The following is a 576716-nucleotide window of genomic DNA, read 5'->3' on the forward strand; positions in this document are numbered from 1 at the left end:
TTGAGATGATACCACAGAGGCGTTTGATCCATGTGAGGTGGGGACGAGGGAAGAAGGAGAAGGGGAATTAATGCCTAAGATCATGGCAACAGGTGCTTTTATTGTTAAGGACGGCTGTAACCCTCCGTTCTTTATCTGAAAGAAGTTCTTAATATCCTTTTATGATTTCCAGTCTCATCAAGTAAATCTAAGGAGTAAAATCCATTGAATTCGGAGACTGTGGGTTTCTGGGTTCCTGAATTTGTTGTCTCACTGTTGATGGCAGCAAACCATTCTGTACAGCAGATGGCATGGTCAGCTCTAGCTACAGAAACACGAGTCGCCAAAACTAATAGTCATGACGAAGACAATGGCACTCATTACTAATTTGTCATATTTGAATAAAATACATGGGAGCTGGCCACATATTTAAATCTTTCTTTTGCCTTAACACACACTTATTTAGTAGAGTACTTGTCTATGCCAAATTGAAGTATATTCATACATATACATTTGGTTGTATAAGCCTTATAAAATGCTTAGCCTTAGAATGAATTATTGTATTAAATGCTCCTTGTGCTCATAAAGGTTAACACAATTGAGAAGCAATAATCAAGAAATTACAGACATTTTACCAGAGGAGAAACTGTATGATGCATGTACATTGTAAAAAGAGGCAAGTGATCACTCTGAAAGTGTTGGTATGTTTGGCAACAACCACAATGTGAAACTCCTGAATCACTACTCCTGAAACTCACCTGAAGGTTTAGGTGCTTTTAGTGCCTCCTCGGATAAAGTAGTGGTTATTTATTAACAGCATGACTAGCTTCACTAAATCTTAGCTCCAATATTTAGCTGATGTGTGTCACATGGAATAAGTTATTTATCCCTGTTTCCTTAACCGGAAAATGGGGGTGATAATAATTGTACTACCTTGATGGGATTGTTCTAAGAAATCAAAGACTTAGTACATACAAGATTTAGAATGCACAAACATCCAATAAATATTAGCTGTTGGTAGAAATAGTAATAACAGCAGCAATAGTGATATGGATTCTGGAGATAATAAAAAGGAAGCAACAAGAAATTTTAAACAAGAAATTTTAGAAAAGGGAGAGAGAGCCTGTATGTTTACATGGGAAATCATGTCCAACATATTTGGTTTTAACTGTATGGTTAGAAATGATCACCCATGATCTCATTTTTCAAAGCCATGTTCAAATTTTAAAAGCAATGCACTCTCCAGGGAACCATAGAGTTCAGTTGTCTAGGTCTGGCTTGTTGTCTCCTTCCTACCCTGAAATAGTTTCTATTGAGTTAGTAATATTGAGGAAAGGCTCTCTGAAATTTCCACATGCTCTGTCAGTGAATCACAGTAATACCACAAAACACTCTCCGAACCACCAGTTGTGAACATAGCACATGTTGAAATGATTCCTTACTGAAACAATATTAATTGAGGAAAGCTTTAAAATGGAGACTTAAGAGTTATATAGTACTACCTCTGGTATATTTATTAGTGAGTTATTTTTAAGGCAAATGAGGAATTTGATATAAAATTCCTCAGTTTGCATGGAATTATAATAAAATATTGCCTCCTCTGTAAAAAAGAAACAATGTTTTACCTTTGGAATGTTTTGCATGTAGAAGAACATTCCCTTTAAGAAACAAATGGAAGAATTTGATGTCTGCATGATTGTGCCTTACCAAATGGCCCTACCAATAATTTCATAATGAAACCAAGAATGTGATGTTAGAATCGGATAATTTAGTTAGTTCGGATAATTTCCTTGTGGGGATTGGATAAGGTAGATATATTGAAGAAACTCACCTACGTGTAGCTAAGTTTCTTACTAACTAAGCTTAGTTAGTTCGGATAATTTCCTTGTGGGGATTGGATAAGGTAGATATATTGAAGAAACTCACCTACGTGTAGCATGATGTAGAAAAAATAAGGGTTAGATTAACTTGTATTACCTCTAGTAGCCCCGATACCTACCAAAAAGTGATGGCTAAATGCAAAATCTGTCTTTTTGCATATGTATACTTATTCCATGTACTAAATGGAGAAAGAAGGAGTTTCTATAGGTATTGACAATAGTCAGAAAACTTGGAATGATTATTATCTAGAGGAAATCTAGAAAAAGACTAAACTTTGTGTTTTATCGACAAATTTAATTCTAGAACTCACTCAAAATTCACAGTCTAGACTTTACTTAAACATACAAACCTTATAGTCTTTCTCTGATTATTTACACTTGATAACATATTTGAATTTTACTTTGCATGAAAAAACACAACAGTTTTATGTATAACTTACTGTGATCAAAAATGTGCACATATGTTTCCCGCAATTAAAGAATGATTTATCATAACTTCTAAATCTTTCATGATAGATATTATTAAAAAAAACAGTGTGAAAAAAGGATTATGTAAGAATGTCTAACTTCAGTTTTATTAAGAAGTAAAAATCTAGACCATTAAGTACCAAATCTCACAGTCCAAATCGTCAGTGGCATGGAAGTGAATGTCAACTTCAGGAACCAGTGTTCAACTTTGGCAATGACTGTCAACCTCAATGGTTGTAATTGGGGGGAAGTAGAATAATGCATATTGCTTACCACTGTGATTCATGTATCTATATGAATTTCTGATGAAAGAATTTACTTAATAAATATTTATGGGAAAAATGAATGAATGAATGAGTCAATCAATCAATCAATCAATCAATCAATCAATGTACTCCATGCATGAGGGTGTTCTGTATGGCCGTGGGACATTTTGGTTATCATCTTAACTATGGTTAGACAAATACAGTATTTCCATTAGATATGTACAGTGCAGTATATTTATTCTGGAGGAAATACTTCTAATCTAACTTCAAACTCAACTTTAATTTCTTTTCTCTACCTCTTCAAATTCACCAGTAACAGATGAAGCTAAAAAAATTTACTTTTAAAAAATAAAGAATCTGTGTTTATAAAGTATATAGAAGCAATTGAATTCAGTATTTCTGGAACTTGTCATCTTTGGTAACCCTATAAATGTATTAACTACACTAATTGTGTATTTAAATTCATCATGATGAAGTTGAATTTTGTGTATAATTTATTATTGCTTAACAAAACACCCCCCCCCAAATTAGCAGACTAAAACAACACACATTATTTCACAATTTCTGTGGGTCAGTAATCTGGAGATGGTTCAGCTGGGTCCTCTATTTCATTGTTTATCACAAGACTGACATCAAGGACTCAGAGTATGCTGTCTTATCTGAAACCACAACTTTCAGGCTCCTCTGTGGATGCCAGGAACATTCAAGTCCTCTCAGGGTTCTAGACTGAGGACCTCCTTTCCTCCGTGTCCACTGGCTGGATTCTGTCCTCATTTCTCCAACACAGCAAGTTGCATCATTATAGTATGCAAGCCACAAAAGCAACAGTCATCTATCAAGATGGAGGTCACAACCTTTTGTAAGTAACCTAATCACAGAAGCCATATCCTCCTCTCAACATCACCATAGTTTATTGGTTGGAAGCAAGTTACTCAAGGGGAAAGTATTACACAAAACTGTGAATACCAGGAGATCTGGATCATTAAGGGCTATCTTCAAGGCTGCCTAGTACAATACAGTTTGTCGAATTTGTCTTTAATTTGCCAGGCTTTATTTTGTGCTCAGCAAAAAGATTTTAAATACTTTTAGCAGATAACTTGTTTTATGATTTTAAATTTCATCTGGATGCTCATATTGGTTTAATTCAAGCTGTTTCACAATATAAAGGTTGGGAGAAAAAAACTATGTATTTAGGAAAGAAAAGTATCCTGTGAAAACAGCAGCAAGAAAGCTGCTTGTAGCTTCTACTCACATCCAAGAAATCTGGAAGGCAAGAAAGCCCCTTTCTTATTTTTTTGCCAAACCATACTCTCTGGAAATGTAATGGACATTAAATGAATTCATTTTAAAGTATGGAAGAATATGACTAAATTGTTCAGACATTTGTTCCTCTTCACTATTTCTTGAAAGCCTTGAAAATTTGCCTTCTTGGTGGTTTGGGTTGGAGAATTTTCTTTCATCCTTTTCTCTTTTATAAATAGACTATAACATAACCAGGCAACTCACAACCACTGTTAGTCACCATTTTAAAGTCCTAATTTCAGTGACATTTTTATGTAAGGAAAACTGAAATTGAAATGAAAATAATGATTATAAACGTTTTAAAATCTACTTTCCCAATAATGCCTGAGAATACTTGAGTATGCTACAGATCCTTAGACAAATCAGAAGTTATATTTATATCCCTGATATTTAAAAAAAGGTTATAATAAAATTAGAATAACTTTCCTGAGGAAACTTTTCCAAGGCGTTCTAACTGTATAGTGAATCTCTTATAATGATCTCACATATCCAAAATTGGTGATTTTTCATTTTTTTTCTTCCGGAAAGCCCTCCCACCCTCCCTTCCTTCTCTGACTCCTTTTTTCCCGCTTTTCCTTTCTTTTTTTTCTTTCTAATATGAAATGAAAGTAATAACATATGGTTCTCTTCCCTGTCCTGTGTTTTCTTTATTTTGCCCATTACATTTATCTATGCTTTAAAAATTAATGAGCTTCCAAATCTTCCTTTCTGTGAATGCACCATAATTGAATGACTGTCTTAGAATTAATATTGTTACCGTGCTTTATTTTTTTAAATATGCAGAAAAACAACTGAAAAGTCTGCTTTGAGAGGCTTCCTATAAAGGTCATTAAAAGACCATGAAGGCTAAGAAGTTTTACTGAAACAGGCAGATTTTCTTCCAGAAAAGATGCATCAGATTAAATTTCTACTAGAAATGTATTACAATTCCCAACTTGCCATACTCTCATCATGATATCTATTCCTATCTTTAATTTTTTGTAATTTTATTGGCGTTCTTTGAGTATTGGTGATACTGAACATTCATGTAGAGTTATTGGTGATTTGTGTTTCTTTAGTTAATTGTCTTATCTCTTGGTTAGTAACATTTATCATTATTGTTCATGTTGTTGTTTTAAAGTTTATTTACTTTTGAGAGAGGGAGAGAATGCAGGAGAGGCAGAAAGAGACGGAAAGAGAGAATCCCAAGCAAGCTCCGCACTGTCAAACGGATTCCGACATGGGGCTTGAACTCTCAAACAGCGAGATCATGACCTAAGCCAAAATCAAGGGTTGGGACGCTTAACCACCTAAGCCACCCCGGTGCCCCAACATTTATTATTTTTGATTTCAGATTTCTGATTTATAGGATATTCCAATATTTGTGTGTAGAAATGCTTTGGCTTTTTAAAAAAATTCCATTGCTTTTTAGAATAATATGTCCTTGCCATCTCTAGAGCCATTAAACATTCACCTATATATTTTATCCATTTTCACTTTTTATTGTAACTTTTTAGCCTGAAATTTTAGCATGTGAATACATATATCATGTAACTACACCACACACACACACACACACACACACACACACACACGCACACAGTATATTGTGGAGTGTGGAGCTTGATTTATCCCCCAAGTGGACAGACACTTTAGCTCTATTTGGTGAATATTCAACTGATTGTCTGTTGGTATGTATCAGTTCCCACTCACCTCTTGCTCTCTCTCTCCCTCTCTCTCTCTCTTTCTCTCTCTCTCTCTCTCAGTCTAATGCACCTGACACATATGCAAACACACACACACACACACACACACACACACACACACACACACACACATCCTTCCCACACAGTATTTTCTCATTGGTTTAACTTGTGGATTCTTTAACAAAGTTTCACATTTCACTATTTTATTCATTGTAATCTTACCATATATATTTTCCTGTAGAATAAGTTACTGTTCTTTCTTCTTCTTTTGCAAGCTATTACTTTATTGCACTTTGTATTTGTAAGGATTCTGTAGTTGCTAAATAGAGAAATCAAGACAAAGGGGATTTATTGGTGCTTTTATCAAGGAGTCTCATTCTTAGGCAGTGTCCTCAGGTACTCGTTGCGCGCGCGCTCTCTCTCTCTCTCTCTCTCTCTCTCTCTCTCTCTCTCTCCTGGACTTCTTCTTGTAAGTGGGCCTCTTGATCCTGCTTCTCCAGATGAACTTACTTGGAACTTACCTGGGAGTCATGACCTCTGACAAATCCAAGCTTACTTCAGTCCAGGCAGCTATCCTAGAGAAGAGAAATATTTTCTCTTTCCCAGTGTTTTCATATAAAAACTCAAGATTTTATCAGATCTCTGCCAATAATGTACTTGAAGGATAAGGTACTTTATTGGCCAAGCCTGAATTAAATTCTCACTCTTAAAATTCAGAACAGAGTTCGGTAATTGGGACCCCTGTTAAAGCCACATGAATGAGGAAGCCAGATTCCTAAAATAAATCTGGATATTACTTCCAAAACAAATGAAGGAGAAATCTAGCAAAATAAAAATAGGAAATGTTATACACAACTATAGGACTGAATGTATTAGAAATTTTCAATCTCCAGCCTAATAAGCTTTTTACTTTATTTTGTACAAATTCTACTATTTTAATGGAATAACCTAGCATATATGGAGTAGAAAGCTAGAACAATAATATAGGAAATAATTTTTGCTTCATCTGAGCATTTATTCTTTTTTTTTTTTTTTTTTTGCTGTTCTGGTGAGATTTGAGAAACTTATATACAATCATAATACCTCTAGAAGAACATCTTTCCCTTTGTTGTGGACCTTAATGAATTTTAAGAGTTAATTAAGTTTAAGTGTTAAATAATAATAAAATCACAAAAATTGGTTTAAAATACCATTACCAAAAGGTAATACAATAAAAAAATAAAAATCTAGAACTGCATGTATATCATACCCTTGGTAAATTACTGTATTGTCCCTTTGTGCATAAAGACATCTGCGGATGATGTTTCTAACTTCACCATAGGTTTCTATGTAATTGGAACCACATATATTCAACTTCGTAGAATTTTAAATGGTCAAATTTTAAAGGGATATTATTAGACCATGGCTGACAGTGAATCTTAGATTACCTGTATGCTAGTGTAAATTTAATTTCTGTAGAACTTGGACATGACTCTTATTTAAAATAATTTAAACATTCAGATTTAAAAGGGTAAATCACAGCTTTAGTTTTATCTTCTGCTTAGAGTTGCAAAATCCCATTCACATTTATCAAGGATCTATATAATTCTAATTTTTACATAATGGAAGCTAGGATGCATATATGCAAAAATATAAAGTAATTTTCAAACTGGCTACAATGATCTTTTACTTTCTTTAAAATTTATCACTTTTTTTTACTTTCAGTTTGTTCACTACAAAAGCGTTCTCATGATTTCACCTGCTATGTGTAATAACACTAAGTGAGAGATGAGATTATTATGATAGTAAGGAGGTGACCCAATTAAATCTAATTATCAGATTCTATTCTTTTTAAAACTCATCCCTTTCTATCCTTTCTCCCATAATTTCCCCAGAGATTTAATTCTGGAGTCCACAGGATTTGAAGATGCTAAATTTCTTCCTGTCCTTTGATGCTCATCAAGAAACTTGTTTTTTAAAGCAGTCAAGGAAATAAAAACTTCTATCTACTGTCCCAAATACGCTTCCTTTACACAAGGCTCTTTAATGAAATCCAGAATTTAAAGCCACAGTAGCATGGGTGGCTAGGGCATGGGGACAAGAGGCATCAGAGGAGATGAGCATAGCCTATACAAGGAAGACACTCTCTAACAGTTAGAGTTGTTCCTGACTCAAGTCATTGCTAATTTATTGGCTATTTTCTAGCAGGATGCACAGGGAAGACGTTGGATTGGATAGTCTCCAGGCCCACTTTACATCTGAGATTCTGGTGATAAAGCCCTTAGTAAATCCAAAGAAAGTCTTACATTTCTTCAGTAAAACCATTATATGTAGCACAGTTCCCAATAATTTAATTAATACTGTCTAATGATATAGATTATAAAGCCAAAACTCTGACATCAGAAAAAATATTATATATTATTCTTACAATCTATAAGTCCTCTTGTAAAATTGGCTCTTTTGATATAGTTAATCAGTTTTTTAAAATATTTTTTAAAAAGTTTATTTAGTTTTGAAAGAGAGTGCACGCACACACACACACACACACACACACACACACACACACACACAGAGGAGCTGGGGAGGAGCAGAAAGAGAGGGAAACAGAAGATCCCAAGCAGGCTCTGTGCTGACAGCAGAGAGCCCTATGTGGGGCTTGAACTCACAAACCATGAGATCATGACCTGAGCCAAAGTTGGACGCCTAACCGACTGAGCCACCCACGTGCCCTAAATATAGCTAATCAGTTTTAGTTTACAACGCTGACTTGTTTTCTTCTGAAAGCAATAAGGAGAAGACATGACTGAGCATGCAGTCATAAAAGACTTCATAGAAGAGGTAGGATATTTCATGTTTTGGTGATAAGTTATAAACACTACCCTAGAATACACATTATAAAGCCAATTTCATAAACAGCATTCACACTGTTAGCAACTGAACAAATAGAGGGAAAAGATGAAAATATGGACAAGTTTTATAACTTCTTAAGAACACCCAATATCAGAAATAACAGCACCCACATCCACCTTTTTTAATTGTATTCTCGAATTTTCTTTATGCAAGGTTCAACATTCTTTGTAGTTAGTTGTCTTCCATGTTAAAAAGAAAAAAAAATAAAATGCTGCAAAGTATTTTCACAAAATCGCGATTTCACATTCCATAAGTGGGGCCTGAAGATTATGTACTGGTTAATGGCCTATAGATGAGTGATTTTTTATTACTCTCTTTTGTTAACAGATAACAAGTAATCTTGTCAACAGAAGCATCTTCAAATATATGAAAAGAAGTGCATCCAAAGAAGTAAGTGGCTTCTTTTGATGCTCTCTTGATAGACGAGTTGGGCTATCCTGTATAACCACTCACTATTCAGACCAGGTCAGAAAAATTAATTCCACCTCTGGCTTTATCTGTTCATTTTCAGATCAAAATAAATTAGTGGAAAAAAAAACCGTCTTCACGTATTGATCTTAAGGTCCTGAGAATTTAACAGTTTCAAAATTTATAAAGAAAGGAAAGAAAGATTAAGTTAGGATGCAAGTCATATTGTCATATTTGGATTTTTCTCCATCCTGTAATCATTTGGAGACTTTAGTGGTGGGAGTAAAGAAAGAAACGTAATTTGCTACGTCATGGAACTGAATAATCCTGTGTAGAGGATAAACACATTTTGGTTTTAGCCTTGACTGTGACACAACTAACGATGTGACCTTGCAAAGTCATTTCATTTCGTTATTATATTGTGTAATTTGTAAAATCAAAGATTTACTAGACACATCATTTTCACATGATTTTTGCCCATGAAATTTTGAGGCAACCATGAAAGTGCACTACTCAGATTTTCTTCGAGAGAACTTTTTCCAAAGAATGTAAGTAGCTGATGGCCCCCAGGTGCTGCACCTTTAGAATCTGATATGGTGTTTATACCAAAGCTGCTTTCTTCCTGGGCTACTTCCAATGACTAAGAACAGTGGGAGGACAAGAACTGTATCATTTGTGCCTCGTGAGGGTCATTTCATTCCTCCATCACGTAATCTTTCCTTAGAAGGTCTCAATCAGGTTAGTGGGAGTTTCTCGGAGTTGCACGGTAGTTTGAGGCTGTTACCACCTGATCCTTTCCCCTTCCCCCTCTTTCTTCACTGGTATCAGATCAACATTGTGGTCTGAAGTGCACCCATGTGGCCGCCATGAGAATCTACTTCCCAGACCTCCAACAGCTGGGAGAATAATTGATCAAGGGCTCCATCTGCTGTGCCCTGGCAACCATTGCCAAGTTTGCACTTGAAATGTTACCCCTACAGCCAAGCCACAGTAGAAGTGTCCCTAGCAGCAGCCACAAAACTTGGGGCACCAGGCAAGGTTTAAACTCGTCTTTAGGAGCCACGGGCAACCTGGAGCTAGGCAGAGGGAGAGAACAAAGATGTCATCCACCAGCCTCTGTTCCCTCAAAGCAGCTTCTAGATGGATACTGAGCCAGAAGGCTGGCCCTCAGGCCGAGCCCTCTGGATTAGCAAATAGGCCTCTTTCACGGAAAGACTGGGGAGTATTTCAGTCAGCTGTGGTGCAATGCCCCAGGGGGTTGTAGCCTATCAGAACTTTTTCTCCAATTGTTCCAGTGCAATGGGACCCCAGACACAAGCTCCCCAGGCCTTCGGAGCGAGGCCATCAAGAGGTATCCCCCCAGGCGGCACCAGAGCAGGTAAGCGCTCCCTTCCAGGAGATTGTAGCTTACCAGGCTGCATCCCTGCCCGGCTGTGCTAGTAGGTTCCTGGATGTGAGTGTTAAATTATGCCCATCAGGCCAACAATATAATATAAGCAAAAGAGCCTCCTTCACTCACAATCAGCTGCCTCTGCGCTGGGCCCCGGTCCAGGTAAGTCCACAGGTGTGAGCTTTTTGAGACATGTTTCTCAGCTCCTCACAACCTTGGGGGACTCTTGAAGTTGGTTTTCAAAGCTAGGTGTTTTGGGAGGTCGTGTGTCACACGCCGGTCTTAAAATTGTGGGCTCCCGTTGTGGGGTTCAAACACTTCACTCAAGGAGAAGCTCTGAGTTCTGAGATCCCTCCTGATTGTGGGTCACCAGAGGCTGGGTTTATGGCAACATTATATCCCAGCCTTTCCTACTCAGTGGATGTGTTTGTTGTTATTTTTTTCTTCTTTGCTCAATTTGTAGTCTATGCTCAGCTGGCCTTTAGTTGTTTTTGTTTTGTTTTGTTTTTTGTTTTATGTTTTTGCTTTGTTTTTTTGTTTGTTTTTTTCCCACTGTTTCATACACAGCTGTAGACTCAGGATGTCTGTGGGAAGAGGTGAGTTCAAGATCTTCCTACTTCGCCAATCTTGAACCAGAACCCCCCTTTCTCTTTTAATTGAGAATTTTTCCATTTGATTTAATGTTTCTTTGGTAGACTTTTACCTTCTCTTGATTGTTCTTGTTTATTGTCTCTAATTTTCTGTGGCTTGGAATATCAGGATTGTTACAAAGTTTTGTGTGAGACAGTAAGCGGAAGACAAGGGAATACGATTACATGGCTTTAAGGTAAAAATCATTGATTTGGAGTTTATTGTAGACAAATACTTTTTGCAGCTTGAAGGGAAGTACACATAGACCACTTCTAACAATTTCATGTTTTTTCCCATTTCCATGAGAAGCGTTACGTTGAGTGTCTAACATAATTGTCCCTCTGGTAATGAGTACCTGAGACTTAACCTCATGCTAATTCCCTTTATAAAGAAAATAAAACACTTGTATTTGCTCATCTGTTGCTGTGATGTACAGGTGCATGTGTGAGGCAGTGATTGGAGCTGAAGGGTTGGAGTGGGCACAAGGAAAGAAATACTTCTAAATTAGGTGAAAACAACAAAATCGTGTAGAAATAGTGCATCAGATAGATTGGGGTGTGTATATAGATATTAAATCATTGCCTAAAGAAAACTGTCCTATTAATATAATCATTAGGGGTTTTAATAAAACGATAGCAACGTAACACAGCCTGAGACTAACAGCCTTTCAGATTCTTTGAATAACAAGGATGGAATCTGAAGTTCTAGTCCTGTCACTGACCCAAGCAATTTTTAAATAGTTTTCTTTTCAGTTTGATCCGGAATGCAAATTTACTCAGGGCCATTCACTATTGTAAGCATTAAAAGGGCAGTTTGTTCACATTATTCTGATATGTCATCACTTGTCCAGGTTCATTAGAAAGGGAAACATGGTTGATACCTGTGACTTATAGTCAACTCAGCAGGCATTTAAAACATTAAAGGAATGTGTTCCCCTTCAAAAGGGAAGAAGCTGTGTGAGCAGTAACTTTTTATGTCTAGAGTAAATAGGAATTATTGTCTTTTGTGGTAGTCAATTAATCACCTGGAGTTTTACGTAGGATCCTGGCTGGGTTACAAAGCTTTATTCATATTATTCATTCTTTTTTTTCTAACTATTTTAGCTTTGGGCAATTATCATGCTGTTAATTTCTTGGCATTCATTTTGGGTAATTTAGAACAGTGTTGATATTTCATTGCTAGTGTAGACACTACCCTAACTCCTCCATGAAGTTTTTTATGACTGCAGAATGTCTTCTCTGCTCAGGGTTTAACTTGCTTTCTCTACCATTGACTTGTCACTCTCTACCTTGAATTGTAATATCTTGTGCCTATGCATGTATTACATCCACAAACAGATTTTAATCTACCTGAAAGGCATTTATCTGAAATCTCTTTCTGTCCCCCAATTCTTCAAGTCTTTCATTCATTTACTTTTTATTTTTAGTATTGAATGATAGTTGACGTAGAATATTGTATTAGTTTTGGATATACACCGTAGTGATTCAATCTTTATATATGTTATGAAATGACCACCATTCATTAACTCTTGCTAAAATTTTACAGCATGAATTTCCTCAGGACGTAACATGATTTTTCTGAAGTAAATATCTCACTCTGTATTTTAAGTTGTGACACATTCTGATAATGCAAATAAAATACTGAATGCAATTGAAAATTCCCATATTTTATGACCTTAAACCATAATTTCTAAATCAGATACTACAAACACTAGAGATGAAAGTCACTTATTTATGCATCTGTAAGTAGATTTTTCCAAATAAGTTCATTACATTTACATCAAAAATGATTTATCACCTGGATAAAAAACTCTCTGGAAACCAACTTGACATTCAGTCTGCCTGCTGTATATTCATTGATCTAATTGTCAAGGTCTTAAACTGTAAATCTAATGAATTTCGAATGTCAAGAAACATGGATACCAACAGCTCCATAACTTCACATCTTAAAAAATCATCTCTAGTGATCTGTCATTTTGCGCATGCATTTAACCAATATTTATTGAGTACACGCAATAAGTAATTTTATAAGTACACAGGATTCCACAGTGGAAAAAAAATTAGAGTTGACATTTTTGTGAGTGTGCGTGCATATGTGTTGGAGTGAGAGTTGATAGTGAATATGTCAGATATCAAGTTGTTTATAAATAAGCAAAGAAAAGGGTAAGTAGGGGTAGAGAGTAACAGATATGGGTACTAATTTACACACATGGGTAGAGAAGGACTCTATGATGAGGTTACATTTGAGAAGAGACTTAAATGAAGTAAACAATTTGGCTATTCAAGAGAACAGACTTCTAGGAGTGTAAGCAACAAGTACAAAAACCTTAAGAACAATCTTGGTTGGCACAATGAGGGTTGTGCCCTCTATGAGGACCCGATAGAGTTAACAGTATCTGAGCAAGGAGAAGTGTGGCCGAGGTGGTCAGGTGTCTGATTATAGGATCTTGCAAGACACATAAAGCATTGTAAATTATATTCTGATTATGATACACCAATGAAAGGTTGGAGCCATTTGAGATTATGATCTGACTTATGCAATGCACATAATGGTTAAAATAGACTATCAGAATTACTGCAATGATAAAACATGATTTTACGTCGTTAGGTGTTTAAAACATTAAGGATATGGGCTCTTTTTCAAAAAGTCATATATGTCATTAAATCATATACTAGGACTTTGAATCTTAATGATTAGCCTCAACATACAAAGACAGTTTGTTAATTGTTATTGTCTGTTTTTAAATGCTGGTGACTCTAGATCTGAGTATTGTGGAATTCAGAAGGGTTTGGTGACCTCATAGCCAAGACGGTGGTTTGTAGCGACTGCTTAGGCTCTTAGCAATTTGGTAGCTCTGTCTGAATCATTCACATGGCATAATGCAGTGACATTTTCACAGGCAACCTTCTTCAGTCTCTCATAGGGATTTAAAAACTGAAAACCAGGCATTCTCCCTGTTGAAGAGACATTACTGCCAAATGCAATTTCCACTACCAAATAAATATAAATACAAAACTAGAGGACTGAAATTGACTCCTTTGGACCATTTGTTTCATTCTCACACAGGGAGCCATGGAACAAGGCCCAGTCCTCTGCATTAGGACCTTATCCCAGTGATGTGGGGGAAAATTTGCGGGAAGATACTCACATCAAAAGTCTCTTTTCCAGTTACAGTGGCAGAGCCTGGGACACATAGCAAGAGACACAGTAAGAATAGAGAGCGGACAATCAGTGAAAAATAGAGAATCTTTGGAGACGAGATTTTAGCCAAAGTAACTGTAACAGCAACATTGATTCATTCATTAAATATTTATTAAGTGGCTAATATGTATAGGCATCTGGAGATACTGTGGGTGCAGTGATGACCTGGACAGAGTCACTATCACTCATGCACCTGCATTGTATGGTGATTTTCATCCCCCCCTTATCCACTCAAATCAATCCTAAAGGGGAAAAAGCTTTCATGAAAAAAGAGATATAATTTCTGAGAAACAGAAGGCTGACAGCTGTATTTGCTTAAAGGAAGAAAAATCAAAACACTTTGTGATCATATTAGCTCCATAGCTGCTAAGTTTTAGGTGTATTTTTCAATCCCTGGGAAGCTTTGAAAAAAAGTCCCAAAGCCTAGATTGTACTCTAGACCAATGAAATCAGCTCTCTAGGATGGCAGTGGGGCCAGGCATCAGTAATTTTTAAAGCTCCCTGGGTGATTTGGATGTGCATCCAGATTGGAAAACCACTGTGGTAGCTTCATGTTTGACTTTTGTCCTCCTGGGTATTTTCTTGGGCAAATATATACTCCAGAACATATGTATGCATGCATATTTGTATGCATGCATGTCCCTGTGTGTGTGTATTTCTCTTTATATGGTGCAGTTATTATGTGAAGCAGGATTAGCTGACAAGAAATGTATTTGGGGGACTTTGTTTTACTAAATACATCCAAGCTCTTCTATAAGCTGTGGCAATTTGGTATCATAACACATCATGTCTGATAGCACTGCAGACAGTAATCTACCTGAAGCTATTATTAATACTTTAATAATAATAATAACTAATAATAATAAATCCAGCATTAGTTTCTGACTGCAAACTGCATTAAATCCATGATCATGTGTACTGCTCTAATTTATTTTCCTATTAAAAAGAAACAGCAAACTTGTCACAAGTTAAACTTTATCTTTTTTTACAGTCTATTTCTTTTTTTTTAATTTTTTTTAATGTTTTTATTTATTTTTGAGATAGAGACAGAGCATGAGCAGGGGAGGGGCAGAGAGAGAGAGAGAGACACAGAATCCAAAGCAGGCTCCGGGCTCTGAGCTGTCAGCACAGAACCCCATGCGGGGCTTGAACTCACAGACTGTGAGATCATGACCTGAGCCAAAGTCGGATGCTTAACCGACTGAGCCACCCAGGCGCCCCTACAGTTTATTTCTTTTGAAAGAGAGAGTGTGAGTAGAGGAGGGGCAGAGAGAGAGAGGAAGAGTGAGAGAATCCCAAGCAGGCTCTGCGCTGTCAGCGTGGAGCCTGTCACGGGGCTCAGACTCACAAACCAAGAGATCATGACCTGAGCTGAAACCAAGAGTCAGACACCAAAGTGCCCCAGACTTTATCTTTAAATAACATGAAACTCTTTTGGTATTATAACTCTCATTCTACTATGAGATGTTGATGTTCCATTTGTCATGAAGCAAACATGTTTCCTGCAGTACTGACTTATCGAAAGCCTCTTCTTGCTCATGATTAATAGATGTGTGAAAATAGGTGATGCACACTGGGGATGGCACTCACCATCCCCCGACCAGCCCTGCTGTACCTCTATCTGTCCTTCTAGTCTCTCTGGTCTCTCTCAGTAACTGCTATAAACCCAGCCACACAGAGGAAAGCATCTTATTCACGAGCTTAAAGTGAATTTGGTCTCATAAAACAGCAAGGGAATGGACCACTGATGGCCTCTGCCTTTAGGGAATATATATTCCTTAGTGTGGGGTAGACACCAAACCAACATTAAATCACCTCTGCATGAATAAATTATGTGACATCAGTAATTAAGAGATGTGGACATAAAAACATGGCCTCGTATAGGAAAAGATTAAGATTTACTTCCAGATCAACTGACATGCATCTTCAAATCCTTTCATGGTACCACAGAAACCTTTAAGCAGTTTGATTCTCAGCCTCTGTCCTCATCCTTCTAGTAGGGTCCCAGCTGTGATTTGTCAAATGCTATGATATTACAATCAGATCTAGACTGAGTGTGCTCACTATTCTTTTAAAAGGTTCCAGGATTTCATCATGCAGTATTTTGTGCCTCTTAGAATACTTTGTTCCTCTTTTAATGTCAAAAAGTTGATTCCATCACACTCTCTGTATCGCTTCTTGGTTTTTATTGTGTGTTTTTGTTCTTTGTGGTTTTTTTTTTTTTGGTAATAAACAATGGGGCTTATTGTATTGCTATTGTTTTGGGGATGCATCACAAATAGTCCTTTTAACAGTGTATAAACATGAATAGACCATACAAGGGTTTATTGCTGAAAATTCAAAGTCTGTTGCTCTTGGCTTCTTGATCTTTTTTACATTTGCGTGGAATAAAGAGCCTGTGACTAGTTTTATTTTGTTGCTGCTACTACTGCCAGATACAGCAAAGCTAAGACATGTTGCTTTGAGTTATGTCCTGGTAGGTTTTGTCAGTTCTCTGACTGAGCTTCTCCACTTCAGTTCACTTGAGTGGTTCTGTGGAAATCTTGATGCGTTCCCTACTATACATGGTGATAAATATCCTATAGAGAAGAACTTCACACAATAGTTGCTACTTCTGTGGTTAAGACATGGGTTCATTCTGGGGCGCCTGGGTGGCTCAGTTGGTTAAGCGGCCGACTTCAGCTCAGGTCATGATCTCACGGTCTGTGGGTTCGAGCCCCGCGTCGGGCTCTGTGCTGACAGCTCAGAGCCTGGAGCCTGTTTCAGATTCTGTGTCTCCCTCTCTCTGACCGTCCCCCGTTCATGCTCTGTCTCTCTCTGTCTCAAAAATCAATAAATGTTAAAAAAAAAATTAAAAAAAAAAGACATGGGTTCATTCTAGGGCTAAGACTTCTTTTTTATTGATAAACAGTTCTCAAAATTTAATTATGCATGGGTTATCAGACCAAATGGGTTAATTATGTATTGGTTAACAGACCAAATACGTTGGAGGCACATGTAACCAAATCATAACAGAAAGGGTTGTCTTATTGCCCATCATTCCCTGAACTTCCATCATCTGGTGAACAAACTTGGGTATCTAGTGGACTCCATAGATCAGCACCTGTCAGTTTTAATGTGTACAAAATACCTGGGGATTTTACCAAAATGCAGATTCTCATTCAGAAAGTTCAAGGAGGAACCTGAGATTCTCAGTTACCAAAGGTGCCCAGTGATAACAGGCTGTTTGTCCAAGGACCACTCCTTGAATACAAAAGAACTAGCGAAACAGCTTAAAATGTAGATTCTTAGGCTCTACCTCACTTGCTAAACTGGACGAAATTGGAATCGCCACAGAAATATGATTATTTTTTAATTTCTCTATGAATTCTGACGAAAAGCAAAGTTATAAAAACCACAAACTCGGAGACACAATATGAAGAACTCAACAGGGTAAGTCAGAGTCTGATTTCAAATTAATTCATCTCGTGACTCTTAAATCTTGGAGGAAGTTCATCAAATTCAGCACTCCTCAAGATTAGGTTTTTAAAGTAGAAGCCTGCTTGGAATTTCAGTGCTCCATTAGGAAACACCTTTCTCTCACCTGTCCGCTCAGGGCAAGGTTTCTGATGCATGGCAGCTGTGAGGCCCGAAGACTGAAAACCATGTTATCACTCCCTAAGCATTACTTTGTTCTCAGAGTGTTTGAGAGCAGGCTCCAGTCTGAGGCAGTGTTCCCAGGGCAGCTGATCCCACCATGCCCAATGTTGCTTAATGTAAAGGGAAACTTTTAATAGTCTATCATATGGCGGGCCTCCAGTTTGCTTATTGGTATCCCTAATGTTGACATTTTAAGTGATGATATTTTTCAAGTATCCTAGAATATCCATACCATAGGAACACCTTTATGCATCATTTTCAAATTTTATATTTCCTTAAAATCTAACAGATAAATATTTCAATTTTATTTAATGTTTATTTAGTTTTGAGAGAGGGAGAGAGAGTGCGTGCGGGGGAGGGACATGGAAGGGGAGTCCCAGAATCCTAAGCAGGCTCCAGGCTCTGAGCTGTCCGTATCGAGCTGGACTCGGGGATGGAACTCATGAACTGCAAGATCATGACCTGACCCAAAGTCGGACACTTCACCAACTGAGCCACCCAGGCGCCCCTAACAGATGAAATATTTAAACATAATTCTTTTAAGGCTATCATTGCATAGTGAAACAATTAAAGAAATGTTATGAATTTCATTTTAACAAGAACCTATAGAAATGTATCTTTTACTTCATCTTTGCAAACGTTGAGTTTGCATATTTATTACCTAAAAATAATACGGGAGTTTGAGCAGTGAAAGTAGAAGGGAGACAAGATTGGCCATGCATTGATAACTAATGAAGCTGAATGAAGGATATGTGAGGTCTCATTATTCTATTGTACTTATTTTTGTACATGTTTAAAATTTTCCTCAATAAAATCTAAAAAAAAAAGTCAGATCACACTGTAACTGTAAAGCCAGACAGATCTTCCTAAAGGAAAATCTGCTCATATCTGTCCCTTCCTCATAAACCCTGGTAGCTTCCATTGTTCTCAAACTTCAAAAACGGTAACTGAACTCATAGGACCACATAGATTGCAGCTTTCATGTGCTTGTTCAGCTTCACCTTGAACTAGGTCCTCCTTTATTCTCTAAGGTTTTCTAAGTTAATTTACTTGGACCTCCTGTGACATGCTTTTCATCTCTGGGGTCACATTTTCTCCTCTTTTGAAACTTCTTTCGTTAACCTCTAATCCCAGTTTTTCAGAAATACATATTTTTTTAACTTATGGTTTCTCTTTTTTGGAGTTCAGCCTCCATATTTTGTCCATGAATCCTTAACGTTGTCTCATACAACTTTTATCTCTTCTTTTACCTTTGTTTTCTTCCAACGCTTTTGACTTTATTGCTATCACCAAGTAAGTATGAAGCATTTGAATTTATACTGTGAATGGTAGTGCTGATTTTGCTGTTGCTATTTTCATTTTTTTTATTTCAGTCATCCTTTGTCCAGTGTATTGTGACATGTGATGTTGAGTCTCTGTTTTCTTTTATTGACAATGAAAATGATTTTAAAACTCTTTCATTTCATCTAGTACATTATTTCTAGATGTACCTCCTTCATGTACATTTTCAGGGCAATGTTTCCTCATCCTAATTTGCAGAATCATGTCATTAGTTCTGACTTAGATTTTAGATTGTGTACATACAGATGGACTGAGTTGGAAATTTTCAGCAGAGGTTTACTAAGGAGTGCCCTTTAGAATACCACTTCTAAGATGTAAGGAAAGCGGGATCAAGCAGAGAAGTTGAATTGCAAAGCAGTTGAAAACGACCTCAGCTGCACCATAGTTTACCCTGGGAGCAGTCTGCTAAGGAGGTAAGCATTCCAGGTGTCGTATACCCATCCCTACATTAATGTGAAAAGACAGTTCTGGGGTGGATGCAGCGTTGAGACCTCAGTAGCTGATGTGCTATCAGTTGGGAGATTAGATACCTTTATTGTATCTTTATGGATAGCACATCAAAGGGTCACTACTCTCAGATCCTCTCAGATCCATTTAATACTTCTGGTAATTTCAAGCTGTCTGGAAACAACCTTCTCAGGATTCTGGTTTGTCTCATCTTCTGGGGAAGCTTAAAAGTTGAAGGTTAGTGGAAGAGATTCAATTCGCTGCTGCTCCAGCTGATTTAGAAACTCATCATCTCCTTCCTTTAGATTCCCCATGCCAATGGATGGCACCTCTGCTGTTCCGTGTGGCATACCTGGTGAAGTGATCCAGACCTAAGGCCCTGGTCACCACGTCCTTATCAGGCCATGGCTACTGCATTTTTTCATTTGTCATCAAAATTGGTCAGGGTAGTACCAAAGATACCACCAAGAGATCAAAGATAAACCTAGACCAAACATAGACCTCTTTGTCCTGAGACAGAACAGTAGACTTTTCCAGCTGATCAGGGTCAGTTACACCAGACGACATTTTTTCCTTTGTATGTTGTACTTTGGGCATGGGATCCTGACGTGATTGTATGGCAACCATAGCTTGAGGTTCAGTGGAACTCTAACTCTCTCCCTTGGTGGGAGCAATTTCTTCTTTGGGAACCAGGATGTGCAGATCAGAGTTCCTCAACCTTGCCTCCACTGACATTTTGAGCCAGATAATTCTTTGTTTTAAGAAACTTTTGGTACATTGCAGGAGGTTTAGCAGCATCCCTGGCCTCTAATCACTAATCAGTAGTGTCTTCTAGTTGTGACAACTAAAAATGTCTGTAGACATTGTCAACTGCCCCTCATTCCTCCCAGGAGGAAAGGCAAAATCATCTCCAATTGGCCTAGGCCCACAGAGATGAAATTTTAGGGAATGAGAAGCACATATTCCCCAACTGTCTCACTGGGAGTGACAGTGCCACTATCGTTTGGTTCCAGTACCCATGCATCCTACCATTTGGGAACAGAATAGTTTTCACTGGTGTGGGGTATGTACCGTGTCCTCATGGAGAATGGCACAGGGTATCTTGTCTAAGCTGACCTGTAGTTGCCCTTTCAAAAGACCACCCTTAACTCTATTTGTCCAGAGCCTCAGGGAGATGGTGGGGGTGGAGGACAGGGGGAAAACATACTTAGTGAGTCTGTGGACCTAGTAGGCACAATGTGAGCTAGACATTGGCCAGGACTTAATTTATTACCAAGTCCAATTATTCCTGTTTAACAGAGGCACCATGATGACATTTGGAGACCTGGATTATTGGTATTTGATTCAGTCCCTTTATTCTAGAGTTAAAATCCCTATTCTTCTCTCCCAACACAGTGTTGACAGGCAGACAGTCGTGAGTTTCTTTAGAAAAGCACTGGGGGTATCACTAACATCTACACCTCTGTTCATGTTGTAGAATCCTTCCTCATGGGGACTTGATTCCTCTTCTTCAGTCAGTGGATTTCAGTCATAGAGTTTAATCATGTCTGGAAACTGGATCTGAGAATGTGACATTTTACTGGGGAGGCTGTGGTTAACCTCTTCATCGTCCATCTTCAAACTTTTTTTATTGTATATATTAAGCAACATTCCTATTGGCTTCTACACTTTTTTGTGTGTCTCAGAACATTGTGTTCTATTTTTTCAATAGTTCTCTATGGGTCAGGATCACAGGCTGCTCCTCAGACCTTACTATGCATTATGGTAATTGTTCCCACCTGAGTTCTGATGGTTAAGGTCTACCAGCTGGACTCTATTACCTCCGATCCTTATTCCTTTCAGGGACCTCTGTTCCAAATCAGCGTTTTCTACAATGATCCTAGCCAATGGTGGACAACCGCCACAGAGCTTCTCAGTGACACCTGCTAACTCTCACTAACATGTTCCTTTTTGCTTTGATAAATGGAGTGTCCTTTGGGCACTCCCACTGAACATAGTTGGTTTGTGGGTTTTTCAGCCTTTCCTAGTAATAGAAGTTACAGCATTCCCTCCACCCCATTTGAGCATTTGGTTACTGTTATGAATTGAATGCATGCCCCCCCCAAATTCATATGTTGATGCCTTTAACTCTCAATGTGATGTTATTAGGAGTTGGGGCCATGTGAGGGTAAGGCAAGAAGATAGCTGTCCACAAGCCAGGAAGAGGGTCCTCACCAAGAAATGAATCTGTACACACCTTAATTTTAGACTTTCCAGCTTCCAGAACTGTGAGAAATAAATTTCTTTTGTTCCAGCAGTCTGTGTAGCCTGAGAAAACTAAGACTTAGCTCTTCCTCCAGCATGTAGCTTAGGTGATCACTTTCTCCCGACATCCAAGACCATCCTGGTAGCTTATTAACACTGTGTCATGAGGTCTCTGCCAAAATATTCAGTCTCCTATTATGGGAGAACTCTTTGTTATCCGACTTTATGCCTGTCTCCTTAATCCCCCACCCAAAATGTTCTCTCCTCTTTCTCTGGTATATGTTGCCTAGATGCCAAAGCTTCTTTGGAGTGTGTTCCTTTTCCTTCTTTAGCAAGCCCAACATTGCCTCAACTGGGTTATGCTGATATTTGACTCAAACTGTGGGTCCAGTGGCCAGGTAGGGAAATAAGGGTGCATTCTATAGGGCAGAGCATCATGTCTTTCAAGGCAGAGACCTCTGCATGTCCTACAAGCAAGGGTCAAGAGGGCATACTAACATTTAAGCAAGAGACTGAGATGCTTCCTGTAGGTTCAGAGGGCTCAGGGAGATCTGAAGTTTTAGAGATTTCAAAGTCATAAACTAAGATGTCCCCATCTTAGATCTCAAGACTCCATTATTTACCTACCAGTGCCTAATCGTGGTGGAGCAAGCTTGCCAGAGTTGAGAAGGCAAACCTCTCTAGAGGTTTCTGGCCTTATGATTAAGTTCTGGGCCTGATCTTCCTTTTTTTCCTGCCCTTTGGTTGTAGGTGATGGGGATCTCTTTATAGGCAGCCAAAGAAACAACTCTCTGACTTTCATCTTTCATCTTAAGTTGGTGATTATTAACCTTCAGCCTTCCATTTCTTCCCCTAGTGCATCTGATAGCTCCTAACAACAGCCATCTAATTCCATCATTCTTAAAAATACTACTTTCTGCTGCATCTTCCAAATGCTTGGGATATCCATTACATTCCTTCTGTAGGCATCCATGCCCGTTTACCATCAGAGGGTTTCACACTCGCCTTACTAGAGAATTTCAAGGGCTACCGGTGTTCTGTTCACCATCAGAGATGGGATCTTCATTATTATCTGGCTGGCAGGTGAGACAAGTCTCCAATTCTCACTTTAGAGTCAGCTCCCTAGAACCTTTGCTAATGCCACCTCCTCAGGCCAGGATTCCTGGAAACAAAATGAAGTAGAGATTTCTGTACGGGAAGTTTATTGAGAGCACACACTGGGCCACAACTGCATGGCTATGAAGGAAGCAGGATTGGGCAGGGAAAAGAAGTTGAACTGCAATTCAGTCACAGTGCTTGGGTTGATCCATGGGGAGCTCCAGAGCCGGTGTGGCTCTTTGGACTCATCCCAGGTGGAAGCAAAGAAGTGTAAAGCATTTATTCACCACCACTTCCCCAACACTTAAAATTAGTTTTATTGTCTATAAATAATAACTTAGTCAATAAGAGGAGAAAAAACATTACACCCTTATAACAAGTAAAATAAAATTTTAAAATAACATTATTACAGGGAGTCAAGATTTTTCTGAATATGCAAGAGAATGGAGGAGAGGGTTAGAGGACATATAGAAAAAAAAAAACAAACTTAAAAACACTTTTAAAACTCTCTTTTTGCCCAACACCTGATTCTTTAAAAGCCCTTGGTACATCTTTTGTATCCTCTTATTCTGGTTGCAGACTTAGCCCTTCTTGGCTAAGAACATCCTCTGGGGTTTCTATCTACATCCCTAGTTTCCCTATTTCTTTTTCACATGGGATAATTTGACTCTCTAAGCTTTTGCTGTTTGCAGCAAAATATCCATTCAGTGATCTACCTTACTAGTCAGGGATCTTCTTTGGGATCCATCCAACTTTGAAGGCTAAAGATTGGAGATTATAATTCTTTGTATTTAACATTTTCTCCTCTCATGTCTACCTATATGTTAATTATAGCCCTCAAGCATTCCCTATCAGTGAAAATAAAATCTCTTAATCTTTAACTCAAAATGACCAATAGTTTCTATTGTTTAAAGAATAAAAATCAGCATACACCAGTACCAGCTTAACCGAAGGCTACAACTTTTAAAACTAGACTGGGCAGGACAAGTTCAGAATCTATCCCTTGGAAGATGCTGCATTTCTCACAGTAGAACATTTTAAACAAATGTGTTTCAAAAATGAATATTTCTAGCAAAACTTTGTTTAGAAAAAATTAGTGACTTCACTGCAAATATATACATTTCAATCAAATGGTGGTTGATGCAATGACACACACTGAGACTCGGTTTAAAAGGTGATTGCACGTGAGAGTGCTATCTCATCTTTTGGATGTTGAAAACTATCATCAGATTTCTGCCTATCTGTTTACTAAAGAAAACTGGTAGGAATATTTATTAACCTGCAGGTGAGCTCAAGTAGATTATTTTTTTATGCTAGGAGAGAAAATTGGAAAGTGCTGGATGGACTCATGATACTGGAAACTTGTAGGAGAAAATAATCAACTGGGTAGATAAGCAGTTCTTTGTAGCATAAGCATAGGCACCTTGTCAGTGGTCTCAGCTGATTTTTTAATACCCCTTTTTTCATCCTTTCAGGGCCACAGGTAAGCTACGTTAGCACTTCATTGAACTCATCCAAGGTTTTCTTTTCTGAATTACTTACCAATTCAAAGCCAGCTTCTTTTTGCAAGGGAAATGCATTGAGGAGGGGAAAAAAAATAAATCTATAATATCTAGGACCATTTTAAATAATTTGAAAAGAATGAGGACTTTGCTTTTTTGACTTACACCATCATTCTCCACACAACGATTGTTTCACCCTTGATCTACTGCATTTGTCCTAAATTTGACAATAGATTCTAAAAATATACCGCTTAAACAGGCAAGAATTCACCACAAAACCTGATTGTTTCACTCTAAAAACCTTAGAGATTATGATGCCTATTGGTTTGAATCAAAGTCTAAGGATAAACATTCTGGAACAAAAATTCCACTCAAATTCTGTTAGGTTATTTTATGTATATGGTTATTTCCCCAAACATGCTGAGATTGGGATATGCTTAAGAATTTCATAAGATGAAAATTATTCAATTTTTCATTTTTAGCAAAGCAAAATATGACTCTGTGCAGTTAATAGTTGAAGAAAAAATAATGTGCATACTTATGTATCATAAAATGTCAAAGTTCAATCCAGTAGCAATGAGTAATTCAGGCTTATTCTCTGAAGGATATTTGCAGAAATTCATCAGATCCCTGTTAATGTTTAGCATATTAGGTATTTGTATACAAGGTTTACTTTTGTTAAACTTCTTAGGCACCAGTAAGATATTCCTAGGTCCTCCCAGGAAGAGAAAAAGTCAGTACAGAATCAAAAAACAGAAATTATCTGTTTGGATTTTCCTTTTTTTTTTTTGTTTTTTTTTTTTTTGTTTGTTTTTTTTAACTAAGATATAACCCCCATCCCCTGAGATTATATATTAATGAAGTCAATACATATAGAGAATTTTTATTCTCTTGCACTAAATGAAAATTTTATTTAATGGTAGTGAATGCTATAATTGAGATTTAGTTGGTATTTTAATTTTATTTAGAAAAACACTTGTGCTAATTATAGTGTAATCAAAGCACTGTTCTAAGTGCTTTATTAATATTAACTCATTGAATCTTTTGCACACTGAGATGGACAATCTTTGGTATCCCTACTTTACAGACATGAAACAGGCACAGAGCAGTTAATAATTTCCTGAAGGTCTCACAGGTGGTAACTGGCAAAGACAGAACTCAACCTAGGCATTCAAGTCTCTTGAGTTCATACTCCTAACCATTACACTATGCTGGATAGTAGAAAGATAAATTATAAAGCTAAAACTTATTAAATAGTTTTATTTTTCAAATTTATAACAAAATAGCAAGAATAAAAATCAGTTTAAAGGAACTCTGTATCTCATTTGCAATTTCTGTCTCCACTCCCTATCCTACATTATCCTCAGTGATTCCAGCATGTTCACTGCCAACCCATAATATCGTACAGTCTTAGGCCTCGTATATTGACTTTCTCTTTATCAGGCAGCAAAGATTTAAAAGAAAGAGTCTTGGAACTGTGCTCTTTGAGTTTGCATCCTGGTTCTGCCATTTAGAAACCATGTCACTTTGCAAGTTATTTAACCTTTCTGGACCTCTATTTGAATTGCTGGGAGGATTAAACGAATTAGATGAAGAGCACTTACATAATGAGCAGGTCAATATTGTTCTTTTTATTATTTCTCTCATTAGAAGTACTTAAGTCAGAAGAGTTTTGCAAGTTTTAATTCAAACCTTCTATAGTTCTTAAAAGCATCTCCCTCATTGCCAGGTGCCTAGTAGGAGCTCAGCGACGAATGTGTTTCTATTCTCCCAAGTTCAGATCTTTCTATCTCTCTTTCCTTGACGTGGCTATCTAACGGGGCTCTTTCGCTCCCAAATTTTCAACCCATTTTTGCAAATTAGTCTTATTTAAAAATCCAAATTTGGATTATACTCTATCACATACAGAGTAAAATTTTAAATTTTAGAAAGCCATTCAGTGTCCCGTGCACTTTGACTCTAGCTTCTTTTTCCTGCTTCGTGTTCTTAATCTTCCTCGTTTATATGCACTGTGTTCCTGTCACACCAGAGAAGTCACTTATCCAAGCACAGTTTTGTACCTCGGTGCTGGTACTCATGCCTTTCTTTCTACTTGAATACCGTGTTGAGCACAGGCCCCACCAGAAGTTCTCTATGGCCCTATTCAGTTCGTTGGAGACAATTTATTACTCTTTTAACTGTGCTCCAAACGTACACCACTTACAGTCTTCCAGTAGTTCTGATCACCTTCCACTGTATTTTATAATAGTTATATATCTATTTGTGTCACTATGCAGGAAGTAAATGCCCTGTGTCCTTGTCTACACCAGAAAAAAAAAATGCCTGTTATGTTGTAAGTTCTCAAAAAATAACATACTCAAAAAATACGGATTGAACACTTAATGATTCTTCAGGAAAAATTTGAAAAAGGTAGCTATGTCAGAAATACAGAAGGAAAACAAAAAATTAATATTTACATTGGAAATTGGTTGGCATTCAACTTCTAAAAACAAATTTTGAAAATAATATAAAGCAGATACTCAGTTAATGGGAGCAAGATGGAAAATGTTATTGCCAAACCATATTTAAGAGTAATCAAGTTCTCTAAATTGAGCATAAGTCTGAAGCATGATCAGGTTAACAAAAAAGAAAAGACCAGTGTTATTTTGCCTCAATTGAAAACAGAGTGTGGGGAAATTTGTATTTTTTCCTTAGAGAGCAGGGTGACTTTATTCCTTCCATTAAGCCAGTTTTGTGCCAAACATGAGCCAGTGGCTCAGATCTTTATTGATACCTCTTCTCTCATTGAGTTTATTTATCCTCTGTTTTGTGCCTGCCTTTCTCTGCCCCTAAGTGGTTGCTCACTCACCTTAAATTTTGTGTTAATGAACACCAGTGTAATTGCTCTCCTTGTATTAAATGTGTATTTCGAAGAGCTTTATAGATTTAGAGACTTGATTAAAGAAAGATAAACTAAGGGTTGAATTTCCCTTAGACTCACCATGCAAGAGGTTGATCAGTCAGCAAATTGATTAAGTATAGAATATATGTCAACCACTATAGGATGCAGCATTGTCATAAGAAAGGCATAACTTGGTCTCATCCATAGAAACTAGTTGGCGAAGGGGGCATCATCACTTGGAAAGCAGAGAAGTAAGAATCACACATTGTGCCACTGCCGTGGCTCTAAGGCATACCACCTGCATAAGTCCACCTGTGGCAAATGTGACTATACTGCCAACTGGAAGAGAAACTATAACCGGAGTGCCAAGCCTAAAAGACAAAATGCCACTCGACTGGTCGAATGAGGCACCTGAAAATTGTATACCGCAGATTCAGGCGTGGATTTCATGAAGGAACAACACCTAAACGCAAGAGAACCTTGTTGCAGCATCCAGTTCATCTTAAGGATTTCGATGATTAGTTGATGAATTGCACAATAAATGTTCTGGTTAAAAAAAAAAAAAGTAAAGGAGGGAAAGGAAGAAGGAAGGAAGTCACAGTCATTGCCTACGTGGAGCACACATGTCCAGGTAGTGGGAATGTGTGTGCAGACTTTGCGATGACAAAACAATGAGGGACTGTAGACACAAGTAAAAGAAGTCAGCATTTTTGCAGAGAAAACAAAGAATCAAATACATAAGGCTGGAGATAAGGGCAAAATAATCTTAAGTCTTATAGCTGACATCAGCATTTTGGACTTGTTCCTAAAGTTCTATTTCCCTTCCTCCTACAAAGGATGGATTCTCCCTGAATCTATCAAAAGTCATTCACTCTTCTTCTACACTGTATCCCATCTCTTTTAGCATACCAAAGACTTTGTTCCTACAATCACATATGTGCTCTCTCTCCTAAGTCATTTTTTCATACTGGATTATTCCTATAAAACACTCCTTACAAACTAAAAGGCCATTTTTCACCAGCCCATCTTCCCTGCCCCATTTTTCTGCACCCCGTACAGAGTATCTCATCCCAGAATTTGTCTATACTCACAGTCTATACTTCCGTGCCAATCTATTTTAACAGATACATCTTAACATAATTCTATCAGGATTTTTCCCCCATGCTACACTAAACCCGCTTTGGCAAAGTGATCCGGGACCTTCATCAGGCATGTTGCAGCTGATGCAGTAGCATTTAATAACTCTGCATCTCTTTAAATTTCTCAGTCAGATCTCAGACATGAGTCCACCTGTATATTCCTAACTTTATTGAATACATACAAAAATCTCTAAGTGGTTTCACTGAAGCCATTGTCACAAGTCTTGTAGTGAGATGAAGAGATTGTTGGTGCTCAGAACATACCAACAATTTTCTTGAATCCTTTTTAATGCCCCTCCTTTACTCTTCAGTTCCTGAAGCTTTGATGCTCTAGAGAGGAGTACAGGTTCCAGAGTTGTCTGACAGGTTTTTAGCCCCCTACATTTGACATTTCTGCATAGTTGTCTGCCTTTGGAATGTACACTCTCTGATGTTAATAGCTCACATAAACTGAGATGAGAAATCATTTTGATATCACTTTTATATACCTATGTATCTTGAGATGAATCACATTTTTTCATTTAGAACAGAGAATCGGTCCACTTTGGGGACTCTGAGTTCAAAATTTATTCTGTGTCATGAAATTGCTAGGGAGTTAGTAGTTGAGAAAGTGAGGCCACATTTTCTTTTCTTAACAGAAGAATTCAAATATAGGTCCACAGACAACAGCATGTTTGCTTTACTCCAAGTCTCTTCATGCAAGTACAATAAAACATAAAGATGAAAAAATAAGAAAGAAAAAAAAAAGATGACTGTTCTGCACCTGACAGAACCACGTTGGTCATGTGGTTAAGCCCATAAAAGACTGTACTTCCTAAAGTATGTGCACACCTGCTTTGTCTGGGAGAGCCAGGCCTTGGTATGTTATGCTAGAGAAAAAGATATCCTGCAAAGTAAACTATAAAAAACTGAAAATATTGAAGAGGAAAATAAAGATAAAATAATGAATAAAAATATGGATATTATATTTTATAATCAGGAAGGAAAGAGAGCTTATACGCTCAAGGATTTTTCAACTGTGTTTTTCTTAGTAGCAGAGCCCAATATACATTGCATTATAATTTACCATTTATCTGATAATAGAAACGAACATATATATGGAATTATATAATAATTTATATTTTATGTGTGAAAGTGTTTTACATGTTGGAAAATCAGTCTTATATTTGAGAACACACCATTTTTGATACTCTTATAAGGGAGAAAAACTGGAGACAGTGCTGCTATAGTATCATTCCAAAAGTTACAGAATTTCAATGTTTGTATAGTGTCTCTAAATCATTAAAAAAAATGCAGATTATAAAATGTCACATAAGAGTTCTTCCATATCTACTTACATTTCTCAACAATACTCATAGTTTAATTATGCTAAATTTCCTTATAAGCCTCGGAGATACTGTATTGATAAGAATAAAAATTTATTGCTGACTCAATTTTAGATATAGTATATACAGGTGATTGATATTTTCCATCCATTACATAATTGCGTGGTTATTATGGAATGTTGCAAACCTACTATTACTTACAAAGTAACGATTTTTCCAATTCATTTCTCATTTCTTTTTTGTATCAGATGCACTTACTTTGAGTATGTTTTTATCATTTAATTACTTGTCATGACCATGTACATCAATAAGACAATGCAACTTACCTAGATCATTTTATTTCCAATAAGACTTCATACTGTATGGCTGAGGTAGCCATTCATACCACTGACATTTTGACACATGGAGGCCATAACTCCTCCTATCCACCAATGCATATAAACATGTGGTGTTATTTCTCCTAATGAAGAACCACACTCATGCAAAGTTTGGTTGCTGCCATTAATCTTTTTTGGACTAATATAGATAGAAAAATGATAACTTGGTGAGGTATAAGGATGGAAATATAAGTGATAGATTAAGCAAGGGCAAAGGAAAGTTGAATGAATATCTTACAGCAAATCTTGATTAATACTTTGCAATTAACTAGTCAAGGATCTTTGAATTTAACATGTCCTGCACAAGGTGCTTTACCTCTGTTAGATCTTTACTGTTTTGTTTATTGACCATCTTCCCTGCTGATGTGGATTGTTTTCTCTTTATCCTCGGCACCTATTTATGGAAATAACACATTTACAATATAACAATAATAGTATTTTTAATGTTTATTTATTTATTTTGAGAGAGACGGAGAGAGCACAAACTGGGGAGGGGCAGAGAGAGAGGGAGAATCCCACGCAGGTTCAGCTCAGTCAGTGCACTGCCCACTGCAAGGCTTGGCCTCAAGAAACTGTAAGATCAGGACCTGAGCCAAAATCAAGAGTTTGATGCTCAACGGACTGAGCCACCCTGGTGCCCTGTAGAAATAATAGTTTTAAACTATGTACTAAATAAAATTATATATTCTCTTCAGTTAATGGAGTATCCAAAACAAAACAGCTTTCTTAGATTTCCAGTAGTATATTGTGAAGCAATATCACCTATAAAATACTGTTGATAAAAAGAAAATCACACCTATAGATGTAAGGGAATAGCATCTAGGAAAGAGGACACTCCAATTGCTCATTGTCCAGTTGGTCCTGAAGAAAAGTTTTGCTTTGAATTTTTAAATACATGGAGGAAAATATGAGAATTAGAAATTTCTAGCTGAACCCTAACCTTTAGGCGTTTGTCTTTGTTTATTCTTGGCAAAATGCAGTCCTAGTTCAGAGATAAAAAGCTTAAATGGGCTATTAAAAATCTCCTTGAACTTCAAAGAGCCCTGGAAAGGAACATTTCATGAGTTAAATACAAATGAATGAAACCATGTGGCTTGCCTTTCCTTTAAATTTTACATGCACTTAAAAATTAAGGAAAAATAGACACAAAAATAAATTCTCAGTTTTCATTAGACTCTACATTGGGTGGTCAATAATGTCATAACATGTCTATAATGAGCTTAAAAATTAAAAACTGTGAAGGATAAAAATGCTTAATCACTAGATTAGAATAAAAAAAAAGCTTTATAAACCATGATACAAATCCTAAATGTCACCCAGAATTTGCTAGTAATCTTCTGACCATACATGACAGTGTGCTATAAAATGCTACTAAGTTAGACCCAGTCTCTGCTCTCTGAGAGCTTACAGTAATTCACAGACATTGTGAGATGAGTTAATTTATTCACCCCACAAAAGAAAATTAATGATAAAGTATTTACAGGATAATTTACAAAATGCATCAAAGTACTTTTCAAGACTGTGTATGTGACTGAAGAACTATAGACTTGGCCAAGTCGAAGTCAGAGAGAAAGATATGATGGGGGTATTTAGAGCTCTTACTCTCTCTCACATCTGGAAAAGAAATAAAATCTTAGGTGAAATTTATTTTTCAATGATGATTGTGTAGCTTGTCAAGCTACAGTTTGAAGAGACTTTGTAACTGTTGCTGCTAATCCGACCAAGTGAGGACACGTTTATTAAGTCCTGGCTGTTGTGTTATGCTATTAGTAAACATTTCCAATGATGGATGGTGATAATTGCTGGGAACTCTGTTTTCAAGAGGCATCTTCACAGAGCACTGAATCTTGGAAAGAAATGGAGAATCAGTTGTATTCTTTTTTGGCTCAAATAACTTTATGTCCTCCAAATTGAGATGGGAGACAGAAAATATGAAGAAGTCTCTAAAATGGCAGGAACCACGTTCTGGCAGGCTCAAATGTAAATGTGGCCATCTACATTTATTATGTTCATGTTTGGCCATATTTCCCAGTCACTGTTTTCCTCTGGGTTACTGATGCAGGTTTCTAGGACTGTTCCTACTGACTCTACTTTTTCTCTCATTAGGAATCCTGTTCACAAATGTATTCTAAGTTGTGATGCCATAGTGCCTTCTATGGGAGGCATTTTTATAGCTACTTTATTAATTCTTTAGAACTTCTCTGCTTGGCATTTAATGCCTTAATTCAAAATATAATCTCTAAGTTTTTGTAGGTATCAGATGGAATTTTTTACTATAGCTACAGGTGCAACCTGCTATCAATTAAATTGAGAAATCATATTTATGCTTTCCATTGTCAATCTGAATACAACCAGGTTCCCATTTCTCCTCTATCATTTATCTAAAAGCAATACTATACCCAGGATTAGGCATTTAAATATAATGAGTCCATAGTTACAATCATGAATGCATTGGGTTCCCCGAATCTGTCTTCTAGGAGCCCAGAGATAACTGGCATCCATCAACTTTGTCTTTTTTTTTTTTTTTCTGAGAAAAGTATAGGCAAACAATTACAGTTCTTTTTTCAAGCACATCAAACAAACTTGTTGCCAGGGCCAAAACCTGACTGATCTCTAAGGTTTGAAACTTTACCCAGATTCTGATCTCTCATTGAAAAAGGACTGACATGTCCAATTTAGACCCTTGCACAAAGCTTCTATTCTAAACAGCAGCGGCAGTGTTTTGTTGTCAAACCCTATGGGTCTCTCACAGTTCTCAGCAACTAAACAACGTGAAGTTTTGAGAAAAGAAATCTCAGTTGATTTATATTGTTTCCCAGAAGGCATCACTCTTGATTGACTCTACGCTGGTTTCTGGAAATGGAAGAGTTATTTGTTCTCTCTAGTTCTGAGTTAAATATATTCTTCCTGGAGGAAACCCCCAACTCAGTATGAATACCTGTTTATTGCACTAAGGTTTAGAAAGGGCACAGCAAAGGATACAAGCAGACTTTGGTACAGTCTTTCTTACTATCTTTATCGGAGCATTTTTGATAGCAAGTAACTATTGACTGTAAGTTCACAGGGATATCTCTTGAAACCCAAAGGAAAAATGCACAGGTAGGCCGGTCCTAGGATAAGAAATGCCTGCTGGAAAGTTACCAGAAATCAGAAAAGTACTCTCAAATTGGTATAGAATTTTGTAGTGGTTAAAAGCTTGGAATCTAGAACCAGGCCTGCATGAGTTCAAGTCCCAGTTCCTTCATTTGCTTGCAGTGTACGTGTGAGATATAAAATCTCTCCCTGTGTCTTATTTCTTCAGCTGTGAAGTAGAGATAATAATATTTCCTGTTCCAGACCATTGTTGTAAGAGTTAAGAAATACAAAGTGCTTATAGTACCTGACACATAAAAACATATTCAATAAAAGTTGACTGCACTAATAATCTATTGATACATGTGACATTTATTATATTACCTGTAGGATATATTAATCTTTAGATTCAATATTGATCTTTAGAAAAAGCTATGTCTTGATATAAAATATTAACAAATTGACTCAGTTAATTTGAAAGCAGGGGGAAGTAATTATGTAAATTGCAAGAGTAACATCAAACAGAATTGCTCAATGATACAAAATATCCATGAAATAACATTCATATAATATTAAACTCATCTAAACTGGTGTTTCTTTTGTTTTTTACAAGAATTTTCCATGAAGTCTATGCTTCTGTGACTTCAGTATGCATCAAATACAACTCAATATGTTTATCTTTTTTGATGCGTAAAAATGGTTATACCAATGGAAAACCTGTTATATACAATAATAAAATTTGATTTCACATAGAGAAATCCATTGATTGTACGTATTTATTTTACTCTACATATACTGGCTCTCAGAATATACGCAGTGTTGGACATAGCCAGTAGAGGTGTGAGTTGTCTACTAATTCTGCAGCATTATCCCCACCTATTTCTTTTTTTCCTGCCAAAGCTGGTCTCCCACTCTAATAGCTGAACATATCAGCTACTTGTTTTCTTAGCAACTCGTAGTGAGGACATGGGCCTAGTACAGACAGAACCTGAGAGGATGTCTGGTATTTGGGGTTTTTTTTCCTTTCTAGTAGAAAGGAACACACAGAAGAAGAATATTCTCCACTTCCATATGATGTTTTTGACTGTGATGTCATCTTAGACCATAGGGGACAAGCTAAAAATGACTTGGCATTCAGATCTTGTGTTCTGTGAAGAGGCTATGTCAATGTTTTCAGCAACTTTTAGTTGGGTTGTCTTATTTGCGGCTTGGAAGCATTCTGATTCATAAAGTTTATCAGAAAATGGATCAAATATTAGAAACAAAGCAACTTCCAGTTAAGCTTGTAAGTGCTTCTTACAGATGAAAAGTGGAAGTGTAGAGGGGCATAAGGGAAGGAGAGAGCCGAAGGAAGGGAACATTGTCATTTTCTATAGGTGTGTGTTGCCGTGCTTGAGCAACAGAGTTCCTTACTTGTGTGGTTTAAAAACATATGGCTTTAATCATACAATCAAATACACTTTATTTGCATAACAAATGCTAATATAATTTGCTGAATGAATGTGGAATTCAAGAAAATAGCTTCTCAATGAACAATGATAACACTGAGTTTTAGGGTCTTTTACATCTTTGTTGATTTTACCTATTTCAGATGTCAACATCTCTTTGTTATTTGGACCCCTAAATATAGTGATCATGCAGAACAGACACAGTATCGGTCTCTCCTAAACTATCCAGTAACCAGCACTTGACTTGTAAAAATCCAAGTCACCTATGATTGTACGGAACCCCTGTAGAATTCCTACTGTCTTATAAACTCAATATGCTTATCTTCCAGGCAACATTCATTTTTAGACTTTAAATTCTGTAGTCTGAAATAATTCAAACAATTTAATTTTTTTTCTCTAAATTAGGTCATATAACCAACTGATAAGTTGTTAAGGTATTTGTATGTAACATAAGTTAATTGTATACTTTACAAAGGGGGATATAAGTGAAGGTTTCTGTTAGAATTGACTAAATCTGTTCTAATGTAATACCCAAACAAAAATCTGGTTAAAATGATTAATTTACTGAACTATGAATCATTTTTCTAGTTCTAATTTTCTGCACAGTTAATATGCATTACAATGAAATCAGTAGGTTGGTTCTGAATGTGGGAAATCCTATGTAAACTAGTATCAAAAATATGTAATTTTTAAAATTTATGAGCAATAAAGAGTAGTTACTTCTTTATTTTGTAATTACATCTATGGCTAAATCATACTTCTTATATACAGTTACCATCATACTTACTATTTATGAAGTTTGAGGTAACTTTTTAAAACCTTGTAAAATCTAGATTAAATTGTAGCTGCTTTATTTGCCAAAGAAATGGCATCTCAGAAATTATGCAGTTTCACAAATATTCAGTATTTCATTTCCAGAATTAACATGCAATATTTAACATAGAATTTAATTAAATAATTGAATTCCTTATTTTTTTTAATGTTTATTGATTTATTTTTGAGAGAAAGAGAACGTGCAAGCAGGGGAGGAGCAGAGAGAGAGAGGGAGAGAGAGAATCCCAAGCAGGCTCCATGCCAGTGCAGAGCCTGACACGGGGGCTCAAACTCAGAAACCATGAGATCGTGGCCAGAGCTGAAATCACGAGTTGGACACTTAACCAACTGAGCCACCCAGGCGCCCCACAAGTAACTTCTTTATTAAACATCAAATTGTATGTGGGACATTTAAAATACTTTATTTGTTGTTTATAATGATAAATATCCAAGTATAAGGAAAACGATATATTGATTAGTGTGAAATCTTTATTGTGTCTTCAGGAGGAATGGAGTAGTGTACAGATTTGGTTGATTCCCTGTGCTGTAAGGACACTTAAATTGTGTGTTGTTTCAAGGAGGCACCAAGGATGAAAGAACTGCCGACAGGGAGAGAGGGCAAAGTGAGAGCAACCTGTGATCTTTTCAACAAGCCGTGGCTGTGACTGAGGAAAAAATACCACAGGTTTAACACCAAAAGCATTAATGAGTGATGGAGATTTCTCTGAATGATTCCTGGGCATATGGGGTTTGGGGAGGGAGTTATCATTACATATTATAGCCAGAACTTTCTCAAAACCCACCTGAGCATATCTTGCTTGATACAAGTTTTATTCCCTAAAGCAAATGATACCCATCTTGTGATCATTCTTTCCTTCTGCCCACACTTCTTTCTTCACACACCCCTCCTGTCATACTCCCGTTTATTTCCCCCACCTCCAGTTTTTCCTTCTACTTTTCTGTCCTGCCAAGCAAAAAGTGTCTCAGCCATGAGCCCTGTGTTTAGATAGTGATTTTCCTTTACCATGGCTCTTGGAGGAGTATGCATTTGTTGGGGTGTGGGGTAGAGTCTCACTTCTTCCTGCTTTATATCATATAAAGGTCCGTGACAATAAATTTGTTCCTTCTGTCCTATGTACCTAGTGCTCACCAATGGGGATTCACTAAAACATACACATATATGTATATACATAAATGTACACATCTACACACATAAATACACACTATAAATATATATAATATATATTACATAATTTCCTGTTTCATATAATATAGTACAACTTTTTTTTTTTTTTTTTACATTAAGGCTCTTACTCCAACCCAGATTTTCTTATGTGGTTTCACTTCCCTCTAAAGAACATTTGGTAAGATTTTTAGTAATTTCATTGATCTTACACCTGACACACTCACGGTTACTCTTTGCTTTCTCTGGTTTTGTTTCCATTTTCTGGACCCCACAATGGTCACCTCATGATAAGCCTCACAAAAAGATTTGCATGGAAAAGTATATAATTCCAGAGGAATGTATTTTAATAATACACAAAACAAGTAAGCCCCCAGCCTCATTGTCAGCTACTCACCATTTTATTAAGTTCTTTGTTCATATTTCATGATGAGCATAGTGTCATATCTGTTCTGCTTGACAAGAGCTCCAGGCTGCACATCTTTGCTGTCATTTTAGTTGACTTGCCTGAACAGTTCGACCTTCATTTATGGAGACAAGTCCCAGTGGAGGAAACAGTTAAGCTTAGTTGTCCTAGATTCTTCCCATTCTGTTTCAATTATCCCCCACGCCACTGCCCCCACTGGAATGTAACATTCCTCCTTGTCTTGTTCTTAGTAAGAATAAAGAATAATTGGTCATATTTCCATAATTTTTCCTTTATCTGAAGGACATCATAGATTAATTTTCTCCATTCTACTTGATTTTATCCCAAACCCTCCCTGTCATTTTAAAAGCATACCACAGCTAAGAAATAACTAATTATTCTTCAGTGTATTACTGCATTGTGATGTATTGCCTTTGCTTTCAATTTTATCTGTATTTTATTTTATTTTATTTTATTTTATTTTATCTGTATTTTAAAAATAAGAATCAACATAGAACTTTCCCAAATGTATTTAATATATGTAAAAAAAGTAATGTTTATTTTTGAGAGACAGAATGGAGTGGGGGAGAGGAAGAGAGAGAAAGACACACACAAAATCCGGAGCAGGTTCCAGGCTCTGAGCTGTCAGCACAGCCTGACGTGGGACTCTAACTCAAGAACCCTGAGATCATGACCTGAGCCAAAGTCAGACACTTAATTGACTGAGCCACCCAGATACCCCTGTATTTAAAAAATAATAATAATGTTTATTTATTTTTGAGAGAGAGATGGAGAGAAAAAGCATGAGTAGGGGAGGGCAGAGAGAGAGGGAGACACAGAATCTGAAGCAGAATCTGAGATGTCAGCAAAGAACCTGACCCAGAGCTGAAACTCAGACTGCAAGATCATGACCTGAGCAGAAGTTGGACATCCTACCAACTGAGCCACCCAGGTGCCCTATTCCCTGTTTTTAATTTAAAACATTATTTGTATTCATGGACACTTAACGAAAGTTTTCATTCATTCTGAAATACCTTCAGAAATCTCTAAGGAGTGGATCTTCATGGGATGTTTTTTCACTTCCATATACAAAGCAGTAGTGTCTGGCAGAGAAACCTCAATAGAATAAAGCTTTGTTTCCTTTAACCAACAGGAACAATAGGTTCCTCAATTTCAACAGGTGTTGTCCTTTTTTAAAATATCACTCATCTACTCCAACTAGAAACATCAGGAAAGTATGATATTCACTGTCCTTGAGCTCTAAATTTCTGAATGATTTTTAAAGTTTGTATTAGTGCATGGAAGAACCAGAAAGAAATGTCTTTTATTTACACACCAGTGAAACTACTTGACTAAAAATTTTGTCAGTGAATTTGTGCAGAGACACATCTAATTATGGTGTTTGTGTCACAAAGATTCGATAATATTGCTAATGATTATAATTATTTTTAGGTCTTTTCCATCACTAGCCCATTTGAGTGGTACATGCATCTTTGTATGAGTAAGTAGTTCAAATGAGTATCATTTTATGACAAAATTGCTTAGGATAAGTGCGTTTCCTTTTCCGAGTAATTTTCTTTCAATACTAAGAGGGAAGGAACTCATTAGTAGTCATGGAATATTCATTGTCAGGCCATTCCCATTTCCTGGAAGTAGAAAAAGGCCTTTAAAAAGCCATTATGTGTAATCGTAGACAAGTCACCAGAGCATGATATCTCACAACCTGTAGGAGCACCAGAGGGAAAGAGCACCAAAGCTATTAGGAGTTAAGACTGCTTTCTTGGGGGGGGGGGGGAGGGGGAGAAAAAAAAGTATAGTCTACAATGTCTCATGAGATATGCCCTTACCTCTCTTGTGTTTAGGTTCCACTGCCTCTGCTCTACCCTAACCATTTTTTTTTTATGTTTATTTATTTTTGAGAGCAAGAGAAACAGGGGGAGGGACAGAGATTGTGAGTACAGAGCCCTGTGTGGGGCTTGATCTCACAATCCCTGAGATCATGATCTGAGCTGAAATCAAGAGTCGGTCGCTTAGCCAACTGAGCTACCCAGGCACCCCAGTGACCCTTCATTCTACAAATGCATTCTAGTTGGAGTTTGCAAATAATTCTTAACATGTGATTCTTCTATCTACTCTTCCACAAAAGCCTTCTTCCTCAGATGTAGAAGAAAAATCAAAAATTTTTTTGAATAATATGACTTTGAAAATAAAACTCTCTTAATTCCTTCTTTTCTTCCTTCTTTTCTCACTTTTTTCCCCTTCCTTCCTGTCAATCATCCATTGACCTATAATATCTATCCGACATTTTGTTATAACATGCAATTCAGTTGAATTAAATAGACATTTATTGAGTACTTATTATGTATAGGGAATTTGCCACTTTTTAAAAAGTTAGCTCTAGGCCCAGCATGGGGCTTGAACTCATGATCCCGAGATCAAGACTCGTGTACTACTGACTGAGCCAGACAGGCGTCTGGAAATGTACCACTTTTAACATAACCTCTTGGAAAGGCCAAAAGTCTTAGAATTTTGAAGGCCAGGGTTTCAAACATCTTAAATTAAGGATAAAAGGCAGCCAAAGCACACTATTTATCTGTTAGGCAGAAGTTGATGTGGGCTTTGTATGTACAGACCCTCATTCTTTCCACTGTATCCACTTGGTTCAGTAATGTGGACCCTTATTTTTAATATTTCTGTGAACATGTTTATGTTTCCAAATCTTCCTTCTTTTGATTGCTTGATTCTCACTATAAACCCCATTTATGATGTGGCATTTATCTTTTCAGATCCTACTACTGCTTTTTCTGGTATTAGCCACCAGATTCACCTTACACCTGTGTTCATTCGTTCTTGATTAAGCCTGTGGTTTTTACCCCAGGACACTGTTTGTGCCATTATGGGTCCTCACTCAGCAGCTATTTATGAATTGCTGGCTGGTTATCCATCCCACACAATCTTGGCAAATGGTTTTATCTAGTTTTTAATCAGGAAGTGACTGAGGCTTCTCCAGTATCACATTCATTTTGAAGGTGTGAGATCCCCCCATTTGAAAACTGAGCTCACAAAGTTCACTATGTGCTACCTTAGTATTAATGAAAATAACCCAACCATCAAGAATCCTAGACAACGAGTGGAAAAGTTAATGCTGTATTCCAATTTCTTCTTTTAATTCAATCTTCCCTTGTGAACACAATCACATGTCTCCCAGCACATTCTCATATGCAGCAGAAGTGGAGTGTTTTTTTTTCATCTCTCTTAGCTTAAGAACTGGAATGTCTTTGTTTAAATACCTTAACTTGGGTCATAACGTTGTTCTCCTTCCTGCTGATCTAGTCTTAGGCTTTTCTTTGTTCTTTCCATGTACTCTTCCGATCACCTGCCTCTGGAAACTCCCTATTTTCCAGAACTGGATTTTTACACATTAATTCCAGAAACACACTTGTTGTCTCTGTCCCTATTCAAGAAAGCTGATGGTTTTCCCCAGTAACTAAAGTTACTGATGAAACCCTAAGTCTTGGTGAAAATAGGAGTCGCACCTTAAAATATAAAATATTCAGGACACAGAGCATGCAAACCTGTGTAACAAATGAGACATGGCCAAATGATTCAAGGGAGATGTTGTGATTAAGCATAACACAAAATTGGACAATATGTTTAAATGAAACAAGTATTACTAGAAAGCCAACATACTAGGTTGGGCATATGGTATGATGCAATTATTGCTGTTTCCAGCGGCTGAGACAAAAGAGAAAAGATTTCTGTCACTTTGACTACTTAGTTTCTGTCAAAAGAAAGCCTATTATGTGTTTCTTGAATATTACATTTTTCTCAAATTTCAAGCATTATTTTTTATATCTTATTAGGTAAAGGTGTTTGAGAAAAGTAGCATAATTATATTTTAATACTATAGCTTTCACCTTCAAATAAGTCCACTCCTTCTTACCTCAGCTCTTACCGCCCTTATTTAATCCCCCATCATCTCCCTCATGGATGATGCAGTAGCCTCCTACCCGATTGCCCACTTAGCTCTGTCTGCACACCTGTTATGACTGAGCAGCCAGCACGATCCTATTAAACATAGGTCAGATCATGCATTTCTCTCCTGGCAACCACCAAGAGCTCCCCATTTCACTGAGTGAGAACAAATACCTTGGAATGACCTACAATATCCTATATGATCTTCCAGAAAAAGGAAAATAATTATAAAAGGGTGCTTTGAGATGCAAGAATGGAAAACAAAGAAATTAAAAAGCCTGTGTGCAAATCAATGAAACATTATCTATATAAAACATTACATATATATATAATGTTGATATAAAAATTATATTAATTATGTATATAAAAGTGTAATGCCTAATGAAACATTATATATAAACATTAACTATATAAAACAATAATGCCTGATTTATTAGAGTTTAAAACTAGAACATAACTCAAATAATGGACAAGATAGAATGTTGAGGAAGGAATGATCAGAATTATAGTCTATTAAAGCCCTTCTATTTTGGGTGGGAGGAGTTAGGATACAGATCAAACCTGGACTGTTATTGCTGTCAAACAGCATTACAATAGAACTTTATATTAAGTTTATAATAATAATAATTATGCTACACTGTTATTATTGTCTATAATAATTCATTCAGGTGGATTAAAACCTCACATATAAAAGGCAAAAAATGTTTATAAGAACCTATAGGAAGATATTTTCAGGGTTTGGGCTAGAATAAGGTTCTGCAAACAAAACAGAAAAATAATAACCAAAACAGAAAATATGGGTGAAATATCCATTTAAATTAAGAATTTCCATTTCTTGGGGAGCAGATGGTGGCATAGGAGGACGATGGGCTCTCCATGTCCTGCTGATCACTTAGATTCCACCCACACCTGCGTAAATAACCCAGAAAACTGCCAGAAGACTAGTAGAATGGACTCTCCAGAGCCAAGCATAGATAAGAAGAGGAAGAGGGTGGGAAGGGCGGAGAGGCAGTGTGGGCTACACGGACTGGTGGGAGGGAGCCGGACAGTGGAGGGGCAGCCCACCTGGCAAGGCAAAGCCCCGGAGTCTGGCTTGCAAAAGGGGAGGGGCCAGACTGTGTGAGTTCTGACAGCCAAGGGAACTTAATATCTGGAATGTTAAAAGTCAACAGCTCGGCTCTCAGAGAGCAGGGAAGGTGAGAGGACACAGGGAGGGAGAGTTGTTGAGCCCCAGGGGACAGAGCTCAGCTCGGAACAAAGAACCTGGAAATCACCATCTCCCTCTCCCATCCCCCAGCCAAAATCCCAAAGGGAACCAGTTCCTGCCTCACCGAACTTGCTTGCACCGCCAGAACACCCAACACTGCTTCTGTGGATCCATCCCTCCAAGGGGTCTGCCTCCCTCCCAGTCGCTGCAGGGCCACTCCCACAGGGGACCACCGACAGCAAAGTGAGCTGAGCCTGCCCTTCCCGCCCCTGTGCACCTTGTGGATCCACCCCGGCTAATACACCAGATCCCATCAAAGCAGCGCCACAAGCCTGGCAGTGTGCAAGTAGCCCAGACAGGGGCCACACCATTCCACAGTGAGTCTTGCCCCTGGGGGGGGAGGAAGAGAAGGTACACACCAGTCTGACTATGGCCCCAGGGGTAGGCTAGGGACAGACATCTGGTCTGAATGCGGCCTCACCCACCAACACTAGTTACTCCAGACAGCACAGGGACTAAGGTTTGGAGCCATCCTAGGGACTACACAAAATGATGAAACGAAAGAACTCTCCTCAAAAGAAACTCCAGGAAGTAGCGACAGCTAACGAATTGATCAAAAATGATTTAAGCAATATAATGGAACAAGAATTTAGAATAGTAGTCATAAAACTAATCACTGGGCTTGAAAAAAGCATGGAGGACAGCAGAGAATCGTTTGCTACAGAAATCAAGGGACTAGGAAATAGTAATAAGGAGCAAAAAATGCTATAAAGGAGGTGCAAAATAAAATGGAGGTGGCCATAGCACGGATTGAAGAGGCAGAGGAGAGAATAGGTGAATTAGAAGATAAAATTATGGAAAAAGAGGAAGCTGAGAAAAATAGAAAAAAATCCAGGAGTATGAGGGGAGAATTAGAGAACTAAGTGATGCTATCAAATGGAACAATATCCGTATAATAGGAATTCCAGAAGAGGAAGAGAGAAGGGGGCTGACGATGTACTTGAACAAATCATAGCTGAGAACTTCCCTGATCTGGGGAAGGAAAAAGGCATTGAAATCAAAGAGGCACAGAGAACTCCCTTCAGACGTAACTTGAATCAATCTTCTGCACAACATATCATAGTGAAACTGGCAAAATACAAGGATAAACAGAAAATTCTGAAAGCAGCTAGGGATAAACAGGCTTCAACTTATAAAGGGAGACCTATAAACTAGTGGCAGACCTATCTACTGAAACTTGGCAGGGCAGAAAGGAATGGCAGGAAATCTTCAATGTGATGAACAGAAAAAATATGCAGCCGAGAATCCTTTATCCAGCAAGTCTGTCATTCAGAATAAAAGGAGAGATAAAGGTCTTCCCAAACAAAAACTGAAGGAATTCATCACCACTAAACCAGCCCTACAAGAGATCCTAGGGGGAATTCTGTGAGTGAAATGTTGCAAGCACCAGAAAGTACCAGAGACATCAGTACAAGCATGAAACCTACAGACATCACAATGACTCTAAACCCATATCTTTCTATAATAACACTGAATGTAAATGGACTAAATGCACCAACCAAAAGACATAGGGTATCAGAATGAATTAAAAAAACAAGACCCATCTATTTGCTGTCTACAAGAGACTTATTTTAGACCTGAGGACACCTTCAGATTGAAAGTGAGTGGATGGAGAACTATCTGTCATGTTACTGGAAGTCAAAAGAAAGCTGGAGTAGCCATACTTATATCAGACAAACTAGACTTTAAATTAAAGGCTGTAACAAGAGATGAAGAAGGGCATTATATAATAATCACAGGGTCTATATCGGGAAGAGCTAACAATTATAAATGTCTATGTGCTGAATACAGGATCCCTCAAATATATAAAACAATCACAAACATAAGCAACCTTATTGATAAGAATGTGGTAATTGCAGGGGACTTTAATACTCCACTTACAACAATGAATAGATCATCTAGACACAGGATGAATAAAGAAACAAGGGCCCTGAATGATACATTGGATCAGATGGACTTGACAGATATATTTAGAACTCTGCATCCCAAAGGAACAGAATATACTTTCTTCTCGAGTGCACATGGAACATTCTCCAAGATAGATCACATACTGGGTCACAAAACAGCTCTTCATAAGTATAAAAGAATTGAGATCATACCATGCACACTTTCAGATCACAATGCTATAAATCTTGAAATCAACCACAGGAAAAAGTCTGGAAAACCTCCAAAAGCATGGAGGTTAAAGAACACCCTACTAAAGAATGAATGGGTCAACCAGGCAATTAGAGAAGAAATTAAAAAAATATATGGAAACAAATGAATATGAAAATACAACAATCCAAATGCTTTGGGATGCAGCGAAGGCAGTCCTGAGAGGAAAATACATTGCAATCCAGGCCTATCTCAAGAAACAAGAAAAATCCCAAATACAAAATCTAACAGCACACCTAAAGGAAATAGAAGCAGAACAGCAAAGACACCCCAAACCCAGCAGAAGAAGAGAAATAATAAAGATCAGAGCAGAAATAAACAATATAGAATCTAAAAAAACTGTAGAGCAGATCAACGACACCAAGAGTTGTTTTTTAAAAAAATAAACATATATGATACCTCTAGCCAGGCTTCTCAAAAAGAAAAGGGAGATGACCCAAATAGATAAAATCATGAATGAAAATGGAATTATTACAACCAATCGCTCAGAAATACAAGCAGCTCTCAGGGAATACTATGAAAAATAATATGCGAACAAACTGGACAACCTGGAAAAACTGGACAAATTCCTAAGCACCCACACACTTCCAAAACTCAAACAGGAAGAGCTGGAAAACTTGAACAGATCCATAGCCAGCAAAGAAACTGAATCAGTTATCAAAAATCTCCCAACAAATAAGAGTCCAGGACCAGATGGCTTCCCAGGGGAATTCTACCAGACATTTAAAGCAGAGATAATACCTATCCTTCTCAAGCTGTTCCAAAAAATAGAAAGGGAAGGAAAACTTCCAGACTCATTCTATGAAGCCAGCATTACTTTGATTCCTTAACCAGAGAGAGACCCAGCAAAAAAAAAAAAAAAAAAAAAAGAACTACAAGCCAATATCCCTGATGAATATGGTTACAAAAATTCTCAATAAGATACTAGCAAATCAAATTCAACAGCATATAAAAAGAATTATTCACCATGATCAAGTGGGATTCATTCCTGGGCTGCAGGACTGCTTCAACATTCACAAATCAATCAATGTGATACATCACATTAATAAAAGAAAAGAACCATATGATCCTGTCAATTGATGCAGAAAAAGCATTTAACAAAATTCAGCATCTTTCTTAATAAAAACCCTCAAGAAAGTCGGGATAGAAGGAACATACTTAAACATCATAAAAACCATGTATGAAAAGTCCACAGTTAATATAATCCTCAATGGGGAAAAACTGAGAGCTTTCCCCCTGAAATCAGGAACACGACAGAGATGTCCACTCTCACCACTGTTGTTTAACATAGTGTTGGAAGTGCTAGCATCAGCAATCAGACAACAAAAGGAAATGAAAGGCATCAAAATTGGCAAAGATGAAGTCAAGCTTTCACTTTTTGCACATGACATGATATTATACATGGAAAATCCGATAGACTCCACCAAAAGTCTGCTAGAACTGATAAATGAATTCAGCAAAGTCACAGGATACAAAATCAATGTACAGAAATCAGTTGCATTCTTATACACTAATAATGAAGCAACAGAAAGACAAATAAAGAAACTGATCCCATTCACAATTGCACCAAGATTCATAAAATACCTAGGAATAAACCTAACCAAAGATGTAAAAGATCTGTATGCTGAAAACTATAGAAAGCTTATGAAGGAAATTGAAGAAGATATAAAGAAATGGAAAAACATTATGTGCTCATGGATTGGAAGGATAAATATTGTTAAAATGTCAATACTACCCAAAGCTATCTACACATTCAATGCAATCCCAATCAAAATTGCACCAGCATTCTTCTCATAGCTAAAACAAGCAATCCTAAAATTTATATGGAACCACAAAAGACCCCGAATAGCCAAAGTAATTTTGAAGAAGACGACCAAAGTGGGACGCATCAGAATCCCAGACTTTAGCCTCTACTACAAAGCTGTAATCATCAAGACAGCATGGTATTGGCACAAAAACAGACACATAGACCAATGGAATAGGATAGAGACTCCAGAATTGGACCCACAAAAGTATGGCCAACTAATCTTTGACAAAGCAGGAAAGAATATCCAATGGAAAAAAGACAGTCTCTTTAACAAATGATGCTGGGAGAATTGGACAGCAACATGCAGAAGAATGAAACTAGACCATTTTCTTACACCATTCACAAAAATAAACTCAAAATGGATAAAGGACCTGAAGGTGAGACAGGAAACCATCAAAACCCTAGTGGAGAAGCAGGAAAAAAACCTCTCTGACCTCAGCCGCAGCAATTTCTTACTTGACACATCTCCAAAGGCAGATTAATTCTCCAAGGGAATTAAAAGCAAAAATGAACTATTGGAGCCTCATGAAGATAAAAAGCTTTGTCACTGCAAAGGAAACAATCAACAAAACTAAAAGGCAACCAATGGATTGGGAAAAGATATTTGCAAATGACATATCAGACAAAGGGCTAGTATCGAAAATCTATAAAGAGCTCCCCAAACTCCACACCCAAAAAACAAATAATGCAGTGAAGAAATGGGCAGAAAACATGAATATACACTTCTGTAAAGAAAACATCCAGACGGCCAACAGGCACACGAAAAGATGCTCAATGTTGCTCCTCATCAGGGAAATACAAATCAAAACCACACTCAGATATCACCTCGCGCTAGTCAGAGTGGCCAAAATGAACAAATCAGGAGACTATAGATGCTGGAGAGGATGTGGAGAAACGGGAACCCTCTTGCACTCTTGGTGGGACTACAAACTGGTACAGCCACTCTGGAAAACAGTGTGGAGGTTCCTCAAAAATTAAAAATAGATCTACCCTATGACCCAGCATTAGCAGTGCTAGGAATTTACCCAAGGGATACAGAAGTGCCGATGCATAGGGGCACTTGTACCCCAATGTTTATAGCAGCACTTTCAACAATAGCCAAATTATGGAAAGAGCCTAAATGTCCATCAACTGATGAATGGATAAAGAAATTGTGGTTTATATACACAATGGAGTACTACATGGCAATGAGAAAGAATGAAATATGGCCTTTTGTAACAACATGGATGGAACTGGAGAGTGTTATGCTAAGTGAAATAAGTCATACAGAGAAAGACAGTTACCATATGTTTTCACTCTTATGTGGATCCTGAGAAACTTAACAGAAGACCATGGGGGAGGGGAAAGAAAAAAAAAGTTAGAGAGGGAGGGAGCCAAACCATAAAAGATTCTTAAAAACTGAGAACCATCTGAGGGTTGATGGGGGGTGAGAGGGAGGGGGTGGGTGGCTGATGGGTATTGAGTAGGGCACCTGTTGGGATGAGCACTGGGTGTTGTATGGAAACCAATTTGACAATATATTTCATATTAATAAAAATAAATAATAAAATAAAATAAAATAAAAAGAATTTCCATTTCTCAAAAGGCACCCTAAAACTGTGTAATGGCAAGCCAGACTAGCAAATGGATGACTGTCCTTAAAGAATTCATACCAATCACTAGACAGGGGTACAAAATTCATGAATAGGCAGAATGTTGATACTGGGGGACGTTGTACAGAGGCAAAGAGTACATGGAAAATCTTGGTGGATTCTCAATTTTGCCGTGAACCTAAAAAGGCTCTAAAAAATAAAGGCTATTAAAAAAATCATGAACAAGCATTTCACTGAGGAGGAAACAACAAGGACCTTAAATGTAGAAAAATTGCTTGCTTTTGATAATGATTATAAATGTGTAAATTCAGACTGCAATTAGCCACCATTTCCATTTATACCCAGTAGATTGGCAAAAATTATAGCTGATGATGCCAAGTGCTGGCGTGCATGTGAGTCAATAGAACTGTTTTACACAGCTGGTAAGTATGTTTGTTGTAAAACACTTTGAAGGATAATTGGGCATGGCCTTGTAAAAATGAACATGTGTATTTTCCAGTATTTTACTCTTTTACAGATGTGCCAGGATACAGTTACTTAGATGCTATTTATGATAGTTAAAACAACTCACATGTTCTTGGAAAAGGCAATTTATAAGCAAACTGTGGTATATAAACAATGGAATATTATGCAGACATTTTTGAAATTATTAAATGGAAATAAATGAAATATAACTATATGGAACAACATAGAATAATATTAACAACACTTGACAAAAGATATGAATACTAGCAGTCAGATAACCTTTTTCTTGATCTCAAAAGTAAACAAAATCTAACAATATGCAGGTTGTCCCTACATAAATAAAGAGATAAGATCATTTCAACAAACAAAAAGGAAAGAAATGGTTAGCCCAAAATTCAGAATAGTGGTGGAATCTGAAGGTGAAGCAATTAAATGGAGTAAGGAAGTTCACACAGGTGAATGTAAGGGACTGGGAATGTTCTAGATCAAAAGATACACTTTATTATCAGTTTCCTAGCTTCTGTGACTACACATATTTTCTCTTTCTTAAGGAACTCTGTTTAGTATGGAAGCATTTTACAGCATCCATTCATTGCAGCAATCAATTATCAGTAAAACATACCAATATTTATAAAATGTGGGGGATGGCAGGTTCATAGAACATGCTAGTTGCTTTGCGGTTTTACCTCCTCTAGATAACAGAGGCTTATAATCAGTTGACTAAACAAGGAATTTATTTATCAAAATATTAAATCCAAGCTAAACAGCATTCAACCCTAAAACATACTGCATCTCAATACAGGAATAAAAGAATCAGTACATTTTCTTTTCTCAACTTTAGTCTTTCTAGGAAAAAATATAATAGTGATCAGGAGAAACTTTGGTTCAGAACTACAACAAAGCATTCAAGGCCTAAATTTGAACTTTGAACCATTTTACTCCAGTGGTGAGAGTCCGAGCTAAATTGGGTACCACGTGTCATTCCAGTTCATCTTATCACAGACTCTTGTTTCCTCTTTTGTGGGTGGATGACCTTGCAGTGTCTTACTTCCCTTGGCCCAGGTATGCTAAAAGCTGGAGGATTAAACTACAGTTTACATACCTAATGGGAAAAATAGACTCTATAAAACAGTAGTTATTCCCAGGTCATCTCTGCCCTGGCTAGCTCTTCCAGGAGAATACTATAGATTAGAAAAGAGCTAGGCTAATAGGAGGCTCTTCAGTGTGCTAGGAATTAAAACAGAGACAACGTGAGCTAAGTCAACTGAAGTATGGGCTTTCGTAAATACATTATATGTATATTAGTATATCACTACTCCAGGACATTTTGCCAAGACACTGGAGTACTCTTTTACCATCATTAAAAAGTAGTTGAACTTGATTTAGAGCTGAGCTGATCTGTGTTCCACCAGAGTATCTGTAATATTTATGTTTACAAACCAGCAGAATGAATGAATCAATGAATGAATCAATGAATCAATGAAATTTGAGAAATAGCTGAAAATAAGAAGCCTATACTTCCTCTGATTTACAGGGAAATGTCCTCCTCGCATACCGAGGCAAAAGGTGTCTCTCTTACCCTGACCGTAAAGTACTCCTTTTATAACATTTCATTCCAGCAGAAGGCCATGCTGGCCAGTGTGAAGTAATCTTGCAACTGCACAAGAACTGTGAGTTATAAAAATACTTAAGCGTTTTCTGCAAAAGCCACCTGATGGGAGTGTAGAAAATGTCATTAAAATAGATTGAGCTACCCTCCCTCCTCATCTGTGGGCGTGTCAGTACACATCATATAAGCAGTAGACCTGGAAATAGGCAAATAACTGAGTGTGCATGTTCAGGCAATTCTTCCTTCTCAACAGGGCAAGTGTTAGGTATACAAAGAAGTGTTAATAAGACCACACCAAATACAACAGGTTTAGTAAGTAAAATACAAACTCAAGGGTTAAAACCTCATCAGTTTAGAGCTTGGCACATCAGAAACATTGTGTATAAAATCAGGCAAATTCATCTTGTCCTGACACAGTTATAAGTGCAACATTTGAAAAATCAGTTAAGCACTAAAAATGAAACAAAAAACAAATCGGTAATAATTTTGTCCAAACTAAAATGAAAAAAAAAAGATGCAGAATTCTGAAATATAATCTGATTCCCAAAGAAATGTATTTTCTCTATTGTCTTAATATTTCACACAGCTATTAGATTCATGTCTGAAATGTGAATGTCATTTGCTTCCTCTCTGTATGATCAAGGGTAATTGGCTTTCAGTGTATGTTTCAGCATCGCAACTAAGGACACACTAACTGTTACAGCAGGTTAGACTACAGACTCTTGCCACCTCCTTTTTTTCCTTTTTTTTCCCTTCTTCCCAAAGGCACATTAAAGTCCTCTAGCCAAAGAAAAACAACAACAACAACAACAACTTCTTGCATTAAGAACACCAGATAGGACTTCCGAATTATGTCTGGGGGCCACTTTAAACAGCTAAACCACCAACAAAAAGCACAAAAATGCAGGGGTGGGTGAGTGGCAATAACTAGACCATGAAAAGGATACTTGTTTAAAGAATGTGAACCGAAAAAGACAGAGCGTGGCCTATTTCCACCCCAGTGGGGAAAATGCACATTGGGCTACTCACATTTGAAGTCTGCAAATGACTGCAAAGGCACACCCCTAGTATTAATGTGGGGTGATATATAAATAAATTGTGATAAGTAGGTAAATTTGCAAACTGGTGTCCTTGAATACTGATGATTGTATTTATTCTAATTCCATTCTTGGAGTCAAACAGTACAAGCCTAAATCCTCCTTGCATATTAGCCCTCCCCATGTGTGAAGATAAAGTAATAGTTAATATTTGTTTAGCATTTGAAGGTGTCAACCCCCTTTTCACAGGACTTATATTTACCCATTGTTTCCTTATAACAGTTGTATGAAGTAGAAATATCAAGATCATCTCTATTTTTATTTTTATTTTTATTTTTTTAATGTTTATTTATTTTTGAGAGAGAGAAACAGAGTGTGAGCCAGGGAGAGGCAGAGAGAGAGGGAGACACAGAATCCAAAGCAGGCTCCAGGCTCTAGGCTTCAGCACAGAGCCTGGGGCTCAAACCCAGAAGCTGTGAGATTGTGACCTGAGCTGAAGTCAGATGCTTAACCGACCGAGGCACCTAAGTGCCCACATCATCTCTATTTTTAAAAGAAGCCAACAAAAACAGAGAAGTTCCATTATTTGGTCAAGTTACACAGTCAGTAAGTGGCATAGATGGAATTAAATGCAGGCTGCCTGGCCCAGGCTTGTCCAGTTAACCACTGTGTGGTACAGCTCACACAGTAACTGCCCCCACTTTCCCTGCTGCCAAAATGTCCTGAACATGCCCAGTGGCTTGGTCTCAAGTAATCCATGATTTGATAGGCTTTACCTCTGAATCAAGTTAAAGTGCAGAAAATTCTGTGCTATATAATATGATCTTGGATCATTGGAGGAATTCTTTTCACACTATTTGTCCTGGGCTTTCACTGTGCGACAATGTAGGTGGCATATGGAACCTGTTACTCTATTTTTTGGAGAGGTGTTTTTGAGGACGTTGTTTTCATTACTACTCCATATTTGCCACATGAAGAGCCATATGAGTCATTGTTCTCAGGACTACCGCCATGAAGAGCCTAAGTAATTTGCATGTACTGTTTTTTTTTTTGTTTTTTTTTTGTTTTGTCTTTTAGGATATGACTCAGATTAATAACCAAATTTTCTAAATGGATGCCAGGAAACTCTAGAATTTTAAAGACCATGTATCCACAACAACCCACACAGTCATTAAAAGTTGCATTTCTCTATAACCATTAGCTCTTTAATACTCTACTTGCTCTTGACATTTTATTCTACTAAATTTCAATCTCTTATATATATTTATATAAGCTACCTGAAAACAGTTGTGGGATGAAACAGGGAAGATCAATCAATCAATCAGTCAATCAACCCATAAATTATTTTGATTTGGAGTTACCTCATTTTCCCTGTCACGGTCTTTTTTTTTAAAAAAAACTTTTAATTTATTTATTTTAGAGAGAGAGAGTGAGAGAGAAAGTATGAGCAGGGGAGGGGCAGAGAGAGAGGGAGACAGAGAATCCCAAGCAGGCTCCTCACTGTCAGCACAGAGCCTGATGTGGGGTTTGAATTCATGAAGTGTGAGATCATGACTTGAGCGGATATCAAGAGTCAGATGCTTAGCCAACGGAGCCACCCAGGCGCCCCTTTCTGTTACTGTCTTCTAATGCATTATAGCATGTGAACACAATTTGAAAAGTAGTATCCAGAACTAACTGTGAAATTCCACACATACTCTAACCACACTCTTAGCCTTATTCCCATTTGCTTTGATCTACTTTGGTAAGAAGATATGTCGTTTGTGTCTAAGTTCTCTTAGCTCATTTTTTTTTTCAACGTTTATTTATTTTTGGGACACAGAGAGACAGAGCATGAACGGGGGAGGGGCAGAGAGAGAGGGAGACACAGAATCGGAAACAGGCTCCAGGCTCTGAGCCATCAGCCCAGAGCCTGACGTGGGGCTCGAACTCACGGACCGCTAGATCGTGACCTGGCTGAAGTCGGACGCTTAACTGACTGCGTCACCCAGGCGCCCCTCTCTTAGCTCATTTTTTATGAGATTCGAGTATTTTATAAAAATTATAAGGATATATTTAGTAAATTCCTGTTTAGATAAGCATTTTATTGTTTTGCTTTTTGTTTTATTATTTTTTATGGAAGTATAATTAACATCTGTTATATTAGTTTCAGGGGTACAGTATAACAGTTCAGCAATTCTGTACATTTTTCAGTGTTCATCATAAGTGTACTCTTAATCCCCTTTATCTATTTCACCCATCCCCCACCCAACCTCCCCTCTGGCAACCACAAGTTTGTTCTCTGTATTTAAGAGTGTTTTTGTTTTTTTAAATAATTCTTCTCTAACTCTCTACCTTTGTGGTTTGATGGCTTTCTTTAGTGATATGCTTGGATTCCTTTCTCTTTATTTTTTTGTGTATCTCTTACAAGTGTTTGATTTTTGGTGACCATTAGGTTCATGTATAACATCTTCTGCATATAGCAATCTATATTAACTTGATAATCACTTAAGTTTGAACCCATTCTAAAAGCACTAAAGTTTTATTTCCCATCCCATGTTTTATGTATGTGATGTCATAGTTCACATTCTTTTATTCTGTAAATATACTGACTGATTTTTATAGATATAATTGATTTTATTGCTTTTGTGCTTTAACTTCCATATTGGTTTTATAAGTGATTGATGTACTGCTTTTATTATGTTTGTATTTACCTGTGAAATTTTTTTCCTTTCATAATTTTCTTACTCCTTATTATGGCCTTTTCTTTCCACTCAACGTACTTCCTTTAACATTTCTTGTTGGGATGGTTTAATGGTGATGAGTTCTTTTAACTTTGTTTGTTTCAGAAAGTCTTTATCTACCCTTCTTTTCTGAATGATACTCTTAATAGAGTATTCTTGGTTGTAGGTTATTTTCCTTTTAGTACTTCGAATTTATCATGCCATTCTCTTCTGGCCTCCAAAGTTTCTACTGAAAAATCAGCTTATAGCCTTATGGGGTTTCCCTTGTATGTAACTGTTTTCTTGTCTCTTGCCGCTTTAAAAATTCTCTTTATTACTACTTTTTACCTTAATTATTGTGTGTCTTGTGTACCTCCTTTGTTGCATTTGTTGGGAGTGCTCTCTGTTCCTCCTTGATCTGAACATATGTTTCCTCCTCAGGGAAGTTTTTTTCAAATAAATTTCTGCCTCTTTCTCTCTCTGTTCTCCTTCTGAGAGCCCTATAATGTGAATGTTATTACACTTGATGATGTCACTGAGTTCTCTTAACCTATTCTCATTTTTTTTTATTATTCTTTTTTCTTTTTGCTGTTCAGCTTGGTTGCTTTCTATCACTTTGTCTTCCAGCTCACTGATCTGTACTTCTGTCTCCTCTAATCTACTATTAATTTCTTCTAATGTATTTTTTATTTCATTTATTCAGTTCTTCATCTTTGATTGTTTTTTTTTTTTATTTTATATCTGTTTGTTGGGAGTCTCAATGATACCCTCCACTCTTAAGTCCAGTGAGTATCTTTAAGACTATTACTTTAAATTCACTATCAGGAATATTCATTATCTCCATTTATTTAGCCCTTTTGCTGTAGTTTTGTTCTGTTCTTTCATTTGGGCTTCATTCCTCTGTCTCCTCATTTTGTGTATAAGCACATTTTTAAAAATTAAAACCTATTGCAACACCATGTTTATTGTTTCTATAATCAATAGATTTATCGACAGGCTCTTCAATTTATTTAAAATCTTAGGCAAATAAATCTAAACAGGGCCAAAGTGACTATATTTTCCAAGAATGAGTAGATGAATACATATGGGTGTGAGCTGTGTTATACTTGCATAGATAATGCTCCAAGGTACGAAAGAGCTCTTAGCTTTGTTAATGTTATGTCAGCCTAGCAACACCATCATATCAATTTAAATTAGAGAAATTAATACTAATTATGATTAAAGGATCTATTCTATTTGTTACAATTTTATTCTAGAGACATAGTTAAGTAATTTATTGTGGGTTATAGACTAGCATCAAAAAACTTTCAAAATTAAACATGATAGGAATGAAAAGGTGAAATTCACCTGTGACCCTGAATATATCAGAACTTTAAAAGTAATTTTTAAAAAGGCATAAAGGAGCAAGGAGGAAGAGAGAATACATTACTGTCTGTCTCATGGGAGATATGATAAAGCATGTTGTAAAGTAAAATATGGTTTGATCTCTATATAAGTTAACTTTATTTTGTTCAGGGTAATTTGGGGCACCTGGCTGGCTCAGCCAATGGAGTGTGCAACTCTTGATCTTGGGGTGGACTCTGGGTTCGAGCAGGTATAGAGATTACTTAAAAATAAACTCTTAAAAGTAAAATTTATATCCCACGTTGAGACTTTTAAAATATTTTAAATATATTTATGTTAAGAAAAGTGGTTTCTGTTTATATTGCAATGGAGAATAATCCACATTTTATTTCCATTGTTATGGATATGATATTGAATATAGTTAAAGAGTAGATGTGGATTGATTTTTTTTAACTTTGGTAAGTGCATTTTGCAGGAGATAGGTAAGTAGATAGATAGAAAGACAGACATTTAGGAGATTATGTATTTGTGTGTAATCATTAATGTAAAAGGCAAAATCCTCATTCTTCCAGAGACCAAGAGGGAAGTCTGACTAAGGATAATACCAAATGCAAATATAGACTGAATTTTTCCAAGAATTTGCTGAATTTTAAAATTATATTTAAGATTATTACCAAGACAATGCTAAATTTTATTTAATTATTATTATTTATTTACTTTATTATTTATTTTAATTATTTTGGGGGGTCTAGTAATTTTATTATTTAATTATTTATTTTTAATTTATTTTTAAGTTTATTTTTTGAGAGAGAGAGAGAGACAGAGTGTGAGCGGGAGAGGGGCAGAGAGAGAGAGAGACAGAATCTAAAGCAGGCTCCAGGCTGTGAGCTGTTACTACAGAGCCTGATGTGGGGCTTGAACCCATGGACCATGAGATCATGATCTCAAAGTCAGACACTTAACTGAGCCACCCAGACGCCCCTTAATTTTTTTAATTTTAATTAAATACAATTTAGTTAACATATAGTGTAATAATAGTTTCAGGAGTAAGTGACTCATCACTTACAAATAACACCCAGTGCTCACCCCAAGTGCCTTCCTTAAGGCCCATCACCCATTTAGCCCATTATCCCCACCCTATACCCTCTAGCAACCCTCAGTTTGTTTTCTGTATTTGAGAGTCTTATGGTTTGGCAATGCTGAATTTAAAATACTCAAATTTAAGCAGGGAATGCCGGGGGAGACTAAACTTGATGTAAAGTGATAAGGAAGAAGAACTACACTATAATAACTAAAATATATTACTTTATAGAATGGATCATTATGGATCATTATTGAAGAATTTTTATCTTGGTAAAAAACACACATTTTGCCACCCAATAGTCCTGACATTTGTAAATGTAACTATATAAGTTAGTTTTTTTTTTTTCAACGTTTTATTTATTTTTGGGACAGAGAGAGACAGAGCATGAATGGGGGAGGGGGCAGAGAGAGAGGGAGACACAGAATCGGAAACAGTCTCCAGGCTCTGAGCCATCAGCCCAGCGCCTGACGCGGGGCTCGAACTCACGGACCGCGAGATCGTGACCTGGCTGAAGTCAGACGCTTAACCGACTGCGCCACCCAGGCACCCCTATAAGTTAGTTTTTAATGCTACCACACAAAGAAAAAGTGTTTCTCTGACTTTATTTTATCAATGAATGAAATAACAGAATCTTCCTTAAGTATTTATTATTCTTTTAGATGGTCAGACAATGTAAAGTTTTAAAGGTAACACATGTACTTTTTGATATATTTTTTTTCTTTGCATGAAACCCTTAAAATAAAGTAAACTTCATCATGTTCAACCCATGGCAAACTTTAGGAAATATCGGTCCTTCTAATTAGTAGAAACAAGTTTATTGACAAAACTATAGGAAGTAGAAGTCCGACTGACAAAAATATTGTTATTGGAGAAAACATTTTTATCTATAATCTATCCAGAGTCTAAAGTCTTCCAAACAGAATATGAAGAAACTTAGTCTTTCTCTAACTTTTGAGATTATATTCTGTGTCTGATTATAGATAATTCCAATCCTTAAAAGTCAGCAGCAAAAAACTTGATCAGCAGCATTTTAATTTCTATGCAAAGGACTGTTTGTTAAGAAACCACTTATGTGGGACCTTAAGCCACTTAAAACTAACATTTTATGGACAAGAGCTAAAGATGATGGTATTTTTCTAAGTTGCGACACAAACATTAATTGTTGGAATTTGGAAATATTAGAAATAAAAGAGAAATCACGAAATGAAAGAAAAACCCACAAAATATTAATCTGCCCTTTGGTTTACTCATTGGATGCATAACATGTAAAATCATTAGTGCTAACATCCATTCAGTATTTACTTAGCATTACTCTGTGGTACGCACTACTTTAGGCACTTGTAATATGTAACTGAACCTAAAACTTATAGATCCTGTTTGCCTTCTTTTTGTCCTGCCTGGTTTATATTCTTTCTTCTTTTCTATCTTACTTTCTTTTGCATATATTTACTTTTATTCTCAGCTTCTTTTTACCAATGGTTGTACAGTTTTTATTGTTTGAGTCATTAATCTAGACCTGTGCTGTATCTAATAGGGTGACCACTAGGCATAGGCGACTGTTAAATTTAACCTAAAATTTAGTTTAAAATTCAGTTCCTCAGTTTCACTAGCCATATTTTAGCAGAGCCAACAGAATTTTATGATGGATTGGATGGATGGATGGATTTTCTAACAACTGAGATGAGAAAGACTGTGCATGGAGATTAGTAATTATATTTGTGCATGTTAAACTAAGGATATCTATTTGACCTCTAGGTGGAGAAATTGGGGGCAGGGAGTGAGAAGAAGTGGGTATTTGGCTATACAAGTCAGGTATTCAAGAGGGAGGTTTGTTTGAAATTTTTAATTTTGAAGTTAACAGCATACAGATGATAGTAAAGCCCGGATGAGATGACTGAAACTGCAAGTGTAGACAGAGAAGAGAAGATAAACTGAGACACACCAAAAGAAATGTCAGGTAAGAACCTGAGGAAAGGGTGTAGGTAGGAGAGCGATGTCCTAGAAGCCAAGTGAAGGGTATGTACCAAAGGGGCAAAAGTAATCAATTTTGTCAAGTACTTTGTTAAGTCATCTATGATGAGAATTGGAAATTAAGCATTGGATTTAGCAACCTAGATGCAACTGACAGAGCAATTTCTGAGGAAAATAAGAGTGAAAGCTTGATTAGAGGGTGTTTAGGAATGTATTGGAGAGGGAGTTTAGAAACAGGGTTTATAGGTGACTTTTTGAAGATTTTTGCTACAAATCAGATGGTAGCCAGGAGAGTAAATGGAGTCAAGAGAAAGAACTTTTTCACTCAGGAAACAGCTTGTTTGTATGGTGAAGGGAATGATCCAACAGGGAAGGAATACTGGTGACGTAAAGGGAAAAGAGAATTGAATTGTTGGAATGGGGCACTCTTCCATTAGCAGTGGATAGTAACAGAGATCATACATGAACAAATAGATACTAAAGGGTGTACATGAGGTGGTAGAAATTTGTGGAAGTTCTCTTCTGAATGCTTGCTTTCTTCAGTAAGGTAGATCATTGAGAGTGGGCATAAGGGAAGAGATTTGGGGGATTAGGGGTTAAAGAAGAAAGTGGAATATAAGCACTAAGAGTTTATGATACATAGCGGCATTGCTTGGCAATACCGAGAGTCCTTTTGAGGTCCAAGATGCAAAGTAAGATAAGTCCACAGGATTGTGTGAGTTTACCCCAGCTTTCATTTGTGCAGATACAGGTGTGAAATAGGGCAGAAAAGCATTTAACATGGTTGTGGCTTTGCCAAACTGGTATGATATAGACATATAGGCAAGGAAATTAATCTCATAGACAAGGGAGTTACTTAAGCTGTGTAAAACATGGAGTGAGGATCAACAAATGACAAGATGGTAGCATCTAGAGCACTGGTCCTCTGTGTGTGGTCTGGGCATTTCTGAAGATTCGCTGACATTCTTGCCAGAAATCCAAACTATTTTCATAACACTAGTAAGAGGTTACTTGCCTTTTTCACTTTCATTCTCTCATGAATCTACAGTGGAGTTTTGCAGAACTCATTATGTGTGATACCAAACAGATTTAATACAGAAACAGATAGAGAACCCATCTGCCTTCTTTTAGCTAGACATGAGAGATTTTCAAAATGCAAACAAACAGTCCACTTTTCTCCATTTTTTGTTTGAAAAATGTAGTCATTTCCCAAATGCGGGAATTGTTACTAAAATGGGTATTTATGTTTATGTGTGATCAGTTTTTTATTGCTATTTTAATAAACTTTTAAATTATTTTGTAGTTTTTCATTTTAATTTATAATGCAACAACAGCAACCAAAAAAAAAAAAACAATAAATATCACCCACATAATGATAGCTTTTTGGCATCTTCAGTAATTTTTAAGACTGTAAAGTGTTCCTAAGACTAAAAATCTTTTGAATTGCTAAATTAGAGTAACTGATAAGTTAAAAAATATGGTTGAAATCATAGTAAAATATGGAATGGTCTGGAAAGATAAGAGGTATTGATAAAAGAGTAGAATGCATGATACTAAGGTTTGGAAGAGATTAAAGTTATTCAATGCAAGGTCTATAGCAATAGTATCCAATAAAATTTTCTGTGACGATAGAAATGCTCTATTTCTGGGCTGTGTATATAATGGTCACTAACCACATGTGGCTATTGAGCACTTGAAATGTAGATCGTGAAACTGAAAAATGAAAATTTAATTGTATTTAATGTAATAAATTTAAATATGGTCACATATATCTACCATATTGGGCAGTGCAGTATGAGAGTGAATGGCTGAAATAGGTTAGAGGACAAAACTGTTGGAGAAGAATCCAGCAAACAGGCCAGAGGGTTGGAAGGATCAGCTCTGAATGTATTTTGTACATTGGAATCATCAAGCATTAATATATTAATAATCAAAGTGACTAATTTTCATAGAGCACTTAGTATGTACCCAGCTGATACCTTCACACATATTTATTCATTTACTCATTACAGTAGCTCTGAGATTTAAGTACCCTATGTCTGTTTTACAGATGAGGAAACAGACATGTGCCTGTTAGGTAACGTATCATGCATGCACGGTGACATACAGGGAAGTTGAGGCAGATTTAAACCCAGCTACTCTGATGTTAGAATCCATTCTTTTAGACTGTACATTAAACTGCCTTTCTTATTTGAGGTTGTCTTTGCTAGTCGCTAAGGCAGAATCCTACTCGAGGGGAAGCACTTAAGAAGCACTTCAGGCAAGACTTCACCAAAAGAAAATATACCATACAAACAATTTACAGGTGTGGCCTGGAAAATGCTCAGTGCATTTTTGAACCTCACCCTGAGGTGTATTGGTGGCTTAAATTCCGTTTCCAAGGGAGGGTATAGACCTCACTGAAGTCACATTTTCCAATTGAGCTAATTAACCCTCCTGGCTATTTTAGTAGTGCTGATAACTATAAACACTGGTAGGTATTTGTGATGATAACATGGAAACACTGCATAGACTCTTTCTCAGGGTAAATTTAAATGTCTCCAGGCAGGAGTGGCATTCCTTTGTCAGGCCATGAGACAATGCAACATTAATTTTACCAAGTCCTTATCAATACCAGATGATAGATTTACATTTTGCTATGAACACATTTGGATTAATGGTAAATTATAGACAATCTTTAAAGAATCCAGAAAACAGAATAAAATGATAACATAGTACAAAGAGGACTTAAACTCCTTTTTATTAAAGTGTTAAACTAAGAAAACATTAGAAATATTAATTGCTTTGAAGGAAGTATTTCATTTCCTTAATTTTTATTCCTATGTTTTGTCAAGTATTTAACATCTAAAGTAGTTACTGAATCAGAGAGGAAGAAGACTTGGAGAGTGCCAGCACTTAAAACAGGGGCTGTCCTAATGGATTCAAGCTATAAACAATTTAACAACCATGTAGATAGGAATTATTACTGCAAAAAGTGGTACTATAATTGGAAAGTAGTATACTATAAAGTCAGTAACCGGGACTAACATACAGGAGTTCCATAACTGCTTGTTGAATGTAGTACCTTGGACACCGTCCTACTCAATGGAGATCTACAGGTGAACAACAAAGACATTGTCTCTGCTTTCAAGTTAAAAAGGTATAGTGTTAGAAAGTTAAAGAGAACCCGAAATATTCAACCTTCTAGGCAGACTGAAATATTTGATAGTGAAGAATAGTTACGAATATAAATAAAAATCTTACAGATGTCACTTGAAAAAAAATGAGAGTAGTTTCTAGGAGAAATTTGTCAAAGGAAATGTGAGATTTGTATACACTGGCAAACAATCTTTAAAGCCCTGATCTTTTTCTCTGTCTATTCAGTTACTCTAATATGATGTCGGGAGTTATTATACCCCTTTGTGCCTTTTATTTTTCCATCTGTCAGGTTATCACAATGAGTGATAGCAGTTAACAACTCTCAAAAGCATCATGAACCATGCTCACACTTCAAAGAGTTTTGGAAATAAACTTTACTACTGTTTATTACCATCACAGTCTGATGCTGCTACAAGTTAGGCAAAATTTTATTGCTATAGCACATTTAATATGAATATCAACATACAGAACAGACATCATTATCTGTTATTCAAGCAGCTATTTCTAGCCGTGGTATTTATTTACAAATAAACATTCTAACCAGTTGTTATATAAACATCTCGAGTTATTTACGTTGTCTGACTAGTTCATATGAAACTCCTCTGGTTACCCAAACAAATGATAGATTATTTTGCTTCTTTATCACGGCAGTATGCTTGTTGAATTTCTTTCATAATGTGTAGGTTGATGAACCATTATGTCCATGTTGCACTCAACAAACACATTTGGTAGTGGCATGTACAGCTAAAATTAAATTGATGTGGAGTGTATACGGGCATATACAAATGATTTTTGTGACACAGCACTTAAACATTTAATTGAAGAAGCAAGAAAAATGAAGCAAAGTGTATAACATAGTCATATCGTGTAGTGTGATAAATACAATTACAATAAAATTAATGAACATCATAAAATAAAATATACTTTATTATTGATTTTTATAGTTAGATGACTGGCTATTTTGTTTGTTCTAAGTCTTAGATCTATCAATTATATTCTCTTTAAGTGCATTTTTGTTGTGGATATTTCTTGTGTGGATACTTAGCTTATTCTTTGCTTTAGTTCATTATTGTTGTAGAACTCCATTATGAAAATTAGAATGGTTTCCTTTGGTTATCTACTTTTTGCCTTCCTATTTGGAAGTTTCTGCATAATGTGTCTGTGTGCCCTTGTTTATTGTATGGGTAATTGGCGCTTGTGATAGTCAAACTCTGAAGAGAGAGTTTTGTTGTGATAGTATTTATTTTTTAATTTAGATTGCCGTTCAGCCTAAAATCTTCATGTTGTCTGATCACCTGAATTCTTCTCTATAAGAAAGCTTATGTGGGACAGTAACAAACTATTTTGTAATAGTAGGTCAAAATAAAATGGCCTTAGACATAATATTTTTAAGTTATGATGCCATTCCCCTTTTCCATTTAAGAATACAACTTCCTAACTGATCTAAATGTTTGTATTGGCAAACTCAGCATCATATCACATTCAAGAACAGAAAGTAAAGATTCTGGGTGAGCAACATTTCCACATGACCTAAAATACAAGAAGATTCTCACCTTTTAGTATTTTCATGAATGTGTTAGAATTTTAAATTTTTTTTTAATGTTTTATTTATTTTTGAGGCAGAGAGAGACAGAGCATGAACAGCAGAGGGTCAGAGAGAGAGGAAGACATCCGAAGCAGGCTCCAGGCTCTGAGCTGTCAGCACAGAGCCCGACGCAGGGCTTGAACTCATGGACCATGAGGTCATGACCTGAGCCGAAGTCGCCACTTAACTGACTGAGCCACCCAGGCGCCCCTAGAATTTTTAAAGTTACAGTATACTTTACCTTAGTTTTATTTTATGACAATTGAATCCTATTATTAAAAGAGAACTAAGGGGCACCTGGGTGACTCAGTCAGTTGAGTGTCTGACTTCAGTTCAGGTCATGATCTCCTGGTTGGTGAGTTTGAGCCCCGCACTAGGTTCTGTGCTGTCAGCACAGAGCCAGCTTCAGATCCTCTGTTCCCTCCTGTCTCTGCACCCACCCTGCTCACTGTCTCTAGAAAAAATAAATAAACATTCAAAAAATAAAGGAGAACTACAAGTTAATGATCTCTTTAAAATCATAAGTAAGGTGAGTTATTTTTAAAGGAAAAAAAAAAACATGAGCTAAGTCTATCCTTTTGTGTGTTAAGCTTTTGTATCTTTTGTTTCTTGTAGGATTTGGTTTATTGAGCTCTTTATTCCCTAGCAGTAAAAGAAAAACCTTATCTTCATCTCAAAGCATTTCTCTGTAATAGTAAGATAGCTTATTTTCTATATATTTGGGGATTTTCCATATGCAGCATATACTGAATCTCTAAATTTCTGTATACTTATATTAGACAATTTATTATTATTTTTATAGACAAGGTGTATATATACTTAACTTTTAACACTTCACAAACACGCAACATTCAAAACACACACATGGGGTGCCTAGGTGGCTCACTGGGTTGAGCATATGACTCTTTATCTCAGGTCAAGTTGTGATCTCACAGTTTGTGAGATCAAGCCTGAGTTAGGCTCTGCACTGACAATGCAGAGTCTGCTTGGGATTCTCCCTCTCCCTCTTTCTCTGTCTCTCTCTCTCCCCACCCCTCCCCTGCTCACGCTGTCTCTCTCAAAACAAATAAATAAACTTGAAACACACATGTGCACATGCACGCACAGAAAGAGAGATTTAACCATTTAGTGCCTTTTAACCTTACACTGGTAATTTGTATTATGTTATACTCATATTACTGCTGCTATTACTTTGAAGAGTTTTATTCTTTGATGAGCAACTCACACTTTTGAGGAATTTGAGGATAGAAGGAGATTGGGACTTTTATCAGACAGAGCCTATAGATTATAAATTTTAACAGTAATCAAGTTAGAGAAACTTTTTCTTATCAAATGACAAAAATCATGGACTGTTTAGGACAGTGCTTGGCACATATAATGGTTGACATTACTCTTATTACATCTTTTTGGGGGATTATGAAGTTTATTTATCTTCTTTATTGATTCTTTTTTTTTTTTAACATTTATTCATTTTTGAGAGAGAGAGAGACAGAGTGTTAGTGGGGGTGAGGCAGAGGCAGAGGGAGACAGAATCCGAAGCAGGCTCCGGGCCCTGAACTGTCAGCACAAATCCTGATGCAGGGCTTGAACTTACGAATTGTGAGATCACGACCTGAGCTGAAGTCGGAAGCCCAACCGACTGAGCCACCCAGGTGTGCCTTCTTCATTGATTCCTTATGCTGATCAACTTCCCTTTGGCTGAGAGTGGCACGACACAGTGGACTGGCTAAAGTGCCAGAGGCTTATTCCTGACCAGATCAGAGCTGAGCTGAGCATCCAAGGGAATTTCTCCCAGAACTGACTCTCATATGCAGAGATTCTTCATCTTCAGTGATTTCATACTACCCTTTCCTGAATCAAATTTTGTCTTTCCAAGCCTAATCCATCAAGAGATCTCAGCTAGCCACGTGGTTTCAACTACCTGTATACAGTTCGCAGACCGACCCTGAATTTGGAGGGTACTTGTACCTGCCGAATAGAATAGTGTTCTGGGAATAGGCTTTTAATATTTTATTATTTTCCTGTGGGTAAGAAACTGTAATCATATAATAAACTATGTCTTAGATACCAAGTAGCAGCATAGAAGAGTTGTTAACCAGATAACAGACCAAAACATTAGATACATATTTGATCACTCTTTCTTCTTTTTTAAAAAAGACTTCTAAGAAAGTTATCTTTATAGTAAAATCTACAAAGAAATTACATAGTTTACTAAAAGAAAATTCTGGATAAAGTATTCCATTTTTTCTTTGTCTAATATAAGTGTTCTCAGTATAGGTCAGATGATTGTGCCAAAATGCCGCGATCTCTGGTGATGTCACCTAATGAGCTACCACAAACCCAGGACAATGCCAACTCAGATCAACAAGAACTTTGGTGTATTAATTGCCAAAGCATCTTATTTCAGACTGCTTAATATTAGACTCTTTGGAAGCAATTTAAGTGTAGTTTGCGAGTTCAGAAGAAAGTCAAAGAAATCAATAAACTCAGAATACAAAGTTCTCTTTCGGAAAGTTCATGTAAATGGAGAGAATAACTTTCTACTGGCTTTTGTTTTTGTTTTTGCTTTTGTTTTTAAGAGCAAGAGCAAGTGCAAGTTGGGGAGGGGCAGAGGGAAAAGGAGAGAGAATCCCAAGTAGACTCCATGCCCAGCCCAGAGCCCGATGCAAGGCTCAATCTTACTACCGTGAGATCATGACCTGAGCTGAAATCAAGAGTTGGATGCCCAACTGACTGAGCCACGCAGGCGCCCCAAGAATAACTTATAAGAGGGAAATTCCAGACTTCACAGAAGCCACTTCAAGCAATGTTTGTTCATACTGTGGTTGTATTTTCGTGTCCCACTTCTCCTGAGTAGCTAAATTCACAATTATCGTTAGAATTCTCAGAGCAAGCTGTGATTCTACATTTTGGTCTGTGCTCATGGAGTCCATTGAAGACTGATTCTCTTTTGGGGCTTAAGAGACTTTCAGGTTGAAGAAAGAATGGGATGTTCCAAAAGATGAGTTATTTTGTTCGTTTATAATTTAGATATTCTAATTCCCCTGTAGTTTCATGAAGGTCAGAGATTAGCAGTTATGCAATTGACATTTCACTCAAGCACTAATGAAATGTTTGGTATGTAACAAGCTTATATACTTTATTGAGAAAAAACAAATCAAATAAATTACATTATTTTCCATTCTTCCCTTATTTGTTTAATTTCAATAATAATAGGGGATATACTATTAAATTTTAATGATCCAATTTTAATATAATATGAAATATACTTTATATAATTTTTTATTATGTGATTATAGTATGTTAATAGTATATTATGATGTACTATAAAGTACACATTATAGCTAATATATTTTAGAAGAATGTTATATACCATTCATTATAAAACATTGACTAATAAAATATATTATTTTGTTTTATAATTGTATTAAGTATAATTAATTGTGAGTGAATTATTTATTGAAGCTATATGTAATATCACATTAATATTACCGCTTTAAAAGCTCAATTGAAGGGTGCCTGGCTAGCTCAGTCAGTAGAGCATGCGACATTTGATCTCGGGATTGTAAATTCAAGCCCCACATTGGGTGTAGAAAATACCTAACAATATACTGTTTTAAAAAATAAATAATAAAAGCTGTGTTGAGTACTCATTATGTGGTAGCTACTGGGTTAAGCAGTATATAGTCCCTAATATAATCCTCAAAAGAACTTCTGATGTATTATTCCCATTTAACAGAGAAGGAAATTGAGTCAGATTCAATTGTTTGCTCAATGAGTGGAAGAGCTGGAATTAAAATCAAAGTATGTTTAATTCTAAAATGACTTCCGTGGACACATCTCTGTCTTATCTACTCATACATTTCGTCCTTCTAAGAAACACCAGTGCACAAATCTGCATTTTTAAAAGAATGTATTTAGACTCCCGAGTGAAATCACCCAGTGCGTCACCTAACACACAAAAGCTCTTATCTCACAGCATCACCAGAATAATTATAATTATTTTAGATGACACATGAATACTTTTTATACATTATATGTTACACTATATTTGGAATAGTGAAACTGCTTCCAACAGCTCCCTTCACCAAGGAGAAAAACAGACGGATGGCTCATCATCATCATTTTTCTTAAATTCCAAATTTCAGTTGATATTAGAGTAGGAAAAGCAAGCTAATTAAAGTAGAAAAATCATTCGATTATTTTAATGCCCAAATGACAGCACTGACGGTCTGTTACCAAATGTCATTTTAACACTGGGAGTTTCTGAAACTATTACATTTAATGGAAGAGGGTGTGGGAAATGTGTAACAGGTATTGCCAACTCTGTCCAGTCTTAAAGCTACCTGCTGGGCTTTGCACTCTGATGTTTGAGCCCTGGGACATCAAAGGGGACAGAGGCCTGGATACAGTCTTCTGTTGATAAGGGGGCCCATAGCTAAAGCTTGGAGGTGCACTAATTAGCTCAGTGGGAGTATACATCACTGAACACCTTGTAACTGTGCCTTCTGCCAATCAGTATGTCACCAGTAATATTAACTGGCTGCAATTAGTAAATTATGTCCCAAATTATTTCAGTGCTTTTCGAAGGGACAGGAATTGTGTGTGTGTGTGTGTGTGTGTGTGTGTGTGTGTGTGTGTGTGTGTGTGCATGCTTATTTTGCTACAGTGTTCTGGATGTGTAGCACTGTCTCTCTTTGTTCTTTTCCATTCCTGTAATTAGATGAAGAGCGTTACTTTTTGACACAAAACAGGGGAAACCTTCCAAGATGATCTTTTCCTAAATGTGTGTCTATTTTTCCTAGATAGGGTTCTGGTTCACTAAATCCTTTTGTTCATCTCCAAAAGTAGAGGCTTGCCATGTTCTGCTCTATCTGAATGGAAGCATTATATTTTAAATTTATTTCCTGTGTACCTTTTTTCTAAAACCTCAGAATAATTCCAGCCAAATATTCCATTGAATGCCAAGAAACCAGGAGTATAAATATCTAATTCAAGTAATTATCTCCCAGGCAATATTCTTTCAAGAAATGACATGTCAGTTCTTTGTGAAAAGGATTAAGTAATTTAAGTGTAAAAACTCTAAAATAGATAGTTAAGACTTTCCAACTTTTAAAAGTATTGTGTATTTAAGTTGAATTTAAACTGAGATATGAAGATTAAGATCCCCATTATGCATTAAAAAAAAAACAGTAAGAATCATATCTGTAAGGACACTAAAGACTTTTATTTTACTGTTGATAGACACCTGTTCATTTAACTTGTAATAATGAAACATCTGTTTTTCAATTAGTATTTATAATTTAATGACATCCCAGAAAATAATAGGAAGGAAAAAAACACCAAGATGTCAGACATAATGTCTTTCCATTCTGAAAAAAATCATCAATGAATATCCTTCTATGATAAGTTGTTACCCAAGAAAATGGATGTATTTTAACTCAAAATTCCTAAAGCATAAAGAAAACCTTTACATAGATTAATTCAAATTTTAAAAAACTTGTAAGAATATAGCACTTATCAGTTCACCTGAAAACTTTAAAGTTGCTATAGCAAATATATAGTTCTGTTTATAATCTTATTTAATAAGACTATCCATCTGAGGCAGGCTCAAATGTCAGTGGTTAAAGATAATAATGTATAAGATTACTAATAAAATAGACATTCACTTTAAGTACAGTAATTTGTAGAACAAAAGGTAGGGAATTGTTTGGTTTCTTTTTATCTAGAATCCAAACTTCTGCAATGGGCACTATCCTGTGTTATCTTTTTAAGGTAAAGGATTTCAGTGACATTGACCAAACAGAGTTGGTCACACCAGCATGGCCCTAAAGATATATGACCCAAGGCCTCCATGAGATGAGACAACTGTTTTCAATCTCCACTTTGGACATGCATATAGTCCTTAGGAATCTGCAAAGAAAATGGCTGGGAAATAAAAGCTTAAAAATCAACACTTTTGTAGTTATGGCTTATAAAGTTAGTGAAGAATAAAATAACTTTTGTTACGTTGGCTTTTGTTAGTAAGCATAAAGATTTGACACGAGATTTTAAATTTAACTTTACAGGTGAATTGATTTCATCAGTTAATCAGGAGTCAATATCCATACACATAATTTTCATAGTTGTGTTAATATAGCTACTCCTATTCTCTCTCTGCCCCTTCCCCCGCTCGTGCTCTGTCTCTCTCTGCCTCAGAAATAAATAAACATTAAAAAAATTTTTTTTTTAATTTTTTTAATGTTTACTCATTTTTGAGAGACAGAGAGAAACAGAGCACGAGCGGGGGAAGGGGCAGAGAGAGAGAGGGAGACCCAGAATCCGAAGCAGGCTCCAGGCTCCGAGCTGGCAGCACAGAACCCGACGCGGGGCTCAAGCTCACAAACCGTGAGATCATGACCTGAGCCGAAGTCGGTCACTCAACCGATTGAGCCACCCAGGCGCCCCCCAAAAATTTTTTTTAAAAAGAATGGCAAACCTTAAGGGATAAACAAGACTAAACAGATCTTCGTTAGGTAAGGCCAAGGACTCACAGATAGAGTAAGGGCTCTAAAACATAAAATAATCCAAATCCCCTTTATATTTGATATTTTAATATATCTTTGGCTGATTGATGTTATAAAATATGTGAATCTGCGTATAGTATACTCTACACAAAGATAAGAAGTCTGATAATGGGAGAGTATATAAATACCAGATTATGATTCCTTTTTACTGTTGTCTCTACTATTAGAAAACACAGCCCTTTCATTCTCCTTTTACTCTAAAGCAATAATGTGTTAGGAAAGGTCAATCTTCTAATATAAGGAAAAGCTGCAAACCTTTTGTGTACCACTGATGGATTTCAGTATGGAGTCAAACTAAGTTAAAATAGTGAGTAGTTCACAAATGCCCCATGGGGCTCATTCGGTTAAGCATCCGACTCTTGATTACAGCTCAGATCATGATCTCATGGTTCCCGAGTTCAGTCTTCTCATCAGGCTCCGCACTGACAGTGAGAAGCCTGCTTGGGATTCTCTCTTTCCCTCTATCTGCCCCTCCCCTGCTTGCATGTGTGTGTGCACACTTGCTCTCTCTCAAAAATAACATTAAAACAACAACGAAATAGCAAGTAGTTCAGATATTTTTTTTTTGTATATTAAGAGGGAGAAGTGAGTGGACAAGATTCCTAAAAAATTGAAATCAGGATTTGCTAAGCAAAACATGACCTCATTATGTGGCTAAATTATAATGTTCAAGTATTGAAAACATGCTATGTAATTTAAACAGTAAAGATTCCATAGTTGTGGTTACATAGTAATTTCTACTTTGGCCGTGAATTTTATTTCAGAACCACTAGATGACTGAGGCACCTGTGTGGCTCAGGCAGTTAAGCATCTGACTTTTCATTACAGCTTACGTCTTTATCTTGTGGTTCGTGAGATCAAGTCCCATGTAGGACTCTGCTCTGACAGTGTGGAGCCAGCTTGAGATCCTCTCTCCCTCTCTCTCTCTCTCTCTTTCTTTCTTTCTATCTGCCCCTCCCCTGCTCACACAGTCTCTCTCAAAATAAATAAGTATTTTCAAAACAACAGCAACAGCAACAACAACAAAACACTAGACTAACAAGCAGTTATGTAGATTTGCATATGTGTATTTTGTTAGATGTCGTATGTATTCTTATGATGCATTTTTGAACTATTAGAGCAAATTTCTATAAACCAATGGCAAATAGAAGGTTCATGTATAGACATCCCCCTCCACAGTTTTAGTTTATATGCCTTAATTTGAAGTTAAAAAGGCAAAAAAGAAAAGATGAGCTGCTAATTTCTTGTTGAGAAAATGAGATCCCTTTGCAAAATTGCTCATTTACAAAAGTACTTGAGCTGAAAATGTGAGATACCTAATCAAGGAGCTAAACACAAAGGAAGTAAATTAAGGATTCTTAATCCCAACTGTGATCTTAATTTTTAACTTAATTTTCCTTAAATTAAATATATCTTTCTATAATTTAATTTCTTCAGCTTTGAAAAGGTCATATTAATTTTACCAATTGCCACTTACAAAAATAATGTTATCACTTCAAGTCAGAAGTGTGTTCATATAAATCTTAAGAATTCAGTACAAAACTTAATGAATAGTATCACTACCTATAACAGTTTCTTATTTTACATAGAAGTTTTAATCTAGAATTTAACTATATTTAATATATTTAATAATATTGCCATATACTCTAAGACTTTGGGGCCAGATGTTTTTTTTCGGGGGGGGGGAGAATTCAGGATTTGCAGATTTGAAAATGTTAAATGGTGTATTTGCCATATGTTATGTCATATTTTCTCTACAATCTAGAACTACAATTCATAATGAAACTCCTCAGAATGCCTGCAGTGAAAAATATATTATTCCCCCTATGAGTAGTCTTAATATCAATTCAGGTTAGATATTGTCACTATGTGAATTGCAGAAGGTCTATTATTTCCAAAGTATTTTGAATTTCAGAATTATGGATCAGTAATATTTATCATTTTATACACCGTTTGTTTATTCCCTGTTTAATCCTCAAAACAATCCTGAATGCTACTTATTCCACTTTGTAGATAAGGACATTGAAATTTGAGAAAGTGGAACAGATTTGTGGATTCAAAGCCCCATTTGACTGACTCAGCCATATTATCTTTCTGCTAAGCTGTCCTACATCAGAAAAGCAAAGTGAAGGAATAATGTGGATGGAAAAGACATTTTTTCAAGCTGAAGGAAGAAAATATTTAAACCTCTTCCCACATTTAGAAATTATTAGGGGGAAAAAAGGTGTTAGATTTGTATAAATTTTGTAATTGTGAAAAAGCACAGGATATTTTTTGACCTTAGTCAGCTTTGGATTCGAACCCTGAGAAATCTGACATCTGCTTTTCCGATTATGCACTCTGCTATTCTGGAGGGTATACATTCTGTTTTTGAAAAATGTAAGATTTGGTTTGATATATCAGTTTGCTTAATCAAACTCCTGAAATCTCAGTAATAAAATGCATAATAAAGAAAGTTGTAACAGAAATTTGGAGCTAGACTTGAATGAGTTTAAATCTCAATTTACTAACCACATACCATGAATAATCACCAAACCTCAGATCTTTCATTGAAAAGTGGAATAATAGTAGCTATCCAACAGGATTGTTTTGTGGATAAAGGAGATGGTAAGTGGTTAATAAATAGTTGGTAGTCAGTAAATGGCAATCATGATAAGTCCCATTTTTAAAATGAGGAAGAAGGAACATTAAATAAGGTGATTGCCCAAGGAAGTAAGTCCTGAATCATCTCACATCCAATTTTGTTAAACAAAAGGAGAGACAGATTGAGAGATACAAAGCTGTTCTTTGAGGAAATGAATGATACATTTTCACTTTATTTCTTGAAAAGATAAAAACAAGGAACTATGTTAATGCATACCTCAGAGTCCCTCAAGAGGTGGCAGTCAAGCTTCCTAGCATCTTGAGTGGCACAATCATCTCAAGGCTCACCAATGACTGAAGCATCCAAGCTCATTCACATGGGTGTGGGAAGGCCTGATTTTTATGGGCTGTTGGACCAAGGGTCTCAGTTTCTAGCTGTTGTCTACAGACCTTCCTCAGTTCCTTGCCAATGGACCTCTCCATAGGGCAGCTCATTACATAGAAAGTGGCTTCTCCCAGAGCAAGTGATATAAGAGAGAGCAAGAAAAAGAGAGCAAGAGAGAGAATGTCCAAGGTAGAAACGATAATCTTTTATAACCTAAACTATGAAGTGACATACCATTACTTCTCCATAGCATACTGATCATGAGACCAACTCTGGTTCAATGTGAAATGGTATTACATAGGGTATGCATTACAGGGGGCAAGGTTATTGGAGACTGTCTGGGAGGCTGGATAGTTTTTGGTGCATCCTCAAAAAAGTAGTGAGAATGCTCAAGTAGAAAAAGTTATCTTCATATTTGGGAATCCAACGTGTATGCTGAAGTAATACGTTAAAATGCTTATCACAGTATCTGCCATTATTGGTATTCAATAAATAATAATTTCCTTCACTTTTGAGTTATATAATATTAAATAAGAAATTCAGCTCTTTAGAAAAGTTTGTAGTTACATAAGCTTCTTTATTTTGCTATTGTGAAGTGAAAATAAGAACAAGAATATCGAATTGTTGCAATTATTTCATAATAGCCTTTCTATAAGCCAATATTGGATATGTTCTTCTTCTAATTTTTGCATTATCTAATTTTGCATTATCACCCAATGATTTATTTTAAGGACTTTTTAATATTCTTATTTATTTTTGAGAGAGAAACTAGAGAGAGACAGAGACAGAGTGTGAGCAGGGGAGGGGCAGAGAGGGAAGGAGACACAGAATTGGAAGCAGGCTCCAGGCTCTGAGCTGTGAGCACAGAGCCAATGCAGGGCTTGAACTTATGAATTGTGAGATCATGACCTGAGCAGAAGTTGGATGCTTAACAGACTGAGCCACCCAGGTTCCCCTATTTTAAAGTTTTTTTTTTTTAAAGCCACGTCCAACTTGTGAGGGCATTTTGTATTTTGCTAGATATCATGTCAACACTCCTATCAACTGGACAAACAAAAGCTCCAATATGTTGTAGTGTAGCGGGATTCTCCCGCAGAGTCTTGACACTGACGCTTTTCTTTCCAGGAAGCAACTTTATTTCCTACTGGCACTGCTCATTGGGGTTCATACTCAAAGAACTGAGCCCCGAACACCATGTGGCATAGTTTTTTATACATTTTTACTTTTTTGTCTCTCATATATGGTAACACACAAGCATGTAGTCTGATTAAGTGATCTCCTGTTACAAGGTTGTGAGGGATGTTGTCACGTGAGTGTAACCAGGTTGCCTTGAGGTTTTTTGTTTTGTTTTGTTTTGTTTGTTTGTTTGTTTTTCCCTTAGGGCGGGGACCCTACCATAGGAGGGCTTTTCTTTCACTTGGCTCGAAAGGCAAGTGATCAAGTAAATGAAGGACTTACTCTAGGCATTTCATTATTTAGAACAAAGGACTGGTTTCAACCTCCCCTCGATGTAGAGGTGGGATTACTAGTAGTCTGCATGCTTTTGTGACTATCAGAATTGTACATAGTTAAGCTTCTGATTTATGGAGCAGTGAGCCTGCAGTTGGGCCTTTGTGAAGCCGTATTTTAACTTAAAAAGGTATTGTTAAAACTGCTCAACAACACAGAACAGTATAAACAAAGGAATTTTGTATGCAATAGAAGCCCAGTGCTCAATGGTGCTTTTATTTCCCAAACACCACGGATATAAATGCTAATTGATAATGGTAGATATGGGCTCTTCTTCCCATTTTGTATGATAAATGTTATAGAAATTGCAGAGAATACACCAATCAGTGTATTGAATGTAGTGAATACGAACCCCACATCCAAGTTTGGCGAGGTTGTGGTTTCTAGAAAGGGAGAACTACAAACACAAACTGCATAATGAGACATGCCAGTCATACCCTGGAGGTCTGAGCCTGATGCAAAATAATTAGCTTAAGCACTTGTTTGAATTGGTTTTGAACAAATGCATTGTTCAAAGTGACTGCCATTTTCTTGCTCCAGGAAGAGCACACAATTAAAATTTGAGTGTATGGGGGGGGGGGGGGGGGAAAGGCCCAGTTTGGAGTATTGCTGGATGATAAAATAATCTAAAAATGTTTAATCTCAGAGATCTGTTTTTCTATTACTACCCCTCCCCTTTTCTTTCTAATCAAATGATAGGGAGAAGAAACTCAATTTTAATGAGTTAATTTTCTGTGTCTGGCTTTTGACATATCTTGTTCAAATATTATGATGCAAATATTATGATGAGCTATGCCTTTTTATTACAAATAAGGAAGATTAGGCTCTGAGATATTAAGAAATTTGCCTGAGGTTACAAAGTAACAAGGAAGCCAGATTGGTCTGACTCCAAATCCTATGTTTTTAATCCACTCACCCTTCTGCATTCCTGACTGTTTGAAAATATGTTGGTGATCATCAAAAGAAGCCACCTCAGTGTCTGAGTATTTATCATTAAGAAACTGAATTTAAAATATATCATTTTAGGGTGTTCTGTAAAACATTGCAAAAGAATTAAATATCTTTTAAAATAACAATAGTTATTCATAACTTTATCACTATGGAAAACTAAAGAATATATTTGAATATTTTTTTTTAAGTTCACAGATTTTCATGGCAGAGAAATTCATTACTCATAAGCTTGGCAGTTTTCCACAATAAAGATTTATATGCAGAGGTGGAGTGTTCCTATTCTTCAAGGAAATAAAAATGATTAATCAACCAAATGATCTTTCTTCTAGTAAAACATCTGGTGTTGTATAAATATAATAAACATTAGAAATAGGTTGGCTGCTGTGAGCTTTGACAGATCACTGTGAAATAGAGGGACAGGTCCTTCTCTATTCTAAATATAAAATTTAACAAAAAATCCTCTTACCATCTGGTTCTGGACTAACATTGGTATATACACTGCTCATTGATATTTTTCCCAAGTGAAAGATATTCCTCATCAAATTGTGGAATCTATTCTCCTGGGGTGTATATGATTAACTTGTTGAAATTTAGATACTCTAGAGACATAGAATCATTACTTCTGAAAGACCATACTGACAGCCAAGTAATAGAATAAGTCATCCAGTAAATTTACAGTTGAAAAGCTTGTATAAGGTCAAAATGGGTAACTGGATGAAATTACCTGGGATAATTGAGAGATCAGATGTAGATCAGATGTATTAACAACTTCATTTGCATGAATTATAGAACTATATTACCTATATAATATGTTAAAATGTATTTTATTATAGTTAGAAATTAAAGTTTGCTCATGAATTAGAATTGATTTTCTTTATATACAACTGAAAATATTGTATAGCTTAAAAAATTAGTCACACATTGCTTTTAACAACCATACTTGAAGACACTAAATATAATTTTCTTAAATATACAAATTATAAAATCCAAATTCTTAATTATAGAATAAGGCATATATCACTTTATTAAAACTTCATCAAATACACTGTTTTTCACACCATTATCAAATTAAAAAGATATTAAAACCAAGTAGCAAAATTCAAAATATACATGCATTTTCACCTGCCAAATGAAAGTGTCCCAGACTTAATTATACAGATTTTAACCCTTTTTTTTTTTTCTTTTACTGATGTCTGCTTGACATATATATTAGTTTCAGGTGTATAACATAGTGACTTGACATTTGTATACACTGAAAAATGATCACAATAAGTCTTATTTCTCTTTCATCATGCTAAATTACATAATACACAATACAACATTATTAACTATGGTCACCATAATGTACATTACATCCCCATGACTCATTTATTACATGACTGGAGTTTGTACCTCTTGACACCCTTCTCCCATTTTACCTAACCCCCAGGCCCCTCCCCTCTGGCAACCACCAGTCTGTTTTCTGTACCTATGGGTCTTGTTTTGTTTTGTTTGTTTTGTTTTTAGATTTCACATATAATTTAAATCGTACAGTATTTGTTTTTCTCTGACTTATTTCACTTAGCATAATACCCACAAGGTCCATCCATTTGTCACAAATGGCAGGATATTTTTTTATGCCTGAGTAGTACTCCATTGTGTGTGTGTGTGTGTGTGTGTGTGTGTGTGTGTGTGTGTGCGCGCGCATACCACATCTTCTTTATGCATTCATCAATCAGTGAACACTTTGGTTGTTTCCAATCTTGGCTATTGTGCATAATGTTGAGGTGAACATAGGGGTACATATATCTTTCCAAATTAATGATTCCATTTTCTTCACATAAATACCCACAAGTGGAATTGTTGGATCATATGAGAATTCTATTTTTAGTCTTTTGAGAAACCTGCATTCTATTTTCCATAGTGACTGTGCCAATTTCATTCCTACCAACAGTGTAAGAGTTCCTTTTTCTCCATACCTTTGTCAATACTTGTTATTTCTTATCTGTGTGGTAATAGCTATTCTGGCAGGTATGAGATGATATCTCACTGTAGTTCTGGTTTGCATTTTTCTGATGATTAGTGATGAACGTCTTTTGTGTGCCTGTTGCCCATCAGTTTGTTTTCTTTGGAAAAATATCTATTCAGATCTTCTGCTCATTTGTGAATCAGATTGTTTATCATTGAGTTGTAGGGGTTCTTTATATGTTTTGGATATTAACCCCTTACTGGATATATGATTTGCAAATATCTTCTCCCATTCAGTAGGTCACTTTTTTGTTTCGTTGATTATTTCTTTTGCTGTTCAGAAGCTCTTTATTTTGATGTAGTCCCATTTGTTTATTTTTGCTTTTGTTACCATTGCTTTTGGAGTGAAAGCCAAAAAAATATCTCCAAGAGTAATGTTGAGGAACTCACTGCCTGTGTTTTCTACTAGGAATTTTGTGGTTTCTGGTCTTATATTCAAGTCTTTAACCCATTTTGAGTTAACTTTTGTATATGGTGTAACAGAGTGGTCCATTTTTATTCCTTTGTATGTGCCTGTCCATTTTTCCCATCACCATTTATTGAAGAGATTGCTCTTTTTCCATTGTATATTATCCCCTCCTTTGTCATAAATTAATTGACCATATATATGTGGGTTATTTCTGTGCTCTTTTTCCTGATCCATTGGGGTGTGTGTGTGTGTGTGTGTGTGTGTTTTCCAGTACTACATTGTATTATTAATAGAGCTTTGTCATGTAGTTTGAAAACAAGGAGCATGATGCCTCCAGCTTTGTTCTTTTTTCTTAAAATTTCCTTGACTTTTCAGGATCTTCTGAGGTTCTCTATACATTTTATAACTGTTTGTTCTAATTCTGTGAAAAATACTATTGGGAGCTTTATAGTGATTACATTGAATCCATATATTGCTTTGGTAATATTGGACATTTCAACAATATTAATTCTTCCAACCCATAAGCAAGGAATAGCTTTTCTTTTCTGTGTCTTCAATTTCTTCTATTAGTGTCTTATAGTTTTCAGTACAGGTACAGGTCTTTCACCTCCTTGCTTTAGTTTATTCCTAGGTATTTTATTATTTTTGCTGCAGTTGTCTCTTTCTCATAGTTCATTGTTAATGTGTAAAAATGCAACACATTGTTATATATTGATTTTGTAGCCTACAGCTTTACTCAATTTATCTATTAATTCTAACAGGGTATTTTGGTGGAGTCTTTGAAAGGCTATTCTGTGTATAAAATCTTGTTGTCTACAAAGAGTATCAGTTTTACTTCTTTTTTTTTCCAATATGGATGACTTTATTTATTTTTTTTCCCTGCCTATTTGCTCCAGTTTGGACTTCCAAACTATGTTAAATGAAAATGGTGAGAGTTGGCATCCTTGTCTTGTTCCTTATCATGGAGGAGAAATTTTCAGTTTTTTGACATTACTTATGATATTAGGTATGGGCTTGTCATGTATGGCCTTTAATATGTTGAAGCTCATTTCCTCTAAACCCACTTTATTGAGATGTTTTATCACAAATGGGTAGTGAATTCTGTCAAATGCTTTTTCTGCCTCTATTGAGATGATCATTTGATTTTTATCTTTCATTTTATTAATGTGGTATAACATGGCCCTTGTTTGTCAGAGGTTGAATCGTCCTTGCACCACTGGAAATTATGCCACTTGATCATGGTGTATGATCTTTTTAATGCATTACTAAATTCTTGTTGAGGATTTTTACATCTATGTTTATCAGGGATATTGGCCTATAATTTTCTTTTATTGTGCTGTTTTTGTCTGGTTTTGATATAAGGGGTAATACTTGCCTTGTAGAATGAGTTTGGAAGCAGAATTCTCTCCTTTTCAATTTTTTGAAAGCTTTTGAAAAGAATAGCTGTTAAATTTTCTTTGTTTGGTAGAATTCCCAGGTGAAGCTGTCTGGCCCTGGACTTTTGTTTGTTAGAGATTTTTAATTACTGACTCAATTTCCTTGCTAGAAATGGATCTCATGAGGTTTTTACTTTTCCATGATTCAATCTTAGAAAATTGTATGTATTTCTAAAAATGTATCCACTTCTTCTAGGTTGTCCAGTTTGCGGTGTATCATTATTCATAGTAGTTTCTTATGGTCCTTTGTATTTCTTTAGTTATCTGTGGTGACTTCCCCCCTTTCCTTTCTGATTTTATGTATCTGTGCCCTCTGTATTTTCTTACTGAGTATAGCCAAAGTTTTATCAATTTTGTTTACCTTTTGAAAGAAGAAGCTCTTAGCTTCACTGATCTTTACTGTCTTTTTAGAATCTATATTTTTATTTATGCTCTGATTTTTATTATTTCCTTTCTTCTACCAACTTTGGGCTTCACATGTTCCTCTTTTACTAGCTCCTTTAGGTGTAAAGTTAGGTTGTTTATTTGAAATTTTTCTTGTTTTTTTTAAAGATTGTTTTAAAACTATTTATTTTGAGAGAGAAAGAGAGAAAGAGAGAGAGAGAGAGAGAGAGAGAGAATGTGGGGGTGTGTGTGTGTGTGTGTGTGTGTGTGTGTGTGTGTGTGTCTGTGTGCTGGCATGCGTAGGAGAGGAGAAAGAGAAAGAGAGAATCCTAAGCAGGCTCCTCTCTGTCAGTGCAGAGCCCGATGAGGGACTTGAAGTCATGAACCATGAGGTCATGACCTGAGCCAAAATCAGGAGTCAAATGCTCAATCAACTGAGCCACCCAGGTGCTCCATATTTTTTTGTTTTTTGAGGTAGGCCTGTATTCCTATGAGCTTCTCTCTTGGAACTGCTTTTGCTGCACCCTGTAGAGTTTGGGATATTATATTTTCATACAATATTTTATATTTTTATTTCTCTTTTGATTTCTTCATTAACCCTTTGGTTGTTCAATAGCATGTTGTTTAATCTTAACATATTTCTGACTTTTTCAGTTTTATTTTTTGTGATTGACTTCTAGTTTTCTACGACTGTGGTCTGAACGATGCTTGATATGATTTTAATCTTAAATTTATTGAGACTTGTTTTGTCTCCTAATATATGATCTATCCTGGAGAATGTTCCGTGTGCACTTGAGAAAAATGTGTATTCTTCTGCTTTTAGATGGAATGTTCTGTATGTCTTTATTAAGTCCATCTACTCTAACGTGTCCTTTAAGAGTGCTGTTTCGTTACTGATTTTCTGTCTGGATGATCTATCCATCGACCCAAGAGAGGTATTAAAGTCTCCTAGTATTACTGTATTGCTGTCAGTTTCTCCATTTAGGTCTGTTAATATTTGCTTTATATAATTAGATTCTCCTATGCTAGGTACATCAATATTTACAAAGGCTTCTCTTCTTTGTGGCTTGAACGCTTTATCATTATGTAATGTGCATTTTTGTCTTTTATTCCAGTCTTTGTTTTAAAGTCAGTTTTTTGCTATAAGTATAGCTACCCCAACATTTTTATTTTTGTTTCTGTTTGCATGAAATATCTTTTTTCATCCCTTCACTTTCATTCTGTGCATTTGCTTATGTCTGAAATCTGAAGTGAATCTCTTATATACAGCATATAGAGGATCTTGTTTTATTCATTCAGTCACTCTGTGTCTTTTCATTGGAGAAAATACTCCATTTATGTTTGAAGTAATTATAGATAGGTATGTACTTATTGCCATTTTGTTAATTGTTTTCTTGCTGTTTTGTAGTTCTTCTCTGTTTTTTCTTCTCTTCCTCTCTTTCTTTGTGATTTGATGACTTTCTTTAGCGTTATGTTTAGATTCTAGTGTCATTTTCTTTTGTGTATCTACTGTAGGTTTTTGTTTTGTGTTTACCATTAGCTTTATGTATATCAGGCTGTATATATACCAGCCTATTTCAAGTTAGTAGCAAGTTAAGTTTGAACACATTCTATAACTCTACATTTTTACTTCTTTCTTCCCACATTTTATTTTTCACACCACATTTCACATTTTTATTTTGTGTATCCCTTAACTAATTCTTGTAGTTAGACTTACTTTTACCACTTTTGTCTTTAACCTTCCTGTTAACTTTATAAGTGATTAGTCCATGACCTTTACTGTGTATTTATCAGTGATTTCTTCACTTTCATGTGCTTTCTCATTACTAATTAGTACCTTTACTTATCTGCTTAAGATGTTTTTTTAGTGGGGAGTCTGGTGGCTCAGTCACTTAAGCCTCTGACTCTTGATTTTGGCTCAGGTCATGATCTCACAGTTCGTGAGTTCAAGCCTCACATCAGGCTCTGCGCTGACCACATAGAGTCTGCTTGGGATTCTCTCTCTCCCTCTCTCTCTCTGTCTCCCTATCTCTCTCAATAAATAAATAAACATTAAAAAAAAGTTTCTTTATTTTCTTACATAACTGTTTCAGTGGTGGTGAATTCCTTTAGTTTTTGCTTATCTGGAGAAGTCTTTATCTCTGCTTCAATTCTGAATAACTTTGCTGGGTAATTTGGTTAGAAGTTTTTTGTTTGTTTTGTTTGGCTTTTAGCACTTTGAATATATCATGCCGCTCCCATCTGGCTTGCAGTTCATGTGGAAAAATCTGCTTTCAGTATTACAGGGGTTCGTTCCCCTGTACATAACAAGCTGTTTATCTCTTGCTGTTTTTCTTTCTTTCTTTCTTTCTTTCTTTCTTTCTCTTTCTTTCTTTATTTCTTTCTCTCTCTCTCTCTCTCTCTTTCTCTCTTTCTCCAGGTTTTTATTTAAATTATAGTCAGTTAACATACAGTATAACACTGGTTTCAGGAGTATAATTTAGTTATTTTATTATATTTATATTATATTTAAATTATATTATATTTAGTTATTTATATTAACACCCAGTGCTCATCACAAGTGCCCTCCTTAATATCCAGCTCCCACCTCCTTCCCTGCATCAACCCTGTTTGTTCTTTATCATTAAGAATCTCTTATGCTTTGCTTCTGTCTCTCTTCTTTTTTCCCCTTCTCATATGTTCATCTGGTTTTTTTTTCTGAATTCCACATATTAGTGAAATCATATGGTATTTGTCTTTCTCTGACTGATTTATTTCACTTGACATGATATATTCTAGCCGCATGCACATCATTGCAGATGCAAATGGCAAGATTTCATTCTTTTTGATGGCTGAGTAATATTCCATATATATACATGTATGGAATATATCTATCTCCATTCACTGGTCAATGGATACTTGGATTCTTTCATTTAGTTTGGCTCTTGTTGATAATGCTGCTGTAAACATTTAGGTGCATGTACCCCTTCAAATCTATATTTTTGTAACCTTTGGGTAAATACCTAGTAGTGCAGTTGCTGGATCATAGGGTAGTTCTGTTTTTAACATTTTGAGGAACCTCCACACTAGTTTGCATTCCCACCAACATTGTAAGAGGATTCCCATTTCTCTGCATCCTCACCAACATCTGTTGTTTCCGGTGTTGTTCATTTTAGCTACTCTGACAGGTGTGAGGGGGTATCTCACTGTGGTTTTGATTCATATTTCCCTGATAATGAGTGATGTTGAGCATCTTTCATGTGTCAGTTGGCCATCTGGATGTCTTCTTTGGAAAAGTGTGTGTTCATGTCTTCTGCCCATTTCTTCACTGGATTATTTGTTTTCTGGGTGTTGAGTTGATAAGTTCTTTATAGATTTTGGATACCAATCCTTTATCAGATATGTCATTTCTTGCTACTTTTAAGATTCTCTCTTTATAACTTTTCAAATTTTAATTATAATGTGCTTTGGTATGATTCTCTTTAAGTTCATCTCTTTTAATAATCTCTAGGCTTCCTGTATCTGGATGTCTATTTCCTTTCCCAGGTTAGAGAACTTTTCAGCAATTATTTCTTCAAATAATTTCTTTCTGTACCTTTCTCTTTCTCTTCTCCTTCTGGGACCCCTATTATGCAAATGCTGTTCTGCTTGATATTGTTCCATAATTCAATTAAGCTATATTCACTTTTCTTTTCTTTTTTTTTTTTCTCTCTCTCTCTTTTCTTTCTCTTGCTCTGTTTGGGTGAATTCCAGTACCCTGTCTTCCAGGTCACTGATCCATTCTTCCACTTCATCTGGTCTGCTTTTGAATCCTTTTAGTGTATTTTTCAGTTCAGTTATTGTATTCTTCAACTTTGTGACTTCCGTTTGGTACTTTCTTATAGTTTACATCTTTTGTTGAAGTTCTTACTATGTTTACCCATTCTTCTCCTGAAATCAGTGAGCATATTTAATGGCCATTAATTTGAACTTTTTATCAAGCAAATTGCTTCCCTCCGTTTCATTAAGTTTTTTTTTTTTTTTTTGAGTGGAGTGTTTATCTTGTTCTTTTTTTTCAAACACATTCCTCTATTTCCTCATTTCACTTGACTGTTTTTATATATTAGGTGAAAGGACTCATTCCCACTCTTGAAGGAATGGTCCCAAGAAGGTGGAGTGTGTGTTATTCCGTTCAGTGTGTGCAGTGCCCTGGGGTGGTAGCCTGCCAAGAACGGTCTCTTCGATTGTTTCCAATTGGTCGTATGTGGCCAAGAAATGAAAGCGTCCCTGGTCACCAGAGCCAGGCATTCAAAGGACATCCCCTGTGTGGAGCATGCATGCCAACTAAATTTAGTGGGACAGGGCCATGGGAACACAAGGCTGGAGTGCACCTTCCCATTGGGTTTAGCATATCAGAGGGGACAGGGGAGGCCTGCTTCATCATGGGTCCACCAGGTGTATCAGGGTGGAGCCACAGGAAAGCAACAGGTCTGGGCAAGCAGTGCTAGCAAGATAGGAGAAGAGTACAAAATTGGTGCCTGCCAGTGCCTCTGTCCTTAGATAGTTCCAACAGACCCCTCCCCCTCCAGCAAATGCTTTAAGATTAACCAGTGAATCTTTTTCACATATTGTGTAGGCACTTTTCAACCTGCTCTTTCTGTATTATGCCCTAGAGTAGATAAGTCTGTGCATGAGCACTCAAAGGGTAATTCTCAGGGTTTTTTATATCCCTTTGTTTCTCCTTAAAATAAGTTCCATTGGTTTTCAAAGTTAGATGTTTGGGGGGCTTATTTCTCTAGTACAGGTCCCAAGAGCTGGGGTGCCTGTTGTGGGGCTCAAGTTTCTAACTCCTCGGAGATATGCTCCGCATATCTTATTTGTGAGTTGTTGTAATTTGTTGTGCCAGGGGTGAGTTTTTTTGTGAGAAGGCATCACTACCTTTTCTACCTGTTTCGGTGTGTCGTTTTTCTCCTTTGTTGGAGAGGATTTGTTCAGCTCGTTTTCAGGAATTTTTCCAACAGAATTGTTTTATGTATAGCTATTGATTTGGTGTATCCATGAAGGAAAGTGAGTTCAGGGTCTTCTTATACTGCCATTTTGAGTCACCACCCCTATTTTTAACATAACTCTTTTTCTTAACCAAAAATAATACCTGGTGTTACATTTAATTTTGATGTCACTGAATAAATAAAGCAGAAGGAAATTTTGTCATTATTGCTTTCAAAATTGTTCTTTAGAGCTCTTTTTAACCATATAACTATATACATATTGTACAGCCATATGAACTTCACATGAGAAAAATGCCCCAGATCACCTTTTATAAATATAAATGCTATACTCAAACAACTACTTACAAGTTCATACTCAATAAATATAACAATAACCAGAAGTCTGAAGGCATATTTTATGATTATTAAGTTATCACAATGAAATGAAATTACCTGGTATTTTGCTGGATAATTCAACTAGAAGTAGGGTAGAGTTGTTCACTACATATTTTCACTTTTTAAGTTTTACTGTTACTAGTAAGAATTTTAGAAGTGAGATAAAGCCATTTAAAAATGAATTTCTGGGGAAAAGTTTTTAGAGATATGTTTATCTAAATATGATACAAAGAAAGAACTAGAAGAAAACAAGTATTGGAAGAACACAGAGCAATGATCAAACATTTGCAAAAATGAATATGTTACATTTTAGTAGATTAGTTAAGGTGAATGTCCTGCTTAAAGAAGTATTTTCTTATAGCATCAATTTAAGTTGGTCAAACTAAAATTTTAAAAATTGAAATAAGGTAAGAACAAACCTTTATATTCTCAATCAAATGACAATAACTGGCATTTATTGAATGCTTATTTGTGTCAGGAATTGTAGCAAACCAGCATCTTTTATTCATTATCTCATTACCTTTTGTCTTCCTCTCAGTAGCATGAAGTAGGCACCTTAGTTATTTGTATTTCAGAGTTGCGGAAACTGGAACTTAGTGGGACAGTTCATTCAGATCAGCAATGAAGTGAAAGAGTCAGCAGTGAGATACATTTCTTATTCTGGAGCCCACGGGCTTCGATTCTGTGCCAGGCTGCCCCTTCAAATACATTTGGTAAAATTATGTTCTCATTCAATTGGAAATTACATCCTAAAAATGTCTACTTCTTAGGAAAAAGAAATTGAATACTTTTGAGGAAAGAAAAGAGGCCAAGATCAGAGTAATGAGAAGGAAACAACACTGCTCTGTGAAGCTAGACATAAGCCTGGAATAAAGGCAGAAAAAGAATGACTATTGAAATAACCAAAGTGAAGAATGATGGGATTTGAAAGCAGAGATGTGATGATAGAAAAAGTGATGAGGGAAAGTATTCAAGAAATATTTAGGAGATAAAATTTGTGGAACTTTGTATGGAACAAATTTGGATAATGGGTGAGGCAGGGTTTGACAGTAAGTCTCATATTATTTTGATTTATTGAAACTTTTACTTAAATCTAACCATCCTTACCCATGTAAACACCCTGAAATAGAATTTTCATGTAAATCCCATAGGGAGGGAAGTTTATGTACCTACAAAAAGACCCAATGCTTTCTTAAATAAAGCTTCTCATCTTATTACCGTTGAATCTGTGTTATGGACTAAATATTTAAGTCCCCACAATTCATGTTGAGATCCTGCTTCCCAGTATTATGGTAGGAGGAGGTGAGGTCTTTGGGAAGTAATTAGGAATAGATGAGAAAATGAGGGTGAAGCCCTCATAAATGGAATTAGTGCCCTTATAAGGGTCACAGAGAGCTTGCTTTCTCTCTCTACTCTTCACCAGGTGAGGAAACAAGAAGTAGCCAGTCTACAGCCCAGAACAGTGTTCTCACCAGTACCTGACCATTCTGGTTGGCACTATTTTAAGCCACCCTGTTTATGGTTATAGCAGTCCAAAATAACTAAGAGTCTTCTTTTTTTTACATTGCCGACACACTCAATGTTGCATGTGAAAAGTATTCCTTTTAAACTCCCTGTGATCAGTGAGCACATTTCCATTTCAAGGGAAGTTTTGAAAGACTAGTCTGTATTGCTTCTTGCATTAAATATACATTTTTGAGAGCCTTTTCCTATGGTGAGTATTTACACATTTGAATCATTACAGAGATAGGTAAGGTTTGTGAAAAAAGTAGAGATTGAGAAAGTTTATTGCCTGCTACCTATGCCACATTTTCTTTAGATCTTCTAAAGATTTTCTTTAGATCTTTATAACTCTAATAATTTGTACTAGAGTTCTCCAGAGAAATAGAATCAATAGGATGGAGATATATATATATATATATATATATATATATATATATATATATATATGGAAAGAGATGTACTTTAGGAACTCTTATGATTGTAGAAACTAGAAGTTCAAAATTCCAATAAGAGTTGATGCTGCAGTCTTAAGTGTAAAGGTAGTCTAGAGACAGAATTTCTTTCTTTTCAGGGTTTCAATATTTTTTCTTAAAGCCTTCAACTGAGTGGATGAAGCCCACCATGTTATGGAATATAATCTACTTTACTCAATGTCTACTAATTTAAATGTTAATAACATCTAAAAAGAACCTTTACAACATTTACACTGGTATTTGAGCAGACAAGAGGGCAGCATAGTCTAGCCAAGTTGACACTTAAAATTAACTGTCTCGTCATTCTTCTGGGCCCACCCATTTGTTTCCTGACATTGATGTGCCTTTCACTCTAAAGGCAAATAATTAGTTACTTATACATCATTTTATGCTTCCTATGGGTTTTTAATATGTCAGTAAAAAAGTGATTAACTTAGTACACTACATTCTTTCTGATTAGAGGCTAGTGCATCAAGTGAGACCCATCAGAACCAATTTATACTTAGTATTTTCTATTTACATAAATGTTATGCCAATATTTATCTGAGATGCAAGAGAATTCTATTTCTAAGCCATGAGAATCATTGATTATATAAAACACTGTGTCAGGATATTATAATTTTAGGAATGTATACAACAGTAGTTTTCTTTGATAGAGAAGCTAAAAATACCATTTTTAACAGGAAATGGATTTCTTTTTCTTATGTACTAATTCATGGCAAAAAAAATTATAATTTGCTTTTATTCTATTTGAGGACCCAAATCAATTTTCTTAACAAATGGAGATCAAGAAAGCTTAATGTAAAATGTAACTAACACTGAAATTATATAATTAGATTCTGTTCTGCATAGAATTTTATCAAGCCTTTGATAATATTGATATGTCATGATTATGCACATATGTAAAAGAAGGAAAGTTTATTTTCACCAAAAAAATCTTTAAGAACAGAATTTGAGGGGATCTGAGTGGCTCAGTCAGTTCAGCATCCAACCCTTGATTTCGGCTCAGGTCATTTTCTCATAGTTCCTGAGTTTGAACCCTGTGTTGACTATGTTGACATTGTGGAGCCTGCTTAGGATTCTCTCTCCCTCTCTCCCTGCCACTCCCTGCTCATGCTCACTCTCTCTCTCAAAATAACTAAATTTAAAAAGAGAATTTGAAAAACTAATATACAAATTTGAGGAATTTTTTATTATGAAAATTTATAAACATTTATATAAGTTGAAAACAATCATAAACATTTTAGCATGTATCATTAAAATTTTCAATATTTGTTTACATTTCCTTTTCATGTAAAATTTATACACAATTAAATGCACAAATATTAACCATACAATCCTATAAATTTTGACAAATGCATCGGAGTGTGTATGCAAATAGCTATTAAACATTGCCATTCATCCAAAAGTTCCCTCTTGCTCCTTGCCACTCAGTCTTCACTCCCAGCCTTTAGTAGTTAATCACTGTTCTGACTTTTTCTTTACCATAGACTCCTTTTGCCTATTATAGAATTATACATAATTAGAATCATACAGTTTGTGTGTTCTTTGTGTAAGACTTCTGTCATTCAGCATATCTTGACAAATTTGTGACTATAAATATATTAATGTGTATGTATGTGCTTTCTTTTAGGTTTTGGCATTTTGGCAAGTGTATTTTCATGATTCAGAACACACCCATTAGAAAAATACTACATGTAATGTATCTAATACTAGGTTTTGGCATTTTGGCAAATTTATTTTCATGATTCATTAACACATGCATTAGAAAAATACTACATATAGTTTATCTAATACTTGTGAGCACCTATAGTAGATAGGCCAATATATTTCCTTTTTAAATTTATTCAATGGCTGTATATTTGGGAATTTACAGTTTAATTGGAGAAACATGAGTAAGTCAGAAATACCATTCTATTTGTTAAAGTTAGGCACAAACGACTATCAAAGCCACAGACAGCTACATGTAAAAGAATGAAAGTAGGGGTCAAAAGAATGAAAACCTGGTGACTCAGTCAGTTAAGTGTCCAACTCTTGATTTCTGCTCAAGTTGTGATCTCATGGTGCATGAAACTGAGCCCTGTGTTGGGCTCTGCACTGACAGCTCAGAGCCTGCTGGGATTCTCTTTCTGCCCCTCCCCTGTGCTCTCTCTCTCTCAAAATAAATAAATGAACATTTTTAAAAAAGGCATAAATTAAGATCTGAAACCACAAACTCCTAAAGAAAACTTAGGCAGTGATTTCTTTGAGATTGGTCATAGAAACATTTTTCTGGATATGTCTCCTCAGAGAAAGGAAACACAAGCAAAAATAAAGTATTGGACTACACCAGAATAAAAAGCTTTTTTGCACATTGAAGGAAACAAAGCATACTACTAAGTGAGAGTAGATATTTGCAAATGATATAGCCAATAAGGGGTTAATATCCAAAATATAAAGAACTTATGCAATTCAGTGTCAAAAGAAAAAAGCAAACAAAAACAAAAACCAAATGATCTGATTTAAAAATGGGCAGGGGGCCTGAATAGATGTATTTCCAAAGAAGACATACTGCTGGCCAACAAACACATGAAAAGGTACTCAACATCAGTAATCATGAAGGAAATGCAAGTAAAACCTTCAATGAGATATTACCTTACAGCTGCCAAAATGGCTAAAAAAAAAAACAAAAAAAAAGATGAGAAATAACAGGTGTTGGCAATGATATGGAGATAAAGGAACTCTTGTGCTGTGTTAATTGGAATGAAAATTGGTGCAGCCACTGTGGAAAATAGTATGGAGCTTCCTCAAAAAACTAAGAATAAAATGTCCATATAATTCAGTAATTCCACTACTGGATGTTTACTCAAAGAAAATGAAAACACTGATTCCTGTATGTACCTGTACGTTTACTGCAGCATTATTTACAGTAGCCAAGGTATGGAAACAATTCAAATGTCTACCCATAGATGAATGGGTAAAGAAAATGTGTGTGTGTGTGTGTGTATTTAATGTATATATTTTATGTATATAATACATATAATGAAATATGACTCTGCCATAAAAAATAATGAGATCTTGCCATTTGCAACAGTGTGGATGGACCTACAGGGTGTAACGCTAAGTGAAATATATCAAAGACGAAAACCATATGGTTTCACTCATATGTAGAATTTAAGAAACAAAACAAATGGACAGAGTAAAAAAGACAAACAAAAAATAGACTCTTAAATACAAAGAACAAATCCTTAGTTGTCAGAGGGGAGATGGGTGGGGGACGGTTGAAATAGATAAAGAGGATTAAGGGTATACTTGCCATAACAAGCACTAAATAACATATAGAATGGAATCATATTGTATACTTGCAACCACTCTAACACTGTATGTTAATTATACTTTAAAAAAATAGGAATTATGACACAAAGAAGTAAATAACCAAAGATAATATGGAATTTACAGTATCACATATTTTAGATTCTATTAATAATGCTTGTGTATGTTTATTATATATTATGTTACTTGGGAGGATTTTTGGTTGTTGTTTTACTATTATGGGTATATCCTTGGTTCACTCTTAAAATGAATCTTGACTTATATCCAAGTCAGGATTCAGATGATAGTAAGTATAGTGAGTCTTTTCACTTAGTGGATAAACATAGCCTGGTTTTTATAAAAAGACATAAAATGACTAATAGTTTTTTAAAAAACTACTATCAGAGTCACAAAATATAAAATTAACCTAAATTAAAGGATCATAGTTGGCCACCCATGTTGTAAAATAAGAATAATGAGTTGCTTTATTTTTTAACAAAATATGTACAATAAATAACCAATTGTAGCATAACAAGAAAAAATATACAGGTAAAAAGTGAAATAAACGCATTGTTTCTTCATTCTTAATATTTAATATTTTAACAACTTCCTCACTGATCTATTAAAACCACAACTTACTAAAGTTTTTTTATGAATATTATTTTTAAATAAAAAAAGGATTAAAAGGAAGCAATTATGAAGCCTTCATAAACCTCTTTTATAAAACTAATAACCAGTTTTCCTTCCACACAATAAATGTGTGACTGACTCATTTCACATTTTACCTGACTCAAGGCTTTTAATCAGAGCCAAAAAATATCTTCGGAAAAGATTATATTTAAAATGATGACTAAGAAATTAATCAGTTTACATGGTAGTCAATCTGTTAGTATGTGATAGCAGTTGCTCTGATAAGAGCATATCACAGCCTCATGAGGTTGGGTGAAATCGGGACAATACTTATTCACACTCACATCAAAATGAGAGATATGGTTTTGTTTTTAAGATATAATCATTTTATGTTTTTAAAAATAACATATTTGAAACAACTATTTTTACATTTTTGTATCACATGGTAAAGGCAAAATGGTTTAATGTGTGATTTATACAAATCAAAACATATACAGGACTGCAAATCACAGAGCTGACAAAATTGTTAGCTGGAAGCATAATGTGACAGATTGCATATATCTCTCACTTCTCCTAAGCATTACTAATAATTTCAGGCACAGAGAACAAGTACGTTACAAAAACAAACATAAAATAGCTATCTGAAAGAAAATACAAATGTTGCTTAAAATGTAAATAACATTTACACATATCAAAACATTACCTACAGGACAAAACACCCAAATATGGACTCAAAAATGAAAGAATCATAACACAATTTAAATGTTCTTTATCACTATACTTAGATTTGATCAATGCATTTCCTATAGCCTTTTCTACAGTCTGTAAATACTGTACATTTTATTCTCTTATTTATAAGTATTTCGCATCTATTCTATGTGAAACATTACATTAAGCACTTGAGATGTGTTGGTGAACATATAGAGCTTGTATTTATCAATGGGTAACTGAATATATGCAATAAAACTAACATGAGTAAATTATATAGCATGTTAAAAGGTGATCAGAAATGCCAGGAAAGATGTCGGGGGACCACATACAATTTTAAAAAGATGATTGAGAAAGTGACAGTGGAAAAGCAAGAAGGAAGTTGAAAGAGCAAACCAAGGTGCTGTCTAAAAGATATGCTACACAAAAGAAGAAACACTACAAAGATTCTAAGACAAGGAGGACAGTATAGGTAACATAGTAGGGATGGGCTGGGAACCATCACAACTCATTACAACTTGTTAAGAACTTTTGTTTTGACTCTGAAGGAAATTGGGAGACCTTTTGCACCAAGAAGAGAATAGATAGTTGGAGAAGGATTAGGTGGTGATTATATAAGGGAAAGAAAGGAACCAGACATAGGTGACTACAAGGTTGTGTGTGTGTGTGTGTGTGTGTGTGTGTGTGTTTCTTTTAATCTTAGCATTGAAAGATGGATTTCTAGGGTGATGCTATATCCCAGTTATATATCTCAACTTATGCCTGTAATCCAGTATACTCCATCTTTTACTTTGAAAGTCCCTAGTTGGAAAGATAAGTTATATGGTTTTCCTATGGTCACTGAGAGATACAGTCAGGAGGTCAGGGGGAAGTAGTGTTTAGTTGACGTGTTTCGTTTGTTTTGTCTGAAGAAAATGTAGGTGGAAGTTCAAGTAGGCAGTTAGATAAGAGTCTTTTTGGGGGGAGGAGGGGACAGAGAAAGAGAGAGAACATGAGAGGGAGAGAGGGGCAGAAGGAGAGAATCGTCTAAGTGTGGAGCCTGACACGAAGCTCAGTCCCACAAGCCTGGGATCAGGACCTGAGCAGAAATCATGAGTCAGACTTTCAACCAGCTGAGCCACCCAGGTGCCCCAGATATGAGTCTTATATCTCATGTCATCTCATTTTGGGCTCATTAATACATGGTTGACTTAAAGCTATGAGACTCTATTAGATTATCAAAAAAGGTGAAATACAAATAGAAAAGGAAGGAGGCCAAGAACTAAGTCAGGGACACAAACAATGAAGAGTGAATGAACCAGCCAAGGAATGACCAATAAAAAAAGAATAAGCTGTCATGAGGTGAGAGGAAAACCAGGAAAATGTTTCTGTCTTGGAAGAAAAATCGATAAATTATAATAAAAAGAAGCCACTTTGATACTTAGCTAGTTAAAACAGCAGCTATTTTATTCTAAATCACAGTTTGTGGGTCAGGAATTTGGGCTGGGCTCATGTGGCTGATTATTTTGCTCTTCATAGTATTACCTAAGGTCCCCAGTGGTATCAGTCGGTGGAGAGCTGATCTGAAGGGTCCAGTACATTTTCCTGTCACATTGTAGCTTCTTCCCAGGGATGTCTTGAAGGCTGAGTTCACCTGGGATGGTCTATCAGAGCACCTACAAATGGCATTTACACCATGACCGTCTCAGTATAGTCAGACCTACTTCATGATGATGTGATGGATGGAATGTGTTCTTTTAAATTTTTTCAATGTTCATTTATTTTTGAAAGAGAGAGAGAGAAAGAGAGAGAGAGAGAGAGAGCACATGAGAAGGGGAGGGGCAAAGAGAGAGGAAGAAATACAATCCAGAACAGGCTTGAAGCTCTGAGCTGTCAGCACAGAGCCCAATGTGGGACTTGAACTCATGAACTGCATGATCATGACCTGAGCCTAAGTTGGACTCTTAACCAACTGAGCCACCCAGGCACCTCAGGAATATGTTCTTTTAGACAAAAGATTGAAGCTGCCTATGCCTTAAGGTCCGAGTCCAGAAAATGGGACAGTGTGACCTGCACCATATAGGAGAGGGAAGGAACATAGACCTCAACTCTAGCTGAGAGAAGTATAAAAATATCCATGTTCATTTTTAATCTACTGTAGGAAGACTAAATATCAATTACGACCAACAGCCAAACATGAGGATTGGGAATTGACAATTGGATTTAATGACATGAAGGTCATTGGTATCCTTTATAAGAGAAGTTTCCATGTCATGCTGGTGATGAAAGCTTGATTAGAGTGGCTTTAAAACAGAATAAGAGAGAAAGACACCTTAGATATGTTCTCCTTTGACCCTTGATGATAAAATTGAGCAATTCTCAAAATAATATCGCAGCTTAAATCACTCTTAATACTTTTCTAATGCAAGAAAATTAGGTCTTTCAGAATATTGAATATTGATCTTGGAATCCAAATATGTTTCTTTAAGCATTTAGTGTTTTTCAGTCCCTTTAGCTTTGTCATTGAAGTGGAAATGCTGGAACTATATCCTACAATAATGAAATAGCAAAAACATTTTCACACTTTAATCATAGACCTTGTGTATTCTTTCACATCCTCAGCATCATCTGGCTCAAACCAGACTTTGAGGAGTAAAATTAAAAAAACAAACAAACAAAAAACCCCAAAAACAAAAACAAAAAAAAATAAAGACACAAACCACCCTTTTCTAGTCCAGCTAAAACATAAGTACTTTATATATTGTTTTATTATAATTTATATTAATTTTATAATTTTAAAATTACAGCTTTTGCTACTGAATTTACAGTTTTGAGATAATACAAGTTGTCAAGAAATACAGGGAAAAAATCTGGGAACTGAGCAGAGAAAAGCGGTAATAAATAAGCCATTTTCTGAAAGGCAAAAGATTTGTATGATCTGAAGAGAAACACGAGTGTTGAATAAGCCATTTGGGAGTAAAGATACATGACTTCACAGCCATGTTTTAAATCTAACATTTGCTTTGAGTATTTCAATTTGTTCAAATGTTGTTTGATCAAATGTTTGAATGAAAAACAAACTGCAGCATTCTGTTCACCTAATACTTTTCAAATTTTGTACAATAAATGTTTAATACTAAGTATGAATATTTAATCAGTTAACATCTCAATGATAGCATTGCAAGGCTGGTACATTTGAATTGAAAAGACAGCATTTTAATTTGGGAGGTTATTTGTTATAAATATTTAAATGTATAAGGTAATTTTGGTGTGCTATATAATCTAAGTGATACATGATAACTAAAGAAGGTGTTTCTAAGAGCCAGAGAAGTATCTTCCATAAATTTTAGGCATTGTAATTAATTTAGATGATGGAGATAGAAAGCTCATCTTTAATTGCAGGCATCCATTTTCCCTGATGAGTATTTGTTGTAGCTCTTTGATTTTGTTACTTTTACTTAAATAATTTATGTCTTCAAGCCATTACAATGTGTATTGGTTAAGTTATGTTATCAATTTGGTTTGAAGGCAGTTGGGCAATTCATTCACTGCCAAGCAAGTAGTGAAATATTACAGGGGAGTCTACAAGGAAGTCATACAATTGATTGAAAAGAATCCTTTAAATACTTGCATTAAACGAAAGATTTTCAGATGAAGAAATATGTGTATCTTAAAAAAAAAATTCTCAGAGCTACACAGAGTTGCTAAACCAGCACAAATAACTTCTACTGATTGCCATTTTCATTCACCTATGCAAGAGAATTAGACTAGAAAATAGCACACAGGAGCCATATTTGAAAGATTTATGACTTATCGTTATTATTTACTGGCAATACGGGTCTTGGCACAAACTGTGAACTAAACCAAGATTGTTCATGCCTTTTTCAATTGTTCTTGTCACATTTACTCCCTGTTCATCAGCCTTTTCCTACTTCCAATCCTTGCTGCTACCACAAAGTCCTTCTACATTCCTTCCAGCTCATCTGTTCTGAATATTCCTGTGGATCTGTTGCACATCCCTCCATGGAAAATGTCCAGTAGTCTGTTGGATTTTTTAGCATGCCCCCTTTAGTTGATGATCATATTGAAAAAGATTGATAATCTTATTTACATCAAGGTGTTTGTAGCTTGGTGATTATTTCTTAATAGCTAACATCAGTTTTCACCACTGTATATTGTAGCATGTGGATAGATGATCATGCTATAAATATGAGAAGCAAATGCTAGTGTCTTTAATTTTGTATATACCTTATTATTAGTATCTAGGGAACAGAGTTATGTCTGTGGAATAGTTACTACTTTCAGAGAAGGGACATTCTTTGTAGCCTAAGTGAGCTTGTTTTAGTCAGCATTGCCAGTGAACCCTAAGCAAAAGTATATATATAATGAGAGAGGGGAAGAAAGAAAGGGAGAGGGAGTGATGGGGGGGGGGGTGGAGAGCAGGAGAAGGAGAGAGAGAGGGAGAGATGTTTATTATAGGAATTGGTTTATGAGGTTTTGGGGGCCAAAAAGTCCAATTATCTGCTCTCTGCAAGCTGGACAACCAGGAAAGCTAGTGGTGTAATTCATAACAAATCCAAAAGCCAGGGGCTCTGACGTCTGAGGACAGGAGACAGTGGCCATCCAGTTTAGGAAGAGTGAGTTAATGCTTCCTCCATCTTTTTGTTCTTTTGGGACCCTCAACATATTGGATGATGCCTTCCCACATTGGTGAGGACAGTTCTCCTTTAGTCTCCTCAGGTCTACTGATTCAATGTTAAACTCTCCCAGAAATACCCTCACAGATATACCCAGAAATAATGTTTTACCAGCTACCTGGGCATCCCTTTGCCCAGTCAAGTTGACACATAAAATTAACCAGCACATACATGAGTTTCTGAAACTAGCATCATTTGCAGTCTACCTTGATGAGTTTTGCCGTATTAGCATGCCTCATATACTATTACATAGTTAATTTTTAAATTTTAAATCAACTCACTCTTTGACTCTAATAAATTTATTTAGAAAATAAATTGTGTATCACAATGGTAAATGGAAACCAGTGTCACTTGCCATAAGTAGTAAAGATTAATATCCACTAAAATAAGGTAATGACTATTATAAGTATTAAAACTGAAAATATCTATCCATGCAGTGCCCAAAATATCACAACCTTTAAAGAATGGAATATGAAATCTTTTACCTTCTATCATTTAAAATGAAAACAATCTAATGGCAGTCCAAAAGGGTAAATAAAAAGATCCACTGACATGAATGTTTTATATGTCTAATCTCTCTGTAAATCTCAAAAAATGGTAGTAAATTAAAAAAATGATGAGGAAAAGGAAAATTGAATAGAGTGATGATGAGAGATAAAAGATATAAACAAAAGTTTGTAAGGTGAAAAACAAATCATGAAATGAAAATCCTCAACCTACCAGAAAAGAAACTCAAATATGCACAGAAGAAGCCTGTAAGGAGCCAATGGATTTGCATTAATTTGTACTTCAGAAATCAAAGATGTTGAGATTAGTGTATATGACCATAAATTAATTACTCTTGTTCCTTTCTAAAGCTAATCCTTCCATGTGTACCTTAGGTCTCATCACCTCTTATCTGCTTAAGAGCAGCAGTCCAGAATTTCCTAAATCATCCATGCTTTCGAATCTACTCGATACTTTCCATCACCATTCAAATTTACTATGGCTGCTACCATATTAAACCAAACCAAAACAAAATAAAAGATCTTCTTATGATTCTACTTTTTTGACCATTTACCACTCAATTTCTTTGGTCTTACAGAGAGTAGTCCAGTTACTTCCTCCCATTCTCTGTTAAATGCACTCCAGTGAGGGCTTTGCCCTCACCGGTTCACGGAAACTAGTCAAAATCGCCAAAGACCTCCATTTTACACAGTTCAATAGTCAATTCTTACTACTCCTCATACTTGACCTATGAAAAGTAGTTGATACAGTGTCACAGTGCCTCCTTTTTAAACACTTTCTTCATTTGGCTAGCTGCACAACCCTCTGGATTTTCTTTTCTATCTCCCTGAACAACTTGTCACTTCCTCTTCTCATTCTGAACCTCTTAATGTCGGGATGTGTAGTCTCAGTCTCGATCCTCTTTTCTTTTCAATGTATATTCATTCCTTTGGTGATATTAGCAAATATTTATGCCAATAATTTTCTAATTTATATTCCCAAACATCTCTCTCTCTTTCTCTCGCTCTCACTCCAGATTGATATATTCAGGGGCCTATTTGACATCTTTATTTGGATATTTAATTTCATTGTTAAAGATCATGTCCAAAACCAAACACATTATCTTTCCCCCAAACTTTATACATCTGGTTACTCAAAAATCATAGTTTTCTTGATTCTATTTGTCTCATATTCCACAGGTAATTACTTAAGAAATCTTTCAAAGTGTATCTAATATCCAAACAAACTCAGTTCCAGATCACCATTTTCTGTCTCCTGGATTACTGTAACACCCTCATTGGTTAGCTTCCTCACTGAGCAACCAATATAAATCCAACACAATCTCTCTTAAAAAGTAAAAATTATTGCCACATAAATGGAGCTTTGCCTTCAGTTCATATGCCTGATAGAATCAAAGTTTCAAGGTCAATATAGTATAGCCTATTCCCATTTAGGTATAATTATGCCACAATATTCTTATCCTATTTGTATAGTCCTTTGTCCTTATTCTGGGAAATTTTGAAAATGTATTGTTAAAAATATAATTATGGTAATTTTCAATGACATGCTTATTTGTTATATAGTAACATATCTTCCTGTGTGTCTAGGAAGCTTCAAGGATAGGTCATGTTTCAACAAGATACAAGTTTAATATTCCAGAATATTAGCTGATCTGTGAAAATCCTAAATTGCATTATGTGTCCTATAGGAGAAATCCCATTTTTCTGGCATTATTAATGATGTAAAAATGTAAACTAAATGAACTTAAATTGCATCAACCTTCATCTCTCCAGACTTGTATTTCTGTCTCCTCTACTCTAGAAAACTTGAGGTAAATGTTTAGATCTATTCTTTGATATCCAAGCATACCTAGCAAAATCCAATAAGGTCTTTAAAATCCAGCTCTGTTTAAAATTAAGGGTGTTTGGGGAATGTGTTTTTTTTTTAATTCTTTTCTCAAAAGGTTTCAAATCAAAGTGTAGCTCTTTTTCAGAAGATCTTGATTCTTTTTTGATCCTCTCTCCCTTCCTTATTAAGAATGGAGTACTCTAATTCATTCCTTTTGTAGCCCCCAAAAGGAAAGCAAAGAATTGACACAACACAGTGGATAGGACATAAAACAAACAAACATTTTATGAATACCTATGCAACCTCTTTGCTGATATAAATATTGTGTCATCTTCCTAATGGTATTTGTTAACGAGGCAGCATGGCAGAATGGTTGAGTGTGAGGTCTGAACCAGATCCTGTCCTTATTCAGAACCATATTGTTGTTCTGTATTTCATCTCAGAGGTCTCTCCGTTTTGGTCCCTGTCAAATATGATTAATTTTACTTTGTAACAGCTTAATTATGCCCTAACCTTTAACTTTAAGTGGATACTTTTAGTCAATAAGAAATAATAAGAAATAACGTAGGGATTTTCTTTTGCATGATTCCCTCCCTCTTATTCCTATACTCGTGTTTATTGCCCCATTTTTTATCTCAACCTTTGCAACAAGATCCAGAGTCTCAGCCATTTGACCTTACCCACTTTTCTGTCAGTGCAGATCATTTTATTTTTTTTCTCAACATTTTTATTTATTTTTGGGGCAGAGAGAGACAGAGCATGAATGGGGTAGGGGCAGAGAGAGAGGGAGACACAGAATCTGAAACAGGCTCCAGGCTCTGAGCCATCAGCCCAGAGCCTGACGCGGGGCTCGAACTCACGGACCGCAAGATCGTGACCTGGCTGAAGTCGGACGCTTAACTGACTGCGCCACCCAGGCGCCCCAGTGCAGATCATTTTAGAGTGAAGACCAAATTTTGACGTCCTCCCAGCTGAATAGATCAGAATTAGTAGGCTAGTTGGTTAATTAAAATATTTTCTTTAGGTGGGGAATTTTTAGACAAATTCATATAAAATTTATATGTCTTGTTTTAATGCAAAGTATTAACATATGTGTGAACTTTCCACTTCTGTGATGGAGAGTCTGACCTCTTCCTTGTGTAAGGGTCTTAACTGAGGTTTATCATGGCATTTTGCATACAGCATGCCTATGATGAGCTATGATTTTCACTTTGAAACATGTTAAAAAGAACTTAAAGATACTTACAAAGCTCTCTGAGTGAATAGTAATTCTAGAAGTTTTTCTTCCAATTTTTAATAGCTGTTTCAACCAGACTAAGTTTGACAGCACTTTTTTGCTTGGCTTGTCCTTACCAAGATTTTCCAAAGCGTTCTTTTTTTTAATTTAATGTGTTTTTTTAAAGTTTATTTATTTATTTTGAGAGAGAGAATGAGAGAGGAAAAGAGAGGCAGAATGCATGTGCAAGCAGGGGAAGGGCAGAGAGAGAAGATCCCAAGCAGGCTTGGCAGTGAGAGTACTGTGAGCAGTCTGCCCCTGGGCTCAGACTCACAAACCGTGAGATCATGATCTGAGCCAAAATCAGAAGTCTGACGCTCAACTGACTGAGCCACCCAGGCACCCCTATTTAATGTTTTTTATTGTTTATTTTGAGAGGGAGAGAGAGAGCACACATGCAAGTGAGAGAGGGGCAGAAAGAGGGGGACAGAGGATCTGAAATGCACTGACAGCCGAGAGCCTGATGCAGGGCTTGAACTCACGACCTGTGAGATCATGACCTGAGCTGAAGTCTGACACTTAACCTGAAAAGCCACCTAGGCGCCCCAAAGCATTCTATTAGTGGACAACACATCTTTTATTTTTTTTCTTTTTGGACTCATATTTCATTGGTTTATAGAATAATGACTGAAATCTGTAATTAAAATTTGAATAAACTGGCTTAGGGAACAAACACCTGACTCTTAATTAGAATACAGTTCTGTGGGTAAGCAGGAATGTTCAGGTATTTTAATGAACAGCTTAGTATCCTAGATAAATCTGCATATTGTAGATCTCAATGAATAAATTGACTTTGTAGAGTGTGTCAGTCAATTTTGTGAATGGTTTAGGTGAGGTAAATTATAGTGGCTTTCATTGAAATTTTAATAGGTCATGATGTCATTAGTCTCCTCTATTTTCCTCTTACTTAAAAGCACTTCCAGTAATGAGGTACAGCAGAAAGAAGGAACAGGGTGAAAGAACCTGCATCTAAAGTGCTTGAGTTATTTGTAGGCCTAAACTCTTAAACTAGAGTAATATATCTCTGACATATTCAATGCACTAATTTTTAGCAGAATTTATTATGGACAGCTACATAAATGAATGATGTATCTAAGTTTAGAGAGATGGATAGATAGACAATAGATGATAGATAGATAGATAGATAGATAGATAGATAGATGATAGATAATGAATGTACAGAAAAACTATATATTAGTAGAATAAGAAATGGTACATATTTGTTATTGAATCATTTAAATTTTAATTATTAGCCCGGGGACAAAGGAATTGTGATCACAACATTTGCTCTTAGTTATTATAAGCAGTTAGCTAATTTTCCTTTTGTTTGTAAATCTCTTGGTAAGGATTCACTTGAATTGCTTAAATTGTGCTTGCCTTTTTATCTGATGCTGGCACTATAACTCATGCTTTCTTTGTTACAAGCTTACTAGTATACTCTCTTTTTTAAAATGTTTATTTTGGGGGGGGAGGGGCAGAGAGAGATAGGGAGAGAATCCCAAGTGGGTTCCACACTGAGGGCAGGGTTGGATCTCAGGAATCAAACAGTGAGATCGTGACCTGAGCTGAAATCAAAAGTCAGACACTTAACTGACTGAGTTACTCAGGTACCCCCAGTATAGTCTTTATTTATCTCTATTTCATTGGTTTTAACTGCATCATAGAAAAAATAGAAGGATTAATGGATGCTTATTGTATTTCTTGCTAGGGCGGCTGCAAATAAGTACCACAAATAGAATAGCTTAAACAAGAGAAATGTATTGTCTCGCAGTTTTGGAGGCTAGAAGTCCAGGATCAAGCTGTCAACTGGGTTGGTTCCTCGGGAAGGCTGTGAGAAAGAGTACGTTCCAAGCCTCTCTCTCTCTAGCTTTTGGTGGTTTGCTGGTCATCTTTGGTGTTACTTGGCTTTTAGAAACATCATCGTAACATCTGCTTTCATCCTCCCCTGACATTCTCCCTGTGTATAGCTATCTCTCCACAGGGTATACTTTTATAAGCACACCAGTCATACTGGAATAGGGACCCAACCTACTCCAATATACCTCACTTTAGTGTAAATAATTACATCTGCAAAAACCCTATTTCCAATTAAGGTCAAGTACTAAGTGAGGTGCTAGTGTTAGGACTTCAGGGTATGAATTTTTGCAGGATAGAATTCAACCCATGTCACTTCTTATCTTTGAATAGAAGGATTTATATAGAAATTAAACAAACATAAATTTAACTAGAAGAAATTCTCATGCATTAATCTAACACCTTCATTGTATATCCTGTAAGTGATATAAGGCCTATGTTACTAGGACACAAGAATTAAAATAATATCATGACTTAACTTAGTGAAAAGCAGATTTTTAAAATCTAATTTCCTCATTCACAGGAAAGACAACAAATCTTCCTTCTGACTTGTGCTTCCTTTAAAATTGCCTTTAAGGAGCACCTGGGTGGCTCAGTCGGTTAAGCGTCCGACTTTGGCTCAGGTCATGATCTCACTCAGGCTCTGTGTTGACAGCTCAGAGCCTGGAGCCTGCTTCGGATTCTGTGCCTCCCTCTCTCTGTGCACCTCCCCTGCTCTCAATTTGTCTCTCTTTCTCTCAAAAATAAACATTAAAATTGCATTTAAGAGTTATAACAAATTAAAATTTCTTTTCATCATCAATATCTTCAAATTCTACTTTCATAATATTAATTATCCATTTTTCATAGTCTATACTCTCTATGTATTCCTACATAAATAATTCAATTATAAAATATGTTTCTTTCGCCTCTTCAGCATTATTCACGTAAAGCTAATATCCTCTTTAAAGCACAGAGTACTTTAGTGATCATTTTGTTGTTTCTATTTACCATCTGGAGATTTTCAACATTTCTTCTTCCTTGTCTCAGCTTACTTTCTACATTTACTTCCTTTCTTTTTATTTGCATTTGAAACTGATTTATAAGAGCTTCATTTGTTAGTCACTCAAGTTTAATATGATTTTTCCTGTTACTCATTTTGGAATTCTTTTTAATTTTATAGTTAATTTTTCTCAAATTAAGTTGTATGAAATTTTTTTATCTCTGGATGTTATGGTATTCTATTTTTCAGACTTTTTGTATGGATTTGAAAAGTAAATGGACCATGATGAGAAGTGATATTACAGGAGTAGCAGTCATATAAAATAATCTAATTTAGACATTTTTGGAATTTTTTTTTCAAAATGATGTACACATAAATCCTATCACAACTTGATTATTTTTAAATATCTCCTTTTAGTATTAGCAAAATGACAGCTAATAACATAGGATCCCAAACAGCACTGATTTGCATTTGTTACCCCCTCCAGAGATCAGTGCTTGCCATTATAACTCAATCAAAAATCAAGTTAAGCCTCTTGACATAATTGGAAGTTTCAAAGTGATCTGAAGAGCACAATTTTCTGTTACATATGTCAAAGCTAGATGGGAAAAATACCATGGGAACAGAAAGGTCAAGGGCTAATCCACTCCGAAGTCATTAAAGATCATATTTAAATTGCTTTGGAAACTTCAAGGTTTTTTAAGCCATCATCAAATTTCCCACCAAAACAAGGTGCCTCTAACATGACAGCTGCTTGTTATAGAAAAGGAAAAGAGTTCCTTTTTCTGTCGTGCTGAAATGGATCTTAGGTTTTCAAAGTTTATTTTGTCATGCACATATTTGTATTACACAAATTTAGTTCAATTTTAAAATAGAAATTTGTACTGTGTCATGATAGAAGGATTTTTTAAGCCTAAATGAACCTATTTCAAGTTGCATTATATAAGCCTATATTTGCAAAACTAATTATAGTAGTTTGCACAATGTCATCTTATTACATGTTGAAGGAAAGAAGTTCCCCGTTTATCCTGAATATATCACTACCATTGAAGATCTAGAATGTCTAATTCATTACATAGAAAATGAGCATATTTTTAATAAATAATGCAGTTAGATAATTACTTTTTTCACTTCATTTTGGTAGTGGAAACCTATTTTATTATAAGGCATTAAATCATAAACATTAAAACTTGCTATAGAGATAGTAATTAAGCAATGTTGGACAGACATGTGTACATCCATATGTACAGCACCACAAATAAATTGGTAGAATAAAGTGAAGGACGTAAACGTATCTAAATCTGTATATAATAAACATATCTCAATATGTATATATTTATGCATTTCCCACATAATAAAATGCTACATTTATTTCAAAGGGAAAATAGGTTTATAACTAATGATTTTAGGAGAAGATGAAAATAAAAGGGATAATAAGTCCATGAAATAATATGCAACTTGGACATGAAAATGCCAATATGACCAGATGCTATTTTACCCATTATACGGACAATTGATTGTTGCAGCATTATTCACAGTAGTCAACATATGGAAACAACCTAAGTGTCTGCCCACAGATGAATGGATAAAGAAGATGTGAGATACATATATACCTATATATCTATATAGGTATAGATATATAGATATATAATATTCCATATACATATAAAGATACATAGAGATAGATAGATAGATAGATAATGGAATATTATGCAGCCCAGAGAAAGAAGGAATTTCTGCCATTTATGACAACATGGATGACCTTGAGGGCATTATGCTAAATGAAATAAGTCAGAGAAAAACAAATACTTTATAATATCACTTATATGTGAAATCTAAGAAAGCTGAAATCATATAGACAGAGTGTAGAATGGGCAAGAGGGCCCGCCAAATTGGGTGGTGTTGGTCAAAAGACACAAATTCCAATTATAAGACAAATGAGTTCTGGGGATCTAACATATAGTGCAGTAACTATAGTTTACAGGACTCTATTGCATACTTGAAAGTTGCTGAAAGAGTATATCTTAAATGTTCTCACCACGGAAAAAGAAATGATAATTAAGTGACATGATGGAGGTATTAGCTAACATTATGGTGGTAATCATTTTGCAATATATAAGTGTATCAAATTAATACGTTGTATGCCTTAAACTTACACAATGATTTATGTCCACTGTATCTCAATAAAGATGAAAAAAAATGAGGTAACAATGCATACAACAGATTGTCCTCCTTAATATGGGAAAAGCTCATCAGATCAGATGAAGACCTAAATAGAACAAAAAGGCTGACCATCCTCAAGAGGGAATTCTTCCCGTCTGATGACCTATGAGCTGGGACTTCAGCTTTTTTCCTACCTTTGAACTATACCATTGACTTTCCTGGGTCAGCAACTTGGAAACACCCTTCAGATTAGGGAGCTTGCCATCATCCATAATCACATGAGCCAATGCTTTATAATAAACCTTTTTCTGTATTTATGTATACTCTATTATTTGTGTTTTTCTAGAGAACACCGACCAAAACAACCATTAAAAAAAAATAAAACAAGAATGATTAACTAAAAATTTAAAGTAAAGTTCTCATCTGTTAGAGACAGAGAGGAGGGGAAACACAGGAGATTAAGTCCATGACAATGCTCTATTGCTTTGTTTTGGTGAACATGATGTTTACCTTATTATTAGCCTTTAAAATGTACTTTTATCATATATTTTATGTATGATATGTTTCACAATAATTTTTTTAAAGTTACATTAAAAATATAAAATAAAACAATAATATCAAGTGTTGGTGGAAGAGACTGATAATCTTAAAAGCTATTGGTATAAAGTTTGCTGACATGTTTGTCGAAGGGCATTTGGCAGCTCTAAGAAAACGTAAAATATGCATATACTTTAACATGCTGTCTCACCTCTAAGACTTTGCCCTTCTGAAATTAACGAAGCAGCAAATAAGAATATATTACACTAATATTCATTGTGGCATTATTTGGAGTGACAAAAACTGGAAACAATAGTGACTGCTATTTGAAAAACTGAACAAATAATTGAACATCCATATTATAATTGATATAATTAATTATATTAATTATTTAGACCTTTAGATATTGGCCCAAAAGCCAGTAGCTACAAGATGTTGTTTAGATAGGAAAAAAAATACTGTTAAAAGTGTGTAGTATGATATCATTCTGTAAGAAGTAGATGGGGGATGAGGGGGCCCGTGGGTAGCTCAGTTGGTTGAGCATCCGACTGCTTGGTTTTGGCTCAGGTCATGATCTTAGGGTTCATGAGTTCAAGCCCCACATTAGGCTCTACACTGTTGATGCTTAGGATTCCCCTTCTCTCTCTCTTTCTCTCACTCTTGTTCTCTCCACCCCTCTCCTGCTTGTGCACGTGTGTGCGCGCTCTCTCTCTCTCTCTCTCTCCCTCTCAAAATAAATAAATAAATTTAAAAGGAAAAGTTTAAATAAAAAAAAAGTAAGTTGGGAGAGCAGTATGTGATGGAATGTAGAGCTATATTTAAGGCCGGGTTTATGCTACCTAAGTTTTAAGTCAAATCAAATGTAAAAAGATCTAAACATCTGGATTGGTTTAACACTCTATATTGCTGTCATGCAGATATTTTGTTTAAGTACTTACTGTTTTAGGCAGGAGAAACAGAAGTAAATTATTCACTTTGGGTATACTGATTTTCAAAAGGAAAGTTCAAGTGCTAAAATAGGTAATAGGTGATACAAGTACTTCCTAAAACTCAATTCTCCTGCCAATATCCACAAAAGCTGTATACTTCTCTTCAGCAATGTCTCTGACCAGGAGGTAAACAGTGGAGTAAGAGGGAAGATGCAAAACTGTTCAACTTGTATCACAAATTCTTGATTTTCTCTTACATTCCTCATTCCTGCTCACCTTAGGAAAAACCATCCTTCATCGTAGAAAGAATAATTACATGACAACTAGTAAGTATGTACCACTGCATTTTTCTAATAGTCCTAATATAAGATATATTCTAATGTGTATTTGATGTACATTCTAGATACAAAATGATACTATGACTCTTGTATATAAAGTTATTATTTTACCATTTTTAGAGTCACTAAATATGATACATCTGTAGCCAAACTCATAGTAACTGTACTTGCTATTCTTTTTCATTAATTAATTAATTTTAAAATGGTTTAGACTGAATTGTGTCCTCCTTAAAATTCGTATCTTGAAGTCCTAACCCCTGATGTAACTGTATTCGGAGATAGGACTTTTAAAGCAGCAATTAAAGCTAAATGAGATCATAAGGGTATGCCCCTAACACAGTGTGACTGTTATCCTTATAAGAAGAGAGAGCTACATCTGGGATGTGTGCACAAAATGAAAGGCCAGTCACACTGTTCAGATGGCCTTCATCAGGCCTCTGGAGAAACCAAACGTGCCAGTACCTTGATCTTGATCTTGGACTTGGACTTTCTAGCCTCCAGAACAGTGAGAAAATAAATTTCTGTAGTTTAAGCCATTTAGTATGTGGTATTTTGTTATGACAGCCCAAGTTGACTAGTCTAGTTATGTGGCGTATTACATATATTGTTATACAATATACAATTATTATAGAATATATAAAATTTATATATAGTGTTTTTATACATAAATATATATATGTCATATATATATATCATAGGATACACAATTGTTACACAATATATACAACATATATGCATGTGTGTGTGGGTGTGCATGCACACTAGAGTTGCCATAATAAAATACAACAGATTGGTTGGCTTACATAAGGGAAAATCTTTTTCTTGCAGTTCTGAAGACTGGCAAGTCCAAGATCACGGTAATATACGTTATATATGTGACAAGAACTTAGAAATATGTAAGACTAGGTGAAATAATCTCACTATATTTGTTAAAATAAAAAATACACTAGGTGGAAATTCTTATCCTAACTGTGACACCAAAGGAATTTAGGTAAGATACATTTACATAGAATTTGGAAATTCAAGTTTTGAATGAGGCTAATATACAATTATTTTCCTTACCTTCCTTCACCCTCCTCCTATTCTTCTATCCACATCTGGTGTGAATGGAGAGAATGTTTGCTACAAATGATTGAAGATTTATGGCCCTAGAAAAATTGAAATGTGTACTGGGGGGCCAAGTCATTTAACCAGCTGTTCCTGGATCATATTTTATTACTTAGGATTAGACTATGATGATACAAAACCATTTAACATGTCCCTGGGCCCCTAAGGAAAGTGGAAACTTGCTTAAGTGTTCATGAATCAACCACACTAATAAGGAATTAAATTGCTTCGGAAAATCTACTGGGAAATCCTCATTGGAGATAGTTACGAAGAAAAAGCACATGGCAGGATAGGTTTTGTAATAGGGATACATGACAAATTCTTCTTCCTAAAGAAATCTTTCTAGAAAGCAGTAAGTTTGCCTTGAGCAGGAGAACACGGTTACAGTAAAAAGAAGAAACTAGATTAAGAAATTCAGCATATGGAAATGTGTATCTCTAGAACATACAAGCTCAATAAGGCTGATATCACCCCCAAGGGGGTAAAAATTGGTTCTTGGGGACAATGAAAAAAAATTAGACACTACAAGTGGTTTGTGGACCTCCAAAGGACCACAGTACATAAACAGATATTCAATATATTTGTGTTGTTACAATTTCATGGGATGAAGGTGGGAGGGACAGTTAGGAAAAAAATTGTGTACGAAGGTTCCTTAGGGAAGTGATTATTAAAAAAAAAAAAGTTAAGAAACACTGCTGAAGGTTAACTGCAACATGGGTAGATAAAGATATAGACCAAAAGATAGCTGGACATATCTGCTCCCAGTCTCCTGATAAGGAACTTGGCTAAAACACCATACACTCAGAGTCCTCCAAATTCCCAATATAGGGATCTCCGAATACTCCTCAAATTTGTTCTGAATTGATATTCTCTTGGTCTTCTCCACATTTTGAGTTCTTCTCTCTGTTAGTCTCTTTTCAAGCTTCTATCAACCAAAATGCAGAACAGAGCCACTTTATAAGTTTACAAAGTAATATTAACGTTAAAACTATATACAGTAAAATCTTGGTTTGGGAGCATAGTTTGTTCCAGAACCATGCTTATAATCCCAAGCACTTGTATATCAAAGCAAATTTCCCCATAAGAAATAATGGAAACTCAGATGAATCGTTCCACAACCCCAAAATATTCATATAAAAATGATTACAATACTGTAACATAATACCAAACAATAAAATACAAAATATAAAGAAAAATAAATTAACTTGGGCTTACCTTTGCAAACCTTCATGGCTGGTGGGAAGGGGACAAGAGAGAGGAGGGTTATCATGTAGGACAACTTTCACTATCACTAACAGAATCACTGCTATCTATTGGCTCGATGGAATCTTTTTCTGCATGGGGGCCATTGTATACGCTTGCATAGAAATTGACTACAATATAGTATTAATAAACTCTTGTCATATACTGTATTTACTGTAACTGGCAAGAAGACAGCAGCGGAAAAGGTCTATATCTGCAGGCAGTCTGACCTAGAATGAAGCAAAGCATTCCTAAGCTTATTCTTGTATGGAGAAGCAAAGGACTGTCTATAGGTGCTTTGAAAGGACAAATAATAGATTACTGTCAGTTGGGGCACCTTCCAATGTTCTGAAAAATCACTGACTTCTGCCAAACACCGTGGCCTGAGATGGAGCATTTGAGCATGAGAGACGATTGCCCACAATCCCACAATGAGAGTGAGAGAGAGAGAGAGAGAGAGAGAGAGAAGAACCTTTGGCTTAGTTGTGATCATGTGACATTTGGCGTCACATACTAATATTGCAAGACATCATTGTTCAAGTTAAAATTTATTAGAAATGTTTGCTCATCTTGCAGAACACTTGTAGAACAAGTTACTTGCATTCCAAACTTTTACTGTATACACAGAGCATGTGTGAGTCTGGTAGATTTTACTGTGGAGCTGAGTGTAAGAGACAGGCTATAGAGTTCAATAGACAACAAGCCACATTACAGTACAAATAAGACATTTATGTTCCTTAAAATCCCTATTGGCCAACCCATTGCCAACCTAGTTCCTCTCTGGCCTTTCCATCACACAGCGCTAAATCTGTAGTCTCTTCACTTTTTTCTCCTTTTGTCTCTTACATGCTGAACCCTACCTCCCACCTTCTCCCCCGCCACACACACATGCGTGTGCGTGCGTGCACACACACACACACACACCTTCCTTTCACATAAAAACACTCAGACCTGTTCTCTGGAAGGTTAGAAACAAATGATCTCTTGGCTACATCCCTAATTCTTTGAAGATTTTAACTCCTGGCTTATCATCTGTGATGGTCGTTCTCTATGTCAAATTTGCTGAACTAAGGGATGCCCAGATACTTGGTAAAACATTATTTCTGGATGGGTCTATAAGGATATTTCAGGAAGATATTAGCATCTGAAGGTATCCATCTTCTCCTACCCATGGACATCAGTGCTCCTGGTTCTCAGGCTTTTGGGCTCAGACTGGTATTTATACTCTTAGTTCTTCTGGTTCTCAGACATTGTAGTTTGGACTGGAACTATACCACCAGCTTTCCTAAGTCACCAGCTTGCAAAGAGAAAATTCTGGGACTTCTTTCCTTCCACGATCCCATCAGCCAATAGCCTATGATAAATCTCTTTCTGTCTCTCTCTCCATATATATCCTCTTGGTTCCATTTCTCTGGAAAATGTTGACTAATATGACTCCTGTTACATTTCCTAGTGAGTTCAGTATTAATAGAGATTATGCTGCTCATTTCTCTGGCTTATGAGCCCCTTGCATATCTTCTTTCCCAGTTACCTTCCTTCATTCAACCCCAGCCACTTACTTCAGTTGTCATAAACTAGACCCGTTACTACCAGTAGCTGTAACCTTTCTGTGGTTTTAAGTCCAAGCATTTCCAGTTTCTGACCACCACCTCTTTCCATTTCTCTCCTAAAATCCTGACTGGAAAAATAATGAAATCTTCAACTCATGATACTACTACCATTTTGGTTTCCCTCAGGATCCTTCATACATTTCTAATCTTCTAATCCATCTTATATTCTATGACACTCATTTTAATCCTTCTCTTGCAAAAATCCTAACTCACTCATATCTGATGTTCTACCATCCTTATTTGGTACAATGAATGAATCAATCAATCAGTCAATCAATCAATCAATCAATCACAAGCCTGACTAAATGTAACTCTTTTCTTTCTCCATGCCTATACCCACACAGGTGAATATGGCTGTAGAAAAACACACAATCAGTGCTGAATCATCTTACTTCAAATTTGTGGCCATTAACCTGGAGAGGGCCCTTTTCCTGCCTGGTAATTCTCCTTTTTTTTTTTTTAAACTTCATTACACCATCCACTTATTATTATAACTTGTTATGCTTCCTTTCCATTTCCATTTTCAACTGATTTATCTTGCTTCTGTCAGTAAGATAGTTGAACTGTCAGGAGATAAGTTCCATAGATTTTTACCCCTAAATTCACCCCTTTTCTATATTTGTTTCCTTATATTCTGACTTTCTACCATCACCATAGATGAACTGTCTATGTCCCTACCTGAGGACAAAGTCCCTTGATTCTACACTAAACCTTTTTCCTTCCATCTACAAGGACATGGCTATACAGTTCTCTATTTGCAACATGTTCAATATTTCCCTTTATGCTGAATCTACTAGATCATCATAAATATTTCAGTATACAGACAAGCTATTATTTCCCCCTTCTCAAAAAGCAAACAGATCTTTCTGTTTATCCTGTTTTAACCACCGACCACAGACTAATTTTATATCCCCCTTTCAGGGCAGATATTCTAGAGTCACTGTCTCTAATATCACTTATTATGTTCTCTCAATAACACATGCCCATTTGTTTGGAGCCCCCACGACAGAACCAAGCTGGTTTTGTGGAAGTCACCAACAAATTCTATGTTAGTAAATCCTATGACCCATTCTCAGTTTTCAGTTTACTTCTCCTATCAGAGAAGCAGTGTTTCTTTTGTTTTGTTTGATTACAAACTTGATTACTCCTTTTGCTTGAACCAATTTCTTCAAATCCCTTGTGACAAACTGTGTTGTTTCATCTTTCAGCTTCACTGTTCCTGTTCCTCTTTAGAGCTTGGAATGCCTCAAGCTTCAGTCCATGAATCTTGAATTCTCTGTATTTATTTATTTTTTCTGGTCTCAAAAAGCCTCATAGTTTTAAATGCCATCTACATATTCTGCTGTCTCAAATTTTATCTTCACCTTAGACCTTTCCCTTGATCCCAAATTCTTACATCCAACTGTCTGTTCAACTCCCCATTTGAATGTCTAATTAGTATCCTGAATTTGCATAGAAATAAACTCTTAATATTTTTCTTCAAAAACCCGTTTCTCCTGTGTCTTCCTCATCTTATTAGTAGCCTTTCCGTACTTCTAATTGCTCAAGGAAATTAGAAATCATCAGTTAGGTCTTCAGACTTAGACTGAATTTAATCACTAGCACGTCTCTAGCTTGCATATGGTAGATTGTGGGACTTTTTAGCCTCCATAAGCATGTGAGTTAATTCCTGCAGTAAATCTGCTCATATCTCTACCTCTATCATCTGTCTATCTATCTATCTATCTATCTATCTATCTATCTATCATCTATATATCTTAGTTCTATTGGTCTGTTTCCAATTGAGACCCCTAATACATATGGTTACATAACAAATTGTTCCAAAACTTAGTGGTTTAGAATAGCCATTTATTATACCCACTGACTTTTTTGGATCCAGGATTCAGACAAGGCACAAAAGGGATGAATTATCTATACTCAGAAATGTGTAAAACCTAAAATGGAAATCCTGGAGTCTAGGAACTAGAATTATCTGCAAATTTGCAGATGCTAGCTGTCGACTGAGAGCCTCAGGTCCTCTCTATTTTGATCTCCCCACAATAGCTAGTTTGAGCTTCCTTACAGTGTGGTGGCCAGCTTGTCAACAGTAAGCATACAAAAAAGAGCATATCAGATAGAAGCTGCATTCTTTTTATGACCTACCCTCAAAAGTCACATAGTATCACTGCCAATAACTATTGGTTACAACAATCATAAAACTCCCACCAGTTTAAAAGATGGGAACATGGACCCACCTCTTCAAGGAAGGAGTGTCATAGCTTTTTTTTTTAACGTTTATTTTTGAGACAGAGAGACACAGAGCATGAATGGAGGAAGGTCAGAGAGAGGGAGACACAGAATCCAAAACAGGCTTCTGGCTCTGAGCTGTCAGCACAGAGCCTGACACGGGGCTCGAACTCACGGACCGCGAGATCATGACCTGAGCCGAAGCTGGCTGCTTAACCGACTAAGCCACCCAGGTGCCCCAAGGAGTATCAGAGCTTTAAGAAGATCAGATGAGATGAAAAACACTGTTGGAGTCATTTAAAAAAATGCAGTCATCCACATTTGACTTCGTAGATATGGTCAAGAATTTCCTGGCTCTTTGCCTTTTTTTGATCTGTCCAAATAAGCATTCTTATTTCTATAATTCAGAGTGAGAGTCAGTCACACTTGTAACATTAGGCCTGTTCTAAGAACACGTATACTATATAACGGTATGTATGTATGTATGTATGTGTGTGTATTGTGTGTGTGTGCGCACACGCGGATGTGTATGCCCAAATATGGCACTTCCTGACACAGAGCTCCTTAATACCATGAAATTTCCTGAGTGATAGAAACATGTTTTATTCTAATGGAATGGCTCTTGGCAGGCCCCTAGACTGCTTCAGGATGGGGACTAATCTTCATAAAGATCCAACTTGGATTAGAAGCCTGGAACTTTCAGCCCCATTCTCCCAACTTCTGGGAAGGGAAGAGGGCTGAAGACTGAGTTAATAATCAATCATGCCTACATGAGGAAACATCCATTAAAATCCCTCAACAAAAGGGCTTGGCAAGCTTCTGGGTTGGTGAACACATAGAGGTGCTGACAGAGAGCATGGAAGTTCTATGCATCCCCTCCACTTGGCTCTTCCTGAGTTGTATCTGTTATTACAAAGTGACTTCCCGGGTTTTGTGGCCTGTCTAGCAAATTATTGATCCTGATGAGGGGTTATGGAAGTGTCAATTTATAGCTAGTTGATCAGACGTACAGGAGCCCTTGGGGTGCCAGGGTGGCTCAGTTGGTTGGGCATCCAACTTTGGCTCAGGTCATGATCACACAGTTTATGGGTTCAAGCCCCATGTCAATCTCTGTGCTGACAGCTCAGAGCCTGGAGCCTGCTTCGGATTCTGTGTCTCCCTCTCTCTCTGCCCCTCCCCTGCTCTCTCTCTCTCTCTCTCTCTCTGTCTCTCAAAAATAAAAATAAACATTAAAAAGTAATTTAAAAAAGAAGAAGAAGAAGAAGAAGAAGAAGAAGAAGAAGAAGAAGAAGAAGAAGAAGTAGTAGTAGTAGCAGTAGTAGTAGTAGTAGTAGTACAAGAGGCCCTGGACTTGCTTCCTTTGTGTGACGTGGGGGCAGTTGTGTGGGACTGAGCCCTTAACCTTGGGCTCTGCACTAAGTCCAGGTAGTTAGTGTCAGAATTGAATTGAATTGTTAGATACTCAGTTGTGGTCTGGAGAATTGGAGTTCGGTGTTAGAAAGCACTGCAGAGTAGGAAAGTACTATCACAGGAAATCTTACTTGTGGGACATTTTAGAACTCATCTTTCAGCATCCTCTTTCTGCTCTATTGACAATAGATAGGTATCCAGTCCTACTCCTAAAGCTTTATTTGGAAATCCCCACTATTATAAAGTTATTTTTCAGGATGAGCACATCTCAACCATAATTGGAAGCTAGCGAAATGATAGCTATTGCATCCTCTTTAAGTAATTTAGTTTAATAAGATTAACATTTCCAGTTGTCTAATTTATACCACCTCTATAATGGTTACCTTCCTCCACTATCCCCTCTGGACCTGTGCCCGTTGGCTCCAGATTTAACCCATAGCTTATCACAGTGGTCCAGACGTGTTCTGACCAGAGAATGCCATATGGTAGAAACTTAGTAAATGGGTTGAATGAATGTTTCCTGATTTAATCCTTCACAGCAACTTTGTGAGGTATGTATTACTGTCTACATTTTTGTAGATGATAAAGAGGGCACGTTTAATCGTGCTGTACTTTATTTAGTAAGTGGAAGACAAATTAGACCCCAAGAACTCTCTACACTTTCTGTAAGACCAAGATGCCTCTCTCTCTGGGGCTAATTCTGCACCTGTTCTTCTCTTTCATGACTGAGGAGCTACTCATTCCTGATCTGTGAGGCGTCAGGATTCTGCTGCCCTCTTGAGCCTACAGTATTTTCCTTGCTTTGTGCAGTGACACATAACCATGGTTATTGCAAAACTGTTGGGATGAACATTAGAACAACCTTAAAATAGGAACAATGTGATATGAGAACACCACTGTGTTTAGGAACAGAATGTAATAGAGTATAAACCTTGGGATGGATTTGAATCAGGCTGTTTTTTCAAAATGTTAGGCTCAAAATCAGAGAATCAGATAATTATATGCAGTAAGAAAAAAAAGAAAGAAAAACTATCTATTTAGAATATCCCCTTAAAAAAAAAAAAAAGAATTACCAAAACTGAAATCCCTAAAATTGGGCTCACCACCAAAGCAAAAGCTAATTGATAGTCACAAATATTTAATTCATGTTATGGAATTGGTATAGAGAAAGATAGAAGGATACTGCTCTCCCTCTATGATTATAACACTTAATTATTCAATAAAATAAGTAAAAATGTAACTACAGTACAAGGTGAAATAAGAAAAGTACTGTAAGAGAGACACATGTAAAGTGCTATGGGGAGTTGAAAGGAAGGTCATTGCCAAGCAAATCACAGCGCAGAAACTAGAATGACAAAATTATATAGAATTTTGTTAACCTAAGAGCAAACATTTCTTTTTGGCTCTGGGGGAATTGCTCAGTGGTAGGGCAGCCTTCGAGAGCAGCATAACGTTGAACAGAAGCAAGGCCAATATTAAGTGAATTTGATGGCTGAAACAGTTTTCTGCTCCTGGGCCTATAATTTAAAGTCGTTATTGGGCCTTTGAGGCTAATCCCAGTAGAACAAGTCTTAGGGGCTGTGGGAAGAGGACACGTACAGTGGGGTTGAAGCAGCAGCAACAACTTCTGGTAAACAAATTCTGAAACTTAGCATTTAGGTAATCTCTTGGGAACCACATTCCAACCATCAGCGGTATTTTACAACTGCAATATATTAAATTTATTTATATGGGTAGCAGCACAGGTGTGTTTTGAACTATAAAAATTGAAAATAACTTCCTCATAGTCAGAAGAAGGTGGGAGGAATGCCATTTTTTTTTCTTATGAAATAATGGAAATGCACCTAAAGTCTGGAAACCCTTAGAGTGTTGAATAGGAATTAGATGACATCAGTAAGTTGGTCTGTCATTTTATTTATAAGTAGAGCTTCAATTTTGTGGATATTTATTGTTGTCTAAATCACATGTATTTCCTTTGAGCAATTAGTTCAACTTTTAAAGAAATATTTCATTCTTGAGATCTTAGTTATTTAACTACTACTTTGAATAAAGTGATGGATACTTAACAAATTGTTATGGGACATAGGAGCTTTTGGTTATAAAGTTTTAATAAAGGTAGTCGCCATTTATCTTCCAAGTTAAGAAATAAAGTGGTCCCTTTAACCTATTAATCATATTAAGATTGATCCTTACTCTGTTTATCTAAGAAAAGATGAAAGCCTGGTCACTCCAGGCATGCGACATTGTCGACAGACTTTTCAGCACTCCTACTAATTTATGGCTATTCCGTGGGAACTGAAAAATACTCAGGTGGCTGAGGGTAGACATCCCAGTGATTTACTCACAACATCTGCCTCTGACTACATAGGCTCCATTCAGAGGTCATCTTCTTGTAAAATGATGTTCCCCCTGATTTCCATCTCTTGTGCAGGTCAGTATTGATTGACACTGACCCTCAGACTGGTCCTGAAAGAGTCTCTCTCCCAAGAGAATTATAATGAATAAGTTCAATTTTATGAATCAGATCACATTTAGCCAGGTAGTTAATAGAAAAAGGAGGAGTTGAAGAAAGGGTGATAAAAAGAAACAAAACCCTACAAAAAAGAGTTGCAGGAATCTCAACCCTTAGGATTTCATATCAGCTTAGAAAATCCTACAGTGGACTTTTAATTTTTTAAGAGAGCACTCTTCCAGAATAAGTATCTGTGAGCTTAACCTTAAAGTCCTTGACATGTATTTGTGAGAGAGATGATTACAGGGATCTGAAAAAAAATTATTTTTATTACCTCCAGGAAATGTAAGAAAGTATATGTCAGCATACATTTGTGGGCTAAACTCAGTGAGTTAATTTTGGTTCAATAAAAGAAACAAACTCAGATTTCTACCTATCATGAGTATTAAAGTTAATAAAGCCACAGATTATAAATAAGAATTGTAGCAACTATTCTGTAATAAAAGCGGTTAGTTCCTAATACATTCATGATCGACTTTGAGCTTATTAAATAACAAAAAGGAACACAATAAGAAAGACCAGTCACTAACTTTACTTTAAAGATGACTGTCTCTAAAAATTGTGTCTGCCTAGAAACATGCATGTTGTAGAAATCCCATGAGTTTTTCAAAGACAGCATAATGAAACCAAAAGCAAGTTTAGAGATGTTAAGAAGAAACAACGCTCTGATTGTTTTTAAGGTTACATCAAGCCATTTGGCACAGAATGAAACTTCTTAAGTAAAACACAAGAGCTCATCTATAAATCTTTCCACTGTATTATTACGTGCTTAGGGCCAAGATATGCTTGGGCGAGGAGAACAGCCTCTAATTCCATCATGTGCCAACCTTGTAGCAGGCCAGAGCAGTTTTCTTCTTTTACGCATTATGCCATTGAGGTCAGAACCACCCATTCCAGAGCCTGGGTTGGGATCCTGGCTGTGCAACTTACTTGTTGAGTGACATTGGACAAATCATTTCACCTCTTAGTCCTCAGTTTTGTCATTTGTAGAATGAAAATCATTTACTCGTTTCATAGGCTTAATGTGATTAATGACTAATGTCTAAAATGGCTAAATGTATGTGAAATCTTAGTGCTGCATAAGCATTAGCTACTGTTATTCTCAGTGTATCTGACTTGACAGAAAAATGTCCATCATGCACATCGTCGAGTCATGTACACACATGCGTGTTATTTCATGGCCTTCAAACATCTCCTTTTACCTCTCTTTCTGGGTTCTTCACTTGCAGCCATTCTCTGAATGCCTCCACCAGTCTTTTGCCCTCCGTCCTCCCCAGACTCCTGGCACTAGCCTTCGGGGTCCAGAATCGCATCCCTCACTGATCACCTCTGTGTATCACTCCCTTTCTCACACAAAACAACTTCTGTTTCAGCTTCTTCAAACTTGAATCCTCTCACCCTTAATCTGATACACAGGAAAATATATTTAGCATAGATACTGAATTTGTTTCCTCTTAGCAGACAGAAGATCTTCTCTGAACCAGTATCTAGCATTCTACAGTAGTGGGTAGGGAATTATAAATAACGTTTGTTTTGTTTGTTTGTTTTTGGGGGGGTTTTTTTTGGTAATAGAGGTAACACTTATTACCATAAGTGTGATGTACGCTTTATTTTCATAAGTATCCTATACCATCTAGTAACTTGGCACCATTAAAAGAAAAAAAATCATACACCATATGAGTATATATGAATAAAATGAATCTTGTTTAGTGTAGTAATTTTTTTAGGTTTTTTTTTTTTTTTTTTTTGAGAGAGAGAGCGGGAGCATGCCGGAGCATGCACCCATGAGTGGGAGAGGGGCAGAGAGAGAGAGGGAGAGATAGAGAATCCCAAGCAGGCTCTGCACAGTCAACACAGAGCCCTACCCTGGGCTCAAACCCATGAACTGTGAGAGTCTGATGTGAGCTGGAATCAAGAGTCAACCATTTAACCAACTGAGCCATCCAGGTGCCCCAGTGTAGTAATTTAATGTAGAACATGGAAATGGTCCTATTTACCTGTTCAGGCTACTAAATGCATAAGAATCATGATTAAAGCCTATCAATAGGTAAAAAATACATGAACAGGTGTTCTCTAATCAGGACTTACAAATAGTAAAGATTATATGTGTATATATATTAGTATAAATTTGCTTATGGAGTAGCATTGGTAGTATTTGCATGGAGAGGGATAGATAGATAAGGCAAAATAGAAAAAAGCATATAGTCATTCTCTTGTAATCTTTCAATGCTTTCCCATTGAGGAAATAGTGAAAATTCAGAATACTCAGCTAGATGAATGTAAAGCAAATAGTTGTCTTCAGTATGGATTTTTTCATTGTTCCTTTCACTCTTTTTTTTTTTTTTTTTTTTTGGTTTGAATGGAATGGCCACTTGTTTCCTACTGGGGCATTTAAAACCAACTGTAAAATCTCCTCAGTTATTCCCTGCCACCCACACCCCTCCACTCCCCACACCCTCCCAAGCAGCTACACACGCATTCTCAGTTCACAATTTGTGGGCTCCCATCACCTGGATTTTTATTGATCTAGTAACCTTTGCATTTACTTGTACAGATCTGAGGTTTTCTGCTTCCAATACAATGTGAAAGATGCCTGTGCTAGTTAGCAATTCCTAGGACCAACATGTTTCCATGTGAAGCTGTATGAAGGTATCTTGCATTTTCTCTTTCTGAAGGTTTGTTCTGTTTGTGTATTTGCTGAAATATGAACTAGAGGTAAGATGAGGATATCATCTTGTAAGGAGACAGTGGTAGGCAAATTGAATCAAAATTGAGGCTGACTCTCGTTCAATCTCTGGTAATTCACATCAGATTCAAACACCCTGTTCCTGCAGCTACGGAGGGTCAATTACTTGTAGCAGGTGGGGGGTCTCAGCTTGGCAGACAAAACTAACCATCACAGGTGTCTGAGACCACAGCCTTCCTCAAAAGGATTATCTTCGGGTCCACTGGGATTCAGTTTGCATAAAGGAATGTGGGACTTCCCATGAAGTACAGGAAAGAAGCTTCTGCCCACACCCCCCAACAAAAAGCCACAGGCATGGACTGGTGTGGGTAGAATCGTATCTGCTGCTCAGAATTTCTTCTGGTCCAGTCTTCCTGGTGTATTCTTGATTGATGGCTAAACATAAGTGAAATAAAAGGGGAAAAGAAACACACTTCAAACTTTTGTTTGTTTGTTTGTTTCACTTAACTCTCTGAATGAATCTTATGGCACAAGATGGTAGAATAAATCTCTGGTGTTTTCAAGAGTGATGGAATGTGGCCCTGACAGCTCTAAGTGGAGTCCCCACAGTTTCTGCACGGTTGGTGGGGACAACTGCAGCCTCCCGGGCCGGTGTCGCCACAGGCAGCCAGACAGGTGGCGTGGAAATTGTCATATGTTAGATTGCTTAGTTACATAGGAGAAAGAGAAAGAGAGGGAGACAGGATAGAAAGGAAGAAGAAAAAAAGAAAGCACTCCATAGAACCAACAGAAAATGCTATGTGAGGATCAAACAATATTGCTACTTATAAAAAGAGATAAATTCTGGTAACTTTTAAAGGATTTTAGTAGTAATTTCCTATTACTACTTTCCCATTGTTGCAAGATCTTGCTCTAAAAGTTAAATCTGAGGGTCACCAAATAAGGAGAAAGAATGTAAATTAGAAAACTTTCAACGGCAATTTAAAATATTTCAGCCTAAATGTGTGTGTTTTTTCCCCTGAATTAGCTTGTTCTCTTAAGCTTACTATTTTATAGCTACTTCTTAAAAAGGGAAAAAGAAAGAAATGAAAAAAACACAGGAAAAAAACTTTTTTTTTTCCTTTCCAGAAGTGAATTACTATTTTCAAGAGCATTTTCCTATGAGAGTCATGAATCATTCTTGCCTACTTTGAAGGAGGGCTCTCATGACATTCTTTATGCCTTAGCAATAATATTACAAATATTTGTTGTCACAACTAAATATGCCACTGATTTAGTATCCTAAAATCTAATGGTTTCATCCATTGACATCTTGATGTACTTAATGGCTCAATTTGAAGACAATTAAATATATTGTATTTGGTAAAAATTAGAACTTAGGAGTAGTAAGAATAATTTATTTTTTAAAAGCACTAGATATAAAATTTAAAGGCCAAAAACTGGTTTCCTGTAAATGATAACAGTGTGAGCTTTCAGATTTAAAAAAAAGTTTAAAAATTTTTATAACAAGTTAAAAACATGTATAAAATGGATAAGTTAAACTTTTAGCAATAAATGAAAGCTCTTTAAATACAAATGTGTAGTCTTCATTAAAACTCTATTTTTTCTAATAATATTAAAATGCACCACATAAAATAATTTCAAGAGTCTGACTAACCTGTCATTTCAATTTATAAAGTGACACAATTCATAATATATTTTAATATTAATCATCCAAAGAGGACATTGTACCATATATACTGTCTAGGCAGTATGCTAGTGAACAGCCTTTTACTTATGTCTCTTTGTTAAAAATAAGGTAAAATCCTCAAAAATATTTGGTTCCCATTTTTAAGTTAACCCCAGATTACCACTTTGTGGAGCAGGTATTCTTTTTTGGCAATAAGAGCTGATTATTCCCTTAAATAAAGGGACAAATGGGAGAGTCTCTTTCTATTTCACAATACAAGAAGTTCCAGAAAATTAGGAATTCCACAACTTCAAACTTGGAACATCCATACACCAAGTTCAATACAAATAATTAAAGAGAAGCTTCTGTGTGCTGAGGACAGTATTATATAATATAGAAATATAAATGTGACTATAATAAACACCCTGCTTGCTAAAAAGATTCAGACAGGTACTAAAATAACTACATACTAGCAATAACTGGACAAAGGTCATAACAGAACTACCAAAGTCAGGGCAAGAGCTCTGAGTATTAGTACATTTCCGTTCATTTTGAATTTGACTCTTCATAATTTGGCTATAGTAAATAATGCCACGATAAACAAAGGAGTGCCTTTGAATGAGTGTTTTTTTTAATTTGGGGGTAAATACCCAGAAGTGAGATTCCTAGATCATAGGGTAGTTCTATTTTTAATTTTATGAGGAACTTCCATGCTCTTTTCCACAGTGGCTGTACCAGTTTGCTGTATTCCCACCCAAAGTGCAAGAGGGTTCCTTTATCTCCACATCCTCACCAACCCCTGTTGTTTCTTGTGTATTTGATTTTAGTCATTCTGACAGGTATGAAGTGATGTCTCATTGTAGTTCTGATTTGCATTTCCCTAGTGATGAGTGATGTTGGCCATCTAAATGCCTTCTTTGGAAAAATGGCTGTTCATGTCTTCTACCCATTTTTAATTGGATTATTTGCTTTTTGGATATTGGCTTTATTAATTCTCTCTATATTTTGAATACTAACTCTTTATTGGATCTGTCATTTGCAAATTTATTCTCCCATTCCGTAGGTTGCCTTTTAGTTTGGTTGATTGTTTCCTTCTCTCTGCAGAAGTTTTTCATTTTGAGGTAGTCCCAATATCTTATTTTTGCTTTTATTTTCCTTGCCTCGGGAGACATATCTAGAAAAATGTTGCTACAGCCAATGTCAGAGAGATTACTACCTGTGTTCTCTTCTAGGATATCTATGGTTTCGGGTCTCACATTTAGGTCTTTAATTCATTTTGAACTTATTTTTGTGTATGGTGAAATAAAGTGTCTGGTGTCATTCCTTTGCATGTGGCTGTCCAGTTTTCCCAACACCATTTGTTCAAGAGACTGTCTTTTTCCCATTTTATATTCATTCCTCCCTTGTCAAAGATTAATTGATTATGTAATTGTGAGTTCATTTCTGGATTTTTCGACTCTACTCCATTGATATGTTTTTATACCAGTACCATACTGTTTTAATTTCTACTACTTTGTGATATAGTTTGAACTCTGGAATTGTGAGTTTTGTTTTATTTTTGTTTTGCTCTTCTTTTACAAGATTACTTTGGATATTTGAGGTCTTTTGTGGTTCCCTATGAATTTTAGGAGTATTTATTCTAGGTCTTTGAAAAATGCTGTTATTTTGATAGGGATTGCATTAAATCTGTAGATTGCTTTGGGTAGTAGAGACATTTTTAAGAACAATTTTTTCTTTCAAGCCATAAACATGGAATGCCTTTCCATTCTTTGCATTGTCTTGAATTTCTTTCATTGGTATTTTATGCTTTTCAGAATACAGATCTTTCACCTCTTTATTCAAGTTTATTCCTAGAAATTTTATTGTTTTTGATGCAACTGTAAATGGGATCGTTTTCTTAATTTCACTTTATGCTACTTAATTATTAGTATATAGGAATGCAAAAGATTTCTGTACATTGATTTTTGTATCCTGCAACTTTAGTGAATTCATTTATCAGTTCTAGTAGTTTTTTGCTGAAATCTTTAGGATTTTCTGTATGTAGTATCGTATCATCTGCAAATAGCAAGTTTTACTTCTTTCTTACCAATTTGGATGCCTTTTGTTTCTTTATATCATCTAATTGCTATGGCTAGGACTTCTAGTACTATGTGAATATAAGTGGTGAGAGTGGACATCCTTCCCTTGTTCCTGACCTTAGGGGAAAAGCTCTCTGTTTTTTGCCATTGAGTATGATATTGGCTGGGAGTTTTTTTGATAGAAAGCCTCTACTATGTTGAGATATGTTCCCTCTAGACCTACTTTTCAGAGGGCTTTTTTCATGAATGCATTTTGTACTTTCTCAAATGCTTTTCTTCATCTATTGAAATGATCATATGGTTCTCATCTTGTTTCTTATTTTTGTTATCTATCATAGTGATTGTTTTGTGAATATTAAACCACCCTTCAACCCTGGGAATAAATCCCACTTGTTTGTGGTGTATGATTTTTTTTTTAAATATATCGTTGGATTCAGTTTGCTAATATTCTCTTGAGGAGTTTTGAATCTGTATTCATGAGAGATATTGGCCTATAGTTCTCTTTTTTGTGTGGTGTCCTTATCTGGTTTGGGTATCAGGTGATATTAGCCTCATAGGATGAATTTGGAAGTTTTTCTTCTTGTATTTTTTTTGGAATAGCTTGAGAGGAATGGGTATTAGCTTTTCTTTAAACGTTCAGTAAAATTCACCTGTGAAGCAGTCTGGTCCTGGACTTTTGTTTCTTGGCAATTTTTTGATTACTGATTCAATTTCATTCCTGGTTCAAATTTTCTGTTTCTTCCTGCTTTATTTTTCATAGGTTATATGTTTCTAGGAATCTATCCATTTCTTCTGAGCTGTTCAATTTGTTGGCATATAGGTTTTCATAATATTCTGTATAATTATTTGTATTTCTGTGGTATTGGTTGTTATTTCTCCTCTTTCATTAATGAGTTTTTTGCAGGCCAAATGTCCATAGATAGATGAATGGATAAAGAAGATGTGGTGTGTGTGTATATATATATACATATATATATACATATATATATATGTATATATATATACATGTATATATATATATATGTATATATATATACACACACACCCATATATAATATATGCAATAAAACCTTGGTTTGTGAGCATAATTCGTTCTGGAAACATGCTAGTGCTAGTATTCCAAAGCATTTGTTTATCAAAGCAAACTTCCCCATAAGAAATAATGGAAACTCAGATGATTTGTTCCACAACCCCAAAACATTCATAGACAAATGATTACAATACTGTAATATAATATAAAATAATAAAGAAAATACAAAATATAAAGAAAAATAAATTAACCTGCACTTACCTTAGGTTAGAAAACCTTCATGGCTGATGTGTGGGAGATTAGAGAGGGTATTGTATAGGACGACCTTCACTATCACTAACAGAATCACTGCTATCTATTGGTTCAATGGAATCTTTTTCTTTTCATGCAACTTTAATGAGGAACCTATCCAATGACACTTGCTTTTGCCCCCTTTTGGGGACTTCACAGAAATGTGCCATTGCATTGATGATCACCCACAATCATGCAAAAGAGAGAGAGAGAGAGAACCATTGGCTCAGTTGTGATCATGTGACATTCTGCATCATGTACTACTCATATTACAAGGCATTGTTCATTTATCAGGTTAAAATTTATTAGAAATATTTGCTCATCTTGTGGAACACTCGCAGAACAAGTTACTCACAATTCAAGATTTTACTATGTGTGTGTGTTTATATATAATGGAATATTATTCAGCCATAAAAAAGAATGAAATCTTGCCATTTGCAACACTGTGTAATGCTAAGCAAAATAACTCAGCCAGAGAAAGACAGGTACCATATTATCTCACTCATATGTGGACTTCAAGAAACAAAGTGAGAGGGACAAGCCAAGAAACAGACTCTTAACTACAGAGGACAAACTGATAGTTAACAGAGGGGAGGTGGGTGGGAGGATGGGGGAAACGGGATGGAGATCAAAGAGTACACTTATGATTAAAAAAAAAAAAAAAGTCTTTATATGCAAAGTTCCCAATTAAAAGACCTTTGTGTCCAAAAAGAAAAAAAGAATTTTTGACTCCTCAGTTGAATGTGTTCCTTTTCCCTCTTTACTTCCATTTTGTTCTCATTCTTTTTTTCAAACAATTTAAAAATACAATGTCTTGTTGTCATTTCAACTGATAAAAAGGTTTGGCAAGGTCTTTGAAGGGCTATAAAGAAGAATTGGAACTTGGATCTATTATTGTGGTATGTATGATACATTGTGTTCTTTATTTTCTGAATAATGTGTTATTAACAAGTTAAAAAGACAATAGTGATTGTTTCACACTTTCAACCCTAGATGGAAATGGCTCCACATACAGTAATTACCTTAAAAGCTAACACTTTTTTAAGTGTTCTTGTGCTTTAAAACACACACACACACACACACACACACACACACACACACACGCTATACTAACAGTGATTGTTCAGCATGGAATGCATGTAGATACTCTATGGATTTTAAAAATGCCCCTTCCTTTCAAAAAGCATTTATGCATGAGGGACACAGTTTGTAGAAACTTATGAATCCTAAGGGATAAACACAACATGCACAAAAAAAAGAGTCTTGCGTGGTTATAGCATGAGAGTTCTAATCGTTTTTCACTTTACTCAAATAAAAAAGATAATTTTGGCAGTTCTTAATGAAAAAACAGATGATATCAGTTAAATTCCCTCATAATATATGCAAAAATATGAGTATCACCCCAGATTTCCATTAAGCATAAGATTCTTTAGCAAGATTTGGATATATAATATTGATCTCAATTTGGGAATTTGGTATAAGATAGAGAATTAGTATCTATTTAATAAGCAGGAGAGCCTTGGTGTTTTTGTGTGTTTTATGTTGTGGTGTGTTTGTGTATGTGTGGGTTTGTATTGCACTTTCAGGGTTTTTCCTCTATATCAAAATTAGAAAGACAAACATCTTTTCACTAACGTGCAGTTTGGAAAGTTATATAGCCTGGATTCTGAAAATATTGCTATAAAGTTCTTGCCCTATTTATCCCTCCCAATGTTTATGAAGAGTTGATTTTTAATGTATGTGAAAACAAAAGAACTACACATGTAAATTATAATGCTCAAAATTTTGATAAACAACCAAAGTATATTATTAGTTATCTTATATAGCAATGCTACTCTAAAACTGATAAAAGAGTACATTAAAAAGTCACCAAAGGCAGTAGGGAGGAGGGGTTGAAGTTTTTAAATCTCTGCTTTTCAGTGTGAATACATATATTTTAGCCAATTGCATTTCAAGTGGTTAGCAAATAATAACTTATACATGATAACCTATAATTGGCATCCCCCCCCGCAAAAGAGGAAGTTTTCAATAAAGACTGAGTGATGACTACGTAAACAGAGGCTACAGAGATACTTAACTGTATGGCTTCACATGGCTGGAGGGGGAAGCAAATGGAAAGTGGAAAGGGGAGAGCTTGAAGATAAAGAAAACCACAGAGACGTGTTAACGGGTGTATCTGGCATCCTGTCCTCCTACAAAACGTATGTTCCCAATGAAAATACCAAGAAGACAAAAGAAATTGAGATTGCAGAAAAAGTATTAGGTAAAACTATTTGGGTTTGCCAAGACGGGTAGAGAAGTACTTTTCAGTCTGTCCCCGGCTCTGAATCCTGTGATGCCAGCTTCCTAGTGTTTTTTTGCATTGGTCATCCAATAGTCCTTGATGGTTATTTCCCTAAGCTCTTAAATTTACAGCCTGAGTTATTTCATTTCCCTCCTAGTTAGAGCTTATCTTACATTCTTGCAGTTACCATTCAATGCATATTAAATATTAAAAACTTACTGTAGACAAAACATTGACAACGTAACAGTGAACAAGACAGACATAGTCTCTGCCCTGGGTTTTGTGCTCTTACAATTGGAGACTGGAGAGGAGAACAATGTCCCTCAAACAAACAGCATCAAATGTGATAAATGCCTTACAAAGAATGTTTAGAAGTTTTGGTAATACTTAACAGAGCAGTTTGATCAGAGTAAGACTTTCCTAAGCCATTAATAATTAATCTGATTTCTGAATGAGAAGTACATTTTAATTTACTCATGTTGGGGAAGAAGAGGGAAGGTTGTAGCCAAAGGCTTGGAAGGGGAGATAAATAGTCTGCTCAACAAATTAAACAAACTCAGAGTGGCTGAAGGAAAGAGAGGAAGCAAAATGATATTGTGAAATAAGTAAAGAGAGAGATGGAAGCAGGAAATGGAAGACATTGTAAGCTTTGCTAAGAACCCACCTGAAAGGCATCAGTCAGCAAGCAACCATCCCAGTGTTTTAAGCTGGGGAGAAATATGATCAGATATGCATGTATAACAAATAGTTTTGGAAGCATTGGGAGAGCCTGGTATAGAAATAATAAGCCTCCCTGTTTTAATTGCCAGCTCTTTATCCTGTTGAGGAAGGAGGGATTCTCTTCCTAGGGTTATGGCGGTGGCTGAATTCTGGGCAGATGAAATTGACAATAGTTTATTAATCCCATATCCTCATAGTTTGGGAAAAGAGAATACCACCTATCACACAGGGCCACATGGGGTCTGCACGGGAACCTCTGGGAAGTAGGCTTTGCGTTATCAGGAGACTGAAGTACTCAGCATATTCCAGGATTGGCTTGTTTGAATAATGCCAGGAGCTGATTTGGAAACTGAAGCCCAATAGTCAGAGATCATAAGTAGGACATGCACCAGGTCCCTGTGATGAACCAATGTTTGGCTGCGGGACTTTATCCACAGGAGCAGAGTGGTGAGGGGAAGATGCCGTTAGGCCATTCAAGTCTCTCTCCATTTTCCCATAAATCAAGGCACACATAATAGTGAGGCTTAATCTTGGGCCTTCTAGTACATGCTCATGAAACCCCAGAGAAGAAAATTTGTCTGCATAGGTGTGGACGTTGAGTCTCTGAATATTGAGCTCTGAACACTGTATATGTAAGGCCCTATCTCTCTCTATGTTCTGTTTTCTTCCCAATCCCCGTGACCATTTTCTAACCTAGAACAGAAAGCCTTAGACTCCATTGTTTCTTTTCTATAATATGGAAGAATGTTTTCAGCTGAGCCCTTAGGCTTGGTTCTTGAAATGCTAAAAAAAAGAAAAGGATTTAGAAAATCCTCTCTGAAGACAGAAGTCTGGCTTAAAGGCTTTTTGTAAATCAGAAAGGTCAAGTGCCCATCAGCCCTTGCCCTGGGGAGGCAAACATCAGAGTTGGAAAAAGGGTGAAGATTTGCAAGAGCAGGTTTTGCATGGGGATTAAAGTGCATTCATTTAATATTTGTCAATCTGTATATTATCATAGAATCTTTGCTCTGTCCACATGTTTTGAACACCTTGCATAACTGTAATATATCCTGATTATTTACCAAAAAAAAATCACTTTAAGAAAATTGTCCAGTCCATGGACTTTTTTCCCCATTGAATTATTTCTAGGATCTCCACTTAAGTGACTGTGTAGAGACTTCCAGAAAAAACTCCATGAGAGGTAGGTTTCCTGAGCCTGTACTACTGAGAGATAATACTCTCATAGTCACCTTACAGATTTGCCAGAGTTACCCTGATTGAAATATCCCTGTCTCAGGAATCAAGTTGTTTATAAACATGTGCCCTTACTATGTTATTGTTTCATCTCAGTCACCATCTGTGTGGAGTTTACCAGAGGAAACTTTATTTTATTGTATGTGCCTTTTAACAGGTGTTAGAAAGTGTTCATGAAGCCCTGCATTGGGTTATACTGTAGCTGTACAATCCAAAACTTTGTAACCTCTCACCCAACTCACATGTCTCATTTGATACTGGATCTTCAGTGACAGTGATGATATATTTCCAGATATTTGTTAGAAATATTCATATTCAGTACTGATACCTGAAATCTCAAGAATGTGTCTCTTAGATACACAACAAGAATATCTGTAATAGTTTTGTTCTCAAATTGAGTATTTTATGCTTCCTTGGTTGAACAGAGGAAGCCTAGCTTTTTTTAATTATAAACTTAAAATAATGGGGGAAATATGTTCCTTCTCACAGTCTTGAAAAATTTGCTCTGCCAACTGGAATATTAAGAAAGCATTTCTCTGCTTCACATTTCCGAGATGTGCACAAAACTTCTAACATAATGCATTTCTAAAATCCAGTTTATAATGGTGCTGCTCAGGAGCTCATCGATGGTCCCATATGACTCCTAAGAAAAAGGAAACAAGAAATAATGTGTCCCTGTGCTTGGTTTTGAACAAGTTAACTAAATATTGCAAGAGCAGATTAGAAAAGCAATCCCTTTATTTACTTGAGAAATTGCCCACTTGAATCCCTAAAGATCAGTTATTGTAGCATGAACTGTAAGATTTCCACTAAGAGTCTTAAATGAGTCAATAAAAGGTCATGTTTATATACGTTAAAAACACTTGAAAGAATAATATTAACATCGACTTTCGGGCCATGCCTCCACTTGCCCAGTGAAAGGTATTTCTCTAGGAAATATGCTACTTTCGACATCAGTATTCTTCTAAATATGCAGCAGATGTGACCATTAAAAACCACTTTATTCAAAGTGAATAAATTCACTTGATTAAATCTTTTGATTTAATAGTAATACAAAGAAGCCAGTGTAAGTTCATTTCTACGGAAGAAGGTCTTGTTTACCCCAGTGCTGTTGATATCAGTCATTCAATTCATGGACGCCAAAGCTTCCCAAGTATGTAACTAAGGTGCTATTCCAGCACTATTGTTTTTAATCTGGCAAAGTAGGTATTAAAAAGGGAAGGGATTTCTTACTATCCTTTTCAGTCCATTCCTAGCAGACACATTGATACATGCAATTGAATTTGCAAAATTACTCTTCACTTGGCTGGTATAAAAGAATACAGATCATTCTGAGAAATTGTAGAGCATTAAGTAAATTATGATCTCTATTACAATAAAACTTGGTTTAAAGTTTTCATAGTCTCAGAATACACTTCTCAGTTACTTACACTATAAAATGATGTAATGAAATATGTCACGAGTTGAGTAATAAAAGTTAGAAGTAGAAACATTAAAAAAAATATCTACTTTGAAATACAAAAATAAAAACCCTAAGACTTTTCATCTTTGATGGACATCTAATCATGCATCCAAAATATCAGTGTGTTCTGTTAGACCCAGGTTAGTATGGCCTTTTCCTTTATTCCTTTATTTATTTTTAAAATTGGTAAAGAATTGTATTATTTGAAATTATTTAGGGGCGCCTGGATGGCTTAGTCGGTAAGTGTCTGACTCTTGATTTTGGTTCAGGTCATGATCTCGTGGTTCATGAGTTCGAGCCCCATGTTGGGCTCCACAATGACAGTGCTGAACATGCTTGGGATTCTCTCTCTCCTTCTCTCTGCCCCTCCCCCATTCACACATGTGCGTGGACACACATGCGTGCTCTCTCTCAAGATAAATAAATAAATTTTAAAAAACATGAAATTATTTGTTAGAATGTTTCTTTGTCAAATTAAAAATTCAATCTCAGTGCTTTTTTGGTTTGTAACTGTTATATTTTGGGAACCATTTTCTGGGTTTTAGGGGTCCTAAGATTAAAATCATAATTTTAGACCTCAGATGAAAGTACACTTCTATGATTTCCAAACTGTTGGGGGGAGAAAATGTTGGAAAAATGTAAATGCCATTAACAAATAGTAAGAAGTCATCATGACTCTTGGAACAACAATAGAAAGCCAAAGAGAAATTGCATTGATAACATATAAATTGAAGCCGCTAAGGTGAAAATGTAATGTTTCAGAACAGATTATACCAAAGCACTTCAAAACTGTGAGTCTATTAGACTGAAGGCATCTAAAAATGCCCTTGTAAAATCGAACTAAATTATTTTTTAAACCAATCTCCAGAAATTCACTTCTTTATAAAATCAGAGTAATTTGGGGCCAAGAGAAGAGCTCAGTACAACCGCCATTGGCCTAAATTCAGATTCTCTGCCCTTTGTCACCGGTGGAGACCTGGTCCTGGGGTATCTACCATCTTGCAAGTGAGCAGGATTTCGGACTGCTGGTGTAATCATTACCAGAAAATTGAGAACTTCAGAATGCAAAAATGCATGGGACTTGATTCCAGGAGCCAATTCTAGAACTTTGAAAGGTGGTTAGGATATACAGTAGAAACCAGAAAAGCTGAGCAGATTTAAAGCCAGAATGATGCGCCATTTCTTTTTTTTTCTTAAATTTTTTAACCTTCATTTATTTTTGAGAGAGACAGACCATAAGTGGTGGAGGGGCAGAGAGAGAGGGAGACAGAGTCCGAAGCAGGCTCCAGGCTCTGAGCTGTCAGCACAGAGCCTGACACGGGGCTCGAACTCACCAACCCCGAGATCGTGACCTGAGCCGAAGTCAGATGCTTAATTGACTGAGCCACCCAGGTGCCCCATGATGCCGCCATTTCTGTGAACATCGCTAAGGCCTTGCACTAAAAGTTATTTATAGACTTGTAATTTTGAAAAATTACACTCTTTACAGTCACTGTTGTTATTTTATGGAATGGCAGGAATTCAGGTCTCAAACTCTTAATTATGATTTATTTGGCAACTCCTCCCCCTGGCATTTCCCAGTTATCAAAGTTTAGTGTGGATGAGATAAACCCAACAACCATCCCCAAAGGGTAGTCCTCTCATATTCCACAAAATCCTGGAGCCTGAATATGGCCCAGCATTTCTTTGGTTTTGGCAGATAGGACCAGCGATTACTACTATCATAAAATCATGTGTTCCCTGTTATGAAGAAAAAAGACCAAGGAGGTTAACGAATCAACTGTTAGACAAGTGTGTTTTCTCCTTAGAAAGCTTCCCACTGGTAAACTGTGAAGTTTTACAGATGGGAGAAAAGTGGAATCCTCTTTTGCCAAATGAAAGTGAATGAATTAAACAATAAGGCCAAGTGATATTCTGAAAGAGAAAAGTAGAAAGAAATGACAATTGATGTCACTGGGAAAAATAAGAAAGAAGTTTCATTTTAAGGAAATTGGAACAGAATGACATTATTTTAATGACGATGTGTTAGGGGGAAAGATATCTTGTCTTTTAAATTATTTTTAATAAGTATTTTCCAGACTACATACTTTGGTCCTTTCTATAATTTTTGAAAAAATAACAGTAGGAGATATGTTGCACATACTGTCTAGATGCTCATCAAGTTATTCTTCCTGAAAACACAGTATGACTTCATATTCTTGTGTCTGGGTTGAGTCCAGGTCTATTACTTCTGGCCAATGGTAGTGGGTGGAAATAATATATGTACTTCCTGAGCTATTTCCAGGACCTCTTTTGGATGTTCTTTAGGGATCATGAATTTAAATTATCTGCGTCACAAGATGAAAAGAGACTGAATCCCTGGGTACTTGCTTGAAGGTAAACTGCCAAAGAGAATCAATCCCAATGAACATTAAACTGTGACAAAAGGAAGAAATAAAACCTTTGTTGTTACTAAGCTACTAAGATTTCGTGCTTTAATTTTAACCAGAGCATACCTTACTGTACCCTAATTCATAAATTGGTATTATGTGAACACAACTCCATAATAAAGACCTAAAATATGTGGTTTAGGTGTGGAGATCAGGGGATGGACAGCAAGAAAACTGACATTGAAATTTAGAAAAGGGGTGCCTGGGTGGCTCTGTTGGTTGACCCTCCAACTTTAGCTCAGGTCATGATCTCATGGTTTGTTTGTTTGAGCTCCGTGGCAGGCTCTGGGCTGACAGGTCAGAGCCTGGAGCCTGCTTGTGTTCTGTGTCTCTCTTTCTCTGCCCCTCCCCCACTCGTGCTCTGTCTCTCTCTCTTTCTCTCTCTCAAAAATGAATAAACATTAAAACAGTTTTTTAAAATGAAAAAAAAAATTTAGAAAAATGATGATCCATATTGTGAAGAGGCAAACATTTGGTAAAACTGATGCATGTCATAACTTGAAAGACACACTCTGAGTCTATTCAACTAGAGAGTGTAGGGGATATAGCTGAGAAAAAAAATCAAAGAATTAGTATGTTTTCAAGAGAGGAACTTGGGAATAATTTGGCCATTTTGCAAGCAAAAATCAAAGAGAATAGAGTCCTGAAATTCTGTGCCTTTGGAAAGTTGAAAAAGAAAATTAATTGCTTACAGACTCCAAGCAGTTGGTGACGGTATTTTAAAACGTTTGAACAGCAAAGATCTACTAAGGTGCCTTAGGTGAATAAATCAAAGCTAAAATCCGTAAGTATATGTATAATCTTCCCACCCACTGTCCTAGATAGGTGGTCACTATTAAGAAAGAAACAAGTCGGTAAAAAGCAGTGAAATAAAGATATTTAAGAATTACAGCTGGAAAAGAAATTTGGTGTTGTGATTACTGGTACAATAGGCCCCCCTTGGCTGCAGTTGCACTTTCTGAGATTTCAGTTACCTGGGGTCAACCTCATTCGAAAAGTGGATGTTCCTCCTTCCGACCTATTGTCAGAAGATCAGTAGCAGCCTAATACTGTGTCGCAAAGCCTGCATCATTCACCTCAGTACGTCTCTTCCTGCAGGCATTTTATCATCTCCTACCAACACAAAAAGGGTAAATACAGTACAATAGGATATTTTGAGAGACAATGAAAAAGACCACATTTACATAACTTTTTTACAGTAGATTGTTATACTTGTTCTTTTTACTATTATTATTGTTAACCTCTTACTGTGCTTAATTTATACATTAAACTTTACCATAGGTATGTATGTATAGAAAAAAACAGTGTATATATAGGGTTTGGTACTATCTGCAGTTTCAGGCATCCATTGGGGGTCTTAAAATATATCCCCCCCGCAGTGTTCTGTGAAAGGCAAGTATCTGCACAATGACCTCCAGAGGTTGAAGGAGCCGTAAGACAGAGCAAAAAGGCTGTCAAGTCCAGCCTGACAGGAAATAGTTTGTTAAAGGGACTCACAGACAGAAGCATATCTTGGGTGGCCACAGGATGAGTAGTTGTCCACAAATATTCCTATGGGTAAGGCCTGCTTTTATAGTACTAGAGGCTGAGAAGACAGTGCTTGTAGATGCCCTGGGAGGAAATATTTGAGAATAGTCGTGTGCCATAGTCATATCTCTAGAGCAGATCAAAGACATTATGTCCCAACGATGTACTTAAGGGAGTGATTAGACAAAAAGAAAGAATGTGTGTGTGAGGGTGGGGAACTGTATTCAAGAAGACTTCAGGTTACAGAGTGGTCATCGTGGAGGGAGGATATATCCAAGATGGTGTTAGTCTGGCTCGCACACCCACAGATAAGGGAACAACTGTACAAGTCAGGAGTAAAACAAATCAGCGGTCTATTGGTTTAATACAATTTTATTGAAAGAAATCACAGATTTGAATGAAAGCCTTTGACTGTTTCAGACTTAAAACAAACAAACAAAAATGAATAGTAATAGTAAAACCTTGAGCTCCCAATTTTCCACCAGGATGGGTGAGACTTTGGAGGCATTACAGCCCCAGTGAAGGTATTCTCTCTAACACTCACTTCAGATGTAGTCCTGGAGAATGTTGTACTAAAAGGAGTATCCAGATGAGTAAATCAAGAGCCATAGAGAAAAGAGAAAAACAAAACAAAACACATTTCCTTCTAGGGGGATGAATTAGTGTGTAATCAAGGTAACATCCTCTCTCCAACCCCATGATCAAGGTAATGGACCTTCAAAAGTCTTCCCAGTGAGATTTCAGAATTGTAATGAGACAGTGTCCACTGTATGTCTTCTTTTCTTTCCATTTTTGAATGGGGAATTTTATTCTTTCTATGTTCTATCATTGGGCATAGTCTTCAGGGGGTTGGTGGGGGGAGGTAGTTAAAGATCTTATTCATTTAGTTGATAGGTTGCTATTATAAAAGAAATAATAGCTCAACTGTCAGAGAGGACTGCACCTTACCAAAATGTATAGCACATTGAACTTGATGCAGTCTCTGCAAAGAACTTCGATTTTTCCTCTTTGGGGAGGAAATGAGTATATTATATGTAATAAAGGGTAAGTCAAAATGATATTTAATGATCAAAGGGTAGACTGTATTAGAAAATGGTTAGATATTCATCAAACCTGTTTCCTTTTCCTTGGCATGCAGGAAGATTATATTTGAAAGCCTTTGCAGTTAACTTGGGATCACATGAACAGTTCTATCTAATGGAAAGTGGGAGAAAATGATGAAAACCACTTCCACCTGGCTGTTAAGGTCTCTTCTGGGAATATTAGGTAGCGCTCTCTCTTACCTTTTGGCTGTGATCCAAGATTGTGCATTCAAGATAGTGGTAGCACAATATGGAAGCATCCTCTATCTCCAGATCCCCACTACTAGGAAGGGCCACAGGGGGAAAACATCGTTGAAGGTGTGTGTTAGGACAACAGTATTCTATGAAATAGATAACTGGTCGATTTCCTCCCCTGCCACTATTTCCATTCAGTCTACACTCTCTCTTTATTCTGAAGCTTTCTCCACACAGATCAGAGTAACGTCACAGGTGTGATCTTGTTGCTCGTCTATAAATATTCCACAAATGTTCACTGACCGTGGTGTCATCTTGAGATTATTAATATAGAATGCAAAGATTCAAGCTGCCTTTTATTGTCCTTAATATTTTTCTAGTGTCTTTGAATCACTCCTTATTCTTATTTCTCTGCTTGTAAATTTCCTGTTCATTTCCCAAGCCTTCTTGTGTGTGGTTTTCCAGTCCTCTTCAGGGACGGGGTGGGAGTAAGGTGACAAGGAGATGTGCTTGCTTACTTTTTTCTCCATTCTCTCATAGCAGATATTACATATTTATGTTATTTTGTTATAAATATTTCCTTATGCCTATCTTTATAGGTACTCCCTTTGAAAAAGTCTAATTTATCTTTATATTGCCATATTCTGGCATGGTTTATAGCACATATTGACCCCATCTTACATAATAAATATACTAAGTAAAAAAGTGCCAATAGAAATGTCACTCATATAGGCCAATCTATGTAGCCAGTTAATTGACACAAATAGATTTTGGTTGAAGGACGTACTTAGAAATTCCTTTTATCATATATTTTCCTATCTTATATTTTTATTATCTCTTTATTCATTATTGTTGCCTTTTACACCTAAAAACGTATTTAGCATAAGGCTTCTGTACGATATTTTATTATGTTCTTATACTTCATTCATGGTAGTTTTTTTAGATATGTTTATTACAGTCTGAGAGGTCCTCACTATGAGAGAGAAAAATAGTTATATCATCTTCTCCTCCCAGATGCAACTAAAATGTGTTTTTAATGTAGACTAATTGTTAAACTATTGGTAGTCCAATCTGCATTCAAAATAAAACCACATCCCTAATTTTATAGAAGACACTGGGCTTGAAGTTATAAGCCCATGTCAATTTCTGTCTTACAATTGCTGAAAATTGAAAACTGACTTCTGATTAATTTTTTAAATGTTTTGGATTAAACTATAAAAATTAATTTCTGTCTCCTTGTCATTAATGCATTTAAAGGAGATAAACTCATTTATAAATTCCTGCTTTGCCAGCAAGTGACGCCTCTTAGACCCTATTAGGAAGGAAACTTAAAACAAGGTCACTTTCTAACTTAGAACTGGATTTTATAATGAGGTGTCATTCTACATAAATAAGAAATTATTTTATGCTAATGCTGTATTTATTTCCTTGGCAATGTCAAAGAGACTTGCCTTGAACATTTTATAATATGACTTAGTATTCATAGTGACAGCTGAAGTCAAAATTTTCCTTCACATTTCTCCTAATTTATTTACCTTCTAGGATATTTTGCCACTAAAAGCTTGTAAGGGTTTCCTTAGTCAACAAATACAAACTGTGAATCTACAATATAAGGCACTATGCTAAAGGCTCCCAGAAAGTCATGCTATAATGCGGCATAATTCATAAACCAACTACCATTCTGGAACTTAAAGTATCTCTGTTTTCATATATATCATTTAATTTTTATTAAAACTCTACAAGGTAGGAAGAGTTATTACACCTTCCTCCCTTTTTACCAATCCATTTCTCTTTGAGTTCAATACAAGAGTGAATGCTTTTATATCTCCTTGGCTCTAAAGAAATAACAAACTGACTTATTCAGAAATACTTGAGTGGGGAGGTTGAAGATAGGCTTTTCTTTTCATATACTTGGGGTTCCAAGATCCGCTTTCTGATTCTCTGGGGCTTATGACTGTCAGGAAATTAGAGGATTGTCTAAATGAGGGTGAGTTTAGGAGGACTGAGCAAAATACTGGGAAATGTAACTGGAGTCATGTATGCTGAATAGTCTCCAGGTAACATGCCGGGTACAGGTGATGGGACGCACTCTCTCAACACCTGAGGGAAGAGCAATGGTGGGGGCTCTGGCATGAGGGAGACAGAGTGCTCACTCGTGCTACCACAGCCCTGATTAGACTCCCTAGTGCCAGCTACGGGCATGTCCTCTCAAGTGGACCTTAGATGATTACTCTGTTCCTGTGTACCTGGTCCTTTGCCTCATCCTAGATTGTGCCTATCGCTCCCTATGACCCACTCCTGTCCATGTTTCCCAGCTCAGCTTTGCATCTCTTATTTCCAATCCCACTTCCTTAATGCTAGGATTCACTGTCTCAAATCTGTAGGCTGTATTAACCATCCGTTAATTTGTATCTCTGCCCCACAACTCTTCTACTTCACAATTCCACATTGCCACACTTCCCAAGACAAAAATTTGATGTTATTTCCAGGCTCCTTAGCTTAAAATTCTCTCTACCTGACAACCCTGATCTCTCATCATCCTGTGCTTCCCAGGATAGTCTAAACACACAACAAACATTTCAAGTATTCTCACAATTCAAAATGTTACTCCAAACCATTAAACCTTTGCTCATGTTTCCACTACTTGGAATGACCTTTTCCCTCTTTCCTGAGTGGAAAAATTCCAGTGTGTTCACATCTACAAATTTCCACCTTGTTCTAACAGGAAGAGTTCATGATGTCTCTTTCCTCAATAAACGTGTTTGTCGTTTAGGCACACTTATTCTATCGTTATCTAATTGCATTGAAGAAATTTGGTGAATACTTCTACCCCATTAATTGCTGAAGTTCTTAAAGTCAAAGCAAGCAAAAACCGTGAGCAGCAATGGCTCACTGCAAAACACAGTTTTCTACCTTCAGTGACTGCTCTTCACCAAACAGTCCTGCATCTTTCTGCATGATACACGTTTATTTGAAATACTCTGACTTGTTTCCCATACATTCAATTTCTAAGATTCTATTTCAATGTCACTGCTGTTATGAAACAATTGGTGTATGAATGACACAACGAAGAGTATTTTCTTTTTTAAATATATAATTTGACCTTGCTTCAGAAAATATTAAGGATTCCCCTATTCTTCCATAGCACTGGATATATGAGGAACACAGAATATTGTTATTATCAAAGAGAAGTATAATATAGTGGGTAAAAATGGTGGCTCTGGAGACAGGCAGACCCAAGTATAAATCATAACCCAACCATGTACTAACTTTGAAATGGGAGATTTGTTAACTTTGCTAAGATTCAGTTGGCTGGGAAGCCAATTTCACGTTAGTACCTAAATTCAGAGATTATGTTGTGTGTGTTATACTTATGTAATGACACATTTTTTAATAAAATGCTTAACAAAATACCAGGGAATTATAAGCGTTCGACAAATGCTACAAATACTAGATGACTTATTGTACCTTCATTAGTGACTATAAATTTTTGCATAAAGCAAAAATATTTTGTATTTCTCAAACTATTTTCTAGACTTGAATTGAAAGTCTGAAGTTAGATATCACCCCAGTGTCTCATTCAAAACTAGATTATATGCTAGTTTTAATCGTTTCTTCCATTCTTTTGTTGTTGTTGCTTGTTTGTTGAGAAAGAAACTATTTGGCTAATAAGGAAATGGTTTCAGTTGGCAATGAAATAATGACATCACTGTGTAAGGGTATAATGAACAATGAATGGAATGTGGGCTTTCAAACATGGAGAGCAATATTTGGAGCAGCATATTTGCTCTGCATGGGTGGTAGTGTTTGGAAACATTCACGGTAATGTCTGGGTCATTAACCAGATCAACCAGACTGCTACTTAGAAGTCATGTCTAGAAAAATAACTCAACCTAACTATTTCCTCCTGGCTGTTCAAAAAGTAATAGTATGCCCTACAATCACACCTCAGTCTAAAGACTGTCATTTCAGTAATTGTGCAGAAGAGAAAAAAAAATCTCAAAACTACTTTTTGTTCCAGGTTAATGATAACCTGATCTCCAAAACAAAGGCTAGAGAAATTGATTTTTTTTTAGTGGTTTATTTCACTTTAGCCTAAAATTGATGTGAAAATGCCTCAAACTCCTAGAAATGAAACGAAATTTTTTTCTGGTTCAGGAAAAATTTATGTCACAGGATGCTTAGTCATTCATTTTCATAGAAAGATGAATAGAAGGAAATACTTGACAGACAACTTAAAGAAAATTGTGGATCTCAGATTTGTAATTTATTTTACCTTATTTTTTAAATGTATATTTATTTTGAGAGACAGAGAGAGCATGAACAGGGTAGAGGCAGAGAGAGGAGAGAATACCAAGCAGGCCTTGCACTGTCCGTCTAGAGCCTGATGGGGGGCTCGATCCCAGCAACCGTGAGGTCATGAACTGAGCTGAAACCAAGAATGACACCTAACTGACTGACCCACCCAGGCGCCCCAGTTTTTCAGTTTTTTATTTGTCTCATTTAATTGATTACCTTGTGGTTACACTGTCATTTGTATTTAATTGTCAATTTTTTTAATGCAAAATGAGCTGTAACAGTAGTATTTACATAATTTGATGAGCTTATGAGTTTTATTATTTCCACAACAGCTATTAATGTAATTTATATTTACCTTTTCATATACTGAAAAACTATTTGGTGATTTGGGCTTCCTATGCAGGTAACCAAATAATATATATGGACTACGTTACATAATAAATGTGTTTCATTAAAATATATGTGGTTAAAGTATTTCATGGGCCAAGATCCAGAACATGAATTATATTTTCGATATCACCTCATAAATTTATAAATAAGAACATGTTATATTACCCAGATGCTCTCCTTTTCAGAATGTAGAAACCCACTAACAATACACTTATTTTAGTATATATCTTTTAAATATTGATGATGTGGACTTTCTCAAAGTATATTGAGAGTAATCAACTAATGACATGCGCATTTTTGAGTCTAAGAAAATCAAGGTTCTTTTAGAACATGTTTTTGGAAAAAAATCTAAATATAATTGGGGGTAAATACTCATTCTTCAAAATGAACTCTAAATATCAGTGATCAAAATGTGAAATACTCAGAATCAAAATTAAAAAGGGGTGCCTGTGTGCCTCGGTTTTCCAGCTCAGTGAATGAATACATCCTTTTTTTAATTAATGTTTATATATTTTTGAGAGAGAGAGAGATAAAGTGTGAGAAGGGGAGGGGCAGAGAGAGAGGGGAGACACAGAATCTGAAGCAGCTTCAGGCTCTGAATTGTCGGCACAGAACCTGACACAGGGCTCGAACTCACAAACTGAGAGATCATGACCCCAGCTGAAGTTGGACGCTTAAGGGGCTGAGCCACCCAGGCACCCCAGATATATCCTTTTATAGTCAAGCTGGTTTGTCTTTTTTTTTTTTTTTATCAATACTGAAAGATTCTTGACTGCTACAAAAATTCATGTTTTCTGTCCCTTTTTTCTTTGGAGTATACATTTTTTCATTGATTTATAATAATGCTCTTTACTTTTTTTTTTAATTCTCTTTACTTTTAATTGTGTGTATGACATTTTTGTCATAGAGTTTTGATGATTTTACATTTTTCACATTTTTATGCAATTGAGTAAAACCTTTGCAGTTTCTTCCTCAGGTAACAACATGCTTATAAAATCATACTATATATAGTCATTTCACACCTTAAAAATTTTTTTAATGTCTATTTATTTTTGAAAGAGAGAGAGACAGAGTGCAAGTGTAGGAGGGGCAGAGAGAGAAGGGAGACACAGAATCTGAAGCAGACTCCAGGCTCTGAGCTGTCAGCACAGAGACTGATGCAGGGCTCGAACCCATGAACCGTGGGATCATGACCTGAGCCAAAGTCAGATGCTTAACCCACTGAGCCACCCACATGCCCCAAATTTCACCCATTTAAAAAAAAAGTTCTCATCTGCAATATATACTAAATTCTCATTTTTAGGAGTCTCTTTTTGTTGATGTTTCATTGCTTTCTCTGTCTTTAAAGATGTTACCACACTAATTTTGATTATTTTATTTTTTGACACATTTTAATGTCATTTTATATCCCTGTACAATTTTCCTTGCTGCTCTTGCATTTTTATTGCCTGGTAGAATATTAGAATCATCTTACCATGCTCCCTAATATTTGGATTTTTGATTACAGTTATGCTCAATATATAACTTAATGATGATTTCTACTTTTACAGTGCTAAACTTCACCATTAAAAAATATAGCATATCTCATCTGTTATTGAAATATCCTCAGTGATATTTTCCAGCATTTAACAAAAAGGTCCTGAACATTTTCTTTTAGTGTTTTTTTCCCCAAGTAACTGTATAGTTTTTCCTATTGTAAAGTTATTTTTTCCATTATATCGTATTACTGTGTCTTGTGAATATACTAGAAACTATGACTTATGGAATATCTTCTTATAAGACATAATAGTCATCTCATATTAGTTTTGATAATTATTTAAATCTTTTGGTATTAATTGGTAGAGTTGCATTTTTGTAAAGCTTAACAATCTTTTCTCATCCTTTCCAGTATTCCTAACTTTGCTCCCCTTTGTGAATTTGTGAATTGCCTCATATTTCTAATAGTATGTTACATATTACTGGTAGTGGGCATATTATTTTATTTCTGACATTAATGAAAATACTTCAGAAGTTTCTAGTAACATGATGAGTGTGAATGTGTGTGTATGCAGGTGTTTGTATATATTTTCAAAGGATAAATTGAGGCATATTACAACTTTTAAGAGTTTATTTGAGCACACATTGATTTTAATTCAGCAGTGTCAAATAGGAGGTTGTTAGGAACACTATGAACAGGAGCTAAAGGCAAGGTGTTTATGCCTAGGGACAACATGGAAGCAAAGCAAGGAAATTATTTGATTGGCTATTGCTTAAACACTTGCATTGTTTGGGAAAGTCTGGTTGGCTATTTGTAATTGGCTGTTCTTCTTCACCTTGAGGGATTTGCAGGAATTGACTCTGGCTTAGATTTCAGTTCACTTACATGGCCCACCAAGGCATGAAACTCCTCGATCTAATGGCTCCCTTGTTACTCTGACAATATTCACAAACAGCTTCAATTCACAGGGTCCATAAGATGCTTGGGTTGACAGGGAAGGTCTCAGGGTGGAGTTGTAAACATAATTTCTACAGGGGACAGATCTCTAGACAAAAATCATGTGGGCACCTTGATAAACTGGGTCATGCGCTATTTACCTAAAGAAGCTGCCACGATTCAGTACTGAAACTGTTGATTTTCTGATTAAATTTTCAAAACAGGTTTTTATGATATAAATATACTGATTGACAAATCTTTAAATGTAGGCAAGATTATACTGTAGTAATGAACAATTTTAGAATCCCAGTGGCTTACGGCAACAAAATTTACTTCCTGTCCATTCTAAATGGAACCCCAGGTTGGCCCCAGCTGTGCCTCATGTCTGCTACAGATCATATTCATGCCAGAATGGCTGAGTTGGTGTGGAGGGTGGAAGGAAGGTGCTTAGTCATTCCATAGTTCTTAAAGCTAAAATTAGTCAATAAACTTCCACATGCCAAAACCGTCAAATAGCCAAAACTAATGGCCAGGAGGATGGGAAGTCTAATTCCCCCAAATGGGGCAGAGAATAGCAACTAATTCAGTCTATAGCAACTAATTCATAATATATATGAATACAAAGTAGGACAATCCTTGTCAGCAGGCCAGGTTTCGCTTGTGGGCCACCATCCTGCAAACTTTATTTCATACTCCTTAGTTCTAAATTGCTAGCTCTAAAACCATAGGATGGATAGTCTCCAATTCACTGAACCAAAAAATGCAGTTGATTCAGTGAATTGAAGCCATAAATCTTCCGATATCCCTTGGAAAACAGAAGAGTCAGAACTCCACAATAGCCTTTGGTAGCCTGTAGAAGAATCATTGAACCATCAATATTGAGTAATTATTTACAAAAACTAGAATTAAAATTCTTTCCTGAAAGTGAAGACAAACACACGGTATCATTTTTTACCCTACAAATTTCCTAAACTTATTTAAAATGTCAAGTAACTAGGCTTCTATAGTGTATTTTTTTCTAATTGTTAGGTAGACCAGATATGCTAATTTTCAAATACTTTTTCCTAATCAAATAATGGCCTTCAAAAATAAGCCCATTTCAATGAAATAAATTTTATTAATTTATCACCTGTCACTCAGCATGTCTTGTTATTCATTATAACTTGTCAAGGTATTTTTCATTGTCTGTAAATTGTTCTTGAACCAACACAGTTATTTCAAAGATTACAGAAGCCACTATGATGGCAAAGAGATGGCCCACTTATATCCCTTTTCAAAGAAAAACTTCTTGTCAAAGCTTCAGGGAGTGCTATCAGTGGACTACATTCAGCTGACAGCACCTTCAGGATTGCCTCAGCTGCAGTAGACCAATTTGCCCATGGTTATACTCTGCATAGCTAGCTGCCTATATCCAATGACTGATTGATCTGGAGATACACCATTCAGCCTAGATGTAGGGATATAATAAACTCACAGTCTTGACACAACTTGAAACAACTCTTATGTGTTAGCTCCAGAGCTCTTTGTGGGATGAGCCACGGCACATGGATAGATGTACAACATCTCCCTCCCTTCAGTTCAACTCCTTCCCTCACCCTTCTTCCCTTCCAACATAATTGATCACAAAGAAACTCCCTGATAAGCTTTCAAGCGACTAAACTTCATTTCAGAGTCTGCCATAAAGAGAACCCAACCTGAGTCAGTCTTGGAATATCCTTTTATTCCTTTGTTGTCATAGCACATGAGGTAGGGAGAAAAGAAAACCCAGAAATTTCAAATATCTAGAATTCAACATTCACACAATAAAAATTCTAATCAGATTTAAAAATTAAAACATTTTTTAAGAGAACGAAAGAGAAAGAAACAATCTTAAAGTACTATGGTAGAATAAATACTTTTAACCTTGTCTATTGATTACCTTGATTATATTTTTCATATATGTATTACGTATTTCACTTAATTACAGTATATTACTTATCCTTGTATAGTGCCTGTATTTTGTGACGAAGTTTGCCATTAATGTGTGATCCCTGAATTGTTCTGTGGGCAAATACTTCATTGTAGTATTGGCCAGATCTCCCAAATCTGTGCCATTGATCACAATATTATATATATGGTCAAGTGATTGCATCCGGGGAGAGGAATGAGGTGGGTGAGTTGGAAAGAGGGCGAGGGAGAACTAGTTTTGTTCTGGTGTTGTTTTATATCTTTTAGCACTATTGATTTTTTAAAATCATTGTATGAAATCATTAGATAAAAATAGAAAATGTCTGAATGTTCTAGGCATTGGTCTGTATAGTTACCTCATCTAGTTCTTCCAAGATACCATGATTTAATTCATTTGCTCAAGGTTGCAAAATAAGACTAAGCTTTGAGCCCAAGCAGTCTAAATCTGAAGGGTCCACTATGGTCATCACTGCACAGTACATGTAATCCCACCTTTAAACTAAATAGTTTATACAGAAAATAATTGTTATGGAAATTCAGGCATGAGATGATATGGGGAAGATAGCAGGATGGATTAAGGATTTGACCTGTCTTTAAAGTACTGATATGAATTTGAAATAAGGGGGGATGTCATGGAGAGTATTCAAAACTCTGTGTGTGGCTTGCTCAGTTGGTTAAGCGTCCAACTCTTGATTTTGGCTCAGGTCATGGTTTTATGGTTTGTGGAATGGAGCCCTATGTCAGGCTCCTCACTGACATCACAGAGCATGCTTAGGATTCTCTCTCTCCCTCTTTTTCTGCACCTCCCTTGCATGTTTGCCTCTCTCTCAAAATAAATAAACTTAAAAAACCCCACAAAACTCTATGTGCGTGCATGTGCATGTTTGTGTGTTTCTGTGTGTGCGTTTGTAAATTGTATGTTTGCAGACAGCAGAAGAGTGAACAAGGCCATGGAGATGAAATAATGGAAAGCAAACAATGTCCCCTAAATTATTGATTTATTTTAACATGCATAATTAATTAAAAACATATAATCCTTCCTGAAAAATACATGAACAAAAACAGTATCAATATTAATATATCACAAATTTGGCAACCAAAAGCAACATTTACTTGCCTTTTAGAGTTGAACACTTTACTGGTCCCCTTTCCCCTCTTGAATAGGTATTGAAAGTGTCATATACTTATTCATCCCACCTCTGATTTTCCTTTTTAGGTTATCATAAATACATTTGGATTAAAGCCTGGTATAAGGATGCACATCTATATTTAAATATTCATTGGAAGGACATCTGTTCCTTCTATAATCATCGCTAATCGTGTTCTCTAAGGAAAGGAAAACGCTGTATTCAGTACCTGTGCCTTGATGCACATACTCATTCTGCCTTTCTCTAAGGGGGGAAAAATAAAAACGTTCCCCACAAAACAACCCTGCGTGGCTGGAATGTGTCTAGTCAAATGCCAAAGTAGTATCGTTGGCATATTCATGAATTATTAATCTGACTTTTTGTTTGTGCTCTCCTTAGTCAACACAAAAGTTTTGAGTATCACCCCCACATGTTTTCAACCTTGTGTGAGCATGTGCCCACTGAGAAACATAGCCTGTGTTTTTTAACCCCCTAAACAATGAGTCTCTATTGCACAGCAAAAATAGCTATCACGAGTCAGTGCTTGGTAAATATTTACTGAATTAACTCATAAATGATCATTTGATGTAACTGAGAAAATTTTCCATGTCTATTCCCCACTACATATTTGCTGATAGACCCTATTGGGAAAGGTTGCTAATGCAATACTTCAGAGATGGTGAATGACAGGTTTAAATGACACATGACAAGGAAGACTTATAATTATATTAAGTCTTCTTAGTGAACAACCTCTTGTGTATATAGAAATTTCTCCTGAAGCCAGTAAGTGGTTTTATTATTTTCTATAAGTGACCATGATATTGAATGTACCATTAGCATTTCGCTGGACTCCCAAAGCAAATATATGATAAAGTATATCTTTTGTTTGGTTGAATATGACATAACTTGCTGTCTTTAACAAATGTTGAAATTAATGTAGATACTATAAATATGCAATTTGACTTTGCTTTCTTTCAACTCCCATAGAATTATTTTCATTTATTCTTTTTTATAGTGATTGGCATGATTCTTTAGGAATTTGCCAACCAAAATTAATGGCTATTTTTTTTTCAAATTAATTGATGGCTTCTATTAACATACTGTTCTCCACAAAATGTATGCAAGCATTTCAATGCCAAGAATGCAAAGATAAGATAATATGCTATATGGTAAAAATGCCAGTTGGATATAAATATATGGAGGACAAAAAACTGTCAGAGTGATCTAAAAAATAGGGCTTTTATTTATAAAATTTTGTTTATAAGACAATTTAAAAGAAAAATATTGCTGAATATTTATTTGCTAGTGTTGCCTGAAAAAAATGTCATTATAAAGGTCAGAAAATTACTTTTCACGATTTCCATTTGGTTTCTAAAATACTCAATCTGGAAATATCAGTGAGCACTTATTCCTATTTTAAGTTTTTGGAAATGTAACTAAAAATTGGCCCAAAAGTGTATTCGCTTTTGTACTGCTGCAAAATTAAATCATTTTAAATTACTTTAAAAATTTATAATTTAGGCATATATATGTTAATGCCTTAGGAATATTATACATATATATACATACATATGTGTGTGTCTATATATGGTATATACAGTAATGTATTCAAATTTTATTTATATATTTATTTTTTCCAAACCCATTTATTCTATTAATTTTCTATTTATTCACTATTTATAAAATATTAGCTATTGTTTCTCACTTATGAGTATTGCTATTACAACCATAATATTTTCTATAAAATATTTCATGATAAACACATTTGAGAAATATAGTTAAACATTTATGAATTGAGAAGAATTGAAGTCTATTACTTTCATAATTGCACAACACATTACTTTCAGGATTTGGAAATGAATTCATCCAGAAATATATATACTATTTACTATACTATACTATACATACTAAGAAGGTTGTTGAAATCCATTACCCCTAGAACATGGAAGGCAACATACAAGAAAAATAGTGAGCTTTGAAAGCAGCTACAGAAGCTTGGACAATATCCTGTCTCTTAACTGTCATTCTTTTATCAAGAAAATGGAGGATAACGATAAAACTTAGCAGAGTAAGCTGTTACTAAGGTTAAACCACCTAACACATGCACCTGGGCATATTAGTCCTTCAAAATTGTTGGTTTATTTGCTTTTTTTCCCCATTTTTTTCCTCTCATTTTAACCAAGGAGGCTTGGTAATATATTGGTGATTAAGAGTATAATCTCTGTCTTAGAATATTTGGACGTAACCATAGCCCTGTCATTTATCAACTATAATAACTGCAGAACGATACTCAACCTCTCTTTGCTTCAGGTTCTTCATCTGTAAATTGGGGATGGTATCATCAGGGTTTACTTCATAGAGTTTTCCTGAGTATTAAAAAAGTTTTAATACCTGAAATAATGCCTGTTCCATAGTAACGATTCCAAATTTTTAGGTAGTCTTAATACCTAGAAACGGGTGTTGTGATTTTCTATTCACGTTTACTAGTGTTAGTATTTTTCCATACCTGTAGTAGTTTGAAGAGGCTCTCTCCCCCGCCCCCCTGCAAATTCATGTCTACTCAGAACCTCAGAATGTGATATGATTTGGAAATAGGGTCTTTGCTGATATTATTAAATTAAGGATCAAGATGAGATCATACTGGATTTGGGTGCACCCTAAAGCCAATGAAAGGGTCCTTATAAAAGACAGAAAGGGATACACAGAAATAAAGAGCTGGTGATAAGAACATAGATCTAGGAACTGGAGTGACACAGCCACCGGTCAAGCAATACTGGCAACTGCCAGAAGCTAGGAGAGAGGCATGGGATGGATTCTTTTTTTTTTCTTTTTTAAATGTTTATTTATTGTTGAGAGAGAGAGAGAGCACAAGCAGGGGAGGGACAGGGAGACACAATCTGAAGCAGGTCCCAGGCTCTGAGCTGTCAGCACAGAGTTCAATGTGGGTCTCGAACCAACAAGCCGTGAGATCATGACCTGAACACAAGTCAGTGCCCAACCGACTGAGCTTTTCACAATATTGTAAGTAAGCGGAACATTTTAATAAGACATTTTCTCAAAGCACATGTGATAAGCATCAAATAAGAAAGTAATCAGTACGCTGACTCTGTACAATAGTATTTTGTGCTTGAGACTAGCACATCAAAGGTATTTTTACATGTTCCTTAGAGGGTAGAAAGATCTTCACTTAAATCAACATCCAGGAGCAGGCTGAGCATCCCATTTACAAATTAAACTCTAAAAGTGATTTTGGACACACAAGCTGGATATGCAATCTTGTATTACTTTAAATATTTTGCTAGTTAAATGCTGAGGAATTCACAAATGCTTTTACGATTACATTTTTAACACACATTATATTCTAAATACTACATCAGACTTTGCAAGAATAAAAAGTCTGAAACTCCATCTTAAAGTAGGCAGAATTAATTGCCTAGATTTCTGAGTGGTTAGTACATTTAATGGGAAATTAGTGTTGTAGAATTGGGGCATGTTAAAATTATATCAATTAGTTTTCATCCCAATTATAGCATGGCTAGGGAAAGAAATTCAAAAATCATTTGATGACAGCTGTATCTTAATAATAGGAATTTGGGTTTCTTTTAGAGTTTATTTGCTGTCTTTGTTTACGTTATATCTGATCAAAGATTACATTTGTTGCTAATTTGACAAATCAACAAATTGGGTGCATTCTGCAATATTCTTCAATAACAGTATAAAATAAAAATACTTGAAATTATAACGCTAGTAATTGTCATCAATAACTGGCATGAGACTCTGAATCATCATCACCACTGTATTTCAGAACATTTGTTTATATACAAATCATTCCTAAATATAGGTGACTAACAGTGAAATGAACTATGTGAGAAACCGTCTTCTGCTAATTAAACAAACTGTGTCATAAATAAGCCCTAAAACATAAAATAGTGCCCTATCAAAACTTTAATGAAAATAAATGAAATGAAAATAAAACCTGGCTTAAATAAATAGTGATCTTTTATCATCTAATTCTAGATTGAATCATTTGCATGCATGAGCCATCACAATGTAGAAAGTTCCAATTAAACAGATAAACTAGAAATCATGGATCATTTACCAAAGGAGCACAACTCATTAAGAGGTCCTTTTGAACACCTAAGAGAATAAGATTTAAGTTGTCTTGGATGATTCTAGAGACACACACACAAATAGACTTTGTGAAAGAAATACAGACTTCATTAAAGAACTATTATATTCTCCTTGCAAGGGTGAAAAACCATACCTCTAAGACACTACTTTGAATATCATAACATTAATAAATTGTGAATATGGACTAATGAATTCACCAAAGGGCTGGAGTGTATGCCTGATTTGTATCATAAGCTCTAAGAATACTCCTCAAGTTATGAGTCTGTATGTTGAACTTAAATATAATATCCATTGAATTAGAAGTGGAATTAATACCTGTAACAGCTATAAAGAACTAACTTATCTGTAGTTCAATTACTAGTAAATTATATAAGAAAATGTGTATATTAATTTTTTTCTGAGACAGTTGTGTCTAATGCCTTTAAATTAAGCCTGTACATACATTTCCCACAGTCTAATACTTAGTACATTTTAGTATGATATAGCAAAAGAATCCTGCATACACATTTGAAGAGAGGTACATTTCTTCGCATTAGATATGAAAAGTTAATAATTAATATTCCCCCGAGTTAGTTGCTTTATCATTTTAAACTTTAAGATGTTTTATTCTGCTGTTCTAAAATCTGAATACAATCCTTAAATGATTTTTATGTGATCTTTTCAATCAACATACTATACAGGAGTGGAAATTAATAGTATCTAATCATCTTGTAGAGAGAATTAGTGTCCTGAAAGATTTCAGATCGGTGCTCTATTGTGGTTACAACGTGGCATGTGAAATCTCAAAGTGAAAACAAGATGTTGAAACACTCCTATGATGACTGGACATTTAAGCAGGCAGGCAAATCAGAGATAGGCCAATATTCCCGCTTACATGATAAACACCTGAGACCTATCAGCACACCTGAGGTCAGTCTTCTGATCCAACACTGTTCCTGGGGTTTAGTCTCTGCCTCCACCTACAACGCTACTCTCAGGAAAGAGGCTCAGTAGTCCTTCATCTCTCTAAGATCCAGTATCGTTTCTTCTTTTCCTCACCTTAACCTGTAACTTTTCTGATTTCTCTCTCTCTACTTACTTAGGTTATGAAGAGTTAAGGGCTCATTCTGATTCTGCTCTAAAATGAGATTGGATGATTCATTAGAAAAGCTATATTAGATCCTATTCTTAACAACCAAAAAGAACTGTTTGCCCTCCCTTGAAGATCAGGAATACCATTCATTAATAAGAAAATGGTCAGCCTCTCTTCCCTGGAGAAGAGAGACTTTATTCCTTTTAAGCAACTTATTTGCTATGTCATCCCTTACTCTACAGTCCTCCTCCATCACAAGTATAGGCAAAAAGGCCTACTCTAGCAGGAAAAAGCCATGTGTGTGCCTACATGCATGTATTTGCATCATATTTGGATTTCTTGGCAGAGGGTGGGGGGTACTCTTCATTATCTAAGTCCCTGCTTCCCTACACAAGACTCCTTGTCTCTGTGAAACTAAATTAGAACACCTCACTCAATCTCTTGCCAACTCTTAACACCATTGCTTCTTTATCCCTTAGCCTCAGACATCTGGAAAATTTCCAATTTTAGATCCATCCAATTGTAGGCTTTTTGAGCTACTGAATGTTTGGAGAAAACAGCACATATGTGGAGTGATTTTGTAGAAGTCCATGGACTCCGACACAAGGTGAGTCCTTGACCTTGTGTTGACATACAACAGAAATTGGCTCCTTCTTCCATTGCCCGCAGTAACTATCTTGAACCTTCATAGTTTTCCTAAAGCCATGCCCCCCTCAGTACTTCCCTTGTTTCATCTTGTCATTTGATTTCAACTACCATCAGAGTAAAAGAGGCTCTCTCTATTCCTCACTGCCCTCCCATCCCACTAGCCTCCTTTCTGTTTCACCCCTTGAAACTGAATCCACTCAGATCTTATTTCCTCAATGAGGCTAAACTTTTACTACTTTCCCTAAAATGGCAAGTTCCCCATCTTTGATTTTCAATCTCTCTTCCTGAACTCTATATTTCTCCATAGTACTCCTCACCTCATAACACACTTATTTACTTAATTGTGATATTTATTTTCCTTCTCTGTCTTCCCCATGTGGATGTGTCACAAAGACTGGGGTTTATTTGTTTGCTTTGTGCAGCAAGTATTCCAGTATTACAACATAAAAAATACTCAAAAAGTATTTGTTAAATAAGTAAAAATGTTGTTTTTAAGGTTCCATGTAGAAATAAAGTACTTGCAAGAAATTTAACTTCTACTTAAAGAAGAAGCTATAAAAAGGAAATTATGAATTTCAAAATACTCATTAAACAATGGCCAAGAAAAGACTATACCCCATCTGTGAAACACACTAAATTGATACTCAGAGTAAAATTTTTAATTTTATAAAATTATGTGAGAAAACAGAAAATTCAAAATAAACACATTAAACCTCTTATGCATTCAAATCAAGAAGCTGGGGTTGGGAGGAAGTAACAGAATAGAGTCACAGAGAAGAAAGCAGGAAATGGTAAAAAACAAACAAACAAAAAACAACAACAACAACAAAGAGAGAGAGAGCAAAAATATGACATAAGGAGAACACACAAGATTACAAAAGTCTTTAAAAAATATAAAATATATAAACATATGGCAATAATGATCAAAGCTACAAACTGTATAATGGTCATGTGTATTACTTTAAATAGTAGAGATTAAAATGCTCAAAGAATATAAAAGCAATATAAACTTATAAGTTCAATCATCTAGATGACAAAGACAAAATCTTAGGAAATATAAAATGCCAGTATTGGCACCAAAAAAAAAAAAATAGGAAAACTGAGTAGAATTATATCCTTTAAAGAAATTGAAATTTAAATCAAAGATCTATCTAAAAAGCCTCCCAAGCCCTCTAATCTAAATAGTTTTACAGTTGAATAGTACCAAACACTTAATGGAAAGATAATCTAATAATAAAGATAATAAAGATGTTAACATAATAATGTTAATAATAGCATGTTCATGATATTATTAAAAATAAAGTTAAAAGGAAGTTCATTAACACCTTTTATGCATCTAATTTGATTCTGATTACACTATAAAAAGACTTTTTTAAGATTTAAAATATTTTTATTTGTGAATATGAGTATGGAAATCCTAAATAAAACATTTAATAGCTGAATCCAATAATAGGTTAAAACAATGCATTATATCCAAGTATAGGTTTTCCCGTAAACAAAAATATTTTTAACACTATTTTTTAAAGCTTCGACATAATCTATCACGTTAATAGACTAAATGAAGGACAAAGAACAGTTGGTAAGCTTCAATTCCTATTTATGTTAAAAAACATTAGGAGGATTTGAATATAAGGCAACTGCCTTAACTTCTACAAAACATTGCATTAAATGAAACTTTAGAGTCATTCTCATTATATTGAGGAATTGAACAACTATGTTAGCACTTAGTATACTAGAATTTCTCATTAATATTACAAGACAAGAGAATGGCAGGTTTATGGATTGGAAGGGAGGGATAATACTGTCATTATTATTGTATATTCACATACACAGAAATACCTTACCATAAATAATTAATAAGCATATCCAGAAATGATGACCAGTACCAGACCAACTTATAAAAATTCATAACTTCTATAATAGCAACAACATACATGATAGTATAATAATAGCAAAGGTACATTCACAATGACAATGCAAAGCTTTTAAGTATTTAGGAATCAGCTAATAGAAAATGCAGAAAATCATTATGCCCTACACATTAAAGAAGGGCAAACTTTTTAGAGAAGTGATAATACCAAGTGTTAGCAAGGATTTATGAAGGACACTTGGAAGTATTTAGCAAAATTATGTGTGGATACCCAATGATCCAAGGCTCCTACTCTTTCAGTATATATGCCTCTGTCAGTTATCGACTAGATTATCCTCTGCTAAGAAACGTTCTTCAAATATGAGTTTCTTAAACCAACACAGATTTATTCTTACATCACATGTCCATCATGGATCTTGCAGAGAGTTTTCTAGGCATCGTCTTCATGTCTGAGCACAGACTGACAGAAAAATATCATCTCTAATATTGCTGGTTGGTGTGATAGATAAGAAGAATGTTTTGGAGGAGGTCTTACATCAAAATTTCAATGTTTGGATTAGAATTGACAGATGTCACCTCTATCACATTGTCCCACACTATCGTTTACCCAAAAGGCAGAGAGCCAGAAATACTTCATGAGCAGTATTAATGGTAACCATGGTTTGCCCTTCAGGTCATTTGGCTCACCCTCTCTTGCACCAGAAAACTATACTCTGTCGAGAAATCTCATAAGGTTATAGGCACCATGGTCCAAGTCTAGTATCTCTGGGTGCTGATAGTCTCAACCTCAGGTTCAGATGGGTCTCTTATTCAGACACATGAAAGACCATCCCCCAACCCTGACAATATGCCTGATGGAACGAGGACAGCTATACCAAGTGTTGGTATCACAAAGATGGAGGAATGAAACATAAGTAGCAGTCATTAGTGCATTGCAATTCTGGAATATACACGGTAAACACAGGAGGAGCCAATGTACTCTTCTCAAAATGATAGCGAAAGTCTCACATGGTTTCACATGGGCACTTTATAAGAAGTTCATTCTGGCAATGTTTGTGGTTGTCAGAAGTACCTAGGAGGCATCGCTGGGGAAATGGAAAAGTAAAATATAAGAGATGCATACTATGCAATACAACACTATAATAAAAGTAAGCAACAAAATACTCGACAACCTCAAACATATCTCAAAAAGAGTGTTCAGTGAACAAAACATTTAACGTAAGTTTAAAAGAAATAAAAATTATAAAATCTTTTCCAATAAAGTGCTAATTTTTAAGGACATCTAGGAAAGATATCAAAGAAAGTTCCTATGTAGGAAGTCGAATAGGAATTGGGGATCTGCAATGCTAGTTTACTTCTAGTTTTAGCAACAATAGGTGGTAATAAGTAAAAATGTACAAGGAACATATGAGCAATATATTGGTCTATAGTAGGAGATTGCAATTAGCTCATAGCAAAGAACAAAACATATTTTAAATAGATATGAATTACATATGCCGATTATTTATGTAGCACAATGAAATGAAATGTTCTGTTCGCAATTTTCCTTACATCTTTGTGAAAACTCAATACAAGAGTAGATAGAGACTTTTTGTCAAAGTCTTCACTTTACTTTCATATTCAATATTAGATGACGGTGTTCAGGATTTCCTCCCCTGAACATAAGTCCTCTAGTTCCTCCCACTAATTGCTTTAGGAGGGCAGCCTATATTGGGTTGTTCTTATTTGTCAGGTTTTGGGGTTTCTTTTGTTTTGTTTTCCTCAAAAAGAGCAAGGTGACTTCCATGACTTGGCCAGACTGCTGGATGGTTTTGGAAAATAGATTTACTTCTGGAATGAAGGCCTAACCCCATTGACCAGGTCAAGTCCCACAAAACAAGAGTCATTTAAAGAAGGCAGGATTTAATTATACACATGAAAACTTGGTTTCAGTGTGGTGGTTATAAGCGTCTGCTGGAAAATCGAGGCTGTAATATGGGAGTAGAAAGCATACAAAGGTGGGGGAAGTGTGTGCTGATTATACTTACAACTTTTTCTTCCTCCCTCCCTCCCCCACCCCACTCTCTTTTTCATTTGCACTTAAGAGATAATAACCTGTAGAAGTCATTATCTAAGTATTACTAGAATTTTATCTTGAAATAAAATTGAGCTCCTTAAAAGGAGTTAATCAATGTTGATTAACAAATTTTGGAATGGCATTTTGTAGCCAATAAAAGCTAGTCAATATTTAAGCATTGATGAGTAAATAATAGGGATTTTTTTGTTGGAAACAGAATTTTCTGGTATTCTAAGAGAAACTAATAGTCTTATTTTAATAAAATGACTTCTACAATGTGTACTGTTTTCATAAGAATTCATAAGATGATCAGGTAGGTGTATATAAAATTCATGCATAGTATATAAATTAGAACAATATGCCCACTGATCTTTTTTTTTTTAATGTTTATTTGTTTTTGAGACAGGGAGAGACAGCATGAATGGGGGAGGGTCAGAGAGAGGGAGAAACAGAATCTGACACAAGTACCAGGCTCTGAGCTGTCAGCACAGAGCCCGACGTGGGGCTTGAACTCATGGACCGTGAGATCATGATCTGAGCCAAAGTCAGATGCTTAACTGACTGAGCCACTCAGGTGCCCCTACCCACTGATCTAATACACACAAAACCTTGCCATTATATAGTTAGGAAGCTACACGAATTGAGTAAATAAATTATAAAAAAAAAATTTAAGAAGTTGCTAAAAATTAACGCTGACTTTTTTAAAGCAAAATATTTACTTTAGCAACCATTTTCTTATTATACCTCAATTTTTTTAAAAAAGCCCACAAATACACTGATACTGAAAAACTCCAAGATATGTTGTCCCTTAACAACGACAAAATCAGTGTTTAAAGCAATATGCAGACTACAATTTGTATAAAAAAGAGAGATAAGATATATGTTTATGGTTCTTCATGTATGCTTTAAAAAACTCAGGAAGGCAGAAGACTTCAGAATTTTACCTAAGAAATTAATTAAGAGCACTTAAGGGTAGGAGTGGAGTGGATAATGTCTAGAAGTCTGTTTTTGTTTTTTTGTTTTTTTTTTGTTTTTTTTTTTTTTGGAAACCTGGGAGTATATTACCTAGTCAAAATTGTTTTTTCTTTTGTTGTAAACTGTGATTCAAAAAGCCCACGTTTTGGGGGCGCCTGGGTGGCTCAGTCGGTTGAACGTCCAACTCTTGATTTCAGCTCAGGTGATGATCCCAGGGTCTTGGGATTGAGCCCGACATCATCAAGCCCCACACTGAGGGTGGATTTTCTCTCACTCTCCCCCCTCCCCCACTCGCTCTTTCTCTCCCCCGCTTGCTCTCTCTCTCTCTCAAATAAAATTTAAAAAAATTTTAAAAAAGCCTACATTTTCAAAGGCAAACATTTTGCCAGATATCACAATTATAGAAACCTCATCCTTAAAGAGAATATTTAATTATACAGGGCACTTGTCATAAACTTTATATTTTGGTCTTTTTTCTTCTACCCCAAATACCCTAGGAAGAAACTCATTTTATTCACTGCATGATTAATGCACTGCCTGTAACTTTACTGTAAGATGGATTTTTCCATGTGACATTAATTTCTGAAATTTTAGGTTGAATAGGAAAACCAGAACACAGATCTGAATTACAAGCTCCAAGTTGTTTTCTAAGCAGGAAAGGCAAGGTGTGCCACTTTCTAAAAACAGAAAGGCAGAGTTTACTTTAAATAAAATGACTCATTCTTTTCTGTTGTTTTTGTCCTTTTGAGTAATTTGGATGGCTCACCAAATGAGATCACAGTTGGATTTTGGAGGCTTACCACACAATATTGTCAATTTACTATACTGGGACTATGAATCAAAAAATAAGTGGGGAAGTCCATCCCTGACTCTCTCTCTCTCTCTCTCTCTCTCACACACACACACACACACACACACACACACACACACACACACACCATACAGTGATGATACTGATCTTATACACACTTACCTTGAATTGGAACGAAATACAATATTTACAGTTATTGCTATAATGGAACATAAACATCTATATTAAGCCACTTTGATATGGAGATCCCACAAGAATGAGTTTAGATAACCTGACGTTGATTATATGGGATTGTGATTTAAAAACAATTAAACAGGGACACCTGGGTGGCTCAGTTGGTTAAGCATCTGACTCTTGATTTGGGCTCAGGTCATGATTGCATGGTCATGATCTCAGGGTTGTGAGATCTAGCCCCAGATTGGGCTCTGCACTGAACATGGACCCTACTTAAGGTTCTCTCTTTCTCTCTTTCTCTCTTTTTCTGCCCCTCTCCCTCTCATGCACATTCTCTCTTTCTCTCTCAAAACAAATGAATAAACATTTTTTAAAAAATAAAATAAAAACAAAACAAAGCAAAACAAAAATGGAAGGAAATTAATGAAATTTCAAGTTTAAAATATTACTTCAAAATAGAACATACGTTGGTGAGATAAAATAATTCTAATAGATCTCTATATACCACATACTTAATAAAAGAAGGAGAGTTCATTCTTTTTAACTAAAATACCAAATTTAATTATTAACAATAAAGGGGTTTACTAAAACTTTGCTCTTTAATTACAAAGGCAAAGATTGAACTCTGCTTAAGTATATGCAAAAATAGAATAATCTTTGGACAAGTTACCATTAACTGATGTCATTCTAACAGTTTATTTGTTTTTAAGAGGCATCAGCAGGAAGAAGAAACTATTAATTCTACCAAAGCTAACATTTACTTCAGTCAAGAGCACATAGAACTGCATTTCTAAGCTCCTTCTGTGTGTAGAATATCAAGTGTCCTTACTTGGAAAAATCAGATTTTTTTTTCTGGAAAAACACAAAGAAAATCATTCCTGAAGAAAAAGAAGTTACTTCATAGTGTTTGAAAATAATAACGTATGTGTTCTTTGCTAACTGCTGTCATCCCCCAATCCTTTCTTTCTCCTTTCTCTGTTCACACTACTGTACTTAAACACTGAATAACTGAAAAGACCCTCTTAACTGCTTTTTGCTGCAATTCAGCAGACCCCAGTCTTACTTGTGGCAACCCTGAGCCCAGGTTAAAATGGCCAGTTCCCCAAACGCTCTTGTATCCAGCAGTCAGCGTATGACCTAGTTTGGCCCTTGAGAGATATGAAATCTTTTTTTTTTTAATATGAAATTTATTGTCACATTGGTTTCCATACAACACCCAGTGCTCATCCCAACAGGTGCCCTCCTCAATGCCCATCACCCACCCTCCCCTCCCTCGCACACCCCATCAACCCTCAGGTTGTTCTCAGTTTTTAAGAGTCTCTTATGCTTTGGCTCTCTCCTCTCTAACTTTTTTTTTTTCTCTTTCCCCTCCCCCATGGTCTTCTGTTAAGTTTTATAAGCAATCTTTGGAGGGGGACTTTTTTTGCAAGTTTATTTATTTTGAGAGAGAAAGAATGTGCGAGCACACATGCATGAGTGGGAGAGGGGCAGAGGGAGAGAGAGAATCTCAGGTAGGCTCCATGCTTAGTGCAGAGCCTGACGTGTCTCTCAGTCCCACAACGAAAGGATCACGACCTGAGCCAAAATCAAGAATCGGCCGCTTGACCAGCTGAGCGACCCAGGTGCCCCAGGAGGGAGTTCTGGGAGAAGTCTCTTCTGTAAGTTTGTGGCAAAAAGTTTAAAAGTCTGCTTGTTTGTTTTTTGTTGTTTTTTTTTTTTTCCTCTCTGTCCCTTTGAATGAACTGGATAGCGTCCAACAGCTCTTTTGAACCATACTCTAAGGTAATAGAGCAGTGAGCTGGAAGGAGCTAAGGAGTCATCCTTAGCCCTGTACTGCCTAATTCTAGACTTCTTTATGTAAGACATATATTTTGTATAATAGTATGTTGTTTGCTATAAAATGTGGCTAAATCTGATGCTAATACAGTGTTCCTGGGCTCTTCCACGATTCCTGTACGTTTATCACTGCATATTTTTCAGTAGTAAAATTGCCAATTAATGTCACTAGATAAGATTTTTTTTATGTGTATTTATTTTTGAGGGGGGGGGAGGGGCAGAGAGAGAGGGAGACACAGAATCTGAAGGAGGCTCTGGGCTCTGAGCTGTCAGCACTGAGCTCAACACGGGGCTTGAATTCCCGGGGCTCGAATTTATGGACCACGAGATCATGACCTGAGCCAAAGTTGGACACTTACCTGACTGATCCACCCAGGCATCCCTATATCAGATTGTTTAATTGCATGGAGAACTATTGTTTTAACAAATTAGATAATTAAAAACCCTAATACCAAATCAAAGTATCATTTCATAAATGAAATGAAAGTTACTTTAGCACCAAACAGGTAGGAATGACGATATTTAAAAAAGAAAGAAAGAAAGAAAGGTGAATTTGGCTTTATAAACATTTGCAACATTGTCTTCCCAGACTGCTTAAAACTGTTTCATAAATAAGCATGCACCCATCCGCATATCACTTTTGGGAAATCATTGCACCAAGCTGTAGTTTCTTTGGGAAAGCCCACTCTATTCTCCCAAGCACAGCATCTGACACTGTCAGGGTATATTTACTGGACTCATCCAAACAAGTTTTCACAACCACAGAGAAAAATAATAAATAGAAAACATGTTATCTCTTTTTCTTTACTTGAATCATGTGAAAATAATTTAAAGTTCTCTGTAGTGATTAGTGCAAAAAATGAAACGATAGCTTATCCTTTAGAGTTTTCATGAAATCTTGTCACTCTGAGAAGGAAAGTCCATCATCTCCTGGAAATCTAGTCCCATATCTAGCTGCCTTCAGAAGTGTAGACCTTGGAACAAAAGCCACAGGCTCCAGTCCACCCCCTATGATATAACCTTCCACACAGGGGCTCCTACTATGGGCTTGAGTTTTCTCCTGTCTGAAAGAGTGTAGATTGTACCAGATGATTTTACGTCTTTTTCACTCTGACCTCCTCTAATCATATATAATATGTAATGTCAGTTATATATTATATGCTAATAATAATATATATAACACAGTCTTCTTAATCTGTGGCATAAGGCTCCTCTCTTTTTCAGCCTCAAGGCAGATAGAGATCACCATCTCTGTGTGCTTGAAAATCATTACTAAATGTATATTTCCATAGTCCTTGGCAATCTGAATAACTTTGTTTTTTTCTGTTTTTTTTTCTCCTGATCCCTTGACTGTAGAGCTTAAATTGAATAAAATGACTCAAGAAGTTATGAATAAAACACTGGAAGCTGGGGACGAGTGATTCCTATAGTTTACATGTCCTAGTGCTCTGCTCATGGGTGTTATGGATAGTAGAGAGAATGAGTAGTCACTTTTAAAATTGTGCCCATAGGAAAGGATACTGAAAATACAGTTACTAAAGGGAAGTTTAGCTATTTACTTTTATACTCTACTAAACTGTAGAATACTGCATTAATATACAGGCATATGGTTATTTCCATCATTTATCTTGAAAGTTGAGTGGAAAATGCCACATGAGGATGGCTGCAATGTTGTTCTATAATCCTGCTTTAGAAAAAATAGTCTAATGTTCTAAAAACAGTGGGGAACAATTTAAAAAGGGGGATGGGGGAGAGAAAGAGAGCAAACAGTTCAAGAACAAAGGTTATCTTACTGTTTCCTTAGGATAGTTCCTCATTTCTAGCACGGTTATTGCAGAATCGTTATTTGTTAATTTATTTTTAAGCTTTTGGACAAAGGCCCTCAGAACTTAACAGTAAGATCTCAAAGTATGAAGACAAGTAATCCGCCTAAAACTCACTTAGAAATATCAGCGACATCAGAGAACAATAGCAACACCGTTGGGGGTGAGCAGATGAAGAGCTCTGGGCTTTGTCATATCTCAGATCTGTGGAGGCAGAACAAACATATTAATCAATCCAAAACAGATCAAATATTCCTTAGAGTACGTATTTCTCTGGGGCTGTTTTCTTGGTTGGTGGTGTATCTTTCTCATGTTTGTTTACCTAAACACAGCCATGGAAGGTTCTAAATTCCACCCTTCCTCCCTCAGGCTTCCTCCCTAGATCAAAGGGCAACGTCATGGTTAAAAGAGGGACAGAATTATTTTCAAGGCAGAGTAAAGGGTAGCACTGGTGTATACCTGCCAAATTGTTGCTCAACAGTCCAAGTCATTACTTCACCCCTAACACACTAAATATTCTCCCAACAAACATCTTGACTTTGTATTTATCGTCAGCGTCTAGTACAGTGCGAGGACCAATGAAGCTCAGTTACTCATTTATGTTGGGATCTCCAGCATTTATATGGATATAAAATTAGCACAGGTCAGAAGCGAAGGTATTTTAAAATCAGTAATACAGGCTTCCTTTTCTACATCTACAAAATGGGAAGAATATGAACCTATATTCAACTTAGTTGCTGAGAGAAATAACTGGGCCTACATAAAGCAGCATGGTATCTATCTCATAGGAAGGACTCTTTTGAGGACTGAAGTGACAGACTATTTGTAAAGTGCCTGTAATGTGTGCTATGTACATTTTTAATAAATAAAATAACAGTCAGCAGTCAACAAATGTTGCCTAATAATCTTATGATGCTACAACCACTGATGTTGTTCCTAATGCTGATGACATACTTTTAAGGAGTCTTTGTATAGCATAGAGTACAGACACAATACCCAGGTCATTTAAAAATGGTGACATAATACAAGGATGACATAACAATGATAGCAGACTTTTAAGGAGTCTTTGTCTAGCGTAGAATACAAACACAACCCACAGATCATTTTAAAATGGTGACACAATACGAGGAACTGAGATGGGCACAGGGCATTAGAAAAGCCCCAAACAAGTGCACTTGTACATTTGGCTTGCTCTGGACTTACTTGTTTAAGAAAAGAAGTCAGTGAAGAGTCCATTCATTGAACTACATGATCAGTCTTACATCTTTCTGCATTTGTGTCCTGAAAAGCCCACACTGGTAAAGCAGCTAGAGTTCATGTGGGGAGCACAGTATTAGCTGTGTCCTAAGAAACATGAAGAGGTAATGGTGGTTGTGAAACTGTCAAGAGATTACAAGCATGAGAAGCACAAGGCTTTGGTAAGGAAAACTCATGCAGGTGTATTGCTGTTGGCAAAGGAGGAGGCGTATTTAGCTCTTTTACTGCAAGAGTAACAGCAGGAACATAGAGAAGCAAGATTACTTTTTTTGAAGGTAGATGGTGTTTTCCTTCAGGTTATGGATTTTCAGGCCCGACTTGCTTCTCAGGCATTTCTTGTGCTGAAGTGGCCGGACATTTATTGTGGCCCAGAGTCAGGAAAACTGAGAATTTTACATGGCCTCAGCAATTGGAAATGATGAGGTGAGCGCTTGGTGTAGGTGAGGGCCTCCGTGAAACATTTGTCATGTTCCCGAAGGTCCCCTACACTCTCTATGGTTCCTCTGCAGCCAGATCAATTCCAGGCAACATTGGAATACAAATCACACTTTGAGTCCTTCCTTAGACGTAGTGAATAAGAACTGTTAGGAAATAGGTGATCTGGAAATCTGTTTCTTTTTTTAAAGTTCTCACAGGTAATTTTGATGTGTTGCCAAATGTAGCCATAGCTCCAAATTCATACTCTGTAGTCTATTACTGCCTCCCTGATACACTAAAAAGATATAAATGTGAAGGACAGCCAGAAAGTGACAGTAATTAATTAACCTAAAATTTTAGAGGAAAAAAAAAGGTTTGTTAAATTAAAAATCACTTTAAAAATTTACTTTGAAGTCCCAATTAAAACTCTTCCAATTAAAATGAATCAATACATGTATAACCTCATTAGAAAGAGTTTTAGGCATGAAAATAATATCAAGAAAAGAAAAATCCACATAAATGACTTCTTTATAACATTATTATTCTTTAGTTGTAGAGTATCCTTTCAATACTATAAGCACATTAAGCAATGTCAGATGTAACAGAATCTCTCTGGGCTACATTTCCCTTAATGGATTTTAGTGCAAAGCCATAGAGCAATTCTAATTCATATTTAATTCCCAAAGACACAGATAGCCCAGAGAGTTATCAAGTTAAATGCAAGTAATCCTGAAATACTTTTAGTACTTGAAACTGATGTGATATTGAAATTTGGATCTTAATTTAAAGGACTTGTTTAAATTGCTTATCAAATATCCATTTGCTGTTCGTTTCCTAAATGTCAGATACCAATGAAGGCCAATACATATTTCTAAATATTTATGTGTATGTGTGTATAAATGTATGCATATATTAGTATATACATATATGCTACCCTGTATTTCAAGACGCCTTTTGGATAAATTATCAGGACATTAAATGCGTAAAATCTAGTTTAGTGATATTTCAAGTCAAGAAGTAAGCAGTGCCTGTGTGTGTGGCTCTGTCAGTTAAGCATCCGACTTCGGCTCAGGTCATGATCTCACAGTTTGTGGATTCAAGTCTCACATTGGGCTCTGTGCTGACAGCTGAGAGCCTGGAGCCTGCTTCAGATTCTGTGACACCCCCCCCCCCACGTTCCTTCCCCACTCACTCTCTGTCTCTCTGTCTCTCTGTCTCTCTCACAAATAGTAAACATTAAAATTTTTTTAATTAAAATAAGTAAGCAATTATTATAAATTGTAGGTATCAATACTGTTTAATAAGTGAATTCTGTTTCTAATATTCAAAATATACAGTATTTAAGGCAATGGCTATGTAGATTTTTACTCTCATTTAAGTTAGTTTTTGACAGTGGTACCATAAAAAAAAGTGTTCAGGGGAGCCTGGCTGGCTCAGTTGGTGGAGCGTGCGGCTCTTGATCTCAGGCTCGTGAGTTCAAGCCCCACTTTGGACATAGAGATTACTTTAAAAAAAAAGTGCTCATTAAATTACAAAGCAATACTCATATATTCTCTCTTAAACTTATTCTTGAAAAGGCTCTTAGCAATGTCACCTATAACCTACACCAGTGATTCTGAGTGTGATGCCAAATCAGCAGTATCAATATCAAGGAACTTGTTAGAAATGTACATTATTGAGCTCCTCTGAGACTTATTCAAACAGAAATTCTTCATTCCAACAGTCCAGCAACACAGTGCTAAATCTTCTATGGTTGTTGTTCGTTTTTGTTGTTGTTGTTGTTGTTGTTGTTGTTGTTTTAGTTTTTTTAAATGTTTATTTATTTTTGGAGAGAGAGAGAGAGAGAGAGAGTGCAAGCAGGAGGGTGGGGGCAGAGAGAGACGGAGACACAGAATCCAAAGCAGGCTCCAGGTTCCTAGCTGTCAGCCTGGGGCCCAATGCGGGGTTCAAACCCATGAACTGTGAGATCATGACCCAAGCCAAAGTCAGACACTGAACTTACTGAACCATATGGTTGTTGCTCTTAATAGCAGTTTTATGTCTTTATATTTTTCCTTATTCTCACTAATAACTAATAGTAAACAACTCAAATTTTGCCCCGATATGATGAATGTGAAATATTATTATTTTGCTATTTTGTATTATCCCAATTATTATAGAAGATGAGTATCTTTTCATAGATTTATTGGCTATTCAGTAATTTGCCAGAGGTAATTTTTTTTTAATTTTTCATAGTTACGGGATACGATTTGTATCCCCCCATTAGGTTTTAAATTGCATGTATTGAATAGTTTCTTGAGAGGTATGGCTTTCCTTTGAATTTTTTAAAAGTATATTTTGTTACATGTATTTTTAAACTTTTTAACTAGCTATATGTACAGAAAAAAATGTGCAAATCTTAAGTGTAAATAAATTATCTTAAAGTGAACACACCCAACTATCCACCATCAAGTTCAAGAAATCAAATATTACATTAACAAGGTTGTTTTTACACATTTAATGCATTTTCTAGTGGTTTGTATTGTGAATATTCTTTTTTTTATTTGTGAATATTCTTTAAGAAATTCTCCCCTAACTTATTATCATAAAACATTTTTTCCATATTTTGACTGAAAATTATAAAGCTCTGCGTTTGATATAATTTTATTTTCACATATTTAAATGGATGGTTTGAGGTAATGATCTAAATTTTTTTTCATATGAGAGTGAAACACCGATCCATGCTTCTCTGCTGATTTGGGAAGCCATCTTTGCCATATGCAATTTTTCTTCATCCTGGTTCTATTTCTGAATTTTCTATTCTTTTTCATTGATCTATGGCTTTTGATTATTATAATACTATAATAAACTTGTTATCTGGGATGGTGTCTTCTACAATTATTCCTTTTATTAAATACAGCTTAGTTAAATTTGGACCTTTAATATTTCACATGGATTTAAGAATGACTTATTAATTTCTCTAAAAAATATCATTAGGTTTTGATAGGAATTCCATTATATTTTTATAGATCAATATTCAGAGAATTTATATATTTATTACACTGAATATCCCATCAAGAATATGGCCTACATGTCTTCATCTGTTCGGGTCTTGGTGCTTATCAGTAAAGGTTACCCCCACCAGCCTGCATTTTACTAAGGGCATATTGTAGTTGGGTACTTGTGTTGGCTTTCCTGTGTGTGTATGCAGGTCAGCAAGTTGCTGAGGCATAGTAGTAGTTGTTTGCAAGACTGAGGTGCAAAGTGAGGAAGCCAGGCAAGTCAACAGTCCTTTAGGCCTTTATGTGTATGCATGTGTGTGTGTGTGTGTGTGTGTGTGTGTGTGTGTGCGCGCGCGCATGTGTGTCTCTAGTCTCTAGTCTCTTTCCATATTGGGCCTCTCTGACATGAGCAGGAATATTATAAAGAAATTTTATCAGGGCATGCCTAAGCATGAATAGTCTTTGCTTTAGATATTTCTACCACAAGTTACCTCTTTGTTTTACCATCAAGGTGGACTTTCTCTAGGATTTCCTTTTGTAGGAAAAGTTGAATTGAATGCTGGGCAGAATTTGGAAGAAGGTTAGGTAAGGGATGATAACGCCACATAGATCATCACTTTCTATTACCTACAAAACAGGAAATCTTGAAGTTAGCACAGATCTTTCCATCAAAGAAATTGTGCACTGTAAATCTGTCCCTTATAAAGATTAAAAGCAAGACAAAAAAAAAAAACAAAAAAACACATGAAACCCCAGTGATGCTCGCCATGTATACTACTTATAAAGAACACAGGTTGGTAATAAAGAAGATGCTCTCTGCAGAAACACAGAGAGCGAAAAACATTGCTAGACATGGAACAATTTAGTTTTAGTTTTCACCCAGAAGCTCCTGGCCCAAAAGCTCTGTAAGTAATGTTCTCTCAGGAAGCTCCAAGTAGAGTAAACTCAAGTTCCCAGGACTTCACTGTTCAAGGGCTTCATTCACAGGTGTGGTGTGACTTCCTCTTCCTCGGCAGCCTAAATATTCCATTTGTACTAGGTCATTTCTTAGCTCAATTCTTTAAATTTACAGGCTCTTTTTCTCATTAAAAATACCTTACTCACATATTGGTAATTAATTGCTCACATTGTTGTAGACTGGATGGGGAAAGTGTAAAAAATGTCCTCATCCACCTTTTTCCTCCCTCATTCTGGTTATTAATAATTTGTAGCCTTTGCATTTATAGCCGTTATATTAAGAAACACGGGGATGGCAATTAACCAAAGAAAAATGCTCATTTTCTAAAATATTTACTTGAGATCTCCAAAATTTTAGTTATGTCAGTGACTACATAAATATACCAAAACATTAAAACAGCACTTCAAAAAGCTTTGAAATTGCTGATCTAATTAGTCAACATAATCCTGTACTTAAGGCAATAGCTGCATTTTTACTTTCATACCAGACAAACTTTATTCAATACAAAGGTATGGATTTTGTCCTGTGAATGACACATATTGCATGTCTGGCTTTTTTACTAGGACAGAACCTGTTAATTTTCCTTTGCCTCTTGTAGTCGTCCCTACATTTATAAGAGGAAATATTCCATCTTAAACTTTTTCTAGGTAGCTTTCCTTAGATTTTACACAGTTGGTAGACAAAAGCAGAAAATTATTTGTACAAATGTTGCTGAAAATGTAGACATATATATCCAAGGAGCCATTCTACGAAGGTGTGTTAAGTAACTTTTGTTTAAGTTTATATATTTATTTATTTTGAGATGTGGGAGAGGCAAAGAAGGAGGGAGACAGAATCCCAAGCAGGCTCCACGCTGTCAACACAGAGCCCTACCTGTGAGATCACAACCTGAGCTGAAATCAAGAGTCAGATGCTCGCTTAACCCACTGAGTCACCCAGGCACCCCTGTGTTAAGTAACTTTTGAAAGTCATCACAGAAGAACAAAACCAAAAACTTTTGTATACAATTAAAGCAATAAATTTAAATGAACCTATTCACCTTGATCTATACAACCAGATGGGCTGTTCCTAGAGTGTACCTGTGGTGTGCATATTGGAGACAGAAAGGAAAAGTATACATAAAGATAAACACAAATATAAATGTATAGTGATTTGAAAACGTTTCCCCCAAATTCTTTGACAGTCCTTCCATCATGAAGTGGGGCTTCAGTTCCCTCCCCTCAAAACTGTACAGCTTTATAACTGCCTTGACCAATAGAATGTAACACAAGTGACATGGTAATGCCTTGACTTCTGAAGCTGGTTAAAAAAGGTCAGGTAGCTTCTGCTGGGTTCCACCATATGGAAAGACAACATAGACAGGTCCCATCAAGGCAGGGAGAGAGATGCCCACAGAAGTCCAGCTCTTTGCATCTGCCCAGCTCAGGTAACAGATAAGTGCATGAAGAACCCTTGAGATAACCCCCCTCACTCGCTGACTGCAATCTGGTAACAGACCTTAGGCCAGAACTGCCTACCTGAACCCAGACTTGCAAACGAAATAAATGGTTGTTATTCTGTCAAGCCACTGTTTGAGATTGTTACACAGCATGCGAATAGATAGTATATGATAAAATTAGCATTCACAATGTATGTGAACATGAAATATTCAGACTGTTTTCTCATAGTGCTGAACAATATTGCCATATAGCCTTAAATAAATTCAACGTAATATTGAAAACATATTGGAGGTAGATGCTGACATATTATTTTCCAACAGTGGAAAAATTATATAGTTTTCTTTATGGTATTACTATTAATAATTGCTCTGCTTTTGGGAATGCTATTTCTCCATTTCTGGGACACATTATTAGAACAGCGGTACTACTTGAAATCAGAATGCAGAATGCAAGAATATGCGCTATTCTTTTTCTTACTAAAAACAAGTTTGTCTTTATTAATCTGTCAAAGTTCTTCCTTAAGAAAATAGTGTACGTTCCCTCATTATAATTTCCATTAACTTATTCTCTTCTGTTCCATTCTAACTTATTCTTTCTCCATTGGGTTATTGCTTTACAATGTTTCTAACCTTTTTTAATGACTGCTGGTTTCCATGATTATAGTTCTATTTTCCTAAATTAGATGCAATGTAAAAATAAGACTTGGCTTAGTTCTGTTTCTATACAGATTCACTGTCATACTCCTTTAGTTTTATAAATAGTCAACCCTTATTTCTAACTCCAGTGAGTTGTAAACCAAAAATCCAGATGCTGTATCACTATTCTTTTGACGTTATATATTTTCTCTCATTTGTTTCTTATTTGTATAATTGAAGATATTTTAAGAGCTTTTACTTGTTTCCATGAACTGAGCTGATCAGATGCATATTTGGGCTTTCAGAGTCTGAAATCAGCCAGGTAAGGTTAAATCTTGTAGCAATTAGCTTTTATTGAGTACCAAACCACTCTACCAATTAGTAGTTTAAAACAACAACCTTTTATTTAACTCATGATTCTGCAGTTGGGTATTTTGGATTGCCTGAGCTGTGCAGTTCTGCTGGTCTGGGCTGGTTTCTCAGACATGCATGCCAGGAGAATTACATGTTTTATATAAAACTGATACTTTACCAAATGCCTAATTCCTTCCCATTTTAACAGCTTTCAAATCTCTCCACTTGGTGGAAGGGAGAAGGCAAAGAAGTCTTCATAGTTAATGTGAGTTGATGAGTTGAGATAATTTTTTTTGATAAACATAATAATCCATTCAAAACACCACCTTGTTAATGAAGGAGAAATACTCACCGGTGAATCATGTACAGTCTGAAACCCCCACTTTTTGCTGCCGATAAGAAACTATATTAAACAGAAATAAGATCAAGTAAATTGCTGCCTTAAGAATCATTAAACAAATGAAGAGAGTGTTGCTTCTTTGAGAATACTTTCCTCTATCCTGTAAAACTTTTCCACAAATGCCTTCTTCTGTGGTGCTTACTGCCAATTTGTGTTTTACAGAGAGGTTCTACTGTGATTTGGCCATAGAGAAAGGATTTCTCATTAGTCCAGATTTGTTCCATGCTAAAGAATTTGCTTTCATGATGTGTTGTGATTTCCGAAGCAGCAAAACTTATTGGAAAGAGATCTGTGTAAAAAGTTCAATAAACCTAAAACGATGTTCCTCTTTAGACAATTAAAAAATTTTCTGCTCCAATTTTTCACTGCTTTGAAAGAAGGATAACATATTTCAACCTCACGTATACATTACCATTAAAAGCAGAGAACCATCGTGCCAAATTTCACTTAGTCATAATACCATCTTATGAGGATCAACCGTACTAAACACAGTATTTTTTTTATAAGTTGACTCCTGTCTTAACATCAAATCCCACATTGATCTTCTCCTAAACAGTAATGTTTATGAAATCACAAATAAGCAGCATCCATTATTGTTTTCTAATAAACATGACCATTAACAGAAAGTAGTTATTCTATAAATTAAGATCACATTGAATAACACCTTTAGTAGGCATTATGTTGTGTTTTGAAAAAAACACTCATTGAAATTTTGACGGCTGTTGGGAATTAAGATCAAGAGTAACTATTTTCCTTTCTCTGGTGGTACTTTGCAAGAAAAATTGTTCTAATAATAGTGGATATTTATGACAAATTAATGGTAATGGAGGGAATGTGGAGTAGTTAGTTTTGTTCTTAGCGGCATATTTTTAAAGCATCATAGATAAACTGGAGAATGTTTCTAATCAAAATAAGAAAATTTAGACCAGTTCAGGGCTATATATTTTCCCAAAACTAAAGGTACTCAAATGGGGGTGGAATGAATAGTTGACAAAGAGTTGTGCATGGGCTCCAAGCCCTGTATGTAAGTTCTAGGATCCCTTGTAAGATTTATATTCTTTATAATCCTATTGCTTTAGTCCTTTATCTATCTGTGATTTTTATTATAGTCATAATTAAAAGCCGTTGTTTGATATATATCATAGGAAAGAAATTCCAGGAATTTATTGTGGTTCTTCTTTATGAATTTAATAATAACATAATTACAATAATTTCCTAAAGTATAATTTTCAAAGACAGTTGACCCCTTCTTATATACTGGGCCCTTACAATAAAGTAAACTAGAGAAAAGAAAATGATGTTAAAATACTAAGAAAGAAAAATACATTTATAACACTATACTGTACTTACCAATATCATCAACTTATGTCATCTGCTTACAAGAGGAATCATTTGTCTGTTGGTCCCTACATTAATAGTGTCTTATATGACACAAAACACCGTCGATGTTGTATATATTAATAACATGAGACATCAAAAATGAAAAGATAATGTGAAAAAGAAATTCATATTTATTTACAGGTATAATGATTCATGCATTGGTAATGAAGAAACTGTAATAAGATTGCTTTATGGTAGCCTAGTATAATTGACAATGATTACTTCATAGTAGCCTAGCCTGCGTACTAATGAATGAATCTAATACATATGGTAATGTAAGTTTTTGAATGCAAAGTTATAAAACAGTAAGAAAATGAACCCATTGTTAATTTTTAATGAAATATCACTTACCTCGTGCCTATGTAAGGATAGGCTATCCACTTCCATCCAAGTCTTGCGCACGATGTTCTACATGGCGAACACTTAGGCGACAATAATGGCGATGACGCAAAAAGCCTCAAACAGTTCTTGCTGTACAGTTATTAGATATTCACACAAAGACACTCATACACACACACAACAGATACATTTTACCGTACACCATGATGGTTATTTACTCTTCGTTAAGTAGAAGTGGATTATAATAAGGGTCTTTATCCTCATCATCCTTACATTTAGTAGCTGAGGGGGAGGAGGTAGGGGGCGTTGGTCTTGCTGTCTCAAGGTGGCAGAGGCAGAAGAGGTGGAGGAGATGGAAGAGATGGGGAGAGGCAGGCACACTGGGTGTAACTTCACAGAAAGACGTAACTTCTGTCTTTTTGCTTTTTCACTTCCCTGAAAATGCTTCTATATGGTACCAATCCTTCTACCATCTGCTTCACTATCAGTGCCAATATCATAAAAGGGTCCATGTCATAAAAGAAATCGAAAGTAGTCTTGACCAACTGGAACTCTTTCTGCTGGTGTGTAATGTCAATTTGGTTTCTTACACTGTTTCTTCTGTGTCATCTTCCTCATCATCTGGCACCGTGTGAGGTCACACATCTCCAACAAATCGTCTTCTGTTAATTTTTTGGTGTAGTGTCTGCGAGCTCTTGAATTTCTCTATGAGCCATAGACTGAAATTCTTCATCCCTTTTCCTTTTTTTTTTTTTTTTTTTGCCGTATCTACAATCTCTTTCATGATTTCTTTGACTGGCTTTGTCATAAATCCTGTGAAGTCATGCACAACATCTGGATATAGTTTTCTCCAGCGGGAATTTATTATTTTGGGCTTGATGGCCTTCATGGATTTTTCTACAACAACGATGGCATCTTCAATGATGTAATCCTTCCAGATTTTCATGATGTTCTATCTGTCGGGGTTTTCTTCCATAATGTTGACAATCCTTCCCATACAGTACCATGTGTAATGAACCTTAAAGAACCTTAAGACCCCCTGATCTAATGGCTGAATTACAGACATTATGTTTGGGTGCAAGTAGACCACTTTGACACCCTTGATGTTGAGCTCATGGGATGCTGGGTGGCCAGGGATGCTGTCCAATATCAAAAGATGTGTAAAAGGCAGTGCCATACTGACAAAGTACTTCCTGACATCAGGGACAAAAAAACATTGATGGAACCAATCCAGAAAAAGGGTTTTCGTTATCTAGGCATTGTTGTTATACAACCAAAAAACTGGCAGGTGGTATTCATCTTATCCCTTTGAAGGCTCAGGGGTGAGTGGCTTTAAAGTTAAGGGTAGTCGTGATCATAAACTGGACTGCATTTGCACAAAACAGTAGAGTTAGTCTAGCCTTGCCTGTCTTAAATTCTGGTACTCATTTCCATTCCCTACTAACAAATGTCCTCTGTGGCTTTTTTTTTCCAGAATAGGGTATTTTCATCTCCATTAAAAAATCTGTTCAGGAAGACAGTCTTTCTTTTCAATGATTTTCTTAATAAAATTGCCTCTTGTTTGACAGAAGATGCTTCTCCTTTTATCTTGACATTTTTTAAGCCAAATTTCTGTCTAAAATTATCAAACCATCCTTTGCTGGCATTAAATTCTCCAGCTTTAGATCTTTTACCTTGCTTTTGTTTTGAGTTATTATAAATGACTTCTTGAATCTTATTAGAGTCTTGTGCATATATCTTTCTTATAGCAACCAGCCACCCACATAAAAGCTGCATTTTCAATATGAGATAAAAAAGGAATTTTGCAAAAAGTTCAAGGTTTTTGCCTCTGGTAGGATAGTTGCAACTATGGCTTCATGAATTTCTTTTTCTTTTTTTACAACGGTCTTTATGCTGGAATCGTTAACTTGAAATTAAAATGGCAGACAACTACAGCTGCCGATGTCAGTCTACAGTACATCTCAACCAATTCAACCTTTTCTAGTAATGTCATGACTTTTTTCTACTTCTTTAGAGCACTCCCAAGCATCATTAGTGGCCTTTCATATGGGTCCTATTGTGTTACTCAAAGTTTAGGGTATTGCACTAAACACAAAGAAAAATCTGCAAGAACCAGGAAAGATCACTTTTTACCGCGATGTGCAATTTACTGGAGAGACTACTCACACAAAGATCATTAGCATCACACTGCGTTTTAAGCAGATAATCAAAAAGCACTTCAGCTCACCGTAATAGCAATAGGAGGTGGCTACCAAATTATTATAGTAGTACAGTATGTACTACAATTAATTTATGCAGTTATGATTTAATAGTGCATTGTCACATTTGTTTATATTTCTCTCCACTGCAAATGGCACTGTGTATGGTCTACGAGTGTTTGTGTGTGAAAGTTTTGATAAATCTTACCATTTTACAATAAATTTGTACATACTTTATGTCAATGACAAAATAGACTCACAGCTACATGTATTTTATGCACTAATGACATAGCTAAGTTTTTCTTAATCTTTTCAATACGTTAGGCTATGTGGTGCATCTGCAAGTTGTTCCGAATTGTTGCAAACCTCCAAAATACTTTCCAATATATTTGTTTAAAAAAAAAACCCGTATAGGTAGACCTGTACAGTTCAAATCCGTGTTGTTCAAGCATCAACTATATATAAATGTTTGGGTTTCTTTTTCATATTCTAAATATAAATTTTCATGTAAAGTGCATTAGATCAACACATTTATTAACACTACATACTTTTTTAGTTAATCCATTCTTTCTGAAAAGCCAGGTGTTCGACAACAAAAGGCTTATAAAATCATTTTGAGAGTCCAGCAGTGGAATTTTTATGAATCATTAGATGAGTACTGGACACCTGTACAAATGATACAGTTATATCTGAATTTTCTCATGCAAGAAAATGTGATTTGAATGGCATGCGATGTATGAGAATGAAACACTAAAAGAATTCAAATCTCAAAAACTTCACATTTCAAATTTTCATTATCAAATCCACATTAGTTTTGAATTTTGTCAATGTACCACTTTTAACTAAAGCACAGTTCAGTTTCTGTCTTCCTCCAGACTTGTATCCTCTGCTTTACTTCTCAAACAAAAAGGAGGGGGGAGATCATAAAAGATATGTTAACGTGTTGGGTTTGAAGTAACCTAGGTATAATGCTCCAAGTTTGCATTGGACTATAGAAGTAAAATGTATCTACAGTGCACTTAAATTACTTACTTTTTACATCAAATGGGTCCTGGTTAATCAAAATAAATCCATGGAATATTGTGTGTATATGTGTGTATGAAACTTGTGTTTTAGGCCAGTGAAATGTAAAGTTACCACTTATTAAACATGGAAACATCTACATTGAGTCAGAATAGCCTACAAAAAGAAACTCCGGAATTTTGAATTTGAATACGAGTACGTTGTGAATATTTTAATGAATCAATAGGTAACCCTGATCATTAAGTAGTAAGCCATGCTCTTAGTTCTCAAGTGAAGTTAGTATTGTTTTGTATATCTCATAATAAATAATTCATTTCTTCTAAAAGTGAACACACAAAATGTAGGCCTGAGTGAAATGTATTATATTTGAATTATTCTTACCTTGCTCTATTCCATTCTTATCAAAAGGGACATTGAATGTTACTAAGGTTGGAAAACTATTTCTTCTAAGTCCATCCATCTAGTAGTCAGCATTAATTCAAGGGAGAATGAATTTCAAGTTATGTGTCATTTGCAACTGTTTTTGAAATATGCCAAGTAATTCATAACAGTCTTTAGGCAATCAGCCCAAAATGTGTTTCAATATTTCTTCTCAATTGCAAATTATTTGAACTTCAAATATTTGTAATATGTGTTGTAATATCTTTCAATAAATACATCTTTCAGTGTTACAAAATTAGATTCAGGTGATGTTTATAAACTCTGTCTATATACTGAAAACCATTCAGTTTGATAATTTAAATGGGTAAGTTATAGGGTGTGTGAATTACATCTCAAAAAAATTATCTAAACATTTTTTTTATATCTGATCTTTCATAACAAATTGTGTTTCTCTTCCTTGTTATTTCTCATAGCTATGGCTTTGTTGATTCTCTCTCACTTAGGGACCCCGCTTTGTACATATCTCTGTTTGAATGGCTGTATAGATTTTGTATAATCAACTGTTTAACATTTATTTTCCTTACCAAACGTGTATGTGATCATTTGGCAGTGGAACTTGTGGTTTATTTTTATTTCTTTATGCTTAACATGGTAAATAATACATAAAAATCAATGTTGAACAAATTAACTCTTAGTGGGGTAATAAGAGCAGAAAATAGAAATTTTTATTTGGTAACTCTAAAAATGGAAATACAAAGTTATTACGTATACTACCAAAAAGATACCAAATGTTGAATATATGGGTAGGCTTCAAGTTACATGGATATAAACCTACAGATTCTAGAGAAACATGATTCAGAATTTTAACATACTTCTCTCCCCCGCCTTACTCTAAAATATGCCAGATCAGTTTTCTGTGACATGCCTGTTCTTGCTGGGAGGAAAATCTGGAAAAAAAATTATAGTAATTAATGTTACATTCAGGGCCCTGTTAACTTACTTTTGGTTTCTTTTATGCAAAATTCTTCATGATGATATCAGTAATTTCCCAGTATCATCACTCAAATTTTGGCAGAATTGTTAGACAAGCAATAACATACCTAAAAGTCCAAATCAAAGTAAAAAAAGTGAAGCTATAAAGTAATATTATTGGGCTAATATCTTGTTAATAGAATAACAGTTAAATAAAAACTCTCCCTTTATAATGTGACATATTAAATATTTAATATGCAAAATGTTCTGTATATTATGGGATATTTGATATGCTGTCAAAAAGTTATGTTCATGACAATAGGTTTCACTGAAACATACCAGTGTAATTGGTAAACTTAAAAAGTGCTTTTGAAAGAAGATGCATTGAATTTTCAATTTAGTCCTTTTGGAAAATCATTGCTTTGGACTACTGCAATGTCAGAAATTTCCAAAACTTATTGATTTCATCTGGTAGATTTATATATCTTTTTTCAGAAAGTCACTGAAATGCCACTCTCTTCCAGTTAAAATCTAACCACCCCTTAAATAAGTAGTGGGAACTGAAACCAAGTGCAAAGTAGTTGCAAAGGAGTGGAAACCAGTTATATAGTAACTCACTATTAAGCAGTTTCTATTACTCCATAATTCAAAATTGGTACAAACATGGTTATATGCACTAAAACCTATTCTTCCATGATAATGATTTATGATTCACTGTCATATACCATTACCCTTCTCTAACTATAGAATTTTACACATTGCCTATTATATTATGATCCTGTCGAAGCACTCGGGCCCTCAAAAGAGTCACAATGTAATGAAAGAAAAATTTATTTTGTTAGAGATCAACTATAAGATTTTAAAAGACTCATGTAAGTAAACAACTGCTTTCCAATCACTTGGAAAATGAATTGCTTGACTTTAATATGATAATTAGGTACACTTTAACACACTGCTCTAACATTTTTACGGATACCAACATAGAAAATCAATGCATTCATAAAAACTTTGTGTAAAAAAAATCACAAGTGTTTCTAAGTGCTCACTGACCTTTTAGTTTATCAGTATTTTTAAAAAATGAATGGAAAAAGTTAGAGAAATTCCTTTCTTTTTAACCATTATGTATTCCATAGTAAATGTTATTACTAAAAATGCTACCCTGGATCATTTTCAATAAAAACACAATACAAAATTTATATAACCTTTTCCATTTTATCAGTGAAAAAAGAAATTCTCTGCAAACACTTTGCTTGGCAGGGGTCTTCTGACCAAATCATGGGCAGGTGCTAATTGGCAAAAGAGAAGGCAGTTTGCAGTAAACACCTCTCTCCATCGAGAGAGTGCCCGGCTGCAAAACTCCAGGTCTTTGAACTTTATTGGCTGTTCAACAAATACGCTTTTCATGGTAACAAATGCTTAGCTTTACATCAGCCTTAAACAAAATTATTTGTAACTCTGAGTATGTGACAAGTTTCACTGGCTTAGTTTCGCGATTAGTTTTATTACTTCTAAAAAAGAAAGTAATCTAAACAGTTCAATAACTTGAAGCAGTTAAAAGTTTTTGTTTGGACAATTATTCCTCCCAAGGAGCTACAAGAAGACCCAAGATACAGGTACAGTTTTATATTTATTGTGCTGTGAAAAACTGCACCCTGTGTAGAATTACAAGGCTCTAATTTCATTGAAAGTATCTGTAATGCTATAAACCAAAAGGCTGAAAAACAGAATTTTTAAAAATCCTGATAGGAAAAGTGAAAGACTTGTATTACCTCAAGATGTTCTGTAACGTAATCTGTATATCATTTGTTTCTTAAATGACCCATTTCCAACTCCCATATCAAAATTTGTAAATTATAAGATATTCAGAAAAAGTTTAATATTTCACTTAACGTTCAGTAATAACCAATTTAAAAACTCATTTCAGTCGGAAATTAACTATTTTCTTGCCCTAGAAATAAAGCCAAATCATATTAAAATTTATGACATCAGTGAAAACATCTATTAAAATGCACATATAACTTAGAACAATTTAATCAGGATCTACTTTTTGCAAAATATTAGGCAATCACGATGGCAATAAATCCCAGAGTTACTCCAAGGTAATAAGAATGTCTCTATTTAGAGCTATAAACCCTCCTGTGTAGCTTAGTGTATTTTACAGGTGACAGCTTCTTCTAGAGAAACATTGCTACCTTTTCCTATTAGTTGGGGCATAAACTTAACTATGCAAGTTGGCTTCGTGACTTTAACTTTTACCAGAGATAGAGCCTTTGGGTGAGGGAGTCTTCATCCCAGGAAACAACGGAAATTGTAAATAAACCACACTAATATTCACGAGAATTTGGGTCTTATTTCAAGCCCCTTATAGATTTGCCTATGCATCTTAAGGGCAGAGGTACAAATAAAAGTGTCAAGAATTATTTTCAAATAAAAATCAATGTGAGATATCTGGAAACTGAAAGGGAGCAGATTTTGCTACTGCACAATATTTCTTTATCATAAGAATTATTTTGAGCTAAGGGGCGCCTGCATGGCTCATTCAGTTAAACTTCTGACTCTTGCTTTCAGCTCAGGTCATGATCTCACAGTTTGTGAGTTCAAGCCTCGTGTTGGGCTCTGTGCTGAGGGTGCAGAGCCTGCTTGGGATTCTGTCTCTCCCTCTCACTCTGCCCCTCCCTGCCTCCCTCTCTCTCTCTCTCTCTCTCTCTCAAAATAAATAAATAAACTTAAAAAAATTATTTTGAGCTAAAGGCAATCAAAACCCAGGAGATTAAGAGAAAGTTCTTTCCTTCCCCCTTAACTGTCTAAGTTTACTTTGGAAAGGGATCCATCCCGGGAAAGGAGCCATTACCAGAGATACCTTTTTACCTGAAAAACTTATCTGCTTAACAGCGCAACCTTTGTTTTCCAAACTTCTCCTCTGCCTTCCCGTGGATGGCCTTCTTCCCATTTAGATCACCAGATCCCCAACCCTTTCTTTAGCTCAGGATGTTATATAAGCCTCAGTTACACGGCTTCTCTTTGGGTTTCATATTTGTATGAGGCCCTGTATGTAAGAAATTGGGTTTTTTTCTGTGAATCTTGTTTTATGTAAATTCAATCATCAGACTACCCAAAAAACCTAGAAAGGGAAAAATGTTTCCACTCTTACAAAGCTTAACATAAAGGCAGTGAGAGTATTAGCATCCTGATGTGATGAATAACGCAGTGTGGCTTTGGCATACGTGTATCACAGCACAGCATTATTAGAGCGAACACAGCAGCGTGTTTCCTCAGCCTCTCTTGGGTAACTTGTCTCTTAATTCACACCCAATCTGAAATGATAGCAGAGGCGTGGCGGTTAGGCAGCTGAATCCAAAGCAGTGGGAGGCTGGAAATGCAGTGGTAACCACAAGCACAAACACTAGCCCCTCATCCGCAATGAGTGGGTGTTCGTGGCACAGTTGATAAAGGCCAACTTTAAATTTTTCTTGAGCGTTTATCCATTTTTTTTGATACTTAGTTTTGGGAGAGTGCAGGGGTCACACAGAGGGGGACAGAGGATTTGAACTAGACTCTGCACTGACACGCTGAAGGCGGCAAGCCTGATGTGGGGCTTGAACCCATGAACCGTGAGGTCATGACCTGAGCCGACTGAGCCACCCAGGTGCCCTATAAAAGGCCAACTTTATTTATTTATTTATTTATTTATTTATTTATTTATTTATTTATTTATTTAGCAGAGAGGTGGAGACAGAATCTGAAGCAGGTTCCAGGCTCTGAGCTGTCAGCATAGAGCCCATTGTGGGGCTTGAACTCAGGAGCAGTGAGATCATGACCTGATCCAAAGTTGGACACTTAACTGACTGAGCCACCCAGGCTAAAAGGCCAACACTAAATGTGGATGCATAAAATGCCCCACAAGGACATTAGAAAAAGAATGGAAGAAATCTTAAGGGACCAGAGGTTTCTGGAAATGGACAGGGTAGAAATATGGAGAAAATGTGTTTGTTACTTATGGTATGCAACAACACAATGTAAGGCATATCTCAGAGATACCAAAGTTTCAGTTCCAGACCACCACAATATAGTGAATACTGCAATTAAGCCAGTTAAATGATTTTTTGGTTTCCCAGTGAATATAAAAGTTATGTTTACATTATACTATAGTCTATTAAGTCTGTAATAGCATTGTGTCTAAAAAAGCAATGTACATACCTTAAAAAATACTCTTGCTAAAAAATGCTATCCATCATCTGACTTTTCAGGGAGTCATAATCTGTTTTGCTGGTGGAGGCTCTTGCCTTGATGTTGATGGCTTCTGACTGATCAGGGTGGTGGTCGCTAAAAGTTGGGGTGACTGTGGCAATTTCTTAAAATAAGGCAACAATGAGGTCTGCCATATTAATTGACAAATCCTGCTGTTACTTTATCCGCTAAGTTTCTGTAATCTTCTAACTCCTTTGTTGTCATTTCAACATTCTTCAAGGTATCTTCACCAGGAATAGATTCCATCTCATGAAACCACTTCCTTTCCTCATTCACAGAAGCAACTCATCATCTGCTCAGGTTTTATCATGAGGTTGCAACAATTCAGTCCCATCTTCACGCTCCACTTCTAATTCTAGTTCTCTTGCTATTTCTACCCCATCTGAAGTTACTTCCTCCACTGAAGTCTTGAATCCCTCAAGTCATCTGTATGGATGGGAATCACCTTCTTCCAAACTCCTGTTTATGTTGATATTTTGACATCTTCCCCATGAATCACGTGTGTTCTTAATGGCATCTAGAATGGTAAATCCCTTCCAGAAAGTTTTCAATGGATTTTGCCTGGGTCCATCAGAGGAACCACTACCTATGGTAGCTATAACCTTATGAAATGTATTTCTTCAATGATACTACTTGAATGTCAAAATGACTCCTTGATCCATGGGCTTCAAAATGGTTGTTGTGTTAGCAGGCATGAAAACATTAATCTTGTACATCTCATCAGAGCTTTTGGGTGACATGCATGCTTCACATGCATGAGAATTAACATTTTGAAAGGAATCTCTTTTTCTTAGCAGTAGATCCCAACAATGAGCTTCAAATAGATAGTAAACTATGTTGTAAAAGATGTGCTGTCATCTGGGCTTTGCTTTCCCATTTATAGAGCACAGGCAAAATAGATTTCACCTAATTCTTAAGGGCTCTAGGATTTTTTGAATGCTAAATGAGTGTTGCCTTTAACTTAAAGTCACCAGCTATGTTAGCTCCTAAAAAAAAAGAAAGTGAACCTGTCCTTTGAAGTTTTGAAAACAAGTGACTTCTCTCCAGCTAGGAAAGAACTAGATGGCATCTGCTTCCGATAGAAGATCGTTTCTTCTACATTAAAAACCTCTTGTTTAGCATAGCCACCTTCATTAATGATCTTAGCTCGATCTCCTGGGTGACTTTGCCGCAGCTTCTACATTAACACATGCTGCTTCCCCGTACACTTTTATGTTGTGGAGACGACTTCTTTCCTTAAACCTCATGAACCTCTGCCAGCTTCAAACTTTTGCTCCATGGCTTCCTTACCTCCCTCAGCCTTCATAGAGTTCCAGAGAGTTAGAGACTTCCTCTGGATTAGGCTTTGGCCTAAGGGAATGTGGTGGCTGGTTTGATCTTCCCATACCACTAAAATTGCCTCTATATCTGCACTAAGTCTGTTTCACTTTCTTATCATTTGTGTGTTCACCAGAGGTGCACTTTGAATTTCTTTCAAGAACCTTTCGTTTGCATTCACAAAGCAGTTCACTGTTTGGTGCAAGAGGCCTAGCTTTTAGCCTGTGTTTTTTGACATGGCATCCTCGCTGAGCTTAATCATTTCTAGCTTTTGATTTACAGTGAGGGACATGCGACTCTTCCTTTTGCTTGAATACTCAGAAGCCATTTAAGGTTGTTAACTGGCCTAATTTCAATATTGTTGTATCTCAGGGAAGAGGGAGGCCCAAGGCGAGTGAGAGAGATGGGGGAATGGCCAGTCGGTGGAGTAGTCAGAATATACACAATGTTTATTGATTAGGTTCGCCATCATATGGGTACGGTTCATGGCGCCCTCAAACAATCACAGTAATAACATCAAAGATCACTGATCCCAGACCACCATAACAAATATAATAAAAATGAAAAATTTTGACATATTGTGAGAAATACCCAAATGTGACACAGAGACACAAAGGAAGCAAATGCTGTCGGAGAGAGGTGCAGATAGACTTGCTCTACACGGGGTTACTGCGAACTTTCAATATATAAAAAACATAGTATGTGCAAAGTGCAATAACACTAGATATGCCTGTAAACTATGGACTGATTTTAATTCCTCATTTAATAGCTCTAAAAGATAGGCCTCATTACCTCAAATGAAAATACTCTGGAAATACACTGATTGTGAACCTTGGAAAACTTGCGTACCTGGTGTTATGTGCAATGAGACACTCTCAGTCAGGGAATCATTTTTACTGTAATTGTTTTCAAATAGTTAAAATATGACATTTTACCAAAATATCTAAGATAGTCTTATCCTGGATAATATGAAATAACAGGTTGATATGGAACTTAACTTTTGTACTAGGGTACTAATGAAGATGAACATGTACATATAAAATAACCTGACATAAATAGGATCATAACACATTTCCTCTTTGTAGTAGTCTTTTATTTTTCTGTCAGTTGACTGTATCTTTTCCCTTCTCCATCCCTCTCAACCAACATGACTCCTATGACCTATGGTAACACCTCCCACGAATATCTTGTGCTTATCTTTTGAATACTAGTGCTTTCATTTTTATGGACTGTTCCATAAAATAGACTATTCTATTCCGTATAGAAGTTAGAAAATGAGTAGGATTGCTGGGTTAAAAGGTAAAAAAAAAAAGATAAATAGATGATAGATAGATGATAGGTAGATTGTTAGGTAGCTAACTAATAGATTATTTTGCAAGTAGATTTATTCAATGGATATCGCCACATCATCTTTAAAGGAATGTAACTTACTCTTTACTCTTTTTTTCTACATCTTCATCTGTGACAAGCATCCTAACTTAATTTGCCGACATTTTCTCATTTCCCTTATTACCAGCAAGTTTGAATTTTTTCATGTTAATCAGCACTTCAGATATTCACTTGTTTTTTTTCTTTGTATTTTCTATTCATAGTCTTTGCCCCTTATCTTTCTGAGTTCCTTGAGCCTTTGTGTAATATAGTGGATGCTTATATGGAACTGTAGGAATATCCATGACATATTGTTAATTAAAACTAAGCAAGTGCAGAGTAAAATATGTAGTATAATTATGTATTAGTTTTAAAACCCAGGTAATAAAATACCTGTCTAGATGTGTATTTATGCCTACCTACATTTAGTCAATAAGGAGAAAGGTGTTGGAAGACTGTCACAGTGGGTTTTCCACATGCGTTACACCTGGGTGTGAGAGGAGATGGGGATGTGGGAGGGATGTTCATTGCACATCCATGCATTCTTTTTTGTTTTAAATTTAAATCCAAGTCAGTTAACACATGGTGTAATAATGATTTCAGGATTAGAATTTACTGATTCATCCCTTACTTATAACGCCCAGTGCTCATCCCAGCAAGTGTCTTACTTAATGCCCCTGGCCCCTTTAGCCCATCCCCCACCCAACACCCTGCCAGCAACCCTCAATTTGTTCTCTGTATTTAGGGGTCTCTTATGGTTTGTCTTCCTCTCTGTTTTTATCTTATTTGTGCTTCCCTTCCCATATGTTCATCTGTTTTGTATCTTAAATTCCACATATGAGTGGAATCATATGATATTTGTCTTTCTCTGACTGACTTATTTTGCTTAGCGTAATACACTCTAGTTCCATCCACGTTGTTGCAAATGACAAGATTTCATTCTTTTCGATCACTGAGTAATACTCCGTTATATATATATATATATATATATATATATATTCACACACACATCTTCTTATAGTATATAATATATATACATATATCTGTATAATATATATACATTATATATTGTATAATATATAATGTATAATATATATACATTATATATATTGTATAATATATAATGTATATATATTATACATTATAAATATTATATATACATTATTACATTATACATCATTAAATTATACATTATATATTGTATAATATATAATGTATAATATACATTATACATTATATATTATACTATATATACTACATTATACATTATATATTATACTATATATAATGTATATATGTATATATATGTATGTACATATATATGTATATGTATATATGTATATGTATACATGTATATATGTATATATGTATATGTATACTAGTATACATATATATATGTATATGTATATATGTATATGTATACATGTATATATGTATATATGTATACATGTATATATATGTATATATGTATATGTATATAATATATATGTATGTTGTTATACATTATATATATTATATATACATTATTACATTATACATCATTATAATTATACATTATATATATTATATAATATATAATGTATTATATATATATATTACATATTCTTTATGCATTCATCCATCAGTGGACACTTGGGTTCTTTCCATACATTGGCTATTGTTGATAGTGGTGCTATAAACATTGGGATGAACGTGCTCCTTCGAAACAGCACTCCTATATCCTTTATCCTTTGGATAAATATCTACTAGCGCAATTGCTGGGTCATAGGGTAGTTCTATTTTTTTATTTTTTTGAGGAACCTCCATACTGATTTCCAGAGTGGCTGCACCAGTTTGCATTCCTACCAGCAGTGCAAAAGGGTTCCTCTTTCTCTGCATCTTCACCAACATCCGTTGTTGCCTGAGTTGTTCGTTTTAGCCATTCTGACAGGTGTGAGGTGGTATCTCATTATAGGTTTGATTTGTATTTCCCTGATAATGAGTGATGTTGAACATTTTTCATGTGCCTATTAGCCATCTAGATGTCTTCTTTGGAAAAATGTCTATCCCTTCTTTTGCCCAATTCTTCACTGGAATATTTGTTTTTTTGGATGTTGATTTTGAGAAGTCTTTATAGATTTTGGATACTAACCCTCTATCTGGACACATCACAACTCTGGACTTTAAGCTGTATTACAAAGCTGTAATCATCAAGACAGTAAGGTACTGGCACAAAAACAGGCACATAGATCAATGGAACAGAACAGAGAACCCAGAAATGGACCCTCAAAGGTATCACCAGCTAATCTTTGACAAAACAGGAAAGAATATCCAGTGGAATAAAGACAGTCTTTTCAGCAAGCGGTGTTCGGAAAACTGGACAGCAACATGCAGAAGAATGAGCCTGGACCACTTTCTTACACCATACACAAAAATAAACTCCAAATGGATGAAAGACCTAAATGTAAGACTGGAAGCCATCAAAATCCTAGAGGAGAAAACCAGCAACAACCTCTTTGACCTCGGTCACAGTAACTTCTTACTTGACATGTCTCCAGAGGCCAGGGAAACAAAAGCAAAAATGAACTTTTGGGACTTCATCAAGATAAAATCTTCTGCACAGTGAAGGAAGCCATCAGCAAAACTAAAAGGCATCAGATGGAATGGGAGAATATATTTACAAATGACACATACATGCATTCTTTTAGTGTATTATTTTGCTTATATCACAAAATACATTATTATGTCATTTAAAGTACTAAGAAATTTTAACTATAATAAAAATATCTGTGATTTAGTGATAAATAGGATTGTTGTGAAAATTTAAAAAAAGTATGTACTCAATTTCTCATAGAAAAAATCATTGTAACCATTCTAAAGGCAAATTCAGAAAGGGAGCGAGAGAGAGAGAGATTTACTTTCCACTCTACTCTTAGAAATTTATATTAACATCTTTGTAGCATTCTGAAACTATCTGTGTAGTACCAAAATACTTGTTGTAATATATTTATACTTTGACCAGTGAATTTTCAGGGCTATGGAAATTAGTGGAAAAATATGATGTTAGGGAAAAAGTCAATCAGATTTGACTAAAAGCCAAGACAAAATTTCATGAAACAGCCTTGTCCGCCTCCAACTTCAGCTTGAGGGGTAGCTCTAAAGAGACAAAATATTTACATTAGCTCATGAGAATGTTTCACCACTGCCTACTAGATGAATATATTCTACGAGATTCACAGTCTATTTTTATGCTGTTTATTTGAGATTAAAGCTATTTGAGATTAAATATAATTTTCAAGAAGAAATCTCTGAAAAGGGAAATATATATAAAGTGACAAAATTTGCCAGAACCTGCAAATAATTTGGGAGGACTCTGAAGAGATAATCAGATTAAGAGAAGACTGTATAATTCCCTGGTCATATCTTAGAATTATACTTGATAATCTCATCTTAATGATGAATAATTTTTAATTTTTTCTTAAAACAGAAAATCTACAAGAGAAATTAGTCACTTGATATGAGATACATGAACTATAACATTGATATAATTATATTTTAGCGTTAAGAAATGAAAAAATAATGTAAACGTCAAGGCAACATGGCCTCGTCTGAAGAATGCAACAATTCTTCTGCCCTAACCATAAATTAAAAAGCTCTTTCATGTATTTGAGATCCCATTTAAAGAATAAAAAAGGGATTTGCAACTACGAATCACTGCATTGAGATAGTAAACATGGGGAAATCTGCAAACTATAAATGTCAGATTGTAACATCTTTGTATTAGCAGAGACCTTAACTCAACATAAATTTATGAGAAAGATCTTCAATGTGAAGACAGCTAGAGATTATGTAAAATTTGAGCAGACTATGGCAAAGTAACTTATCACTTACTCGGTCCAATTTGAAAGAGGTCAAGATATGCCCCCCTGCCAAGGGATCCTGCTGAGGGACCTGAATTCTGACACTAATGCTCCTTTGAGAGTGTGCAGTTGCTACAATAAAAGTATTATCTGGCATATCGTTAACCCAGTAGTTCAAATTTCTTGAAAACATTAATTATCCAGTCTCCCAGCAGTGCACAGAGGTAATGAAACTCAAGATGGGTTGATTTTACATTACTGGGGGACTGGAAAGAATGTGGAGAGGTGCGTATTGACCGGAAGGATTAGGCATGTGAGAGGCAATGTGGCAGGTATTTAGGGGGAAAGGCAGTGATTTCCAATGACCTGGAGACTGGGCCAGATGGAATTGCTTGAAACAATCCTCTCTGAGTTTCCTGTGCTTTTCAATCTCTTACACGGCTTTTCATAAACACAATCATTCATAGTCATTCGTTGTTTCTTAGGATTCTACCCACCATCTTCTCCAGTTCTCCCTCTTAAGCAATCTCTTTGAGTAATGTCTATAGTGTTCTGTTTGTGATAGATGGCCAATTGTTCTTGTGTGTTGAGTTTATAGAAGGATATAAAACAAGCAAAAGGTCGGTATATCTTAACCTTTTAAAAGTGCAAACCTCTATGGTTGTGAAGATAGGCTATGAATCCTAGATACTGATTAAGTCAAAAATGTTGCCTGTCCAGTAAGATCCACCTAATGAGTCGATGAGTCCATAGGTGACTGGGAAGGTGTTTCATAAAACAATAACTTGAGTTAGAATATGTATTTCCTAAATAAATAAGTGAATGCATTTCTAAATAAATGAAAAAGAACAAATTTTAAAACACGCACACACACAGAGTCCAAACCTCTAAATTATATATGTGAACTTATTATTTTTAGGAACTTTTTAAAAAATCTCCCTCTCCCCCAAAAAAGTGACCTATATTCTTTGGTTTTGGAAAATCAAAGAAAAAGTTTTTTTTTTTCCCTACTATTGTAAGGGATATGTCAGTCTGTTCTCATTGAGCCAAAGTAGAAACAACCTGTGGTAATACCTCAATTAACATTTTGTGTTTGCATTATTGAATACTAGTGCTTTCAGATAATAACCAATTTAATTAAAAAAATGCAAGGCAAAAATACAAAATATCTCGACAGGACTGAATAGAAGATGAATGTATAGAAACCATCTTAAAATATTTGTAGAACATCTGGACCAACTAAACGAGTCATAAAATGGTATTGAAATTCCAGTGAACTATTTTATGGGGCACCCTTAAAAGAGAATATCCTATAGCCATTACAAAGAATAGAGCAGAAATAATAAAGAAGAATTCTCAAGATAAATTATTAAATGATAAAAGCAAAACATATTTTCCACAAATGTTTTGTTGATTTCTAAAATGTCTGCACCTTTTCCCGTCATATATATTTTTTAATGTAGTCAAATCTGCTATCTTGCTTGCAGTTACTTTTACACAAGGTAAGTATAGCAAGTGTGTTCTCCACACTTGAAAATAAATATTTGTATGTGTGTGTGTAAAAACTAAAAAGCATGGTACAGTATAGACTGAATATTATGCTACCACCCTAGTGCACATGAAGGGATATTTCATTGTGGTTTTAATTTGTATTTCTCTAAGGATGACACTGAGTATTTTTCATGTGCTTATTGGAGATTTATCTTCCTTCTTTGGACGTATGTCTCTTCAGCTCTTTTCATAAACTGGAGTAGCCTTTAGGCAGGCTGGTAGTTTTCAAAATGTTAAGCATAAAGTTTCCATATGATCCAGAAATTCCACCTCTAGCTATGTCAGTACCAAAGAGAAATAAAACACAAGGACATTCATAACAGCATTATTCACAATAGCCGAAGGTGGAGACTACCCAAAGGTCCATCAAATGATGCATGGATAAATAAAAGATGGTATATCCATATAATAGTAAAGTGTTAAGTCATAAAAAGGAATGAATTTCTGATACATGATACAGACATGGATGAACTTTGAAAACATTGTGCAACATGAAAAGCGGTCACAAAAGATTATGTGTGGTATGATTCCGCTTGTAGGAAAGTTCAAAAATAAACAAGTCAGTAGAGGTTGAAAGTAGATTGGTGATTATGTAGGGCTGAGAGAAGGAAGGCAAATGGAGAGTTACTGCTGGTGAGGAGAGGGTTTCTTCAGGGACTGACGACAGTGTTCTAAAATTGTGGTAACTGACACAGCTCTCTGCACATTGAACAGTACACTGTAAGTGGGCAGATTGTATCGTATATGAGTTGTATCTCAATATTTTTTTTAAAGAAAGAGGATAGATTCCACTGTTTTTAAAAATCTTACAATCTATATATTTCCAAGTCACTTATTTTGTTGTTGTTAGGAAAGCCTGCTGTGGGTACTGGGGAAACAAGGAAATAACTGCTGGTCAGGTATGAATCTTTTTTCATTCATTGATATATTTATTCAACAAACATTTCCAAAGGGCTTGCCATAGAACCATACAAAACAGGACTAGAGATAATAAAGTCGAAAGACAAAGTATCTGTACAGTGGGTGAAGGAGACAAGATGGGTGCTGGATTAGTGGCACTAAATTCTGGGAATTTATCCCCAGATATGGGAATAGTGATAAGGATGGAAAGATTTAACCAGAAAAGATGACACCAAAATTAGGCCTTGATGGTTTCATAGGATGTTAGCCAAGTAAAAGGTTACCATACATTCTGAGAATTGCCCTTCCCTTCACCACACCTTCCACCAGGGATTTGCCCTTGACAGGCATATTGTTATTATCAGATCCTCTCTGCTGGCCACAATTGACTAGACCATAAATAACCCCCTGACCCAAACTGCTCCAGATGTTCTCTCCTAGGAATTAGGAATTTGGACTTCATCAGTCCATAAGGGTGTAACTTGAACCGAGGGATGTAAATTCAGGTCTGCTGTAGTCCGTTATCTATATGTGGAAGCCAAAAAAGCCAGGCTGGGAAGGTCGATAAAAGACCCAGAGAGAAGCAGAGATAAGAAATAAAGAGGAAGTATGACTGGCTTACTGAAGACTTTCTCATTCTTGCTTCCAGGCCTAGCAGCCCTACATTCTGTAAGAGACTCCAGTACTTTACTAATAAAGCCACCCTTGTGGCTTCAATGGGAAAAAAAATAAAAACAAGGGATAGACAGGGTGTGAGGGAAGTAGGAGTAGAGGTCCTATCAGAGCTGCTGGCATGTACAAGGACACCAAAATGTGAGATTTGGGCAGTAGTCAATTTATTTGAATATAAATGTGTGCTTTTTATATTACATTATTTATTTACTATAGCACTGAAGTCATATATAATTATCAAACATATATTCTTATGAGAGAAAATCTGTCAAAATCACTCCATTCATAATAACAATACAGCAACCTCCAAATATCAATGGGCACGATGGGAATTGTCAATTGGAAGAGATGTCCGGTCCCCCTGGTAATTCTTATTTCTATCCCTTCCCTAAAAATCAAACTATTTCATGGAATGGGAGATACTTTCTTCTCTTTTTTTTTTTTCCTGGAATACTTCTGTCACAGGAGATATTTTTGTAATTGGAAAGAAGTAAAAGATTATCAATAGCAGAACTTCAACCTTCTTGATTAGAAATGTAAACCAAAACACGTCAAACACATCTAAATTTAAGACTCAGAATGGTTTTTCCAAAGGCCAAACCAAATAATAAACTTAATACTTAACTCACTTACATATATTAGAAATTTAAATTTAAAAGGATTCACAAGTGAGAACTGATAAAGAAACAGTCCAATTAAAATATTGAAGTAAAACAAGGATTAAAAATATAAAAGTTATAAGAATTTTCCCATCCTGAATTAGGTAATGTGAATGAAAGGAAATAAAAAGTCACTAATAGCTTTCTTTTTTATTATTATTATTTTTTTATTTGAGAGAGAGAGAGAGAGCGTGTGAGAGTCAGAGAGGGACAGAGTGAAAGAGAGAAAGAGAGAGAGAGAGAGAGAGAGAGAGAGAGAGAGAGAGAGAGAATCTTAAGCAGGCTCCATGCTCAGCGTGGCTCCCTATGTGGGGCTCAATCCCATGACCCTGGGATCATGACCTTAGCAGAAATCAACAGTGAGATGCTCAAACAACTGAGCCACCCAGGTGCCCCTAAATCACTAATAACTTTCTTACAATTTGTTTATCATTCTCTGCAGACATTTAGCCAAGAATGAAAATATGCCAGTTTATTTTGTTCCTCTGACACTTTCTCTAGCATCTATTTGCCTGGATTGATACATATGCATTCCAGTATTTAGCAATCTCTTTTATTATCATACAGAAGAGTTTAGTTAAATACATGATTTTTTTTCACTATCACATGCAGACATAGTTCCCCCAGACCCTTATTATATATAAGGCAGCCTCACTTTAGCATGTACTATGCCATTATAACTAGTTTAGTTCCCACAGTTAGCATTTTGCATTAAAAAAAAAAAGGAGGATGGCATTTTAAATTCTTAAGCCAAATCATTTATGCTTTACATATATAATTCACACATAATTTTGAGTAATGTGTTAGAAAGATTAAATGTGTCAACCAAGTTATGTTTCCAAATAGGAACATTTCATTGATTTGAGCCAGGCTGGTGGATACTGAAGGTTTTGTTCTTCATTTTCTGCCTCAAATAGCTGCTTTATATCATTATAGGTCTACTTGAAATAATGCTAATGTCAGTTCACTCCCCTTTAAATAACTCTACTGAAAATAATTTCTATATTCTCTATAGCAACATGATTCTATATATCAGACATGATTAAAGTGTTCTTGGTAATATAGTTATGGAGTTCTTTACCATAAAAACGTTATGCTGAGGAACACTTGGGTGCCTTAGATGGTTGACTGTCCAGTTCTTGATTTCGGCTCAGGTCATGATCCTAGGGTCATGGGATTGAACCCATACTGGGCTCCACACTGAGCATGGAGCCTGCTTAAAATTCACTGCCCCCTAAAACAAAACAAAACAAAACAAAAAACAAAAATGAAAACAAAACAAAAAAAAACCAACATTATGTTGAACTGGATTTAATTTAGGAGGGCGTTAACTATTTGAAGTGTTAAAGGGAAACACCAACAAATAGTTACATGGAGGAAACCAATATTATCTGATTATTTCCCTACTACATGCTCCATACGCTCTCTTTCCTCACTCTGTTTAAACTCTTTAGTTAGAACTTATGTCTTGTTCATCCTTTGGTCTCTAGAGTCTGGCACAGTGCCTTTATACTATAGAGACTCATTTATTCAGTTCATCCAGTTAATACAAAGTTATTGAGTCCCATTCATTGCCAGGCTCTGTTCTAGGTAATGGGTTAAAGCAGTGTACAAAATAATGAAAAATCTCTACCTTCACAGGGTTTGCATTCTAGAATAGTGAAAGTTATAATAGAAAGTAAAAATAGAGGCTCTATAGTACACTAGATGTTAGTAAATGTTATAGAAAAGAAATAGATCTGTGAATGAGAATAGTAAACAATAGGATAGATGGAGTTATAATTTCAGAAGGGGTAGTCATGTCCTTCCTTGCTGAGGTTGTATCTGAGTAAAGTCCTGAAAGTGTGAGATAAGCAGCCATGTGGAAATATGGAGGAGGAGCACTGAAGGCAGAGGGTCGAGCAAATGCAAAATCCTGAAGCCTGCCTAATGTGTTAATAAATAAATAAATAAATAAGGACGTCAGTGCACCTGCTGTCTGGCGAACAAAGGGGGAAATCAGAAGTCAGAAAGTTAACAGGGAATCAGACTCTGTGTTTGTGACATGTAAGTCATGCTGAAGACTAGAACTTTTAGAACAAATGAGTTGGGAAACACTGAAAGATTAAAGTGGAAGCATGACATAATCTGATTTGTGTATTTTACAAGATCACTCTAGTCCCTCTGTTGAGACTAAGAAGAGAAAGCAGGGAGACTATGGCTGTGTAAAGGGAGAAGAGACATCTGCACCAGCAAGTACAAACTTTAAAAAACAAACAAACAAACAAACAAACAAACAAACAACCCAGTGGGAACATAAAATAGATTGGGGAGGGGGGAGAGAACTCCCTGCAAAAAACAATGGTAGAGTAAGATTTGCTGAACTCTCAGTATGTCACAGAGATGAAGGGGTCATAAGCAGTTGTATTTGTTTGGCTTCCCACAGATATGTGATTGGGAAAGGGAGAAATCACTTTTTAGATGATAATAGATCTTCTTTGTCACTCTACCACTATAAACTGTATATAGCTTTGTCACTATATAGCTCAATGAACTGCAGTCTTTTAAAGGTTAGCTGCAATAAGCCATATCAATAAACATTCTGCACTGTTTCAGTGAAATTCATTGGTCTGTCTTGAGCTTTGTTTGGGTTTTTTATTCATGCATGATTTTATAGCATCATGTTTTGGTCATTTGGAAAATATTGGCTCACTGAGTTATGTAAATATTCCACATGTTCACATATTTTATTGTATAGTATTTTTAAATATTTTCATTTATATCATGCTCGTTTAATTAAAAAACAACAATAATAAGTATTAGAAAGCACAAAGTGGCAAACACAAAGTGTCCATAATCCAAATTTTCATTTGAAAGCTCAAAATTGATCACTGGCAACAAATTGGGTTAGTTGTTTTCCTTGAAATGACTCACTTTCTTCATTTGTAGGAAACTGTCTGCCAGATACCCAGTTAGGCATTGCAATAATCTGTCTGTCAGTTTTTCTTTCAAATAAAAATGGTATTTCAAGAAAAAAAGCACAAGCAGTTTTTCTAGAAACAACTTTTGTACATTAGTAGGCAGCAGAAATTCCTTATGTGTCATTAAAAAGACATACATGGAGGGGTTGAAATTTGATTTAATATTTTTACTGCTTCCTCTAGGACATTCTTAAATGAAACTGACATTTTTTTAACCTCAAGTGCTAGTTTGTGGCTTCTACTGTAGGTCTGTGCCAGTACCTTGACTGTGCTAAGACACCAACAAATTTTACCCTCTGTTGCTTTTGTACCTTTGGAGCTAATGTCAACACAGTGAAATAGGCAAATGACATGTAAGTGCTATTATGAAAATAGCTTTGATTTCACAGACGCCCCCTGAAAGGATCATGGGGATTTATAGGAGACTGCGGACCAAACTTTGCAAGCCACTGGTTTGGGAGGCTAGCAGAGCAAATGTTCTGGGAAGATATAACATGGCCGTCAAATAACATTCAGGTTCTTGGCATGAGTTTAACATGAAAACTGGGAGTCTGGTTGTATGTTCTCTTCTTAGCCTTGTTCCAACCATGTGGATGTTGGCTAGGATTATATTAACGGTTGGAGCACCTGAGTGGCTCAGTAGGTTAAGCATACTACTCTCGATTTCAGCTCAGGTCATGATCTCACGGTTTGCATGTTCGAGCCCTGCATTGGGCTCTGCGCTGACAGTGCAGAGCCTGCTTGGGATTCTGTCTCCTTCCCTCTCTCTCTGCTTCTCCCCTGCCTGTGCTCTCTCTATCCCTCAAAATAAATAAAATAAACTTAGATGTTTAGATTGAGGGTTGAATTAAACCAGAACTATAGTTTGGCTGAACAAATATAAGGGTCAAAAGAATTGAGTATGCATGCGAAAGAGGGATTAAGGATTGAGTCTAAATCTTAAATTGTAAAATGAGAAAAGTAAGACATGATGGAGTAAGGAATAATAAAAAGCTGGTAGGATTAATGAATGCTATGTCAGAGCAGGGTCAAAGAATTCTTTTATTTGGTTCTAATTTGGAGCTAGCATGTTGGGAGGTGACAATTGGAGTGAAATATTTCAAAATGAAATTAAGGATATTTAAAATTATGGAGAGTGTCTAAGTTGTGACCAGAGTAGTGAACAGCTGTAGTTGGGTCAAAAGTAGATTGTTGGAGGAGAGAAGGTCAAGATCTGACAAATCATCTACCCACTAATACATCAGAGTAAAAAAGAGCATGAACTTCAGAGCTTTAATGCCAGAACTCAAATCAACTAGACTTCTACCTGTATAATTTACTTAATTTTCCTGTGCCTAAGTTTCCTGTCTGTGTAATCGAGGTGATGATTGTAGTTATCTACTTTATGGGGTTGTTGTTAAGATTTAAATGAGTTAATATATGTAGAGCACATAAAACATTGCCTGGCATGTAGTAATAAACTTTGTATCAGTGTTAAATGCCATTAAATCTATGAAAGCCATCTGGAATTATGGCATGAGGAATGTTAGAGAGAGCCCTGGTAAACCAAAAGATAACATCTTCATAAATTTCTTCTCCATAACAAGGAGAAGACGTAGGTGACACGGTGTGCTGACCTGAGATTCAAAGCTGAGGACTGTAGGAAGGAGGGAGGTGATATGGTCTGGAAGTGACAATAAAGATCAATTAGGATCAATCAATAAGGGCCCAGCAATATGAGTAGTACTTGTGAGCATTAGGGGAAGCAATGTCTTCAGGCGAGGACTAGTCTATCTTCCAGATTCCCCTCTATATTTTAGTAAGATATATATTGTTGGCCACGGATACATAAAATCTTAAAACTGAATTAACTCCTTTCTCCTACTTTCCAGTTGCTATATCCAAGTCACCGTGTTCTCTTGAGTTTATCTCTGTACAGACTTTTATTATTTTGATTTTCCCCCTTTGTTTTAATTCTCACTGCCACCAGCCAAGTTCAACTCTTTATCACTCTAGGCCTGGCTGTGTATTATTACCCTAGTTGTTGACTTTAACTCAAGCCTGACAAATGTTTTGTTCCATCTTCGACATTTCATCCTGAAGCAAATCTCCGTCTGATTCATTTGTTTTCTCAAACTCAAAAAGAGTAATGATAATTAATGTGTTATTATTTGCAGAAAGCTCTTGGGCCTAGTATCCAAGGTCTTCCTTCCAGCCACCAGCCTGAGTAGCACATGAGCTTTACTTCCCATTGTGAGTTACAGATCATTCCCATTCTCCTTCCTCACCTTCACACCTAAAAAGAATTTGAACTCCCTGTTTTTCAACTTCCCATTGCCTTCTGGGGGGTTCGTCTTTGCCATTGGCTTTTGGGATCTTTCGTGACTCAAATTTTGAAGAATTGTACCAGAAAAATAGTGGGAGATTCTTACCACTGGTGGGCCAGAGGTCACTTTTATAGGGTGAGGAGACAATGAATAGGTTTTTGTAAGAGAGTTACAGAGACTAGGCATGTGAGAAAATCTGCTTTGACTCCAGTAAGATAATTCTTTCTTTGGAGGAGTGTTTCACTGCCCTACCAAAAGCATATGACAATTGGTCAGGAGATGAAGTTATTATGTTTAAATAATAACAATGTAATTGACATATCTGTGATAAAAAATGAAAAATGACCTCTACAGCAGTATATTTCCCTCCCAGAGATAAAGAAGCATGGTTTAGCTAATAAAAATAACTGAACCAGACTAGTTCATGAGTGACTTAGTGTCAGCCTTGGCATTACTATATACCCTCAGTGAACTCTGAATTCCTGCCATTGTTGAAGTTAAAAAGGACAAAAGAATAGAGAATGACTATCATGATGCTGTTCCACGAACAAGGTAAATATTGGAGCTGAGGTTCACCTCACTGATAGTTTGGGTAGTTGAAAGTGACAATATATGTTTCAATTATAGTCCAACAAGAAAAGTCCTGGTGACTAGGATTAAGTATATTTTCCCTTACCGTTCAAGAGAACTCCCCTCCTCCCTTTTCCCACCCTTCCCAAGCAAATCAAGAGCTAAAGTAAGAGGCTTTTCTCACTCATTTGGTTCCAGTGTGACAAAGAGGGGTAATGGGCTCCTCTTAACCATTGTGCTCTTGTGTTCTGGTCTTTAAAAAACAATTGCTAGCGTTGGCCAAATCCAATGTGTTTCCCTAGATAGCTGAAAACTTTAAGAGGACTTAGCATTTCCTTACTTGTGACCTCAAGGAGTATCTTATGGAAATCTGCCCTTATGAGGAAAAGAACTCAGAATATACACAATTCTTCTCACTCAGCTAAGAAGATAGACAGTAGAGAAAATGCTTTTGAACTCTAACACTGAGGAATATGTCTTTCAGAATGCCCCTAGAGGGAAGAAGAATAATTTTACCTCTACCCTTCTAAGTTCTTGGCTGAGATCCAGCACCCCCCCACCAGCCATAGTAAAACACAGATTAACCAGAGAAAAACAAACAAGTTTAATAACATGTGTATTCCTGTATACACAATTAAGTAACTCCCTAAAATGGTCCAAGCCATGATCTTAAATACCATCTCTAGCTAAAGATAGAAGAAAGGCATTGGGAGTAGGCAGAGGCCAGTTAAAGGAGATTACTAGGAAAAGCACAATAAATACGGGTATGGTTCTTATGTAGATTTAAGACTGTGCCTTCTGCATTGATAAGAGTTTCTACAGATTTGATCATCCTTCTCTTCCGTATACAGTGTGGGAGACACTCTTAGAAATGGAAATTTCCCTTATAAATGTAAATGTCTTTAGCAAAAGGGTAACTTTTACTCTTCTTAATTGGTATTTCAGGATTTTCAGAGCTTCTCCTGTCTATGGTTTTGTAAAAACAATGAGCCTAGGGGTTCTAGGGCAGCCCCAGTTGGTTAAGTGGCTGAGTCTTGGTTTCAGCTCAGGTTGTTCTCATGGGTCATGAGTTTGAGGCCCAAGTCAGGCTCTCCACTCATAGGACAGAGTCTGCTTGGAAATCTCTCTTCATCTCTCTCTTCTCCTCCTCCATGCCCCCCCACCCTCCCTCAAAATAAATAAATAAACTTTAAAAAAATAATAATAACAAGCCTAAGGTGCACCTGGATGGCTTGGTTGGTTGACCCTCTGACTCTTGATTTTTGCTCAGGTCATGATCTCACAGCCATGGAATTGAGCCCCATCTCAGGCTCCACACTGACTGTGGAGCTTGTTTTGGATTCTCTCTTTCTCCCCCTGCCCCCTCTCTCTCTCTCTTCGTCCCTGTGCCCCCTCCCCCCACTCACATGCATGCTCTCTGTCTCAAATATATATATTTTTTTAATCTAAGAAAGAAACAGTGAACCTAAAGTAATCCTTATACCAAAGAGTCATATTTTGGGGTGTTAAATTCTGCTCCCCTTCCTCCCACATTCCTCTGCAATTAGATTTGTAATAAGGAAATATTTTAGAGCAAGTAAGAACCTCCAGAAGCACCCCATTAAATATGGAAAAAAGGGATGGGATTAGACCATATATAGAATGTCCAGATGGGGTAATTAAAAATGGAACTCATGAGATGGGGGCTGTGTGACTGAGACAAAATTTATTAACATGTACACAATAATCCTATTTTGTCCACTTCTGCAGTAAAAGACTATAATTTTTATTTATAATTATTCTGCTATACCTCTTCTCTCTTCTATGGCTTTGCCAACCAATTCCAGGATTTTCTGCAGTTCAGAATGTGGAGAGTGTTGGAGGCAGACTGGAGTTCAGAGAGAGTGGGGAAGATTTACCATGAAAGATTAAGAGAAAAAAGAGGGGATGGGGAGTACAGAAGCTCTATGTAATGAACTGAATCTCTTCATCTTTGTTTAGGATTTTGAATTAGATATCCAAAAATTTTTTATTTCCTCTTATTTCTGGATTTATTCCCACATTCCCACGCTAGCCTATAGACAGGCTGGATGATGTAAGCTCTGCTAAAATTTTAGCCTTGCATGTAGCTCACAATGTAAGAAAACTTCTTTGCCATTTCTGGAATACACTATAACCAAATATACTATAATCTTGGTTCCCAAACTTTGAACCATGAGGCAGGCAATAAACACTTAGAGGCACTGTCAGGTCTTTTAAATATGCAAGGAAAATACATTGGTATTTGTTGCATACCATATATATGAACTACTACTATAATTTGTTTGGATTTAAACTACTTAATAAATGTATCTGTTGTCAGTATTAAAAACAAAATAGCCAGTTATTTTACTACCAAATGGCAGAGGAATTGCAATTTGGGGCAAGCAAACTCTGAGTGAACACTAGGCAAACATGAATAACAAAGGAGAGGGTCTTCTTTTATACAGGAAAGGAGGAAATTCAGGAGGGTTGTTTTGAACAAAAGTTTATTGGAGAGGAACAAGGGTTTGAGGTTGTGATGGTTTCTCATTGACTGTGAGCGGTGCGTGGTGTGTTGTTGCTGGGCCAGGGAAGGATCTTCCTTCTTTTTCTTAAAAGCAGGGAATGAAATTGCTGTGTGAAAAATGTCTTCCATTTTCAAGGTAATTCTTACCTTCTTTCTGGTTGTGCAGGCTGCATTGAGTGGTTCATCAGACCTTGCCCTTCAGGGATTTCTGACTACATTTTATTTTATTTTATTTTATTTTATTTATTTTATTTTATTTTATTTTATTTTATTTTATTTTATTTTATTATTTTATTTTATTTATTTACATTTATTTATTTTTGAGAGACAGAGAGAGACAGAGCACAAGTGGGGGAGGGGCAGAGAGAAAAGGAGACACAGAATCCGAAGCAGGCTCCAGGCTCCGAGCCATCAGCACAGAGCCCAACACGGGGCTGGTATTCACAAACTGTGAGATCACAACTTGAGCCAAAGTCGGACGCTTAACCAACTGAGCCACCCAGGAGCCCCCCCGACTCCATTTTAAATAAGGTTTCCTTTATTTTTACGCTGTCAAGTTTTTTGTTTTTGCTTTTGTGTTTTTGTTTTTGTCAATGTGAAAAAAATACTGAGATACTAAGTGTCATGAACCAGAAAGTTCTATAAGCTTTCCAAATTCCACACCTTCTCTCACTGCTTTCATTTCATCTAAAATAATTTATCCCCCCACTTTTATTTGAAAAATTATTCTCTATTAATTTTCATATTCAATTTCAAAGGCTACCTCCTCTAGGAGGACTTCCTTTATACCTACTGACCTCCCTGCCACCATCGTCTGAACGTTTTTGGTCTATTTTGAAGGGGAGCAGAATGTGCCACCCCAGAATGTTCCTCTTTGACATAAAATTATTTTAGGTTGCCTATTTTTAGGAAACAGGACACAGGAGAAGCTCTGAAAAGTAAGTAGGTTACCCTTTTGTAACAGACACATTTATAAAAGAAACGTCATTTGTGCCCTTGTCTTCCTCTCTGTACCAGGAAGAGGAAAATGACTAAATCTGTAGAAACTCTTATCAGTGGAGAAGGTACAGTCTTAAATCTGCACAACAACCTTATGTTTGTTTACTGTGCTTTTTCTAGCAGTCTCCTATAACTGGCCTCCCCTGACCCCCAACATTTCTCTTTTGTCTTTAGGTGGAAAAGGTCTTTAAAGTGGTGACTTTGGCCATCTCAGGGAGTTATTCAATTTTCCTGGGTGTCTCCATATGCAGGAGGGATACATGCTATTTAACTTGTTTATTTTTCTCTGGTTAATCTGTCTTTTTACTGCAGGGCTGGGGTGTCTCAGCCAAGAACCAGGAAGGGTAGCAGAAAAATTATTTTTCCTCCCTTACAATTACAACTCTTGTAACATTCTCTACTATTCTCTCCTAAAACACTGTAAACTCTCTGAGAGCAGGAACCACATCTCAGTTACACATTGAGAGGTTTAAAGATGGTAGGGACTTCAGAGATTATTTACTCTAAACCATGGTTTTCACAAATGAGGTCAATGAAGTAGGAAAAAAAACAGCACAGTAACTTAGTGGCAGAACTGAGACTGAGTCCCATACCTTCTGATGCTTAGTAGCATTCATTTCTGTAGAGGATTACAATTAATAGATGTCTAAAAATGTTTGATGACTATATTACTAAACTCATGAGAGAATTAAATTGACTTTCTTTCTATAATCAGGATAATATAAATTTTCAAGAAACAATTTGATCTCCTAAGAAAAAAATGAGACCTAATACATAATTTATCTTTCTTTGACATGAAGATAATTTGAGGAGTAATTTTTATTTACATTTATTTTCTGAGTCAAGAATCTGGGCTTTAAGAATTTTGTATACATTTCTACCTTAATGCTGTCAGAAGTGTGACAATAAGTACCCAAATCATTATGCTCACTTGAAAAAAATATATGTCTATAACCTGTGATGGTGTGAAATTTTGCAGCTCCCTGGAAATTGGTAATTTTATGCGGTAGTTGGAAATTATGCTGTTATTGCCAGCTATGTGATTTTTTGCCATATGTAATTTTAGCTTACAGTTAATGAGTTTAGGAATTTTTGTAGAATAATAGAATTATTCTTTTTATACTACCTACAGTTACTTTTTCATAGTAATCAGATATTTGTCTTTATTTCCTTTGGAAAAGAATATGTTAAAGGTTGTTGCTTTAGTAAATAATAGTAATATAAAGCACAACCTCCTTTTACCTGACTTTAATAAAGCATAACATTGATTTTCAATTTAATGTGTTATGATCCTAACTACATATTTATAATTTTAAAAAGTTTTTTTTAAAACACTTTTTTTTAATGTTTACTTATTTTTGAGACAGAGAGAGACAGAGCATGAACGGGGGAGGGTCAGAGAGAGGGAGACACAGAATCTGAAACAGGCTCCAGGCTCTGAGCTGTCAGCACACAGCCTGACGCGGGGCTCGAACTCACGGACTGCGAGATCATGACCTGAGCGAAGTCGGCCGCTCAACCAACTGAGCCACCCAGGCGCCCCAATTTTAAAAATTTTTAATGCTTACTTATTTGAGAGAAAGAGCATGCACAAGAGGGGAGGGGCAGAGAGAGAGGGGGAGACAGAGAATCCAAAGCAGGCTCCCTGCTGACTGCAGAGGGCTCTGAGAGCAGAAAGCCTGTTGTGGGGCTTGAACCCATGAATCCTGAGATTATGACCTGAGCCGAAGTCGGGTATTAACCAACTAAGCCACCTAGGCTCCCCCATATTTACAATTTTATTTAATGTCAGTGCCATATCCATTCTACATACTACGGACTTTTTCTTTTTTTTTTCCTAAGCAGATTTTCTTTTAGATTAAATGGACCCTAAAGTTACCAAATCCAATCATGAACTCTGGAAGTATTCATAAATAAACCAAATGTACAACTGAGTTCTCTTTAGAACACACTAGACACACACATGTAAATATATATTATATAAATTTGGATATCTCTAGAGGCATAGAATTTACCAGTTTTCTTGAGAAAGTCCATTTACAGGCTTTCAATAAGTTATTTATGTTTCTAAAATTCCATAGTAAAAATGCCATAGAGTAAGAGTAAAGAAAATTTTAGGCTAGATTGCTCTGAAATGAATTAGTACTTATTTAAGACAATTATATCAACTGAGAGAGAGAGAGAGAGAGAGGTGTTTTCTTTTTTTAAGCATGATTTAGATTAATTCATTCTTGATCTCAAGTATTTTAATATAAAGCATATTTCTATTTATTTCTTTTTTTCTTTACTAAAAGACTTCCAATATTAAGGTATCATATTAAGGGATCAGGTTCTTATAGAAGAATCCATTCCATGAGTTAGGTATTCATAGTAAGATTGATTTTTCTTCTACACTAAATAAATGTCATAAAAATTTCAGTAAGATTTTGTTAATATCATATGAACTTGTAAATATTCCAGCTGATGACCTGATTTTATTGTAAGCTTTGCATTTGATTGCATTTCACAATTTACCATCTAGTTAGCACTGTAGCATGGAAAGGTGGAGGAATTCAAATAACAAATGCCACACATATTTCAGCCCTTGGATTTCTGTTTGGATGATATGGGTAACTTAGACTTTCAGGCAACCAAATTATTTGCTTTAATGAAGAGGAATTGAGACTATTTTTACAACATAGCAAAGATTTCATCCTTTGAGCCACAGTTACGTGTAACATAAAACATTCCACTCATCATCTCTCACACTCCTGAATGGTTCTTCAAAATGTTTATTTTAGGTAGAGAAAGCTTCTTAAATATTTCTGGAACTAACCATTTAAACAAAGAGTATGCACAATCCACTTTGGAATGAATATTATAGACATAGAATCCTTAATACAATAAGCAGGCAAGCACAAAGTAAAGGCTGACCAACTTTTTTTTTTTTTTTTTTTTTTTTTTTTTAACCCAACACTAAAGCTGAGAAGTAAACTATCAGGAGATAAAGAGCAATCAAGATAAAAAGATCAAAATGGCTTACTCAAGTAGATTTCTAAAAGCCTTTCTCTATTATGCTTGCTCTATAACTTTGAACTGGACTGAATAGATTTAATCCCTGTGTGAATCTTATTTATCTGAGGATATTTTCTGATTAAAAACTCTACATGCTTTTAGAATATCTGCCTTTGATTAAAAATAAAACAACCTCTTTGATTGTTTAGCATATACCAAGTAGTTTTAGTCTACTCTGCTGATTATCCTAAAGCCTCTATAGTTTTATATTTGAAAAGTACTCCCTTGTTTTACTTTTAGCTGGTTTTAACTAAACTCTGCATTTCTGCAGTTGGTCTGCTAAATAACCTTGGGGAGGTCACATAATATACTTCTGTGATTCCATTTCTTTCAGCTATTTAAAGAGGGGAAAATAACCTATGTGTCTCAGAGAGGATATACTGGCTCTATAAAATGTTAAGATTTACATGATAGAAGAAATTTAATATATGTGCATCTTTTATAAAACAAAAGTACAGGTTTCCCTCCTATCCAAAAGTAGATGGCTTCTATGAAATCTTTTGTAAGCTGAAATGGCATAGAGCAAAGAAGCTATTACCTTTAATTTAAATAGGATTTCTTTTAGTATTCCTAGACCCCAAAAATAACCTCTCTTAGGCTTTTCTGATACCTCAGGACACATCTTACTAATGGATGCACAAAATATATAGAAATAAAGTTCAAATGCTCACATACCCTGTTCAAAGCCACAGTAGCTTGACGCTGAGATGCTGAGTGTAGTTCCCGAGAAAGGCGCTTGGCGGCGCCACTCTCACTGTTTGGGGAGCGAGCTACCTCTCCAATGTGGCCGCAAAACAAACACAACACTATTTTTGCTTTTCTTCTTTTTTCGTAAAACTTCAAATCCTCTTCACATTTCTTTCAGCTAATGAAAACAAGTACTAATGTAGGTCTTTCCTGAAAACAAAATGGTGTAATGCAGACTTTCAAAAAGCACAGGATACTTATTTAGCAATCCCTTAAATCTCCCATCAAATTTAAGAAAAAACAAAAAACAAAACTGTATCTTACCGATCGTCCGTAATCCTGATATATGCTTTGGGCTCTTAGGGGAAGCGGCTCATCTGTTAAACAATTATTAACACAAACAAACCAACCCTCCCACTTATGAGAATAAATGAGTGGGATACGAAGTGTTACTTTATTTAAGAAACCAGTGAGCTGGAATGGGAGAAAAAAGTAGCAAGTTAGAGCAACTCCCCATCCCAGGTTTTGTAGGAGAAAAGGTAAGGAACAGAATTTACCCCAAACCTTCTGTTTTTAGGATGGGCAAGTATTAGGAGAAGTATGAGAATGTAACCATCTTCACTCATGCTCTATGCAGTGGGGAGCTTCCCTGATCTTTGTATTGTGATGAATTTACCATGCTCTGTAAACTTGCTAACGCACAGTGATTTAAGAGAACTAGTGTACAGATGAACAGAACTCCCTCAGACCTGATTTTTGTCCTCGATTTGCTAGCTTTTTTACCGTGGGTGCCTTCATCGTACCCTTCATTTTCTTCATCTTTACATAGGCATCATAGAACCTAAGTTGCTATGTCGCATTTTCTTTCTTCTTGTGGATGAATGGAAATGCATTTAAAGCACAAAGCATGGTGTCTCATATGAGGTCACTTTAAAATGTGGTTGACTCTTGAACAACATCGGTTTGAACTGTGTGGGCCCACTTCCATATGGATTTTTTCCAGTCAATAGAGTATATGGTAAAGAATATAGTATATAATCCATCATACGATACATATACAAAATATGTGTTAAATGACTGTTTACGTGATCAGTAACAGTCAACAGTAGGCTCTTAGTAGTTAAGTTTCTAGTAGTCAAAAGTTATACACAGATTTTCGACTGCGAGGTGGGTAGGCACTCTGACTCACCGAGTGTCAAGGATCAACTGTAGTAGTTTGTACTCATTTGTAGCTAAGTAGACATTTTCAAGTTGATGCCAGTTAAAATTGTAAAATAATTAGATTGATTCTATAGCTTTATTTTTTTTTAAGTTTATTTATCTATTTTGAGAGAGACAGAGAGTGAATGAGCAGGGAAGGGGCAGAGAGAGAAAGGGAGAGAGAGGATCCCAAGCAGGCTCTGTGCTGCCAGCTCAGAGCCCAGTGTGGTTTTGAACTCACGAACCATGAGATCATGACCTGAGCCAAAACCAAGAGTCAGATGCTTAACAGACTGAGCCACCCAAGCGCCCCATATAGCTTTAGAGTATTAAAATTCTCCAGGGTCATTCACTCACACCATGTGAAAAAGAGGGAGAACCAAATTCATATGGGCTCAGAAGGACAGTAACCCATGACCTTTCACTGTCACCCTGCCTGTTTCCAGAGTATGTGGCCTGCTCAGTGCCTGCCTCCAGGCTAATTGTCCTGTGAGAAGCAAGCCCAGGGCCCAGGAATTACCATTTAGGTTTTAGCACTTACTTCATTCTCAAAACCCATCTACAGAGTGGGAAACATTGTTACTTTCAGAATATATTCTTGCAAATGTATTTAATCTCAGCACTGTTAAAGGCAATATTCATAGAACAAATATCACTCAATGAAAGTTCAATAAAATGTTTGCTTAAATTAGGATGAATCATGATTTTTATACATTTAACAAAATGTTTACAGTATTTTTAATTAAAAAATATCTGTCAGATTAAAACATTCACTCACATTGCCTCTGATCTAACAATTCTACTTCCTGGAATTTATCTTTGGGGAATATTCAGAGAAGTGTACAGATATGTCTGCTGAAACATTGTAAACAATAGTGGAAAGAAGCAATTTAAACGTTCAACAGAATATGTTGTTGAAATTGTTAATATATAAAGCTGATCAGCATCAAGATGATTTCTTAAATGACGATACAAATACACCCAGTATACCTGCAGTAAAATTCACAACCGTTAAAAATAAGGAAAGCTAATAAATACAGCCATTAAAAATATACACACTGTATTTTAAGATAAAAAGTGGATAATGAAACAGCATAAGTAGTATAATCCTAACTTGCTATATATCTATACCGTCTATATATATGAAGTTTGTACTTACTAACACAAACAAGTTTATTGTAGATATCTCAGGATAATGAGTTTATAGGCTTTCTTAAGTTTTCAATAGTTCTCTGTTTTTTGTTTTGTTTTGTTTTTGTTTTTGTTTTTTGCATTGAGCATACATGACTTTATACTGGGTAAATAAAAGCCAAAATAAAATGACTACTTGTAAATCATATGATGCTTATAATATTTAAAAGAGACCAACAGTTATAATTTAAAAAAAATCAAAAACTTGAGATAATAGGATTTTAAATACCTAGTCCAAATTCTTTATTTTTTAGCTAAAGAAACTGAAACCCAGGGAGGTAAAATTACCTCCCAAGTTACGCAGCATATTATTGTCAAGTACCCTGTGTGTGCCAATCCTGTGTTTCTGTAATGCTTTTGTTTGTTTTCTTCATTCCAAACAATTAGGTAGACGTTACACATGCTTAACTGTTTATGGCATTTAAGATTACACCACAATTTTGTGCAATACCATGTTCTGAGTCAAAGATCTGGCCAAAACTGTAATAGGCTTTTAGATAGTGCGTTCGTTTACCTCCTCCCCTACTCCTTAATTTGTCGTTTATTTGGTTTTATTTTTAAAACTACATTGAAATAATGCCAAGATCATGTGATCACTGAGGTTGCAATAGTGCAGTCTTTGATTTATGGGGAACCCTGGACCCTCACTCCGGAGCCTGAATGCTTTCTGCTGGCTGTGGCTTCAGAATGGTCTAGAGCTCCCTGTGGTTTCAGAGCCCAAGGTAAAGTGGAGCATCCACATTCCATCCATTCCTCCCAAGGAGGGAGCTTGTCAAGCCTTCTTTACAGAGCACAGCTGCTGAAACCAGGGAGAAGGTTCCCACAGTCCTGGACCTTATCAGTCCAGAAACCTCCACCAGGATTCCACCCCAGGATCCCACCTCCACACCTGCTCCTCCCAGCTTCCTTCCCTTCTGTGAATCAGATGGAAACTCTGGGTACTTTGTGACCTTATCTCTCACAGTTACTTAAGCAAACCATTACTCTCCACCCCATTTCTCATTATTTCAGTTGTGTCCAACTTCCAGAAACTTGAAATCCAGCAAATAGCAAAAGAGTCAGTATTTTGCCAAAAAAAATGTGATTTCCTGTAACTCTTAAAGAATTCCTTGAGATTTGATAAATACAGCCCCTGACACACACTATGATGGAAACCAGATAGAATTGTAAATAACCTGGTAGCTGAGGTCAATTTAATTTTTCCTTGAGAAGGTATACAAACAGGCAAATATTCCCACCAAATCTATTTAAAATGCACAGATGAGTACATCACAACATTCCACTTTCTATGAAAAGAAATAGAAACCTTTTTTGAAGAAATAGGTTTCTTTAGTTCAATGACTTATGTTATTGTAATATTAAATAATTTTACATTAACAGAGTAGGGTTTGGGCACACAGAGATGGATAGTGTAAGTAAGTAGGCCCCTGTTCTTAACAATGACCCAAAGATGTTTGTAAAAGGATAAAATAGCTGTGAAATAATTATGTATGGTTTCTAAACCTTCTACCCACTATGACGAAATCTGGGTTAGGGGCACCTGGGTGGCTCATTTGGTTAGGTGTCTGACTTTGGCTCAGGTCATGATCTCCCAGTTTGTGGGTTCAAGCCCAGCATTGGGCTCTGTGCTGATAGCTCAGATCCTAGACCCTGCTTCAGATTCTGTGTCTTCTTCTCTCTCTGCACCTCCCCCTCTCAAAATGAATAAACATTAAAAAAAATGTTTTTAAAGAAATCTGTGCTAAAATAACCACCTTGGTGTTATATTTTTTCCCTTTTCCTTGAAGATATACATACTTGTCTTGGGTTTGCAAGTTATTAAAAATGATGATAGGAGCTGTATGTTCTTGAGAGCCTTAAAGAGGAAATTAATGATACATAATGCATAGCTCTTACTAAGTAACAAGTTCCAAGACTTGCATACTCTTGGGCCTTCTCTCAGTCTCCACTGCTGGTTTAAGGACCCAAGAAGGCTGAATTTCAAGATGGATGTTTTCCTAATAGGAACCATAAAGATTAATCATGTTTGAAAGATTTTGGTTTCTGTGTTTTAGGTGTTAGTCAGTGTGTAAATAATAATCACATCCTCAGATTATAAAATAAAGTTGTACAATTATTGAGTGAAGTAATGGGAACTGCACAGACTTGATATTTCTGAGATAATAAAAATTGTAGAACCTGACATAATCATAATTTTAAAGGAGTAGAAACAAAGTCACAAGCCTGCCTGTCATAAATAAATGCGGAGATTATTTTGTAATCTCCGTGTGTGTGTGTGTGTGTGTGTGTGTGTGTGTGTGTGTATGGCATATTAACAACCAAACTAACAATTAAGAACATACACTAATATTTTTCTCTCCTAGTGGTGGAAATTACAGAGGGTCGTTCTATACATAACTTTCTTTTTTTTTTTAATTTTTTTTTTAATGTTTATTTTTCAGAGAGAGAGAGAGAGAGAGAGTGAAGAAGGGGCAGAGAGAGCGGGAGACACAGAATCCAAAGCAGGCTCCAGGCTCTGAGCTGTTAGCACTGAGCCCGTCATGGGGCCTGAACCCACTAACCATGAGATCATGACCTGAGCCGAAGTCTGGTGCTTAACTGAGTGAGCCACCCAGGTGCCCCCATAACGTTCTATTAAATGCTACTCCTGAGAATGTTGTAGTTTACTTCAAAGTGATAAGGAAGCACCATATTACATATACAACCTAAAGTTAGTTTACAAGTGCCCCTGGGTGGCTCAGTTGGTTGAGGGTCTGACTCTGGAGTTTGGCTCCAGGGTCATGGGATCAAGCCTTAACATCAGGCTCTGTGCTCAGCAGACTCTCAGCAGGCTCTCTCTCTCATGTCCTCTCTAGAAAGAAAGAGAAAGAGAGTAAGGGAGGAGAGGAGGAAGGGAGGAAGAAGGGAGGGACAGAAGGAGAGAGGGAGAGAGAAGGAAAAAGAAAGAGAGAGAAAGAAAGAAAGAAAGAAAGAAAGAAAGAAAGAAAGAAAGAAAGAAAGAAAGAAAGAAAGAAAGAAAGAAAAAGACATTAGTTTGCATATTAAGTTCAAGAGCTTTGGCCGTGAAACTGTTGAGAATATGATCTCACAGTTTGTAAGTTCGAGCCCCACATCAGGGCTCTCAGATGTCAATGCAGATCCCACTTCAAATTCTCTGTCTCTGCCCCTCCCCTGCTCACACAGTCCCTCTCTCTCAAAAATAAATAAACATTAAAAAAAAGAAGAAGAAGAAGAACAGTGAGAGGAGAGGGGTCATGAGCCTCCCAGCGCAGAAACCAGAGAGCCCTCTACAACAGAGTAAGATCAAGGTGAGACTCATTAGGGGAAATGTGGAGTTCATGGGAGGCTCGGCTCTTTACTCCCTCGTCACAGCAGCCATGATCTGGCTTCTGTGTCCACTGAGAGTGACTGCACCAGGAAGCAAACCAATGACTCCCCTGATTGCCAAACCAAAGGGTCTAGTTGTACTTACAGTTTGTATTTAAAGGGAGACAGGACTCCCTTCTTGAAATTCTCTCTCCTCCCTTGGATCTTGCGTGCTTTACCTTTAGTTTATAGTTTCTCGATTCCTTCTGATTGCTTTTTCCCACCGTCAGACAGTTAAATGTTATTGTTCTCTTGAGTTTTTTCCTCAGCCAACTTCTGTTCTTGAGTTTTCTCTTGCCGAATATTCACATCCATTCTCACAGCTCCAATCTGAGGTTTTAACTGGAATCCATAGTCTGGTTACTGCCAAATGACACCCGTTAGACCATAACTTCCTGACCTTTCTTCCCATTTTCTGCCTTATGTCCCCATGGTATCTTCTATAGGAACTTCATATTCAACTTGTCCAGAATTTAATGCAACATTTTGTATTTACTGTTGTGTTTTCTATCTTACGTTTTGGCTACAACAAGCAGCCCGCCATCAAGACAAGAAAACCAGGAGATGACTCCTCCTTGTTTAGTAATCTCCAAATAATGACAATACCTGCTCATTTTACCTCTTACATGTTTATACACACGCTTCCTTTTCCCAATCACTCTAGCCACTCTCCTTAAAATCATATATTCTTTTCCCTGGATCATTGCAGCAACATTTCTAGTACTAAATTTCCCCTCTCAAGTACATCCTCCTCAAAGCTGTCAAAGTGATTTATATAAAACGTAAATAGGGGTGGTTGAGTGGCTCAGTCAGTTAAGCATTCAACTTTGGCTCAGGTCATGATCTCACCCTTTGTGAGTTTGAGCGCACCTTCGGGCTCTGTGCTGACAGCTCAGAACCTGGAGCCTGCTTCGGATTCTGTGTCTCCCTCTCCCTCTGCCCCTACTCCGCTCATGCTCTATTTCTCTCTCTCAGAAATAAATAAAGATTAAAAAAAATTGGGGGGTGCCTGGGTGGCTCAGTCAGGTGAGCATCTGACTCGGCTCAGGTCATGATCTCATAGTCTGAGTTCGAGCCCCGCGTCTGGTTCGGTGCCGATAGCTCAGATCTTGGAGCCTGCTTCAGATTCTTTGTCTCCCTCTCTCTCTGCCTCTCCCCCGTTCATGCTCTCTCTGTCTCAAAAATAAATAAACATTAAAAAAATTGATATAAAACATAAATACAAACAGGTTGTATCTCTGCTTCAACTCATGAAAAGCCTCCTATTACATAATGGATAAAGTTAAAGCTTTTTGGCAGTTCGTCCGAGGCTTCCCTAATCTTACCTTTTCCTAGATCCCTGGCCCCATCCCTCCCCACATCCCCTTTGACTCTGAACCCCTTGCCTGCCTTCTTTGCTCATCCCATTTCCTTGTCCCTGCCCCCAGCCTTTCATCTTTTAGAAAGCTCCTACTTGTCTTTTAAGTTCAAGAAAGGTCATACTTCCTTTTGGCAACTTTTGATGCATTGCCCACTTCTTTCCCAGCAGGGATTGATAGGCTTAGCAATCAATAAAATTGACCATTTACTACTACCTTATTAAAATAAATGCCTTCACTTTCAGTTCATGCCTACCGAGATCTCACTGTGACTACTCCATTTCTCTGAAGCTAGTAGGAAAAGCCAGTCAGTAATTTTGAGACTTTTTGAAAATGGACTCTCTGAGGCTCTGACCGTGTTGTCACCTTCCCAGTGTATCTGTGTTGCACATGAATACCAGTTTAGTTTCTCACTCATGATGCAATCTTCAGCAAGTTATTTGGGATCTCTCTGTCTTATATTTCTTATCTGTAAAGTGAGTATAATAATGTAATCTATCTCAACATTTGTGTAATGTGTAACGTGGAAACTGCTTAGAACATTTGGTAGTCTGTCATCATTATTACTGTTATTATTAAGAGTTGATGTACATAGTAAATGTGTCTGTGTAAGTATGCAAGCTTGCCTGTACGCAATAAATGTCTTTGCCTGAACAGTTGACCCTAATGGAGATATAGTGCATTTGTTTGAAATCCAGATATAAATTTTTCACTTATTAAGTTAGGATGTCTTCTAAAGAATGGCAGTATAATAGTTTTGGAAAATAATACAATAATACAGATAAATATATTATATGTTCCAAATATCTTTAGGCACAAGGAAATCCTCCCATTTAAAATATGTATTTTCTTGCCCATCTTAAATCACTTTATTTTTGAAGATAATATAATAACAACTCTGAAATAACATTTTGATACTTAATATCAAGTTTCTTGGCCTTTACACTGCATTCCTGATTCATAAAATTAAACCTGTATGTTGTTCTTCCTGCTAAGAAAAGTATTTTTTTTCCTTAAAGAAAAAAAAGCATTTATGTTGTCCCAGAAATACAAATCATTGGATATCTACTTACATTTTTCCAGTTGTAGCTTTTATATAATTATTCAGCTTTTCTCAAAAAATCAAAGATCAAAAACAAAATCTTAATTACATAATGAAAAGAATATCTGCTGCATTTTCATCAAAAGCATACTACCAAGTGTCAGTGCATGGATAATTGTTAAAGTGGAAAAAGTGTCTTGCTTTTCTTTCTCCAAATGAGTATTTCAACTAATAGAGACAAAGTGCCAGGATGTTGTCCCTTTGTCCCTTTGTCACCTAACCTGGACCTGTCTCCCTTAGGCCAATCCCTTTCCTCAAGATCTTTTCCTTCCCATATTGTTCAGCAGGCATACTTGATCAATGCTTATTCTCTCCATGACTTTTCTCATTTTGATTAGATGATGACAATGTCAAATAACTTCTGAATCAGTATATTAAACCTCAAAAGTAACATATAGGTTTTAAGGTGCAGGTTTTTGAACACAGAAACGACATAATGGCAAATATTCTAATGGGTTGGAAGGTCATATTTGGAAAGGCATTTCAAATGTGAATATATCTAGAGGTGGCAATCCAACTCCCTCATTCCCCCAATATGACATTACTTCTGTTAACACAAAATGCTGTGTTTTTCTTCATAATAATAAAAAAAAAAGATTTAAATTCTTCCACATCTTAGTAAAAAAAAATTAAAGTACTACAACTAATTTATGAGTAACCTCTAATTTTATAGAGAAATATTTCTAGAAACTATGTAATCAGATAGATGGCCACAACATAGAGAATACATACTATTATCCAAGCATGCTTCCATCATTGTTAACGTGGTAGGGTAATGAGAAATGAAATAATTTGGAAAGTAAAAGAATAATAAAGGAGTAAAATATTAGCCAATAATAAATATCAGTGATTGTCTTTAAATGCCTCCTGGTCGGGCGCCTGGGTGACTCAGTCAGTTAAGCGTCTGACTTCTGCTCAGGTCAAGATCTCACCGTTTGTTGAGTTTGAGCCTCCCTTCGGGCTCTGTGCTGACAGCTTGGAGCCTGGAGTCTGCTTCGAATTCTGTGTGTGTGTGTGTCTCTCTCTCTGCCCCTCCTCCGTAATCTCTCTCTCTCTCTCTTTGTCTCTCTCTCAAAAATAAATGAAGATTTAAAAAAATGCCTCCTGGTCATACAAGTTGTTTTATGATTAATTAACATTGTAAAAAAAACGTTTTTGGGGTCACCCACACTTTTTGTAATGAAAGCCTACTTATATTTTTTAAAGAGCTTGGGAATGGAACAAGCAGATGTTTACAGAAAATGAAGTCATTTTCCTGGAGGATGGCAGGACCATGTATTTTCTCAACTTTCCAAGCAATCATGGAAAATCTCAAATGTGGGTAATCTATCATATAGAGTTTTTATGTGCATTAGCAATGCCCCATTTTCTTAAACATAATATAATTATTTGTATGACCAAAACTGTAACCAATGATATTCTTCTATTTTAATAAAATTCATTAAGAAAATGTAACTTTTATCATAATCTATGGTTTAGGAATTTGTAAAATGGTTTCATAAGAGTTTGCCAATAATTAGATTAACATTAAGATTTTAAAATTTGAAGGTGTGTTCCATCCATTTCAAAAGTAATGAGAGGAATTAATAATGAGACTTTAAGTCTCTATACTAACACATTTTATTTCATTTTTAATTCTTTTATCAGGCATTAACTTCTGTTCTGTAATACGTGCTTTCACTGCTAACGTGGGACAATCTACTTTAGTCCAGGAATTCTCAAGTATACCTCAAATAGCCAAATCTTATCTTACAAGCACTCAAGTGTTAATTGTTAGAAACTTTAATTTTTAGATATTTGGAAAACCATTCAGTCCTAAATCATTCCAAGGAATTTAGGCTAATATGGGAATAGAATATATGGGAGTCCGAGGAACTGGCCTCCAGTTGGGACTCTGGCTAGGGCATGTTCTAACCAATTTTCGACTCGAGTGAGTCATAGTTTATGTTGAATACATTAGTCTCCAATATGGATGCCACACCCTACAGCCTCGGAAGGGTCTCCAGTCCTTGACCCTGTCATCTCCACACTGTCCCTCCCAGCCCACCTTTGTTTTATCTTCCTTAGCCTAATCATATCCTGTGGTCAATCATCCTGGCCATTCTGCCTGCTCTTTCAACTTGATTGTCTTTCTTCATCATATTTGCTTAGAAATACACCTAACCCTGCAATATCCACCACTTTCTATATCTTGGCTGATAAATCTCAACTCTTCCAGATGTTCAAGTCTGACGCAGCTTATTTACTTACAATACCATATTCAGTTAATAAGCAAATCCTGTCAGTTCCACCTACAAAATATGTCCAGAATGCAAATCATTTCCCCACACCTTCAATACTGTTTCTCTGGGCCAAGACAATTTCGTCTTATTCCTGGGATCTCCTAACAACAATTTCAAGTTGATCACTCCTCCATCTCATGCCCCCAGTCAATTCTCTATACAAAAGCCAGAGTAATCCTTTTAAAAACATAATGTGGATTATGTCCCTCTCCTGCTTCACACACTATAGCTTCTCTTCTTATTCTTAGAGTAGCTTTCCCTTCCTTGCCTCATTATCTCTCAGGTCCCATCTCCCCTTCTGTGTGCTCCCATTCTCCACCAGAGCTGACCTCCTCCTGGTCCCGGTCTCCTTCCTTGCTGTTCCCAGATTGTCCTAGCAATGTTCCCCGGTGCCTCAGGGCCTTTGAACCCCGTCCTTTTGGGCTAGAATGCTATTTGCCGTGGAGATTGGATTGAACTGAGGATGGAGAAGGGCTTGTTTCTTCGCCTCCTTCAGGTCTTTAATTATCTTTAATTATCACCTTCTCTGGAGATCACTAGTGACCACAGGATTTACATTTTAACATCTCCATAAGCTACTGTCCTTTTTAAATTTTTTCCCTCTATTGCATTTACTGTCTACCACAATGCAATCTGTTTATTTATTAATCCTATTTATTATCTTTTTCCTCTCGGAAAGCTCCTTTAGGTCATTTGTCTATTTTATTCACTGTTGAATTTTTTGGTAACTAGAACAGTGCTTAAGTGTAGGTTTTGCTTAACATACGCCTGTAACGTAGATGATTACTCTTCTACAGTGATTATGCTTCTTCTTAAAATTTAAGTTATTTATTCAGAAAAAAATAGTTTTTAACCATCATAATTATTGAAGGGTTTAGGCTCTGGAATCTTGTGTCTCCTTTTTGGCTTCACTTATTACCAGCTGCATGACCACAGAGATAATAACAATATCCACTTCACAGAGTAGTTGGAATATATTAACGGAGATCAGTGTTTTTGCAGAGTTCCTGCCCGGAATAAATACTGGTCACTGTTATCCAATGCTTTTATTAAAATGGGTTAGGTGGGCAGGTTAAGTACTACTCTGTATCCTGTATGCTGTATCTCATTAAATCTGTTTGCTATTGTGTTAGACATGAAGCGCTATTGCCTCTGGGAATTCCAGAAATATCTGGACTCCTCCAGACTTCAAACTAAAGGAAGCTATGGGGGTGTTAGTGTTTTCTCTGGAGTTGCCTCATGTCAGGTGTATATATACTAGGCATACCTTAATTCTGCAATGACTCATACTCACCAGTACTTATCAGAAATGTAAATAAAGAATCCTATATGTAATGATGAAAAGATAGGGGGAACCATAAGAAAAATGAAAAAGAACAAGAAATAGTCTCTGAAACTCCCGTCAATCCAGATACAAGGACAAGTCCTATAGGACGTTCCAGGCTCTAGGGATCCCTAAAGCTCCCAGGGTTTGCCTTTTCCACCTGGGTGTGGGCCTGTGGCTCAGGCTGAATCACTACCACATAACGAGTCCAGCTGTTTCCATTTTCAGAGCTGAGAGACCTTCCTTGGCCTCCAGGTTGTCAAAGGCAGTCATTTGCAGTGCTTTTAAAACTATTGAAGTGACTTCTGCTTTAGAAGGCAAAAAATAAATTCTGCCCTATTGTTAGACTGTGCACCAACCTGGGAGCCCAATCCTAAATTATAAAAAGGAAAAAGTTACTCCAACTCTTCATTTAGAAACCACTCTTGCAATGGGACTCTTTTGATTTAACAGCACATTTTAACATGGAGGAAAAAGAAAAGAGGAAAAATATTAAACATTATAAGAATGGCAACTTCAAAATAGTCATTGGTTCCAATTTACGACTTTAGGGGGAAAAGGAGCTAAAACTCGTCTAACAAGTTGTTTAAGATTGTTAGTAAATACATGGAAATAAATTTATTTTGGAAAGACATTTTATTACTGTTTGCAGAAGACTTTGCAAGGTAGTATGTGGTAAAGTATTTAAAGTTAAAAGTGCTAGAGATGAGTTAGATCAGATTCTGGCTTATTTCCCAGAAAATACAATATTCTATAAAGGAAAGCGTCATAATCAGTTTCTTATGCTACTCATTCAGGTGTCTCCCGTTGAACTGAAATTTAAACCAGATCTTCAAAGAGAAACCTACTTAAAATGTAAAGGAATAAGACCAGATACCAATAGTAGGTGAATGGTTTTTCTCTGTATGTATAAGAACTTTAGATGCATGAAATTTATAACTTGCAAAGAATTAGAAATATTGTATATCGTAACACAATATTGATAAATTTACAAAATTAGTACATACTTATTAAAGGAACAAAGGTTTCAATTTCACTCTCATAGATAACATAATTAGATAATCCTGTTCTGATTTAAAGGCTACACCAGATTAAGAAAATGCTAATCAACTGTGCTAGGTGCTGACTTGTGCTTGGTAGATGTTAAAGGAATGAATGAAGAACATCGGCTGTAAACCAAGCTGATAATGAGGTAGGCAAAGAAGATTGAGAACTAAGAAAAATGCCTGAAATGAATCGAACGTGCAGTTAGGCCCATGTTAAGGATAGTCAAATGATTTATACATTTAAAAAATTTTTTCTTTCTTTCTTTCTTTCTTTCTCTTCCTTTCTTTTCCTTTCTTTCTTTCTCTTCCTTCCTTTCTTTTCCTTTCTTTCTTTCTTGACATCCAGGTCCAATTTATTTTCCTTTTTCTCTCTTTGGGAGTCCAATGGGAGAAAACCACAAGAGGCAAGAAGACCTCCAGCCGGGGTAGGGCGCGACGGAGCTGGAAAAGGTGGCAGTCATTCCTGCCAGTCGTGACAGGCATAGGGCACCACTGTGTATCTGTCTTTGGCACTATTCTTTCAGCTCCGGATCCTGCTGCTTCATCCAGTGAGGGAAGTAACTGCTGGCTGGTCTGGATGAGACTGGCCAGGTCCTTCTGCGAGTCCGCAAGGGGTTAGGGCCACCGGAAGCCATCTCGGACACCAACTGTTGAACTTGGAGATTGCTCATGAGGTTTGACGCCTTGCTCATTGAGCTCGGGTTGCGTAGCACGCCGCGAAATCCAAGCTGCCGACACCTCCCGGGGGTTCGGCACCTGTCTCAGCCTCCTTCGCTGTCTTCGACTTTCTTGCACGTCTGATGTCAGGATCCAGCTCACGGGCCCTCTTGCAGTAAGCAGGGGCCGCGTTGTGCTTGTCTGCAGAGCACAGCGCCGCGCTCACAGAGGTGCCAGCAGCTTCAAGTTTTCTGTTTTCATCTGCTCATTTCTTCCTTCGGTTTCGAGGCGTTCGGCCTGGGCCCAGTGTTTCCTCTGAAGGTGGGGTTCGCTCAGGGCTTTTCGGCTCCTGTGCATCTCCTTATTGGCTTCTGCGGCTTCGGATATTTCCATAATAGTCTGAGGGAGTGCGGGGTCGCTGTCTGCCACCATCGCGCCAAAAGCCATCTGGAGGCGCTTGGATGTACAGGAATTTACGTTCTTGTGCTCTGAAGTTTTCTGTAAAAGATACATGGAGCTGAACTCATTGCTAGAAGAATTAAGGTGATGTACCCTGGAAACCTGTTTTGTTGCTACTATTACTGTTTCTTTGCTCTATAGCGTAGGTTCTTAAATTTTGTACCACCAGGGGACACGGACAGTGATTTTCACAGTGATTGAGGGACACTACCAGCATTTGGCAGCTGACAGCCAAGGGTGATAGCCATACTGCAATACAAGAACCATTTGGCACAAAGATGAATTTCTCATAACTTTGAAATAGCTACTTCACATTCATAGAATTGAAATGCCTATTTATAGTTATCGGAACCTAGAATCCCACTGTTGTTTATAAGTAAAGACAAAAGTATTGGGGGCATGTTTTTAAATATACTAGATTTTCTAGGAATACAACTGCAGTGTAAATGGAAGTTTCAGTTTGTTTGTTTATTTATTTGCATTTATTACCAGGGCTGTAATACCAAAATACGCTGGGAATTTCACCATCTTTTTATTCAAGGTCTAGACTGGAATTAGTCGTAGTGGCCTTCTTCCTAATTTTGTTCCTGAGAGCCTCCTTCCCTGTTAGGAAGTGAGGAATATTGACCTGAGTTAAAGAACTTTTCTCCCTAAGGTTTATAGAAAAGCTGCTGTAAAGCGGCCACCCCAGGCAACCTTTCTCTGGTTTTGTTAAACCTAAAAGGACAAAGGGACCTCCCAAGAAGTAATCGCAAACTCATCCTCCCCATACCAGCCTAAGGGAAAAGGAAGCAATTTAGAAAGAGAGGAGAATCCAAACAGAGAGCACTCCACACCACAGAGCTTGTAACCCCTTAGTTCTTCCCTGGAAATGCTCTTCCAGCACAATGGTCCACTTTGTCCCTCTATCAATACTGAGAAAGAGAGGCTTAGAGCTACTCCTATGGTGTATGGCCGATACTTAGAATAATTCTCTAGAGCTATTTTAAACTATTTTAAAAATCACAGGCTGCTTTAGCCTGTGGGCTATAATTTCATGACCTCTATTCTACAGCACAGTAATCTTCTATAAGGTGTGTGTGTGTGTGTGTGTGTGTGTGTGTGTGTGTGTGTGTGTGTGTGTTTTAATGCAGGAGTAATAGAAGATTTCAGAAGTGAAATGTAGAATTGTTAACAGAATGGATCTGGTCTCAAACACCTGGAAATCACAGTGAGGACAATAATAGAAGACAATAAAATAAGACCATCATGAAAAGAGAAGGAAATGTCCTTTATTATGATGTAAGACATACTAGTAGAATATATTGAAAATTGAAAAGGAGAAATTTAAAATTATGGAGATGATTTCTTTCAGAGAGAGACACTGTTAAACTCTATTTAGCAAGATATTTTTGCACATGTACAAATATTACTTTATATACAATGTTACATTCTAATTTTCTCACCCAGTGTTATTTCATAAAATTTCCTTTGTGTTATTTTTTGTACGTGTTATTAAATGGGCTTCCAAAAACAGGATTTTAAACATCTACCTAAAATTCTAACATAAAGCTGTGTCACATTTTATTAGACCTCGTTACCTTGACATAGCAGTGGGGAAAAAAAAGAAAGGATAAGTGAAAGTTCAGAGAATGAGTAATGATTACTCAGTTTAACACGTTAAACCTAAAAAAAGAGTGGCTGCAGGCATACCTAATTATAGATTTCAGAAGATGACTAAGGGCATCATCTGAAGAAGCACCTCAAGGGAGAGGGCGGGTACTTTTACATACGAAGGGGAGACACCTGGGTGTATTTTGCATCGTAAACTTAATGATTATTTAGAAAAGTATTTTTTAAAAAATAGCCATAAGGTGTTTGAAAAGTGTTAATTCTTCTGGATACATTCCTGAAAAAGAAATGGAGGTTCTACATACCTAGACAAAAGAGAGCATGTTCAAAACTGCTGTAATTATAATTTAAGATGATGAGGAGTTCCTGAACTGTGGTTAATATACTCGTTGTACATTGCCTACATGGATGGATGGATGGATGGATGGATGGATGGATAGATAGAGTGAATACAATGGTTCCTCCTGCTTGAAAATAACAAAAAACTTTATAGCCATGTTATAACAAAGATCGTATGTCAAATACAAAAACACTGAAATGAATTCTGTAGTTGTGTTGGCCTCTTGCAGGAAAATCGTACTATCTACAATTGCGACTGTCCCCTACTTATTGTTAGGAGTAAAAACATATCACACCAACATTTCTTATTATTAGAAAAGTAACTTATTGTCTTCCAATATAGAGATGAAAAAGACCAGAATAGAATCTTAGTTAAAATGTAATCATTTAAAAATTTTAAATTCCAAAAATGTAATTTTTTATAGGATTAAAAAATTGTAAACATTTGTTTTCACCTAACTAGGCATAAGCATTTCTCCAAAGCTTGTTTTAAATTTCCCAAATTTATTGAGAGAGCGTGTTTGTGTGCATACATATGTGTAATATCATTTGCTACTTAACGTAAAGCTATTCTTGGTATTCTGTGAGAATTGCCTTATGTAAACACTGGGTTAGCTGACACTCTACAATCGTGTTTAAGGTACAATTATGAATACTTTTATAAAAAAGTGGCCTCAAAGTGTCATTGTATTTATGAAAACAGTACATTGTTATGTCAGATGTAACTTTGGTCACAACTTGATTGGAGTCTGCTAACAGAAGACAAAAGCAAACCACCCTCGCTGAAATACAGACAGTCTTGAATAGAGGCAGTCTCAAAAAAATTATAAAAATAGCCAAAGCGAATATGACCAAACTATTTTTTTGCATGTATAGATCTTAAAATTACCTTTTTATTATACCTCTTTTTTCCAAAAGATTACTGATAATTGATTGGAAGCCCTTTAAAATGGAAAGTGCCTCTCAAATGATAAATTATTGCAAAACAGCTGCTTAAAGAATAGGATGAATGTCAAATAAGAGACAACTCACATAATATGAAATGGACATTTATAATTTCCCTTTAAGTACAATGTGCCTCTCTTGACTCAGGGTGCATTTCTATCTTATATGTGATGTTACTGTGGAATATGGCAATTGAGTGTGGCGAAGGTGAAGGGACGTACATGTCTATACGTATGGATTGTGTGACTATCTTATATGAGATTGTACTGGCCATTTTGTTGGAGTGTCTTTCTCCTTCACTCACTTTGAGGATTCTAGTGATGATGTTGAAGAATCCCACATGATGACTTGAGGACAGCCTTCAGGGACAACCTGTAAGAGACTGAAGCCCTTATTCCAATGTCAAAAGAAGCTGAATTCTACCAACAACCTGAGTTAATTTGGAAGTCAATCCTTCCCTTAGTCTAGGATGAGACCTCAGCTCTGACAGAAACTAGGATGGCAACCTTGGGAGAATTTAAGTGGAGAAAACAGGTAAGCCATGCCTGACTCCTCCCACAGAAACTATAAGATGACAAATGTGTTCTCGAACCTTGAGTTTGTGATATTATTCCTCAGCAATAGATAATATACTTATCTGGAAAAAAAAATGGTTAGTGTATCATTATTTCTAAGGTTGTTGTGAAAAGAATATTGATAATTATTTTTTTAAATATATGCTCAAAGCATTCTTTTATTGAGAATTAAATGTTTGTAAATTAGGCAGTTGAAAAGAATTAAGTCTCTTTTTTAAGTTTATGTATTTATTTTGAGATGGGGAGGGGCAAAGAGAGAGAGTGGGAGAGAGAGAACCCCAAGCAGACTTTGTGCTGTTGGCCCAGAGCCCTATGCGGGACTCAACCCCACAAACCATGAGATTATGGCCTGAGCTGAAAGCAAGAGTCAAAGGCTTAACCAACTGAGCCACCCAGGCACCCCCAAAAAGTAGGTCTTTAAATGGACAGAAGGAAATGGTTATAGAACCTGTTGAATCTTGATGTAAGAGTTATATGTTCTTGGTTTCTTCATTTTTGTTCTTTCTTATTTATTTATTTATTTATTTATTTATTTATTTATTTATTTTTTAATTTTTTTTTTTTAAATGAGAACTGAAAAAGGAGTAGGGATTTAGTGACATGGAGAACATTACTCACCTATTTTGGTGATATGGTAGGAGGGGTGGCCTGACTATAGGCAAATTGAAAAGAAAGATGAAGAATAAAAAAGATTAAAGGGGATTAAAGAAAAGTGTTACCATAGGAAAGAGGATAATGTGGAGATAGTACTGGGGATGTGTGGTTTTAGAAGGAAGATGGTTGTTGTTGTTGTTGTTGCTGTTTTAAGATGGAGAGAATTGAGGATATTTAAACATTTACTTTCAGAGCAATTGAAAGAGAAAGAGAAACGATGGACAGGTAAAGCTCATAAAAGGCTGAAGGAAAGAGAGTCCAATGTACAGTTGGAGATGCTAATGGCAGGTCAAGGACAACACATGTAATTTAACCAGACAGAAGAAAGATAAAGTATATGAGGCAAGTTTCTAGTTTTTTCTATGAAATAGTCATCCAGATATCTGCTATGACTGAGGGAGATTGGAGGAGGGTGGGATGGATTACACATTTGAGAAGAAAATCTTTGCAAAAAAGTGCTGAGAAAAGTGGAACCATGAGTTTACTAATAAAACTTGCTGAGATCGCCAGGGAGTATGAAAAGTCCAGCTGAGTTAGTGTTTGCGTCTTTTTTTGTTTATTTATATACTTTTGAAAGAGAGAGAGCGAGAGAGTAGGGAAGGGACAGAGAGAGAGGGATACAGAGAATCCCAAGCAGACCCCACGCGGTCAGTGCAGAGCCCTACAGGACGCTCGAACTCACAAACCGTGAGATCATGACCTGCGCTGATATCAAGAGTTGGACACTTAACTGACTGAGTCACCCAGGTCCCCAGTGTTTGCATCTTCAATGTAACATCTTTCCTCCCTGCCTAACTTTCTGTGGTAGTGCCTAGCTACTTTGAGTTTAGTCATGGAGAAAACAGGTAATCGGGTTAACCTAAAGTTGGGGTTTTGCCAAATGGCTGAAGAATAAAAAAGAGGTGTAATCTAAAAGTCCTCTTGAGATAGATAGCAGGGGATGTAGACCTCCTGTCTTTGTACAGCCTGCAGCTAAAAAATGTTTCCATTTTTAAATAGTTGAAAAGATATCAAAGGTGTGTAATATTTTAAGACATGTAAAAATTGTAAGAAACTCAAGCTGCAGTGTCTATAAAAAAAGCTTTTTGTTGTGAACACTGCCATTACCCATTTGTTTACATAATGTCTGTGGCTGATTTTGCACTTACAATGGCAGGGTTGAGTGGTTGTGACAAAGAGCCTGTGCATACAAAACCTGAAATACTTGCTGTCTGGTTCCTGAGATAGAAAATGCAGGATTAGAAGGATTAGAAATCAAAGGACTGAGAAACTAAAATTGTGGCAGAGTTTTGTCCAGGGGATGGTTATAGAATTAATGCTTTTGGAAACAGAGCAATTTTATAGTACAAATGTCCAGATTGTAACCATGAGATTGAAACCTAGAGAGAGGCTAATCATTGGTGATTAGAAGGTCAAGGGATTTAAAGTGTTTTTGGACAAGTCTATTATTTAAATACTGAAATCATTTAGGATGCATGAGCTAGGTGTCATAGTCATTGTTGAAAGATTGGAGGTATTAGGAGGTGGCAGGCAGAGAGTGGTTAGTTCAAAAAAAGAATAAGCTCCAAAATTACAGAGTTCTTTCAAAGGTGAGTGAGTACTTGCCTTTGAGAAGGATGGGTATTGAACATGATGTACTCTGAGACTGTAGACCAGAGCGGTGGGAAACCCTCATTGTCCTGTTGTAGGGAGGCAGAGGTGAACTTTAAAGCCCTGTTCTCAACAAAGCAAGGTCTTGGTCACTCAGTGCTGAAAGGTACAAAAGTTTATTTTTAGACAAAATATTCTTTATATGAGGAGTGTATGTTCGTGGCAAAAATAGTTTTAAATGACCGTTTCACTTTATATCCAGAATACAGCATGATGATTTAAGATGTATGTCTTTTCAAAATTTCTTCTGTATTATTAGGGTTATCTTCAATGAGTATATTCTAAAAAAATTATAAGTAAAAAATTTATACACATGTTTTAATTATCAATGGTTAAACTGTTATATTAAGGTATAATTGACAGGCAATAAAATACACATATTTAATATGTCCAGTTTGATAAATTTTGACACATGGACACATATAGTCATGAAACCATCACTATAAATCAAGATAGTGAATATATTAATTGCCGCCAAAAGTCTTTATGTCTAATCATCTATTTCTGCGAATAATAAAACTTTCCCTATGATGTGCCTGGGCCTGGGTGGCTCAGTTGGTTAAGTGGCCGCCTCTTGATTTCAGCTCAGGTCACGATCTCATGGTTTGTTTGTGAGTTCGAGCCCCGCATGGGGTTCTGTGCTCACAGTGAGGAGCTTGTTCCCAATCCTCTGTATCCCTCTCTCTGCCCTCCCCTTCAAAAATAAATAAATGTTAAAAAAATTTAAAAAAAAGTTTACCCAATTTTAAAGTATACGGTATATTTCATTCATTTGTTCTTTCACTCTTCAGTAATGAGTAAATTGACATGAATACATTGAGATGAGTTTTTATGCCCAGGCTTCTAATGGTATATATAATATGGTATATATGTAATGGCTTATATAATGCCAGATAATCTAAGAATATACATATTATCAAAAACAAATATTCAATTTTCCCAAGGTGTAAGTAATAAATATTTTTTTTAAAAATCTCCATGGGTGCCTGGGTGGCTCAGTCAGTTAAGTGTCTGACTTTGACTCAGGTCATGATCTCATGGTTTGTGACTTCCAGACCCACGTCGGGCTGTGTGCTGACAACTCAGAGCCTAGAGCCTGCTTTGGATCTGTGTCTCCCTCTCTCTGCCCCTCCCCTGCTTACCCTCTGCCCCTACCTCTTTCAAAATTAAATAAACATTTTAAAAAAATGTTTTTAAATAAAAAATCTCCTGATTAGTGTATTTTTTATAAAGAAACAAATCCCTCAAATAAATGAAATTACTCTATGGTGCAGATTTTATATAATATTTTGCTCTGAAGATTTAATTATTCAGCATAGTTTTCAAAAGCATTTTATACTCCTTTAGATTCTGACCTTGTTGAAAATGTGTTAAAGACGACTATTCCAATATTGATTGTAGGATTTGAGCTCCTTTTTATTCTGAGAGACTAGATTGTCTTTCTGCAAAGGTCATTCATTTCATTAATGGGAATGGAGAGGTATTGGGTTGCCTCATACCTACATCTCTTCAACAATACACAGGAGACATTCCATATCTACAGTAGTGCCTCTGAATATATAGAACATTAGAAATGACACAAGAGCCAAGTTATTTAAATCTTGAAAAATCAATCATCCTTTTTGTAATGTTATTTCCAGAAGTACCTAATAAGAGATAGTTCTTAATAAAAAAAAATATTTTAACCCATTGTTCAAATGCTAGCAATAATTAAAAAAAACATATTTATAGACCTTTATGCAGATCTTTTCATACCCCCAAAATTGAAATGGAACTTATTTAAATATTTTAAGGTTCTAATGTTAATACAAAAACAATATCGAAAATTATAGCATTTTTTTGTGTTAAAGCTTTAAATATAATTATATCGGTTTCAAAACACTTATTCATTTTGTTTGTCTCTATTACAGATCCTAGAAAATAATGCTCAGTAAAAGGTAATAAGGGCAGCCAGCCACACAGGATTAAAGCAGGGTTCAAAATATGCCTTTTTACCCTAAATACTGGTCTGAAAAAAATTCTTCTGTCATATCACGCTAGATATTTATAGACGGTTGAAATATAAGAAATTAGTTGTTTAACATTATAAATCATAATTATGCTTAGCATTTATTTCTTAGTAATTACAACTTTTTAACTTTTTGACTTGTAATACAAATGTAGAGTTAGTATGGTAAATGACTTGGATTTTTGAGGGAAAAGCTTTATACACAGAGGAAATTGCAAGTACAAAGGCTATGAGATGGAGTGTGCCTAGCCAGGCTGAGAACTGTCAAAAAAAAGGTCAGTGTGATTGCAGGGGGGTGAGAGAGAGGAATGATAGATAAGGTAGAAGACGTAGCAGGGGCCAGACCCAGAAGAACCTCACAGACCACTTATAAGGATTTGACTTTTACTCTTGTTGATATGGATTGAAAAAATGTTGGTGGGAAGATACCTAGACATTTCCAGTTACTGAGATGGGGGTAGTAGGTTTGCAGACTGAAGGGGCAAAGAGCAAGTCAGAAACCAAAAATTCTGCTTTGAGCATGTTTATTAAACATCCAAGTGGAAATATCTAGAAGGTAATTAGATATACAAATCTATTTGAGTATACTGAAGGGGTTCAGGGTTTTTGTTTTGTTTTTGTTTTTGTTTTTATGTGAATTTAGCATCCTCAGTGAACAGATTTTGTGAAAAGCCATGGTCTTGGATGAGATTACTAGAGGATGTACCAGTAAGTGTTCAGTGGAAGAAGTAGGACCTTTTAGGAGGTATGTATGGATTTGTTACAGGGATTTAACCCTACACGTTTGCCGAAGCTTGTTAATAGGTGTTTGTAAGGCTGGTGTCTTCATAGCTGAGGCTAGAATTTGAAGTACAGTGGGCAGGCAAAAGAGAAGTAGAGGCAAATAACAAGCTGGAACCAAATAAGAACTTGAATCCAGCGAAGATGGGCTGAACTCAGTGTCCACACTTGTTGCTTCTGACCTTCATGATGTGGGTGCTGGAAGAAGCCAAGCCTCTTAGTTATGGTGATAAAGATACACCCTTGACCTTGGAGACAGAAAACCTGAAGGAGTTTCTTGGGAAGGTGGAGTAGTTGCAAATAAAAGACAATATGTGTGTTACAAAATGATTGCTGGTTTTTTGTTTGGTTGGTTGGTTGTTTTTGTTGTTGTTTTGGTTTTTTTTTGTTTGTTTTTTCCACCCTGCAAATTTCCCAAGAGTTTCCTGCATGGCTCAGCCTAACTGGAAATAGATAAAAAGGGAATTCTGGGAGAGGTAGTTCAGCTTAGCCAAATCCACATGTGGCAAATGCACCACACAAGGTGAATATAGGTACAGAAGAGATGAGGTGGTAGGTCTAAGTCCTATAGGTCTTAAAAATTTAGAGGTCAGGAATATGAGAGTTTCCAGGAAGTACCTTTAAATGCAAAGGGCATGTCCTTCATTAATTCCTACTTAGTTTTGGCTGCAAAGAGGTGTGAGTTCCAGATCTTAGACTCTGAGATGGAGACCACCTATTGAGGATGGATAATAAGATCATGTTCATTGTTCTGAAACACCAGCCCTAGACATACCCCTGGACCATATTTAAAAGAGAAGTCAGATTTGTCATATTTAAACCACTGTCATTTGGGTTTTTTTTCTGCTGCCTGCAACAAAACCTAATTCAAACTCATAGGATACATTCAAGAGAAAATGAGAGGTGAACAAATAAAGACAAAGTATAGATACTATTTTGACAGAATTTAACTATAACTTCGAACTCAGCAATGGATCTCCAGCTGGAGGATATGTAAGGGTAGGGGCAGATTTATTTTTATGGTGGGAAATATTACTACATTTTTTATGAGGTTGGGGATTATGCAATAGAGAGAAATTATTTGGTCCTATAGAAAATAATTAAATTGATGCAAGGAATTATGAACTGAATAATAGAAATAACAGAAAATTCTAGGAAAAACATTTAGTTTACTTGATTGCTTATCAAGACTAGGGAAATTATATTTGCATTATTCTCATACAGATACTAATATTGCTGTAGTTAAAAACAATATTCTGGGAATTGAAGCAAATTCGCATAATTTTTAAAATTTTTTTAATGTTTTTATTTTTGAGAGAGAGAGAAAGAGAGACTGAGCACGAGCGAGGGAGGGGTAGAGAGAGAAGGAGACACAGAATCCAAAGCAAGTTTCAGGCTCTGAGCTGTCAGCACAGAGCCCAATGCGGGGCTCACAACTCATGAACCACAAGATCATGACCTGAGCCGAAGTTGGACACTTACCCAACTGAGCCACCCAGGCACCCTAATCAGGTAATCAGAAAGAAATAGTTGGTATGTCATGTTCTTAATGCTGTAAAAATTACTTCATTGAAAATAATTGGTAAGGCAGACTTTTGATTTGAAAACTTACATCACTCAGTGAATCTCTAATTCAATTTTCACCTTTATTTTTAACACACATTGTTGTTTCTTTTATTTTAGTCCAAGATACAGTTTATCAGACTTACTGTAAGAATACGTTGCACCAATTAGCTTTAATGTTTAGCTATTAAAATTTCATTCAAGGATGCCTGGGTGGCTCAATTGGTTAAGCATCTGACTTTGGCTCAGGTCGTCATCTCGCAGTTCGTGAGTTTGAGCCCCTTGTTGGGCTTGCTGCTGTCAGCGGAGTGCCCGCTTTGGATCTTCTGTCCCCCTCTCTCTCTGCCCCTCTTTCTCTCAAAAATAAACATTAAGAAAGTAAAATAAATAAAATTTTATTCAAAGTGTACAGTTTTTATTAAAATTCCACTTTTATACTTTTCCTTACAATGGTAAGTGATCCATCGTCATCATTAGGCAACTTATTAAAATTCCCCTGTAATTGATTTTAGGCATAGCTCTATGCACATACACTAATTTATCCTTGGAAAAATGCTAATTTCTTTGTCTTATCTAACACAAAGTGAAATCCTAGCTTGAAATATTCTTTCTGTTTAGATCTCTGGGGGAAGGCGGGTTTGCTTGTTTTGGTCAGCAAGCAGAGTGAGGTTGGAGTGTAGAGCCGTTGATATTTTCTGTTCATGTTTTTGCATAATTTATTACCTATTACACACGAGAGTATATAAAGAAAAGATAGTTATATGCAATTATAATATTATCCCATAGTAATTGTAATGTTAGAGATGCTTTAGGTATGAGGCACCATAGTCGTAAAATCAGGAATGATTAAATTTAGAGTTCTACAAACTATGAAATTTTCTGCTGAGTTTGCTAAATTCTAACCGATATGTCTTCACAAGACATATTTTCCTATTTATTACCTTTTTTCTGACACATTTATGGTCATCTCTTCAAAATTCAAAGCCTTTTCGTAAATATTTTCTGAACAGAAGTCTTAATGTTTCTTAAATGTTCTCCAAGAAAACTTAGATTATTTTCCCTTAACTGGCAAGACCCATTTTTATCAGTCATGAAAAGTGGCTATGCTCAGAATATAAAGTGTCACATTATCACTGGATAAAGCACATTCTTTTATTTTGTAAGAGGGAACCAATTGCGAGCAGGAGCAGGTTTGTAAAATAGTTTCATTTACAAATGAAAACATGTAGTACCAGTCTTGGCCTCCACATGGTGCTGGTGTTATGTCCTGGGAGATCTCGGCCCAAACTACCTGGTAATGCAAAATAACCACTCCTACTGCCCATCAAAACTAATCACAGTAATGAAACAACTGATTCAAATAAAAAGGCGCTATACCTGAAATTTTGCCTTATGTAAAAGCTGGCTTGTGCACAATAATAATTTTGCCAAGTCACTTGTGGAAATTATAGTGAAGCTAAATAAAAATGACATGAAATGATGAGTTTAGAGATTCTTGTTTCATCTTCGGGGATCTCACGAATGGGCTCAACATCACTTTTTCTTTTTATCTATGTATTGTTTTCTCTCTTCTGTAGATGGCTACTTGGAATGGTGTTAAGGAAAGGAGATCCTTGGAAAAGAGATTTTGTAGGATTTCTGCCAGGTTTTTTCTTTCGTCATTGTGATTCCTTTGAACTCTAAAAGTCACTTTCATAGCCAAAATCTGATTTATATTGAATATTTTCATTTTCTGTCAGATTCTTCACAACTTTAAAGTTAGTGTTTTGTTTCCATTTATTTTAATGTGAAACAGGTATATACATTGAGTTGATGGCATAAAGTTTTTTATCCATTTGCCAACTGTATGACAATTGAAGATACTATAAAATATTATAAAACATTTGGCCTTTTTGTTCAGGTTCTTGCCAGCTGACTAAGGCATAATTGCACTGGCTTTATCTAATTCCTTCCTATTCTTCTTTCATAATGGGACCCAACTGTTTTCTTCACTCAGGCTTACATATCAGTCATTCAGCCAAGAGAAAGTGGACAATTAAAGAAATTATTCAAATAATTAACAGAAAGAAACTGATTTTGGGTCTCCATATTAAGCCATATAACATGACTTTTATCATTTATTTCACCCATTTAAATATTTATTGAGTAAATTACTTCATGCCAACTGGTTTGGATCTGGCTTTAGCAGTGGTAGTTAAAAAACAATGCAGAGCACAGAGAAAATGAAAGAGGACTTAAGAATTGAAACTAAGAAAATATGTTTTAAAATTATACTGAATTATCAATTCAATTCCATTGAATTACTGTTATTATCACTTTCTTCCCTTCTTTCTTTCCTTCCCTCCTTTTTTAAAAAAACTAAATATTCCAGGAACTGACCTTGAAAAAATTAGATCACTTCTTGCCTGGAAGACAAATAAATGGTCTTAAAAATATAAAATGGTCTTAGATTCTAGAATGAGATTACAGATGCCAGTGGAGGGGTAACTTCTTTACTGTAGTTTATGACACTTATTATTGGTTTCATGCTGAGTCCATTTCTTAACAGGACTGAGTATAAAGTGTTGCCTTTGTTTTAGGTACATTAGTGGTAATGTCGTTTGAAAATGTTGGACTCTTTTGGACAAAATCATATAAACATCAGTAACTATTTGTAAGTGATTTATTACCCTTAAATACTTTGTTGGAAATGTCGTTCTCCTGGAATTGTAACTAAAAATACGTGTGTGTGCACATATATGCATACATATTTCCAGAAATAAGAATAACTATTATTACCTGACAATTTTTTTAAAATACCTATTTATTACACAATTATTATACTTTTCAATAGAGAATAAAGAATATTATTAGGAATAAAAGCTATTTGCTTAGTTCCCTTGCAGATTTAGTCTTCAATAATTCTGCCCGCTATATTATTTAGCTCCAGGGTGTGCCTAATTACCAAGGTAAGAAGACAAAGCTAACAGCCTACAAGAGTTAGATCTAGACAACTAAAAACTGAGTACATTTTTGCAGCTGGACACTGGAAGCAGAATGAACAGAGTGCGCTGTGCCATCTGCGACAACCTCAGGGGGAGAGTTTCATCTGGTGAGTTCGGTCACAGAGGCTGCTGTCAACTGAAGCACCAGCTGCCTTGACTTTATCCTCTAATAGTCTACCTAGGTCATTATCAACTTATTAAAGGTAAGTTCCTTTTAGTGTAATGATTTGGAAGAGTCACTATGCAGTCTTATCTAAATAATATTTTCCAAGAAGACAAATATAATGGTTGGAGCACAGGTCCTAGAGTCTGGGTTTGAAGCGGTGGGTCTGTCACTTACCATCTTTCACTTCAGGCAAATTACTTGACATCTGTATCCCAGATTCTTACGCATAAATGACAGTAAAGATGGTTTCTATGGCATGGGGCTGTTGTCTGGATTAAATTGGATTATATATGAATGTGCCTTACAAGGTGCCTAGAATACATAGAACACAACAAATTAACACTATTAAATTATATTGCTAATTTTATTCCATTAATGGAATCAGTTTGAAGTACTGTGGTAGATGGTGCAGATACCAGTCACATATTACTAACAATTCCTCATTGGTGCCACCAGTTACTCACCAATGTATGTTACAACAGACATAAACCAATAAATTATGATATATTCGAGAAGTTTCTGTTACATTTTTTTAAAGCACCTGATTGGAGCTCGACCTTTTTAAAGAATTCTCTGTAACTCATAAGGAAGAATATAGGAAAACCTCTCAAGACCAACACATTAAAGGATTTTCAGGGCACCTGGGTGGCTCAGTTAGTTAAGCATATAACTCTTGGTTTTGTGCAGGTCATGGTCTCAGGGTTCGTGAGTTTGAGCCCCGAGTCGGGGTCTGCTCACTGACCGATCGCAGAGCTTGCTTGGGATTCTCCCTCTCTTCCTCTCTCTTTGTCCCTCCCCCACTCATGCTCTCTCTCTTTCTCAAAATAAATAAAAATGAAAATAAAAAAAAAATAAAGGATTTCAGAGTTAATGGCAAACACAATTTTATTTTGTCATAAAGAGGGCACGAGGAACATTGCTACTCTTTGATTAAAATCACTTAAAAGCTGATACTCAACTCACAATGCTTATCCTGCTTTTCTTCACTATCAAAGACCTAAAACAAAATTAGAATAAACCTAGTGTAAGTCAGAAACAAAGAATTCAAAATTTTATAAAATATAATTTTTGTTCAAATTTTGAGGGTTTTTTTTTTGAATAGCTGATCAACATAGAAAGATAAAAAGCCAGTGTATTGAATTGTTAGCTATCTAAATGACGATGTAAGAAATGGCATCAACCAAACCTCTTGCAGGCAAGCGACTGGAATGGATCCTGGATGGGACTCATTAATGGGATGTCATTCTTTGGACTACTCTTGACGACGTACAAGATAATGTACTTGTCAATTTTTTCCAATCTTCTTGAATCACTGAATGTGGGAAACAGTCAATCCAGACTTCTGGAACTCTCACAGAGTGTGTGATATAGGGTATCTTGACTGACTAACCAGTGAATGTATCAGGGATCTTGGCCTGTAAAACCCAGTAATTGTGATGGCGGCAGCTTCAGCAGCAGCAGGTCATATTGGTGGGACATTTGAGACGCTCCAGATAGCAGCGTTAGCCAGAGTAGGAGGATTAGGAAACCTCAAGTGCCCTGACCACCATCAGGAAAGTTTATCTTTAGTTCCTAAAAGACTCATCATCCTCTCTATTGTGATATGTTGATGTATTAATGATTTTAATCATAATGTTCTTGAGATGTGCTATTCGTTCGCCTATAAATACTGTTTATGGCATCATTTATGTGTACAGAGTTCAACGGGAGAAGCTCAGGGCATATCCCACTTTATTCTAAAAGTGACATGGGACTCACTTTGTATCTTAGTCCTCAGTATGCACATCTCTTACTGGCTATACATAAGTTCTGAAGTAAGTCTTAATGACAGATAGGAAAGAATGCAGTATCAGTGACTTATTGATGCTCTGTGTTCACCCAAGAGGATGTTTCCCAAAGCACAGTAGGTATTTAGTTAGGAGAGGCTATGTTATGCAACAGTAACAAACCAAGTAGAGTAACATAACCTATGTTTAGTTCATGTTCATATAAGATCTGCAAATACTATGCTCTTAGGATAAAAATGGTGAAAGTAGCAAACAGATGTCTAATGTTTTAATAGTACTGACCTAAGAGGAATCACTGTAAAACTCAAATTTTAGTAGGTACAACTTTAGACAAACTGGGAATATCAGGTGGGATGTAGGAATGTGTTCTTTTCTCACATACCCTGTGTGATTCAGCCACAAATTGTCTGGGACCACAGACTGGGAAAGCTTATTTCAGAGGCCAGTTGGTCTTTGACTATTAAGTGGAGAACCAGTGAGAGAATCCACTATGGAACTCCTGGTGAGTACTCAATCCCCCCCCCACCCCCTTTCTCCCTCACTATCTCATTGTGTGACCCTAGCAACAAAGGGTTAAGGTTTTGGAATGAGACATTTGGCCTGGCAGGCAATACCTGCAGAATTGCCATTTCCCTTCTTACCTGGTCTTCCATGTTGTCTAAGGCTCTTCAAACTGGCAGCCTAGCTCTTCTCATCGAATACAATAATACCAGCAGATACTGTTGCTAGTCCCAGAGCTCTTCGGCTCACTGAAGCTATTCACTCACCATTGGTGGCAAATCAGTTTTGTATTTTAATTTTTTTTTCTATTTCTGTGTTTCCCAAGGGTACCTAGAAATCTCTCCCATGAAGGCTGACTTACCATGATGTCCTGATTTGAATATAATGGTCTGGGCTCATATGTGATTATTTTTAACGTTTATTTATTTTTGAGACAGAGAGAGACAGAGCATGAACAGGGGAGGAGCAGAGAGAGAGGGAGACACAGAATCTGAAACAGGCTCCAGGCTCTGAGCTGTCAGCTCAGAGCCCGACGCGGAGCTCGAACTCACGGACCATGAGATCATGACCTGAGCCGAAGTCAGACGCCCAACTGACCAAGTCACCCAGGCGCCCCCATATGTGATTATTAACAGAAGACTCTTTTGCCCTTAAAACATTTCTTATTTAGATGATAAATAATAAGTTTACTCTGCCCCGGAGGGTTCTTCCTGTTTTATTTTATGAGGCAAATGATGGATTTGTTCTCAAAGACTCTTCATTCCATTGATAAAACCACATGGGAGCAGCCGAGGCAATGGTTAGTTCTGGATGTTTAGTATTTTTAATAGTCTTTTTTTTAATTTTGGCATCATCTTTAGATTATAGACTAGAAAGAAAGGTAGAAGGACACACAGAGGAGTTAAAGGAAATAAGCAATGGCATTCATTGATAACCGAAGGATAAACCTGAGCACATTTTGAGAAATCCACAGGAGTTCGTTATTCTGGCACGTACTTCAAAATACCCTAACGTAATCTGAAGGATGGTAACACTGAAGATGAATCTTTGCATGTAGCTTGTACTTATGTAATTTACATTCATAACATTTATTGTCTCAAGGACATTAATGATATGAATTTCATACCCAAATGAAATTGTTATAATGCCTTACCTTGCCTCAGCTCCATCATAGAGTTAGAACAGGCACTGCACAATCTTGTGTGGAAAATCAGTTGTATAAGACTAACCATGTATTTGTAATAAAAGTTATACACACTACTTTTACTTTTCCTGGAATCCCACCATTAGATAACACATATAAAAGCTGCTATTTACTTCCTAGTTACTTCAATTCTGGAAGAGAGTAAAAGAGGATTCCAGAGGTACATTATATCACCCTTAGAGTTACCTTTAGGTCTGTGGCTCATCAGACTGGCTTTTAAAATATGCATGTGCCTACAGAGACCACCCCAGGTTAAAAGTCTCTAAATACTTCATGTTGCTCTACTGTTAAATAATGTTTAGAGTTTGTTATCTTTTGTAGCCCTTGGAAATCTAATTATTTATAATATCCAGTGACATTTACATTTTACTAAATATACTCTGCTTGTAATAGTACATGTCATGCTTAGGAAAATGGGTAGATAACGCCTGGTTCTACATTTGCTTGTATCGCAAAGTATCAGGGTAACCTGCGTTATCTATTTGTTATAATTACATGATTTTAAGAACATAATTCTCAAGAAGTGCCCTTAACAGTACCATTTAAAAACAGAATTAAGAAAAGTTATCATAGCTGAAATCATTTGTTTACCATTTAACTCTCAAGTATCAAATGAAATACCTATTCAAGTTTATTGGTATCTTCAAATAGGAACATTCATTTCCATGCCAACCGCTGCAGAGTGTTTGGTTTAGTTTTTGAGATTGATTGAAAGTAGATTGTAAAGTTGACCTATTGTGTTAAGCTTATTTACACAAACATAGTTCTTGGAAAATAAACTCGGAAAGTGCATAGCAGTGGAATCCTAACGTGTTTCACATCCTGTGCTTTCTAATACCTGCTTTACTGGGATGTGTCCTATAGAAAACCTCAACTTTTCCATAGTTACCATATCTAGGAGAAAATTACTTCAAAATGTATTCTTAAACTTGGGCTGAAATTTATGGTTTGCTTTAAAAAAAAAAGGTTTTGCTTTTAATAGGTTTGAAGAATTTGCCTAGGTAAAATAATTTGTTAGTAGTAACACATTAACAGATGAAACAATCACAGATGACATGTTTTTCAGGCTCTTGAAACATACAAGAAACATACAAGAGTTGAAAATACATTAGTAAGATGTAATCAATTAAAAAAAGCCATAAATGTGAAAAAAATACAATTTCAGCAGAAACTGAAGAAAAATCAATGTGGGTGCTGGATGGTGACACATCCATTATTTAAACTGAATCTGCGTGTGTTCAAGGGTTAATCTTGGTGAGCGAGCATTTAAAAGCCCTTCCTGAGGCTCCATCCTCTTCTGTTGTATGTACTTCAATAATCAGCCTATTATATCCCGTTCTCCCTCCTGATCCCCGCTCCCCATCAAAGCGCGGACTTGTCTCCTGCGCTGAGTGACGTGGGGCCAGTAATACTGGGAGGGCGGGTGGGAGCGGGGCACGTGGACCAGAAACACTTCCTAGAAACAGCTCAACCCTGCCTGAACTTTCCCTGTAAACACAGCTCGCTGACAGAACGCATCCCTGCTGGGTGGATCCTGCAACTCCTGGAGGGAATGGCACTTCTTGTTTTTAATTAGCAAGGTGAAAGGTGAATTAAAACTAGCTGTTTGGCAAGTCAGTGCAAGAGGCTGACTTCGGAGAGGCTTCAAGGAGCCAGAAGAGAAGAGCTCCACGGGGGGAAGGCAGTGCGTGTGCTCAGGGCTTTTTTTTTTTTTTTTTCTCAATGAACCGCTTGCAGAAGTGACCAAAAAAAAAAAAAACCCCACAGTTTCCTCCCGAGTCTACCCGCACAGTTACTGAAGAGAGCTCTGGACAGGACATGGCTCGAAAGACTCACTCCTTGGAATGTCCTCCTGCTCCCGGCTTATAAACAACTGTCCTCGGGGAAGAAAGGTCTTACATAGCCAAATACAGCCTGGCAAATGGCACTTTGGGACCGTGCTTTCTGATGACAACGCGTTCGATTTGTGACAAAGCCTCTCACGCGCTGCCCCTGGAGGGGAGTCCTAAGTAAAACTCAGACCCGCCTTCAAGTGCGGATCGGAGGGCTTGCCCGGTGAGCAGGCAGCATGGCATCGGCCGCGAACCTGGTCACCTGGCTCCTGTGGGGTTACTTACTGGAGCTTTGGACGGGAGGGCACACGGCAGATACCCCTCACCCCCGCCTACGTCTGTCACATAAAGGTAGGTCACCTTTTTAGATCCTTTTGTTAAAAAGAGAGAGAAAAAAATTAAAGTCCTTTAACCTAGATCTTTGGTCTTCACAGACCCTTAAAATGCAGCTGAAAAACATTATTGCCAAACTGACCTAAGACTCTAAGTGCCTCTGATTAGCATGTCATACTCACCGCATCTGAGAATAGTGCAAAATTGCATGCCAACTTGGAGATGTTATTTTTGTCTTGTAAATATTAGGTTTTATTAATGAGAAGTTCACTCACTAGCAGACACAACAGAAGAGGACAGGAAGCAGGTTGTAAATAGCCTGGAGGGGCTGAATCCAAGTTAGCAGTAGGTATTTGAATACCAATTTATGCATGATGGGAAACACGGATGTTGGAGAAGGGCTTCAGAGAGAGGTGCAGTATAGGTTTGGTGTTGTCCACAATGGGGATGAGAGGAGGAGGGGAAAATGAAATTCCTGAGAAGCAAAATGATTTCTTGCCCATGATGACAAAGTCATCACCGTGTAATTAAAATGACTAACGACTGATATAAATTAGCTTTTTAGTTGAACTGATTATTAGAATTTCTTTTATGTCTGGCAAAAAAAAATGTTCAGCGTTTATTAGCAATCCTTGTAAACTGATTTATATCGATTCAAGTATCAGGATACTATTCACTAGCATTGATTCTTTTTGTGTAAATTCATATTGCTTAACTGAAGATCCAGGAGAAAGTGCTTAAATATTTTATTCTGAGCTATGTCTTGTAAAGCAGCATTTGGTCATAAATAAATGATCAAAAGATAGCTTTTGCATCAGGACCAGTAAAAGCCAGTCATGAATAGATTTGGTGATTCTTCTGTAAACAAACAAACAAACAAACAGCAAACAAAACCCACACATTGAGAAAGTGACTGCTGACCCAAATGTAATTTGGAAAAAATTTTCTGCAACGAAGTATTTATTATCTGTCATTAGTCACTAAGACAGATAACAGTTGTAGTAACAACAATTACATAAGAACCACTTTTCCATTGTGTAAGATTTTAAATTGTCCCGGTTACAGAAACCTGTATTTTTAAAGTATAGGTGTAATCTTTACCAGAGGGAGAAACACAAAGGGAAGCCTCAAATTTAGATGTCATGACTGACCTTTTTTTTTTGTTTGTTTATTTTTATTGGACAGTCATCCACTGATTTGGACCATAGAAATTTCTCATTTTTAGACTAACAAGCTATGAATACTTTCTTCGTTTAAATAGTTTTCCTACTGTACTCCCCGGTAGATAACATGAGTTTAAGAGACACATGGACAGTGTATCTGTAAAGGATTTAAAATACAGTACCTAACATTAGCACAAATTATTTGAATTGGGAAGATGTATCATGGTGTGTATCAAAATGCATATTTCTAAGAAGCTTGATCGAATGTATCAAAATGTAAAAAATTTGATGTGATGAATTATGGACAAAGAAGGATGTCAGGAGAAGAATGTAATAAATGGGTTGTTTTTCTTGTGTAGCCAAGTGGATAAGCTGCCAGTTTTGGTGAGCCACTCTTCTAACTACACCTGGTATCAACCTTTTATACCTCATTATTAGGTACTTGTTTTCAGTAGTTCACTATCAGTATATTTTTGAAGCTATATCATATTAATATTTCATTAGAGAGTTTGTAATCTGGTCAAAGCATACCCAAACTCTCTAATGCAACTAAATGCTATGCATATTATTGTTTTCAGACTCACCTTGACTACATCTTTTTTTCCCCCCCACTACCTCTCTTAATCAGAGGAATCTGGAATGGATTTTTTGGGTTGTGTTAGATGATGTGTTAGATGATGTGGATGATGTGGACTCTAGACTGAAAAGTACCACAAAATTTCCCTTTGGTTTTTCTTAACCTTTTGATGTGATGGCACTAGCTGAAATGCACAATGTTGTGCTTTTCTACAGAGACGATATACAGTCACCTGAAAATAGACTGTTCTCACTTGTGCATGTTAGCCAGCAAAATCAGCTGAGAGGTCACCACGGAGATGCAACCAGAAGCAGCAAATGTAGACACTGCAGGTGACTCAGTGCAAGGGAAGGACTGCTGGAGCAGGAATATTTAGCCCCATCTACTCTTCACACTCTAAACAGCCCGTTTACTCTTTACACTCTGAAATTCAGTGGATGTCTTAGAGGTATCCAAAAACTAAGGGTGGGGCATTTCAGAGTATAATCTTTTGCTACCTTAAATGATACCAGAAATGCTACAATTTTACTAATGGATCAATTGATTGATACTGTAAGTGAGTACATGGTCCTTCAAAATATAAACAGTGCTGTATATAAATACTGTAACACCTCTGAACTGCCGCCTGACCCCCAGCAGATAAATCTCAAGGGCTCTCTAGAGGTGACCTACTGGATTATTCCAGGGATTCATTTCATAGCGGTGGTTTATGTTCTATGGGAGAAAGACAAATATTTTTCTTACCTCCTTCGTTATCAAGATGGCACCTGAGACCACAAGTCTCATGTCTCTTCCCCAAAAAGAGGTAGAAGTTGCAGCATCATATAAAAAGTTTGAGCTGAATTACATAAAATGCCAATGACTTTCCCTTTTCCTCTATCCTTCTCTATCTTTGGATGTGGCATGTCCTTAAACAGTGTTTAAGAGGAGGAGAGATCATTAGAGCTAAAAGGGGGAGAAGGCAGAGAGGGAGTGAGACAAGGTAGAAAATTGGTATCAGATATAGAGCATCTTCTTGCTGATTTCCCACTGCGCTCCACCTGCAGTGGGAAAATATTGAATTTCTCCCTGAGAAGCAAGCTTAGTGGATTAAGTGATGACACATTTACTCTTGTTGAGGCAATGCCTGTATCTTTAACGTGTAAGATAAATTGTGTTAACAAATAAAATTATAGCAAGTTGCTGTTCTGCTTTGTAAGACTTTTCAGTCAAGATCTGAGTTGAGATTAACGGTACCAGGCAAGTGTTTAAGTGTTTATGAATAGTTAAAAATCATGGCCAACTTTATAGCCAGTACTCTAAAGAGGATGATATTGGTGTGATTATTGCAAGTTTATAATATTCTACCCAAGGATTTCCTTGAAAAATAGCTCTGATTCTCATGACAGAAGTGAAGGAAAGAGAATAAAGGGAGAAGAGTCCTGCTAGGTGCAGCCTCTGCCCTCTGTTGATGTCTTTCTCTCCTTATCTCTCACCATCCTGCAATAATGGGGTTACAGGGAAGGCAAAAATAACCTTCTTGCTCATGGAGCTCAAAGAAGAAAAAACAAATGAGCAAAGCCCCATGTCAAAGAAGAAATCCCAACGTACATGGAAAACCCCAGAAATTCAGTCAAGGGAGCTTGGCAGATGGGGTAGTATTCAAAGACCCAATAAAGAGTGACACAGTCACAGAAGCCAAGGAGAATGGCTGTGTAATCAGAGGATGTTTGGTGAGGAGATACAGAAGTGAAGGCATAAATATGGCCGAAGATCATTCCTAGCAGATGTTGATGTTATAAATGTAGATTTGAGCATTGAATATATATCTATCCATATAAAAAAGTGGGATAAAGAGTGTTAGTCTATCTGTATTTCGATATTATAACCAATTAAGTACAGAGTTGTCATAGCTTCAGATGTAGAGTCAGAGGTCTCTCCTTCCACTTATACTAATGGTAACTGTCTGTGCCTCAGTCTCCTTAATTTGAAAATAGAGATGGTAATGGTGCTTTCGCTGTATATCTTACTGGGTTTTTGAGAGAATCAAATGGAACGACGAAACTGTGAAAGTACCTTATAACCTAAAAATTATTTTATCAATGTTTTGTGAAGACTGATATAAATGAAGGTTAGATGGAAACATGTCCCAAGGAGAAAAATCTTGGGGAATGGCATGAGTTTGGATATCAATAAATGCTAGGATGATGTTAACACAGAAGAAAGAAGAAGTTGGTCTTAATTAGCATAAAATATATGGTTTATCATGATAGGTTGCATTCACTCCAAATCCCGTCTTCCATACCTTTGATCTCTAGTTATAATAATTTAGAAGATGGTCGCATCTGTGCATTTTTACAGGATTCATGGCCAATAGTTTTGCTATTGGCGTGTATGTAGTATATCTATTTATTACACATATTCACCTCACACCACACCTTTCTGATTCTTTTTCTAACTTATGTGAAAGAAAATTGAGATAGAATTGTAGAAGAGCATAACAAAAATGAAATGTTTTAAATGATCATCCTGGAGGCTGTATTCATTTCATATCCAGAGCAAATACAAAAAAGAGGCAGTGGCTGAGCCAGTTTTTCCTGACCCAGCTCATAGTTTTGGTTTTTCAGCCAGTAACAAAGTATTATCAATAGTGACATTAGTCACATATCCCTGTGTGGTTAATAAATAAAAAGTGGTCATAAGGCATGATTCATGAAGAAAGTTGCTAAATAGGACCCAGGAGTAAATACAAACCTCGTGCCAGTTCTCCCGCAGGGAGAGTCGGTGAGAATTAAGTGGTAGATATATTAAGAAATAGTTTACGTGAAATTAAAAGTACTGGGTAAGATGAAAGGAATGACAGTATGTTTTGTTGAGTTTGGTTTACCCAGAATATATTTTCTGTAGGTGAAGTCTGTGTAAGGATTTTAGATGGTGCTATCCTTTGTAGTTTTGATATTTGTTATAGACAGATACTGCTCACATATCACAGAAATGCATATGGATATATTGAAGTCCCTGAATGAATATGAATTATTTACTTCTTACCTGGATATTGGGTGTTACATTGGTAAAGCCGTTGTGCTTTAATATAGAGATAGGGCGAAGGGAGGTCAGAGTTAGCATGAGCAGTAAATGGAATTTGTAAATGAACTGGGCCAATTTTGGACTGAAAAATAACATAGTTGAGTAAAATCATTTCTTAAGTCTTTATGAAGAGAGTGTCCTATATGTAATATAGAACTGATACTTGTTCTTGACTCTTAAATATATGCAGTGGGCATGTGGTCCCAATGGAATATTCTTTCAAAAATCTGTAGCCATATTGTCACTTTGCTGTCTATGTCAGAGTTGTCCTGTAGCCTCAGACTATTTCATAGAGAGGGTCTCTCTGGGATGAGATCAACTTGATGGCCACAGTTCTATTATGACAACATAATAAAGAACCAAACATCAAGTTGGTCATTGCTGGTGAAAGTTATTATTGTTAGCAATCTGCAGAGTCAGTTTTATTTCATCAAAGATATCTACTGGAATCATCATTGGGAGTTCTTAGTGGGAGAGCGTGCAAAGATTTACTCCTTTATCTTTGTGTGTAAAACTCTTCTGTGGCTTAGTAGAGGAATTTAGTCTGCAGGAATCCAGAAATGGCACTTTGCATGCATGCATGCCCCTTTATACATAGCCACTGCAGTGTTAAAGTGGTCTTCAAGTTCAGTCTCAGAGAATTTAAAACAAAACAAAAGTAAAATTATACCATTAAAACACTTTCCAAAAAGTGCACAGTGAAGATTTAGATTATTTTCTTAGTTTCAATATGCAGGGCTAAATGTTGGTAATAGTCTTTAGCCCAACATCTGACACTTAAGAATATTATATAAATTATACAAAGGATTATGGTTATTTTAATAATGATTTTTTCACAGCATGGTTTTAAATAACATTTGAAGCATAAGAGAAACTATCAATGTCATGAGTTATTTCTTGGACTTAAGCAAGCATTATTCTTTGTACTCATGATATGGATGACAGTGACAGGACTGGGTATTTTATAGGTTGGATTTTCTAGACTATGAATGAAAAGATATGTGAATACCACATTTGAACAAAGTGTTTTAGTCTCTGATATTGAGACAACACTTTCTGTCAAAGAATGTGCTGATTTCAAGAACAGAAAGTCTGAAGAACTAATAACTTGACTTCATATGGCCCTAGGGTTGGCCAAGGCAACTGATTACTCAAGAAATTTTCAGCCTTCTTTAGTTCTAATGCCTGGTTCATGGCATGCCCACCAAATGGCCCCATTGCCCTGGTAATCTTGCCTCCACAGCTAGTGTGGAAATGAAAAGGAGAAATCCATGATTTGCTTGATATCTGGGGCTTAGAAATGTATTTCTGCTTCTGTTCCTGGTAAGTAAACTCTCAGCCATTGTTGCTCTCTGTTTGAGGACTCAGCTTATGGCCTTGGCACAGTACACACAGAAGAGTGGTTTAGGCCCAGGTATTGCAAAACTGCCTCACATTGTATCTTCAGTGGCCTAAAATCTCTGTAGACTTTGAAGGAGGCATACCTAATATGAATCTTGCTTCTGGCTGTATGATCCCAAGTTACTTTCTTTTCTGACTATGAATTTCCTCATCTGTAAAATGGGGTAATGTGTAACTTGCAATATCCTGAAAGAATTACATGAGATCATGCAAATTAGCGCAGCAAATACTTTACTGTAGGAAGCTTTTCAGAGGTTATTCAATGAATCAGAGGTTCAGTGAGAATTAGCCTACCCTGGTTCCTTTTTTTTTTTTTAATTCTAAAAGCAATCATGAGTTAATTATTAACTTATAACTTAAAATAAGGGAGGATCCTTAATCACTAGAGTTTTTTACTTGCAAGCCAAGATTTTATTTCATGAAATCCAGCTCTTATAGGAGTAGATGACTAGAAGGAACAAGGGATTTTGGGGGTCTCTCGTGTTTGTAAGTCACTGTAGATGTATTTATTTTTTGATAGTATAAGGAATTAACTTATCCTTAATTAGGAAGTTGGAACTTCAAGGAAAAGGAAAGTTGCAACTTTTCTGATTGGTACCTTGGAGATAGCAGACCAAAGCCACAGCATAAACAAAAGTTACTAACAAAGGTTATTGTAGACCCAGCTTTGTAAAGCACATAGAACTAATATTACCAGGACCGAACCACACAGTCAAAAGTTAAACAAAACAGGGTCTTATAAACAGCTAACAGCCTAGCATGTATTGTTTGCTTTGAAAGTGAAAGAAAGCTTTCCATTCTGTCTTCCCTTGGACAAACAGGTAAGATAACTGGGCTGGGGCACTGCTCCTGACCTCTTAGTAGGTGTTCAATAGTGAGCATTGAGTGGGTATATAAATGAAACAAAACGATTTAGAGTCGTGTTTTGTAAAGGAGAGTCTGATGGAGGTTGGCATGAGGAACGCCAAGGAAACAAAGGAATCCTGAAGAACTGTTTATGGCTCCTTCGGTGAGGCATGCATTAGGAGCAAGGCTAGGGCTTTCTCTCCCCAGTCACCCCCAGGCCTCTCGGGGCTGCATTGTAGTGAAGCAACCAGGGCCTCCAGACATGTTAGCCATATTTGCTCATTTATAACCAAGCAGCAGCTCCTCCTTCTGTTTCTGCTTCTGCTTCTCCTTCTCCTTTTCCTCCTCTTCTTCCTCATCCTCTTCTTCCTCCCCCTTCTCCCACGTCTTCTTCTTTACTCTACTTTTTGCTGCATTTGTCTTTCCTGGGTGATCACCAGGCACCTCCCTTTTTTTCTCTTACCACTTCATTCTTTGATTACCCCCTGTGTTGCTATCACCACCCCTCTCTCCCTTTTTTCCTCCTCCTCTGCTTTTGTTCCAGGTAGATATTTTTATTTCACCCTCATCTTAGCCCAAAAGTAGAATGAAAACATATTTCTGGTGAATGGTGTATATTTATCTTCAATAGTTGTTTCATTTTTATTCTCTAATTTAATCAACAGAAGACGGGACCTTTGAATTAAACAACAAAGTTTAATTATACTCATTAGGCATTCAAAAGTTGGTGAAATTCATGACTTAGGAAATAAGTTACTTACTAGCCACCTGGACGACTCACCCTCTTTGTCTTGCCTGTGTTTCTTTTTTTTTCCTTCTTAACGTTTTTTATTTATTTTTTAGAGAGACAGAGACAGAGTGTGAGTGGGGGAGGGGCAGAGAGAGAGGAAGTCACAGAATCTGAAGCAGGCTCCAGGCTCTGAGCTGTCGGCACAGAGCCCGACGCGGGGCTCGAACTCACAGACCTTGATATCATGACCTGAGCCGAAGTCGGACGCTTAGCCGACAGAGCGACCCAGGCTCCCTGAGTCTCACCTGTGTTTCTAATGGACAGCTCATGCTGCCAGTTATGTAAAGGCTGTGGGGACTGGAGCAGGAAGGAATTAGGGTACCTGGAAGGAGGGACCATGCCCCGCCTCTATACCTTGGCTAGGCTTGGGTTAAATGTAAGTTAGGATATTCTTCATGTTAAGCCCATCTATTTCTAGGCCATTTCAGTTCATTTTCTCTGAGTTTTAAGTTTTAATTCATTGGAACCAGAATAAAAAGAGGGTTTTAGTCACAAGATAGAGCAAGGGGAGCAGCGTCCCTAAGAGTAAGTCTCAGTGGTGGGTTTAGGTAGCCAAACTAATTCCAGAACCAGAAGCAAAGCAGCAAAGCAGCAAAGAAAATGGGAATAAAAGAGGCAGAAAGTAGAGGGCAGCTAGGGACGCTGACCTTTTCCCCTCTGACCAATTCCCTTCCCGGAAATGATGGGAAATGAAGAGGGCTTTAAATTCAAAGCTCAAGATGCGCTATAGAACTAAAATCAAAGAGGAAATGTGCTGACAGCATTGCACATAGCTATTCATGCCTCCTGATGGCTTTTTTCCTAAGCCCGACTCCAAAAGTTTATTATGCATCATGTGATTCCTGAGATCCTTTCCAATTCTAAAATTCTAGGACTCTTTTCCTTCCCTTACTAGACCTCCCAGTGTGTAGAACTTCTCCAAAATACTTTAAAAATTCCTATTAGGAAACACTATGTTCTGGTGGAAAGAATAAGTAAGGACTCACAATTTTAAAATCCTGAGTCTGAATGTTTAGTACGTATATCCTATTTGACGCTGTGTTATTCTTGCCAAATCATTGAACTTCGAAGGGTTAGCTTCCTCACAAGTATAAAGGGACTGATGAACACTATCTATCTCATACAATATTGTAGAATACGTACATGTATCATGGAAACGTACATTTTGTTGTTGTGCCTTAAAATATTGTCTATTGAATTGTCTTTAAGCATTTTATGATTTTTGAGGGCAAGGAACATTTAATTTTTTTAATTTTTAAAAATATTTTTGATAGGACTCTTGTGAATAGAATAAAATGACTTACCAGATCATTCCTAAAGCCAGTAATTACAGGCTGGGTGTTGACCATCTAGGGGATAAAAACAAAACAAAACTTTTTATTATTGTCGTTGGCTTCCATGTTACGGTCAAAATGACAAAATCATAAAGGCTTCTTTAATTTTTTTGAAGAGATAGAGCTACTGCTAAAAAATTTGCGTGACAGAAGGCTTAGTTGAATTTCATTGCAGAGGAGATGAAGCTGCTTGGGATTTTCTTCTGTTCCTCTTCCAAGCTAGGATCCGGAGGAGATAGACACTGGGGTGCTATGAAAAGTGTCAGAGACTGGCAGCACCAGCTCTCCTGGGAGCTTCTTCATCAGTGATTCTGGCGCTTAGGAAGCTGTGTTTTAAGTCCTGCAGGTGACTTCATGCACACTGGAGCATGAGAAACACTGGGCTAAGTGTTTGGGATGATGCTCCAGGGGAGCCTCCCTTTTATGTTACCTTTTTCATTTTTTCCCCTTTAGGTCCATTGCCTACGTTCGGGGTGTTGTTTATTCAAATTTCCAAACCACACCCTTGATCCTAATAAATATACTTAAATTCCTGAGTGTCTATTATATACTATACCATTTTCTACCTATTATTTTTTTTTTTACTAGATGACATATGGGTAATAATTTAACATGTAAATGAAATCTGTTTTTAATGATTATTGATGGTGTAAATTAGGACACGTCATGCTATCACTGAGTTCAGATGAGAAAACCTCGAATATTGGTGGATTATGGAAAAGCAGTTTATAAGATTCCAGAACTCCTTCGTCTCTCAGTGAAATATTTTCTCGGACTAATGAAATTAGGTCCACTTCTTTTTTTTTTTTTTGTTGTTGTTGTTGTTGTTGTTGTTGTTGTTGTTGTTGTTATACATCCTGATCTTTTCCTTCAGGGACTCAGAAGCTTCTGTATCTTCTTAAGAAATATTTGTTTATTCAGTCATTCACTTATTCCATGACTGGTGAGCTTCTTCCATCTTTAGAGACTGATCATCATGCTAGGGATTTAAGAATAAAAAACACACAGGGCGCCTGGGTGGCTCAGTTAAGTGTCCGACTTCGGCTCAGGTCATAATCCCAGGAGTTCAAGCCCTGTGTCGGGCTCTGTGCTGACAGCTCACAGCCTGAAGTCTGCTTTGGATTGTGCGTCTCCTTCTCTCTCTGCCCCTCCCTGGCTTGTGCTCTATCTGTCTGTCTGTCTCTCTCTCTCTCAAAAATAACATTAAAATAATTAAAAATAAAAAGAATAATTAAAAAAAACAGTTTTGTAAGTGTGATGCATTTCCTGGATGGGATCCTGGAAACATTAAAAGTAAAACTTATTTTAGTTAATAATAATGGATCCATATTGGCTTATTAACTGTGACCAAGTACCATACTAATGTAAGGTGTTAATAATAGGGAAATTGGGTGTACCTTTATGAGGACTCCCTTCACTATCTTTACAACTTTCCTGTAAATCTAAAACTATTCTAAAGTAAGAAGTTTATTAAACACACACACACACACACACACACACACACACACACACACAGCACCTCTACTCAAACAGTATTCCTGTGAAGCTGTAAGGTCTAGTTGTAAGAAGAGACAAGTCGTGATAAAGCAGGATTTTTTTCTATACTTGAAGTTAACACAAAGAGCTTATGGAAGCATGGAGTTGGAAAGAAGAACCAGAGCACAGTCTTGGGGATGAGAAGTCTAGGCAAGAAGCATGGAGCAAATCATCCAGGTCCAATCCCATCTTGTCACCATTCCTGCCTCCCTCCGACTGCCATCCTACTGCATGTAATGCCCTGTGTCCTCCTACAAACACGGCTGCCCTTGAATATCTAAGTAACTGAATCCCACTGTGTTCATAGCTTTCCTACACACAATAGTATGACAAATGCTCTGTGTTCATGGTCAATCAAATCGCCCCCATTTCAATATGACTTTAAGTCATTCTCACTTTTCTTGTTTGAGTAATATGATTAATACAAATTCACAGGTAAATTTTGAAATTTTTGAAGGCAGGTTTATTGTTTTATTGTTTGGATCCTTAGAAGCTAATGTGGTTTATGTACTTGATAAATTTATTACGTCTGTTGCATTTAATGTATGAATGTAAGTGTTAGATTTATTCACTTTAATGTTACTAATCTGAATTCTTCAGCTGGATGCCACATCTAAATAGGTTCCTAATACAGGTGGCACAAAATGAGATGATAGGCCTCGCAGGAGGAGCATTCGAGAAGTCAAGAAAAACGAGAATAATTCTCTTCTATCCCTGCTCCAAAATGTTAGGTCCCACTTTGGCTTCAGGTCTTCTGTTACGAAAGCTTTGAAGAGAAATCCAGAACTGCTTTTAAATTATTCAGGAAATATCTGTATATTATTGGAAGGTACAGTTTAAGGCTTTGGCAGAGGTGGTTTGAATTCATCTGGGCCATTACATGATAGATGTCACATTTCAAGCACCTTTCCGTTTGCTTCAGTCATAATCTCCAGTGTCCAGTGTAGCAGCGGATTCATTTCTAGAGTGATGAACTATGAAGAGAGACAAAGAACTAAGGCATGAAATCAGCCACAAAGCAGAAAAAAGCAAGGCTATAAAAGGGTAGTAACTTATTCAACACCTTTGTTTCCAAAGAATATTCTAAATGAACAAAAGCAAGAACAGTTTTTTGTTTTTATCAGTTCATCTCTGTGGAAAGGAAGATTTATGAATATTTTGACTATGTTGCTTTTGGTTCGTGCATTTATTGCTCTAAAAGCATGGCTATAGGCAATAATGTAGTGAGAAGAATAAGCACTCTGTACAAGTTTTATAATTAAATTAGCTTATGCAAGTTATTTTCAATTTATTTCCCAGCCCAAGTTCATTGAGAAAGAACCAATGAAACATTTGCCTTAAGATTTTATCTTACAAAAATTGACAATATGTTTTGAAATCATTGTATACTTGAGTTGTTTTTTTTTAACACCATACTAATTACTCCAATATAATACATCTAATGTGAAAGCAGAAATTAATGGACATAAACAGAAAGGTTAAAAGTGAAGTTAATTCAGGAGAAAGCACACATTTTGTCACTGTCCCTTTCTACTATAAGGAGTAAATAAATATGGAAACAGGAAGCACCTGATTATCTTATTTTTAGAAGCCAAAGTCAAGTTGTCAAATAAATATATAGAAAATAGGATCATTTTGATCACTTTGAGCAAGGTAAAAGTAATATACTTTTAAAGTAAAATGTGTAAAATACAGAAAATAAAAGTGATTCCTTTTGAAATAGCTCTGTCATTATTGATGAAACTGATATAGCTATTTTTCTTTATCAAAAACAAAAGCAAAAACAGAAACAAAAAAAAAAGGAAGGGAAAAAGAAACTTCAAGTTCAACATTATCATGATGCATAAATGCTACACATATTTCCGGTCAGATGAGTGATTATGTGACAGATAACTTTACAATTGCTTGGAATGAGTACTAGAATATTGAGCTTGCTGACAATTTAAGGGTCTGCTTAAACTTGAGTTAACCATATGGTGTATTCTTAGAATAGCCATCCCACCCATGTTTAAAATTTAAATTAAACAGAAAAAAAAACCTTTTTCCAAAGTCAAATGTTACCATTTTAGTTGGTGTACTCAATTATCCATATAATTGCATCTTCTTATTCATAAGGGACAAGTTAATAGTTCTTTTTAATCTGTCTAGAATGAAGAAAGAAGAAAGAAGCTAGGACTATAAAATACTGGAATGGTATTACAAGCCACCCAAAAAATCAATTTTGTTACTACATTGTTACAATTATGAGAAGTTAATGTTTAAACTTCAACACATTAATATGCGTTGATTTTCTAGTAATTTCCCAAAGCAGAATTCCCTTGTAATATTTAGATAACCGTAGCAAGAAGAAAAATATTACAGTTAAGTTAATTATGCTTATAATTAAAAGAATATAATTATATCTTTGTCATTATATTTCTCAGAAATAAGATAAAAGTTATGTACTGGGCACTGCTTTTGACAGATTTTTTTGCCAAATGTTTTTTACTTGCTCCAAAATATGTATGCCCAAACTGAAGTCTGATGTATTTTAAGATTGTAGAAAAAAATTTTCATATCTGGAGGGGGAAAAAAAAAGAGAAGTCTCTAAGGCTTAAAATCAATAAAATTAGACAAGAATAGAAATGAAAGATTAGGAAATTAATAACAATGAGAAAGTCTACACACAAATAAGGCAGTAATCACTCAGAAACACATTAGATGCCTTTTAGCATATTGGTCTCAAGGGAGGTCAAATAAATAGAATACTAGGATTTTGTTGTAGGCAGTTGCGTTTTGGAATATATACTTATGCTCACTAGGCATTTGCATGCCTATATAAATGAACATATAATAATTAGGAATAGATTTTGTTTAGATTAGCATGCCATTTGTCCTATTAGTCTGCTCATAAATACCCACTGCCTCGTTGGAACAGATCTTGATGTTGCTTTGTTTTCCTGTGTCCAAAATGCTGTAATAGGAGGACATTTACCCACAATGTATCATTGGGAAGTTTTGCTGTTGTGGAATAAAACTCCTGCCAGCTAAGGCGCTTGCTGGAGGCAGCGCTGTGCCTGTAAATGCTTGTGGAATATTGCAATGTTGTTGCCTCCAGCATGGCGTTTCACTTCTAAGGTTCCCCCAGCCAGGCTCCAAGTTTCCATTCACACTGCTAGCCCCTGAAATTTCCCTTTGTCTTCACTGACTATTTTTTTCCTCCTAACAAATAGACCCAGCTGCTGCTGCAGCCGTTGCCCACACTCCCCCATACTGCTCTTGCTGAGGATGGCAGCCAGGGTAAGGAATAACAGCTGGGATTGGCTTACTTTGGCATCTAAATAATTTGGGGTGGGTCCATTCCTAACTTTATTATTTCATTTAATTTTATAATCTTTCCTGCTGCGGCAATTAAAAAAAAATAGGTAAACGATGTTTTTCCAAAACGTTGCCTTCATCTGGCTGTGACTCTGAGACCCGGCTGCTCCAGACAGATTGGTTGAAATGCACACTGTTATTTTTTCCACTCTGAAACACCGTTTGGAAAACAAACGTAACAGAAACAAATTTATTAATGTGATACCAGACACATAGCCCTTCTCTGACTCAAATCGATGGAAAATAAATAGCACCTATGTCACTGATTGCAATAAGGATTAAATGAAGGACCATCGGAATTCATTTAGAATAGTGCCCCATGCATAGTCAATGCTAAGTGTTTGATGGAAAGTAGAGGGAGAGAGGGAGAGGGAAAGAACAGTAGAGAGCCCTGGAAAGCAAGAGTGGAGCAAGAGAGAGGAGAGAGAAAATGGAGAGAAGATGAGGAGAAAGGGAGGAGAGGAGGGAGAATTTACTGGTGGAATATGAAAAATCAATAATTACGCTTATGCAGTTAAGACCCATGTGACATGCATAGAATTTCATATACCTATTCCAACCAAAATAAAAATAAATGATTAGAAGAAGACTGGAGTTTAAAAATACTTGTGGAATTTTACCCACATCAGAGTATTTTCTCTGCCGTGACATCCAGACAGGTAGTCAGATGAGCTTGTTATTTTGAATTTGTACATTTTCATGGAAAGGGAATTCGCTACCTGGTAAGGAAGTCCATTCCATTTTTTTTTTTAATTTTTATTTTTATTTTAAGTAATCTCTACATCCAGCATGGGGCTCAAACTCACGAGATCCAACTGAACCAGCCAGGCACAAGTCCATTCCACTTTTGAATATTCTAATGAGGAGAAAGCATTTGCATACCCAATCCAAATCTATATTACTGCATTTTCCACTTTTTTTTAAGTTAGAGAGTGCATGAGCAGGGGAGGGGCGGAGAGAGAGAATCCCAAGCAGGTGTCACCAGGAGCCTGATTCAGGGCTGGAACTCACAACTCTGAGATCATGACCTGGGCCGAAATCAGGAGTCGGACGCTTAACCAACTGAGCCACCCAAGAACCCCTGTATTTTTCACTTTTTGTTGTAGTTCTTTCCTCTCCTGCCGTAAGATTCTAGGTCATGGCAGATCTCCAAATGTTTAAAGAGAGTTATCATGCACTTTTGTGGTGTGGGGTGAACATTTCTCATGCCATGGTTATCCTGACTGTACTGTCAGGGTTCCGATCATCCTCCTCTTTGTTAATGTCCCCCCTCGAAACGGAGCACCACAATCAATACTCAAGAGACGCCTCCCTTGTTCACAGAATAGTGGTTATGCTAACTGGCGACTTTTATTTATTAAAGCCACCTGAGTGACAGTAGCTCATTTGGCACATAGGCCAACCTGTGGGTTTACGGAGAGATTGCTGTCAGGTTTTTCACATAGGCTCTAAGCCAATGCTTTCCTTTATTTCGCATGCGTGGTTTGTTTGTCGACGTTAAGGAAAACTCTCTCCCACTCTCTCTCATGTCGAATGTGAATCATAAGCACAATAACAGCATGTGGTGTCCTGGAGAAGGACATGAGCTCTGGAGTGAGACGTGCCCACATTCAAAGACCGTTTTCACTTGTGTTTAATTTTTCTTAACCTCAGTTTCCACATTTATTATCTGTAGGAAATTTAGCTAGTTAGAAATGATGACACTTATATTCAGTATAGAAATTTCTTTTAAAGTATTTTTAAAAATTTAAAATACACATTGTGTGGATTTCTCTACAATGTCAGTGTTTGGAAGAGGTTTAACACACATTTAAGACAATTTTTTTTAACATTCATTCACTTTTGAGGGACAGAGACAGAGTGTGAGCAGGAGAGGGGCAGAGAAAGGAGACACAGAGTCCGAAGCAGGCTCCAGGCTCTGAGCTGTCAGCACAGAGCCCGACGCGGGGCCCGAACCCATGAACTGTGAGATCATGACCTCAGCCGAAGTCAGAAGCTCAACCGACTGAGCCATCCAGGTAGCCCACATTTAAGACAATTTTTAAATTATAGCATATATAAACTAATATGCTTTTGGCTTTCGGGGAAGATGTCAACTAATAGATGTTATTGCTGGTTTTCTTCATAAACATTGTTAAGATAATTTATATAACTATAGTAAGGGAAAGGTTAACTTGAAATTCTTTAATATGGAGAAATAAAGTACAACCTTTCTTCACAGCTAAAATAGGAGACTTTTTAAATGTCTTAACAATTTTTATTTAAAAAGAATCTGGAATGGTCACCACGGCAGAATGGCAGAATTAAAATACCACCATAGCTGTGATTGCTTAATTTTGTAACTTTAATTTGCTGTCATTTTGTAGATTTGCCAGTCTCTCTGGGTATTTGTAGAAAGTACTGCAATTAAAAAAAAAAGAGGCATATGATTTTTCAGAATAATTTTTTCATTAACTCCTTGTAAGTCAATAGTAAGCTCTAGAAAAATTATTTCACTGGAGATTATATATGTTAAAAAGTATGTGTCATTAAAATGAAATTTTTAAAAATCTATTTTTTTAATCAAACTTATTTGTGGTGTCTGTTCTGTTCTTGTTATAGGATTAACTTCATCACATGTCCTTTTCCTATATTACTAGTTTATGAGCTACTCACACGTTTTTGGAATTTTGAATGTAGAGGAAGAATGAGTCTGAGAATAGTATTGAGTCAGGTGGTCACCAAGTCCAAAGAACACTACATATTCATTGTTTCTTAAATCAATTTATATCTTTCTGGTCCCACTAATGTATTTATGGTCCATCTGCTTTATTACAATAGCCTCCTAATATGTTACTGTCAATCCAATCTACTAGTCATACTGTAAGCAGAGTGATCATTAAAAATGCAAATCTTATTCATTCCCCCAAATAAATCTTTAATGGAAGAATATACATGGCTTTTAAGAGAGAATGCACCCTTCTTGACGTGGTACACTAGGCTTTTCGTGATTGAGCCCTGTTTACTTTTCTTTCTTGTGATAGATCTTTTTTGAGTTTCGATCTCCAGTGATTCTGAACTCCATGTCATTCTGGACACCTGTCAAGCCTTTTCTTGCCTCCAAGTCTTTGTGCATTGCTTCTGCTTCCACGAATGGCTTTCTCCTTTGTCTCCAATGTCCCTTCCTCGTCTGCTTACTCTTAACGACTGCTCATTTTTAGGACTCGATTTAGGCATGATATGCCTTTGCCAGTCTTCCATTAGCCTCCGGAGCACTCCATACATAGTTCATAAGTGATTTACATTGTCTATTTGTATATTAAGCTCTATAGGATAAACTAGTTGGGAATAGAGATCGTATTTTACTGAATACTATATCACAACTATATATCTTCATACCTAGCAAAGAGTAGGAAATCAGTAAATATATGGATGAATGTGTTGTGCTATGGCCAACTGGTCTTTTCTGGGTGTTCATTCTGTACAAGAAACACATGGGAAAAGCTACATTTCAGTGGCACAAAAGAATCTTTCTTTAACTTAGGGGAGCCATAAATAGCCTGTTCACAGATAATTCCAAAATTATTCATAAATATGTTACCCATAAAATTCATCATTTTTAGGTTGATATTATTTCTTCGGTGTTGTGAAAGAATACTTTTTAAGCACTACCCCGCTTTGTATAAATTCCAGATCAGCATCTTTGGTAACATCTAGTATATGAAACAGCCTTTTAAAAAGCCCATCAAACAGTGATTTACAATTTCCTCCTTCATAAAATCACTTAGTTACCAATGTATCCAAATTATAAATTCTAGTAAAGGAAGTGGAATTTCTTTATACTCTGTGACACAGTTATGGAAAAATATTTGGTGGGGTTACTTTCATTCCTTTATACTTAACCTTTGTAAGGCATTTATTAGCCCTCATATGTGAAAATGGAAATTGGTCATTCTCAAAGGAGGATTATATAAAAATACTACTGCAAAATGAGGATTGTATAGGAACATAAAACATTAAAAATAAAAGTTAATGCTGGAAAGGAAATAGTTGCCCACAAAACTACTAAAAATGACGCTAAGATTTTTTTAGACTTTGTCTATGCTATTTAAAGTAAGAATTCCTTATATGTAAGTGATGAATTACTACATCCTACTCCTGAAACCAATATCATGCTATATGTTAACTAACTAAAATTAACAAAATAAAATAATAATTCTTAACATATATTTTAGAATTTTAACCCACTTAATTGTTAAATGAAGAAAGAGTATGAATTGGAATATTTGAAGAATGTTTCCTGGCAGATGTGGGATCTTATGTGGAACTTGAAGGCTGGGTAGGAGTTCATTAAAGGGAAAACAAAAACATGGGCATTGCAGGCTGATGCAAAAAGGCAAGACTGATGGAGGTTGTAGTGAAATTTAGGAGAAAGCCAAACTTTCAACAAAAGAGCAGTAAATAGCATTGAGTAAGTATATCCGGGCCAGTTTGCTAGGCATGTTCTTTTTATTAAAAGTCACTAAAGTATGGCAAATTATGATTTTTGTAAAAGTAAACATTCAAATGTAATTCCTTTTCCTATTCTGCAAAATAGCCCATCTCAGAACTAGTTATCTCCAAAATGAGAGAGACAATGAAATTCTATTTGCTCTAGAATGTACTTGGACCAAAAAAGTAGAAAAATGCAAAAGAAAAGATCTGTTTTTTGGAAAAGTCGTCATAACATGACTGATAATTTCCCTAACTACCTAGATCATGCTTTCTAATAATCCAGACATTTCTCTTTTGCTTATCATGATGCCATTGTTCAAAATACTATTTTATTTGCAGTCTGTATACTACACTTGTCAAAAGATTAAGACAATAGACTCACATGTAATTCACAGCAGCTATTTACCCCCAACTGAATGTCATTATTGAAATCACAAAAACAGATTTGGAAGGGACCCTGATAGGTTATCTCATTCACTCATGGTCTAATCTCTTCAAGGGCATAGATGGAACCTGCCACAACACAAGTACTTACTTAAGACATGTTTTTCTTTTCCTTTCTTAATCAACCTAAGCCATTTTACTCTAGCTAGGCAGGATTGTTTAAAACCTTTTCTGATGAAAAAATTCCATTTAATAAACAAAGCTTTCAGGAGAGAGATTGCACAACAGCTCTTAGTATTTAGGAAAGCTTAGTGCTCAGAAAGCTTACTGAAAACAAATTCTTTATTATATCTAAGGTAGCTCACCCATGCATCTTCCATTTAAGACCATTCTCTCTAATGTTGTATGGTTCACTTAAAACAGTAAAATTGCTTTATAGTTACTATAATCTGCCTTCTGGTGGGAAGGTGTGGGTGTATGTGTGTAAACCTCTCTCTTCTAGTGGTAAAAACAATGATGGAGATGTATAAAGTATGGTATTATTAGTGTTAGTCTTCTTATGACCTTAGAAGTGTTATGTAGTTTTAACCTATAAATTGCCTTTTCTTAAAGATACAAATACTCTCACCCTGCCAGCTTCTAGAAGCCCCTCCATTCATCCATGGTTGCCTACACTGTGGTACAACCCATCTGAGCCCCCCCACCTTTTTTTTTTAACCTCTGGGCCATAATCCAAGCTCTTAAATTTTTGCTACATTTTTCTTATCATCGTTATTTTATTCTGTCTCCAGGTCCCTCATTGCCACACTATCTGTTAACTAGGGTGTATAAAAACAATCTGATGCGAATTGAATGCTATGTACAACATAAAGTGTACAAACATTTTAGAACAGTTTAGAGGAATCAAATCTCAAACTAAGGATAACAGTGATGGTAATTTCAGTAGATAAAAAGTAGACAGGTGCCACAGAAATTCTTCCAAAAGTTCTGGGCACAGAGAAAGTGCTCAATTAAAATTAGCTGCTATTATTAGCTAGGGTGAAAGTGGCAGTGATGGTAGTGTCTAAATACGTCACATCAGGATCTGTATCTTATTCGCTTTTCTCTTCTGCAGGGAATATAGTGCTTTGTTCTGTTCACTGATCAGTTCAATACATATATGCCTACATATATTCAATTAGTTCTATTCTTGAAGAACAATAGGTAGGAAGCTATTTAAGCCTTTAAATTGTTGTGAAGTCCTATTTGAACTGTTTATTAATCTTTTAATTCTTCATCAGGTACAAGATAGAATTGCACATCCATCCCTCCCTCCCCTTGGAAATTAGCATGGCTTTGTGACTCGCTCTGGCCAATTAAATGAGGTCAGAATTGACAATTGCCAGTGCTGTGCAGAAACTGCAATCTGTGAGACCGAGAGTGTGATTTATCACATTTCCTTTGCTTGCCTCAGCAGTCACAAATGCACTTGCCAAGATGGGGCCTCTGTTACCTGGGTCTCAGACTTATTTGCTAAGCCGGGTCCCACTTGAAAACTTGCCTTGGATGTGTAAACTGAGTTTGAGATTTCCAGCATTGTTTTTTTTGTTGTTGTTGTTGTTGTTGTTTTTTATTGCGGAACAGCCTGCCCTTTCTTGACTGACAATTGGCAACACATTTATTTGTGAAGAAAACATTTTTGCTCCTAGACATGACTAAGCAAACTATTTTCTCCACACGCACATAAATTACCTTCAGGTGTCACTCCGCATAACTGATTGTGCCAGGCCAACTTTCTCGACACTAAATGTGGTGAAATTCTTTCCTTACAAGGAAGAAACACAGCAGCTGTTGTATTTGAACGGTAAACTGCTTCTGGCTGGCTGTCCACAGTGCTGAATTGGAAGTAAGATCTATAGCTGTTTATCTCCCAAATTTTTAGCACTTTGGCGCAATGTGAGGAGCTCGGCTTACCTGTGTCATTGTATCTGACCCTCTTTAGCCTCCCATCTTTACAAGGCAAAGTATAGAATGCAGTGACTTGCGACAGGTACAGCTTTTGAATAATCATTTGGGATTATCCGGGCCAACAGAGCAACTCTTAGTGATAACAAGAAAGACGCAAAGGTGAAGAAAGTAATCCTCCTTTTCATTCTCCTACCCCACATATTTGGTTCTTCACTGAGAGATTCAACAAGATTTCTGGAATTCTTCTCTGTCTGCTTTTATATGTGAATTTTATTTTTTATGTTAAATGCTTTAAAAGATATTTCATCTTTAGAAGTCATTTTGGGTGTACTTTTTTCAGTAAATGATTATGAAGAAAATTACATTGCTTATTCTCTAGTGGGAAGGAGTAAGAAATTAAGATGAAATGTGTAGTTATAGTGGGAACTAAGAGATATGTGAAAAAAATGTTGTTTGGAAAGAACTGCCTTTTAAATTTTGTTTGTACCACCCTTGAGAATACCATTCTTGAGTTTATCCTTAAGTTTTCACATTAGTTTACCATCTTCGTATTTAAAAATTTTTTACATTATGACAAAAATGGAAATGTGGATGGTAAAATACAAAAGAATATCAAATGCAGAAAAAAACCCCAATAATCTTAATTCAACAGCTTTGTTAATTATATTAACATGAGATACTCTTAGGCCTGACTTCTTGTGCTCAGAGTAAGCCTGTTTTTCTATGTAAATGATAAATAGAGCTCCTTGTTAGTTCAATTTTAGATGAAATGAGTAAAGACAGAGTATTTTCTGAAAACAGTAGTCATTTCATATTGTTTTGTGGTTTACAGCTCTCTGTTAAAAACAGCATGATATTGTGAGGCTTACTTTAAACAGTCATGCAGCCTGATTCACAAAGGAGAATTGATAATTCCTTCCCATGTTTTTTATTTCTGTGTCTCTTAGATTTAATTCTGTTTGTTATTTACCTATTGATGGGAGGATGGTGAGAGGGGCAGGGTAGGTTAAATGGATTTATTGAGACACTAAAAGGCAGTTTCCTTTACTTTCAGGTTGTAGGATAGTTATGATGTTAGGGTGCTTCTTCCAATGTGAATAAAAGTTACTGTTTTCTTTTAAATTTTTTTTTAACATTTATTTTTGAGACAAAGAGAGACAGAGCATGAATGGGGGAGGGTCAGAGAGAGAGGGAGACACAGAATCTGAAACAGGCTCCAGGATCTGAGCTGTTAGCACAGAGCCCAACGTGGGGCTCGAACTCACGAGCCTTGAGATCATGACCCGAGTCAAAGTTGGGCGCTCAACTGCCTGAGCCACCCAGGTGCCCCAAGTTACTGTTTTTAAGTATCTACTATGTGCTTGATGATGTAGATGCACCATCTTTCAATTATTTTTATATTATTATTCATATTTCATGCACAAGCTAAAAGAGGCTCAATTATTTAAATGCCTTGTCCACGTAAATCCATGTAGCTGTTAAGTGACAAAACTGGATTCAAACCAGTGTCTGTCTGTTCTTTCTGATAGAACAGGCTGAGTTATGGGTATAGTTTTGAAAGACTCTTTCCGCTTAGGATATCAAACTGTCTTTCCCAATGGTACGTAGATTAGTCTTCATTGTATTTTTCTACACGAAATATTAACTTTTATAATACTTATGTTGTAAGTTGGACCTATCTTGTTGAAGCTTTACTATATAAACTCTAATAACATGGCTTCCAAAGGGCTTGTTCTTCCCAGAAATAGACATTTATGTGTTTTTCCTCATCCCTCGTGACAGTGGAACACTCTGAGTCCAGAGGTAAAATTAGGCAAGGTAGGCTTACACTGCACACATACAATTATCAAAATATACTCTCAGCATTAGGAAGGCACTGGGGACTGGGCAGTTACTTTGGTTGCTTATTTTTCTCATCAGTTGAAAACACAGTCATATTTGGGCTGCGTGACCTTGGGTATTTTGCTGGCTAAGATTCACTTCTCCGTTTGTAAAATACACCCATCTCCTGCTGAGGATTACTTTCTGCATTCATTTGAATATTATATTTAAACTTTAGATCACAGTGCCTGTCATAGTAAGACCTTGAAATTATAAGTATTTACTGAAAACATGAGAAAACACATGAAGAAAGAATTATGTCATCACTGTGCTTTAGCTCTGGGGAAAATGCGTGTGTGTGTGTGTGTGTGTGTGTGTGTGTGTATCCGTTAGTAGTGAGTGATAATCTGAATATAACTAAATAAAGCAGATGAAACAGGTTAAGGATAGAATGTATTAGGGGTTCCTTTTTACAGAGGGTGGCCAGAGAGAGTGTCTCTGATCAGGTGATATTAGAGACCTAAAGGAATATGGGAACCTGGGAGGAAACATTATGGACAGAGATATTGGCAAATACAGAAGCATTGAAGCTGAAGCATCATCTGTCCATTCTAACAGTGAAGGGAGCAAGAGAAATAGTGAGAGATGAAATCAGTGAGGTACCGTGGAGAACTGATCTGTTGGCCTTGTCTGCCATACTAAAGAGTGGATTTAGGCTGTATGAATGGGAAACCATTGGGGAGTTTTGAATTAAAAGTGGTTTGGTCTGACTTTCACGTTGAAGAGGTCACACCAACTGCTGGTTAAGCAATGATAGATTTTAGGTTTGAACCAGAAAAACCAATTCAGAGGCTATTTTGATAGTTCAGGTAAGAGAATTTGGTAGCATGGGTGAGCATGGTGTTGATGGAGGCAGAAAGGAAAGATATTATGAATATTAAAGGTAGAGCGATATAATTTGCTGATAGATGGTATCAGGTTATAAGGGTACAGAGAAGCCAAGGATGATTCCAAGGGTTTTGTCCTGAACAACTGGAACAGTATAGTAACCACTTCCATGGGGAAGGTTGCAGGAGAGGCAACTGCGGCAATGCAGAGAAATTATGTGGACCGCTGGATGGAGGCCGAGGTCAAGGAGAATGATGGTTATCATTCATCATGTGGATCATTCATCATCACACTATGAATGATCATTCATCATCCACACTATGATTGCCTGGTGATGAAATGATCTGGCAAGAAGAGACAATTGATGATGCAAAAGTGGGACTGAAGTCCTCTAGGATTGACTGAAGCAGAGCAGAGGCCGGGCTGCCACAGAAATGAACAGGGATGACTGAGTATAGGAGGACTGACACAGGTGGTCAACAAAACTGATGGTGGGTGGGAGACCTTGGAATTTCTCTCTTGATAATTTCTAGTTTCTTAGATTATTTATTTATTTATTTATTTATTTATTTATTTATTTATTTATTTATCTATCTAGCTATCTATCTATGAGAGAGTGCAGGTGTGGGTCTGTGCTGGGGAGAGGCAGAGAGAGGGAGAGAGAGGATCCCAAGCAGGCTATGCACTATCAGAGTAGAGCCTGACACAGGGCTTGAACTCAGGAACCGTGAGATCATGACGTGAGCCGAAATGAAGAGTCAGATGCTTAACCAACTGAGCCATTCAGGAGCCCCTCAAGTTTTACTATGTTCTATAACTATTTTGATTTCTTTCTGCAGTTCATTGTAGCATATAGTTATATTTTCTATCCAGTTAAAGGGGAGTCTCTTTGAATTTTTAAAAATGTACTGTCCATAACAATGTGCAGTATTTAATTTTATTATTGCAATATTTAAAATACACTGGAAACTCAGAAAAAAATATAGCACATTATTTAAGTAGGAGACTAACATGATCTCAACATATATTTTTTTTGTATTATTGATGGAGCCTTTTTGAACTTGCATGGTTATGCTATGTGATCAAATATACAGCAGTGGTTAAAGTATTATTCAAAAAAATTTTAAAGAGAGATACAATGTATGTGTAACAATAAATGATGTAGAGCATAATGTTTAAATTACCCTTCTCAACACATAGTTATTTGCCAGATATTTCTCTCTCTTTCTCAATACTTAGTACTTTGTCAAATGACTTTTCTTTTAATTCTTGATAGTCAACCTTTGAATCCTTAAAATGAATGAAACTTTATGCTACAAATTTACCACAGTCTGCTTTTCTTTCACTTAGCTCTCTCAAACAATGAGAGTTGGGATTTTACCAACTATGACAGCTTAAATGTGCTCATTTTGGATTACATGCCATTTGAAACCTGAAGAATACTGTGGATTCTCTGGAAAAATACAAAACTTTGCATGTGCATTCTGAATGTTGTATGCAAATTGAAACAACTCATGGAGGGGAACAGTCAGTTAATTGATCGACTTCGGCTCAGGTCATGATTTCACACAGTCCGTGAGTTCACACCCTGCATCAGATTCTGTGTTGACAGCTCAGAGCCTGGAGTCTGCTTCAAATTCTGTGTCTCCCTCTATCTCTGTCCCTCCCCGGCCAATACTCTGTCTCTCTGTCTCTCACAAAAATAAATGAAAATTAAAAAAAAAAATTTAAATATGTATGTCAAATAGCTCATGGATTCCCATAAGACAAACCCATGGTTTCCACGGGCTTCATATTACAATGCTTTCAGACTCACAGTGAAAGCCTGGCTGTACCAACTGTGACTTACCATGTTGATGGAATATAATATATTCAGAGAACAGAGGGAGTGTTTATGAAAAAGTATGAAAAAAGCAAAACACAAACTTATGTGTGTACTATGATTACAATGGGAGAAAATGTGCATGCTCTGGACAAAAATTTTTGAAACTCATGTAAAATGAAAGTAGTTTTGTAAGGGTAATGAGATTACAGATCAGTATTTCCTTCTTTGTAAATATTCCTTTTAATGCTACATTGGTTTGTATTAAACATAATATAGTAATATGAGGCACCTTGAAAACAAATAGCAGGACCTGAACAAATGCAATCATCCCTTAAGCGTTCACTGAATATCCATTCTTCTTTCCTTTTTATTCTCTTGGGTAAAGCTAAAATAATCTTTTAAAAATTCCAATGTGGTGATACCACACTCTAATTAAAACTCCTCTATGGCTTCTAATTGTTCTTAGGGTATAAATAATGAAAATGGTTTCTAAGGCTCCTTTTCATGAAGCGGTCTGTGCCCATCTTCCAACCATTTTTCCCAGTACGCCAGCCTTTCCCAGGACTAGCCCACCCTCCTTGCCTCTCTGCCTCTACACGTGACTTTACACATTCACTCCCTTGTCCTCCTGCTTCCCCTCTCCCAAACCTTACTCATCCTTTGGATTTCAGCTCCAATATCACTTCTTCAGGAAAGGTCCTACTGATTCTCCAACTGGAGTGGACTACTGCATCAGTCACACTTAACGACGTTCTGATTTTTTATTCTGTAGCTTTTTAAAAATAGAATAAGTGAAAATTAAACTCACAAACCAGTTCATATTTTTATGAAATATTAAAAATATTTGAAAACGGGAGTTTTTTCAAGATAGATAAAACTGAGGGTGAAACCCTGTAATGGTCTGACTAATCAATATGGCAGCCTGTTTCCCTTAAGGTTAATATATATGTAAGGCAAGTTCTCTCCAAGATACTACAGTAGTGAAATTATAAGGGGAAAGAATGTACTTCTTGTGTACAGAAGATATTGACAACATTTATAGTTTATTTCTTGAGAATCAGGCTGATAACCCAATCGCAAAATAGCCAGTGATTTTCATACATTCAGAGAAAAGTCAGTTAAGTTGAAAAAAAGAGTTGAACATGTTATTTGTTGTCACGTGGATTCAAAAGCTGACAGTTGGAATCTGTCCTTTTCTAAAGTTATGTGACTACTGCCTTAGGGCATTTCATCCTGGTGGTTTCAAAAGGAAAGGCAAATTAGCTCAGTGGGAGCTAATCTCAGCATCATCTCAGTGGTTGGAATAACACTTTTGAGTGCTCATTTAGAAGTTTAGTCTTTCTGAACTATTTCTAGTTGCACTAATCAGAAAGTGTTGTTGGTACAGCTTGACATAATATTCCTGTGGATGTAACATTTTAGGAATGGGAGTCTATATCATATCCTGAGTAAGTAGCCTAAATGCAACACAAACATTGTGAAATTATACTGTTTTTAGCTTTAACTTCAAATATTTCTTGGAAGTTTCACTTCACTAGATCTTATTCTGTAATCTAATATTGGTCACAATGTAATATGCAAATAGAAAAAATGTGTGTATTTGCTTAAAACAGTAATATCTAACCTGATTTTTTTTTTAAAAATCTCACGAGATTGCCCAGCAAATGGATGAACTGTTAATATATTAAGGCTACCAAATCATCAACCTGCTGGTCTTTTGTAGATCACACTGACAGGAAAAACCACTGACCATTTTGTCTCCTCGTTCTGTAAATCAAGCCTTTCCAAGATTCTTCAGCTTGAGATGCAAAAAGGCAGCAGTTTTGCAAGTTTTCAATTTTCGCATCACGAATAGTTACCTGAGTTTGCTGAATGCCAACCAGATACGTAATGATTCCTGTTCTCCAAAGGGCAGTTAGAACTCTGGGTCTCAAAATGTTTGATAGAATACTTCAGATGTCAAAATTTTATTATTTGTTTCAGATGTTTTTCATTTCAAAATTGTATCTCCTTACAAATTTAAGGGTTCATATAATAACAGATTTCTATGCATATCTAAAGAGAAAACCACTTAGGTTTAAAACCAAATCCAAAAAATTGTATCACTTCTGCTCGAATTTGGTCTAAAAGCCCTAACAGCCAGGCAGTTTTTCATAAACTGTAGACAGCTTGATTCAGAGTATACACATAGGACTTAAATGGAACAAAGTATCCGAAGAGAGGAGTTGCCTTTATATACACTTATTCCTTATTAAACTAATTCCGCTTCACTTTTTTGGGGGGAAGGATGAAATTCCTCTGTCCTCTTTTAATCTGTTTGCTTTGCAAATGCACTAATACACTTTATTCCCGCGAAGAAGCTCTTTATGAGTTGTTGGAACAGGTTTTGCTTTCCAGAAATGTGGTTATCCTCAGGCCCATTAGGTGAACCATTCAATTAGGGATATGAATCTCTACTCTCTGATCTGAAGACATTTCTGACAGAGGATGATCTGGCAAGATAAACTCTACACACCAGGCACCTGGGCGGCTCAGTTGGTTAAGTGTCCGACTTTGGCTCAGGTCATGATCTCATGGTTTGTGGGTTCAAGCCCAATGTCGGGCTCTGTACTGATAGCTGGGAGCCTGGGGAGCCTGCTTCGGATTTTGTGTCTCCCTCTCTCTGCCCCTCCCCGGCTCACACTTTGTCTCTTGTAAAAATAAATAAATAAACATTAAAAGAAGAGATAAACTCTATGCGCATTTAACTTCCTATTCAGTTTCTTAGCGCCTTAATTTCCTTCTTACAGCCTTTAAAAAATACTTTCATGTGCAAAAGGAGTGGCCAAATCTAAATAAAGGCGTATGCAAGTGTTTATATAAATACTTGTTATAAGTATTGTTGTGTCGCATAGGCAGCTCCAAAGATTAAATGAATAGGATTTTATACATATCTTTTTAAAAGAATGCAAAGGTCTATAGCAGGCAGAAAAAAAAAAAAAAATAGAAGAAGAATGTGGCTTAAAAGATGAGAAGACATTTGCTTTGTGAGAAAATCTTTAAGCTTTTGGTCTTTTTCTTTACACTTTAAATAGAATTGTACCCACCTCACTGCTGGCATTAGAATTAATTTGTTAAACCACTACCTTTAAACCAATGTTAGTGGTAGAGTAGCTTCTGATCTCCTTAATAAAATGCTTGCAGCCACATTTAGTTTTATTCTGAAATGATACTCCATTTTTCTATATTGAGTAGTTCTAAGTTACTGAAATAGTGTTAGAATGTAAGTCATAAGAGTATAAAACTCCACTCCTTCTCTCCGGTAGTAACTTAGAGATATCCCTGTTCGCACTTAAAGCAAGAGAGGATCAGCCACAATATTTCATGTTTTTACTCCCTTTTCTCTTTTATGTTTCACCTCCTTAACACAGCAAGAACTGAAATAGCCCTCATATTAACACATGAATGTTGGGGATGTTTTGGGGGTAGGAGCTAATGATGTATACATTCCTACCGCTTCTAAATTCTGTATTATTCCCAGAAGTAGAGGGCTTTGAGCAGTGGGTTAATAGTATTTCTTGGAGAAATACGGCGTTGGGTTAAAAGCTTATTGAAGAAGTGTTATGTAACTACTTTTTCTTGGGCCTACGCATAAAGCAATATAAAATTACACAATTTTGGTGGGCTACATTTCAATTTCACTTAGCAAATATCTATTGAAGACCTACTATATACAAGTTTTGTGCTCTAAGGGATCAAGTGTACTTTCAGCTATTGAGGGAATTATAATACAACAGGAATAGTCATCCGTGTTAAACAAATATGAATAGCATGGGCAAAATAGAGCAGCAGACGGACATTACAGACAAAAGGTGGGAGGAATCAGAGCAGGAAAAATGAAACCAATTTTTAAGAGCGCTTAAAGTGTATGGTAAGTTGGGACAAGCAATTTTAATAGTTTTACATTTGAGGGTTAAAGTTGATAGAGTTAAAAGCATTTTTCTTTGCTTCAAATGCTTTAGTTGGCTCCTGGATGCACACACAAAAAGATATTAGTCCTGGCACCCTTTCAATTATGTCATAAGATTAGAATCTGTCAAACTTAAGGACTCATCTAGAAAAAAAAAGCATACTCCTAGGTGTCAGGTGCCTTTGACCTCTGAAACGAACATGAGGGCACATCATTTTTGGGAGGGGGAGGGCTATGGAGAGGGACATGCTTATCGGAATTAATTGAACATTGCCTATGTGAAAAACATTTTTATTTATTTTATTTTTTATCATTTTTAAATTTTGATTTATTTATTTTGAGAGAGACAGGGATAGCACAAGTCAGGGAGGGGCAGAGAGAGAGGAAGAGAGAGAATCCTAATCAGGCTTTGCATTGCCAGCGCAGAGCCCAACAAAGGGTGCAAGCCCGCAAGCCCACAAAACCACAGATCAGGACCTGAGCCCAAACCAACAGTGGGAGACTTAACTGACTCTGAGCCACCCAGGTATCCTGAAAAAGGATCTTTTGATAAAATATCAAGAAAGGTTGTATGAAGGCAGTGGTAGTTAATATGGTAACAGTGACTCATGATGTGTGACTACCTCAAAACTTCACATAATATTGTTGTTTTTCTCACGTTCTCTACTTTACCTTATTGGTGTTATTGGCTTCATTGTGTCGCCTCATGATTAGGCAGGGATGGAAACAAACACTGCATTGCTCCTACCCTGAAACAGAATTAAAGAGACAAAATTCCCACCCACCCCATTCCCAATGTAACCGGGAGCATATTGGAATCCTCTCTACTCAATAGTAGAGAGTTCATAAAAAAAAACATTCTCCTTCTTTCTCCCTCTTCTCTCTCCTTCTCGCCCTCTTCCACCTCCCCTTCCTTCTCGTAGTGGTGCCAGCAGTAATGGTAGTATAGAAATAAGCATAGTCACTGTCTTCTGAACTCTTAGTATATGTCAAAAATTATGCTAAAACATTAGTTACATTATCATTTGTCCTTACATCTCCACTTCAAGGTATATTTTATGTCAGATTTTTTTTTCTAGTAAAAGAAAATAACATGTATGAGATTAAACAAACAGAGCAGATTTCTTTAGAAGATAAGGGACAGTTCATGAACCAGAGCACCGTATGTAAACAGGCTTCAAGAAAGAAAAATCAAGATCTAAAGATATATTAGGAGTGCAGGAAGGAAGATCTCAGTTTTTTACGTTTGGTTTTATCTATATCTCTAGCTTGATTTTCTCTATGGATACACAGGACAAGAGAAAGGTGGTCATGCAACAATTTCAGGAGACCAGCTGACATTAACGACTATCTCTCAAGACCAAGTCCAAATTCTCAGGGGAAAAAAAAAAGACTTTCCTAACTATCCCAAACTGATCCAAAAACCTTTAGCTGGAGAGTCAGGTTTACTTGGAATATAGACAAGAGAAGAAAAAGGGATCTTGTGTGCATTCCCTAGTGTGAGGATAAATCAAAGAGGGTAAGTAGTTTACCCAGGTTCACATAGGAAATAAATGGCAAAATGGGATTTCAGAACAGATTGTGAATTTAAAGCCCAAATAGCTTTCATTGAATTGTGTTGACTTTTGTATCGGTTTCCTACTGATACTATAATAAATGATTATAAACATAGTTTCTTTAAACTACACAAATTTATTATCTTAACATTTCAAGAGGGCAGATGACTTAAATATGTTGGAGGGTGCCTTCTTCCTTCTAGATACCTTAGGAGGAATCCATTTCCTTACCTTTTATAATTTGGAGGGGCCCCTTCCTTTCCCCCTCCCAACACCTGCTCTCCTCATCTTCTTTTTTTTCTCTCACTCTGACCCTCCTACCTCCTTCTTAGGAGGACCCTTGTGATTGCATTGGATCCACCCAGATAATCCAGGATCATCTCTTCATCTCATAATCCTGAACTTCTTTGCATTGCTGTATCCTCTTTTGCCATGTAAGGTACCATATTCACAAGTTCCAGGAATTAGGGTGTGAACATCTTTGGGGAGTCCATTATTCCACCTACCACAACTATCTAGAGCCTACCACAACTTTCTAGAATCTAGTCCATTCCTATTTAGTGCTGCCATTGGAATCTATCCTTTAATCTTTTTACGATCTCATTTTCCATGCATTTCTAGTTTTTATATTTCTCTAAGGTTCTGACTCTGTTTGGCGTAAAAAGTACTCTTTTTATTTGTTTCATCTTTATATTGCTTGAGATTCTTCCATGCTTGCAATAGTGAATATTTCTTGGTCTTGGTAATTTCTAGATCCTTAATTTTTAATGTAATCCATCCATTTATGGGGTGGAATGTGATGCAAAGTTTTAATGTTGACAGAGATGAAAATGAAGGAAGGGCATTTCCCAGAGATGGGAGCAAAGGGAAGGATTTTAATGAACAAAGGCCCAGATGAAGATATACATGGTATAGCCACAAGAAATAGTCTGTTTAGTTTGTAGGGAATGTTTGATGGAAGGTTGAGACAGGGAACGTGGATTGGGAGCTGTATTTTGGAAGCTTTTAAATTAATATATTATGTAATATGATTGATGGACAAACGATTGTTACCTCAAAATTAATTTTTTTTACAAATCCATTAATTTTAAAATGTATTTATTGTGTGGAGAATGTCCATATTTTAAAAAGCTTTCCATTCTTTACATATACATGGGGTCTACATTTAAAATTACAAAAAGGTCTTTCAAGAACAATTATATTATTTATTATTTAGAAACAGGTACACACACACACACACACACACACACACACACACACACCCCATGCATAAATACACCAACACTGTAGCAAGACCTCATGCAATGCTGGCTGTACAACAGGACTGGGACACTATAGACATCTACTTTTGTTTATTCTACTTATCTCATTCTGCAGTTCTAATGGTTTTTAATGGTATTGAATGGTTTCCTGAATGTGGGAATTGGTCTAATATATAGCCATTAGGTAGTAAGTACCTAGATAGATAGATAGATTTATAGATAGGTAGGTATACAGATTGATACTTACATATATATATATATATATATATATATATATATATACATACATATATATATACTTATTATGTATATATGTGTGTATAGATAGATAGATAGATAGATAGATAGATACACACATATATATATAATACTTATTTCTATTGTGTTCATCTTGGGTAAAACTGTTCATGTTTATGTTAACAAAAGCCAACTTAATTTTACAGTCATTAAGGACCAACTATGAAAGTATTTAATAGCTATAAATCAGCCCTGGAGGAAAAGTGGGTTATTGAATGTAAGCTCACAGTATAAATGAACGATTTTGGCACCCATTAGATTAAAATGATTAAATTGCTTCTCTCCTGTGTCTCATATTCACATAGGAAGTTTTGTACTTTTGCTTAACCACAAAATACTTTACCCTCTAGAAGGGAAAAAAAATAATCCCATAGCTTTTTAATGAAAGGGACATTGTGTTATGTGTAACTTAATGTTTCCTCTAGATTTACTATTTTCGAAAGGGCTGGAACTGGAAAATATTAGACACTTGTGGCTTACAATGACATCATTCTGTATTTAATTAAAATGTGTCCTTAATGCTTCACTGAGGCTTTCAAAACCATAGAGCTTTATCTAATTTTATTTTTTCCTTTTAAAAACTAGAGTTCTTATAACTTTCATATTTGACATTAATTTTCTAAGGGGTGATAAATGATAAATACAAATATTTAAGTCGATTTCGCTTAGAACTGATTTTCCTACAAAAAAATGTCCTAGTGTCTGTGTTTATAAAGAAAAATGTCCTAATGTTTACTGCTTATTCGCTTATTTAATTATATCAAGTGCCACATATTTAGACATATAGTCTTTTAGACATAGGGAGTCTTAGAGATATAAAAATGCATACCAGATAGATTTTGTTCCAAGGAGAAAACAGATATGGAGTTAAGTGTGTAGCATGTAATGGGATAAATGCTGATAAAGACATGTAGAGATGCTCCAGGAGCACCAAGAGTGTCACAACAGGTTTTCTGGAGGTAATTTATATTATGGCTAAGTCTTAGGAGCCTTGTTGATTATGAGGATTCGGTCCCTTTAAGAGAAGATTGGAATTCTCCCAGCTTGAGCTCTGCAAATGCACACAACAGCAAACTGCAAGCATTATCAATGCAGTGTATTCCCAAAGGGAGACTCTGGCCTGTATAATAGCATCGACTCACCATTGATTTTTATATATAAACACTGACTTGGTTATCTATAAGGGCAAACGAAGAATGGATAAATAAAACCCAAGATCAATTTATAAAAGCCACTAGTATTCAATATATATTATTTAATTATTTCAGCGTGTTCCCTCACTAACTCATTTACTAAAGTTGACCAATAGAATATAATGACCTCATTTATCATGGGTGTCATTCTTATAGTCTTTTAAAGGCTTTCTAAAACAATTACATTTGATATTGTGAAAACTTGAAGTACACAGAAAGATACTGAAAAAAATGGCTGGATCCAAGATCTTACTGCATTTAAGTTCTGTCACAGTCCTTGTACCACCTGGGACCTGGGTGATCCATCCTGCTGCCACAGGTGGGTCTAACTCACCTCTGCTCTGGCGTTCCCAGTTTCTTTGGAGCCAACTGCCATTAATCTCCATATTTGTGAGATAACATAGTATATGTGAGAGCCTTTTGGAACCACAAGTGATACATTAATATGAGTATAATAACAGTACAAAGTTGGTTTCAATGCCTTCCAAAAATTTATCTTCCTCTCTGGGGAAGATACACTAGGGGTTGTATGGAAACCAATTTGACACTAAATTTCATATTAAAAAAAATAATAATATCAAGGGTTTTTGTTTTTTTGTTTTTTGTTTTTTAATAAGGCCCGAGGCTTACAGTGACCAGATACTTCTATGACCAAGGTTTTGGTAGGCCTAGATCATGATTTCAAGTGTTTTGGTTTGTTTTTCTGGTGCTTGTCTAGTCTGCCTAGACTTCGTGAATCACAGTGTTTGTGTCAGAAGAGATACTTCTATAGGTCTGTGCCTTGCCAGGAGTATAAAGTATGTGGTGCTATCCATAGGTGATTGCACTGATGGTTCTATAGGCTGAGTATCGGTGTTCTTTCTAGAAGTGTTAGGCAATCACCTGTCCTGTTGGTCTAGCCATCATTCTGCAGATTTATTGAGACTAGCATGGTCATCGTTTTAAGGTTTAAATGGGCAAGCAGTAATTGATGTAAATCAAAGGACCTTTAATGGAACTGTCAGGTAAGAGAGCTTTCTAAATCCCTGACATAAGAAGTTCTCATTTTCAATTAGATTATTTGACCCCAACAATTAATAGTTAATATTAATATTATTAATATTGTTTCTCTGTACCTAGGAAAATTTTAGGGAGCAGCCAAAAGATTCACACAAGTTCCTATAAATATAGAAATGCCCCAGATGCCATCAAGAGATCAGAGGGCACAGGAAAGGCATGGGAAGGATGTGGGGACACCCATGGCACAAGATCTCATGTCAGGTAGAACAGCAAATAAGAATGGGAAATGGTACCTAGAGCTGGTGAACAACATCTTCTTCCCAGGGAGTAGAAAAGCAGATGAAGGTAGCAGTCTGGAAAGGAAAGATTAACAGACTATTCTCATGGGTTGTTAAGATATATATACAAATAGATATGGAAGTAAACTCTTCCATGTTTAGTTAGCTATATATTTATTATACAGTTAAACTACAATAGTGCACATGCATCTGTTAATATACACACATATATCTCTTGTCTTTATCCACCGAGAGAACCTGGAACTGGTGACACTCAGGCAGCAATGAGCATATCCAGCACACGGCATTCTCCATTAAAAGGAACCAGGGTTCCTTGGAGAAGTGGTTAGAGCAGAGCAGGGAAATACAAGGTGAACCAGGATCATGCATGAGTTATAAAGAAAAGGAAGAGGAGAGGAGAGGAGAGGAGAGAAGGAAGGAAGGATAGAAGGAAAAGAAAAGAACGGTTGAATATTAAAAGGACACAGAAGCCAACCTGAAATAGCTCACAATGGTCATTGCTGGAACAGTTTGAATAACAAATGAATTAGGACGTAGTGTATTGTAACCAAAAGAACAACAGACATATCTATGAGTCCATACTAACATAAATAACTTGTTAAGTAAGTAAATGGGAGAAGGGACAACTGTCCCTTATAGAGGATTCTAATTTAAAAATGCAGAAGAAATGAAGGAAATAGAAAATCATTAGAACACAATAGTGATAACTGCTGTGGACAAGACACAATGATAGATGCTGAGATTAGTGGACAGAAGTTTAAGGAGAAACAGGATATTTGCATAGTCACAAAATATCCCTTCCTAAAGTACATTAATTACAAAGAAAAAAAAAAACATAGTAACTTCACAGTGGAGAAACGTGGCAACCATCTTAACCAAGGGATCAGGGTAAACAGCGCCAGACTTACTGGATCATGACCCTCTGTGTGATGCGTGTAGATGTGATACGCCTCTGTGGTGTCCTTCCTAATAACACATAACTTCAATCTTTTTTGGGGAAAACATCAGACAAACCCAAATCTAATGACATCGTGCAAAACAACTGACTAGTAATTTTAAATGTGTCAGGGTCACCAAAGACCAGAAATGAATGAACAAATACCACAGAATAGAAAAGAGAGACCAAGAGGAAGTGACAAGTACTTGCAATCTGGGATCCTGAATTGGATCCTGAGACAAAAAAAATAGCATTAATGGGAAAACTGGTGAAATCTGAAGGAAGTCTATAATTTAGTTAATAGCAATGTACCGATGTTAAGTTCTTAGTTTTGATAATTGTACCACAGTCCGTTTTTAACATTAGGGAAAGTGAGTGAAAAGTGTGATGAATAAAAACTCTGTGCTGTTTTCACAACTCTTCTGTGAATGCACAATCGTCTCAAAATCAAGTAAAAGGAAATCTAAGACTCATAAGGAAAACAGCAACCATTTTATATGTCTTGGAATTGTGAAAGCACTGTTATTTAAGCACACTGCTATTTGAAAGCTTTTGGTTGCAAGTAACAGAGAAACCAAGTTAATTGTCTTAAACAGTTGCTTATTTAACTGGACATAAAAGGGTGCTGGATCAAGATGTTCAGTCAGGACTCTGGCTTTTCATTTAGATTCTCTTTAGTTTTCCTTCACAAGCCACTTTATCCTTACCCTGGTAACGAGAGAGCTGCAACAGTTCAAGGCTGAGAGCTGGTGTCCAGAGCAAGAGGTCTGCCAATTGCAGTGACTTTCTTAAAAAAGTAACTAAGGGACTGCTTTCCTAGAAGTTCCCAGGAAACTTCATCCTCCAAAGACCTAACTGGAATAAATTGGATTGGATGCTCATTACTAATCCAACGGCAGGTGCAAAGGAAATCATTCAGACCATTTGTCGTGGGCCTGGTTTCTAAATGCAGTCACTGGCCGGGGGGGATTTCACCTACTCTGCCTGCCCTGGAGCTGAGGATGGGGTGTTGAGCTGCGTGGAGCTGTTTAAGTAGGTGAACAAAACTCAAGTTCTTAGGAAGGAGAAATGATTATTAGGAAGGAAAGAAACTGTCTGATATAATGAATTTTTCAAAGTAAAAGTTGTATGCTTGATTTGGTACTAATACGTCAATATTCTAATATGGAAACAATAGAAAGAATATGTGCAATTTACACCCTTCTAGAAAAACTGGGAAAGTCTGCACCCGTCCTCTCTATAGCCGTGCTATAATTATTTCAGCAATCTGGTGATGCCAGTAGGTTCACTTATTAGTCCTTTACATTCCATCACTGCTTAGTCTGATCCGTTTCCACTTGTTTCAGTCAGCATCTTGGAAATGGTTCCTTTGTTTACGTACGTTTGGCGAATTTCCCATCCCTAATTTGATCACCTGCACCTGGAAAAATGGGTAATTTTATTTGAAGATTCAGGTGCCCTCATTAAGGAACAAAGCATTACGTAAGCTTCCTGCTGGCTGAACAAATTTAAATTGTTCTCACAGAAGCTCCTCACCTTCTTACACACAAAATGTTATGTGAGAAGCAAAACAAAAGAGTGTCTTCTGACGGAGAAGGTAAAAATATTCCCTGCTCTCTAGAGAGAAACAATCTTTAATTGGAGTAAGCTGGCAAAGTTCTCTGTGTTGGCCCTGTTCACTCTATGGAAAAACCTCAGCCACAGTGACAGTAGTGTATTGTAAACACAGGACACAACGGGTTTGTGGACCTCCAGACATACACGTAACTTGTAGCAAATGTGAAATCAAGTATTTTCCACTTTTTAGCTTTCAGTTACAGTTTTACAAATTATTACCTATTTACATGTAACTATACTTTTGCAAATGCCATCAGTGGAAACGAGTGTATGCAGTGCACATTTTCTTACATATTTCTTTAATGTATTTAAATACATTAAAAAATATGGGGATAAAATGCCCTTACACTGAGGATCAATTGGATCCACATCTGTAGATCTGAGCTCTTTTTTATGTCTAGACCCAGGTATCTCATTGCTTGATGGCTCTCTCAATGTTGATAAACCTTGACTGCTCAGTCTGTTCAAGAGGGAATCCATTCGACGACATCCTGAACCTGTCCTCCTCCACGCATGTCTGCTTAGAGTCGAGAGCCCTTGGGAGCTGAGAGCCCCCTGGTGAGCTTCGTGTTCAACTCCCATTGCCATCTCCAATTCCTCCTAGCTGCTTTTTAGCCTCCACATGGAGTTTCTAAGTGCTCTTGATTTTATACCTAAATGTTTTTTAGATCTTTGCTTTCCTTTCTATTCCCACAATGACCATCTTGTTACAACAGAGGATCTATTTTCTACCTGGCCCCAAATTCTCTCCCTGTCCCATCAGCTTCCCCTCCCCCAATACACACAAATAGACATACTCTCACACAGCTTTCAGAGATAAATATTACCACATGGATTTGATTTCATGATCTTGTCACTCCCTGCTTCAAAATATTTGGTGGCTATCCAGTAATTAAGGTTTTTTAAACAAGGCTGTCCGTAATTTGGCCACACACTACCTTAGCAGTCTACTTCAGTGAACCCTTCTTGGGTGTCAACCTAATTGACTTTATTCATGTCCTCCTTTTAAAATATCCTTGTTTCTCTCATCCTTCATGACACCTTTCTCTCCTGTTTCTCTTCCCTCCTTGTCTTAGTTTGGGCTACTGTATCAAAGTACCATAGACAGGGTGCTTATAAACAATAGAAATTTGTTTCCCACAGTTCTGGAGGCTGGAAGTCTGAGATCATGGTGCCAGTTTGACCAGATTCTTGTGAGGACCCTCTTTGGTGTTGCAGACCGCTGAATTCTTGTTGTATCTTTACATGGCTTAGAGAGGGCAAGAAAGTTCTCTGGAGTCACAATTATAAGAGTGTGAATCCTTTTCACAAGGACTCCACCGTTATGACCTAAGTACTTCCCAAAGACCCCTCCCCCAAGACCATTACCTGGGGTATTAGGTTTCCAACATATAAATTTGGAAGAGACTTAACATTCAGTTCATTGCACTCTCTGACCGGGTTTTCTTCAGTTGTTTGACCCACTCCCTTTATTTTAACTAGCACCTCTATGGTGGTAACACCCAAGTTTAGCACCTTCTGTTGAGATGCTTTCCTGACTCTGAAAACTGCATATCAATTGCCTACTACTTTATATATCCTCCTGGAGAACAAATTGAACCTATTACTTTCCTCTCCACTTTCACTATGTCCCTGTATATTCAGTCGTTAGGTATTGATAATTTTACTTCTAAATATTACTGTGATGCTAGGAAAGCTCTAAGCCTTTGGGCTTAATCTGGATAATGGCCATTGGTGGTGGGAGGGTGGGGTAGATAGAAAAAAGATGTAAATCTGGATCTGTTATTTTAAAATTATATGAACCAGAGAAAATGCTAAAAATACAAGATAGCCCCTGGGGTGCCTGGGTGGCTCAGTCGGTTAAGCGTCTGACTCGGCTCGTGTCATGATCTCATGGCTCGTGAGTTCGAACCCTGCATCAGGTTCTGTGCTGACAACTCAGAGCCTGGAGCCTACTTTGGATTCTGTGTTTCCCCATCTCTCTGCCCCTCCCCCACTCATGCTCTGTCTCTTTCTGTCTCTCAAAAATAAATAAACATTAAAAATTAAAAAAAATAAAAGAATACAAGATAGATTCAATTGAACTTTAAATCCTAGAAATAATTAATGCTTTGTAAATATAGCAAGCAAAATATTACCCCCAACATATCCATTAGCCTAACCCTAAGTATATATTTATTCATTTTATTTAGCTTCACTCTACATTTAGCACAAAGCATAAGTCTGATATCGAATAGTGATCCTCAGAGCTGTAGAAAAATTTGTAAGTTCCAATTTCATCCTTTTACATGTATACAATATTTTAAAAATAGAAGTATTACCATATACAGTATTTTTAAGGTTTATGGCAAAGATTTTTTTCATTATGTTTTCTATAAACTGTTAAAAATACTCACTAACATATGAGTACCAGGGTATGTTAACATACAAGTACTTATAAATAGTTTTATTCTCACTATTAGAACAGAGCATTACACTTACAAAGCAGTGTTGTGGTTGCATTTTTTTTTTTGTATGACTGAATTTGCAAGATGGATTTAACGTTATAAGTGGTTCAAAAATGTTAGATTTAGAATTACATAGGGTGAATTGATGTACATCAACAAAAATAAAATCTTCATTTGATCCTTGTCCCATTTGCAATATTATAGTTGTTACATCAAGGAGAACTCTAGTTCTGGATTCTTTAATTGAGTTAAGCATTTTGCACTTAGGTGCTCATTATAAAAAGAAAAACAACTTTGAAATACAAAACAATACCAGTTTTTTAGTATTTTCTGAAAAAGTTTTAGCTGTTTATTTTAGTTCAAACAATGTTAAGTTGCCACTGTTTGATTCCTTGTATGGTTTGATCCCATCCCATTGAATCTACCCAAATTGGGGAGCCTGGGTGGCTCAGTCGATTAAGTATCTGACTCTTGATTTTGGCTCAGGTCATGATCTCATGGTTTGTGAGTTCAAGACAGTGCCGAGCCTGCTTGGGATTCTCTCTCTCCCTCTCTCTTTGCCCCTCCCCCACTCCGTTTGCACTCACCCTTTCTCTCAAAATTAATAAATAAATATTTTTAAAAATCTACCCGAACTATTTGCTTTATTTCTGTGTTTAAAACCTGTACATTAAATAGAAATGTTGAAGGGATATTTGATTTCAGCTTTACCAAATGGTAGCTAAAACTATTTTTGTTAATGTTGTATGTGATAAACGTGTATGGATTCACAAATATAATGCATACGTTTATATTTAGCCCCTCCTTCAAGATGTATGGAACACGAGACACACTCCTTAAATGATCTGCAGACTGTAGTAATTACCTCTTCCTCTGTAAGAAGAAAACCACCACACTGTAAAATAACAATTATAGCTTGCTACTGACAGTATGTCCCATGATATCTTATAATCCAATAAAGATTTTCACACATATAAAAAATTTCTAAAATAAGAAGTTCTGATGGTGTGTTTACATTTTGCTTATCTAAATTGTGTCAATTTTATTTCTCCTGGCAGTAAAACTAAACATTTATTTATCTATTCTTTGGAGGATTACTCTTTGCAAGTAAATCTAAGATAAAGTTATAATGTGTGGATGCCATATGGAAATAAATTAACAAAGTGAATAACTTCCTCATCAAGAGCTGGTGGCTTAAATTCTCATTTCACTAAGGAAAACAGATTCTATCTCATTTTGACTAAAGTCTATAAACATGTTTTTGATGTTTGCATAAATTCAGATGCTTTAAGTTGCATGTAACAGAAAACACAACTGACAGTGGTTGGCATTAAGAAGGTTATTCTGTCCCATCCCAGGAAGACACCAGTTCTGCACTGATATCAAGGATCTTGTTTATCATTTCATCTGCTGCTTCTTGATATTTTCACTTCTGCCCTTAAGGTGATTCCCTTCAGAGCCCCTGCACGGCTCCCGTCATCACAGGCATGACAGGTAGGCAGTAAGGTCCAGGAGAAAAAAGACGACTGTTCCTTTTCATGCACCTTCATGTTTTCATGAACAAGAAATTCCCTTCCTTGTTCCTTGGACCAAATTACATCACACACCTCTGGCAAAGTCAGTCATTGGCTAGGAGGAGGGAATTACCTAATGGACTTAACACTAATCAATATCCCACTTTTTGCGCTTCTCTGAACACATGGTAAAGGTGACAGTGAGCCCTCAGACAAAATAGGGGCTCAGACAGCAAGAAACAGTGCAATGCTTTTCTTCGTTGTTGTTTGGCAACATAACACTTCCAGTAGTCACCAAACATGTTTGTGCACTAGACCTTGCTAATGAATGATTGGTCCTCCTTTAGGGGAAGAAAATCTATATAAAATGTTGGAAACAAATTTGGGTATTTAATACCTCGTTTTAAAATTCCCTTTGATATAGAAAGATGTCTAGAATGATACACAGTAAACCTCAAGTAACTCTATGGAATGAAATAGGGAATATGAGAAGAGACCACTTACTTTTTAATTTATGTTTCTATGGTGTTAGATTTTTTATAGTGAGGATATATTGTTAATCCTTTAGTATATGTGCTGCCGAAACGAGCACAATCCTTTAATTGAAAAACAGAAAATAGGGCTTCCTAGCTTAGGCAGTAAATTACAAAAATGATTATATTAAAGGAAATATTTTTTTCTGTAATTTTGAAAAGGCAGAATGGAGTATATGTATCCAGGTAGCATACTATTACGTATTGATCTGAGGAAACCATTTTTCAAGCTGTGAGGAGCCCATCATTGGACGTATACCAAAGTTTGGTATTTAAGGAAGGTATTAATGTGAAACATGTTGTTAGACCAAGTTTAAACTGTTATGGCACTTTGAAACCTGGCATTTCAGAACTATCCAGATCTCTAGCTTCCAATGAAATAGCCACTAACCACATGTAGTTATTGAGCACTTGAAGCATTGCTAGTCCAAAATGAGATGTGCTCTAAGTGTAAAATATATACTCAGTTTCAATAAGTATAAAATATCTCAATATGTTTTATATTGATTATATATTCAAATTACATTTTGAATATAGTAGGCTAATAAAACCATTAAACTTATTTTCATCGTATTCTTAGTTATATTTCTAAAACCATATCTCCTAAAAGATACCTATGTGACTCACATTTGTGGCTTGTATTGTACTTCTATTGCACAGCACTGTCTAGATGTCTTTTGAAGAGGGCTAGTTAGATTTCAGTTGTGTGAGAAGTAAGCAGCCTCCATGAAAGCCCAGCCACTTTATGAAACTCAACCTTTAAACTTACGCAACTCAAATCTTTAGATCTTTCAGGAACAAGAGCACTGTTGAATCTCATCGTAAGTTATAATCTAGATGTATAGGGGCACCTGGGTGGCTCAGTTGGTTGAGCATCGGACTCTTGATTTCAGCTCAGGTCATGATCCCAGGGTCGTGGAATCAAGCCCCAGGTTGAGCTCCACACAGGGCATGGAGCCTGCCTAAGATTCTGTCTCTCTTTCTTTGTCTCTCTCTCAAAGAAAAAATCTAGATGTATGTAATAGGCAAATCTAGATAAATAGTGATCTTGGACGGGAAAGAAACTTGCTCTGAAGAAACAAGAGAAGAGTATCAACCTAATAAGGAATGATTATTTTTTTAAAGTCAGAGGATAAGAATAGTGTTGAGAGTAATAGAAAATCTTGTTAATCAGGTTAACTTCTGGCCTCATCAGAATAAAGACTGAGTAAAATTACAATCAATTTAAGAAAATGATAATTGACTGAGTCAATGAAGTATGTTATGGCACTTTGAAACCATAACTCAACTCACTGAGAGCTGAGAATATATTTGATTCTAACTTGATAATGGAATTGAACATGATAGCGAACAGGGAGTGAGCCATTAAAGATGGGAAGTGACCTTTGGAAGTCCAGAGGATGTCACCACAGAGACATGGGCTTGTCAGTGTCTGCTGGGAAGTGAGGTGCAAGATGCTGAAACTGAAAAATCCCCCAGGAGCTTTAGAAAGTAGCCATAGGGATTTGTGGACAAGATTTCCAGAGATTACACTAGTGGAGCTGTGGCTAAAATGACATATTTCACTGTTTTTATTATTATTATTATTATTATTATTATTATGACCTTTGTTTACTTTAAATGCTAATGTGCTCTAAGGCAAATACGGACTACAATTTAGAACATTCAGAAACAAGATTAGGGCATTTAAAGACCATTAAGATAGAGGAAAAAAGGTCTAACACTTTTAAGCTTAGAGCTATTAGCAAATGCGTCTATAATAATGTGGGACTTTTGTCATCTGCTTCACTGGCTGGTAGTACAAATAGGTGACATTGATTTAATATTCAACTTAATTACTAGAGACTCTTCACATTAGCTGGGCAAACCCTTTCTCTCCTTACCCAGAGAAATACCTCACCGCTTGTAAATGTGCATCTGCGCCTGCATTCATCGACAGAGGTTTTCATGATTCTTTTTATTCTTTAAATAAACAACTCTTCAGCTTCTTTGAACATATGAGAATACATTGTACACAGCATTATAACTGAGAGACTTTTAACATTAAAAAAAAGCTACGAAAAGAGCTATTAGTATATTATCAGTTTTATACCAATCAAATCTAATTAAATCATATAGATGAAAATCAAATTAATCTACTGATAGCTGAAGTATAGAAGGTTATAGAAATAGAGAAGCTACTGCTTACAGCAGCATTTAAATATTTTTATTACATAAGAAATTCTCAAATACGTGTTTGAGTTAAAAAAATGTAACACAGATGCAAATTTTACAACCCATATTTATTTCCACTCCTTTTATATAATCATTATCTTTAAAAGCTTTGCAGTATACTTTTAAACATTTTTCTGTAGAAGCTCATGTATTTATAAATGTGCTATTTATTTTTTGTGTACATATGTATTTGTGTACATAATATATATTTACATGACCATATAGGCATGTTTTTATATATGTATGTATGGTTTTTAGCTTCTACATAAATGAACTCATACCATATAGAAATAGAACATTGGGGAATTTGATTTTCAATCAACAGTATATCTGAGATTCTTGGGGTGTCTGGCTGGCTTAGTTGGTAGGGTATGGGACTCTTGGTTTCAGGGTCGTGAGCTCAAGCCCCACATTGGGCACAGAGGTTATTTAAAAAAAAAAAAAAAAGCAGTATATCTGTGAGAGCTTGACTTAGAATCACCATGTTCATTTACATGTGAAGAAAACATATCTAGAAAACATAAGAAACATACCCAAAGGTCAAACAATACGTTGTGTGGTGAACAGTTGACAGCTTCCCATTTATGTTGGTGATGTGAGGATAAATTTTACTGCATTAAGGATGGTATAAAAGGGGACTTCTGAACTGAATATATAGTTGTGATAAAGCAGTATTTCTGATTGAGGGGGGAAAACACAACAAACACCCAATAGATATTATGGACTATAGGTTGTGATCGGTATTAAAATAAAATTGCATCCTGAAACTCTAAGTGACTATGGCAGAATGACAGCAAATACCGGACATATGTGCAGATACTTTGCTTGGATGAATTACCATTTTAGTGGCAAATTTTAGGAGCATTGTAATGGCAAAATAATCTTATATTATTTATATATATAAAATTTATTTAAGTGCTCTGTATTCCTTTTGCAGAGGACTGAACTCAACAAATCTACGGAGAATTATAATGAACTCTTTTTAATTCCCTATGATTAATATCTGAAAACACATTTTAGAACTCTGCAGCGCCCGCCCCCCCCCCCCAAAAAAAAGAAGTAGCATATGTATATCCACAGTTCTTTACCTTCTTGCCTGCTAAAAAAAATTCGGAGTCTGCCGGCTTGGCTCCTGGTCCTTTGCTAAGCTTAATCAGGGTAATGGGTAGGAAAAAAGTAGGTGCCAGAAATAATAGATTGAATTGGAAAGGACAGCTTTATTTCTGGAAGAGAAAAGTAATATATTTGTAAAGGAAGGAAAGGAGAAAAGTTTTTGGACACTGGGAGAAAAACCAGATTTTTGTGGTCAGTTTCTGTGTGAATGAAATAACAAGGAGGGGTTTTTGCTTACATTATGAATGGCATCTCCTTTTGCCATTACAAAAAAGAGAAACACCTTAGTAAATATTGTAGTAAACTTGTTACGATTTTCAATTATAAAATTAAAATGATTAAAGAATAATTTGAAAACACAGGTTTAGTATACATGCATTCAGTTGTTTGGCTGTCTGACTTTGGCTCAGGTCATGATCTCATGGTTTGTGGGTTCAACCCCCACATCGGGCTTTCTACTATCACTGTGGAGCCTGCTTCAGATCCTCTGTCTTCCTCTTTCTCTGACCCTTCCCTGCTCTCTCTCTCTCTGTCTCTCTAAAATAAACATTTAAAATAATAGATTTAGTGTGACAAAAAAACATTTAGCAAGCCATATGAAGGGTACTGTTATGTGTAGAAAGTTGAAGGAAACAACTGGAATGAACGAAATAGTAAGGATGGAGATACAAAGTATTGGAAGTGGGGCTGGCTCAGTCCACGGAACAGGTGACTCTTGATCTCAGGGGTTGTGGGTTTGAGTCCTGTGTTGGGTGTAAAGGTTACTTAAAAAATAAAATCTTAAAAAAAGAAGTATTGGAAAGAGAAATACAAATACATTACATAGTTGTTCAAGAAGACCTAAAATAAATACAAGGCTGAGGAATGTCAGTTGAGAGTAATGATTTCTCAAAATATTTCAACATGAAAGAAATAGGACATATGATGAAAATTGAATTGCAAAAAAGGTGAGTCTTTTAAATTTTATTTATTTATTTTGAGAGAGGGAATGCAAGCAAAGGACAGGCAAAGAGAGAGGGAGAGAGAGAGAATCCCTAGCAGGCTCCACACTGTCAGCTCTGACACGGAGCCTGACGTGGGTCTTGAACTCACTTACCATGTCACAAGACCGTGAGATCATGACCAGAACCAAAACCAAGAGTTGGATGCTTAATGGACTGAGCCACCCAAGGGCCCCCAAAAGGTGAATCTTTTAGGTCTTTTAGATCTTAAGGTGCAAGATAGATGCAACTGAAGAGAGATAAAAACTGTATTGGAATGTACTAATGGGAAACAGGTGTCATTAAATGATAAAGCGTTAACTGTTTTCTACAGACACAATTAAATACTAACATTTTAACCCAATAGATAACAGACACATGATTGCATTTCTGGTCTGACTCCAATTAACTCCTTTAAGAATTGTTAAATGCAAAATGGAATTAGTAGTATATGCTGTGTATTTTTTAATTGCATACTCCAAATATATGAAAGTTAAATACAAGAATGTATGATCAACATGCCTATTAACAACTACAGTACTGTGATATTGATATATAGAATAACCTATGAGCCTTAAACTCATGAAAGTATTCATTAATTTAAAAAAAAGCTTTTTTTAAATAAAACTTTAAATAAAATTATAGCTAACACTGGACACTTACTTATTCCGTGAATTTATAGTATTAACTCATTTGATTCTCAAACAACTCTAAGTTAATTACTATTATTACCTGCATTTTAGGGAAAAGAAAACTGAGATGTGCATAAGTTAAACAATTGCCAAGGTCACCCAACTCTTAAGTGGTGGAAACAACCTAGAATGCAGGAGATCTGGTGAAAGAGCTTGCACTCTTAACCAATGTTTACCATTGTCTCACCCAGCGGTTCATCCAGGCTATTTTTCAAAGCCACATAAAAGTTCAGTTTTAGGGGAAATCGATCACTCTTCAAAAGCATAACTTTTAAAACCAATTTGATGACTTTTACCTGGAAGACTTTTACCCACCTAATTACTTCTGTGCTTTTCAAATAATAAAGGGACACTTATTCTGCCTATACCATATAAAAGGAGCTGTTTGTTATGCCAGATCTACAACACCTTGTTATAATCTAATATTTCATTTGTATTCCCCATATTCTTTATATAAATACATAGTGAATGAATTGAAAACTAAGTTTGCTTTAATTATCAAGAGACATTGTCTCATAATCCATAATATATTCCTTGCAAGCTTCAACTGATTTGGAATTCTGTTAACTTGAAAGAAGTGGGACACGTAATTTCTTTACAAGAAATTGCTTGACATAAGATTTTTTATGTTTATACTTCTGAAATTTTTTCATGTGATGATATTCTGTAGAAAATTCTTCAGTTTCTGTTTGGTAAACTTCAGAGAGGAATAAAAGAAAAACAGTGTATTTTAAGAACTTCATAGTATCCACTTCTTCTCAGATACTTGTTCACACTAACCTTTATTTCATAACCTTCCATGTACAAAATGCAGAAATATGCCTGTCCAGTCAGAATGACCTTGAAGTTTCCTGCACAGGAAGAAATAAGGAAACTCTGTATGTTTCATTTACTTTCTCTTCTCTGTCTTTTAAAGGGTACTATGACCCTTTAACTTGAATATAGCAATTTCAGAGCTCAAGGAAACTTGGAGTCTGTATTTATATTGTTGACTATAAGAGATTATTTCCTTGCTGGAGAATGGTGGGTAATGACAGACTGCACATGAGGAAACGGAAACCTGTAGAGTTTTATTATAATGTTTGGAAGAAGATAAGTTTACTTAAGACAGCCTCTATTATAGTCTCTTCTTTGGCTTGTTCTTGGTCTTCAAAGATAGGTTCTTACTGATTAAAATAGCCTGCCAAACCTCTTTGGCTGCTTTAAAGTGATATAAAACTGAAACATTATATCGATGTAACAGCTAGAAAGGATCTTCAAGATTCTCCAAATTTGAGATTATTACTCTTTTGATGGTCCCAAACCCATCTGAGTTCTGATGAAAACTATACATGTTCTACTTAGGACAAAGATATGTTTGACTGTACCTGCAACATTTGCTTGATTGGCAGGGGTTCACGACTCCTGAGGTACCCCACAAGATCCCCTAATATCAGATTCACAACTTCTACTCTGGCCCAATGCCATTGTTTCATAGAAAATAAAAATGACTTGATAAGATGAAGATGATACATGGGGATATGTATGTATCTCTACTTGCATATACATGTACAGTGATATTTTAGCTTTTTGTAATATATGTAAGTTGAACTTAAGTGACCCCAATCTTTACCTCCATTTTAACATGGCTTCCTTCTCTTCCGTCCTTGTGTTACTTATATGAGGATACTTGTCATTGGATTCAATGTCCACCAAAATGATTTCATTTTGAGATCCTTAATTATATCCACAAAAGACTCTTTTCCAAATAAGGAAGCCTTATTTCCTAATAAGATTATATCCACATGTTCTGGGATGTTGACAGGCTACCATTCAACCCATCATAGTTACCATTATTAATCATTTGTTAGGTATATGGCATTGAATATGCTATTTCTTTTGATAGTACCAAAATTCTACAAAGTAGGTGGCACAGATGAGGAACTTAGGACCTACAGAAAAATATCTTTCCAGACTTCACATAGTTTAGTCAGGGGTGGAGTTCTTGATTGGCTTATATCCTCACTGCTCACGGCTTAATAAGGATAGCTCAATGAGTTGCCCAAAGTAAAAAAAACAAAGTTTTTAAAGTCCTCTTGGAATTTGTTATTTAATAAAATAGAAACTGTATGAACACAAATGAGCTGAGATACAGAATAGAAGACACATATAGTGAAGAGAAATAGGTATAAATTGTTAAGCGTGTTCGGAAGGAGCGGATTTACCCAGCCGTTTATCAATTTATGCTGTCTTAGTACCCTAATACAATAAGGCTGATTATAAATGGCTTCTGTGACATTCTATCTCATTACTTTAATACTTATATTCCAAATCAACACTGTCTTAATTGGCATTCAGTCATTCACTTCTTCAGCATTTATGGATTGCCAGAGAATTGTGTTAAATATTCAAGATATAATGGTTTAAAAAAAAAAAGGATAAGTCTCCCTGTCACCATGTATATGCTAGTGAAAGAGATAAACAGAAAAGAAAAGAGAAGGCAAATACATAAACTGATCGCTATCTTTAGTGAGTGCTATGAAAGCAGTGAGAGGCTCTATTAGAGAACAATGGAAGGGATCCTAGTTTAGGTGAGGTGGTCAGGGGAGGCCTCTCTGTGAATGGGGCATTGCTGTTGAAGTGTAAGCATAGAGAAAGATTTACCCATGAGAAGAGCAGTGGAAGAGCATTGCAGACTCAGGGAACAGCTGGTGCAAAGCACCAGAGACCAGAGAATGCTTAGCATCTTCAGAGAACTGGAAACAATGATTAGTGTGGGAATATCACACATGGTGAAACAGGCAGGGGCCAGAGGATGAAGACTCTTGCCCAAGGCAAGGCAAGGAGTGAAGATATTTCCTGGGTGTCCTGGGAAAACACCTCTGGGCTTAAGTAGGGAAATGATGTAACTGAGTTCCTTTTGGGAAGATTGCTTTTGTTGTTCCATGGAGTATGGATTGGAGTGTGGCAAGAGTGTAGGAAGAGGGACCAGTGAAGGGACTTTGAGAACTTAAAAATTATCTGTCACTATTCAGAGTTTACTTAAAAGATGGTCTGTGTCTGGAGTATATGAAGAGTACACTCTACTTTTAAAAAATAGTTTATATATACAGTCAACACTTGGCATATATATATATATATATATGCATATATATATATATCAATTACCTAGTACCAATTATTTTATTCCATAAATGTGGAATATATTATCTATATTTTTTTAATTCATTTATTTTTGAGAGAGAGAGAGCGCACAAACAGGAGAGGGGCAGAGAGAGGGAGACACAGGATCCGAAGCAGGCTCCAGGCTCTGAGCTGTCAGCACAGAGCCTGATGCAGGGCACAAACTCACTGACCATGAGATCATGACCTGAGCTAAAGTCGGACGCTTAACTGACTGAACCACCCAGGTGCCCCTATTATCTATATTATTATATGTATTGTAGGGTAGACATATTTATTTCATTGTTAATGTAAAGGAGAATATTGATCTCAAAATAATGTCTCTCAAGCAAGTGATGAGATGGCAATCCCATCTCACCAGCATCTGGCTGCCCAAATAGAAATTAGTCTATTATTGATAAATCGTGATCATTATTTACCTGGTCTGTGCTTCTGTACAACTTTGTTCTCACCAGTGATTGCTCCCAGAGATTTCACTTTTGAACTTCATTCAACCGATGGAAAATGGAAGTATATTGTATATTGTCTACACTTTCATGTATTTGGACCTGAACCAGTCTAAAAATGGAATTGTAATATATGTCTCAGGAAAACTCTATTGCAGTTAGTTTCCAATTATGTTTTTAATTATGAGTCCAAACAGCTAATCATTATGTTTTAAAACTGAGATTATATTCTTTCTTCCTTGTATACATGGGAAAAATACTTCCATTTTTGACTGCAGTAGAAACCAGATTTCTCTCCATGACTCAGAAGTAAAGGGGTAGTGTAGTCATGGCCCTTATTAGGCTTGCTTTAAACAACTTTAGAATTCTTAAGATGTATAATTCTATTTCTTCTCACATTATGTGGAGAGGAATAATGTTGGTATTTTGCAGTTAATTTAATTACTTTCCAATAGTAAAAACGGTGACAGGATTTCCTATTGTTAAGAAAAGTCCCCGAACCACTACCCTTGATTGGCAATGTGGACAAAACTTCTTGTGAATGAAATAAAAACATTTCCAATACATCGCCACCTACATACTCTGACAGAGTGTTTCACATGGAGTTTGAGTCAATTTTCTAATACTCTGACTTTGGTTGCAGTTTAATGATTAACTGTTTAGTTAATAGCTTTCATCAAATTCCAAATTTAATTATCACTTGTACTGATGAAGTTATATGTCATTTTATGCCACATTTGTCTTTAGATTTACTCTAACGTGTGCAAAATTTCTTTTTCATAGTGAAAATTTTAATTTATTAAGTTTAAAACATTAAAAAGAATAGTTTGCAATTTTAGTTTTTAAAATTCTATATAGTTTGAACAAATAAACATACCCTAAAAAAAAACAAAATAAAACAGTATTTGTAGTTTAAAACCCAGTGGTATTATTATCCATTAGGACAGGTCTTCCAGATAGGAAAATTGATAGAATTCACTTTTTTTTTCCTTTTGTTGCAACATGGGAGTTTAAGTTACAAGAAAAATAATTTCAGGTCCAGCCTGCAAATATTAGTATTAGCAGTGCAGCAATATATTGCATAGACTATATATGGAACATTTTAAAAAACAGTTTTGAATCTTTAATGGTAAAATAATACACAATGGTAAGGACTTAGAAAATATGTGTTGTGGGGCGCCTGGGTGGCTTGGTCGGTTGAGCATCCGACTTCGGCTTAGGTCATGATCTCACGGTCCGTGAGTTCGAGCCCCGCGTCGGACTCTGTGCTGACAGTTCAGAGCCTGGAGCCTGCTTCAGATTCTGTGTCTCCCTCTCTCTCTGCCCCTCCCCTGTTCATGCTCTGTCTCTCTCTGTCTCAAAAATAAATAAACGTTAAAAAAACTAAAAAAAAAAGAAAATATGTGTTGAATTGTATTTTTAAAGATATGTGAGAAGTTAAGAACTTCAGCCATGATATGGATCCTTGAACAATGCTGAATCTTATGAAATTTTAAGTCTTAACTCCAGTTACCATATAGAATGACTTTAGCATTCTGATACTACTTTTGAAAGACTAGGATAATAAATTTTCAGAGTAGACATGTACAAGTCTTAATTTATGAAACATTTTAACTAGTTCAAATTAATTTAATTTTGTTCTTAAAACCCAAATTCATCACCTAGGGAATATAATTCTTTTAATGTTTATTTATTTTTGAGAGAGAGACAGTGGGAGTGGGGGAGGGGCAGAGAGAGGGAGACACAGAATCTGAAGCAGGCTCCAGGTTCTGAGCCATTAGCACAGAGCCTAATGTGGGGCTTGGACTCATGAACCGTGAGATGTGACCTGAGCCAAAGTCAGACGCTTAACCAACTGAGCCACCCAGGCACCCCAGCATAGGGAATATAATAAACTATACAATAATGAAGATTTGATATTACCATTTTGACATGGAATTCAATGTGTTAATAGTTTTGGCACCTATATTCAATGAACAAATATTCACAGCATTTAGCGCCTGATATTTGCTTGGAATAGGAGTTTAAAAATTAAAATAATACAGGCTTTGCCATCAAAGCAAAGAGTAGAGGGTTATATAAATTGACAATTATAGTTCACTGGCAAAATTACTAAGATAGGATTAAGGAAGGACAGAAATGAAATTTATCAGATTGCCAAGTTAAAGAAGGCCTCCTAGGGATAATTCATGAAGTATGTTTGATGGAAGAGTGGGAATTAGGTATATGGAGAGGTGGGGAAGTGCACTCCAGATAAGTGGAAAATTATTCAATTAGTAAGCTACAATAAAGAAATGATCAAAGTCTAAGTGGAGTAAGGGCCAGTGAAGGTAAAGAGAAAGGGATACACATGATAGTAGATGGAGAGAATATATAGGATTTCATGAGAAAATGAAAATGAAGGAGTTGATTGAAAGGAAGCATGAAAGGAAATCACTTGAGTCAGTGATTTTAACTAAAATGAAGGTGGTGGTAAGGCTGAATTTACTTTTGACCACATTACTTAGTTTGTAGTAGAAATGATGAGTGTAAAGCATCAATAAATTGTAGAATTTCTTGAGCAGTCAAGAAATTTCCTATTTTAAAATATGAAATAGATTAGTATATTTTGTCTATTTGTGATTATTCCTGTGAGTTTTAGCAAGAATGTCATAGACACTTAAGATGATATGAAGTTCATCCTCTTACTAAAGTCTAGATTGTTGTGCATTTTTTTAAAGTTATATCAGAGAGAGAGAGAGAGAGAGAGAGAGAGCGCTCAGACACATGTGAGTGGGGGAGGGGCAGAGAGAGAAAGGGAGAGAAAATTCCTAGCAGGCTCCATGCTGTCAGCACAAAGCCCAACATGGTTCCCAGGAACCATGAGATCATGAGCTGAGCCAAAATCAAGAGTCAGATCCTTAACTGACTGAGTCACCCAGGCACCCAATGCATGTATTTTTTTTTTAATGCAATTGATTCATAAAACTGAATTGACTGGTTGTTTAGGCACAGAGTGGAGTGTGCTTTATTTAACTAAACTTGGTAAAAGCAAGAATCTTCATCATATTTCCAAGAATGACTTACTCTTCAGTGAGTTCATTCCCTGCTAATCTTTCAAAATCAAATTTAACAAGATAGGTTTATGGACTAGTGTCAGCTCCTTTCCTAACTAGACAATCTTAAATTGACTATGGTAAATACGAATTTAAGAAAGGAAAATAATTAATTGTGGAAGTTGACAAACTTGTTCCTAGAGTTTTTATTAAAATCTACATTGTATTTATTGACTAGAAAATTATACAAAACATTTTGCATTGAACCAGTATTCCTATTAATTTTTCTTTCAACGTTTATTTATTTTTGGGACAGAGAGAGACAGAGCATGAACAGGGGAGGGGCAGAGAGAGAGGGAGACACAGAATCGGTAACAGGCTCCAGGCTCTGAGCCATCAGCCCAGAGCCCGATGCGGGGCTCGAACTCACGGACCGCGAGATCGTGACCTGGCTGAAGTCGGACGCTTAACCGACTGCGCCACCCAGGGGCCCCACCAGTATTCCTATTAACCATGTTTTCTTTTTACCATTTTTCTTAGCATATACTAATGGTTGTATTGTTAGAGTGTTATGTAGAAATATCTGCCAATGTAGTGGGCCAGTTTTAGTCATAATTTGATTTACTCTAATCCAACTCAAAATATATTAGACAGCTACACAACTCTAAATTCGATTTCTTTGTGTATGTTACAAATGATAAATTGATTTAAAAAAGTTTTTTTAAAGATTTTTTAATTTCAATTTTTAAATTTGAATTTAAAAATTGGTTGTAATAGTTAAAAAGAATATTCAGTATTGTTTTGCTTATTCAAACCGAGGTTACCACACTAAAGCAATGAAACTATACAAGTGGATTGCATTTATATAATTTGTTATACAATATACAGTTTATGCATAATAAATAACCAACAGCTATTAGTTGTTTTTTTTTTTTTTAATCTTTATTTTTGAGAGAGAGACAGCATGTGAGCAGGGAAGGAGCAGAGAGAGAGGGAGACACAGAATCTGAAGCAGGCTCCAGGCTCCGAGCTGTCAGCACAGAGCCCGACGCGGGGCTCAAACTCATGAACCATTAGATAGTGACCTGAGCCAAAGTTGGACTCTCAACCATCTGAGCTACCCAGGCTCCCCTATTAGTTGTTTTTTTTATCTCTGTCCTAGTAAAGTTAAGGATAATTAAATATGTCATTCAACTATGAAAAGTCTAACAAAACTTAAATTCAGTGTATATCCGTAATACTTAAATTTTATAATGGGAAAAGTTGTATTATATGTTTTAGAATCTATCTGTCTCAATAAAATGTGACCAAACTTAACTCTTCAATACTACAATATGAGTAGTCATTAATTGAATTTCTACACATTCTGATTAATTCAAATATTGGTACTAACTGATTCCATAACTTCTGTGTCTTTTATTATTCAAGGACTTAACAAAGCTCTACAGGTCTAAAGGGCCGATATTTGAATAAGCTGTCTTTTGTTATGTCTACATTTAATCAAATTTAGGCATAATGCATTTTTATTCTGAAGTCATCTGCTTTTTATTATAGTGAGTCCTACATTTCTAGGTGTTCTCTTCTTAGTTACAAGTGATTCTACTGTAAGAGGGAATTTGCTTTGGAATAGTCATGGAAGAAAAGAAATATTCTCTATCTTCATTTTAATAATTAATCTTTCATTTGTTTTATGAATTGCAAGGAATGCTTAAAACATTTTTCTGTAGTGGATGATGCCTTTTAATAGTCCAAGTTCTGGGTTCTATCTTTTAATGGCTACAACAGTAGAAAAGGTAATTGACAGAGCAATGTTAAACCATATAGCCACGAAACCAAATTATGTTTCTTGGGGAATATGTGAAACCAAAGAAATGTTCTTGGGGAATATGTGAAACGCTTGTTGTTGTTTTATTGCAGTATTTTCTTATGAGAAAGTTGTCACAATCATAACTGGATGCAAACTGTTCTTTCACAAAAACCTTAGAAATGTAGAAATGATGAGACATCCCTTTTCTTACATGTGCCAATATTACAAGTTAATACTTAGATATTTTTCAAAATCTGGCAGCACTTAGATTACACAGATTCCTCAAATTAATGTATTTCAGGTTAGTTTATTTCAAAATAAAAAAGAACAGTGTCAAAATTGAGATAAAATTTTATAGGATGACATTTTTACTCTTCCCTTATGATTTGTTAAAATATAAATGCTGAAAGATTATTCCACTTATAACAAAGATGGTGGAATAACAAAACATTACATTATTTCCAAGCCTCTGAATTGAGATATATTTATTTTGACCTTTTTATAATCTAAACAAATTATCCTACATTCTCTCTTGTAGAGCCAATATTCCTCTATTCTTTGCCCTAAACCCTCTGCCATCTATCACGTTTCATCTAGAATTAAAATGAGTGGATATCTTAAAACACTTTTCAAAATGTGTTTCAGTTTTGTCTAGTTTGCATTCTTAGAGACTTATTTAGGCAAAGCATTACATATCCATATATTACCTTAAAGTGTAAAATAAATGCAGTACTATCTGTAAAATAAATAACAGTACTAATCAAGTGGCTGCTTGCAAAACTTCTGTGATTTCTTTAACTACTAGAGTGTGTCTTAGATACTGCATTATCCCCTAAATTATTAGAGTAACATTTTGAATCGTGGAAAGTTACTAACATCCTATTGTTCAAATTCTAACTTAAGGTAAAATAGTAATGAGTATGGAAAATACAAACAATGCAACAAAGGGCTAGGATACAATTTATAGTTTTTTAACACTTTGTGCCAAGTTTTGGTCCCATGGGACAAAAGGAGCTGTATATTCTTCCCGTGTCCACTAATTTATTCTTTCGCTTTTGGATTTCTTGAGTTTTACATAAAATATGTCCCAACTCTCTTGTTAGAGACTAAGTAGTGCTATCCAATCAATGTATTTCTCTCTCTTTCTCTCTCTCTCTCTCCCTATCTAAACTCATCCATATATATCCATCATTATGTGATATCTACCCATTTATACATAAATTTTAATGTAACTATTTTTAAGTTTAGGCCTAACTCTTTGGTGAGTTGAATAGTTATTAAATGGATAATACATTTAGTTGAAGTGAGTATAAAATGTATCACATAAGTGAGAGAATGTTAAATCCAGCTTATAGATTTTGAAATCATATAAAACAACCATAACTATCATGAAGATTGTTTGGAATTTTAGCTACAATGAAGATCACGAACTACAGTTTTGTCATGTTCTTTCAGTGTAAGACATTTTACACATTCATGTGGGATACTAAAAAACACACATTTGTGTAGCAAATTTACTTACATAAAAAGAGCATTCATTAGAAACTCCTTGGTAAGCATTAGCCATTTTATGGTTGTCTAAGCTGTGGCATTTTCCTTTCCCTCTTTCAAAACAGAACACCAATTTTCAGCTGGGCTTAAATTTTAAACTTTACATTTCCCATCGTTCCTTACAGTTTATATACTATTTACCTAACATTTGCATATATCCGAAATTTTCCAATAAAAGTTGGAAAATATTAACCATCATAATTCAGTAGATAGATAAGCTTCTAAAGAGTACTCAGGTAAATTGAAAAATGAATGACCGATACATTAGCATATGCAAATGAAAATTTAAATTATTTTAATAAGATGCTTGTTATGAGAAACATACTTTTAGTTCATTAAAATTTATATAATATTCTTACAGTGAAATTTACTTTTATACATATCTCTTCAATAGATTTATATTCCAATATATATTCCAGTACATATTCTTTGATAGTAATGTGACACCATTCACTTGAAATTTTCCTTTCTTTGTAAACTAATATAAATGAGTGCACTGTTCAAGGCTTGAAGCTATACAACTAAATAAATATTTAACCACCCACATGCTTAACTATGTGAATAAAACTTTCTTCATGGTGTTGTAAATAGATGAATCTATCTAGTTGTTTGTGGGTTTGATGAAATTATACTGTGAAGGTCATAGCATGTAGTCTTGTCCTATTAAAGATTTGTAAATTGGCACTTTTCCCCCCAAATGCAAGGAAAAAATGTTAAACAATTTTTCCTCTTTCAATTATTCAAAGATTAGAAAAATCAAAGAAAGGAGATGGTGTATCTTTGGTAGATCTTTGATGTTCAGAAAGAAAATGACCCACAGCTTACAATAACATTTAATTATCACCGAGAGCAGACTGCTTTGCAGCTGTTCCAGATAATTATAAGCCCAAGGGCTGGCATAAAAAATAAAAGAAACCAAACCCTTTTGAATGAAAGTTTGCTTTCTTAAATCTCAAAAAGAGTAGAAAGCATAAATATGAGTAGAATGTCAGACACATTGAAAGTAACTTTTCATAAATACCGGTTGAATTTATGGTGGAACCAAATAAAACTCGCATCCAATAGTATGTGTTAATGAAATTAATCAATAATATTTGTATTATCAAGTCTTACTATTAAAAAATTAGCGCTTTTTACTTGTCTCTAAATGATATTGTGTTAAAGATATCATAGTCCTTGGAATATAACCCAGATCCGATCTTTGGTTTGATTCTGTCTTGGAATCAGGTGATAATACTGTGATCTGCCTCTGTCTATCCAAAGAACAATTTTAATATATTCCATGTCTCCTGCCACTCTTCTCCATCTAGAAATAGGGAAATAGTAGTATGCTGTTATTTTTCACTTTTTCAGCAAAAACAAACTTAAATTATGATGAATCAGACTTATTTTTAAATGTTTATTATTTATTTTGAGAGAGAGAGAGGCAGACAGAGAATCCCAAGCAGGCTCACACTGTCAGTGCAGAGCTCGACGTGGAGCTCGAAGTCACAGACTATGAGCTCATGACCCGAGCTGAAACCAAGAGTTGGACGCTTAACGGACTGAGCCACTCAGGCACCCCATATTATGATGAATCAGACTTATCAAACAAATGCACATTTCAAAGGGAAGTGACATAATAACCTGTTTCAAAGCCAACAACTAAAATGAACCACCCCGTGGAGAGTTTATTTTACTCCTCAGGAAAATCTACTGCTCCCACTTCTATTTATTGTTCCTTATATCAGTTAGCTTTTGCTGTGTATCAAACAACCCCCAAACTGGTTTAAAACACACCAGTTTCTTTAGTTCATGATTCTGTGGTTGGAATGGGCAGTGCTTCTGGTCTGTGATCAGTTGGCTGATCTCCGCAAGGCTCGCTGGTGTGTCTGGTCAGCTGCCAGGTTGGCTGGCTACTGAATGGTCTAGAATGGTCTCCAGAATGTCTGGCTGTTGGCAGAGGGTCAGCTGGTGGATATTGGCTAAGGCTCTTCACTTCTCACATGAGCCGTCATTCTCCAGCAGGTTAGTACAGGCTTGCTCACTTAGTGGTCTACAGGTTACAAGTCAAGCAAGAGAGAAAAAAACTCAGTAGGTGAACACTGTTAAAGTCCCACTTGTATAACGTTTGCTCTCATCTCATTGGCCAGAGAATCACATAGTTTAACATAGATTATGTGGGTGAGGATTACCCAAAGATGCTGACACAAGGAAGGGAGTTATTATTGCTAGCAATCTGCTTCACTCTCATCTCTCTCTCTTTAAAAAGAAAAAAAAAACCGTCTGGTTCTTTCTTTTTCTTCTCTCATACTAAGAATATGGCCTCTTTGTCAATGTACGTGTTAAGGTTTTGGAATCACTTTTCCATGACAGAGTCTTCTCTTCCATGACTCCATGCCTTTCCATTTTCTTTTTGCTCTTTAAAAATTAATATTAGGGGTGCCTGGGTGGCTCAGTCAGTTGAGCATCCGACTTCGGCTCAGGTCATGATCTGCCGGTCTGTGAGTACGAGCCCCGCGTTGGGCTCTGTGTGAACAGCTCAAAGACTGGACCCTGCTTCAGATTCTATGTCTCCTCTCTGTCCCTCCCCCACTCACACTCTGTCCCTCTCTCTCTCTCAAACATAAATAAGCATCAAACAAATTAAAAATTAATTTTATTTCCCACTTCTACTAAACGTTTTTTACTAGAAAAAACAGAACTATTTCCATTTGTTTTTAAACTGTAAATAGTCATGGGAACAAACTTGAGATGTCCTTCAGGCAGAGGGAGACCTGAGCAATAAAAATTCTGCACAAAGTCCCTAAGGATTTGGTTTGCGTTTCTATTTAGTAAAGAACTGGGAGGAGAAGTCAAGGTTAATATTTGAAGATTAAGCTGCAGTCCTAGTATTTACATATAAAACATTGAGCATTGATCAGGGGAAAGAGAGCTTATAACTCTAAAATTTACAGTCTTAATCCATTTAAAGCTTTACTCAAAACTTTAAAATTCCTTTTTTTTTTTTTGTTTTTAAACAGGCTTCCAGGAGATAGTAACAAGACTGCTTATAGTTATTTTTAAAATTATTACATTCTATAAAATGATAAAGCAAACAGTATTATATAAGATAAATAAGAACCTAAGAGTGGAGTATCTGATATATAGTAAAACAGCTATTTTTATCTCCAAAATTAAAAAGGTTAAAATGAAAATATACATTTCTCTATGATGAATTACTTACCTTAAAAAGGTAAGGTAAGGAAGCTAAAATAATTGATATTAAGTAACTTAACTCACTAATTTTGAAGGTTATCTTTAATTGCAATGGTCATAGAAAATTATAAGCATATGGTCATTATTTATGTGTAAATCAAAATGTCTCTATCCTCCTGTTATTTTTAAAACTGACCAATTTCAGAATAGTGATCATAACAAACTAGATATTCCCTTCCATTCCCAGAATGTCAACTTTTGCCACAAAATATCAGTTTTTCCTATGAAAAATTTTATCTTAAGACAAACTAAACATTTGTGTATATGTCCCTACACTGACACATGTGGTATGAATTTTATTTTTATTAAATATGATAGTGTAAATTTGATTAATTTTAGGTTAGTTTAAAAAACGATGCTCAGGGGCGCCTGGGTGGCTCAGTCGGTTAAGCTGCCGACTTCGGCTCAGGTCATGATCTCGCGGTCCGTGAGTTCGAGCCCCGCGTCAGGCTCTGTGCTGACAGCTCAGAGCCTGGAGCCTGTTTCAGATTCTGTGTCTCCCTCTCTCTCTGCCCCTCCCCTGTTCATGCTCTGTCTCTCTCTGTCTTAAAAATAAATAAATGTTAAAAAAAAAATTAAAAAAAAGATGCTCAAAGACTGAATAAAAATTGATGACTTTCTTCAATATAAGTGTCCTTTAGAAACCAATTTTGAAGTCTTTATAATTTTTAAACAATTCTACAAATAAAATAACTAGTATATATTGGACTATCTATTTATGTGCTCAGGATATGTCCTCCATAGTTGTGACAATATTGCCCACATTCCTTTACAATGAGGTTGATAGGGAGAAATTAACTTGTCCAATATCAAATAGCTACTAAGTCCAAAATTAGAAGAGTTCAAAGTTACTGTGCCACATTTTTTCTGTAATTATTTCTTGGATGGAGAAATAAGATTTCTGTAAGAAAATTTTTAGGCAATGATTACACGTATATAGGTGTCAATATTCCAGATAACAAAGATAATGTATAAATGGTGTAGACAGAATAGGCAAGGGGAAGAAGTAGTTCTTCAACACATGTTAGAATTTAGAAAAGGTAAGTATGTTGGGACAAATAGTCAACACTACTGGCCTAGACTGGGGGACAGCCATTAAGGTATAATGGAGTAAGATTGCCTTGGACCTATAGGCTGCTCTTGAAGTAAGAAAAAGCTGATACCACATTAGGTCATATTAGAACTTGTGTAAGAGGATGAAGCCAAGAGTTAATATGTATGGAGTACGCTGAAATTGTAATCACACACGTGAAATAGAATTTGAGGAATACAAGAGAAGTTCAAAGAAGATTCGATCATTGAGTAAGGTTGCAAATATAGCCTATGAGAGAAGCTAAATGAGTTAGGTGTTTTTAGCACAGAAGAGTGAAAACATTAAAGGAAGTATATAAATCACTTTAAAATGTATTTAAAAACTGAACAATGGTAAGATTTAAAAACCTCTGAGAAGGACTCTTCAGAAGAGGCAATTGGTATGAAGAAGCTGTCTTATGGTGGCAGAGGGGATACTTTTTTATTGTCAGTGTGATAAAATGCAAGAATTCCAAAGGTCATAAAATTTCCACCTCTGTAAAGAGAGAAAAACATGGGCAGCCTTTTTTTTCTGTTTACATAGTCTGTAGTCCTAGTTTCTTTAAAGTGGAGCAGAAAAGCTCTTATAATATTAAAATTCAGACATCAAATATATATCCTGGATACCCATATAAAAATTGATAAATCACAGAACACATGAAATCTTCATTGCATTTGCTGTCTATTCCCAGGAAACATTTTCAGCTCATAAGAATTTCTAAGCTAATCATTATTTTCTCTTTTTAAAATATTTTTATTCTTTTTTGCCAACCACATAACTGCCATCTTTCTATTACATCATCCCTGCAAACATATATTGATCAGCAAAAATGAACCAGGGACTGAGTCAAGTGCTGAAGTTCTAGCCATTACAAAGACAATTTTCTCCCCTCATAGAACTGACAGTTCATTGGAGGAAAGATTATGGAAAAATGATTAATAATTGTTAAACAATAATAGTGCCTGAAGAACAATATAATTTAGTAAGAATATTTTAGCAAAGATGAAAGTGATATATTGATTGAAAACTCTTTAAAACATATTAGTAAGAATGTGTGTGGAGAACATTGACCCTGAAAGACCAGGACTTGGCATTCCAGGAATGTAGTTTAATTTTGTGTGTGTGTGTGTGTGTGTGTGTGTGTGTGTGTGTGTGTGTGTAATACTTAAAGCTCTTTTTCTTTAATTCCTTGCAATATAGCTTTCCCAAATTATGGTTCATTTTTTTTAAATGGCTTTATTTGCAAAATATGTTTTGAAAGGCTATATAATGCAGTGACTTTTTAGAGAAAGTGAGCTTAGTACCCACTAAGAGATAATATTTTAATTCTGTATTTTATTATATTTCTAAAATTGGCTTCCATATGGAATTTTAGGAAGTTTGACAGCTCCTATTTGCCAGTGTTTTCATACATGATAGGTTGAACTGGTTGAAAAATAAATGGAGACCTAGTCAGTGTGGTTGAATTGTTGTCACCTTAAATTTAAAATTGATTGATTATATTTCTTTTTTGGTGAGTTGAATTTTAGGCAGTATTCCAGACAGATACCAAATAGGAGTTGATTAACAGCTTTGACTCCTGTGGGCAAGAGGAAGAATAATGTGAAAAGGTTTTGTTTAACTTAGAGAAAGGAAGGCTAAATGGGGATAGGAGAATCATACAGTTATGTATGCGTGTTTTCACCTGGCTCCAGTATTGAGGAAAAATAGGTAAAATAAGAGTAGGTTGACATATTTGGATTGAAAGCGTGAAGCACTGGTTCTCAATTTTGGCACACATCAGAACATTGTTAAAACCCAGAGTGCTGGGCCCCACTCTTGAGTTTTTTAATTAGGTGGGTCTGGGCTAGGACCCTAAAATTTGCATTTTTAATAAATTCCTAGCTGCTACTCTAGCTGCTGGTCTGGAAACCACACTGGCGTTGAGTGTACCTGGTTATGAGTAAAAGGTTTTGAGTAGAAAAGTCAACACAACAATACAAGCAAAAACAGTAGTGGCAGAGGTAAAACAATGGCAAGAGAAATAGCTGTGGGCAACTTCTACTAGGGATTTATTTCATTGCTTGTTTGTCTATAGCCCATTCATGGAAAAGTTGTCCTTTCCACAGTCCTATGACCTTTAAAAGACTATGTCCCATTACAAGTGATAATCATAACACTGTAAGCTCCATGTGGTTCACATGAAGGACTTTGTCTTGTTCATTACTGTATCTGTAACACTGTCCCTGATTGCAAGTTTACTCAATTCACAAGCTGTCTAAGGACCAGATTCTGATTCTCAGGAATCTGAACTGAGGCATAGAAGGATGCCTGTCCACAGTGAACACTGGAGCTCTGAAGGGAACTGATTCCACCAAAATCACAAGGAAGTGGAAACCACGAGTAAACAAGCAAGTCAGTAGGTAGAGAGGAGAGCTCAGAAGATGTGTAATACCATCCTTGAGAGCAGCTCCTCTGTTTCAGATGACTTTCCTGTGTCCGTGAAATTAGCTCTACATTACTTCCTCTTCTGGGATTATTCTAAGATTTTCCAGGATCTATCGAATAACTTTCCCCTCTATTTTTTGGAGAGAGATGGGTTATGTCTTTGCTTCATGCTACCAAAAACCCACACTAGAACCTAAGGACATGTTTCCATGCAGTCAGTTGCAAATAATAGGCTTTCCTAAAGGTTGAAGAAGGCCCTTTTGTCACCTGAAACCAAATGCCCTTTGCTACAGACAAGCTGTGTTCTATAAGAAGGGTCCTCTGGAATAAGGTATGCCGTTTTAACAGTCAATGTCTGCCAGTCTCAAGGAATAGTTTGGATAGAATATGCCTTTCTAAGATACTGCTCCTGCTGTAGTGGTCATTTTATACATTTGACAGGAAAAGGAGATTTTAGAAAGTCCACTCTGCCTACTACTACCTGCCGCCCTGGCTTCGTACCTGGGATTCAGAATGGTTCTGGGCAGAAGCCAGAGCCCTGTGGGCAAATATGTTTACACAATCATCTCACACATTGTAGAAATGCAGTTTAGAGTCCATGTTTGGAAAAATCAGGCCCTTTTCAATTTAAAATGTTCAACCAAAAAAAAAAATCACCAAAAATGATACCAAATGTAACCAGAAATCATCCTCCAAGATTGTTTTCAACTTTAAGGTTAAGAAAACTCTGTGGTTTTAGATTATTCTTTTGAAAATGTTCTCTGTCAACTATTTCCTTGGAAAGGCTTTCATTTCAAATGTGCATATTCAATTCTAACTAAAATGCTGAATATCAGACTGATGAATTATGCATCATATGCTTGGTTATCCTGTGGCACTGCATTTTCCTAATGTGTACGTAGGAGTCTGATAGAAGCCATGGACCACATGCCCCCTCCCCACCAGGGCTCCATGTTAATAGTGACCTTAGTGGGGACTTTGTCTATAGTTTTCTCCCAAGAGGGGTTTTTTGGCTGAAACCTGGTGGAAAATTCAATCCTTAGATTCTAATTAGTATGCTTCTCCACTTATCTAAGCTAAAATATCCATTTTTAATTTTTTTACTATAAAATCAGTGATGCTATGCACACAAGCAGTAGGATATCTCATAATATCATTTGTTAGTGTACTGATGGAATACTTTCCCCAAACGAGTAGCTGAACTTTTAAAATCAGTTTGTCATTATGCAGCTGCAGGTAAGATTGACACACAATTTCCAGAGTGAATTGAAAACGCTATCATCTCGTTATTGTGAGAGCTCATGAGATTGTAATAGGGTGCTCTCGCAAAGGGCATATGCTTAAAAAAAGCAGCTTAATTCAAAGCGTCAATTGATTCTTTGAGGGACAGGGTGTTAAGAAGGAAGTTGCCTGCCAGAAGGAAGAATATGATCAGGGATTAGGAGGCAGGCAAGGTTGAAAAACAGGAAAGAGAAAATTGAAGCGTTTGCAAAAACCTGAAAATTCTACTGTGAAATTATTTTAGAAGCTCAACAGAGAGGTAGGCAGTCAAAATCCCAAGGGAATCAGAAAACAATGTTTTTATCATAAAGGAACAATAAAGGAATGAATGATGTTTCCTGTGAGTAAACCTTCTCGTTTAATTTGTGGAATATTAAAACCCATTTAAAATGGATTGTTATTTTGAAGATCAAGGTGAGTTCTCACACCTGTCATGTTGAAAAAGTATGGTTAACTCTCAATTTATCCTGTATTTTCACACTGTCCATTTTGTACAGTTTGGCAAATACACATTCATTGTTGGTTTTGTTACTTCTATGAGAATATTTCTACTTCCTTAGAACAATTAATGGATACAATTAAAGGACATGAAAATGTCCATATCATATATAATATATAATACTTTCTTTAGGATTTTTAGATTAGTAATTTCTAGTAAATTAAATCATAGTTTATCATGTGTCTTTACATCATTTTTAGAAAACTATGCTTTGGAAGCATATTATGCAATTGACAATATTAGTTTACCCCAGTCCATATGTTTGACACTCTATTACACACTTCAGAAAAGATCAAATGTGAGAGTTAAAAAGATATAATAGGAACAAAATTTTATGCTCAAAATAGACTTCTGAAAAATTATTTTCTACAGTGCAAATTTCATTGGTATATAGATAATATAATTTCTTTAAAATGCAGAGGAGTTTTAAACAACATTTTTTTAACTTATAGTCTCTCTCATGTAAGTATTAAATCAATATGTATCAAAGATTAATTCAACTCATTTTTTAAGAGAGATCTAATAAGATATTATCTTACTAGTTCAAAAGGAAATTCTAAGAACCATACATGTATGGGCAATAAGGAACTTTGACATGAATTTAGGATTACATGCAAAGCATCTCTCCTTAAGGCAATAATCAATTGCATACCAACTCTCACAATGAAATTGCATTTCTATGGACAAGATTCATTTTTATTATTATCAGTTTTTTTACATGAAAGACAATTAGGTGAGCTAAGCAGGACACCACAGTTTTTCCTACTTTGAAAATGCTATTTTCTAAAAGTAATAATTTTTATAATGTTAAAGCAAATATGGATTAACTAAACCATTAAGACTGAGTTTCCATTAATGATTGCTTTTTATCTTGGCACAATACTAGAGTCTTTTATATCCAAATATATGTATGCATATAGGTGTATATGTAAATTGAATATATGTATATGTATTTATATATATTATAAATGTATATGTATAAATATGTAAAATATATACAGTTTGTCTTATAATTCTATCAAATACCATCAGAGAGAAGAATCATCATATAGAAGAGGAAACTAAGACTCAAAAGTATGACCTTTCTGTAGTATCATAGCCAGCAACTGTTCCAGTGAAGATTTGGTTCTCTTGTTCCAAGGTTCTCTGGTTCCAAGTCTAATACTGTTTTGCTACATCAAAATTGATACAAAGAACAGCAATAATTATTGATGCTTACTTGTGATTATTAAACCAAAACGGGCTTCAATCATCAACTAACCATGCAGCTGGCTAAATTTACACTTTATTTGAAACCTGTAAGCCAAAATAAGGTAGACACGACACATTATTAGTCATTAGCAATAATACTAAAGGTAAGAGTTTTAATCTTCCATTTGTAGAATGCTAAAATAGAAAGATTATTACTTCATTTTATTGTGGCTTATCATGATAGCATTGATTCCCAACTATAATTTTATTTAAAATGTATTAAAATTGTGAGTTCAGTTCTGAAATATAGTCATAATTTAAGAAACCCATCTGGAATACATCTCTTCTAATATTAGTGTGGTTCTATTATTGTTTTCCTGCTTTATAATTTGACAACTGCAATTTTTGAAAAGTGGATAAATGTATATTTTTATAACTATCTTTCCCTCCCCAAATGCCACATTTTATATTTTAAAGGGAAACTGCTAAAGAAATGCTCTTTAAATAGTCCTATATGTGTCTTTTGAAACCATATACCAGTAGCACAGAAGACCACAAAAAAGTTATTCAGTAAAATCTTGGTGCTAGTCCTATAAATTAAAACAATGTGGAAAATATGTTGTTTTGAAAAATCAAGGCTGGTATTTTTTCAACTTTACTACCTGAGTTATTACTTATGGTATAAGAGGGCACCTTTGGTGATATATTGGTGAGGGTTCTCCAGAGAAACAGATCCAATTGGATGGATAGAGGGAGAGACAGAGAGTTATTATAAGGAATTGGCTCATGTAATTATGGAAGCTGAGAAGTCTCAAGATCTGCAGTTGGCAAGCTGGAGACCCAGGAGAGAGATGATATAATTTCAGTCTGAAAATCAGTAGGCTTGAGACTCAAGAAGCGCCAATTTTTCAGTTCAAGTCCAAAGGCAAAAAACATACGTAGAGTCAGATCATATCTCAGCTCAACTCGTGAGATCGGTGAAGTCTCTCTTACTCAGCATCTTTGTTCTATTCTGGTTTTTAATTAATTGGATGAGGCCCACTCTCATTAAGGAGAACAATCTGCTTTACTAGGTCTACCGATTCAAATGTTAATCTCATCCAGAAATACCCTCATAGACAGAGGCAGGATAATGTTTGACCAAATGTCTGCCCATCCCATGGCCCAGTCAAGCTGACACACAGAATTAACCATCACTGATAATATCTTCAAATGTTTGTCTTTTTCTTTTTCAATGGCTTAATTTACCTCAAGGCTCCCCCCCCCACCATTTATTAACATTGTTTACAATACATCTACCTTCCCAGATTGTTAAATTACAAATATTATGAAAGTTAATAGAAATATATCTTACTTAACTACTTAAATGGAGGGCTTATTTGGACAAGAACCTCAATTTTTCGTATAACTTGGGTTCACAGAAAAAAAAAAGGTTATCCCTCTAAATGATGTTGGTATAGAAACGCCATCTTACTGAGTTTAACAACTTTATGTAGATGTAAAAATAAACTAATTATTTTTGAATACTACTTTATACATTTTGAATGAAGTGATAATGCTTTGTTCCCTAGAATTAAGCTAGAGTTTGCCTCACAGCTTCCTTCCAGAATAGTTTTTAATTGAGGAAGACAGAGAATAGAAGAGTGTACATTTAATCAGCTAAACTTTATTCTAAAGAGACAGCCAGCGACCAGCCATAGTAATTTATTTTTCAGAAGAATAGGAGGAAATAGGAATATATTTTTCCCATCGTACAACTGTTAGCATCTTACTGACATAAAGTATAGAACTTAACTTATTTTAATTTATAGAAACTTGTGAAATAACTTTCTTGAATAATCTATCAAATATTAGCTAATGTTTGTTTAAAATAATTGTATCCCTTGGGAGTTCTTTAATAATTGACATGATAATTATTGAACACTGTTTAATATTTTTGAATTGGAAGTAATAATGAGCATTGAAATTATATAGTGAATTAGTATTTATTTTAAATCATTTTCTTAGGGGCATCTGGGTGGCTCAGTCTGTTTAGCGTCCGACTTTGGCTCAGGTCATAATCTCATGGTTCGCGAGTTCGAACCCCATGTGTCTGGCTGCGTCCTGACAGCTCAGAGCCTGGATCCTGCGTCGGATTCTGTCTGCCTCTCTCTCCGACCCTCCCTGGCTGGCAAGAAAGACAGAGTGTGAATGGGGGAGGGGCAGAGAGAGAGACACAGAATCCAAAGCAGGCTCCAGGCTCTGAGCTGTCAGCACAGTGCCCAATGTGGGGCTCGAACTCACAAACCGAGACTTCATGACCTGAGCTGAAGTTGGACCTTTAACTGACTGAGCCATCCAGGTTCCCCTAACGTTAAAAAAAATAATAATAAATTAAATTAAATTGTTTTCCCATAATAAGAACGTTTATTATAATACAATCCTATTTTAATGTGCTTTGCTAATTGATTGAGCTATATTAATATAAACTATTAATACTTCTATTAAAATGTATCGTAGTGACTGTTTTGATTTTATGTCTTAATTATAGATTAACAAAAATTACTTTACTTGCCCAGTGAAAATTAGGTAAGATTCATTTTAATTCAAATACATATAATTGAAGAATCATAAATATAATTGTTACATAAATTTAGTAATGAAAATCAAATAGAATTTGCTAACACATGGTAGGAGAAGTTAGTATATCCCAGAAAAAAAAAAATGAGAACGCATCATAAGGATGCAAGAAGGAGATCCAGTCTCCTCATGTGTAAAACAGGTAAGCCTAGGTATCTCTAGGGGTCTTCGCATCTGTAAAAGTCATATGAGCTGATTCTTTCATGGATTTGCACTGCAACCTGGGCAACTCATGACTGTACTGTTGTGAGCTCAGTATTCTTATATGGAGAACCTCAGCTTCTTATATGGGGAACCTATCTGCCTCTGGTGAGAGAGATGGGTAGTAAATAGCAAAGAGCAAAGAAGATAGATATAATTCAGTTATAGATCATTTTAGCTGATAAAACACATACATTTATCTCTATAGTGGGGAAAAGATGCTGTGACTTTTATCAGGTAGTTTGTTCTTTCAAACCCATTTAAGTGACTGGGGGGAAAAAAGGAAAAAGGAACACACTTAGCCACAAACTTTTTTTTTAAATTTCTTCCAAATTTTTATTTAAATTCAAGTTAGTTTACATATAGTGTAGTATTGGTTGCAGGAATAGAATTTAGTGATTAATCACTTACATAGAATACCCTGTGTTCATCACAACAAGTGCCCTTCTTAATTCCCATCACCCATTTAGCCCATCCCTCCACCTGCCTCCCCTCCAGCAACCCTCAGTTTGTTCTCTATGGTTAAGAGTCTCTTATGCCTCCCACTTTGTTTTATCTTATTTTATTTTTCCTTCCTTTCCCCTAAGTTCATCTGTTTTGTTTCTTAAATTCCACATATGAGTGAAATCATATGGTATTTTTCTTTCTCTAACTGACTTATTTCACCTAGTGTAATATACTCTAGTTCTATCCGCATCATTGCTAATGGTAAAATTTCATTCTTTTTTGATGGTCGAATAATATTCCATTGTATGAATATTTACCACATCTTCTTTATCCATCCATCAGTTGATAGACATTTCAGCTCTTTCTATAACTTGGCTATTGTCGAAGGTGCTGCTGCAAACATTGGGGTACATGTGCCCCTTTGAATCAGTATTTTTGTATCCTTTGGATAAATACCAAGTAGTGTAATTGCTGGTTCATAGGTTAGTTCTATTTTTAACTTTTTGAGGAACCTCCATACTGTTTTCCAGAGTGGCTGCACCAGTTTGTATTCCCACAAACAGTGTAAGAGAGTTCCCCTTTCTCCACATCCTTGACATCTGTTGTTTCCTGAGTTGTTAAATTTTAGCTCTTCTGACAGGTGTGAAGTGGTATCTCATTGTGGTTTTGATTTGTATTTCCCTGATGATGAGTGAGGGTGAACATTTTTTCATGTGTCTGTTAGCCATTTGTATGTCTTCTTTGGAGAAATGTCTGTTCATGTCTTCTGCTCATTTCTTCATTGGATTTTTGTGTTTTGGGTGTTGAGTTTGGTAAGTTCTTTAGAGATTTCTGATACCAGCCCTTTATCCAATATGTCATTTGCAAACATCTTCTCCCATTCTGTCAGTTGCCTTTTAGTTTTGTTGATTGTTTCCTTTGCTGTGCAGAAGCTTTTTATCTTGATAAAAAAACAAAAACAAAAAAAGTCCCAAGAGTTCATTTTCGCTTTTGTTTCCCTTGCCTCTAGAGCTGTGTCTAGTAAGAAGTTGCTACAGTCAAGGTCAAAGAGGTTGCCACCTGGGTTCTCCTCTAGGATTTTGATGGGTTTTACATCTCACATTTAGATCTTTCATCCATTTTGCATTTATTTTTGTGCATGGTGTAAGAAAGCTGTCCAGTTTCATTTTTCTGCATGTCAGTGTCCAGTTTTCCCAGCACCATTTGAAGAGACTGTTTTTTTTTTTTCTATTGGATATTCTTTACAACTTTGTTGAAGATTAGTTGACCATACAGGTGTGGGTCCATTTCTGAGTTCTCTATTCTGTACCATTGTTTTTGTGTCTGTTTTTGTGCCAGTACCACATTATCTTGATGATTACAGCTTCATAATACAGACGAAATTGTGATGCGTCTCACTTTGCTTTGCTTTTCAAAACATTACTTTGGCTATTCAGGGTCTTTGCTGGTTCCAGAGCATTCCTTTTGATTCACATATTCATCAACAGTAGCATTATCTTATATCTTTATTTTTTCCGATATGGTGAGTCTAAAATGAAGACTCATTGAACCTCTGAATTGTTATAATTTTGTCAGTAATAAGGCTGAAAACTTTTCTTATGTATTGATGCTTTTATTTCCTCTTTGGTGAAAGTCCAATCATCTTTTACGCTGGTTTTCTGTTGGGCTGTTTACATTTTTTTGTTGTTGTCAATTTGTCTTTGTATATATTTTCCAGTTCTTTTGTGGAATGTTGAGGATTATTGATCCTAAGAAATAGTTGGAGTTTCTCCTAGTCAACTCCTCCAAACTACCTGATTAAAAAATGAATCTCTGATGGTAGATGATAAAGGAATGTTAAGTAATTATATTTTGAGATATTTTATTTTAGCCCTTTTAAGTATTTTCTCATTAGAATCTCTCCGAATGTAATAATAGAGAGTGTACTGAAGCTGGTGGCTATTCTATAATACAAAACAAACCAAAAAAATCACTTAAAAGATCATATGTTTCCTGAATAAATGAACGGAATGAATGGAATGTCCAATAGTAACTTCTTGTTCACCCTTAGAATATGTTATTATATTTACTTTTTGGAAAAGATTCGCCCCAATTTATAAAGAATCAACAAAAGGAGAAGAAAGAGCAAGAGCGCTCTACTTCCCCCGATTTTGAAAGGATAAATATAAAATGCTAAAGTGAAGTGTTGCCTGATCGTGCTTGTGTACATTATATATATCACATATGCACAGGGATTCAGAAGTTAGCCTATGGGAATTGAACAGAATTACCATTTGAAGATATTAACAATTTGATCAGTCCTTCAAAGCAGTGATCAAAGTATCATCTATCTTATACAACTGTGAATGTGGGTGTTTCCCCTTCTCTAAGTGATCGGTGACCTTCATATTCAATACCATATTTGTTTAACTTTGAAGGGGGATTCGATAAATGCAGACAGTTGATTTTCTTGGCTCTGGATATTTCTTTAACATATTTTCTATGGGTTGACTCAAGTGTAACCTCAAATAGTGTAAATAAAACTTGGTCTTTGCTTTACAAAGATAATGGGCTAGAGTAAATCTCTGCAGAATAGAGGGAGGGTGTCCAGACATGTCAATATTAATAGTGTGGATGATTGAGTTCGTTTGGATTAAACTAAAAAGACTTATTGATTTTGAATATGAAAACTCCTACTAAATCTGATTATTTACCATTCATTGTTGAGGTGAAATTGGTAAAGCAAGGAATGCAGAGAACAAAACGGGGGAAGAGAATTGAATTTGACCTCATGAAGATCATATTCTAGGAAAATGAGAAAACATTCACTTTGTTGACACTAAAGGGAAACTTAGAACTTGTAAGACGTTTGTCTGGGATCTAGCAGAAGATGGGGAAAAAAGTGGATTAACTCATTTTTAAATATTGTTTTATGTTTGATAGTGATATTGGGGGAAATGTTCTATGGATATGGGATTAAAGAAAGATACGATAGATAAGATAGATTAGATATACAAACAGGGAAATTATGATTCAGTGGGAATTGATGAAATAGTTAAAGCACAATGTGCATTAATTTTTACTGATAGAAATGGGATAAAAATAAAACAGGTAAAAATGTAAAAATACATCATTAAAGAGGTTGTATTAGACTGTGTGTCAAGGAAAGTAAATAGTGACAAATGTCAAAAATTGGAAAAGAATAATTTGATTTGATTATCAGACTAATAAGTAGTAGAATCAGGGTTCTAACTCAGGTACATCTGATAGTCTTATACTTAGCTGTATCCTGTAGACTATGTAACCACAATACCTGAATATTTAGAGATAATGAGGGTAGTACTGGTTCGTTGAGTGATTAAATAAGATAGCATGATAAAATACATCATAAATGAAAGAAGTTTACAAAGACACGTTGGTGGGGTGTGGATATTGATTACAATGCTTCCACATGCCTGGAAAATTGATTCTTTAGGTGGTAGAATGTAAATTCCATTATTGACAATTTCCATTATTTGGTGAGAAAATAAATACAGCTTAAAATGAGATACAGTTTCTGTTTTGTTCTATTTTTATATTCCTAAATTCCCAGAAGGTAGCCACACTTTTATATTCCTTTGTCTTAGGAATTAAAGAAGTTACAAAGGTCAGCCCTCTTCCTGGCTTGTGTTTTCCCAAACCTAAAATACTGAGGGTTAATGTCTAGACTGGGAGAGGTAGGGGTTGAACTTATGAGTGAGAAGAGTCCTTAGCTTAGAAGGTCCAGGGAGTTAGGGCATCCTAGGAATAGTGGGGACACATACTTGCCTCATTTTTCTGTCCCTGGGGAGGTGATCAGTTGTAAGAGAAATAGGCTGTGTGGTTAACTTAGAGAGAGAGCGCTTAGTGTTCTAGGCAGTAGGATTCTCAGCCTCAGTAAGAATTTTTAATGCCCAAGTTTCAGAAACACCAGAAGGAAGGACAGCCTATTAAGGAACTCTGCAGCTTGGAACCACAATTATTTTAGAAGCGGTAAGTGTGGATCAAAGACTAAATAATATGTCTGGATATGAAAGACCGAAAGGATCCTCTCAAGACTCTGTAGAGAGGAAAGGAGTCTCAGTAGTGCATTAAACTGAAGCTCCTCCTTCCTTTTTAGTGAAAGTATAGTCATATATAATTTTAGTTAGATAAATAATGAGATTTTGTGTGCCTAAATAGAGTACTGTAATACTCATAATTTCTAAAAAATAAAAATAAAAACAAAATCTTGGAAAGGAGTAAATCACAAACCTTTATACATTGACTTGTTTCTAGCAAGCAATGAAGAACTTAAAGTAGGGCTCTAAGGTGTAGCAAACTTAAATTAATTAAATGTTTGTAATTACCTGCAGATTTACAGCATCAGTGTGGGTGTGAGAACGTATCAAGTCCATCCTAGTTCTCCATTCCTCCAAAAGCTCTTAAACATAGGTAAGAAAATGGAGAAAGGAAAAGCCTGGGGAATAGACATGATATGTTAAAGGAGGAGTAGAGAAAGATTAATCCTGGAACAAAGACAGGAAGTAAAGGAAACTAAAGTTCTGGCTTGTGAGCCCATCTTGGACTCACTGGAGCCAGAAATGGAAGAAGATATTCTACCGAGGGGAGGAGAGTTCACCCATGTGGATCTGGCAGCCTCATCCAGACTGGGAAATGCTACCAATTCCTCCTTCTTACGTGTTTTATTTTCTGTTGAAAGATTGATGATTACTCTAGCATCAGAGTGGGCGAAGTTTTTCATACGTCTGCCTGAGTAAGCCTACTGGAGTCTGGCAGTTTGCCTCACCTGGCAACTAAAAGGCAGGATATACCCCTCTGAAACTTTGTGGGTGGAAGAAAATTTGCCTTGGCCTGCGTCTGTGTTAGACAAACCTAATAACCACCTCTAGCAACAACCAAGAGATTTTGGCAAGTAGCCAGTTTTCTAAGGTTAAACATAAATCTTTAAACATAATTTGATAAGAATATAATAATACCATACATTCTTCATTTTGGGGGTGGTTGTAGCAAAGTGTGTCTGACCACAGTAGACCAGTCAAACCAAACTACCATGAGTCACCTTCCTTAGTTAGGCTGTGAAAATAACAGAATAGGTGATTCTATTTTGATGAGAAGTCACATTCATACAAAAATTGGATTGATGATATTTTTGCATGAAGTCTAGGCTTTTTGCTAAAATTTTAGCAACAATTTTGCAAATGAAGAAAACCAGGGAAGGTTATAGATCACTGACGATGAACTGGTCTTAGCATCTCAAACCTTATGTGGTACCTGTGGGTACATAATGTACTGTGATTTTTGACTTTGTTTAAATGTTAATTAAAAATAACCTCTGGGGCACCTGGGTAGCTCAGTCAGTTAAGCATCCGACTGTGCTGACAGCTCAGAGCCTGGAGCCTGCTTCGGATTCCGTGTCTCCCTCTCTCTCCTCCCCTCCTCTGCTTGTGCTCTCTCTGTCTCTCTCTCTCAAAAAGAAATATTTAAAAAATAAATCAAATAAAACTCAAATATAGGGTACCTGGGTGACTCATTCGTTTCAGGGTCCAATTCTTGATTCCAGCTCAGGTCATGATGTCACATTTCATGAAATGGAGCCCCACGTTAGGCTCCGTGCTGACAGCACTGAGCCTGCTTGGAATTCTCTCTCTTGCTCTCTCTGTCAGCCCCTCCCCCACTCATACACACATGCTCTCTCTTCCTCTCTCTGTCTCTCAAAATAAATAAATAAACATTAAAAATAACTTAAAATATGACTTGTTGAAGTTTACAAAAAAGTAAACTATATAAATTATTCATGAATAAAATAAATAAAAGTCATAAATATTACAAATTTATTCACAATAAAATTATATTTGTATACATTATTTATTCATGAATAAAATTATAATATCTATTAGAATATACTCAGGACTCTAATTCAGTATTCTAAGAAGAACATTTGACTCCAATTAACATTTGAAACTTTTTTTACAAACTCTTAGGGTATACTCACATGGGCAGTTGGTTAAAATTTTAGGTAGGACAGCTCTCAGCCTCTTTTTGGGTTGCTTATAGTTTTCAATGGCTGCCATTGTTGTTTCATAATCAGACATTATGCTTCCCTAATTTCATTTTCAATTTATTTTGTCATGCACTTTTTGTTCAAACAACTTTGAGTGATATAAACATCTCCATTAATAGAATTTTGACTTAGGATTCAGTAACATTTACCTTAACTAATGTGTTTTGTGTTTTGAACACACACCTGCCATATCTTTGTTGCTAAGGAGATACATCCCATATAACTTGAATGTGCACTGTATTAATTTATCACTGGTTTATTCTTCATCAGAATGTGACACTATATAGGATAATGAGATCTTTCTCTGGCCTCAGAGAGCAGCACTGAAAAGCTTGAGGGACACTGATGAAGAGTGATTTCAAAGTACACAACGATATTGATACAAAGTAACATACTGGATATTGACACTAAAGTGAAATCTAAATGAGCAAATGGAGAAAACAGAAATGCATGTTTGAGACCACTTGTGAGTAAAATTGTCTCAGGAATCGTTGGTCTTTTTTGTTTTGGTCTTCATCTTGCCAGTTCTTACTCTCTTCCCGCCAAGAAACTGACACCTGTCTCTTTACGAGACACCCTCCCTGCCTCTTCCCACACCCTACTCTGCTACTAACCCTACACTAGTTCTGCTGTCACTACATTCTCCTTCCTTCCACCCTCCCAACACGCACATACAGCAATGCATCTTTAACATATTCCATCAAATACCTAGTATTCATATACCTAAGTTATCAAATTATCCAGTAAGCCTGTATTGTTCAGGTGACAGACACCCATAAATATTGGTGCTTTTGTGGAATAGTATAAAATACTAATACAGTTAATTCCATTGGCTGACATTGGAACTTTTGTTTCTAAAATGAAAACATAAAACATAAAATATAAGCATGTAGTTCTGTATCATCCAATGTCCAAAGTTGATACATATAACACTGGCCGTCTTAGAAATACTTATATGTATATATCTGGTGTATTACTAGAAAATGGTTTTTTAACATAGTTTTCTCCTAGCCTATCTGCACTAGAGGGAAGGAAGGGAACTGTGTCATAAGTCCTTAATACCTAGAAGTCAGCACTGTTCTATACTGGCCCCACTTTGACGCTTGTTGGCCCGTGTGTTTATTTTCTCCACTATGGTCCCTCTTTCTACCATTTTTTGCTTCCACTTTTCTTGAACTGTTTTGACCCAGAAGGGTTGAACAAAAATTTTTGCCTAAGAAGGGGTATCATACTGGAAATAAAACTACAGGTTTAATAGAGGCTTGAAAAGCTTTCAAGAAAAATCAATGGGCATTTGGAGGTTGGAGGGAGACTTCTGTCATTATGGAGGGCCTGATACACATCTCTGCAGCCTGGGGGGGATGGACCCAAATTGGGTAGGACTGGAAACTGGGTGAAGCCATAGCCCCAAGGGGGTTATCCTGACTTCAAAAGTTTTAAGAAAAATGAACATTTGCCATTTTAGCAAATGAATGTAATTCTATTTGGATCATACCCCCTGTAGACTTTACTCAGTCGGGGATCCCATTTCCAAACATTAAATTGGGTAGATGATGTGTAATAAAAGCACATCTTCAAATATTCATTTCTGGCACAGCAAGTCATAGTAAGTTGTTGGATTTAGCAAAGTCAGTGGATCGTGAGTTTCCTATTAGTGTATTTATGATACAAGCTCATTAAATTTTTTCAACTGGTAGTATTATTAGCTAGCGCCATTTTAAGTTTGAAAATGATTTTATCTAGTAGACTAATTTTGCACGTAATTAGAAAAAAGTAAAGCTTTTGATTTGATCAGTTAACATCTTTGGTCCAAGTCAAGGAAACTATTGAATCATGGATTTAAAAACACATAACTACTCTAAGGAGCCAATGAAACCACATGGTAGCCATGTGGTACATGATTGAAACCACAGCATGAGACCCTACTGGCTTAGTTGAAGAAAACCATCTTCAGGGCTTAGATTCAGAGGCCCTCGTCTTAGAACATCAGCTCTACCTGTGTATAGGCAGTAAACCTTAAGTCTCAGTGTTCCCATGAGTAAAATGGAGAAAAATAATTAGTATATACCATATTGAATTGTTGTCATGGTTAAATAAGGTAATGCACATAAAGCACTTAGGACAAAGTACACATGTAGGAGCTTGGTATCTGGCACTTACTACGTTAACTGTGAATTGTGAACTCAGTACAGCAGAATGCTTTCTCTCATCGAGAAACCTCTCATGCCTCCCAAATGCACCTCTGTAGTATCTTAGAAATCATACCAGTAAATATTCATCACTGTGGGGTTTAAAACTGATTATTATTTATGTATGTCAGTGCTCGAATGAAGAAGTAACACCATTTCTGAACAATATTATTTGATAGGACACACACTGGATTTGTTTAAGCACTATAGTTCTCAGTTATCTGTAATTAGGGTTTTAAATAAATGGTGAGGTAAGGAAGGAAACAATATAAGGAATTTGTAGAGTCCATTTAAACATACTTTAACCAGCTGCCTGCCATTAAAGGCCCTTAAAGTGTTAGTGTCTTCTATAAGCCAATTATGCAGTGCCTATTTCCAAAATGTCTTATGAAGCCTTAGGAAATAATTTAATTGGTACTCTATAGGATTGTTTTTATTAATGTCTTTATTCTGAAAGGAACCTACTCAATGAAAGAGGAAAGAGAAAGCAACAATTTAAAGATTTTTAAGAAGGAAGGCTAAATGGAAAATATAATGACTAAAGAATTATTGACCTAATTAAAGTTGAAAATTGAAACTGATCAAAAAGTTTGAAACAAGAGTGGTATAAATATCCTGATCCTGAAGTTTCAGCTTGTGTTTTTATTTCTATGATAGCCTAGCGAAAATGGGGGTGTTATTTACAATTCTGAAGTCAACATTGTTTAGTGCACCATTTTATAGGCGTAAAGGACAAGTCCAGGGAAAAAAAGTTATTCACATGCTTAGGGAAAGAGCCTTACTTAACCAATTTCCCCCACCTCTTCCCATTTCTGTCGTCTTTTGCCAAAAGGAGTTCATTTTACTATTTAAAAAAAAAATTTTTTTTTTTACATTTATTCATTTTTGAGAGACAGAGCACAAGCAGGGGAGGGGCAGAGAGAGAGAGGCACACACACAGAATCCAAAGCAGGCTCCAGGCTCCGAGCTGTCAGCACAGAGCCCAATGCAGGATTCAAACTCACAAACCGCAAGATCATGACCTGAGCCGAAGTCTGATGTCCAACCGACTAAGCCACCCAGGTGCCCTGGAATTCATTTTACTATTAAGTTACAATAGGAGGTCTTGGCTTGTTGATTCCTCACAAGCATTTTTACATATCTATCACCTTAAATCACAGACTTCTCTTTACAAAGGAGCTTGTTAAGAGGTTGATAGGAGTTGGAACTCTATCAAACTGAGTGACCCAAAATACAAACTTGAGTTTACATTAGTCCAGACACATACACAGCCTCCTTAGAATCACAAAATATTTTAGTACTTGTAGCTACTAATGGATTTGACTTTTTATCTTTCCTAAGACACAAAGAAAAACCTATTTAACTTTATCTTATCATTGCTTTTGGAATAATAAGGTCAGTATGTTGGAGTATCCATGGGAATTAACTACGGCATATAAGACGAATTTTTTTTTTCTTTTTGGTTGACTTGTCCAGATCACTTTACATCTATTTGTCTCAGTTTCCGCACACCCAATGTCACTCCATCCATGTGTTTTATCAGTGCAAGACCATCAATAATAATAACTACTGCTTATTAAGCACAGACTATGCAAAAATAATTTGTATATAGTCTCTTCTACCAGTCCAACAAGTAGATACAATTGGGAAACACTGTGACCCATATTAACGTGGGAAATAACCTTCCTGAAGCCTCAGGACTGGTTAACTTTTTTATTGTTTGTACATACATAAAGCATCGCTCATTTTTGGACTTATGAAGCACAAAAAAAAAGCTATTGTTTAAATTTCTCCATTATTTATCTGGTTATAATATGAACTTAGAATTTAGTAACTTGGTCAAAAGTTTTTGAACATCCACCATCGATCAGTTATAGTGGCGTAGAGGCAGAAATACATATGAAAACATAGATTACCACCTAAACCTGGCTCTTTAGGAATTTACAGTCAAGTGAGAGAGACAGGTATTTAAGTTGATTATAAGATCAAATAACTATAATGAAAAGTTATGGACACAATCTGTGACAGGAACAAAAATCCTGTATCTTCTGTCTCCTTTCTAGAGTGACTTATTATATGTTATTTCAAGGGATGCTTTCAAAAGGTCACATTTTTCTCTGTGGATTTTATTTTGCCCATTCAACTATTGAAACACTACAAAATTCTATCAAATTGTCTATTATACAAAAACACAAATACATATATTTAATACAGGAAGATTTGTCGAAAGACTGTTTAAGAAGTAAACGGCAGACTCCTTGCCCTTCTTTACAACTAGATGTCTGCCACTTTCTATATCATAAGAACAGTTAAATTGTATTATTTGTAGAGGATAACACACAGGCTTTCTGACTGTGGCATATCAGGCACAGTTGAAAGGAAGGGTAACTTCTAAAAAATCTGGAGATGAACAGAAATGTTACTAGAGCAGGTTGAAATTCCAGCTCACTTTCGCTCTGCACTCGCAGAGGCTGGCACTAGGCTAGACCTAACAAAAAGATTAGAAGTCCTGCGATGAGTGAGAGCAGCCCAAAGGAAAGATGCTATACTTTCTTAGAAAGCTGCCAAACAAAACCACCCTGCAGGGCCATCATTGAGAAGCCGCTCCCAGTTAGAGTTTCTAGTCAACTTTTAGTGTCCCAGTCTCACATATGAAAAGACAGTTCTAAGTCTCACCAAGTATTTGAGGAAAGACTTTAATAAAGAATTCAGGGGTGCCTGGGTGGCTCAACCGGTTAAGCATGCGACTCTTGAATTTGGCTCAGGTCATGTTCTCACAGTTCATGGGTTCCAGCCCTGAGTCCAGCTCTGTGCTGACAGTGTGGAGCCTGCTTGGAATTCTCTCTCTCCCTCTCGTATTGGTCCCCTCACTCATAGACAGGTGTGCACGCTCTCTCTCTCTCTCAAAATAAATAAATAAACTTAAAAATTTCCAATTGAAGAATCCAGATTTTCATATTAAAAGCAATTTAGAGAAAACAGAGGTTATATGGAAGCAAGGACACCAAACCAACAAATGGATGGATAAATAAATAAATATTTAGCATTGGGTGTTATATGTAAGCGATTAATCACTGAATTCTACACCTGAACCCAATTTTACCACATATGTTAACTAACTAGAATTTTAAAACTTGAAGATAAATAGATAAACCAACAAAATTGCTGATATCCTCAGAGATAAGAGGATTCACGGCAGTCATGAAACAACTTTAAAAAAAAAATCAGAGGAAAAAGAGTTGTCTATGTTAAACACGTGATGTAGAAAAAAAAATCACTAGATGAGTTGGACATAGGATGAAGTAAATTCCAGTGAAAGAACAAAAAGACAAACGGAGACAAAAAACAAAGAAGAGGAAAAAATTAATAAAATAAATAATATTTTCTAGAATTGAAAGACTAGGGAAAAGGATGAAAAGTTTCAAACTAAATTATTAAATTTTACAGTACCAGGACCAAGAGAAGATCCCAAACACTTTCAGAAAAAAAGAATAGTTTCATACAAAGGACAAGTGTCAGAATGGCACAGAACTATGCAATAACAGTACTAAACTAGAAGGCAGTAACCCATTTCTTCCAAGCTCCGAGGCAAAATAATTTCCAACCCTGAAGTCTCTTCCCAGCCAAATTATCAAATAAATAGAAGGGTAGAATGAAGTAAACTCTCAACAGTTTTGTTTCCCATGTACACTTGCTCAGGAAGGTCCTGAAGATGCATTCTTCCAGTGCAAGAGAGAAAGCCAAGGAAGTCAAAGTCAGGAGACCCAAAAAACCAGTTTTCAACATAAGAGAGTGAAGGGAAATCCTAGGTGATTGTGAACAGAGTTTCCCAGATAGTATTTCAGATGGCTCCAGGAGAGATTTATTCAAGAAGACAAAATTGATTTTAAGGTATTGACCTGAGATTAGTAACAACTTAGTAAGAGTTCTGAGATGTAGTATTGAGAAGTACAGAGAAGAAAACAAGAAGCTAATGATTCTGGGGGATGGGGTCAGTTATGACATTATAATATACTAGATGAGTCAGCTGTCATAAATGTTTACATAGTTATAATCTAATAATGTAACAACAAAACATTGATTTAACAGGAGTACAGTTTGTATTCTCTTCCATTATGTGTGCAGGTTCTTGAAGGGGATTGCTGTGATAGGACGAGAGACAGAAATCTTAATAGGCATTTCTCCGAGAAAGATACACAAATGGCCAGTAAGAACTTGAATAGATGCTCAACATCATTAATCATCAGGGAAATGCAAATTAAAACTACAATAAGATAATACTTCACTCCCACTCGGATGGCCAGAATCAAAAAGATAAGTGCTGGCCAAGATGTGGAGAAATCAGAACTCTCACCTACACTGGTGGGAATGCAAAATGGTGCAGGTTCTCTGGAAAACAGCTGACAGTTCCTCAAATGATTCAACATAGAATTACCATATGACCCAGTACTTCTAGGTATATAACCAAGAGAAACGGAGGCATATGTCCGCACAGAAACTTATACACAAATGTTTATAGCAGCGTTGTCCATAATAGCCAAAAAATGAAAACATCCTCAATGTCCATCACTGGAAGAATTGGATAAACAAAATGTGGCGTATTTGTACAATGGAATGAAGTATTGAAACATGTTGCTGCCTGGATAAACCTTGAAAACATGCTAAGTCAAAAAAAGCCAGTCACAGGAGTCCACATATTACATGATTCCATTCGTGAGAACTGGGAAATTGAGCTTCCTCCGTTAAGTGTCTGACTCCGTTAAGTGTCTGACATCTGACTTTGGCTCAGGTCGTGATCTTGGGGTTCATGAGTTTGAGCCCTGCATTGGGCTCTGTGCTGATGGTGCAGAGCCTGCATAGGATTCTCTCTCTCTCTCTCTCTCTCTCTTAAAATAAATAAATAAACTTAAAAATAAGAATTGGGAAATTGATAGAGCCAGATAGTAGATTTGTAGTTGCTTACGGCTTGGACAGAGGGTCAACAAAGGAAGGGGCAGTGGTAGAGAGTGATAGCTAAAGTGTAAGGGGTTTCTTTCTGAGGTGATGAACATGTTCGAAAATTGACCATGGTGATAGTTGTACTTTTCTGTGAATATACTAAAAACCATTTAATTATACCCTTAGTATACATATGTATATACATATACAGTTGTGTATGTGAATTGTCCCTTAATGATTACACTATTTTTAAAAGGAAAATTAGGAAACAGGAAAACAACCATCTTATTTACAGATTTGAAGACAAACATTAAAAAGTTATAGCTTAAAAGAGATTGCCTAGATTGGGACGCTTAGCAGGCTCAGTCAGCAAAGCATGAGACTCTTGATCTCGAGATTGAGTTTGTACCTTACGTTGTGTGTAGAGATTACTTAAAAATAAAATCTTAAAAAAAAGTGCTTATAAGTCAATGTTCCTCAACGTGGGCATTACTGACATTTGGGGTCAGATCACTGTTGGGCAGAGCACATTGCAGAAGTGTGTCATGGCCTTGGGGCATCTGGGTGATTCGGTTCAGCGTCCGACTTCGCTCAGGTTATGATCTCGGTCCGTGGGTTGGAGCCCCGCGTCAGGTTCTGTGCTGACAGCTCAGAGCCTGGAGCCTGTTTCAGCTTCTGTGTCTCCCTCTCTCTTTGCCCCTCCCCATTTGCACTCCGTATCTCTCTTTCTCTCTCAAAAGTAAATAAACATTAAAAAATTTAAAAAAAAAAAAAAAGAGCATCATGGTTTCTACCCACCAGATGTCAATAGCAACTCTCTCTCCTTTCTTCCATTAGTGATAACCAAAATGTCTCAGAACATTGCCAAATGGCCCAGTGTGGGGGTTGACAGTGGAGGGAAGGTTGGTTTTCCCTAGTCAAGAACCACTGCTCTGGTGATTGGTAATTGGAGCATGGGGAGAGCCGCAATGTGGAGGCATGGCTATTTTTCATGAGAAACATTGAAGAAGTACTTGACTATTTAAAGTGTGAGTGTGTGGGGCGCCTGGGTGGTTCAGTTGGTTAAGCATCCAACTTTGGCTCAGGTCATGGTCTCATGGTTCCTGAGTTCAAGCCCCGCATTGGACTCTGCTGTCAGCTCAGAGCCTCCAGCCTGCTTTCGGATTCTGTGTCTCCCTCTCTCTCTGCTCCTCTCCTGCTCATGCTCTGTCTCTCTCTGTCCCAAGAATAAATAAAAAACATTTAAAAACTAAAAAAAAAAAAAAAAAAAAAAAAAAAAAAAAAAGAATAAAGTGTGAACTTGTGTGTTTACTCCTGGGCTGCTATAACAAGATACCACAGACAGAATTGATTAAGCAACAGAAATTTGTTTATTTTTCACAGCTCTGGAGGCTGGGGAGTCCAAGATCAAGATTTAGTTTCTAGCGAGCATTATCTTCCTGGCTTTTAGTTGGCTCCTTTCCTTCTGAGTCTTTAGATGGCAAGAGGATGGGAAGGAAGATCTTGCTCTCTTCCTCTTACAAGGCCACCAATCCTATTGGATTAGGTCCCACCCCTATGAGCTCATTTAACCTTAATAACCTCCCAAGAGCCCTATCTCCAAATACGCATTGGGGGTTAGGGGTTCAACATATGAATTTGGGGGTACAAAGTTTGGCCCGTAGCAATGTCCATTGAATAAAATAGAAACTAAATACTGAATATTTTCACAGAAAATCTATAATAAAATTAGTCACAAAAGTTGTTCCTTTCCTAGATTATCAGTGAGGTCACTGTCACTGGGGATGTTATTAACAAGACAAGGAATAGTGTCTTACTGTTGTTATTTTGTTTTGGATAGTTATATTCACTTAGCAATAGTGTCTAATTGTTATTGTAAAGTTTGCAGTGTTTTTCAAAACTATCAAAATATATCGGTCTATTGAAAAAAAAAACCCAAGTGGGCTGTTTTATAGGCAAGATTGTTTTGCTTCTTTGCTTCCTTGTTTTATTTTAGGTAGACTTGGACATACATTTTTACCGCATTTTTCATGTGATTCAGGAGAAAAGAAAAGAAACAACTAATATCCTCAAGCATGTACATATCACACTAGAAATATATAGGCAATTACTCCATTTTTATAAATTGTTATTAATTATTCAAAACCCTAACTATGATATTAGTAACAGATATTTGTCTTAGTTGATCTACAATGTTCTCCAGGCCAACTGAAATCATTTGATGTGGTTGTTTCCTGGTATGTTCAATCCTTTAAACAGCAATTTAAAGGTTTTATTTGGTCTAGTCATTAAAAAAAAATCAAATGTTTTTAGTCAGTGATCAAAGCTTTATTTAGATTTTTTTTTTTTTTAGCAAACAATTTATCTTAGTTTTACTATTACATTCATCAACATATTAAGAAACTACAGTGTAGGTACTTTTGAAAAACTTACCCCATTTATCAAGCTGACATTTTGGCTGCTTCACAAAAAAAGCAGATTCTATCGTTGGTGTATATAGAAGCAAATTCAAATCAAATCATTCGTTCCACTTGGGGATGTTTGATTAATGAGATCCTGCTTGGTTTTATTAATCTTTCTGCATTCTTCACATCTCTCTTTGACACATAACCATTCTCTTTGGAAACCACCGTCATTTTCTTTATGTATAATGCGGATTTAATCATAATTTAGGTTTGGAATTTTGTTTTCTTTTAGAAATCTTTTCATAAACCATTTATAGGACCTTTATTTGTAAGTTAAATATATTTATCTACTCTATTGCATGTTGTGAAGATCTATTTTTCTAACCTTTGTTAATAAAACCCACCTGGCAAAGCAAACACACAGTAATTAATTGAGACCTTTTGCCTCCTGCATATTTTCTTACCATACCTTTTAGAATATGAAAAGATACATAAAGGCAGCTTTAGATTATAACACCAGAACAATGTGGCTTTAGTAGTGATTCTCAAGTTCAATGACAGGTCTTTAATGCTATCTTTGAACCAAGTGTGACTAGAATCTAAGTTGCTTTTAAGAGCTCTATGGTTGCTGTGATAACTGAAAAGCAAATATATTTCATAGATAGATGAATAGTGTAAATGTTTACCATGTCAGCCTAATGAATTAATTAAGCATTACCTGCTTGAAAAAAAAAAAAGGAGCTTTTTTTTTATTGTTCTTTTGACCACCTTTAATTTAATGGGCTTGCTGCTTATTTTATGTCCTATCAAAACCACAATAGCTTCAGGCAGGATGCATAGTTGATCCCCAACACCACTGCTCCTGAGAGAATAAGGGAAATCTACCTTTAATGCTCACTAAATATAGTCTAAAGTTATGAAACTCAGTTATGAGACCCAGATAGAAACCTTTAGCTAAAAATAGGAAGGGAGTTATAAATTCAAGAGTTTCACATTCAAAGCAAGGCACATTGCTGTGCAAAGGGGATTCATAGGCAACATTTTCTATGGCAGAAGATATACCCAAGGAACCAGATATAATTTCATCCCTACCTATTGTGCTTTATATTCATGGTCTAGAACCCAGCTGGAGACTGTTGATCAGAAAAGAGTTTTACTCCTACCTGGGGATCGTTCATTATTGCCCCTGAGATAAAATCCAATCCCTAGGTTTGAGTACAAGACCTTTCAAATTTTGGATTCTAATTCATTTTCTAACCTCTTTGATTTTATCCTAATTCTATCCCCCTAAGACAAAATACTTACCTTAACAAGGGGGATAGGCCAACTTTCTCTAAGGCCAGGTAAGAAACAGGTTAGAGTCTGTGGGCCATATAATCTCTGTCACAGCTACTCAACTCTGCCACCCCACTGGTAGGAAAGCAGTCATAGATGATGCACAAAAAAGTGGTGTGGTTGTGTGCCAGTACCATTTCATTTACAAAAACAGGTGGCAGACTGCATTTGGCCCATGGGCCATAGTTTGATGACTCCAGTTCTAAATCAATGGATTTACAAACTGGGAGTTGTGACTGTTTAATAGAATATGCAATCAATTTATAGGCCACAGCTAATCTTTTATTTATTTGCATAACCTTAAGTTCCACAACCCCTGTTTATTATAAAGGTGAACTCTGATCCTCATGATGGGTTTATTTGTACGATTTCTGGTAGCAAGCAAGGGCACCAGGGCCTCCGAACTTTCTGGATTAGAGGCAACAGGCATCAGCTACCAGCAGGGTCTGGTCATGCTGGATGAGCATGTCTTTGATAATCTTTCTCACAAGCCTCATCCACGTGTTTCTGATAATGGGCGACTAGGGCTTCTGAGACGCTCTGGCAATTGAGGAGATCCGGGTCACGTGACCTCCCCCTTCACGCAGATGTGGCGTTCCACGCATGTGCAGCTCCTCGCGCAGAAGCAGTAGGTTCTACTGGAGCGAGTGCGGCTAGGTTAGGGGTCACGCGTTTGTTTTGATGAGGCCCTTGTGGCTTTTGCGTTGGGCGGCGGCGGCTGCGAGGTGTCTGATGACCTGCGCAGAGGACACAAGGCCCTCGGGACGTGTGGCTGCCGGCACAGACAACAGCTCTTCTCCCTGTGGCTCCGCTGCTGGAAAAGGCCAGTTTTCGTTTGGTTTTCTTTTCTAATACATGCTTGCTTCGGTTACTAGTCCAGGAAGTTTTAAAACTTTGGGGAAGTACCATAAAAAAAAAAAGAAGAAGAAGAAGAAGAAATATAACTGTAAGTGAAAACATAAAAACTTATTTACAAGTGATAAGACGGTATTGCTCCAAAATCGAAAAGAACCATCTGAAAAGAGTCCCAAAGTTACACATGGGAATCACCTGGCGAACGCCATAAAAAAAGCGTGACGCCTGCTCCTCACCCTAAAAATATGGTGATTTAATTGGGCTAGCCAGTGTTTCATTTATTTATTTTTAGATCGGTGATTAAAAAAAATCAGAAAAATTTCAGTGTGTATACATTACATGTATGCATGTAGTAAAAGTATGTACTGTTATGTTTTTCATTTTTATTTTATTTTATTTATTTATTTTTACAAAAGTCGATTTATTATTTTTGTTAGAGAGTGAGCAATGGGGGGGGGGGGGGGGTTGGCAGAGGATCCCAAGCAAGTTCTGTGCTAACAACAGCGAGCCCTATGTGGAGCTCGAACTCACGAACGGTGAGATCATGACCTGAGCCAAAGTCCCATGTTCAGCCGACAGAGCCACCCAGGTGCCCCGAGTACGTACAGCTTTGTGACACTTTGTTTTCAGATGGCATATTTTACATCGATGCGTGTGCTGGCTGTGAAGTGAAAGCTATTCGCTACCTCCTGGCATGGTGTAAAAACTTTGAAAGCTGCGGTAAATGACCTAGAATCTGCATAGGCTTAACATGGGAGCTACGCTGACTTCCTTTGAAATAGGTTACATGGAATGATACTTGAATTGTTGAAAGCACTTTGGGTGAAGACGAGAACTCTAGCGGCAAGAAGCCCTTGCAGAAATGCAGTGGTGGATATTAGCAAGGAGAGTGAGCTCTTCTTTGGGACAGTGGCCTGCAACACAGCTGGGGAGGCAGGCAGCAGAGGACCTTCCCCATCCGCGGTGCCCAGGCCGTCTTACCGACCACACTTCCAATAGTACACTACTCTTCCTCTTCCTTTCTAGTTATTCAAATCTCAGTTAAGCAGAATATGAAAAGGGAAGGAAGTTTTGGATGAAGGTAGTTTGTTCTAGGGTGGAAAAATCCTGATTAGGCAAAAGAGGGTCTTGAAACCCCTCACCACCCTGTTTTGTCTCAGATAAAGGATCTTGCTTGTTTTTTTCTTTCCACGTGTGACTCACACATAAAGGGAGGTGAAAAAGGTGTTCTTTTAGGTTTTCTTTTAGGTTTTTAGGAAAAAGGTTTTCTAAAAGATTTTCTTTTAGATTGTAAACTCTAGGAGTCCCTTTGTTACCTAAGGAAATTCAGGTAATGTCCTGTCAAGGGGGAGGAGGGAAAAGAGGGAAAGGTACAGAAGGAAGTTACTCTAGAATAGTGTAGTTAAGATACTTCTTTTGGGGATTGGGAAATCCTAGAGGTTTGCATGGAGTGAAGGAGAAAACCATGTGAAAATTAATTCATCTGTATTAAAAATACAGAACAGAAGCTCTGGTGAGCATCCCTTACCTTACAGGTCGTGTGGTGCTCATTAATGAGTTAACACAAACAGGCAAAGCAGGACTGTATTTACATTTCTTTTCTTTTTTTTTTTTTTTTTTGAAATGGGTAATAATCTCACTTAGATTATATGTAAAAACTGTAAAGGAGTTCAAAATCATGCACAGTCATCCATCCCCTTTTTATTACTATTGAGAATAGTATTGAGAATAAGTCAGAGATTGTAAGTGTAGACAGCGTAGATCCCAGGTGTCTAGATTCCTGGTTAGATAGTTTCCATCATAGCAAACTTCTTTCTCTTCATAAAGAAAAGGTTACATCTTGCTATAGGTTATTATGCAGTCCATTCATGCATTTCACACTTGGAGAAGGTGTTTACTGAATTCTTGTTATGTGCCACTCTACTCAGTGCCTGTCTCTAAAAGTAGAATGAAGCCGACTTGGTGTCTCTGCCTTCTTGAAGCTCATGCCTGATGACATTGAGCCATACGGTGTGTCAGACTCCTTGAATATGAGAGAGATACTTTGAAAATACTCAGTTCTGGAGAGAAAAGATACTTGAATATGGGTTTCCTACATTTGCCCGTCTGTCACTCTTCTTTAAATCCTATTCTTTAGAATGTGAATACAGCTTCCTAGCTTCAGTTTATGTCTTTAAATTTAAAAAAAAAGGCAAAGAATATAGTAAGAAAAATAAACGTGTGATGATATAAAGAAACCTCGAATTCTAAAACAAATCCCTGGTTTGTTTTTTTAAATGTCTTAAAATTTGCATTGAAATTGCGGAAATTGCACTGAAACTGTATATTTCCTTAATTTGTACATGTTTTTACCCAGGAGAAATAACAATCAGCAACACATGCTAATTTTTAAAAAGTCACACTTACCATGTGTTGGTTTCAGAGCCAAAAGCCAAATGTCCCATCTCCTGAGGGTGGCCACATGCAACAATGGAATGCAAATATTTATATTGAAATTATTTTCATAGGTGTCTGTCTTATGTCTTAAGATGGTTCGAATTGATCAAAGAGAAAATAAACAAGTATTTCCCCCATAAGTTTTACAATAAAAGATGGAGTCAAATATTAAGTAAAATATCTTGGCACCTTAAAAGAATGCATTTTCATACTTAGTATCTGTTCTAAATTGGAAAGTAAATTTTAGATGAGTAAATAAATGTCATACAAACATGAGAGAAAAAGATATTTGAAGATATTTGTTACACCAACCAGAGGTGAAATTTACCTTTGTCATATTGCTGGTTGCTAATAATCCAAAGAGAGCCTAGATAATCTCAAACTGACTGTCCACTTTGCCCATCCTCTTTAATTGCATAGTCTGAGCGTGCTGGCCTGTGGTAGTTTTTGTCTCATTTCCCTTTTTGGCTAAGAGTAATTCCTTTTCTTTAGGGATCTACTCCTGAATCCAGGTAGCTTTAGGGAGGCCGGCAATCAAAATAACAGAAATCACTCACCTATTCTTGGCATAGTGGTCGTTGACACTATTCTATATCCCTGAATACAAAATTAGGTTCAAAGGTTGGGCATGAGATGCATGTCAGGATAATTAAAATAACAACCCTTAATTCTCTGAAGTAGTGCTAGAAGGGTAGTTTTCCCTGGGTTGCAAGAGGTCTGTCCAGATACACTGAAGCCCTGGGCCTGCTGGAAGCGGTTATTTACCTACTGAGTGAACCTGACTACAGATGGAGGGAGGAAAATATAACCCAAACAAACAAACAAACAAATAAATAAAGTGAGTAAGTAAGTGGTGAAGGGAGGAGAGATTACTAGTGTCAAGACCCTGATTTCAATCCCTGAAGCTCAAATTCTTTGACTCTGTGAAATACGTTCGTATACTTATCAGTCACATGAATCCTTAAAAAATGCTTGGTATGATGAGAGTTGGGTCTCTGTCACTGAGAAAATATTAATATTTGATTTCTGCTTAAGTATTTCTGCCTAGGTTTCTGTTCCATGGATTCCGCACACGTTGGTGGGTTTTCTATGTTGCTGCTTAGCCTTTTACCAACACCCTTTCAAGTAATAGGAAATCCTAGCTCTCCTAGCTAGAGTCACTAGTGGATGATCTGATCACCTGAGCAACCACCTACCTAACCATAGCTATTCAAGGATTATAAAATGTTTGTATGCAGAGACTGCCTGCATTTACAAAATGTTTGTGAATTTTTTTTTTTTTTTGAAGGCAAGGTCTAGTTTCTTCATGAGAAATTGAATCTCTTTACCATCTACTCATGTTTTTATAAGACATATTTGCTGGCTTTTGATGGAGATAGCTCAGTTTTCCACCAATTATCTGGAGCGTACAAAGATAGCTATTAACTGTTCTATACCTTGGTTAATGTCTCTCTGAATCCATCCCCCTTAGCAAGAAAGTAAAATCACAGGAAAACAAAGGCAAATACATGGATGCAGTTACTGGTGTAGTTTCAGGGCATGGTGCTGTCTGTATAGAATATGCCAAGTTGCAATGCCATGTGGAAGAAGAGAAATGGCCTTTTTCCTCTTTGAGCAAGAATATAATTTTTCTAGTTATTTCAAGAGCTGCTTCTGTAAGCAGTCATAAAATTCTTTAGTTACTATTTAAAACACTTATGTTACATTCCAAGGATCACTACATGAACGATTTAAAATACTCTACCTGAAAGATAATCCTTAGAGGGTAGAGCAGGCAACTTGAATGGTCTTCTAATCTCAGACCTTGTCTGGAAGATTTTTCTAAAGATACAGCGCTCTCATCATCTAAAAAGTATTTACTTGTCCACTTAAGCATATTTTTCACATATTTAAGCCTTTTACAGTATATTTCATTAAAAAGATTTCTCAAAGACTTTCTGAAGATAGAAAAGACAAATCACTACAGTGTCATGTAAATTTTATTCTATCTTTTAATTCTTGTAATAGTTTCTGAAAATGTATTCTAAAGATTTTTTTGAAGAACTTGAGAATGTAGCCATGTTGATACTTTATTTTACAGGTCATACTTCACAAACGGAGTTAGTAAGTGAAAGTGTTAAAATGAATAAAGGTTAGATAGTAGCTTCTTGAATGAGATCTTGGATTTTATTCATTCAGTCTTTTTTTGCCTCTATGGATAATGGAGTATTGAATATAAAAATGAATAATAGTGAGTTGAAGTGATTATGAAGGAAGTTTGACCGTATTGTTTTTATTTGTGCCACACTTTGTACTCTTAATGAGAATATCTTCTAAGTTTTTAGTTAGCACTTTATTACTTCAGCCATCCTCCTGGCAATCTGTCGTGCATTTCAGCTAGTTTTAAACAAACCATATTGTCAGTTCCAACAAAGCTGCTGTTCAGTTCTTGATCATATTTCATTGCTCTTCTAACTTCAAAAGAGAGAGATGACAATATTGGATGTTGTAATTGGGATTTTTAATATTTAGCTTTCTATTATTCAAGATTTTAATTTTTTAATTCCCCAAGTTAAAAATGCTTAATAGGTCCCTTGTTAAAGATTAATTTTTTACCACTAATACTATTTGGAGACTATTTATACTTTGTTTATACTCCAAACCTTCCTTATGCTAACCGAGATGACAATTACTTATGTTTCACCAGAAAGGGCATTATGCAAAAATTATAACCAAAACTGTAAGCATGTAATTATATAAGTGCAGTAATAAATATAAATTAGAGATTCATTATCATAATATGCATAAGCAGGGGTTATGAATTGTGTCTGCCAACTTTCTTTCATTTATATTCCATTTTTAACCACTCATATCTTTTTTCACTCAATTTCTGTAGTAGAAACATTAGGTTCTAGATGTACTCACTGTGCAGATGTTTTTATAATAATTGCTGCAAATGATATGCTTTGCATCCTTCACTAATGACCAAAAGTAAGAAAAAATAAGAACTCATTAAAAGGGCTCTGTAATTCATAATGTATCTGATTTTCAGAGAAACTTACAATGAAAATACTGTCTTAGTTCAGGAAATCATTGAAATTACTGGTCTTGCTACCAACTAAAATTGAACTTTCTAAATTTGGGAAGTGAAATATTTAAACCAAAATGTTGCTATTCTGTCTCTGTCACTTGTTGCTTTTCAGTGTTGAAGTACAAATACATCTGAACCTATATATCTGAGGCCTTTGTACTATAATGCCATTACAGCATTGTTACTTGAATACCAAAGGGAGTTGGGAATATGTAGGCAGAGCAAGAACCTAAACGTGTATTCCACAGGATCAGGGCTTAGTGATGAAAGAGTTACATGAATGCTGACTGCTTAGCCTTCCTTTTTCCCTCTTGGCCCACCCGACTCCAAAGAAAGTGCAAAACCCAGACCTTGGAAGTGGATTGTTGGGGGTTATATTAATTCTCTAGAGCTGCCTTAACAAAGTACCACACATGGGTGGCTTTAAACAACAGAAATGTATCCCCTAGAAGGACACTAGTCATTGGATGAGAGCCTACCAATACGACCTCACCTTACCTTGATTACATTTACAAAACCTCAGTTTCTCACAAGGTCACTTTCACAGGTACTAATGGTTGAGACTTAGGCACATCTTTTCGGGAGTCACAATGTGGGTATGGAAGTGGCCAGAGCTGATCCCCTGGAAGCCATATCATGAGGTAACACAGGATTCTGCCATATTAAAAAAAAATAATAATAATAATGCTTATTTATTTTTGAGAGAGCAAGACAGAGTGTGAGTGGGCAGGGGGCAGAGAGAGGGAGATACAGAATCTGAAGCAGGCTCCAGGCTCTGAGCTGTCGGCATGGAGCCTGATACAGGGCTCAAACTCATGAACCATGAGATCATGTTCTAAGCCAAAGTCGGACGCTTAACCGACTGAGCTATCCAGGCACCCCTACCATACTTTCAATATGAATAATTAATTAAAAAGTTGGATGAAGATAATGCTTCATATATGTACATTTATTTACATAATCATTTTCTCCCCAGTCCTTCTAAAAATGACGGTAAAGGGACTTTAAATGTACAAATCACTACACAAAAAGAAAGGGACCGAAAATAGCAACTTATTTTTGGGAAATGGATAGCACATGAGTGAGTGTAATTGACTTAGCAAAACCAAGAGAGCCAAATCCTAAGCCCAAAGGGTCACAAATCAAGAAACAACCTGACTGTTCCTTAGAATCCCCCCAAAGCCTCAGGAATTAGAAACATCGCATACCTATGGAAGTGAGGGTGAAGGTTGGATTCAGAACTTTGATTGAAAATCTGTTTAATAATAGACTGTTCATAACCCCTAGACCATCTACCTCATCCAGCAAGACTATGCTACTACTTCTCACACATCTCTGCAAAGATGGGAGGTTTTCCTTTGGACTGGTAAAACAGATCATCTCTGCACTGGAAGAACTAGACTGCAAATAGTGGAACCAGGTGAAAGACTAAATGACAAATATTGACTCTCATTCTGACAGAGGGTTAGTATCCAAAATTTATAAAGAACTTACCAAGTTCCACAGCCCAGAACAATCCAGTTTAAAAAATGGGCAGAAGACATGAACAGACATTTCTCCAGAGAAGACATCTGGATGGCTAACAACACATGAAAAGATGGTCAGCGTCACTCATCATCAGGGAAATCCAAATCAAAACTACAATGACGTACCACCTCACATCCATCAGAATGACTAAAATCAACAACACAAGAAACAACAGGTGTTGGTGAGGATGCAGAGAAAGGGGAACCCTCTAACACTGTTGGTGGGAATGCAAACTCCTGTAGCCATTCTGGAAAACAGTATGGAGGTGCTACAAAAAGTTAAAAATAGAACTACCCTATGACCCAGCAATTGCACTACTAGGTATTTACCCAAAGGATAAAAAACAACTGATTTGAAGGGCCACATGCACCCCAATGTTTATAGCAGCACTATCGACAACAGCCAAATTATGGGAAAGAGCCCAAATGTCTATCAGTTGATGAATGGGTAAAAAAAAAAGTTGTGATACATGTGTGATAAAGAAGTTGTGAGGTGTGTGTGTGTGTGTGTGTGTGTGTGTGTGTGTATGTATACACATGTATCTGTATACACATGTATACCCACAAAGTCTAGAGCCTTTTATGCTAAGCGAAATAAGTCAGAGAAAGACAAATACCATAGGATTTCACTCTTGCAGAATTGAACAAACAAAACAAATGAACATAGAGGGGAAAAAAGAGACAAACGGTAAAACAGACTTTTAACCATGGAAAACAATCTGAGCGTTGCTGTAAGTGAGGGGGCGTGGAGATAGGTTGAATGGGTGATGGGTATTAAGTGATGAGCACTGGGTGTTGTATATAAGTGATGAATCACTAAAGTCTATGCCTGAAAAATAAAATACACTGAATGTTGAACCACTGGAATTTAAATAAAAACTTGAAACTGCAGAAGGGTAAATACATACGTACATAAAAAATATTGACACCAGCAGTGTGCACATGTGTGTTTAACAGCTAGTTCTCTACCTTGTTTTGTAGCTGATTTCCCTGGTGTAGATAGCACCACTAACCCCATTTTCAAGCTTTTAACTTGATGTCCCTGAATTGAAAATTGGAAAAATGTGTACACACTCATTTCTTATGATCGGGTTCACATCAGCTCCATCACATTACTGATTGAAAACTGCCTGTCCTTTTCTCTTATGGCCTTAAAATGCTGGCTTCTCTCTGGGGACACAGTTAAAATATTCATAGAGGAATATGACCAATCTAAGAAACAACTGATGCCTGACTTCCTCAAAGAGTCTTCCAACCCTCTCTAGAGCAAAGGTCTCAAGTGGCAAAGCCTACTCATGTCTTAGAGCTTCCATTCTTAAACTCTGTCTTAAATATGAGCATTCAATGTGACAGCACTGGGCAGCTGAGGAAAGCTATAAAATAAAAAGTAGAGACCAGTAAAATAAAAGAACTTGAAGAGAGCAAAAACTATGGTTGAAGAAAGAAAAGATCTTCATAATAATTTTTACATCCATGAAACAAGATCGGGTGCATTTTTTTTAAGTAAGCTCTGCACCCAATGTGGAACTTGAACCCACGACTCCAGGATCAAGAGTTTTATGCTCTACTGACTAAGCTAGCCAGGCACCTCCAACTAGGTGCTGTTTTTTAAAAAAGCAGAAAATAAAACAGCTCCATGAATTTAAGAGGAATAAAAATCACAAGAGAAGTTTTAGAAGTTAAATTTGTGCTAATATCCCAGAAGTAGAGAAAAAAAAAGGATATAAAAAAGAGAAAATAAGAAAATTTGGGACCAACTCAGAAGTTCAAAAAATAAAGCGTTGAATATAGAGAAAATAGGGAATGTGTGAGAGAAGTCATCAATAAAGTCATTGAAGAAAATTTCTTAGTACTTAAATTTATTTCCAGATTGAGAGAGTCCATTACAATGGATGAAAACAAATTCATACCAAAGCAGGTTATAACATTTTAGAACATGGAGAATAGTAGGAGGCTCTGTGAAGTTCCAGAGAAGATAAGTAAGTTATGCGCTTTACAGGGATTAGAATGCTTTGTTCGTAGATTGAGTTCTAAAAGCCAGGAGGCAACAGAAAAATGCTTTCATATTTCAAAGAGAAATGATTTCCAATGTAGAATTCTCTAGCCAAAATATCAATTAACCTAGGGGGCTGAATGAATACATTTCAGACATGCAAGTCCTCAGTTAACCTTGATGCAGTATTAGGAAACTGTCGGAGGGTGTGTCCGCCAAAACAAGAGAGCAAAACAAAAGAGAGATCCAGGATGAAGGGATTCAGGAGAGGAAAGAGCAAAATGAATCACTAGGATAAAAGTGATGGATCATTTTATAATGAGAGTGTGCCCCAACAGTGTAGCCAGTCCACTCTGCTGCTGGGCCGAGGCTCCGAGAGAGTTCCCCAGGGCAGTGACGCTGACAGACTGCCAAATGCATCTGGAGTTTCGAGAAGGTATTTAGACAACTGCTGCAGAGCTTGGGGTTGAATTTGTGATACACGTATAGAAAACTAAGGGGGAAAAAAACCCATAGAATATTAAATCTCATGATTAAGAAGAAGACCAGGAAGAGAGAAAGCATATTTCTATTATGTATCACTTTGTGCAAAAACAAGCTTTTAAAAAGTGACAGTATTAGCTCAAGAACCCACAGTTCTGTGCTATGTACAGTGACTGAATAAATTGATAAAACACACCACCTGCTTCTAGGAATGTGGCCTGGCCCCTGCCCAGATTGTGTTCTCTGCATTCCCGGAAGTGCTAACTTAGTGAGTAATGAAACAACTTGGAATTTCTTTTTCTTTTGATGAAGTACTCAAAGAGATATCAGAAGTGTCTTTGCTTGAGAACATTGGGTCCAGGTTTCCTAGAGATGGTTTGGCCCTTTTATTTTATTCTGATGCAGAAGATTTGAGAACCTCGTGTCCACTAAGGTACTTCAGGTAGATGCATAGAATACTAATGCATTCAGGATGTTGTAAACTTCTCTACCGATATGACTTCTCTGTTGAGGGGAGGGGAGAGCTATCCTTGCAAGTTTTATAACGCACACTTGACCAAGTACAAGTAAAAAATGTAATTTCTGCTTAGACAGTTATAGTTTATGAAGACTTAGTTTTAGTTAATACAGAAATAAATGGTTTCAGAGTTCATTCAAGATTAGGCAAATATAAGTTTCCTCTTTTATGGAATTTTTACATGAGATTTTAAAGTGTTTTCCCAAAGAAGAGTGTAAAATTTTTTTATTGTCTGTTTTTTATTCATTTAAAAGTCAGTTACTAGTTATCATCTAGGTCTCAGGTGATGGAATTGCAAAGACAAGGCATGATCTTGCCCTAATAATGGCGTATGTAGTCTTAAAAAAGAAAAACACATCAATATTCCTTATAATTTGGTAAAATTCATATGAAATCATAGATGTAATGTAGGAACGCCAGAAGAAAATTTATAAACTGGCAAATGTCTGAATAATATCCATGGTTAAGAAAAGCTGAGGAATCCTTAAGATTAAGGAGACAGAGTGACGGTCCAGAGTGAGAAAAAAACAGGAAGTATCGGGAAAACCAGGGACAGATGGAGTTCAAGATGGCAGAATGGCTACGAGGGAAACTGCCACTGAGAGAGAAAAAAGATAATAACAGGAAAGTTAGTAAATTTGACGGGGCAGAGATGTTTGATTATTTTCTTAAATGAAACTTACATGGATTGGTGAGGTGGAAGCACTTGGAGTAAAATTTGTCTATTGATATGGATTAAACACTACCCTCTGATTCCATCCCACCTCCACTTTCTAGCATCTTTCCTGAATAATCTCTCTCCTTCTTGACTTAACCAAAAGCTCTTTTTCTCTTGGACTCACTCTTCTCTGTGAAAATCACAAGCCGAAACTGTTCAGTTTCTAACTCACGAAAAGTTGAGGTTAATTAGATGGCAGTTAGCCTTCTTAGTACCTAATACCATGAATTATAAAGAAAAGACAGAACCACCACTTACTGAGTGCATAGTGTGTGCAGCACTGAACAGGTATCGTTGAGGCTCATTTCCTCTGGCACATCCCACCAGCTCTTTTGCCACTGCCGTCTGCCAACCTCCTGTGTGTTTCCTTGGATTTGCCTACTCTCTATGCTAGTGTTTTTTTGTTACCCTGTGCCATTCAAGTCGCTTGAGTTGTTGACTGAACATGACTTTTGTTTTTCTTTGCCTTCCTGACTGTATTTCCGTCAATCTTGAAACTTGTCTCTGTGGTTCATTAAGGATAACAGGAGTGTTAGGAAAAAGGTGAGAAATCAGGTGAAGCTAAGTGTCTCAAGGAAGTTGAACACGGCATAAGGGGATAAAAGGTCTAGATGAGACAGTGAACCAACAAGTGACAGATTAAATTTGAATTAGTAACAGAAAGACCACTAGAAGGATGTTATATTAAAAGACAGTAATGCTTAACATCTCGTCTATGCCATCGTATCTCTTGATAATGTCATAGATGTTATCTCAAGTGCTGTCTTACCTTGCATTCCATGGAAGATCCTAAGGTGTGTATTGGTGTGAGGGGCGCCTGGCTGGCTTCCTCAGTTAAGTGTCTGACTTTGGCTCCAGTCATGATCTCACAGCTGGTGAGTTTGAGCCCTGCATCAGGCCCTCAGCTCTCAGTGCAGAGCCTGCTTCAGATCCTCTGTCTCCCTCTCTCTGTGCCCCTCCGCAGCTCTCAAGTGGGTACGCTCTCTCTCTCTCTCAAAAATATAAAAAAAAAAAAAAAAAAAAGAGTATTGGTGTGCAAATGATTTATTTAAGTAGTGCTCCCAGGGGACGTTTGTAAGGGTCCTGGAGTGGGGCTCAAGACAAAGATTTAGGGGAAAGACAAGAATAGCTTGAACTTGATTTCATAGGGGGACTTTAGGTTGCAAATTAACCCCTTGAGGTGCCCTGACTGAAACAAAGATTTTTATATTGTTGCAACTGTCACATAATTGGTCAGTGGATGGCTGAATAAATAAATTGCCAGGCACTTCTTGGCAGGAGAGTTCCAGTAGCTGAGGGCAGTGATCTAAAAGCAGCTGTGAATACAGGATGTTAGAAGTAAAAACCCACCGACTTAAAGAAGCACACAAAAAGAAAGAAAAAATGGAAAACAAAATTATTTGAGGGGTTCTAGATGAGGCACTAAAAATTATCTTTGGCTGAAGTTTTTGCTTAAGGTAGAATTTAAGAGAAAGCTGATTTCTAATTTCTCACAAATTAACCATAATGCTCCTGTCTGATACATTTGTATGACATTTCTGTGTAGTGCTCCTGTATAAACATCTTTAGAACACCTTCATAGAATGCATCTGGCGAATTCTTGTCTCTTCTCTGAGTGACTTTGTGGCATTAATTAGATAACAAATGATTAAGTTTTTGTTAGGATATCTGCCATAGACCGAATTCTGTCCCCCCCAAATTTGTATGTTGAAACCCTAACCCTTAATGTCATTGTATGTGGAGTAAGAAAGTAATTAAGGTTAAATGAGGTCATAAAGGTCATTGGTGTCCTTACAAGACATACCCAAGGGCTCCTTTATTTTGTTCTCTATCACTTGAATATGGATCAGGAAGGTAGCCGTCTGCAAGCCAGAAAGAGAGCTGTCATCATCAGGAACCGAATTCTCTAACACTTTGATTTTGTACTCCCATCCTCCAGAACTGTGAGAAAGAAGTTTCTGTTGTGTAAGCCACCCAGTCTGTGGTATTTTGTTGTAACAGCTAGACTAATACAGTGCTGCATATCTGTACTCATTTTAGACATGTTTTATTTTCTTAAGGGAAAGATACAACTTACAGCAAAATTCCAGAAAGAATCGTTTTACTTTTAGCACCATCTTTTTCCTAACTAATGAGAAATAATTCAGTTGCTTAGCGACTAAGTAATTTTCATATATTCATTGTTATAGATTGTACAAGATTGGAATACAATGGTGCCTAAATTTGCTCTCAGACCTCTCCAGCTAGACCTAAATGTTGCCTATTTGTCTTGGTAAAGGTTTTTTTTTTTTTTTTTTTTTTTCTGTTTAGGAAGTCAGAACCCACATCCTGGCAGAGGCTGGTCTCTAAGACACTACGGGGAGGGACTGTGATTTGAAAACAAAATGTGCCTTGGCATGAACTGCTACATAAGTCCCTATAAAATTTCCACTGGCATTTTGTGCATCTCTATGCAGGATCTTAAAAAAATCTTAAAAAGTCCAGGTGCTTTCCAGAACAGGACCAAAGCATCTATTAACTGCAATGAAAATATTCTATTTACAGGCAGACTGCAGAAGTGGGAGTTAGCCATGTGGCTGACATCTTACTCACCCTACAACCTAATGTCCCGTACTCAAAGAGCCCCAAACAGAGCAAAGGCAGGTTGCTCTTGGGAGTCAGCCAGCAAGACCTGGCAGCGTTCCACCTTATTCTCTGGGGTGGGTGTTTATAACAGGCCAGTTACAAAGAATTTGAACTTGCCAATTTGCTGTGATCAGCAAGGCTGAGTTTGGCTAAAAATTCTCTCAGAGTGGCTATGTCTTTAAATGGTAACTTCCATCCTGTCTGTCCTCCAAACAGTATTTGAATTGGAAATGCTATATTTGCATGTTTTTCTTAAATGAAAGAGAGGTTAACATTCTGGTGCTGATGAGAGAGGTGGATTTCATTCCTTAGGAGGCTTTGGCCCCCTTAGTGCGGCATGGCTGGTGTTGAGCATGTTCTCATTGCTCCTCACCAGCCTTCCTTCCACTGAGCCCACATTCGCTGTTAGCCCCATTCCCCACTGGTAGAGCTGTAGGGATGGTAGGGGTGGGAGGTGTTGATAAAAAAGAGGATAAGGGAGAAAGCTAACATTGATTCTGTTGCCAAACCCTTCTCTCCAAGGTCCTTTTGTTGCCGAAGGGGCTGGGTAACTGAGACGGCAGCAGCTGTCTGGCTAGCCCGTTCCTGAGATTCCCCAGTCCCCTAATGAATGTAATTCACTAACTCTACCCTCCTAGGCAGAACTTGAAAGGAGAATTGTGAATGGCACTCAGTAAATATTTAAATGAATGCAGGCTGTCCAGATCAGAACAGTTTGGGTCTTATTCTACCATGAGAGATCAGAAAATTGCCTGAAGAAAGGTCACATCTTAGCAGTGCCAATGACAAATGAATACCAGGATTGCTTTTATTATAAGCCTTCTTCAACTATACCTTATATGTTTGTTCATCCTTCACGTGTTTATTGAGCACCTACTATGTGGCAAGTTTGGGGAGAGAGAGGCAAATGTGGTGCCTAGGAGGATTAGACAGACCAAGCAACTTACCTCATGTCTTAGTTCTGAACCTCAAGATTTGTGATCTTAAGCAAGTTATTTAACCTCTCTGTGCCTTGGTTTTTTCTTCGATAAAATGGCAATGAAGAAATATCTCTGTGGGGTGGATGTCCAGATTGTGTCTGGCACATGTGGGAGTGAGAATGATATACTTGCGAGAAGCTTAGGCTTAAACTCAGGGTGAAACCAGAGTTGATTTTTACACAGCTTTTCCAGTCTGTGAGCCTCTTTCCTAGTTATATGTTCTCTTACCTTTTTCCAGACTCCAGTTTCACCCACTGGCATTACCATCATTGTAGATTTTCTTGTACCTTTTCCTTTCTTTACCTATGGTTTATTAAGTGTTCACTCATCTGCTGTCTCTTATTTCTGGACAAATGAACATATTTGGCAAAACACAAACTTGTTAATGCACGTTCAACTTCAGCCGAATCCTTGTAGTGTTCTCCAGACAATTTTCCTCACGTATCTGGTCCATTCTGTGCGTGTTCCCATAAATACCTTCAAATTGAGACTATAATTCTTATGTACCAATTACAACTCCAGCTCCACCTCAAAAGATGTCCTATTTTTTTTTCCTTTCATGAGAAAAACCAAGGCCATTTCGCACACTTGCTCACATTTCTATTCCTTCTGTAGATTCTTTCTGTCCACTTCTTACACCCCTCACACATTTATGTGCTTCTAAGGCAAACAGTGGCTTTGGGATTTTCAAGCTCCCAATGGAATTAACTCGACTAATTACTTTTCTCACTCAGGATCCCCAAACCACTCTTCTTCATCATGGTCCTCATTTACTATGCCTGTATAAACACGTCCTTATTTACCTCAGATACCCCTAAAATTTTACCTTTGTCCCTCCTCTTTCAAATGGCTCTTGCTGCAGATCCCAATAGTGGTTGAAAGCTAAAAAATCTCATTACATGGTAAGTATATGGAGTATCTTGCTAGCACCTGAACAAAAGGTATTTTTGCTTACATGTTCTCTTTTCCTCGTCCCCTACTTTCCTTTTTCCTCTCACGTGTTTAATGGTAATTTTGCTTCTTCAGGCTTCTGCTCTTTTTCTCCCTAATTCTCATGACATTCTTCATGATACGGTAATGGAATAGATATTCAGGAAAAATAATCTCTCTCCTTAGAACAGAGTGGGTGATAATGAGGAAGCTAGTAGACAGTGCATTGCAAATTCTTAATGATTATTTAATATGTTTTCCTTATGTGAGCTTGGAGTTTAGCAGAAGCAGCATTTCCAGTAATATAAATGCAATTAAATTCCAAAATAGGAATAGTTTTTCTTTCCCTAAACTTTTGGATAAATAAAACTTGCGAAGTTGTCCATGTATTTAGAATGAGCTCTGCAAGTGTCAGTGCTTCATCGCTTACTCTTCCTCTGCCTCTACAAAGCCAGCTTGTTATTTACAGAATAGAGTGTGGAAAGGCCATGGAGCAGTCTTTCATGCTCTGTCTAGCATAAGGCAGCTGCAAAAACACATGATTTGGAGCATCAAGGCCATGGCTGAAGTCTTTCCTTGTCAAGGCAGATGTGTAACTTCAATGCATGTGCTTGTAGACCCTGAAAGGAATAGGGTCGATGTGCCACAGGAGCTCTAAAGATGTGTGGTGGTTCTTTGATTTTGATGGTCACAAGAGTACATTGAGTTTAAAATTGTATTTCAAGAAGCAAAACATTGTATTGAATGGATATAGGATTCTCATAGTAGCAACTTCTCTTTATATATACTATATGCTATATATACTCCTGACAGGCATATATGATGTCTTTGATTGATTGTTCATCCTTACTTTCACTAGAATTTATTACTGTAGTTTCACTGGAAAGCACTGTTAAGAACAAAACTCTCTGAAGCATGTCTGGTACAGTTCAAAACAACGTAGCAGGTGAAGAAACTCTTAATTCCCTAATACTAAAACACACCATGTTGTGTCCATTCATGTTAACTATTAAAATTAGGTGCTGTGAAAACATCAGAATACATTGGCTTTAATGATGATTATAAATGTATTCTGTTATAAGCATTTATATACATTTATTTGTAATTATTGAGTTGACATAATGCTGACTTACTCTATTTAGGTATCCAAGCAAATATTATCTCTTAGCAGTGTCAGAATCAAGTAATAGAAAATAATTTTCATGTTAAGATTTTATTTTTTATATATTAAAAAATTTTTTTTGATGATTTTATTTATTTTTGAGGGACAGAGAGAGACAGAGCACAAGTAGGGGAGGGACAGAGAGAGAGGCAGACACAGACTCCAAAGCAATCTGCAGGCTCTGAGCTGTCAGTAAAGAGTCCAGCGCAGGGCTCGAACACACAAACACACAAAGATCATGACCCGAGCTGAAGTCAGACACTTAGCTGACTGAGCCACCCAGGTGCCCTTTTATGTTAAGATTTTCTGAGTATTGTTTGCATTCTGAAAGATTTCAGATTTGCATTATCTTTATTTATAATGGAATTAAGGTAAAACCTTGGATTGTGAATAACTTGTTCTGCGAGTGTTCCTCAAGATGAGCAAACATTTCTAATGAATTTTAACTTGATAAAGAAGCAATGTCTTGCAACACGAGTAACGTGTGATGCCGAAAGTCACAGATCACAACTGAGCTAATGGTTCTTGAAATTCGCTTTGTTATACAAGTGCTTTGGATTACAAGCATGTTTCCATAATGAATTATGCTTGCAAATCACAGTTTTACTGTATATTTTTTCCTTAAATAAGCCTTACCATGAATTTTTTTCTAAGTAAAATCAGTGTTGAAAAAAGTAGACCAAAATATCTTTACATGATTTTTGTGTATCTGTCAAACAATGTTTAAAAATTAATGTAACTGTCTAAATGGCTATTTGGAAAGAAAACATTTCCTCTTTAAAATAGAAAATAGGGGTGTCTGGGAGGCTCAGTCAGTTCCAACTCTTGACTTAGGCTGAGGTCATGATCTTGTGGTTCATGGGATCAAGTCCCATGTAGGGCTCTGTGCTGACAGCACTGAGTCTGGTTGGGATTCTCTCTCTCCTGCTCTTTCTGCCTCTCTGTCTCTCTCTCTCCCTCTCAAATATTTAAATTAAAAAAAAGAATAGAAAAAAACATTTCATTTAGAGGAGGGTACCTGTGAAGCCATGACTTCCTGACTATTTTATACTTTACTATACATGGCAATTAGTATTGTGCCTAAGAATACTTAATTAGTGAGTAAAACTAACTTTCCAGGGAAGAAAATTAATTGATAGTTGATTGTGATATGTTATATAAAAACATCAACATAATGACAGCTCGTTGTTTCATGTAAAAACTCAGTATTTGTGGGGGCGCCTGGGTGGCTCAGTCGGTTAAGCATCCGACTTCGGCTCAGGTCATGATCTCACGGTCCGTGGGTTCGAGCCCCGCGTCGGGCTCTGTGCTGACAGCTCAGAGCCTGGAGCCTGTTTCAGATTCTGTGTCTCCCTCTTTCTCTGACCCTCCCCTGTTCATGCTCTCTCTGTCTCAAAAATAAATAAATGTTAAAAAAAAAAAAAAAAACCTCAGTATTTGTGAAAAAGATAAAATCCTATTTTTACTTACATTCTGTAAGTCCTGCCATTTCTAGGTGAGCAGTCTCTCATCAAAGATCCCTGGTAATAATTATTTCCATAGTACACTCTGAGGATTAAGGAGATGGACAAACAGTCATAGTACAGGTACATCTTGGACTTTTCCAGTATTTTGTGATGGGAAGGTGATGCACATGAGGAATACTCACACTCTCCCCTCTTCCAAGCAGTGCTTTCTTGACAAGGAGACAGTACGTTAAAGAAATCAGTGTCATTTTCTGCTAGTTCTCTTGATAATTTGTGCTGAGAAATCAGATCACCTTTAATATAAAAGGACAATTCATGCTTAAGACCCCAAGTACTTTGTAACAACATTTAATAGGAATTGAAGACATTTCTACTTTTCATAAGAAAGTCCTTTCTTGAGTTTCAAAAGCTCTACACAAAGTAAAACACCTGCAGGGCAGGAGGTTGCCAGGAGGCCTCTGCCCCCTGCCTGGAGTGGCTAGAAGGAAAAGGAGATGAGGCCTTGGGTGGGGGACGCCCCCGGTGGACTGATTGTTTCTCCATCTCCCATCTGACCAAGGCCCCTGCTTTGTTTAAATTTAATCTCTTATTTGCCCTGGCAAGGACAAAGCACACTTCAATTAGTCAAGCTTCTGCTGCTGAAGGTGGTTGCTGTTTCAAGGGGGAGAGAATCATGCGTGGGAAAAATAATTTTTTCATTTTTTTACTTACCACGTATATACACCTATAGGAAAGAAGAGTATGCCTGTAGGCAGGTGAAGCATCTAAGTAAATATGATACTAATAATTACCTAATTAAGATGCAGGTATTCCCCTATTCCCTGTCCCTCTTACTAAGTCTCCTGATTCTTTTAAAATCTATCTTGACAAATGCAGGTGAAAGCAGCCTATTTCTATTTATTCAGAATTTGTTACCGAATGTCTAGTTAATAATGACCGTGAAAATCTAACTTGACTTCATTAGTCTTTCTTCCTCCTTAGATTAAGAATAGGAATGTTACACTATGCTGCTGAGTAGTTTCCAATTAAAGAGAGAAATAGACCCTAGATTGCGCATTAACCATGGTATTCCATCAGCCAGTAAAGTTTATAAAATGTATATTTAATGTCAAGTTTAGCATGCAGTCATATTGGACAATAAATAAAGTTTTTATTTTCTGTCATTTTTAAGAAAACAAAAAAGTCTTTAGGAAAAACAAATTATAGAGATCTATTGGAAGCTTGTTAGATCTTGAATTTGTACCTTTGGTACATTTATACCAAAAACGTTAAAGAGATTTTGACAGCTTGATCAAATAGTGTGGCATTTATTTGAAACATATATAATTGGTTAATGACACTTGAAAACCTAGTTTTCTGAGTTCTAAGAACACAGTGTTGTTACTGTTTTCCTAAATGTACGTGCAGAAGTCACCCAGCCAAATGGTTTCTCTTATAATATGAAGGTATATATATAGGTGCATTTTTTAAAGGAGACCCAGAAGTACCTTTCTCTTAATGGTAAAAGATAACCTAAATATGGTCTCATAGACTTTCCATTTTGTAGCAAGTTAACCTTAACTATCAATGGTGTAATTAGATTTATAAAATTTTAACATTTATGCGATCAACACTAGACAATCATTGTATTAATTTGTTTTGAGAGAAATGTGTACTTTTTGCTTCTAATCTAAAAGGTTTTATGGCACCTCTGTGCTGATTCCCCTGGGAACTTTGAGCTGAGCATTTGGAAGTGTTATGGGAAGGGGTAATTATGCTGTCCAGGGAATTTGTCAGGGAACAGCACTGTTGGAGATTAAAGGAGATGTGATGGGTGCAGGGGTCACAGCCTTGATTTTGAGCCAAGACTCACTATCACTTTTTTAATTGAGTCTGAAAACTAGAAAGCTGTGATGTAGTAGCCACCTATTACCGGGGAGGACACACCAAGCTAATTGGAAATGAGTGAGCATGGGGCTTAACAACTCCAAAAACAAAGAACCAGAACAACCAAATATGAATGGCAGTTCATTAAAACAAATATGCAGACAGAGACTTTTATAATTGATGTGTACCCTTCCTTTGATATTTTAAAAGTATAAATGCATTTTGAAGAATACGAGTAAGTTTAGCCTCTATTCTGGCTTTAGTGAGGCACTGAGAAAAATGCGTTGCATTCGTGGTGAAGCTTTGATTTTCAGAGCATTTTTGGTTTTATAGATTATTAAATAAAGTTTTTAAAATTGTAGTATTAATATACCCTACTATTTTTATTTCTGTGTTAAGCCAAAATTAAAAAGCAGGTACAATTTATGTTGTCATATTCAAAGTACAGAGGCAGCATATGCTAGGATATTTATAACACACTTATTTACCTAATTTCACATAATTGCTTTTGTTATGGCTCTGGTTCCTTTTCAGCACACTCCCTTGTAGTTTCAGACCTCAGATGATAAATTACTAACTTCAGATACTATTTCTTAAGACTAGTTTTTGTAATTGCAAAATAGTTTGCACTCACAGGGAAATCTGGCATATATTGTGTTTCTATTTGTTAAGCTCAAAATTAATATTAACTACAACTGTCTCTGAAATACAATTAATTAATTTCCCCCCCTGTTTCCTTCTTTTGGAAGTCACAGAACATCAGAATAACATATAATGCCCATCCCTCTACCTTGTTTTATCCAATGTCTATGGACACAATAAAATGAATACAGCTGATCCACAGCTTGTATTTCAAGAGTTCTGTGATTTGGGAGGCCCTAGAAATGAAAACAGAACAAAAGTTTCTGCCATAAGTAATTTAACAGTGTACACACAGTTTCTTTGGACTTGCCAGCCTATCTGCTAATTGTATCTCCCTCTGCAAAGACTCTTCTTCTTTTTCTTTTTCTTTCTTTTTTTTTTTTTCTTTTTTGTCTGGCAAGGGTGTTTGCTTTCCTCAAGCACACAATTTTAAAGGAACAGTACCAGGACAGACTTGGGAGAGCAGCCACTTGGATGACCGCTTCAGTTAAATTAACCATGGGAATCAAATGAATGAAAATGTCAGCCCTAGGATATTTCTGGAGTTTACCTTTATGGGCATAAACAGTTTGTACTGTTCACCTTCTAATCAATTTTTTTTTTCTATTTTTGAGGGGATAAATAACATCAGCAAATTGTGATCTTTCTCTCCTGTACAGAGGCAACAATGACATTGTATGCTCTTTTCTCAGAAAATACTTTTCATATACTGCAGCAACTAGAACATACAATGATCTCTTGCTATTTTAATTGTTGCTATTAGAGAAGAGAGAGGGACGTTCCCCTTGACTCTAACCTCATTGGATGAATGGAGATCTCATTTGTCCAATTTCTTCCCCGCTTAGAAGCATTCCAGCTGCTGGTAGGTAGGGACTAGATCTGCTCAGACCTTTACAGGATGCTCATTTATCGAGCAAAGGAGTGCAATCATTCGGAATAATCATGAACGTTGTTTTCGTATTCTTGACATTAGAACCCTTTGACAAGTCTCTGTTTGTTGGTGTCCTAAAATGTCTGTTTTATTTCTCACTATTTAATAAACACATTTAAGCCTGACCCAAAGAAACGATTCACTTCCAATATCGGTAAGCACTGTGTACATTGTTCCACCACAGTTTTGCAGTGTATGAGTTAGATGTGGCCTAACATTTTTTAGACTAACCAGCTTTTTTTTACCTCAATTCCTTAAAAACCTGCAGATGACAGGAAACAGAATTTATTAAGAAATCTGGAGTGTTGAAAGCTGCTCAAAATCAAACTCTCAGAACTCAACACAGACATTTCGTTTTGAGTTTATTCTTTTGCCATTAATCAGAATGCTGAAGCGCCATCTTTTAAAAATAAACTTTATTAACAGTTCAAATATTCAAGAGTTAGCCATCATATAAGACGTGTGATATCTTAAATATAATTAGCTTCTTGAACATTGTACCAAACAGATTCATCACCTCAGAGGTGTCTTCTGGGGCAGATGAAGGACATTCCACTAAGTGTTGATTAATCACATCATGGAAAACGTTCATAAACACCTTGGAGCAGCCACATCATGTCTATAGAATTGTCAACTAAGATTTTTTTCTCATCTCTTCTTGGTCTGTCTGTAATGTCAAGCAGTGATCAGTTGATTTTCCTGCTTTTGTTCACTCAGGATTGGATGATGACTGGAACATTTTGGTAAATTTGGTATTCTGGCAATTCTTTGTAACTGATCCATAAGTTGCACACATGTGATCGTGTGCATATAGTTGTTGAATCTTGTCTAATAGCTGAGCTTCACCAGAATCATTCTACAGCAGAGGTTCTCTGTTTTTCTGTCATATTAAAATTACCTGGGGATATTTAAAAACAAATACTAGTTGCAGACCAAATATACCCACATGTCTTGGCGAGGGAAACGGGTTTCAGCCTTTTTTAGAGCTTCCAGGAGATTTCAACATGCAACCAAAGTTCTAGGAAAAAACAGATTCAAATCGGCATGAAGAAAATCTCCCTTACTGAGACCTGAATTTACCATGAAAATAATGTTTTTTTTCTGTCAGGTTGATGGGTGCCAAAGTAAATTCTTGGCCAGATTACATCAACTTTTGTGACATCGTTCAGACATACCCTCATGTGTCATGGAGAGTGTCTGATTGCCTCCAGAAAACAAGGCCAAAAGTGAACAATTTAGTTGGCTCTAGACTCCCTATTTTGGCAACATAGCAAAGCTTTGTGCCAGGACCTGAAACCTGGCCTGTTCGGGCAACATCATGAACACTGTATTGGTGTCAACCTCCACGTGCCCCCAAAGCCCCCACACACTCCTAACCTAATATTATCCTTTTTTTCCCCTTGACAAACACCCCTCCTGTAGGCTCATCAAATGTATATTTACAGGAGACCCAGTTCAAGTATTCAGACAAGGCCAAGTTATTAGTTGATAAAGGTTTAAGGTATAATCCCTCCCAGAGGTCCCAAAATTTTAATAGGGTCTTTTGAAAGCCAGAAATATCAAAGTTGTAAAATTTTAATAACTGGAGAAACCAGGAGGGGGATTAAATAATTGGACTCGGAGGCCTCTCTACATTACCTGTCTTTAAATTATACCACAGAGGCAGTCTTGCTCATTAGGTTAGTCCCTCTGGAAAACATTAAGCTTCTGTTCATAGTAAGTTCAGAGGACTCACCATTACCTAATCAAAAAAAAAATAATTTTTGTCTTTTTGGTTCCCAATATGGTGTCTTTTTTCCCCCTCAAATATGGTGTCTTATTGGTCACAGAAGTAGGGTAGTCAGTTTCGTTAAAAGTCACTTATTTTGACCACAGTAATTTGCCACTGATACACTAAAAAAACTTTATTTACCCAAATTACTTGCCTTCCAAAATTTTAATTTATTCTAGATAATTTATCATAAATACCATATAAGATGTCATATATACTGTGCTTTATCAGTGACCATTAAAGACATGAATGAGGTGACTATAGAATTTTTAATAAAGTAATTGACTTTGTAGGAATTATAGCCTCTGTTAGTAATCTTGCCTTTGCCAAAGAAAATTATGTCACCGGTCATTTCGTTCATTTTTCCATGTTCTTGAATGTTGTTCCTCTAAACATTTTAGCAAATTTGAAAGTGTGTAATAAGTTAGGTACAGTATTATATGTTTTTATTCCTCATATAGGACATCAGGAGGCTGTAAGGGGTCTGGCATTGAGAAGTTCTACAAAAGCAGGCTGGGACTTGATAGCTTTAAACACCTCAGAATCATGTCTGTTAATTTGCATTATTTTTAGCAATATGAACTATAGCCCAAATGATTGTTTCTTGATATTATTATATCAGTTTTAGGTACCATTTTTCTTTTTTTTTCACCTGCTGCGAAGTGAGTGGAAATGCTGAAGTGAAAACTTTTATGCTACCTGCTTGCCACCCCCAGTACATGAACATTCGTTAAATGTCTTCTCTCTCTTTGTCTCTCTCTCGCTCTCTCTCTGTCTCTCTCTCTCTCTCAAACACACACACAGCTCTGAAGGTGATAAATCCTAGCAGTTACCAACCACAAACATTCTAAAAAATTGCATTATCACTATGAAAGTTGTCTGCTGGTCATGAAGGTTAATGCATTTGCCCCTTTCCAGTGACAGAGGCTATCTCTTCTTGGTCATAGCAGGAAAAGAAAATTGACCTCCTGTTCCCAATTTTATATGGGATTTTTTTCTCCGATAGGGGCAGTGACCTTGCCAGAAGGATCCAAGTACATGTAAAATCATATTTGACTTGATGATGGATGGCCAGTTACCTGGGTACAGGCATCTGTTCTGTTAAAGTCGGGGGCTGGGGACAGGGTAGCTACATGTTACTCTTTTTAGCTGCATTTTACTCTTGTCTCCAGCTGGCAGGAATGATATTTTCATAAATTCAGTTGAATCTCAAAGGAGATGATTGACAGTCCCATCATAAACTATGGAATAAGGACCTGATCTTGAATTTCATGGCAAAACTTAGGTTTCAGTCTTTCAACTTGCTCTACTAATAAATTGCTTGTCTATAGCTAATTTTATACTTTGAAGTTTCTCTAGTGAGTTCTACAAAAGGCATTTTAATTTGCCTATAAACATGTCTTCCAGGTTTTCCATGGTTTTTCTAACTTATCATCCATTCTCTTGTTCTTGGCATGTGGAAGGGTATTCACATTTGCCAAGTTGTTTCCTGAGTATTAAGGTTTTGGTTTAGGTGATTGTCTTATAATTTATAAAAGTATTGTCAGGTCTCTAGTTCTAATGTAGCATGACCTATACATATTTTCTCATTTTTTTAATACATATGTTATACCATGGTGAGGTTAGAGAATATTTTATTTATATTCTCCCCTTAATATGTAAAGCCTATCAAAAATTACAGGAAGACTGATCACTAGGGGCGCCTGGGTGGCTCAGTTGGTTAAGCGGCCGACTTCAGCTCAGGTCACGATCTCGCAGTCTGTGAGTTCGAGCCCCGCGTCGGGCTCTGGGCTGATGGCTCAGAGCCTGGAGCCTGCTTCCAGTTCTGTGTCTCCCTCTCTCTCTGCCCCTCCCCCATTCATGCTCTGTCTCAAAAATAAATAAACGTTAAAAAAAAAAAAGACTGATCACTAGCAATAAAACTGTTGCTTTTTATACTGATAGTGGTATACTTTATAACACAATAACTTGGCTGATATAAAATGGCACCTTTAGCACTAATTCTTATCTTTATGTTAATACTAATTAACATAACTAGAATTAATTCTGCAGTTCTCATAGTTTGTAAAAACTAACAAATCTAAAAATTCCAGAGAGGATCTTTTGGACGCTTCTGATCTATATTTTCCCTAACTGGAGATGATCTAGTTCATGATGTGATAGGATTTGTGAACAAACCTCAATGATGATTTCATCTATTCTTCTCATCCTGCAAATGGGGAATTTAAATCTCCTGTAAGTGGAATATTCAGTGGCAGAGTTGGGAACCAATCACAGATATCTGTGCTTATTTTTTTAGATTTTTGCTTTTAAGAACACTTTCTCCTCTTGCTTATTTGAAGTCAGTAGGTTATAGGTTTTTATTTCATTTATTTCTGATCTCTGCATTGTCTGGTCCTCTGCGTCCCGTTTTCTTCTGTTTTGATTGGATCGTGCAGGGTAAACAGGACTGCCGTGCAGTAACTTTCAGGATGCATGAGGCACGTTATGAGAAAAGGCTGAGGTACAGGTTGAAAAGAAATGCCGCTCCAAAGGTGTCCATGGCCATTTACTATGGGTAAATATTACTTGATACACACATGACATATGGAAAAAACCTGTAACATATTCCTGAGAGATTTACCGTACTGAAAACCTGTGACTAATCTGTTTATGAAGAAACTATGGTAATTACGCAAATTCTTCTGTTATGGTCAAATAACAAACTAAGAAATCCAGAGGTATTGACATTCAACTGGTGTATGACCCTAGGAGGTTTTAAGTTTTTCTGTGAGCTTCTGTTTCTTGATCTGTAAAAGGAGGAACATTATGCATCCATTGTTGGAGTGCTATGAAGGGCAAATGAAGTTATATACATTGGATATTTCATGCAGGACCTGCCACACAAGAGCCTTTCTGTGAATGTGTGTTCTCTTCCCTTCCTAGTTTTCAGAGAAAACACAGGTGGTCTTTTAAGGTACTGTTTGTCTTGTGACAGGTTATAAACAACAGGGGTTTATGGGAACTGAATCAATGCTTGTTGAGGATTGCCAGAAAAGGAAAACAGAAGAAGAATTTGTTAGCAGCTTAGTCACTAAGGCAGGTTTTTGTGAAAGAAAGTCATCAGTGAATTGTACACATAGCAGTGGTTTGTCTCCTCTCTTCACGTTCCTCGGCCACATCTGAAGAGAACTCATCTACCCAGGGGGCCTATTACCTATTAAGAGGCATCCGGTTCACATGGCAGCAGCTACAGTAATTGAGGCATGTAATTTAAGAGCAAATGAGCTTTTAGTGGTTGTGTAGCTTTCCCAAACCTATCAAATGATGGCAGATAACACATAGCCTCATTTCTGTATCCAGATGTATATCTACCAATGGTATTATTGGTGTTATTTTCTTTGTCTTATAATGTGAATGAGTAGATTCAATTTCCATTTAATTAATGGGATACCAAAAGATTATAAAATTGCTTTTTATTCTGCTTGGATTTGAAATTCAGTTATTATTCTGTAAGAATTGAAGCCATGATGAAATGTGATGTTAATAGAGATACACAGTAGTCATTACTTTATGGTGATAGGAGTCTGCAAACTACATATTTTTAAAGGTGCGAATGTTCAGTGTGTTAGATGGTCAGATGGTATGTCTGGAAGTCATTTTTTTAGAAAGAATGTTTTATAGTATTAAATTATATGGCTTTAGAGAAAGCTCTGTTATTTCTAAAGATGAGACTGAAGCTCTTTATTAGAGGTCAAGAAATGAGAATGCGCAGGCTGTTTCGCTGTGATGTTTTAACACGAAGTCAAACATGCACCTGTCTAGAAATTGACAACTCTCTTCTTAATAAAAACAACTACCTAATTAAATGCTGGAAAACTCCTAGAAATTCAAGTTTTGATAGTAATAGCAAAAGTGATGAAAGAATATTTATTTACCTGCTCTTTTGGTACTTAAACTTTAAATTTCAAGGGTAGAGATAGTTTTGTATAATATAGATTGAACATATAAGTGATGAAGAAAGGAAGTAGATTTAAAAAAAAAAAAAACATAAATTTTCTCTTGCCAGCTGAGGTAAATGTAGACTAAAAGGAGGAATAGAAAATTATTCCAAAGTACTGTTGGGAGCAAAGCAAGGTTTTAACTTAAAATACAGACTAGCTGTTTACACTGATCATAGTAATCATGTACTTGCAAAATTTCTTATTTCACTCTAAGCCTATACAAGAAGCCTAGAGAGCAACTATGTCCACTTGACAGAATATGATTAAGAAAGGCCTATTTCTTCAGGGGAAATTTTCATTCAGTGCCCAATAATTTATCAACATCAAAGAAAGAAAGAAATCCGTATATATTGACCATCCATTATGAATTATATGATTCTTACAGCAACCCTACTAATTAGTTATCGTTATCACCATTTCATACATGAAAAGTTGAGATTCAGAGAGATTCTGTTTGCCTCACACATCTTTATCCAGTGCCTACTAAACAAGTGGCTAGCCCTGGACTAGGCTCTGGGGTCATGATAGTGACCATGATGGAAAAAGTCTCTCCTCTGGTGCAACTTGTTTCTTGTCAGAGAAGGAAAAAGATACACAAGTAAAGAAAAATACAAACAGAAAACAAAACCAAGTAACATTTACACAGTGTAGGATTATGTTGCAAGACAGTGATGCTGCACCAAGTGCCTGGGTGGGAACTTGAAACTCCTCAGATGGGGGAGACTTCACAGAGTGAGGAACCAGCTAACTACACAGAGGACAGGAGGCACACATCAGGCAGAGGGGAGAGTCAGGGAAAAACTCTAAAGCCTGTGCCCTGGAGCTCCCTGAGCAAAGGAGAAGTGGAAGCCACATCTGGCCTGATGTGATCTGGCCTGACAGATAAGGTTGTGACAGACTTTGAACTAAGATTTTAATCTAAGGATATTGGGAAACAGTTGCAAGGTTTCATTCAGAGGAAGGAACTTCATGACTCAAGTTAATATTTTGGGAGAGTCACTGGCTACTTCAAGGTAAACAGTAGGAGGGGACCTAAGGGAGGGTAGAAGCATTGGAGGGTAGAAAATAGGAGGTTCTTTCACTGGTCTAACCATGGAGTGGAAGTAGAAATATTGAGGATACATGATGTGGTATTCAGAGACAGAAGAATCAGGACAAATCACAAGTACTTCACACGACTCAAAGTGCCATTTACTGAGAGTGGAAGACTGGAAGAGGAATTTGTTTATAGGTGGAAATCAAGAGTTTATTCTTCATTTGCTAAGTCAGAGAAGACTGTTAGACTCTAAGAGAAAATAGCCAAGTGGACACCAGCTAACAAGTATGGATTTGGGGGTCAATATAGGACCTAAAAATAGAGTCATGTTTCTTTCAAGAACTTCAGATATCAAATATTTGAACCAGTATATGATCAACTAAAAACATGATTCAGATTTTAATTTGTTTTTTGTTATGTGATGGTTATTTATTAGATAAAATATTTTATGTGATAGGCCAAAGGTCAATAAAAATTGCTGTTAGAGGAAGATACATAATTTCAACAAAAATAGAAAAATGTTTGGTAATGGAAATGGATGAAGATGTTCAAAAGGCACAGTCTTCCAGTTATAAAATAAATAAACCCTAAGGATGTAATGTACAGCATGGTGACTGTAGTTAACAATAATGTATTGTGTATTTGAAAATTGCTAAAAGAGTAGATTATAAAAGTTCTTACCACAAAAAAATTGTAATTATGTGAAGTGATTGCTATTAATTTACTGTGGTAATCACTTCTTAATATACATGTATACCAAATCATTATGTTGTATACCTTAAAGTAATATAATGTTATATCCCAGTAAAACTGAAAAAAGAAAAAAATTATACTATGTATTAACCAGTTATATTACTCTAACACTAAAATGATCAAATACAACATGAAAAAATAGACCTTTTTACCTTCTTAGCAGGACTTAAATTCAATTAAACATACAGATTATAGAAAACACATTAATTTTATAGCATAAAACATTTCTGAGTTAATATTGAAATATATTCATAGTTTAATAGCTAGTTAAGCTAATTACAACTGTGTATGTATTAGCCAACTTCCAAAATTCAGAAAACATCTTACAAAATGTATTTTTTTGGTGCAGATATAGACTGAGCCTCAGAAGTCAAGATTGTTAAATATATGTTAGAGGGAATGAATTACACAGTGCTATCGTTCATTTATTTTAAATCTAATTCTGACAGAATGTGATGTAAATTTATAGAGCAATTGTATTTTATTATGCTGTAAGTTTTAAATATTAAACAAGAGCCGAGCCATAGTGAAATGGCATAATCCAGAAAAACTGTCTTTTAAAATATTACTGTGAATGAATGCATTTATATATGTCTAACATTAAAAAATAGGTAACACATGAATGAATGAATGAAATCAAAGCTTTGTTGCTGGAGACAGTATCATAGACTGTATGAAAATATTTTCGAAGAAAGTGTTCTCATGGTGATCAGACCTGTAGTACACTTAGAAAACCAAGAGCATTTTGTAGGACTTGTAGAAATGTATCCCACCCCAAACATAAATTTTCAGTGACTAACCATACAGAAAACATTACAGTATTTCACATATATTCTTGGCTTTCTTAGCTTCTGCTTTGACTGAATATTTCACATATTTTCTAAAATATTTGTTACTTGGAATTCTGAATTTCTTATAAACAAGTGTCCCAAAATCTCTATAGAGTTAAGAGTAGGGCTTAAAGGTCAGTTTTGGGTGAATCATTTTTTCCTCCATATGAAAGAGCCTTTCTCATTGGTTACTGTTCAGTAAAAGCTTGGCCATAAATAAAAATTGACCTTCACAGCATTGGCCTTGGGAAATTATATATTGAGCAGATTTCCTGTATTTCATTGGCGTGATTAAGTTACTAAGAAAATATTAGATTGTTGCTCTTAATAGAACTCCTAGTTAATCTGTCTAAGGAAGGGTAGTAGATTTGGAAAATCATGGATGATTAAAAATAATTGTTAAAACCCAGAGAATCAAAATGGATTCAGTAGGGAGCTTCAGAAATGGAGCTGTAGGAAAAGTCCAGAGAAGTCTAAGGGAATTGGAATCTGAAGAGGCCAGATGGAAAACATGGCCCTGAAGGCAGGGAGGATGAATGAGAGGACCCAAAAGTCTGGATCATTAGCAGTGTCCTAGGAAAGGCATCTCACCAAGGCCTCTGGTTGTAAAACCATTGTCACCATGGTGACTAAAGCACTTCTACTGTGGGCAAGGCCACTCATTGCCTGTTTGTACATAACTCCCCAGCTTAACATTTGTGTGTAGGAGTTTGTTCACATGCAAATTCAGCCTCTGGGAGACTGAGCATTTTCTCTGGCCACTTCTGATTCATAACATTGTGTGTGTGTGTACTGTTATTGGCAAACTGGTTAATTACCCCAGTCAAAAATTAACTCTATTTACTAAAGCAAAAACATAACACGTTAAAAATATATTTCTAATGTGGCTGAAGCACACGTGTGTTTAAGGGTTTAACCTCCATCTCCTAACCATAACTTCATGTCACATAAAACTTTAAGTTTGAAAAGTTCTTAAATTCAGATATTGACAAAGCACCTTTAATCTTGTGGAAGAATAGGCTATGGATGGACTTAAAGAGAAAAATGATAAAAATAAAGACACAGTATTCTATGTGAAAAGATGCCTTATTTTGCCCATAATAATTCCCCAATCAGATCAGCAAAAATCCTGAACTTTAATAATACAATATTGTCAAGGCTGCAAGGAAACAGTCACGTGTACATATAGCAGTAGAATCTTAAACTGATAAAATCGTCACTGAGACAAATTGGCAGTATCTGCAAAAAAAATTACAAGTTCATGGAGGTTTTTTTTTGACCTGGTAATTCCACTTGTAAAAATGTATCTTACAAATACTTTTAACATATGCTGGTTGACCTATGCATATACATTACTGTGCTGTTCTTAATAGCAAAAATTTGAAAGAGTTCAAATGTATGCCAATAGGTGATTCCTAAAATAGAATACCATGCAACTATAACCTCTCTAAGTTTTGAACAGAAAAATTTCCAAGGTGTATTAAGTGAACAAAAAGTAAAGAACAGAGTTTATATTATGATTCTTTTGTGCACAAAGTTGGGAAGGTATTAAAGACCTGTCTACCTTATTTGTTGTATATGTATTAGAAACTCTGGAAGAATATCCAAGAAACTAGACATGGTTAAGCCATTGAGGTTAAAGGACTGAGAACTGCAGAGGAAGAGGAAGTCCAGATAGGAGGGAGTTTATCATCATAACCTTCTGCATTCTTTCTGGTTTTGAACTATAAAGTGCATTTCCTTAAAAATAAAATAGAATAGAATAAAATAAAATAAAAGGGCCCAATTATATCAAGTACGTAACCTTGGAAAACCTCACATCTAAAATTATTTCAGAGAAATAGAATGAGGGATACCAAAATCTGACTTGTGTTATTTTTACAGAATTAGGTTGATCTTTAATATCTCTCTGAAATCCCCCAGATAGTGCCTAGAGGTCCATATGTAGTGAATTTTTGAACAAATTGAGTGATGGTGTTATCCTAGTCCTAAATAACTTAAATATTAAAAAAAAGTGTTTTGGGGGTGCCTGGATGGCTCAGTTGGTTGACTGTGCAACTCCTGATTTCGCCTCAGGTCGTGATCTCACACTTTGTGAGACCAAGCCCCGTATTGGGCTCTGCGCTGACAGTGTGGAGTCTCCTTATGATTCTCTCTCCTTCTCTGCCCCTTCCCTGTTCATGCTTTCTCTCTCTCTCTCTCAAAATAAATACACATTTGAAAAATACTTTACCTTGTTGTATAAAATTTGATGCCCAGCTTTCTTCCACATAGTTGTTCAGGTCTCTGCATTTACAAGGTAATTTGCTTTCCCACTACCATTTCCTCACTTGCTGATTAAAACAAACAAACAAACAAACAAAAAACTCCTTTCATCTAACTTGTGCTCCCTTCTGCTCATTATTCACATTAATAGCCATTTGTATTTTTTAAGTAAATCTGGTCATATAATTGCTCTTCAAACCTTTGATGGCCCTCCTGTTACACTTAGAATAACATGGCCTAGTTTACAACATCCTTAAAAGAATGTGGAATGAATGGCCTACTAGGATCCTAGTCCAGAGTACCCCTGGCACACAGGTTCAGTTTAGGAAACTAATTGACCAAGAACTTGCTCTTTGGCCTCCCATGAAATGTAATCATAATTAAACATTCAGGAGGCAATCAAAAATAAATTGTTTAGTTACTCACTTTTAGAGAGTAGCACTTTGTATTTTATGAGTTTGTTCAGTAATTTAAATACATGGAGGGGTGCCTGGTGGCTCACTGGGTTAAGTGTCTAACTCCTGGTTTCGGCTCAGGTCACAATCTCATGGTTAGTGGGTTCGAGCCCCACATGGGGCTCCACATTATCAGTGCTAAGCCTACTTGAGATTCTGTCTCTCCTTTCTGCCCCTGCCCTGCTTGCATTCTCTCTCTCTCTCTCCCTCCCTCCCTCCCTCCCTCCCTCTCTCAAAATAAATAAACTTCAATGAAAATAAGTAAATACATGCATACAAATACATGTATAGCTCATGGACAATGATCCTTTGTAACCTTGCCCTTTTGTGACCTTGTGTTTGTAGAGTTCTGACACCAGTAATCTAGAATAGCATGTTTAATACTAAATAATTTACAAAAGATAGGAAGGCAAGGAATCTTATAATTCTGACACTATTTTGTTTTCCTTCACCAAGGAAATAAAAATCTCTTTAATGTCTGGCTATTTATATGTGCATTTGAGCTCTTTTTGCTTTTGTTGGAAGTGGTTAATAGTTAAAAACGTGGGACACCACAGTGCCTGTAGTGAACCTTTGCCTTGTAAGATAGAATCTAAAAGTTCAGAGAATGCATGAAGGCCAGCCACTCCATTGCTAGAAAGAGGAATTAGCAAACCACTGAGCTATCCCCTGTTTACACTTAAAAAACAACAACAACAACAACAACAACAAAAGCCAGCTAGGGGCACCTGGGTGGCTTAGTCGGTTAAGTGTCTGACTCTTGATTTAGGCTCAGGTCACGATCTCATGGTTTGTGAGCTCAGACTCCCCATTGGGCTCTTCATTGACAGTGTGGAGTCTGCTTGGGTTTCTCTCTCTGCCTGTCTCTCTCAAAAATAAATAAACTTCAAAAAAGTTTTTAAAAAAGTTAATTGCTTATTTCTTTATCACTTTGTTTCAACATTCTTACCAGCCATTAGCTATCATTGATTGGAACTGTAAAAATCATCATTTTGTAAGAAACCTTTTCCTTTTGGGACCATTAAAAAGTTTAAGAAAATTTCTAATAGTTACTTCATTTCTATATTTCATTTTTGTTAGCAGTGCTTACTATGTATGGAATTCAGTATTGTTAAAGTAACTTTAAGACATGCAATGAATAAAATAATTGATTCAGAAAATAATGACAAGTTTAAATTTCTGGGTCTCAGGAAGTTGCTACTTTGCAGGTGACAGTAGAGGAAGAAAACACTCCTCCCTTGGGAATCTGTTTTTGTTTGAGAACTGAGAAATGTGTCCTCCCTCCTCCCCCTTCTTACTACACATGGGTGTGTGGAATTTAAATATATTTTGACAGAGTGTAGAGAACCGTTTCTGTAACATACTGATGTCAATGATTTTTAAAACTATTTCCCTTACAGGTTAAAAAAGAAAGACCGTGAGGGGAAGTGACTAAATCCGTTGTGTATATCTTCATTGACAGCTGATAATTAGCATGCAGCTTAGCAGTAATAATTAGTTGCCTCTTGAGAAAATTTCCGGATGAACTCTGAGTTGGTGCATCTCAGTTTAGTCTTGTTTCTTTGTCTAGTCCCTCCCCCAAGTAATTCATGTTATTTTTAGAGTAGGAAGAACTCAAGATGAGCTCTCTCCTTTTAACCGAGTCAGCACTGTCCATTATTTGCACTGTGTTGTCTGGAGATTACTTGAGATTAGAGTTTCTTTTGTCCCCCTTCTTCCTGTATGTTTTCTAATTCTTTCATCTAGGCAGCTTGAAACAGTGCAGATGGATAAAGAAGTTAGCCATTGCTTGGTAAATATGACAAGTCCACAGACTATAATTTGGAGCTAAAATCATTAATATGACAAAGTGCTGGCTTGAAAACTAAAAAGAGGAAAAAGTTCTGAGGGAGGGAAGCTTCTTGCTTGAATTTCTTTCGCTAATACATACCTTAAAACTTCAATACATTTTGAAACTCTATGGTAAATTAAAAACATTATCCTTTTTTCAAAAAAGATGACTGATGCCAAAAATGTCACAAATTTACAAGTCAAGGCAACATGGAAAATTCTGTAGTTATTTGAGTTTATAAAACATATATTAAAGGAAATTAAAACTAAAATTGATATGAAAGTGAATTTTCATGTTGATGTTGCCACTGTTGAATTATTTTGTATTAATACCAACTCTTCAGTGTTGGGAAAACCTTCCATTTTATCTATTTATATCAGGCTCTGTAAAAATGCTTTATATTTCAGACATATTATAATTCCTTAGTGCCTAGATTTTTCTCAGTTGTTTCTTGAAGAGTTTTATATATCATGGGTTCTGGAATTGGTGTTAGTAAGGAACGAGCTTTTAATAAGTCAGTCTTTTTGACCTTTGTCTTCGGGGACCAGGACGGGAGATGACTAAGCTGTGTGAGTTCATAGTGGTGATAGACACACTAGTTCACATGTATTTTTCAAGGCAAAGGTCTTCATTCAACTTCTCTTGTACAAATTTTGGTACTAACAATGACCATATAACCCTAGCTGTGCACCAGATCTCTTCAGACCTCTGTCAACATCTAGAAAATGGGAATAGTTGTAGGTCCTCCTTTATGGAAGTGCCACATGATTAAATGAGACAGTAAATGCCAAGCCCCTAGACAATATGTGACATATAACTACTCAATGAATATTAACTGTCATTACTACTTGAGAGTCAGGGCTGAAAGGAACACTATCAGAACATAAGAGAAAATCCCTTTCCCTTTTGTTTCCCTTTTTTTAAGGATGTAATTGTGTTTTTAATAAAGTGATACATGTTCACTGGGAAAAGTTTGGAAATAATAGAAATGTTACACTGGCCTCCAAAAGAGTCCTAATAGTAATACTGTGAGCCTCATTTTTAATGCTTATTGTAATTTTTTAGAATACCATTTAAAATGATATTTTCACATTTATTTCTTTGCGTATTTAATGAAGGTAAATTCTTTTTTGTATGAATTTGTTTTTGTCAGTCTCTCATTATGACATGTCTGTTTACAAAAAGAGTTGACAGTAGATGTTTTCCTTTATTTAAAATTTTTTTCAACATGCTGAAAGATCAGTAATTTGTTTTTAAAAATTTTTTAAAGTTTATTTATTTTGAGAGAGAGAGAGTGGCAGAGGGACACATAGAGAGAAAGAGAGAGAGAGAGAATTTCAAGCAGGCTCCTCACTGACAGTATGGAGCCTGATGCGGGGCTTGAACTCATGAACTGTGAGATAATGACCTGAGCCAAAACCAAGAGTCGGACGCTTAACCAACTGAGCCACCCAGGCGCCCCAATAAGTTTTTTATATCTATGCTCTGATAAATATATTTCCCTAACTTTTTCCTTAATAAATATTTTTCTGTTTTTTTTTAATTTTTGAATTGCATAATTTATCCAAGTGTACTGCTTTGCTTTTATTAATTTTTTAAAATTTTTACAGTGCTCTTTTTATAAATCATACTTTAATTCCTAAAAATTTCATTTGGATTAGACAGATGAATGTTTCCCTATCCCAAAAGAGAACAAAAATGGAGGTAGTATTTTCTGTGCAGACCATGAGGTTTATTCTCCAATTGAGTGAAGAATTTTAACAATTCAGTTATTATTAGGAAGGATGGATTCAGATTGGATAATGAAGACCCAGATGTTCATATTTGAAGATGTTCTTCAAAATTTAGTAAGATTATATCAAACATATATAAACTGCAGCTCAACTTATTCAGTCTACAGGAAATATAGCTTGTAATGAATTTGTTACTATACATTTATTCATGAATAAAGACAGACTAGATAGGCTTAGCTGTGGTGATGGTCCTGACCCCCCATAATTATAGGGAACACACTATTTGGCACATGTCTTCTACATTTAACCATGGATGGTTAATTGATCATCCCAAAGCAGCCAGTCTATAGGAAGCCAAAAATTTATGAATTGTGAACACTGGCTAAGCCAATTACATTCTTTTCCTTGGGAACTTGACTTGAAAGATGCAAAAATTATTGTCATGCTGGGGTGGGGTGAGTGCTGGATGGTTATACATTTGGGGGCTAATGCATACCTATTTAGCATGAACAAACTAATGAATAAACCCTTTAGAATCAGTTCAGTGAAGAAGTGGCATTAAGAAAAGCAAGAAGCAAAGATATACCATTTCTCAAGAAGCAAATTCCTTGTGCTACTGTTGGTTTTCCAGTACTATGAGGCTTAATTTTCTGTCCTTGAATCTGTATTGGCCTGATTTAATTAATCTCTGTTAATTGAAATCATTGACATCCTTACTAACATGGCTATCATGGCCATAAAGTCACTTTTGGTAGATTGCACTTTGATATGAATTCAGTTGACTTGCATTGAAGCATGTAATTATAAACACAGGTATGGCTCTTGATACCTTATTTTCTTCAGTGACGTTGGGTGTTCATCATAGTGTTTCCCACCACATTCATTTAGAGGACCTCAGGAGAAGTTTCTGTTAGTCCTTAGTACCAGGTATATTAGCCAGGGTTCCCCCAAAGAAACAGAACCAATGAGAGGGAGAGAGGGAGGGAGGGAAGGAGGGAGGGAGGGAGAGAGAGAGAGAGAGAGAGAGAGATTGATATGTAATGAGAAACTGGCTTATGCAATTACAGAAGTTGAAAAGTCACACAGGCTTCTGTCAACAAGGTAGAGAGACAGGAAAGATGATGGTTTAGTTGGAGTCTGAAGACCTAAGCACCAGGGGAGTTGATGATGTAAGTCTCAGTCTGAGGCAGGAGAGAACTGATACTCTGGCTCAATCAGACAGGTAGAAAAACAAAACAAACAAACAAAAAAAGAGTGGGTTCTTCCTTCCTCTACTTTTTGTTCTTCTGATACCCTCAACACATTGGATGATGTCCTCCCATATTGCTTTAGTTAGTCCATCAATTAAATGCTAATCTCATCCAGAAACACCTTAACAGATACACCCAGAAGTAACATTTAGCCAAGTATTTGGGCAGTCCTGATCCACTCAAGTTGATACATAAGATTAACCATCACACCAAGCAACATTCCTAAGCACCTGATACAGTTTTTCTATTGTTTTATGGTGACTTTTACTTTGAAGTTTAGGAAGTCTGGGTTCCATTTTGTTATTTTCTTTAACAATGTATAGGGATATTAAATAAAAACTTGCAGTTAATAAAATCAATTCCAGTCTTATTTTATTTTCTCCCTTCATCTTGATACCTCTAGCATTAAATTTGTTGGTTTAGTTGAATGTATAAGTCATCTCAGATCCTTTTGGGAAGAGGCATGTTAAATAATCAAACGAGTAGAAAAGTAGAGTTAATCTTAGAGCATAAAATATGTACAGCCTTTAAAAAAAAATGTTTCTATTGTAGAATGCCTCTGTGTCCATTATTCCTGATATATGTAGATACACGTTTAAAATGCAAATATTTACCCATAATGGATACTTGTGACCTTTTCTGACTTAAAGTCAAGATTGTCAGAGAATCACAGACAGCTAAGAAGGGCAGTTTGTGTCTTAGCAAAAATTGAGGATCACACTAAGGATTTATGCCTGTGGAAATTGATAAGAAAAATGTAAATTGTCGCATTGATACGTTTTGGTCAGTGTCATGATTCTGAAATAATGTATCTAGTGACATGCTTGAACATCTTACGAATCAGTCCTCGGCACTATTCTGTTGTATGGTGATGGTCAAAGTGGAGAATTGAAGAAGCAACTCAGGATGCTTCTCTCATTTTGTGAAAATGTTTAAAGAAAATGTTAGTCTAATCTTTGGGTCCTCTAAATTCAAAAACTTAATGTGACTTGAGGAATTATTCTAGAAGTGTCTTCATAAGTGATGAAATTTCTTGACTTTTTGCCTAAATCATGTGTGTGATACTCAATTTAATGTATCCAAATGTATCTTGGCAGCAATTTCTCTGAGGCAATATAAATAAATCAAAATAAGATCCAAAATTCGTTACAACTTAAAAAAAAAGTATTCTTAGACCCTATAATAATTAAAATATATGAAAAGTCATAAATGAATATTTTAACTACTTCCCTTTAAGTAAGCTTAAATATGGCACATGTAATATTTACACTTATTAATTACACTCCTTCAATTTGTTAAACTTCCAAAAATACAGGTTTTATACTGCACTTTGAAAGACTCTCTAAAATATCAGGGTGTTGGGTTTATTTTTTTTTTACAGTATTTTTATGACCTCCACTCTAGAAATGCAATTTAGTCAAAGACTTAATAATTTTGAATATAGAAGGGCGATTAACATGTGAAGAAGCCAGGCTCACCATCAGTCAATAAAGAGGCTAAGTGATTGTTCAAGTTGACTCAGGCAGTTAATGGCAAAGCAAAGACTTGAATGTGGCTCTTCAGATTCTCAGTCTACAGGACTTTCTGTGATGACATACACATCGGTTGTACTTTAATCCTCATGGTATGTGTATATATATAATTTGAGTGATCTTTTGTTGTAATAACGTATGTATAGGGGTATAGGGTAGTCATTTAATTTCTGGGCACCTGAGTTTCTCTATCAGTAAAATAAAGGTCAGTAGTAATTAATTGATTATGGATGTGACTTTCAAAACTAGTTTCAAGTAGATACATTTTTTTGTGAGTTGGTGTTCATCTGGAATTAAATGGACACACTTTTAGAAGATTTTTTTGTGAAAAAAATAGAATATTTTTTGTATATTTAGAATTTTTGTTACACATAGAAAAGTAAGTGTAAAAGTTACAATAGAATGATTCTTCCACATAGCACTTTACATAAAGATTGTGAAAGATAATTCTTTCTTTATGTAAAAACATGAACTATTTACCTTATTTTAGAGTCACAAAATTATAAAAGATTTTACTTTGTGCACATTAAAATTTATTCCCAGTTATACTTTTTTTTACTGGTTGAACAATTTTTTTTTAGTTTTTCTAGTTTTATCAAGAAAATATTAATATGTAACATTGTATAAATTTGAAGTGCACAACGTGATTTGATATACGTACATATTATGGATACACTACTGCAGCAAGTTTAGTTAACATCCATAACACCACGTCAAATTTTTTTCTTGTGATAAGAACTTTCAAGATCTATTCTCTTAGCAACTTTCAAGTGTTCAATATGGTATTGTAAAGCACTGCGTATTTTTAATCCTTTGATTAATAAATTCTAAAGGCTTTACATTTGTCATAAAATGAATGTTAACTATATAGTTCCAATAGGCATGACAATAGAGCTGTGATAAAAGCGTTACAAAGGTATTGGTATTATGACTTGTTGAGTGAACATTTTCTTTTGCCTTTCAGAACTCTTGGATCTAAATCGAACATCAATCTTTCATAGTCCTTTTGGGTTTCTTGATCTCCACGCAATGCTTCTGGATGAATATCAAGAGAGACTCTTTGTGGGAGGCAAGGATCTTGTATATTCTCTCAGTTTGGAACAAATCAGCAATGGCTATCGAGAGGTATGGAAACATCAGACTGTATCAGGAGGGAGAGAAAAGGGGTGAGGGAGATAACTTATTGCATGGTGTTACTTGAATTAGTTTTTTGATTGTCAGCCATTTTAATATTCTGAGTGATTACTTTTTGAAAGAAATAAAGTATTCATTGAAAATGAAATCATTTTGAGAGAAATTTATAAATTATCAAGAATGAACTTTTCTAGCACATCACTGATCTCTGTATTCCCAGAAGACTTTGGATTAGTGTGTTTGACATTAGTCTTTGCATAATGGTCCTTGTCACCACACCCACTGTCCTGAGATCTGAATTTGGTTCGAACATGCTTTTACCAGCAATCCATCTAGGATTTATACTACAAAAACCCTAGCCTAACGAATGGCTGTGTGAACTTGATATAGCTAACCCTTGATGTTCTGTTGGTAATATCATTGATTCAGGTGGATGCTCCTTAAACTCGGTGGATTGAAGTATATTAAAATAGGCAAGTGCCCAGCATTTTCAAGCAAAGGTTAACTGTGATGAGAAAGATAGCACTTTGAGTCTGTGTTTATACAGAGTTGAGTTGAGCTGAATTTTTTTCTGACCCAAATCAATCTTAAAACATGCAGAAATATTTAGACAATAGTATTTTTTGGCATAAAAATATTACATAATACATTTTCTTTATAATATACATTTACTTTTATGTTTGTCAAAATGATCAATGTCCGTAGTTTTTAAAGTCACTTAAAAGAATTTATGATGAAAAACAGCATCCCTTCATCTCTGCCAGTTCCTAAACCCTAGAGAATATTATTTCAAACTCTTTTGTTGTTTCTTCTCATTCTTAACCTCCATTTTCTAAATAACATTTCTAATACTGTTCTTACTTGACACCATTGATTTTAGACAGTATCTGTTCACTTTCTATTAAGAAAGATGAAGACTTTAGCGTTCTTTTCTTCCAGTACTGTATCTGAAAATGTCTCTTCACTATACCAACATCCCCCAGTTATCTGTCCCCTCATTTAGCTGTAGCACAATTTTGAGTAAGTAATAACCATTTAGATTAGTATAATTAGGAAAATCGATCCCACTTCTTTTTTATCCCGAGATTAAATATTATCCCCACCCTTTCTTTTCTATTCGCTTAGATTTTTATATTACTTTCACTAATTTTTCACCAAACTCTCTACCAGACTTGTTCTCCATCTCTCAGTTTTCATTAGTTTCAAGATTTTTTTTTAAATTTCAGGAGTAGAATTTAGTGATTCATCGCTTATATATAACACCCAGTGCTCATCACAGCAAGTGCCCTCCTTAATGCCCATCACCTATTTAGCCCATCCCCCCACCAGTTTTTTTTTATTTCAATGTTTATTTAGTTTTGAGACAGAGAGATAGAGCATGAGCAGGGGAGGGGCAGAGAGAGAGGGAGATACAGAATCTGAAACAGGCTCCAGGCTCTGAGCTGTCAGCACAGAGCCTGACGCGGGGCTCGAACTCACCGACTGCGAGATCATGACCTGAGCCGAAGTTGGGCGCTTAACCGACTGAGCCACCCAGGCGCCCCACCCCCCACCAGTTTTTAAATTAGACATATCCTTTCTGGTTCTTTTAGCATCCCAGGGTTTAACTTCACCATTATCCTGGAGCATCCACTCTCCCTCTCATTTGTAGAGTCTTCTTTCTGAGTTTATTATGACCTTTTGGGGAAGTGTGCCTTCTGGTAACTTCTTGAATAAGGAGTCAAAGTAAAATGTTGAGTTTTTTATGTTTCAAAATAATATTATTCGAACTTCACATACAATTGATAGGTGAGTATAAAATTCTCCAATGAAAATCATTGGCGTTAGAAGTTTGAGGATATCGTTCCATTTTTTTCAGATTTTCAGTATAGCTTCTGAGAAGTTGATGCCTTTTTAATTTCTAAGTTTTGTATGTAACCTGTTTCCTGCAACCTAACCCTGAATTTTGACCCCAAGCACCTCTGTGTTTCAATTTTTTCTCAAATTTCTCTTAGAGTTGATCTTTCTCATCCACATTGGGCCTTCTACAGGAGGCCTCATGGCCTTCAGCTCTGGAAAATGTTCATTATTTGTTAAATGTTTTTCCTTCTTTTTATTTTCCTCTTGATTCTCTTTCCCTCGGTTTTCTGGCCTATTTATTGTACAAACTTTGGACCATTTCTCCTGATTTCACCCACACCCACCATTCCTATTCTCAGAGAGACCGTAGACTTTGAATTCCTGAGCATTTCTAAAGTTCTTTTTCATGAATCAGCTTGCTTATTGGCTCCCTTCACCTTGCAAGCATTTAGATTTCAGCTTTTCTAGTGTGCAAAGCCAGTCAACACTTTTCCATATGTCGTAGAACTTCCAAAATGTTGCTGACATTTCTTTGGCTTCTCTACTCAAGTTCTGTTTGTCCTTTTTGGACTGTGTCCTTTACTGTCATTTTAGTAGTTGTAACAGGGAGTGGAAGCACATACTCTTTGCTTTTTACGATCATCTTTAATTTTATTTTCTCAGTAGTTCTTAAAAGAAGTGCTCTCTCTTTATATATGTAACATATGTATAGTATTTATATTACACACACACATACACACGCGCGCACACACACGCGCGCGCGCACACACACACACGCAAATGTTTCTAAGACTATCTATGACCTCCTCTTTCCAGTCAAATTCAGTGGTTTTTCTCTCTCTCTCTGCTTGGATGTCTTTCCCCCACTAACTGTGGTGTTCACCATATGGCCCTCTTCTTTTTCTCTCAGATCATCTACGTGCTCTGATTTCCTGTGAAGGAATATCTAAGCTAGGGATCCTAAGTATGGGATCCATAGAACAATCTCTGTTGTGGATTGAATGTCCCCTAAAATTCATATATTTAAGCCGTAACCCCCAGTACCTCAAATATGACTGTATTTGGAAATAAGGTCTTAAAGATGTGGTTAAATTAACATGAGGCCATTAGGATGGACCCTGATGCAATATGATTTTTATCCTTATAAAATGAGGAAATTTGGTTACACAAATAAACATTAGGGGTACATTCCTAGAAAGGAAATACCATGTGAGTCACAGCATGAAGGCAGGCGTCTATAGGCCAAGAAGAGTGGCCTCTGAAGGAACCAGTCTTGCCAACATCTTGATCTTGGACTTCCAGCCTCTAGAACTAAGATAAAACAAATTTCTGTTGTTTCAGCCACCCAATCCATGGTGTTTTGTTATACCACAGCCATCATAAACTAATACAACCCCTGTATTAACATTTTAAGTATGTAAATATGGAAAGATCCTTCAAGGGATCTTAACCCCAGAAGATTAAGAATCTTTGCATTATGGAACTGGTTCTTAAATTGTTATCCTTGGGTCAGGATCATGTAACCCTCATGGAGATGGTCCCTGGAATCCATATTTAAGCAGGCTTTCTAAATGATTGCTATGTACATAGAATCTCCTAATGATTTTCCTCAGCTGTTGTTTCCTACTTAGAACTAAGATCAAGAGGTATCAGCTTGCCACATTAATGTGATCCCCCTTTTAGAGCAGAGGAAATTGAATCATGTACTTACTCTCCTTTATTGTTTTGGCCTAACTGTACCCTTAGGCAGGAGAGTGGTAGGATTTTATAAACTGTGTCTTAGGGAACTAAACAGACTAGTACGTGGCTGTTGAAGCTTCAGGGTGCCATCTCACAAGGATGTCAAGGAAAGTAGCTACACAAATTATTAAATTCAATAACTTTCTTACATTCAAGGGTAAAGCCTCATTTTGTGGGGCCTGAAGTGTATATGGGTTAGCAGACCTCTTCAGGAAATAGACTTGTTGAAACATAAGTTTCAAAGTTGCTAAGGTCCTTCCCTGGGTCCCACAAGGGCCAAGTACCAGCAAGGAGTCCTGAGGCTTAAGCTTCATTAGCTCTGAGGTAACTTCACCCCTGCTGCATTTGTTATATTGTACCTTCCCCGCCTGTTTCCACAGAATGATTAGCGGTGAAACTTCAGTTAGGACTTGAGTGTTTGTTTTCAGTAACAGCAGAATTAGAGCTAGGTCTATGTCATGCACCCTCTGTTGAATGAAGTGGACTTGAGAATGAAGGTGCTTCAGTACTTTCCAGGCTCTGAAGGTGTAGTGTGTCAGTCTCTGGGCCAAGCTTTCCTCTCATCTTTTCTGGACCTTGCTCCCTCGATTATTTACCTGGTACTATATTTTTAATCTTTTCTGTTTTGCTTTATATATCTGTGGGTTTCTCAACCTCAGTACTATTGATACTATAAACAAGTTTAAGTTGGGGAAGAGGGCATCCTGTGGATTGTAGACTATTTAGCTCTCCCTGGCCTCCCTCCAAGATGCCAATAGAACTCTCCCCATAGTCATGACAATCTGAAAGTCTCCAGACATTACCAGATCCCCCTTCAGAGGCAAAATTGCTGAGGGTCAAACCACTAAGTCTAGCCCATCATTCTATAAGCAGGATCCAGACTCCACCATGAAAAAAAAAAAACAAAAAAAACAAAACTACCCTTAAATATGTATCCATGTAGTATGAAATCCCTCTTTCTTCCCATGAGATCAAGCACCTTGAGGATATCCAAAGCCCATTTTCTCTATTTTGTCACTTTGTATTTATTTCTTAGCTTTTAATGTCTTTTGAAATGCAGTATTTTATACTTAAAACATATGAATAATATAAACATGTTATAAAGTATAATATTGAAGCTAACACCTGTAAACCCACCACCCAAGTCAAGAATGAGAGTTATCTCCAGTCCCATTGTAGAGGCTACTTTACCTTCCTCCTTCTTTCCCTCCGCATGCCTCTGCTACATAGAGGCAATTACTACCCTGTATTTTATGGCTGTTTTTGTTTTTATTTTTATTTTAAAACATTTTATCATAATAATTTTTCCTGTATAGTATATTGTTTAGAGTTACTTATTTTGAGCTATGTAAAAATGATACGCAATAGTATATTACAGTCTTGTGGGATTATTTTGTTTTTGTTTTATTCAGTATTATTTCTCAGATTCAGTTATCATATTTGTTGATGTAGTCCATTTGTTGTAGAAATAGAATAGTGAATTAGGAACACAAATTAGATTTCTAGGTTCATATCCTGGCTCTGCATTTATAACATTTGGTAAATTCCTTTACCCTGTTATGCCTCTGTTTCCTCATTTGGAAAAGGAAAAGTGTTAGTCTTCTCTGAGGATGAAAATGAGTTAATGGAAGTAAAGGACCAAGAGCTATGTTTGGCACACATTCGATACTATGTTACAAGCTCTTGTTATTCACTTGGACTTGTATGTAATGTATTACATCATATGAATATAGCACAATTTACTCATTACCTGTCAAAGGATAGTTGGGTGGTACCCAGTATTTTGTTTTACTGATATTTCTGTGATCACTGTTGTAAACATCTCCTAATATACATTCCTGCAGGAATATCCCCAGGGCGTATATTCTGGAGTGAAATGGCTGGTTATAGGTTAATTACTGTTGATGTTCACCTGCACAAGATAATGCCTAATATTTTTCCAAAGTAGAAAGTGGTTTTACAAAGGCCTCTTCCCTCTAGCAGTGTCTGAGTTCCTAGTGATCCACAAACTCTGCAGACCTTCCACTGGTCTGTTTCATCCACGTATTTTTCATTAGTCTTCCCTTGATTCATTTGTTTACCCCCACCTTATACCTCACTGTCTTTGCAACTACAGTAGCATTTTTATTTATTTTTGATTTTATTTTTTCATGATAATTTTCATAACCCAATTTTTATTTCGGAAGCAAGATGTATATATTATAAAAGATTATATTAAATAAAATAAAGAATGGGATGCCTAGGTGGCTTAGTTGGTTGGGCATCCGACTTTGGCTCAGGTCATTATCTCGCAGTTCATGAGTTGGAGCCCCACATGTGACTGTGTGCTGACAGCTCAGAGCCTGGAGCCTGCTTGGGATTCTGTATCTCCCTGTCTGTCTGCCCCTTCCTGCTTTTCTCTCTCTCTCTCTCTCTCTCTCTCTCTCTCTCAAAAATAAATAAACATTAAAAAAAAAAGGAAAAAGAAAATACAGAAAAAGAAAATACCATACTGTAGTATCAGATAGGGATAAGTGCTGTGAAGAAAAATAAAGAGAGTTAGGGAGACAAGAGTTACAAGGTTGCTACATTAGATAGGGTGGTCAGGGAAAGATTTTCCAGGGAAGTGATACTTGATAAGCCACCTGGCTTGTAGCCATATTCCAAGGCTCAATAGCCAGTTGTGACTAATGGCTCCCATATTGGGCTATGGAGGGCTAGAGAAGTAACATCAGAGTGTATGGCTGAGGTTGATTCCAAGGGCCAGATCATTGAATGATCAGAGGATAGGGCACCAGTTGGCATGGGTAATAGCTAATGATTTATCCTTATGAAGAGAAAAACAGTAATCTAGGTGAAAAAAATTTTTTCAGCTAATGAGCATGTGACAAAAAATGGTGGACGACTACAAGGAAAGATAGCAAGTATTGTTGTGATCACATGAGCTTCAAAATAGCAAGGGTTTTACATTTATTATTTTGTTTTATTTTCTTAATTAATTTATTTTGAGGAGAGAGAGAGAGCGAGCGAGCAGGGGAGGAGCAGAGAGATAGGGAATCCCAAGCAGGCTCCACATTGTCAGTACAGAGCCCACTGCGGGGCTCGAACTCACGATCTATGAAATATGACCCGAGCCAGAGTCAGATGCTTAACTGACTGAGCCACTCAGGTGCCCCTACTCTTTATTTTTAAATTTCTGTTGGGTAGATGAATTTAGAGAGAGTGAAGATTAATTAGTTAACAGACAAGAAAGGTCAATTAAATCATCTTCCTTAACATGTAGGTTTACAGTAAAAAAGCCAATACCAATAGAAAGGGCTGGTTGAGAAACAGTAGTTTCAAGGGACATGCTGGGTGTAATTAAAGCAAGGAGGTAAAAGAACACTGGAAAAAGAGGTGGAAGTTACAGTGGATTTTGCTAGACACACCAGGCATTTGAGATGATTTAATTGAAGTGTTTAAAAGGTTTGGAAGGGTGGAGTCAGATTGGGAGCTGCACAGAGCATTTTATGGGGATGAGTCCAGCTCTTGATTGTTGATCTCTTGGGGTGGGGTTGGGGGTGTCAGTACTTCCCATGGGGCCTGCAGCCACTATCTAGGGTTATGTTACAATGGATTAGCCCTGATGATCTCTTCAGGAAGATTACTAACCTTTATTTTTACTAACCATCAAACAGGTGGATCCTCTCTGTCCCATCACCAAGTCTGCTGCTTCTGTGTGACTTTTATACCTCCCTCCTTGTTACGGGGGGGGGGGGGGGGGGGGGAGGCAGGCGCTCTTTTTCCTTTCATGAAGTGCCATTCTTTCTTCCCGTGCTCTGTAGTGCACCCTGTTGACTTTTCTTAAGGATTGGTTATTTTCTGTCTTTTCTACAATATCATATCCTCTCTTTCTATAACATCAGCAACAAATAATAGTTTTGTATAGGGGTTCTCAACCTTTTTTGTGTGTCATTGATCCATTTGGCAGTCTGGGGAAGTCTGTGGACCCTTAAATGTGTTAAATCATTATGTAGGATTACAAAATAAAATATTGAAAAGAGTTATCAAATCATGAATATATTGAAATACAGCTACCACACTACAAGAATAACATTTTGGGGGCACCTGGGTGGCTCATTCTGTTAAGCATCCGACTTCAGCCCAGGTCATGATCTCATGGTCTGTGAGTTCGAGCCCCACGTCAGGCTCTGTGCTGATGGCTCGGAACCTGGAGCCCACTTTGAATTCTGTGTCTCCCTCTCTGTCTGCTCCTCCCTAGCTCACACTTGCTCTCTCTCTGTCAAAAATAAATAAACTTTAAAAAAGAAAATTAAAAAAAAAATAACATTTTATAGTACGAAAACATGTAGTTTCTTAATTGTATATTAAATAAAAAGACCTAGGGGCACCTGGGTGGCTCAGTCGGTTAAGTGTCCGACTTCGGCTCAGGTCATGATCTCGTGGTCCTTGAGTTTGGGCCCCGCGTCGGGCTCTATGCTGACAGTTCAGAGCCTGGAGCCTGTTTCAGATTCTGTGTCTCCCTCTCTCTCTGCCCTCCCCCCATTCGTGCTCTGTCTCTCTCTGTTTCAAAAATAAATAAACGTTAAAAAAAAAAAAAAAAAGGCCTAGAGGGGCTCCTGGTGGCTCAGTTGGTTGAGCATCCACCTCTTGATTTTGGCTCAGGTCATGATCCCAGGGTCGTGAGTTCAAGCCCCACATTGGGTTCTGCACTGAACTTGGAGACAGCTTAGGATTCTCCTCCTTCTCCCTCTGCCCCCCTCCCCTCTCCTGCTCTCGCTCTGTCTCTCTCTAAAAAATAAAAATAAATAAAAGTAAATATTAACTTTAAAACATAATAACAACAGTAATAATACCTAGCAGCTGGTCTTTTCAGTACTGTAATTCCAAATTACTGATGAATATTAATAATATGAGCTACCTATAACAATTCTAAAGTAATATTAAATATCTGTTATTTCTCTTGGTTATTAAGCTCCATATTAATACTCCTTTGATTTATTTCCTGCATTTATATGATAGAAATGTCAAATTTCCACTGGAGATTATGCAAATACTTAATGATGTGTTTTTTTTCTCATTGAAGGCTATGCATTTCCTGATTTCTCAGGCCATAGTTAACAGCTCTTGCTCCGTAACTTTTATCTTATAAAACATTAAAAATTTTAAGTAAAAATAAACATCGAGTTCTCAGTTTAGCAGTTATAGGTTCTTATGATCTACTCTTACCTACCTTTTTAGTGTAATCTCCACTCGTCCACACTAACACATTGCTAACTCATCACTTCTGTTTTCACTTTTTCCAATTTTATTGAGTTATAATGGCATGTAACATTATGTAAGTTTAAATAACATGTTGATGTGATAAATTTATATGTTGCAAAATGATTTACCACCACAGCATTAGGTAACACCTCCATCATGTCACATGGTTACCATTTCTATTTTGTAGTGAGAACATTTATGATTTACTCTGTTAGCAACTTTTAAGTGTATAATACAGTATTCATCACTATCAACACCATGTACATTAGGTCCTCAGAACTTACTCATCTTATATTCATCTTATAACTGGAAATTGGATTAACCTCTTCCCATGTCCATCCCTGCCCACCACCACCCCCCCACTCCCCGTTTCTGGCAGCCACTGGTCTACTCTCTGTTACTATGAGTCTGACTGTTGGAGATGCTACATTTAAGTGATACCACATAGTATTTTGTCTTTGACTTATCTCACTTAGCATAACGCTCTTATGGTCTATCCATGTTGTTGTAAATGACAGGATTTCCTTTTATCTCATGACTGAATAATATTCCATTGTGTATATGGACACCACATCTTCTTAATCCATTCGTCCTTTGACAGACACTTAACTTGGTTTCATTTCTTGGCTACTGTGAATAAGGCCACATGGGAATGCAGATATCTCTTTGAGATTCTCTTTTTATTTCCTTTGGATATATACCTAAAAGTGGAATTGCTGGATCATTTGGTCATTCTAGTTTTAATTTTTGAGGAATTTCCGTGCTGTTTTCCGCAGTAGCTATACCAGTTGATATTTCGACCAACATTGCATAAGAGTTTCCTTTACTCCATATCTTCACCAACACATTATTTTTTATTTTTTAATAGCCATTTTAATGGTTGCAAAGTGATACCTTATTGCGGTTTGATGATGACTATTGATGTTGAGCACCTCTATTTGTCCTTTAATAACTCCTTGTCCTTACACGCTCTCCTTCCCCAGACTAACCTTCAACACACCCACTTTTTAAAAAACTATTTCCTTTCATTTCTAAACTACATTTGAAGATTCTCCCAACCCTTTCTTAAACCTTGGTCTGATTTTGATTCTTACATTTGATTAAAATTGACTGTTTACTTGCCAGTGTACTTTATAAGATAGCTTCTTTAGAGTGAGTATTATGTTATATTCTGGTTTGAAGTTACAGGAACTCAAAGAATGTAGACAGTAAAAGAATGAAAAATGTATCTCTTGTTAATCCTGACATCACCCAGTAAATACGTTTTCTTCATTGTCTGCCTTCTTGTAAATCCCACTGTACTTGTTGCCAGAACCACATAAAAAAACTAATTATTCTCTACTTTCTTTAAGGTTAATTTTGTCTGCCTTCTGCCTCCATCCCCAACCCCACCAACCACCTACCCACTTCCCCACTGGCAAACAAAGTTGCATCCTGTTTACAGTGTGAGAGTAGGTTTTACTTCAGCTGCACATTAATAATGCCTGAGGACTTTGTAAATAATATGTATGCTGTGATGCATCTCCCCTTGGCTGAAGTGAGGATTTTAAAAATTCTCTCAGGTGATTGTATGTGCATCCAGAATTGTGAAATGCGGAAGGATTATGTGCTCCTGTAAGCACTAGGAAATAGTGGTCCGATATGTGATGCAAATAAATATTTTTTTATATATAATAATCAGAATTTATATGGGTATATATGCACGTGAGACTGATTTTTTCTATGCAGTTTTGAAATAGATAAGAACTTACTATTTAATAGACTTACTGTTTTTAATAGTCTTTTTAGTTACTGGTTTTGCTTTATGATTTCTTTCATTCATAGCATTTCCCAGACTTTGTAATAATAGTCTTTTGCAATGAAATTCTGCTCTATTGTATTTGTATTACATTCATAAAAGCCCTATGACTCACACTGAAAAAAGTCACTCCTCGTGTTAAATCATACTCTTCGCTGTGAAAATTTCAATTTTATAATTCCATTTATTTTATCTCATGTTGTATTTTATTTAATGAGAACCTCACACCTGCCATAAAAGGGTGGCTTCTGCCAATTGCTCTCTTCAAAGGTCTATATAATCTACAGATAATGTGAGACTTCTTAGGTGAAACTGATTTCATCAAGAACTTCCCATGAAATTAATTTTTTTCCTTTTATCTTTTTCTGAAATCCTTTGGTATAAAAAGTTTTGAATGAATTAGAGGAAACCATTATATGAGTGAAAAATTAAAGCATCTTCAGATGTTCTGATTACATTGTGACAATACCAGGACATTAGTATGAATAGAAAATGTGGAAGGGGGAAGACATAACATCCTGGCAGATGCTTTTCACGTGATTTCCTGTAGATGCAACCTGGATCTTTTAAAAACAATTTATGATGAAATACCACAGTGTCTAACTTGGGATAGGATTCTAACCATGGAAATCCAGGGCTATTCATGTTTAAATTGGCTTTTGTTTTTCATCTGTTAAAACATTCGTCATTAAATTTTCTTTTATTTAGTACTTAGTTTTAAAATTATAGTTTTGTATTGAGGAAGCACTTCCAATGTAGATCATTTGGAAAGAAATGTGTATGATTCTTCTCACATGTTCCACCTTCAATTTGTTTGTACCTCTTGAGAAGTCGAGATGTGGCCACCAGGGAGAATTATAGTTTATTGTGTTACTATTAAATTCTCTGGTGAGCAACTTGACACTCAGAAGAATTAAATTTTACTTTTCCATAACGCATAGTTTTTTGAACTTTAATCAGTGATATAATATAATTGGACTTAAATCTAAGAAGATTTATATAGATACACGCAAGATTAATGAGTTAAGGTTTTTTTAGAGTTAAACAATTTGAAAAAAAAAAACCTCTCAATATGTTAGATATATCAAAAATATGCTCAAGAAAGGAAAAAAAAGAAATAGCTACAATTATGCTGGTATGTTCTTAGCATTTAAGAATCAACCCTGTGTTTACACAATTATGTAGTAATTCAATCCTTTAAAATAGGTTTAAAAAAAACTTTTCATGTGACTTTAAAACATTTTAATAATGTATATCATTTCAAAATGATGAGTGATGATAAAATTCATTAGTAACCTAAAACTAGTAATAATCAAAATAAAAATCCATCTTGATATTACACAAGGTAAATTTTTTCATATAGCATCTAAGAATTATTGAAAATATTTTGGCGGTGCCTGGGTGACTCAGTCAGTTAAGCATCCAATTCTGCTCAGGTCATGATCATGCAGTTTGTGGGTTCAAGCCCCGCATCGGGCTCTGGGCTGACAGCTCAGAGCCTGGAGCCTACTTTGGATTCTGTGTTTCCCTCTTTCTCTGCCCCTACCTGCTTGCACTCTGTGTGTGTCTCTCTCTCAAAAATAAATATACATTTAAAAAAATAATAAAAATAAAATACTTTTATACTATTTTCTATGTTCCATGAGAAAAATTTATTTCCTTATTTGTGTTTATCACATTTATTTAAATTTACCATTAAAGAAGTGTTAGGTCTGGTATATTTTCTTGTGTTTCTTTACTGGTTGAAAGTTTGTCCTCATTTTTTCTGATCAGTATTTTATTTCTAGAATAAGGTTTAGCTAACCAACAGTTAATATTTTTTTGAAAGTTAGCAAAAATAGCCAACATATTAATTTTCCATTTTATTTCATTTTAACTGTTTCAACTCACAGATTTTTTTAAAAGATTTTTTAACGTTTATTTTTGAGAGACAGAGTGTGAGCGGGGGAGGGGCAGAGTGCGAGGGGAGAATGCAAATTGCAACCAGGCTCCAAGCTCCAGACTCTGAGCTGTCAGCATGGAGCCCAGTGTGGGGCTCAAACCCACAAACCGTGAGATCATGACCTGAGCTGAAGTCGGATGCCAGCCAGGGGCCCCTCACAGATATTACTACACTTTTTGAAAAGTACTAGAATGTGGTAGCAAGAACACAGAGTACATACTCACACTGCTGTGGGCTCCCATATCCAGTCTGCCACTTATAAGATGAGTGAGCTAGGGCAACTTATTCCACATCCGTGACAGAGAGGTAATCATAATACTTATCTCACAGCTTTTCTGAGACAATTCATTGAGTTATTAAATGCCTAAGCAGTGCCTAGAACATACTAAGTGCCATCTAAATATTTGCTACTGTGTTTCCCTCTTTCTCTGCCCCTACCCCCTTGCACTCTGTGTGTGTCTCTCTCTCAAAAATAAATATACATTTAAAAAAATAATAAAAATAAAATACTTTTATACTGTTTTCTATATTCCATGAGAAAAATTTATTTTGTAAACTAGACGTAGAATCAGAACATGATTCTAATGTGCTACCATTTCTAAGTAAGGTGAAAGAGTCCTACATAATTTTAGGGCCATTCAACTATATTCTAATTTTTTTTAATGTTTATGTATTTATGTTGAAAGAGAGTGAGAGAGCACGAGTGGGGGAGGGGCAGAGAGAGAGGGAGAGAGAATCCCAAGCAGGCTCTGTGCTGTCAGTGCAGAGACTAATGCAGGGCTTGATCCCATGAACCACGAGATTATGACCTGCACCAAAATCAAGAGTTGAACACCCAAGCAACTGAGCCACCCAGACACCTCTCAACTACATTTTAGAAAGACACATAGGGATATGAAAAATGAAGAAATGAATAGAACAATCCCTACCATAAGATATTTGTAATATAATGAAGATACATACACACACATTTGTCATATATAGCACAGTTTAAATGAAACTATAATAAGTGTCTAAATAAAATGCTAAGAAAGTATACGAAATCTAGGAGGTAGGGGTTCCTGGAGTGGATATAATTTAAATTGGACTTTTAATGATACTTGGAATTTTAATTTGTACAGATTGGTAGTGGGAACAGAGTGAGGAAAGAACAGAAATTTTAGAGTAGTTTAAAATAATAACTAATAACCATGGCTAACACATACAGGTGAAGTGGGGGGATGTGGGTGGGAACAGGGTACGGAGTGAGAGTTAAAGATGGAAATGTGGTTGAGATAAGATCATGGAGAATATTGACCACTGTGCTGTTGAAACCTAATCTACTCAACGTATGAGCCAGTGAGAGAGTCTCTAAAGATGTGTATGACATAACTGCTATTATAGTATGTGTGATCACTTGAGCATTAGTATGTTGGATGAATGGAAAGAAGAGGAAAATAAAGGCATGAAGCCAGTAAGTCGTAGTTAGAATTTAAAACCAAGTGTGTCTGTCCGAGAAGCCTATGCTCTTCCCACTGTTACACACCACTGAGAAGCAAATTACTGCTTTGGTGTGAACTTCATGTCCCCCAAACCAGTCTTCAGTATACCATGAGCCCTGCCTTTTGTTACGTGGTGTTTGTTTTCCCTTGGTTCTTACTTCCTTAGCATGACTGTATTTTACCTTCGAAATGGTGAAGAACTAGTGGAATAGTTAGTTGTTGGTGACAGGAATGGAGTGGAGAAAAAACACTGATAAGTGTAAGAAAGAACTCTACTCCACCTGTTTACTTATGGCGGAGATTGAGAGCCAAGCCAACTCCAGTATTCAGCCATGGTAAGTGATTAGCTTGACTGTATTTAGTCTTTATAGACCCATGCAATCTGTGCTCATTTGAGGATTACTGAAATTTCCTGAAAAACAAAGAAAAACTTTTCTCTGGAAGATTGCAATACTGGTTTGAGGTACAACATTTTCTTTTCTTCTTTTCCATTTCCCAAAGAAATCAAAAGTAGATATATTTATGTAAGCTATATTTTATGAGACTGCATAGACTATCCCATATTAGTATTTAAATTTAACATTCATCGGCAGTTTTTCTCTAAGTTTCTAAATTTAAGGGTTTTTTTCTAAAATTATTCTCACCACTATTATTCTTAGCTAACATTACACTAGTTAATTGGAATATCTGTACAGAGAACTCTTTTAGACACTTGGTTTTTCTAAGTTTTATACTTTTCCCATTTATTTGACTTTACCGCATCAAAAGTAAAGGAAGTTCTTGTATTTTAGAATTTAATTTTTTTACTGGGTGGAACAGGCATTAAAAATAATTTGCATATAAATGGCACATGATATTTCACATTAATGATAGCATTTGAGTAAATTCATCCATTAAAAAGGGCATGAAGCAGGCCAATAATGTTCCTGTAGTAATAATATTGTTCTAGTTCAAATGCTTTGGAGTATAAACATTTCAAATACAAATCTTGTTTATAGTTCAAAAGATTATAATTTTGGCATATAAACTGCTTGAATAATGACAGTGGTTATGATTAAGTATAGAAGCATAAACACTGAGAACGGTAATATGTCAGGTTAAAGAGTATCATTTATAAACCATTAGGACTTTTTTAATGTGTTATATCTATTTTCTTTTCATGCTATTTATAGGACAAATAGTTAAAATATACATCGATGGACACTGGTACTGTACATAGATGTAAAATGTGGATAGGCAAAATATAAATAAAAATTTGTTTAGAGTAATAAAATTTAGAAAAATAATATTAGATGAAATTATAATAGTGACTTAGCCATTTAAATATATCCCATGAAAAGAGATTTACTGGATCACTTTATTTCTTATTTATTTATTTAAATAAAAATGGAAGTCTTTTTTTAGATAGTTAAATTATTCCCTCTTTGTGCATTTGTTTTTGCTTTTCTAAATCTCTGAGTGTCATAACGTCTTGTAACAGTAAGCTGTTAAATCCTTAATCGTAGCATAATTACGAGACTCAATAGGGAGTCCAGAAAAAATAGCCTTGTAATTTAATTTTTACTTTATTTTTTCCCCTTTAAGATATGCAAGAATAGTAAATAGTCCATTAATGTGTATTGGAACAATTAAATTGTATTATAGGAGTATTGTGATGAAATGATGTATTTTTAACCTTTTGCTTTTTATGCCTCTTTTTGGAACAGAAAAGTTGGAAATAGCATTACACCCTGTAGTTTAACTGCCTTTAAAAAATGTTTTGTGCAGGAAAACAGATTAATTGTATGGGTTTTTGTTGATGCTAAACTCTGGAACAGAACCAAAGGCCATCCAGACTTCTACAGTAAATGAAGACAGTCATTTCCCTTACTATCCTGATAGGATATTTGTACATGATGGCTTTAAAATAACTCCATTTTCAGTGAGGTCTTGATCTGTCATCTTTTGTCACATGAATGAACATTCGAGTGCCATCCTAAGCCTATTAAATTAAAAAAAAAAAAAAAAAAAACTTGAGTAAATCTATAATTACATTGCTCCTTTGCAGAGTTCTCCGTATCACTTTATTTTAGGAAGTGTTCATAATTCAGTCTTCTGCATCTCTCCCTTCCATCCTCTCGGAGTGATTTCCTTCAGAAATCCTACAAGTCTTTCAAAGCCTAGATTTTTGTTAACATCCTACAGAATTTCTTCCTGAATAAAGTGAAAATTGTCTCATTTCTTTGCCACTGGTTACAGCAGTTTTATGTTATTCAAGCTTATCTCTCAAATTTTACTGTAAACTAACTCTTTTAGTGAATGGATTTTACAAAGAATGTGATAAAGGTATACTGATTGATACAAGTCCATCAGTAGACCTTGAATAAGCAGTGACTGCATTGAAGGCATTGTGCCTAGTTGGGATTGTGCATTGGTAAGAATACTGAAATAAGATAATGCCTTGTTCTCTATAACTTACAGTGTAATATAGGAGCTAAAGTTACGTGCATAAATCAGTTATAATCTTAGGTAGGGAAAGTTAGAAGAACACTATAGAGGATCAAAGGAGGGAGAGATACCATATAAGAAGATATCAGGAAAAGTTTCATTCTTAAGAGCAATTGACATTATTACATTTGTTGCTAAAAACAGTACATATTCTGACCATCCTTAGGCAAGCCATTTATTGTATTCACTGTCACAAAATACAGTATCTTTTGTTGGTGTCAAAACTGTAAAGGGTCTGAGATTTTATCTTACTTGTGAGACAAGTTAACCTGTCACTGTTTCCTAGATGCTGCCAGAAGTTATGAGATGCATGGGTCAGAGACAAAGAACTCTGTTAGCCACAGCATAGCATACAGCATGGCTTTCATGTTTCCAGTAATTTTCTTTGTCCCCATTAAGTCCCACAGCGGGTAATGCATAGCATCCCGGGTAGATGCTACATACAGGGAGTATGTGTTATCCCCGATGAACCTCAAGCTTAGGAAATATGAACTCTCTTAAGGTGTCTGTTAGCAAATGTATTCAGCCTTTGTCCAGAGGGAGACATTATCTTTATTATCTTGGTCAGGAAGACTAGGAAACTAGTCTTTCATTTGCCGTGGGGGGAGGTTGTATCCCAATCTTTAAGCCTGTTTGAGCAGATAATGTAGAACAAAAGGTGTCAAAAGATGAGTAGAAATTTTGTAGGAAATTGCTTCCTAAACAGTGTATTTAAGTAGTCCTAGAAATAAATAATCATTATGAAGCAGTCATTTAGGGGAATATAGGATGTAATACATTGAGGTTGTTTTACTGTTCTGGATACTATTTCAACACTGAAAAGCTGAATTTGGTATATTTTTCTAAAGAATTGGTTATCTCATACTTTGAAATTGTGTAAATACAGTGCAAATAAGTCATCATTTTACATGATGCAAAAGCAATAAGGGATGCTAATATTTTAAGAATCGCCCTGCTTCTCCTAAGTGTGTTAAGAATATAAAGCATTATAAATGTATTTTCTGATTTATTGATGCTGATAACTAGTCATGAAAATATATCCAGTGATAGATGATCCTAAAATAAATTTGTATTTATACTTGTGTATATATAATATACAGTATATATAATATATGCTATGTATACATTCCACATATTTGTGTATATATATATATATATGCACATGTTCTAGCATATCCTTTTGAATAGTTCACACATCTACAGTAAAGTCTTAATTCCAAAACTAAATTGAATCTCAAGTGAAAATGGGTCTTAGAAATCATCTGAAAAAAATCTCACCCCAGGTGCAAAAATGTTTTGCAAAATAATGGATCACTAAAATTTTTATTCAACTTCACTTCTAGGAGGTTTACCCTGTAATGGTATTAGTGACTCTGTTGAAGCTGATGCAGGCGTGCATCTGTCCCTGACACTGGTGTGTTTATGTGATGTCTTCCTGGTTCATGTGTGATTCACTGCGGGATCCACCGCTTCCATCATACACATCGATTCTAGGATTTTATGCGTTGTGCCTTTGGCTTTTTAGTTGGTTTTCTGTCACACTCCTACTTTTTTCCTTTGTCATTTTGCTATGTTGTAAAACAAATATACGTACATGATTTTTTTTAAAGTTTATATACTGCATTAGGAAAGCAAGAGAACACCTGGTGTTGAGTACTGTTAGTAAGAAACCTGGTCGGACCTGTTACACTAATAAGAATATCAAAGTAAGATGTTACACCTGTAATTCAAGCCATAGAATGCTTGTTTCTATGATAATACATGTAGCTATGTAAAAAGCATCAGAATAAAATGCCATTGACCCTACTTTTATAAATTCCTGATATTATTCATGTATCAGATTGGATTTGGCTACATAGTATGTGATAAGCCTCTTCTACATGCCTAACCTATTACTTTTATGGGACATAGCTTTAAAAAAAATTAAATCTTGACCATATGTGGGATTCAAATATATATATATGTTTTATAATCAGTTACATGTAATCAGTTATATACACAGACACATATATATGCATATAGAAAATCAGTTTTCAAAAACTCAAATGACTGCAGGGGTCAATTAGGTAAAAGAAAAATCTGAAGCAAATCAGAAAGTTTTGATTTTTATGCAAAAGTTCTCATTTGTAAACGTTGGCGACTAATTAAAAAATAATTAAACAGTGTGCTCACTAAATAAAAAAATACCTCCAATCAGCAACATCGAATATTGAGTTTGATAACCAGAGTTTTTTCTTAGGCTAGCAGAGCACAGAATGGGATGGTGGTAGGTGGACAGAGGGGAGAAATCAGGGAGAGATAATAGGGACCTTACAGGGACAAATTGCCATAGATAGGAAAAGAGTCTGGCTGACTGGCCCAGGCCTAAACTATACTCTAATGACAGGAAACATTGACCCTGAGTTTTAGAAAGATATCCCTGAACCCTTCCTCTGGGGACTCATGAGACCCTGAGGAGGAGAAAGTTATGTGTAGAAATATTAATACCTTAAGAGCCCCAGGCTACTCTACTGGAAAGTTTCCATTCCTTCACCAGAATGTTAACTTGGGAACAGAAAGTGATTGCCTAAAACAGAAGAGAACCAAAGAAATACTGATGTAGCCTAGCTCAAAGTGCCATGGAAGTAGAAAAAGTAGAACTTCTTAGCAGTCCTGTACCCCAGTACTTGTGGATCTAAGGAGAAAACCTTTGAAGGCAATCAAGAAAAAATTAGAGTATTCTCATGAGAGCCAGCATCTCCCAAAACAGAATTTACTATCACTTAGTCAGCAGAAACCATGAAGATGACACATTAGCATGAGATGATGCTCCCCAGAATTCTGAGAGACACAAGAAAAGGGCTCAGTTGAGCTTTTTCAGTCTGGGAGGGGGTGGGTGATTGATCGAGCAGATGTGGGGATAAACTTACCACTTGTTACACTTATATGGATCACATTTGAGTTTCAAACCATAGATCTAATGTGTTGTGGAGCTAGACAGAGAAACACACATTTTTTTGTTTTTAAAAGGAGGCCCCTCGGGCACCTGGGTGGTTCAGTCAGTTGAGCCTCTGACTTTGGCTCAGGTCATGATCTCACAGTCCCTATGTTTGAGCCCGTCATCAGGCCTCAGTGCTGACAGTTCAGAGCCTGGAGCCTGCTTTGGATTCTGTGTCTCCTTCCTCTTTGTCTCCCCTTGACTTGCGCCCAGTCTCTCTCTCTCTCTCTCTCTCTCTCTCTCTCTCTCTCAAAAGGTAAATAAACATAAAAAAAATTTGTTTTAAAAAAGGAGGTCCTGAAGTAATACCATATCTTTGATAAAGTTGTAGTAAGGATTAAATTAAATACTGAATTTGAGGTGTTTAGTACAAAAATTAGAAAGCTGGTAATGCAGGTGTCAGGATACGGGGATATTGCTGGTGGAGTATGAACATGTTGCCATTCTAGAGAACAGTGTGGCGCTGTGTTAACAGATTAAATTTGTGTTTGCCTAAGACCCAGTATTTCTACTACTGAGTCATGTATACCAATCCCACTCCATTGGTACCATATGATAGCAATGATGCACTTTTATAGATCTCAGAGGGACATGTACAAAGATGTGCCATGTTTGTTGTGCTAGAGGTTTGGAGGCAGTCTGGGTGTCCATCCAGGATGTAGGAGTCATGCATCCTTTCATCCCATCACTTAGCAGACACTACCAAGTCCCCATACGCCAAGCTCTGGGCTCAGTGGTAAAAATGCAAAGGGAACTCAAGGTGGTGCCTGACCAGGAGGAGCAGACAGTAAGGTTCAGGGGAGAGACTGGACTGCAGAATTCAGGGCAGGTTAAGTACAGAGCAGGGCTGCTTGAATTGTGGGTGGCTTCTGAAAGTCTGAGACTTGAAGGAGCCTTAAGAAAGACTTTTTTTTAAACTAAGTTTTAGCCTGTAATAAAAGCTCAAATGAAAGTGCCTTCATTATACGAATAATGATGTAAAGAAGATAAAGTCTTAATTTATCTTCTGAGGAAATAGAAAAAAAATGAACATATTGGAATTCCAGAAAAAATGAAATGGTTTTTCAGTATGGTTTATTTTTGTATGCATTTGCATAATAGTGCATTGTCTTTTATTTCAGATACACTGGCCTAGCACAACACTAAAAATAGAAGAATGCATAATGAAAGGAAAAGACGCAGTAAGTATTACTCATTGTAAATTAAACACGTCATCAATTATATCCCTGGTCAGTCACAAGGGACTGACTCCCTAACCTTTTATTTGCTCCCAAAAGGCATATATGCAGTTGATTCAGGAAGAAAAAAAAATATATGTACATGTACCCATATATACATATACATTTAGACATAGTTATTTACAAGTTAATTTCAATGAAGGGTTAGAGTAAAGCGAGTAAAGCGGGTCTTGGTTTTTGTTTTTATCCACTCAGATTTATGAATTTCTTATACTAATGCTTATTTCCTACATATTTGTGGAAAAAATAATTTCGGGTCAAATTTTAATTCAAGGGAAAGCAAAGTACATTCTTTGTGAGATTTCATTTTGCTTTGATGAGTCCATTAGAACCTACTAAAGAAACAAAAGGAGAGAAAATGAAAAGAAAGGAGAAGGCAAAGGCAGTATGCATGCTTTACCTCTTCCACGATGTGCTTAGGGTCTCTCTTACTGGAAGAATTAACATTCCATCTCTCCATAACTTCCCTGCAGCGTGTGAGATTGTGCAGGAGCAGTGGCCCCGACCCAGTTCTGAGCACACTAAAACATGTACGAAGGGACTTCCCTGTGCCTGGAGTAGCTGCTGATGACACAGTACACGTGTTTGGAAGAAGGCATGCGCATCTCCTTTTGAAAGTTAACTTATCCTTTTTTCCCCTCTTTTTATAATGAGAGAAAAACAAAAACAAAAACATGTAAAAGGCTAACACACGTTACACCAACTCCTGAGTCTCTGTAGCAACTGAGTCACAGCCAAGGAGTGAGTCAAGACATTCTTGCTGCCTTAGTTCGTAGCATGATGCAGACTAATTGAACACACTCTTAGGCTATGTCATTGTCAGCCCGGCAGAGCCAAATGTTGTTCGTTTCATTCAAGGTGTGACAACGTCTGATGACATGAAAAGCAGGTGCTTCTAGTGATAGAATATTTTCTCCATGTCTGAATGATTAGATTTTTCCAGTGATATGGGTCACTCATAATAAAATGCTATGAGTTGGAAATTGAAGAAAATATATCTACATGCTGTGGATAATCAGGGTAGTAGTACATTCCTCATTCTTACCAAGAAAATGCCATAATATGAATCATTTATGGTAAGATAGTTCTGGTGACTTTTTCATTCGATACTGTTACATGAGAGACTTTATAAGGACAAACCGTCCTTATAAAATGTTATATTTCCTGACTATTGCATGTATTGATATTAGAGTAATATTTAGCATTAAAGTAGTATTTTGTAACTTATTTTAAATGAAATAACAGTATCCGGGGCGCCTGGGTGGCTCAGTTGGTTGAGCGTCCAACTTCAGCTCAGGTCATGATCTCATGGTTCGTGGGTTCGAGCCCCGTGTTGGGCTCTGTGCTGCCAGCTCAGAGCCTGGAGACTGCTTCTGATTCTGTGTCTCCCCCTCTCTCTCTCTGTCCCTCCCCTGCTCGCTTGCTCTCTCTCTCTCTCAAACACAAATTAACATTAAAAAAATTTTTGAATGAAATAGCAGTACCTAATTTACCAAGAAGGTGTTTGCTGTAATTAACTTAGACAAGTTGGTTTGAGCAGTTTTAGACTTCTTTTCATTCAGCCTATTGGTCATAAAACTCACCTAGTGATTTATGTAGTAAAATTTCATAAGCATATACAATATATTTGGTACTGTGTTTGATTAAGCAGGGAATAAAAGGTGTGTAAAATAAATACTATGTCCTCAAAAAACTTAGATTTGGATCCAGGTATAGGCAAACTAGAGCTTCTTGGCCAAATATACTTGTAAATAAAGTTTTAAAGTTTTTTATTTTTGTAAATTTTTTTGTAAATAAAGTTTCTATTTTTGTAAATAAAGTTTCTATTTTTGCAAATAACGTTTCATTGGAAGCCAGTTGTCCACAATCATTTTTGTATTATCTCTGGATGCTTTCATGCCTTATCTACAGAGGTAAGTAGTTGGAACAGAGACGATTCAACTAAATATATTTATTCCCTGGTCCATTATAAGAAATTTTTTGCTGATTCCTGGACAGCAGTCTTATAGGTATAAAATAAGTATTTCTCTTGGTTAGCTTTCTGTATATTTCTTTGAAAGTTCTCTATAAAAGTGCTGTATGTGAATGTATGAATATGAATATATGACTTATTTTCCCTAACCATTAAAAAACTCAGTAATGCCTTAAAGTCTGTATATGTTTCCTTGAGAGTAATGAAGCTTTCTCTAATTGTTGGTTTTCTGACTTTGTACTTACTCACTGTTTACATGTACTTTAAAAAAATAACAGCATTGGGAATAACTTAATTACCTAGTGGAACATATTGCCATGCAAATCTTTATATTGAATACATTTCTAGAATACCTGAAAAGTGACAGAATCCCATTATAAGTGTAATTCACACAGTGTGGCTAACTGCAGTGTGCTTTGGCCACCTCAGTCTGTTCTTCCACTGTTCCTTGCCCTCTGTCATCTGTCCCACATGCCCCCACTAGCCATGGGAGGCTTAAACATGAGATTTGTACGTTAGGAAATACAAAAATTAAAAAGGGCTAAACTTTTTTTTTATATTAACCAGTATCTTCCTTTTTTTTTTTTTCCCTGCTATAGAGTGAATGTGCAAATTATGTTCGAGTTTTGCATCACTATAATAGGACACATCTTCTGACCTGTGGTACTGGAGCTTTTGACCCACTTTGTGCCTTCATCAGGGTTGGATACCATTTGGAGGTAAGATAAGTTCACTCATATCAATAAAAGTCATGCTTAAAAGAACTTTATTTTAAAAGAAAAGTAGTGGGTGGGGTGCCTGGGTAGCTTAGTCAGCCAAGCACCCGAGTGGGTTTGGCTCAGGTCATGATCTAATGGTTCCTGAGAAAGCCCTGCGTCAGGCTCCACGCTGAGAGCATAGAACCCTGCTTGGGATTGTCTCTCTCTCTCTCTCACTGCCTCTTCCCTGCTCATGTTCTAAAAAATAAATGATTGAATGAATGGATGAATGAATGAATGAAAAATAAAAGAAAAAAAAAGTTTGTGGTATTTTCTTTGGTGAAAAACAAAAACATTTGTGATGTACTGGTAAAATTTTCCTAAGTCAGAGAAAGGATCTCTCTGGACCTTTAAAATCCTCATCAGCTATAAAATCAGTGAATCAATAAATTCTTTATGTATTCATTCCCTGAACAAATTCATTTACTTAATTGTACACTTAAAAATATTACTTCATATCAAACTGTGTTCTCTGTTGTGTTCTTATGTAAATTTTATTAATGTAAACTGCCAAACTAGAATGCAACCATGAATATATGTAAAAATAAATTTATATAAACAAAGTTACTACATATAGTATTTTATAAAGGGTATGCAAAGACGTAGATTTTGTAATTACTCTTATTTTTAGGCAGGTGAAGTGAGGGAGGTAGAGTTGGGAGCGGTAAGGGAGATTACAAACTGAAGCTAAGTATTAAAGAGTGAAAGCTGTATGCCCCAGACCCACTACTAGGTGAAAGAAAACAAATCTTAGGTGAGTTCTGTCACGTATATAATACTGACCAACAAGTTGGCTTGAAGATCAGTCGTATAACCTGTTTTGACAAGTCAGATGAATTCTCAACTCTCACTTATTTTATAAGGCACATTTTCAAGCACCTTACGTCACACTTTCACTCTGAAATATATTAAACGCTATTCTGACGTCAGAATCTGCTCCCTTTTTTTAGGTCAGAAGGCAGATCCTACATGAAGACAGGATGCAGATAAAACATACATGTAGATAGTCTATAGTCTCTTGATTCTCATACTGTATTTATGAAAGGGCTGCAGTGACCCTAAAATATTTTCAGTCACCACATATAAAGAATAACATTCATTTCACTAGTGAAAAATTATTTCTGATATTCCTTATACTAGTTAACACTCAGGTGCACGTATAATTAGCAATATCTGAAGTGCTTACTTTAGCTGCCTTTTGAGAGAGCCTCTGATTTGAGATACTTCAGCTGGTAAGTGTCCTTATAGGCGGGATTTTTGATTAGTCTATTTTAAATGGTAACCACCTCTGCTTGTAGATTAAAGCCAAGTAGCATACACAAACACATCAAGTGTATTCACTGAATTATTTTAAAGAGAAAAGACAGCTGATCTATTGGAAGAACTTTAAACGGAGATGTATAAGGCAAATCTGCCCTGTGCAGAGTCAGAATATTTACATGTATACAAAGTATACAGACAGAGGCACCTGGGTGGCTCAATGTTAAGCGCTGACTTTCAGAGTAGAGCTTGCTTTGGATCTTTTATCTCCCTCTCTCTCTGCCCCTCCCCTGCTCATTCTCGCTCTCTCGCTCTCTCGCTCTGTCTCTGTCTCTCTCTCTCCCTCCCTCAAAAATAAATAAACATTAAAAAAAGTATACTGACAGTCATGTATGCATGTATATAAAGCCAGAATATATACATTTTGTGGTGCAGATCTATTGGCAACAGATCCTCTCAGTTTTCATTATCTGAAAATGCCTTGATTTCATTTTTATTTATGAAGGAAATTTTCCCTGGATATAGAATTTTGGGTTCACAGGGTTGGTTTGTTTTGTTTTGTTTTGTTTTGTTTTGTTTGTTTTTTTAGCATTTCAAAATGCTTCAAATGTCTTCTGATCTTTTTCTGATGTAAATTCCGGTTTCATTCATACTGATACTACCCTGTTTGCAGTTGCTTTGTATTTGAGGATTTTCTCTTCCTGTTTGGTTTTCACCAGTTTCTCCATAGTGTGCCTATTTGTGTGTGGTGGTGGTGGGAGATCGGTGTTTACATTTCTTGAAATAATGACATTTTTTAACACAAAAGCTTATGTTTTGCATCTAATTTCACACATTTTTGACCCTTATAATTCCAAATAATATTACTGCTTTATGCCCTCTCTTCTTCAGGGTTTCGTGGGGGGCGGGGGGGCATTGTGCCACAAATGACTGAGATTCTGCCCATTTTTATTGTTTCTGTTTTCTCTGCTTTGCAAATTGGATACATTCTCTTGATTTATTTTCAAGTTTACTAATCCTTTCTCCTGACATCTCCAGTGGGCTGTTAAGCTAACCCCGTTAATGGTCAACACAGATATTGTACTTTGCAGTTTTAAAACTTTCATTTTGTTTATATTTCATTTCTTTAATGAGCATTTCCCCATATTTTTATTCATCATGACTATCTTTTTCTTTAAGCTCTTGAACATATTTTTAACAGCTGTTTTAAAATCCCTCTGTTCTAATTTAAACAACTGGGTCAACTTAAGGTAAGTTTGCATTGATTGATTTTTTTCTCTTACCTGTAGGTCAGATTTTCTTGTTTCTCTGCATGTCTAGTAATTTTTATTGTGTACCAGACATTATACATCATATGTTTTCAAGATTGTGGGTTTGATTATCTTTTAAAGAGAGTTGATTTTTATTCTAGTAGGCAGCTTACTTGTCTGGACTCAAACTCACAAATCTCTTGTGATGGATGGCAGCCAAAAATCTCTTTCAACTTTCCAGACGGTGCTTTTTATGCTCTGCTTGCACGTGTAGTCAGGTGTCCGCCAAGAATTTGGGAAAGAATGTAGACATGGATTTCAGGGCGCCTCCTCCCTCAGTTTTTGGATATCTCCTCTTGCATTTCAGCTGACCTGGTACTTTCAATTTCTTTTTTTTTTTTTTTTTTTTTTTTTTTTACTCTCCAGGCTGTTAAGTCTGGAGCTTTCTGCTTGAGTTCTAGCCATTCCTCATCACATAGATTAGGGGATTTCCTTGAGTGAAAAACTTTCTTGTCTTTACTCTTAACTATCTCCGTTTTCTTAAGATCATTAAAAAAAAAAATGACTAGTTTGTCATTATTATCTGTGTGAGAGTCCAGACTAGCGGATTGTCATTAGCAGAGATGGATCTCTATTATAAGTCACCTATATAGACATGGTAGTGAACATTTTTTCTTGTGTAATTTTCTAAGTAACAATATGATTGAAAACACATTTTGAAAAATTCTGTACATTGCATAAGAGGAGCTTGTGGGATATAATAAGAATAGTGAGAAATTGATTCCCCAAACTCCATTTGGAGGCTTGATAACATTTTATATGAGAGAATGAGAAATTACAAATTATTATAGGCAAGGAAAAGACTTTATTTTTTTTTTAATGTTTATTTATTTTTGAGAGAGAGAGAGACAGAGTGCAAGTGGAGGAGGTGCAGAGAGAGAGGGAGACACAGAATTCAAGGCAGGCTCCCGGCTCTGAGCTGTCAGCACAGAGCCCGACGCAGGGCTCGAACTCACAGAGTAATGGACCGTGAGATCATGGCCTGAGCCAAAGTCAGCTGGCCAGCTGACTGAGCCACCCAGGCACTCCGGAAAATACTTTGTTTAAAAAACACAGAGGCCCACACATATGAGATAGGTTTGCAGACATTAGTAGAATAGGTTGTGGAATGTCAGGAGATAACACTGGGAGCAAATTGGCACAGGATTTTTTAATGCCAGGCAGTGGCATTTTGTTGTTACTTCTAAAGACAGCATAGAGAACATAAAGGAATTGAGCAGATTGAATGACATGACATTAGTAATATTTAGAATTGATTCAAGCAGAGAGAGATGAAAGACAGAAATTAAAGAAGGCTATTACAAGAGTCTGTAAGATCATGAAGATATTTAACAGTATGGTCACAATAGCAAAGGAAAGGAAGTGTGGAACCAATGTGAGAAGCTGTTTAGTGGTCAAGAGGTTATATAACAACATTTTATTGGAGGTTGCTGATTAAAGGGAATTAGAAACCATTCCAAATTTATTTCTTGATGATTCAGAAGAAAAACAAGAGGGAGCTAAGAAAGCAGAGTAGGTTTTGTGAAAACATTTAAAAATGCTCAGTATTTCTCAGTTGTAACTTTTTCATTTCTGTGTATAGATATTTGAAACATTGATCTGTGTACTAGGAGAGGGTGTTACCAGAATAAGTTGAATTATTGAAGCCTAGGTAGTTAATTGTTCCATAATGTGTCTCCTCTCTCTTTCTCCTTCTCTTCCTCCCTCCCTCCATCCACCCCTCCATCTTACGCCTTCTCTCCCTCTCACTTTATCCAAGTACTTGGAAAATTCTATGATATAGGTGACAGTGAATGTCTAGGGAGTATGAGTGTAAACAGAGACTGAGCAGACAGAGTAGTATAAGGCAAATCAGGTAGTAAAGAATTTATAATCACACTTGAAAGGGAAAATTATTGTAAATAAATTATTTATAATAAAATAAAATTATATTATACATAATAAAATTATATTATACATAATATAATAAAATTATATTGTACATAATATAATATAATTATATTGTACATAATATAATATAATTATATTGTACATAATATAATTATATTGTACATAATATAATTAAATTATATTATACATAATATAATTTATTTTATTATAAGTAAAATAATATATATTTATGTATATTATAAATATAATAAAAATTATTATAAAATGATAGCATCATCAATTCTACAGAGAGGGCAGTTTGCTAAAGGGATGAATAATTAGAATGTAGGAGATTAAGAAGTGACTGAATAGTGACAAAGTAAAGATAGTAATATTGCCTATTTAATCCAGAAGTAGATTCCTTATATTTCCTTAATGAAAAAAAAATAAGGGAAGTATAGGAGTGTTGAAAGAAGTTTTTTCTTAGGATAGCAGATAGAGAAAAAGCAGTTATCCAGTAAGAGGAAATGGCCACTTCTTGCAGATAAGGTGAGCCAGGTGGGAAGTAAGTTTTCTGAGGGGAACAGTGAGCTATTTAATAGATCTCATCAGCAGTTTGATTTAAGCGGATATCAGGAGAGAGAGACCTAAGGTAGAAATACGGATTTGAGAATCAGTAGCATGTGTGTGGATGTGTGCGTGTGTGCGTGTGTGTGTGTGTGTGTGTGTGTGTGTGTGTGTGTGTGTGTGTGTGTGAAAGCTGAGATCTTTAGGCATGATATCATTGCCTAGGAAGAGAATTTGAGTAAGAGGGGAAAATAGCCAAATATGGAGCCTGGAAATACCAATTCTTGAAAGGCTTGTGGAGGAAGAAAAACACACAAAGAGATTAAAAGTGAGTGACCAAGAAGTTTAGAAGGGAAATCAGAGAGTGAGACAGCGCAGAAATAAAGGAGTGATCGTCGAGGTTAAAAGTTTTGAAGAGTCAAACTGTCATTGGACCTAGAAAGTCTTTGGAGGCTTTTGTGAGAGGAGTTTCATTAAAATGTGGATGCAGATGATAGTCTTCTGGCATTAAAGATTAAGGCCAACTTTCTCTTGAAGCACTTTTATCTTTTTCACAGTGCTCTATTTTCTTTTCTTTTTTTTTTCTTTTTTCTTTTTTTTTTTTACTGAAGTGTAATATAAATACAAGGAGTATACAGGATATAAATGAATGGCTAGATCATTTTCCTAGATTCAGTGATTTATTTTTTTGTTTTTATTTTCACCTTTTTTCCCCCCTCATATATCATAAACTTTGGGGATATTTTTTGCTCGTATGCTCCTTCTAGTTTAGTATTCATTCTTAAAATTGTTTTTTTTTTATTTCAAAACCCTTAATACTGTCACCTCGTTTTTTAGTTTTTCTAATTTTTATTGGCAATTTATGTTTATTTCTTCTTCTTAATTCTAAATTCCATTGAAATACTAAGTTATGGTTGGGTTCTTACCTGTTTTGTGCATTTTTTTTTTGACAGACCTTAATGGTTTGTGGTAAATATCACTCTGTTCCTTATTCTTGTTTCTTATAAGAACATTGTACTAGATTTAGCTGGATCTTTCTCTGTTGCTCATTTTTATATAGAATTAGTCTTCCTAAGTTTTTAAAAGGGAAGTGTGGGTCAGAATAGATTTCTCGTACCTTCATGCTCTAGAACTCACCATTCAGTTTTGTTCATTGAAGTGTTAAAAAAAGTATGGAGAGGTATGTATACACATCTTCTCGGGGGTATCATCTTTTCATCTTTTATCAGGATATTGCTTTTTCTTTGGCCTTCTTTATCTTTTTCTTGGACAAATGATATTCTACTTTCAGCAGTTTCTTCTTGGAAGGGGGGGTGCACTGGTGAATTCTGAAGGTTCACAGAGCTTCATTTTTCCCACAGACTTCTTGCAGTCACTCAGAGATCAAATCCACAAAAATTCCCACCAGGTTCAACTGGTGTTCTAAAGCAATGCTACACTCTCTGTGAGCCCTTGGAAATTGGAGAGTTCTTTTTTTCTGTGGTGTATCAAAACCTGGTTGCTTCTGTCTGCTTCTTCCTGAAATATATGAATACCCTGTGAGGTTTATAGCTCATGGTGTTTCATCCACACCAGCTTGTACTTGGTTACTCATGGAGATGTCTCAACAGCCAGTTTTGCTCTAAGTGTTGCCAATGAGCTTTTGGTTTTGCATCCCTAGTTGATCCATCTGTTTTTTCTGGGAGAATTTATAGAGGGTAGAATATATGCCTCTGCTGGTATCCTTGCAGAAACTCACAGGACCTTTTAAATAGCACACTGCTCTACAAATATAGAGTACTACATGAAATACTCTGCATTTGTGTTTACTTCTAATTTTACACACCTTCCAAAGAAAATGGAAGTTAGGTGTTGAAATGTAGAGGTTCAGATAAAAAGAAACCCAGAAGTTCAGGTATAAAACATGTATTTCTAGAGAACTGGAAAAGGCTTTGAACTGCCGCAAAATTAAAAGTGTTTTTGTTACTGCACAACCTAAGTTTCTCTTAGAACACAAAGACTTTAGCAAATCATATTAGCATGTTACTATTTGTATTAGTTTTCTATGATGCAAAAAAAAAAAAAATCAAAAGTTGGGCAGCTTAAAATAACATACATTTATTATCTCACATTTTCTGTGGGATAGGAGTCCAGGGTACTACTCAGCTGGCCTCACTGCTGGAGGTGTCTTCAAGACTTCACATATCTTTTTGGAGTGCAAGGTCATATTCTAGGTTCTTGTGATTGTTGACAGAATTCAGTTCTTGCTGAGCTGTGGGACTCAAGTGTCCATTTTCTTGGCGTCTGTCCCCCAGGGGCAGCTCTCAACTCACAGAATTCTACCTGCAGTTCCTTGCCACACGGCCCTATCACAACATGGCAGCATACTTCTTCAAGGCCAGCAGGAGAATATTCCTGTTTAGTTTACCAAGAGGGGGTGATACAATATAATCTAGTCATGAGAATTGCTGTACCATCCATAACCATAGAAAGTGCTATAGAGTAGAGAGTGGTTGCCACCATATTTGTGCTTTCTGGCCACACTGAAGGGGCGGGATTAGCCAGGACATCTTTGTGTGGGGCTCGGAATCTTGGGTGCCCTTGACACTCTGCCTACCATGTCTTACATATGAAAGAAAGGTTGTATTAGCACAGATGTTTTCACAGGCTCTTTCTGGGGGGAAACAAAGCAAAGGCATAGGATAAAGGGTGAGAAAAGAGTCATTTGTTTCCAAACTTTGTGGCTCTCCTCTTAAAAGAAGTCTGCATTCCTTTTTGCAAGAACCATAGGATTAAGGGATGAATATGTGGGCCATCTCCAAAATTTGTCTTCCCAAACATGGGAAAATAGGTTTATTCTTGCAGGCATGAACATTTGAATATACATTGCTGTCATATTTCATTAATGTAGGGTATATTTTCTCAATGTATTTTTATTTTAAGCCTATTTATATCACTTTTTAAGTATGCAGACTAAATTAGTCATGCAACTATGCTTGGCTCCAAATACAATCAATAATGCACTTTTTGATTTTCAGTGTATGGTTTTGACACATTTCCTCTAATGCAGCTCAGCTATTTAAGTTGGGATATTATCAGCTTCAAAATCATAAGAGTTATACATATCCTTCGATCTAGTATAAATCTCTTTGAAAGTGTGTCAGAAACTGTATTCAAGTAATGATCCTAACAATTAGCCCATGTTTATATTTCATAGACTGGAAATTTTTAATTCTGTAGTTAAACATTTTATAATATGCCAATAAGAGGTTACAATTTAGACACAACAGGACTCTTGCCTTTTGGAGCCATATGTTTTACATATTGGCCCTTTAGAGTTTGAACTCTGTATTTTCAGTAAATACTAAAAATATCATTTCAAGCAATAATTTTTAAATATTCAAAAGAGATCAAAATACATGTTATGAATATGTGGATTTTTTAATGAAGTATGGTTTTTAACAGGTACTTAATTAATATTGGTTTCTTGGTCAGTTAAATTTTCCTGTTTAAAGTACAGAGTAAAATTCCATTGGATAGCCAACAAAACCAGTAACAGCTTCTTGTGGCTTAAAAGTGTTACCCATTAGAGTTGTGTAACTGATATTAGTGTTTTGTTTTACACAGCTGTGATCAGTATACCCATGCATTTAATATTCCTTGTGCTTTTCACAAAGAGATCTGTATATTTTTATTTCACAAATTATTTTGTTTAATACCCATTCTTGCCACACCCAGCTTCTAAACCCACAATATTACAAAGATTTTTAAATTTGTTCTTTCACTGGGCTTCTGTTAGGCCTCTGTTTATTTCCACTTGTTTAACTGCAATGATCATAACAGTAGGTGAAAAAATGTAAGGGTGATAATTTTAAAATAATTTTGTAACAGTCAAGGGTGTGCATTACCCATTTGAATTGAATAGATATATGAAGAGTTGCATCAAGTATTTGGGAACATGCATACTTTCAGATAATTTTAATAAATTAAACTAGCCTTTAGTTAATACAAATGTCCATCTTATTGGTCACATGTTTTATAGGGCAACCCTGGTTGTAATTTCCTGATCCATTTATGTGAAAGGGTATAGAAATGTCTTTAAAAATCATGGCAATTTTTTATATCCTCCTTAAAATAAGTGATTAAAAGGCAATACGTATCACCCTATGAAATCAGGTTTAGGTTTCGTTTTGGCCTCACTCTATATATTTTTCATTCTGTAGACCAGGTGTTGTTTATGTATTTTTGACTGAAAATGTCATTGAAATTATGGGCAATGAAAATAGACATTACCTTACAATAATACTTTTTTTTTATTTTTAAGCAAGGAGAATGGAAATATGTATTAAAATGGATATTGAAAATTAAATGTGGAAGGAGAAGTTATTTATACTAACACAGTAGCAACCAAAGAGAATATGTTGATAGTTCTTTTAAAAAAGAAGACAAAAATGTTGTGAAAAGGTAAACAAGGCTCTTTTACATTTTATATTACATTGTATCAAGACTTATGATTTAGAAATTAGCATTGGAAGATTTAAATAGAACCGATATTTTAAAAGAAATTATATGGTTTGTCAACTGGGTCCTTAGTCATTGTCTGCATTGTTTCTTCTGCCTTCTTTGCTGGAAATCAAAAGGGAGCATGGTGCTTTCAATCAGGAGCTCACAGTCTGTTATTTGTGTGGTTTTTAAAACCCCTAAGGTTATTTTAAAATGTCTCCACAGAGGAACTGTTCCTTCAGGTCCTCTCTTCTGTCACTTTTAACAGTGAAAGCAGGTTACGTGATCTGGTGAGCAGGAAAACAGGATTGTTTGTCTGAGAATGATTATATGAAACCTCTTGGTTTCGTATAGAAACCGTTTGACACACTTGACTTAATGACTCCCTTTTGCGTGCTGAGTGTGAGGCAGTTAACAAGAAGCCCCTCTCTCCAGCTCTGTGTATTGTGAGCAGGAGGAAGGTACCGAGAAAAACTGGGTGATGCCATGTTGCAGGGCAACTTCCCCTGGAGGCCGGATCAGGCGGGGCTGATACTGGTTCTGAACTGGAACTAATGAAAGAAGTAGCAGGCCATATCCTCGGGGAACTGGGAGTTCTGCTCTAGGGCTTTTGTTCACCTAAAACATATGAATACATGGAAGAAGTCAAAAGATAATATGAAATAATAAAAAGTGAAATGAAAATAAAATAAAAAGTGAAATTGTTGCCACCCAAACTTCTGCCCACCTCTTCCGTGGCACTCCTCTGATTAGAGTTTGATGTTTAGTTTTCTAAACATGGGTGCGTGTCTGTATAAAAATAAAAAATGTGAAACTCCACTTGAAGTCCTGATTTCATTGGTTTTTAACTCAAAAATATTTCATGGAAATGCATTATATGTTAGGACACAGTAATTCTGTCTCATTCATTTAAATGGCTGCATAGTATTTCATTGTGAGAACGAATCATAATGTATGTAATGAAGCATTTTATTTTTAAACTGTCAATCCTAAGCCTACAGTGAAGCAGAGAATGAGCATGATGCTTGAGGGGTTGGGCACCTAACGTGCAAATGAGCCCCTCATGGCTGTCGACCAGTTAAGCATTCATGTCTCTGGAGTTTAATCAGATGTTACAAACTGGCAGCCATATGCTGGATTGGGCTCACAGATGTGCTTTGTTTGTCACAGTGTTTCTTGTTTGTTCTCTTTTCAAGAGCCTACATTTGAAAACTGGTTGGTTTCACATTGTACATTGTGATTTCCATTGAAGTGACATGAAAAGAATCTGTTGGTGCTGAGTAGTTGCTGCTGGACTCTTTACATAGGGGCATGTTATTAACAGTGTTGCACGGTCCCCATCCCTCTCACTTACACCAGGCTCTTTTCTGGTTTGACATCTCCACCTGGTGCTGACAGGCATTTGCCTTTGTTCCCCAAGCACCAGAATAATTATGAACTTCCCCCAGATCCTCAAGTGCTCGAATCTAGTAGTCACTGAAATAACTTTGGAGTGAATGAATGAGTGTGAATTAATGAATGAATGGGTTTTGTTACATTTCTACTTTGATGTAAAACTTTAAGGTACTATGAAGTCCAATTTGAGAAATTAGTGGAAGTTTTTATAAGTTAGAATTTTTGAGTACCCTCCCCGACGCATTGTTTTTCTTTTAATTATGTAGATTTTGTCCATTCTTGAAAAGGTTTGATGATGAAATGATAATAACAGGTATATGTTTTTATTTTTCTGGTCCTAAGAATATAAATTAGCCAGCGTGATATACACAGCAGAGACATTCTTTAGGTATACGTTTTTTTGTTAACTTATAAAATGCATACAGAAAAGTGTATAGATCGAAAAACAAAATGTGCCCATGATTTGTTTTTACAAATTGAACCCATCTGCCTAACCAGTATCCAGGTCAAGAAGTAAAACATCACCAGCTCCCCAAAATCTCTGCTGTGTACTTTTCCAGTGAATATATATTCCCTGCAAATAACCACTATTCTGACTTCTGTCACCAGAGATTAGTGTTGGCGATTTTAGAATTTTATGTAGATAGAATCACATAGCATGTATTTGTTGTGTCCAGATGTTTTTTTTTCGCTTAAAAAGCTGTAAGATAATCTTTGTCACGTGTAGTTGTAGTTCATGTGTTCTCATGGCTGGGTAGTATTTCTTTGTATAGATATACCTCCATTTACCTCTATTTATTTACCCATTCTCCTTTTAATGACTGCTTGAGTTGTTTATAGCTTTGTGCTGTTATTGTGCTACTCTGATCAGTCTTGTGCATGCCTTTTGGTAAACATATGCATATGTTTTTGCTTAGTATTTTCTGAGAGTGGAATTCATGTATTGTGGAGGATGCATTTGCCTCACTTGAGGAAATACTACCAAACTGGTTTCCAGTCATTGTACTGGAATGCCGTCCAGCGATGAGAGTGTTTCAATTACTCCACACTCCACGGACAGTACTTAGCTTTGTATGTCTCTTTTGTAGCCATTTTGGTGGGTATGTAGTGGTATCACATAGTGGTTTCAGTTTTTGTTTTCCTGATGACTAATAAAGTTGAGCATTTTTCTTTTTATTGAGGCTTAGAATTTTTGAATCACTCTTGAAGTTTCTGATTGTCCATTGAAGATGTGTTTGACATTTGCCACATAGGTTTGTTGGGAGATTTTGTGAGGGAGCAAATAGCAAGCATCCCGGTCAGTTTTGGGGAAAATAATTATCTACTGTTGATAGATGATTTCTAGTATAACTCCTTTGCTTTTCAAAACTGATAGAAAGTTTAAAATAAGGGTTAGAAACAAAATTGGGGGGAATTGGTGAAAGATAACAGTTAGATTATATATAAAGAGATGAGAAAGAAGGAACAGAGAGGGAGGTAAAACTTCTGTTTCCTTATTATGATACTGACTTTTTTTTCAATCAAGACAAGTCTTTGAAAAAAGAGTTACATAGTTCTCATGACAAGGAACAGTCTAGAGATTAATGGCATGAGCTTTGGAATCAAGAATACCTGAGTTCTCATTTTTTCCCTGTAACTTAACTAGATATTTTACAGGCTTATCAACTATACTGTCTTCAGCATCAGTAGTGAGAATTAAATAAATACATTAAAAATTAAACATAAAAACATTTTAAGCATAAAATTATAATAAAAGTCACATATAAATAAAAAATACAGCCAATAGTGAAGTAAGTACTCAACAGAAAGTAGCTACTTTATATCACATTTTCCATATTTGAGCTTTGAGATATAATTATGACATAATTATTTATATAGGGGACATTAACAACATAATGAACCATGTCCACAATCTAAGTCTTTTACACAGAAAAAGAGACTTTCTAGATGTGGACTTTTGTACCTCATGCCAAAAACTTAATGTTATCATAGTTTATCCCTTTTCACATTTCTCATACCGTGACAGATGATCTCTTTGCATGCTTCTGTGTGGACTACTGAATAATGGTAGATGTTTTGTAGTAGCTCTGGGTTGGCAGTGATGTGAAATGGATTCAGTTTTTAAATATTCTCCTAAAAGTATCTGAAGAAATTTTGAAAATGTATACCTTAGGATATTAATAAAATAATCTCACTCTAAAGATACATTTGATATTCATCAAAATTTAGTAACTGTAAGGAGGAAAACATGCTAATGTGGTGGGTTTTTCTTGTTTTCAAGAATGTTTTCACTAAGACGTTTGAGTAACATTAGGTGATTAAGTGATATGTTGACTCCTTACAACCAACTTGAATTTTATTAGTGTAGTCAAGTTAAATTAGTTACAAATTCAATCACTTTCTATATTGCTAATTCATGAACATGATATAGAACAGATGTACATAGAGTTAAATTTGGTAGTCTCATTAAAATATTGGCTTAATTAAAATGACTTGTTTATTCCAGTCTGGCAAACTGAATTTTGTCAGGTTTTACTTCTCAAAGGGAGATACATTTAAAGTAAGTAAACTCTAATTTTACTCATTAATTGTGTTAACTTTTTTTCATCTTTATTTTTGAGAGAGAGGGAGAGAGAGAGAGGAAGAGAGGGAGTGAAAATGCACATGCATGAGCAGAGGAGGGGCAGAGAAAGAGGGAGAGATAGAATCCTGAGCAGGTTCTGCACTGTCAGCACAGAGTCTGATGCAGGGCTCAATCCCACAAACTGTGAGATCATGACCTGAGACGAAATCAAGAGTCAGACATTTAACCGAGAGCTACCCAGGCACCCCTTATTGTGTTAACTTTCAAAATTCTTTAATGTTGTGGATATATTTTCTTGAAGACTTGTTGGTATAGATGAAACAGGTAGGCAGAGAAAGGTAAGAAAAAGTGGAGTTCAATAGGAATACAGGATTCTCGACGTGTTGCTTACCACCATCATTTTCCAACAAGAGAATGAAGAAAAAAGTAACAGACTCAACCAATATTAAAATGTTAAATATGCTTTTATGTGTCCATCAATATTCTCATGCCTGAAACATTTGTCAGATTATGGTCATCTCTGTAGATTGATTGATCAACACGTAGATTCAGTTTTATTTCCTGAATTAAATTCTGGAGCAACACTGACAAGGTACAGTTTCATCCTAATACCACAACCTCAAGAAAGTTTGCTTTCTTCTCTAATTCCTCATTTTCTCATTTGTAAGATGAGATAAGAAGGTATCTTGTTATCTAAAATTTGCATATCAGTGAAATAACACTGTGCAGCTCACAGTCTTATTGTGAGAATCAAATTATCCCACTAAGAATCTTAATAAATGTAATCATCATGTATTGATTACATGCTTGTGACAGATGTTTTAGTTCATTTGCTTTGACCCTCATAACTTCTCACAAGGGTGGAGTTATTGCTCTCAAATAACAAATGAGGAAAGTAAAAAGAGGGTAAAGTTGCTTCTTAACACGACACAGTTAAGTGGCCAAACTTGGGTTTCATGGTCTAAGATCAAGTTTTTGCCATTATGCTGTTCTGCTTCCCTTCATGACATACTGCATGAAGGCATTTTGTGAACTATGAAGTGTCATATAAAGAGTTCAGTGATGGTAGTAATAATTGTATGTGAGCAGGCATCGTCTGTGTGAATTTGTGCTCCTCACTGCTCTCCCACACTCTTGACTTGTATCATCTGCTTTCTGTAGACATTTTCCATTTTCTCTCATCCTTTATCTCCAGGTTTTACTACCTTCTTGGTAACACTGTAGACCTCACTGAAGTGACAAAACACGACCACAAATGACTTTGTTCTTTGTTTCTTTGTTCTTTATTAATCCTGGTTCTTTTGAACCTTTTGTTTTCTCCACTGGGACTCCGAAACTTCTGAATATCATTAGAGACAATTGGAGGATGTTGGTTATCACCATTGTTATTTAAATGAGCCCATGTACGTCTAGTCAGTCATTGTTAGTCCTTAATTAACTGTCTTGGCATTGTGCAGTCTCTACAGTTCTGGAGGTGAGATGGAGGTAAAGTGATAGCACGAGAAGAATATTGACTTTGGACTAGACAGATGAAATTTCAAATCTAGGTTCTGCACCTCACTACCTGTATGACTTTGGGTCACTACTTAACATGTTTGAACTTTGGTTTCTTTACCTGTAAGTATAAGTCTCTCTTGTAATACCTTGCTTGACAGATTGTATGGATTTTCTGAGATCATATGTGGGGAAAAAAACTGCCTATAGTCTGGATTTACCATCTCTACTTTCTCAAATTCCATCGGTTCTTCAATCCAGGCTACATTTATCACTTTTTAAAAACTGATTCTGTTAGTTACTTATGACCTTCTGGATGTCAAATAAGTATCTCTTTAATACCTTGTTTTATGCTTCTTCTCTATTGCATTCTAGAACATTTGTGTTTTTTGTATAAAAGCTTTCCTCTTGTAGTTTTGAGGACCATAATTTTTTTCATAGTTGTGAAATTCTGAATATTCTAGCTTCCTAGTCCTTTAAATGCGGGTGACTGTAGGAGCTCTGTCCTTGGTATGTGTTTTTCTATATTTCAGGCTTTCTTGACATCCTGATGAATTCACATGGCTATATTATCTATTGTTGGCTCTCATTATTACTTCCCAAGCTTGACCTCTGTCCAGAACTCTAAATCTGCATTTCCTATGCCTGTTAGATGCCCATGAAATAATGTCCTAGAGACATTGCGAGGAAAGAGTTGTTTCAATACTAAAACTCTGAAAATTCAGTTTGAAAAGGATGGAGAATCTCCCTGATGAGGGAGGAGGTGGATCCTACACCACCTTTAAGACTCACCTTATCCTAAAAGACCAAGGAGGCAATCACAACATCATGTGCATTCAGTCCCTTGGCTCCTGGCTTGGTTCATGCTGATCTCTTTACTTGAACAACTTTTATCTTTTTTCTCTCCTTTGAAAATCCTAAATCCTCTTGCAAGTCTAAGTTTATACATCACCTTCTCCGTGATATTTATCTCGACCTCCACCTGGTGAAGTTAATTACTTCTCCTTTGGATTTCCATTGTACTTAAGACAAACCTAATTATAAATAATGATTTCTCTATGAATGCCAGAGTGTGTCTAGGGAAGAGACTGTCATTTCTATCTCTATTCCTTTAGGGTCCAACGTAATCCTGGCAGTAGTCATTGAAACCGTTCACTAAAAACATGGAACAGGAACTCTTCTTGTGCAAACAACAAAATATACGTACTTTTTTTGTTTGTTTCTTTTAAAGTATTATTAAGAGTCAATTTTATATCCAGTATAATCACACTTTTGTTTGACAAATCTATTCTAAATTTGTCTTATGAATTTTGAACACATGCATAGATTCTAGAAATCACCCCCACTGACAGGATTGGAGGTGAACTCTTTGGCCCCTCTTGAGCCCTTGGCAGCCACTGACCTGTGATCTGTCCCAATAGTTTGATAATTTTGAGAATGTGATTTAAGTGGAATCATACAGTAGTCAGACTTTGAGATTGGCTTCTGTCACTTAGCGTAAAGCATTTGAGATTGTATCCAGTAGTGTGTATATCAGTAATTTGTTCCTTTACATTACTGAGGCATATTCCATAGCATGGATGTATCATGGTTTGTTTATCCATTTACATAGTGAGCGGCAATGAGGTCCTTTCCAGTTTTGGGTGATTATGAATAATGCAGCTTATGGTAGGTCAAATTCTAAGATAAGCCTAGGGAGTCATGCCTTATCTAATCCCCTCCTCTTGAGTGAGGGGGACTTGTAACTTGCTTCTACTCAATCGAATATAGCAAAGGTGATGTGATATCACACCCATGATCAGGGTGTATTGTATTAAAAAGGAGAAGGGAGTATGCTGGTGTAATTAGTCCCTAATTAGTTTTCTTTAAGCTGGCAGTTACTAAACATTGTCAGTAGATGGCACTGAGAGACATTCCAGAAGGTGGAGGCTGTCCTCTTTGTTCTAGTATGGCTCCTTCACCAGGTTTCTAGAGAGTGCTCTTTTTATTCCCCTCCCCAGACCAGGTGATTTTCTAAGTGTGAACTGTCCCCTGGATACACATCTCTTACAGTACCTGGCTTCAGTTCTCAATTCCAGCAGAGGCAGCATGGGAGCCCAAGAGCACATGCAGATTGCTGCTTCTCCTGCTCCCTTTCCCCACCATTTACACACTGTGGGTCCATGGGGATGGCCATCTGGGGAGCCACCCAGTTCACACCACACCAGCATGCTAGGTTCTGCAGAGGGAGGCCTCTCCAACTCCAGGTTCCCCTAATGGCCTTTGCACGCAGGACTTCCTCTGTGTGCCTGGGAGTTGTTGCTCTTGCCTGGGGACAATGACAGTCAGCCCTGGCAATAGTGCAAGCTACTCCACCCTCCAGTGGCATGAAACCACACCTTCTCTAGTGAGGTGTGAGAGCCTCCTCCCAGGTTTTTCCTTCCTTAGCCTTCCTTTCATCATACTTGCTCTCTTGTCATCACTTAATCATTGTTTACATTAAACATCTCCTGTTTAACTCACTGTATCTTTTTTTTTTTTTTTTTTTTTTGGTCATTGATTGGCTCCAGACTGATACAAAAAATGGCCTACTTTTTCTACCACTTAGGAACTACATATTTGCTGATTTTCTATTGAAATTACTGAAAGGATTTTACCAAAGGAGAAAACGTGCATCAGCATATGCTCCTAAGGAGGAGTGAGTGCTACCATATGCTAGAAAGTCCAAGGACATTTTATTAGCTATGATGCAGAACCAGATTGGAGGAAGGCACTAAGGGTCAAGTAGTACTACTTGACAGAGCAGTGCTTCCTTAAGGGAAGCAGAGAGATTTTCGGGCAAACTCTCCAGACCTTGCTAGGAACATCTGGAGAGGGGCTAGGTGAAACACATTGCTTACATGAAGTAGAGACTGGCCTAAACATAAAGCTGTATACAGAAAGCCTATAACACAGAACAAAAACACAAACACACACAACTGGCCTGCAGGCTAACAGCCGTAGGAAACGCAGGAAGGGAGAAACACAAGTCATTGAACCTTGCACCCAGGTTGTCTCCCTTTCCGGACTTCCCGCAGGACTCGCATTCCCTTCCTCACAGGTGGCTGAATCACTGATCAGATAATACAACACTTATACCCCAGTTAAATATGTGAGAGGACAGAAGTAACAGGAGTCAAGAGGACACTGAGATAGTTAAATGGAGAAATCGCTCACCTCGTTTCAAGCCCTACCAGGCTGGTAGACACCTTTTCACTCCAGTGATGTGTACATAAGAATCCATGAACCGCGGGGCTTAAAGAAAAGTTATGAACCTAAAATATTGTAGAACTGGAGATCGAAAAGTATTTATTAAAGGAATGGAGATAGAATGTAGTTTTTGTCTGACTTCCAGGTAAACTCAGCCAAACGTGAGCTCTAGGAAATAAGATATCAAAGATGCTATAAAGACTGGACACAAGTAGAACACAGCCTCAGCATTGGTTCTCTAGTTAGGATTATGAAGAATCATTATTTTCAGCCTTTGTTAATTAATATTCTATATTTTCCTCCATAATTATAAATTGATTTCATATCAATGATATTGTTTCAGTCCTTTATAGTCCTAGAAGTCACTGCCCACTCCTTTTAAGGAAATTAAAGAACTGGGTCAAATTGAGAGCAGTTTTTCAACATCTCTTCAGTCTCATTCCCTTCTCCAGACGAAACCACCACCCCTGATTTGGGTTGTGGCTCTCTCACCTCTTATGTTCTCTATGGAAGTGCTCAACCCAAACTGATAATACTGGTTCAATGTGTGTGTATGTGTTTATATTCTAGACCTGTAGGCTTAAAATCCCAGTCTCCTTTTGGCTAACTCGAGGCAATGTCAGTGTCCTTCAGTGTCCTCCTCCATAAAATGAGCTTATAATAGTATTCCATGTATAGAGTCATCGTGAGGATTGGAGTAATGTAAGTAAAGCACCTAGAATAGTGCTGGACAAATAGTGAATGCCAGGGATCACCAACTCTCATGGGTCACCACCAGCCAGAGCATCTCATTCCTTTACGCTCTTCAATGGTTGGTGTCAGTCATTGCCATCACATGTTCGTTCACAAATTTGAATTCCCAGCTCTCACATAGCTTTTGATATTTTATATTTGATATCTTATAAATGACTTCCTGTCATTTAAAGTTTCCAAATCTGGGGCAGCTGTGTGGCTCAGTCAGTTGGGCGTCTGACTCTTGATTTCAGCTAGGTCATGATCCCAGGGCCATGAAATAGAGCCCCGTGCCAGGCTCTGCACTAAGCGTGGAACCTGCTTAAGTTTCTCTCTCCCTCTCCCTCTCTCTCTCTGCTCCTCCCTTGCTCATGTTCTCTCTCTCTCAAAATCTCAAAATAAATAAACATTTTTTAAAGTATCAAAATCAGTAAATCAGACACATTCCTAGTATGAAATTTACCATGTTTCCTTAAAAATCAATTATTTCATTCTCTTCTACTATGAAAAGAGTAATTGAAAAGAGTAAGATATTACTCTTTTCTTTTTCACTCAAGGTTAAAACCTCAGTGTTTTGTTGTCAGCCTAGCTTTCCCCCAAGTTGAATTAGGAGCAATGCTTTTTTATAGCTGTATCTTTAAAGTACCTTTCCAATTCATTCCTCTTTCTGTTCCTTCTGCCAGAACTATTATTATCCCTAACCGCTCCCACGAGTTTCCTTACAGTCTCACTGGCTCTTCACTCTGGCTTTATCTCTGCTGTCAAATTAACTTAACTAAACAATAAGTCTTTTCAGAACATTCATGATTTACCATTGCACATCGAGTGAAGGAGGTCTGAGTGCCTTATCTCAGACAGCCCGTGTTCTTCATTGTATCTCTCATCTACACTCTTTCTTCTCTCCTTTGCTCATTAAACTTTCCCTGTACAAGTTTGGTTACCATCAATCAGGACTGCTTACTCCTTTCTTACCCATCCCTTCATCATGAAGTGTTTTTTGTTTTGTTTTGTTTTGTTTCTCTTTCCAGAATATCTTCCTTTAGAAAAATGATTAGGAAGGTTGGGAATTAGATCTTCCTGTTAATAGCTATATAAATCTGGGTAAGTTTCTTTATATCTCTGAGCCTCAGGAACTTTATTTATAAAATAGGAAACATATCTATCTTATCAGGTTGTAGTAACTGTGGAATAAACAAATAAGCAGTGTTATTATGGGCACTTGGATGGCTCAGTCTGTTAAGTGTCTGACTCTTGATTTTGGCTCAGGCCATAATCTCAGCGTTCATGAGATCAAGCCCCATATCAAGCTCCATAGTGAGAGTGCATGGATTCTTGCATGGGATTCTCCCTCTCCTTCTCTCTCCCTACCCCTCCCCAACTCATGTACCTGAGCTCACGCATGCTCGCTCGCTCTCTCTCTCTCTCTCTCTCTCTCAAAATAAATAATGAAAATAAAACTTAATATATATGTCTCATTAGGTTGCAGTAACAATGAAATACACAAATAAGCTATGTTCTTAAAACAGTAACTGACATGTAGAGAGTTCCTAATAGAAATCTTCACTGACTTTAGTTTTTTTGTTTTTTGTTTCGCTGAGAAAAACATTTCAGGGTATCACCCCTCCTTCCCTCAGCCTAGACCACTCTACCTCCAGTACTAAAATTAGGTTCCAAGTTCTTGTTCTCATCATAGTTAGTACCTTGTTCTAGGACTTTTCACACTGAAGCACTCATTATAGTAATTATATTCCCCCTCTATAGAGCCTGAAAGATGTAGCTCCTGTCCTGTGATGTTTTTTGGGGAATCACTATACATTTAAATACCTATCTTAGAGATTTGTAATAAGCAATACAGGAGAATAGTTAGGTGAAAGTGTTTTGTATTTTAAGTGCTCTGCAGAAGTGAACTTTTATTACTTTTGTAGCACCTTGCACAGTGCTTTGCAGAGTTGTGAAGTGCACATTGAATGAAATATACATTGAAAAGATATCTTAGTGTATGTTAGGTACCGTGTTTATTCTCCATTCCGTTATCACTGATGATGTGATCTTAGTGAAACATGCTTGTTGTCTCTTTTATTATATCTCTGTCTCATCTGTATCTACAGGCATGGACCTCCAAAGTAATCATTCAAAACAAGAAACATGTTAAGAATATGCTCACATCCCTTTATGTTTGTGTAATAAGCTGATGTTTGTGGTTTGATAAAGGAAGGGATGAGATGCCAGAAGAAGGGTGGAACATACACCCTCACTCTCAAGGTCATGGAACAGGCCTTGCCACTTCAAGTATATGGCAAAGTAGGCCGTGGCCCAGGAATCATCAAATCAGAAAGGGTTTTAATATTATCACCTTTGAAAATGATTTTGGAATACTCTTCTCTAACTGTATAAGATTTCTACAGTAGAGAATCAATTCCTCATATGTAGATTTCCTCTTTCCCCAAGAGAAAGCCAGGAATCCCTTAACCTAGACTCTCCTAACCATGGAAGACTTTACCCATTCACTCTATTTCCAAAATTGCCTTTGATGACACCATTAACTCCAAGAGCTGTATGGGTCCAGCCAGGACTGAGTGACAAATCAGCTGTTAAAGAAAGTGTCCCTTCCCTTGCAGCTGTCCTGCTCTTACTGTGCAGATGGTGAATTTATTTTTTCTTTTACCAGCAGTTCTTTTCTTTCTTCTCCACACAGGACTGTGATCCTTTGTGATCATGTATGACTCAGTCAGCAGTAGGAACACTCATAAGATTGAGGAGTTTTCAAATGTGTCCAAGGGAAAGGGAACAGGGATTCAGAAATCAGGACTTGCTCCAAAGGCTGTCTGTATGCTAAAAAGGGACTATGACTTCCTTCCCATGAAAAGTAGATATTCATAGTTTTATAAAAAGCATCTTTGTCCTCAAAAAAGAATCTTGCTTTTTGCTTCATTGTGTGTGGTCAGAATAACAGTGAGAGTAGTCAAATCCAGAGGTGGACAGGAAAAATAGTGTCGAAAAGAAATCCAGATCTTAAAGCTAACTGGAGTTAAGATGGATCTTTTCTTTTTATGTGTAAATGTCTAAATAATTACCTCCATCCTTCAGTTAAATTTTTTAAGATATACATGAAGTTTTCTTCATGATTTTTTCTAGCATTCTCTGTTGCATGTTGATATTAATATTAATGTTGTTTATAATAAGGAGTATTTTAATACTAATATCTCTTAATATTTTACATGTTAAAATATATAAATTCTTATATTGTCAAATACGTAGATTATTATATAAACATATATGAAAATTATCATATATGTACCATGTATTCTAAGAAACAGACTATAATTGCTCATTTATGGTATAGCAATTATTTTATACAGTGTATAGAGAGTATCAGAAGTTAAACCCTGTTTATGCTGAACAAATATTTACTACCACGATTTTTTTCCTACTAAATTTGCCCTAAAATATCTACACAGGATAGAAATCCCTACTTGCTTAAAAGATAGCTGATTGTACTCACATTCCCTAGAATTCTTGGCATTTTATTAAGCAGCTGAGATTAAGAAATCTAGTAGGTCATGATGTCCATTACCACAAAACTCTATTTCCTTCAGCCTTTTTATATGTAGACCTGCTTTGAACATTGTATAATTTGTTGATGTAAAGAGATTCCAAGTGAGTGACTTAGTAGTTTATTACAGAATGGTGCTTCAGTTTCAGTATGAGTGGTAAATTTAGGAGCAGATTGACTGGGTGGTCCAGGCAAGGATTGGCTAGAAATACTGTGATAGATTTTCTATCACATTAAATTTGACTTTTTCCAAAAGCAAACACAGATGATCTTGAGGTAAATGAAACAAATTACAACCAGTAATGTCCTTATTACAAGACTGGCTCTGCTTATTTTTCACATAATTAAAATACCAAATTTCTTAAGCTCAGAACTAGATATTTAATTGTAATATGACATTTCGTAATGTGGCCTTATATGTCCAGCAAATAGTCAGCATCCAGATCTTTATTTTCTTAGGTTTATTTCAGTCTATTGCTGTTATTCTCCTTATTGATAAATAAATTGTTTCATCTTTGTCCAGTAGATACCTCTTCAAGTCGACATCCCTCTTCTAAGCCTTGTGATATAACTCTAATAGTTTTAGCTTCTTCGCTTTGTAGAATAAAAAGATATTCTAAGGCCACTTTGTACATTTATGACACCAGACTATTTTTTTTTTAATTTATTTTGTGGTCTTTATTGATATGTATGAGTTCATTATATAATAAGGAAAGAAGAAACCCTTTTTTATTTGAGTGAAATAATGTTTATGGTTTTCCCATTTTAAGATTTTTTTCCCAAAATCATTAAGTTACATTATTTATCCATCTTTCTTTTATGCCTCCTGGATTTTGTGTCTTGTTTTAAAAGGCCTTTCCCACACCACACTGAAGGATACATACCAAATTTTTATGTCTTTTTCTATTCCTTTGTATAATCCTATTTCCTATGTTTAAATTGTTGATCAATCTGGAATTTGGCTATAGGGCTATAGGACATGAGGTAGTAATCAAACTTTATTTTTTTCCATATGGCACTCCAGTTGTCCAAACACCATTTATCGAATAATCCATCATTTATCCACAGTGCTTTGAAATACTATCCATATTAATGTGCATTCTTACACTTATGGCTTCTCATAAGATAGAATAAGGTTTTAAAGTTAACTGCAAAACATCAGAAAACAAAAATAAAATAATACTGAATGAAATCAGCATTATGCACCATCAGGTTTGATATGAAATCTGCTTGCAAACCCTTGGATATAGTAAGGGCTGTTTTCTTCCCATATATAGTTATTTCACGTTCAGATTTTCTGATTCTTTTAGTTTCTTTTATATTAAATTCCTTCCTCTGATTCTCACAACAGTCATAGGAGACAGCAGCATGGAAATATTATTTCTTCTTTTTCACAAGTGTTGAAACTGAGGTTGAATGGGGTTATGGGACTTGAGCCATAGATCAAATCAGAGGCTTTTTTATCTCCATGTTAGATTAGCTCTCTTTGGAAAAACATTTTTTGACTCTTATTTGACTTCTTATTCCTATTCCTATTTTCATTCTCTTCCTTCTTCTTTTTCCTAGTAGTTTATAAGATAACATTAGAGACTTTATTTCTGCCATTGAAGTGTATATTTGCCTAATATGATTCAAGTATTAAAATATAGTTATTAGTTATTGAACTATATTTAACATATTAATAAAAAATTAACTAATATGTTAGTGGTAGTCACCTGTTCATTTTAGCGTTTCTGTTTGTTAAATTTACAATTAGAGAGGATGCTTTGCTTAATTTTATAGGGTTTAAAAGGAGTAGCATGCATCATGTTTCCTAAATTGAATATTGACTGAATGCTTGAGCTGTCATAGGCTTCTTAAATGTTGGTTGAATTACCCATTTGTATGCATAATCACAATACGTTGGAAATAATGTTACAAGAGATATGTAGCACAGTCTGTGGAAGAAGGTTTGCTTAGAGAAGTCTTGGAGAATATCAGCAAGAAGGCATCTTTCAACAGTATTTCCTCATTACACAGGGTTTTTGTGTTGTAGAGAAAAGGAAGAATTGAATTCCTTTTTTCCCCAAGGGAAAATGTAATAGAAGAGCTGTGGATATTATCATACCTACAACTTTAAAGGAAGTCAGTCAGCTTGTGAAGCTAGAGTTTTGATTGGAGGGTGGGTTTCTGGAGGGAGAAAAAACCTAAAATCAACCTGTGAAGATTCTGAACTGCCGTTCTGGAGATGAGACTTTATAACAGTGAGGAGGTACCTAAGAGAGAAACATGGTTGTATTTGAGAGGGTGATAAAGAAGAGGTTGATGCTGTTTTCTAATAAAAGTAGGCTTCAGGACAACATAATCAAAGTTGGAAGAGTATTTATTTCTAGTACTCTTACTCCACCAGGCATACATTACTGGTAGACAGTGCTAATAGTGTGGAATTTAAGAGACTGTTGGAATAAGATGAGGGTGAGGAGAATGGAATCATGAAGTAACAAAGGAAACACAGAAGGGGGGGAAAGATTATTTTTCTTAAAAATACAGGTTAAACAAATGTTTATTTACAAATTCAGCATAAGAAAAGTGAGTTAGAATTTTACCTTAGATGTATTATATGCCTTTTAAAAATGTTTGGTCGCATTTGCAAGCTATTCCAATAATGTTAAAGGAAACAAAACATTTAAATATGTAATTTAATAACTACATTACGGTATTTTTTTCTTTAAATAATTCTTCATATACATATTCAAACCTTGATTATGCATGAATTACCTCGTAACAGACACTCAGCCATGCCCGCAGCACATCTGTAATGCCTTCTCCATCTACAGTGGTAGGTAGGGTAGATAATATTGTAGAATGAATATGTCACTAGAAGTTAGAAGATACTCTTCTAGATTTGCAAAGCACCACCCTGCCTCTGATTTATCATCTATAAAAGGAAAATAATATTTGTGAACAATATTATTGACGCTTTTATACTTCATAGACTTATTTTGAGGGTGAAACAAAATAATGTAGGCAAAAATGGTTCCTAAATTTTAAAGCACTATACAAATATGACATTATTTTTTTAGAGATAAAAATGTAAAAAAAAAATTAAAATGCAAAGCTGTTAGCCTTGGTGTCAAAACATTTACTTAAAATTTCAGTCCCTTTTCATATTTTTTCTGCTAGTTTATTGAGCCTTTGGGAAATGTTTCCAATATACTTTAATACATGTTTTTATTGATTGGCAGAAGAAAGGAAAAAATTGTATAGTCATATTTAAAGTTAATTTGATGTAGATTATTAGATAGCTATTATGTAAAGAATTAAACTACATGATATGGTTATTCTAGACATTTACATATCCAAACTGCATCTTTTATTTTTCATTGTTGATGAGTACATATATGTATGCTTTGTGTATTTTACTACTTTTTCTCTAACCATTAGAAATAGTTAATAAAATAGGGAATTATTTGATTTGTTTTAGAGTATTTATAATGTTCTTTTTTTCTCTGACATCTTTCAGAATATACTATTGACACTAAGGGCACAAATAGTTCATCAAGCTGACTTATTAATGGGAAAATCATTTCATTTAATGGGCATGACATTTAACACGTGATATGTGCAGTAACTCACATATTGAAAATAGCTTTCAGCAGGCTTGCTGGATCCTGAGCGCTCCCCTCAAGGCCTAAAGGGAAAAACTGTCCTGGAAAGACTTACCGTTTATTCTTTAAATGTTTTTTGAATAGCATGTGCATCTGCTCACGCATTTGCAAACTATAGGCCCTGCTTTCTCTCGAGCACAAGAGAACCCATTGAAAAACTTCCTGCCACACTGAAACAAAATGTGTAGCTCACACTTCTAATGCTAGTGATGTCTTGTAAATTTAAGCCACATTACTCACGTAGAAATTCCAGCTGTTAAAACACAGATAATGGAAAGCCAGTGGAAGCACTGGCCAACATTCTCAATAAGGTTAAACACCAACGTTACGTATTCCTTGAACCATAAGCGCAGTACTTTGGGGTCATTGACAGTGTCACCGTGCCTCAAGTTTTCTGGTTGGTTTGGTTGCTGAATTCCACTTCATGGAAGAAAATGATATTACTCACTTTTTAGTATTTTATTGGATTGTGCACTAAATTAAACACTGCATTTAAGATTATAGTGAACTCTCAAGATAATGGGAGGAACTACTTAATTTGAAGTCAGCCTGATCTGTGCAGAACAAAGCTATAGAAGTTTGGAATTTGCCTGCATTGTGTTACAACATCAGCATTATCCAGTCTAGGATAATTTTTTTCTTTTTACCTCTTCTCAACAATTTCAACATCTCTGTTGTATGAAATTGCAAAAATAATATATTGAGTCCTGAGGAACTAAGATGAATTGAACCAATGTATCGTTCTGTCATATGTGGCTTAACAAGGTAAAGAAAGCCTCCGCTCTAAAAGCATGAAACAAAATATCAGGTAAATTATTAAAAACTACTGTCAAGTCAGTTATTTGATAAGAATTCAGAACTCAGTCTTTACTCCCAGCTCAGTGTTGCAGTTTCATGACCACACACTGCAGTATCAAAAGATATTCAGTAAAAAATAAAAATAAAAATAAATCAGTCATGTGGGACAGGGAAGCCTTAACTAAAAAATGATTATACCTTCATGTCACACCTCCCTATTACTTCAAATTACATATTGTCATTAATAAGGTCATGGTGGAGACGGTGCCTGAGTGGCTCAGTAGGTTAAGGGTCTCAGTTCAGCTCAGGTCACGATCTCACATTTCTTGAATTCAAAGCCTACATCGGGCTCTCTGCTGTCAGCACAGAGCCCGCCTTTGATCCTCTGTCTCCCCTCCACCCTGTCCCTACTCTACTCATGCTCGTTCTCTCTCTCTTTCTCAAAAATAAACCAACATTATAAAAAATAATAATAGGGTCATTGGGAATAAAACAAATACCATTATTCTTAAGTATTTGATTTTACTTTTAATAAATGCAATGGAATATTCAATTATGTTATATTTATCCTAACCCTTAATACATTAGTACTGGCAAGAATTCATCATAAATCATAAAGGTATATATGTAAGTATATTATCTTCATTAAATAGTAGCTGGGGAAATAAAGAATATATCTTTTCTTTAGTTTTTTGAACAATGTAATAGTTTTACTAAACCAATAGCAATCAAAATACAGTGAAAAAATAGGACCATGATGTTTCTATATGAGTAGCCCTCAGAAACCATATACAATATAGGACAGCATAATAACTTGTACATATTATCTAGTTTTGAATCAATATGCCTATATACAGCAGTTCTGTGAGTTCTTTTAGATATAAAAGAAAATAAGCATGGGCAAAAAAATGTTTCTAGAAAAGTGGTATTTTTTCAAACATCATGAACAGTTGTTCATTTATTTGATACAGGGGATTGGAGATTAACATCACATGAGCAATTTCCTCAAGAAAACCCCGCAATCCAGTAGGAAGGAGAGTTAAACACATAGACAATTATAATACAGAAAAATACATGGTATAAAAGAGGGATTCATATGATGCTTGCAGGGACACAAAAAGGAAAAGGAAGAGATTTGACAGCAAAGAGATCAGATCAGGATTCCCAGGGGTCATAAAGTCTCTGCTGAATTTTTAATATTATATGGGCATTATTACCCAGAATACATTGAGGAACCTGGGAAAGAGATATTCAGAAACCTGCCAGTAGTTCAGAATGGCAGGTACCCACACTGTGAGAGCAGTTACAGAACCTTCAAGTGTTCAAAACAACTCTTCATTCGCTTGTTACAAATATTATAGTCTTCAAAATGCACATTTCAGTAGTTTTAAAATTTAAGAAGTATCGTGCTCTACAATCCAATTTGTCATTGTCTTTTAGTTTTACATTATTTGACTCCTGGAGTATTGTTAACCAAGTGCTATGTATGGAAGAAATGACTATGTCCTCTAAAGATTTGGACCTTCCTTCTCTCTGTACATAAAGATAATGGTGTTTGTCCAAAGCAAAGGTCTTCCAGGAGTATATCGGGTTTTTTTTCTTTTTATTCACTAGTGGGCTAAACAATTAGAAACTAAAGAGTACATGCGAGTACATGCATTTTTTAAATTAAAATGATACGTCTGTCCCTTAAACTATTCAAAAATATGCATTTTTAATAGTGATGTAAAAGCAGGCAAAAAAGTTTTAACTTATTTTACAATGACTATATGTTGATATAGTCTTAGCCATTAATCATAAAATGAGATACATATTTGAAATCTTCTGCATAAAAGAGGAAGCGATCTGTCAAGGTACATCCAAGTTTGGACATAAGGCATACAAATATTTGAGTGTCCGGCACTCATTTGTTCTCAGGTTTAAATTTGAGGTTTTGTAAAAGAGTATGTCCTTTTACAGACTCACATCGAATGAAAAATTCCACATGAGCCTGGGTTCCACTTAGTTGTTTGCCAAATGTTAGGGTGGTAGGCATCTTTTTGAATGTAGGTTTCTGTCAGTTCAGTCTACTTCTCTTCAAAGCTGAAAACACTGATATGCCAGGTAATTGATACCTCAGACATGTGCTGAAATTCAGCAGTCAGCAACAGCCTCAGGAACCTAGTCATGATTTATACTTAAGAAACCTGTGATCTCTCTAAGAAACTGTGACTTCATCCCCATCACCTGACTACCCTTCTTTGAAGTTTGAGATTCTCTCAATCTTAGAATTCTTTGTTTGCATTTTCTATGTTTCATCTGCTTGACAGTTTAAACTTAATATATTGTGCTGACTTGAATAAATAAGCAACATATTTGTTTTTCTCTTCAATTTTAGTGCTGAAGGTATCTAATTTTATCCATTAGGTAAATCACCTTTACCTGTCATTAGTGATAAAAAGTTGAGTTTCAGAATTTTGAAGTTATAGAAAGTCTTGATTTAAAAGAAAGCACTTCAGTCTCTTTACTGGTTTTCTATAACCAAATATTGGGACTTTTGACTGTGTTAGAAAAAATGTAAAATGTATGTCCTACCTACTTTTCTCAAATAATCCACAAAGTGGCAGTGTAACTAAAGGTCAGACGAGTATTACATTCACACACATGATCTCTTTCTCCTTCATATAGTGCTGTGGGTCAGTTTTGCAAATAGATGAAAACTGTTCAGCACAGCTGTTAGGTGGGAGGACCAAGAATTCGGTCTCATTTTAACAAACTTTTTTTTTTTCTCATGTCATTGCAAATTGCTCACCTCTGAGGAGCAAAAACAAAAATGTCTCCAATTATTTATTGGTATTCTTGCTCTCTGCTAATTTGTGTAAAATGTAGGAGTAGGGAAAAAAATTGGACTTAAAATTTTTTTTTATGGCTTTTAGCCACCTCTGGGTCGGGAGCGTACATTTGCTCTATAGGCTGTCAATTCCCACAGGTCAATTCCAAGGATAAGTCTGGAAGGTTATAGAAGTCAGGTGAACTCTGCATTTACTGGAAAGGTTTTAGAACAACAGGATCAGAATGGTGATATTAGAAAATCAGAGACAGTAAGAAAAATGTGTCAAATAACAATGCAAGAGAAGGACAGAACAGGTAACATGGAGTAAGGAGTGTGGCTAAGAAAGTCAAAATCAAGCTTGAAAAAAGTGCTGGCAATTCTCAAAGGTTATTGAGGACATTAGGATTGTTTTTAGGTTCATAGTTTACAGATGCGCAGGGCTATTCATAGATACCGATGGGCAGTATCAACAATATTCTGTTGCAAAGTAGTGGGCTTTTTTTTCCTACAAAATTTTACATATTGATTCCTATTGTCACTTTTCCAAAGTACTTTTTTTTTACCCAAAACATTTATAGCACACTTAATAATAATTACAAAAATGTGCTGAGAGTTTTGAATTCGAGAATATTCAGATAATATTCTGTGGTTATGGGTTTGCAGTAGGAACCAATGTAGTAGTGGTTCTTCACAGAAATACTTATTTTCCAGTTTCATTTACGTGACATGAGTCTGACATATTGCTCGTAATGTGACATTTATGCATCTATATTCCAGTAATTATTTATGCAGCCATCATTCTCTAAATTATTAAAGTTAAGTGTCTATACAAAGAATATGTGATGAAGAATTAAAATGGAAATAAATAATCAAAATTGATAGAAAATTTCATCTTTTTCTTTTACGGACGCTTCAAAAAAAATCAATAGTGGCCTTTCTGGAATAAAAGACCATTTCTGTATTTATCGCTGAACCTCCCTTTTAGTAACCTTTCTTCTGCAAGTTTTCATTTCTTTGGAGTATTTAACTGACACATCTCAAAGTAATTAATACTCTCCGCTCAAGTGATAAAAACTGCTAATAACTTCTTTCATTTCATCACCTGTATACCTACTAGGAAGGAGGGAGAGAATCCATGTGGGCCTGAAAACCCATCTATTTATTTACAAAACCGAGTTTGCTCCTAAATAACTTGATGTTACTCTCTGGTGCCCTGTTTCCGATAGCAGTTCTGTACAAGGTCAAGATGTTTATGTTTTCTCTGAGCAGTTAGATTCTTATTAAAGTTGGCAAATACATAACCGCTTGTCTGGTTTTCTTTCTAGGATCCCCTGTTTCATCTGGAACCACACAGGTCAGAAAGAGGAAGGGGCAGGTGCCCTTTTGATCCCAGCTCATCCTTCATCTCTACCTTAATCGGTAATTATTGTCGCCACAATCAGTTGGTCATCATATTGATTTTGAAACGTCAGTCCAATTCTTTTGGCATTTCTTAATATGTGTTGCCTTGTCATATTTATTTATTGGTTCTAAGAACGAGAATGTTAAATTTCAAACCATGCTAAATTGAGCCAATTTAACTCCAAGTGCAGCTGCTATAAAGTATGCGTGTCATTCTGAAAACACAAATTTCTACTTAATACCTGATATAAAACACCTTGCAGTGTGCCATTTATCGTCCAAAAAATGCAGTTATAGTAACACTTTATAAAAACATCGCCAGCTAGAGAAACTGAACTGTTTTAACATAGGTTAGTTACTTATATTTTACTCTCTGGTTTCCGGGGAGCTTAGATTCTCTTCTTGGTGTCTTTCTCTGTATCAGTAGAAAGTCATCTCAATTGAGAATTAATGTTATTTATCTAAAGTCCTGTTAATCTACAATATAAACTACAGAGGTTGACCAGTTTAAACTTTGTACTAGGGGCGCCTGGGTGGCTCAGTCGGTTAAGCGTCCGACTTCAGCTCAGGTCACGATCTCGCGGTCCGCGAGTTCGAGCCCCGCGTCGGGCTCTGGGCTGATGCCTCAGAGCCTGGATCCTGCTTCCGATTCTGTGTTTCCCTCTCTCTCTGCCCCTCCCCCGTTCATGCTGTGTCTCTCTCTGTTTCAAAAATAAATGTTAAAAAAATTTTTAAAAATAAAATAAAATAAAATAAACTTTGTACTAAATGTCCATATTGAAATAATAGAAAAAGCTGGCATGTCTGATCTAGATTTCCATTTGATTCCATTTAATTAGATGAGGTACCTGAATACCTCACTTAAGAGACAGTGAAATTTTTCTTTATTTCTTTTTATTTTTGTCTCTTTCTTCTTTTTCTTTTTCTCTTATATTCTTGGGGTTTAAAAATGGCACACTTGTTGGGTGCCTGGGTGGCTCAGTCAGTTAAGCATCCGGCTTCAGCTCAGGTCATGATCTCACGGTTTATGGGTTAGAGCCCCGTGTTGGGCTCTGTGCTGACAGTTCAAAGCCTGGAGCCTGTGTCAGATTCTTTGTCTCCCTCTCTCTCTGCCCTCCCCACTCATGCTGTCTCTCTCTCTCTGTCTCAAAAATAAACATTAAAAAAAAATTTTAAATAGCCCACTTGTCAAAGTACTCCAGCACTGTGAAGATACAATGGAGGAGTTTCCGAGTGTAAAATTGAAGAGAGCTATCCCTGACATTTAACTGGGTGCCATTAGAAATCTGTTTCCCCCCCCCCCCACAGTGTTGTGAGGTTCTGTTATAGGTATGGCACAGACGTACAAATTTCTATTATTACACGTGCACTGCTTAGAGTTGTATGCTGTTATTAGGTGATCCTGTTTGCAGAAAATGGGAAAGTGTAAAATAACATGTAGGGATATCAGATTCAAACTAAAGGGTTAAGACTTAAAACTCCCCACTGAGAAATAATCAAAATACCATATCATTGATTTTGTGTTAATAAAGATATTCCTGTGTATTCTAAGAACTTTATAGTCCCTGAACTTATTCCAGACAGTTGATTTTGATGGGCCTTGGATCCCAATCCCACTCTCTGTGCTTCCCCAGCCCAGTCACGGTACTTAAGTCCAAGCAAGCAGAGCTTTGTTGATACATACAGTTGACCCTTGAACAACATAGGTTTGAACTTAATAGGTCCAGGTGTATGCAGATTTTTAAAAAATAAATACAGTGCAGTTCTGAGATGAGATTTCACATAGTAATGAAGTTCTTCAGAAGGTTGAATAAAGATATGTAATATTCTTAAAGAATATAAAATTTTAAAGAAAAATAGTATTTTAAGGTAGCTGTGTTCCTCTGCTAACCTATTTGTGTGTGTGTGTGTGTATGAACAAGATATGAGGAAAGGAGAATTTAAATATTAAAATAAGATTGCTAAGTAAGTTTAAACTTTAGTAAGAATCAAAATTTGGGGGGTGATACTTTTGATGAATGCCAGATCCATAAATGTTAGAAATGGCAGCGTATGAATTAAAATACATGTATTTGTTAAACAGTTTTTGTTTCTAATGCTTTCAGTGCTTTGTGGGGGACAAATTCATAGATTGAAAATTGGAATATGTTTGGAATAGATTTTCTTATTCCTTTTTCTGTACATCTTGCACAGAATGAGACTTCTATAAATATTCACTGAATAGAGTCAATATCCTTCAACAAACAAACAAATTTTGGAATATTCATAAGAATGTTATAAATGATATTGAAAGTTGAAAATTACAGAGTGAACACTACATCTGTAGAGAAATCCCAAGAAGGTTAGAACTCCATTTATTTTTAACATTTCATTTAAAAGGTTGAAATACTTTATTCAGTCACCCTGCCACTCACCACTAAGCCTCCCTGGAGCTTATTTATGCATGAAACCAGGAACTTAAAACTGAATTTTTTAAGAGGGGAAATATTACTGGAGGGACATTTCCAAGTGAGTTTCATTGAACTTCCAAATCAAATTACACTGTGCCGAAATGTGAAGTGCTTGCCATCTGGGTGGCTGTTTCGCTTATTCAGAAGAGAAATCAAATCCTAAGAGCCCTCCAAACCAAACACAAAAGTTAGAGGAATAATCCCTCCAAAGAGAAGAAATAAAAATATAATTCTTGACATTTATCCACTAGCTTTCATCCCCAAGTACCTCTGAAAGATCACTCACTCACTGTAGATATGAAGCAGCCACTGAGATAGAAACCTGATAACCTGTGTGAGCCAGCAACTCTAAAAGAGAGGAAGTAGAAGTAATTCACCCAATTGAAAACACAGCAAGAATTTGGGCTGCAAAAATGGAGCTACCTGAGTTGGAGTTTGGCAAGCTTGATGTAACTTACTGACAGGGAAAGAATGTGTTAATGTGGTATTTTATGGCCACACGTGTTCTCTGTTGATGGGTTAGGACAAGACTTCAGCAAAATGATGACCATCTTTAGGCCATGATACTTCTTTGTTTCCTTGTTAATTATAGGTCCCGCTACCTGTTTAGGGCCTGCTCACCTTAAGATGTGCTGTCATGATAAGGAATTCAAATTTGTAACAATACTCATAAAACTAACAAGGCCCCCAAAGGGAAAAAAAAATGTGCTGGCAAATCAAAGAACGTCTTTAATTTCTCAACTTTATATACAGTTTTCGTTTCAGTCACTTAAATTCAGTTAGCTGAAGATCACATAAAGTAAAATCTTATGGAAAAATTAAAGAAAGAGTATTTGCTAGGTAAAAGATAAGTTGATGACCATGTTTTATAATCTGATGTAGAACTGAAATGCTATATCGTGCAGTGATTCCATGTGAAACAGGTTTTTAGGAGTAAAGCAAGCTATGTTCTCTATGTTCAGAAATCATTTGATATCAAATCTTATATTAATTAGGTTGCTCTTCAAATGCCACTTGGTATTAATATGTTATCTTGGTAGCATATAAATTCATATTGCAGGTGCAAAATTTCTACATGTTTAGCCACATTTCCTGCCCCCCCCACCCCGTGATTAGTAATACTGTATTTTAAATGGTCTTAAGTAACTGTGTGAAGAATATAAGACATCACACCCTGATTTTAAAAACACTTTATTGAAACAATTAATTATTTAGTAAAATAAATTGCTACATTACTTGCCTCTACCTTTCATCCAAAGATACTTAGTACTTACCTTGCTACCAAATAAAAAGTCAAGGTTCTTGGGGCACCTGGGTGGCTCATTCGGTTAAGCATCCGAATTTTGACTTCAGCTCAGGTCATGATTTCACATTTCGCGGGTTCAATCCCCACATCAAGCTCTGCTCTCACAGTGTGGAGCCTACTTGGGAATCTCTCTCTCCCTCTCTCTGTGCCCCTCCCCTGCTCTCTTTGTCTCTCTCTCAAAATAAATAACCCAAAAAATGCAAGAAATCTTTTCTTTATGTCATATATCATTTTGGCCCAGAAGGAAAATACTGGCTGACTCTTTTTCATCACCTGTGTTGGGTGTAATATTGCAATACTCTTAATAAGTTGATAACACCTTCAGCAACTGCAGGATTTTCCTTATATTTTGCCCTCTCAGTTCTGTTGCCATTTTTTTAACATTTCATTCTGACTCAGATTTGTATCACTAGTCACAGGTGCCATTTAATATTTACCATACCTGATGCGACTAAAGTATGCTAACATGCATGTTACTAGCATTTGGAGGGTATCATTCTAATTTGTCATGTACTTTTTCTTTGCTTTCAAAGTGTTCACTTTGTTGTTAGGATATTTTTAGAATATTTCTGAAATTAAAGACTGACTAAATTTTATTTCAACAAATAACCGTGAATAAGATATTTTACTCACTGAAATTTTCTTTCTATGCTTTTTTTTTTGGTCCTATATTACCTTTTTCAGCAAATAAATTTAAAAAGTTTATAGCCACTGAAATTTTCTTCCTGCACTTTTATTCATAATAATGAGATCTTTGTGAATATATTTCCTCATTGTATATTCTGTGAATTGGAGGTCAGTGCTGATTGAATGAAAGGAGGTTGGAATATATGCATGGGGAAATTTAAGTGATTATTTCAAGCTCTTAATAGCATGAAAATTTTTTTAAAATAAATTTTCCTTTTAAATTAATTGTATTCAGGACAGAGTTATGAATGAATGGTTCTGGCACAAAATATGACTTCATAAATATTAGAAAAATAAATGAAACCATCTAAATGAAGGTAAAATGTATGTCTTTAAAATTGCATCCTCTATAAATATAGCAAGTGAAGTGTATTGGCTTATTTCTTGAAGGCATTCCATTTATATAGCATCTGTCCCTAAAGAATATAATTTTTTTTAATTTTTTAAAATGTTTATTTATTTTTTTTGAGAGAGAAAGACAGAGACAGAGCATGAGCAGGAGAGGAGCAGAGAGAGAGGGAGACACAGAATCTGAACCAGGCTCCAGGCTCTGAGCTGTCAGCACAGAGCCCAATGCGAGGCTCGAACTCACAAACCATGAGATTGTGACCTAAGCCGAAGCTGGATGCTCAACGAACTGAGCCACCCAGGCACCTCAAGAATTTCTATAATTTCTTATCCAAGTCTGTTGCTCTCTCACATTTGGCAAAATGCCAATTATCCACTTGCTTACTGTTGCTTCTGGCTGTAACTACGAGTTTCTAAGGGGCTCTTTGAATATTTTGTTTATGGATTCCTCAAAACAAACAAACAAAAAAATCATAAGGATAGAAGGAAAAAAAAAAGTCCAAACAACTGTAACTAATAGGGGGATACTTTCTGCCTGATTTCTTTTAGCATCCTAAGCAGAGAGTGAGTGGGACCTGGGTTGTGGATGTTGGAACATACGGATCATTCGTATCCTTCCTCTCCCCTCAAGTGCATTTGGTTTCTGTTTGCCGTGATGCCTGTTTTAGTCATTCTGCAAAATGATGCATCTGATATCAGAATGATTTCCTAAAAGAATTATAGAATTCACTTATAAAATGAGGCAGTTAAATCAGTCTCCAGCCATGTGCTATCCATAAGGCAAATATAAAATATACTTTACATTATTTAGATGTGTAGACATTTCCAGCATAAATAGGAGAAATGCTTGAGTAAATCTTAAGAAGATAAACTGTGTATTTTTTCTTACCAAATAATTAAAATCTGTATTTCAAACATGGTGAATAAAATCTTGAATCAATTAGTAAGTATACAGCCCATGAGCAAAGCTGTTGATAACTTTCATAAAATACAAAGGCAATGCAATATGTTTAACTGAAACTTCAATTAGAGTTTGTATTGTAAAAAAAGGAATTAGGTAGAAAACTATTTCAATGATGCATTGTAACTTGGAATTATTTACACTGGATTTACTTTGTATCCTGCGAAGAGTCAAATGATTGTCTTATTTTCTTTCATATAAGCAATTTAGTGTAGACACAGTTTTGGGGGCTGAAACTATATAAGGGACAAATACTGGAAGAAAATAGAGCCCTGTGTTCATGAATTAAAATGATTAAATATAGCTTTTTAAGGAACAGAAATTCAAGGAACTCTGTTTTTCATATAAATGCCTAATCATTTTTTTTCCTGAAGATTTGTGAGAAATCAGGATCTTGTCCTCAGTGTTCTTATTGTATTTTCATAGCTTAATTTAAACACCTAAAATAATTTTTAAATATGCTCACTTATAAATTCATTATGCTCTTCACTGATTCAACAAACGCTGATTGAGCATTTCCTGTATTCCAGATGCTGTGCAAGAGAATATACAAGACATATCAAGAAGCCTACATTCTACTGAGACATAATGCCAAACATATAAGCAGTTAAAATATAGTAGGATGAGCAGTATGATAGAAATAGGCACCAGGGCTGTGGTGGTACTAGGAATCACTCAACTAACAAAAGTTTAGCCAAGGAAGGCTTCATGGTGGGAATGGGCAGTCGCTGGGTATGGGAGGTAAAACAGGAAAGGAGATGCAGAGTTCCAGGCAAAACATTCCCAGGCAGAGAGAACATAAAAGCTTGGCAGGCTCAAGAAATTACATGTTGGTCTCTGATTTTACAGGTAACCAAGACCATGAGCTATTGAACAGTTTGGCCACAGCCAAACAGCAGATTTCGAGCTGGAGACTTAGTATGACAGATTTCCAGTGCAGACAGAACTATTGTTGTATCTGTACAAAGAGAGTACATTGAGCATGACAATAATAAGTTTTATTCACCTGTCAAAATACCCTGCAGATGTTCTATTGTCTAATTATAACCACACATGACCATCTAAAATTAACATAACATCAGTTTCCAATATAAGTCAGTGCTATAACAAATGAAAAGTAATGTATGGCATAAAGATCAAGTTGGTTATTTATATTCAGTATATCACAAGAGATAAGATACTAGTTAAATTTCTGGCTAAGTTAATGTGTTTATTGAATATCATGTCTCTATAGACATGTTTCTTTTTAATCCATGAAAATATGATTTATCCAGAAATTTTTTGCACTCTGTAAAATACCAAACTATTGATTCACAAATTTATCTTAATTATGTCAAATTGTTATAATTTTAAAGTAAAGTTGTCGATTAAAATATTGTGATATGTAGTTTACATATTTGTTGTAAACAGTATCAATTATAATGATGCTGAATATTTTGGCTCATTTAATTACTATTAGGTAATATTTGTGCCTAAAGCCTTATTCTACTTTATGGTTTTTCATTAAAGTGTTTTCCTTTGGAAAGTATTTTATCAAGCATAATTACTATCTATTGCTCTGGATTTATTTTGTTCTTTACAATGATAATAAGCTATGAAAGGAGAATCTTTCCCTTGTGAGGAAAACCTAACATTTCCAACAGAAACACATTTGGTTCAGTTTTACACAGAATAGTTTTTTAGCACCTGTCTGGTTTCTTTGAAGTTCAAGTCATACAGTTCATATTGTGTTATTTGGATTGCTCACAAACTGTTTTCTTTTATCTGAATACAAAAAGGGAAATTGGGTAAAATTGGTAATCTATCATCTTTTCCGTTGTGCAGATAACCTGCCTTGGATATAGTAGTGTTTGCTATCCTAAGGTTGCCATCTAGTGGCTCCAAGGGGTACGTGTTTGTTAAGTTGGTAAAACTGATTAAAACAAGTAAAACTTTGACACAGTGTTTCAGACTGGATGAGTGAAATGAAATTGATGTGAAATAATAAGATTATATTCATATAATAGCGTTTTCAAATATCAGAGTTCTAGAAATAGCTTGAGAAACTAAGTTAAATATTAAAAGCTTAAGGAATAGAAAACGATCATGATTTTTAAGAATTCTATTTTTTGTACCCATTATGCATAAAGCATTCAGCCAAGCCCATATTAGGAAAATAAGTTTTGCTTAGAATAACTGTATAAAATGGACTTTATATTTTATATGGGGAATATCATGAAGTTTAATAATTAACAAAAAAAATATTTCAGAAAAATCCTCACTCTGGTGGTTCAGTAGTCAGTTAACCCTTTTATGGATCAACTCATTCATTTAGGCCATAATGTTCCCCAAGGCCTTTTAATGAATTTAACATTTTATCCATGCTCAAGTAGTGCAGAATGCATCCCACCTGTGGTTCCTATTCCTAACTATTGATACCATTTTATCTCAAAATATGCCTTCTCTACATACAGATATAACTTTTGGCTGAATATAACACTAACTGACTTTGATATAAATTGTGTCGTTTTTTTTCCCTGTTACCAAAGACTATGTTTAAATAGGAGTTCTGATAATACTTTCCTCTATCCAATTATATTTTAAGTCCAGATATAAAGCATCTTTGTTTTTTCAGTTTCTATTATTTTCTCTATCACACCTCTCACTTAGTATACATTTGAGTATATGAGATGAACTCAGTAAATACAGCTTTCTTTAAACTTGTTATCTTGAAAATTTTCAAATACAAAGAAGAATTGAAAGAGGAATAAAATTTACACCTTTATACCATTTACCTTGATTCATTAATTATTAATATTCTCCCACATTTGCCTCTGTCTCTCTTCTTTCTTTTTATATTTATGTATAGTTTAAAGGTGAATTCCTTTGTGGGAAACCTGGATTTTATTTATGTATTTCCTATATTTATTTAAGTATTCATAGTGGATTTTGTGAACCAGCAACAACAAAAACAACAAAAAACTATTTCCTTGCCTCTGTGTAAATGAAAATTAATTTATAATTATAACATACCTGAAAACTTATTTTTCTCAAGCCTTCAAATTCAGTTTGTATCTCCTTATTCTATTTTTTAAATCTGGTAAAAGAAAAGCAATTATTTTCACTTTTTAAAAATTCAGTTAACTCAAGTTGAAAATAAACTCCTTTGTAAAGTGTCCTATTTACAACATATTTGATTGCTCTTCCAAATTTTCAACCATACAAAGATAGTCTACTCAAGATTTTTCAGACTTTTAAAGGCCTTAACTTAGAAAAAGCCCTTTATAAATGCTGCAATAATTTTTTAAATTGAATTAATAAAATGTATAAACATGACATCAAGTTCTCTTAAATTCTGTTTATATACTTGGTTAAATCTTTATACCTGTAAGTTTAATAATTCTAATTCTAAAATTAAATATTCAATTAAATTCATTAAATAAAAATACAATTCATTTCAATTCTCTTACATGTAAAGCACTTTAAATACCATGTGTACACATATCTGTACACATTCCTTATTTAACAGAAAAACATTAGTATGTTGAGTTCAGTATAGTCATCAGTTATATATTTTTAAACCTTACCAGAGTTATATTCTTTATAAGAATTTTACCACCCTAAATTGAGGTTACTGCTTCTCTCTGCTACTCTCATTTGCTTCTTTTCAGAGCTATTTGCCAGGCATAGGCCCGGGACAATCCTTCTGGCATCACTCATGGGCACACTGATTATCTTTTGTTGTCCCTTTGACAAAAGAGAACTCCAAGTCCCTGATACGTGCTGGTCTTCCTCAGTTCCCTGTATCTTTATGTTATTTTTCTATTTGTTATTTTTATTCCCTTCTCATAAGCTATTTTAATGTCTTTCTTTCTGGCTGTCTGCAAGGACACATTGTCATTTCTTGAAACCAAGGACACGTTGTCATTTCAAGGAACCATACGTTTGTGGTTCCTTGGTCTGATTTTAGTCTGGGACCTCCACGCATGTTAGAGCCAACTTCATTCATTCTGACTAGTTATAAATTTTTTATGCCATTCCTATCTAAGCCACAAACTTAAAATTAAATGATAACTAATCATATTATACGTGACTTTGTCAGACTTTGTGGTTCCTACACTAAAATCATGTTATAAGAGGGACATCTGGGTGGCTCAGTCAATTAGGTGTCCAACTTCAGCTCAGGTCATGATCTCACAGTTCAGGAGTTCGAGCCCCGGGTAGACTCTGTGCTGACAGCTCTGAGCCTGGAGCCTGCTTTGGATTCTGCGTCTCCCCCTATCTCTGTCCCTCTCCTGCTCACACTCTGTCTCTCAAAAGTAAACATTAAAAAAAATTTGAAAAATAAAATTATGTCAATGGAAGCAATTTCTTGTTCCAAGGATTCGAGTGAGCTGACTTGCATATAGTACCAATAATAATAATGATACCTTCATATGAAGGCTAAAAGAAGTTTAATAAAATAAGATGAATCACATTACTTATCAAATACTCATATAGGTCTTAGTATATGTCAGCTATTCTTTGAAGTGCTTTACTCTTTATAATACTTTTGAGTGCTATTCCTATTTGTATGTGAGGAAACTGAGACACAGGTAGGTTAAGCACCTAGCCCAATTTCACACAGCCAGTAAGTGGTCGAATCAGGATTCCAAGCCTGGCAATATGAATATACCATCCATGCTCTTATATTAATTCCATAGGTTGTATGTGCAGTAAACCTGGATATGTTTACTGTAATTGTGGCTTATATATGGCCGTCAGATCCAGAAACAAATACTGACTTCTTTTTAACTGACGTTTCCCTGTAGGTAGTGAATTGTTTGCTGGCCTCTACAGTGACTACTGGGGCAGAGATGCCGCGATCTTCCGGAGCATGGGTCGATTGGCTCATATTCGCACCGAGCATGACGACGAGCGCCTGTTAAAAGGTGGGGTTGAGGAGAAAAGAGTATGTAAATCAGAACTGAAAACAAGTCTAGAACTCATGAGAAACTTGCCATGTTTTGATAATAGTAATAATACAAATGCCATTGATAGTGGTTTACAAATTTCAGCATTTTTTATTAGTAGTGTTCTTGAAAATCTGCAATATACATATAACATTTTATATCAAAATGGATTGACATTATTATAAAACCATGTTACCCCCATAACAATATGTAGAAATCAGAATTTAAATGGAGAAAACCAACTAAATACATGAAAAGCAAAAAAATCCTTTCATCTAGTAAGTAGCTTTGTTTTCTCTTGTCAGTTGGTATAATTTTGGATGAATTGATTCCATTGTTTTACTTGTTTTAATAGGATCACATTGTGTTTAGAGACAAATTAAACCCTAGGAAAATCAGTAGCCATTCATTGATAGAATTCTTTATAAGGAATAATGTTTATATTTGGGCACCCTGACCTATCCAGAGATTAAAGTATCATTTAATAGTGAGTGTTTTTGTTATTTTTAGCCTTTTTATTAACCTTTAGTCATTACTGGCAGCATGTTACCATTAAAATATTTGACATACCGTATCAGTCAAGGGGGTTCACTCAGATCCCTTAGACTACAAACAGAAAGACTTAAAATACATTTGCTACCTTAAAATGGTCTTCCGTGAGCTACCCTGATAGATAATCTATGAACTTAAAAAATTGATAAACTTCTCTATTAAAACTTCTCTATTAGGTATTTATGTTGACTTTTTATATATTTGGGAGGAAATTTATGCAGATGATCACCCTCATGCCCCTAATCTGTTCTTTGAATGAATTTTAAGGTATGCTGTTTCAAACTGATTTTTCCTTTCGTGACTCTTATTTTCCTATTAAAATTGCCTCTAATAGTTCCAAACATAATGTTAGTTTGCAAAGAGAATGGAGATATCTACATGATTTTAGTGTGCATACAACATTTAAAGGAAATAACTTTATTTCTTCATGAAATGTTGAAAGTTACGCTGAAGTGTTTGTGTGATATGTAATATATTAGAATAACCTTGTCATTTTCTTGTAATAGCTGTTTTACTTTTCTTCTACCTTTTTATACCTGTAGAACCAAAATTTGTAGGTTCATATATGATTCCTGACAATGAAGACCGAGATGACAACAAAGTGTATTTCTTTTTTACCGAGAAGGCCCTAGAGGCAGAAAACAGTGCCCATGCAATTTACACCAGAGTGGGGAGACTCTGTGTGGTGAGGACCGCCTTTCTCTCTCATCCGTGTGCTTAGCTCACAATTTATGGTCAGGCCTTGGTCATTTGTTCGTTTTTTTTTCCTTTATTTTTTAAGTTTCTTTTTAAGTTTTGTAAGTTGATTTACTTGATAGAGCAAGAGAGTGAGCAGGGGAGGGCCACAGAGAGAGGGAGAGAGAGAATTCCAAGCAGGCTCTGCGCTGTTAGCACAGAGCTTGACACGGGACTTGAACTCACGAACTGCGAGATAATGACTTGAGCCAAAATCCAGAGATAGACGTTTAATGGACTGAGCCACCTAGGTGTCCCAGTAGGCTTTCTACTATAAAATACTTTCTAGTATTCTGTAGGCTGCCTAAAATCAGTATTTGCTGTCTAATAATTATACTTCACATCTCCTGAAGGTTTGATATTGTTTTTTTTTTTTTACATTCATTTATTTTGAGGGTGGGGGGAGAGAGAGAGAGAAAGAGAGAGAGAGAGAATCCCAAGCAAGTTCTGCACTGTCATCACAGAGCCTGATGTGGGGCTCAGTCCCATAAACCATGAGATCATGACCTGAGCTGAAATCAAGAGTTGGACGCTTAACCAACAGATAGGCTGTTGGGAGACATTCAAAATCAACTGAAGGAGCAATATATATTGACAGATTGCTAATAATATTACAGCTGTTAAGTTACTTTGATATTTCAGAATAAATTGAAGAAGAAAGTTATAAATACATATGTATAGCCATGGATGTACATTTGTATGTATATATGTGTGCAAACATATAGGTGTGGTGTGTGCATATGTATGTGTATGTAATTCAAGATTTTTCTAAGAGAAAAAAATAATGGTGCTTTTTCTGAGATAAGCAGATTATTTACCAATAAAATAATATTGAAGGTTACCGTATTATGATACCGTATTTATCAATAAAATAATATTGAAGGTTACCGTTACCAGTGCTTTATATAAGAAACACCAGTCTATTAGCATTCTTTAACACCTGGAAAGTATATTTAATGGACAGAGTAAAAGTATACTAACCAGGCGGAAGGTGGAAATCTCAAAGAATGTTTATGGGGAAATGCATCTGTGGTATTATTTGAGTATTAGGCTCCAGTTTCCAGATTAAATAAAAAAGCTACAACTCTTGCCATCTGCCTGTTTAATTTTGCAAAATTTGTTGTTAAAAAGTTCTTTTGGTACTCATTTGCATGATTTTGTTTGTCACAGAATGATGTAGGAGGACAGAGAATACTGGTCAATAAGTGGAGCACATTCCTCAAAGCAAGACTCGTTTGCTCAGTACCAGGAATGAATGGAATTGACACATATTTTGATGAATTAGGTAAATCTTACTGAATTGAAAGAATTAAATGTTACTCTTTGATGTTTGTTCCCCTCGATAAACCCTCACTATCTCACTTATGGAGACTTGCTTCCTGCAGTGTGCAAGTTTCCGTTCTTCTCATTTTGGCCAGGTCCACATGGTGGGGTCAAAGGAGTTGCAGGAACAGGAGATCCCCCTGTGTAGTTTACAGTCAGCACCTCGTTCCTTACGTAAGGCCCAGCTCAGAGTCATCCTGAATAGCCAAGTATTTCGCTTTTTTGTGATTTGGTCAGGGTCGTATGACCGTGTATGGAAAGACATTGATATCTTATATCTGTAATGGATTCTTAGCTACTTTATGTCAATATATTTTCTTTACATGCAAAGAGGACTACAAATACTAATGTAATGGACTTTAATTTTCAGAGGATATTTTCTTGCTACATACCAGAGATCCTAAGAACCCAGTGATATTTGGACTCTTTAACACTACCAGGTGAGAAATGCATATGGTCAATAAAAACATTATGAAACAAAATATGCCTTACCCTTTCATGCTGTCTAAAAGTTGGAAATACTGTTGACCCATTGTCATTGTCATTGTCTCTTTTTTATGTCACCAATTTCTCTTTGTTCTCATGTTTGCAAGTTTTCTTTCATTTTTAAAGCCATGATCTCAATTCAGGTCTGCGTGTCTGTTTGAAGCACCCCAGCATCCTTCTGTGCTCAGTATCTTAATTTCCTCCCTCTCTGACCTACAATAGAATGATTTTCTTCTCATATAGTTTATAAGATCCGAGTTTTGGGTTATAGAGGGTAGAATAATTACTTTAATTGTCATATAGTTTTCCGAGTCAGGTTTTCAAACGTCTTTGTCAACTGTTACTCAGTTTTGGAAGTTTTTCCTCTGGCTCTCTGATGTTATGCTTTTTAGATTATACCTTGACAGAATCCATGGGTCCCATCACTATGATTTTATTTACCCACCTCTCTTGCTTTAAATGACTGTCTTCCAACACTGGTTTATATCAGTTCACCAGTACTTGTCAGTTGCCATCTATAAGAAATACTCCTTGATTCCTTAATCAAGAGCTCTTAAATAGAGCACTCTCTATTATGCTCACTCTCTTACTCAGGCTGTCCCAGTCCTATGTGGATTCACAGAGAACATGTATTTATGATTTGCTTTCCATGTTTTAAATTTAAATAAGATGTTTAAGTTTAGGGCCTAGAATCTATTACTTTTCTCTTTAACATGTTTTATTTTATGTCCATTGAGGAGTGTTGGTAAAAATGAAATACTACTTCATGTGTGGCAGTACATGAATGAAAAAATATTACTAGCATCAGTTTTGGCTGAAAGTTTACACATATAATTTCTTGAGTGTGTCTTTCCAGATAGGAGAGACTGGAGCCAAAATGACTGGAATGAGAAGTAAAGAATATCCCTCAATTCTAAATGAGAAGTAAAGAATATCCCTCAATTCTCTAGACAAGGATAGAATGCCAGAACTCACTTCCTCTTTTGCACTGCACTGGTCTTCAGCTATGTTGTAATTTTTACCTTGTTTGTTCTCGATCTCTCCACAAAGTTGTTTGTTTTTTTCAGCAGGTGATTTCTTATGGTCACTTTGAAAAAAAAATAATAAAGTTCTTTGGATAAATATTGTGCAATTGTAAGGAGACCTTCTCTTCAGCGAGAAATATGGAAACAATTTTGCTATCAGTTCTTCCTTGATGCAAAGAAAATTAGTGAATGTAGATTGGAAGTTGTCACAGTCCACAGTCCTCACTTTTTTTTTTTAACTTCATCTTCGCTTTCATGCCTGTAAGGAATTTAGACGTTGCATTCTAATCCCATGGTTTTATAATAAATAAAAGCTATGGGATAACCAGAATAGTTTTTCCACAGGTTAGTATGATCACTTTGTACGGTACTTTCCTAAATGATAGCATAATGGAACTGTCTAGATTTCAAAGACAACACATTATTTTTTCCCATAATTTCAATTTTGACTGTTCATTTTTTACATAAATCTGAGGAAAAGGTGTCCCAGCTGTTACCTGACTTAAAGGTTGATATTTGTAGCATAGTGATCAAAGGTTTATTGCCACTTTAGTTGGGAGACTATCTCTGGTTTTCTCACTATCGGAGGCATTTCCAATTGCTTCAAGGTGTGTTATAAAATGTGTGAATTGATGTCCTAAGACAGTAACATAACTGCTGCTCTACAGGTGTCTCAGAGTATAGGAACTTTTCGTTTATAAAGAACTATGTGTTGTTGAAACTATGTGTTGAAAGCACTTTCACAAACATTAATTATTTTGCTTCTCACAGTGAGGAGGCTGGGGAAATGTTTGAATTTGTTCAGATAATACCAAATTAAGAAATATGGCCAGATTTTTAAAACAAATTATTTAAAAATGTCCTTTTTGCAGAAATTTATCACAAATGTCCCCAGTAAAACTCATTGTAGTCAACTGGTGTCTTTATCCTTTATAAGTAGAACTTTTTATTAAAAAAAATGATTCTAATTGCTGATAGTTCTGGAGGTAAAGATTCTGAGTTTTATACAATTTAAGTCATTTTTCCAAAATTAATCTAGTGTAATCCAGTCACCTTTCCACTCTAGTGCGGTTTCAGTGACTTGGAAGTCACTGGAGAAGGGAACGTACAGCAAGCTTATTAATGCCTGTATGACCTAACATAAAGAATGGAACAAAGTCCCAAAGTTTCATGAGACTTTAACTTGTTATTTAATCATATACATTGAGAAATCAAATAAAATTTGAACGGAATTAGCAATACTAACAGCGTAGTGATTAGGTGAGCACTGTCTACTCAGAATATGAAACAGCATACAAGGAGATAAAGCTTAAAATGAATAATTCAGGGGCACCTGGGTGGTTCAGTCACGTAAGCATCTGACTTTTGATTTTGGCTCAGGTCATGATCTCACGGTTCCTGAGATGGAGCCCTGCATGGGGCTCTGTGCTGACAGCACGGAGCCTGCTTGGGATTCTCTCTCTCCCTCTCCCTCTGCCCCTCCCCTGCTCATGCTCTCTCCCTGTCTCAAAATAAATAAACTTTAAAAAAATGAGTAATTCAACTTGGGAATGAATCTTTTTCAATATTCAGGCGATATTTTCCTTAATAAAAAATATAAAGACACAATGTAAGATTTAGAAATAAAGTGAGGTGACAAGTGTCACTTTTTTTAGTCTAACAGTGCCATTTTCAGTTTCTTGTAATAAGGTAAAGAAACGGTAAGTTTTAGAGTTCCAGTACTTGAAATATTGCAGTAGTTCATATTTGTAGAATATCCTGTACTTAAGATGTTGCAACTGTTTTATCCAAAAGACTTTATCCTTATTTCTGTAGTCTGAAGGATTTGATTAGATGACTGCTAGTCAGCTCCAGTATAGTAATTATCTTTTTTTTTCCAGTAACATATTTAGGGGGCATGCAATATGTGTCTATCATATGTCTAGCATCCGGGCAGCCTTTAATGGACCATATGCACATAAGGAAGGACCTGAATACCACTGGTCACTCTATGAAGGAAAAGTCCCTTACCCAAGACCTGGTTCTGTAAGTTTAGACATTGAACAAAGTATTCTTAGGTTTTAAAGGCTCTTTTAGTAATATTTTATTCAGTGTTTCAGATGCTTTACAAAACTTGCATTAAACAATTAAGAAATTCTACATCTAAAAATGTGCTTCATTACTTGCATGGTAAAGAAATACCACTTCTTGTATCTGGTTGTACGCTTTTTATTTAATGGAAAAAAAAATCTACAGTGAGAACATCTAAGCAGCCTGATAAATTATAGATTGTCATTGATATTTTGGCTAAGTAGCCCCAAAAGAAAATTTATTTTTGAGATAACTGGTGAACACAGAAACATCCAGTAAAGAGAGTATCCTATTCCTCCATTTCTTCAGAAGAACTGGTGCCACATAGAATTTCCAAGCGTGAGAAAGTTACCATGTATTCACATCCTAATATTTGAGTCAGCCTCCAAGTTCCCCCAGCCACACTTTCTCCTTTCTCCTTTCTTCTCACTTTAGCATCACTGAATTAAGCTTTTTCTCTACCTTACCAGTATACTTAGCATCTCATTCAGCATCCTTCCTGGCTTTTAGAAGGAAAATGCCAATACAAAAGTGCTCCTAGAGTTCCAGAAGTTTCACCACTCACCTGTGAACTCATGCTGCTGACATTCTCCCTGATTAGCCAAGCTTTTGTGCTTTTACTTACATGTGTATCTAAAAACGATGATGCCGATGACAATGATGATGAATTTGTGTCATGTGTCCTGTGCAAAACTGTGTTGGAAAAATGTCAGCTCATTGTATGTGCTCACAGACCACGGAGAACAAACATTTAACTTGTCATACAAGTCAAAAGTCTACACTTTGTCTTGAGCAGCTGGTGAAAACCCATCGCTGTGCTCATTCCACAAGTACTTGCAAGTCAAGTAGAAACCATTTTTGCAGAGCCAAAATTCAAAGTGGAAACAAACCTTACCTCCATTAACAAGTGTAAAGCTTTACCATTTCAATCATTCTCACTAGCTTAAAATTATTACTTCCAGTAAGACATAAAGTATACTTTATTTCACTCTATTGATTGAAATTACAATTTAAATGGAGAAAACCCACTCCTGTGGCTTTGCTGGAAATGCTTCTTGAAACCACATGGTATTAAAGGAGATTTGGAGGAAGTGACTGGTTACTGAACTGCTTCCAGGCTGGTCCAGAATGTTTCCAATTATGTATCATGTAAGTACACTCCAGTGAAAAATTCAGGCCAAATTAAGAAATATGACCTGAATTTTAAAACAGACCATTAAAAATGCCCTCTTTGCAGAATCTGATTACTACACTACTGTATTTATACTCTAAAGTGGAAAATTCTTTATCAACATAATCATTGCAATTGCTGCTGATTCTGGAGGGAAATATACGAAATAAGGGAGTGCTTAATAACAAGCATGAATCAACACACTTAAAGGTATTCCAAGAAGTTACTTAGGTGCTGTTGAACATTTATTTTTAGAGTCAATAAATTAAGAATTTAAGCATGTTTTTGCAAATATTTCTCACTTTCTCAATTTATTGTGTTGAATCCATACAGAAATAATATAAATTCATGCAGATTACAGTAGAATGGAGAGGGTTTTTTTTTTCTTAATTAACACTGACAGAATTTAAATAGTTTTCTTTGTTACGGCACCAAGATTGTATAGTCAGTGAGTTTGCTGAAACCGTCACCAATCATATTATCTTAGTCTCAATAATGGGAAAACTATTTTGTGCAGTTGTGATCCTTAATTCGGGAGGAGGATTTAGCACAACAAAGAGGCTTTTGCTCTGTTATAAACAATACATGGTTTATCTTCAAAACTTAAATTACAATGTGAAAAAATTTAAAAATTTCAGAAAATGGGAAATAATAACAGTATTTATGATGATATTCATTTTTACCACCTTCAAATTGTACAGTATTAAATATACTTCACTTTCCCAAGATATCACTGCTTTCTGTATTTTTCTAGTGCTGCATGTTTGGGATGATTCAGTCTTTATTTGCATTTGTTAATGCAGATTTTATTTCTCTAATGAAGGATATGTGGTTACTAAGTATTTCTAACTGCAGTTAATTCATTGAACACATCCAGTTTTCTGATTGTTTTCATAATTGATTGCAAATTTGCTCTTTATGCGTAAGACAAAAATATTATCCACTTGTATTGCAGTGTGCCAGCAAAGTTAATGGTGGGAGGTACGGAACTACCAAAGACTATCCTGATGAAGCCATCCGATTTGCAAGAAGCCATCCACTTATGTACCAGCCCATAAAACCTGCCCATAAAAAACCAATCCTGGTAAAAACAGATGGAAGATATAACCTGAAACAAATAGCAGTGGATCGAGTGGAAGCTGAGGATGGCCAATATGATGTCTTGTTTATTGGGACAGGTAAAGAGATTACAAAGTACTGAGACGCATGTACTGAATCTTAAAATCATTAACATTATTAATATTTTTAAAACCTATCAACAAATCTATTAATCCATTAGCCCATTTGTACACTGCTTTTTTTTAATGTTTTTATTTATTTTTGAGAGAGAGAGAAAGACACAGAATCTAAAGCAGGCTCCAGGCTCTGAGCTGTCAGCACAGAGCCCAACATGGGGCTCAGATCACAAACCACAAGATCATGACCTCAGCCAAGGTCAGACACTTAACCAACTGAGCCACCCAAGTGCCCCTGCACACTGCTTTTTCTCTGCAGTGGAAGAGAGGATTTGAGGCGGTTATAGCCCATAATTCCTGATACACAGTCAATATCCTTGAATAAATGGATTAGGATTAATTGATTTTCATAAACAGCATTGGTTCCAGACAGAACTTCTCCTAGAAGAAGTAGGCTGCCATAGCAAGGATGGTTCTGCACTCAGTCCCCAGATCCCTTCCCGCCTTTTTCTGTTAAGTAAGGTCTCAAGATTTGTTAAACAGCTTGGGACAGTAACTTCACCTGAGTCTATAATCACAACACTGCTTATCAGGCCCCATCAGAATCACCCATTTGTACAAAAATGGGCCATTTGTTATCCATAATGGAGGCAAACTTTTAGAGCAAAGCTATAATATCCTGCATTAATAAAACAATAAATATGCTGAAAAGGGACATTTTCAAATAAATATATAACTTCAATTCCATACATATAGCTTGTGGAAAAGAATTTGAAATCTTTGAACCTTTTGGCATCTGGATAATAGATAAAAATTCTGTCAAGTACTTTAAAAATCTATAGACATTTAAAAAATCTTTTAAATTATAATTTCTTTTTTTTTATATACATTATAATCATTGCTATAGCAGTTGGTATTTAGAAGAGTAAGCATCCTACCATACGTAACTTTAATCACAGACATAATTCTACAGAGACATTGCATATACTTAGATCAGGAACCAGAATATGATACTAATATTGGTGCTTGGGCTTCTCCACTCACACTTTTTTAAAAAGTAAAGATTTCAGTAAGGAGACCTTCATCTAATTTGCAGAAATTGATCTCTGGTGTAGGCTGTATTTTATCCTTATTTTAGGAGGTTAATGTTCATGATATTCTCTGCACTGCAGATTCAAGATTAACAAAGTGTCACGTTTCTTTAACAGACTTCAAATTACTTGGCCATGAATTCACTCATAGTGACATTAATAGAGCTTTTTCTTTTCAAGAGTCATAAGTAAGAAAAATATTTGATAAAAATTAATCATGGGAAAAGGTATGTTATTTTTAACATATTTATGACCTGGAAAAGTACCGGTCATAAACAGTGTATCAGTCCAAGACTGTTTTTAGAAATACTTTCTTGTTAGATTGACCAAAGCTATTTGAGAGAATTCCAGAAATATCAGATAAATATTTATGCTATCATGTAAATGATTTTTAACTCAAAGATACCATCATATTGAGCCACAGCTTTTCAACACAAAAGAAGATATTTGATGAATGTGTGGTGAGTACATTGGAAAATCTCACAAATGATAATGATTTTTCCCTGTGCTTTAATATTGTGTGGGTGTGTATAAAATACTGTATATAGGAAGGGTCTTTATTGCAAGTCACTAGTTGCAAATTAATAATTTGAGTTTCATCTTTGTGTTTTGCTTGATATAATAATTTTAAGGTGCTATGTATTCTTGGCTTAAAAATTATAGTTTGGATTCCTTTTCATGTATTATATAGGTAATTTTTACTCATTTTATTTTAATCAAATTTTATTAACCCACCCTCATGATTTGGTAATTTTTAAACAAACTGCTTACATACCATAGAAATTCTTAGACCAGCACCTTCAAAGTGCTTATTTTTCCTGAGCTAATTTTAGCACTACACCACATTATTCTTACAAGCAAATTAGTGTCTTATTAAAATTTTTATTGGAAAGAACAAGCTCAGAATATCAAGTATAATAAAAATTAGGTGAAATTTTAAATTATGAATTTAAATTTATAAAATTATTAATAATTACAGAAGTTAAATGATTAGTATGGGAGGACTTATGCTGTTCTCTCAGTAGTATATACTGACATTTTTCTTATTAAAAGTGTATATATATGTAATATAGTACCAGATATAATTGTATATATATTAATATATTTTGATTTCTCAGTCTTTAATTGAGTTTCTGAATCACATTATTTGAAAAATAATTACATATTATTTGGTCTTATTTCTTAGCCAGACATACAGTTATTTTTTGCCCTTTTTATTTTTATTTTTTTGCCATTTTAAAATATGAATGTATGAGTAGTCATATTGTTTTAACTAACAATGAGTAAAATTTTCATACATCTAGATCTCAAATCTTATTCAAATTCATAGGTGCTGCGTGGTTTTTAATCGTTTGAAAACCAGATTGTGATAAGCTTCTGGTTTATCTCTTCTTTTGCTTTCTTACAGATAATGGAATTGTACTGAAAGTAATCACGATTTATAACCAAGAAACAGAATCAATGGAAGAAGTAATTCTAGAAGAACTTCAGATATTCAAGGTATTTTTAGTAAAAAAATAAAATGAAATGAAATAGCCAACATTTATGTATTAACAATTGCCAATGAGTTGCAAATATTAAAGATGCTGGCTCACTTTTTTTTTTCTTCTAACAGGTATGTTGTGAATTCAGAGTGAATCTGAAGAGAGAAATCGTTTAAAATCCTGATGCATCTGTTTGATTATTGTAGACTTTTCAAATGAAAATGCTAATATTAACCTAGCTAGCATGAACTGTGACTTAAAGAAATAACACATACCACATACGAATTCCAGAATCATTATCGCAGAGTCTCATTTTACAAATGTACTGTCAACACAGACAAAGCAGTAGGTTTCATATTGTGCACGTTGGGATATGATAAGCGTATCGCCTTTTATTATAACATAGCAATTACACAAAGAATTTACTAAAAAAAAGAAAACTGCAAAATGATAATGGAAGGATTAGACATGACAAAAGCGATTGTATGCATGCATACACACACACACACACACACACACACACAGACTCAAGTCTCAATATTTAAGGCAGTTATGGTCTTTAGAATCACCATGAACACTAAATTAGTGAATACTGACTGATGCTCCTATGGGAAATAGAAGGTTACGTTCCTGTGGGCCTCTAGTCACAACAGTTTTGTCAACTGATCAATATACAGCATTGTTCTTTTTGTGTTTTTATTTAAAGACACCTTATTTCACATATAGTTTATTAACTAACATTGAACTTTGTTCCACAGCACTATAACTCATGCCTGAACGAATCTTATTTAACACATGTATTTTCCCACAATGCACATCACAGCCTTTGGAAGCTTAGAAACACTATACAGTGCTTCAACACTTTGCTTAAAGGCTGTTTTAAACATCACAATTGCCAACACAAAGCACAAAATAGACCATCGAAAGGACACTTGTTTACAATACAAAAGCTGAAACAAGAAGGCAGAGTGTTGCAATGATTGACCTCTGTTGGGGTCATACTTATAAGGCAACTAAAATGTATTGCTTCTGTGTGCCTGCACATGTCCATTGAATGACCACAGGACACCATAAGTATTAATGAAGGGATTACAAATAAATTTAAGCAATTCAGAAAATTTGCACAAAAAAAAAAAAGTCTGTAAATTATTAAGATTGACTGTATGTGTATGTAATGAATATGTATGAAAATATTTTTATTGATAAAAAACAGTTCATTTCACCTTAGCTGTCTGGAGATTAGATTCCCCATAGCTGCACCCAAAGCTGACCATGTTCCTATCTCAACCAGAGCAGCTACGTTTTTGTCTCTCTTGCATATTGGATTTCTATGTAAGATTTCATTTCACAATAGTGACCATAGCTACTATATTAGGAGCCTTCCCCCACAGTATCTTGTTTATATCAACACTAAAAAAACATTATCACTTGAATGAATAAATAAGTGCATGTATGCGTGAATAAAGTGTTCTATAGTTTAAAATATTGAAAAAAATATTGACACGGGATCAAATTTTCTCTTTCAAAAAATAATTCTTTGAAGGATAATCATCCATCGTGTAGATCTCACCTGCCTCTTGCTTGTCTGCTTGCAGAATCCTTCTGAGTTGTAGAGACCCTCTAGTTTTAATCACCAACCCTAAAATAACACACAGGCTCTCAAAACGTTGTGATAGATTTTCTTTCCTCTGGTGCACTTCTAAGGCAGTGAAGTTATTCATCTTTCTCAGAGCATCCTGGGTTCATAGTGTTTGACCACAATAACTCCCAACAGAAAAGTATTCTGATTAGACTTGGATTAAAACAATTAAAGATCACATGGTTTCCTAATAATAACACCAATTGAAAGACATAACTGTTTCACTTCTACTGGTTCAAATTGTAAGAAAGAATGCTGTGCCTTTATTATTTTATTTAGAGATATTTGGGTTTCCCAAACAAGAGTAATATTCAAACCCAAATACAAAAATTACATTTCAGAAACAAATGGTAAGCTACTTAGATTAGCCACTACTTTTTTCATCTTACATATCTGTTCTACTCCATTAAAAAGATTTTTTTTAAAGAAAGCTATATTTTAATGTAATTATGTTTTCCTATTGATTTGCTAAAATGAAAGCTATGGACTAGCATAGAACCACTCACATACCTAATAGGAGTTCAGATGATTGCAACCATATTAAGGTATATTCCTATGTTTCTTTAATAACAACTTTTAAAAATGTCTTGCAGGATCCAGTTCCTATTATTTCTATGGAGATTTCTTCAAAGAGAGTAAGTTGTGTGTATGTGTTTGTGTTCTATATGTGAGTAAAGGCAAGAATGAAGAGCATAAGTACATGTGTTTATACATAAACAAGTTACAGTTGTATTCTAGTAAAAATACATAGTGGTTTACATGTAATAGGTTTCTTTATTTTCTCTTATTGGAGGAAAGTACATGAGAGTAGATTTACCTCTATAATCATGATAGGATGTTATTCTGTAATTTTTTTGTTAACATTTTTAAGGGCAAAAATAACGGTAATGATGGTAACACAAAAGAATGTGCAGTGAAACACAAACGCCTCTCCGCTTTACTGGAACCAGTTACTGGTGAAACTTTTTCCAGAAGTAGTTGGTACATATATTCCCTCAAATTTATTTATAAATAACCTTTTATGTTTAGGCGAACAAGAACATGCAACGTTCATTGCTCTGCTACTTGTATTTACTTCACAACAGATCTTACAGTTGATTCCATGTCATTCTCTCTGTATGTATCTTCGTTACTCTTTTAAATGTTTAGTGTTAATGTGCACTATTGGTTGGAGTGTAGATTGCTACAGCCAATATGGAAAACAGTGCAGAGTTTCCTCAATTTATTAAAAATAGAACCAGCATATGATTAAGTAGTGTCATTTCTGGGTATTTATCCAAAGGAAACAAAGTACTCACTCTGGAAGCCATCTGCACCCATGTTTATTGCAGTATTATTTACCATGGCCAAGACATGGAAACAACCTTAAGTGCCATCAATGGTGAATGGATAGAGAAAATGATGTATATATGTGGAATATTGGAACATTATTCAGCCACAAAAAAGAAGGAAATCCTTCCATTTGTGACAATGTGAATGGACCTTGAGGGCATTATGCTAAGTGAAATAAGTCGAAGAAATACAAAAACCATACAAACCTACTGATATGTGGAATTAAAACACACAAAGCAACAACAGAAAACGAATTCATGAATAGGACAGTTTGGCAGCTCCCAGAGGCAGGGGATGGGAAGTGGGCAAAATGTGCAGGTGATCCTAAGGTACAAACTTCCAGTTACAAAGGAAGACCTGGGGATGTAATGTATGCCATGGTGATTATACTAAATAAAAACCCTAATACTTATTTGAAAAGTTTTCACCACACAAGAACAATTCTACCTGTGTGTTGTAGAGTGTTAACCAGACTTATTATGTTGATCATTTCCCAATATGCAAATATGGAATCATTATGTATACACTGAAACTAATATAATGTTATTTGTTAATTACATCTCAGTTGAAAATATGAAACATGAAAATATGCACCTGGTGGCTCAGTCGGTTGAGCATCTGCCTTCGGCTCAGGTCATGATCTCGCAGTTTGTGAGTTCGAGCCCCACATCGGGCTCTCTGCTGACAGTTCAGAGACTGGAGCCTGGTTCAGATTCTGTGTCGCACTGTCTCTCTCTGCCCCTCCCACAGTCATATTCATTCTCTCTCTCTCTCTCTCTCTCTCTCTCTCTCTCTCTCTCTCTCTCTCTCCCCCTCCAAAAATAAATTTAAAAAAACATTAAGAAAATTTAAAAAAAAAAAAGATGCAACAACAAAAGAGCATTTACTTATCCAGTCTGTTATTGGACGTTCCCCCAGGTCTTTTAAAAAGGCCTACAGCGTTAATTGATGAGTCTTTCTATTTAGGTAACAAAAGAAGAGTCAGCTTCCTAAGATTTTGTCAAGCTCAGTTAAGCAGTTTTGTTGCTCGAGCTTCCAGGTCTGTAGGAGTATTTCCCATCTTAGAAAAAATGGAAGTTTCGGTGTTCCATTATCCATCCTCAGTAACTGCAGTAATTTAAATGAATATTCACAGAGGTGAAGATCACTGAGAGTTCTGTCCGTTTCTACTAGTGGCCTCTCTGTTCTTTGATGTCTCTAGCAACAGCTGTATATCGGATCTGCTTCTGCCGTGGCCCAAGTGAGATTCCATCAGTGCGACATGTATGGAAGTGCTTGTGCGGATTGCTGCCTGGCTCGAGACCCATACTGTGCCTGGGATGGCATATCCTGTTCCCGGTATTACCCAACGGGCACTCATGCAAAAAGGTGAGAGAGTCCTCGAGGGGATATTTACCTTGTTTAGAAAACCCATAATATTTCTTAAAATATTTTTCTTTCTGCACACGTTCCATGAAAATACCCATGTTATTTTTGTTTGAAAAATCCGTCATAGTAATGTTTTGTTCATAATACAAGCTTTGAAAGTTGAATTTTCCCTGAAAATAACTCCTGTCAATTACTGTGTGGAGATTGGAGTGGAGCATGCTGCTGAGTCCTTTTTCTTTACTTATGTTTGAATCGACTCTTCTCCCTCCTGACGGTTTTCCTGCAAGACATGAACCCAGTTTGGATAAACTTAAAATGTGGAAATGGCAAGGCACCACACATGAGGGATTCAAAGACTTAAAAGAAAAATAAATAAATAAATTCTAAAATACATCCTGCATTCGCCCCGTGTCCTCTCAACCAGCTGGTCTTCATTTATTTCATTTTGAAAGTGAATATTTTAACTCCTAGGCAAATGCATGACCTGTATAATTAATGAAATGTGTGATTTAAGTCAACACAAATGAAAGGTACTTAAAGACTTCCAAACTCTAATGTCTACAATTCAGCGAGGTCATTGCCACTTGTAAGAGAAGGTAAATCCCGGTATACTTCGAACAGGAAATCTTGAAGTCCAGAAAGTATTTTGAAGGTTGGAGATCTTCCCTCACTTGAGCCGTATGAAATTGTTCATTCTTTGGGGGACAACATAAAGGAAGATATTTTTATTTATTATAGAATAAGCAATTTTTTTTTCTCCTAGTCAAGTGACAGAAGACAATATAAAGCAAAAACATAGGACTGTGTATAGTTTCCTTACTGAAAACTAATTTTTATTAATTTCAGTAATTTTGATTCTTCCACTGTGGGTTACTTCAAACCTAACCCTTTTAAAAATCTAACCCACCTTAATATAGTTGTTATTTTTATAAGTTCACATATATAGTAGAATCTCATTTTTAATAAATGTAGCCACTAATTCAGAAGTTTTGTTAACTTGACATTGGTTACATTAACATTCACTCCAATGTTATACATTATATACTTAATGAAATCATTATATACTTAATGAAAGTACGTAATAAACAGATAGTGAAAAGAAACTTTGAGGGGACATTTGTAAACTAAACTTACCAACCATTTTAAAGAACTGAGCAAGGAGCACCTGGGTGGCTTAGTTGGTTAAGCGTCTGACTTCAGCTCAGGTCATGATCTCATGGTCGTGGGTTCGAGCCCCATGTCAGGCTCTGTGCTGACAGCTCAGAGCCTGGAGCCTGTTTCAGATTCCGTGTCTCCCCTCTCTCTGTTCCTCCCTCATTCATGCTCTCTCTCTGTCTCTCAAAAATAGGTAAAAGTTAAAAAAAAAAAAAAACAGTGAGCAAATTAATTGATCTTGTACAAATGCTTATTAATATTTAAAAACTCTTGTTAAGGAATATAGCCATGTTACTATGTAAAAATACTGTTCAATGATTTATTCACCCATTATGCTAACTACTGTACTATGTGCGAGGAGTATGAAGAAGAGGTCAGTACTCCTTGGCTGCAGGATCAGAACCTAAAGTGGAGAATGGAATTGGAAATAAGAATGATAGCAGGTCACTACTGAGCACTTACCACGCATAAGGTACTGAACTAAGTGCAGTATCCATTATATAGTATTTGATTTTCAAAATAACTCAACCTTTGAGCTCAGTCTTGTAGTTAGAAATATGAGTCTAGTTAAAGGGAATTTATATAAAAGGCATAGAATGGTCAGGGAAAACCATGTATTTCCATAGGTTAGGAGTAAAGTAGCTGGTTTGAAGGGTGGAAAGGTCATTTCACCAAAAATAATACAATTAATTATTTTATTGTTATTAGCAACAATAACAATGTTTGCAAGACTTGAATCAAATACTTATGAATTACAAGTATTGTGTTTTGTTATTGTAATAACATGCAGTAGGGGTGATGAATTCTAACTGAGCAGTTTCCAAAGCTAAATATTTCTTGATACATGGTGCATCTTATTAGAGTAGATATCCACAAGCTTGATGATATATTTATAAAGGGTGGACAAAAAGTTATTTAGTACAAGTTAAATGAAGGGGCAAAATCTTAGGAAGGAGCACAATGTTTGAGTCAGGAGCTGTGCTCATAAATGAATTAGTTCAGTTCAGTGACATGTAATGGAGATCTTTCCATGGTGTCAGATTCTTTTGAACCATCATCCACCCCTGGAGGAGAACATTTTGGATAGGCTCCAGCACACTAAGGGAAAATAGTTTGCTTTTATAGCAGCTCGTTTTTGCTTCAGACCTGACGAGCAGCAGAAATCGAAAACTAGTCATTAAAATAAATACTTTTCTGTTCACAGAGTGAAAATGAGTCAACAGAGAAAAAACATTAATTCACAATCCAAACCACTTGTTTAAAATAGTCTTCCAAAATACACTATAAGTTATAGAGCTAAATCTTTTACTTCCCCTTGCTCTCGCATTTTGTCTATTTCCGGTGTTCTCTTAAAAAGTTTCTAAGTGGCAAGAGATATAAGAAAAATATGTGACTTTGAAAATATAAGGCCACTTTGATTAACCTTTCTAAAAGTCCTGAACACTTATAGTCTTTTTTAAACCCTGAAATAAAAGACAGTTATATTAAGATAGCATAAAATGAACTGAAACCTTGTTGGGGGATGTGATACCTTTTTTTAAAATGCATTCTTTTTCAGTGAATTTAAACAAAACTTTTGCATGCTTCTTATCCACATCTCTTATCTAGAACTATCCGATTCCATCTCCCCTCACTCTCACATCATTTGTGTAATAAACCTGATACAACATTTCTTCAAAGTAGAAACTATTTCCCATTTCACAGATTTACCCCTGCTCCATTATTCTTTAATGCTCAGTAGACTTTACATTCCCAGGACCAAAACAATACTTAATGGAGTGAGAGATCAACAACAGTGGTATAGTTCTTACCCAGATCTGCTCTCAGTTATACATAGCTGTGTACATGCTAGTGTAACACGATAAAGAAGCGTAAAACTTTTAATTTTAGCTCCTTTTTTGTCAAGTTGTTTTTTCAATTTAAATCAATAGAATGATTCATACAGCAGTTTTAATCTTTATAAAATACCATGTTTTAAGATAAATTCTTCTACAATCTCGATTTTGAAACAGCATGCTTTTGCACACAGGTCATAATTCTAAAAATTGATTGGAAATATTCATCTGCTTTAGCTTATAATATAAGGAAATACTTAAGCCATTGTTTTTCTGTTTTGTTTTCTAAAAGAGCACATGCACGTGCTCATAGGGGAGGAGCAGAAGGAGGAGGGAGAAAGAATCCCAAGCAGGTTTCCCATTGTTAGCGCAGAGCCCAACAGGGCTCGAACCTAGATGCCACAAACTGTGAGATCATGACCTGAGCCAAAATCAAAAGTTGGATGCTTAACCAACTGAGCTACTCAGGTGCCCCTAAACCAGTTTTTTTTTAAGTATTATTATTATTTAAGTTAACTAAGATTTGAACTTATATGTGAGAAAGCACTCCATCTCTTGACATGATGTTCCATTATCATCATTTGGAGCAGTGAGGAGAGCCTAGAATGAAAAAAAAAAAAAAAAATGAGACTGGACTAGATTTTAGATGTCATTTAGATAAATTTCATTTTACAAAGGGGACAGAAAGAACCAAGAAACAGACAAGATATGTATAAGATCAAACAACACGTGAGTGATGGCATTGGGATTTGAATCTGGTTCCTTTTTCAAATTTCATCATTGCATATGGTTAAAGCATCTCATTGTCACTTTGGAAGCCTCGCCATCTCCCTCTGTGGTGAAACTTCTGCTTTGCCTTCTGTTTTTCCCTCAATCTTGAAGAAATGCCATGATTTAGAAAAGCAAGTGGTATTTTCTGCCTTTATGTAATACTTCTATTTTTATCTCTAATCTAAATTAATATACTGAGAATTTTGAGTTTAGAATTTCAGTACTAATAATGATTTCTATTGTTTAATCCCTCAGAAAGGTGCTTGCAAATTTAAAACAAGATCTGTATTATAAACTTTTTCTCCAGAGATAAAGAATGTTGTTATTTTTTTTATTATATTTATAAGCAATCTATAAAATATGACAATACACCAGAAGTGATCCTAAATCTAATAGGCAGTTTTGAAAGACAGCCTATTAAATATGTACAACACACAATCACATTGAATAGAGGCAAATAATCTCTACACATAATATCTGAATGAAAGAGTAAGTTGAATATATTATTAGTGTATCTCTTTTTATTAAGTATATTTTTGCTATGTGATTATGATGAGAATAGAACAAAATATTTGGGTTCAAATACCCTTACCTTTTTTGTATGCATTTCCATTATATGAAGGAGTTTTATGATTTTTTGTTCAAATAGTCTGCCTCAAATCCCATTGTCTTTTTGGCATACCTTCCCTACCACCCAAAACACCCATGTGAAACAGAAGAATTCTTGTTGCACTAGATTTTTAACAAAACATAAAGAGAGCTTTCTTTAATTATTGTTGGAGGGGGTTCCTGGGTGGCTCAATTGGTTAAGCATCTGACTCTTGTTTCCAGCTCAGGTCATGATCTCATGGTTCATGAGTTTGAACCCTGCATCAGGTTCTGTGCTGACAGCAATGGAGCCTGCTTGGGATTCTCTCTTTCCCTCTCTCTCTCTCTGCCTCTCCCCTGCTCTCTCTTTCTGAAAAAAGAAACGAACTTTAAAAAAATAATAATTGTTTCAGGATCCAGAATTCAAACTTACATGGACACTTAAAGAGAAGTTGAATGTAGATCTTATCCATTGAATAACATTCAATGAAAATATGGGAAACTATGAAACTTGAATTTTACCCTTGTTTTGTATGACTGATCAATTTTTTTCAGTAGCAGAATACTACTTGTATCTTTTATGTGGTTGGCTGTATTTTAAAGTCTGGAAAATTGAAATCTGAACATCTCCTCAGCACATTTACTTTCTTCCAGGCGGTTCCGCAGACAAGATGTTCGGCATGGCAACGCAGCTCAGCAATGCTTTGGACAGCAGTTTGTCGGTAATCCATAGAAAATCAATTGCTATGGGTTACTCAGGGTGTACAGTGAAGAGACACTGGAAACTCTTTAAAAGGGTCTTTACTTTCTTTGTGATTGATATGTACTAGAACAGTGTTACTGCAAGTATTCCTTTTTTCTTCCACATAGTGGAATTTTAAAACAAAATTTTTAACTATATGTGGACATAGAATTTTTAATTACTTAGGAAAGTAAGTTCTGTATGCCAGCCCGAAACCTTGCTGTTGGACCTCACAACAGGGGAATCTTAGAAAAGATTCTGCCACAGTGATTTGTAGGACCTCTGTCTCCATCTCAACCCTGGGAATATCTTTACCATGTTACATAACCTACAATAATCTTTTCAAGAGTGATCCAGCTTATATCAAGTCACCACTAAGCTTTGGGATAAAACAAAATGAAAAGCTTTAACTCTTCCACTAGAGTAAGGAAGCCTAGAGCTCAGGCTGATGGTGCAAATGTGAGTTTCTGAGGGAAGGTAATAGGTGGTCTAATGAGTAAAGGATGAGAGGAAATTGCAACTCCAGCAAATGTAAGGAAGTCAGACAACACAGAAAACTACGCTCTTGACTCCTCACACCGTGTTGGTGGTTGGAACAGGCTGTGATTTGCATCACCAGTTTTACCAGGAGGTGACAGAGAGATGAAGAATCATGACTGGGAGACCAGCAGTGCTTATGCACAGTGCAGAGGTTACACAGCCTCAGTTCGCTAGACCCAAGGCTGACTGAGGGTTTGGTTCAGAATGTAAGCCTCTGAGAACATTGGCTGGAGGAAGGTAGGATCTTCATCTAGGAAGACTTAGGGGTCAGTTTTGAAAGTGAGGAGGACTCCGGCGTAAGGGAAAAAATCCCAGGTTGTGGTTAATAAATTTGATACTGGTTAAAACACCAGTGAATATGTCCACTTGGTTTTATTCCCCACTGCAGTTAAGTGTACTTGCCCATATGCACATTAGAGTTCAAGTCCAGTGAGAACCTCTCTGGACCAAGATATAGATTATAATCAAGAAGCTGTGGGTCATGAAGTCTGTAGTTCAGTTTTGTACTGTTTTCTTAATACAGGAACCCAATATCTAGATTAAAGTGCAATCCCTTGACAAAATCTCACTCAAGCTTGTGTTTATGTAATGCTGTATCACCTCGATTTCTGCCTTCTATTTTTGTTTGTTACCATGAATTTTGTTTATCCTGTGTCTTACATGAATGTTTGGTGCTCCCCTTCTCTTGCCTGCTTTATCAGTGGATATTGTCACTGATTCTCCATGCATTTAACACTGACGTACTTTCTGACTGACTGCCTGTCCTTTGGATCCACACTCCCTTACTTCCTTCTGGTCCTCTCCATAGCCTGCACTACTTTTTTAAAGCCTAGATTTTGGTATGCCATTGTCTCTAAATAACTACTTTAAGTGACTGTGCATAGAAATTAGCAGTAAGTAATGAAAGATACTTTGCTGCAGAGATATAAATAATCTTTTAAACATATTACTGGTAAAATTTAAGTCTTAAGGTTAATATTAACATGTATATTGTAGGGGATGCTTTGGATAAGACTGAAGAGCGACTGGCCTATGGCATAGAGAACAACAGTACTTTGCTGGAATGTACCCCACGATCGTTGCAAGCCAAAGTTATCTGGTTTGTGCAGAAAGGACGTGACACAAGAAAAGAGGAGGTAATTCATAGCTGCGTATTCACACCATGCTGTCTTGCATATGGTGTGTGATAGTAAATAGATGATGATTTATTGGTATTTAAAAATGAATTAGTCTATTATGCTATATATGTGTTATTTAAAGAGTGGATTTGTTTATTGTGTGTGATTTATATACATATAAATATTTTTAAATACACACATTGATTTCTATGTATATACAATTTATAAATGCTATAAAAACCTATGTGTATATTTAAAATGTTCAAATGTATATAAATAGGCATGTAAATATATATACATATGTATATATATCAAATATAAAGTGCCTACACATGTAAATAAATTACATATATGTATATATGTGTGTGTGTGTGTGTGTGTGTGTGTATATAAAATAAACTTGGATTCTGAAAATTGGATTTTTATTCAGGAGGTACTCATAGTTTCATGGTTTTAGTATCATGTCAAAATGATAGTCTTAAATTGTATCACCCAAGGTAATGTTCTAGAAAAATAACAAATTCAAACACTGTTAACATGTATATCTTAGACATATGGATAATAGAATTAAAACAACACCAGCAACATTTGTTTGATAAAGCAGTTGAATCACATATGAAAATTCAACATAGGGGTCCCATTATTGCCCACTGGAAATAAAAGAAAGGCATCTGTTTGTCCTTTTAGGTGGGTTGACTGATAGAGATTATATTTTTATTATGATCTAAATGAGAGAGGAATCAGTTGGGCTGCTTTTGTAGATGTAAGAATAGGAAGCATTTAAAATCTGTTTTTTTTTAAGTTTGTTTATTTTGAAGGAACATGCATGCTCATGAATGGGGGAGGGGCAGAGAGAGAGGAAGAGAGAGAATTCCAAGCAGGCCCCTCACTGTCAGCACAGAGCCTGATATGGGGCTCGAACTCATGAACCGTGAGATCATGACCCGAAATCAAGAGTCAGATGCCCAACCACTGAGCCACCTCAGCACCCTAGCATTTAAATTACACATAAGGAATACTGTAGAGGCAGTTACTGGCTAATCTTTTTATGCAAGTCTAGAAATCTGCTTGTACATTGGCACAGTCAAGGGCATGAAGCAATTAGTGAAGGCAGATAAAGCATTGTTGATGCTAATGTGGGCTTTGAACTCAATTTTCACAAAAGTAGAATTATGAAAATAGAATGAAATTTGGTTAAAAGGAAATAGATATTGGTGAATTCTAGCAAAATGTTCCATAGTGAAAAGAAGGTTGCAAATTGAATTAGGGAAATATATGTTAGACACCTATCTTTGGACCCAGGGAGAAGTTAATACGTGCGTAGTAGATAGAAAGTGAATCAATGAAGTCATCAACTATAGATTCCAAATGTACAGCACATTGACTTTTGATGCCTTTTTTTTTCTAGTCTACTGTGAAACTAAAAGTATTACATGTTTTTGGTCCAAAATTATATAATACATCCTGGAAGATGATTAAATTTATAAATCCCAGTTTCCTGGGATAGTTATTACAGAGGAAGGCACTCAACAAAGGCTTTTAGAGATAATATAGTAAGGCATTCAGAGACAGGAAAATTCCCCTAAATTTTCATGACGTCATAAGAATAAACATCTGTCCAAAAATGTTATAGCCTATTGCTCTAAAATACATTGTTGATTTGGTACTAAAATATTTTCCATTCCACAAATCTGATGTGAACTTGATTTTTAAATTCCATCATAACTCACTTGGCAGGAGAGGACCTGGGAATATTCTATAGCTCCTCTGGTTGAATGGCTTCAGAAGACAGAGAAGTAATTCTTTCATCAGTGGTTTTCTTCCCTTAGTATGTTCTGTTTCTAATTTGGAACTCACCATAATCTGCCTCATTTGGAAATCCTTTCCAAATCATTTTGACATGCTGCATCCATCAATGTTCAATTATAAGCTTCTTTCTCATATTGTTAATATAATCTGCTTCTCCTTTCCCCAAATTTTAGTCCCTGTTTTTCAGATTTCCATGACTGATGTATAGTGATATTTGAAATTTTGAATTTACTCTGCATTAGATGTAATAATAATATAATACTTGGTTTCTGTATACATAGCAATATATATTGATTTATTCACAAGCTAGAACAAAGCACAAAATTGCTACCTTCTTAAAAAGATGGATGTGTATGCTTAATACACAAAGCAGAATAACTTTGTGTGTCCTCTGAGGGTTTTTTAAAAGTCCTAAATTTTAGAGTCTATTTTTGAAGCTTTTAGAATTTTTTTAAAGACCATTTATGTATAGATAGTAGTTACTATGGACAGATAGTTATTTTATTATCAAATCTTGACCATTGTATAATATATTTAAGTTTATCCACTCCATTTCTTTCCTCATATGGAAGTGCTTTTAGACTACACCTGACAGTAGCCATCAAGATCCATCACAGACACTACAATCCATAAGTCATTGCTTTGCAGTCAGACCATAAGCTTTGTAAAAAATTTGGATTGTAAAAAACTGTGTGTGTGTGTATGTGTGTGTGTGTGTGTGTGTGTGTGTGTATTCCTTTTCTGGAACCAAAATTTTTGAGTCTGGAACTTCTGTCTGCAAATTCAGACTCAGCCCTCTCAAGTTATCTGGAAACCACATATTGAGGTAGATAAAAATTTTGCTCAAATGAAGTTTTTGAAATGCTACATAGCTGAATTTCTAGAAAGCATCTAGAAATTCAATTACCTAGTTCCAGACTGGATTACTGCTGTTTTCTCAAAGATGCACTTTATGGTCTCCTGCTTTCTTAAATTCCACGCAAGAAACACAATCTCTGTACATTTTATGAATTCCATAAATGTTTATTGAAAGCCTGTTGTGTAGGTACTTAATAAGGAAGTATTTTCCCTACACTCAATGACCTAGTTAGTTAAGATGTGCATCAGTTACTATAATATCCCGAGGGAAAAGATTTAATAGAAGAGGCTTTATAGGTAAGTCCATTCTGTGTGCATCTACTGACCACAGGAGCTGCAATAGTGGGTAGGTGACTTACCTTTTGTTTTTATATCTCACAAATGCACATTAGAAGTAATCAACCTGATCTTAAAAATGTGGAATGTGAGAGAGGTATAGGCCATAAACAAAATCTGTGACAGACCCAAGGTTTGGACTCAGATATTCCTGACTCCATTGCTGAGATGCTTCACATTTAATCATTGTCTAAGTACCAAGCGATTTGCTATCTGCGTTTTATAGATTGTACCGTTTTATTTGACATGATTTACATGTGACATAATTGAAACACAGAATGTTTAATACCTTTCCTGGTTACTGACTGCTAGTAAAGTCATCTCAAATCCAGCTGTCTATGTTCTTTCTACTAAACCACACAACCTTCTTAAATTGGAACGCTAAATACAGTTTCAGATGCCCTGGGACATGGAGCACATGGAAAACCTTATATAGCAGAGATTCTAGAATATGACACCTGAAAAACAACCCTTATACTGCTTGATACTGCTTGATATGTATATATACATATATATGTAAATATATATTTTTATAATATATATTATAAATATAACATGTTAAATATAAATATAAAATGTAAACATAAAATATATAAAATGTAGTCATAAAATATAAAATATATAATATAAAATATAAAAATTTATAAAAGTTTTATTTTATAAAAATATATAAATATAAACATACATTAAATATAAATATATTTTTATAATATATGTTGTGTGTGTGTATATATATATATATATATATATATATATTAAGGATACCAAGAATCCTTATTATACAATATATGCATCAGTGTATTTTCATTGTCAATTGCCCTTCAAGGCTTCTACTCTATGCCTGTTGGTAGAAGAAGGACTATATCAAAATAAGAGTCCTCAATCATTTGAGCAATGTAGATAGAAAACCTAGAGCATTCCACTTCATTTTCTTAGGTTTTTGACTAAAATAATTAATTATTTTGCAATTAATATTAATCATTATTTTGCAATTTATCTAAAGAGCACCCAATATGTCTTGTTTTCATAGAATGGGTATTCTGAAGAACAGAGGAAAATAATGAGAATCATGAAAATAATAGTAATACAACTAAATAAGAACCATATTTAATGTATCAGATGATGATAAGAAGACAAATACAAGAGAGATTACCTGCAAGGGGAGGTTGCAATTTTAAAAGGGTGTTCATAGAAAGTCTTACTAAGAAGTTCACTAAGTGACATTTGAAAAAGGACTTGAAAGAACTGAGGTAGTAGGCCATATGGCAGTGTTGGAGAAGAACTTTCTAGACAGTAGGAACAGTAAGTGTAAAGGCCCTTGAGATGCGATGCACCTGATATATTCAAGGAACACCAGACTGAAGGGCAGTGTGGCCAGAGAGAAATGAGCAGTAGGGAGAATAAGACACTATGAGTCAAAAAGTAAGGTAAAGGGCCCGCTCATGCAGGGCTTTTAGGCTCTTATTAAAGGCTGTGATGTTTGCTCTGAATTAAATAGATAGCCATTGGGTTGTTTCCAGTGGAGCCATGACATGATCAAAATTCGGTTTTAAAATGATTGTTTTAGGGGTGTCTGGGTGGCTCAGTTGGTTAAGCGTCCGACTTCGGCTCAGGTCATGATCTCGCGGTCCGTGAGTTTGAGCCCCGCGTTGGGCTCTGTGCTGACAGCTCAGAGCCTGGAGCCTGTTTCAGATTCTGTGTCTCCCTCTCTCTCTGACCTTCCCCCATTCATGCTCTGTCTCTTTCTGTCTCAAAAATAAATAAACGTTAAAAAAATTTTAAAAAAATGATTGTTTTAGTTATTGTATTAAGAATATAGTATGTGGAGGTGGGGAGAAAGACAGAAGCTGGTAATCATTGAGGTGTTAGGGACATAAGCTTTCATATTATGTGATGCAGCATTAACTCTCAGTGTGCCTTTATATTCAAGGTCAAATAATGTACATGTGGCTGCCTCATACACATAATAGCAATGGGATTTTCACATGCCCTCTGTTATTATTCAGAATCCTGAAGGCTATGTAACTTCTCAGGTGGAATGAATACTTTTTCAACTTTCTGGTCTCCTCTCTGTTTAAAGTGTCTGCAGTTAGTGTTTTGAGCTCAATAAATACTCAGAGAAAGGGTGCCTGGGTGGCTTAGTCGGTTGAGTGTCCAACTTCAGCTCAGGTCGTGATCTCACAGTTTGTGGGTTTGAGCCCAACATCAGGCTCTGTGCTGACAGCTCAGAGCCTGGAGCCTGCTTCAGATTCTGTGTCTCCCTCTCTCTCTGCTCCTCCCCAGTCACGCTTTGTCTCTCTCTGGCTCTCAAAAATAAATAGATGTTAAAAAAATTTTAAGAAAATAAAACATTGAAAAACAATTTTAAATAAAAAATACACAGAGGATACCTTAATTGGTAATGAATAAAGGCCTTAGCCCTTTAGAAGCCTATAGTCTTAAAGTGAACACAAGAATGTAAACTGATAATTATATTGTTGAATATATTGTATATATAATAAATATAATAAAAGTTATGTTGAAAGATGAGAAAAGATGGGGTACCTGGGTGGCTGTCGGTTAAGTGTCTGACTTTGGCTCAGGTCATGATCTCACAGTTTGTGACTTCAAGACCCACATCGGGCTCTGTGCTGATAGCCCAGAGCCTGGAGCCTGTTTCAGAGTCTGTGTCTCCCTTTTGCTCTCTGCTCCTCCCCTGCTGCTTGCTTGCTCGCTCTCTCTCAAAATCATAATAGGATGAGCATATGTGATGGGGATGAAAAACAATGTGCTATGTGTAGATCTGTGGCTAGAAATGAGGATACACAAATGAGTACATAGATCAAGGAACCATTTCACTTTATTTATAAGCCAATGAGAACACCTTAGACAACCTTTTAGACACATTACTCTTGAATCTTGTTTGTAAGCTTTGAGGATAAGTGGGTGTCACGAAGACTGTTTAAGAAGGTATTTCAGTAGTCACATGGAAGACTTTTGACCAGAACTGAACAATAGTAGTAGGAATGGAAAAAAAAAAAAAAAAAGCTTTTCATTTTTATAAGAGAAGACGCTGTGCATTTAATTTGTGAGATACAAGAGAAGCAGTCATAATGATTGACATGTTCTTTGGGTGTTTTGGTAGTAGATGGTGCAATAACAATGATTTAAAGAACACAGGGAGGAATACAAAGTTTAGAAGATGTTGAATTCATTTTTGGCCATGTTGAACCGAGGTCTTTGGTAAAGCATTTAGGTAGAGCTTTCCTGTGGTGTATGTATGTTCAGGAATATAGAATTCAAAGGAAAGATTTGGAATGGTAAGAGATATGTGAGAGACATCAGCAAAGAGGTAGTAATTAAATTCATGGAGGTAATAAAAGTAAGAATAATATAGCAGCAGTCATTCTTCAATATCACTTACGGTGTTCCTGGCACTGTTCTGTGAATTTTACATATTTTAATACTTTTAATCCTTGCAAGAGTCTTATGAAATACCTGGTATTGTTGTCCCCAATTAATAGATAAAGAAACTGAAGCACAAAGAGATTGAGTTACTTTCACAGTATTACATAGCCTGTGAAATGAGTTTGAGTTTCAGACCAGATACTCTATTTTCAAGTCTAGACCCTTAGTCACAATGTCATGGTACCTCCAACTGTGTAGGTTACCTTGGAGAATGACTAAATAAGAAGTGATTTTTTTTAAAATTTTTTTTCCAACGTTTATTTATTTTTGGGACAGAGAGAGACCGAGCATGAACGGGGGAGGGGCAGAGAGAGAGGGAGACACACAGAATCAGAAACAGGCTCCAGGCTCTGAGCCATCAGCCCAGAGCCTGACGCGGGGCTCGAACTCACAGACCGCGAGATCGTGACCTGGCTGAAGTTGGACGCTTAACCGACTGCGCCACCTAGGCGCCCCAAATAAGAAGTGATTTTGAGCAAAGCCTAGAAGCAAGGCGAAAACCCACATCCCAGGAAAAATTAGAAGACAAATTCTATAAGACAAAGTGAAAACTTTGAAATTTTTAGAACATAAGTACCTAGTGTCCAGTGAGAATGTGCTCAGTGGAATGGTTAAGCTAGGAGCCATCTAACAATAGGTTAGCTGATGAATGAGGCTGTGGGGAATTAGAAACAGCTAGTGCCGTGTATTTTACCTAAAGGTTTGAGTGAGAAAGAGGTCAACAGAGAGAGACAAGAGTAGAGAGAACTTCCAGGTTTTTTTGACTTAAGAAAAAATGTGACTTAGTCATGTTTATAGGTTGAAGGGAAGAAGCCATAAAGAAGAAAATATGAAGCTAATTGATGAAGCAAGATAAAGAGTTTGTGGGAGACAATATAGATAAAAGTTAAGGAGTGAGTTTCAAGAAGGAAGAGAAAAACCACTCATTTTCTGAAGGGGGAAAAAAGAAAATAAAGATTTTATGTACGTGGATAAGGAAGATAATTTCGTCCACAAAATCCAAGTTTAGCTGTTCCAAATTCATTCCATAATCATTTAAGTTTGGAATATCAGTTCAAATCTTCTTTATATGTATAAGGATATATAAATTATATTTTTGTAATTTCAGAGGACAAAACTGTTATAAACATAACTAAAGCACTGGAAATAATACACGCTAGTTTATGAATTCTCAGTTCCATATACTTGAATTTATAAGCTCCCAAAATGCAAAAATTTCATCATGAGTAACATTCCAAAGGAAAGGAATTCATACTTGTTACGACACTGGTTGGACAATTGAAGTATTTCTCTGTACATTTCTCTTTCTCTAGAATGCACAAACACTACATTTTAAAACTAAGTAAATGAGGGAAAATTTACTTATGTATTTATTGCTTAGTTTTAAATGTTTATTCAGTATGTGTACTCTCAGTAATCATGATAAAACCTTAGTTTGTCCAAGCTACTCGTAACATAAGTAAATAACTTTTTACCTTAATACATTACTCACTTTGAATGTTGTAAGTTTGGAGTATATGATTTTAACCTGAAGATAGAGTATGTCTTTGAACCTGACGACGATTTAAAGCAGAAGTTTGGCAAACTACAGTCTGGAGACCAAATCTGGTCTCCCACCTCTTCTGTAAATAAAATTTTATTTGAAAACTGCCACACCCATGTGTTTACCTAGAATCTGTGGATGTTTCCATCCTATAACCACAAAGTTGAGTACTTATAACAGAGACCATATGACCTACAAAGCCCAAAAACCTTTACTATATAGCTCTTTACAGGAAGTTTTTTGGCCTCTGATTTGAGGTAGAGTGAAGCTTTATTAAATAAGTATTATTCTGAAAAATACCTCTGTATTTTGGAGAAAAAAATATTTTCATGAATAACTAAGCCACCATTTTGTGCTGAGCACTATAATGTCATTGGAATGAGTTTTCATTAAAACCAAACAATATGAATAGTTTCTTGGAGTGTGTGTTTCAGACTTTGTTCATTAGACCTTTACTGATAAAACCAATGTGTATCCCAAAGACACTGTAAACAAGGTAGAGTTCCACGAAGAAATTGAATAAATGTACGTAAAGTCCAAGTGAAGAAATGGGGCGGGGGGGGGGGGCAATCCCAAAACATATAAAATATTCTCCAAAGTGGTAAAAGGCAGGCAAGAAAGTTGCTGGCCCATAAGATCAGCATCACAATCTATTCTTTGGTAAGCATGGAAGTTTCATTTTCCCCTTAATCCTCATTGATCTTTCCATTGTAGATTCTTTATTTAAGGGAAAATATTTTGTGTGTGTGTCTTAAAAATAAAATTTCTCACTTTAAAATAGCTGATTATATGTATTGTGCAGACTGCTTAAATAATGCACAAATGCGCATGTTCATGTTTATTATAAAAAATCCAAGAGAGAATGTAAGTTGACATCAAAACCCCAAGACTTCAGTTTCACCCCACTCTCTCAATTCTGTTTGTTAACTGGATGGCACAAGTTGTCACTTTGAACTCTGCTTTCAGACCACCTACTGAGTAGGATAAATTCATCAGAGTCATCTAATTACTGCTGAGAAATCTAAGAGGCATGGTTACCTTATCCGCCAGCAGTCCTTTCCAGAGTTCACTGCATCCACACAGAATTTGTACAGCTTTAAGTGAAACATAATTTTATTGATGATTCAGCGCATTGTGGAGACAGCTTCTCTTGTAAAAACAGAACAAAGAAAAATAGAGTATACAAGTTACATCTCTTGATGTTGCACATTTATTATGTCATCAAAACTGAGAGAGATATGATGTGAAATTTCATCCTTATTCTATCTTGTTTGCTAGATGACCCATATTTTCTTGACCTTCCCAATGGTAACCCATGACAGGAAGCCTAGGAGATCAATGACAGCCATAAGTTTACGATTTTGTCTTTATATACATGTACTGAAAGCATGAGGTTTGTTCTACATGAATATTATTTGTTTTTCTTGTTGTCATAACATAAAGTGCATGAACTCTGCCTCATTTGAAACATCTGCTTAGCCGTTTTGGTGTTTCCATTTCAGTCTTTAAAAAAAACTCGGTTCATCTTTTTTAAACTAACAATTCTTTACAAGTAGATATTCATAATTTACATTTTCAGCCTTGACAAGCATATTGTTATAATGTCATTTGCTCCATATTTTAGTTCTGAAATAATTAGCAGTAGAGCCCATTAGTTTCATTTTTTCCTTCACAGTGGTAAAGACACAGTTCCTGTAAAAGGAAAACATAGAGCAAGTTTGTGGTCTTAAGGATGGAAGTTGATCTAGTGGTTTAGATAGAACCCTCTCTGGTTAATTTTCCAAGAGAATACTTAACATCTTTGAAAATTAAAATTCCCATATCTTTGGAATCAAATGCAGATCTATGTTTTATCCCACTAAGATTACTCTGACTCGAGGCTTCTGATTACACTAACATGGTAATGCAGCAAGGCCGGTGTCAAGCACATGGTAGACCTTCAAAAATAGCAAACATAGGAATTCTCTTTTTAATTTCTTTTGTTCCAATGAAAGTTATAGTTCACATAGTCTTCTAGATAATAAAAAGGGTACATCTGCATGAAGATACAAGAGCATAGAACTGTGTATCCGTACCACATCGTGTTAGTCCCAAAGAATAGCTTATACTGAACTGTACTTGCATTTACTGTTTACTGTCGTGCTGCTGTTTGGACACCTATATCTCATTTTATGAAAACACAGAAGAGATTTTTTTCTCAGACCTCATTGCCAGAGAAAGGTGTACTTGACGTAAGGAGTACCTTTACTTTTTAATAATAATTTTTTATTTGAGTATAGTTGACACACAATGTCACATTATCTTCAGATGTACAGCATAGTGATTCAACCTCTGTATATGCTGTGCTATGCTTGCTGCCATCTGTCCCTATACAAGGCTATTACAATATCATTGACTATATTCCCTATGATAAAGAATAACTTCAAAAATATACTTTAGAGACATTCAGGTCTTAGAATTTATCATACTCTCCCCTTTGCTTTGGTCACTAGGTAATTTAGTGTTGACTTTCTACTCCAAATATGGTAGTTGTTTAGTGCCTTATGATAAGCATTTATGTGTCCAAACATTATCTTTCTTTGATCCTCTCCTATTTTCCCTTCATCTTGATTGTCCTGATTATTCTTATCTTTGGAAATTTTTAATAAAACATTACCCTTACACTGCTGTTTATTTTTTTAGCATTATTTCTGAAATCATATGATTTCTATGGCTTGAACAGTATACCATAGCTTGAACAGATCTTATAGACCTGGTTTATTGGTTGCCAAACCAAGATAATCACTATAGTCATATTATTTAGTTCATAGCACATTGTCGTAATGGGTTCACACAGATCTCCTTTCTTGTTTGACTTAATTTTTCCTGGACCACCCTTCTCCACTTTCATCTTTGCTTTGCCATATGCATGCATTGTAATGATTGGATTAAGTCCAATAATACATCATTTGTACTATATTGAACAAGAATATAGCATTTTGAGTATTCATGAACTGTAAAAATAAAGCTATTGAGTTAGAGATCTTACTCTGTTTCTCTTTATAACTCAACACTGTGTTTTTATAGTTTATCACTGTTGCCGTGTGTGTCTTTATTTCATTGTTTCTGACTGCAACTCAATATCCCATATCCCATAGCATTCATTCATTGCTCTTAGTTGATCAACACCCCTAAGAGTGGGCCAATTAATTCCCACTATGACATCTTTAAAGATCATCTCTTCACATAACCTCCTACAGATGTGAGTGCAAATCTCTGCATTCTTGCCTTCTGACAGCCTTCATTTCTACAGTTTTGTCAGCTTGCTTTCCGGAATTTTGGCATCATCTGTACCATCAAAGCAGTTTATGTGGATTCTCATTTTCCCACACTCTCATCAATTTTGGTATTTTCTAATTTGTGCCTCTCTTATTGGGATAAGGTGCTGTGTTATTTAAATTCGTATTTCTAAAATTACTAGTAAGATTGAACATTAACTTGCATACTTATTAAACATTTGGGTTGTTTTTTCTCTGATTTGCCTGTATGTATTTTTTCCCTATTTTTCTTGTTAGAGTCCTTTGAATCTTCTGTACATTAATTCTTGAATATAAATGTTCAAGCTTTTCTCTGATATAGTTGATGTTTTTCAGTGTAACATTGTTTTTACAGTATGGTTTTGAGTTCATATTTATGACCTCTCAGCATCTTTTTGTATTAGAAATATGTTTTAATTGAGGCACCTGGGTGGTTAAGAGTCTGGCTCTTGATTTTGGCTCAGGTCATGATCTCATGGTTCATGACTGCACGGAGCCTGATGGGGATTCTCTCGCCTCCTCTCTCTGCCCCTTCCCTGCTCACACGTATGCATGCGTTCTCTCTCTCTCTCTCTCTCTCACTCAAGCTCTCTCTTTAAATAAATAAATGAATAAACTTAAAAGAAATAGGTTTTCCACATTTGGGTCTTTAATCTGAAGTATATACCTACAACTTTATTTCTTTATATAGTGTGATAGGTTTCCCTAAATGTGCCATCAAGTAATTCACTCTGTTTCTGTTGGGTAATACTCTCTATCATAAAGCAGATTTAGAAAGTGTTTTTATAAAAGAAGTTTTGCTTAATTTTTATGCTGTATTATGACATATTTTTTGTAAGTCAACCAATATTTTTTTTGTATTGAAGGTAGGCCGGATAAGCAAACAATTATATAAATTGTTGGCCTTTATTTCTTGACTAAAACTAATTTCATTGTTAAATATATTCCGAAAGAAACCGATTCAAGGCCTGTGTCTGTTCTTTTCTTATGAAAAGTGTAGAACCATATGGTTGATACACATGGAAATCACTCCTTCTTCCTGACCAGCTACCAGATGTGCAGAGTTCTTTGTTCAATTACCTTTTTTTTTTTTTTTTTTTGCTAGACATTACGAAACATACTGAATCAATCTTTATAACTCAGAATATTAAAACCACTTTGAGTAAGAAATGCTTTATTTTTGTAGATTGCCTATAGGAATATCTGATAAAGGGATGTATTATGTATCATCTTCTTGAACAAGGAAATCAGGTCTTCAGACATAGAGAAAGCACAGCTGATGAAAACAATTGTGTAATCAAGATTTGCTGTCGAAGGTGCCCATGTGGACTCAAGTGGAAAGATTAAATCATGGAAGGACTTCAAATACAAATTTCTAAGTCATTTTTTTATTTTTGGGTATCCATAGGCTATGGAAGATACATTTAACTTTCAAGGCGATTTAACGTCCATATAGCATACAGCCGTCCAGATTTCAGAATTGAAGTGTCTTTTATTTCTCAATTTCTAACACCATAACCAAGAGGGGAGACCTACATTCTGAGACAGGAACTATCTCCAATGTGCAAATAAATGATGTAGGACACCTCCCATTGTAATTGTCATGCCTCCACATCTTTGAACCAGTGTGGACTTTATATATACACAGTGCGGTGTTTCTCAAGTTGGGTTTCTGATTTTGAAAGAAATACATGCTTGAAAAAATAAGCACTCCTAATCCAGTGGTCAAGGATTTGTATTTATCTTCATTTCTGCTTTTTGTTTTATTTTAGAACACTTTCATAAACTGGTTGGTATATGCCAGAAACTAGGATAGATGACTTTCCTGTTTTCATATTTGCATTCGCACAGGATATAGAGTAGGGAGAAGATAAAGGATCGTATTCAGTGAGGGTGTTGGTATGCAGATTCCTTTCAGGTGAAAACAGTGTCCTACAAGTGGTTTTCCTATTTATATCTCCAAAGCATAGCCCTTTCAATAGTTACTAACTGCTCCTCAAATCATCTTTGCTTCCTTCCTGTCTAAATCCTTATTGGATTTACTTCTGGAGTAAATCCACAAGTGAATAACTTCTGGATATATCGTTACTGGGATATCCCATTGTCTTGCATTCTTGCACACTCTGGACTAATCAGTATGTTGTCATTTCTCTGTATTCTGAGCACACTACTCATTATGGACTATTTAGAATAAGAGATAGACCTTTGTTCTTATGAAACTTGTCATATGGTTAAAAGAAAAAACTTGCATCACAAAATTATTTGAAGAGGAGCAAATACCAGCTTGTGTGCTACAAATGTGAAAGCTTAGTGAATTACAAAAAGAAATGAGACCTATCTGGCTGAAAAGAAAATATTCATTAAGAAATGAAAATGTAAACTTGGAAAGAAATTTTAAAAAGTGGATTGGTAGACAGTATAAGGGAGTTCGCTCTCAGAAAGAAAGCGTAAGACTAGAATAAGACATGGAAGCGATAAAGGGGCACTACAAGGAAATGAGTACAGGAGTTACAAAGAGGAAGATTTGACTCTGGTGTATCTACAGGTTGTTCCCACCTTGTGCCATTGAATGTAAAACGTCCTGTGCTGCTGGCAGAATTTATATTAAAATGTTTATTAAATATGCACAAGAATAAAACGAGTGCATATTTTTGCTTGTAACTTTTATTCAAATGTAGAAACAAAATAAATTCACGAATAAGATATAAATACTTGCATTTTTTAATCTTTATCTAATGTGTTATTTTTTTTTTTCACTGAAATAAGGCATCTCCATGAACATAACATGGGACACAGACAACTATATATGTGTGTGTGTCCATGAGTGTATAAAACATCTGCCTGGAGCACTTTTTGCTGTGTGATGACTCAATCCCCCTAACACTTGATACAAGTGACTTCAAAACTTTTTATGTACGTTACTACATCGGGATGTTGTTTGGTTTTCATCTGGCTGGAACGTATCATTAACATACTACATTCATCTTTGTTCTCAGCAGCTGGAAACTGTTAAAGCTTTGAAAATAGTTCAGAATCTATGATAAACACCAATACTAACAATGAAGTTGATCTTCCCCACGATCCCAAATACAGTTTATTAATTTACATTATCATGAAAACTAAAAACACAATAGTCAAAGTCTTTGTATAAAACTGATTGATCACCAGAAACGTACCTATTCCACCAAACCTATGAGAAACACTGCAGTAAGCTGTTTTGGAATACGGATTTAGAAAGGCAGGATTTGGGAGCACCTGGTGGCTCAGTCAGTTGAGTGTCCAACGCGTGATTTCGGCTGTCATGATCCCAGGGTCATGGGATCGAGCCCCGTGTCAGGTTCCACGCTAAGCATGGAGCCTGTTTAAGATTCTCTCTCCCTGTGCACCTCTGCCCTGCTTTCTCTTTCTTTTGCTTGCTCTCTCTCTCTCTCTCTAAAAAAAGAAAAAGCAGGATCTGGTTAACTGAACAATTTTCACTTGCTTGGGCAAGCAATAGAATCTGAATAAGCATGATAAAAGGAAGTGAAATTTGAAACAGAGTAAAATAATACACATTTGTTGAAATAAAGGGGAAAGGTATTAGTCAAAAGAAACTTACTTGAAAGACTTGTTCTTTTTTGCAGGTAATTTTGCATGCCCACTTGTAGAAAGATTAACAGATGACATGGTGGTAATAAGGGAAGGAGTACAATCTTACAGTGCTGTGAGGGAGGCCTGTTTGAAGAGATGACATTTTCATTCAGTCTTTTCCAATAAGCAACCAGCAATGGGGAAGTCCCTACAGGCAGGTACAACAGCATAGGTCCCGAAACAGAATCAAGCTGGGCATAGCAGCAGACACAGAAAGCAGGAAGATTTGGGAGGAATCTACCAGGAGATAAAGTCAAAGAATCAGTCACAAAATAGAAGAGCCTAACATGGGAAAGTCTAACTTGGGAAAATGGTGAAATGGAATGAATGTTTCCCACCATCACCACAGAAGAGATGTTGATAGGAATTTGTGATGTGTTGGCTATGAAGGCATAATAATGAGTAAGAAGTATGACAACACATGAGGACAAAGGAACTAGAAAAAGAATACTGTAATTGTCAGGAATAGGGAAGTTAGTAAATGGGAAGGTGCAGTTTGTGTGGAGAGACTGGATTGTAAATAATGAAGGATGGTGTAAGTTTCGGTCAGTGTTTTGTAATTAACAGGAAATACAAAACAGTGGATAATCTGTGTGTGAGATCTGTCTTAGGGAAGCTGGTTGAAATGAGGAAACAGAAGACTTACAAATGAATGCAAATAAAACATGAGATCAGGGAAGGGTAGAGGATTGTGCCTTAGAGAGAATGAGAAATCTACACCAAGAGACCAAGAAAGAACCAAGAGGAGAGCCAAGATAGTAAAATGGCAGGTACCACACAGAAAAAAGTTTAAGGAGGTGGGTCCCTCTATGTCAAATGCAGCCATAAGTTTAAAAACAATGGAGGTTGTGTTTCAGAGTCAGAAGCATCCAAGGCATGGTGGTGAATTTATGGATTAAGTAGGGGTAAATGTGAGCAGTGACTCCAGGTCATTTAAGAGGTATTGGCTGTGGCAGTTGCCAAGGATACTTTCTCAGCAAAACCTGTCACCAAGTAAGCAACTGTTTTATGTAGTGATGTATGTAGTGTGTTTTATGGCATGACAGCTCTTCCTGATCCCTCACGGGAGAACTTCCTGAGTTAGTGGAGCTAACGTTTTGCCTACTTGGACATAGTCCTATCAAGTTAAATGAAACCTATATCAAGGATATATGGAGCCCCTTCACCCAACTGTGTCACTCTAAAGCTGCTGAGTAATTTATTTACCTACGTGGCTGAAGAAAAAAAAAAAAACCCTCTGAGTGTCTCACAATTTGTCTTTAACATTCCTATTTGAGATGCATCTCTTACTACACTGCTAATGCCATTTTGTCACATTATTCACAGATTATATAAATGAGTCCACATGAGTAATTACATTGCAACTTTGGACGTGCCGGAACTGATTAAGGTTCAGGAAAGGTGAGCCCAGCAGGTCTTGCCAATACCTGCCACTGGGGCAAAAGTGTGCTTGTCTTAATGGTCTTTGCTGCCAAAGTGGTTCTGGTTGTCCGTATGCCCCTTTTATACTGGTAAAGGAGAATATCGCTTTTGTTTTGTATTCTCAAGGGAGAAGTCAGTCAGTAAGGTGTGAGTCACCTTTATACCATCATGGCATGATCTGGGGTCATCTGAAAACAAAAACCAGTTTGTTTTTAGCTAGAAGAATGTATACAGGAAAGGTAGAGGTCGGTGTTGATAGCCCTGTACAAAGTGTTCTCACTTATACATTATTTTATGGAAACGTCACAACATTCAAGTGACATTTGGATTATCTGCATTTTTACAAAGAAAACTAAGAGAATATACATAAATGCCCCAGATCACACAGTTAGTGCCAAAATTTCAATTTAGATTTGTCTAATGTGCAATCATATACTCACTAGTACAACTATCGGTAATAAGATATGAGCTGTTTATCAAAAGCTTTATTGGGCTCTTCTTACCTTGAATTGTAATAATTTATAGAAATAATGTGCATAACCTATTATTTCACAAATATAAGGTATTTGAGTCCTGAAGTTATATTCAAACTTAAAATTATTAGAGTGTGAAATTCTTCCAAGAAGAATATGGATGTTTCTGGCTTGATTTTAAGTCTCTGTTAAGTAGAAAGCCTTGTAGAAATATAAGCATGCTCACTTAATGGATGATTTTTTTTTTTTTTTTTGGTAAAGAAAGAGAGTGAAGGTTTCTCACCTCTCTTAAGAGAGATCCTTATGGAAATGTTGGTCTTTATGATCTGGGGAAGACCCAGGTCTTTATGATCAGGGAAGAACCCTTGATCTACTGATGGGAGAAATGGCATTTGTGCTGTCTACTAAGAAAAAAAATAAATTTGATAGATCTTCATTTTAGTCTAACTTTGAGTGCTGTACTGAAGTAGATATTTTTTTCTAATGATTAATTGAAATCATTAGGGAGAAAGCTCTTTCACTCGCCTCTTAATAATATTGATGTGAAATGACGTCAAAAATCATTATATGAAGTGATCTCAAGTAAGTTCAACACACACACCTGATTTAATTAGTCATTCCCCCCTCTCTCAGTCACTCTCACTCTCTTGCTCTCTCTCATATGTATGTATGACTCTCAGGATTTCATCATGTAATAACAAAAATTTAAAATCTGATGATAGTAAAAGGGTTATAGGCTGGTGTTCTCTCCTAGATAATACTCCAGTGCCATTGATTTTCTTGTTCTTGCAGGTGAAGACAGATGACAGAGTGGTCAAGATGGACCTCGGCTTACTCTTCCTTAGGGTACGAAAAATGGATGCTGGGACCTATTTTTGCCAGACAGTAGAGCATGGTTTTGTCCATACCGTCCGCAAAATTACCCTGGAGGTAGTAGAAGAGGAGAGAGTAGAGGAGATGTTTCACAAAGACTTGGAAGAGGACGGGCCTCCCAAGATGCCTTGTCCTGCCCAGAGTATCATCCCACAGGGGGCAAAACCATGGTACAAGGAATTCTTACAGCTGATTGGTTATAGCAACTTCCAGAGAGTGGAAGAATACTGTGAAAAGGTCTGGTGCACAGATAAGAAGAGGAAAAAGCTTAAAATGTCACCTTCCAAGTGGAAGTACGCCAACCCACAGGAGAAGAAGCTTCGTCCCAAAGCTGAGCACTATCGCCTGCCCAGGCACACGCTGGACTCCTGACGGCATGACACCGTCTCCTGGCTTCTGAAGAATTTATGTTTGGAACCGAAAACAAACAAAATGAGAAACCATCCAGCTTCGTATCGCTTAACAGGTTTCTGTAATACAGAAATGACTGTGAAGGTATTATGATAAATTATTATACGTACTCATTTGACTGGTTAAAAATCACATAAAGTTAACTAACTTTTCTAAACAATATTTATCAAAAAGTGACCTTGTCTGTAGTTTTGAGTACCTGGCTGCTTTTCCATGGCAATTATTATTTTCTCTTGGAAGACTTATGGTTATTGGAATATTGAAAAATTAGAGTTGTTAATAATCATGTGAAAATTAAATATATATTTTAATCTTTCTGAATTCTACCTTTCCACTACGATGTAAAAGGTAAAGAATACCAAATACTTTATCATTCTCACATGAACTGTCTGTACTTTTTAAGAATTGTATTAGTGGGAAAAAAAAAACAAAACAAAACTTGTATTAGTATCTAAACCATGAGTTTTATGAAGCCAGGTGTGTTGAAATTATTGTAAACCATGAAAGAAAAATTATGGTCACCTTGAGGCTCATGCCCTTCATAAAACATTCAGTAAGCCACATTCTCTACAGTTACATTTCATGATGAAAACACATCCTTTGAATTTCACTCCAGTGCAGAAAGAATGACATTAAGATAACTTCTCAGAAAGATAGCAAAATATGCCAAAAACAGATGAAGTTACAGTTAGAAATCTAACTGAAAAAGTTTTTGCTACCCTCTTGTGGTAGAAAAAGTATATTCTCTTTTTTCTCTTTTTACAGATTGTCTAGTAAAGATTTGAAAGCAGTTTCTGTTAATACATCCTGTCCATTTTCAGAAGAAAAAGAAAAACTTAAAAATGTCTCACTGCTTATGTCATGCTTTAAGATGGAAATAATGTGTTTATGAATAATTTATTACCTCACAGGCCAAAAATGAAGATATTATAGCCCTGAAGCTCTATTAAAACTTAAATTTTACACCTTCTAAATAATCTTCCCTCAAATATAAAGGACACTCCAGAAACATGTTTATTGTCTTTAAAATATTAAAGCAATTTGTGCTCAGATATCTAATTTTCCTCGCTATTTTATGTTAACAAATAACAAAATTGTTTCACGGGGTCACTTAACTACCGAGATATCCAGAGCACGTTTACTTTTATAAATAGGATCCAAGGTTTTTGAGAATGCTTATTTCTTGAAGTCCGTCCTTCCCCTTTTAATGTAGTGATTACCTTTCTAATATAGGAAGTTTTGTTGAGATTTTTCATTTAAATAAAAATTAAAAACAAGTGAATTATACGTGAAAACAATTACGAATGTTTATTTAAATACTTAGATATTCATTTCAACTTTCAAAGCTAGCTTACAGAGTATATAATTAAGAAAGTTAAGGTGTGGAGAACTTGGAATAGCTTATACTTTCATTTGAAAATTAACAAATACAAAAGTGTTTTAAGAAAGTCTAAGAAGTTCGTTTGTTAAGCCATGAAGCTCCAAAAGTTCTGAAGGATAGAAATATTTTGAAAAAGAACGTTCTCTGAAAAACCCAGTTGCTGTTTCCTCAAGAATCCACCGGAGGTCATTGCCGCCCACCAGTATTAACTAGAAACAGCGTGTTTTTCAATAAAATCCCACCCAGTGTGGAGAAGTGGAACCGTAACCACAGATCACAGGGGTCCTTAGCAAAGTTTATGTCTGAAATACTCGAAGTGAACAGATAAGTCAGTAAAGCACGATTTATTGAAAATATTCTTCCATTAATACAAGAAAAAGGAAAGCAGGATTTTCTCTTCAGTTTTTTTTTTTTTAAGTAAGGCATATAGCACCTACTTAGTTGACATTTTAATCCCAATAGCGCATATAAGCAGTTGTTAACAAGGATAACAGTAATGTCCTTTATGAGCTAAAATATTTCGTACTGAAGAGATAAGACTGAGGAAAATAACTTTGATAATAAGTCTTAAGAATTAAATATACCTTGAAGCTGTTCAAGGAATATGAATGACCATTAAGGAGAGGGAGCTTTTTAAAATGCTAATTTAAGAGCATCTTGATAAGAAAATGTTGACCACTCAAGTCCACAATTGGGTAAGAGCACTAAATTTCCATACATATATACTTTTTTCCCTTTTCTTACTCTGTCTCCCCGTTTCTTCCCCCAAATGTGTGCAGATGTGTTGCACCACAGGAACACATCACGATGTACTTTAAGATAAAGCTGTATTGCCCTCTCAAAAGACAAACCAACAACCTATGTGGCTGTCCTTGAGAATCTGAAACCTACCACAGAACGCCTTCCCAGTCTTTTATTCGGTCTGGCGTCAGAATTCAAATTCAGGGTCTCCTTTGAGAAATGTTCAGGCTTAGAAAATCACTAATGTGTTGATCAGCTTTATCCTCTTTTTCTTGAACTCAGGAAGGGCATGTACTTAGCTACCTACAAGACTTGGGGGAATTAAGAGTCGTTCCTGACTCACTGTATTTTCCCCAAAGACCTGGTGAAGAGAAATCATGCCCTCTAGGAACAAACATTAAGCTGAGAAAGAATCGTAACTGCCCATCCTAGGTTCAAATAGGCACCTCCATGCAGGATCGGTCTCCTGCTTTTTCAGACCAATGCTAGGACATTCTCTGTAAGCAGAGAGGCCCGGTGTATAGGATGAGCCTTGAGGTCAAGCTGTGCACACCTCCTCGTTCAGTTCTGTCAGCTATACAGAGATGAAGATTTGTTAGCAAGTAGGATTACAACTCCAAGAGGGTTCACTTCATGATCTGTGAGGTCTCTTCCATGTCTAACATTCTACATTGCTAATTTTTTTCCTATGTGTTTATCACTGAAAATTTCAATGCAAAGCTATTAACTTGGAGAAACAGGGATTAAACTAGAAATAAACGCGAGTAAGAAATCTACATAAAAGGGAGCAGAAAGTCTTTGTCTGTTTAGTAAGCGGCAATTCTGTATATATTTTGGAGTTTTTGTGCTTCCCCAAATTAGCTGAACAGTTAGGATGTTTTTATTGAGTGTTTAATATTTGCAGTAGGGTGTAGGGCTTTGTAAATCTTCGTAGCGATTATGAGCATTTGTACAATTTGTAAACTATGATACATAGTTCTGCCTGTTGGTGTTAAGCATGAAACAAACACAACAGCTGTTGACCTTAAAAGTGAGTTGTCTTTAGCCTGACAGGGACATTAAGAGAACTGCTTAGCCTCGTGTGGAAACTTGAGATCCCGGGAGAAAGTGCTTGCAGTTATGATGACAATAAGGAGGCCATGTGCTTGCTCTTACAGCAGAATATCATCACATCAAGTTGCTTTTTCGAAAGCAGTGCTCATTTTTCAGGCCAACACCTGTTGCATTTGAATCAGGTATAAATAATAGATTTTCCACGAACGCTGTTTTGATTGGAGTGTGTTATTTAAGCTGGTATGTTTATTTTTTCTTGGGAAGGTAGCGTTATATTTTGGCTCTCATTATAATTGAATGTGTTCTGTTTGTGTTTAAGTGGCTTATAGCTAGAGTACTGTATTGGGGTGTTCTGGCCTATATGGCTTCCTTTTATTTGCCTGGGCCCATAACAGCATGTGCTTTCTTATTTCTTTCACTGATTATAAGCCATGAGACTTATCATCATCTAGTGGTAAGGTGCAAAGACCATGGACAGTGTGTCCCTTTGACTATCCTATGGATTTGCCGCTATGCACTGCATCATTTGCCTGTACTATTATGTACAATCTGTATTTAGCTCAACTTAGATGCTAAAGAAATAAATATTTACTGAACCCTTAAGTGCTGTCTGAGGAATGTTTCCTAAGTTTTTGCCCGTTAAACTCAAGTTTCCTAACGTGTCAAGCCTAAATGTAAACATTCAATGCTAGACTAGTGTTCGTTTTCTTTAAGAAGTTAGAAAAGAATTCACTTCTCTTCCCTTGAAAATGTCAGTCAACTTTTCTTAAGAAGGAAAAAGTCCATTGGTCTCATTACATTGAAGCGTGTGGGTCTCTTTCTGCCACATCTTGTTTCTAGAACCAGCAGCCTGAAATTCCTTTCGAAGCTGCATCATCCAGATAAGAGATATGGGGAATGAATGCTTTTGAAATGGTAACAAGTAGCATATTGACAATTTTTGCAGGCCGCAACATTTACCTTAATGTATGTAAATTGCCATTTTCTCTGCTATTTTTATTAGACCTTGGAGAGGTCATTTAAATGAGATTTGGTGTTAAATGAAACTCTCTTTGGGAGTTCTCTTTTTAAGGAAAATTGTTGTTTTGGTCAGTAATTAGTTACAAAGCTTTAAAGCAAGAATCTGGCGGCAGCTTCCAGACAGTGTTTCTGGCAGCTTTATGATAGGACGCCATTAATGGTAACAGTTTATACTTGTTTCAAGCTCGCACTCATTTATAATACAGGGCCTACTTCTGTAGTATTTGAGGAACCCAAGGAAACGGCTGTTTCGATAAACAGTCATCAGTCCAGGGAAAGTAGAGAAATGGTTATGGTCATAGTACTTTCTTGCCTGTTATTCAAGGGAACCAAAACATGCACCCATTTTTTTTTTATTCAAAAACTATATGCCAGGCACTGGACCAGGTGTTTCCTAAAGCACAGAAGTGTTAATAATGCCATTAAGTTAGATCAATAAAGAAAAATTGAGTTGTATTTGTTCTTAGAATGTGTCTACAGCTTTTATTGAAAAAAATTCCAAATCCTATTTTTCACTTGATGCAGCTTGAAACCTTATAAGAGCTTAGCTTTTCAAATGCATTTGGGGTGCCGCAGTGGCTCAGTTGCTTAAGCTTCCACCTCTTGATTTCGGCTCAGGTCATGATCTCAAGGTTTTATGACTTGGAGCCTTGTGTCGGGGCTCTGTGCCCGGACCTCACAGAGCCTGCTTGGGATTCTCTGTCTCCCTCTATCTCTGCTCTTCCCCCGCCCACACTCTGTCCCTTTCAAAATAAATAAATATTTTTTTTTAATGTGTGTTTATTTTTGAGAGAGAGATGAGGGGAGAGACACACAGAGAGAGGGGGAGTCACAGAATCCAAAGCAGGCTCCAGGCTCTGAGCTGTCAGCACAGAGCCCAGTGCAGGGCTCCAACTTTGGAACCATGACCTGAGCCAAAGTCAGACGCTCAACTGACTGAGCCACCCAGGCGCCCCTATGGTATTTTCTTACAGCAGCCTTAGCAGACTAATACTTGAAGGAAAGGAAAGAAAGGTGCAGAGGTTAAGCATACACAGAAACATGCAAAATAAGCCAATAGATACATTTCTAAAACATCTGAAAATACCTCAAGTTAAATAAACAGTGATATGTGGGAAAGGTGGCCTCTCAGCAAAGATGACTGCTGGCTTATATCAGTTTGCAAATTGTAGGTGTTTCCAAACTGTAGCTGATTTCTTCTCTGTGGATCAGAATTAGGTTTCTGGGGAAGGAGAATACAAAATTATAAACTCAATTATCAACCAAAAAAAAAAAAATTAGTGACAAGTGAAATGATCTCTTGGAGATTATTCCATGAATTCTATCTAATTTGAAAGAATCGTTAAAAAAGAGTTATTTTACACGTTTGTTTTAAGCAGCACAAAACAACTCAAGTTTATCATGTTGTGAATTTTGTAAGTCCAAAGTCAAGGCACATGTCTTAGCTGGATTCTCTGCTTAAGATCTCAGCAGACCAATGTCAATGCACCAGCTGCCTGGGCCTTGGGAAAGAATCCAGGTAATTGGGGAAATTCTGGTTCTTGTGGTTCTAGGACTGAGATCCCTGCGCCCTGCCCTCCATATTGAATGTCAACAATGGACAGTCGAGTCCTTCTCAGGCTTGGCATCTCTGACTTTCTCCACAACATTTCTGTGCCTCCAACTGGAGAAACTTCTCTGCTTTTCATGTTTGTGTGATGAGACTGGACCCACCCAGATAATCCAGACTAATCTCTCTCTTTAAAGATTTATTACCTTAAATACAACAGCAAAGTCCCTTTTGCCATGCAACACCACATATTTTCAGGTTCTGGGGATTAGGATGTGGCCATATTTGGAGCATCGCAATCCATACCCTGGCCTCCCAAAATTTACGTTCTTCGCAAATGCAACTTATGTTTATCCCATCTTAAGGTCCCCAAAGTTCTCATTCTGTTATGGCATCAGCTGAAAAATCCCGAATCTCATCATCTGTCTTCTACATCAGGTTAGATGAGGCTCTTGGTATAATCTATCAAATACCCACTAGGGCACAATTTTTTTCTCTGTGTGGCTGTCTGAAACTAAAGGAATTTATCTGATTCCAACATACAATGATGGGACAGACATAGGTTAATAGTTTCTAGATATTCTGGTTCGAACAGGGAAAACGAGTAGGTAAAATGGAGTCACCATCCAAAGTAGTTTAATAATTCAGCAGGATTAGGTTTGAAATCTCCATATTAGGTTTCAAGGCCTAGGGATATTCTATGACTCTTGCCTTTGCCCTCTCTGAGTTTACATTTTGCCCTCTGGGCTCTCCATCCCACCCCCTGGATTCCTAAATGGCTCAGGTAATTTTTATCTTTTCTTCTGCTATCCTGGGCATTGACTTTGTCCTCGAGCAGATGGTCTAGGTTTTTTTTTGTTTTTTTTTTTTTCACAAAATGTGCTAAGGACAGTGCTCAAGGAAAGATTATCTGTCCATCCCAACCAAACCAAAGCCTCCAGAAGACTTCCACATCAGGATCATGTCAGCACCTACATCAGGGAATCCAGGAAAGGTAGTTTCTAACCCTACACTAGGAGACGAACATAGCTATCAGAAAAAAAAAGTGGGAGAGAGAGAGATTGAGTAGAAAAAGGCATCATCTGCTACAGACATCATCTGTTGAGGCAACAAGTAAATTGAAAAGTTTAAATTAAAATTAGTAACACTGGTGTGGTATAGGCAAGGAACTCATCCATCCTCCTGAACTGATAATTCAGAGATTTAACACTCTGCTTAAAAATCCAAATTTTGGCAAAACATTATATTCAGGCAATGTAAAAAAAATCTATTATTTTGTTGGTAAAGTCTACACATTTTAATTTTTGCCACAATAGTTTATGAGAAAGTCATATTTGGGCAAGCTTTCTGAAAATATGTTAACTGTGGATAAAGAGTCATTTTACCAAAAAAAAAAAAAAAAAGTCATTTTACATAATTGAAGCAAAAGGGTAAAATATTGATACCAAAAGGAGTATTCAGGATTTACATTTTATAAGACATAAAAGGACAGCACATTTTTTTTTTCTTATCATGCAATTCTTAAGGAACAGATGGCAGAAGCAGAGACACTTTTGGAGCTTTCTTGGAATGTCTGTTCCTTGTCAGTTTTGTCACTGTTCATATTAGGAAATTTGGTCTCATGGACAGTACAGCAAAAAACTCCAGAAATGTGTGAAAGGTATCCTAGCTGAAGCCAGCAGAATGCAATTCTAGTTGTCATGTTGACAGATAACTTAGAAAACCCATTTAGTTTCTCTGCTTCCAAATATGTAAAATATATTTTGGCTACCAAATATGTAAAATGAAGTGATTGGACCAGATGAATTTGGAATACTTACCATTTATAACATTGTTTGATCCTATAAAAAGGGATCCAAAGACTATGTTCAAGTACTTACAGAGAAAAATCAAACTCTTTAGTATGGAGGCCAAAATACTTTATCTTTAAACTGTTATTTTTAAAGCTTTATTGACACAAAGTTGATGTAAAATAAACTGTACATATTTAAAATGTGCAATTTTCTGAGTTTTCATATATATGTACATCTGTGAAACTACTACAATCAAGATACTGAATATATCTATTATGCCCCAAAATATCCTCATTCCCCTTGTTAATTTCTTTCTTTCTCCTCACCCCTCCCCATGCCTGGGGAACCCCTCATCTGTTTATGATACTGTAGAGTAGTTTGTGTTTTCTAAACTGTATGCAAGTGGAAAAATACAGTATATTCTCTGTGTGTCTAGTTTCTTCCACTAAACATAATTATTTTCAGATTCTGCCCAGTTGTTGAACGTCTCAGTAATTTCTTCCTTTTTATTACCATTGTGATGGGTATATAAATCTGTGATGGACTTTTTTTTTTCTTTTCATCTATTACAAATAAAATTGCTTTGAACACTCATGCACGAGTCTTTGATAGATATAGCCATTTATTTTTCCTGGGTAGAAACCTCGGAATGGAGTTTCCAGCTTGTGTAGTTGGTGTATATTTAATTTTTGAAGAAACTGTTAAATTGTTTTCCAAAGTAATTGTACAATTTTACCTTTCCATGAGCAGCGTATGAGAGTTCCATTTCTTCCATACCCATACTAGCACTTGGTATGTTCAGTCTTTTCAATTTTGGTCATAAATACTAGGTGTGCACTACTATCTCATCTTGGTTTTTCATTTACGTTAGCCCAATGACTAAAAGATGATGTTGAGCATCTTTTCATGTGCTTGTTATATGTCTTTTTCGGGGATATGATTGCTCAAATATTTTGCCCATTTTTATTTGGCTGTTTATCTTCTGATTATTAAGTTTCAGGAGCTCTTTATATATTTTAGATACAGAGTCTTTGTTAGATACAGATTTTGTAAATATTTCTCTGTCTTCATGTTTCCGTTTATTTTGGTAACAATGTCTTAGCAGCAAACATTTTTACTAAGTCCAATTTTTGACATTTCAGTTTTTTGTGTTGAATTTAAGAAATTCTTGTCAAACATAAGATTACTAAGATTTTTTTCAATTTTTTTTTCTTCAAGAACTTTTATAGCCTTAGCTCTTACATTTGGATGTATACCCGTTTGAAATTAGTTTTGTGTATGCTGTGAAGTATGTGCCAGGATTTATTTCTTTACATATGGCTACTCATCTATTCCCAACCATTTCAACCATTTGTTGAAAAAATTATTCCCCCCATGGAATTGCCATGGAAACTTTTGATGAATAAAATCAACTGTAGAAATCTTAGTTTAGCTGAATCAAGATGACCTACCAGACTTAATGGTATAATTTCGCATGTGCAACATTTGCATGTGTGAAGAAAGTCTTTCAGTCTCATCTTAAAAATTCTGTCAAGTAGCAGTGCCTAGGTGGCTGAGTCGGTTCCACATCCAACTCTAGATTTCGGCTCAGGTCATGATCTCCAAGTTCATGAGTTTGAGTCCTGTCAGACTCTGCTCTGACAGCACAGAGACTGCTTGGGATTCTCTTCCCCCCTCTCTCTCTGGCCCTCCTCTCTCTCTCTCTCTCTCTCTCAAAATGGATAAACTTAAAAAAAAATTTAATATAATAAAGATGTCTTTGATTTATCAAGTAACCTTCTTTAAAACGCTACTAACTCTTGTAGAATTAAGTGGGCTAGAATTCACATAAGCAGTATCAATTCGTCAACCAGCTAAAAGCCATTTGGGGTCACCTGAACTGTTCAAATGACATTTTTGATGGGGTGGAGGTGGAAGAAGGAAACCAGGGGAGGGAAGAAGCTATTAGGGTTTTTAGAAAGGAATACTTTAAGGGGAAAGTTCAGCCCTTGGTTGAGAGACTTAGAATAACAAAGAAGAATGTGTCCTCAGGCATAAGAAAAAGGCAAATAAGCAATAAAATGACTTTTTATGCCATTTTCCCTATAGTTTTTTGCCGTTTATTCAGGACAAGAGTTAGTTTTAAAAAGCTTCTTCTAATGCTGTTCCTGTCAGTTGAACACTTCCGGTCAGTTGCTCGCTTCTATTGTCCACTTCTTGAGTTCTCAGACGCCAGTGCCTTCTGTCTCTTCCTTTCCTCACTGGGGATACTTAACTCTCAGGGAGCAGAACGCAGGCTGGCTAACATGGGTGAAGTCTTTCTGGGACACACTGGTTGCCAAGATTCTTACGGATTCTCAAAATAATCTAATAGCAGTTTACAACACGATTTCCTTAGGTAGAGTACTTTTTTGAGTTGCCAAATTAGTTTGCAAAGCAATGCAGCCTGTCCCTTTGAGCACAGTTTTCTATGTGACGTCATCATAAAACGCCATCTAAATCCTCAAAGATTTAAGTACATGCAGAATAATCTTAGTGCTAATATATATTTTTTTGGAATGCCATTTTCTTAAATATGAAATGCTTATGTGAGTATCTTGTTGTTTTTTTTATTAACCAGACTATTACAATAAGTAGAACAATATGTCAAAAATAAATTAATCCCTAAAATTTGTGCATAAATGAATATTTACTGTATCATTTTTACTCTATCAGGAGTGAGATTGCAGATATATTCTTGGTAACAATCTGAAAATTAGCTTGGAGTTTATTTTTAAATGTGAGAATGTCTCATTTCTTCAACTAATTAATTCTATTTAAAAAGGACACACATTGGAACTCTGTAAATTTATTTATTCCGGTTTGTCACATCTATATGTAGGCCAGCAGTCAAAGCATTTCTAAACGGGAGACTTTAAAACTGCATTCATTTTTACCGCATTTTATGATGTAGCTCGCCATAGCAGAAAAAATACTACAAAATGATTTCAGAAAATCCATATATGAAATACTGAAGCACTTTCCTGAGGAGATCACTATTTCATTTGCTACATACATCAGTTCATCTATCACATTTGAGGGATGTGGTAGATGCTGTATTTGCTACAGGGCAAGGTTCTCTCTGTGTTAAGTAAAAATTTTCTCTGCACCAAGGGACTGCCCCAATTCAGGCTTTTAATACCAGTCTACTGCCTCGTGTCGTTCTTCTTCCAATTCTTTATACTTATATGTCTGGAGACATATATGTGTGTGTGTGTGTGTGTGTGTGTGTGTGTGTGTGTATATATATATATATATATACACACACATATATATATGTATACATATACATGTCTTTTTTATTTTTTTCCTTTTATTATTTTTTTCTTTTTATGTATATTCAAGTTCACTAACATATAGTCTAGTCTTGGCTTTAGGAGTAGAACCCAGTAATGGATGCATATTTTTTAATTGAAGGAACTTCTGCAAATTACATCACGAATTCTCTTATTACCCTCCTAGGATGTGAGGGTGATCTGGCTACGACATGTCACCCAATTGATCGCCAGGGTTGATTTGGCTGATCTGGCTGGCTAGGCGGGTGTCCCCTTCCTCCCTCACCGCTGCATGTGCGTCCCTCTGGAAGCTGCGCGCTCGGTGGAAGAGGACGACCTTCCCGGATAGAGGAGGAGCGTTCTTTGGTCAAGGGTATAGGAGTAGCTGTGCTCCCCTGCTAGAACCTCCAAACAAGCTCTTATTACCCTCATAAAAATCCCCTCCAAAGACCCTACTCTTTGCACAGAATAGAGCTAAAACTCCTTAATAGGATATTCAAGGCAACTGCATTATCTCTTACACATTCTACACTATACACCAACTGAGAAAACTGACCAAGTACACCTAGCGTTTTAAATTTTTTACCTTCTACCCTCATCTGTTGGCATGTTATAAAATGGAGCCACAAAAGCCACTCCCTTTGCAACTCAGCAGAGGAACTATGGTTCTTTACTGTCTTTTTTTAGAACTTTTTAAATGTTTATTTATTTTTGAGAGAGAGAGAGAGAGAGAGAACTAGCAGGGGGAGGGGCAGAGAGCGAGGGAGACACAGAATCCGAAGCAGGCTCCAGGCTCTGAGCTGTCAGCACACAGCCCAACACGAGGCTCAAACTCTCAAACCGTGGTATCAGGACCTGAGCTGAAGTCGGACACATAACCGAGCCACCCAGGAGACCCTGTTCCTTTACTGTCTTTATCATCACTTGGTTTTTTGCCACAAGCTCTCAGAATCCAGATAGCAGGAAAAGCACTTTAGCCCTTCTGATTTCAATTAGGTATGATGAAGTGAGTTTGACGGTCCTTTCAGGCAGTCCACAGTTCTCTTTGGACACTAACAGTGTTTTAAGTGGCTAAGTGCTGTCTCCCCCAAGTTCTCTCAGGAAGAGGGTTCCCAGGGTTGTAGGAAGGGAAACCTCTGTGATCTTGTGGTTACTGTTAATGTGTCTTCACATCCAAGCCATGCCTTAGAGTGTCCTCTAGAGGGCACTAGAGTGTCCTAGAGTCTTAAGCTAAATTAAGTCCTAGAGTCCTAAGGCACCTAGGGTCGTAAGTTGAATTATAATGCCATTAAAAAAATTTATTTTGTCTCAAGGCCTTGATATTTCAGCCTCACCTCCCAAATCTCTGGTGTTTAGTTTCACTGGCATCTGGCTATGCCACCCATGAAATGCTTAGCCCAGATGGTCCATCTGCACTATCACTATTCCTCTTCCCATAAGCTAACTGGCCAGCACCCTTGACTATCTTTAATTTCTTTTCACAAGGAGCACAAGAAATTCTAGAATTCCATTCAACTCAGGGAAACTCGGGTATACTTTGTAAGTTAATGTCCAGGACTCTGTCAACCTAATCTACCACTGTGCCACAAGGTTTCTTTGGTGAGACCTAGTTCCAAGTCCGTATATGGATCATCTATAAAGCAGTCTGCTCTAATTCTTCCAGGTGGGATATGGGTTCTTCTACTTCCAGAGACCTCTTCTTGTCACCCATTTTTCTATGGCTTAGAGATTCAAAACAACTGGGAGAGAGAACGTGTCAAGGCCTGAGATTGTACCCTACTTTGAAGTTAACAGGGTAGCCTGTTATTGTTTCATAGATGCTGGTAGAAGACACAAGGTCTCTGGGTCAGAGACAAAGGACTTTATTTTAACACAGCAAGCAGCACGAGTATGATGTTGGCACTGGTTACCTTTGACCCCAATTTCCACGGAGGTGATAAAAAATGGCCCAGGTGATCACTGAGCCTATAATGAGTTTGATTCAATGCTGAAGAACATTGATCTTGGGAAATCTGCTGCTTTTACATTATGCCTCGTCTTTGTTCTGGAAGGAAACATTATATCATCCCTTAAGGTTGTTTCCTACCAGTACAACACTGAGAAATCGCCCAGGTAAATGCAGTCAAGTCTTTGCATTTTTGCCATACCTAGCAAGAAAATGCAGGAACACTTAAGTTCTATGGCAGAGTGCTTCTCTTAGCAGAACGTTCATATACATTTCTTACACTTAGGCTTTCCTACATCTCACTCCTGTCCACAATCTTCCAGACCAGAAAAGGTGAGCTTTTCTTCTTCTTACTCTAAGTAACATCCTCTTTATCATTGATGCCGTATGCTAATATGTTGTAAAAGATAGGAATATTTTCCCTACACTATGGAAGAAGTTTTTTAAGATGTCCCTCCATATCTGGCTCTGGAAAAATTCAGTTGGAGCTGCATCAGTTCAAGTCTTCTGGAAAGCAGATGCAAAGGTGGGTGAGTTCAGCGTTGGGAAGAAATGACCAGACCTAAGTATCCCTACCACACCCACCCATCAAGTTGCCCTGGGAGAGAGCATCAGCTAAAGACCATCAGCTGACTACACAACTTGCAGCTGGCTCTTTCTTATGGGAATCCTGAGTAGTGTCCTTTCTTGGCTGCCGTAGGAGCCAAAGGAATTACATATGTCCTCTCTTTTCATTATGGTTTGTTTTAAAATTTGTCATCAAACTACAGAACTCAGATCTATCTGCCTTGTCTGCCTTGGAGCCATAACTCAGTGAGTCTAGCTAAAGGCCTCTCATTATCGTTAATCTTTTCAAAGAACCAATTCTTAGTTTCTTTGATCTTTCCTGTTTCCTTTTCCTTTTTAGTCCCCATTTCATTTCTGCTCTAATCTTTGTTTCATTTCTTCTGTTAACTTTGGTCTTCATTTCTTCTTTTCTTTTAGTTCGATGGTGTATAAAGTTAGGTTGTTTATATGAGATTTTGTTTCTTGAGGTAGGTATTTATAACTATGAACTTTCCTCTTAGAACTGTTTTTGTTGCTGGGACCCTGGGTGGCTCAGTCGGTTGAGCGACTGACTTGGCTCAGGTCATGATCTCATGGTCTGCAAATTCAAGCCCTGCATCAGGCTCTGTGCTGGCACCTCAGAGCCTGGAGCCTGGTTTGGATTCTGTGTCTCCCTGTCTCTCTGCCCCACCCCCGCTCACACTCTGTCTCTGTCTCTCTCAAAAATAAGTAGACATTAAAAAAAGAAAAAAAATAAAAAGAACTCCTTTTGCTGTGTCCCGCCAATTTTGGTATATTATATTTCCGTTTTAATTTGTCACAAGGTATTTTTGAAATTTGTCTTTTGATTTCTTCCTTGACCACAAGGACCACAAGGTTGTTCGTTGTTCAGTAACATGTTGCTTACTCTCCACATATTTGTGAATTTTTCTATTTTATTCATGTAATTCTTTTTTTTTATGTTTATTTTTATTTTTGAGAGCAAGAGAGGGAGAGAGCGGGGGAGGGGCAGGGAGAGAGGGAGAGGAGAGACAGAGGATCTGAAGTGGGCTCTGCATCGACAGCAGAGGGCCTGATGCGGGCCCGGAACTCACAAACCATGAGATCATGACCTGAGTGGAAGCTGAACACCCAACTGATTGAGCCACCCAGGTGCCACCAGGTAATTCTTTTCTAATTACATACCATTGTGGTTTCAAACCATTGTGGTCAGAAACAAGTTTCAATCCTCTTAAATTTTTTAGGATCTGTTTTGTGGCCAAATATATAATCTATCCTAGAAAATATTCCATGTGTATTTGAGTAAAATGTGTATTCTCTTGCTTTTGGATGGAATGTTCTGTATGTATTTATTACATCCATTTTTTCTAATGTGTCATTTAAAGCCTATTTTTCCTTATTGATATTCTGGTTGGATGATCTATCCTTTAATGTAAGTGGGGTATTAAAATTACCTACTAGTATTGTACTGCTGTCTATTTCTCCCTTTAGGGGTGTTAATATTTGCTTTATATATTTAGGTCCTCCTATGTTGGGTGCATGGATATTTACAAATGGTATATCCTCTTGTTGGTTTGACCTCTTTATCACTATGCAACACCCATATTTGTCTCTTATTACATTATTTGTTTCAAAGTCTATTTTGTTTGATACAAGTATAAGCTACTCCTGCTATCTTTTGACTTCCATTTGCTGGGAATATCTTTTTATATACCTTCCCTTTCAGTTTGTGTGTGTTCTTATAGCTAAAGTGAGTCTCTTGCAGGCAGCATACAGATGCATCCTCCTTGTTGTTGTTGTTGTTTTTACCTATTCAGTTACTCTGTGTCTCTTGATTGGAGCATTTAGTGTTTTTACATTCTATGTAATTATTAATTGGTATGTACTTATTGCCATTTTATTAATTGTTTACTGGCTGTTTTGTGGTTCCTCTCTGTTTCTTTCTTCTTCTCTTATTCTTTTCCTGTGTGGATTGATATTTTTCTTTAGTGGTATACTTAAATTCTTTTTCTCTTTGGTGTATTGACTATAGGTTGTTTTCTTATATATAACAACTTAATAACAGTCTATTTTAAGTTGATAGCAATTTACATTTGATCCTATTCTAAAGCTTGACAATTTTAGCCCAACTTTTTATTTAGCCAGTTTATATTTAGCCCCAGTTTTTAAATATTTGTTTATATTTGAGAGAGAGAGAGAGAGAGAGAGAACAAGCAGGGGAGTTGACATGGGGCTTGAACTCATGAACTGTGAGATCATGACCTGAGCCAAAGTCAGACGATCAACTGACCAAACCACCAAGGTACCCACTTAGTTTTATATTTTTGATGTCAAATTTTATTTGTGTATCAATTAATTATTATAATCATAATTACTTTTACAACTTTTATCTTTTAACCTTCATACTAGATTTATAGATGACTATTCTACTACCTTTACTGTATATTCACGTCTCCAGTGAGATTGATTCTTCCATATGTTTTCCAATTAGTGCCCTTTCTTTTCAGCTTAAAAAAAAGTTTCTTTAACATTTCTTGTAAGGTCTTTTTTTTTGTTTTGTTTTAAGGCCATTTTAGTTGTCTGAGCTCCTTAGCTTCTGCTTGTCTGGAAAACTCTGTATCTCCCCCTTTAAATCTGAATGATAACTTTGCTGGGTAGAGTATCCTGGTTGGAAGCTTTTTTTTGTTTGCTTTTCTTTCAGCACTTTAAATATATCATGCCAGTCCGTTTTGGCTTGAAAGACTTTTGCTGAAAAATCTGCTGATAATCTTACAGGGACTCCCCTGTATGTAACAAGATGTTTCTCTCTGTCTCTTTGTCTCTCTCTATCTCTGTTTCTCTCTCTTTAAAACCACGTTCCTCTCTCAGTCTCTTCTTGCAGTAGTAACAAAAATTCTCTGAGCTATGGTTAAGTCCTAGTTATCTGTATAATCAATGTAGAAGAATCATTCAAAACACCATGTCTTAAGTTATTTCAAACTCTGAGTTTAAAAGGCTCAGAAGGAGTGTTCTGTCCCAGAAAACAAGTGGAAATTTATAGTGCTTTAGCAGAAGGTATCAGCTGAAATCCACTGCTATCAGAAATAGTCAGACAAAATGGTTCTCAGAAGAGGAAGGGAATACTCTTGTGGATTAGTAACCATTGGAATGGAGAGAAAGATATAGAGGATGAGATCATGGCCAAGAGGGGATGAGAGAAGCAGCAAAGACATAAGGAAGATGCAGTAGAAAATTTTCAGTCCTTCTGGCGCCTTACACCTTGAAGTTTATGTCTTTGCTTTATAATTTCCTGGGTATCTAGCCCAAATCCCTGAGTTTCTCATTAACTTCCCATATCCTAATTTCTGATAACTTATCATGCCTCATGCTTCAGCCATTTGCTGTAACTGCCTAATATATTGTAGGTACTGATATCCTCTTTTATCCTAGCACTAGACCCTTTGTCCCTAATAGTCTATCATGGTTCATCATTTAAGAACAAATCTTATGATGTTACCAGACACGCCGCCTTATTTCTTAATTGGCCAACAGCCACAATGTTGACCTCTCCTAATATATGTCCTACTAGGACAGATGATCCTGAGCTTTGTGTAACTGGTAGAACTGTATGCCCTCCCTCACTGTGGTAAACAAAACCTTTGCCTTAATAAGAAGATCTGCATTTGGCTTGCTTCTCCTCTATACTGTTTCCGTTATGTCAAGGTTATGGATTATTTCACACCTAGACATAATTCTTCTCAGGTCTCAAAGGAAAGATAGGCTATTGAGAGACAAATAAAATAGGAAAAAGAAAAAACCAATAGCAAAAAATGCAAAGGGCAAAATGAATTCAAGAAACTTCAAGATGCTCGTTGTGACCACTGTAGCCAGAATGGCTCATGGAGAGCCTATTTAGCAAAGCAGACATGGATGCATTAGGAACTAAAGTGTTGACTTTGATTAGGGAAGGAGACTATGCTACAGATTGCTGATCACTCCCAATTTACATTGTATTTCTTCTGGCAACTATAGAGTCTTTTCACATACAACTGGACATCTACCCACCAACCTAGACTCCCTTACAGCTAGTCACCACACTCCGGCCAAATGCATTGTATGTAATTGGTGGGGAAAATCCCTTACAAAGGAAGTTGTCTGTCCTTTGTCTTTCCTTTTTGTGCTGGCAGAAATTAGCAAACATTGGATCTGCTGCCTTGGACCCCAAGATGGTATTCGTGTTGAGAATGGCAAGGATATGCCATCAGTCTCGTGTGCATAAAAGTGCATAAAAGTCTTTGCACTTTTATGGAAGAAGGCAATAAACTTATATCACATCCATGTCTCTGTTTGGGGATTCCCTATTTACACAAAGTTACATCTTTATCAATAAAGAGCTTTTGAGGACTTTGGAGGAAATTTTGAATGGAAAGTCAGGGTTGGTATGCCGAATATTCTACCAATGACCAAGTAAAGACTATCATGAAGAGTGTTCAAGCCCAAAGGAGCACTGATGCCGGGATAAGTCTCACAGTTCTTTCTCTGGCCAATAGCATATTCACATAAATACATCCAGCAGAGACATGTCTTCCTCCTTCTCACTGAGCTTGATCGACAGTATCTTTTAGAAAACTAATTGGCTTTGGCACAGTAATATTGCCTTTCAGTGTGACCTTCAGCAGCAGGGCAAGCAGATAGTCATTTTTTGATTTGCTGTTCAGCTCTACACAAAATACCTCTTTTATGTTTCCACCAGAGTAGTTCTTAGCCCTTCCCTTCGGTATTTAAATTAAAGCATTGTAAATGTTCATAAAATGCCTACAAGAGAGAGAAGACCAGAATCTTCTACTATAACTATTTGCCCAGGTAAATTGGAAGTTGTCACTTAGAAAACGTCAGAAAAGTGGGTACAAAATAATTAATTTTTCCTAGGGGTTTTACTAGATGAGGCCTTCTTCCCAGCAAAGAAGGCGGTGAGAAGAGTGTTATCAGAAGTTCATTGTCAAAGGCTCACACTTAAAATGGGCAAGGCCCTACGCAAGCATTCTCTTCTCTCATGTTTCCAGCAACCCTAAGAGGAAAGACTCTTGACCACCCATTTCACAGATGAGGACCCTTGTCTGGCAAGTTTCAGGGACTTGCCCAAGGTCACAGTCAGTGGTAGAACTGATGTTCAGTCCCAGTAAGACTGACTCCACAGCCCTGGGCTTAACATGGCCACTATACTGCCTCAACATTTTGTGGCTCCTATGAGGAGCTACGTACAACTTACCCTTGCCTCTCAGGATAGCATGGGCATTAATTCTCCATCTGTGAACAGGCGACTTTATATAGCAGAGCAATATGCAATTTTCGTCGGGACTGCTACTATTCCTAACCCTGGAAATGCAATGATAAGAAGGAAATACATGCGTAGTATAACCAAAGTTTGATAGATGTTTCTCAGATCAAAATTATAGGCACTTTCTAAAAATACCTGAGCCTAACCTGTATCATTTCATTAGTTATAAACCAGGTTGATGTTTCTTAATACAAATCATGCCAAATCCCGTTTTAGGATCATTTCCCTTCCCTTTGAAAATGTGCTCTTTTAAAGTTTTTAAATAGCTATTCCCTACACCTCTTCTAAATATATCTTTTTTTTTTCCCATTTAGAGATCATTTGAATTTGAAGTATGAAGAAAACCTGGAATGACCTGAGCACAGGAACCAGTGCAGCCTCCCTTGGCTGTGATTTAATCAGTGGGTCTGGCTGTGAATTTTTCAAGTGAGTAGCGTCTGTAATGAGCTGCTTATTTTCTCAGTTATCATAATAGAAAGGGCATGAACCAGAGACTGGTTCCAGAGGGAGGGCCTCGTGACTGTCAGATAAGAGGAGGAGTTGCTTTGCAAAGAGAGCCTGTGACTCAGCTCTGTGAAATTCACCAACATCCGGCCCCTAGATAAAGACAAGTGGCAGAATGAGAAATCTCTTAAAGTCTCTTAGTGGAGGATTCTCAGTATTGAACACTCTCCTTATACTGAAGGGATGCCAGCTACCGGTCTAGATAAGAATGGGTTGAAGTCTTTAGTTTATTATGATACTGAGATTAGCACAATTTATGGTCCTGTAGATTTCTGTGGGATAACAAGATTCTTTGGTTGCACATGTGGCACCTAGCTCATTGTGATTTCTCTCTCCTCTGAACTGTACAAATTTGGTTGTGCTTTCTTCATGAAACTAACCACTGTGAGGCCATACTGAGCCTCACAGTATAGCTGTTGGTCAGTAATTGTTATGTTCTCTGTTGAATTCGGTTTCTCAAGGTTTTCTGCGTCATATTTGTATATCCCTGAGATTAGTGTTTTGCACACAAATGTGAGTACACTCACTGAATATGAGGCAGAAGGATTCCTCTCATTCTTTTTGGTATTCTGAAGAATTTTCCCTTTACTTTTCCGTGTTATTCTCTTGCTCGCTGATTTTAGACTACTTCGTGAAATTGATTGTATTTGATCACTTATGACCTACAAAAGCAACAATATCTATGGTTCAGCTCAAGTTTCCCCAAGTCAGGACACTCGTAAACTATCAAATGAAAATTACATTCACAAATGTAACTTAATGGGAACTGTATGTTACATTTAAAACCCGATTTGAATTTCTGTGATAGGAGCTTCAGACTACAGGTCCCTGAATGTACCTCTCTAAACACATAAAGTCTCTGCTTCCATAAGAAATATATTTATGTGCTGGTTTATGTTCCACAGTGTAATAAGATACTACTTAGCACCTAGACTTACTTTTATGTTATTCTGGGAAATTTGTAAAAGCAGAGCTAGTTTGAATGCAAGGATAATGCAAAGAATTATTTTGCTTTTGGTTAGTTGACTGTGTAAATATTAAAATCATAACTCTTACTGCAGGGTAATATATAAAATACTCACCCATCCACTTAACAAGAATTTGCTACATGCCCAGCATGGGGGTAGAAGTGTGCAGATCACTGACAGTGGGGACACAGTCATGAATAACGTGCTCTATCTACATCATCTCCAGGAATTACAAAAAGATGAACATCCACTGTGCATATATTTCTGTCACTTACATCCTTAAGTTATGTAGTCATTCTCTAATGATTTAAGCTCTCATTTACTGGTAAAAGAAAGTTCTTTTCGCCTATTATTATGACTTAACTTCTAAGTAATTTTGGCCTAAACTTGTGTTTGTTACTCGGAGGTTTAAGTTGCTTCATTATGGCCAGGTCTTTCATTTCTAAGCCTGTGTCTAAGTGAGGAAAATGGTTTAGGAACCAAATACTCCTTTTACTTGAGGGGGCCTTTAAGAGATCAAAAATATAAGGCAAAAGAGTTCACAGAGAAGTACTAACTAGTGCTAACTCACTCTTACTGCCTTCTCTTCAAAGCTATTTAAAAGAGCGCTCGAGTGAATCTCTGAGCATCCCATCTTATAAGTAATGGAGGTGGAGGCCTGTGTGATGCTCCAAAGGCTGAGACACGCCTGCTGTATTTGCACCGATAGCAAGTGAGCCTTTTACTAAGCGGGGGAGAAGCTGGTTATTTCTGTCCTAGTGTCATGGGCTGCTTCTAAAATGGCTTTCAATGCTCCCTGCCTCCTAGAATTCACACCTTCGGGAAATCCCCTCCTCTAGTGGCTTGCTTCTAAAAAAGAGAACACAGTAAAAGTGATGCCAGTTTCAAGAGTGGGTTATAAAAATGGTGGTGGTACTCTCTCTCTTGGTCTCTCCTTTGCATACGCTGATGAAACCAGCTGCCAGATGTGGGCTACCCTTTGGAGAGTCCCAAAGAGTAAGGAACCAAGGGCAGCCTCAAGCCAACAGTCAGTGCACCATCCCATAGGGAGCTGAGTCTCACCAATAACTGGTGTGTGAGCCTGGGAGCAGATCCTGTCACAGCTGAACCTTGAGACGCCTGTCGCCTCGGACGATAGCATGGCTGCCTCTGGTGAGAGACCCTGAGTCAGAGGACCAAGGTCAGCTGCACTGGATACCTCACTCAGAGCAACTACTCCTGAACCAGGAAATGTAAGTTACTTTAAACTACTGCATTTTGTGCTAATTTATTATACAGCAAGGGATGACCAGTACAAATTACTATTTCCTAGGGTTGAAAGTAAAGATTTTAGCTGTGAAATACGATAGTGGAGAGATAAGTGGGAAAGAGAGACTTAGGATCGCTGAATCAAAGGAAGGCAGATTAGATTCCTGACCACAGGCATCTGTTTGCTTAATCAAGATTTTAAGACTCAGGTGAAGTAAATAAGTACAACAAAAGTGAGCGCTTTATAACAATTCAATCAGAACAACTCCCGAGACATAGTCCATCATAGTGGGAATTCTTTTTTACTTATCCTTAAATATTGTGCGTAATATTTATGAATATGATCCATTCCAGTGACAATTATAGTTAACTTTTAAGATATCCAAATGATTCATCAAATTAGAAACATAACACATGGATACATACACATATATTATCTTGGTGACTCACTAGGTAGGTGAACTATGGAAAATTATTGTATCCCACCCTGACCTCTGTTTCTGTATGTCTAAAAGGAAGACTGAACTACCCACCAGCTAGGATTGTGGAAATGGGAAAATCTATGCAAACCATCCAATGCAATACCTGGCACACGGAAATTGGCTCCTATCTGTATGGTCTAATTTCTCTCTCACATCATATACAGAGAGCATAAGACTCCCATTCAGTGATAATGGCCACTCAGCCTTTAACTTGAATAATGAATGTCCGAGTGTTCACAGGAGTTTTGAGAAAGGCTGCGAGGAGGCTGGTCTGAGTGTTGAGGCTTTACCATTTCTATTTTGTGGAGACGGATTTTCTAATCACAGACAGAAGGTTCCTTATTTGCTTCCAAGTGTGGAATTTGGAGTTCACATTTCAGAAAAGAAATCCACTTTAACACCCACTCTTCAACACATATATAGATCTAAGTCTGTGACATGCTATCTTAGCTGAGTTCTGAATTTCCTGTCTGGGACTGCGTGAAAAAGGATTGTTATTTGCAAATAACCATGGAGCTTCTTTCTTTTTTCCCTTCTTTCCTCCTCCCCCCCCCTTCTTTTCCTTTCTTTCTTTATCTTTCTTCCTCTCTGTCCTCCTCTCCTTCCTTCTCTCTCCTCTCTCTATTCCTTTTTCTCCTCCTTTCTCCCTTTCTTCTCTCCCTCATTCAAGCCTCCTCTCCCATTCTTCCTTCCCTTCCCATGTGTGAAATAGCAGCTGATAAAATACTGCGTATTTTTTCCACATTGATTTTCTTCTCATCTGGCATCATATTTTCACCTAAATTAATCTTTCAAAATATTCACATTGTCTTTGAAGAAGCCAATGACAGCAAATCAAGTAAGGAAGGACAAAGTTATTAGCTAATGAAAAATACTTCTTCCTGAAAAATTGCCTTCCTAGGATAATTATTCATTATCTATTATACATAACAGCTGAAAAGCAACAGAAACCAACACTGTAATATAAGTAAAACAGAGAATTGCTTAGAAGGATATGAAGGCATTCAGGACTGAGGAGTGAACTGAAATGCAGACCTGAAAGGAAAGGAAACTTGCACCTGGAAGGACAGGGTCTCCATAGTGAGGACCTCTGGATCGTCTTCAGGCACCACTGCTGGAATGAATAAATACATGAATAATGAATACAGCTTTTGTTTTTGTTTTCCTCTCCATTTGGGTCATTTAAATTTCAAATTTCTCAAATTTCAAAGTTCTGAGAGAGAATTTGATTAGGGGAACATAGGTCAGCTGGGCATACCTTTGTTTTTATCAATGAAGCAAAAAAAAATAATAACTAAATAAATGATGATTTAAGAGACTGGTTCCTTGTTTAAGAAGCTCCTGAGAAGTTGGGCTGAGCATTCTGGCTTCATTGGCTTTCCTTCCAAGGCTGCACATGCAGCAGGAGGTAGAAAAGGATATTGGATGGCTTAAAACAACAAATATCGACCTCGTATAATTTTTGCACGTGGAGTTGACAGAAAGAAACCCACTTGAGCTATTTGTAAGAGCTAGGCTGTGAAATTCTGGGCCATCACCCTCAGGTCAGATGAAAAGTGGTATTTCCTGGTCTCTGAGAACACAGCCTCTAGAGTCAGACGGAATAGACTCAAATCCCAACTCTGTTGCTTCATAATGATAACGCTTTGACAAATTACCTCAAGGGGATGCTATAATGATTACTTGTATTGTTACATGCACAGCAGTTAGTAAACCCTCACTTACATTGGTTTTAAAGTGACAAGAGTGTAGGGTTGAACATGGGGAGTCACGAGACCCAGGAGGTGGCTCAATTCGGCTGGCTAGGAGTCACCAACTGGGTTGTAATTCAGTGAGCCAAATTCACAAGTAATCAAACTGTAGATGGAGGCAGTGACAGAGTTCAGGTGCCATAGATCATGGAGGCCAGGGCCAGCTGTGAGAATGATACCAGGTGAGCAGGTGCATGAGAATGAGGACACATAAAAGTGAAGGACCAGGCAATCCACTAGACCAAAAGGCTTTGCAGATAGGAACCAAGAGGTTTACAGAAGCATTGAGGAAGCAAAGCAGACAAGGCAATGCATGCAACCAGCATCAAGGAAACTTACTCTGAGTAATTCCCCTGTCTCTGTCACAAGCTTACCATTGGTGCTAACTAAACCTAGGTTTTAGGGGAGAGAGAGGAGGCTGAGCCACCTGCAGAAACAGGGACATGATTACACCTAGAAATAGGGGTTGCGAAGATTAGAATGGAGGAAATGAATGATGCCTTAGCTTTGTGGTATCCATGCCTGTCAATTAAATAATAAGGATGCCAGTAATTAATAGTAGTAGTAGTAATAATGATAGTATTTACTGTGTTGGCATTTTCTATGCGCCTAGCACTCTATTAAGTGCTTAACATCCATTAGATCATGTAATTCTCCCACAAATCTTTGAGATAATTGCTGGAAAATAAAATCCTGACGGGCATAGAATTTGTTTTCTTCACCACTCCACCCACAATACTTAGAATAGGACCTGGTGCTTAAGAAGTATTTCAGGGGACGCCTGGGTGGCTCAGGTCATGATCTCACAGCTCATGAGTTCAAGCCCTGCGTCGGCCTCTGTGTTGACCCTCAGAGACTGGATCCTGCTTCAGATTCTGTGTCTCCTCTCTCTCTGCCCCTTCCCCGCTCACTCTCTCTCTCTCTCAAAAATCAATAAGCAGTTAAAAAAATGTTTTTAAAAAGAAATATTTCCTATGTGTTGTATGGTCCCCAATTAAAGAACAAAGTGAGGTATTGATTGTCCAAATAACTTGCTCAAGTCACATAATGTCACATTTAGAGCTGGGGCCCAAAGTTGGGGAGCTTAACTCCAGAGCTCACAGTCAAATTCTACAGTTTTTATCCAAGAATACCCTGTCTCCAAAGCATCAACCACAGCTAGTTTTTTACTGACTACCTCCTCCTTGCTGTACTTCCTTACGTCAATCACGGTGAAATAGAGTGTTATGAAAGGAAAAAAGGAAATAGTCAATGATAAGCTTGTTATAAAACAGGATAATGAAGGCCTAGTATTTGCAGCACCAAATCAAAAATGTTGGTCTTATGTACTTTGAACAAATTGTATACAAGGCATTGAACTAACTGGATAATCAAAATGTGATCAAAACAGGTCTCTAAATTTGAAGGATCCATGTTCTCATGGGAAATACAGGGGTATAAACAAATACATAATGTAGTAAGTGCAGAAATGGAGGTGTGGGATTTTTTATTAAAGCCCAGCAGGATTCAGCAGCAATGAAAGGCATTGTGTCCAGAGCATAGGAGGCACGTGCAGGAGTAATGGGAGGGAAACAAGAAAGGTTGTTTGTAAGACACAAGAACTTAGAAAGGTCTTAAACATAACGCCTAGACGAATATACTCCATTTTGTCGTAGAAAGACAGCAGGATCAATGTGTTCAGTAATAACGCATCACTGGTTTGGTCATAGTGAAGAAAGATGGGCAATAGGAGGCCAAGCTATAATGCAGGGCAGATATGATTAGGACCTAGAATGAGATTGTAATCGTGGACCCAATACAGAATCCCAGGGTTTAGTGGCTGATTGAATTTCATCATGAAGGACAGCGAAAATCAAACATGACTGAAGTTTCTCACTGAACTAAGTGGGAGGATGATAACACTATTAATCCCCAGAAGAGAAACAAATAGAAAAAACCGATGAGTCTATGGTCGGGAGAAAAACCTGTTGTAGATCCATATGCCATCTGAATGATTTGTAAAAAGTGAAGAAGGAACCAAAGCATAAAAAATGATGCAAAATGCCAGATTTTTGTGGCATAGTCTCACGTGTGGGAATTAATTCTATTTAACGTTTGTTTGCTTGTTTTGTTTTGTTTTTTAGTTGCTCCTTTCTAAGAGCTTAGCTCCAGGCCCATAATTGAATTTAATATAGTTTACTTGGATGTGCTTTATTATAAAATCTTTCTTCCTCTGGCTGCTGTTTTTATGTTCCGGAACTAATTGTAGCTCTGTTCATAATCTACCAGACACAGTTTGGGTTTCCAGTACTTTGTTTTGAAGTTAGTGGCCAAGATGGTCCCATTTTGAAAGTCTCTGAGAAGATAACTTGGAACACCACTAGCAAAGTCTTTTGTATAAATTTTTAGCTTGAAAGAGAGTAGCCCCAGAACAGAGAAAAGTGTATCTAAATGCAAGATTGGTGAGGGAAAGAGGAAGAAATCTACATGTTCTAAGGACACGTCAGGTGTGTCTTTGATTTGTTAGAATGAAGATACCTTGTTAGAATGTTGAAAACTACCTGTCTTCAAATGGTTCTTCACAGCTCATTAGTTAAGTAGTCTTGGTAAGATATTGAAACTTTAGGAAGTCTCCTAGTTGACTTCATTGCTTAGCCAATAAGACCCTTTTTTTTTCCAGCTTTTTTGAGGTGTAGTCGATATAGAAAAAAATTGCATACAGTGAGTTTGGACATATGTATACACATGTTATTGTACCACAATCCAGGTAATAAACCTATCCCTCACTTCCCAAATTTTCCTGTGTCCCTTTGTTTGCGGTAATGGCACTCATGAGGTCTCCCTCTTCACAAATAAAATTTTAAGTATGCCATAACTTACTGCTAGCTGTAGGCACTGCAGTTAATTGTACAGCTGATCTTTGGAATGTACCTTGTACAACTGTGACTTGACACCCTTGAACTACAGATCCCCCATATCACCTTCTCCTCACCTTCTCTGGAGACCATCATGCCATTGCCTACTTCTACACCCTTGCCTATTTTATGTTTTTAAAGTTTAAGAATCTCTAGGGGCGCCTGGGTGGCTCAGTCAGTTAAGCGGCCGACTTCGGCTCAGGTCATGATCTCCCAGTTCATGAGTTCGAGCCCCGCATCGGGCTCTATGCTGGCAGCTCAGAGCCTGGAGCCTGCTTCGGATTCTGCGTCTCCCTCTCTCTCTGCCCCTTCCCCGCTCATGCTCTGTCTCTCTCTGTCTCAAAAATAAATAAACATGAAAAAGAATCTCTACACCCAGAATTAGATACTCTAAATTTGAGAGAAATAACTTTACAGTATTTCCTTTCAAAAGACATAAGGATGGGACGCTTGGGTGGCTCAGTCGATTAAGTGTCCAACTCTTGATTTTGGCTCAGGTCATGATCTCAGGGTTCATGAGTTCCAGCCCTGAATTGGGCTCTGCGCTGACAGCACGGAGCCCGCTTGGGATTCTCTCTCTCTCCTTCTCTTCCTGCCCTTTCCTTGTGAATGATAAAATATTACACACACACACACGTACGTACATGAGAAGTTGAAACCCCCAGGTTGCAAAGATGACCTGCATGAGTGAATAAATTTATGATTAATTCCTTTCTTTTAGGATTATTTGCTTTTTGTTTCTCTATCTGAGAAATGAGTAAATGTCTCTTTTTTATGCTTCAAGATACATTTTTGGTTGAGATGCAGAGAGTAGGCCTTCATTAACTCACCACAAAATTTTTGCTGTTGTTTTTTGTTGCTACTGATACTCAAAGCTGTTAAATTATTTTTATGGCTACTGAAGAGCTTTTTATATTCCTGCAAGGTATAATTAAGGGAAATAGCTGGCAAAGGTTACAGACATGAAAATGTTTGATTTCGTTATAATGGAGTTATTGCTGGTTTGTGCAGTCTGCAACTATCATTTTTACCTCAAATATAGTAAATAAATGTGGAAGGAATAATGACATAAATAAAGGGTATTAAATACACTGCTAGGTTTCCTTCTTTCCTCCATGTATCATCTTAGTGTTTAATGAAGAGAAAACCAATTTACAAATTTTGAAAGCAGCACTCCGTTTAAATATCTAGTCTAAGAGACTATAAAAAGTAGATCACGACCTATCAGTAGATGTTAAACCTGAAAGCCTTATGGTCTATGACAGAGGACACCATTTAATCCTCATTCACATGCCCCTTCTCGGTGGTTTTCTGGTAGCCCCACCGGAATTGGATGCACATATGACCATGCTATGTATTTGTCTTGTTGGTCATGATATTAGTGGGTAAGCAGTATTTTCTCAAAAAAAAAAAAAAAAGTTGGTCTTCAGTTTAATTAAATTTCTTTTTATAGATGATCAATTGAGGCCAATTAACTAAGAAAAGGTGATGGTAGTCACCAAGGGGAGTAAGGGTGAAGGGTGACGTTAATAAGTCAGCTTTACTCTGCCTCTTTGAATCTTTTGAATGCTTGATTAATCAGTCCCCTGATTTTTTTTTCTTTTGTACTCAGAAAGAGAGACTAGAGGTCCTGGATATGAAAATACACTCTACTAACTGATACATCAAAATCTCTGCCTGCAGGCTCTCTCTCTCTCTCTCTCTCCTCTCTCTGTCAAAATAAATAAACAAATTAAAAAAATATATATCCCTGCTCTCGCAAACTATGTTCCCATTTCAAATGTGGTTCATTGCTACCTTCCTTAAAGTGTTTCATAAGGGTTTTAGCTCAATATTTATCATTCACAGCTAGAAAACTTAGGAGGCAAAATTGTAGTCCACCCTTTATGAGTCCCTATGATTTCATGTTAAGTATGTCTTTTTTTAAATATACCTATTTAAAAATGTATCCTACCTTGATTTCTCTTTAATTTTAGCATTAATTTCTATTTCTTTTTCTTTTTAATGAGGTAAAAGTCTATCCCATTGTATACACAGATTTTAAGTGTCTCATATAGGAAACATTGATAAATTATACATGGTTTGTAATCCAAATCAAGAAAGAATAGGGGTGTCTGGATCGCTCAGTCAGTTGAGCATCTGACTCTTGATTTTAGCTCTGGTCAGGATCTAACAGTGGTGACATCAAGCCCTGCGCTAAGGTTCTCTCTCTCCCTCTGCCCCTCCCCCAGGTGCACCACACACACACGTGCTCTCTTTCTCTAAAAAAAATAAAATAAAATAAAAATAATAATAATAATAATAAGAAGAAGAAGAAGAAGAAGAATAAATAACTCCAGAAAGTTGCCTAATGTCCTTTCTAATAATTTCTCCCCCATCTTCCCTCTAATTATAGCAATAAATGACCTAAGTCATTACAATTGATTTAACGTGTTCTGGAACTTCTAATAAGTGGAATACTCTATGGTATTTGGTTTCTTTCACTAAAAAATGTTTTAAGATTTATCCACATTGTTATATTTATCAGTAGTTCACTCCTTTTTGTAGCCAGTGATCCATTTTCAAGAATATACCAAGATTTATTTATTCATTTATCTTTTGATGGACATTTGAGTTCCTTCCAGTTTGGGTAGTTTTCAGGAAAACATTCTTGTACAAGTTTTCTGTGGACCTGGGTTTGGATTTATTTGGGAGAAAATCCCAGGTGTGGAATTATTGGGTCACAGAGTTGTTATGCGTTTCACATTTTAGAACCTGCTTTTCCAAAGTGGTAGTATTATTTTACACTCTCATGAGCAAAGTATGAAAATTCCACCTACTTAATAGCCTGCCAACACTTGATATTTTGTAAACCTTTAAAAATTATGATATATAAGGGCATTTTATGTTATAAATTTGCATTTTCCTCATAGTTAAGGGTTCTGAGAAGTTTTCATGCACTTGATCATTGGTATATATTTCTCAATAAGGTGTCTTTTCACATATCTGTTTATATTTATTACCTTGTTTGACTTGATACTGAGTTACAGGAGTGTTTTTCCATTAATATATTGTGAATACAAGTCTTTTTTCTTTTTCTTTTTTTAATTGTTTTTAACGTTTATTTATTTTTGAGACTGAGAGTGACAGAGCATGAATGGGAGAGGGTCAGAGAGAGAGGGAGACACAGAATCCGAAACAGGCTCCAGGCTCTGAGTGGTCAGCACAGAGCCCGACGCGGGGCTCAAACTCACGGACTGCGAAATCATGACCTGAGCCGAAGTCAGACGCTTAACCGACTGAGCCACCCAGGCGTCCCATCCAAGTCTTTTTTCAAATATGTTTCTGGCAAATAATCTCTTCTAGTCCGTGTCTTGATTTTTCATTTTTCAATAATACCATTTGAAGGGCCAAAGTTATTAATTTTAATAAGGCCCACTTCTCATCTTTTTCTTTTATTGTTAGCTTTTTGGGTCCTGTAAGAGGAATGTTTGTCTCCTCCATCTTTACAAAGATGTTCCCCTCCATTTTATTCCAGAAGTTTTATCGTGTTAGTGTTTACATTTAGGTCTATGATCCATCCTGAATTAGTTTTTGCATATGTGTGAGGTAAGAGTTCATGTTCATTTTAATCTCTACAAACATCCAGTTCCAACACTATTGTTGAAAAGATGATCTCTTGCTCATTAATTTACTTTGGTGCTTTTGCTAAACAACAATTAAACCTATATATATTTGGGTCTCGTCATGGTCTGCCTGTTTTCTGTTTCACAGATCTCTTTATCTTCATGACATTTATACAACATTTTGGTAACTGTAGCTGTACAGTGAGGATTACCATCAGAGAGGATAAGTAAAACCAGGCAGCATGAGTATAATGATCTTTTCAAAATTATTTTTGCAAACTCCTTGGCATTTCCGTATAAATTTTAGAATTCCATGGTCAAATCCTCCATATAAACTACTAGGATATTGACTGATATTTTGTTGAATCTATCGGCCAAACTGGGGAGAACTGATATCTTAATACTATTGACTCTTTATATCCATGAACATGGCATGTTTCTCCATTTATTTGAGTCACATGTTCTTCTTCATCTATTGAGTTGATCAGACAGCATTTCCTCTTTAATTTGTTAGTATGATAAGTTATCCTTATTCGCTTTTGAATGTTGAACCAAATATTTTGTTCTTTTTTTTTTGGAAATGATTGCCACATAACATTATTTTAGTTTTAGATGCACAACATAATGATTCAGTATTTGTATATATTACAAAGTGATCATCACAGTAAACTTGTATTCTTTCTGATGTATAGTGGGTTGGTATATTCCAGACTCACCTTGGTTACATTTTGTTGCAGATTTTTCAGCATGTTTATTAGTAATATTTGTTTGTAATTTTCCTTTCGTTTTAATGTTATTGTGGGTTTTGCTATGAGGTTTATACTCTGTCTTACTTTAGTCCTAGCTACCTCTTCAGTACTCAGAGGAGATGAAAAGCTGTTCATCTCCCTGTTCTCACTTGGCAGGGTGTATCAGTTGCTAGGGTAATGTAAAAAAATTATCACAAACTTGAACTTGGTGGCTTAAAATAACAGAAATTTATTCTGTCACGTTTCTCCAGGCCAGAAGTCTAAATCAAGGTGTCAGCGGTCTTGAGCTCACTCTGAAGGCTGTGGGAGAGAAGCTTTCCTTGAGTCTCCCAGCTTCTGGTGGATCCCATATTCCTTGACTTTTGGCTACATAACTCCATTCTCTGTCTCCATCTTCCCATGGCCCTCGCTTCTGTGTGTGTGTCTTTTCTTCTATCCCCTATAAGGAATTGAATTTAGGGTCCAGCCAGATAATCAAGTCTGATCTCATCTTGAAAACCTTAATGTAATTACATCTGAAAAAAACTTTTTCCAAATAAGGTCATAGTCACAGTTTCTGGAGGGTAAGATATCTTTTTGGGGGGAACCACCATGGAACCCATTATATAGGGATTTAATCTTGTTTGTGTTAAAAAAGAACTCTCTAGGGGCACCTGGGTGGTTCAGTCAGTTGAGTGTCCAACTTTCGCTCAGGTCATGATCTCGCAGTTTGTGAGTTCAAACCCCGTGTCGGGCTCTGTGCTGACAGCTCAGAGCCTGGAGTCTGCTTCCGATTCTGTGTCTCCCTCTCTCTGCTCCTCCCCTGCTTGCACTCTGTCTCTCTCTCAAAAATAAATAAACATTAAAAAAAAGAACTCTCTATGTATGTTTAAAGTCCAAGGACTAAAGAATGTATATATTTTTCTACCCTGGAAGAAATGTTGTTTATACAGAAAATCTCAGGTGGGGATAAAGTCACTTGATGACTCAGTTCAGGTCCTCTAAGAGGGAGCCAAAAGAATTAGAGGAATTAGATCTATAAGAGATTTATTGGGAAAATACCTATGAATGAAAAGGGAAGTCAGAAAAGGTGAGGAGAACCCCTACTTCTGTGAAGAAAAGAGTAAGGAGGGGAGCTGGATATGCAGAGTCTCAGATTGCAAGTAGTTCCAAGAAAGTGTCACGCAGGTGAATGTGGAAGTCTTGAGTCAAAATTACCCATCAAAGAAAATTGTCTTTACATAATGGTTTCCACCCATCCACTCTCAAGGGCTCTCCCCACGCTATGATGGCTGTAAAGGGATTTTTATTTTGTGCACAAAATGTGTTTTTTCTGAGGAAAGAGGATGGCTTTTCACAAGACCAATTAATTTCTTGCACCATTCATTTATAATATAATTTAACCTGATTTATAATCTGTCTATAAACTATCAAGACAGTCTTTTTAAATACAGATTTTGGTCCATCATTAACTAAAAAGATTTTGAACCCCTAAGATTTTCTTTTTTTTTTTTCCATGTGGATTTGGGCATTTGAAAACTAAGGGTTCGAATAATAGTGCATGACGTTTTATTTCCCTCTGTCCTCTTTACAGCCTTTTCCACACCAAAATCACGAAGTCTAATTTGTTAGGAAAACTTGTGAACCTACAGGACTCCCCGTAGCTGTGACGAGGCTGTTGCCACCACTGTTCACTTGAACCACAGCAACTCGCTCGGCCAGCCCAGTCCACGCTGGAGGTTGGGTCTTCCCCAAGTCCCGCCAGCAGGGGGAAATGAGTCAGCATGACCTTTAGCCTCTATGGACCAATATTTCCTTTATTCTTTAACCGCAGTGGCCATTCTGTGGCAGAAAGCGCCAAATGCTGTGGGTCTCAGCTCCCTCGTGTAGAGAGCAGGGCGGAAGGACTCCCTTTGCCTCCAGGCTCTGTCGTTTTATGATGGAATCTCTGTTCCCCGTCTCCAAGATAGAACATATGTTGTGGGGAAGGTGGTTTGAGCTTCAAGCGATTGTCACAAAAATCCATTTTTTTCTCCCTCTGCCTGTTTACTGTGAAATGCATTCCCTATCGCCCCTCTCTTCTGTCTTATCAGGGGAAGGTGGGCTTGAAATTTGAGTGAAGCCTATAAGCATCTGGAGGTGCCTGAAGCTAAAAATGGTATTTAATGTTCCGTGCTTCAGCTGTCTGCTTCTCCAGGTGTGAGTTAGCTTTCTCTTTGTAGCGTTGTAATCCAGCAACAGTAATGTGGAGAGTGCCACATGCATTATTAATAACCATTTTAATAATAGATTCAAAAAATGCAGATATGTATGTTTAGCTTAACAAACTAGAAGAATTTGAGAAATAGCTATTTATAGACATATTTTCAGAGAGCATTTGCTATGTGCCGGGCACTTTGGAAAGGACTTTGTAAAATAAATGAGATACACTATAGCATCCAGGGACAAGAACTCCATCCTAGGGGTAGACCAGTAGTCATCATTGCAATGTGCACAGTATATACATCCATATGTACACAGTTGCTACATATATGATGTGCCACTTATGTTGATCCTTTCTGGAAAATCTATGGAAGTGAGATTGGAATAATAACTTGATCATGGCAAGTGTACTAGGAATATCTGAAAAGTTATGCAGAAGTAATTGAAAAGTGGAAGTTTATATACTTTGAAGTTTCTTTAGTAATTAAGTGTGGCTAGAATACAACATGCACGTGTGTAAAAATAGAGCTGAGAATGAAAAAGTCAGCTCGGGCCAGGTGGCAAAGATCCCTATGTTATAGACACTGGCTGCTGCTGAAGGGTTCAAAACAAAGGCAAGACCTGATGATGGGGAAGAACCTGAATGACCTAGATTCTAAGAATTTTAAGGATGTTTCTCAAGGAAACGAATGAGAAGGAGACAAGGTAATATAATAAGCAGTCAGGGCTCTGGGAAACCTCACTATTAGAGGAAACCCATCTAAGTCAGTTTTGGTGGACATTTGTAGGTGAGACTGTCCCCAGCATGTGTCTAGATGGAATCACATGTAGTTTGGCTTTGCCAGTAGTGGATAATCAAACAGAACTACAGGGGAGGAGGTATTGACATAAAGCTGTGTTACATCACATACACACACACATACACACACACGCAGAAAGAGAGAGAGAGAGAGAGTCATAGCAAATTCTGACTCTTAAAAATTATATTTTTCATTTAAAAAAGATTTGCACGGCTCAGTAATCTGTCACCTGTAGTCAACCCAGACCCCTGAGAATGTACACTGTACACATTAGTAAGATGTCCCCTCTTGGAATCCTTTTAAATACCTCTGTATCTCTCAGCAGTGGCTTCCAAGCATTTTCCTCAACATCGCCTCTTCCCTGCACACCTGCTCAGTAACCTTCACTTGATTTACAAGTCTTACAAGCTGCCTTTGATTGGTGTTATTGTTAGTGTAAAGCAAACATGCACCCTCTGTCTCCAAGGACCCAACATGCTTGGCCCTGACAAATTGTGATCGCATGTTATATTTATAGCAGGTACCCTTTTCTGACAAGTATTTAAACATAATTTTGCACTTCACTTAAAACTCACAGTCATGCTGACAGCGTTGTTCATCCCGAGAAAGTAAGACATCTCTCTCTCCCGGCACTGATTTATCGATTTAATCGGCAGTCATCACATGGGGAAAGCGAATAGCGACGTGAGCACCTGTTGGGAGAGCTGTGTCGAGCACATACAGCAGATGTGATACAGAATCTGCTATCATAACAGCGAGGGCAGCCTTTTGTTCCCTGGAGTAGCAGCCTTCTGCAAGTATTATATGAGACTTAGATCCCTTTTGTCGATTTGTACCTCTGACACCTTTTCATTTTCAGAACGCTTATGATTACACACTGCAGCAGAGAGAAGGCAAACATTTGAATAGGACCTAGAAGTACTATTCTAATTGACATTTGCGGTGAGGTAGGTGTGGGAGTGGGGAATCATCCAGATGGAGCACATGTGTGAGCAAAAGCTCAGAGAAGCTTTCATGTGCTTCGAAGTGTAGTTGTGTTGTCTAGACCATGTGTGGGAGGTTAAAGATTAGCGTGGCATGTATTGGATTTTAATAGTACGGACTTAAGTGTATGTGAAGGAAAAAAAAAATGATAGAAAGAATGGTATTTGGCATTCTTTCATTTTATCTTAATTTCAGAAAAGGAGACTGATAATTTAACATTTGTCACCCGTAGGATTTGATTTTGTGAAACATTGTTAGTGAAAATATGTAGAACTTTCACCATTTTACACACTTGCAAAGCACTTTAGAAACCAGCTCATCCAACACCATCATTTTGTGTGCTGTGTTTTTACCGGCATAAGTGCTGAGGACAATGGAAAGAATGCTGGTTTATCCATTTGTATAAAAGAATGAAAAAAAAATTTAATGGATTTTTTGTCATCCTTTTTTATGATACACTACAAAAGATATTTATATTCTTTTCCTCTATCACCCAAGGCATCATAATATGAAATAAGAGAATTACTGTGTAATATATGAAGATTGTTTTTTCCTAAGTAAAAAAACCCAAAAAACAAAAAACACAAAAACAAAACATAAAATACAGAATCATGTTTCTCATAACAACTGACTTCTAAATTATTGTTATTGTGTGAGTTATGAAGAAAATAACGAAGAGAAGAGCCTGGTGGGCTCTGTTGGTTAAGCATCCAGCTTCACGTCACGATCTCACAGTGTGGGGGTTCGAGCCCCACATCGGGCTCTGTGCCGATAGCTCAGAGCCTGGAGCCTGCTTCAGATTCTGTCTTCCTCTCTCTCTGCCCCTCTCCCACTCATGCTCTGTCTCTCAAAAATAAGTGAACATTAAAAAAATTTAACAAATAAATATTCAAAGAGCTTCATACTAAATATTTATCAGGATTACGCTGGCTTAAATTTATTCCCAGATAAATAGTACAGCAGAGGTTTTTCAAACTTCCTAAATTTACAAATAATTCCACAGCCTTGTAATTGTCTAAAATACAAAATCTATATAACACAGATCTAATTCTGAGCATGAAGGCAATGAACCTTCCACTTGCTGGATACATAGTACAGTTTCTGAAGGAAGCGAGCAAGTCGTAAGGAATGTGTGACTTAATGGATGAAGCCCCACACAAAACACATCTGTACTTACAGGAAAATTAGTTAACCCACTTCAATATCAAGGTAAAACGTTAAAGGTAAAGGTGGCAAATAAAATCTCGAGAGCAGTGATTCTCAGACTTCAATGTATGTGTGAATCACCTGGGGATTTTTTTTAATGGGGAGATTCTGACTCAGTAGTTCTGGAGGTCTGAGATGCTGCATTTCTTTTCTTTTCTTTTTTTTAATTTTTTTTTTCAACGTTTATTTATTTTTGGGACAGAGAGAGACAGAGCATGAACGGGGGAGGAGCAGAGAGAGAGGGAGACACAGAATCGGAAACAGGCTCCAGGCTCTGAGCCATCAGCCCAGAGCCTGATGGCGGGGCTCAAACTCACAGACCGCGAGATCGTGACCTGGCTGAAGTCGGACGCTTAACCGACTGCGCCACCCAGGCGCCCCTGAGATACTGCATTTCTAACCAATTCCCCCAGTGTCACCGATGTGCTGGTTTAGGGGGTAACAAGAGTCTAGATGACAATATTTGGGTATATGTGACTCTTGAATGAGCCAGTTGTAGTCATATTAGCAGATTTCAGCCATAAAGACATCAGCTAGCAGTGTTTTGCTGCTGATAACAAATTATCTGATGAATTTGTAATCTGCCTTAAAAATTTCCCCATAGCTAATGGAGAAACGTATAACAACAGGTAACTTCTGGAGCGCTTATTCTATGCCGGGCATTGATTTAAATGTGTTGCATTCATTATTCCATTTCATCTTCGTAGCAACCCTTTGAGGTAAACTGGCAGCAAGATCCCAGAAAATGACTTCCATAGACTAATGATACACAAGAGAATATATGTGAGAAGGTTAAATAAACAATTTTCTGTCTGTAGGAACATAATTCCGCACAAGTATCCAGTTGGAGTGATCTTACTACCGGAAATTCCAATGAAAAGACATGATCCAGTTAGTAGACCAAGTATTGAACAGAAGCTAACAATGGGAGTTCATTGTTAAACCAAAGACAAAGCTAAATTGTGTTAAATGTGCTACTCGGGGTTACAGATAACATATAACAGCAACATTAAAAATGTAATGTGTAAGCCAAATGTGTAAAATTCCCCTTGTGCTCTGTCCTAGTTGAACATCCTTATTATCATTTATTGGTAAGTCTGGTAGACAGAAATTAGAGGCATCAGCAAAACGGTGTACATCCAGAAGAAAGTAAAGCAGGATTTTAAAGTAACTGAAAGAGAAAGGAAACCTGAATGTCTCCAAGTCATTCAGCCTCATGGTATCATTTTTGATAACATAATAAACTGACTCAAGCTTCACTTCCAGCGAGCGATGAAAATCCTTCAGATTTCCTGAGATTTTTGAGTTTTCCTGAGGGACTTTTTATTTCCCTGGTTATCCCTTACTCCAAATTCTTGCTTTTCCCCTCAATTGTACGTTCCCATTTCTGGTTTTGTGATTTTCTTATCCTATTCTTTAACCTGTTGCCCTATGTCTATTACCCCTTCTCCGTAATTCCCCCAAGCACCATTAACACAAAGTTGTTTTGTGCAACAGCCTCTTTTTCTGAGAGATTGAAGATAATTCAGTGTTCAAAACACTGAAAATGTTTTGATTTTAAAATCTGGCATTTTAAAATAGGGGGAAGAAAGTAAATAAGTAAGTGCAGTCCTACAAAGCACCGATTTCACGGTATGATTATTTATTTGGATTTTTATTTTAAATTATTTCGGTTTTGAACTGACAGTAAAAGCATATGGGTACAATTTAAAGATGAGCAAGGACATAATATAAAGAGCAATTCTTCCCATCCCATTTCCCAGACAACTACAATCCTATTTCCCAGAGGTAACCCCCATTTTCTTTTTCTTGTTTATTTTTCCAGAGATAATCTATACTTGAAGATTTTGAAAATAGCAAATGTTCTTTAAAATTATGTTCTTTGAATACATTTCTTTGAAGACTACTCTAAGCACATTCTTGGCCTTTTTGTTTGGGTAATAAGAGCCCAGACCTGAAAACAGCTTAGAACTCACATTTAATCTAACTGTTCAAAGTCATTTTGTGACCCAAACAAGAAATGTATCATCTGTCATCTCTGTCATTCTCCCTGACACTTGGACCTTCCCTTGGGACTCCTAAGATTGCCAACTTATTCAGAATCCCCTCTTTTCAAGAGAAGCTCCCTCACTAGACTAGTTCCCATGAAATCCTTTGTCTCTCAGTCTATCAGTTTAACATCCTAGTTATGTTATTGTACAGAGCAATTTAACTATTCTGTGTCTAGAATTTTTTTTCTGTCAGCTGTCCCCAAGGAGGACTGACCTCACATAAAAAAACAACAGAATTCTCTGGACACCTAGGTGATTCAGTTGGTTAAGCATCCAGCTTCAGCTCAGGTCATTGATCTCTCCATTTGTGAGTTCAAGCCCTGCGTCAGGCTCTGTGATGAGGTCAGAGCCTGGAGCCTGCTTCAGATTCTGTGTCTCCCTCTCTCTCTGCCTCTCCCTCTCTCGTACTCTCTCTCTCTCTCTCTCTCTCTCTCAAAAATGAATAAACATTAGGAACAATTTAAAAAAACAACAACAAAAACCCAGAGTTCTCTTCCTAAGAGGATTGTTGCTTGCCTCTTAAAGTAACTCCTCAAATTCCAGCTACCTTTTACAGTAACACTCCATCCCCCACCTCCTGACAACTCGATTATTTTCTTTTCTTAATAAAGGGGTTTTTTTTTTTGGTTTTGTTTTTTGTTTTTTGTTTTTTTTTAATCAGTGAATAGTTTCCAGGACACAAATTCTTTACCCAGATGCCTAGGTGGAGTGGAAAGAAAACATTCTTTTTTTTTTTTTTTAAATTTTTATTTTCTTACATTTATTTATTTATTTTTGAGAGACAGAGACAGAGCGAGAGCAGGGGAGGGGCAGAGAAAGGGGGAGACACAGAATCAGAAGCAGACTCCAGGCTCGGAGCTGTCAGTGCAGACTGATGCGAGGCTCTAACCCATGAACCGTAAGATCATGACCTGAGCCAAAGTCAGACACTTAACTGAGCCACCCAGGGGCCCCTGAGAGAAAACATTCTTAACTCAGAGCCCATGGGCACTAAGCTTGTACCTAAGGGATAGTGACCCTCATGCAAAGAATGCTCAACTCTGTGCCTATGGTCTGTGTTCAGCACTGTGAGAACAGAAAGGGTTAGAAGCTAGAACAAACTCCTGCCTCACCTCGGAAAGTCCTGCTTATCACACTTGAGCTCTCCCATCCCAATCTTTCAGGTCAGTAACTTAGGAAAAGGAATTCTGAGTCAAAGAAAATTCCTGACAGATCTCACGTACCAGGGACCCGGCAGCTCTCCTCTCCTCGAGGATAGTAGCACGGGAGTGGATGTCAAAAAGGGTGAGTAGGTTCTCCATGTTCCTTGACTCCTTTCCTTTATATTTCATCCACCCCGCTGCCTGGGTGAGAAGAGATCATCAAGAGAAATTAAGCTGCTCACATCTAAGTAAGATACCAGTAAATCAAATCCAGCAGGCTATGACAAAAATAAAACAATGGCCAGTTAGACTTTATCCCAGAATCCTATCAAGATAATATCTTAGTGAATAAGGATTGAAACACTAGAAATTCTGTTAATATAATTTACCAAAAGTAATACACTAATGGAGAGAAAAAAAAATGTCATCTTAAAGATGGCTGAATTGGTAAAATTAAGCATTCATTTTTTAAAAAACATTCATTTAAAAATAAACTCGGGGCGCTTAGGTGGGTCACTGGGTTAAGTGTTTGACTTCGGCTCAAGTCATGATCTCACGTTCGGTTCGTGAGTTTGAGCCCTGTATCGGGCTCTGTGCTGACAGCTCAGAGCCCAGAGCCTGTTTCAGACTCGGTGTTTCCCTCTCTCTGCCCTCCCCTGCTCACACTCTCTATCTCTCTCTCTCTCAAAAATAATATTAAAATTAAAAAAATAATAATAAAAATAATAAACTCATTAAAGTTTAACAAAATATGTTTTTATGGAAATAATTATATTTTCTAAAGTAAGTAATAGTGAGAAGAGTGACATCCTTTTATATTTTTTGCAAATCTTCCTAATATCTGGCTTATAGAACACAAATTCTTATATCTGCTTTGGCACTCAATCTGTTGCAATATTTTACTTTAAATAAAGTATCTGAAAACAATCTGGCCTCACACATAGATATGTAGTTAGAAAAGAGATCTTTGAGCCTTCTAAATTTTATGAGAGGCTCTCACATTTCTTCAGCTATACTTGGTGAGCCACTGCTTCAGAGAATCTGTACTCAAATCTCACTAAAATTGATATGGCAATATTTCATTCTGTGTTAACTGCATCAAAACTTATAGATCAGGAACTAAAAAGATTATTTTGTAAGAGTTCTGATAAATGTATAAATGTCAACATGAAGATGAAAAAGTAGACTTTTATTATAATACTTATTTTTAGGAATTTACTTCTCTGTTTATTTTTTATATTTCAATACCAAGTGGATACCAAAAATTGCATTTCTAATCAGTTATGCCTAATTTCATATTAATTAATTTAACCATTCATTGAGAATATGTGTGTACCAAACACGATGATGAGGTCTGAGGATAAAACAGTAAGAAATACAGAGTCCCAGACTTTATGGAGATTATATTCTAGTGGAAGAAACAAAGTAAATGATCAAATAATAAAAGGCATGAAATTAAATACCATTTTATACTCATTTGGCAAATCATAAAATTATGATACTGTGACAGATGATGTGGGCTGAAAGAGTATTTTAAATATGACAGGTCAGGGGTGCCTGGGTGGCTCAGTCGGTCAAGTGTCTGGCTTCGGCTCAGGTCGTGGTCTCACAGTCCATGAGTTTGAGCCCTGAGCTGGGCTTTGTGGAGACCTGTGTCTCCCTCTCTCTCTCTCTCTCTACCCCTCCCCTGCTCACGCTCTGTCTCTGTCTCTGTCTCTCTCTCTCTCTCAGAAATAAACATTTAAAATAAATAAATAAATAAATAAATAAGGCAGGTCAAAGTGTACATTGGAAGACAATTTGCTTTTGCCTTGTAAAGGTGACCTAACCTAAGACCTAGTCATTCCCTTCTGGGTGCATTCTCAAGAGAAACCCTTGCACATTTTTGTCAGGAGATGTAAACAGAAATGTGCACAGCACTACTGTTAATAGTAGCAGAAAACTGGAACCTACCATATGCTGGAAAAACAGGAGAAAATGGTATATTTACACTGTGAAGTAATACACAATGTAAGAAACGCGTAACTACCAATACCTATAACAGCCTGGTTAGATTGCACTAGAGCACAAGAAGTGAGTGGCCCACAGAAGATTACATTCTGCTTAGAGACTTTTTATAAAATTTAAAACACTTTTAATATAAAAAAAATCATAGTTCAGATTGTAAACTGTGCAGATTGTGAACACATGCACATGTTTAGGCAAGAAAATGATAAACATAGAAATTAGGATAGTAGTTAGCTGCCTAGCTGCCTCTAAGAAAGGCAGGAGGATAGATAAAGTGTGAATTGATGGAATTTATTTTTAATGTCTTAGATCTAGGGGTTGGATGTTCGGTTCAGGAGTGACCAGTTTGAATTGGTCAACTAGAGTGTTCATTTTTTTTTTTTTGGTGTTTATATATTTTTTGAGAGAGAGAGAATATGCATGTGCACACAAGTGGGGGAGGGGCAGAGAGAGAGAGGGAGACACAGAATCCGAAGCAGGCTCCAGGCTCTGAGCCATCAGCACAGAGCCCAATTCGGGGCTCGAACTCACAAACAGTGACATTATGACCTGAGGTGAAGTTTGACGTTTAACTGACTGAATGAAGTACCCAGGCCCCCCAGTGCTTGAGTCCAGCTCCAGCAGGTCCAGGGGTTCCCGAAGGATGAACGGCGCCAGCGAAAAAGTGAAAATAAAACAAAACAAAAATAAAAATGGACACAGACAACAGCAGTGTGTTGAACTGGCCGATCTATTGCAGTAAACGTGGCATTATATTTGCTAGTGATTTCCTTGTAACATACGTTATCTGTGTTTTTCTAACATTACCTAAGTCTAAAATTGTTCTTTTGTATAATCACCCAATAAGGAATAACATGATTGTTTTGTCATAACGTTCCCTCTTGCCCTTTGCTTATTGATTAATTTTTTTATTGTTTTATTATGTATCTACGTTTATCTATAATTTATAAAGTATTTGCTTTGCTGTTTTCACGAAAGGTCATTTATCTCTCAACATCTCAAGTGCAACAGTTACAGGGACATGACCTCTTAGTTGTTTCCCTGAACCATTCATGGTTTTGAAGAACAAAAGTGTTCGCCTGAGTCCGAGGTGCCAGGAAGGGGGCCAAGAAGGCCTTAGAAACCCATGCCTTATACATTCTCAGAGAGACAATGCACCTAGGAACCAATGAACCATTCTGTACTTTAACCGACTAAGTTCAATCATCATCTGGAATGCCTCCTGGGGGCCAGGTGGGCCCAGGGGTCAGAGTGACCTGTGTCCATAGATACACTCCTTAGTTACCAGAGTGGGGCTTTCGGATCCCTATGTCTCTCCTTCGTTGGCCGCCTTTGCTGGCAACTGAACGAGGCTGTCCTTCCTGCAAGTAGAGGAGTCTCCATGGGGAATGGCAAGGGCTACACGTAAGGCCTAAGGCCACACAATTTCTTGCGGAACCTTATTTTCTTCCCTAATGGTTCTTTTCCCAGGGGGCCTGCCGAGGGCAATTCCCAGTACTTTTAAGGCCAAATTACCTAAAATCAGGAATCCAAGAAGCTCCACTGTCGTAGGGCCGCCCTGCAGTCACCAATCCGTCCACGGCCCGGGCTTTGCCACTCAGGCTGGGTAGCTCGGCTTCCAGCACCCCAGCATTCATTTCTTATACAAGCCTTTAAACAAGTTAAAGGAAACAGATATTGTCCTAATACTGATTAAAAAAAAAAAAAAAAGAAAGAAAAAAAGAATTGTCTATAAAGGCATCATCAATTAACACCAATTAGAATAATTACTTTTAAAGTCCAGAGCAAGACCAGGAAGTTGCTATACTGGCTACAATTTAACATTATTATAAAGATTAAAGTCAATTCCATCAGTCAAGAGGAAAAAATAAGCTATGTTTTTGAAAAGAAAAATTTGTCATTATTTGAATCTAGAAATATTTAGGTCCTATGAAAAATGACTTAAACTACCATAATCCATAAAATATCTGATTCTGAAATTGTTCTAGAAAAGAAAGTGTGAATGAAAGATTAGTGAATATTGCTAATCTGTGTAATAAAAATATATTGGAGCAAAGAATTAAAGAGATTAATGGCATAGAATAGGTACTCTTTCTCTCTCTTCATATATACATAATATATATATTCTTTCTTTAGAAAAAAAAAATTTAAAGGTAGGAGTGAGGAGTAATCACCAGGGATTGGCAATGAAGAACAGAATGAAACAAAATTCTCCAGTGGTTCTGGGTATGAACAAACAAAGCAGTAATAAGACAACATGAGATGAGAGGGATGCTGGGGAGACAGGGTCTTTACTGACTGCAAGTCACACAGAGTTCCTCAGTATGGACCTTTGGCACATCAGGTGAGACGAATCTTCCGCAGGACTTGAAGCATCAGGATCATTTAACGTCCCTGAGCCCTGTCCACTCTATGCCGGGAGAGGTCTGTAGTCATTGGGGCAGACAATCCTCCAAATGTGTCTAGCCCCATGGGTTGGGGGTCTCTCAGAGCAAGAAGGTGCTCGGGATCAGGGAAGAGGTTGGTCATTTGGGAACTTTATTTCTGACCGTACATTTAGAGAGAATACATTAATTTTGAGAAATTAAAGCTGTGTGGGGCTTGAGTCAGATTCCAGGTTACACACATGGAGGCCTCAGAGGGAAGAGCTGAGAGGCTGAGGTCTGGGAGGCTTGGCTTTTGGATAGTGACTGATAAATGGAGTTTTCTTGATGATCTCTTAAAAAGGCGTAAGTGATAGGTTCTGATTGCAACGTCCTTGCCAAACTCCTCTCTCAAGAAATGTCTAATGGTGAGGCAGCTAGTACGGGCCTAGGGAACTGCACCAGGAGCATTTAGAGGCCTGTGGATCTTCACTTCACATCCAGCAGGGGGACACCCACTGATGGAGACATTCAGAAAAACATTTTTTTTCTAAGTGATCAGATTTTTATCACTTCAGAAGAAATATATTCAGTTTATATCATTTTATGATCCTCATCTACAATCCTACAATTTCATATGTGAAGCTAATGTAAATCTGATTTGAGACATTCATCATATGGCATATTATAATTCCTGCCAAGCATCTTTACTTTTGTTCCCCGATTTTGGGCTGTTTTCTTGTGTCAAACCATTCTGCAAAATGTTACCAAGTCAGTAGAGCTTGATTCAGATTTATCGGAAATCAAAATTTCATATTTGAGGTGAGTGTTATGGCTAATTCTGTTTCATTTCAGATGCTTCTGAATTTTAATTTAATTTAAATTAAAATAATTGAAATCAAATTGTTAGATTTTAAATTGTATTTAATTTAAATCCTTGATTTAGATGCTTTCCAATTTCAATTTAGAATTTTAATTTATCTCAAATGTAAACTAATTTGAATTAATTTTAAAATTCAGATTTCTTTCAGATTCAATTAGAGTGAACAGTATTCATTTTGCTCTGTGATTTCAGTCCATCAGAGTAGACTAATCAAAATTATTTCCTTTTGTTATATCTTCTTTCTTATCCTACTTCCCTCCAGTGGCTTACCAAAGGCTAAAAGTTGAGTCTGCCTGTGTACAAGCAAGAGGGTATGTATTGTAATATAAAATCAGTGAGAAAACCAAGTAAAAGTCAGTCTGATTTTTATTGTCACAATGCATCAGCAATTCGAAAAAAATTTGATAAATTCTGAAGCAATGATTAAATCATTCCTCTCTGATAAAAGCTTTTGTTGGCCCATGCTCTAAATGATGGTGGTTTTAATAATATAAATACAAACTCCAAATTAGTACAATTTATTATCTGTCTTTTAAAAACATTATATTTTATAGGGCAGCTAATTTGGAGAACTCCCAGTTTTATGCACACACACACACACACACACACACATATGTATATATATGGACTCAGCTACATGGGTTCATTTGGAAAGTAAGCTTTTAAAGGTTTAGAATTACTTAAGTTAAATTTGGTTGAGATTTCTGTCTCTACCCCCAGTGGACATTATACAGTTCTACATTTAAACATTAGATTCAAAACAGTGACAGGGTGCCTGGGTGGCTCAGTCATGACTCAGTAGGTTGGTTTTCGCTCAGGTCATGGTTTCACAGTTCATGGGATTGAGCACTGCATGGGGCTCTGCACTGACAGCAAGGAGCTGGCTTGAGATTTCCTTTCTCTGTCTCTCTCTTTCTTAAAATAAATAAATATTTAAAAAAAAAAAAAAGATTCTCTCTCTCTTCTGCCCTTAGCCATGTTTGCACTCTACCTCCCTTTCTCTCTCAAAAACAAGTAGTAACCGTGGAGTCATTGTAAAGATGAAGAAAAGAATGGAGGGGCACCTGGGTGGCTCAGTGGTTAAGTGTCTGACTTAGACTCAGGTCATGATCTCACAGTTTGTGAGTTTGAGCCCCGCGTTCGAACCTGCTTCAGATTCTCTCTCCCTCTCTCTCTGTCCTTTGTTCTCTCTACCTCTCAAAAATAAATAAATGCTAAAAAAATTTTTTTAATGAAGAAAAGAACTTAAGTCACTTCCATTCTGTCATTCTATGTGACCACTTGGAGTTTGGTTTTGTTTTTATGTATAGTTAAAACAATGAAACAGAGCCCAGAATTCAAGGTGTAATACTTTTGTTTGGTAACTGGAAATTCTAGTTCAATAATAAGATATTTTATTATATTTGAATAATATCTTTGAAATTAAAATCTAACTCTTCAAAAATTGTTATTCTTATTCATTATTAAACCATACTATTATTGTTCATAATGACAACAAAGCAGTATATAGGTATAAGTCTTCCCCATCTTGTAAAAAATACATTCAGGTAATTAAAAAGTATTAATCCAGTACTTTATTTTCCATGGTACTGATACTATTTATTTGTTTATTTGTCTTATTAGGGCATGATTTTATATACACACATATATTTCAATAAAAGAAATTCTTTACTGTCTTTTTTTCTAGCCATTATTTTATTAATTTCTAATGATTGCTGCTGAACATAATTTTGTCATAAAGGGGGGTTATCTAAAAATCATCTGCTCCTCTCGGTGTCAGATACCCTAGGAAAACCATTTTGTTCCCCATGTCTTCCTTTAGAGACCAGTGGATCCTCACTTTCAAGCCAGCAAAGGGACAGCCTCACTGATGGAGACATATTCAAAAAAATATATTTTATCGTAAGTGATCAGATCTTTATCATTTCAGTAGAAATGTATTCAGTATATATTATTTTTTATTTTATATTTATGTCAAATTTTATTTCATATTCATATAGTTTTTTTTTCCTTTCCCCAAACCCAGTGTGTAATAAGGTAAGGTTTGCGTGTACCTAAATCTACTGAATCTGGACCACGTTCTGCAACACTTACCAGGTGCTCAGCAAGCATTTGTTATGGAATAGTACCCTATTATCCTAATTTTCTTTATTGTTGAAAAAATGTGTTGAGTTACTTTGTGTTGATAAAAGAATGATTAAATACCTATTATGGTCATAATGCAGTATCATATTATTTCGAATTTGAATCTTTTTTAAGAAAATATAATTATAAGAAAAAAGATCTATGAAATTCTATTCAAAGTATGAAATAGAATGGGCTGAATAAAAAGGATTGTGGCATTGTGCCTGGGTGGTTCACTTGATTGAGCATCTGACTCTTGGTTTCAGCTTAGGTCATGATCCCAGAGTCATAGGATCTCGTCCTGAATTGGCTTAGCTCCGTGCTGAGCCTGGAGGCTGCTTAAGTCTCTCTCTCTCTCTCTCTCTTTCTCTCTCTCTCCCTACCTCTGCCTCTCCCCCCCACTTTCACACTTGCAAGTGCTCTCTCTCTAAAATTTAATAAAAAAAATAATTTTTGAAAAAGATTGTGGACAGAAGGTATTTGAAGAGAAAGAAAGAAAGAAAGAAAGAAAGAAAGAAAGAAAGAATGAAAGAAAAAAGAAAGAAAGAAAGAAAGAAAGAAAGAAAGAAAGGGCACCGGAGTAGCTCAGTCAGTTAAGCATCAACTCTTAGTTTTGGCTTAGGTCATGATCTCACGGTTCATGAGTTCGAGCCCCGCATTGGGCTCTGTGCTGGTAGCAAAGAGACTGCTTGGGATTCTCTTTCTCTCCCTCTCTCTCTGCCCTTCCCCTGCTTATGCTCTCTCTCTCAAAATACATAAATAACTTTAAAAAAAAAGAAGTCTACTATTTCACTCATATACTTTATCTGCAAGTTCCAGAAGAACTACAACAAATTTTCTGACTCTATGACTATTAATAGACCATTATTTGATTCATAGACTTAAGTAAGTTTTGTTGTAGAGGAATCTAAGCAAATAGTTGGAGATTTTTCTGTGCTCCAAAAACTAAGGCAGACTTTATGACTTCAGCACCATATCCATCAATAGAAACGAATCACCAAGACAGAAGCCCTGGACGCTAGACACAAGTGCTTTTAAGACTCTTTGAAAGGTGAACTTCATTTATCTGTAACCTCTATAAGCAGACTCTTGAGACAGACAATTTTGGTCTGAATAGCATGTCTGTCACTTAGATGTGTGATCTTGCAAGTTACTTAGTCTTTCACTGGGAAAAAAAGAAAAAATATATATATAATAAATATATATATATAATACATATATATATTAAGTGAATTCATATATGTAAAATACCTACAATAACATATATGTGATTATTGCTATTGTTTCATTAAGTATGTGTGTGTGTATATATATGTATATATGTAATTAATGTATTCTTTATATCTTTGATTCATTAATCCTGTGATGTATGAGTCAGTGTATTCATCATCTTAATTTTCTAAAATGGAACAGTGAGTCTTCAAAAGTGATTTTCTTTGGATCAGCAAATGGAATTAGAAAAAAGATATTTTAATTTTTTGCATAGTTTGGTGCAAGCAATGCATGTAGAGGGTTTACTTTAACATTAAGAAACATTTTACTTGGTTCCTGTTTTCCAAAGTCAGTTATATAACCTGCAATTGTTAGTATTTTTCTTGTTATACCCTTGTCCATATTCTCCATGAGTCACAAGTCCTGTGATAAAAATGAGTTGTTCTGTAACATTGTAATTGTTGAGATTATAATATACCTAAGAGAATATCAACAATGATTCTGAAAGGACAGGGGCAAGGACAACAGATCATAATGTTTTTAAAAGAATGTACCCAAGGCCGCCTCCTAAGTACAGAATGACTAACCACCTTTTTTTTGAGTAATTACTGTCTTTTTACCAAAGAGGTAGCCCCAGTTCCTCTTTATTTCTCCACCTTATAAACATAAATTAAATATTGAATTGCTGAATTGCTCCCAATTGAGAATAGCATCCAATCCAAAATTAGTCCTTATCCCTCCTTAGAAGAATCTAGATCAAGTCCAAAACCTGTAAGAGACATTATAATGTCTATTTCCTAAGCTATGTGTTTCTCATGCTGGCAGTAAATCAGCATCTCTTTCTGTTTTTTAAGCAGATGTGTTTCCTATGATCTTTAGTCAGTAGGTTTTAGATTGTCCTTTATCTCAAAGAACATAAAAAGCTATAAAAAAGAATTGCACACACACACATACACACACACTTTTCATCTCTCCGTGTATTTGTACTAATTGACCATAACCAGTTATCAACTGGCTATAAAACAGGAAAGTTAGGAAAGAGAGCATTTTATCTGTACTTGGGTGACTTTAATAGATCAGTAGTTTGTCTTTAAAAGTGTCCTTTGTTAGACCCATAAATGCAGAGAGCAACAGGGTTGCCAGAAGGAAGGAGGGTGGGGGGATGGGCGAAATGGGTGAAGGGGAGTGGGAGACACAGGTTTCCAGTTATGGAATGTATAAGTCATGGGGATGGAAGGCACAATATGTGGAATTTAGTCAAAGTGTTGTAATTGCCTTGTATGGTGACGGACGGTGGCTATACTTGTGGAGAACACAACATAACACAGACTAGTCCAATCACTATGTTTTACACTTGAAACTAATGTAACATTGTGTATCAACTACACTTGAATTGAAAGAAAAACTTTTTTAGGGGCACGTGGGTGGCTCAGTCAGTTATGCATCTGACTCTTGATTTTGGCTCAAGTCATGATCTCATGGTTCCTGGGTTTGAGCCCCACATAGGGTTCTGTGCTGACAGCCTGCTTGGGATTCTCTCTCTCTCCCTTCTCCCTCTGCCCCTACCCTGCTTACATGCTGTCTGTCTCTCTCAAAATAAATAAATTAAAAAAAAAATTTGTTTAACTTTTAAAAGTGTACTCTGTGAAATGCTTAAGAAAGACAGATGGATATTTTACTCGCGCTGATCCACTCAGTAGCCTGTAAGTCATTTACTGAAATAAAGAAAAAGTAACCCCCCCTTTTTTCTTCGATTTATTTTTGTTATAAAAATTACTGCTAAAACAGAAACCTGTAGAAAAATGCTGATTTTAAACTGAAATTGCAAAATCACTATATCCTCAATTATTTGTGGAGCTAACGATGGGAATGCATGGTATTATTTGGAAATGCATGGATTCATATTTGACAGAAATGGTTAATTTTAGAACTTATAATCTGTTACACTAGGGAGAATACTGCCAATATTCATCCCCTCCTCCTCTTTCCTTTGTGCTTCTGCCTGACACAGAGATGTGCAATTGGCAAGCAAGGCTTTAGTAAGTACACTAAACGAATGTAGAAAACGGTCATTGCTGTGTGGCTTAAATACTGTATCTGAGGAAGAGGACCATTTAATTGTTCTTTATCTTTTTTCAATTTTTTTTTCCTGGAGTTTCCAGTTTGTTTTGGCTTTCATGTTTTATTAGGAATTTCCCCAAAGTGCTTGTGCTTTCAGAACGATCCAGAGGGTTAGCACTGCTACAGCTTTATTACCTAATGAAAATCACCCTGATCTATAAAAATTCAAGCATAAAGAAATACTTTTGGCCACAACAGATTGAAGACTTCAAAACTGAGACAAAGCCCCCTAACCCACGGCTTTTTCTAAGCACGTTGAGTTTTCCCATTCTGACATTTTTATTCGCATTTCCCGCTGTAGTTGACAACGGGGGAGACAGAAGGAATGGTGGTGATGGGGGGCAGGCTCACTACCTTGTGAAATGAAACTCCAGAACATGTGAATACCTCCATGAGATAAGCCCTCAGAGCTAACAAGGCTTGTAATTCTATTATGAATATAGGTCAGGCTATTACTCTAGGTAGATACACAACTTCCTTGAGGTTTATTGAATTTTAATCTGCTTCATGCACTTCTACCTGTTAAATAGAGTTATACAATAGGCCCGCATTCACTGAGAATTGCTGTAAAACTGAGAAAAATATCCACCAGCAACAGTGAGAGCAAGGACCTATTATTTTTAAATGTTGGCCTTAAAGCTGAGCCTGAAAATCCTCCTCACTTTAATTGAAGCCAGAAGCTGAGTGAGCATTTTTGAACCCCAGTGATTTATCATCACTCTAGATTCTGGAACTTGGACCAGATGACTCAGAAGTGGCCACAAAGAGTGACTGGCGGGGAAGGGGGCGTACGAAGGTAGCCATCCAACCTAGCATGTAACTTTCTCACAGCATATATAGCACAAAATTAACTTTACTAATATTATTGGACTATGTTTTCAGTGTTAAATAATATTATTTACTTAACATTATTTAACATATATAACACATTTAATACAAAAGCATTAAAAAAATTCTTTGAATCAGGCAGACTGAAATCCACTAAAAGTGGTGCACCATTTGTAGGTATTACAGCTTTCTTTACAAGGGAATATTTGAAGTGCAAGACCCAAAGATAAAGGAATAGAATTCTGTTTAAAGAAGAATAATAAAGCCAAGATGGGGTAAAGAATTGAAGTAAAGTCATAAAACAATTCTGTGAGGACATTATTTCAAATGTTTTTGAATTTTGGATTTCAGTATTTTGAGGTGAAATATAGGTCCTATTGTAAATACTTTATTGTTGTTGTTCATGCTCATTACCTTTTCCATCTGCACAGGACTTGGCCATGATGTCCTACAAATGGAATTCATCCTGAGGAATTGATGTAACACACTTCACGTGCCTCCTGGGAGCCAGGAGGTCTTCCAGTTGAGGGGGTACAGAGCAATGTCCTGTAGAAACAGGTGTCAAATATTCTTGTGCTCCTGCTTATGGCAAAGCCACATCGTACAAAGTCAGAATTCTTTTTAATGTCCTAGAGAGCCTCTTAATTCAATTGTGGACACCTACTTCAACCTCAGCTTAAATATCTCCCCAGAGAGGCCTTCTCTGTCTGACCAACCCTCATAAATTAGGACTCTGCTGTTGTTGATTGTGTTAGTTTCCTGTTTCCTTCATAGAGGGGATTGGTACTGTCAGGTATGTATTTAATTTCAATTTTGCCTTTCATTTTCTGTCTACTCACCATATTGTAAGTTTCCTGCATCTGTGTATTTACCAGCGTAACTCACATTTAGCTCTGTGTCGTCCCAGAAGCAAGTTTATTTTGTTTTCACCTAAAGTTCCAACACAATTTTAGTCTTGACCATGGTATTATATTTCAATTTTATAATACCATGATGGATTTCTAAGTTAACTTTTATTTCACTTGTACTGCATCACAGCCAGAGTAGTAAGGAAGGAAGCAAGATAATGTCTGTAAAAGGTGTCTACGTGCTTTCTCTTTTAAAATAACAAATTAGGGGTGCCTGGGTGGCTCAGTCAGTTAAACATCTGACTCTTGGTTTCGGCTCAGGTTGTGATCTCACGGTCCATGCCATACTGGCATTGAGGAGCCTGCTTGGAATTCTCTCTCACTCTCTTTCTCCTCCTCCCCTGCTCTCTCTCTCTCTCTCTCTCTCTCTCTCTCTCTCTCAAAATAAATAAATAAACTTAAAAAAAATAAAAGAATAGGAGCACCTGGGTGGCTCAGTCGGTTGAGCGTCCAACTTCGGCTCAGGTCATGATCTCACAGTTTGTGGGTTTGAGCCCCGCCTTGGGCTTTGTGCTGACAGCTCAGAGCCTGGAGCCTACTTCAGATTCAGTGTCTCATTCTCTCTGCCCCTCCCCCACTTGTGCTCTGTCTCTCTCTGTGTCTCAAAAATAAAGAAATCTAAAAAAAAAAATTTTTTAATTAAAAAATAAAATAAAATAACAAAATAGACAAAACTTTATTCCCTATAAAAAATACTCATTTTAGAAAATTAGAAACTTTTTTATCTTGAAATAATTGTAGATCATAGGAAATGGCAAAGATGTTATAAAGTGGTCTCTTGTTCCCTTCCTCCTTTCCCCCAATTTTTACATTGTATGTAACTATAGTACATCAAACTCGGGAAATTGATGCTGGTAAAATGTGTGGGAATTGTCCTGTATCATGCTATTCCATGTGTAGATTCATATGGCTAATGCCACTATTCTATTACGACAAAGATCTTCCTCATGCTGCCCTTTTATATAGTCCAGTCTCCCTCACTTTCCATCTCACTGCCATCCCTAATCCCAGCAACCAGTCATATGTTCTCCATCCCCATAATATGGTTATTTTGAGAATGTTATATAAATAAAACCATAGAGTCTATAACATTTTGAGACTGGCTTTTTCCCTTACCATAATGACCTTGAGATGAATCCAGACTGTTGCACATATCAACAGTTTGTTTCTTTTTATTGTGGAGGAGTATTCCACTGTCTAACACAATTGATTTAATCATTTACCCATTAAGGACATGGGGGCTGTTTCCAGTGTTTAGCTATTACAAATAAAGCATATGAACAAGTATGTGAAGGTCTTTGTGTAAACATAGTTTTCATCTCCATTTTTTAAAGACTAAGTAATTTGTTTATTTATTTACTGAAAGCAAGTAGGGAAGGGGCAGAGAGAGAGGGAGAGAGAATTCCAAGCGGGCTCCTCACTGTCTGCATGGAGCCCAATGCAGGGTTCAAACCCACGAGCCGAACCATGAGATCATGACCTGAGCTGAAATCAAAAGCTCAACTGACTGAGCCACCCAGGTGCCCCTTTCATCTCCATTTTTATCCAGATGCAAGTTTTTATTATTTGTATTTATATTTATGAAATAAGTAAAAAATTGTATGAAAAGATATTCACCAGAGAAAATTCGAAACTACAAACAGTGTTTAAAGGGAGGAAAAACAATCATCTACATTCCCACAAATGCAAGTCAATTACCATTGCTATTGTTTTTTGTAGTTTTTTCTATGAGTAAGATTCTTATTGTTGTTTATAAACAGTTATGATTATAATATGTAAATGAAATTTGCATTCCAATTTTTTCTCTATTATTATGAAATAATTGTTGTTACAAACAAAAATGCAAGAAAAATGTACCCAGATACACATAAGCATGTTTATTTGAAATAAAGCATGTAGTAAAATAAATACTCCCAAGCCCACCAGCCAGTGTAATAAATACTGTATACCATTACTCCCTTTGTGAGTACACTGACATTTCCTTTGAGTCTCTTGGTGTTTTATCCTTTTATTTTCAGATTTTTTCAAGAGATCTTGTCCACCATACGGTGGAAAACAGTAAAAACTTGACTAAGCAAAATTTTTAATAAGGAGAGGTAGGAGGCCCACTCATTTTCTTCTCTACTCACTGTGGCTGATAATATATCTCCTTTCCTTCTTCTTTATAGTTTTTCAGACAATCTTATTAAAAACATCAAAGCATTCTTCCTCTGAGAATCCTATGGTTTACATTTTTTCTAAGCGAAGGACTGGTTAGTCCTAGATTAGAGCAGATCTTTGTAAATCCACTGCAATTTAAAACCAAACCTGTGAGCATTCTTCATAATTTACGTTTGTTTTCTAGTTAAAGAAGATGGTCATTCTTTTCTCTACATCATTATTGAGATGGATGAACTGCGCTTGGATTGTCAATACGGATTTTTTTTCTGGGTATGAATTAATTGTATTTTATGCACTGCCTAAGAAAGATCATTTTTTGGCCATAATTATGCATTGTGAGTACATGATGTTTGCTTTGTTCCATGAACTCTAACCCTAATAAATATCACAGAAGTTAAACACTTCAAACTATAATTATTCCAACTTCAAGGAGAATATGAAAATTAGATTTCTACATATCTGTCTTCTAACTTTGTTGTCACTGTCAGGCTCTTCTTTGTTCCCAGAAAAACTGCCTTTGTTATGCTATTTATTTAGATCATATTAAAATTCTAACTGAATTCAAATCACTCTTGACGTAACTGGAAACATTACAAAATTAGATTCGGGAGGCTATGCATAGATTCCATGGAAAGGAAAGGACATGATCTATGGGGAGAAGGGTGAGCTTCCTTACAGTTTTCATCGGGGCCCACATGTAACACATTCTGCAGTTCAAGCAATTCTGCTTTCAACTGTTCCTTGGCCTGGTTGATAACCTTAGACACAGCCTTTCCTGATAAAGTAGTACTAAAACAGCGACACGTTGATCAAGGAAACTGATAGCACAAAATACACTAAAAAATGGTGAAGAAATGGTTATGATGCTCCAAGATGAAAATTGATCCTCACTTGTGGTCCTAACCAGTGGACTCCAGATGTCCCAGATGTCCTAGACTTCTACTAGACTTTTACTTTTAGGTAGTTTTATATATATATATATATACACACACACACACACACACACACACATATATACACACACACACATATACATATATACATATGTATGTGTATATGTATACATGTATATGTGTATATATATATATAGTAAATGTCTAGTATATATCTGTATATATGAATAAATCATAAATATATTTATCAATAAATATATTTATAAATGTATAAATATATATGAATAAATTATGGCAAATTTCACCCATACTAATCTCACTGTTAGAAATTATTTCCACTCAAAGTGTCAGCCCATTGTTTTTAAGAGTTGTTTAAGGGGGTTTGCATATATGTGCAGAATCAGTCTATCAACTGTGATCACTCTGCTATATCCACCCCACTTTTCCCTTTCTCACTTGCACACTTCTCTGGCTATAAAGCCACTGGATAATAACCAGTAACTACTGCCTGTCTGTGACTGATTTCGGATGCTCTCTAGACCTGAAGTGTCAAGCTTTTTCTTCCCCAGTCATAACTATGCTTCTGTCTCCTGGACCTTAAAACAGGTTTTTTGTTTTTTGTTTATAGTTTGAGATTCTCATATATTTTTTTGTCCTAGCTTCTAATCATATCTTACCAGATTGCTTCCGAAGACTCACATGAAAATCTGGATTTCTCTCCTTTAGCCACAAAAGCTCAAGTTCAGTCCATGAGACCAGACAAGATAGAAACCATATCTATATCAATTTCTCCAGTGAACCTCCAGCAATCTATTCATTTATCCATTGTTTATTGCAGGTGACTGTTATCTCCTAGATACTAGGTAGGTGATGGAATTTACCCTCATGTAGTTTATATTCTAGAAGGAAAGACAACGTAAATAAGGAAGGAAATACATGCATTTGAGAGTTGGAGGCAGTGTTAATGGCAAGGTAAGAATATTTAGGGGCGCCTGTGTGGCTCAGCCGGTTAAAAGTCTAACTTCGACTTGGGTCATGATCTCGCAGTCTGTGAGTTGGAGCCACGGGTCAGGCTCTGTGCTGGCAGCTCAGAGCCTGGAGCTTGCTTTGGATTCTGTGTCTTCTTCTCTCTGCTCCTTCCCTGCTTGTGAGTGCTCTCTCTCTCTCCCTCTCAAAAATAGATAAACATATTTAAAAAAAAAAAAAAGAATATTTGTCAGCAGAGAGCTGGAGAAGGAGGTACAACTTATTTGCACAATGTGATCAAGGAAGGATGCTCTCTGAGAAAATGTTCTAAAGATGAAACTTTGGAAACAGCTGAAGAAAGAACATTCTAAGGAGAGGGCAACGTGCTATAGGAGATAAAGTCTGGGTGAACTCAAGAACAGAAAGAAAACAGGTATTCTGGGTCAGGACGGGGGTGGGGGGGGTTGTTCTTAGAAGGAAATGAAACCAGATTCAAGGAAGGTCAAGTACCATGTTTCCCTCTAGGGAGAAGAAAAATTGAGTAATTGCTGGATTGGGATGTGGTATTTGGGGGGTGGGAGCAGAGATGCGTTCTGTACACACTTTTAAAAAATGGGAATATGTTGATTAGCTAATCCAATGGCGAGGAAGAGTCTGATGATTTAAGACAAAGCAGAGAGCAAGGCAGTGAAGAGTTAAAAGGAATGCAGAGATGTCTGGAGAGATTCACATTTGACAGGAACCTGAACACTATTCCAGTTGTAATAGAAGATAGACTCAAGTAGGTTTATAGATTTGGTGAAGGGAATAGGAGAAATTTCTGCTGAGCTAGCAAAACACCCTTTGTTATATGAGAAATAAGAAACAGATACAAGTAGATATAATGAGTTACAATGATACTTGAGTAGGAGCCAGTATTTTTTTTAATAAAGCAGTCTCACCTCTTTTTTTACATCAATATTCCTTATGCAATTTGAAAATTCAACTGATTCTTTTAAAAAAAGACTGTAAATTTACTTTCACCAATATTTGTTGGATCATTTACTGTGTATTAAAGAGGAAGAGAAGAAGTTTAGTTTTTCAGCCTGGTAGAAATCTTAATTTCCTTGTGTGATACCTAAGAATATCTTGGGCCTGATTTACTAACACAAATGGTTTTAGTCTTTCAACTATAAAATGACTCAGGTCAACTGAAATTCCTAAGGTATTAGCTCCAAGAAAAGGCTGATCAACAGGATGCAAAGAAAAGATAAATTTGATATGGAAATAAAATGAGAATATTATGGGGATGCCTGGGTGGCTCAGTTGGTTGAGCGTATGACTTCAGCTCAGGTCATGATCTCACAGCTCGTGAGTTCGAGCCCCACATTGGGCTCTGTGCTGACAGCTCAGAGCCTGGAGCCTGTTTCAGATTCTGTGTCTCCCTCTCTCTCTGTCCCAACCCACTCGCATTCTGTCTCTGTCTCTCTCAAAAATAAATAAACATTAAAAAAATTTTTTTTAAATGAGAATATTAGGCAGAATTTCATTTTTAAGCTCATACAAAGAAGTTTTCATAAATCTGAGCGCTCCTACTAAAAATTGTCAATGAATCAGAGTAAGTTAGGAAGAGGGGTTACACAATCTAAGAAACATGGGAAAATCAATGAAATTGGTTTTATGACTCAAAATTTCTCCACATGCTACTTGTACTTATAAACTTTATAATGTATGCTTGTTTCTACAATAAAACTTTGCTTAAATTTGGTAGAGGAGTGAGTTGATTTTAAAATGACACCTAAGATATATATATAACCATTTGTGTAATAAAGAAGAAAAAAAATATATATATATACAATATGCATCTGTATTTATGTTTACATATATTTTAGAAAATAATAAATTAACAAGAACATATAAAAGTGTCTCTGGAAAGATTTATATATATTTGTTGTTTCCTCTAGGAAAGGGAACTGAGTAATAGGCAATAAGAAACGTTTTCACTCTTCTATTTTATTCCTTGCTATTCTTGATCCATTTGGAAGTAATACTTATATAAAATTTTGTATAAAAAGAAAGGAAGGAAGGAAGGAAGAAAGAAAAGAAAAGCATGGAAATAACACATATTGGTAAATAAGTCCTTGCTGTTTATGTAATTGTGTTTAAAGTCTATGTTCCCCCCCCCCCCATTTTAGGAATCTTCTGAGGAGTAAATATAATGAGCAATATAATTAGTAAAAAAATCTTTTTTATCTCCTAATTAAAATTTTAACTTTATTTTTATTTATTTTTTTTTCAACGTTTATTTTTGGGACAGAGAGAGACAGAGCATGAACGGGGGAGGGGCAGAGAGAGAGGGAGACACAGAATGGGAAACAGGCTCCAGGCTCTGAGCCATCAGCCCAGAGCCTGACGCGGGGCTCGAACTCACGGACCGCGAGATCGTGACCTGGCTGAAGTCGGACGCTTAACCGACTGCGCCACCCAGGCGCCCCTAAAATTTTAACTTTAGAACAGAAAAATATTACCATGTTTTGTGAAATCAAAGAAGTGTCAAAAATCATACCTCCTCTCAACATTCTCTTTAACAGATAAGCTTAACATTGGAGGCAAATTTTAATAGAGTAGAAAGCCTTCACTATATACTGTCTCCGGTTAAATTTTATTTATGTTTCTGAAGAGAGAAGTTCCAAGACTAATGTGCACCGAAGATAAGAAATTTTAAGAAATTAGGTTAACTGCTAGTTTATTCAAATTGCTTAACCTGGTGATTACAGCTTGTTCAGTTACAGTTATATATCAGTTTGAGAGTGAATGGTGGTGATAAATAATCCAAAATACCGAGCCACGAGATATTTGGGCTCTAAAAGGATACCACACTTCTAAAAATACTAACTTTTTATTTAAATTTAAACGTACGTTTTACATTATGTTTCCCTCTGTGTAGTTTACTTTTCATAGTAGTTCCTGAACATAGGATCTCCATAAAGGGTTGATTTTCCAGAGGGAATTATGTAGTGAAGCATAGCCATCAGGCACCCATGAACATAAGTCATGTCAGTCACTGGTACTCATTCCTCTACCTTTTCTCTGACCCTCTATCTGATGGCCACGCTCCCCAGCCTCAAGAAAATTACCATTTTCACAACCATTTCCCAGACTATTAGGTCTATCAAACTTCAACACTCTTCCTGGCCCATCCATTGCTCCCGAAGCCCACCATAGACACACACACTTCATTATGAATCGGTACATGGCACTGAGTAACCTTAAGGGATTCAAGATCTGTCATTCTAAATATCAAGTAGCCAGGGCTCCTGGGGCACTCTGTGCTGAAGTTGCCTTGGTGGGATGGCCAGAGCTGAAGTAGATGTGGGCTGGGGTGGTCCCTGGGCTCTCTGTGCAGAGAGCACCCTGGCAGGATAGCTGAAGCTGAAGTGGGTGTAAGCTGAGGGGTCCCAGGGCTCTCCATGCAGAGGCCACCTTAGCAGGACAGCTGAGGCTGAAGTGAATGCGAGCTGGGGTGCCCAGGGTGTTGCATGCACCCTGGTAGGGCGTCTGGAGCTGAAGCAGGCATGAGCTAGGGGTTCAGGGGTGCTCACCTGGCAAACTGGAGACAAAGTGGTGCGGGCCTGGACCGCTTTGCCCCTGTGTCACTTTGGTGAGACAGCTAGAGCTGTAGTGAGCACCGAGTAGGTGTGTCCCCGTGTGTGTGCACTGGGGCAGCCTTGGTGGGTTGGCTGGGGCTGACTTGGGCTACGCCTGGGGATGTGGGCTGGCGGTAGCGCTGAGCCTCTGCCCCTGTCTACACTATCAAGGTGGAGTGGGAATGTAAACAGTGGTGCTCAACAGCCTCTCTGATCTGGAGAGAGAAGACTTTCAGCAGATCCCTCACAGTTTGGCAGAGTTCTAGGGCTGAATTGTTTATATTCGACTTGCTCTTGTCAAACTTGGCTTGTATTCTGTACCCCAGGCATCCAGGGCTGGTGTGGGCCAGGTGCCCAGGTCTCACTGAGGCAGCAGGCCACCTCTGGAGGATGGAACCCTGTTCCCACCTGCGCTCTCAAGGTGGAGGAGAAGTGGCACCCATGGCACTTGACAGCACCTCCAATCTGGAAAGAGTTCCAGCACATCCCCTGCCGTTTGGTAGGTTTCTAGAGCTGGATCCCTTATATTCTAGGTGCCCTTTTACACCATGGCTTTTTTTATTTTTCTAGGCTCCAGTGTGTCCAGAGCTGGTATGGGCCAGGGGCCTGGGGCTCACTGAGGTGGTAGGCCAGCTATGATGGGGAGATCCATCTGCACTATCTGGGTGGAGGGGGTTCATAAACCATGGTCAACTGCCCCTCTGAACTAGAGGGTTCCAGCAGTTCCCCAACAGTTTGGCGGAGTTCTTGGGCTAGATCCGATATTCAGTGGTGGCTTTTTTCCTGTGCCCCAGGGTATATGAATCTACTCACAGTGCCTCAATACTACCCCTCCCTGCTGTAGTTTTCAGCATGTGGGGTGGGAATTCCTTTTAATACTGTTTCTCTCTCTTTCTTGCTATTCTCTGTGTGGTTTCTCTACTTTTTGTGTTACAGAAGCAGTTAAGTGAGTCCTCAGTTTCTCTTCAGGAGAAACTGCTCTATAAAATAGGTGTGAATTTGGTGTGGCCATGGAGGAGGTGAGTTCAGGGTCTTCCTGTGTCGCCATCTTGGACCAGAACTAAGCTGGGAATTGGCATTTTTTTTAAAAGTCCTCTTAAAAACTGATTCTGTTGCAGGTGGTTTTGGAATTGTACTTTGAGAAACTCTAATAAAGGAATCTCAAAGACAAATTATGTGCATCCAGAAGAGGTCAGGTAAAAAATCCACAGTTGCAAATATTTCAGTTCACAATTGCTTTCCTATGCCTTTCGCCCTTAGCAGTTATCTGCAAGATGAAGAATTGTTTCTTTTAGACCTTTACTTTGGAAAAATAGTATCCTGGCTGCATACATACTATATGGCCTCATGTTAAAACTGGTTTTCTCAAAGTCACAGACCTCCACGTCTTTGGAATTCCCTACATTCGGGGCACAGACAGTTCCTTTTGTAGCCTCGGCCCTCCTGAGTAATTCTACATGCATCCTGGCTCTCCACATCTCTCATCTCTGTGGTTGCCTGGGTCAGAAGATCCCATCTTTCCTGCTGTGAACCAGCTCCCACCTTGACCATCATCCTGCTGCACCAGGATAGTAACAGCAAATTTCCAACCATCATTGCAGTGTGCCCACCTGTGCTCGCAGCTGAGAAGCTCCTCACGCCCCAGACTTGGGAATGTTGTGTTTTCCAGACCGCGTTTCAATGGCAAAGGGAATTTTCCAATTTTTTTTTCCAGAACAGCTGAAAATAATTTTTTGAAGTAAAATCATACAAAATGCGGCTCGTGCTCAAATGATATTATCCCTACACATCCATACACTCCGACCATGTTAGAGTTTGAACATGTACATCCACACGTTTTCAACTATGAAGTCCTGCAGGTTTTTAAGTGTCTAGTTTTTGTGTAGCCAAAATTTATTTCACACATTTGACAACTTAACCTTTCTTTTCACTGTTGAACCTTCTGTGAGTGGTCTAGGAAACACTGGCAGAGAACTTGAAAAACTGACAGAGAATAGTATTCTCGTGGCTGAGCGAGACTGCCGTTTCTTGGTCATCAGCCAGATGAGAAAATTAAAGTTAATTATAAATATAATATGTAGAAAATCTTGTGGTGATACATTCAAGACTCTTCAAAACTAAAAGTTCACCTGAATTTGGCATTTGGGGAGTTATGATTGAGTTAACTTTAGGGAACTGGTGTGCGAAGACTAGATCAAATTGCACGAATCAGCAAACAATAAAATCAATCAGACAAAAATTGAACCTTTTGTCTTCTTAATATTGGATCATTTCTGTAAAGTGATATCAAATTCATCGTATGAGTCAGAGTAGAGCTCAAAAGAGGTGAGTCAGTAATATTTATAATATATTCTATAAAATATAATTTTTTTTTGCATTGTGGAAGAAAAGGTAGGAGGAAAGAGAATGATCTCCTGAGTATATATGTTGGGCACAGGTATTGTGCTACATGTTGAATTACAAAGGTGAAAGATGACAGTTGGTGCCCTCACATAAAGTAGCACCCATTATCAGCCCTGAGAACCAAAAAGCATATAGTTCTGGAAATGCTACTGTAGGTAGCAGCATAGGGTGTTGTAGAATCATAGATCCTTAGAAGGCATAAGATTCCTCCCCGGGGCACGCGGCTGGCTCAGTCGGTACAGCGTGTGACTCTCGACCTTGGGGTTGTGCGTTTGAGTCCCATGTTGGGTATAGAGATTACTTAAAATCTAAAAACAAACGAATGAAAAAACTTCTTCTTTATGGATTTACATCATTAAACCACATTTTCTTTCTGGGCATTTGTCTCTTTGATGGGAGTGTGGGGCTCTAAAGTATTGACTTTTTAAAAATTTCTATTTGCATTTACAACTGGTTGAATAATGGATGCATAGTATATGCAGCCTATGAGCATTCTTTGGGGTGAAAGACATAAAGGGGAAAAACAGCTGACATTGAGATGGAGCCAGTACCAGAGGCCACAATGGTAAAACCAGTGTGCTACTGGAAACTGATTGCACTTATTATGGTATCCTTTTGTTATATCAATGATGTGATTTCATTTGGTCATTATAAGAAAATCGTGATTTCTTTTAATATCAAAAGACACTGTCTATGTGTCATGGACTATGCTACTACAGAAAAAGATTTGAGAGCTTTAAGGCATCCTAAATAAGGCAGGGTGGGGGAGAAAAGTAAAACCTTGGCATGTGAAACAAAGGCAGGAAATAATTTAGCAATAGGGGTATTAGCTTTCCTAAGGAAGAGGGTAATCTGATAAGTTGTGCTGTCACAGGAGCATGCTGAGCGTTATGACTTCCTGATAACTTGGGAGCTTTTAATTAATTAAAACTAGTGAGAGGGTGAGGCACTGGCCAATTTTTGTTTATAGCAGGAGGGCATTAGGCCAGGAGCATTCAGGGACCTATGTCCAACTTAAGAGATTTGGCTGAATAATGATGACCGAGTGTCTGTGGTGAGCCAGGTTAACTAATTATGGCAAAGTCTAACAGCAAGGGAAGACAACCTCAGAGACCATCTAATGATGCTATGGGGTTGGAATCAGCATGGTTCTGGAGGTTTTCAGCACCTGAGACACTGGTTAAGAACATTATGATTAATTATTTTGAGATTATTAATAGTCACTAATGTAGAATGTTTTCCAGAGTATGGGCTCAGGACAAACGACCATCTGGTTCTTGTCTTTGAGTTCAATTCTTTTTTTTGAGTTCAATTCTATATAGAGAGTAAAGATACCCTAGGATCTTTCAGACTGGAACATTTAACAAGTGCCCCGTGTGTTTTTATGTGTGTGAGGTTTGAGAAATGACTGGTGTAGACAAAGGGACTCATCACACTGCATATTTAGACTAGTTTAAATCTTGTTTCTTATATTTTTACAGCATGTAGAAAATTGTATAATCAATCCATAGGGTTTGATTATGGAAGTTCTGTATTTTAGACAAAGAACTATTACTCCAGATTCTAGTAGTTGCCTAGCAAATGTTATTTTCAGCCACTTTAATTCCTCCCTGGTAGAGAAACTCCCCACCCCAAACCCTACCTTACTAAAGGCTAACAATGCCAGAGATTCATTTTCTCTACTTTCAGCCTGATATGGATCAGGGATATTGAGAATTCTTCTGGAGAGTTAATGTGATATAAAGACATATAGGAGGAGAATCTCTTTCTCATTCAAATGTTTTGTGTAAATTATGGTGCTTGGTGCTTTAGTACTCATTTTGTGGACACCAAATGAATGTTGAGAGACGCCAGGCCAAGGAGCTTGACATCACTGAATTAGCTCCAGAACCATCTACTCTGGATTTCTTATTATGTCACATATTAAACTTGCATTGTTTGAGCCACCTTTAATTAGAAATATGGCATTTGAAATGGAAAGAGTCTTAAATTGATCCAACCTATATTCAATTTATTTATTTCAGATCACCACGGAAAGACGTATATTGCCTGGTCAGTAGTCTGAATTGAATTTTCGTCTTCTCCATTGTTGCTGCTTCACACAGCAAACAATACACAGAACAAAAACTGTGTAACCTTAACAGATTTACTCTTTTTTACAGTACTAATCAGTTAACCAAGACCATAGATATAGAATAGAATATGTAAAATAGAATATAATAGAATTTTTTTAAAAAAACAGAATCTTTTTTAAAACCTTCGCAGTAGTAGAGAATGTTTAAGTTAAACTATGTTTTCATAAAAGATGTAAGTGTTCCAGAGGCTTTTTCTAACCAGGCAGTAATTCACAATCCTAACACAATACAATTAATGCTTCTCTCATTTTCTCATTCTCCCCTTTCATCTTAACATATAATAGCATATTAAAAGTGTCTTCCTTTCAAGTACATAAGTAAATGTATAAAGTTAATGAATTATTATAAAGCAAACATCCTTGTAATTATCAACCAGGTCAAGAAATTAAATTTTGCCAGCAAGTCTGCCCTTGTGGCCTAACTCAATCACAAGTACTTGCTCTCCCCAATGAAACCACTAGCCTTTTTACAGTAATTACTTCCTGGGGTGCCTGGGTGGCTCAGTTGGTTAAGCGTCCTTCAGCTTTGGTCACGATCTCACAGTTTGCGGGTTCAAGCCCCGTGTTCGGCTGTGTTCTGACATCTCAGAGCCTGGAGTCTGCTTCAGATTCTGTGTCTCCCTCTCTTTCTGCCCCTCCCCCACTCATGGTCTGTTTCTATCTGTCTCAAAAATAAATAAACATTAAAAAAAATCACTTCCTTGTTTTCTTTTACATTCTGTCACTCTCTAGGCCACCCTGAACATTACAGTTTAGTGTTGTCCATGTTGAAAGTTTGATATGTCTTTTCATTCTCCTTTCATATTAATTTCTCTCTTCATCCCTTCATTTCCTTACAATTTATCTGGGGATAAACTGGGCCAGTTGATCTTAGAACTTCCCACAGACTAGATTTTAACAGATTGGAGACTCACCATATGCATCAAGATGTTGACGAGGCCCCTGTACTTCTTGATAATTGGCAGCTGAATCTGAAGTCTTGATTGGACCCAGATTCTATCCTTTTGACAAGACTACAGATGTTGTTATATTTTTTCATCAGGAACACTGATTGTCTCTCTTTTCATGAGAGTAGACGTTGATGCTCAGGGCCTACATCCATTAAGACGTAGCAAAGTGATGCTATTTAAATCCTATTATTTATTTTTTAAGTTATTAGCTGGGAAACCTCTATAAAGGGACTCCTTTGCTCATCTATCATTTACTTTGAGTTCAAATAGAGAGATAAGACAATTGTTAGGTTTTCTCAAGATAGGTTAGATACTCATACTTTCTTTTTCTTAGTTTTCCTAAATTTTTAGAAAGAGGCTTGGTTCAAGGTAGCTTTTCAAACACTCCACTAGTCCCCCTTGTCAAGCATGCACATAGTGTTGAAAACATGACAGTTTGATGGGGTGTCTGGGTGGCTCAGTCGGTTAAGCATCCAACTCTCAATTTCGGTTCAGGTCATGATTTCACGGTTTTGTAAGTTTGAGCCCTGCGTCCGAGCTCTGTGCTGGCAATGCAGAGCCTGCTTGGGATTTTCTGTCCCTTTCTCTCTGCCCCTCCCCCGCTCACAGTGTCTCTATCTCAAAATAAGTAAATAAACTTAAAAAAAATTAAAAATATGACAGCTTGCGTTCTGAACTTTCCTAGTTCTGTTCCTCTTTCCTACATTTATCTGGATTTCTGAACTTTCCTAGTCTGTTCCCCTTTCCTATATTTATCTGGATTTTGTGAGACTCCGGTCAAATGAATACATAATAGCAATATGGCTCGCACACTTATTCTAAGAAGACGGACTATGTCTGTTTTGTTTACTATTGTATACCCTGCAGTTAGCACAGTGCCCGAACTCAGTAAGTATCCGTGAAAATATGAATGAATGAATGAATGAATGAAACTATTACATAACAATTCCCATTCCAACCTTAGTCTGGCATAACAGCTGAATTGAGTTGATGAACAGCTGAACCAATCATTACGTAGATAAGCCTTTAGCTTTTCATTAGGGATAAAACAGCTTCAACCTGTTTCTGCTTTTGGCATCTTTCGGATGGGGCCTTAGACTGGGTAAGGTTGGCTACTTTAGCACTTACACAAGATGGGAGGTGCTGGTCGTAAAGATTTAAAAAAGCAGAGCCCTTGCCTTTTGTAACGAGATACACATGTGTTAATGTATTTTGAGGACGCGAGTACACTAAGGCTCTACATAAGACCAATGCCAAACCTTTTCTTTTTTTCTTTTTTCTTTTCATTTGGAGTGGTTCAGAGAAGTCATCTGGACTAAGTGTTGTTTATGCTGATGTCTCAAACGATGTAGAACTGACCAGGTGAAGGAAATGAGGGGCTTTGGGACGTGTTCCTTCCAGAGAAAGATCTTGGAGAAGATCTTATCATGCAGGTAAGAGAAAGCATGCTAAGTTTAGGGGAAACACTAAGAGTTTATCTTGGCTTTTAATTCCAATAACAGTGTCTTCTGAATTCATTTAGAGTGCTTACAACTTTCGCTGAAATTAATGTTAGGGCGTGTTTGTTTGGTTTGTTTTTTAGCAAAAACGGTTGGGTATTGTTTTAGTCCATTCAGACTGCTGTAACAAATTACTGTAGACTGAGCAGCTTATAAACAACATACATTGATTTTTCACAGTGCTGGAACCTAGAAGTCAGAGAACGCGGTCATGTTCTGGTGAGTGCCCTCTTTCAGGTCACATACTACCAACTTCTTGTTAAACTCTCACGTGGCGGTGAGTAGAGGCAGGAAAGCAAGCTCTCTCCTGATGGTTGCTTTTAAGCAAAGATATTGGGGGGGGGGGTGGTCCATGGTTTGCTGTTCTTTTAAAATTACATTTTGTGGAAATGTTAGTACAAAATGATTTTTCTGTGCCAAACTTACATGGGTTTTTTCCCATTGGTTTGATATTTCTCTTCTCCTTTGAAGGTGCTTTAACAGTAGATTTAGTGGCCTGGTTAAAATTATGGATGCCATCTTAATGTTTTTTATTCCCCAGGAACGATGGTAGTGCCTGGAGCAATCCTGAGAATTGAGCCTAGGTCTCATACTTGTGTCCAAATTAGCTGATTCATTAAAATATTAAATTGTTTAAAGATGAAATTGAGTATCCATGCTTTACATTTTGATTTTTTATGGCAACTTTGAATGCAAGCAGTTAAACTAAGTGGAGATTAAACACAGCTGTCCAGATGTCTGAATTATCAAAAGACTTCATAAGTAAGCAGTTCTTTAGAAAAATGAGCTCTTTTGTTCAATTCCTATAGCAGAACCCACATTTATTTGTATAGAAAAATTCCATTCCACAAACAGAGTAAGAGTAGAAATTAAGGAACTTTTTAATGCATATATCACTTCTTCTGAGTCTAGAAAAAGTAATCAGGGCCCAAGCAACTAATGGGAATGGTTGTGGTAGATCAACATTAATTTACGTCATTTTCTTGATGTTAAGATCTAAATTCCCTTTTAAAAAATCCATTTTATTCCTGTTTCCTGCAGTTTCTTCTGGTGTCTCCTTCAGAGTTTTAGACTACTAAAGTATTATTTTTGTAAAAATATATCTACAAAATTAAAACATTTAACTGTATATTAGAATGCCGTAAGTTGAATTTATTTAATCAAGGATTTTTTCTACTTCATTAGAAAGGGGAAAAAGAAATGCTCTGTTCTCTGCTTTCATGGTCAACATTTTTTAATACACTGCTGTCTCTCCCTCGTTGAGTCTACTCATAGACATACTCAAGAATTACTAAGTACAGAGTGCCATCCTATTCCATCCAGGAGGCCAAGACAGGCTGGATTCTTACAACAACGTTTGAGAACTTTTTTGACTCAAATGGCTAAACCAGGAAGATCATGTTTCACATAATGGTTACATTCAATAATAGTTAGCAAAAAACTGTTTCCCACTATTTGAAAAGAAAATATTTCTCTTCTGTAGAATTCAAACTTCTAGAATGTGTTTTCTAGACAAAAGTGCTAAGTGGAGTAAGGCCCATGATAACAATTGAATCAGAACTCTGTTCAAACTCACATATTCAGGAAATGCCTTTATTCCATAAAGGATTGTGTGTGTTTAGTCCAGAGTAATGGTGTACTAACTATGAATTATATTCTAAAAGATCAAGAGTGTGATTTCTTGGCTTGCTGCTGGAGGGGGTCTTTTGGAAATGTTTGTCACCAGCACTTAATCCAGCAGAGGAGAATTTTAATTCAGTATCTAGAAACTTTTACCCTGGGGAGATGCTAAATATGTAAGCCCATCATGTAACCTCTAGTGCACCTTCGCATTGACCTAGCATATTTTTTTAGTGTTTTTTGGTTGGCAGGATATAACTTTCTGGAGAAGATTTTTCAAATTGAATGATGTAAGAGTCATTATTTTTAATTTCTGACCTCAAATTTTCATGGAAAAAAATTAGTGTGAAAATGTCACTATCCCCATATCCATTCCTCATTGCCTGCTGGCTTTATAAAACCTCTAAATTTTTGTGTGTATTTTGCAAAGCAGCAGATTGTAATGTGCAGATGCTCTATTCACTAAAAAAAAAAAAAAAAAAAAAAAAAAAAAAAAAAAATTACTTCCTTTGTCACAAGATGGCGCTGTACACAGTTCTAAATGGGCTCTTTTTCTTCAAGAAATTTACAGCATTCAAGAAAGAGCAGCGGCATAGCTCTTTACTTTGCTTCCAGGGTACTGGAAAGTAATATAGAATGGGTAGACAAAAGGAAAAACAATTTTCCAGCCTCAAATTTGTGTCAAAAATAGAATTAAAATTCATTCTTCAGAATAATATTAATGCAGAATAGATAAGAGAAAGGATAGGTATAATAGATTCTGCCTATACACGTCTTCTTTTCACTCCGCTTTTGGATAGAATAGAATCAGAACAAAAATGAAAAGGAGGGATGAGAAAATAGGAGTCTTAAAGTGAAGATTTTGAGCATGTGTAACTATTTTTTAAAAAACTGTATAGGGGGAATTAAAACTGCCGAAAAGAGAATCTCTTCTTCCCCATTTCCTTCCTCTTTGGACCTAAGTATAAAGTCAGACTTGGCATTAGAATCAAGCATCATTACATTTTAGATGTGCCAAGGTAAGCAATGGGCAGAAATATCCATCTCTGGTCTTTAGCACATTTGCAGTGAATTTTTGCAGAATGAATATTTACTTTTCCACTTAGTTTTCAGTGGCTTTCCATTGCACTCAGAATTAAGTCCAGGCTGCTGGAGTTACTCATAGTACCAGATTATGAACTGTTTTATGGATTTGCCATGACATAATGTACTTACTGAAAAAAATCAATCATGTCATTAAACACATTGTTTAATTCAGCTGACCTTTTTCTTATCAAGGTTTTCTCAAGCTTGTCTGTCCATCGATTAACCATAAGCATAGTAGGACTGTCTTAGAGTGCCCCTCGTCTACCTCTGCCAATTTGCTTTTTTTGACCCTCTCTCTCACTTCATATGTTCAATCCACTACGGCCTTTCAGCACCTAAAATAAGTGAACCAAGTTATTTTTCGCTATCCGGGCATCTGTACATACTGGTTCTCTTTCTGAAATGCCTTTCTTTGCATGATTTCTTTTCATCTCTTGTGTCACACTTCTGATCTCACAGAGGTATTCCCAGACCACCTAATCTATACTAAATTATTCTATTTCATAGCACCCTATTTTTTATGTCTTTTATCAAAAAATGTAACTACATAAATGATGCATAGGCTTCATGTTTCAAATAGATTTGAGAAAGGCATATAATGGGCCCTCTAGTGAGCCACCTTATACATTAGCTTATGATAGATTCTTGAAGGTTCTATTCTAAAGAAACTTAGAGAGCTTCATTTAACCCAGAGCTTCCAAAAATTACTTTTTAGTATAAACATTTCGGAAAGTTGTCTGGAAGACACTTTAGAAAACGCTACTAAAATTTATCCAAGTTCTGCATTTTATAGAAGAAGAGAAATGCTCAAGTTAGTGACTGCCCATGGAATAAATTTAGTTAGCAGCAGCTCTTTGATGGACACAATCCTATTGACAGTGGATTTATATTCACAGGGTAATTGATCCCACTCCTATTATTATTTTTTATTGCTGCTGTCTTAGTATTTTGGGGCTGCTTTTTACCAACCTTTACTTGAGTAGTTCTCTTTAAAATCATCACAGACTAAATTTTACCACAATATACAAAATATTTATTTGGATTCACGCTTCTTAATTTTCTGTCTCTACCACAAAAGGCTGTTATTCATTATTCAGTTTCATTTTGGCTGGTCTCTACTATAGCATGGATCAAAGAGAATAACAGATTTATTTCAGTATCTCCCTCCCCTTTCTAATTTAAACTCTAAAAGCAGTGGGGATTTGTTATTCACTCTTGTATCTCTTAGAAAGAATCCCAAAGAATAAATATTAGAGAATATAAGTATGAAGAGTATTTCTCTGGAGGTATTCAAGGTCTAGAGGAAAAATTGGCATAAATGCCAGCAATTATAAGGTGTCAAGCTGTGATATATTCTGTGACAGAGAAAGGTTAGTTGTGATGGTGGGTTCTGACTTTGTTTTTCTGAAGTGGCAATATGTAAGTTAGATGGATTATACAAATAGGGTCTTACCATGTGGAGGAGGTATGCCATATTTCCCAATTCTAGAATGTTCCACCTGAGTAAATGATGCTAACCTTAGGATTGACTGTCAGTTACACAGAGAGGGCTTTCTGGGGACCTTCACAAACCAAACCAGTGCCCCAAATGGCATCACCAATTAATTACACCTTTTAACTTTGCTTCATAAAACCCCAATTTAATATTATGCATGAGATTATGTAATTTTATTGATACCTCCTCATCAAATGTAATCATCATAAGAGGAAGACACAGTATTTTCATTGGTGTACCTTTACTGCCTAATAAAGTGCTTTGTACATAGTATATTCTCAATAAGTATCTGTAGACAAAGTAGAGAAGTAGATGAATTGCTTATTATGAGGTAGGGGGTGATGGAAGATGAAAACATGTAGGCAACAAGGTAGATTTTGAAATTTATGCTGAAGACTTGGGATTTTATTCTATTGCTTACAGGAAGTCACTGGAGGGGTTTGAGGAAAAGAGTAAATGGATGAAGAAAAGTATCTTAGTCAAGGCTTTGTACTAAGTTTTCTGATTCCTTAATGAACTATTCCACAAAAAAAATCACCAAATCTGATAGAATACCCTATACCAATGGAGTATATGTATTCTCATACTGTCAAGTATAAAGAGAAGTTTTAGTAACAACATAGCTGTAACATATAGTTATATAGTTATTAACAATATGGTCATTAATAAGTTTCTTTCTTAATCTCAGATATTTTTAAAACAATACTTATTTTTAAGATAGCCAGAGAAGGCTAGAAATTTAGTTGTCATTAATTTTTGTCTCCTCTAGAGTAACCTGCATTGTCAGGTTAGTAGTTGATTATTTCCAAGGGTTTAAAAACAGTCTTAGAAGTAATAACTAATAAAACCATTTAATGGTCTGGAGCTGTGCAGATATGTTAGCCTCTAGCTGGTTGTGTCCATTTAAATGTAAATTAAGGGGTGCCTGGGTGGCTCAGTCGGGGTTGAATATCTGGCTTTTGATTTTGGTTCAGGTCATGATCTCACAGTTCCTGGGTTCAAACCCCATGGCAGTCTCTTCACTGACAACACAGAACCTGCTTGGAATTCTCTCTCTCCCTATCTCTCTCTGCCCTGCCTCCCTGCCCCGCACAGCTCTCTCTGTCTCTCTCAAAATTAATAAACATTAAAAAAAAACCCACAAATGTAAATTAAGTAAAATTAAAGTGTTCACTCCTGACTCCCACCACATTTTCAAGTGCTCCTCTGATCACTGCAGAAAGTTCCATGGAACAGTATAATAATAGCTTGGAGGGCAAAAACTAAAACGGAACACCACAAACTTTATCATAGTATCTTCCATTTTTGTAGTACTACATATTTTCCAATATCCCTTTTTTCTATGATATCTTAGCGATCTCTGAGAATGAGCTGTTGGGGGAGCATGTACAGGAATTATCATTATCTCCATTGCTAAGAAGAGGGAAGTAGGAGAGAGCCACTCACATGACTCACCAAGTTCATGTTGGTAGCAGCACCAGGGCTTAAATAGAATTTTGACTCAAGTAGAAACACCTTTCCTGGGTGAAAGACCCAGAAAGATGAGAAAAGAGGAAAGAAAAGAAAGGAAGAATGAAAGAAAAGAAAGCAAGAAAAGGAAAGAAAGAGAAAGAGAAAGAAAAACAAGAAAGAAGGACAAAGAGAAAGGAGAAAGAGAAAGAGAGAAAGAAAGAAACAACCCTCAGTCTTGGATTCTAAGAAAATCCCACTCTAAGAGAGAACTAGAAATGAGGAAAAGTGGCATGAATTTGCACCCTTCCTGAAATCAACCCTTCTATGACTCTGTGCAGGTCTCTCAGCAGTAGGCTGTGGAAGTCCATGACAAGATAAGATGCTAACAGAAATGCATGCATTTTCATCAAATTGAAGGAAATGAAACGAGGAAAATGATCGTAAGCAAATCATGTAAAGAGCTCAAAATCCCCTAGTCATCCCATACGAGGCTGTTCATCTGATTGGCTGTGACGAAGGTTAATTTATGGTGAGAGCAGCGACAGCTTCCTAGCAACGTCCTTCTAGTCTGGCGTTGCAGAGTCACCCAGCCATCCCAGCAGCACAGCCTTTTGCCTGTTCTCTATCCTACTTTTGTTTATAGATCCGAGCAAATGAGGGGAAATAAAAAGGAAGGCTAAAGCAGCAGCCCTACTTAGGAGGATGTTCTCTATGATGCAGATTAACGGGAGAAATATGTTTAACAAATAAAAGAGATTGTAAAACCTTCAGCTTCAAATCCAAAGCTGTAAATTGCATGAAATTCATGGCTTGGGGTACAATGTGTTACTCATAAAATTTCAATTTGTGTAAGTGGCTGTTGTTCCTAGCTGCACATAAACACGCAAATCTGCAAGACGATTTCCATGGGAGGTGCCTTCACACCATCCATCTTCACTTGACAGGTAGCACTGGGAGTTCTTATGGAGGGCTTCAGGGTAGACATTTGGGGATGCTTAGGACAGCATCTGACTCAGGACCCTAAAGGGAAAAGTCCACTTGCTGCTTATTAAGTTTAATAAAGCAGGATAAAACTGACTAAAACAGGGTAAGAGCTGGGCACTTGATGAGCGAGCATAAGTATTAGTTGAGTAAATAAACACATTTTGGAAAATGTCTTTTCTCTTGGGGTTATCTCCTGGATGTTCATCATTTCATTATTCATCACGATAGAAGAGCTTCTTGGTAAAATAATAAAGTTCCCTGAATTACATGCTGATGTCATTCAACTCTCCCAACCTCGTTTCCTTGCTTCCTCCCCCGTCTGCCCAACTTTTTCGGATCCTGATTTCAGCATTTGCTCTGCTCATACTCTTGCCCTGATCATGAACTAGTTGGCTGTTTTAACTCCGAAAATTTGTACTTTGTACGAAAGAATAAGAATTAAGAAATACTTTTTCTGGAGGGTAAATGGAGAGATGAAGTCTTTCAATTGCCAATAAAACTTCTAATTTCATAATCAATTTGCAGAAGTTGTGATAGCCTGTGAGAGGGTTAAGTAATAGTAGCTACTTTGATAGCAAATAGTATCAAATAGCAAATAGCTACCTTTGCTAGCAAAGGGGTGATTATATATGTGTGTGTATATATATATATATATATAGAGAGAGAGAGAGAGAGAGAGAGAGAATGTGCACGTGAGAGTGCATTCATCTTTCTCCTAGTTAGAATTCCTTATGTTTATACATGATTACTAACCCCCATAACTAGGGTGACCATAAAACTTACCTTCTAAACCAGGGAATGTTGAAAAGTGAAAGGGCACTATTAATAATTAATGGCATGGATAACAGAACAGTACCTGTATGCAGGGAACAGTACCAGGCTAACTGTGATACATGTTTGTCCTTCTCCTTGTCATAGAAGGTCATTATAATAAAAGCGTAACACCTTCCATATGTACTTGCTGACAAATGTAGAAGAATATACCTTCTTGGTAATAAATACTGTACAGTAAAACCAACACTCTTTTGCCTGCATTCTTCAAATACCGTCTGTTTACCTCTTGGTGAAATGCATAATATTGTTATTTATTTATAAGGGTCTAAGGACCGAGCTAGTTAGAAAGCAACTTGTTTTTCCTAACTCTCAATAACCTATGGCAGTGGTACCTAGTTTCAAATCATGGGGCTGTTTCTTAGTGGCTCTGGCCTATCAAAAATTCATCTCTCTTTTGGTACAATGTCACACAGCTAGAAAACTTTGAAAATCATCCTGGGCACTTGGCTCAAATATCCAATATCCTATATGCTCAGCAGAATTTGAGTTGTATTATTACGTGGCTATTTCATGATTCACGTTGTAGATTCTCACTGAGTAGCTGAAGATTGAAATACAGACTCAAATGTTACTATTTGGTGATATTTTTTTTTCTGATACCATCCACAGTATCCCTGAATAAGTTAATAGCTATAGAATGGGTTCATTAACTGCATACTTTTACATAATGTTTTGAGATTAGAAAGTGGTCAAACTTTATAGGAAGATAAGATAATCTGACAGGGCGTAAGTTAAGAAAGATTATAGCAGTATTTTCATCATAATACAGACATAAAAGTGAAATAAGATTTAAAAAAAAAAGACACATAAGATAAAGAACTGAAGGCATAAAAGTACCAGCAATGAGAGAAAACTAGGAAGGGAGGCTGGTGTATATGGAAAGATATAGATACAGTAATAGATACAGCTATATAGATTTAGAAATCTGATACACAACGAGAATTTTGTGTACCTTCCCTTTTTCAGGATAATCCTATAGAAAAATTCAAGAGAATTTCTAAATAAATGGAAAGAGTGCACCAAGTTTAACCTCCAGCTCCTCTGCTTACCACTCCCCTGGGTTTCTCCTCCCCTTTATTGATATCAACGTGGATACTTCCAGCTGAAAGAAATATAAAACACAAGCCAAACTTACTGAAATAGTAAGGGGGAATTTTCAGCTCATATACCTAAAAGTTCCAGCAGAAATGTGGTACGCAGGCATGGTTTGAACAAGGCACTAGTGCCTGTTCACTGTGAGTCTCGTGGGATGTGCACCTCTGTGTGCCGTCTTCAACAACAGGAGGCTTCTCTCACGGTGGCACCTTGGCAGTTGTTTGGATGGAGATACATGTTCAGGGTATGGTATTCCTGGCCAAAGTGTCAAGCTCTGTACTGATCGCTTGGCCTGGGGAACCAGAACAAATATTTGGGTAAGAGCTACACTGTGTTCCCAGAGTCAAAGGTGAAGAGTCCGTCTTACCTCCAACTCCATAGCTGTCACACCCCAGGTAAATGTGGGGCAATATATTTTTCTTCTCTTTTTAAGTTCATTTATTTTTAAAAGAGAAAGAGAGAGTGCACAAGCAGGGGAGGGACAGAGAGAGGGAGACACAGAATCTGAAGCAGGCTCCAGGCTCTGAGCTGTCAGCACAGAGCCTGATGCGGGGCTCTATCTCACCAACCATGGGATTATGACCTGAGCTGAAGTTGGATTCTTAACCGACTGAGTCTCCCAGGCGCCCCAAAATAGGTATTTCATGAGAGGATTTCTGTTGTAGAGCAGCCATCCCATTTGTGTTTTTTTACATTACAAATATTATTATAGATCTTCCTGTCTCTAGCCCCTAACATTCAATGTGGCCTATTTTAACATAGTCCTATTTTCTCTCCTGCCAATATTTTTCTTTGTTTTCCAATTATTTCCTAGGTGGATTGACTCTTACTCTTTTCTGTACTATTTTAAAGAGTAGTTACAACATAGTTATTTTTATAAAAAACAAGATTAGGTGAAAGAAACAAATCTACACATATTTCCTTAAATAACATTGATATGGGGGTGCCTGGGTGGCTCAGTCGGTTGAGTGTCCGACTTCAGCTCAGGTCATGATCTCACAGCTCGTGAGTTTGAGCCCCGTGTCGGGCTCTGTGCTGACAGCTCAGAACCTGGAGCCTGTTTCAGATTCTGTGTCTCCCTCTCTCTCTGTCCCAACCCACTCGCATTCTGTCTCTGTCTCTCTCAAAAATAAAAAAAAAACATTAAAAAAAAAAAACATTGATATGTTCAGACTTAGTAGTAACATTTGTAGGGCATATTTTGTTCCTGCCAGATTTAAAAATGATGGAGGCAAATGTAATAGAATATGTTAAGTAATTATAACAAAAACACCACTAACAATGTTCCAGTATCTTTTCTTATAATGTCAGTAGTTGGCTATCAATATCAGAAAAAGATTTTTAAAAAATGGTGCATTCATTTAATGAAATCTTGTATAGTTAAAAAATTAAAGGACCTCTTTCTATACTGATATGGAAAGAGGTCCACAATATTTAGTTAAATAAATTTAATTTTATTTATTTATTTATTTATTTTAATTTTTTTTTTCAACGTTTTATTTATTTTTGGGACAGAGAGAGACAGAGCATGAACGGGGGAGAAGCAGAGAGAGAGGGAGACACAGAATTGGAAACAGGCTCCAGGCTCCGAGCCATCAGCCCAGAGCCTGACGCGGGGCTCGAACTCCCGGACCGCGAGATCGTGACCTGGCTGAAGTCGGACGCTTAACCGACTGCGCCACCCAGGCGCCCCTAATTTAATTTTATTTAAATCTAAAAAGTCCAGGGGCACCTGGGTGACTTGGTTGGTTGCGCGTCCGACTTTGGCTCAGGTCATGATCTTGCGGTTTGGGAGTTGGAGCCCTGAGTCGGGCTCTGTGCTGACAGCTCGGAGCCTGGAGCCTGTTTCGGATTCCATGTCTCCCTCTCTTTCTGCCCCTCCACCGCTCATGCTCTGTCTATCAAAAATAAATAAACATTCAAAAAAAATTAAAAAAATAAATCTAAAAAGTCCCAAAACTGGGTATCTTATATGGGTTTTGAAAAATGAGGACGATAATTTATTTACGGGAGTATGCGTAATGGCCTCTAGAAGAATAAGAAACCAGTAGCACTGGTTGCCCCATATTGAATGACAAGGGAACTAGGCAATTAAGGGACATTTTACGGAATTCAATTTTTTCATTTTATGTTAAATTATACCATACAAAGGATCATGTAGGTCTATAGGTGATGACGATGTAGAGATGTATTAACTGTGGGGAAGAAAGTCAGACTAAAAATAGTAGCCTGATTTTGCCAACTATAGCGTATTTAACACAATGTGGTCTTCTTTTTTAGATGCCTAAAAATCTTGAATTGCTTTGTGGCTTTGTTCTGAAGATTGATTCCTACCTTACAAAGCTCTAGAACAAGATGCTGGAGGAAATGGTTATTTTTTTGTACTGTCACCTACTGAATATTTCTTTTTACTCAGGTTTCTCTTTTCCATGGTACTTTATTATTTTCTTAGCTTTACTGAGTGGAAATTACGTGAGGTAGGGTTGTTTCTCCATTTTGTTCTTTGCTGGATCCTAGTACATAAAGCAGTGCCTGGTACACAGTAATCAAACCATAAGTGTTCTTTTTACATGAAGAAGAATGTTTTTAAATGTATTGTGCCATTCTTAGAAGTATCCTTATTAATTCTTTTTTATTATATTTAATAACTCTTGCTTAGTATGTTACTTTTATAAATAATTGTTGTGGCTTTTACTGAAGAAACAGTAAGAAAGACCCAGTCTAGAAGTTGGGTCTTCATAGATCTTCATAGGATGACTATAGACTGTTCTCCCAGAAGTCGTCATTATCAAGGCAGTGACAGAGTTGATGTGGTGGGTTATAGAACATTGTATGAGATTGTCCCTGATGGAAAGGGGACTTAAAAAGTATGACTATTTTTAAAACTCAGTTTCCCCAATATTTTGGTCAGTCTAAATATTGAAGACATATAGAAAATCTGCTCTAACAACGTACTTTAGATCTTTGAAAATGCATTGGATTACCTAATGGACCTAATGGTCTCTTGTAAACAAAGCATCTTGTAATAATGTTCTTGTATTGGTGGTTATCTATTAATCTCCTCAAGATCCTACAATGATACTCCAAAATTTGCTTGTTTTTTATAGACTCCCTGAAGGGTCATAATTAGTCATGAATATCTTCAGAAATCACCATGATGACAAAAATGTTCTTGATATGTGGCTGGATACCTTAGGCCATGCCTTTCTCCAATGGGCAGTTCATAGCATGTGCTTAATCCCAAACCTCATAGATTGGTGCTGACACAATAGATGGCAGTCATGATCCCATGCTACCTTTAATACAAAATGTTGAGTTTATTTGTGGCAAATATCCTTGACCACCATTTCAAATTCAGCAGTATTTTTCCTTAGTATGTCTCAAGACGTCCTCTTATATCTGTAAACAATGCAGGAGGAAAGTTACTTCATTTCACCTGAATTGTTATCTGATTAACTTTAGCAGTGACAGGAAAGTATCTGAGCCCCTAACCACTGCTTTCCGACCTGTCTCTGAGGGCCCGAGTACATGGCCAGTTCTGTAGTATCAGAGCATGTTGCAGGGAGCATCAAAGTGAAATAGGAAGGCCTCTTTAAATGTTTTGAACCATGCATGTTCACAAAGCCAATAGAAAAATGAACAGAAAGCATGAACATAGAGTTAAAAAATAGATGTCAACAATATGAAAAATTATTCATTATCACTCATAAAGAGAAGCAAATTGAATCATCTATGAGCTATTTTGAACAGTGAATTGGCAAAAGATGAAATATTTAAGTATACAAAATAATGCTGAGCATGTGGTGCACCTGGATGGCTCACTCGGTTAAGTGTCCAACTCTTGGTTTCAGCTCAGGTCATGATCTCACGGTTTGTGGGTTCAAGCCGCGTGTAGGGCTCTGCGCTAACAGCACAGACAGCATGCTTGGGATTATCTCTCTCCCTCCGCCCTTTCCCCGCTCATGCTCTCTCTCTCTTCCTCTGAAAATAACATTACCAAAATGATACTAAGGATGTTGCAGAAAAATATTTGTGCATTGTACATAAAGACTCCATTGGATAGAAATTGCAGCTTTTATTGTAATAATAAGGAATTATTAATCATAGAGTCATCAATAGGACACTAAATGAAGTATAATATGTTCATCCTTTGGAATACATTGGAATACATTACAACAATTAAAAAGAGTATAATAGATTTACATGTGCTGATACGAAAATATCCCCAACATTTATGATTAAATGAAAAATATAAAGAGAAAAATTCTAAGTAAAGTGTTCTCCCATTTGTATTCAGAGAAAAGATATATCTACACGCTTTTAAATACATACCAAGTATTTCTAAGAGAATATATAATAAATTTAACACCGTGACTTTCTCTGGGGAAATGCACAAAAGTACTGTGATAGAAAAGAGAATATCTTTTCATTTTACTTTAAGCCTGTTAGAAAGCTTTAAGCTAAGTACACATATTGTCTTATTTTCCTAATATGGAATCTATATTGTTTAAAGGTATAAAATCAGTGTTTCATGAAATTTTCTATGTACTTCAGAATTCAGGTAAGTTTAGTATTCCTTTTTGATTTGCCTCTCTGTCTTATGAAAAATGAATCAATATTAAAAAATGAAAAGGTATTAGCTTGTTAGAAAGATGTTCTTTGAATAATGGGGCAGGGGTGGAGGGGGGGTGTTTCTGTTACAGTCACGGAAGAATGTGTAGAACCACCTTGGGCCGGGTCATCAGCACCCAGGGTGGGCAGGAAGTGCAACAGGATATTTTAGAATTATGATTTGTTGATGTGAGGTTTTCCTAGGCAAAAATTAAAAGTATAGCTGAGAAATGATGGGCTAAATTTCCTTAACAAAACGGTACAATGCATCCTTGAGACTCTCCTGGGTATTCTGAAATGTTGATAGTCTTACTTACCCAAGGCTTCTGGCATGGGAAAAGGAGTAGAACTGTGGGCACATTCTTTAACACTAATCATAGTAAACCTACATATCCAATAAGTAAAACTTAAAAAGCCATTTTTGAAATATTTAGTGCTGGGGCTCCTGGGGCGTCAGTTGAGCATCCGACTTCAGCTCAGGTCATGATCTCACGGCCTGTGAGTTAGAGCCCCGCGTCGGGCTCTGTGCTGACAGCTCAGAGCTTAGAGCCTGGTTCGGATTCTGTGACTCCCTCTCTCTCTCTGCCCCTCCCCGTTCATGCTCTCTGTCTCTCTCTCTCTGTCTGTCAAAAATAAATAAACACTTGAAAAAAAAAAGAAAGAAATATTTAGTGCTGATGAAAACTTAATTAAATTTCTTAAAGTATTTAAACTGATGGCAAATTCAGCTTCATCACTTCTTTTGAACTCTTCACATATTTAAACAGACAAAATATTTACAAATATAATTATTAAAAATGTATTATTGTATTGACATGGAAAAACCCTTTTAAAATATCAACACTAACATTTTAATTTTGTTTTATTATTGCAACTTTTTGCCCCTTTTAATTAATTAATTAGTTAACTTATTTATTTTAATTTTTTTCCAATGTTTTTACTTATCTTAGAGAGGCGGAGAGGGAGGGGAGTGGGAGGGAGAGACAGAGACGCGGTGAGCAGGGAAGGGGCAGAGAGAGGGTGACACACAATCCCAAGCAGGCTCCAGGCTCTGAGCTGTCAGCACAGAGCCTGACACGGGGCTCGAACTCGTGGACCACAAGTTCATGACTTGAGCCGAAGATGAACACTTAACCAACTGAGCCATTTACCCATTTTTAGATTTAAAACATCACCTATTTAGTTAGGCTTTCAAATTTGAAATAAGTTTACCCAAAAAGAAACCATGGCTAGGATTCAGTATCTGGGTTATCAACCAGTTACACTCAGTTGGCTATAGCGCTTGGTTATTTTTTCTGAATTCATAGATTTAAAGTGGGTGACTATTTAAAATTACAGTTGATTTTTTTTTAAGTTTTTTAAAAATTTTTAAACAAGTCTTTTTTCATTAAGAATCACTTACCTTTTAAATTTTATCACTGCCAAGATTTTGTTTTATGCCATTGCCAAGTCATTCTGTTTTGGCCTGGTCTGTCATTATCTTTGGAAACAAAAGTTTGTCTCATATCAGTATTTCGATACAATTAATAGAAACTTCTGAAGCGGTGTTTTTTTCGGCAGGAGGCATTTTACCTTATAGGAGACATTTGTCAGTTTTTGTTTGTCGTAACTGGGGGTGGGGGACATTGCTATTTAGTAAGTAGAGGCTGCCAAACATCGTACACAGGACAGCTCCCCCAAAGAACCCTAGGACCCAAAATGTGAATAGTGCCAGGTTTGAGAAAACAAAGTCTCAGATGGAGATCAGTAGAAACTGTATTTTAAAGTGCTTCTGAAAGTTTCATGTGCAGATGAGTTAGAAAAGCAGGTTCTGATTCAGTAATGAATATGGAGAAGAACCAATTGTAGTTCCTTCACCCTTTTCTGAGCTGCTCTCAGTTTCCGAGCCAGTGAGTAGGCAGGATGCCTTATATAGACGTACAGGGCAGGTCTATCCGAACCAGCCTGGTCCCTGTGCTTAGCCTCATTTAAGGAGAGAATCAGCCCACATGTATCCAGTGCCACACTGGATTCATTATTCTGATTGGATTCATTGTTAACAATAAAATTGATCATTTGAGTTCTAGCAGATTGGTCTTTGTGCCTTTTTTTTTTTTTTTCTTAAAGGGGAAGAACAGTGCTATTTGTTGCCCCTGCACAAAATTTCCTTTTTTTTTTTTTCAAATAGAAGCTCCTCGTGTTTTTCTTTTTCTTTTTTAAGTTTATGTATTTATGTTGAGAGGGAGGGGAGGGGCAGAGAGAGTGATACAGTATTCTAAGCAGGTTCCTCACTGTCAGCACAGAGCCCCATTTGGGGCTCAAACTCAGGAACTGTGAGATCCTGACCTGAGCCAAGATCAAGAGTTGGACACTTAACCAACTGAGCCTCCAGATGCCCCAAATTTCCATTTATTTTTTTAACCTTGCATAATCACAGTTTGGCTAGTGGTCACTTTAAGTTATCCTTAATCCTCTCACTGGCCCAGGTAATATCAAAGGCATTTTTGCTTTGTGGTAACAAAAGGCCAATCTAACCTAACCTGCTGTTTTTCTGGTTTTGAGAGTCAACTATCCTTGAGAGTTGTGTTTTCTTTTCTTTTTAGTACCCTATTATATTTACCTTTATATTACCTTACATTATATAGATATTGCATTATATTGTTTTATTTTGGACTTAGTATTATAGATGAAAATCTGAGGGCTGGGAGCATACTTGAAAATTAGTTATGGGAAAAGTGCTCCTAATGATTTTGCTGTTGGGCCACTGCTAGTCGGGGCAAAGCTGCAAGACTTTTCATTTCCCCTCTAATGTTAATATTTCCTTCCTTACACTTGAAGTTGGGCTTGCTCTTTTGTTCTACCCTTTTTAGGTGCAAGGTTATGTTTTGGGTGGGAGATCTTTCTTATTTTTTAATGTAGGCTTTTACAGCTATAAATTTCCTCTGACCACATCAGAAGTGGTGAGAAGTTTTTGCTGAATCTCACAAGGTTCGGTATGCTGTGTTTTCATTTTTATTCATCTCACAGTATGTTCTCATATCCTTTGGATTTCTTCTTTGATCCTTTGGTTGATGGTATTAATTTCCATGTTTATGAATCTTCCAGATTTCATTCGTTTATTGACCTCTAATTTCATTCCTCTGTGGTAGGAGAAGATAATTTGTGTGGTTTCAATCTTTTTAAAATTTATTGAGACTCTTTGTGGTCTGTCCTGGAGAATATTCCATGTGCACTTGAGAAGAGTATACATTCTGCCATTGTTCTTTACAGGTCTTTTGATCTAGTTGCTTTATAGGGTTGCTAAAGTCTTGTATCTCCTTGACAGATTTTCTGTCTAGCTGTTCTATCCATTATTCCATTATTAAAAGTGGAATAGTGAAGTCCCCAAATGTTCAATGGTCTATTCCTTTAATTCTGTTAGTTTTTGTTTCATATATTTTGGTGCTCCATTGTAAGATGACTGTATGCTTATAATTATTATATATTCTTGATGGTGCATTAAAATCTCCAACTTTCTTCAGTTTGACTACATATTATATATTCCTGTATCATTTTAATTGACCTTTGTTTCTTTTCACAGTTTCTTTCCATCTTTATTGAGATATAATTGACATATAACTATACTTTTTGTCTTAAAGTCTATTTTGTTTGGTATTAGCATAACTACTCAAGCTCTCCTTTGGTATATATATGTATACATATATATTCCCATTCTTTCACTGTCAGCTTAATGGTGTCTTTGTATTTAAAGTGAGTCTCTTTTAAAATAGCATATAAATAAATTAATTAAAAAAATCACTTCTGCTAATCATGCTTTTAATTGGAGAGTGCAGTATTTTAATTTAATATAATTACTCATAAGGAAAGATGAAGTTTTGCTATTTATTTTCTTTCTTTTTTAAACATTATTTTTAATGTTTATTATTTTTGAGGGAAACAGCAAGCAGGGGAGAGCCAGAGAGGCAGGGAGACACAGAATCTGAAGTAGGCTCCAGGTTCTGAGCTATCAGCACAGAGACCAATGTGGGGCTTGAACGGACGAACCCATGAGATCATGACCTGAACTGAAGTCGGACACTTAACCAACTGAGCCACCCAGGGCTCCCCGTTTTTGTTTTAAATTTTTTTTTATGTTTATTAAAACACTGATTTGTTTTTTGTTTTGCTTTGCTTTGTTTCTGCGTAAGCTCCATGTCTGACGTGGGGCTTGAACTCAAGACTTTGAGATCAAGAGTTGTAGGCTCTCTGACTGAGCTAGCTAGGAGTATCTGCTATTTGTTTTCTGTATGTCTTTTATATATATATATATATATATATATATATATATATATATATAAATTTTTTTTTTTTTTTCCTCTCAGTGCTTCCATTTCTGCCTTATTTTGTGTTGAACAGATATTTTTTTCTGTACCATTTTAATTCCCAGGGTTCTTTTCTGTATAGTATTGAGTTATATTTTTAGTGGTTACCCTGAGGATTACAATTAACCTCTGGATTTATAAAAATTTAGTTTGAATTCATGGCAACTTAGTTTTAATAGTGTATAAAATTTTGCTCATATGTAACCCTGACCCTGGCTTCTTTATGTACTCCTTATCACAAATTGCATCTTTATATACTCCGTGCCCATTGATGTTGATTTATAATTATTTTGTGCAATTTTCTTTTTAATCATATAGGAAAAAAGAGGCGTTAGAACCAAAACTACAATTATACTGACTTTTATATTTACCTATGCAGTTATCTTTATCTGTGTTTTTATTTCTTTGTGTAGATTCACGGTGTGTCATTTCAATCGGAAGGACAACCTTGAGCATGTCTTGCAGCTCAGCTCTACTACAGATGAACTCTTCAAGTTTTTATTTATCTGGGAATGTCTTAAGTTTCTCCTTTACTTTTGAAGGATGGTTTTGCCAGACATAAATTCTTGATTGACAATTATTTTTTCTTTAAGTACTTGAATTGTGTCATCCCACTGCCTTCTGGTCTCCATGGTTTCTGATGAGAAATCAATTGCTGGTCTTATTAAGGATCCCTTACACAGATGAGTTGTTTCTCTCGAGCTGCTTTCAAGATTCTTGTATTTGACATTCAACAGTGTGATTACGAGACACCACAGTGCAAAGCTCTTTGATTTTATTCTACTTGGAGTGTATTGAGCTTCTTGGATGTGTATGTTAATATTATTTATACAATTATGAGAGTTCAGCCGTTACTCCTTCAAATATTCTTCCTGTCACTTTTTCTCCCCTTCTTCTGGGATCCTCTTGTGCATATATTGGTGTCCCAAGGGATTTTAAGCTCTGGTAATTTTTTTTCATTGTTTTTTCCTCTTCCTCAGACAAGATGATTTCACTTGTCTCATCTTCAAGTCATTTATTCTTCTGCCTGCTCAAAACTGCCATTGAGCCCTTGTAATGAAGTTTTCATTTCAGTTATTGGACTTTGCAATTCCAAAATTTCTACTTGGGTCTATTTTTAAAATTTCTATATCTTGATTAATATTCTTTATTTGGTGAGACATTGTTCTCATGGTTGCCTTTAAGTCTGTATCTGTGATTTCCTTTAGCTGTTCGACCATATTTAAAATAGTTAATTAAAGGTCTTTGTGCCAGTTTCTATTTATTGGCTTTTTCCCTATGGATTAGTCATGCAAAAGAACTGTTAATTTACATATTTCATGATGTTTTGTTGAAAACTGGACATTTTGAATATTATAATATGACAACTCTTGAAATCAAACTCTGCTTTCTCCTCAGAGGTTTTGTTGCTTTGTGTTATATTTGTTGTTTGTTGACAGAGTGACTGAAAATTAATTTTGTAAAGTCTCTATCTCTTGTATGTGGCGACTGAAGTCTTTTCATGAAATTGGTGGTCACCTAGTGGTCACCTAGTGACTGTATAGCAATTTCCTAACATAAATGGAACCCACAACAATAACAAACAAACACAAAATTTCCCAGTATTTTTATATGTGTTCTGCATATCTGTATTGACTCTTGCTTTTCTCTAGTGTACATTTACTGTGGATTTTTTTGATTTCTGCTATCTTCATTATTTTATTCCTTTTTTTTCTTTGAACTAATATGCTAGTTTCTTTCTTTTCTTTTTTTTTAATTTATGTCTCCATTTTGAGAGAGAGAGTGAGCGAGCACAAGCAGGGTACGGACAAAGAGAGAGGGAGAGAGAGGATCTCGAGCAGGCTCTGCACTGTCAATGCAGATCCTGATGGGGGCTTGATCCCACCAACTGTGAGACCATGACCTGAGCTGAGATCAAGAGCTGGACATTTAACCAACTGAGTCACCCAGGTGCCCTATTCTTCTAGTTTCTTTCTTGGAAGCTTAGTTCATTGATTTTAAATGTTTTTCCTCTCTGATATATTAATTTAAAGCCATAAATTTTAGGAGAGCCACAAATTTACCACTCTATTGCTTTAGGGGCATCCACAAATTTTGATAATATTGTATTTTCCTTATTGTTCAAAGTATTTTCTTACCTTTATTGTAATTTGTTCCTAGACCCATGTGCTACTGATAAGCATATTGCTTAATTTACAAACATTTGAGATTTTATTGGTGTTGAGTTCCACTTTTTGCCATTGTGATCAGAAACAATATTCCCTATGATTTCTTTTAAAAATTATTGAAACCTGTGGGGTGCCTGGGTGGCTCAGTCTGTTAAGCGTCTGACTTCGGCTCAGGTCATGATCTTGTGGTTTGTGAGTTCAAGCCCCACATCAGGCTCTGTGCTGGCAGCTCAGAGCCTGGAGCCTGTTTCAGATTCTGTGTCTCCCTCTCTCTCTGCCCCTCCCCTGTTTACACTCTGTCTGTTAAAAATAAATAAAGGTTATAAAAAAATTAAAAAATAAAATAAAAATTACTGAAACTTGCTTTATGGTCACTATATACTCTAATGAATGTTTCTTGTGTATTTGAAAGCAAATTCTGTATTTGGGGGTATAATGTTACATAAATGTTATTCAGATCAATTTGATTAATAGTGTTTTTTATATCTCTTAAATCCTTAGTGATTTTGTCTGATTCCACTATCAGTTACTGAATAAAGTGTGTTAAAATCTCCAGCTTGACTTTCTCCAGTTTGACTATAACTATACTTGTGGGTTTGTCTAATTCCTCTTTCAGCCTGGTAAATTCTTGCTTCAATTATTCTGAAAGCTATATCAGGTATCTGCCACTTAGGATTGCTAAACCTTCCTGGTAGCCTTGTCCTTACATCATTATTAACTGTTCCTCTTTAACTTTGGTTATATTCCTTGTTTGGAAGCCTAAAGTTTCCAATGTTAATGAAATCATACCACTTTATTATTTTTACTGTTTGAAGTAAAAGTTTTTCCATGCTTGTATTTTAAACTCTTTGCTCATACGTAACGCGTGCTTTTATAATCAGCATATAAGTGTTTCTTGTTTTTGTCTGATAGATTAACAAGCTGTCTTTTTATTGTAGTCTTTAGCTCATGAACTTTTAAAGTAACTGTTAATGCAATGAGGTTCAAGTATATCGTCTTGCTATTTGTCTTGTTATGTGTCCAACTGTTCTTTGTTGCTTTGTTACTCCTTTTTGACATATCAGGTATTTTTATTATTTCATTTTATGTGCTTCATTAGCTTCTGTGTATTTGTACTTACTATTTTAGTAATGACCCTAGAGATAACAATATGCATCTTTATTACATTTTTATTTCCTACCCATCCTTCATGTTATTATTGTCATATAGTTTACTTTTGCATATATTTTAAACCCATAATACATGGTATTTGTTTTTCCTTTAAAAAGTCAATAATTCTTACACGTTTTGAAAAAATAGTCTTTTGTACTTACAACCATATTTCCATTTATATTGTTTCTCTTTCCTTCTTAGAGCCATGCTTGAATCTGAAATGAAGTCCCTTTAGCCTGAAGAACATTATTTCTTAGTTTTTGTAGACTGACTTTGCTGCTGAGTTTGCTTCTGTTGACTTTGCTACTGCGACATTTTCCTGATCTATTATTTGTTTGAAAATATCTTTATTTCTTTTTCATTTTTGAAGTATCTGATCTCTGCATATAGAATTTTAGGATTTTTCTTTCACTACCTTAATTATGTCATTTCCTTCTCTGTTGGCTTCCATTGTTTTGGATGAATTATTAGATTTCATTCATAGCCTTGCCTTCCTAATGTAATATGTCTTTCTTTGACTTTGTTTAGATTTTCCTTTTGCCTTAGCTTTCCCCCAGTTGGACTGACTTTCCTAGAGGTAGTTTTCTTTGTATTCATTCTAAATGAGATTTCCTTAGCTTCTTAACTCTGTGGGACCATATTTCATCAATATTGAGAAATTCACAGTCATTCATTCTTTAAGAATTCCTTCTGTCTCATTTCCTGAAATTCCAATTACCAGCATGGTAGAATTATTATATATTCTTCCACACATCTCTCATGCTTGTTTCACTCTTACTGCTACGTTGCCATTATGATCACTATTACTTTCTCTTTATGGTTATGTTCAAGTAATTCCTTTTCCTCTTTGAATACTCTGATTTTTTTTTTTTTCTTACTGTGTTGGGTCTAATGTATCTCTAATAAATTCTTATTTTTACAATGCTATATTTTTTATGCTCTTGTATGCAGTGATTATTTTTTGAGACCACAATTCTTTTGAATTTTTCCTCCTTGACACTTATTTTATCTAATTTTTGCTGTAATTTCTTTAAAATATTTCATTAAAAAATTTTGTCTCTTAATTCCAAATTCTGGACTCTTTCTGAAACTGGGCTAATTTTTTCCCCCCTTGTCCTTTTTATTATTAGTCTTTCTGGCTGCTTATATCTTATAACATTTTATCATTTTCTGGATATTGTTTTTAAAAATCCATAAAGACTAAAGTATATAGTATTTCATTTTTTTAAAAGAAATTTGCCCTTTTAAATGTCTGTTTGTTTATTTATTTATTTATTTATTTATTTATTTATTTATTTGAGAGAACATGAATGGGAGAGGAGCAGAGGGGCAGAGGGTAGAGGAGAGAGAGGGAGAAAAAGTTTCAAGCAGGACTTTTTCAGTTCAGCATGGAGCCCAACATGGGGCTTCATCTCCCTACCCTGGGATCACAACCTGAGCCGCAATCAAGAGTCAGACACTCAACCAGCTGAGCCAGCCAAGCACCCCAAGTACAATGTGTTTTCACCCAGAGGTGGCGTGTTCTTCCCTCCTGTAGGAGAATAGTATAAGTGGGTAAACATTTTTGACTCAGTCCAATCATGAAGTAACCTGAACTAGAGTTGTTACAGCTGTGGTTTGTTTTTACTTCCTTGTTTCAAAAGCTATTAAGGGCTATCTGTCCTTTGCGTCTATTAGAGACCACTTTTTCCAGCAGTACATTGAAGAACTGGAGAAACCAGAAATTCTTTTCTTTCTAGCCAACACACTAAATTCTTTGATGGTACCTACACTGCTACAAACTCAATAAACATCCCGTAGAGGAGAATTGGAAGAGATCTAGCTCTTCACCTAGGGCTCTTATTCATGCCAACTATTTACATTGGCCCCAGAGTTGTTAACAAATCCCCTAGATGCTCTTCAATCCAGCAGAGTTCCTCTGCCTGTGGCAGATCCAACCCTCCGCTCACCTGGACCCAGACTGGGCAAACAATGGCTACTGATCACTGCTAGCCCAGAGGCAATTTAGCAACTGTCATTGAAATTTAGTTCTTTTTGATCTCTTTGTGCTTATTGCCCTTTGGTGCTTTTTATAAGTACCTGATTTTTTTGTTGTGCATATATACAGTTGGTCCTCAATTTATGGTGGTTCGACTTTGAGTTTTCATCTCTGCGATGGTGCAGAAGGAACACATGTCCAATAGAAATAGAACTTTGAAGTTTGAATTTGGATATTTTCCCAGGCTGGCAGTATGTGTACAGTACTTTTGTGATGCTGGGCAGTGGCAGCAAGCCACAGCTCCCAGTCAGCCACACAATCTCCAGGGTAAACAAATGATGCACTTACAACCGTTTTGTTGTTCACTTTGAGTATATAGTAGTAAATAAATGACAGGAGATGCTCAACAGGGTATTCTGACATAGGCTACGTCTTACGTAATTTTGCCCAACTGACGACTAATGCAAGTGTTGCAAACATGTTTCAAGATAGGCTAGGGTAAGTTATGATATTCAGTAGGCTTGGTGTATTAAATGCACTTTCAGTTTATATTTTCAAGTGACAGTGGGATTACTGGAACATGACCCCATTATAAGTCAAGGAAGATCTGTATACTTTTGATTGTTCTGGCTAAAAGATGTTCTGTTTAGATGATGTCTAGAAGTAGAATTCCACAAAGATTGCTTTCAGTACTGAATTTATTAGCGCATTAATTTTATTCCTGGAAACAAATTGAAAAATATTGAAAACCTTAGAATGCCTTCTTACATTTTATCAAATTCTATTGAAATCCAAAGACATTAAAATGCATACTATCATTTCGTAGTGGCATATTTGGAGTCTTCATTCTTTTTCAAAGACAATTATTAAGGCAGTTCAAAGATAAAAATTTATGAACATAACATTAACTTATGTTAGTCTTTAAATCACTAAATATTATTTTTATTATTTAATAGTAAAGCATACATTTACACTACTTTTACTTTAGTTTAAGAAGTCACTGGATTTGAGAATTATTTAACTCCAGCCTTCAAAATCTACATGTTTTTCTTTAATTTAGAGGCTATTATCTTGTCCTGCTTTTACTTTCAAAATTTACTCCTTATCCAACAGCAAGGACATTTTTCTCTCCCTTTTGTTCTTTTGAAATTACTTCTTCACGAAACATTCAAATTCATTCTCCACATAAAAACAACAGAAAATTCTTTTTGAACAGAATGGCTTCATCTTAGTAACGAAATCATGTTTATTTAGTCTTTACTAAATTTCACGAAAATGTTACCAACCTCAATGCAAAACCAATTTCCTGCTCAGTCAGCTTTCTTATTGAATAATTTGTCCTGGTTCTGATAAGTATTCAGTCAGATTCTTTTCAGCTAACATCATTCAACTCTGGAATAAAAGAAAAAAAAATGTGTCTTGTAATCTAATGGTTCTTGAAGTCTCCCTTTAAATATGTGATTCTTCCATTTGCATCACCTGATGGACTCCTCTTTTGTCTGCAAGTTTGTATTTGGAGATCTTGGTTCCCTTTCCCTGTCAGTATTCTTCAGTTAGGCCCATTACAAAATAATCAACAGGCCCTAATAATTGTTGAATTGCAAAGGGAATACTTAGGGGTCTTAAAAAGGTCCCTTCCAAGCTTTCTCAACCCCCCCCCCCCATAGCTAAAATTTGTTTAGCTATGTATATTTTCTTTGAATCTTCACGGTAACCCTATCGGGTAGGTGCTTTGTATCCCCATACTACAGATTTAAAACCTGAGGGTTGAGGAGTTGAGAAAACTGCCCAAAGTGACATACACTGAGCAGGCACGTGCTGGCATCTGCATTTACCAGCAGTGTGACCCTCAAGCTTGTCCTCCGAATCACTATATGGGGCTGCCACTTGACACTTGGCCATTGTTATGTATCTAAAATCCGCTAAACATACCAAAGGATATCCGGAAGGGATGTTGTGTCAAAACGTAAACCAAAAATAAGTTCTTGCTCTTGGTATGGCATTCACATAATAGGTGCCACTTAAAATCTCTTTTCAGGTACTTTGCTCTCTCCACTCCGAAGAGAGGGGAAGAAAAAAATATGCCAAATTTCAAATTTTAAATGGCACCTTTTTGTGGTTGTTCAAGAGTTCCTTTTCCGAGGATCCTGTTACATATCACTGTGTTAGACTCCATCATCTTTATGTTCACATCACATAAGGATTGTCAAATAGATGAAACTTAATCCAGAAGGTGTAACTTGATGTCGGTGGCTAGTTTTTGACAGTCAACATCAAATTACTAAAAATTAGTGGACCTTTCCTGTTTTTTTTTTTTTTTTCAGTTTAATGGATCATGACATTTTCTTCATTATTTTTAAAATTAAATTTAGTGTAGGTCTGTGTCCTCATCTCTACGAGCCTTAAAGATAATCAGTCTCAGTGTTGTGGGGGTTTGTGTTTGTGTGTATGTTCTAATGGGGGTGGTCTGTTATCTCCTTAGATGTGTAATGTCCTGGGGAGATTTTTGACCAACTTAAGCAAAGAGGGATTTATTGAAAGGTTATTGGAATGGGGCTAGCGCAGCAGAGTCAAGATGGACAGGCATCCAGAAGGTCCTAGGAGGGAAGAGGCAGGAAGCACAGCTCCCGAGGACATTTATTATGGCTGCTACTGCCAGCATCTTTCTATCCTGTGATAACTGAATCGGGATTTACAGTCCCAGGACAGACCATGTGGTTGACAGGCCTGAGTCTCATGCCTACCTCCTGGTTATACCAAAGATATGAGGAGAGGGGAAATCTGGCCTCTATAAAGAGGATCCAGGCATTTGGAACCTTCCTCATGCCAAGACTACACAAACCAGAAAAGTTTTCCTAAAGGTAAATGGAGTTCCTGGACAAACAAATGACTACACAAGTTTCTTAAAAAAGAGTGAAAAACTTTCTTTACTTTGGTATATAATAGAGAATTTTCGTCCTTGGTAGTCTAGAGACACGAGCTTACCTATTTGCACGAGGGCAGGCCATTCAACTATAACCTTCCCAAGCACGCTGGCTAAATCTTGGCAGAGACCGAGTTATTTAGGACTTAGTATTCAGCCTTCTGAGATCCTCCTGTCACCCATACCTGGCTAGGGATTGGATCCAGCTGATCTCTGCTACTTCCCAACTGTGGAAAAGTTATTTACATACTCTCACCCTAACCCATCTCCATTCCCAAAAGGCACTCTCTGCTTTTATCCCTTCCCTTCCAGATTCCATTTATGAAAATTTTTTTTCTCTTAATTTTTCTAAAAATTATTGAGGATCCCAAAAGCCTTTGTTTGTGTAGGTCCTATCCCATTGATATTTATCCTATTAGAAACTAAAAGAGAAAATTTTAGAGTATAAGAATATGGGAGCACACATTGTATTAGCTGTCAACATAATAATATCACCTGTCATGTAGTTAGAAATAAGAAATTATTCTGACCTTGTGGACTTCTACAAGAGTCTCAGGGACCTCCAGGGATGCTTAGACACATTTTGAGCACCAGTGACCTATCTAAACTTCCAGTGACTTTAAACTTTTTTGACAGCTAGAAGCTTTTAATGCATATCATGAGTTTAAGCTCTTACAACAAGGCTGCCTTTACAAGCTTCTATTTTCCACTCCACAAAAAATCTGGTTAATTTCTTGGAATGGAGGGAGAAAAATACAATGAAACAAAATAACATTTCTTCAAGATGTTTAAAGCAGTGAAGATGAAATACAATTTAATATCACAATGTTGTACATTAAACTTCCTTTCCTGATAAATCCTCTGGCAGTAAAAGAAAAAAGTATTTGAATCTGTTTTCAACAGATAGACTGATGACAGATAAGTAGCATTTTGCCTCTATAGATACACTTAGAAAGTACCTGAAGCATACATAAACATCATGACAAAGTCACTTATTGCCATATTGATAGATTTCTTCATTACAATCTCTGAAATTGTTCCATTTAATTACTAATGAATTGTGAACCAAAATGAAATGAACAGTTTTTAGATTTAGCAATCTTAGAAACACATGAAAGTATTGTTGACAATAAACCTTTACAGATACAGGAATGTTTGATTCTTATTTTGAGAATTGATATACACAGACAGGTCAGTTCTATATAAACTGTTCCTGACGTTAATATTTAACTTGGGTAGTATATGGTTGTATAGATGGTGGTTATTATGATTACAGGCCAAGAGGAAATTTGTGCCAGAGGCTACAAGGTGTTGTATGTATATGTGGGAAGGGATACTTAGACACATGTGAGAACAACTTGTAGCTTTTTTTAATCACAAAGAATTCACCTAATTACCACACAATTACAGATTCACATATTAGAGTAAGAGAACAAAGGTAATAAAGGAAATATCTTCTGGGCTCCTGTGTGGCTCAGTCCGTTAAGCATCTAACTTCAGCTCAGGTCATGATCTCGCGGTTCATGAATTCGAGCCCCACATCAACCTCTGTGCTGACAGCTCAATGCCTGGAGCCTGTGTCTCCCCCTCTCTCTGCCCCTCCCCCTGCCCCTTGCACTCTGTCTCTCTCTCTGTCTCTTAAAAATAAATAAATATTTAAAAAATTTAAAAAGAAAGAAAAATATCTTCCTAAGACTTTCACTTCAAAGAGTCAGTTTGAATCAGAGATGATAGAAAATAATTACTCCTCAGAGGAATTTTTGTAGCCAATTTATTTCCCTCATAAGAAGGCTGCCGATGAAGTTTTCCATGGCATATGTTCCATAAACACACCAGGGAAGTGCTCTTTCTTGAGGCATTCATGGTCTGCTTTGCTTCGGAACTTTGTTTTTGAAAAGCCGCCAATAGTGTAGTTTCACGTCTGTAATCTCGTTTTGATTTATTGAAAGCTGTCTAAATTTTTTTGAGAAACCATTTGTAAGCTTCAAAATAAAAGGCCAGTGGGGCTGTACGTTTATGTCTGAAGATTAACAGTGGCCAATTTATTAATGAAGAAGTAGAGGTCAAGATAAAGGGTAGATTCTCCTGGGGATGGATGGATGGATGATGGATGGATGGATGGATGGATATAACAGAATTAGACTTTTTGACAGTGTCTTTTGGTCTCTGCTTTTCTCCTGTGACATTAGTGAATATAATATTGTGATGAAAAACCTTAACACCAAGTTGAAATTTTTTTGAAAAAAATCAATAAAACATTGGAAGGTAATGCATTTGCTAATGTATATCCCACTACTTTAAATGAAAATTTAAATCTGATACTACATAAAACCAGTGGTTACTTGATGGGTTCTGTATGTTCTAAAGGATATGTAATGTTGTTCATTGGTGAAAACAAAGATGTGGGTTAACATTATTTCTATATCTGAGCAACTAAATATTTTCAGTTGTCAATTTTCCCATTACTCGTGTCTTTCTCACTACTAGGAGGTATCTATCTATTTAAAGATATATATACACATAGAGTAGGATATATATACATATATATGTATACACACACATACACACATACACACACACACACACACACACACACACATATCTATCTATCCATCTATCTAGATGGATAAACAGATATCCCCCTTAATCTTTTTATAGTTATATAACCTTTGAGCTTTGGTTCTTTTTCTCTGGCTACCAAGTTTATATTCTCTAAATAGCTTCTATTGTACTTTCACAATATGGTGTTGATTTTTTTTTTTAAATTAACAAATAATTCTTGGTGGTTTCTTCTATATCAAGCATTATTCTCAGTGGGAAAAAAGACGAGGGAAGCAATATGGCTATTAAAGTAAGTCATTATATCTTCTCCCAGAAGAATTTTTATTCCTTTTTGGAGTGATATGAACTAAATGTTCATATCATAAAGTTCATAAAGATATGAACTAAAATGAAATTATTTTCTTTAAGGGTTTGGCAGGGGCAGACTTCTTGTAGTTTTCTCATTAGAACCCACCAGTATAGAAAAGTGTCATGATGTTTGTGATGGATAATGTTCACATGCATAGTAGGCTCTCATGGGCAAACCCAGATTAACATTTCCACATGGATAATACAGACTGAGGACATGTGTGATTCACAGAGAAATAGCTTGGAGTTTCTCAAACGTTTTGGTCTTTACACTTTTAAAAATTATCAAGGATTTCAAAGGATTTTTGTTTATGTAAATTGTATCTATTGATATCTATCATAGTGGAAATTAATGTCTAGAATTTAAAAAATCTATTTACTAATTTACATTAAAATCATACAATTATTATATGTTAACCTCAATGGCATGTTTTGGCAAAAGACCTATGTTTTCCATAACATAACAAAAACAAAAATAGGAGAATGCCCTTGTTTACATGTGTGCAAACCTCTTGAAAGCCAAATTTTTAAGAGATAGTTGAATCCTAATATATGCTTCTGCGTGCAGTGTGTCAGGATTTGTTGCATATTTGTGGTATAATAAATCTAACCCAGCGTCACTTGGATATGAATTTAGAAAAGACAGTTGCAGAATCCTGAGAGAACTTGAGAGCCTTGAGGGTTTTTAAATCCTGCTTTGAGAACCACTACCTAATTCCATTTCTTTTTCCCACTCAAAGAAGCATGTGGAAATCTATGTAAATGAGGACAGCAGTTTTAGAATAAAAAAATAACTTTTGTAAGCACATGCCTTGCAGTATTCTGTGACTTTTGACTCCTGTCACATCTTATTGGACCTCATTTGTTTGTTATGACAATGAGACTGACCTTGGCTGATGGGGGTGGGGCTGCCATTCAAATCCTTTTTGTGGGTGGAGTGCTGCAGCCTGCTTAGACTTCTGCTACTTGCTTTATTTCCCTAAAGCCAATCACTTCCTACCCCAGAAAGGGCAAGAGATAATTATAGAATTAAGCCTCAATACTGATGAGGTTTAAATCCCTTCTGACTTTTCGCCTGTCTTGTTATTTAAATTATTTACTGCTCAGATTCTGAAGCTGCTGGGATCAAGTGAAATTCCAAGTTGAGATCATATTTTTTTTTATGTAACCAACAATGGAGACAGTTCTTCAGAAAGTTGTGTTCCATCCTTGTATTCCCTCCCAAGAACTGTGTGCCTTTTTTCCTTTCTCTCCTAAGTGAGCACCTGGGCCTCTTTAAGCTGCTCAAGCCCACAGTTGCAAGAAATACATTGGAGGGCTTTTCCTGAAGCCAGGATTTCAGGTTCTGAATATCTGGTTTGCCATAATCCCTCAAACTGACCACAGAGTTTTGTTTTGTCTTTTCTCCAGAGAGAGGTGTTAATATTTTCTATGAAAACAAATGGCTAATTTTATAAATTTATTATAGGAAGTGATTAAGGAATGTTATTTGATTATTCCTCTCAGTACCATGTACTTTCAAACATGACTCACTGTCCTCTGAAATGCAGGTGTATGCAAAATGACCTCCAAAAGCCAAAGGAGCTTTAGGACCAAAGAACCAAGCCTACCAATCCAGCTTGGCCAGAAATCGTTTCCCTATGGGTCCTTACAGACAGAGGCATGTGTTGGATGGTTGCAAGATGGGTAGATCTCACCAACGCCACCTCCCTGAAGACCTGCTTTTATAGCCCTAGAGGCTGGGTGTACATGCTAGGGGGTCACCCAAGGGGAGAGTGGTTAAAAAAATAGGTCTGTGTCATAGTCCTATCTCCACGGCAGATCAAGGACATTAAGCCCCAAGGGTTGTACTTAAGAGCGTGATTAAACAAAAGGAAAGAATGTGGAGTGGGGGTTGTGCTTAAGAACTTTCATTTCACAGAAAGGGCTTCATGGAGGACTTGTCCAAGACGCCATTAGTCTGGCTCACACACTAACAAAATCTGTTTGTCTTCATTTGTGCTCAACAGTCCTTTCAATTATCTGCTACTTTGTTTAAGGCTCTCGAGTATGTCTTCAAAACTTCCTTCAAGTTCCCATCCTTCCCTTCTACTGATAGCAAATACTCATGTGACCTAGTAACATTGAAATCATTCAACAGAAACTACAACTATGCCTTATCTCTTTGACCTCTGTCATCATGTCTTTTATTTCCAAAAACTCTTCCTTTGACTCCGCTGTCCACTCATGCTACCTTTGCAGGATTCTTTACCAATGAGAAGAAAGCTAGTAAAAACTAGATAAAAGGGGCCAGCCAGTTGCCTGAGGCTGGATACTCCCCTTGCATACTTTCGGTTTCCGTAATCTTGGTTGCCTCCTGCATCCACCAACTGTCAGGGTAGCATCGCTGATAAGTGCCCCCTCCCCTTTTTGTTTTGTCTCTGAACCCCCTACCATCCCAGCCACAAAAGGAGGCTCATGCCAGGATTCGGGGCTCAGCCTTTGGCGGTAACTCTGCCAGGCTGGCACCAGTGCATAGTAAACAGTCTTTTCTGATTCACCAAGTGCGTGTGGCTTGTCTCTGCCTGGGTGCCGAGCATTTGCTGTAACACCACAATACCTGGGATTTGTTGTCCACTTTGAGGAATGAAGAGGTGGACACAGAATAAGCAGCAGGCAAATGTTTATTAGAGTATAAGATTAGAAAGTAAGAGTAGTAGGAAAGCTCTCTTTACAGAGAAGGGGCATTCGAAAGTGAATACCCAGGGCACTTGGGTGGCTCATTTGGTTAAACGTTCAACTTGGACTCATGTCATGGTCTCATGGCTGGTGAGTTCAAGCATTCTTCAGGCTCTGTGCTGACAGCGCAAGCCTGGAGCCTGCTTCGGATTCTGTGTCCCCCTCTCTCTACCCTCCCCCACTCACACTCTCTCTCTCTCTCTCTCTCTCTCTCTCAAAAAATAAATAAACATGAAAAAAATTAATAAAAAGAAAAGAAAGTGAAAGCCCACTGACAGTAGGCAAAGGTCCTTGTTTTATAAGGTTATGGTCACCCCTCCCCCATCCCTTCCCTCTCTTTCCTTCTCAGGTCCTATCTTTATTAGCTTGATACCCCTAGGTGCTCGGTTGTCCATTCCTGATTGGCATGTTTCCATTGTAAGAGGGGATGGTCTATGGCCATACTTACGTCTTTTGTCAAATTCCCAAGGGAAACCTGAGGAGGAGTAGGTGAGGACTGTTACATTCTTAAGAGGAACCTTATGCCTGAGGGGCTTGCTGTGGTCAGCCCTCCCAGCATTGTTCAAAATAGGTGTTTTTCCCCACCCAGGGTCCTCAGGTCCTATCTTTCCTTCTCTGCCTACCGAATCCTATCTTCTCCTATCATACTACATGCACATATCTCCATTTGCTCATTTAGCATGATGTGATGGATCAAGAAAATGTTTCAAGCGTTTTGATGGATTGCTAAATAGACCTGTTTTCAAAGATACATGTTTATCAGCAGAAATTAAAGTGAAAAGAAGTTGGAGTTACTATTCTCAGGAAATATAGGAGGAAGGGAAGAAAGAAGATGGAGGAACAGGTAGCCTGTCAACAGGCTCTTTCTGGTTATGTTAATGGGTAGTAGATTATAAAATTCCTTGGTTCTTCTGTCAGGAAAGAATTCAACTGAGACATTTGATGGAAAGTTAAAGCAGCAAACGTTTTATTTAACAAAGCAAAAGTACACTTCAGAGACGTAGGAGCCAGCTGACCCTATATGGTGGGTAGCAACTGCTGAGTTTGCATTTTTTTATGGGGGTTCTATTTCGTCTCCTCCTTCCCGTCTTTGTCATTATCACAACACCCTCTGGATCCGCCCTGGTTTCCTCCCCTTAAACCTTTTCAATGTGTTTGTGTCTGCCATCTTTCCAAGAGTGCCTAAGTGAAACCCACAGGGCCCAAATCACAGTGCAAATGATAGTATATTGATAGTATAATAGCCTTGGGATCACTAGCTAACAAGGTTTTCCTTAAGTGTGCATGCTCCAAAGGTGGGGTAGTCCCAGTGGCCTGTACCTTCCACTTAGTAAATTGTGCTGAACTGAAAAAGGGATTGGTGTTAGGCAGACCTGACATCTGTGGGTGAGTAGTGGGAGGTCCCTGGTGATTCCCCATCTGCTCAAGTCTGTCTAATTGCTTACTGTAGCAGATAGAGGTTGGACATGCTGAGATGGGGGAAAGGTTGTACATTAGTTTGCTAGGGAAACCATGACAAAATAGTATACAATGGATCACTTCAACAATGAATTTATTTTCTCAGTCCTGGAGGCTAGAAGGACAAGATCAAGGTGTCAGCAGCTTTTATTTATCTTGAGTTCACTGTCCTTGGCTTACAGAAGGCCTTCTGGCTGTGTCTTCAGATGGGGTTTCCTCTGAGTGTGCACATAACTAGGATCTCCTATTCTTCTAAGAACATTAGTGATGAGATTTTGGAATGATGGTGGGTTTCAGAGCTGATGGCCAAGAATTCTTGAAGATGTCTTTGGTGCAAAAAGGTGATTGTTATTAAAGCATGGGGACAGAACCCTTGAGCAGAAAGAGCTGCACTGGGGTTAGGAAGAGTGACTGCTTATACAGTATGGAGTTGGGGGAGGTGAAGTCAAGAGGAAATTTCTTAAAGGGATTTCCACATGCTAAGGAAGACTTAAAGATTACTGGAGGCCTAGCTATTATCAGGGTAAGGTTGTTTTTCCCTCTAGCAAAGCATTATCCTTGAGACAGTTGGGAGTTCCTGGAGATTAGGCTATTTATAAGATTGCCCTTTTCTTGTAGTATTACTAAGATATTTGTAGACTGATGGAGACGCTATCAGTTTAAACATTTGTTTTGTACTTACTTCTGTTCTTGGGCAGCCAAGAGTGCCTGAGGAATGTCACACATACCCCACTTGGGGTGGGGGTGGGGCTGGATGTACTTGTGCTAGGCCCCCCCTTGCCTTATGCTCCCTCATCAGTCTTATTTGATTAGGATGCCACCATATGGCTTCATTTTAATTAACTCTTTAAAGACCTTATCTCCTAATATGGTTACATTCTGAGGTACTAAAGTTGGAACTTCAGCATATGAATTTGGGGGGGGGGGGGGACGCAGCCCAGCCCATAGCAGACAGGTTAGGTTCTTCCAACCGGAAGGGCAAAACAAGTAAAAGCACAAGGACAGAAAGTGAAGAAAATCAATAAGGAATGGAATTTTTTTCTGTGTTTGTATACAAAAAAAATTTTTTTTAACTTTTTGTAGATTATACATTTTAGTAAATATTTTCTGATAATGATATTGATTCATTTGAATGTAAATGAACTGGAAGAGTTTTTTATATTAATAAAATTCTAAATTATTTTAAAATTGTTATAATGTATTTTATAATGGCAAATTCGTATTTACAAGATTAACATACGATAAGGGTCAAAAATGCCTAAATATGTTTACTGAGTTTTAGACAGTAGCTTTTCTTATTCTACCTTATTTGAGTTTCTGGCTCCACAGTTTCCTTCAGAGAATGTTTCTAATGAATGCAGGAATGACAGACAATTGTGAGACAAAAACAACATATTATATAATATTTAGCTGCAATTCACTTTCTTGCCAAAAGTCTACATATTGAGCATGTTATCTGTGTTCTCTGTCTTTAAAATGTAATATTAAATATTGTGTAAAATTTATAATATAAAATATTGAAGAATATTATGCAAGAAATAGTCTTTATTAGTTATACATAAGAATTTGGTGAGAATATACATACAAATTGTCTTATGTCTATGTATATATTTCTCATGTTTATATTTACATATATGTAAGTGTACATAAACCTTAAAATCATACATAAACTTACATAGTGGGTTTCCTACACATGTTGGCCATTGGAAGTGAATATGAACTTCAGTAGTTTGCATTCTTAAATGAATAATGAATAGATTTTCATTATGTTTATTTTAAAAAGTTTACTGTAAAATATGTGTTTTCCTTAAGAGGCCAAAGGATTTGAAGCAGCATAAACCACCAAGTCTTTCTCATGTTCCCTCAACATAAATACTTCATAAAAAATGGAAAAGCAACCTATCAATGAGTGATATTTTGTAGGCAGTTTTTAGTCTCATGACTAGCCAGGGATAATTTGGAAATAATAATTTGGATGCAAATCAAACTTATCCTATAGTTGTGAAGTCAGCATTGTAAAACTATTAGTAGAGCTCTAATATTAGTAAAGCTATCATAAAATACATATCTCTATGCAAGCTACCAATAGATTATAAATCTTGCTATAAAACTTACACTTGGTTTCTTGCTTTTCTCTCTTTGTTTGACGCCCTCATGACGATCTAAGTACTTACCTTTTTAAACAACAAGACTCATTCTAGACCATGTTATTTAATAGCTTTAACATGTTTAAATTCATGTCAGCTGCTTCAACGAGTAGTGAGAAAAGTTGGTACAGGTAAATGAAAATGTATTTTTGGATAACGAACTAAGACATTCCATTTTCTTCCTGCATTCTCTCCCCCCGCCCATCCCCACCCCAGAATCCTTTCCTTAGTAAGGAATTAAAGATGGCTGAGTAGGACACAGTATCTGTGATTCAGGGCGTGACTGGTGCCATTCTTTCAGTTTAATGAAGAAGTTGAATTTTTATTTTAGAATTTTTGATTTCTTGAGTAATAAGATTAAATGACATTATTCCTTTGGAAATGAATTCAGAGGTAGATTAAGTCAAATCTAGAAAATTACTGCTTCATCCTAGTACTTAGGGGATTAACAAAAAACAAAAAAAAAACAAAAAAAAACAAAAAAAAAAAAACCTTATTTGAGCAGCTTCCTGCTGTGAACATGTCTCATTTGCTACTCCTACATCCTTTCTACTACAATTTCATGATATTATATAGAGAGCCATACTAACTGCTTTTTGCTGCCCAGCATGGTCTTTTCCATCCTTTTTTTTTTTTTTTTTTAATATGTCTTTCCCAATAGTAGATAACCATCTCCTATAGTTTGAGTGTGGCAAATATAGAAGCATTGACATAACTCAAGTCTGGATGATTAGATTTCCTGGTTTAGTTGCCAACAGTACTAGGTCAGGGATAGGTAAATAATACAGATCAGAACAGAGATAAATTCATGGAAGAGTAAGCTGAAATTAACTCTTAATTTTTTTTCTTTTTTTTTAATGAGACCGTGTGCTGAAAATTATCTGTGTCATTCAGTTTTTAAAATGTTTAAAATGCTTTTTAAATCTACCTGATAATGAATAGGCAGGCTTCACATTTGTTGGAGACAAAAAACATAAGGATAGAAGAAACTATATTCCTTGTTATGGGGGAAGCATTAGAAATAGAAATATTCAGGAAAGTAGATCTTTTTTTAGTAAATTTTATAAGTTTTGTATGTGTCATCAGGGTTTTATAGTAAATATTTCAGGCAAAGAAGTGGAGAGAGAGAGCAAATGCCAAACAACTATAGATCTAAAGGACAGAAAATGGGACTCCCAAAAGTACAGCACCCAGCAAGTTTAGAACAAAATAGGCCGTGCTCTATTGATGATAAAGTGCAAATGGAATCTCTGTAGTTTTACAATGACTGACATGACAAACACCCACACAATTAAGAAATGGGTGTCTTAGGGTAAAGAGAACATTTAAAAAAATTTGTATGTACAAATATCTAAATTATTAGTATGGAATATAGCTTGTTGTCAGTTGAGTTTCTCACTAAAACTCTTATGCCAAGAATGCAGGATAATGTAATAGGTTAGAGTCAATGACTGTTAGATCGAGATATTAGAAGACCTAAGTATGACAGTTAGGCTGGGATGGTTTATCTTAGCGGGATTAAAATTAGCCTCAGATGTTTTGCTGAAATGAGAATGCACCAGGCACTGATACCTGGTCAAAGCATAAGTCATACTGATTAACAATTTTGCTTTACGATCATGGGTCTGAGGGTCTTAGAGACATTTATGTCAGCTTGATAGTATTATTTATTGATAACAGTGAGATTGGTTACTTGGCAGCCGGTCTCAGTGAGACACCTTGAAGGCTGTGTCATTGAAGCTGGTCATACAATAATCTGTGCCTACAGGACCAGCAGGAGATAAGAAACCCTGGCTGAGGCTCCCTATGGGCTTCCTGGTTCTGAGCTACTCTCTATACACACCAGTGATTCCTGTTCTAAGAGAGAAAGTGCATCCAGAAAAATCTTTGCAAAGGAAAGCAGTTGGATCTAACACTTTTAGATTGGACCTTGGCCTCTCTAGATTCATTGCTGTCAGACAGCTGTTGACTGTGATGCGTATTCTTATTTTAATAATGCTGCTGTATTCTGCTGTCCTTTTCTTATAATAAGCTGTCAATTAAAAAAGTAAACTTATAGATTTGTAAGCATTGTCATGTGAACTCTTCTTTAGCAATTGAGTACTGTCTCGTTAGCACATTTGATTTCAAAAATGGGATTCACTGGGCACACCTGAGTGGCTCAGTCAGTTAGGGGTCCAGCTCTTGATTTTGACTCAGGTTATGATCTCATGGTTCATGGGATTGAACCCTGAGTCAGGCTCTGCATTGAGTGTGGAGCCTGCTTGGGATCCTCTTGCTCCCTCTCGCTTTCTGCCCTTCCCCTGCTCATGCACTTGCACTCACTTTTTCCCTCTCAAAAATAAACATTTTTTTTAAAAGTGGGATTCATTGAAAGACCACCGAATCATCGTTAACTAAAAATATGACTAAATCATTATTTAGAAATAAAAATGATGAATATGTAAAGAAGATTAAAATGATCCATTGATGCTGCATAGTTGCCTAACAACGGTTTTGGACTCAGTTACTGATAGTAAAACTTTCCAATGTAATCTGGAAATGGTGGAACTTGTACCTAAGGAGCTATCAGAACTTGAAATTGATAGTAAATGGGCTAAAAATTCAGGTGCATGGTTATTTCTTTCAGCACAATTCAAAAAGCAGAGGTAAGTTAGAAAATTTTTCAGTTGAGCTTTACCCCAAGCTATTAACCTTAAAAATAAAATTGCTAGTTATTTTACTAGCAGAAATGAGTTTGTCAATGGTGAGTTCCATTCTGTGGCCTTGGTTCTTGAGTTTGGGCAAGAAAGAATTCAGAGTCAGGCTCTTAAGGAAGCAAGGATTTAATTGTAGTGTAAGCGGAAGTACACCACCCAGGTGGGAGAGCTGGCAGACCCAGAGATGGCAGCTGCACCAGGGCTCAGAGTTGTCTTTTCTTTTTATGTTTGGAGAGATTATGGGTCATAGCTAGGGTGATTTCTGCCTAAGCTTGCAGCCAATCATCTAAGGGACTCCTCCTACTAGTTGGAAGAGGGAGTTTTTGGCCCTATACGGTCTTTGTCAGAACTGTCATGGCAGCCGTTTTCTGCGGGAGCAGGATGGTTTAAAACCACAATGTATATGTTTTAGAATGAAGCTGTACGTTACTGTAGGGCAGTGGTCATAGAGAAGAACACATGCATATCTCTGGGGTCTGCCCTAGCTGTTTGGAACTTGGCCTCTGCCGTTTTGTCAATCTCAAAGCATTTGTTTCCTGCTCATATCTAGCTAACTGCCTACTCTATCAGGTTTATTTATAATAGTAGAGAATTGCAAGCCAGAGCAAGGAAGCTGTAGCAAAACCATAAGTAAGTTTGGAGAGCAAAGGAGAGGAATGCTTTTTTTTAATTTTTTTTTTTTAACGTTTATTTTTGAAGGAGAGAGAGACAGAGCATGAGTGGAGGAGGGGCAGAGAGAGAGGGAGACACAGAATCTGAAGCAGGCTCCAGGCTCTGAGCCATCAGCACAGAGCCCGATGCAGGGCTCAAAGTCACAAACTGTGAGATCATGACCTGGGCCAAAGTCAGGCTTAACTGACTGAGCCACCGAGGTGCCCTGAGGAATGCTTTTTTATAAAGAGAAGGGTGGAGTTGAGAGAGACTGTTAAAACTAAAATATGTTGGAGTAAATAGAAAGTTCGAAAAATAGCGGCTTCTCATTGGCCGAGCTGTGACTGTCTCTTATTGGTGGTGCTATTTGCCAGGGGAGGGAAAAAATCTTCTTTCCTTCTGTTGTGACAATAAAGTAGTATCTACTTGCAAGGTCCCTCTCTTCCTGTTGGGTTCTGCAATTGATACCTAGTGTTGGGCATGGAAGCTCCCTCTGCTGGCCTCCCAACTCCATTCTAAGTGAGATTTCCTTTCATTAATTTTCATACAGGCAAGTGGAGCTCCAACTGAAAGAGCTTGAGAAACAGTACCATTTGATAAATGGATTCATGTGCAATTAATTATAACTAAAAGAGTAAAGTAGGGGAAGTTGATAACAGAAGGGAAAAAAGGCATGAACATAGGAGTAATACAATGAAACAATCAAGTCACTTTGTAGACTGTTATAAGCAGGTCCCTGATGAACCTTTTAAAATGGCTTTTGAGGGGCGCCTGGATAGTTCAGTGGGTTAAGCCCCGGTTCTTGATTTTGGATCAGGTCATGATCTCATGGGTTTGTGAAATTGAGCCCCACTTTGGGCTCTGTACTGACAGTCTGGAGCCTGACTGAGATTTTCTCTCTCCCCCTCTCTCTGCCCCTCTCCCACCTCAAAATAAACAAACTTAAAAAAAAATAAATTAAAAAAATAAAATGGCTTCTGAAAACTTTAGAACAAAAGGCTTGTCTCTGGCTTTAAACACTTCGAATACAGGGGAATGTTTGGGCTTACTTGGATCCTTAATTTGCTGTACCCTTTCAAAGGATGGTTGTGATAAAGTGATTTACAATAAGAAATGTTTATTTGTTCTTTGTGTGCTTCTGGCATAGAGCTCCTAAAACCTTTGGAATTTCCTAAGTGATGAGAATGATAAAGTTGTCTTTTGTTATGATAATGAGGTGACTTTTGGAATGCACCTAGGTTACCTGTTAATGGGAGCTGATTGCCAGGAAACCAACCTTGAGATGAGAGGGTTAGAATTTTCAGTCCCATGTACTTACCCATCCACCCCAGAGCAGGGGAAAAAGGTAGGAGATTGAGTTTAATCACCTGTGGCCAATGACTTAATTAATCATTCCTATCTAACAAAGCTTCCATAAAACCCCAAAAGGACAGGGTTTGGAACGATTTCAGGTTGGTGAATGTGTGGAGTCTGGGGGGAGTGACACACTCAGAGAAGGCATGGAAGCTCCATGGCCTATCCCTATACCTTGCTTTGCCCTATGTATCCCTTCCATCTGGCTGTTCCTGAAATATAACCTTTTATAACAAACCAGTAATATAGTATGTAAAATTTTTCTCTGACTTCTGTGAGCTGCTTTAGCAACTTGATCAAACCCAAGTTGGGGGTAGGTCATATAACCGGTAGGTCAGAAGCACGGGTGACAACCTGAATCTGTGATTGAAAATGGAGGGTAAGAGGAGCAGTCTTGTAGGGCTGAACACTTAACCTATGGGATCTCCACATAGATCGTATCAAAATTGAGTTGAGTTGTAGAACAGCTTATATGAGAGAATTGCTTGGTGGAGAAACTCTAACATAATGGAAATTGGTAATCAGAATTGTAATGGTTCACAGAGAAGCTCCTAATTGACTAGCATGGATTTAGAGAAGAGCCCATCATATACATGCAGAGAAAATCAATAGTTCTGCTTCTCCCTTGTCATATAGACAAACACTATTACAGTTTTTTTTTTTTTTTAATGCTAGACTGTGGTAAATTTTTTATATAAGTTCTCATTTATTCTCATGATAGTCCTCCAAGGAAGTTATTATTATTTCTATTTCATAGAAGAGAAAAGCAAAGTTCAGAGAGTTTAGATAACTTTCTTCAGATCAGGAAAGATGAAGATCAAAAAAGGTTATAACCACTTGTAAATTGTAGGGATATATGGAATGGTATATTCCAACTCTGAAAGGAGATTACTGTTGAAAAGATAATTCTGGAAAATATGCCAAAAGAAAATGGTTGAAGGGAATGAAACTCAAGATTGTCTTTCTGGTTTTATTAAGAATATATATTATAAATATTTTCATATACTTAGCCACAACGATTCCTGTTTGTGGCTCCCTCTCCTCTTGGTTTTACTACAGCATCTGGTCCTTTTGTATGTAGTTGCTCACATAGGTACAATATTCCAGCCTGACTCCAGTTCTCTCTGCCCTCATACAGTTGGGGTTTTGCTTTGTGTCACTTCTGTCTACTTCTTTAATTCAAAGTTGCTCAACTCCAATTGCACTTAAATCTTCTAACTCTATCTCTTCCAAATGCCCATTGTGCTGTCAAAGCTCTTCATCTGTGTGAAGTTCTTATCTATCCATTGGTAAGAACCACTGTTTTTAGGAAGCTAAGATTATATTGCAAGGTCTTCTCTGGAACTGGAATAGACTAGATGTTTGGAGGTAAATATCTGGTATAGAACATTGAAAAATGTTGGATAAAGTATTAAAAGGCTAATTTTAAGAGCATGATGAAGAGGAAAAATAAAGAATATAATAGGAAGCAAGCAATGATAAGAGGGTGTTAAACCAGAGAGAAAAAGGTAAGGAATACAGTGTACACATTGAGAGAATGTGCTCATTCTTAAAGGCCTAAACATTGGATTTTAATGGAGTTGTTCCTGAAGGAACCGAAGGCCAATGCCTACATTAGATCTACCACAATGAAGCCTTAAAACAAACAAATAAATAAAAAAATAAATGCCTTCATAAAATCTATAAGAGAGACAGAGTTTGAAGATTGACCCAACAAGTTAGAGGGACTTGGGAAATACCTGGGACTTTTCAGATTCAGTTTCAGAAAGTCATAAAACCAAGCCTTTTCAAGTTCAAAGTGACCC

General features: G+C 36.3%; 1 protein-coding gene and 1 pseudogene across 2 annotated transcripts; one reads left to right on the plus strand and one right to left on the minus strand.

Annotated features, from left to right (window-relative positions):
- Nucleotides 1–216146: 216146 nt before the first annotated feature.
- LOC113602974 (small glutamine-rich tetratricopeptide repeat-containing protein alpha-like) lies at nucleotides 216147–216804 on the minus strand (annotated as a pseudogene).
- Nucleotides 216805–234969: 18165 nt separating this feature from the next.
- Nucleotides 234970–472735, plus strand: SEMA3E (semaphorin 3E). 2 transcript variants are annotated; one of them, XM_027071773.2, is made up of 17 exons: nucleotides 234970–235700; nucleotides 363199–363359; nucleotides 383998–384057; nucleotides 386686–386805; nucleotides 417901–417994; nucleotides 428519–428638; nucleotides 429754–429896; nucleotides 431117–431231; nucleotides 431640–431709; nucleotides 434661–434805; nucleotides 436977–437199; nucleotides 439696–439787; nucleotides 442004–442045; nucleotides 443944–444110; nucleotides 449114–449181; nucleotides 450738–450877; nucleotides 468466–472735. In XM_027071773.2, exons 1-17 carry the CDS (start codon nucleotides 235586–235588, stop codon nucleotides 468916–468918), a joined length of 2328 nt encoding a protein of 775 aa, XP_026927574.2. In that variant the 5' UTR covers nucleotides 234970–235585; the 3' UTR covers nucleotides 468919–472735. The 2 variants fall into 2 exon arrangements, with proteins under 2 accessions (XP_026927574.2, XP_053074509.1); XM_053218534.1 differs by lacking the exon at nucleotides 234970–235700 and adding an exon at nucleotides 322897–323541.
- The last annotated feature ends 103981 nt before the right edge of the window (nucleotides 472736–576716 follow it).

The sequence above is a fragment of the Acinonyx jubatus genome, chromosome A2 (genome assembly GCF_027475565.1).
Source record: "Acinonyx jubatus isolate Ajub_Pintada_27869175 chromosome A2, VMU_Ajub_asm_v1.0, whole genome shotgun sequence".
In the NCBI taxonomy this organism is placed as follows: Eukaryota; Metazoa; Chordata; class Mammalia; order Carnivora; family Felidae; genus Acinonyx; species Acinonyx jubatus.

Bases quoted from the DNA above. Each gene is read 5' to 3' on its own strand.
- SEMA3E (XM_027071773.2), top strand. From the start codon at position 235,586: ATGGCATCGGCCGCGAACCTGGTCACCTGGCTCCTGTGGGGTTACTTA. The intron at 417,995-428,518 runs GTAATTATTGTC...GTTTCCCTGTAG, and splicing joins CTTCATCTCTACCTTAATCG to GTAGTGAATTGTTTGCTGGC. The intron at 444,111-449,113 runs GTGAGAGAGTCC...ACTTTCTTCCAG, and splicing joins ACGGGCACTCATGCAAAAAG to GCGGTTCCGCAGACAAGATG.